We start from the raw sequence: 576,716 nt of genomic DNA on the forward strand, positions 1-576,716 counted from the left end.
TCAGGAATAATGAAAGTATAGGGGCAAGTGGAAGCAAGCAGTTCGTAGCATATATATTCATTAGTGCTTTTTCGGTGATAAGGTTAAATATCTATGTGATGACAATCCTACCATTTTCTCAAAGTTCTGCCCTCTTATATTGCCACTGTATTCATAAGAACCACGAGAAAAGGCATTTCCTTGTCAGGAGAGATTCTCAGACTGATTTTTCACTACTCAGAAATGTGGAGCTGGGATGACACATCGAGAACAAAAAAAGTACCAACATTTCTTGTGTGGGACTCAAAGCAGCTGGCGTGATGCTGAGCAGTGGCCACTGGTGCAGATCGCCCATCTCGGCCATACCGGTGAGCGTTACAGCGCAGCGGTGCAAAGCCAAAGGGCGCCCACGAGTTCATTACATAATTCCTGGTAGCTGAGGCCAAGCGCTATCTGCTCTGGGGAACGGTGGGCAGGCTCTGACAGGCAGACCGACCGGGTCGTGACGATGTTTGGACAGAGTATGTGCTGGAGGTTGTTTGTTTGGAAAAAGACTGGCTTTTTTCCCCTCCTCCCTCCTCTCTCTCTCTTTTTTTCCGCTTTAAACACTCTGGTATAATAGTGAATGACTTTGTTTTTAAGCTGCCTTAGCCTTGCTTTGTGAAGAAAAAGCCTGAGTATTCTTTCCCTGTAGGACACAAGTGTTATTTTTGGAGGAGAGGTTCTTAGCCTGATCTCTGTCTAAACCAATTTCTGTTCTTTGTGAGGTCGTGGTCTGGGACGGCTCTGAGTGATGTTGGTGGAGGGGAGCTTCCTGGCCTCCTGAGGGAGCCTGGGCAAAGATGTCCAGGGGCCATGTCTGAGAGGTCTCTGCTCTGGGTCTCGACATAAGGCTCCTTTGCACACAGATTCCACTGGTTAGACTGTGCCCTTGGAATGGTCTGGACCACGTGCCGTGAAGCGGAACATCTTTCCTGCTTATGTCACTTCATGGGATGTTTTGGGTCAAGGTGACCCCCCACCCCCCCACCCCCCCAATTTTTTAACCCAGGGACTTTAGGTCTTAGACCCCTCAGAACTAGAAAGCCGTAGCTGGAGGACCTCTGCAGGTTGTTCAAGATGCAGCCGGCTGTGGAGGATCACCGCGCACGCTGAGGGCCACGACTTGAGTCCCCAAGGGCCTCTGGGAACACGCGTCAGGACTCAAGGTCGCAGCATTCCCTTCTGTAACCTGCTCTGCGTCAGGCTGCAAGACCCAAGGAAGAGAACCTCTCCAGCTCCTCACAGTTGTCTTCCTGGCCTATTTGTTATTCCTGGGAGTTTACAGAGCCTGAGCCCGCTGGAAACATGTAACATTAGAAATAGGTTACTGCTGTCAGCAACAAACAACGCCACCTTATTAGGACTCCCTTCCTTGGGAAATGGTAGCTGTGTGTTCAGGGAGCAGGTGTAGATGGAGAGAGGCACCCATGATGAGCAAGTAGCCCCTGCGTGTGCTTCAGGCTGCTTTCGCCTCGGTGGGCGGGGGGCTTACCATGCGCTGTGCCCTTCCCCGGTCGGCTATACATAGCCAGCAAAGCTTCTTACAAGAGAACCCTCCTGCACCCTCCGCCAGTCCCACGCGCAGACCGGGGAAATCGCTGCAAATCCCCTGGACGTTAGAACAGGAACCGGCCAGCTGGGCCCCAGACGTGCCGAGTCTCCGCGGCAGCCCTCGTCCTTGCTTTGCTTTCCTGGGGAACGCGCTCCGTGCTCAGCCATGGTCGACATGGGGGGCCTGGACAACCTGATCGCCAACACGGCCTACCTGCAGGCCCGGAAGACCTCGGAGGGAGACTGCAAGGAGCTGCAGCGGCGGCGCCGGAGCCTGATGCTGCCCGGGCCGCAGTGCTGCGCCGAGATCCGCCAGGCGCTGCCCCAGGACTTCGACAGCCTGTGCGAGCAGCAGCCCATCGGCCGCCGCCTCTTCCGGGACTTTCTAGCCACGGTGCCCCCGTACCAAGAGGCCGGGGCCTTCCTGGAGGAGGCGCAGAGCTGGGAGCTGGCTGAGGAGGGCCCCGACAAGGACAGCATGCTGCAGGGGCTGGTGGCCACCTGTGCGGCGGCCCCGGCCCCAGGGCACCCGCACCCCTTCCTCAGCCCAGCTCTGGTCACCAAGTGCGAAGCAGCCACCACCAATGAAGAGCGAGTGGGCCTAGTGGCGCTGGCCAAGGCCGAGGCCATGGCCTTCTTGCAGGACCAGCCCTTCCGGGATTTCCTGGCCAGCCCCTTCTATGACAAGTTTCTGCAGTGGAAAGTCTTTGAGATGCAACCCGTATCAGACAACTACTTCACTGAGTTCCGGGTGCTGGGGAAAGGTGGCTTTGGGGAGGTAAGTGTCTCTGCATAGCCAGGCTGGAAGGTGAAGGATACGGCACCAAAGGGTTTTGTTTCACTTTTTTTTTTTTCGTCTCAAGGGACCTTAGAACTGATTTCAGAGCCACGTGCAGAGCATTCTTAGCTGGCTGTCACCTCTTCTTTCTGGTCACCATGTGAAATAAAATGAGAGTGGCACAGGAAAGACAAAATGTGGAACTGGCCAAGAATCTTTCTCATGAGGCACACACCAGGAACACACTCAGATGCCCTGGACACTTTGGAAAGTGTAGCAACATACGTGGGAGAGCTCCCTTCCCCTGTAATTGTGGTAACGGAGGTAATTTGAGAAAAACTTCAAATATCTAAGAAAACACTCATCTTGAAGTAAAGCTGAGAATTCATTTTGCACCACTGCTGTGCTCAGCTCTTTCCTTTTTTAAGTAGAAAAAAATCTTTAATTTAAAATTCACATAAAATTAACAATTAACCATTAAAGTGTACAATTCAGGGGCATTTAGTACAGTACAGTGTTGTGTAACAATCCCCCATATCTAGTTCTAAGACATTTTCATCACTGCTATACCCATTAACGGTTACTCCCCCTGCCAAGACCCCCGCCCCCAGCCCCTGGTGACCACTTGTCTGCTTTCTGTCTATGGGTTTGCCTATTCCGATGTTTCCTATAAATGGAATCAGACAATACGTGACTTTTTGTGTCTGGCTGCTTTCTCTCAGCATCATGTGTTGGAGGTTCAGTCATTGTAACGGGTATCGGTACTTCCTTCCTTTTTATGGCTGGATAGTATTCAGTGGTATGGGTATACTACATTTCGTTATCCATTCGTCTGTCGATGGACACTTGAGTTGTTTTGCCTTTTGGCTGTTGTGAATAGGGCTGCTATGCACATTCATGTACAAGTGTTTGTTTGAATACCTAGTTTCATTTCTCTTGCATATATGCTCTTCCACATTTTGCATTCCCACCAGTAGTGCACGAGGGTTCCAGTTTCTCCACATCCTCACCAACACTTATTTTCCCTTTTTCTTTTATTATGGCCCACCTCATGGGAGTGAAGTGGAACCTCCTTGGGGTCCCAGCTCTTTCTTAAAGGACACTTCTTACTTACAGCTTCTCTTTTCTCACAAGCCTGCCATCTTTTCACCTTGGCTGATTTCCACCCCTCCACCCCTCGCATTATCCTCTCCTTCTTCCCTCCAGTGCCGTTTACTTCTGCCTCTTCCTCTCCCTCTCTTTCTCTCCTTAAGGTATGTGCTGTTCAGGTGAGAAACACCGGTAAGATGTATGCCTGTAAGAAACTGGACAAGAAGCGGCTGAAGAAGAAAAATGGCGAGAAAATGGCTCTCTCGGAAAAGGAAATCTTGGAGAGGATCAGCAGCCCTTTCATCGTCTCTCTGGCCTATGCCTTCGAGAGCAAGTCCCATCTCTGCCTGGTCATGAGCCTGATGAATGGGGGCGACCTCAAGTTCCACATCTACAGCGTGGGCACGCGGGGCTTGGCCATGAGCAGAGTGGTCTTCTACTCGGCCCAGATCACCTGTGGCGTGCTGCACCTCCACTCCCTCGGCATCGTCTATCGGGACATGAAGCCTGAGAACGTGCTTCTGGACGACCTCGGCAACTGCAGGCTGTCTGACCTAGGGCTGGCCGTGCAGATCCAGGATGACAAGCCCATCACCCAGAGGGTGAGTGGCTCTCCCTCTGCGCCAAGGATGGGGCACAGAGTCGGAGAGGAGGGGAGAGGGCTGTTTAAGACTACAGAGCCTTGGATGTAATTCTTCTAGTTTCCTTTTTCCCAAAGCCTTTATGTTGTCCTCTTGTCTTGAGTAGAGCGGTGTAAGAGGATTAGCTTAGCTGGCTGTTTGGGGCTACTTTGCTCTCCTCTCATTGGAGTCAGAGGGGAGTGTTCTTTGTAGGCTGGAGATGGTCTCTGCTTTCATGGTGAGATGGCAAGAGCTGAATCCATAGTTAGGGTCTAGCTATGTTCCACCAATAACCACCCCCCTGGTGCCATGTTCCTGAGTCAATAGAGCCTTAATTTCCTCTTCTGGAAAATTTTAGGGGTTGCGCCCTGAAATTTCAGAATCCTAGGAGGTAAATTTTAATAAGGTAAGAAAAAGAAAAAGAAGAACACCCTAACACTTAGCACATTAAAGTAAATATCTCCTTTCCTGTTGAGTGTGGTATGGGAGAATGTTTTACATTGGAGAAAGGTGAAATTTTAAATGAAAATATATAGAAGAGAACAAAGGCAACTTATGTTGATTTTGACCAATTTGGTACAAAGTGACTTGCAGAGAATTCTTTGATCAAAAATGGAATTGTACTTAAGCAGTTATGTTAAGTGAACAGTACATTATCTCTGGCATTCTGATAGATCTTTACCTCTGTGTGTCTGGGAGATTCCCCAGGAAGACAAGGGCCCAAGTCAGGTTCCTAAATATTCACTTAAAAGTTTATTTTTGCACAGATTCCAGCTTGCAAAGCAGAGAGAACAGTCCTGCAAGGAGGTGAAAAAAATCTTAGCATGTTTGGGAAAGTATAGGTGGTTTTATGGGGCTGTAATGGAAGGGGTGCTGCCAAGATGTGCAGGGCTCAGATCGTGCAAAGGCATTGGAACGCTTTCTTGTGGGGACAAGGAGCCACTGAAGGGTTTTAAGAAGAGGAATGACATGATTAGATTTGCATTTTTAATAGCCAATTTGGAAGGTAGATGAGAGGCAAAGGAGCTAGTTAGGGGGCTAATGCAGTGGCCCAGGTGCTGTATAAGATGGCAGGATTGAAGAAGTGGGAGTCAATTGGAGCTATTGGAAAGACACTTGATAAGACTTCAGGACCAGCTGGGTATGAGGGTGAGGGACGGGGAGGGTCTCTACCTCCAGTGACCAGAAGGAGGAGCGGAATTCTGGGAAAGCTGGCATGTTCGACTGTGATCGTATTGTGCGTGGGGCTCCTGGGCAAAGGGCAGGTAGAGATGTCCACTGGACATTTGTACGGATAGGTCTGGTGCTGTGGGGAAAGATCTGGGCTAGATATCCGGATTTGGATTCACCATGGCTTGGGAAGCACCAGACACCACTGAGTCATTTGGGAGACAGTGAGGGAAGAGGACCAGGGATGGAAGCTGAGCATCATCCACATGTAGGGGACGTGGAAGAAGAGGGGCCTTGAGAAGGTTAAAGAAGTAGGAGTAGAGAAGGAGTGGCATAGTCACGGGAGCTGTATCAGTTAACGGTTGATTTCAGCAGCTTATCATAGAAAACCCAAATAACAGTGGATTAAATAAGAGGGGTTTATTTTTCTTATGTAACAAGTAGTGTGGAGATAAGCAGTGGTTGGCATTAGTTGAGCAGCTGTAGGATGATGGGATCAATGTCTCTGTGATTTTGGCCTTTTCCATGTGTTGCAAGATGGCTGCTCTAGCCCCAGCCATCAGGTCCATGTTCCAGGCAGGAGAAAGGAGGAAGAGTCAGGAGTAAATGGGGTTGCAGCTGAGTGTGCCTCTATTTAAGGAGCTTTCCTGGAAGTCCCATCTGACAGCTTCCATTTAAATCTTATTAGCTAGAGCTATTATCTGGCCACCCCTATCTGTCAGGGAAATTGATAAATGACATTTGTTGTGTGTTTTTTGGAGGGGGAGAAGGAAATTCTAGTTAGTGAGGAAGAAGAAATGCTGCACATAGAGCAGGTAACTGGTGACCTCTGCCACAGGAGCCAGAGGAGGGAGGTTTTGGGGAGGAGAATGTCGGCACTGTTGAATGCTGCAGAGAGGTCTTGCAGGCTGTGCAATGTGGCAGTTTGGAGACCAGTGTCCTCAGTGAGCACAATTTCCAAGGTCTAAACTGAGACTGTGAAGGTTGGATTGACCTGGAAGTCAGGAGTGAGACTAAGGAAGGAGGGATGCCGGTTGCTGGAGGGGGACACAGTGAGGAGGGTGGAGTCTTAAGGTGGGAAGAGTGGAGCAGACTTAGATGCTGAGATAAGAACCAGGAGAGAAAGTGCTGGTTCTATAGGAAGGAAAGAGGCTGAATGATGGCGGAGAAACCAAGGGAGAGGCAGGCGGCATGGAGGACTTCTGTCACACTGTCTACTGATGGGCAGGGAGGAGGGACGAGAAGGAGGAGGCAGTGGCTGTCTCCTTGGGACCTTGCTGTGGAAACAGGAATGGAGTGAATTCATGCTGTCTGTACACGAAAAAACCCTGAAAAGCATTACTTCAGGGTTTTGAATTTGTATTGTCGGTTATGCAGAGCAGAAATGCTCCTTCTGAGTGTCCCCTATTGTGCGTCATGCTAGTGGGTGACATAGCTGCACCTTGCTGGGGGCTTAAGAGACACGTAGCTTTGTCTCTCTCTTTTAAATCCCTTCTCAGTCTTCCTCCAGCTCTGTTCATGGGCCAAGAGAGGTTTTTAAAAAAAGATTTTAGCTCTTTTTGGACTTTTTCTTTTTTGCAGGGGAAGATTCACCCTAAACTAACATCTGTTGCCAATCTTCTTCCCTTTTTTTTTTTTTTGCTTCCTCCTCCCAACCCTGCAAAGCCCCAGTACATAGTTGTGTATACTTGTAAGTTGTTCTGGTTCTTCTATGTGAGCTGCTGCCACAGCATGGCTACTAACAGATGGATGGCATGGTTCTGCACCTAGGAACTCAACCCAGGCCACCGAAGCGAAGCGTACCTAAAACTTTAACCACTAGACCATCAGGGCTGGCTCCAAGAGAATTTTAAGGACGGTTCCTTCAGGGGCTCCTGCATCCAGGTCTCTGGCTCTTTTGGACCCTGCAGGAATCATGTCCGCTGTACAAATGCATTCGGTGGAGAAGCTTACTGCCTAGAGGCCTCTGGCTCTTTGGCCTTTCATGAGTCCCTCTCTGCCCCATGAGATCAAACTTCAGGGTTGAGACCACTTGCCCCATCCAAGAAGTTTTATGCCCCAGTTCCCGTGCCTGCCGCTGAAGCCCAGGGGACCGTTGGGAGGAATGGGGGCGAAAGAGTCAGAGAGCAAGATTGGAAGACAAAAAAAACAGAAGAAAGGAAAGCCTCCCTCCGTCACAGTTTACCCCTCGACACATGAGGCAAAGCCCCTCGGTCTCCTATTTTCTGCAGCTCCCACACGTGTAATGGGGCCCCCAAGTGGATTTTAAGGTCATTACACTTACGACATTTCACACAAGAAATGAAAAATGACATGTTTACAGGGTGTCTGTGACCACTAACATTGTTTTGATGTCAAGATACTGTATAAAGAATTCCTGTGAACACTATGAATAAGGTGAGAAGGAAAAGTCAGCCTGATTCTAAAGGCTGCTGTCTGCATTGACTCTGTGCAGTCGTTCCAGAAAAGTTCAGGCATCGTGGCTTTGGGAACTGCTCGTTCAGCTACTCAGGCAGTCTTGTGCAAGTTAGGAGTGCTTCCTGCTACATAAAACAGAATGCCAGATTCTCGACAATTCCAGGGCCAAGCTCTCTGTAAAACCCTCCTGCCCTTTTGCTTCTTGTCACAAGATGATTTTTACAACTCCAAACATCAAGTCCACATTCCAGTACAGAAGAAAGAGGGAGAGAGGAGCAATGGCAGCAGACTTCTGCTTATATCCTGTTAGCCAGGACCAGGCCACATGTTCACCACTAGCTGCAAGGGAGCCTGAAAAATAGACTTTTTCCGTTTCTAGCCTCTATTTTAGGGCATAGTAGGAGAGAGGGGGAGTGAGAATAGGTGTTGGGTGAGCTGGGAGCATCTGTCACATCAGCCCCCAGGAAAAAAAACATCTTATTAATAAGGATTAGGAACTCTGACTCAGCTTCTTAACTCACACAGCCATTAAAACATGAGAATAATTGTTACAGTGGTGTGGGAGGCAACATTTAAGATGACGGCCAATGACCCTTGCCCTTGTATGATCTCCTCCTCTTGGACCTGTGAATATGAAGAGTTATCATTCCAAGGACTATATTTGCATTACAGGGAAAAATAGATTTTTGAAGATATAATTAAGATCACTACTCAGTTGACTTTGAGTTAATCAAAAGAGAAATGATCCAGATGGGCCTGACCTAAGCACTTGCGTCCTTTAAATATAGGAATAGAAGTAGAGGCAGCAGAAGTCAGAAAGTTAAAGCACGAGAGGGCTTCAAGACTCCATTGCTGGCTTTGAGGATGGAGGGAGCATGTGGCAAGGAATGTGGGTGGTCTCTAGGAGCTGAGAGCTGCCCCTGGCAACAGACAGCAAGGGAACAAAGACCTCAGTCCTACAACCACAGCAAACTGAATTCTCCCATGACCGTGTGAACTTGGAAGAGGATCCTGAGCTCCAGATGAGAATGCAGCCCAGCAGACGTCTTGACTTTGGCCTTCTGAGACCTGACCAAAGGAGCCTGCTGCACTGTGCCCAAAATTCTGACCTACGGAACTGCGAGCTAATAAAAAGGTGTTGTTTTATGCTACTAAGTCTGTGGTAATTTGTTACATGGCAATAGAAAACTCCTACAAAGTGTTAGCAAAGGAAGGCAGCCAGAGGAAAGATTTTTTGTATGATAGCATCAGAATTAATGGAGAAGATTGCAAGGTGCTGGACATTGTTAGAGGGACAGTACCTTACTTTCCATCAGGGCTCAGAGCGCCCATGCCTGCCATCTGTTATCATAGAACTTGAGGCTGTAATAGAATTTGAAATTCTTCCAAGTGGGTAGTCTTGCCTAGGTAGGAGCTGGCCTCCTGGAGGGACACAGGCCCTTTCAGACAACTGGGGGGGACACTAGGTGAGGTACTTGGGCCATTGCTCTGCAGGCAGTAGGGAGTCATTGAGGGTTTTTCGGCAGGAAAGTGCAAGGACCAGAGTGATTCTTAGGAAGATGACTCTGACACTATGTAAGATGAGTTGAAGGAGAAAGAGACTGAGGTTGGGAGAAAGGGGAATCTGCAGAGAGCTACAGTCATGAGCCACACGGAAGGCAAGCGGGTTGAGGTAGGGCCCTGGGTGCCGCAGTCCTACGTCCAGAGCTCGGCCCCCTGGCCTCTCACTGAGGCTCCATCAAGACCCACATCTGTACTTACTTCTCTTTAAAGGTGGCCGTCCTCAGTGGAGTGGCAGGGAGGGCACAGAACCACTCCTAGAATGTGGTGACTGAGGGAGGCCCCTAAAGGCACAGGTGGCTCTGCCCAGGTTTGAGACAGACTGTGGTGGCCCCGCGAGGCGAGGCAGGGATGCTAATGAGCACGGGGCTGGGAGGCAGAAAACCTAGGTCCCTGTCCCAGGCTTATCCCTCATTCATCATGTCTGCCATCACAGGCAGACCATGGGACATCTCTAATCTCCAAGATCTTAGGAGTCTGTGAGATAGTCTTTGGATTATTTGGAGGAAAAGACTTGTAAACTCTAAAGATTAAACATGGAATAAGTTACTGTGGTTTACTGGACTATCATGCAGGGTTCCTACAGGACCAAACAAAGGTGCTTAAGACAATCAAATTGATGGTTCACATAGCTAAGAAGCCCCGAGGCTTGGCCTGCGGCAGGTGTCTGAGCAGTGTCCCTGGGAGTCTCTTCCTCTGTTCCCAGCTCTGCTCTCTGGTGTTGGCCTCACTCTCAGGCAGGGGCTCCCCACATAGAGGCCACCAGCAGCTCCTCACATATCCTGCCAACTGAGCACCCCATGGAGAGAAAGCACTTCCTGACAGGTAGTCCCTTCGCAATCCCAGGGAAGACTCTCAACGGACAACTCAGGTCACGTGCCCGACCACGGCCAACTCTGCTGGGCAGGACTGGATCACAGCTGCTCCCAGGAGCCAGGGAGACCGTCGGTCCCATCTAAATATCATGGACTGAAAGGAGAGAAATGTGTTCTCCAAAGGAAAATCAGGGTGGAAAAGAAGAGGAAATGGATGTCAGACAGGCGAAAACAGTGGCTGCTCCTAATAACTGCTGTTACCTCAATGGTTTGAAAAGTTTGGAAGCGTTCTGACCCCTTAATCAAGGGGTGATGAGATCTAGATCCTCTTCAAAAAGATTCTACGATGTCGGGACTGTTATTAGCCCCATTTTACAGATGGAGAAATTGAGAATCAGAGAGGTTAAGTTACCCACACAAAGTCACATTGCCAGTATGTGCTGTGAACCCAGGTACGTCAGATTCAAGAGCACTTACTGTTTTGACTCCACCTTCTGAAGGTCACAAATAGGATAGAATATGGCCTATGGTTTTTAATGCTTTAAAAGGCTCCCCACCCAGTACAACTCAGACGGAATAAGAGCATGTGATAACATTAGCGTATCTTCCTCAGTCTGGTCTGATATGGACACCAACCACAAGTCTAGCTGAACCTCTGACAGAGCCAAGAGTTCAGAAAAGGAGCATTCCAGCCTACGCAAAAGGAGCGAGGTGACTAACGTCTCAGAGCCAGCCTCCCACGCTGGGCACCATATAATTAAATGCGGTCCAGCCACTGTCTGCATCCACCTTTAAAGCGTGAGATAAGCCCTCCTGCCTGGTCTCAGCTGACGTCTACATGTGCACAATAAAACTAGTTCATATCACTTCTTAGAGACTCCAGAAACACGTCATAGGAAAATTGGGCAGTGGGGCTCATGCTGGGATTTCTCAGTTCCAGCATTCTATGTGGAGAACAGTGACCTTCCGATTTTATGGAACATGAGTCCTTAAAACTTGCTGTTTTGTCAGGAATGGGAATGAAGTTAGAACCGCATCCCAAAAGCTTGTAACATAGCTACTTTGTCCTGTCCTGAAGCTTCTGACCAAGTCCTCACATTCAGAGGGATAATGGGTGACAGAGTTTGGGCATTATATTTGTTTTGAAGCCTTTATTGTAACGCTAGAGACACACTGAGTAAGCAATTTTTAAAAGGTCTCTGGGGGCCGGCCCGGTGGCACAGCGGTTAAGTGCATACGCACGTTCTGCTTTGGCGGCCCTGGGTTTGCTGGTTCGGATCCTGGATGCAGACATGGCACCGCTTGGCAAGCCATGCTGTGGGAGGCGTACTGCATATAAAGTGGAGGAGGATGGGCATGGATGTTAGCTTAGGGCCAGTCTTCCTCAGCAAAACGAGGAGGATTGGCAGCGAATGTTAGCTCAGGGCAAATCTTCCTCAAAAAAAAAAAAGATCTCTGAATGTCTTTCACTGGATGTTAATACCTACATACGGCACAACCACTATGACCCTGCTCCAGAATTTTTTCTCTTTGAGAATTTACTTCTGAGAACCAGTTTCAGAGCCACACAGTAGAGGCATCCTGGTTACTTCATGGTCACACACTGGTCTCACCAAAATTATAACCACCATCATTAACTAAATTTAGTTCCTAGTAACTTTGGACCACTACTAAAACTTGAAATCCGTCTTCAAAGTATTTACCACTATGAAGGGAATTCAAAAATATTCATGACAGTCTTGGAATTATTTTTAACATTCCTTCATTCAAAAGACAGTCATTCATTTATTCACTCATCATTCATTCCACATAGATTCATTGAGCATTTCCCAGGTGCCAGAACTGTGCTCAACATGAAGGATAGAACAATGAGCAAAAATGGACATGATTTCCTGCCTTCATGGAGCTGATAGTCTAGTGGGGGAAGTAGCACTTCACAATCACTCAGATGAATGTAAAATTTCAATTATGATAAATGCTGTGAAGATGTGGTCCATGGGGCTCTCCAAAGAGGATCTGACTTAATGTGTGAGGATCCGAGAGTTAAGCACAGAGGAAATACAACTCACTTGATATCAGAAGGACAGATGGGAGTTCACTCAACAAAGTAGCTGGGGAAGGGCGTAGGTTGGTTTCCCTAGAAAAAGACTCGGAGACAGACGTACGTGTGGGAGATTCATTAGGGAGCACTCTCACGAGATACGTGCCTGAGGAAGGCAGGGTTGGGTGGAGGGAGGAGCTGACCCATGGTGAGGCAGAGCTAAGACCTCAGTTAATCCTTCAGCCAGCTCTGGAGTTGGGATGGCCCAAATCGAGGTGGGGTCTGGGCTTTTGTGCCCCTCCAGGAGCCAGTCAGTAGCCTTGGCTAGCTGCCAGAAGGGGGCAGCTCGGGCGAGGCGGCTCCCTGTTGCACAGGGTGGTGCTCCGGGATGGGGGCAGCTGTGAGCTACCAGCAGTCAACGGTCCCAGCCTGGCCTGGCTACATAATCTTCAGGGCTCATTGCAAAGTGAGAATGCAGGACCCCTTATTCAAATATCAGGAAAAAGTGTCTCTTTTCTTCCATGCTCAATCTTTCAACAAGTCCTGGTGTTTTTTTAATTGCTGTTTAATATCCCACTCCCTCAGGCTCGGGGACACAGGAGGGGTGAATGGAGACCCTCAGAAACACCCGGGGCCCCACCCCACAACTGGACCTGAGAAAGCACGTGCCTGACCCCAACCCTCCCTGCATCCCAGTCCAGGCTCCCAGCGGGACACCAGGTAGCAACAGTTGCTGAGCAGAGACAGGGGAGCAGACAGCCAAGGACCCATTGCTGGGAGGCAGGAAGGTAACGGGAGACAGGACTGTGTGTGAGCCGAGGCTCCAAGACCTGGGCACAGGCAACATCGTCTCACTGGACTTAACTTACAAAATACAAATGCAAAAATTTGTCAAGACAGCCTCCACACAGCATGAAACCCCAGCACAGGGCTGCTTCTGAGCACAGGGCCCTGTTCCACCGCACTGGAGGCCGACCCTGGTCCCAGCAGGTGAGGAGTGGAGGCTGCGACCCTGAAGAGGGGATCTGGGCAGAGTACCCCGGCTGCCACTCCAGGAGGGGCACAGCAGGTCAGGCAATGGGAGCAGCCAGTGCACAGTAGCTGCTGCTTTAGGGGAGATGAAAAGCACAAAGCAAGAGGAAAAGTGGTTCAAATGAAGCCAGAGGGGTGGCAGGGCCAGACCACACCTGCATTACAGGCTGTGGTAGGGACTTCGGCTTTTTGCTTAAGAAAAAAAAGCCTTTGAAAGGATTTAACCAAGGGGGCAACGTGCTTAGAATTCTGTTTTGAAAAACTTCCTCCGTCTGAAGTGAGACCAGATCAGAGGGGATTCAGGTGGACTGTGGCCATTTGTAATCCAGGTGAGAGATGGTGGCAGCTCAGCCCACAGAGTAGGAGGTGGAGCCGGAACACCATGGGCAAACGGGAGAGATTTCAGAATGAATAGGCCTCAGTGACGGTTTGATATGCGTAAGGGAGAGGGGCTGTCAAGGGTGATTTATTAGGGGAGGTTGTGTGGCAGGAACAGACTTGGGCCCTGAGTACAGTAGGGAACCTGCCTTCAGGAAGCCCCCGGACGGAGAAGAGACCAACAAGGAAAGAGCAGTGACAATACAGTGTGGCGAGGGCTATCCGAGTTGGGGGCATAGGAAGGACACCTGGCCCAATATGGGGTCATGGGGTCAGGAAGGGCTTCCAGGAGGAAATGATAACCAAGAGGAGACTGACAAGGTAAACAGAAGCCAGGCAGCTGAGGAGGGAGCGCAGTGGGCCAGGCACAGGCACCATCAGAGGTCAGGGCTCCTCAACTGAGGACGATTTGGGCCCCCAGGGGACTTTTGGCAATGTCTGGAGACATTTTTGGCTGTCTTCACTGGGGAAATGCTGCTGGCATGTAGCGGGTAGTGGCCAGGGATACTGCTAACATCTTACAATGCACAGCGCAGGCCCCCGCCGCAAGAATGATCTGGCCCACGACATCCGTAGTGCCGTGGTTGAAAAACCCTGGCCCCGGAAAAGCCTGGATCGAGGGGCGTGGGGTTCGGTCACAGAGTGGAGTGGCTCTGCAGCTGCCTGGAGTGTGGAGTCACAGGGTGGGAGGGGTGACAAAGGTACGCCTGGAGAGTGTAGAGAGTTGTCAGACTCTGGGGGCTGGAGGGGACAAGGCCATTTGAACCTGATGCCAGGAGCGCTAGGGAGCCATTGAATGCTTTCAGGCAGGGAAGTGACAAGATCAGCCTTGGAAGGACAAGCAGGATGAGGGGGTTGGGTGAGGGTAAAAAGGAGGGGAGTGAGGCAGAGGGTCTGGGAACTGGGTGGACGGCGTATGGTGAGATGTGGGAGTAAGGAGAGAGAGCCAGGAGGTCTGCAGGGCACAGCGTGCAAGATGACGCAATCCAGGGACCAAAAGTTTGCTGCAACATCTAATTTGTTACAGACACACGTTGGAAGCTCAGAGCATCCATTCAGATCAAGTGCAGGTGATGAAATGTGGTCCTCAGGATCAACGAGATGGAAGGAGTGTGAGTGTGCCGACCCTGGTTCTGCCACTTACTGTGGCTGCTCTGTTCAGAAGTGCAGGCTGACCCCTCATTTGGGACGCCTAGCCATGGGGACAGTGAGGACTGAGAGTCAGCCTGTGTTATATGTACCCAGCCATGTGAATAGCATTTTCTAATTGCACTTGACCCCAGGCAAGTCATGCCTCTTCTCTGAGCCTGGTTAATACGGCCTGCCTCTTAGGCTTGATGAGAGGATTAAGAAACAAGGTAGATAAATGCCTAGCAGGGGGTCAGCCACTTGGTAAGCCCTCAAGAAATGATTGCTATGATTATTCGACAAGAAGCCAAGCGCAAGACCTTCAACGACAATGCCCACTGTTGCATTGTTTCCACTTCACCTGACAGGCACTGTATCTACTCAAATGACCTTCGCAGCTGTGCTTTGTTCTCTGAGAGGCACAGGGACCAGAGGACCCCAAGGCTGCAGCCGAGTGGGCAAGGGCGCAGCTCACCTCTGGGCTGAGCCAAGAGGCGCGTGGAGCTTCGCTTGTGGTTTTATCCTGAGCATCTTAGAGACACCATGGAAAATACGCCTCAGCCCACTGCTGATAGATTCACAGAACATGAAACCACCAACCAACGCTCCCCAGTGGAAGAATCACAACTGTTGATCTCTGACAATGTGCCAGGCCCATCTTCAATCTGATAGAGCCTAAGAGGCTTCTAGGTTTTTCTTCTTCTGTGGCTGCCCTGCCTGAGACCCAGAACCAGGCTTGCTCATCATGGTTGCTCACACCTACCAAGGGCCTGCTATGTGTGAGGTATTCGTTTTAATCTTCATCACCATCCTGTGAGGCAAGAGCTGTGAAGCTCAGAGAGGTTGAGTTACTGGACGAGGGTGACCAGCTAATAATTGGTAGAGCTGAAAAGCGAACCACAGCAGACTGATGCCAGACTGTAGAGCTGCAGAAAGCATTATTGCAGGGACCCCCGTTTTGGATCCCCGTTTGGATCCTCTCTGAAACTGGTGTCCTCCCGGGAGTGTCAGAGAAAGCAGGACACCACCTCGGGTGAGGCTGTGCTCCCCGCCCAGGAAGTGGCTGGCAGAGGAGCAAAAGCAGGCCCTGGTGGAGGCTGCAGCCTGGGGCCGAGCATGCGGGCAGGCGGAGCCTCAGAGCTAAGTCTCCCGGGGTCTCGGGCACATTCCTCTGAGGTCTGCAAAGGCCACCGCTTAAAGGCGCAGAGGAGCAGCTGGGAACGAGAACAAAGCAGCCAGGCCCCCCTCGGAGGAAGGAAGGAGCGAGCCCCAGGAAAGAGCTGATAGCGCTAAGCTCAGCTTGTTTTTTTCCTCTGCTCAACAGTTCTCCTGCCACGGCAAACAAAAGATGTACATTCTGATTCCTTCTTCTGTTTGGATTGTGCTGTCGAGTGGATCTCGTTTGTGATGAGCTGGGGGGAAGAGGCACCCGCGGGCAGTGTCTTGCTTGCTCCGAGGGCCGGTTTGCTGGGCCATCGCCTCCAGGAAGTGCAGAGAGCTTCCTTTTCTTCCTCTTTCTCCTGCCCGGGTCATCAAATCCAGCCGGGCCTGGCCACACCAGGGACAAGACACCAGCGTTTCTTCTAATGATGGAATTGAAGGTTGCCAACTTTTCAGATGCAGTGGGAGCTGGAGGTTTACTCATGACCTTGACCTTGAAGGACCTGCATGTACACACGCACGCATGCACATGCATACACACACGTACACTTCTTCATGGACATGTGAAACTATTAAGATGTGAACCGTGCCTTCTCAGCCCCACTGGCAGGCCCCTCGCCGTTCTCATCACTGCCAAGGCCACAGTCCCCTTCTGTCCAGAGCCACACTGGAACTACTCAGAGTCCAGAATCCTCCCCCCGGCCCCGGGCCCTGCCACTCAGCTCTTATGGACCCAGGGGTGAGAGTGACAACAATGACAGGGCCAGCAGAAGCCAGCCTCAACAGCAGGAGCGATGGAGGGGGTGTCTGCGCAGGTCCCCACAAGCTGGCTCTGATCCTGATCCCACATTAGGGTGTCCACCTTCCTCAAGGTCTGGATACCTGTAGGGGACAGGTGGCCCTGATGGGACCAAGTAAGCCACATGTGATGACTGTGGTAGATGGACCTCTTGCTGCCTCCCGGGGGCAGTGGGTTGCGGGGGGGCCTCCCTGGCTCCCTAAATGCTGTGCTGTCTGATGGTTGACACCTGCCATGCTGGGTGTACTCTGCCTGACCAGGTGTCGACTGTGTGGGCCGCCAAAGGGCACTATAAAACCAAAAGCAAAACAAAATGAAGAAAAAAATTTTTTTAAAAAAGGTAAACCACGCACAAAAACCTCCAGCGAGAGCTCCATTGCTGCTGACACTCGGGTGATCCCCACAGCCCTGGCAGTGGCAGTGCCGGTCACACGGACAGAAAGTGACTGTTTTGATGACACAGAGACTGGTGTGCGGGGGCCCTTTGTAACTGCAGGAGTTAAACCCAGCCGCAAGAGGTCTGCGTGGTTGGACCCTGCCCCATGCTGCTTGGTCTGGTCTCTCCTCCCACCCCGCTCTGAGGAGGCATTTCACATGCGGAAGACAAATGGCATAAAGGGCAGGCAATTAATTTTTTCAGCTGGAGGCTGCAATGGAATTTGGGTGCTTAGACTCTGGCGTGCGCCTCTAATTCCATTCTTCTCCTCTGTGAAATACCTCCACTCGTCAAGGAGGAGGTGCCCTTCTAAATTCCATCACTGACATTTTCTGTCTTTAGGACCAAAAGGTAAATTTAGTCCTGAGAATTATTTGGAATGAATTTATGGCTACCCTGCATGCTGTCTCGTGCTCTTTCCACTACACCAGAGAGCTATAGAGCATAAAGACGGCAGGCCAATTCTTCATTTATTTCCTTGGGGAGGGAGCAAGGTGGCCCCAGAGCATAGCTGAAGGTCTGGTCCCCACCTCCCAGCCACCTGTGTGGTGTGGAGCAGCCCAGGCAGCCTGATGAGCAAAAAATGGAGAATTTGTTGGGAAAGGGGAAGGGAAGCAGCTGAAGCAGGAATGGACCAGGATGAGGACTTAGTACTTGACAGCCGTGGAGAGGGAAGGAGGGGACGCTAAGGAGAAAAGAAAGCCTGAAGGGATCTTGGGGGAGAGTAAGAAAGCCCCCCCTCCCCTACTTGCACAGATAGTATGAGGCCACTAGTGGTGCCAAGTGCAGGCCGGTGTGTGGATCTTGGATGGGTGACCTTGGGCAAGATTTAACCTCTCTGCGGTTGAGTTTTCTAATCTGCAAAATGGGGGGTAAAGTGGTCTCTGTCTTATAGGGTTATCATAAAGATTAAATGAGAAATTCAGGGAAAGCACTTAAGAAAATGTTTAGCATGTAATAAGCACTCAGTGAGTATTGTCCATTGTTATTTCCAATTTTTCTCCCAGCAAGCATCTCACGGTCCTTTGTCCCGGACAGGCATGTTCTCCACTTTCACCCTGCACCTTCTACTGAGGGTCTGAGGTTTATCCAGGGTCCTGGTTAGCAATTTTAATCCTCACAGTCACTCACCTCTGAAATCTGCTCATTGGAAGGGTGCCACACACGGAGCGAACTCCTAGTAAACGCTGCCGAGCGGAACTTCCCCATCCTCACCGTCTGAACTGCAGCTGGAGGCTATTTGTAGTCTTTCTTCCTGCCTGTCCCACCCGGCAGAAGAGATGGAACCAGGGAGTGCGGGACCCCGGAACACAGAGCCAAGTGAGAGTTGCAGAGAGTGAAACACTACATACAGGGAGACCTCAGCCCCTTCCCGCCTCGGCTTCCAGAATGAGGGCCAGCAGCCGACACCTCTCAGGTGGGGTATTGGAGGATCTCTCTGGGGAAGCTGAGCAGCCTAACAGAAAAAGTCTACAGATACTCACAGGTAGGGGCCCCAGGGAAATGGCTGTGCAGGATCGTCCTCCAGTGAAGCCCCTCAGTTGACAAGCTTCTTTCACTTTTGGTGTTACATTCTTAAACATGAACAAATAGTCAAAGACCATGTGTCACTTGAAAAAAAACCCTCCAAAATGACAGACAATGCCAAAACAAACAAAAGAAAGAAACTTGTAGAAAACAGGAACATTGCAAGGTGTAGAAGAGAACTTTTCTCTTTTTTCTTTTTTTTTGCTGAGGAAGATTCACCCTGTGCTAACATCCATTGCCAATCTTTCTCTTTTTCCACCATAGCATGGCCACTGACAGACGAGTGGTGTAGGTCCTTGCCCCGGAACTGAACCCAGGCTGCCAAAGCAGAGCGCACCGAACTTAACCACTAGGCCACCAAGGCTGGCCCAAGAATATTTTTTAAAACCTATAGTTAATATCTTTTGAGATTTAAGAGAAGGTATTACATCCATGAAACAAGAACAGCTGCTATGAAATAAAGAACATTCTGAGAAGACCAAGGACATTTGGAAATAAAAGATACATAAATATGTTTGCAGAACAACATGGATAAGTCTCAAAAACATTATGTTAAAAAAAAAGAGTCACACACAAAAGAATATCTACCATACAATTCCATTTACATGAAATCCAAGAGCAGACAGAAGTGATCTGCGGTGACAGAAATCAGAAAGTGCTTGCCTGGGAAGCGAGGAGGAGAATAGACTAGAAAAGGGCACAAGGGAACTTGCTGGGTGGATGGAAATGTTCTATTTCTTGTTTGGGTGGTATTTACATGAGTATATTCAATTGTTAAAATTTATTGAACTAAATATCTAAGATCTGTGCACATTATTCTATGTTAATTGTATGTTAGTAAAAAAACATTTGCAGAAAGGAGATGTTCAAAAGAAGGGTTAAGCCTGTAGGTTTAGCCATCAATTTACAGGAAACACAAAGAACAGAGGAACATATAAAATGACACCACAGAGGGGCCGGCCCGGTGGCGCAGTGGTAAAGTGCGCATGTTCTGCTTCAGCGGCCGGGGGTTCACCGGTTCGGATCCAGGGTGCGGACATGGCACTGCTTGTCAAGCCGTGCTGTGGTAGGCGTTCCACATATAAAGTAGAGGAAGATGGGCACAATGTTAGCTCAGAGCCAGTCTTCCTCAGCAAGAAGAGGAGGATTGGCAGCAGTTAGCTCAGGGCTAATCTTCCTAATAAATAAATAAATAAATAAAATGACACCACAGGGATGCAGTCAACAAATTTTGACTGTGGGAAACTCTACAGTTTAGCCAATTTTTTCCAAAAAATAAAAGCTTGCAGAGGAGGAACTTAGATATTCACAGAGATTTAAGAGACATGTCAGTCAATCACATGGCATGAAGCCTGTGTGGATCCAAATTTAAACAAACTGTCTAGAGGAAAGGTTTATAGGACAATTGAAAAAGTGTAAACACGTGCAGATATTTGATAATATTAAAGAATTGTTATTTTTAAAGTGAGATAATGGTAATGTTTTGATTTTGTTTGCTGGTTTTAAGTGACTTTATCTTTTAGAGATTTGTAGTGAAATGCAAATGATACGATGTCTAAGGATAGTGTGGGGCAATGGGCGGCGCTGGGGACACGGATGAAACAAGGCTGGCGTGTGTTGATGATTGTTGAAGCTGCGTGTAGCGTTCCCTGGGTTTACTATTCTAGTCTCTCTTCTTTTTTATATGTTTGAAATTTCCCATAATAAAACACTTTTAAAAAAAAAAAAAAGAGTTGGAAGGAAAAATACAGGAAGTCTCTCAGAAAAAGAATGATAAAAGACAAAGAGATGGAAAATAGGAGCACAAGATAAGAAATGTAAAGGATAAATTCAGGATTCTCAAAAACAGAGAGGAAAGAAAACGGAAGGGAGAAAATGATCAGAGAAATGAGAAAATTTCCCAGTGCCGATAGCTGCTGGTTTCTGGATTGAGAGGCCAGTAAGTAGCCAGCACTGTGGAAGAAAGAGCCCCACGCAAAGTCCCTCCTGGAGAGATTTCATAAGGTTGCTTTCCTGGGCCGCAGACCAGAGCCCTCACACACATTCTTATAATCCTCCGCTGCCTCCTTCTCTCTTGGACGGCGCCCTGTGGGCACCACTTCTAGGCTGGCTTGCTCCCACACTTTCAGAATTGGTTGAAATATCACACTGTGGGATGCGGGACCTGGTTTCCAGGAGCTGCTGAGGGTCTGGATGCCGTATCTGGAAATATAGACAAGTTAGCTTTGGGGTAATCTTGACTAATGGAAATGGGAGATGGGAGGCAGCTAGGCAGCTAGATTCGCCCCGGCTGCTCTCTCCTCTGGTTCCTCCTTGTGACCCTTCCCGAAGAGTCTCTTGTGCCTGATGAACCAGGCGCTAGTCTGGTAACGCCTGGCATCACCCCCACTTCCCTCACTCCTTTTTCCCTCAACATTCTATAACGAAAACTTTCAAATATACAGGAAAGTTAAAAGAATTTCACAGTGGGCACCTGTATATCCACCACCTAGAGTTGACATTGACATTTTAATCAGTTTTATTGAGATATAATTTAAATACCAGAAAATTGACCCATTTAAAGTGTACAATTCAGTAGTTTTCACTATATTCACAGAGACATGCAAACATTATCACAATTTTAGAATATTTTATTCACTCGCAAAAGAAACCGCATACCCTTTAGCAGTCACTTCCATTCTGCCTCTCCCAGCCCTAAGCAACCTCAAATCTGCTTTCTGGCTCTGTGGAATTGCCTATTTTGGGCATTGCATATAAACGGAATCATACAATAAGTAGTCTTTTGTGACTGGCTTCTTTCACTCAGCCTCATGTTTTCAGGGGTCTTCTATGTTGTGGCGTGTATCAGCACTTCATTCCTTTTTATGGCCAAACACTCTTCCATTGTATATTATTAACGTTTTAGTAGATTCGCTTTATTGGGTGTCTGCTCCTCTATTCATCCCTCTATTGACCCATTAATCTGTCTTATATCCTTTGTGTATTTCCAGGTAAGCTCACTTCCCTTTTTCCCCACCCTCAGCAGCTTTGCCTTGCACACCTCTCAAATAAAACTCACATCGTGTGGCCACCTGGGTGCACAGGAGGCTGGAGGTGGAGTACTCAGCCTCTGGCCTCCGTAGTAGAGGGATACAAGGGAAAAGGGAGTCTGGGGATGGACTTTTCTACCTTGGCATACAGCGTTTCTCAATCTCATCCCTGTCTGCCCCTCCAGTCTCCCCTCCCACTATTGCATCCCACAGATCTTAAATTCCAGAAATACCAAATTCTTTAAAGTTCCCGAATGCCCCACATTTTTTCTGACTCCATCTCTTGCACATGCTCATTACCTGGATAGTCTTCTCTATGAGACAGATTCTTCCCACATGTCTCAGCTCAGCCTTCGCTCTTCAGTGAACACACACACCCCCCCACTCTGGCCTCCCTGTGCTTGTTTTGCACTCCCATTCTGGCATTTATCCTACTTTACTGAATTAACCTTTTGACCTGTCTGTCTCCACCAGCCTATAAATCCTCAAGAGCAGGGGCCGGGCCTTACATGTTTTGGTGTCCCTAGAACTCACTGCAGGACACAGCTCAATAAATATTTGTTGGATAGTGAACAGAAAACATCTCGTTACCATCTTTACTGTTGTTTTGTTGGGCATGCACTAAGTGAGGCCCTGTGGTCAGTACCTGGTTTGCAAACGAAGATGAGTAAGTCTATATCCTGGGCTTCCAAGGAGCCTACAGAACCCTTTTGTCTGGGCAGATGCAAAACCGGACAAGACATCAGGACAACAGATGTAAACCGGGACTGTCCCAGGCAAACCGGAACATATGGTCATCCAAATTATATACCAGGTTCTATGAAAACAGCAATGCCACACTGACTCATGCCCAGCCTGTCAGACCCCGGTCGCTTCCAGAATCTTCTTGCACAGGCCAATTACTCTTCGTTGGGTCTTGAGTCATTTATTTTCTTCGTTGTTGTTATCCATGTAAAGATTATCCATGAAATTTAATATTCCTAAGGCATTACACACACTGTGCACATAAAAAACATATACTTAAGCAATTAGACAGAAAAAGATCACCTAATTAACAGCTAAAAACTCTTTCCAACCATTTTTGCTGTACTGAAATGCATATTTGTAAGCAATGTGTGAAACCCATTACATATATAAATTTGTAGTATTAACAATAAACTCTGGTCTATTGTCTTTACTTATGGGCATCTGGATGTTTCCAGCTTATGACCATTGTGAATAATGGAGCTATGACCATCTCTATATAGAGTCCTTTTTCTTTCTTTGGAATCCTTTCTTTGAGGTATATACTCCAAAGTTAAGTAACTGGTCCTTATTTTCTGTTGCTCCACATCTTACTGCTCTCCTGGAAGTCTGAGGCAGTTTACAGAGCACAACCGTTTCTCACAACTCTACCAATAATTTATATTATCATTATCATTTTTATGTACTAATAGAAGCTTATTGTCACTCTAGGCTGTTCTCTTTGTTTGTATTTTTAATTGCTGCAGAGGGTATACATTATTCTTTAACCAAAAGCAGCTTAATTTTTGTGAAAACATATTATGATGTAAGTTTATACTTGGTATGTTGTAGGTATTCATTAAATAGTTGTTAAATGAATGAGTGTATTAAAATCACACACAGTCAAAAAAGACAAATACTGCATGATTCCACTTATATGAGGTTCCTAGAGTAGTCAAATTCATAGAGACAAAAAGTAGAATGGTGGTTGCCAGGGCTGGGGAGCGGGGGCAATGGGGAGTTGTTGTTTAATGGGAACAGAGTTTCAGTCTTACAGGATGAAAAGAATTCTGGAGATTGGTTGCACAACAATGTGAATGCACTTAATTAAACTGTACTTAAACTGTACACTTAAAAATGATTACGATGGCAAATTTTATGTTATATATGTATTTTACATATATATATATATATATTTTAACCCAGTGGTCATTTGGCATATATTGTCAGTAGAAGAGGGGCTGCAATATGTAGTCATGCGTGTTAAATGAAGTTTCACGTGGAGACTTTCTAGATTAAAATGACAGTGTGCATTTTTGCAGGCAGAGATGTGTGATAGTAATATCATTACATAGCAAATAGAGTAAGCAACATCATAGATTAGATAATATTATGTGAACATCAATATTAGCAATAAAGTGCTCAACCTTTAAAAAATCGTGCATCTAATTAATCTGTGAATGAAATAGGCAGAGCTTAGGGAATCTTAGAGACATCCACTTGCACTTTTCACCTTAAAGATGAGGTGCTGAAACTAAGAGAGGCTGTGTGATTTTCCCACTTCGAGAGCAGCCACATCTGTCCCTTTTATAATGCGCTCCAGCCAAATCCTCTTTCTGTCTCATTGGCCAGAATGGATCACATGGCCTGCCCTGACTGCACCAGAGGCTGCTGGGAAAGCAGGGAATAGACTAAGTTAGATACATTGCCACCCCAAATAAATTCATATTCCCTTAACAAAGTAAGAAAAGGAGAATGGGTATTGAGTAGGCAATCAGCAGCATCTGTTACCCTCCCATTCATGTTTTTGATCTCTTTTGGTTTTTGTTTGGGGTGTTACAGGCTGGAACCAATGGCTATATGGCTCCTGAAATCCTGATGGAAAAAGTAAGCTATTCCTATCCTGTGGACTGGTTTGCAATGGGATGCAGTATTTATGAAATGGTTGCTGGACGAACACCGTTCAAAGATTACAAGGAAAAAGTCAGTAAAGAGGATTTAAAGCAAAGAACCCTGAAAGAGGAGGTCGCATTCCAACATGATAACTTCACAGAGGAAGCAAAAGATATCTGCCGACTCTTCTTGGCTAAGAAACCAGAGCAACGCTTAGGAAGCAGGTAAGCTTCTGGATAACGGAGGTGATTGGTGATGTTAGCATTGTCCACAGGGAGTGGGAAAACACTTTGAGTCAGTGACAAAGCCTTGGGATTGAGTAGTAGTATTATTTTCCTATTATTATTTGCATGTTGTATGGTTTGGTATTTCCAGTGCTTTCAAACACTATGAGCACTTGATATGGAAAATCCTCCAGGATACATTTTAAAACGAAATACTGAGGCGCAAAACAGCATTCATAAAAAAGAAGAAAAAGAAGATACAATTCAAATAGTTGCATAGAATATTTCCAGCAGAGTATACAAGGCGTATATAGGATTAGCTGCCTCTAATAAAGGGAAATTGGGAGCTAGTGACAGGAATGCAAAGGAGGATTTTCACTAGAGAACCTTAGTATCTTTTGAATTTTGAACATGTTGAATAAATTACGTACTCGACAATGAATAAAATTAAAACTTAAAATAAAAACCATCAGTACTGATAGTCATAGCTCTGGAAAATTCTGCCTCTTTTAAACGTCTCTGTAAAATATCAGTCAGCAGATATTTAGAAAGTACATATGGTGCTGTCAGCTATGTTAAGTATGGTTGAAATTCGTTTTGAGGAAAGTCAAGTTTTATTGCTTACAATGGATTAATAAGATCAAGATATTTTAGAAGAAAAAAATAAGTGAAAGATGACCTGTGAAAAGATCTTTGGCTGTGGGTGACTGTGTCACGGAAGAAAACCAAGGGTTTTAGAGTCACAGATTAGAATCACATCCCAGCTCTGCTATGTACTGGTCATTTTACCTCAAGCAACTGAATTACTTTTTCTGAGTCTCAATATCCTCATATATAAAATGCGGGGGCAGGAAGGGGTGATGGTTAATTTTATGTGTCAACTTGACTAGGCCACAGTACTCAGATATTTGATCAAACATTCTAGATGTTTCTGTACTGGTGCTTTTTAGGTGAGATTAATGTATAAATGAGTAGGCTTTGAGTAAAGCAGGTTATTCTTCATAATGTGGATGGGCTTCATCCAGTCAGTTGAAGGCCTTGGTAGAAAAAGACTGGCCACCCTGGGTGAAGAGGGAATTCTCCAGCAAACCGCCTTTGGACTTGAACTGCAACTCTTCCCTGGGTCTCCAGCCTTACAGCCTACCTTGCAGATTTGGACATGCCAAGCCTCCAGAATCGCATGAGGCAATTCCTTAAAATAAACCTCTCCCTCTCTCTCCCTCTCTCTCCCTCTCCCCCTCTCTCTCTCTCTCATATACGTACACAGATATTGTCAGGGAGGAGAAATTTTCCTTCTACCTCCTTATGTTTAGGGATGGAGGCCTGCAAATTGAAGTGACAAAAGACACATTAGCAAGAAAAAAAAGACAGATTTTTAATTCATATACATACACAGGAGTTCACAGAAAAATGCGACCAGGAGTTGGTTAGAATTGGGGGCTTATATACCACTTTAATAGGGGAGCGGGGGGAGGGCACTTACAGGAAAACAAATGACTTCTCAGAAATGGTGCAGGGAAGGGCCCTCACAGGAGAACAAATGACTTTTAGGAAAGATAAATGGGCCCTCAGGAGAGTAGATGGGAAAATATGATAGTTTTGTCACAATGTCTATTTGGGCGTGGTGCTGATTTCTGTCGCTGGTGATAAGAGTCAGTCTTCCCTGGTTCCAAACCTCTCAACTCGGTGAAACTCCCAGGGGGAGGATTTATGAATTGAGTTCTTCGGGGAAGCTCTGCTTTTAGGCAGATAAGGGGAGTTCAAAACCTGCGTCTGTTGATGCTCAAATGCCTTCAGCTCAAAATAATATTTATGCCACCGTGGTACAGCCTGGAGCCCTTCAACATCCTGTGGTCCTGTTTCTCCAGGGAGCCCTGACTAATTCAGTGGGATATTTTGAGGTTTAGATGTAACGTATGTAAGGTTAAATATAATGTGTGTTAGGAATCATTGAATAAATGATAGCAAATATTATTACTTTGTTTTAAGGGAGATAGATAATATTTTGACTAAACTATGAGCTTGAATGTCTTGAATTACTTGAATTGAATTTTCAGAATCTAAAAATCTATACAAACATGAAAGCTACAACCAGAGAGTAAGATGACTGGTTTTCAATATGACACTAGAACTGAGCCACCAAATGACTCTGAATCTTCCAAGCAGTTGCCAGTGAAGGATCTAGAACAGGGCTACCTTAGCTCAAAATGTTCGAGTATGGAAGCAAGCTTTTAAGTTTTGACCTGATTTTTTAAAATAGTGAATCAAAGTCCACTTGTAATAACTTTCCAAGCATGACAGATAACCAAACTAACAATGAGTATTTTGAAATTAGCTGGAACTCTACATTATGTGAAGTAAAATGTGAAACTGATTTTCCTGTGTAGATTCCAACGTTGCTGTGTTAGTATGGTCAGAATAGGTCATGTTATGATAACAAGCAAATCCCAAAGTCTCATTGGCTTAAAGCAAAAGGATTATATCTCATTCACACAAAATCCGTTATGGCTCCAGCAGCTCTCCAAGTTCTCTCTCTTCTGAGCAGTGACTCAGAGATCTGGGCTGCTTCCCTCTTACGGCTCCATTGGCTTCCAGCTGCTGTGGCAAGAGAAGAGAGAGCTCAGAGAACTAGGGAGCTCTGTATTACCTCAGCCAGGAAGTGACCCACTTCCCACATCACTCCACACACACTTCTGTTGTCCAGAATGAGTCCTTCGGCCCTGCCCAGGGTTGAGGGGGCTGGCTGGTGACATCCTCTGTGTGCCCAGGAAGGAGAGGAGAACCAGCTCTGGTACCACTGACCATCTTACCGACCTGGTTATCAAGGGCAGGGAGCATCAGAGAGAAAACCAACAGTGACAGAGGCAGTGGGGGAAGTGAACAGCCTCCTTAGATAACTTCCCTGAAGGGGACACCACCCACTTGGTGCGTTTGATTGAAAATCTATTTCAATACTTTGTAAGCACACTTTGGGTCTGTCAAATGAAATACTGACGAACTTCTTCAGGAAAATGCCACCTTAAGGCACTGGATCATTGCTTGAAGCCGCTCCATCAAGCAGAACCTTTTTATAAAGCATCTGTTGTTGTGACTGTTTTGAATAAAACTGTTTACAACATTAAAGAAAAGGCATATAAAAAACAGCTGTTCAGTGAAAGAGAAAACCTTCCAAGGTTTTCATTTCAGCTCTTTGTATTTTTAAAAACTTCATTCAAATAAGATAACGTTTGATTAATGTATCGGGTGTCCTCCAAAGCCGAACAAATAACTAAACAGGACTTTACATAGCAGAGGTCAACTGCCACTCCCCCCCCCCACCGCCACCGCCCCCCCACAGCTCCCTACCCCGCCCCTTGCATTTACAAGCATTTGAAATAAGTTAAAACCCTTCTCCTTCTTTTGACCTCACTGAAGAGGATTTCCTCCTTTGCCCTTGTGGGTCTGTGAGTTAATTTTGCGGAGCAGCCAAAAGCTTTTCTGAGCATCTCACAGGGGCTCCAGATAGGGTCAACTATGGTGTTTTCTAATAAAATAAAAGATGAAGACCACTTAAGTGTTTTTGCCGGTTTTATTCTGATCAGTCAACGCAGCAGAACAAAAGCAAATGAACCATAAATGTCTCTGACTTAAGTGCTTCTCTGACACGCAATTTCAAGCCAATACCCACTATTCTTGGCCAACCAAATGCCACGTTGTGGTCTTCATGAATGGGTAGGTGGTATCTTTTCTTCATGAAGTGTTATAAGAAATTCCGTTATAACCTCTGTGTAGGATTCAGTGACACAAGAGCCTCTGTTAATGCTCGGAAATGCATTCCACTCCAAGCAGGAGAAAACTTCCTGCAGCTGCCTATTTGGCTCTTACAAAAGAGGCTGCCTCCGTCGATAGCCATTTGTCCAAAGTGCACTGCACGATTATGGCCCAAAGAGCCCTGCTAGGGAGAGATTCGAGAGTAAAATACTCTTCGTGCTATTTGTAATTACAGAGCTGAGGTGAGAGTCATTAGCGTAAAAGATCTAAGTGATCACCTCTGCGGTGGCCCGGACACAAGAGTAAAAGGAATGGAGGTTGGAAAGCCTAGTCTTTTGTTGTTAGCATCAGCAGCCGCAGACATTTATTGGAAAAGGGCGTAAGGCATGGGTCCTGCCCTCCAGGAACTTCTCATTGGGGGTATTGGGAACACAAAGAAAACCTCAGGGTGGCCCATGGTTCCCTTGTCCTTTGTAACTAGTTGCAAAAGGCTGTAGTCGGCCATCTCTGATGGACAAGCCAAGGCCATTCGGGCCTGGTTGCTTGAGATGTTGCTTGAGACGTTCCTGCTGAAGTAAAGACTGGCCTGGCAAGTTTCCCGAGGTTCCCAAGCCCCTGGGCACTCTCCCTTGTTACAGCTACTCAGACTGAATTGAAGGCGCCCTCTTGACCTCTGGGACAGAGTGTGCATGCCTGCCTGCAGCTATCCAGCTGGTTCAAGCTCCTTCCTTGTGGCACCTGGTCCCATTCCAGCTTGTTTGTTCTCTTTGAGATACATAGGCCCAGGGTTTATTCTTGATTCTGCTTGGTTGGAATTCTAGCTCTATCCTTGTTCTGCCATGTTTAAAATCTATCTGATACCTTGAAAATGATGAATGTTGCTGGGTACATAATACCTCAATAAACCAAACTTCAAAAATCCATCCATGAAGCTTCAATTTATCTCAGTAACCCTCCCTCAAGGCTCTTACTCTGCGTAACATAAACGACACAGACATTGGTCAGCAGGTTCTAATAGATGGCAGCCTTGCATTTTTCCTTTACTGATGGAGATCTGGTGGCTTTTGGAAGAAAAGAGACACTTTGTAGTATCTCACGATGCAACTCTCTCCATACCTGTCTTTTCAGTTGGGTCGTAATGGGAAAAGTCCAAGGAGTCCTGGATGGGTCTTTCTGCATGGGCGTAGATCTAAATCACAGAACAGGGCCGGCCCGGTGGCGCAGCAGTTAAGTTCGCACGTTCTGCTTCGGCAGCCTGGGGTTCGCCGATTCGGATCCCGGGTGCGGACATGGCACCACTTGGCAAAAGCCATGCTGTGGTAGGTGTCCCACATAGAAAGTAGAGGAAGATGGGCATGGATGTTAGCTCGGGGCCACTCTTCCTCAGCAAAAAGAGGAGGATTGGCAGCAGTTAGCTCAGGGCTAATCTTCCTCAAAAAATAAATAAATAAATAAAAAATAAATCACAGGACACCACCAGGGAATTAGCCGAATGTCAGATGCCTCCAAGTGAATTTTTTTCCATAATAACACTTAATTATAATTTTTCCTTTGAAAACTTCACCTGTATTTTCTGGCTTTCTCAGATGCACAGCCATTTATAAATGCAGAAGCAAGTAAAGAGGTTAAAAAGAAGTTTAAAATACAATTAAAAGACAGGGCTGTTGTGATGGTTAAATGTGATAACATAAATGAAGAGCTTAATGTTGTGTTAGCTGAGAGTAAGCTCTGAATAAATGTTAGTTCTTCTCATTGTTCTTATTCGGAATGTCATTGTTGTGTTTGGAGTCTGGTCACCTTGTTGGGCAGAGTCTGCTGTGGTTATCATCTTACATGGCGGGGACTCTCTGAAGGAGATGTATCAGGGAAGTCTTCAGTCCTTTTCAGAAAGCTTTTTGGTAACTGGAATGGAAAATGTGAAAGGAAAGACCACGAATGTGATTAATTTTTATTACGGTTGATTTATGACAGAAACTGACTCCTTCCAAAAGGAAGACATTTCGTAGTCAGACCAGCATATCTATTCATGTAAAAGAAAAAGAAAAAAATCATTTGAATCTGGTGCCACAAAACAGCCCCCTTTTTATTTCTTTAAAACCTGGGCTTAAGAGGAAGCAAGAGAAGTGCATGGTGGCCACCCTTGCTATGGTCCCCAAAGATCCTCACCTCTTGGCATCCACACCCTCATGTAATCCCTTTGTCTTAAGGATGAGCTGGACTTGTTGACTTGCTTCTAACAAATAGAATACGGCAGAAGCAGTGAGATGTCATTTCCAGTGTTACGTAATAAAAAGACTGTGCCTTCCATCTTGGGCTCTCTTCCTCTCCCTCTCTCTCGTCATTTGCTCTGGGGAAAGCCAGGTGCAACAAGGCAGCCCTGTGGAGAGGCTCACGTGGTGAGGGATGGAGGCTTGCAGTAACCACAAGTGAGCTTGGAAGAAGATTCCCTCCCCCTCAACACAAAGCTTCAGCGGAGATCACAGCTCTGGCCAACAGCTTTACAGCAACCTCATGAGATACCTTGAGCCAGAGGCACCCAGTAAAGCGTGTCGAGATTCCTGATCCACAGAAACTGTGAGATAATAAATGTTTGTTGTTTTAGCCACTAAATGTTAGAGCAATTTGTTACATAGCAATAGATAACTTATATAAGAGGTTACAAAGTTGGGAACATACACTTTTCCCCTTATTCTAAGGTAAATATCAGAATAATTTCTAGCATAAGGAAGGAGGGCTTGAGAACAAATAACTATAGTCTTGAGCACTGAATGTGTGCTTATTCATGCCACTAAAAATTACTAATGGATTTTTTTTTTTAAGTCTTTAAAGACTATGGTGGGGGCCAGCCTGGTGGCATAGTGGTTAAGTTCACACGCTCTGCTTCAGCAGCCCAGGGTTTGCAGGTTTGACTCCCAGGTGCGGACCTACAGACTGCTCATCAAGCTATGCTATGGTGGCATCCCACAAACAAAATAGAGGAAGATTGGCACAGATGTTAGCTCAGTGACAATCTTCTTCAAGCAAAAAGAGGAAGATTGGCAACAGATGTCAGCTCAGGGCCAATCTTCCTCACCCAAAAAAAAAGAGACTATTATGGCAATCAGAGGAGGGGGGTGGGACTCCTAAAAACCATGTCATATGAAGAGTGAGGAGATATGAGTGCTAGCTTTTAAAATGTGAATGGTGGTCATGTGGGAAGAGACATGCTTCACTTGTTCTGTGTGACCCTGAAGGACAGAGCAAGAGTCAATGACTGGAAGGTGCAGGCAAGCAGATTCTGGCCCCACTGAATTTTCCAGATGTTTCCATGAAACACCAAGAATAAAAGTCATGTCAATCACTTGACTCTTTGAAAATTACATCTGCCTGTGAAGGCTGTCGACAAACAGTGAAATGCTACTGTCTGTGTATGGTGGAATTGTGGGGAATTTTTAAAGTTATTACTTTTCAAAATTATTCTTTATGTTATATTGTCTTTGCAATTAAATGAAATGTATTATAGGAAAAGGACGCTACACACTTTGTATTGTTAGAACATTTCCTATTTGGGTTTGCTATTGTGTCTCAGGCTGACCATCTGCTTTCTTCACAGAGAAAAGTCCGATGATCCTAGGAAACACCCTTTCTTCAAAACCATCAACTTTCCTCGCCTGGAAGCCGGCCTAGTTGAACCCCCATTTGTGCCAGACCCTTCAGTGGTTTATGCCAAAGACATCGATGAAATTGATGATTTCTCTGAGGTTCGGGGGGTCGAATTTGATGACAAAGATAAGACATTCTTCCAAAGATTTGCAACAGGTGCTGTCCCCATAGCATGGCAGGAGGAGATTATAGAAACGGGACTGTTTGAAGAATTGAACGACCCCAACAGGCCCGCATGTTGTCAGGAGGGCAATTCATCCAAGTCTGGTGTGTGTTTGTTATTATAAATTGTTCTCTCTATCAGATGGGCAACAGGAGTCTCAGCTGACATAATCTTTGACTGTTCCTAAGACATGAAAATCTGTTGAGTGAGGACTGATCAATCAGGAGGGGCATTTCAACCTGGAGCAGTTCAAAGGACAGGCGAGCTCACTGGGAAATGCTTTCTCTCCCTTCCTCCCTCTTTCTTTTCTTTCTTTCTTTTTCTTCCTTCCTTCCTTCCCTCTTTCTTTCTTTCTCTCTTTCTTTCTGACTAAAGTCTCAGTTTCACTGAGGGCTGGGGAAAGGAACACTCAGGGTTGTTTTGATAAACTAAAAGCATGAGGCCTCCACCATCATGTCTCTGAAAATTACGCAAAGTCCTAGGAACAGAGAATGGAACTTTGTGGTGTACTCAGAAAATGACCATTTGCAATTCTTAGTAAATAATCGTGTTAGTTTTTCTTTGTTTATATCCCTTCTTCCCTTCATCTTTCATTATTTCTTCTGCTTCTGTACTTATAAAAAGAATTTTGAAGCTGGAGATAAATGTTCCTGATATCCTCCCCCTAAAAAGGAGTGAATTGTAATATTTTGGCAATATTTCAGATAACAGAATAATTTTTAATGTAATGAAAGTCTGTTTTTCATTTTTTTGAAATAATTTACATTATAATGTGAAAGCGTTTTAAATGTAAATATACATGAGGTCTGCAAATTAGAGTATTCCATAAGTTCAGTCCTTTAAGTAATATGTTACAAGTTTCTTACAACAGCAATTCCCTATGCCATCAGTTCCCAAACTTTGCTGGACGTTGAAATCACCTAAGGATCTTTAAAAAAATACTAATGTGTGACTCCCACCCCCAGATTTTTTTTAAAGATTTTATTTTCTTTTTTCCTTTTTCTCCCCAAAGCCCCCCGGTACATAGTTGTGTATTTTTTTTAGTTGTGGGTCTTTCTAGTTGTGGCATGTGGGATGTCGCCTCAGCACGGCCTGATGAGGAGTGCCATGTCCGCGCCCGGGATCCAAACCGGCAAAACCCTGGGCCACCAAAGCGGAGCCCGCGAACTTAACCACTGGGCCTCAGGGCCGGCCAGCCCCCTCCCACTCCCAGATTTAATTGGTCTTGTGCACAGCCTGGGCATCTCGAGTTTCAAGAGCTCTCGGGTGATTCTCGTGTTCAGAAAAATTTGGGAACCACAGCCACGTAGATTTAAAGGTGATTGCCTATGGCTCCAATTGTACATTTTGACAGCAACTTTTCATATACCCAAAAAACATGTAATTTTGGCAATTTCAGTGTAAATGAAACTGAAGATAATCTGTATTCATCTTGTACATTTTCTTGCCTTTGCACACTTTAGTTCCTCATATATATCTTGAGAGGTAGATCTCTGGGCTGTTTCAAGACCTGAGGGAGAAATACGGGGTTAGAAACTAATTTGAACAAACGGTGACCTCATTTAAAGTGGGTGCCCAGCCAGCACTTTATTGTAGAATTAGCACATCTCAAAAGCACAGCCGAAGTGAGAATTCTAAGGCTATAAAAGATATTTTGGACACAAATATAAACCTGGGGTGATTATATTAAAATAATATATATATGTATGTATGTATGCATAAGGAAATCTCACTTGTCCCAGTGGTGAGAATCCTGACTGAAGTTGTTTTAAAAGTTTTGTCCCTTGAGCAAGGGATCCAAGAGTTGTAAAAATAGTAAGCAAAAATATTTTGGTTTACTGAATCTAGCTAATAGTAATCCTCAACTACAAGACGGCGTTAACCGTATCTGGACTGAGTAGGAAGAAATCCTCTTGGAGCTGAGTCTTGGGGGCTGCACATTCCACTCACCCTCCTGCTCCTCCATCCTCAGCGAGCTCCCTGATGCTCCGCCTCCCACCCTGGAGACACTGCCGAGTCCTGAGTCACCGAGGCAGGAGACAGGTGTGTCCAGCAGATTGTTTTTTCCTAAGGCAAGAAAGTGGATTAAAATTTGTTAAATTTATAACAAGTCTACTTTAACAAAAAACTAACAGTTAACAGAAATCCAATTAGCCAGAGCATTCCAAGAGTAGAGGTCTCAGAATTTAGCTTTACACACATTAGACGTTTAAAAGTAATGTCTTATTAACTTGGTTCCTTCATGTGAGTATCTACTGCTTTCAATAGCTTGAAATACAAATCTGTGTTTTCATTTCTTAGAACTAAGTCAGGAAAATAACTGAATGAGATACCTATGTTCACACAATCATCAAGTAAGCATGTGCTGAGCTCTAACGATACCCTGAGCCCATACTGGGAAGTATCGGGGACGCCGTAGAGAAATAAGACAAACCACCTAAGAAAAGCCGTGTGGTGTGGTGTGTGCAGAAGGCAGACTCCTGTTGTTATTATCCACATTTTAAATGAGGAAACTGAGGCTCATAGAGGTTTTGGAGCCTGTCCAAGTTCAGAAAGCTTTGCAGGGTTGTTGTGAAGACTAGAAATAACGTGTATGAAGCATCTAGTACGTGACATGTAGGGGCATAATAAATTCAAGACCGTGGTCAGTAAGTAGCAGCAAGTCCATCAATTCTAAGTCAGGGCACAAAACTATTAAGGGCTGATCCCAGCCATGTTAATTAAAAGTTCCAGAGGAGGTGAGAGAAGGAAGAGGGCTAGTCCCAGGGAGTGGCTGAGAAGGAAGGTTTTCATGCACAATGAAAGAAAAATCTGATTAGAATAAGTGGAGTTGTTGGGATGCATCCTAGGCTTCATCCTCCTCATATGCCAGGTGGGAGACCCACCTGGGCCAAGTCAGAGTGAGGGACGCTCATCTGGACAAGGGCAGGGCACAGTGAGGGACAGAGCTGATTGGGGAGGTTAAAGGTTGGCAAGAAATAAGCAAATGCAAATGGTTGTAGATGGGATTCAAGGAAAGACTTAAATAAGATGCAACCAGATGTCTCATCAAAAGAAGAAAGTGTGTTTTGAAAAGGGATGATGCTGACTTATTTTTAAAAAGTTAAAATGAGCTTATGTTTTTATAGGAAAATTCTAAAAACGTAATGAGACATCAGGAGAAACAAAAACATCTATGAGTGAAATATTCAGACAAAGAAGAACTCAGGAAAAGTCATGAGGAAGATTAGCCCCGAGCTAACTGCTGCCAATCCTCCTCTTTTTGCTGAGGAAGACTGGCCCTGAGCTCACATCCATGCCCATCTTCCTCTACTTTCCATGTGGGACACCTACCACAGCATGGCTTGGCCAAGTGGTGCCATGTCTGCACCCAGGATTCGAACCTGTGAACTCCGGGCCGCCAAAGTGGAACGTGTGCACTTAACCGCTGCACCACCGGCCGGGCCAGGGAGAAGTCATTTTTATTCTTCCTATTTGTCAGGGATTATTTGAAATGTTTGTTTCCTAAAGGAGATGGATTTGATACACTGCTTGAAGGGATTTAGAACTGCAAAGCAGAAGGTATGGATGGTGTTTTCATAGGAAATAGTGAATTACTGATTTTAAGATTGCCAGCCACACAGAGTTAAAAAATATTCTCGTTTATTTTGAATATCAAATTTAAGATGTTTCTCATTGAGGTGACCAGGCATGAATGTGAAATAATTCAGTAATTTAAACTTTGCTTCTTAAGAATGGCGTTTCAGGGACTGGCCCCGTGGCCCAGTGGTTGAGTTTGCACGCTCCACTTCCTCAGCCCGGCGTTTTGCTGGTTCGGATCCTGGGTGCAGACATGGCACCACTCATCAAGCCACGCTGAGGCAGTGTCCCACATAGTACAGCCAGAGGCTCTCACAACTAGAATATACAACTATATACCAGGGGGCTTTGGGGAGAACAAGGAAAAAGAAAAAAAAAAAAAAAGAAGATTGGCAACAGATGTTAGCTCAGGTGCCAATCTTTAAAAAAAAAGAATGGCATTTCATATCATAAGAATCTACCAGATCAACTTTTAAAGATCATTATATTGAATGTATCATTAGGGCAGTTTATTAATAAGACAACTTACTTAAATTGTTTGGACAATAAAAGATGATGAAAACCAATTAATGAAGATACATAACTCTTGCTTCTTAAATGGTTGTTCTTGGCAGTTATAAGCCTCAAAAAAGAAAAAAAATGATACAAGGAAAAAAATAGATGCATGAAATATTTTTTTGCCTGGAAGACTTCTTTGACATCAGCTTCAAAAGAATCTTTTCAGACACCATAACCCCTCACATGAGGGAAACAATAGAAAGAATAAACAAATGAGACTTCATCAGACTAAAGAACTTCTTCAAGGCAAGGGAAAACAGGATTGAAACAAAAAAACAGCCCACTAATTGGGAAAAAATATTCACAAGTTATTTATCTGACAAAGGGTTAATCTCCATAATATACAAAGAACTCACACAACTCAACAATAAAAAATCAAACAACCCAATTACAAAATGGGCAGGGGACATGAACAGACATTTTTCCAAAGAAGATATATGGATGGCCAATAGACACATGAAAAGATGCTCATCATCACTAATCATTAGGGAAATGCAAATCAAAACTACACTAAGATATCACCTTACACCTGTTAGAATGGCAAAAATATCCAAAACCAACAGTGACAAATGTTGGAGAGGCTGTGGAGAAAAGGGAACCCTCATACACTGTTGGTGGGAATGCAAACTGGTGCAGCCACCATGGAAAACAGTATGGAGATTCCTCAAAAAGTTAAGAATAGAAATACCTTATGACCCAGCCATCCCACTACTGGGTATCTATCCAAAGAACCTGAAATCAGCAATTCCAAAAGTTCCATGCACCCCTATGTTCATCGCAGCATTATTCACAATAGCCAAGTCATGGAACCAACCTAAGAGCCCATCAACTGATGATTGGATAAAGAAGATGTGGTATATATATACAATAGAATACTACTCAGCCATAAAAAAGGACAAAGTTGTCCCATTCACAACAACATGGATACACCTTGAGGGTATTATGTTGAGTGAAATAAGCCAGACAGAGAAAGACGAACTCTGTATGACTCCACTCATAGGTGGTAGTTAACATATGGACAAAGAGAAGTGATCGGTGGTTACCAGGGGAAAGGGGGGTGGGGGGAGGGCACTAGGGGTGAAGTGGTGTACCTACAACATGACTAATAATGATGCACAACTGTAATTTCACAAGGATGTTAACTTTCATAACCTTAATAAAAAAAAAAAAAGAAAAGATTTCTTGAAATTTCTTGGATGATCTAGGAAAAATCATTGCAGCTACTTAGATTTAGTTGTTCTTTCAATGAATATTGGTGCCTGCCCTGTGCCAGGCTCCATTTTGGTTGTGGGTGATACGCTGGGTTTTATCCGTTTAGGATTTTCAGATTGGAAAGTGCTTTTATTCCCCTGTGGATCAGTAAATCTTTATCTTTCTCTCAGTGGAGATGAATTTTATTCTTCCCATTTTTTCCCCCAAGTTTTCTGCATTGAACACATCTTTCTTTCAAAGATCAGAAAAAAAGTATATTATTTAAAGCAGGGCAAGAAGCATCATAATTGAACCTGGGTTTGTGGCGCATGCACATGCTGGCTCTGGCAGTAACCTGCCCCCGAGGACTCTCCTCTCAGGCCAAGGGCATCAGCCTGGGAACTGCAAGTAAGGCCAGGACTCCTGGTCCCAGCCAGCGGAATCTCCCTGGAGAGAGCCAGCAGCTGGTGCCTAAGGTTGGGCCAGATTAGTGGTTCCACAATCCAGACCAAGAACTGTGGCTGGTCAGGGGCTAAGTATCTACCAAACCTCAGAGAAATGAAAGAAAGAGGGACAATGCAGCAAGTGTTTCATGTGCTATTCACTTTAAAATATCTTCTTTTGAGCCAGCCCTGATGGCCTAGCGGTTAAAGTTCGGTGCACTCCACTTCAGCAACCTAGGTTTGGTTCCCAGGCACAGAACCACACCACTCATCTGTCAGCAGCCATGCTGTGGCAGTGGCTCATATAGAAGACTAGAATACACAACTATGTACTGGGGCTTTGGGGAGGAAAACAAAAGAAAGGAAGATTGGCAACAGATGTTAGCTCAAGGCAAATCTTTTATATTTTATATATATTTATATGTATATATAGGCTAATAATTATTTTAAATATCCTTTTTAGAAGTAGTTAAAATGTCTTCTTTTATGAAGTAGCTGGTATTTGACAAAAGTAAAAATTGGAGCCCCCATGACCATCGCTCAATTTTTTCTTAATTTCACTGACCCATGAGATCTCAAATTCTGGGAACCCCTGGCCTGGCTGACCTTGAATGGCATCCCAATTGTAGGGAAACATTTGTGCTTCAGTGGAAAATGATGCATTGTCCAGAGGAGAATCTGCAAAATTTTTCTGCCAAAGACCAGATAGTAAATATTTTAGACTTTGCAGACGACAGGTACTTAACTCTGCCTTTGTAGTGGGAAAACAGCCAGGGACAATGTGTAAAGGATGGGGTGTGGCTGTGTGCCAATAAAGCTTTATTTACAAAAACAGATGGCGGGGCTGGATTTGGCCTACAAGCAGTAGTTTATGGGTCCTAGTCATAAATCAAGTCTTATTAAACTGACTGGGCTATCTGATTCTAACAGAGCTATTTTACAACTCTAGAAATTGTGGGTAACTAATGCGAATGCAAAATAATTCTTGTCTAGACATGCAAATGACCCTTCCCCCATTGTAGGAGTTTGTTAGGGCTATGATAACAAAGTACCACCGGCTGAGTGACTTAAACAACAGAAATGTATTATCTCACAGTTCTGGAGGCTGGAAGTTCCACATCAAGGTGTCCGCGGAGTTGGTTTCTTTTGCGGCCTCTCTCCTTGAGTTCTAGATGACCGTCTTCTTCTGTCTGCCCATGGTCTCCCTTCTGTGTGTCTGTGTCCTAATGTCTTCTGCTCATAGGGACACCAGTCATATTGGGTTAGGACCCATCCTCAGGATCTCATTTGAACTTAATTACCTCTTTACAGACCTGATCTCCAAATACAGTCACATTCTGAGGCACCTGGGGGTTAGGACTTTAACATATAAACTTTGGGAGACAAATTTCAGCCCATAACAGTCCCAGAGCCAGTTTTATGTCCATTTGCTCATTCCTTTACTCCACATAAATTTGTAGTTTTTGTTACTTCTCTGAACTGGCCGTAGTGCAGTTCCTTCATTGATGAGTTAAATAAAATCTTTATACTGTGTTCATTTTTATTTCTGTATGACAGTCATGACTTTACCCGTTTTTTTTTTTTTTTTTTGAGGGTTATCCAGTAACACAACCTGGAATATCACAATGCCATCAAGGAACTTGAGGCATATTTTTGAAATTCTGTTTCCATAAGCAAAAGTTTTCAGCAAGAGCTTTCTCTTTTTGTTCTCATATGAAACACACAGCAGAAAGAAGAGCCCATAAACAGGGCTGGTGGGAGTAGTGGCGAGCCCAGAAAATGGCTCGCATTTCCCCGGGAGTTTGGTTGAGGTGCATGGGACCAGCTGACTATTATATTTATTTTTAAACCAATTCTCCTCGCCCTGCCTTTCCCATCTGTGCTGCCAGCTGTCTCATACATTCCTGCCATGCTCACAGTTCCTGAGTGCAGCAGGAGAAGCTGTCGGGAAAGGAGAGGCAGGCAGGAGAAAGCCAGGAGCCAGAAGAACCAAGGACGGCTTCAGAAGTCCACCTGTGCATGGTGCAGAGCGTGCTGAGAGCAAGGCCATTAGTGCAAACGTGCATTCCAGAGGCACACCCAGAGGTGGGCACCATTTTGGAGTCCCTGCACTAGCCACTCTTCTCTGAGGTTCGCCAGTTCAAATGCAGGACGTCCAGTTAAATTTGGATTGCAGAAACCAACAAATTAATTTTTTCTGGTATAAGTATGTCCCAAATTTTGCATGAGCCATACTTTTAACATTATCTCTTGTCCAGGAGTACAGATAATCAACTAAGAATAGTCTTTGGTCAGGATTAAAGAAAACGCAGGAAAACTCTGAGCCCAGCACTTGGCACACAGTCAGAGCTCTGCCTGGTTGCCCAGATCTGTCCGACCTGTCCTCTGGTACAGCTTTTGTCTATGTTTTTTGGCAAGTCTGTGTATGTTCTCTCCCACCCAAAAAGTTGGCCAGGTGATGTTGCCAGCATCAGCCCTATTGCTACCAATAATAATAATGCAATAAAAGCTTCCATTTCTTGAGCACCTACCATGTACCCGGCGCTGTGCTTATCACCTTTTGTATATTACTCCCAGTGCTCACAGCCATCCTGTGAAGTGGGTATTATTAACTGCACTTTATCGATGAAGAAAAGAAAGCTCCAGAGGTTAACTGATTCGTCCAAGAACGCAGTAAGTGCTGAGGAAACCCAGCTCTACCTGACAACTCTTGACTACGAGGTCACTGGTTTCCCGAGGTAGGAACTGCCTCTGTCCCTTTTCCCTAAAATGTCTCCTACGGGAGTAGGATTAATAGGCCAAGCCCCGGGAAGAAATAATTTTTAAAGAGATATCATGTAGGCCCTAAATGAACTAGCCGGGGAGCGCGGGGGCGGGGGGGGGGGGGGGGGAGGGAGGCAGGGGGGTGACTAGAGTGAGGCGAAACGCCTAGGGCACAATAGTTAAGGGGACACTCACTCTCAAGGTCATGCAAGTGCAGCATCGAAACTTGTATGAAACTGAAAGCGATTGGCTCCTTCAGTTTTGCACCTTAGGCCTTTCATTCCACACACCCTAGAAGTGGTCCTGTGGACTAGACTGCTCAGGTGTAGAAACTTAGAAAAGTCCTTTTGAAACTATATTCCTTTATTTTTTTTTGCATCCTTAGGAAGAATCATCTATATTCATTCATTCAACAAGTACTAATTCAGGGTTGGCCATATGCTAGGCCCTGTTGTAGGAGATGGGAATAGAGCCCAGGACAGACCATGCCCATCTTGAAGATTTCTCCCGTGGCTGGATATCTCCATTAGACAATATGGATCAATAATTTGTCCCGCTCCTCTTGTCATCTTTTAGTGGATGCCAAGGACCAGGAAGCACAATGCCTGGGCGAATTTAGGAGCCAAAATTCAGCTTCCCCTCTTCCCCTCTTCTTTAAAAGAATTTCTCCCAGGTTTATGCTTTAAAATCCTTGTTCTTAAAAAGCTGTGAAATTAGGGGACCAGCCCCGTGGCCAAGTGGTTAAGTTCACATGCTCCGCTTCTGCGGCCCAAAGTTTTGCCAGTTCAAATCCCGGTCGCAGACATGGCACCGCTCATCAGGCCATGCTGAGGTGGCACCCCACGTGCCACAACTAGAAGGACCCACAACTAAAAATACACAACGATGTAACAGGGGGCTTTGGAGAGAAAAAGGAAAAATAAAATCTTAAAAAAAAAAAATAGCAACCCTTTAAAAAAAAAAGCTGTGGAATTAGGACATGTAAACTCCTTATCACATCTTCCTTAAAGTGGAAAGTTACAGGAAGACTGAAAGACACATCCACCCTAGATGCTGGTGAATGTTGTTTTAACAAATGCCAGTGGAATGAAGGGGCGAAGGCCGCCCTGGCACATGTCATAACTGGTAACAAGGCAGACAATGGTGAAATAACAGCTCAGTCAAACAAACATTGGGATGCCCTTGTCTGTGCCTGGCTTCCCGGGGAGCGGTGTGCCCTCCGGCGCTCGCCTCTGCTGAGTGGTGTTCCGGGCGAGGCCCATAAAACAGCATATACCGCAGGGCACAGCTCTGCCCAGACATGTGAGCTTACACCATTGTTCCTACTGTACATGTCTTCATCAGCAACAGTTCCCGCCGTGGTTCAGTGTGGGATCAATTCTAAGTCACTTAGGTCTGACAGGCAGTCTGTAGACTACCTGGTCACCTTGCCTCTCTCTCCCACAGTCCATTTTTGGTCATTTTGTCACTCGCTGTGCCCTCCCCCACTGTGTGTAGGAATGCAGAAAGGAAGAGAAATAAATCAGTCTGATTTTGGAACCAGCTCCTTTTTTTTTTATTATCGCTGTAGATAACTCAGCTAATTAGCCTCAGATGCTACGTGAAGTTGAGAATTTTCTTGCATGTAGCACTTGAGACACACAGAAGGAGCCAGATCGCCTATATTTAGCCCTTTCACTTATTTCCCCTGCATGGTGACCATTTTGCCAGTAAAATGACTATAAGCCAGCATTACCTCGCACCAGTAAGAAGGAGGAAAGCAGGAAAGACTAAGAGCGAAATACAATTCCCAATCACAGCTTACTTCTAATCACACCCCCGGCCAAAGACTAACTTGGGGAGAATGGGAGTGTGTGGAAGGTTTCCTTTGGAAAAAATTCCAGAGAGAATGTGCTTGACTAGCTCTTCCCGGTCTCAGAAGGAGTGGGCTATGGAACTATTGTGTCATGAGGACGTGCTTGCACTTGGCTCCGTGCTGTGCTGGAGCCAACTGTGCACACCTCTTCCCAGCTCCAGCTCCACGTTCAGGGTGACCTCACCGTGGTACTTGAATTAGGCCACAGTGGGTGTATCTGCACTGTATCATCAGGAAGAGCAGCAAATCCTACAGATTAGGGCTTGTTTGCTCTGGAGAGTGGGTTGTTGAGCGTTTACCAGCACGTTACTGACTTGTCCCTGAAATATACTCTGGTTGGTCAATTGTGACTCTGCCAGGACCCTGCAGGGTCTGCCCGAGGCTTTGGTCCCGTTTGCAGGGGTGGGCAAGGCTGCAGGGGAGAAACCAACCAAGGATTCACAAGCCATTCCTCATGGGAGATGCTCACCTGGCAGAAAGGCTGAGGAATGTCAGGAAAGCTGGATGAAAGATGAGAGTCCGAGAACATGAAAGCCAGGGGCAAGCACCGGAACCCGAACAAAAGGAAAGGAAGCAGACAGAGGAAAAGGGCTGAGGGGTCTGTAAGCTCACTACCAAAATTCTACATAGTATTCTGAGAGATTGAATCATTGCTTCACAGTGGGGGTTCATTAACAATGTGATGAAGCTAGTGTCAGCACATGATTTCAAGGAAGTCACTTCATATTAATGGGATCTGCCACCTCTTCCATGTGCACTGACTTAAAGCAAATGTGATTCATTAATCTGCAAAAATACAAAACACACAGAGAGAGTTATGAGTGCCCCCCACAGGCTCCCGAGAAAGACTTCCTTCTGATGGGAATTCTGTCCTTCAGACACAAACACCACCCCAAGCACCGGCCACAAACCTAAGCCATAGACCCCAAAGCCACAGTTAAGAGCTCCAGGGCTGCTGAGCATCACTGAGAAGACGTTAGAACACCCTCGTGCCCTGTAAGACCCCCCCTAAACCTTTGAGATTGCAGGATCAGGTATTGGCATGTGTAGAAGGTTGAATAATGGCTCCCAAAGATATTCATGTTCAAATTCCCTATAAATGTTACCCCATGTGGCAAAGGGGACTTTGTGGGTGTGATTAGTTTAAGGATCTTGAGATAGGGAGATAATCCTGCATTAATAATCACAACCCTCCTTCTAAGAGGGATTCAGGAGTCAGAAGAGAAGGCTGTGGGATACAGGGAAGCAGATGCCATTGGTGGAATTACACATTGAAGATGGAGAAAGGGGCCGCAAGTTGAGGAATAGAGGAAGCCGCTAGAAACTGAATAAAGCAAGGAAATGAATTCTCTACAGATCCTCAAGAAGGAACCAGCCCAGCCAACACCTTGACTTTTAGCTCAGTGAAACTGATTTTGGATTTCTGGCCTCCAAAGTTATAAGAAAATAAATTTGTGTTAAGTCACTAAACTTGTGGCAATTTGTTACAGCAGCCATAGGGAACCGGTACAGGGTACAACATATTTTTTCCTGCCTTGGTATTAAAGAATTTTCTGAGGACTTCAGAGAGTTAGGAAAACGCAGAGATCATTTATTCTGCAAAGGAATAACTATGAAGTTCACTAATGAGCAAACCATGTCCCCCGTTTCCGGACCATGACCTGCCCCTGCCCCAGGCTTTCTACTTTTTAGACCTTTTGGGAAGAAGGACATGAGGAAGAAGAAAGGGGTTATATAGCGGTCTACCCTATAGGCTGCCATAATACCCATCTCTCCTTCTTCCTTGCACATAGATGGCAAATAGTGTTCAGGGAAGCCCCATGGCCTTGCCTAGGGGATGGATCGTGATTGGTCTAAGCCCAACATCCCCTTTGCCAATGATTGGTCTAGGCATGGTCATGTGACCTCACTCTGGCCAATGAGAAATAAACAGACGCCCCTTAGGATGGACTTTTTGGCCTATGTAAGAGAGAACTACATGAAACAAAGTCCTTTTGCCTCCTTTTTTTTTTTTTTTTTTAATTCATGCTTGTGTGTTTTCTTTTCTTTCTTTTTTTTTAATTTTTTTTTTTTGAGGAAGATTAGCCCTGAGCTAACTACTGCCAATCCTCTTCTTTTTGCTGAGGAAGACTGGCCCTGAGCTAACATCCATGCCCATCTTCCTCTACTTTACATGTGGGACGCCTACCACAAGATGGCTTTTGCCAAGCAGTGCTATGTTTGCACCCGGGATCCAAACCGGCGAACTCTGGGCCGCCAAGAAGTAGAAAGTGTGAACTTAACTGCTGCGCCACTGGTCCAGCCCCTTGCCTCTTTTTTCTAATGTTTAAGTTATGTTATAAGAGGACAGTGATGCCTTGTCCTGGGGCGGCCATCTTGAGACCAGAGGATTTGAGCTGTCAAACCTACCCTCCTACCCTCAGGCTACTAAGAAGATAATTGGCCTCTTAAAGGTCTAGATGTGCACTGAGAGTAGGGTTTCTGATTATCAAACAAGTTTACAGAATTAAAGGGGAAGGAAAGAAGGAAGAAGGGAAGCCAGAGGGATGCACATCAGCCCCTACAGAAGTGGGCTCTCGGGGGCCGGCCAGTGGCCGAGTGGTTAAGTTTTCGTGCTCCGCTTCGGCGGCCCAGGGTTTCACAAGTTCAGATCCTGGGCATGGACATAGCACCGCTCATCAAGCCCTGCTGAGGCAGTGTCCCACATGCCACAACTAGAGGGACCCACAACTGAAAATACACAACTATGTACCAGAGGTCTTTGGGGAGTAAAAGGAAAAATGAAATCTTTAAAAAAAGAGGAGTGGGCTCTCAGGTCTACAGTTGCTTCCAGGGTTCCCAAAGTGAGAGTCCCCAAAGTGGGGCTGGAGGTGTCCCTGCGGGGCACGGCCATCCAACACACCTTTGATGGTAGAACTATGTCTCTGCGCAGCCTGCTCACCACAAATCCCTGGGGCCAATAATCCAAGTGGCAGTCAAAGTGTTACCCAGGACACCAGCCCCCAAACCATGAGAAAAGCATGCAATAGCAAATATCAGAGCACTCATAGGGAAAACTGAAAAATTTTTTAAACTCCCTTACGCTAATTAGGAATGTAGTGTCATTTGGATTTGGCTTACATATGGTAAGAGGCACAATATTTTTAGTGCTCAGAATCTCAAGCAATGGAATCACAGTGGTTAATTGCACCCACCCTGGGGTCAGCCGGCTTAGGTTTGAATCCTGGATCTGTCACTTACTAGTTGAGTGACCTTGGGCAAGCTCCTTATTTTTTTTTGGTCTCAGTTACCCCATCTCTAAAATAGGATAATGATGCCAATAATAGCGCCTACCTTTTAGGGTTGTTGTAAGGCACAGAGTAGCCAGACAGCGCCTGGCACAGAGTAGGTGCTATATATTTATAAGCTGTTTCTGTTATTACCATTGTTAGAACCTCTAAACATCTCAAGGTGGTCCTGGCTCTCTCCCCCCTGGCAACAGGGAAGGGACTTGACCCAAGACAGACCAGACAGAGGCCTCTCCAGGTTGTGTGTCTAAGAGCGGTGGGACTCCCTCTCCTTTGCTGAGAGCAGGGAGCTGACATTCCTGGGCCTCCGGTTTGAGGCGTGAGAGAAGAAGTAGGTTTGAGGCCCAGGGCACCCTCTGCATCCATCAGCTACCCTCACCTCTGCCTGCCCTCCCGTGGGATCGCAAGAGCCAACTGCTTCCCATATTCACTGTTAAAGGTGGGTCTCAGTGACTTGGACCAGAAGCTAATCTTGACTGGAAGTTTGCCTGATGAAGACCTGGCCTGGGTCTGTGCGGAACAGCTCTAACTTGCTCCTGTTATGATTAAAAATGTGATGCTCTGGAACACTGTGAATCTTGAACTAATTTCTTTATTATTTGTCCTATAGTTGGAGTGAAATGAACAATAATTCCTTTAACGTTAGAGTCTTGAAAATTTTTTTAAGTAGTTTGTTTTTTCCTTTTAAAAAGTAATACAAGATTGGGTCTGGCCTGGTGGTGTAGTAGTTAAGTTCACAAGCTCTGCTTTGGTGGCCCAGGGTTTGCAGGTTCAAATCCTGGACATGGACCTACACACTGCTCATCAAGCCATGCTGTGGTTGTGCCCCACATACGAAATGGAAGAAGATTGGCACAGATGTTAGCTCAGTGACAATCTTTCTCAAGCAAACAGAGGAAGATTGGCAACAGATGTTAGCTCAGGGCCAATCTTCCTCACCAAAAAAAGAAAGTAATACAAGATGAAGCAAGGTTTGCCGTGAGTTAATAATTGCTAATATTTAGTGATGGGTACATGGTGGCGGGGGGGGGCTATCACAATTTTTCCTCTTTTTTATGTTTCAGAAAAAAGCACAACATGTTCATTGGACAAAATTAGTAAAAAACTAAATACAAAAAAGAAAATACCTACCATTATCCTGAGAGAAGCGCTGTTTGTATTTTGGTGGTTTGGGGTGGATGTATTTAGCGGACTAGTTATTTATTTGAGGGGTTTGGTGGATTATTCGGTGGAGATGTATATATTGGTTTTTAACCACTCTGGGATCATAGGATATATATTGTCTGATAATTTGTTTTTTCATTTAACAATGTACTGGAAGCATCTTACCATGTCAAAAAAATTCCTTGTTAATCATTTTTTACTACTGCATTTCATTTCACAGATGCACTATAATTCAACCAGTCCTCTGTTTTGATTATCAATATTTTTCCAGTTTTTCTTATTATGAATAATTCTATAATGAGCATCCTTGTAGTTTTCTTGCAACATCCTTAATTATTATTTATCATCCTCCTAGGATAAACTGCTAGAAATAGAATTGTCTAGAAACTCCTAGAAACCTAATTTTAAGGCTTTTGATAAATATTGCCACATCGACCTCCAGCAAGGTTGGGGCAGGTTGCACTCCCGTGAGCCCTGGGCTGTGATCTTCTGATAAGATAATAGAAAACCAGTGGCACCTAGGGATTGGTGGCCAGTTACCTCCTCGCCTGATGGTCATTGGGCTGCCACATGTCCAGAACAGGTGCTACTTGTATGCCCAAGTATTTCCATTAGGAAAACGCAAGGAGTGTAATTCTGGGCTTTTAAGGTCTATTTAGACCTTATCTGATCCAACTCCCTCATTTTAAAGATGAGAAAATTCAGCCCCAAGATCACACAGCTAATTAAAAACTTTCTGGAATTTCTGTGCTACAGAAGGGCTATTGTGATGCCGTAGCCCAATGACGGTAATACTAACGTCTGCTGAGCACCTACTCCACGCTCACCAGGAGTTGATCATCTGATCCCTCTCCAGCCCCACGGTGTTGGTATCATTATATCCCCATTTTACATGTAGGCTCAGGGAGCACAAAGAGGTTAAGTAACTAGATAAAGGACACACAACAAATACTTTGAAGATCCCAGGTTCAAATCCAGACAGGCAATGTCCAAAACCCAAATTTAACCACAGATCATCAGCGCATCCCTTATTTTTAATGGTGGAAGGGAACTGCAATCTACTGTTCCCTCCAGGCCAGGCTGGTCCCTCCTCAGTTCTCCAGGAGCACATTCGTGACTGGACTCTTGGCCCTGCTATCCTACACCCCCACCTACCCCCACGCCTGTCACTCCTCACCTCCTCCTAATAGAAGGATTTTTATCTAACTTCATGTTTTTTAAACTTCTTTTCTGATTGATGAAACTACTATTCTTGAAGCAAACCTTCCGGGTGTAGCCTGAAGGGACAATGTTAGCGATTTCCCTCTCCTGGATCTGGTCAGAGTTGGATGTCCGAACTTTTAGCTCTTCAGAAGCACTGGAAACCACAGACACCCACCAATTGTATGCTGTGAACAGTTGCTAATTGACAGCTCTTCCTGGGGTCTTCCTGTCAGAAGAAAAGAGTCCTGGCTGCTCCTAGGCTATTATTTGCTTAAAACAATGAAAGCACTCACAATAGCGATGAGGAAAAAGTTACTGGGCCCAGAAATAATGTAACTAGCAAATAATCCCCAGGTCTTTTTGGAGCAAACTAAGGCAGAATGTTAAAAGCTCTTGCCTCCTCGCGTCTTCCAATGTGGCAAAGCATCATGAGCAGCGTTCCCCGGGCGGGGCTGCCAATGCAGTCATGTCTGCAGCCCCGGCAGGAAGGGAAGGCAAGGCAATGGACCTGCTTATAACAAAAGTCCTCCGTTTCAACCTTTTGCCCCCTTCCCGGCACTAGCCTGCATTTAGAATTCTGAAAGAGAACGTGGTCGTTACAGAACAAGACAGCCGCCAGCAGATTACAATCTTAGAATAATATTATTTTTTTGCCAGAAAGGAGCACCCCACCTCATGAATCATCCAACCACTGTTCTCCATTTGGCTTTTTCTCAGCTTGTTTCCTTAGTTCTATCGATTGCCAGTTTTTTTTCTGCTTGAGGAAAAATCTCACTTCAAGTGAATCCCCTGTCTGTGTCTCAAAGCCGGACAATAGCACAGCCCACCTGAGGTGGGTATGTCTTAATCATCTGTAGCAGAAAGGCACGGAGGTTGACAGGTTCTGTGACACCTGGGGTGGTGAGCTGGGGACAGAGAGCCTGGAGACCCTTGACTTCCGGCAGGTCAGCAGCAGAGCCAGCCACAGCTCACTCGCCACGGGGCTGTTGTGAGCTCAGAAGGCAATTTAAGAAAGGATGTTAAGCAAGCAGGATAGAGAGTATCATGGATAAACCAGCTAAATTGTCTTTACTTATCTGTGTGTCCTGGTGGGCTGTTCTGGCAGATCTTAGTGGCTATGAATTAAAAATTGTTATTTCTGTCAGTGTGCACAATGTCGCCTTCAGCATCCCGCATTACAGGGACTTGTTGAGTCTTCTGTCAGGTGAAGCCCATGGGTCTCAGACTCCGAATCCTTCCCAGGCTATTTCTTCACTCTTTTCTGTCAGTCTTCACCGTCACCACACAGCTTCATTTCAGTCCCTGCCCATTTTCTCTCTTCTCCATGGTTTCATTAGAATTTCTCGAAGTTCTTGAACCTGTGTCAGCCATTTTTATACTTTTTGAAACTCTCAAAACTTTGGACAAGTAAATAAACATTCAGAAACACCTCTAGAGGTACAGGTGACCCTCACAAACATTCCATACATTGCATTGGATTCAAAGTACATGACCGAAGTTAGACTCTAAGAAGTATAGAGATTCTAGGCTGAATTTCAAAGATAAAGTAAATAATGATGATGCGGTGTCGGTGAGCCGAGGAGTCAAAAGAAAGATTTCTTGGACTCTCAAGATCTGGCAGTAGTGCTCTTTTATTTAGAGAATAGTGTGGAATAGCATGGGGACAGGACCCATGGGCAGTCCGAGCTTCTGCTGCCGGCATGGAGACAGGACCCATGGGCAGTCAGGCTGCTGCGTGGGGACAGGACCCATGGGCAGACAGAGCTGCTGCTGGCATGTTGCTGCTGCCGCTTCTGCTGCAAACATGAGCTGAATGTAGGGCTAATTTTAAGGCATAGGTATGTGAGTTATCTCTTTACAAGACAAAGGAAAGAATATGAAAAAAAGTTAAAATGGTATCAGTGCAGGTTGGGTCTGGTTATTGGGTGATCTCATGACTTTTAGATAAGAATCAAATCGGATTAAGTAAAGGTCAGAAGCCACCACCCTAAATCAGTTACATGAGATTGCCAGACAGTAACCAACTTAAGTTCTTGCCTTCCCCATTAAGAGTTTCTAGAGACAAGGTCGTCTCCCTCCTTTCACAAATGCAAATGTCTCTCAAAGGGCAAGCAAACTCCAGTCCTCGGAGCCTGCTTCTCATCTGCAGTTTTAAAATTAACCAGCCTGGAATAATCCTCATCAATGAGAGTCTCTTCTTATAAATGGTCACTGTCATTAATAAATTAAGTAGGCTGAAAGACGGTAGAGGGAAATGGGTAAGCCTGTGGACTCCAGAATCAGACCTGCCTGAGTTCAAATCCCACCTACCAGCTGTGTGATGTTGACCACACAGCTGAGCTCTCCCCACCTATAAAATGGAGATAAGTGAAGTGGCATATCTCATAGCGTTATTGTGACAGTTAGCAATGTTTTATAATTATTAATTTAATAGTGAGAAATCATATAAAGGGCTTATACAAGTGTCTCACACACAGTAGGTAAGCACAGAGGAAGTGTTAGCTGTTAATGTTTTCAGTGGATCGCAAGATGCCAAGAAGATGTGAATGATTTTGCTAATGAAAGTCAGTCCTTTGAACACTGAGTTTTTCCAGAAGATGGGCTCATCCTTGCCTCCTTAAATTTATATTTGCTGCCAGGAGATCCTGGACATCCTAGAGTTTGTGTTAACAATTCTATACTGATTAACAATAATCTCTAATTACCAAAGTTTGGCTTAACACTACAGATAGCCTCTAGGCTTAATTGGATGTATTAAGTAACTTCCAGGTTAGTATTCCCAGGAATTTCTCTTTATTCTCCTGAGCCCTATGCTTGGGAGTGGTCTTTCTATAGGTCAAAAGGTAAGGTCATGATTTCCTCTTTTACCCCAAGACATCAATCAAGTTTAAAATTTTCCCTGTGGTACATACACACGCACACAAACTTACACTTGTATAATACCGAACAATTTATGAAGAACTTTCAAATATACTCTCCTTTGATCCTTGGAATAACCCTTTGAAATAAGCAAGGCAGCTATTCACACCTCATTCCCATGTGTGAGAACCTGATGCTTAGAGAAGTTCAGAGACTCAACCATCCCCACCATTCCCCCATGATTCTAAGAATTTTCTCATCTCCTAGGCTGGTCTGTGCTCACTTTTCTGCCTAGCACGCCTCTCCTGTTCTTCAAGGTTACCTCAAAGTCACATCTTCTGTGACATGCCTTCCTGTTCAACCCAGGCAGCCGCTCCCTGCCCCGAGGCGCCTCAGTAAACTTCTGTTACAACACGCTGCAGAGGGGGGCGGGGGAGGGGGTGTCGTGGGCTCCCAGAGGGGAACACCCAGATTTCAATCTCTAGTCCTTCCCTTGCTAGTTGGGTGACCTTGGGTAAGTCCCAGCCCCACCCGGGCTCTGTGTCTTCTTGAGTAAAATGAGGATAACATTTCTACTATTTATTATCTATGTGTGTCAGGGACTTTACAAATTGGCTCATTTATTCCTCCCCGAAGCCCTTGAAGGACAGTCATTCCACTTGTTTTTATAGCTCACTCAGGCTTGGACAAGTTTTGACTCAGGCTATCTGACCCTAACCAACTTCTTTCTAGTAGATTATCCTCCACTTTTTAAACTGGAACGACTCTTTTGTGATTCCTGCTGCCCTTGTCTTTGAGAAGGTTAAAGAGGTAAGGATGTAAACACTTGGTGACTCTGTAGTTGGGTCGGTCTCCTTTCTCTGCCCTGTCACACAGTCCTGATTGTCCTCCTCCAGAGCGTCCTAACGGGGTGTAGGCTCAGGGTGTCCTTGATATACATCACAGACACACATCACACAGAGAGAATGTTTGTGTCAACCAGTAACTGACTCCAGAACATACGGACCACCCTTAATCTTTCTAAGCAGACACAGACACAATTTTTAAACTGTGAAAAACAACAAACATGCATACCTAAAAATGGACAAAACAGAAGAAGGCAAGCTCAACAGACTGTCATAAAGTAAAATCTCATGTAACTACCTCCCAGGTCAAGAAACAACTCATCACCAGCACTCAGAAGCCCCCTTGTGCTGCTTCCCCATCACGACCTCCACGTCTCTTCTACCAGAGGTGACAACTACCCTGACTTTTACAGAAACCACTTCTCTACTTTTCTTTATAGTGCACTGCCTAATAAGCATCCCTAAACACTATAGTTACATTCTCACCCATTAGTGAACTTCATATAAACGGGGTTAGACCATATATATTCTTCTGGGTCAGATTTTTCTCACCCAACGTTATATTTGTGAGAGCCACCCATGTTATGTGTGAGTGTAGCTTATTCTTTTTCATTGCTGTATAGTATTCTATTGTGTGCCTATACCACAATTTATTTATCCATTCTACTGTGACTAGATATAAGGATCCTTCCAGTTTGGAACTATGATGAATAACAGTATTTTGGAGACTCCCAGTATATGGAGTCCAATGGTCTTTTTTCACTAATCCACAGGTGTTTTCTATCTCTTTACTGTCCAAAAATGATACTTTCTCCCCAAAACACACTTCCCCATCCCTACCACTTCATCTGCTGTTTAGCTTGGAAATGTCAAAACATTACAGTACAAGCTGAGAACCAAAAGCTATTGAAGAAATAGGAGGTCAAAGACTTTCCAGAGGCTTCTCTTCCTTTCTGCTTGAGATTTGACTTCTGATAACAATAGTAACAACAACAAAAAGTACTTAAAAGCACGAAAAGAATTCTTATTCATTTCCTCCAGGTCTTCGGGGGAAATAGAGGAGAAAGTACTGAGCTTATTGGAATTGCTGGTAAGGCTGGGCCCAGGTTCTTAAAAACTTCTGCACAAGAGGAGAGGAAAGGCAAAGTGGCTGGCAGCACCCCCTGCTGTCTGGGCTTCTGTTCCTACGCAGGGCTCGATCCACAGACAACTCTCAGATAATTGGGGGGAAAGGACAGTGAGGTGCTCATTTTAGCTGCAGGCCGTGCAAGAAGCTGGTGGGGCTCTGCTGGGCCATCGATCTATCTACTTGGCTCAGAGAAAGTGGGCCTGGGTGAGCTGGAGGGAGGGTCACCCTTCCTGCTTATGGCAAGAGGTGCCCGAGTGAACTTTGCCAGAGGAGAGTGTATCTGACCTGATGGGCTTCTCACTGGGGGAGATAAAATGCAGAGGATTTGAAGTAGTCTACAGATTTCAAGGCTTCAGTGGAGTGAGATTTCCCTACAGGGCCCGAACCAGCCCATGAATCTCCCCCCTCAACTCAAAGTTTCCTGAGTCATCGGATAGAGAAGCCATCTAGCTGCCATGGTTTATTTTTGATTTCCATTGTTTCAGTGTGTTGGACTTACATTTTTCTGACAATACACTGCTGGCAGAAGCATAATTGGTACTGTAGGGGAGGTAGAACTATTCCTCTACCCTCCAGGTCCTTCTGGCTAGTCTAAGAATTAAATTGACATGAGACAGAATAACAGGAGAAAATCAAACAAAGTTTAATAGCATATCTACATGGGAGAAACCCAGGAAAACTGAGTAACTCACCAAAGTGGCTGGAGGTACCACCTTAAACACCATCTTCAGCTAAAGACAAAGGAAGATGTTGGGGGTAGTGGTTTGGGACATCAAAGAGGAGGAAGACAATCCACATGGAGATGGAAAAGCAAATATTTGATAAATAAATGTTTGCTGGGCTATCTACAGACAATGTAGGAGAGAGAACCTTGATGAAAATGGGCTTAGCGAGGATCCTCCCAGTCTATCATACCTAGAGTTATCGATGTACAGGCCTTTTATCTTAAATTCTCTTAGGCAGTGAGGGGAAAAGTCAAAGTTTCTTTTGAAGTCTTTTGTCCTTAAAAATATTCAAGCCAAAGAGACACATTTTAGGTGGCAAATTCTGATCCCCCAGTACCATCTTTCTGGAGGCTATTTGGCATTACTAATCAGAAGTCTGGAAAATGTGCTTTGCCTTTGACCCAGGAATTCTACTTCTAGGAGGCCATGCTAAGAGCATAATCAGACAATCGACCCAAAAATATTTATTAAGTATTGTTTATACTATGGAAAAACTGGAGGAGCCGGCCCGGTGGCACAGCAGTTAAGTTTGCACGTTCCACTTCCGCAGCCCAGGGTTCACCAGTTCGGATCCCGGGTGCGGACATGGCACTGCTTGGCAAGCCATGCTGTGGCAGGCGTCCCACCTATAAAGTGGAGGAAGATGGGCACGGATGTTAGCTCAGGGCCATGGATGTTAGCTCAGGGCCAGTCTACCTCAGCAAAAAGAGGAGGATTGGCAGCAGATGTTAGCTCAGGGCTAAACTTCCTCAAAAAAAAAAAATTAATTAATTAAATAAAATAAAATGAAAAGAAAAACTGGAGACAACCCAGACAGTGCAATAAGGAACCAATGAAGTAAATCTCTGTACATCCTTACAGAAATGTTATCAAAGAATGCTTAAGAGCATGGAATGATGTTAACTCATATTATAAAAGGATAGTTCACAGTATCAACCCAAAGAGGGAAAAGGCTGAAAGGGTATATATCTTCATAGAAATACAGCTGTGGGTTCACATGTAATTACAGAATCAGTATGTACTATATGTAATATCTTTAAATCTTTATTTTTTTTGGTTGCAAAAGTAATATATGCCCATTGAAAAAATTCAAAGGCCTTTATTCAAGGCCACTCATTAGAGGTAACCATTGTCAATAATTTGGTTTATTTCCTCCCAAACCTATTTACATTTTCAAGAGTTTTATAATTCACACAACAGAAAGTTTATTAATTCTCACAATAACCCCTGTGGTAGAGTATTTTTATTTTCCTGATTTGTTGAGCTGAAGAAACAGACTCCAGATGGTTAAATCTGGAACAACATCACTGTTTTCTGGAACACAAAATGGACATCCACTTAGAGTTATATCCGTGGCTGGTCCTAGACCACTTTGTAGCGTCAGTTCTGGGGCCCTTGGGAAATTAGATGTGGAAGAGACTTTTGGGGTGATGGCCTTCAACCCCTTCACGGTATAGAAGTTCCCTACACTCTGTTCAGAGAGGTGGCCCTCCAGCTACTTCTTGCACATGCTCAATGACAGGGTCTCAACTTTCCAAAGGAGCCTCTTTCACGTCATGGAGCTGAGACCTCCCCACCTGCAACTGGAATTCCTGGACCCAGTTTCTCTTCTGAGTCCAGGTCCTGTTGGTGAGTCTTTGCCAACGCCGCAGGATATTTACCCAGAGAGCTGGAGGCAGCATTCTGAAGAGAAATGTAATCGTAACGAAGGAAAACGTTGCTAGGCCAGAGGCTGGGCCAAGGGTCAGGTTTGAGAGCCAGCTTCCAGGCTCTAAGTAGAAAAGGAATCCAGTGAACTGGGGGATGAAGAAATAAAAACCCAGTTCAGAAGATGCCTGTGTGTTAGGGCAAGCATGCTGGTGTTGGACTGCATCCAACATCCAGCCCCGTGAAGAGCTGGGCTAGACAGTCTGGAATGATACAGAAATGTACTCACTCGTCCACATAAGGGCACTCCAGATATCTGCACCCCCCATCATGACTCACCTTGATCTTCTGTTCTAAATACCCTGCAAGGAGCTGATGTTCTTTCTCATCCAGTTAACATTTCTGGATATACGGTGCATTGAATCTTCTCCCTGTTAATTTGGTTTCAATTAGCCATGCTCACTGATCGCTGGAAGAAAGTTCTATTCTATGATTTGTTCACTGGGGGTGGGGCACAAGGGATTTTACTTGCATTAATAAGGGATGGTAGGTATCTGGGCATTTGTTGTATTATTCTTTCTATCTTTGTGTTATATTGAATATCTCACTAAGAGGATCTCAGGTCTCCTTAGAGGATGTGAGAGCTCAATTTCTTCCACTCACACGCAAGCTACCATGCTAGCTAAATGACAGCCTGGTAAGCTTCCGTCTTCTCTGGGCTTCAAAGGAATACGCTTCTCACTCTAAAGGCTGGATGGTCTCCACTTTTAAGGAAAGCAGACTCTTTAATGAAACAGCTGGTTGACCTTTAGGTTTTCTTCTTTCTTTGAGCTTCCTCCTGATTTCGTTTAATTATAAGAGGTTGATTGATTATGCCAAACCATAGAGTGAAATATTTGATATTGAACCCCAAGTGGTTCTTTCCCCTCCACACACACACACACACACACAAACATACACACACACACACACACGCATACATCTGCCTGATGGGCAGTATCCAAATGAGATTCAACGTCTTAGGTTGATAATTTGGTAAGACTGATAGAAACTTCCAAGTTACATTCCTTTTATATATGAGAAAATAGAATATGAGAGTTAATAATGTCCAGTTTAAATATTCTGGTCCCTATATTTCTGATCTAAAGCAAAAACACCCTGGAGATGGAAAATGGCCATCAACCAAGCTATGAGAGGTCTTGAAGACCAAAAATCCTCTAAAGAGTGTCTTGATTGAAACCACCCTTTTAATCAAGATATAGGCTAGCAAAAAACACCAAAAAGATATATGCTAGTAATATAACACTATTACAGTTACAAAAAGGGCAACTTTCAAATCATTCATTCATTCAGTCCTGGCAGGACATCTCTCTTTTCCTACCTTCAGCCTCTTTGTGTGGCTAGCTTGGGCTTCCTTGTAGCATGTTGCTTTCAGGGTAGCAAGTCTTCTTAAATAGTACTTCCAGGCTCCAAGAAGAAGGAGGCAGAAACTGCCCAACCTCTTGAAAGCTAGGCCTGGAATTAGCATAGGCTCACTTCCACCATATTCTGTTGATCAAAGCAGTCACAGGCCAGCCCAATTCAAGAAGACACAGAACCCACTCTCAGTGGGAAGAATTTGAGGCCATCTTAAGTCTGTCACAATCAATAAAATAGGTAAATAGATTGTTGTACACTCCTACAATGGAATATTGCACAGCAACGAAAAAGAATTAACTATTGTACTTGCAATGAGTGAATCCCACAGACATAATGATAAATGAAACATCAGGCTCCCTTCCAAAAAAACTACATTCTGTAGTATTCATCCCATGCTCCAGGGCCATGTTTTCTGATACTGAGCATTTGAAATGTGGCTTGTGCAACTAAAGAACTGAATTTTAAATTTTATTCGTTTTATTTAAATTAATTTAAATATTTGAAAGAATGGAATGATTTGGGTGTGTCCACTTACTTTGTGAAATTAAATACAGATCAAGTATTTTTTATGATAATTTAGCACCTGTTCATACGTGCTAAAAGTATAAATTACACACCAGATTTCAAAGATAAAGATGAAAGAAGAATATAAAACGCCTCATGAGTAATTTTTATACTGATTGCATGTTGAAATGTTCAGTTTTTAATATATTGTGTTAAATAAGACGTATTATCAAAATGAATTTCACCTGGTTTTTTTTCCATTTTTTAGTGCAGCTATTAGAAAATTTAAAATCACGTATGTGACACTCATTACATTGCTGCTGGTCGGTGCCGTTCTAAGGCCTCGGAACCCTCCGCTGGATCCTCTCCATCTTGCTGGCATATAATGAGAAAGAGCGAGCAAGCGGAGGCCTGCAGGGCGGTTTCCATAGTCCTTTGGCTCCCAGTCCCGATGCCACACCCAACTGCAAACTGGGCCGGGAAATAGACTTGGTGAGCAAGCAGCCGGCCTCCTGCGCAGGGAGTGCAGAAGGACAAGATCACTGATGAGCCGAGGTGGAGATGCTGGCAGGCAAGGTGTGGGCAAGAGGGTCCAAATGGGTTTGGAAATTACCATGAATTTAGAAAGAGTGACAGGGAACAAAAATCTTCAAGACCCCCAGGGTCTACAGTTGATTCAGCAAAGAGGAATATTTAGAAATAGAGTCTGATAACACGTGCGTCAAAGCCATGAGCTGTGGAAGAGAAAGTGGCAAGCATCTTGAAACAGCAATCAGGAGAAATGAGGACACCTACCCACGCCGGGCCCAGCGCTCCAAGGTGTGCAGGGGAGATTAAAAAAAAAAAAGCTCCTCCCGAAAGGGTTTCTGGGAAGCAGTATCTTTACCAGAGACTAAGGTTCAGTGTGGGACCTTTGGCGAGTTGTTTAAGCATTCTGTGTGAGGTTTCCTTATCTTAAAATCCGGATGACAATTGTACTTATCTCACAGGGTTGCTGTATTAACTACTGAAATGCCCATAAAGTTTTTTGTTGTTTTTTTTTTAAGATTGGCACCTGGGCTAACAACTGTTGCCAATCTTTTTTTTTTTTCTCTGCTTTATCTCCCCAAAGCGCCCCCCGTACACAGTTGTATATCTTAGTTGCACGTCATTCCAGTTGTGGGATGTGGGACGCCGCCTCAATGTGGCCTGACGAGTGGTGCCATGTCCGCGCCCAGGATCCGAACCCTGGGCCACCGCAGTGGAGCGCACGAACTTAACCACTCGGCCACGGAGCTGTCCCCCCCCCCCCCATAAAGTATTTATCAGGTAGAAAGTCCTGTATAAAATAATTTCCTAACATTGCACTAAAAGGACATTGTTCCTCCTTAGTTCACGTCTTCTCCCTTCGTTTTTACTCTTCTCTGTGTGCCCCTCATCCAACCTTGCCCTCAGATAAATGAAAGCAGTCTGTTTTGCCTTTGTTCTGGGACATGATTCACTAGCAAAAATCACCAGTTCCATGCAAACGTATGGAAGGGTCAGCTTTGACGTGATCTGAAATTGACTTAGTCTTAGACTACAGTTTGAGAAAAGAGCACACATTTCTTCTATAAATAGAATAAAAATCTCATATTCAAAAGGGAAAAGCTTTCTGTGTGAAGAGGGAAGTCCTGGGAGGAGGGTGTGCCCCCTTTCCAGATCACAGTTGATGACATTGCACAGACTTTTTTCCTATTGCCTAATATGGACTTGGATATAAATTGCAAAATGAGAAAGGACGTTGGGCAGTCCTTCCCAGGCTCCAGTTTTTGTACCATTTCCCAAGCGGGGCCAGGGAATCAATGGCCTCCATTAGCGTTGTCTATAAGCAGATGTCTGGGTAGACCCTCTGGCATCAGAATTAAATCAGTGCTCTGTATTACACTTTGCTTTCCAGAGAGGACATCCCACACATCAGTCCTCAGATCTAACGGCAGAAATTACGGAGTTCTGGAGACCTTCCTGTGAAAGGTGACTGTGCTGAAAGGGGACAGCAGCTGGTCAAAGGTGCAGGCGAGGAAAAGTGAGGGATTCTTCCGTCCCCTGTGGCTTGTTAAGAACAGCAAAACCCAGCCTATTGTTTAGAAAGCTTCATCCTGTGCATAGTTTTTTTAGAAATCTCTTATCATTTGCTCAGTCTGGGAGAGAGGGAATCTGACCCTTTGTGATGGTTTTGTGAGTTTCCTTCCACCTAGTCTGGGATGCCAAGGCTCTGCCCATGAGCAGTGGGTAAGTCTGCCCAGCCTGCCCCGTCCACCCTCACCGGTCTGCACCAGGAAGCCACAGGCAAGTCTCAATCTTAAAAATCATCAGAACTGAATCCAAAAGTTCCAGGCATTTCCAGAACATGAAACTTTTTTTTTTTGAGGAAGATTAGCCCTGAGCTAACTGCTGCCAATCCTCCTCTTTTTGCTGAGGAAGACTGGCCCTGAGCTCACATCCGTGCCCATCTTCCTCTACTTTCTATGTGGGACACCTACCACAGCATGGCTTGCCAAGTGGTGCCATGTCTGCACCCAGGATCCCAACCGGCGAACCCTGGGCCGTTGAAGCAGAACGTGCGAACTTACCCGCTGCACCACCGGGCCGGCCCCTGAGCACACGAAACATTTTTGACTTACTAATTTTTCAAAATTTTCGTTTACATGGTGCTTCATGTAAGTTATCATCAAACCCCTGTAAGGAAGGTGTTCTTGTCCTTATTTCCCAGATGAAGGAGCTGAATCCTGGAGTGATTGTGTCTTTCCTAAGGTCACACGATGTTAAGAAAGGAGCAGAGGCTGGATCAAACTGGCCCTCTGATATCTCGTCCTGTGTTCTCACACGATGCCCACCCTCTTGTGATTAAAAACTAAACTAAACCAAACTGAAATTAAGCGCTGCTTCCTCATCTAGCTAATTTTATTACAGAATCACTGTAATCAGTGATTCAGAGTACCCAGCACCCACTTTCTCTACTAAGCGGCAGCCGCAGCCCCCAGTGGCTCCTGGATCCTCCGACATATTCTTGACGTGTAAAATCTTAGCTGTTGCATTTCTGATGCAAATTGAAGAAAACTGCTTTGCACGGGTTTTTTTTTCCACTTACTATTTTCTCGATAATCCCTGCATATTAGTTATTAGTAATTTATAAAGTGTGTGTGGGGGGGTATATTTCTGAGCCTGATCATTAAACACTTAAATTCAAGAACCTGGCCATCAATTCCTCCTCGTCATTCTGAAAACCCCATATTAGTTCCCTATTACTTACCAAATCCCATCTAAACTTTTAGCCAGGAATTCACAGGCCTACATAGCCTGGCCCTAACCCACCATTCAAAGCTTATTTCCCTGGAATCCTGTATAAAACTGTCTGCTCTCTCCAGCTTGTGCTCCCTGCCCTCCGACCCACAGCTTCCCACGTGAGCTACTTCAGGGCCCCATTCCAGCCCCATTTCTGTCAGTGAAACTCCCCTGAGCTCTGCAGCTGGGAGAGATTCCTCCCTCTTGGGAATCTCGGTAGCACTGAGGGTTTGATAGCTACCATCACCTTATCTTGTCAATAAGTGTTTGTTAACTGAATGAGTCTTCCCAATTGGATTGTAAATCATTGGAGGCGTGTAACCAGTTCTTTATTTCACCGATACAGTGTGTGTGTCTGAAGGAGATGTGTTGACTAATTGATGGATTTTCCCTTTGGTGTTTGCTGTTTGCACTCCAGAGAGAAACCCATCGCCTGGGCTCAGGAGCAGGAGCCTGTGGAAACAGTTTGGCCATTCTGGTATATCGATAAACATGGCGAGTCTCAGTTCCATCAAGGTGACTCTTTCCGAGAGCTAATGGTGACGGCGGCTTTCCATTCTTTGGGTTGTTACACGAAGCGACGAATGAGATTCCTCCTGTTCACAGGGACGCACCGTGCACCTCTCTCAGGAAAATGGAGACGTGTGGCTGTTGTCCTGGCTTTGTTTTTCCGCTTTCTGACCTTTCCATTGACTTACTGAGTCCAGTGACTTCGGTTTCTTTGCCTTTGTTTCCCCATGTGAGGGATTCTACTATAGTTAATAATTTCATTAGGGATTGCATTAGAAACAATTTGAACATGAAGAAGAGTAATACAATAGTTGATTAAAACACATCCAATCTCAGAAAATCCAGACGTTCATAATGACAAGAGAAATCCAGGGAAAAACTCACTTATCACCATTTGAACCAAGTCTTTGGAAATGGATGACTATAAGGAAAGAATTAAGCATTTATCCTGCCTTTCCAGTGGCAACTCCCCTGCAGAAACCAAATGGCTCCAGTTGAGAAGGGAAAGGCCTACTTTACAAAAGAGTCATTTTATAATCCTTAGCGAAATTATTGACTCAGGCAAGGATTAGCAATTGTTGTTGAAACCTCTGTGGATGGGAAGTGGTTATTCATATGGCACCAAGCAGGTTACTTGCTGGTCACAAGAGATAAAAATAGAGCTACATAATGGACACATCAGGCTGTTCCTGCCTGAACCCAGTGGTCATCTATCCCACTAGCAGTGCTAATGGTGAGATAAGGAGCTGTGATGTGTCTTCTGATGTGATGCAATGTGAAGTAGACAACATCGTGTATGTTGTATTCTAGCCAAAAATGTTTAACTTGAATCTAACGAGATGTTTATCTCTAACTCATTTACATGAAATATAGGGGATATAGGGACAAGCTGAACAACAATATGGGGAAGCAAGCAAATCTTAAAGGTGGCACATTCTTGAGGACAAGTGGCTTGGGCTTTTCAACAAATCAGTGTAATAAGAAAAGGGACTGTTTCAGGTTAAAAGACATAACAATTAAATGGAATGTGTGGTTCTAGATTGGTTCATGGTTTGTACAAACCAACCATAAAGGACATTTTGGGGCCAAAGAAGAAATTTGAATATATATTAAGTATTAGATAATATTAAGCAATCATAGGGGCTGGCCCCGTGGCTGAGTGGTTAAGGTGCGACGCGCTCTGCTTCGGCAGCCAGGGTTTCGCTGGTTTGGATCTTGGCCATGGACGTGGCACCGCTCATCAAGCCATGCTGAGGGGGCGTCCCATATGCCACAACTAGAAGGTCCCACAACTAAAAAATACACAACTAGGAGGGCCAGCCAAGTGGTGCAGCAGTTAAGTGCGCACATTCCACTTCAGCGGCCTGGGTTTCGCTGGTTTGGATCCTGGGTGCAGACATGGCACCGCTTGGCAAGCCATGCTGTGGTAGGCATCCCACATATAAAATGGAGGAAGATGGGCACAGATGTGAGCTCAGGGCCAGTCTTCCTCAGCAACAAGAGAAGGATTGGCAGCAGATGTTAGCTCAGGGCTAATCTTCCTCAAAAAAAAAAAAAAAAAATATATATATATATATATATACACACACACAACTATGTACTGGTGGGCTTTGGGGAGAAAAAGGAAAAATAAAATCTTAAAAAAAGAAATCATAATTAATTTTGTTAGATGTGAAAAGTCATTTTTGGCTATATAGGAAGATATTCTTTAGAAATGCATACTGAAGCATTTAAGACTGTATCAGGAGTTTAGAACGACAAAGATTTATTTCTCACTCACACTACATCACCATCCCAGGTCAGCTGCCACTCTCCTTGTCATCTTCAGTCTGGTATGCAGGCTGAAGGAGAAGCCCTGTCTAGGACATTGCTGGTCTTGTTGCAAAAAGAAAAGAAAGATGATGGAATCACACTGTGACTCTTAAAATGTGGGCTTCATTTCCATTCATATTTTATTGGCTAAAGCAAGTAGCAATGCCAAGTCTAGCATCAATGGAGTAAGGAAGTATAATTCTCCCACAGAGTGAAGCAGTAGAATTATTTAGAAACCAGTGACAATGAGAACAAAGCATCTCAAACTCTGAGTCATAACAAAACTGTTTCTCAGGGAGCAAATTATAATGTTAAATCCAGATGTTAGACAGCAAGAAAGGTTGAAAATAAATGAACTTGGCTTTCAACTCCAGAAACTAGAAAAGAAATAACAAATAAACCAAAGAAGGTAGAAGGAAGGAATTAATAAAGATAAAATAGATAATGTGAAATAGAAAACCAAAAACAATAGACTTAAATTCTATGTTTTGACAAGATCAAAACATAGAAACTCTTTGGCAAGTACAATCCAGAAAAGAAAGAAAGCAAAAAGACACAATAAGATTAGGAATGAAAACAGGATGCACAGATTTAAAAAAATTTTAATGCTATGTACAACTTTATTTCAATTACTTTAAAAATCCAGACCATGGGGAATGACTTTCTAGAAAAATATAAATTACCAAAATTGACTCAAGAAATAGAAAGCCTGAACTTACCAATTATAACACAAGAAACAAGTGCAAAAATCTGCCTTCAAAAAAGAAATCAAGGGACCAACCCCTTGGCCGAGTGGTTAAGTTCATGCTTTGCTTTGGCAGCCCAGGGTTTGCTGGTTTGGATCCTGGGTGCAGACATGGCACCGCTCGTCAAGCCATGCTGAGGCAGCGTCCCACATAGCAGGGATAGAAGGACCCACAACTAGAATATACAACTATGTACTGGGGGGCTTTAGGGAGAAGAAGAGGAAAAACAAAAAAAGAAAATAAGTCCACATGGCCTATAAGGTTGAGTACTACCAAGACTTCAAGGAGGAGATAGACTCCATAAGTATGAAATTGCTACAGGCTCTTAACATCAGCCCTGATATCAGTTCCCCACATTGAACGCAGCGTATATGGGGTTAAAACTAAAACCCACCACCCCGTTTCCTGCTTCTCCAGCTCCACTCAAATGTAAATACCTGTTTCTTTAAACTTGGACTCCTTGAGCTTTACAACTAAATGGGAGCTACAAATTGTCAAAAGCCCAGGTGGCCTGGAGTTGGAGGCACACTAAAGTTTAGCTAATCATGTGTCCTTGAGTTTGCCAGGAAAGCCGCTGTCTCAAGAATATCAAGGAGCGGAGGCTTCCCAGACCTCAACTCCTCGACTCCCGGCACATGAACCCGCCTCAAACAAGAAGACGAGACAACGGCGCGGAGGACACCCACCTGCCATCCTCCTATCTCACCATCCCCCACGCCTCGCTGCAAGCAGCCTCTCAAGGCCAAACGCAGGCTGGTGGGAAAACGGTAGCCTGCACAGCTACATGCGCCCCCTCCCCTACCCAAAACCCCAAATAAAAGTCCCTACCCATTCCTCATTGGGGAGCTAGCAGTTTTTGAGGCATGAGCCCTTGCTTTGCTCCCTGTGCCTGGCATAGTAAAAACCTTTCCTCTTCCACTCAAGACTCTGTTCTTGTTATTTGGATTGGCATCGGGTTCAGAGACCGAACTTTCAGTTACAAAATGTCCCAATGGCTTAGTAAAAGGTAGAAAGCTCACCAACAGCAGATGATCACTTTTCAGCTAAAGATACTGTATGACCAGGTTTGGGTCAATGAGATGAAAGAAGAGGGAGAGTAGGGTATATGCCTTGGGAAAAGGTTTTCTTCTCTAATAAAAAGAGAGGGATGGTGAGGAGACGCTCCTCCTCCCTCCCTTTTTGGGGACATGACCCTGTGGATCTCCTGCAGCCATCTTGCAACCCTGAGGGAACACATGGCTGACCCACTGAGAATGAGACTGCAAGAGCTCCGATTCTCTACGATGTTGTTGAGCGCTGAACTAACTCTGGGAACTCCTACAGGAGAACAATATGTTCTTGCTGTATAAGCCACTTTTCTTTGATTTTTTTCTTACGGGCACCTGAAAATACTCTGACTAAAATATGTGAGCTCTATCAAACTTTTACAGCATAAATACCCAAGATAATATCAATGGTTTCAGAGTCCAGGAAAAGTTCAAGAGCTTTACAGCTTATTTTGCATTTGGTCTTCCATAATCCTCACATTACAACTAGATGCTTTCATACACCATTTTGAAAGGCAATTTTTTCTTTTAAATCTTATACTGCAGTCAATTGAATGGTTTCAACTACAAAACAGAGACAGAAACCCCTGTCTTTAAGGAGATACTTCAAACAAATTCTTACCTGCAAAGTTGAAGCACATTTATTTTGTTTGTTAGCCAAGGTAATTTAGAGACAAAACAGAATATATCAATGTTTTTCCATCCTGTTTTAAACAGCAAGATGATTATAGCAATTGTTATGACTACAATTCTTTTTTTTTTCTTTTTTGTAGTGCTTTTTTGGTGAGGAAGAGTGGCCCTGAGCTAACAACATCTGTTGCCAACCGTCCTCTCCCCCGACTCCCAAAGCCCCAGTACAGAGTTGTGTATCCTAGTTCTACGTCATTCTAGTTCTTCTATGTGGGACACCACCACAGCATGGCCCAATGAGCGTTGCATAGGTCTGCACCCAGGATCCGAACCCCCGAACCCTGGGCTGCCAAGGCAGAGCACGCAGACTTAACCACTCAGCCACAGGACTGGTCCCTGACTATGATTCTTAATTTGTAAGCTTTTGATCTCTTATAAAAACTGAAATGGGCTTCTTGACCAGATGGCTATTACAGCAGGTGCACATTTTATTGAATGTCTGCACTGGTTGTTGGCCATGTCACACCAGTAGTTAAGCTTTCTCCTGCTTATGTTGTGAGGTGTTAGGCGATTGTCCAGTTTATCGAGCCCATCTTATTTGTGTTCCTGTCAGCTGATGCAATTTGATTTTAGCAAGTTAATGAGTTATTCTCAGTAAGATTCAGGGCATTCAATAAATCTAATAGCTCAGGTATGAAATTTTCTGCATATTAGAAACAAAAAAAATTAAAACTAAGTGAAATATATGGCCAAGACAAAAATACTAACACTCTTATACCTGTTTAGGCAAGAGATTCCATGCCAAGAAGGGGTGCAATCTATGAGGATGGCTCACACATAGGAGTTTAGGGTTCAAGGATAGACAAATATAGTTCCTGGAGGGGATAGAGGACAATAATCTCACTGCGGAACTGGGAGGGAAATATAATTATTAGGGATTTAGGAACAGAGCAAAGTTCAGCCAGGAACACAACAGTTAGCAGATATTTGGTTACTAGAAACCCAGAAACCAAGGTCAAGACAGTGGCAGGAAAGAGCAAGAGCAACTCCATCCTGTTCCAATGAGTTTCTGACTAGGGCTCCGAAGGCCTTTTGCCCACAAGCACTGTCTGTAGAGTTGGAGGCAGTGCTGAGCCTGGAGGTGGGAGATAAAGTAGTAAGGAGCCAAGCAAGAGCTCCAAGACAAGTTCATTACTCCAGACAAATGCACTGCTTCCTCAGAATCTCAGTTGCCATGAGAAGGGGTTGACAAGCAACCACAACGAGAAGACCCACTTGTCTCCTGAGTCTAACAGGGGCCGAAAAAATTATGAAGACAACAAGTCTTGTGTTTAGTGTGTGTGAACCCCCTTCCAACTCACAAGTTTGCTCCAGAAATCAAAACACATTCACTTTAGAAGGTAGCTCATCCAAGAAGTCCAAAGTGCCTGAAGGATATCACCCAACCAAACCCTTGTCACAAAACCTTACAGGTCAGCATGTTGCCCTAACTGCCAATGTGACTGTTTGAGGATCAGCTCTATTTGTAAATCTGGGCAACACAAAAGGAAGCTAATCTCTGCTGGCATTAGCCTGTTTGAGACACTTTCTCCCCAAAGTCCGCAGGCAGCAAGTGGAAGTGTCAGCTCAGAAGCCATGCTCTGGGGGGATGTCTTGCAGAAGAGCATGGGGCCAAGATGGGGACTAAAGCTTGGATTGAGTTTTCTCCTGGCCAACTGGCATTTGTCTTAGCAATAAGACCCCACCTTTCTTTTTCTCCCATTTCCTGCCATTTTCTCCCTCAATAACAGTGAAAGGACTTCACTAAAATATTTACTGTAAACATAGAGTCAAATCTGGGAAAGAATCAAAGGATGTCTCATTTCCCACCATTTTGCCCAGTTGGGTCACAAGGCCTGCTGTCATCTTTCTCTATTTTCCAATTTGTCTTCTCTTTTGCATTTCTTCTCCCACCTTCCAAGTTGACTTTAGGTTGGCCTGCCATCAAACAAGGGCACTGGAACAAGTCCCAAAGTCAACACTGGGGGGATCAGAGCATCCTGTTGAACACCAAAACATTTCTTCCTCCTAGAAAAGGAAATATAAATGCATCCTCAGGGTCCACAGATTTAGCGAGCTAAAAAAACAGAAAGAGAGAGAGCTGTGCCTAATAGCAGGCCATAATCCAAGCACCAGGCCCTCCCTCTCTTCAGGATATCCTAGATGTGTAGCAACTTCATTGTGTTATTTCAGAATGCTTTGTAGACAGGGCAGGCACAGTCAAAGCATGGCCGAAAGCATCTCAGTGGTACTTGTCTCTCATGTTCTGCACATGTTTTCCTAAAGGCTGCTTTCTCAGAGGGAGCCTGGGAAGAGGCCTTAATCACCTCATCTCTCTTGCTGCTTCCTGCCCAGCCAGTGGGAACATCTAAAATATATGAACACTTCCTGTCCCTTCCTATTTTGTATAACCTACGTGCTGGAGAGATGAAGCGTTCTGATCGAACTCCACCGGGGACTTGGGTGGCATTTGGGAACCTAAGTCCAACCACTATATGCCGTGACTACCCCTCCTTTCAATTTAGGTAAGGGGTGATTTCTCCCAAAAAGTAGATATGCTTGTCTTTCCTTGGCCATTCAGAAAAGCAAGACTGTTTCAAATATCACTGTCACATCATAATGTTATCATAAATCTTGTATCCAGAAGTGGATCATTTATATATCTTCATGATCATATAGCCCAAGGGTTCTTAACCCAGGCCTGTGAATGGGCTTGGAGGAGTCTGGTAACTCCAGAAAGTGTAAATAGGACAGCTGGAAGACGTGGCTGGGAGGGTGTGTGGATAGTGAGGTGGCTGTTTCTCGTCCTTTCCCAGAAACCTGAAATGTAAGGAAAGAGCCCTAAAGATGTGGAAGTACTTGGGAGACCAGTTTTCCTAATCTGTCTTAATTCTGCCCCCAGTCTGAGGTGCAATTCTTGGTGCTTGCTCTTAAAAGGGAACCTGGAAATGCAGTGGAAAAGAATGGTGTCAAGACCTCACATATAGTGAGCCCTGAAGAACTGTTAGTTGAATGCAATCAATGAATGCAAGAATGACTCTAGGTTGAGACGCTAGTTTTTGAGGACATTTAAATAGAAGGCTATGGAATTCATCTCCCCTTTCCTCTTCCTAACACTATTTCAAATTTCTTTTTTTCTTCTTCTTCTCCCCAAAGCCCCCCAGCATATAGTTGTATATTCCGGTTGTAGGTCCTTCTAGTTGTGCTATGCGGGACGCCACCTCAGCATGGCCTGACGAGAGGTGCCATGTCTGTGCCCAGCATCTGAACCAGTGAAACCTTGGGCTGCTGAAGCGGAGCATGTGAGCTTAACCACTTAGCCATGGGGCCAGCCCTACTCCAAATTTCTGAACCATGTATTTGAGAGGGATTGATCCCACCCCCAGGGCAAGACTAGACCCTCCTGGGCTTGATCCGATCAGTATATCCTGCCTCTCCGACCTTCACAGTTGGTTTAGGACAAACAACACCAAGTTAGTGCAGGGGGAGGCCAATGAGATGACATTTGGGAGTTTTTTGTTTTGGTGTTGTTGTTGTTGTTGAGGAAGATTAGCCCTGAGCTAATATCTGTTGCAAATCTTCCTCTTTTTTCGCTTGAGGAAGATTAGCCCTGAGCTAACATCTGTGCCAATCTTCCTCTACTGTTTATGTGGGTCGTCGCCACAGCATGGCTGACAAGTGGTGCTAGGTCCCCACCTGGGATCTGAACCCGCAAACCCAGGCCACTGAAGTGTAGTGTGCCAAACTTAACCACTAGGCCGTGGGGCCGGCCCCAACATTTGGGAATGTTATTTAAGCTATCGAGGATGCTGAGTCTCTTTTTTCTGCTGGAGTTGAACTTGGAAGTACGTAGGCCTGGAAGCTTCTGGAAACCAACCCTAAGGTAATGGAACCAATAAGTGGAAAGCAAGACTCCAGGATTTATTTACTTCATTTGGACCCTGGGTCAATCCTTTCCTGAAGCCAGTAACCTCTGGACTTTAAGCTGTGTTCACCTATACGTTCTCCTTATTGTTTAAGTCAATTTGAGTTAAGTCAATTTCTTGATATGGAAAGATCATTAACTAATGTAAGCTTATGTGATTTACAGGAAGTTGAAGCACAGTATGCACTTATGGGGATTTCCTAACCCTCAAACCATCGTTTAAACAGAAGACCATTTTCCTTGTAATATCCCCAGTAATGCAGAGCTAAATGCTTGTACACAATGCGTTAGAGATAATGGATTCCCGTAAAAGTATTTAAGCTACGATCAAACAGTGACTCAGTTGCAGAACAGTAATTAGAATCAAGGAGCTGGATTTCCCACGCCCCTGGAGACAATATCAAGTCTCTTAGGAAATAATGTTGTGATATTGCCTAAAGTGACATTTAAATTTTTCCTCATGTTCCTCTTGGTCAGATTGTGACAGATAGTTCCTGCTTAAAAGAACATAGTCACTTCTCTGACACAATTATTTTCCACTAAACAAAACAGCAAACTAAAAGGAAAAGAGATGGTTTAAATTTTGTCAGTTATTTATTAATACTTTCAGGTAATGCAATTCTGGCAATTAGAAAATTGGATTCAAGTTTTGAATTGCTCAAACTTTGCCCTAGGAGTTGTCTGGCAAACACACCAGAAGCCCACAGCTTATTTGAATAGAGGGAAATGAGTCCTGATTGCCATTTGTGAGATATCTTTGTTCAAATAAAGATGGACTATGGAAAGACAGGACTACTATTCTTTTAGCCCACATTTCTTTATTCGTAGAAGGATGCCCTAGACTTTGGGATATGGAAAGTATTTTGTTCACCGTCATTATTTCTGACCTCTGAGGGGCAACATTGTTTTATTTATAGAATTTCTGGAGAATCATGATTTTCCAGGTTTATAAAAGTCCATTTTTAAATAACTTTTTTTTTTTTTCCCCAGCACTGACATTTTTGATGGTGAGTTTCTGAGTGAATAAAATTGCACAGGGTAGCAGAAAGAAGGTCTCACCAGGAAGTCAGTGCTTTTTGGTCACTTTGTGTATGTCACTAACTTTGTGTGTCAACTAGATTTCTCAGTCTCTCTGGATTCAGTTTCCTCACTTGTGAACAGAGGGCCTTAGACCAGCTGACCTTTAAGGGTCCCTTCCCTAGAGATGCAGAAATCTATGAGCAATATGCTTATCTTACTTCAATATCAAGAGCTATAATTTGAAACTACACATTGTCTGTAGCTTTTAGTCCTTCAGGGAAACAATGAGAAATAAGTTATCAGCTTTAGAAAGACAATACTCACGAAGGATTCTGGATTAGGGAATCAAATACCTCGAATTTGGCAGGAGTATTTTTTTTGAAAAGGCCTAGGGCTAACTTTTGAGATTCAGACACTATCAAGGTTTGCTGTAAAACCTCTTTAGTTAGTGTTCTTCATGACAAAAGAGAAAAATTGCAGTATGGATTGCCTTAGCATATTACATGTCCAAGGGGCCTATTTAATAGATGCCTTCACATGGCATCCTTTTCTTTCTTTTTTTTATTAATAAATTTTTTGCTTTTTTGAGGAAGATTAGCCCTGAGCTAACACCTGCCACCAACCCTCCTCTTTTTGCTGTGGAAGACTGGCCCTGAGCTAACATCCGTGCCCATCTTCCTCTACTTGATATGTGGGACGCCTACCACAGCATGGCCTGCCAAGCAGTGCCATGTCCGCACTCTGGATCCGAACTGGCGAACCCTGGGCTGCCAAAGCGGAATGTGTGAACTTAACTGCTGCGCCACCGGGCCGGCCCGCATCCTCTTTGTTTCAAATTTAAGTTAAGTTAGCAGGCTGCTCTGTAACAGATGGATTAAACGAAAGTCAACCAAATTCACTGGAGGCTGAGGGCTCAGCCCTTTCTTTGACTGAAAATAGTTTTGTGTTTTTGACAGAGCTCTGTGGGCTTTAAAAATATTTTTTTTAGTTAAATTAAGTAGAAAAGTCAATATGAAAAACTAAATGTGTGGTCTCTAACAGGCCATAATTGCAGTTTTGGCTTCATTTGCACTTTTTTAGTGAAAAGAGCATATATTAAGTTGAGCCATATGAAACTGCTATCTTCATAGGTCAAAATTTAATTTGGTTTCACCCAATGCCTTGTAACTCATTTATTTAAATAACCGTTCTTACTCTGTTACTGAATAACTTAAATCTTCCTTTAAGGAGGAAAAAAAGTTTGCAGTTAGGGATTATGGGTCTCAGAGTTTGTAATGGGAGGAGCCTGTATTATGACAGTGTTTTTTCCCCAACCATTTAATTTAAACTATCAAAGTAGTACAACATGTACTAAAAAACATGTTTTGTTTTTTCCTTAAAAGTCAAGCAGTAGAAAAGGACTAAAAATGAATATTACATGTATCCTGTCCCCTGTCCCTCTGGGGAAACATACATGACCCTCATGGAGCTCCCTGGAGGCAATCACTCTAGATCTTTCTCTTTTTCCTTTTTTGTTTTTTTTTCTGAGGAAGATTAGCCCTGAGCTCACATCTGCTGCCAATCCTCCCCTTTTTGCTGAGGAAGACTGGCCCTGAGCTAACATCTGTGCCCATCTTCCTCTACTTTATATGTGGAATGCTGCCACAGCATGGCTTGATAAGCGGTATGTAGGTCCGTGCCTGGGACCTGAAATATCGAACCCCGGGCTGCCAAAGTGGAGCACACGAACTTAATTGCTTGCCACTGGGCCGGCCCCTATACCTATTTTTTTATTTGTCAGCATTAAACACTAAGAACACCTTGCCAATGAAGATGATCAACGAGCTATTTATGTCCTATGTCTCACTTCATCTTCTATTTCATATTTTGTTAAAGTATTATTTTAATATTAATAATACATAGTATTATTTAGTATTTACTTTGTTTTTCTACTAATTTATAACTTTAAAGAGCATACTTAAACCCCCATTTCCAGCTCCAACATCTTTAAACTCTTTAGCCCTCTCTCTTACCTCCCTATCCCCTCACCATGTAAGAAGAGGAACACTTCTGCCTTTCCCTTCAACTTTCTTTCTCCAACTCTCTCTCTCTTCCATAGACCTCTTGACTTCTGTCAACTGCACCATTACTTTATATCGTCAGCCTATAACATTCAATTTTGTTCTATGAATGGTCATTCAGTTAACTCTAGTATTGAAAGTTGCAATTATGTTATTTTGATTATGTAAATAGCACTCCCTGTAGAACAAAATGCATCAGTTGGAATAGGAAAGGTAAAGCTGTATCTCCAGCCTTGTGCCAATAGAACGGATGTTCCCAACTTCAAGATCAAACAATTACATTTTCAAACACTTCATTAATTGCTCAAAATAATACCACATTTTAGTTTGCTTCATATTTGGAACACAGTTTTGGGCTGTTTTTAATTGCTTTCTATTTTCCTTCTTAACAAAAAAAGCATATGGCTTCACCATATGACTAAATTTATCCAGGCTCTTAATCCCAGTCTCTGAGGCATGGAATCTACTTTCTGCCTGAAGACATTCTTTTCCCTTTGAAACAGTTGCTTTCTCGCCCTGCTGTCCAGCTGTCATTCTACGCCTTCCCTTCACTGCCCGCCAGGGTTAGGACTAGTGTTTCTTAGATCCCAGGTTTTTCTCTTTCTTGGATTCTTTTTCTTTTTACTGGTCCGTCCTTAATTGATTTATTAAGAAAGGATTTTAAGAGGCAGACTTTCTGAGTTCTTACATGTCTAAACATCTGCATTGTACCCTCACAGCTGAGTGAGAGCTTGGCTGGGTTTGGTTTCAGAGCCTCAGAACTCTGAGGGCAGTGCTCCACTTTCTTCTGGCCCTGAGTGTTGTTGATGAGAAGACTGCTGCCAATCGGATTTTCATTCCATTGTAGCTGACCTGTTTGTTCTCTGGAAGCTTTCAGGATCTTCTCTTAGTATTTAATGTACTATAAAATCACAAGGTCATGGGTAAGTGTGAGACATTTTTGTTTATTTTGCTTGGCGCTCAGTATGTTCTTTGAGTCTGAAGACTCCTATCTTTCCTTAACTCTAGGAAATCTCCTATTATTTCTCTCATTGTTTTCTCCCCTGCTTTCTCTTTTTTCCTTCTGCAACTATTAGTTGAATATTGTCCCTCCTGGATTGACCCAATATAGTCGTTGGACTTTTAAAAATATTTCTTTCTTTCTTTCTTTTTTTTTTTTTTTTTTGCTGAGGGAGATTTGTCCTGAGCCAACATCTGCTGCCAATCTTCCTCTTTTTGTATGTGAGCCACCACCATAGCATGGCCACTGACAGACAAGTGGTGCAGGTCCGAACGTGGGAACCAAACCCAGGCTGCCAAAGTGGAGCATGCCAATGTAACCACTAGGCCAGGCCCTAAAAATATTTTTTTCCTTTGTTTTTTTGCTTTACACTTTGGGAGATTCCACTGGCCTTTTCTTTCAGCCCTTATGTTGATTTTTTTATTTTTGGAATTATATTTTTAATTTCCCATAATTCGTTTTTGTCTCTGATTACATATATACAAAATCATATATATGTGTGTGTATATGTATATATACATATATATATATATACATATATAAAATCTCAACTTGTTCTTGTTTTATGGCTAAAATAGCTTCTCAAATTTTCCTGATCGCTAATTAGAATTAAAAAAATTCTCTTAGGTTCCTAGGATTATTCATTTCCTATGAGGTCAGCTTTTTTCTTTTTTAATAGTTTTTTTGAAAATCCTAAGTCTATATCTTCTTTTTTTTCTTTTTTAAACTTTTTCTTTTTTTTTTTTTGCAGGGAAAGATTCACCCTGAGCTAACATCTGTTACCAATCTTCCCCTTTTTTTCCTCCCCAAAGCCCCAGTGCATGGTTGTATATCCAAGTTGTAAGTCCTTCTAGTTCTTCTGTGTGAGCCACCGCCACAGCATGGCTACTGACAGATGGGTGGTGTGATTCTGTGACTAGGAAGTGAACCCAGGCCGCCAAAGCAGGGAGAGCGCCAAACTTTAACCACTAGACCATCACAGCTGGCTCTATATCTTCTTTCGGTTATTTTTCAACTAAGTGAACTTGAAAAATGTGCGTCAGGAAAATTGCCTATCCTTTGCCCCCAATTTTTAAAAATGTTCTACTATAAAAAATTTCAAAGATATACAAAGTAAACAAAGTATAATGGACCCCATGCACCCATCGCCAAGCTTCAATGAATATCAACATTCTGCCATTCTTGTTTCACCTATGCCTCCACCCGCTCCTGTAAATTTTTATAACTGAATTATTAATTCAATAATCTTTCACACTGGGTTCATTTGAATTTATTTTTCATTTAGTAAGTTATCCTGTTAGATCCTATTCATATACTTTTTCATAAGGCACCTAACACAGTGGATGATGGTATTAAAAATTTTAACAACAGAAAAAACACTGGTTCATTTAATTTAAGATGGTCACTAATATAAGCATCTGCTCTTTAACCTGCAAAGAATGTAGAGATGCTGTTTGTTAAAGGATTAGGAAAAGCATTCAGTATTAAAACCAGTGTGTGGAAAAGGACATTTTCAGTGAAGATGAGTATGCATTCATGACTGTGTTTCTCAGATACAATAAAATCCCGACACAATTGCAGCTGCTGCCTGCGGGGAAGGACTATTTCCAAGGAATCTTAATATCTATTCTCTGAGGGACAAATAATGGCCTTTCCATGACCCAGTACCATAGTCACATCAGTTATCACAACAAGTTATAAATGAGATGCTGCTATAGGAACTGAAATACTTTTTCTGTACACATGACTTGAAAATTCAGGAATAAACTAAGAGTTTCAGCAAATTAAGAGCTAAAATATCTTGTTTATGCCCATAGAAAGTAGAAAATGGATTCTACTGATTGGAGAGTATGCTCAACCAGTGGTCCACCACTGTTTCTCTCATTCTGCCTCTTTCAGCTTTGGGAAATCTCCCCAGAGTGCTGCCATCCTTCGCTGCACAGGCAGTACTGGGTGGCGCAGGAGACCGGCATTTGAATCCGTGTGCTGTTGGATAGTTTTTTGACCATGGGTGAGTTACTTAATTTCTCTAAACCTCAGTTTCCTCATTTACAAAATTAGGGAAACAATACCTCCTTCTTAGGGTGTTTGTGAAGATGAAGAAATAAATTACACTAAACTAGCAGCAGAGGGCCTAGGACTTGAGAATGTATAAATGATCGTTGTCATTACTACTATGGAATTCATGGGTATTCTCTACATGCAGTGTAGCTAGATTTAGCAAACAAAAATACAGGATATCCAGTTAAGTTTGAATTTCAGATAGGCAAGAATAATATTTTTAGTCTAAGTATGTCCCAAATATTACTGGAATATACTTATATTAAAAAATTATCCATCGCCTATCTGAAATTCAAATTGAAGTGGGCATCCTGTATTTTATCTGGCAAAATAACTTCTCTTTTAAAAGGGAGCCTTACGTATAGTGAAATAAACCTGCAGAGAATAAAGCTGTGATTAGATGTGATATTTCATCTACTCATACTTGATAGGCCAACATTCCCCAATACGCTCAGTGTTTTCTCTTCCAGGTACTGTTCAAGTATCACCTATCAGAGAAACAAATAGGTTCCATGTTTTGGAGTAGAATGTAAAACTTTATCGAAACTGAAATCTGTTGGATCTAGTCACTATTCTGAACTAGGCATGGGTTTATGAAACTACTTACTGAATTATATTTGTATTTAAATCCTTATTTGGAAAACCACAAAGCACTATCTATGAAAGTCACATTAATGACCACTAAAAATACACACACTACAAATCTCTGACAGCATTCAATATCTTTGGAACATTATTTCATAATGTTCTTGTTAACCATATTTTCTTTGTGTGTCCCAAGTAATTATTTCTCAAAGTGTGCTTGTTACTAGCACACACACACACACAATAAAGCAGATGGGTTTATATTTTATTTCAAAGAGACTCTCTATCTTTCCTCTTATCTAAACTAAAAAGCCCATTATTGACTCCACCAATATTTTAGCTCTCCTCTGATTTGTAGTCAGATTCTTAATGAGATAAAGATAGTTAACTCCTTCCATTCCTAAGTTCTGTTTCAACCTTGCTTATGAACAAAAGAAGTGTATTCTAGTCTGCATGCACAATGTTTTGCTATTTCTAATACTAATTTCATGCCAAATTTTACAAAATGCTTCTACAAATCTTTTGATGTCATTGGCTCAAAAAAGTAACTGGATTTTGGTTATCATTCCCAAGGTCATAATTATAAATTTAGCTTTCCTAAGCACAGGGGGAAAAATCACTTTGTAATAACATATTCTCCTCTTTTCCACTTGCGGGAGACGTAATTCACAATTCCTTGTTTTGATAAGCAGAGAGGAAACAAGAGACATGCCAGAATTTCGTTATCCATTTAACTCCTTTAAAGCATTTGCAGGCTGTATTTAAACTTCCTGATGGATTAAAAGTCATCATTCCAAACAATAAGATGTATGCTACATTTCTTTATTCATATTTTTTATTGGCTAATAAAACAGAGGCAGTGCTCCATTTCTTTTTTCTAAAAAAATGCACCTTCTGCCCAAACTCCTATTGACGTCTTTTCCTGCTGTCGCACAGCCGCAGGGCACTTCAGCTCCATCTCGTGTAGGAAAACGTTGACTGCGCCCTCAGCTCGATCAAGGGCAGCATCCACTGCAGCGGAATAGAGAGAAAGCCGGGGACATTATTTAGGCAGCAACACTAAACGAAGAACCGATTTCCTGTAGATCAGAGTTTGAGTAAGAAAAAGAAGAGGATCTTTTCATTGACAGGAACCTCAGGAAAGCATGTATATTGATTTCATTGACAGTTTCTACTAAACCTGGAGGAAAACTACACTCCATTTAATTACTGGCATATTTAAAATGAAATGCCCATTGACCCCAAACTCCTGGTTGAATCCGTCAAGAGGCAAGCGAGGACAGCCTCTGAGCAGCAGTACGTAAGAAGCTGGTATATACAGCAGACGATCTTCTCGTTACGTCATAGAGCCCAAAGGACCACGCCTGGAGATGGTCTGGGAGGGAGGATGGGGACAGGGAGGATAGGGCTCCTCCCGGGCGCAGACGCCTTGGGCAGAGCCGAGTCGTTTCCGTGCTCTCCTCGTCCCGCGCCGCCGCCCGCAAGGAGCCGCAGTGGGGCGCCGGCCCGGCCGCCCGCAGCATCTCCCGAGAGTCCTCCTCCCGGGAACCTGCCGGGCGGGGCCGCCCACCTTTCGCTTCTTATCATAAACGTGCTCCTCCGTGAGCCCTCGAGAATTTTTAAGCTGCTAGGTGTGGCTTTTGCTTCGCGCGGCCGGGGCCCAGGCAGCGCCGAGCGGGGCGGGGCGGGGCCGGGGGCGGGGCGTCCTCGCTGACCGGGCTGCGCCGGGCCGCGAGGGGGAGGCGGTCGCGGCGGCGGCGGCGGCGGCGGCGGCGGCGCGGGCCGAGCGGCGCGGGGATTGGCTGCGGTGGGCGGAGACGTCAGGCTCCCGCGGCCCGAGCGGTCGCCCGGCGCGGCGCGGCGCAGTCGGCTCCAGCGCGCAGGGCAGCGCGGAGGTGTCCTCGGCCGTGCCGCCTTCCGCCGCAGGGCTGCGCCGCCAGAGCCGGGACGCGTCTCCGCGCCCCTCGCCGCCTCCACCCCGCGGCCGCCGCTCCGCTCGCTATCGGCGCGGACACCATGACGAAGAAAGAGAAGAAGTCCTTCAACCAGTGCATGGCCGAGTGGAAGCTCTTCCTCTACAACCCGACCACCCGGGAGTTTCTGGGGCGCACCACGAAGAGCTGGGGTGAGCGGGCGGCGGGCCGGGGAGGGGACGCGGCCGCGAGGTGCGCCCCCGGCCTCCGCACTCCCCGGGCGGCGGCGGCGGCGGCGGCGGAGCCGCGCGGCCCCATTCATTTTTCGCGGGGCGGGCGGGTTCCTTCCTCCGGGCCCGGAGCGGGCTCACGTGCTGCCCGGGCCTCCCGCCCCGAGCGGCGCCGGAAGCCGGGGACCCCTGCCCGGAGCCGAGCCCGAGCGAGCGTGCGGGGCCGCGCGCCCGGCCTCCTTTGTCGGAGCGCGAGAGGCCCTGGCGGCGGCGCCGGCGGCCCCGAGAGCCGGCCGCTGCTCGGCGCGCGGAGAGGAAATTTCCACTCCCGCCGCTATCTTGTGACCCGACCACGCTGCGGCCGCGGCCGGTCGGAAGGGCGAGGGAGGGTTCCGCGTGGGGGCCGCCCGATGTGCGGCGGGAGGGGCTCGCGGGCCGGGCCACTGCCGGGCGCTGGAATTGGGACCCTGGCAAGACCGCTGAAAAGGTTCGTTCCTCCCTAATTCCTTTTTAATTACAGACGTTTTCTTCCTTGCAAATATGCCGCTTTTCGGGAAAGTAAATCCCCTTTGAATGACACAGTTTTTTTTCCTGTGCTTTCAAAACGTGTGATGGTTGTGGATGTTAGCAGTTTTTCTCTGCATGAGTTCTTTGTTTTAAAAGAAATATTCAAACCATCCACCCGTATAGAGCTGCTGCTTTAGAATGCCTCCTTTTTCCGAAAAATTATTTTAATCTCTGAATAGGGACTACTGCTGTTTTGGGGGTTTTTTTGCCTTTATACTTGAGTAAACTAATTTTGTTTTCCCTTGGCCTTTTGAAACATATTTTGTTAGTGGGTCTTGATACATCTTTTCTTCTGAGTGAGAATAAACGTCTAGAGTCGGGAACTATTTGGGCACATTTTTGAGAGAAGCATGGAGAGAGTAAATTGGCTGTGACTCAGAAAATAAACTGTTGCTGCTGACTGAGATCGGCTCCTCCGGCAGGGCAAGGCGGCTTGAGTCCCGTCACGAGCTGGAAGGGGCCTTGGGGGTTTTGTGAGTCCAACCCCCTCTTCAAAGATGAGAAAAATGAGACTCAGAGAGGTGGTGATTTTTGCTTTGTGTAAAATTACATATTCCACAGAGCCAGGAAAAGAACCCAGTTGTCCTTTAATCCTAGTCCAGCGGCTGTATTATTTTACAGATGCTTTGCCTAACTGCATAGTAATCACTCACGATTTTTATTGAAATGGCTGTCTTATGGGAACCACTAGTGTGGTGAGGAAATAAATCTTGCATCCGGAGTTAACTGGGGGAAAATGGTGAACAATTGTTATTGTTTCTGGAGTGTACTAACTTTTTGCTGGAGGATTTTTTGAGTGCTGGAGAGGAACTAACTTCTGTAGGTTACTTTCCTCAGTGCCTTCTCATTTCCCGATAAGATCTTCACTTTGTGTAGGAAGGACTTTTCTTACTGCAGGCAGTGCTTTCTATCTAACGTTGTGTAATATGATGTTGGGGTAGAGATTTTGTTTGGTATATGCGTTTAAATAGAGAACACGTGCACAAATTATCAAAGTTTAAGGCATTGTATAAGGGCAGTAGTAGCACAAGTAAAGTTGGGAGTAGTCTTAGAAGGATTAAGGCAAGACCTTTTTTCAAAATGGAAAATAAGTGTTAGTCTTATCAACGGATAGTAAATTTCTATGCCTCTTGTAACAGTGGTAAGCCAGTGCAGAATGGCATAAATAGGTGAAAATTACGCATAATCCTCTTCCAACGTAAGAGCATCCCTCCAAGGATATGTGGGGGAGTGATGGGTGGAGGCGGAAATCCTACTCAGCCCACCAGGCTGTGTACCCTGGAGCATGGGGGCCTGCCTGGAGGAGGCTTGTCTGGTTCTGATTCTCAGAGGCACTATGTGGGCTAGCTGCCTGATTGCATCACCTCGGAGATACCTACTGTTAATATTTCTGTATGTCTCTGGGCAGACTTAAGAAATGTATATAACATTAATTTTTTTTTTTTTAACAAAAAGAGACCATACAGTTAGTGTTGTTTTATAATATTTTGAGGATGTTGTGGGCATCTTCCCGTGTTAATAAACAAACATCTGTATCGCCACTTTTAACAGCTGACTAGTGTTCCATTGCCTAGTTAGGTGTACTGTGAGTTTTTTTGGACAAATTTATTAACATGTGTACGCATGTATGCGTGGGAGATAGGGAAATATGAGTAACTCCTCATTTTTTTAACCAGTGTATTATTATATGTACTGGTCCGTCCTCTTCCCATTCCATTCCCCCTTACATGTACATTTTTGCAAATTTATTTCCTTGAGATAGGTTTCTACAGGTGGAATTTCTAGGTCATGTATGGTATATGTACCTTTTATGTTTTGAAAATGTTACTTTTTTTTTTTTTTAAAGAAAACTCATTTGTGGGAAGTTTTTTTCTGGTTGCTTTTGAATTTAATGGAGGAGGTGGTGGTGGTGAGGGGATTACATCTTTTTTTGGCCTTGGAAAAGTTGCTATGTCTGCTGCTGTGGAGAGAAGGTCCTTCCCTAGCTCGGGGGTTTTAGAAGACATTCATTTAAGATGTTTCCTGATTTTACTTTTTACCTTCAGGTCTTTAGTACATTTGTCCCATTTAATCTGAGGTTTCTCTCCAAGTGCCTTAGATACATTAAAAGCACACATTTAAAAAGCAATTTTGCCATTCATATTTGGGGTAAAGTGGAAATACTGCATGTTACATCACTTTGCCTTGTTTGAAACAACTATATAAAGGTTTGGAGGAGCTTCTTGTATATTTGGCTGATATCTTACACTTGGTTACAGCAGTTGCAGAATGCTTACACGCGTATAATCACCTCATTGGATTTTCACAACAGCCTTCTAAAGCATACCATGCAGGTGATCACAGTGTTCCTAGAGCTGGTTTCTCAAGCAGAACAGTACGACACATTAGGAATAAGTGGAAACACAGGACAAAGAAACTGTAGCACCTTGCGGCTGATGTTGCAAATATTAAACCTAAATGCATTCAATACAATGAGAGTGAAAGAGGGAAGCTTAGAGATCATCTAACGTTATCTAAACTGTAAGTAGTAGACTGTGTGTTTCAATTAACATTTTTTAAATAATGAAATAGAATAGCAGAAATATCAGAGTTTATTCTTCCTAATAAATTTATTCTAAGGAAAAACGTTGTTTCTTGAAACTTTTCTGTGTTTTGTATATACAGATACCCTGAGGTAAAATGTATTTCTTACTGTGGTTCACAGTCAGAAAAAGCTTGAAAGCTGCTAAATCTAGCCCTATGCCATTTCGTAGTTGAGAAAATTGAACCCACAAATCTGATTTGTCAGAATTCAGTCACTCGGTTAGCGATAGACTCCTTGGCCTTCAGACTCTCCAAGGCAGAGCCTTTTTTTTTTTTAAACTATGCCATGACGTGATGTCATTTAATGGCATCTGCTTATGGGCTTCTTTGGAGTTCATTGTCTTAAGGTTATCTGTCAGTAGGTGCTTTATATTAGTATTATCTTAAAACTCGAGTTAGAGATTTCCAAACATAGTCAGGATTCTGGACCAAAACGATTGATACCTATATTTTGTTCATGTGCCTTTTCTTTTATTATAGGTCCTTGAAGTGCCATTTTCTCAGTCACCTGCTCCCGTTCTGGGTCATGCCTCAGTAAAGGCTCTGCTTTGGAGATCAGACTCCATCCCATCTTGGGTGTCTGACTGTAGGGGAGAAGGCAAGTGTGCTTATTTTCCCGGTATCACATAGTTTTGTAAGGTGTTGTTCTTTGTCCTGTGGAGTGTGACATGTTAAAGAAACTTTGCAGAAATATGCATCGTTGGCAAAGTAACAGGACTTGCCTTACCCTGTGTGCAGGCTGCAAAGGAAGGTCAGTGGTGGGTGTGGCGGCGGCAGCAGCAGAGGCCTACTGAGCCATCACCCAGCGGGAGACAGCACTTCTGGACTGGTAGTGGAAGGGAGGGAAAGGGGTAAGTGTATGTCTTGTGTTCCAGACGCCATTGTAATTACCGGAGTGTGTGCTTGACTATTGTTAAAGCGCAGCCTCCCCCCACCCCCGAAATAATTTGATTTCTTTGAAATTGACTTTTGAATTTTTATCTGTAGAATTAAATTAGTTGTATTAAGAGAAGTTAAAAAGCCCTCCTATCTTTAGTAACTACTTTTCCATGATTTGTCGTGTTTGATTAAGACCCACTCATTTAACACTGATTATGTGATGGGAGGAAAAAACCATTTAATTTTGAAAGGTAAATTACTTCTAATTATGCATTCATTACATTGATTTTGAAGTAAAATCACCTGTAGTCTTTAACTACTTAGAAGAACTACTGTTAACATTTTCATAGTATTTCTCCTATATGTAAATAAATAAATTTTTAGGAAATGTATAAGTAAATTTAAAAATACACTGATACCTAGTTTTAGCATTTAATGTTTAAAGGGAATGGTTTTTATTCCTCTGCCCCCTACTTAGAGGTTGATGTGTTGGGGTATCTCTGGCCCTTTCTGTCCCCTCTGTGGGGATTGTCCACACTTTCCGCTAGAATTTCTGTGTTCTGGTGGTGTTAGTTACTCTCTCTGTTGGGACTCTCGAATCTGCATCTCTAGTCCGTATGGCTTTTTTATGTTCTTACCATCAACTACCTGTCAGAAATCTTCAGTTGGATGTTTCATAGGCACCTGTTCTTCGAAACCTCCGTTGTCCTCAGGGGCTCCTTAGCATGACATACAAACTGTCATCTCGCTGGTTTCTCTCTCTCCCCTCTCATCTCTCTACTGTTCCACATGGTTCTCTCCTGCCCCTTCTGGGCCTTCTTCCTTCGCCTTTGCCTGGCTACTCAGGTGTCTGCTTTGATACTGATCTCTGGCAAATATCTTTGAATCCCTCTTTGCCTTAAGACCAGGTCAAGTGCTGCTATGTGACTCACAATACCTTTTTTATGGTAACATTTATGACCTTATGTAGTGTGCTTGTTGGCTGTTTACCAGACTGTAAACTTCTGATTAACGTCTCACTCATCTTTGATTCCCTAACACCTAGCCTGATGCCTCGCACTTAGTAGGAACGTAATAAAAATTGGTTGAATGAACGAGCGGTATTACGAAATGTTCCCATTTAATTAGTCTTCTGCAACATTGTTTTTAATGTCTTTGATGGTATTGGTGTATCATAGTGTAACGATTCCTCCAGTATTTGGGTATTTTCCTTTTTCTGTTTTTTTTTCCTCTTTTTCCTGCAGTACTTTGCATTTTCATAGAAGTTGAGTGTTGGGAAGAAGCTTCCGCTTAGCTTTCTCATTGGAGACTCAGCTGAGTTTGTGACACGCCTGGGTTGTGCATCTGATGAGGATAACAGAACAGGGTTGTTATCCAAGTCTCTTGCTTCCTGCTCTGTTCAGCTTCTTAGACTGCTCTTAGGAGACCCTCAGAAAGGCCGTTTTTTTTTTTAACCTACCTGCTTTCACATTTAGTGAGAGTATGTTTAACCGTGTTGTCCTCTCCCCAACAGGGTGCTGTTACTAATAATATTTCTTTTTTCTTTTTTTTGAGAAAGATTAGCCCTGAGCTGACATCTGCTGCCAGTCCTCCTCTTTTTTGCTGAGGAAAACTGGCCCTGAGCTAACATCCGTGCCCATCTTCCTCTACTTTATATGTGGGACACCTGCCACAGCGTGGCTTGACAAGGTCTGTACCCGGGATCCGAACCAGCAAACCCGAGCCACCAAAGTGGAATGTGCAAACTTAACCACTGTGCCGGGCTGGCCCACTAATAATATTTCTGAAAAGAATTCTCTAACTTAACAGCCTCCCACGTCTCCTGTCTAAACGGTGTTGCTGAGTCCTTTGTGGAGCTGGCACTTACTTGTGACTTCCACCTAGTGCTTTGCTAATGCCGTGTTAGGGTCTGGCTTTGGAACTGACCCTCATCCAAGGCGTAAGGTACTTTTCTCCTGGCAGTTTCTGGCCCATAAAAGGTGGCCCTTCAGGGGCCGGCCCCGTGGCCAAGTGGTTAAGTTTGCACACTCCACTTTGGCGGCCCAGGGTTTCACTGGTTCGGATCCTGGGCGCGGGCATGACACTGCTCATCAACCCATGCTGAAGCAGCATCCCACATGCCACAACTAGAAGGACCCATAACTAAAAATACACAGCTATGTACTGAGGGGCTTTAGGGAGAAAAAGGAAAAATAAAATCTTAAAAAAAAAAAAAAAAGTGGCCCTTTATACCCGGACACTGGCTCCATACAGCTCCAGTCATTTCCTGGTCCCTTCCTGTCTGCCCTTGTCTTGTTTCCTGAATGTGTGTTTCCCAGGTGCTGGGTGGCCTTGTTTTGTCTTCATCTTCATTCTGGCAATCTCATAAAAGAACTGCAGAGATCACTCACGAATTTTGCTTCTCGGTTAACATCTCTCTCAGATTCCACTTGCTTCCTGCATATCCCATAAATCTGGGAGAGTGAGGCTTAGCTGTCTTAATGAGCTCTCTAACTCTAGTATCTTAGGTGTCACCTGGTAAACAGCACACTCACCCCCTCCACCACTGAAGTTCTCAGTTGCTCCTATATTTGCAGTTTTTGAAAACAGTGTCACCATCATTTTGTCATCTGGGCTCTAAACCTGGCCACCTGTTGCCAATTCTATTTCCAAACATCTCTTGAATCTGTGACCCACACCCTGATTATCACTACTGCTGTTAATTTGGGAGTGAACTTTTTCTGACCTACTCACCACTCCCGTACCCGCCCCCCATATCGTGTGAAAGCACACATTCAGAGGCAGCCCAGGGTGCTCATTTTTCCCAGCTTCATAATGCTAACCACTCATTTCAAATTTCGTAGCCCTTAACATTCCGACCAACCCTGTCCCCACTATATGAGGATCTGGTAGTGCCTTTTCTTTCCTTTTTTTGCTGAAGAAGATGTGCTGTGAGCTAACATCTGTTGCCAATCTTCTTCTTTTTGCTTGAGGAAGATTAGCCCTGAGCTAACATCCATGCCAGTCTTCCACTATTCTGTATGTGGGTAGCCACCACAGCTTGACTGACGAGTCGTGTAGCTCTGCACCTGGAATCTGAAGATGCAAACCCAGCCCGCTGAAGTGGAAGGCACCAAATTTAACCACTAGGCCAGGGCGCCGGCTCCTGGTAATGTCTTTTCTTATAAATTCTCTGATTACAAAACTTAAAGCATCAGATGAAGAGGTTTTTTTTTTCAAAGTTGCTCCAATTTCAAATAGACCACTGGCTTTCCAACTTTTATCTACTCCTTTAAAAAAAGTATAGTGTCAGGCCGGCCTTGGTGGCCTACTGGTTAAGTTTGGCGTGCTCCACTTTGGTGGCCTGGGTTCGGTTCCTGGGTGCTGACCTACACTGCTGGTCAGTGGCCATGCTGTGGCAGAAAGATCCAAGGAATCAGTTGGAATCCTTGTGACCCAAACCAGTGTGACCTCACTCCTATCAGATTATTTCTAAGGCTGCAGCTTTGATCATGCTACTCACCATACCCTAAAACTGTATTTGGATCCCCATTGCTTTCAGAAGGTTTAAATAAGTTCCAGACAGCCTGGCATTCCAGGATTATTACATATCAGCTTAGAACTAAGTTTCCAACCTTAAAACCTGTCATTTCCCACTTTACTCCCCATACACCACATGTTGTAGCCAAATCAGTGTATCTGAGGCTCCCTGGTTTGGAATGCCCTGCTCATTCCCTCCCTCTGCCCTTCATTCTCTGCATTATAAATTCTTCCCTCCTCCACAGACCTAGCTTGAGTGCCCAGCTCTGCTGTAAGCCTTCTCTGATATGCCTAGGGGAAAGTAATGCCACATTTATCTCCTGTGACACCTGCACCTTTGCGTCCTGGATTATAGTCTGTGTGTGTTGCTCCTACTCACTGGCTGTTCTCACAGAGCAGGATTTACCTCTGCACTTTACAGCCCTATGGCATCTCGCATGTAGTAAGCATGTGCTGTTTTTCTGATGAACAGATTGTCATTTAATCAGTTTCAGCTTGTGATTCACCTCTTCCTTGGGCTAAAGTTGAGGGTATTGTGGGTTAATTGGTATAGCTCCGTGCTGTGAAAGTCTTATTTGTGGAGATACTTGTACATAAAGCCATGACTCCCCTTAGCTCATCATGATTCTGTTCCACTCAACTTCTCATTCATTTGAAAGTTTCCAGATAGGACATCACAGTCAAAGTGAGCCTGTGGGTACATAATATTTTTAATCTGAGAAGCATACCAAAATTCTGAGAAGATGACCAGAGTAGGACTCAAAACCTAGCCCTAAAGTCTAGTTTGCCGTCTCCATCTAGACTAGTTACTCATTTTCAATCTCTTGGTCTTAATTTGCTCTAGAAGAGAAAAGTTGCATGAGATGTTTCAAATGTCACTTGGGAATGAAAAACAAGGCCTGTACAAATGCTTTAGAACTGGAGGTGGCAAACTTTTTCTTTGAAGGACCAGATAATGTTTTAGACTCTGCCAGCCGTATAGTGTGTGTTGCAGCTACTCAACTCTGCTCTTGTAGCTTCGGACAATATGTAAACTGCTGGGCCCAGCTCTGTTTCAATCTTTTATTTACAAAAACAGGCAGCTGCTGTGGTTTGCTGACCTCCACTTGAGAAGTTACGGTTAGTGGTCAGTGTAGGCTGACCCCAGAAACCTGAGCTGGTCTTAAATGGGATGTGAACTCTCGGCTTCGTTCTTTTCATATAACAAAAGTAACAGCATTGTTTGAATTTTTACAGTACAGATGTGGATACAGTCATGTGTTGCTTAACAACAGGCTGCCTTCCGAGAAATGCATCGTTAGAGGATTTTGTCATTGTGCGAACATCAGAGTGTACTGAAGGGGAACAAAATTTGCCACCCCAAAGTGTACCTCTTTAACATGAGGATTATTTTAGGCTGATTATTTTTAAGAAACAAAGACTCAGAGTTTTCCTTACTCCCTCCCCCTTAACTCCCTGGAAGGATTCAGATAAACCTGTCTCGGAGGGGGGAAGCGAGCTGTCACCTTAGCATAACATGAACTAGGTGGTAGACAGGGAGGAACCTAGAAAAGCCTGTTTGTTGGGCTCCGCTCTGTTCTTCTGTTTCTGTGTGGCCAAACACACACTTGTTTTCCAAACATTCGCTCCTTTTCACCTGCCTGTGAACTGCCTTCCTTCCCTTTGAAGTCCCTGACTCTCCTCCCACCCCCAGCATCTTCTTTTATCTTTAGCTGAGGATGGTGTTTAAGGGGAGAGCTTCCACCATTTTGGCAAGTTAGTCAGTTTTCCTGGATTTCTCTCATGTATCCATGTTATTAAACTTTTGTTTTTCTCCTGTCATTCTGTCTCATGTCAATTTAATTCTTAGACCAGCCAGAAGGACGTAGACGCATACAGGAAAATTTCTTCCTCCCCTGCAGTACTGAGACAGACCTACATGGTACAGCCTATTCACACCTAGGCTATATGGGACCACCAACCTATATGGGGTCTGTCGTTGACCAAATGGTCATTATGCACTACGGGACTGTAATCAGTAAGTCCACCGTCATCCTCAGCTTCTTCTCTGGGTAACCTCTCTTAACTATAATGCTTTTTACAACGTAACACGTGGTATATCCACTTTGGATAAAGGGCTGGCAGTTTCTTACAGAAGTAAACATACACCTACCCCATGATTCAGCAGTTCCACTCCTAGGTGTTTACCTAAGAGAAATGAAAACATATGTCCATAAAAAATACTTGTACAAGAATATTCGTAGTAGCTCAACTGGAAACAGCCCAGGTGTCTATCAGCGGGAGAATGGATAAACAAACTGGTGTGTCCACACAGTAGAGTACTTCTCAGCAGTAGAAGAACGAAGTACAGATACACAAGACACGGATGAATCTCACAGTGAGGCTGAGCAGAAGACTACACACTGTGTGATTTCATTTATATGAAGTTCTAAAAGAAGCAACAAAAACCCAGAATGGTGTTTGCCTCTGGGACAGTGGGCGTGGAGATTGCCTGGGAAGGGGCATGAGAGAACTTTACAGGGCAGTGACAATGTTCTCTATCTTGAAATAGAGGTTTTGAATCATATAGGCGAATGCATTTGTCAAAACCCGTCTGAGGTACATTGGAGATTTGTGTATTTCACTGAATGTAACTTTTTCGCCTCAATTTTAGTTAGTATGCCTGCTGAAGTGTTCAGAGGTGAGGTGTACTGACATCTGCAACCTGAAATGTAATAGTAGAATTTTAGCTAGAATCTAGGTGGGTTTATGGATGTCCACTTGCATTTCTTTCAACCTTTCTGTATATGTAAATATTCCTAATTGAATGTTGGAGAAAAAGAACACACCAATACATTCATGTTTCTCTTGACCGCCTTCCACCAATCACAGAGTCTTTCCTACAAATAATGATTATCTGTTTTCCTACCAGTCCTTTTTCAGTGCATTTATATATGTGTATATATACGTGTGTATGTGTATGTGAGTATGTATGGACTATGTAGGAATAAGTAATCTACTTATACATAAGTCACAGGAAAAAATGTATGTTCTAGAACTTGTCCTTTTTTTGCACTCAGTGTCTTTGCTGTGTTGCCATGTTGGTATATATAGATTTATCTCGTTCCTTTGAATCATTGCATAATATTTCATAATGTAGAGATATATATCCAAGATGTGTATATTTCTTTCTAAGGGCTATTTAGATTGTTTCCAGTTTTTCTCTTAAAAATTGCTGCAGTGTATGTGTGCAACTATTTATCTAGGGTAGATACTGAGAAAAGGAGTCGCCAGTTTATAGTATATGCTTATTTTTATATTAATAGATTGTTCTTCCAAAAAGCTGTACCAATTTATACTCCCACTGGCGGTAGATGAAAGTACCTGTTTCCCTTGGACTTCCTGAGCATTGGAGATTATCACTCTTGACCCACTTCTGTCCATTTGGTGGGCGCTGGTCTGCGCTGGGTGTGATGGGCAGGCAATACGTCTGGTAACTGCCCTGAGAGATCTTTGTGTTTCCTAAGTCTCCATTTCTTCACAGTCGCTTGCTCATCTTTTTGCTCTCTTTGGTCTCTTAACTCTCTTATTTTAAAAATTGTACTTGTTTTAAAGTGACATTATCGCAAATTTAACAATCATTTATGGCCTGTTTAATCACTTATCCCAAAATTTGAATAATCCATCATTTCCTCACTGATGTGAATTGCCAGCTTTGTTACATGCACAGCTCCGTTTTATATGGACCCTTTCTTGGCCACTGTGTTGATCTGGATCTAGTCATGTGTCAGGGTCACACTATAGTGTATGAAAGCTCCAGGGAAGGGTTGTAAAGTGAAATAAATGTCTGAAATTTATGTGAGGGCTCTGTCCAGTTTTGGTATCTGGATAGTGCTAGCATTGTAAAAACCATTTAGGTAACTTAGACGGAGCATATGAAAAGGATAGTTTATGTATAGAAAAGGAGTCTATGCCTTGAAAATTGGGAGAACCAACTAAAGCCATTGGGACATGGTGTCTCTTTTAGGGGTAGAGCTCTGTTTATTTTCTGTAAAAACCTGTGATTGGGAAATGTTTATTTTCTTAGAAATATCATATATTACATCTGTTTTCAAATTTACTAATTATAAACTGGTTTTATTGATCAAATTAAATGATTTTTTTTGCATTTTTCATTAATTTGTACTTTTATCTTAAATCTCTCCTACTTTCCTTGAATTTATTTTAGTCTTGAATTAAAAACCCAGCTTTGTTAGTCTTAGTTGTTTTTTAAGTGACTACATGTAAAGCTGTGGATTTTACTTTGTTCTGCTCTGACTACATTATTGTTTTGAATTTTGAATATTTCAGGTTTTGTTGTCTTTTGAATCCAAGGATTACTTTGAAGTCCATTTGCTAAATTTTTGTTTTAGTTTCTAACATATTTACTTTGATTTCAGAGGATGTGGCCTTGATTTTTTTTTTCTTTTTGCTGAGGAAGATTTGCCCTGAGCTAACGTCTGTTGCCCATCTCCCTCTATTTTGTATGTGAGCCACAGTCACAGCATGGCAACTGATAGAAGAGTGGTTCTATCAACCAAACCAAATGCCAGTGCCAAAGTGGAGCCCTCTGAAATTAACCACTAGGCCACCAGGATTGGCCTCCTTTTTTTAGGTGTGGGGGTTTTTTTTAGATTTTTATTTTTGTTTTTTGTAATTTAAGTCATGGTCAGTTTGGGGGCAATGTTCCAAGTTTGTAAAGAGTATATTTTCTGGTGACTACAAAGTTCTACAGATATTAGGTAACTTTAGTTATGTTTTAAAAATACTTAGTGACCTTTTTGTTATTGTTTACCTCGTCGGTGGATTTCTGGAAGAGGTATGTTAAAATCTCTAGGCTGAATTGTGATAAATTTTGTAATTCTCCTTTTGTTTTACATATTTTAAGGCACTTAGCATCACGAAGGTTCGTGGCTTTTATGCTGTATCTTGATGTATTTTTATTTACTTTTATTAAGACAAATAGCTTCGCCCTGTTAATGCTTTTTGACTTGAATTTTAGTTTGCTTACAATAATAAGGCCACATCTACATTTCTTTTTATTAGCCAAGATCTACTTTATTTTCAACCATCATGTGTTATAATTTTAGGTTTCCTTCTTTAAATAGCATTTAGTGGATTTTAACCCACTTTGAGAATGTCTTTTATTATTTGACTACTATAAAATTATTCCTGCCATATTAATTTTGGAATTTTAATTTGATATTAAATTTAACCATTAAAAATTTTAACTTTATGTAAAATACAAACTAATACAGTAACTTAAAGAGATCATTGACTGTCTGGCGAAGGGTGTGTGTGGATTGCCATAGGGCACAAGGAAGTTTTTGGAGGTGATAGAAATATTCTGTATCTTTAGTGGTGATTTCACAGGTTGTGCAACTGTCGAAACTCCCTGGGATTGTACACTTGAAATCAATGAAAGTTATTGTATGTAAATTATTCCTCAGACCTGGTAAGGAAGAGAAATTAAAATCAACACTTACCTAGGTGTTACCTAGTAAGTTTTACTGGTTTCTTTGCTCACCATTACGTTATATATTTTTCCTCTTTGTCTTAGATGTTTTTGGAATTTAGTGAATGAGCTTTGTCCTTTTTTCCAAGATAGACAGATATTATATAAATAAATTTTTCTAAAAAAAAAACAGGAAATTAAGACTATAGCTAAAACTCAGATCATCCTTGACCCCAATCCCCATCCCCACCTCCCGTATTCAGAGGTACTCACTGTTGATGAGTTTTATTTGTAAGTTTCTGGTCCATTAACAAACACTCTATATACGTGTATTTATAGAATTCTATAACTCTTTTGAGTGTTTTAATTTTAAGCGTGTGGTATGTGTCGTTCTGAGGTTACTTTTTCCCACTTGGGGTTTTTGAGCTAGCTTTCATTCCTTTTTTAACTACTGTTTATAGTTTTCCATTGTGCGTTATGTTTCGTTGATTCTTTGCTTTATGGACACTTGGGTTGTTAGCAGTTGTTTGCTGTTGCTCTTCAGGTCTTTTGTGTTGATGACCAGTTTTTTCAGGTAGGATTTGAGGGCAGTAAATTCTCTGAGTGCTTGTGTGTCTGGAAGTGTCTTTTGTTTCCTTGGTTGATTGATCATTTGGTTTACAGTCATTTTTTCTCAGTTTGAATATATTGTTTCACTTTTGACTGATGAGACATGTCAGTCATGTTTCTCTGCCTTAGGTAAAATCTGTTTTATCTTTTTCGAAGCTTTAAGAAACTTTCTCTTGATTTTTAGTGTTCTACAGTTTTACCTGTTTGTGTGCAGGTATGGGATATTTTCCAATATTTTTCAATCTAGACACAAAATTTGTTACTTCTTTGAGCATTCTTCCCACTCCTCTCTCTTCTGGTGGAATTCCTGTTGGATTTGTTGATTTTCTGGTTCTGTCCCCCATGTCTCAACAATTTTCAAACCTGCCCTCTTGCCCAGTATTGCAGAATACCTTGGCTTGATTTTTTAGCTCACTGAATTTTTCTTCAATTTGGCCAGTTCTCTAAGTTAGCGCTTGTCCTAAGTTTTTATTTTTTGAACAGCTTTATTGAGGTATAATTAACATACAATAAACTGCACTTTAAAAAATTCTTTTTGGTGAGGAAGATTGGCCCTGAGCTAACATCTGTTGTCAGTATTCTTTTTGCTTGAGGAAGATTTGCCCTGAGCTAACATCCATTGTCTGTCATCCTCTTTTTGCTTGAGGAAGATTGTTGCTCAATCTTGTATGTGGGATGCCGCCACAGCATGGCTTGATGAGCAGTGTGTAGGTCCACACCCGGGATCTGAACCCTGAACTCCGGGCTGCCAAAGTAGAGTGTGCAAACTTAACCACTACGCCACCAGGCTGGCCCCAACAAATGGTTTTTTAAACAAATAGTACTGGGACAACTGGATATCCACATGCAAAACAGTGAAGTTGAACCCCTTTCTCATACCACATACAAAAATCAACTCAAAATGCATCAAAGACAGACAACTTAAAAGCTAAAACTATAAAATTCTTAGAGGAAAACATAGATGGAAGACTTCCTGACTGTGGATTAGGCAATGGTATCTAGATACGATACCAAAAGCACAAGCAACCAAAGAAGAAATAGATGTATTGGACTTCGTCAAGGTTAAGAACGTTTCTGCTTTAAAGGACATTATCATTAAAGTGAAAAGATAATCCACAGAATGGGAGAAAATAATTGTACATCATATGTCTGGTAAGAGGCTTGTATCTATAATATATAAAGAACTATTAGAACTCCAATAAAAAGACTACCCAATTTAAAAATGGACCAAAGATCTGAATAGACAGTTCTCCAAAGAAGCCACAATGGCCAGTAAGCTCATGCAAAGATGCTCGTCCTCATTAATCATGAGGGAAACGCAACTTAAACCCACAGTGGGATACCACTTCACACCCACTGGGATGGCTGTATAAAAAGACAATAAGAAGTGTTGATGAGCATGTGGAGAAATTGGAACCCTGCCGCTGGGAATGTAGAATGGTACAGCTGCTTTGGTAAAACGATCTGGCACTCACCCAAAAGGCTAAACATGGTGTTACCCATATGACCTAGCAATTCCGTTCATAGATGAATGTAGTGTAAATTATACCTCAATAAAAAGTTACTTTTAGGGCTAGCCCAGTGGCACAGTGGTTAAGTCTGCACATTCCACTTCAGTGGCCCGGGGTTTGCCAGTTCAGATCCTGGGTGCAGACATGGCACTGCTCAGCAAGCCATGCTGTAGTAGGCGTCCCACATATAAAGTGGAGGAAGATGGGCATGGATGTAGGCTCAGGGCCAGTCTTCCTCAGCAAAAAGAAGAGGATTGGCAGCAGATGTTAGCTCAGGGCTCATCCTTCTCCTCAAAAAAAAAAAAAGTTTTAAAAATTCAGATATACAAAGGATTTTAAGCTTGTACTTGTCTATATAAAATTGAGTTTTTAAAAAATTTATGCCTGCCTCTGCGTTGAATTTTTTAAACTGTAAGAATGCTAATTTATTTACCAAGGGAAAGTAGTTTCTAGTCAGAGTTCTCTGAGGAGAGGCACAGTCTTTCTAGTATCTTGGTACCCTCAGGTAATTAGGAAGTTTGTGAGAGTAGGGAGTCAGATCACAGGATCTTGGAGTGTGCTGAGTGGATGTGTATGTCCAGGCCTCGAAGCCTAATGACTGCCCTGTGCCTGTATTGTGTGCTGGTGTTATAAAGAATTTGGGTGGTTTTTGTCCCAGGTTCCTGGCACAGAGCTTCTAAAAACCCTTGGAGTTTCCTGAGTGATAGGAGTGTCTTTATTATGCTAATAGTGACTCCTGGTGGGCCCCTAGATGGCTTCCATGGGGGCTGGTCCCCAGAAAGACCACTCATGTGATTAGAGGGCTCAACATTGAGCTCAATCATGTGGCCAATGATTTCACCATTCCTATGTAATGAAACCCCAATAAAAACTCTAGACACTGAAGCTTAGTGGAGCTTCCAGGGTGGGGACCACATTGATGTGCTGGAGGGTGATGTGCCTTCATTCCACCAGAGAGGGCGTAGAAACTGCATTCCCTCCCAGACCCCACCCTGTGTGTGTCCTCTTGACCTTAAACAAATAGACAGCCAGTTATTTCTCCAGCAAAATGAGTTTACTTGGGATCAACAAAGAATTGCCTTACAGGATCTGCAGCCATAGCAAGCCACGTGCAAGTTCCGAGGAACAAGGGTAGGAGAAGCTTCCAAAGAAGGGAAGAGGAAGTGGGGAGGGCCGTTGTGAACAGTCCATTGGAGGAATTGAGAGTTCCAAGTAGAGTGCTTTTCATTGGCTGAGTTGTGACTGTCTCCCGTTGGCTGAACTCCTGTTTAAGAAGACAAAGTTTTTCTTCTTCCTGTTGGGTTCTGCCATCGTCATGGGGCGTGAGAGCTCCCCCTTCTGGCCTGCCAACTTCATTTTAAGGGAGGTTTCTGTTTATCAGATTTCACAATCCTTTATAACAAAACTGTAATCCTAAGTATAGCTCTTTGCTGAGTCCTGAGTCATTCTAGTGGATTATCAAACCAGAGGGGGCAATGGGAACCTCCCAGATTGGTATCCCGTTGGTCAGAAGTTTGGGTGGCATCTGAAGTAAGGGCATTCTTGTGGAGGACGGAGCCCTAACACTAATAGTGGAGTCGGCTGCTCCAGGTGGTTGGTGCCGGAACTGAATTGTCAGACAGCTAGTTGAGGTTGAAACATAGTGGCTGGACAGGACCCATTTCTCCTTTGGGTGAAACCATGGTCAGCTTTCTTGCTGCTTAATTTCTTTTATAGAGTCCGCATGAATCAAACCTCATTTGTGAAAACATTTTTTGAGAGTAAAATGCAATTGATTAAGCTTTAAACCTTAAGTTTAGCCTTAAAGCTTAGTTGCAGTGTCATTTCAGAAATGTTTCTGGTTTGTTTTTGGCATTTTTTCCCCCCTGAAGAGTTTTGTCATCAAATCTCTTGACTTTTATTTTCGTTTCTATAATGTGGATAATTAGGTGGGTACGACTATTACCCCTTTCTTCAGGCGGGAGTAGATTGGGATCCCTGCCCAGGTCACAGCGGGAGAGCAGTCAGGCTGGCACTGGAGCGGAGCCCGTGTGGAAAACCAGCCTGCTGCATGGCCTTCACCACGTCTGTCCCGCCACGTGTCCCCTCACCAGGAAGACACAAGAGGGAGGGAAAGAGTCTACATGCTGGGGCTTCTCAAGGAACAGAACTGGAGAGAGAGGAGGAGAGTCAGTTTCTATGTTAAGGAGGGCAGAAGGTTGGAGGTGTCTGGCCGTTGCTCTGTCTGTGCCCTGGGATCTGAGAGGGAAAGTGTGGCCGTAGCGACGGTTGTGCTTCTGGGTGGTTAGGATGGCAACATGGTGATGCAGGAATGTCAGTGACAGCAGTGAACTTTCGGGTATTTGTTTTGAGTAAACATCCGTTTTTATCTTCTGATATTGCTACCCTTGTGAGTGGTCTTTCATATATGATATTTATAAGTGAGGTTAACTTTAATTTTTACATTTGGGTTTTGGCAAAAGTGTCTCATACAAGTAGGAAAAACTCATTTCAGTGCTGGAAATCACTTATTTACTTGTTTTTATACTCCCTACATTAAAAATTGACTTAATGGCCACTAGTATGTGGCATCACATTTGGGACACGGCTATTAATTTGTGTGTCTGTTTTATGAGTGTAGCTCTCTAGAGGGAGTTTTGACACTTTTTTCATTGTGTAATGGTTCTTTGGAAAGTGTATTTGGATACACCTTGTTCATGTCTGTTATATGTTTATTTGCTTTGTAACTTTTTATAAGTTCTATTTACATTATTTTTCCTGGAAATTTAAAGTCAAATTTTGAAAATGGTATAAGAATTTTAAAAAATGTTTTTGGCTTGAGGAAGATCAGCTCTAGGCTCACACTGTGCCAGTCTTCCTCTCCTTGGTATGGAGGTTGCTGCCACAGTGTGGCTGACAGTGGTGTAGGTCTGCACCTGGGATCCCAACCTGGGAGCCCTGGCCGCCAAAGCAGAACATGCCGAACTCAACCACTACGCCACGGGGCCGGCCCAATAATATTTTGAGATGACTTACAAACACAGCTAAATAATTAAACTCTCAGCACTTTTGTTTCAAATTTCTTCAGTTTAACATTTACTGCATCGGTTGATAAACTGCTATGGCCCCAGTCCACCTGTTTTTGTAAGTGGAGTTTGACTGGAGCACAGCCCACACCCTTACGTTCATGTATTTGTCGACCCTGGTCTGCTGTGTGCAGCATTTTATCCATTAGTTCCTACAAAAGTCTGAATCTGAAAGAATCAGTTCTCTCCTGTATCTCGTTAAATGAGCCTTTGGTCTTTGCTTGTTTCTTTCCCTCTGTAGTAAACTGATCACTTCTTTGAGATTGGTCTTTCTTTTCTTTTTCTGCAACAGAATTGCCGTATGTGGTAGGGAAGTGATGCTGTCTGAAGGTGACATGCTGTCCTCCTGTCTTCATTCTGTCCTCTTCCTCCCTATTTTGGCCTCCTGGTAATTGGGGTGGGGGGAGGATGGGGCTATGCTGAACTAAATTAAAATGAAATTGCTTTATCTATTTCCCCTTTACTTGAAAAGGGGGCAAATAGTTTCCTGGCTCGTAATTAAGAAATAAAAGTTGTCTAGCTTTCGGCGCAATCTGTTTTGAGGTGGTAGGATCTTTTGAGAATCAGAAGAACATTGTAGAGCCCGCTCCCCAGTAAAAAATAAAAAGGGATATATTCAGAAATATGTTATTGCAGAAGTCTTGAAAGCTCTGCAGTTAATCCTTACTGCAGCAGGGGTCCATAGATTCCAGGTTAGGAACCCCTGCTCCAGCCACTCTGCTAGGAATAGAGTCAGGCAAACAGAAAAGTAGATTTTTTAAGACTGGGAAATAAAGCTGATGTTGATTCAACTCTGGGAAATTAAATGTTCTTCACTATTGCTGTGTCTGGAGATTTGTTTAATATTCTTTGATCAATTTTTAAACATTTAAATACAAGTATGACTTTAACAGTATATTTCTAATATGTAATCTTCCACTTCTAATGTTAGAACTTTGAATATAGACATTTGAAAAAAATAATTGATTTTTGATGTTCCCAAAATAAATCCTAGCTTGGGATGGATCTTAGTGTTTCCAGATTGTGAGGGAAAAAAGGTTAAGTTAGGCTCTGGATGTTGACATGTGGTCGGCCAGCTCCTGCTTTGTGCTTAGCAGTAGGCTTCGGCAGTCCCCTTGAGTGGGTGCTTGTTTCTGGTCCTGTCCTCACTTTTGCATGAGCCTTGTACTAGAGGAGTTTTCTAAACTTTATTCATTGAATCCCATCTTCATGGTTTGCCTTCTCTGCACATTTCCTGGCTATTCTTTAAATCAACTCACTTTATAAAACTTAAAATTATCCAAATAATTACTGTCTGTGAAATATGAGGTTGATATACTATTCTTTCCTATTTGCCACTTTTACAGGAACACGTGCATATGGGAGTTTTGTCCCTCCTGAAATCGTCTTTTATCTTTCTAGAGGGCATCAAGTCCATTTTGGGAAACACTCCCCTATGTGCTGGAATTTTAAAGCTCTGACCTTTAACTAGAGTATGATCTATGGAACCTACTTGTACTTGAAAGTATGAGAGGATTCGGGGATCACGGATGGGTGGGTGCTACCTGCTGAAATATCCCTTGCTTGGGCAAATTCATGTCATTCTGAATATGGATATATTTGGCTGTGTGCATGGCATAGCTTGGAATCCTAGCCTTGCAATAGTTGGTTTGTTTTTTTAACCTGGCCGCACACGTATGTGCATACGTATGTGCAGTGTATGTGTGTTTCTCCAAATTTCATAAGTTTTCTTTTCTTTCACAGGTTTGATCTTGCTCTTCTACCTAGTCTTTTATGGCTTCCTGGCTGCACTCTTCTCGTTCACAATGTGGGCTATGCTTCAGACTCTGAACGATGAAGTTCCAAAATACCGTGACCAGATTCCTAGTCCAGGTAATTACGTCACAGTTATCATGACCTTTAACAAAATTGGGTTGTACTTTATCTTCCATAAATCTGTTTTATACAGCAGACAGAAGATCGTTAAACCTTGAGGTTAGGTAATGTGAAAGTTTTGATTTCTGTTTCTTCAATATTTACATACTGATATAAAGACCTTTAGTATTTACATACTGATATAAAGACCTGGACTGATAAATCTTGAGTCCTTTGCCAGGAGTCAGCAGAAATGAATATTGAGAATTATAGTGAAGACAAATTTGACCAATATAGTTACAGTTAATGAATTTATGAATGTTGTGTAGCAGTTTCACTTTGCCCTGAGTAATTTACTGATACAGTGTATATTTCAGCCAGCTCTAGCTGGAGTTAGAGCATTGGTCTTGTAAAATACATGCTTTGTGGTTTTAATTGCTTAGTATGGAAGTGGTAAGGTATTAAATAATGATCTGTCAATAGAGAATAAAGTGAGTATATTCTTAGTATGTTTAATTCTTCTCTATTGATTGTCTTAAGGAAAAAAAATATCTTCAGGACACTGGAGAATATACTTTAGTACAGAAAAATCTTAACTGAAACACTTGTTTAAATCATTTTCTACCTCCTGATTATATTCTTTTTAAACAGTCAGTCTTTGAATGCCAGCTCTGCCTTCATTATTGGACAAGGCCCTTGTCCTCACAGTGCTGGCAGTTTTTGTACAAGTCAGATAACAGTAATGTGCAGAACCCCAGTGTATATAATTCCCGAAATGGGAACGGCTTGTCGAGATGCTAGAGAGGGGAGGGCTCTCCCTGGAGGAGTGGGACTGGCTAGCAGGCAGAGTGGGAGGCAGGCCAGGGAAGGTGGGGGTGGAGCAGGGGTTTCTTTCTGGAGCAGTGGTTCTCACCCAGCGGTGACATGTCCCCCAGGGGCTATTCAGCAGTGTCTGGAGCCGTTTTTGGTTACAACTGGAGAGGAGCTACTGTGAGGAGAGGTCAGGGATGTTGCTGAGCATCCTGCAGTGCTCAGGACAAGTCCCTGCAACAAAGAGTCATCCAGTCCCAGGTATCAGGCGTGCCAAGCCTGAGGACTTGGGAGCCGCATCAGCAGCCAAACTGCACCAATTTCCCCAACCGTTTTTCTTAGAACAGTTTGTTCTAATGGCTTTTCCTTTGTTTGCAGTTAATATTTGTCTAAGCTTCAGGAGTAACTTTTAGTGTTTGACCAAGTATCAGAGACTGGCTACATGCTGATTTTTCCCTCGTCTTTTGTTTCATTGTGGCTCTGTATTGTTTCTACCCAGACTAATTCTAAGATAATTGTTTTTCTTTCTTTTTTTTTTTTAAAAGATTTTATTTTTCCTTTTTCTCCCCAAAGCTCCCTGGTACATAGTTGTGTATTTTTAGTTGTGGGTCCTTCCAGTTGTGGCATGTGGGATGCCACCTCGGCATGGCCTGATGAGCGGTCCCATGTCCGGGCCCAGGATCTGAACCGGCGAAACCCTGGGCCGCCAAAGCAGAGGGCACGAACTTAACCTCTCGGCCACGGGGCCTGCCTTGATAATTGTTTTCCTTGCTGCCTAAGTTTTGTGATGTTATTACCATTAGACATGATCTGATCTATTTCAGAAATAATCAACTCTGTTTATAATTGCATGAATAACGTAAGAATTAAAATGTGTTCCATGTATTTAAGTACACAATTTTAAACTGAGTTCCTTAAAATTATTTACCAAGTGTATTGTAGTACTTAAAAATCCTATCATTAGTTTAAATAAATATATATAGACATGTATGCACACACATGTATATAATACTAGATGAATATACATTAGTTTGTTAAATGTGAATTTCTCTTCCTAAAGGGATTATGGGTAATCTTTTCTTTCTACTTGTGTTTTCTCAGGTTTTTCTTTTAAAATGACCATATTAGTTTTAATTTTAAATGACATCATTTCCACAATATATTTGTACCCTTAAGATAAATGCTAGTCTGAAATTGATATGTATATTAACATGTACATCCATATAACATAAGCACATACTGCCCATCCACACCCCTACAAGCATGCACGCACACACACGCGTGTGCACACGCTCTTGTGCCTCAGTGGTATAAACTGGAAGGAGATGAGAGTTATTGTAGCATTCACATTCTATTGCTGTTCTCGGTTTTGGGGAAAGCCCAGACTTAATTTGGAGGAATTGAGTGTATTGTGTCAGCAGTGCAGCCGTGATGCTCATTCCTGCCATAGTTTTCTTACGTGAGAGTTTCAGACAGGCTATGAAATAGCAGGTACTAGGGCTCCAAGAGCACTGCTAGGCGAGATCTAGGAAGCGACCGGATCAGAAATTCAGTTTTATACGTTCAGGTTTTAATACAAAGCTTTTGCAAATTGAATCGTTTAGAAATTAGTCATGTAAAGGAATGGAATCTTTTTAAAAAGCACAGATATATTCATGTTTTTCTCTAAAATTGCTTCAGTTTAGAAATTTGGATGTTTTATGTTGGGTTTTCTTTAAAGTTGGGTGTTTTCGTACAGTAATATCCATGCTGCCTTGATTCTGTTACTTTTTTTACTTGCAGAATATTATGTCTTATTTCCGCTATAAAACTTTAAAAACAGGTGTGGGCCCCGTTGCCAAGTGGTTACGTTTGCACGCTCCCTTTGTCAGCCAGGGTTTCACCAATTCAGATCCTGAGCAGGGACCTAGCACCGCTCATGAAGCCATGCTGAGGCGGCATCCCACATAGCAGAGCCAGAAGGACCTATAACTAAAAATACACAACTATGTACCAGGGAGCTGGTACCAGGGGGGCTTTGGGGAGAAGAAGAAACAGAAATTTAAAAGAAAAGAAGATTGGCAACAGATGTTAGCTCAGATGCCAGTCTTTAAAAAAAAAAAAAAAACCTTAAACAATTTCAGACATAGACAGATGGTTGGAGGCTTTATTCCTACGTTAAATACTTTTATTAAAAATCATAAGGTTACTATTGTTGTTTTCTCTCTCTCTCTCTCTCTCTTTCTTTGCATGAGGAAGATTGGCCCTGAGTTATCATCTGTTGCCAGTCTTCCTCTGTTTTATACGTGGGACACTGCCACAGCATGGCTTGATGAGCAGTGTGTAGGTCTGTGCCTGGGATCCAAACCTGTGAACCCCGGGCCACTGGAATAGAGCACATGCTTAATTCCTATGCCACTGGGCCGGCCCCTGCTATTGCTTGATTTTGCAGTGGGTAGAGTGGTAAGGAAGAATGGGCTCCTCATATGGGCTAATCCCAGTGAGCTGTTGTATTGATATGCCTGAATGGGGAGTATAATCGGGGGCTGTCTTGTGCTGCATGTAGAATAAGATGTGCCCTGCCATTTAGGAACATTTTTTCATCATATTGGGGTAGCATGGGATTTAGTTTAACTCAGGAGCCATGCAGATCAACATGGGCAGGTCTTGGGTTTGAAAGAAACTGGATCTGATTGAAAAAAAATTAGATGTCTGTGAGCAGCGATTTTAATGAAAACTAAAACACTTATATTTGTCTATTTTCAAGTTCAATGCAAGGCATATCATCTCTGATAACTTTGATATGGAAAAGGTTTAGAGACTATTGAGAATTTTAGGATTGTTTTTAAGCCTCTATGCAAGGCTGAATTAATAATCTAGATCCAATGCTTTTTAAACAAGGAAAGCATATATTAAAGTTGGAAGCCAGATTATGTTTCATACAGATAAATATGCTAGTGGTTTCTGTTAACTAACTCACACAACATGTTCTGTATACATGAGTGTTGACTCCTGGTGTGAAATTGTTGGTGGTCATACTCCAAATGCAGTATGTGAAAAATCACATTTTATCATAGAGCAGTGTTTATTATTGAAGGAAGAATATTTAACCATAGAGTCGAAATTGTCTAGGCCTCTTTCATTGAATAAGGTAGGCTTACTTTGTGAATGTTTCCATACAGTTATAATTTGAATGATAACGTGCTTTTAGACTTTGATTTGCTATAATTTTTCTCCCTCTGTTAATAGCAGATTGGCAAAATCTAACCATATTTGCTAGAAAAATGATTCTGGAAAGTACGAAGTAAAACTTGCATCTTTTTAAGTCGGGAACCGAGCGCTTCTAATTAACTGTCGATACTCAGGGGAGGTTTCTGACTGGTCATGCATGCGGTGATTTTGAAGATTGGGGATTCTCTTTCGTTTTGGATGTGCCTTCACAATCAGAAGTGGGAAGTTCTGATCATTTCGGCATCCCTGTGAATACAACTTTCCATGTAATTTACTGAGATCTGCCTTTCAGAGATGAGGAAGGAGAAGGAAGGAGAGAAGGGAATTTGCTACAGTTAATTTCTCCTTTTTCTTTTATCTCTTTATAGGGCTTATGGTTTTTCCGAAACCAGTGACTGCGTTGGACTATTCATTCCGTGTGTCTGATCCAGAGTCCTATAGAGGATACGTAGACGATCTCACCAAATTTCTAAAGTGTAAGTGTGTTTTCTCAGAGTAAGGTAAAAGATTTTAGTTATTAGAAAAACCAGGACCAAATTAGGATGACTTTTAGAAACACCATTCTGTGAGTATGTTTTACCTTTCTTTTGTTCCGTTAAACACAGCTGAGAGGACTTGTAAGTAGATTTTATGGTTGATCGTGAGAATGTTCTAACTTCTGGGCAGACAGAGGCTAGTGGGCGTGATTTGACTTTTCTTTCTGTCCTGTAATAAGTACATGAGTAAGTTCGTTGAGACGTAACATTTGTATCTGCATGAAAATGAAACATATTTGGCTAATAGAGCAAAACTATACTATATGAAATGATGCCTCTAGGTGTTTGGATCTTTTGGATCCAGTGTAGTGCTTGGCAGGGGCAGGGTGGGGGGCGAGGAATGGTATTTATTGCTTAAAAAAATGTATGTATCAGTTGTGAGTTTTTCAGAGTTACCAATTTGTAATGCTTTCTAAGAACCATCCTAGCCCAGCCTTTTCTCCTCTTTTGCTTGGCCTAACTCTGGGGTATTACCATTCCCAGGAATGATCGTCCAGTGTGCTGACCTCTGGTTTTTGATCACTTCCTCACTGCTTCCTCAGCCACACGTACCTGTACCTGTACTTGCTCCTGAGAACGCGTAGGCCTCCATTGCCAAACTCATTGTTCGAGCCTTTCCTTGCACAACCTTCTGTCCCTCTAATTTGCTTGTTTGACTTTCCCTCACTATTCTTCCACCTCATCGGGACTTCCGGTTCCCTGACCCTTTCATCTTATCCAAGCCCTCGCCCCTAACTTCCCTTCTTAGCAAGCGTATTACTTCCACGGTTTCCATTTCATTTTCACTCTTGCCAGCACTCTAAAATCCCTTGCCTCTCAGTCTCTGTCGTAAACTTGCAAATGGATGAAGCTCCTGCTGGGAACCTGCCCCCCCCCCCCCCATCAGCTGGGTGCTGCTGAAGGAAGACTTGCAGCAGGACTGACTCGCTCCATGAGTGCCTATCACCTCCCTCGAAGGGACCTGCTCTCCTGCCCAGCAGTCCTGCTGAATTTCTCTGGATAGTTCTTGGAAGGGAGTATTTCCACCCTCAAACTTCTAAACCCTGACCTTTTCCCCTGTAGCTCACTTACTTCATATAACCTGGTGTCCTGCTTCAAAAGATATAAATAAACGCATTCGTATGGGAACTTCCCTGGTTTCCCTGTTACCAGTAAACAAACCTATGGTTACAGCCATTTTGTTTGTGATGGGGGGCTGCCCTTCTTTCATCTCAGGCCACCTGTGCCTCTGTGCTTTGGTGCTCGTCCCCTCTCACTGTCTCGGGAACATCACGCTATTGACTACCCCTTCTCATGTATATTTAGGCTCTCCCTCTCTTTTTATTTTTTTTTATTTTGAGGAATTAGCACTTAATTTTATTGGGTTCAGACCAGGAGTCCGTGGATCTTGACCTCTGTATTTGTCAGTTTTCCTCTCCATGTTCTCTTCAGCCTGTTTCCATGGTCTGATGAGCTGTTATTTCTTCTGGTAATGGATCTTGGCCTCCTCCTTCCTCTTCTCCTCTGAGTGGCTGTAACTGCCTGGTGCTTCCAGCCCACCTCAAGAGCCAGGTGCCCCAGGGAGGCAGGCTTTCGTGCAGGCTTCAGACATACAACCTTGAGGGCAGTGGGAGCCACCATTCGCTCTTTCTTGTTGTAGGGTGGTGGGATGCCATCAGGTACCTTGGGGAGGTCCTGGGCCGTGTGACCTCACTTGTGCCTGTGGGGCAGTGTGCCTCGCATGGTTCGCCAAGAGATACAGCTGGGGCCTCGGAAGTGGTAGGAGCCACGGGATGGGTTGTGTCCATCTGCTTTTGGAGGAAAGCCAGGTGCTTCAACTTGTTTCTGTAGAAATTGCCAGAAATGTTGGTGCCCTCACATTGCACAACCACCACCTCTGGTCCAGCAGCCCTTGCTTGGGTACAGTGACTGCCACGTGGCCCCAGAGAAGGCCTCAGCCATCTAGAACCAGGACCTGCCCCTCCACCATCTTTGACAGCCACCTAGGAAAGAAGTAGTCTCTCTCTTTACTGGATCCTTCCTGTCAGCAGGTGGAAATTCTCAGTTCCCTCCTGTCTTCAATCAGAAACCTGTTTGGGGGCTGGCCTGGTGGTGTAGTAGTTAAGTTTGTGCGCTCCACTTCGGTGGACCCAGGTTCACAGGTTCCAATCCCGGGCACAGACCTAGCACTCACATCAAGCCACACTGTGGCAGCATCCCACATGAAATAGAGGACGATTGGCACAGATGTTAGTTCAGGGCCAATCAGGGCCAAAACAAAACCAAGAAACCTCTTTTGATCCTACATCATCTACTAGCTATCTTCCTAAGGCTCTTTCCCTTAATAGTTTATATATACTTATTATTTAAATAATTTAAAGATGATTTGTGAACGTATAATCCTTGGTTTAACAATCAAATAGTAAAGGGGCCAGTCCGTGGCCAAGTAGTTGAGTGCATGTGTTCCGCTTTGGCAGCCTGGGACATGGCACCGCTCATCAGGCCATGATGAGGCAGCATCCCATGTCACAGCCAGAAGGACCTACAACTAGAATACACAACTGGATACTGGGGGGCTATGGGGAGAAGAAGAAGAAGAAAAAAGATTTAAAAGATTGGCAACAGATGTTAGCTCAGGTGCCAATCTTTTAAAAAAAAATAGTAAAGAAAAGTCTATAAGGAAAACAGTAGTTTTCTGCCCTCCTCCTTTCTATCTGCAGTCCTGTTAATTTATTCAACATGTTTTTTGAGGGCCACCTTCTTTAGACTATGGGGTGTAGGGAGAGCTAGTGGGGAGGCTGTTACAGTCATCCAGATGAGTAGAATGGCAGCTTGGCAAGGGAGGCTGTGAGAAATAGTCTGATTCTGGATACATTTTCAATAGGAAATCACATTGTGCTTTTGAAGTTTTTCTTATGGTGTTTTTCTTCTGTATCTCTAGATATTATACTTTTCTGCTGGTTCTTGACTTAGCACTTTTATACATTGGCTTTACTTCCTGCCCCAATAGATGAGGATTTAGCTCTCATGCCTCAGACTTTACCCCCTTCTCAGTTCAATAGTAATTGAATTAACTATTTTTTGTTTCATTATTGGTGGCCTTTTTATCCCTAGTCTCATTTATAGACACACTCTTCTGACTCCCTTATTTGTATACTATCGTTTGAAGTATTCTCTTGTCCCTTTTTTGTGGGAAACTCCTTCCTAGAGCTCTTCCCTCCAGCTGTAGTCTGTACTGGTCACTTCTTAGGCCTTTACCACCCAGCTCCCATTTTGAGACTTTTTTCGCCTCCTTCCCAAAGCCCCAGTACCTGGCTGAATATCCTACTTGTAAATCTTTCTAGTTCTTCTGTGTGAGCTGCCACCACAGCATGGCTACTGACAGACGGGTGGTGTGGTTTTGTGACCAGGAAACTAACCTGGGCCACCGATGTGGTGAGAGCGCTTGACTTTACCCACTAGGCCATCAGGGCTGGCTTGAAGCTTCTCTTCATCACTTTCTTTAGTTGGATTCACTGTTTCTTGGTTCCTGACTTTTTTCTTTTATTTATTTGTTTGTTTAATTTTATTTTGAGGAAGATTGGCTCTGAGCTAACATCTCTCGCCAATCTTCCTCTTTTTGCTTGAGGAAGATTGTCACTGAGCTGACATCTGTGGCAATCTTCCTCTCTTTTATGTGGGACACCGCCACAGTGTGGCTTGACAAGCAGTGCCAGGTCCATGCCTGGGATCTGAACCTGTGAACCCTCGGGCACCAAAGTTGAGCGTGTGAACTTAACCACTACACCACCAGGCCAGCCCCTAGGCTTCTGACTTTTTTCTTAATTAACTCCCTAGTTTTGATGGAGTATATTCTCAAGTAACTTTATAAGAAAATATACATGAAATGTAAATTTTGAGTCCTTTCATTTCTGAAAATGACCTAATTCTGTTTTTGTAGTTGATAGTTTAGCTGTATATAAAATTTTCATTCCTTTGTATTGGCCTTTTTCTCCTCTGCAAGGTTGGTTTTTGGTTTTTAAATGTGTTTCCTATGGGTTCTAAAATTTCTGTTTCTTAGTTTCAGTTTCTAAAATGTCACTTGACTGGGAACTAGATGGGGTTTCTGAGGATGAAGACTTAGGTTCTCCAGTTCAGGGAAATTGTCTTGTTACTATGTTGATAATTTTGTCAACTCCGTTTTCCTTTTCTCTTTCTAGAGCTTAGATCTCTTATTTTTTTCTCATTTTCTCTTTTTACTTTATTGTACTTTCTGGGGAGGTTTACTTTAATTCTTTAATGTTCAACTGTTTTTCTTTTGACTTTCAGTTGTCATTGTTGATTTTTAGGAATACCTTTCTCGTGTGTAAAAGATATAGTCTCTGGTTAAAAGATACATCTTCTCTGTTTTTTTCCTATGGTGGATACTAATTAGAATTTAAAGTTTGTTTTGTTCACGATGTGTCTTTCCTTTTGGGTCTTTTTTTCTGTTAATCTTGCCCTGTCTTTTTCCTTTTCTGTCTTTCCTCAGGTGTGTGGGGTTCTTTGGTCACCCTGTCTGAGATGGGTGACCTTTCTGTATTCCCATGATGCTCTGGACAGGGGGTCTTCATCATCTGACCATTCGTGTTCTGATTCTTGGTACTTACCATGATATTGCGTAGAAGTGGAAGTTGGCGTAATACAGAAATGGTCACTGATGAACTGGCCTAGACCAACAGAGTATATGCAGTAGAACCCCTTGGGAAAATTGGTGAAGGCCTTGAATATTTCTTGCAAAATGATTTTTGTGATTGTGCCACCAAAGTCAAAAAGGAAGTGAAAAATGTTGTATGGTACTGTTTTGTTGAAAAAGTTTACCCCTAAAAATGCCTGAACCATTCTTTTAAATGAGTACATAGTTCCCATGATATCCTAATTTTTGCTGAATATAAAATGAAACCAAAAATTTTGACTGAATATTTTTCTCAAGGTGAAGATCCACGCTTCCTTTTAAATGCATTTACTTTGAAATCTGGTTCCTGTTTTGGTTGAATTCACTTTAGGCAGCCCTTTTCCGGTACCAGTTCCACCCACACACCAGTGCTCTTACCAAGGCACTGTCCCACCGTGTCTTAGCCGTTGGCTAGTGTCTTTCTCGTGAGTGAACCTGTTGAGGGCGTGCTCACTATTGTCCCGATTTAACCTGACCCTGGGCCAATGCAGAGCAAACACTCGGAAACCGTAGTGTGTTTCTCCCTCTCCTTTCTTCCCCTCCGCCAAGTTGTAACCATTTCACTCTTTATCACTTTGGCAACTGTCTGGTTACACCTCCATCTCTGCCGGCAGTAACTCCCATGTCCCCCTCATCACTCGGCTCTGCTGCAGTCCCCTCGGCCCGGGCTGCTGGAGCGCCGAGTATCGAGTATCGCCAGGCCCTGCAGTGAGGATCGTAGACTCGACCGCCGATGTTCCTGCTCCGCTGTCAGCCCTGCACGGCAGCAGCAGCAGCGCCTCTTCGGGTCCTCACTGTTGGAGCTACGGGGCGAGAGCATGGAGGGCATGCAGATAATGCCATAGCCGTGGCTGACGCCACCTGATGGTGACAGAAGAGAATGATCTGTAATCTAGTTTATATCACTGTTGAAATGCAGTAAACTCAAGAGCACTAGATAGGTGTTAAAAGTTAAAGGAACAAACTTAATATTCTTTCTGAAAAAATTGTCTGGTAATTAGCATTGCTGTTTTTGTCTTTGGAGAATGTTGATCAAAGGATGATCTATTCCTGATTGTCTTAAAGATCTTTTTTGGCTGATCTCTGCACACATACGCATTTCCTTTTTAGCATACGATTTAGAAGAACAGAAGAATCTCACAGCCTGTCCCGATGGAGCCCTTCGTGAACAGAAGGGGCCGACTTATACTGCGTGCCAGTTTCCTGTCGTTTCCCTTAAAGGATGCAGTGGTGTGGAGGACCCCGAGTTTGGCTACTCCACAGGAAACCCTTGTATTCTTGTGAAAATGAACAGGGTATGTACATATTTTACTTCTGCCACTGCTTTTTTCTAATATCATCTATTAAGAAGTAGGCAACTATTTATTAGATGTTATCTCATTTGCAGGTAGCTCACATAGAAGGCTAGCAGTGATATTAATTGACCTTTGGAAAATTAATACAGAGTAAAACAAGATTGGTTCATAAATTTATCATAGATTAATGATTGGAGTAAAACAGCTTCAGCTTTTCCCTTTTGGACGTAGCTGCGTGCGTTTACGGAAGATTCCTGCTTCAAGGAGCAGGTGTTCTGGTTGTCATGCCCAAAGCGTGGCCTTATTAGTGCACAGTGCTCATCTTAGAGTCCTACGTCATAAAATAATTTAAAATTCCATGGCAACTTTATAAAGTTTTGGCTTATTTAACTTCTTCTGAATATTTAGTAGCAAAACCTAGTTTAATAATATAAATAATTAAATAGTAGAAATGCAAATAAAATGGCATTGGAATGAGCTCAGTGGGATGTTGCAGTTGTAGCCAAAGTAGCAGCATTTTACTCTGTTTTACAGAAGAGGTGCCTGAATTGTATGGCCGTTAGCAAATTAAGGAGCTAATGTTCTCCCTGCATTAGTAATAATGGCATGGGGTCCTTGTGCAAAGGAAGATGCTAGGGACAGTGATCCTTAGCCCCTGTGCCTTGCTGCTGTCTAAGTGTCGTAGTGCAGAGCTCTGTCCTGATGCACTTATCCTGTTGAGGCCTGCGAGGTCTCCTTTGAGAGTGAGGTTATTACTGGTGATTTACTTAGAAAAAAGGCAGTTTCTTAAACAGGTGTAGACTGCTCAAGATCACGAGTCCACGTATCACTGAAATCACCATTGATAAGCACATTGCTACTGCCATCCCCAATAAAAGTAAAAGTTGAGTCTTCCGATGTTGGCACTGCTAGATAAGGCGTTTCCCTGTAGGGAGAGAGCCAGCTGGACCCTGAGGCGCCCGGACTGGCTCCCCTCCAGCCTCTCCTTCCTTCCCCCCCCCCAAGGCCAGTGATTTTTTTTCCTGATGATCCCATAGCAATCTAGAAATCATTCTCCAACATTGCCTGACACGTAGTAGGCGCTCAGTAAATGGTTAGTCAGGTGTTTCAGCAAGACTTTAGTAAGAATTAAGGCCATAAGTAATGTGAAACGAGCTAATTTATCTTGTCAGATGAATTACATGTCTTCACTTTACAGGGCTGCCTTGTGTAACCCCAGCCTCCTAGAAGTAGCTTCACAGCATCTGCATGCTGGAAAATCCAATCCCGAAACAAAGCCAAGAGGAGTTGTTCTAGTTCTCTCTCCCACAGGACTAGCCTCTGAGTTTACTTTCTTTTGTGATATGTCCTGTGTGAACGGTGAGGGTCTGAGATTCCACTTGCCGATAGGGGTGTGGCCCTGCAGGGTGCAACAGAAAGGAAGGGTCAGGTGCACACAGGGGTCAGTAACGAGGTGTGCAGACCGGGCGTGGCAGGGATTCACCCCCAGTGTAATTTGTTCCAGTCATTACATGGGCAAGGGCAGTTAATTGCTGTGGATACTGTTATTTAGGTTGCAACAATGCTTGTCTTTTGGGAGAAATAGTTACAGTTTACAGACATTCACATGTAAAATGCATATAAATTCAAAACACCGGAAAATCCTCTCAGAAATAGGTGGAGAAATATGTTACCGTTCACACAGAGTTAGTTTAATTAATCACATCCATGGAAGTAGCCTCATGACATAGAGCTGAATGTTGCTGTGAGCGTCTTAAAATGGAATTCTTCCCAGTGTCTGCGTTTTGTGGAACAGATAGATGTGAAATATGGTACGGCTCTGTGGAAACCCTATGGAAACACATGTTAGGGATTGTGACCTAATATATTTTCATGAAGAACAGTTTATTATTATTATGCCTCTGCGGTTCTTCTTATTTCCATTAATGATTTGTTCATATAAATAATGAAATTTAAAGGTTTCTGTTCACTTCTTGTTTTAAGGGTAGCAGAGTGTGATACTGGGTTTTGGTCAGTTCTTTGGTAACTGATTTATCTTCTAAATTGTCCCAGTACAGTAATAAAATAGCTAATTGGCAATATTATTATATTGAAAAGTCTGTTCTAATCCTCTAAAATAAAATTAAAGTAAAAGACAGATGTATTGGGATTTTAATATGGAGTCAGTGTTCATCCCAGCCCTCCCACCTGGTCCCCAGCAACAGAGGAGAGGGTTATGTTGTATACATTTGTGATGTTTCGAGTAATCTGTATTTCTTCACCTTAGATAATTGGATTAAAACCTCAAGGAAAACCGAGGATAAATTGTATTTCGAAGGTGAGTATTCAAAAACGGACCCAACTTTGTGAAAGCTTTAGCGTATCTTAAAATTGCTGTAAAAGTCTAGTGAGTTTTAGTCATCTGTTTTTCTTCCCTGTCACATTTTTAAAGTCCTCTGTAGTGTCATTCTTAGAAGAATAAAATTACACCAAACTCTGGGGTTCGCCCTTCTCTGTTGCTCATGATAATTCAAAAATACTTGTTTTCCACGTGCATTTGGTTTCACACACATTGCCTTTACATTTACGTATACCATATTTCATTGATTTTAAGAGTCACTTTTTTTTCTAGCTTAACACTGCAATTGGGATTGGCCTTGTAAATAGTGTGTCTTGATAGTGTATCATGAGTTTTTCTTTTCTTAATAGTACATAAATTGGTGTACATTAATGGCATATGAGATTTAGTGAAACATGGTGCATTTTCCTGTAGACATTCTTTTTCTCTCCCATCTTTATTTTTTTCCAAAGTGCTGTACAGTTTTCATCTCATAACTTCTTTTGTTTTCTCTCCATGCTGCATGTGCAACTAAGACAAATATATAAATGATGGGTAAGAGTTCTGAGGAGAAACTGTGAAGTTCTAAATTTTAAAGAATTTAATGTGCAGAATATTAATGTTCTAACTCCAAGTATATGTCAGAGGTATTTCACTTGAAATGTTACATTAAAATCACTTCTAAGGTTGTTTGTGAAAAAAATTGTAATTCCTTTAACCATGAATAGATTTCTTACTTGGGCAGAAACTTCATGCTCGGTGGTTCTCAAAATCGATCTTGCATTAGAATCACTTGGAGAACTTGTCGGGTCCCCTTCCCACCGTTTCTGGCTCAGTAGGTCTGCAGGGAAGCCCAAAATTTGCATTTCTAACAAAAGTTTCCAGGTGATGGTGAGGCTGCTGGTCTGGGGCCCACACCTGGAGAACTTCTGCTTTAGAGTATCCTTATTAATTTCTTTTCAGTACTTATTCACTATTTGCAGTAGAATAATAAGCCAGAAAGTTTGTGGTTTCTCCTCAACGTGTGGTTGAAATACACACGTGTGACCATAGTTCATTTTATCTCCTTAAGTCCTGGGCAGCTTAGTAGGAAACTTGGATAAAAAGCCAGAATCTCACTTTAAACCAGATGCTACATCTAAGCCGAGCTTTTCTTGATAAACAGATTCTTCTAAAAATCTGACTGTGAGTGTATAGTGTCTTCTCTTAAGACAAAAGAAACATGATGGCTACAAGATACATTTAGAAGAACTGTTGAGTGGACTCTTTGTGATCCTCCTTGGTTGCAAGTCTTTCCAATAGAAAGTTCCTGAGGCCTGGGTGCTGGCCTTCAGCTGGGTAGACGTGCTGATTCCATGGCAGTGGACCTGCATGCAGGAGCTTCCGCCTTTGTCTGTGAGCGCACTGCCTAGATGAGCTCGGAATGCTGGGGCTGTGGAGCCAACACCACCGGGAAAGGAAAACACACACACTTAGGCCAGAAGGGCAACAGCTTGACCCTTTCCTAAGGTTTCAAGTTTGAACACCTTTGGCCAGTACAAATAACTTCATGTAGTTCTTCCTTATGGTTTTAAACGGAGTTTCTCATTGTTTATCCATTATGTATCCTTTCCTCTAGAATAGTTGGGGGAAGTGTTAATGAAAAATCCTTGTCTGATGACTCACATTTCAGTTTGCTGTCCCTTTTGCTTTGAAGAGTTACATGTAAAGCACATAAAATAATCAAAGTAGATGGGGAAGTAGATGGGGTTTTTGTTTTGTTTATTTAGTTGTGGAATATTTTTTGTTATTAGAAAAACACAAAATTGTGTGTCAGAAAAACTGTTGGTAAAGCTTTGCATTTTACTCCGAGGCTAGTCACAAAGGAGTGATCAGATGGAGGCCGTAGCTGTAAAGGTGTGGCTCTGGAGAACAGATGAGAACATTTACTACGTCATCATAATTGCTGTTTTCCATTAGATTTGTCTCTATCAAGCGTTCTTTAAATTCTTTAGTTGACTTATTTTTTATGTAATACATTTATCTTTTACTCTTAAGTTTGGTCTGCTTTAATGGCTTTTATGCAAGTTAAGAGTCCTGAAAATGCTGAAGCATTGGTGACACAACATGCTCTTAGTGGTAGCCTTTAATTTATATTAATTTAAAGGATGGTTCCTGCAAAAGATGTAATATTCATATGTGTCACTAGATTTTTGGTATTTTATTTTCTTAAAAAATGAATCATATTCATTTATGAAAATGTGGAAAAATGCAGAAGAGAAAAATTGGTAAATGCTACCCAGAGAGAACCACTGCTTAGAACATCACCTTTATGGGTGATGATTGTATAAAAGAAACAAAATCCACGTGTGCTTCACTCTGAAGTGTCTCATCTTTATCCAGATACGCATTTCTTGATATTTCACAGTTTGTAAATGTTTATTTCATGGAAGGTATAAAATACAAGTTTAAATAAAAGACTGCCAACATTATGGCTTAGGTACAAACCAAGAGAACAGTGAAGTGTCTGTTACATGTGGGTGACCTTGAGCTTGTGACATTAATTCAGCTTCAGTTCCCCTCTTTGTAATTGATCCCACCCACTTAAGGGTTGTTAGACATAAATGAGGCAAATATAAATTAAATATGGTATCTGGGTGGAAATACACACTGAACGTTCTCAATAAACTGTAGCCCGAAGAAATCTTTCTTTTACCCTTTGGGGAACATCTCTGTGTTTCTGTGAATTAAGCTCATATAGTAAGGAAAAATAGGTGAAAAAAAGCAATTTGATGCAGAAAAGCACTTAGATCCAAGTGATTGGTTTTTTCTCCAATATAAAATGCTGTTTTAGAGTTAAAACTCCTTTTTTTCTTAATTAAGCAGTACAAATGTGGAGTGGTGTTTGATTAGTGGTTGAAAAATGGCTTCTGCAGTTTCTCTTAGCCTTGCTGTCTCCTGCTCTTTCCACATATCTGATCTGCGTCATTAGAACTTGTCCTCCTTGTGGGGCGTCGTCACTCTGGTTGTGCTGTCTTCTCCGTGCATTCTCCATCTCACCCCACGCACACGTGCTGCTCATGGAAGTCACGTGGAATACACAGAGTAGGACTTCTTAGAGGAGATTTTTAGTTTTGCTATAGTTGTTTCGTGTGTGCTTTCAAAAATAGAAATTACTTTATTCAAATCTAGAATTCAAGCATTTAGTCATATTTTACTTTAATTAGTGCTTAGTAAACTTGCCACTGGTTATAATGGTTGTCTATTTGTTATCTAGTATGCGTTAAAGTTATAGTTATTAAAATCAGGCCTATTTGGAATGTGTTACATAAGAATTTTCATAAATCGCTTATTAAGAATACTACAAATAACTAATAGCATGAATGAATTGGATTATAGATGATGATTAGATTTGTATGTTTATCAGGGTTTTTTTGTTTTTTGTGGTTTTTTTTAAGATTTTATTTTTCCTTTTTCTCCCAAAGCCCCCCAGTACATAGTTGTCTATTTTTAGTTGTGGGTCCTTCTAGTTGTGGCGTGTGGGACACCGCCTCAACATGGCCTGATGAGCGGTGCCATGTCCACGCCCAGGATTCCAACCGGTGAAACGCTGGGCCACTGAAGCAGAGCGCGCAAACTCAACCACTCCATCACAGGCCCACCCCTATCAGTTTTTTAAATACATGGAATGTAATTCCAATAGACTCATAACACTTTTAATTGCTTTACATGTGCTCATAAATTTATTCAAGGGAAATGTGGTATTTAAATTGGTTAAGGAGTACCTTAAATTTTTCCCTAGTAGTTTTTGTCACTTGCATCATCGTTTCCCCCTCTGCTTGCAGTTATCATGGTTATGAATCACATGAGACTTTTGGACCTGCCGCCTCCCAGGCCCGAGTGCTCCACTCTAGGTTATGGCAGCCAGTCCTTCCAGTCTGGAAGCAAAGTATTTTATTCATTTAGGGATCCATTGGTCCCATACCCACGGGTGCATGCCTGTCAGTGGCCGGAGAACTGGCATTTAGTGGTTGGAAGGCAGAGATGATTTTACAGACAGTGCATGAGTAGATCTGGTTATAAGCTAGAAGGGACTCTTGGAAAAGGATACAGAGTACACCAGGAAGTGTAAGAAGAATCGGGATAGTTCATGTCAGAGGGTTTAAATCAAGATGAGCAAGTTCTCTTCTCAAAAAGAAGCTTGTGATTAATGCAACTGGAGCAGCACGGTAGTTTCCCCATACTGTTCATAATTGATACTGTTTAATATAAATACATTTTTTAAAATTGCTTTTTGTGATCTAAAAAGGGTTTCTTCTGCTTTCAACTTCAGGGTGAAAAGACAGCCACTCTATCAACTTATCCATCTAATGGAACTATAGACTTAAAATATTTTCCATATTATGGGAAAAAACTGCATGTAAGTATTTAGAAGTTCTTAAGTGGTTGTGACTCTTGGGAAATTGGCACATCTGTATTAAAATGTCACTTGTCTCAGGTGGTAGACACATACCTTGTGTAACTTGTGCATCATCTGTTCTGGTTTTTAAATACAAATGGTGATGGCAAAAGGAGATCTCACATCTACAATTCAGAACACAAAATTCAGGCAGATAAGTTAAAGGATGATTAGTTCCAAAATACCATTTTTGTTTTTTTCATTATTTAGAATGTGCTTGTTTAGAGAATGTAGAGAAGTAGTAAATAAATCAAAAAGCTTGTTACCCAGAGATAACTATGTCGTAGGGTAATTTCTTCCATAACTTTTAAGTATATGTATGTAAATAAATCATTTTATAAAATTAGGACCATACTATATATATACTTTTAAAACTTTTTATTTTGAAATTATTTCAAACTTAAAGTGGCTAGAATAGTACAAAGAATTCCTGTAGACCTTTTACCAGGATTTCCCAAATGTTAATATTTTATCTCATTTGTCTTTTTTTTTGTGAGGAAGATTGGCCCTAAACTAACATCTATTGCCAGTCTTTTTTTTTGCTTACGGAAAATTGTCACTGAGCCAACATCTGTGCCAATATTCCTCTATATTATGTGGGATGCCCCCACAGCATGGCTTGATAAGCCATGCTAGGTCCACAGCCGGGATCCAAACCTGCAAACCCTGGGCCACCGAAGTGGAGCATGCGAACCCAACCACTACGCCAACTGGCTGGCCCCTACTTCATTTATGTTATCAGTCTCCATTGATAGATAATTTTTTCCTGATCCATTTGGGACTGAGTTATAAACATGGTGCTTCTTTACACTAAATGCTTGAACGTTACTTCCTAAAAATAAGGACATCATCATATAATCATAATATAGTTGTCAAAGGAAATTAGCATTGATATAGTACTATTATCCAATCTGCAGACTTTGTTGAAATTTCACCATTTATTCCAGTAATGTCCTTTATCAGAAAGAAGAAGTGTTTTCCTGGTTCAGGATATCACATTGTTACCTCTTCAGTCACCTGGCACTGGAACAGTTCCTCACCCTGTCTGTTTCATGCCCTTGTACTCTTCTTGTTTATGTTCCTCAATTTGAGTTTGTCTCCTGTTTTTCATGGTTAAATGTAGGTTGTCCGTTTTTGGCAGGAATGCCTCAGAAGAAATGTTAGGGCCTTTTCAGAATAGCTCATCAGGAGGGACGTGGTGTTGACCGGTCCTGTGATGGTAACCGTAAACACTTGGTCAGACAGGTTTCTCCACTGTAAAGTTACTCTTTTTCCTTTGTAATCAGTATGTCTCATGTAGGGAGACTACTTTGAGATTATAAAATTCTGTTTTTCCCATAGCTTTAGCATTTATTGATTCTTGCCTGAGTCAGTTAGTAATAGGGTGGTTCCCAAATATTTTTCTAATTCCATCTCTCCTATCCCATTTACTAGTTGGCATTCTGCTCTAAGGAAGAGCTTTTCCTTCTCTACCATTTATTTATTTATATCAGTATATTCTCATGGATTGTTATTCGTGGATTCTATATTCATAGATTCAGGGGTTGTAATCTGTTATAATCATTATTTATTTTGGTGCTAAAATTGTCCCAGATTTGGCAGGTGGGAGACCTTCAGGCTGGCTCCTGTGTCCTTTTGACATGCTCCCATGATTCTTTGAGCACTTTCTTTCTTTCTGGCACCACAAGATATTCCAGGTTCATCTTATACTTTCCCTGCCCCATCCTTGGAATCAGCCCCTAGTTTCTTTGAGTGAAGAATTGTATTTAGAAACCACCATGATAGTAAAACAATCATATTTGCACCAAGTTACACAGCAACATAAGCAAGGCTATAGGACACCTAAGTAACATAATCAGTAAGAGGTAGATCTTATATGTATTTATCAAACAATAAAGTGAAAATAAATGAATATCTAGCTTCAAAAAAGAAAGAGTTAAAAATAATAGATCTAATTAATAGATTAAAGTCTGGTTGGTTTTTTTTTAAATTTTAGAGAATAAACCAAATTCTGAAAAAGTGTAGATGAAGTTACTATAGAATTTGAATTAATGTATTTTCCTTTATTTGCCAGGTGAGGTATCTCCAGCCATTAGTTGCTGTCCAGGTGGCCTTTAATACTACCAGTACTGGAAAAGAAGTAACAGTCGAGTGCAAGATTGATGGATCACCCAATCTAAGAAACCAGGATGATCGTGACAAGTTTTTAGGACGAGTTGTTTTCAAAATCACAATGCATGCATAGTAGGCATTAGGATATCTCCACAGAGTAAATGTTGTGTTGTCTGTCGTCATTTTGTATCAGCTGGACCTGCCATTCTAGAATTATGAGACCACCTTGGAGAAAGGTGGGGTGGTACATGACACTGGGGTAACATCATAACGTGCTTCCAGATCATAGTGTTCATTGTGCCCTGAAGTAACTGCCTGTTGCCTCTGCTGCCTTTCGAACCAGTGTACACTCACCAGATAGGGACCGTGAACACCTGATTCTGATCATGTAGAATGGGGAAGGGGCTTGTTGTATTTTTATGTGGTTTATTTACCAAGTGTCTAAAGCTTAATGTGCTGTGCTATGTAAATATTTTATAGATTTAACACTGGTTAACTGTCATATTTTGATGCCAGCAAAGTTTTAGGGATAATAAATGGTACCTGACCAAGATAAGTGACTTTATAGCTGCAAGAAATGTGGTGTGTGGAGAAGTTCTGTATGTGAGGAGGAAAGAAGAAAATAAAAGTGGATTTAAAATGTCTTGGATTTTTTTGTAAAATTATTTTTTACATGACGGATTAGTCTGTGGATCTCTTTGAGTAAGAGCATAAACTTTTTGTTGTAAAACATGTAAAAAAAATAGCAATGGGATTATTTTTAATGCTGGAACTGTATCTCTTATAGATTAAAGTAGTTTAGACCATAGATGAAGCATAGCATTTTTAGGTTAGCCGATATGAATATCTACTTAATTTTTTATGAAATTAAATTCGTAAGATTTAAATTGTACAATAGTTTGTGAAATATCTTGTTACTGCTTTTATTTAGCAGACTGTGGACTCTAATAAAATATATAAATGGTGAAATATAAAAACTTGGAACTTATTCAAGGCTTCGGACCAAACACTAGAGTTTTCCTTCGCATTCTCTGATTAGTCATGAAGAGCTTCCTTCAGCCTCAGGTGTTGGCTATGATTCTTTTTCCTAATGTGAGCTTCTTTCTCCTCTATTCATAAAGGTGTGCTTCCTTTATGATCTGCGGTTTTTTTGAAGCCTCTTTTTTGTTGTTGCTCGTATTCTTGAGGTTTTCTTTGTGTTGCTGCAAGCCAGGACGAGGGGGACCCAACCCAGCTGGCTCAGGGGTGACCGTTGGGAGAACAGGATGGGCCTCGGGGGCCCAGGTGCAGCCTTTGTGCTTTGGTAGTGAGCACTCAGCCCTGTTGGGACCTCTGCTTGTTGCACTGTCACTAAGATCTTAGTGATAACAGGCATTCATTTTAGAAGTCGTCTTTGCAACTGAAGAAAATCATTCTTGAAGTTGTTCCTAAAGCAAACCTTTTCTGGGCTTTGGTTTTCCTGTCTACCCTCTTTTGAGTGTAAAACAAGAAAACGCTGTGATGCCAGAGGAGAGTCATGGGCTGCAGCCAGGATGTCACGTTAGTTGGCCCAGTGTGAACAGATCCTCAGCAGCTGTCAACTTTGGCTCGTGTGAAATCCATATTATTTTTTGATTAAATTTGTGTTGCTGTGTCTTTTGAACTATAATATGGATAGAATTTGTGTTGTAATGAGCTTAGATAAAAGCTAGTTCTCATACATAAGAATTGAGATATCCAAATTGGAGGACTGGGTTTTGGAGAGAAATAAAAATGAGACATACACACGAGTCACTAAATTGTGTTTGTGCCTCCTTGGTTCAGAACTTTGGGCATAACTGAGCTCAGTACTGCCGTGTGACCTTAGTTGACCTACCCAAAACTTCCTAGCTCTGTTTTCTATTGAAATTAGGGGAGTTTAACAACTATTTACCACAGGCATGCTGTGTGCCAGGTGATGATTTGCCAGACTCAGGATATAGAGATGAAAAGACGTGGTCTCTTGAGGATCTTAAACTAGGAGGGAATGGGCTCCAGACAGGATATGGTTTGGTAATTACACTAACGGCAGTTAAGTGCAAGGAGCTGTGGGGGTGGGGGAGGACTGGATTATTCCAAAGGTCCCTCTCCTCCCTGAAACTTATTTTGTGAAAAGGTCCCAAGAGACAGGCAGTGTTTGTGGAGAGAAGGGTGAGAAGGCGCTGGCTCTGTATGGGACAGATGCAGAGTTTGACCAGGAATGAAGGAAGCCTTGTTAACGTGCAGATTCCGAGTCCGCAGCAGAGGTTCTGTATATCCAACAACCTCCTAAGTAAGGCCTCTGGTGCTCATTCATAGACCACAGTGAGTAACAAGAGGCCAGAGGACTGAAGACGACCAGCTTTGCATCCTCGGCCATGGATCTGGCACTAGTTTGATCAGTGGACGGAGGAGATTCAACTATCAGTTGACTTTAGCTGATATTTAAAATTCAGCAGGTAGGTTATATTCCTCAAAGAAAATTGTGGGTTACTTCCTTAGCTCTCCAAGCTATTTTGTACTTGGAACTTTGTTATACAGGAACTCTATTTCATTTTGATCACCTAAGTGGGTGGTAAGTGACAAATTGACGTGTAGCTCCATCTGTCCCACTTGGGGCACACAGGCTTTCAGCCTCACACTGTGTCATAGAGTGGCTCTCAGTAGGGTTTGCTGTAGACGATAATCTCTCTACCTAGAACTTGTATGGTTCATCCTGTAACCAGCTCGGCTGTCCTTTCTCGGTGATAATTTTCCCCGTGCATGCGGTAGTGAGATAAGAAAGGCTAGTTGGCCCTCTTCACAAAATCCAAATGTAATAGGGCCGTCCATCACTGAAGGTGCAGCCTGTGAGGAGGACTTCCCGGGTTCTATACAGAGTCTGCTGGAGGAGATCAAATTCACATGGAATCCATGATCGTTCACTTTGGAGAGGGAGGGAGAATTGGCTTTAGATGATGGTTTATATTTGATTGCTTAGGAATCGTAGGCAGTTTACTTAACTTTGGAGCTGCAGTTTTCTTACTGTAGGATGAGGGTCATGCCAGCTTTCAGGGCTGCAAGGATTGGATGAGAAAATGGACATGCAGTGCCAGCATGTGGTGGGTGTTTATAAAGGCGAGTTTCCAGGGGCTCACTCTCCTCTTGAGGTGATGGGGTTTTCAGGAGTGTTTCCCTCCAGGAGTCTTTCTGGAAGCCTTGTGTGTGGCTGCAGTTTTGCTGCGGTGTTGGGGCTGTGACTCTTCCTCACTCAGGGGAGTGGTGAAAGAAGGGGTTGACGGTCTTTCCTGTTCACCTGCAGCTTTGTGTGGAAGGAGGGGGTTGCAAATACGTGAATTTGGAAGTCGGTCCATGTGGAGTTTGTTTTTCATTTCTCTTGGCTTTTCTTGCTTTAGTAAAGTTGTCAAGTTAGAGTTTCAAGAAGACTGAAGAGTTTGCTCAGTGGATTTCAGTTTTCCAGATGCACTGGTTTCCACGTCGAAAGAGGGCTTTGAGCCGTGTGTCTGCATGGGCTCCTCACTAGGATGAGCCTCCAGTGGGGGCCGCTGCTCAGGAAGGGAGGCTTCGGTCATGCTCTGGGATGCAGGGACACATCAGGCGTGACGAGAAAACGGTGTGTGTGGTTTTGGAACAAACAACCCAATGTCCTCACATCCCAGCGACTGTTATCCTTCAACAACAGGCTCCATGTTTCAGCCTTCAGGACTTTTAAGGGATGATTTTGGGTTTGCTTTCAGGAGCCTGGAGCACACACACAGTCTTTGACCATTGTCACAACTGGCAGGATTTGTCCATTGAGGATGGACTTGCTTTTGAGAAATCATCAAAATTCACTTGGGAGCCAAGACTGGTAGGGACTGGTATTTAAGTGTGAAGAACAAATAAAACATGAATTGATGAGAGGATATCTGCTAAATCAGTCTTCTCAGATTGTTTGCATGGCCTTGGGATAACTTCTGAAGGGCCTTCATGGAACAAATGAGATTTGACTAGTGACCCACCAGCTAGTTGATGGGCTGTCATTCTGGATTTGTTTGAAGACATGACCACTCTGTCCACTCAAAGATGAGTCTGGAATTGGAAGAGTGTACAGTCCCGCTGGTAGCCATCTGCCTGGGCAAGAGACCCTGAGAAAACCAGGAGGCTGGGCTACAGGCCTCAGATGAACCTGGGGTGGTGTTGAGCTCCAGGGCCTCCTGCCGACCCTTACACTTCCAGTTCTCCTGTCCTGTGGGTCAGAGTCCCAGGACTCTGATGCAGGAGACAAGGGAGAGTGAGGGGTGACGTGAAATGGCAGGCATGGGTTGCATATTTTTGGCATTAGCCTTGTTCCTTGTGATCCCTCCCTCTGGGTGGCTGAGAACAGTGGGGGATAAGTGTGGAATGGGATGGACTTTTTGCAGAATTAACGTGCACCCTCTGATAAGAGGTCTCCTGGGCTGGGAGAGAATTGAGATGTGTTGAGAGACACTCTATGGCAGAGTGGAGGGTGGGCAGTGCTAACTGATAAGAGACAACCAAAACTCAGGACACTTCTAATCTAATGGTTCATCCCCATTTGGACATATTGCTGATGAAATCCTTGTGGTAGGCAGAATTTTGGCCCCCATGATCTTTGCCTTCTGGTGTCACACCTGTGGTTATGTTACATCATGTGGCAACAGGGACTTTGCAGATGAAATTAAGATTACTGATCAGTTGACCTCAAAATAGGGAGGTTATCCTGGATATCCAGGGGGCCGATGTAATCACGGGAGGCTGAAGCAGGAGTAGAAGCCAGATCCGAAGCATGAGAAGGACTGGACACTTGCTGTATTGGAGATGAGGGGGGCCATGTGGAAAACAGGAGGAGGAGATGGATTCTGCCAACAGCCAGCGAGTCTGGAAGCTGCATCTTCCCCAGGCCTCCAGAGGAGAGCCCTCCCAGCCAACACGGGGCCTGCAGTCTCCTGAGCCCCGAGTTGGAGGACCCGGTGGAGCCACCCTGGGCCCAGACTGCAGACCACAGAAATGGGAGAGAATCACTGACTATTGCCTGAAGCCACTAAATTTGTGATAATTGTTAGGGCAACAGGCAGAAAACTAACATGATCGTTTTCTGAGTGAAGATTATCTACTCCAACCTAGTACTTTTCAAACCTAGCGTGCAGATAATTCACCAAGGGATCCTGTTTCACATGCATATTCTGGGTCAGCGGTGCCGGGCTGGGGCCTGGGACTCTGCATTCCTCACCAGCTCCCAGAGGCTGCTGCTGCTCCGAGGACCGCCTGGGAGCAAGGCTCTTCTACCACCATGGTCAGTGCAGTGGCTGGAGTTCAGAGCCTGGACAGAGCAGGGCGGAAATGGCAGTCGAGAGAAGACAGGCCGGGGATGGCTACTGTTCCGCAGTGAAGGGACATGCACAGCTGAGCAGGAGCCTCTGGGCCCTGTGCTGGTGGCTCCCTCAGCTGGGCTCTGCGCCACCGGCAGGTCTGGGTGTGGAGGGGCGTTTCATGTCCTTGGAGCTTTCCTGTGGCCCTGTGGGAGGACAGGGCCTGCAGCCGGTCCAGCGTCCTGCTGGTGGCATGCTGTGAGCCTGACAGGGCCACGCTGGCATCCCCGTTCTCCCAACTGAATGCAAGGCAAACTTCTGGAGGCCACCAGCTTGGAGATGAAGGGGACTTACCTCCTCAAGGAAGAAAACTGCAAGGTTGCTGTCAGTCCTTAGAATGGACTCATTCATTTAAAAAATGTTGACCGGGGGCCGGCTGGAGGCATAGTGGTTGTTTCCCCCGCTCTGCTGGGGTGGACCGGTTCCTGGGTTCAGATCCCGGGTGCAGACCAACACACCGCTGGTCAAGCCACGCTGTGGGGGCGCCCCACATACAAAATAGAGGAAGATGGGCACAGATGTTAGCTCAGGGACAACTGTCCTCACCAAAAAAAAAAAAAAAAAATGTTGACTGAACACCCGGTGTGTGCCAGGTGCTGTCCTAGAGCTTGGGATACCCTGAGGATCAGAACGAGATCCCTGCCCTCAAGGAGCTTGCAGCCTAGCAACTGCAGCCAGGCTACAGCTCCTTGCGGTCGCTCTGAGCGCTGGCTGTCCCCTGCCCTTACAGGAGGGCGGTGGCCCCTGGAAGCTCAGTGCTGAGGCCAGAGTGGGTTTGGCGCGCTCGCCCCCGCGCCCGGGGTCTGCCCTGGCCGGCAGCCGGCGCCCTGCAGGTCTGAGCACACGCGGGAACTGATTTTACAGGCCGGGGCTCCGCAGCCCCCGTGCTGGCGGGACGCACACAGGGTCTCAGGACTCTAAGACAGTAGAGGACTGGAAGATTCTGTCCATCCCTAACAAAGGACTCCAACGGGAGTGGAGTGGAGCGAGCAGAATTTGACACCCACGTTAGCGAGGAAAGAACCGTGGGACGTTGACAGGAGCGTTGCGAGTCTAAGAAACAAACACATTCGGGCTTGAAGGCAGCGCCGGGCTGCGCCGTCCAGAGCCCTGGGAGCGGCAGCTGTTACAGGGGCTGTGGCAGCGCCGAGGCATCCTGGGGAAGGCGGCTCCAGAGCGCGGCCCCAGACCTCCGTGCGGGGACCCCGCCGCGGCTGCTGTGGGAGGAAGCCGGCCGGCGCGAGGACGTCCTCCAGGCCGAGCCCTGCGCCCGGGGTGGCGCGGCGGGGCAGGCCGGCCGCGGGCCGTTCTGGAGCGCAGGCGCACCCGGTCCAGGCCTCCGAGGAGGGCGTGGCGCCCTTGCGACCTCGCCGTGTCCTGCGGCGCCACCTTTCGTGTCGTCATTACAGCGCCTCTAAAGGAGCGGTCCTCTCTGAGGCGGCGCTCGCGTCCACTCGGTCCACAGGCACTGCCCGGCCGAGCTATCCCTCGCCTGCCAGGCAGGCGCCCCTCTCCGCCGCCGCTGGCCCGCGCCAGGGACAAGTGGCTCGGAGCAGCGGGCTCTGCGGAGGTCTGGCCGCGCGGTGGCCCTCGCGGCTCGGGCTCCCTGTCCCATCAGACGCGCTCAGGCCGAGCAGCAGCATGTAGGCGAGCATCCCTCCCGGCAGTGGCTTCCGACCCCACGCCGCGCCTGCGCACATCCCGCCCCACGCCGCGCCTGCGCACATCCCGCCGCGGGCCGCGCGCCCGGCGTCTGCGGCGCTGACTGGCAGCGTCGGCCGGCTGCTCGGGGATCCCCTCAGTGTTCGCCGGCTAAGTCCTGCGCCGCCGCACCGGGACGCGGCGCCCTTGCGACCGCCGCGCCGGCCTCCCGGCTCCGGCCCTGCTCCCCTCGGCCGCGGCGCTCCCTGCCGGCGAAGGGGCAGGTTCCCCCGAGCCCCCGCCCCGAGGCTGCCGCCGGCCGCGGAGAGCCCCGACTCCGTGGGCACGGCCCCGGCAGGCGGGGAGGGACGGGGCCTGTGCCGCGCCCGCGCGTCCCTGTGCTGTGCAGCCGTCACTCTGCACGGACCCGCGTACTGGCCGCGTCCTCCCAAACCCCGCGCGCCGGCCGCCTCCCGCCCGCGCTGCGCCGAGGGCGGACATCCCGTGCCACCGGGACTTGTCTGTGCAACGGAAGCTCCGCGCGGCCGGGTCTGCAGACGCCTTGGAGGGCCCGGGTCGGCTCTGTCCTTCGGAGCACGACCATCTGGAGTAGACCGCTTGGTTTAAATCCTTCCTCCGCCCCTTGCCCCAGCTGTGTGACGTTGGACAATAGCAACCTCTCTGTTCCTCAGAGCTTTTGTTTGCAAAATAGGGCTAAGTGATCAGAATAGTGCCAGGCACTTAGTGCTACATGTAGTAGCTACTTAGACTGTTTAAGGATAATTACTCGGGAACAAACTCCTCTTGTCCCCCTGTGCTGCATGCTCTGGCCGCAGGAGTCCTCCTTTGTCCGGCCACACCCGCTGCATTCTCACCACCACGGGCATCTGGAGCCAGTGCCAGCTTTGCACTTGGGAGACTTGCTCAGGGTTTCCGGCAGTTCCCCGGGCTAGTGGGGAAGCATCTTGCCCAGTCACGACCAGTCGCTAAGTCGACTTGCAAACCAATGGCTCGGAGTTTCACCCCGAGAGAGGCGCCTCCCTGGCCTGTGACTACTCCCGCGGGTGAGAGGACTGGAGGAGGACAGGCTCTGTGCCTGGCCCAGGGGCCCTTTTAAATGGGCTTCTGAGCGCATGTCCCTGGGCTGGGATCACCCTTCTTCCTTTGGTGAGGAAGATTGGCCCTGATTCTTCCTGGTCCGGCGTGTGGGACGCCTGCGCAGCGTGGCCTGATGAGTGGTGCGTCGGTCCTTGCCCGGATCCGAACCGCAAACCCAACCACTAGACCCCCGGGCCGGCCCCTCGGTTCACCTTTCAAACCAGGGGTCTCGAACCTGCCTGTCTTTGAACTCGAGGATGGGGTGCCCCCGCCCCCCATTTGGCAGGGCCCTCAGAACCCGGCCCGGGCCTGCCTGGTGCCGGCGGGCCCCCTGGATTAGGGGCGCTTCCCTGCCGGGACACGAAGACCGGGCGGGGTGCGCTCTGGCTGGACTCGAGTGGGTTCGGTCCCTGAGCGCGGGCGGCACGCGCTGCCCTCCGCTCCGGCCTCTGCGGGGACGTCCCGGCCTCCGGACGGTCCTCAGCCGCGTGCCTGTGACCCCGTGCGAAGCGCCGGCGGCCAGGCCCGCCCCGCCCCGCCCCGCCCTGCCCCCCACCACCGCCCTGCCCCCACCACCGCCGGCACCCAGAGCTCGCGGCCGCCCAGAGCGCGGGCAGCGGCGGCGGACAGGCGGACAGACGGACAGACGGCCGGCGCGGGCGCAGCCGCTGTTGGCGTGTTTGAGACACGGGCCGTAGCGGCTGGGGCCTCCCAGGGATACTGGCCTGTGTGTCCATACTTGCCGGCTCACAGAAGATGCGCCGCCGCCCTTCCCGGGGGAGAGGACGTCCAGCACAGGCCCCGGAATGGCTGCAAGAGCGCGGGACCGGCGGACGGCCGGGAAGGGGCGGAGGCGGTCAGCGCCCGGGGCCGGTGGCCAGCAAGGGCCCGCGCCCCCGCCGCCCTGAGAGTCTCGGTTGTTCTGCCCGGATCAGCTTACTTGCCGCCGCCACCCAGTTACTTCCGAAGCCGGGCAAACGCCTAGCCTTTGCAACTTTTCACTCTCCTCCCTCCTGTCTCCTCTTGACTCAGGACAGCAGGACCGAGAACACAGGGTGATCCGAGGCCGCGGCTTCCAACTTAACGAGGCTTCGGCCAGATCACTGTGTGCAAGGTGAGAGCACTGCTCAGTTATTCAAAACGAACCGAAAGGTCACATACTCGGACAGTGTGTGTTCACTTATTCATGCATTCATTTATTCGTTCAAGAAAGACTGAGAAGCTGTCATTATACATCAGCTACTGGTCCAGGCCCTGAATTTACAAAGATGAAAGAAAGTCCATGTATGACAAACAAGTTCCTGATTGTAGGTTATTTTCAGAGAATTTCTACTGTCCATGAAACAAAGATTTTCACTGGTTTCTCCACACTGACGTGAAGCTTGAGAATGCCCGAGGGGGGCGGGCACCGGCTTGTGATGCCTGGGCCTAGGGCAGCAGTGGCCTTTCCTACCTCCTCTTCCAGAGACACGTTCCAGGTGCCAAGGCTCTCCCACCCTCCCCACCACCCACGATGTCAGCTGCATCAGGTGCACGTCAGGAGGCCACAATGTCTCACAGGAGGGAAGGAGACAGGAAGGTGTGCAAGCTCCACCACCTACTCACTCCCACCAAGCCCATCCCTGCTGGGAAAATGTGCCGGGAAGGTTGACAGGCTGTCCACTGTAGCTGTGCTCTAGTCCTGCTACTGAACATGCCAAAATCCTACAGAGAAGTTAGAATTTTATTACAGGATTATGCACAGGGATTATTTTAAGGGATTTGGACTGTGTGTGTATATATACACACACACACGTAAAGAAATGTCAACTAAGATTTCTCACATGGCAGCTCATCCAAGGTCAGCAAATGAGTAGATCATGTTAATGGCTTGTCAATCCATGAATTTATACCCAGCAGGACTCCAATCAACCATGGACTCAGTACAGAAATTGGTATCTGAGTCTGACAACCAAAACACAATACAAAGGAGACGGTGCTCCTGTTTGCCAGCTGGGCGGCTGACGCTGGAGCTGTCGCCCCTCCCTCGGCACCCGCAGGAAAAAACAGTGCTGCCTGCCCTGCGGTCCTCCACCCGCCCGCTGATGCTGTGTGGGCGTTGCAGTCTTTCCTCTCTCTGCTTATTCTGCCCATGGGATATCTCCCCAGACTTTCTCTCCCAGCTGCGTCTGCGTCCGTCCTTTGTCATGATGACTGGGAGTGGTCACAGCCTGCCCCAGCAGGCACCCACCACCCTGGCCAAACCCCAGCCCTTTCAGAAGGGGTTCAGGGTTGGGCGTGGGGGTACCTCTGTCACCTCAGCAAGCTTCTTTCTTTGGCCGGACTTGTCTTTAACCTGCACGATGTGTAGACATTTCCTGGCGCAGGCCCAGCAGGGAGGGAGCAGCCACCCCTGCCATAGTGTCCTCACCCAAGTAGTTTTAGACACGATGTTTGAGACTCTGTCTCAGGAAGCTCTGGAGCGGGTGTCGTCCATTAACAAGCGCTGTCTCCTCCGAAGGTCTCCATCCAGGGATCCGGGTGAGGGAGCCAGAGCCCTGAGACTTCCTAAGCTGCCTGCCTGCTCTGCCCTGCTGCCAGCGTCTGAGTCAGTGGCAGCCCCTCCCTCGCCGCCTGGACCGCCCGTCAGAAGGTGGGAGAATGGGAGGAAGGCTGACCGCCTGTGTGAAATGAGGTTTGATGATCTGTGTCTTTTTCTGTGCCTTTAATCAGGCTTTGGAGAGTCCACTGGGCTCATGTTTGGTGTTTGTTCTTAAAAATAATTTCTTGGGCCGCCCGGTGGCCGGGTGGTTAAGTGCACGCGCTTCGCTTTGGTGGCTCAGGGCTTTACCAGTTCCAATCCTGGCCGTGGACATGGCACCGCTCATCAGGCCATGCTGAGGCGGCATCCCACATGCCACAGCTAGAAGGACCCACAACTAAAAACACACAACTATGTACCGGGGGGCTTTGGGGAGAAAAAGGAAAAATAAAATCTTAAAAAAAAAATAATTTCCAAAAGTACTTATTGAAATAAAAATGTGTCATTCTGGTTCCCATCTTCAACTGCTAATAGTGACTTATAGACTGAGTTTTGATAAACTTGAGGAAACTATTCATCTTTCAGATGATCATAAGATGGGCTGGAGCCCCGCGAGCGGAAGCGCCCCCCAGGGCTCCCCTGCGTGAGGCCTGGTCTCTGCTCCTGTGACCCCTCACAACAGCAGGCAACCCCTAGATGTGTTGACAAATCCTGTAAAAGCACTTTTTGTTGTACTCAGATTGAAGATCCAATACAAATCTTTGTTCACGGGCGGTTTAAAAATGGGTCTATTTATTTATTAGCAGAACCTGAAAACAATTCCTGTGGAGATGGCACTGGTCAGGAAAGTCATTTTGGGGTTTTAGCGCACATTCTTCTCATGATTTCTAATTGAGTTTTGGCTTTTGGGGGCCATGGCCAAGTGTGAGGGTGTGACAGAAGAAAACACACCTCCTGACCTTAGTACGGTAGGTGTCAAAGGACTTGAGGCCCCTTGAGCAAGGTAGGAGGTAAGCAAGCAAGAAGGAAGTGGCTGGGTGGCAGTCACTGTGCCCCCGTGGCAAAAATGTCAGAAAGTGATTTGCACGAAAGTGAGAAAGTGGTTCTGACCAATCCTACTTTGCATTAAACCGGATCAGTTTCACCCACCCTAACACAGGCCTGCATTTCCCACAGTGCTCTTACGGGAGATTTCCTGAAAGCAAGTTTCAGCAAGAAGCTGGAAAGGCTTCTCAGGAAGAAGGTCGGGCTGGCAGTAATCAGGGTGCACCCAGGCACTCGGCAATCGTCCCCAGTGAGAACAGACGGAGCCCTCCCCACAGGTGAGAATGCTGGGAAGGGTGGCGGTGTCTGGGTGCAGGCAGCAGTAAGAGGAGCCAGTGCTCCAATGCAGACACACATGGAAGAAGTGTGGAGCTACAGAAGCAGCTCCACAGAAGAAATGGGGAGTGGGGGAGCTTCTGGGAGTAGGAACCGAAAACGGCGAGTTGATTCTTGGATGGGTTCCATGCCCCGGGGAAGACTCTCTCAGTATGGCTGTCTTCCCTCTGATGCGTTGTCATCTCAGCCGGGCCCAGCTCATCAAGAAGCTGAGTACGCAAGAAAACGACTCCTCGGGCTCTGCAGACATCTTCCCTGGTCAGGAATGTGTCCCAGTGGCTGCCTTGACGGCTCCTAACGACATTCCCAACAGTCCTTCACAACACTCCCCGTGTGGCCACAATAGCAAAAGGACTTTCTTATGGCCAAAAGATTCAGTGGTTACTCCCAAATGGTTAACCAAATGGTTCTAAGAAGTGGCTACTATGGAATAGAAGGAGCAAAGAGGACATACCAGCTCGAGCTCACCATTCAGAAATCCCTGGGAACAAGAGTGGGCAGTGGCTCCCCACTCCAACACTGGACACTCCACCACCATCACTTACTTGGTCTATTGTGCTCAAGTGAGTCTTTATGGGAAGACACCTTCCTCCTTGGACATTAACATTCAAGTGAGTGCTTCCTTACCCATTTCCCAATACCTGTTCCTATTCTATAAGCCTCAAATTGCTCCAAACCCTTCTGTACCTTTGACTGCCCACGTGCCCACCATGCACGGGGTTCTGCCTGTTGAAACACAGGAGATAGCATCGAGGGGTCCCCCCCCCCGTCCCTGAGGCAGGCAGAGACTGCTGAGCAGAAGGTGCTGAGGGGCCACGGTGGTTCCTGAGGCTAGGGGAAATTCCGCTTGAGGCCTGGGAGCATGGCATCCTGTGCTCATTACTGTAGTTGTCCTCTCTGATGCTGGTCTGATGTAAAGGGGAGGTAAGAAAGCATACTCCCTAAAAACTGTATTCAGGTCAATCATTTCTGGGACTGTGAAGACATTATTCTCTGTGCTATGATCTTTTAAAGTAGCCTTAAGAAGACGTAAAAGCACAGGTCTCGAACACAGAGAGCCTTTTAAATAGCTGACACATTTCCATCACAGGTGGGACGGTGGTGTACACGTATGGACAGCACTCTCAGGAACACCATCTGTAAAGCAGTGCGGGAAGCAGGACCACGATGCAGCTGCCAGAGGCACTGGCCAGTTCCACGGGGCACTCTGAAGTTGGGGTGGTCCCTCAGATACCCCAGACTGGGTCAGGGAGCTTGGGCTTTTGTGCCCCTCATTGGCACGTGTGGATGTAAGCTTGGGTGATGCTGCTCCCTTCCGAGGGCAATTCCTGGGGGAGGGACCAGGCTGAGGGGAGTGTCTGGGTCCTAAAGGAAGGGGTCTGGGCAGTGCACCAGTGTCCACTATCTCCCACCAGCTCACTAACAATGAGACCAACATTATTTTAAATTATTTATTTTTTTCTATAGTACATCTCATTCAAATCTTAGAACAGTCTGATACATTTTTCTCCAAGCACAACTTATACTCATTTCAGATGCTTTTTTCCTTTCCTTCTTTTAATCTTACAGGATGGACAAAGGTACTCACACTTCAACAGACAAAAGACATCCCTTAGAGTTTATTAAAAATGCAGCTTCCCAGGCCCCCCTCCCAGAGCTTCTGAGTGTCTGGGGCAGGTCCTAGGGATGCAAAACTTTCAAACTCTCCTCGTCACCTCTGCTGCAGGTGGTCTTTGAACCACCCTTAGAGGAACACTGCTTAGGACTTGTCCATTATCTACTGGAAGCAATTTCAGAAAATCCAGGAATAATTAAGTATACAGAAATAGCTCTTCTATAAAATTTCCGTATAAAAATAATGGTATTTATTTACAAAGTTTGAGTTGCTACAAAATAATACATCATATTAGGTTCGGGACTTCAATCTAATCGAGGCTACGTTAGGCAAGTCGGATGTGGTGTTTGCATTTTCCCCTTCTTTCTCTTGTTTAAACTGGTTAAAGCATGTGGCACCAGGATGGTTCCTTCATGCAGAAAGAAGCAAAACTATATTTTCTGGAAATAACACCTAACAGCACATGATCAGAGTAAAGCATCTCTAAACGAAAAGGTGAACAAACTGGTGATTTGGGCTCACAGCCTTTCTCTTTTCATCCACAAGTCAAGTGTGGTGGGACACAAAGGACCTCGGGGACCCTCAGCGTTACACTGCAGTCCGAAGAGCTCGGGCCTCCTGAGCAGCCAGTGCAGTTGGCTACTTGGCAGTTCCAGTTGTCAGGACTCTGAAGGACTGAACCTATCATGTTACTACTGGGAAAGAGAGAACTGCAGCGTGCTCAGAGAAGCCTTTTAGCGCAAAGTATCTGGGTCCTCAGTGACCTTTTGGTATGAAAACATCTTTGACCCCAGTTGTGATCAAGCAAAATCATGAGATCATTTGTTATTAAACTGTGCCTGGCATGTTGAAGATGAGGCAGGGTAAGTCACAAAATGGTGAGACTGAAGTGACAAAGTGATGGGTTTTAAAACCCAAACATGATCTGGGGAAGTTTCTGTGTCGAGACAGACATGGCCAGAAACGAGCTAACGTGTACAGATGGGTCAGCTGGTAACTGAACCTCTCAAGCTCCGCGCCACCCACCCAGTGACCAGTGTGCACAACAGTCCTCGCCCGTGGAGGACAGAGTTTCTTCCCAGGTGTGACTGTCCACACGTGGGGGCTTCTGAGTTGAGAGCGGCCCGAAGCTGACCCCACAGCCTCAGGCTGGGACTCATGAGTGGAGTCCCATCTCTGCTCCTTGGCTGATGCTAATCCAAACGCATCTGGAGGGACTGTGCTGAGGGCGTGGATTTCAGGAGGCAGAGTCGTTTTAAATGAGTGGAGTGGAAGAGATGTTCTCTCCCATCCCGAGGCCTGTGGCGGAGAAGGGGTGAGAGCCGCCCCTACATTTCAGCCACATTCTGCTTCCAATGCAGCTAGAGGCAGGCAGGACCAGAGTCCCATCTGCTGGAACAGCAAGGGGTCAAGATGGCACTGCACCCTCCAGGCCTTTTTGTAAAGCCAAGACTATCTAAGAACCATGCACGATTTTACCTTGCCTGAGAGGAGCTGCACAGAATACACATCCTACACGAATACATTTCCTCCTGTGTCCACACCAGCCGAACGGACATCTGCCACCGTTTAAGCTCCTGTACTCGTCAGGGACTCCTGGGGCGGAACTGCATGCTCTAAGTTTTGTGTCCTTCACTTTTTCTTCCTTAGCAGAGCGTGACTGTGGGAAAATTCGATCTCAAAGCTTATCCAAACATAACTTTTCAGAGAGATCTTGGTTATGTAAAGGGGTTAATTCCTGAGAAATGTTATAATTTAGGTGGACGTTAGGCTTGAACTTTTTTAAAGGTAAAATCTTAAGCAAACGTCAGTCTTCTTCCTTTTGAGTAACAGTGTTCGGCTTGAGTGGAAGTTAAGGAACTGAACACTGGACTGACAGTGAACTGGAGGCAGAGAGGCACATCTCGGGGTGACTCGCACAGCAGGGTGCAGGCCCCTGGCACACAGAGGGTCTTCAATAAACAGATATCACGATCATCAGCGCTTGGGGACATTGCTTTGGGTGCATGAAAATGGGGAAGCTATTTGGGAAAATGAGCCATAAGTAGTCTTTCATCCCACTAACGCCAGACCACATGCAGAATAAAAGATTATGTTTTATGTATCTATATAAAAAGTAGATCTCTATGTATCCAACAACTTGTAAAACTAGAAGAAAACACCTAGAAAAGCGATTACTTTTTTATGGAAGGCAACGAAGCCAATAATGAGAACTTCATGGGTAGTCAGAATCTTCTCTTGGTTTACGGACGCTACCTGCAGCTAAGCTTGGTTTTCTTTTAAATCTTAAAAATTCTTTAGCTGACTCCAAAATGTATGCTTAAAACTGGAACAGGGCAGCCTTGGAACTGACACTCCAAGTGCGTGGCAGGGGACAGCCATCTATCTGTCAATTATCTGACTTAGGACAAATGCCACTTTCTCAGGGGCCTTCCCTGGCCACCTCCAGACAAAGCAACCTTTCCTCCATTGTCTCATCACCCTGTCGTTTTCTCCGTAGCACTAGTCAATCTGAGTGTTTTCTGTCCTGTATTCACTCAAACACTGACGGACTAACTCCACACTCACTGTCCAACCCCGCCTGCAGTCAGTCCTGGGGTCTAGCTCCCAGCTGTGGGAAGGGTGCTCCTTTCATCAGCCCGAGGGGAGGGAGGGAGAGGGATTCAAAGGGCCCTTGAGGTGAGCCACTGAGGAAGCTCACAGGCCTCTCTGCTAGTGGTTCTGGGAGGAGATGAGGCCTTCCCCGCCTTTGCTAACCCTGCCCCCACCAACACCCACCCCACTATGTTCTGACGTCACAGGGCCTGAGTCTCATCTGCACCTGGGGCAACTCCACTGTCTCTACAACCCAAGTCGCCCAGAGTCGCGAGGTAGCAAACAGCCGACTTAAGATGACTGCACGACTCACAGGCGACTGTGCGGCAGACAGACAGAGCCCCTCCCTTGTGAACTAGCTCCCTTGGAATGATCTGATGGGGCTAATTTGTGTTTGAAGACTGACTCACGTTATTTTTCAAGTCTGGCAGAGTATGGTTACAACTGCAAACTCTGCTAACGAGGGGAGTCATCCTCTTTTATCCTGGTAAAATAGCAGAAATGACAGAGTCCTCCCCACCGCTTGTATACAGAATCCAACTGAAGGAAAGAGGACATGTGGCGGTCGTCTGTAGTCTTCCAAGGGCAGCGGGCAGCGCTGAGGGGAGGGCTCCCTGGTGGCACCTCCTTCTTGCCCCTCCCGAAGTCCTCCATTGTGTGAGGCACCCTTTAGCCCTGTGCTCACTGAGGCTGCTCCCACGCCCTGCCGTCACAGGAAGAGAGGAAGTGGAAGAGACAGAGCCTCAGCGGGGAAGGGTGAGGGGAGCCTGGGTGCCCTGGGCACGGCCATGGACCCTGCAGGGTTCCCCTCGCCACTTAGGAGTCAGGTAACACAGGCCTGGTGCCACCTGCGCAAGTGCCAAATGGAGCCAGAATTCACTGACTGAGAGTGCTACGCACCTGAGAGGGCAACAGCCAAACGGGCCTGGGGGGGGGGGGGGAAGGTCTCCTGAACTCCCCAAAGCAGAGTGTGACCAGCACCCTCTGGGAGGGGTGTCTGTGTGTGTCCGTGTGTGCGTGCCTGTCACCCCATGTGTGTGCACATGCAAGTAACCCCAAGTGCTACTCCTAGAAAGAAGCCTGGATGTCGTAACCACAATTTCCTAACATCTTTTCACGTTGATTTCTATATGAAATTTTGAGTGCTGAAGTTTAGACACAGATAAATCTGTTTAGGGGAGATGCAGAAGAATAACAGGATTTATCTTTCTAGACATCTCAACCTAGTTGTCTGCTCGGGTAAGGCTTTACACCAGCGATGTGCCTGGTGACCACAGTGCGACTCTTCTAGAAGTCCTCAGCAGCAACCCAAACACGCTACTGAGGAACGGAGGCCATTTCCCTCCAAACGCCACACACCCGTGGCTGGGACGGCCAACAATGGGGCCCCAGGAATGATGAGTCTTTGGTTGCTTTTGTCCATTCGAAGCACTATCCCGGGGAGCGGGGGGGGCAGCCGCCCCAGACGGCCAGCGAGGACCGGCCCTTCTGCAGAGGAAGGTCAGGGTGGACGTGCCTGTCACGAGTGACGGACCTGCAGCACAGCACTCTGAACACTAAGGGGCTGTCCGTTGGCCTCTCCAGCTCCCTGCCAGGCCCCCTCAGGTAGAGGCATGAGGAAAGGCGGCGGTCAGTAAAGAAAGGGGAAGCCTCGGGAGGACAGTTGGGAAGGGAATCCGGTTTTACCTGACTGCAGCTGTCACTCTCCCATCAGAAATGTCCCCTGAGGCCCCTGGGGACCCGCTGCAGCCTCTGCAGTGTTTCGGACCCCTCCCATCTGCCCAGCTGAGAGGTGTGCCCCAGAACTCGGGCTGAGACAGAATTCTCCAAAAACTGCCCTCCCTCTGCCCTTTGAGCACTCTGGGTCTGCACCATGGCTTATTTCTGACCGAATGAGTTTTGTCTCAAAGGAACTTAAGTAAAAGTTGTATGTTCTTGTGTATTAGTTTTATGACCCTAAGAAAAATTTTAGGTCAGCCAAACCTTTCACCTCCAGCTCACTGTCAGCAGAGCGGCAGAGCTTTGAAAAGGCATCATAAGGCACCCACGCTTTCCCCATGGGACTTAGAAAAGAACCAAGTGGGGCCGAGCTCAGGGCTGGGCCCACAGATGCTGGCTGCATAATCTAGGGGCAAAGCCAAATGATTCAAGTCAAAGATCCAGATTAGCTTTCCATTACTATTTGCTCCTTTCAAGGCCTTCCTGTGAAATTAAGTTGCGGTTGGCCATGGCAGGTGTCTCCACCCTCCTCCGTTCAGAGGAGCAGCAACTGTGGACACACCACCGCAGTGTTCCTAGCGGCATCTTTGGCTATGAAATAACACACTATATCCTGCGCTACTACAAATCCAATCATTTGGAGTGTTCAACATTTTTTGGTGTTTTTGTGAAACACTGACTATCAAGTTAGTTTGAAATGCAATTTATCCAGGAATAAACCCAATAAGGTCATTTTGATTAACGAAAATGTACAAAAGGTGACATGTACAGGAAAACATTGCTGTTCAGGTTCTTGAAATAGACTTTTCTTTTAAGACAAAAGTAATGACATTTGGTTCATTTTCACAAATTGCACACTGGGTGAAATACAATTACTGCAGGGAACCGTAAGCAAGCAATTCGGTCATAGGAATTTGTTTCTTTGTTTTGTTTTAAATGATAAAGCTGTATGAAATGCATAGCTTTGATTAAAACTATAGATACAAGTTCCCTCTCTGTAAAACTCCAGATTTAGAATGCTGGCGAAAGGCAGTGCTGGCAAAGTATTTAATGCACATGGAAATGCTATTCTATTTTGGCTTCCATACGTAGCCCTAGAAAATTCTATGCACCACTGCATTGGCTAATAATGATCATTTCAGTTTTACTATAAATTATTCTAAATGTCACTTAAGTACTTAAGAAGTAGCGCTCGCTCCTTTCTAGAAGCCGTCTAAGGCAGCTGATGCGTAAAGCACCTCAACTAGACTTTCAACTAGTTCAGCAGTTTAATCTGCGCTCCTTAGGCCAGAAGGACTGCCATCTACACCCCTCACTGTACAACTCTCCCCACTAGGAACTTCCCAGGTTCCCCTCGGCCTCGTAAAAGGCAGCCAGGCAAGGGAGAGAAACGCGAGGGAGCAGCCCATCAGGAAGTGTCCGCTGTAGCAATCGGAATCCTACAGAGGGTGACACGTGGGGCAACACACAGATCCCGCCTCAGGGAGAGAACTGAGCTTCATTCACGCTGCCAGTTCTTCAGGGACTATTCCCTCCATCCCCTCAGAAAACACACCTCGTCCGTGGTGTGATCGCACGCTCTGTTGTTCAGAGTTCCCATTCACACTACGTTAACTTCCACCTCTATCATCTCAGCCTTCGTGTGATTTGCTTATTGTGTTTCCCTAGTTTTCACTGAACACACAGCGCAAACAGAGGCAAGGACTGAAGCAGTCATTTCAAAAACAAGAGCTCACACTACAAACACACATGAGCATCAAATACTAAAACGTGGGTTTTCTCCTGTCTTTATTCTGGGGAGGAGGAATCCTCCTCGTCATCTTCCTCGTCTTCGTCGTTGAACGAACAGGGGGTCTCACCTCGCGACTCAGAGCAGTGAGAGGCCGCACTGCTGGACTGGTGACTGTTTGGGGCAAGGAACTGCCCCGTTGCTAAGGCCACTTCAGCATCCAAGCACAACCCTTGGTTTACACTAGCAAACAATTAGAAACACACAGCCTCATTAATGTGGCATGTTTTAAGCTTTGTCAAACACAGGAATAAAAATATGGGAAAGGAGGTGCCACTAGCGAGCTCAGGCCTGCGCCAGCAGTGACGCGCAGGCCCTCCCTCCAGGAGGGTCAGTGCTTCGTAGCCTGCCTTTCCAGACCTGGAGATATACGTACCTTGATTGGGACAAGGTGGCACCAGTGGTCAGGTCTAAATTTGAAACTGACTGGGTAGAGTTCAAGAGTAGTCCCTGATTTAACCAGGCGGGTCCTGTGGAGATATCTACAGAAAAAACAAAAACAGAAGAGGTAGGCGCTGCAGCTTCTGTTACAGCCCGAAGCAAGCACAGACTCAGAGGGGGATGAGCCTGTTCTAAATCACAGCCAGACAAGTCCTGGGAAGAACCCAGGTTTCTTCAGCTTAGAAAAAAGAAATTTCTAGAACATTAAGATCAGGAAGAAAATACAGGAGGGCAGACTACAGCAAGGAAGAATTCAAATTAAACCAACATGGACCTTCTCATTCTTTTTTTCTTAAATAAGACCTCCAGAGGGTAGTTCACTGAGTGCAGTGATGGCTGGCCTATCCCTGGACACCTGCTGTCCTCGCCACAGAAGAGTGTTTGCGGTGCTAACAGCCAAAGCCAGGCGTGGGTAAGGAGAAAGGTGAATCAAAAATGTCTTAGGTAAGAAGGACACGTTTTTGCCAAAACCTCCACTGCACCATCTTTTGAAGGGCCCCCTGGTGAACTCAGTGCTATTACTCATCAAAGATTGATTCTTTTCCTGATATCCTTTGCTTCATAACTCAAACCAGCCCTTATTCTGAAAGGTCATATACAGTCACGTTTTTAATGACACTGAGACAGCTATTACTGTTTTAGTAATTCTTTGGGTATATCCTTGCAATCTTATTTTCTATACCACCATATTTTTCCTATCACAACGTTGGTCAATTCTTATTGTAATTTTACTTGTTTAATATTTGCCTCCTTATCTAGAAGGTTAGCTCAACGAAGGCAGTGACTGGAACATTTAAGATTTAAACGTTACTGAATGAAAGAGTATACTCTCTTCCAACAGTGAGTCTGCAAAACAGGTGGTAGATACGTTACAGATACATTCCTAAAAATAAACCATTTGACTTCCATTATAAGATAAGAACAAATATATGCTCAGAAAATATAATTTGCCAAAATGAGCTTTTATGACATTTAATCAAAATAGTTTTGTAGTTACTGTGCAAAAAAAAATGAAACTACGTCTTGTAGTTTCATTCATTCAAAAACGAAATGGCGTCTCGGGATGGGAAACGCGCCTATCCTGGCAGTCTGACCAAGCGAGAGGCTTCCCACGTAGGAGACCAGTACACTGAATGAACTACATTAACTTTACAATAGCCTCGTGAACCCTTTTATTTACAGGCTAACTAAGGCAGCTGTGAAAAAAAAAGAACTCCAATTCTAAGAATGGCAGACTTTAAATACACTAAATAAGCACAAGTCTGTACAAGATAAAATTCAGCCAGAATCCTGTGCTGAATAGTAATTAGTATATATGGAAACTTTCTGTCAGAACACAGCTATTTACTTGTTTGAGAGCATAACACATTAAATTTTCTTTTCACAATGGCTTTGAATAGCCTACGTTTCTTTCACATTATCACAGGACCCACACAATGGTGCCCACAATCTCACTCAAGAGCCACTCTGTCCCTCTGCACACTAAAGGCACACGTTTCTTCTTTTGAACGAACCAGAAAGTCTGTGTCTCAGTCTGCAAATGAGGTCATGAGGAGATCAAACCATAGAGCCTGCCTCACTGCCCTGAGCCTTTCCACTGAGAATAAGCTAAAATGAAGTTCTGGTGATTTCCTGAGGAAGCCCTTTATTCAGACCCTGTTGGACTGCCACTATGACTGGGCTGCTAACAAAACAGCAGGTCCTGCTCTGGGAGAGCGCGGGGAGACGGGCAGGTGGGGGGTGAAGATACGGGACTGGCTGGGGGCAAGAGGAAGGGGGTGCCCGCAGGAGGGGGATGGCGCCAACTGGAGAACCAAATCAAACAGAAACCAAACCTCAATCAACAGACTTACGTTGTGACCAAAAGGCCAAAACCATAAAACAGAACAAAATAAAAACGACTTCTTTGCTTATATTTAATATACCTTGGAATTAACATTATAATGCCTTTAAAAAGTGATGTAAAATCCTAGGTGTAATATTTATAAATGAAGGAAACTGGCAGGAGCCAAAGGAAAAGCATTGCTTATACATCCAAATTTACATATGCAGAATATACCATAGTCTTAGGAATTAAAGATTTATGAATTATGGGGAAAAAAACCTGAATTACAGAACATGGAAAACGTGTTTTTGTTTTCAAGTATACTCAGTATATTTTTATAACTTATAATAAAAAGACAAATAACCAAAATGGCAAAATGGGCAAAGGATCTGAATAGACTTTTCTCCAGGAAGATACACAAATGGCCAATGAGCACACAAAAAGATGCTCAACATCATCAGTCATTAGGGAAACGCACATCAAAACCACAGTGAAACACCACCTCACATCCGCTGGGATGGCTAGAATAAAAAAGACGGGCAATAACAAGTGCTGAGAAGGAAGCGGAGAAACTGGACCCTCAAACATTGCTGGTAGGACTAGAAAATGGTTCAACTGCTTCAGAAAATAGTTTGGCAGCTCCTCAAAATGTTAAATATAGAGTTACCATAGGACCCAGCAATTGCACTCCTAGGTAAACACCCAACAGAACTGAAAATTTATGTTCACGCAAAAACACGTACAAGAATCTTGACAGGAACACCACTCATAATAGCCAAAAAGTGCAAACAATCCAAATGTCTTCAAACTAATGAATGGACAGACAAAATACTATAACAATAAAAAGGGATACAGTACTGATACAAGCCACACATGGGTGAGCCTTGAAAACATGATGCTGAGTGAAAGAAGCCAGTCATAAAGGATGCATTTGTATGATTCCATTTATAGGAAATGTCCAGAATGGACAAATCCACTCTTTTTTTTTTTTGAGGAACATTCACCCTGAGCTAACTACTGCCAATCTTCCTCTTTTTGCTGAGGAAGATCAGCCCTGAGCTAACATCCATGCCCATCTTCCTCCACTTTATATGTGGGACGCCTACCACAGCATGGCGTGCCAAGCAGTGCCAGGTCCGCACCTGGGATCTGAACTGGCAAACCCCGGGTCGCCCAGAAGTGGAACGTGCTCACCTAACTGCTGCGCCACCAGGCCGGCCCCGACAAATCCATTCTGAATTAGTGGTTGCCAGGAGCTGGGAGGAATGGGGGAATAGGGCACCACTGCTAATGCATATGGGGTTTCTCTTTGGGGTGATAAAGATGTTTTAGAATTAGATAGTGGTGATGACTGCACAACCTTGTGAATATACCAAAAACCACTAAATCATATAGTTTAAAATGGTTTATTTTATGGTATGTGAATTAAATCTCAATTTCAAAAATCTACAGGGGGCTGGCCCGGTGGCAGAATGGTTAAATTCATGGACTCCATTTTGGCCCAGGGTTCACGGGTTCAGATCCCCTGGCACGGACCTACACACCGCTCATCAAGCCACGCTATGGTGGTGTTCCACATACAAAATAGAGGAAGACTGCCACAGATGTTAGCTCAGCAACCATATTCCTCAAGTAAAAAGAGGAAGACTGGCAACAGATGTTAGCTCAGGGCAAGTCTTCCTCACAATTAAGAACAAAAGACAATAGCAACAACAAAAAAATTACAATGATACCATTTCACATCCACCTGATGGGAAAAACAGAACACTTCCACTCCGCAGGGGAGACTGTAACCTGGTCAAATCCAGCTGAAAACCTTTGCACCATTTGGCAAAGCTGAAGATGCACCTGCCTCTGACCCAGCACCTCGCTACACACACGTGCACAGGGTCACTAGGGTACAGGTAAAGGAAGGTTCAGGATAGCGCTGTCTTTTAATACCAAGAAACTGGAAACAAAGCTAAAGGTTTATCATCAGTAAAATGAACAAATAAATTGTGACATATTCATATAATGGAATTCTATACAGTAGTAAAAATGTATGAATTATAGCTACATTAAATCATGAGAACAAATCTAAAGAACATGACGTTGAGTGGAAAAAAAAAAAAAAATCAAATCAGGGGCCGGCCCGATAGTGCAGCGGTTAAGTTTGCACGTTCCGCTTCAGTGGCCCGGGGTTCACCGGTTCGGATCCCAGGTGCGGACATGGCACCGCTTGGCACGCCATGCTGTGGCAGGCGTCCCATATATAAAGTAGAGGAAGATGAGCACGGATGTTAGCTCAGGGCCGGTCTTTCTCAGCAAAAAGAGGAGGATTGGCAGATGTTAGCTCAGGGCTAATGTTCCTCAAAAAAAAAAAACCAAACACCAAAGAATATATCACTATGATTCCATTTATATAAAGGTCAGAAGTAGGCAAAACTAAGCAATAAATTGTCGCCAGTTTACTTTATTTGTTTGTATCTCTAAAGAGCAACTGAGGATGAACAAGAAATTTAAGAGAGTGGTTACATTTAGGGGGTGGGGAAGGGCACAGAATCCAGAGCAGGTGCACCGCAGACAAATTTTCTGAGAAAGGTTTTAACAAGCTGGGATTTGACATTTATCAGGGACGACGTGTGAGAGCATTAGTTAACATACCTGTGATGTAACCTTCTAAAGCCTTTGGCACCAGTGACTTAGCCAGTTTCAGATCCTCCAGAGAGCATTTGCCTGACTCCAGCCCGAAGGACATCCCCATCCGCTTCAGGACCTCTATGTCATCATGGATCTCAAAGGTGTTGTCAAAATTGAAAAGATATTCAAACCTGCATCAGGAAACAAAGTTAGGATGGGGTTTTCTTTGGCACTGGGGAGGTCTGAGTAGTTTTGTACTCTTGACGTTACATAAAAGAATGAGGGCCTAAGTTCAGCTATCGTAGTAGAAACTGTTACCGTTTAGAGCAATAAGAGTCATTCTGCTGTGTTCAGGGGAATGACATCTCAAACAAACCACTTTCCCAATCAAAACAATTTTCCAGGGGCCAGCCCAGTGGCACAGTGGTTAAGTCCACGTGCTCGGCTTTGGTGGCCTGGGGTTCACAGGTTTGGATCCTGGGTGTGGACCTAGCACTGCTCGTTAACCCTAACCCTAACCCTGTGGCGGCATCACACATACAAAATAGAGGAAGACTAGCACAGACGTTAGCTCAGAGACAATCTTCCTCAAGCAAAAAGGGGAAGATTGGCAACAGACATTAGCTTAGGGCCAATCTTCCTCACCAAAAAAACACCCAAAAAACAATTTTCCTGTGACAGACAATAGGAGTCCATAAACTTTAGTCCTCATTAAGCTGTTACAAACTGGAGACAGAAATTTTGGTCTAAATCCAATACTTTCGAAAGTTGTCTACAGGTTTGTCACAAAAGATAAAATAGTAAGACAGCCTTTCCAGTTTAATGTGTGACATCTTTACTGTGAGCTGGCCTACTAGGTTTGAAGAAAAAACATTTTGGAAGCTTACTTCATTTTCATGAGCCAAGTGTTAACTGCAGCATACTTCAGATAAGCAGTAAACGGAAGACTTTTCACAAACTAACCAAGCCCCAAATCCTGTCTTGAGAGCAGGAGGAGTGAAATGTCTTAAGAAAAAAGTGTCACAAGTAACACATAGCACATTTCCAAATGTTCCTGAGAAGTACCAGTCAGGATGCCCAGCACAACGTTTCAATAAAGAGGCCACTGCAGCAAGAGACAGTCTTGTGGCTCCCAGGCGGGGCCCTGGGGCACCTGCACCTCAGGCCTCAGTCCTACAGGGACCGAGCACAGGTGAATGTTCTGGGACGATGGTGGTTTACCTTGTCATGAAATTCCCTCCATTAAAATTATGAGAGGGTAAAATTTTTATGCTAAATCTTAGATCAGGGCAAATGTTACAATTTAAAGCAAAATGCCATTTTTATTTGAAGTATATGAACTTGAATAAAGTACGTTAACAAATTTTCAGAAAAAAACACAAAAAATCTGAAGTGTGGGCCTGCCACAGGGATGATTCCAGGCATAGTTAAAAGAAGACGGTTTTGTAAATTTAATCCTCGTTGAGGGAAAGCCTCCTGGCTAACGAAGGTGAAAACACTGCACCACCAAAGCAACTGCAAGTCAGGGTTAGGACCTGCCTTGACTAACGAGCCCCTGCGAGCTCCTCCAAGTGCTCCGAGCCGCCTCCTCTCCACCCAGCGGAGGGCCGGGAAAGGGCCTGAGTCAGTAATCCCCAAGGATGGAACCTTCCAGACCCCAGTCCGGGGTGAAGAGAATCCCTAATTCCCTTAGGCCAATGGTTCTAATTTTCCTCCTACTCTTTTTAGATTTAGAAGACTAACCAAAGAGAACTTAACAGTTCCCCACAAGAGACTAACTAGAGTAACTAGAATTATAAGTGTTTTTTCCCCTGAAAATATGTTATCCATTCTCTATAATTCTCGGTTTTATGAGAATATGTTAACAGCCCTTTTAGATAATAGGTTTTTGTAAAGAATCTGCAAATGTGTGAATAATAATACAGACACCTACCATTTACTGACCACTGGGCTAGGTCTGCTATGAATTTATCTATAACTTTTGAAAACCAGCAAGTTAAATACTATAGTTCTTACTTTCACGGAGGAAGGAACGAGATCTCAGAGAGGTTAAGAAACTGTATACCTGGAAGAAAGACTGAAACGTGGATCCTCTGACTTCATAGCCTGCATGGTGCCTATTTCTAATTGTGTCCATAGTCTAAATTACCAAATACTTTCAAAATCCCTCCTGCTTTCCTCCTCCTCCTTTTTTTGGTGTCTTCTTATTTAAGTGACCCAGAATCTCTGTATGCAATCAAGACAGACGGGGGCAGCACCACTGCCCGAGAAAAGAGCAGGGAAAATGAGAGATGGTACAGCCCAAGGGCAATGCTGTAGCTCTAAGCGGACCAGAAGCTCCCATCTCCCTGGGACAGTCCTGGGCTATGCCTGTGGTACTGATGTAATTATTGAGCCCTTTTTTGCTTTCAAATGTCTACCAATTTGGATGATAAATGATATGCTGACTCCTCGTGTTTATGAAGCACTTGCCCTGAGTCAGAGCCTTTAAGGCATTCTCTCTTTTAATCCTCACAACAAGGCTAGGAAGTGACAGATGCCCTGGTATCATCCCCATTTGTTCTTCAGAAAACAGAGTTTTGGAGCAGGCAAATGGGGGAACCACAATCCACACTTGGGTCTGTCTCACCCTGCGTGATATACCCTTAACTATCTCATGATGCTGGTCACAGCCTGAAGACCACTGCTGTTTTCATGAAGAGTAAAATAAACAACAAATCAACTGTCTATTTTATAAGCTGCTACTTCTCACTTGCTATGATGAACATTACCATCAACCTTGGTTAAAACATAAAAAAATGTTGGTGGGAATGTAAATTGGTGCAGCCACTACAGAAAACAGTATGGAGGTTCCTCAAAAAATTAAAAATAGAACTACCATATGATCCAGCAATTCCACTTCTGGGTATACATCCAAAGGAAAGAAAATCACTATCTCAAAAAGACATCTGCTCCCCACGTACACTGCAGCATTACCTACAATCGCCAAGGCAAAGAAACAGCCTACATGTCCATCAATGGATGAATGGATAAAGAAATGTGTATACACACACACACACACACACACAAACACGCACACAATGGAATAGTCAGCCACACAAAAGAAGGAAAACCTGCCATTTGGGACAACATGGATGGACCTCAAGGGCATTATACTAAGTGAAATAAGTCGGAGAAAGACAAATACTGTCTGATCTCACTTATATATGCAATCTAAAAAAACTGAACTCACAGATTCAGGGAACAGACTGGCGGTTGCCAGAGGGAGGGGGTGAGGGGTTGGTGAAAAAGGTGAAGGTGGTCAAAAGGTACAGACTTGCAGTTAAAAGATAAACAAGAAAAAAAGAAAGCAGAGAACACATCTAGCATTTTCATGTCCATTCATTCATTTACAAACAGAAGCACACTCAACTATGATACAGAAAAACAAAGAAATAATTGCTTTAATGCCACATCTTGCTCTAAAATATATCCACAATAAACTATGATAGTGACTCACCAGTGACCCTGCCTTGTCCCAGTTCCTCATGGACGGCCTGCTGCAGCTACCTGGCCTAAGCTACCACATCCAGGCACACCCTGGACTAGGTCCAGGCACCACTGTGCATATACACAGGCAGCAGAGTGCCAGGCACAGGACAGCGGCTGCAGAGGGGGAGTGATGAGGCGCACCAGCAGACGGCAGCACTCCAGGCTTGCAAAGGTGTCTCACGTGCCCCCGGAGGTCAGCCTTGGGGGGCTCTGATCAGATCACATCAGATCACAGAGCACACCCTTCTTTATTTTGCAAATGATAGGAATCTGTTACAGGAGGTCAGCCCTGTCCGCCCCCCTGCTCTCACTCACTTGTCACTGGAGATGCTGCAATCTATGACTGTTTTCCTGCTTGTGTTGATGATTATAAATGGCAGCTGAATGGTGGAGTTCAGAGCTGGAGGGCCCTGGTTCTGCTGTTCATTTTGCCGATTTCTCTGCACCAGGTTTTTGAAAGCGATTTGCTGTAATGATCAATATAAAGAATATGGTCATTTAATGTGGATAAGTGAGTTGGAATTAAATGAATTAAGATAAATACATTTAAAATATAGTTTAAAATTAGACAAAGAGGCTTTCCACCTATGAGTTAATTATTTTTTTAATTAATTAATTAAATTTTTTTGGAAGATTAGCCCTGAGCTAACATCTGCCACCAATCCTCCTCTTTTTGCTGAGGAAGACTGGCCCTGAGCTAACATCTGTGCCCATCTTCCTCTACTTTATATGTGGGACGCCTGCCACAGCATGGCTTGTCAAGAGGTGCCATGTCTGCACACAGGATCTGAACCAGTGAACCTAGGGCTGTTGAAGTGGACCGTGTGAACTTAACTGCTGTGCCACCGGGCTGGCCCTGTTATGAATTAACTAAAATTAAACATTTAAGATTAGAATGACCCAACTCAATAAACATACTTCAAGTGAAAAAATATACATTTAAATGGTGTCTAACATCATCCTAATGTAAATAGTGGGGCCCATGGTCTCCATTATTCATACAAACAGGATCTGACAAATCTGAGAGAGAGCCCAGTGGCACCTGCAACTCTTCTTAGAGTGACACAGCGAAAGTGACACCAAGCGAACTTATGTTTTCCATTTATCTAACACAGACTTCTGAGACTTTAGGGTTAAATAACCCTTTTAGATTGTCTAGCCCAGGGATATACAAACTTTATAAAGCCACAGAATACTTTCTTCAAATGAAATCTGATGGGACAACCACTATATAAACCAGATGCAGGCAGCACTGCTCTGGCTGGCTGCCAGGGGGCAGGAGGCCTGAACCTGCCAGCTCCGCCCTCATTCACCCCTCAGGTTCCCAGACCACCTCCGCACAACTTCTCAGCATCCTTAGGGCACAGCTGGAATCTGGCCCAACCCTCCCCGTACCTGACATCTTCCAGATGAGGAAACTGAGGCTTACACTGATTATAACACATATCAAGGCCTGAATCTTTACACTGAATCTTGCTGTCACTTTTAGTTATAACCATTACTCAAAAGTCAAAGACAATGACCGCCCCTCCTTTTACTAAGGCAAAAGTATCCTAGAATTCCATAGCCATAAAGACCGTACGCAGTTCAAGTTTTTCATCTGCTCATGAAACAGATACTGGTTTTTAAAGCTCCTGAAGTCAGACCCCTCATTCTCTTTCATCAGCTTGTTCCACCCTCTCACCCAGTGGTGATGGAGCTATTTTCTGTATTTTAGCAATCTTCCCCCATGATTGTTTATTTTAGGTTCTGGGCCTTAACTAGAGTTTGATAAACATTATTATCGTCTTAAAATGGCTGGGTGCTACCTCCCTAGAAAGTGAACGTTTACGCTTAGAATGCACAAAACAGAAAGGACACCAATTTATTCTAGCCCTAACAGTATGTCCGAAAGTCATTACCCCATATCAATCACTGTCAAAAAACGATCACTATCAATACTTAAATACTACTATCAAACTTTAAGTTAAATTTCTTCATTATTTTCTGCTGCTAAAGAACTAAGGCTGTCTTTCATTGCTTAGTTCACTTCACAGAGGGGAAAAATATGCTGAAACTGTACAACTGAGAAAAAGAATGAATATTTGAATTCTTCTGCTTACGTTCTCTACCCTCCCACTGGAAAAAGCATCTGGGGAGAAGCTCCCTACTTTGCCCAGCTTTGTGGCCCTAGCACCACGGGAGGGCCTCAGTGTGGGGGGATATAAACAATGATGAGTTCTTTATATACTTATGATTCACTGTTTAATATCATGTACGTTTAACAGCATCAAAGATTTTTCAGGTGAAGAGAGCAGTAATAACATACTAACGTTATTTTGATAGCAAAAAAAAAAATCACCTCCCATTTGTTTTGGATTAATTTCCTTATTTGCTGCCCTTTGAATGATTTCCTTCAGGCTTTGTTCTTTTTCAGGCTCACTAATATCTATTTCAGAGGCTAAACAGCTCCGGGTGAGTTCAGACATCCATTTGGCTGTGCATCAGCAGCTCTGGGAAAGCCTCAAGGGCTGGAAGGGACAAGCGGACAGGCAAAAGCAGGGTATCTGCATTATCTATGGGTGTAATCTACTCACATCATTCCTCCCCTAGCTACCAAGAGGGGCGGCAGCACCTAAGTAAAACTTACCTGCGTCCTGTGATGTCAGTGAGTCGTGACATTAACTTGTTAAATTAAGCTAGCTTAACCATGGCAAATTATCAGTGTTCAGGAACAACTTGTTTGACTTTCTGTGACAACTTCATAAATGTTATTTGATGAAAGAAAGAAAAACGAAACACTGCGAGGATAAGCTGTGAGTCACCAGAAGACCATTAAGTCGCCGTTTTCAGTTAGACTTGGAGTTTCTTTTTAATGTTTGGAGAGACCTGCTCTTACGCATGTTGACAGCTAGGCTGCCCCTCAGTTGCAATCTTCTATAAATATTTGGCTTGAGAGACAGTAGAGGAAAAGAAATTTAGGACTTAAAAAAATATAACGTTCCTCGTATAAAGATACACAGGAAAAAAATATTTAGCTTCATTCTTTGTTTTGGCCATCTAGAGAGGGAAAGTCCCGCACGTATGAGGGCCACCTTGCCCAGCACCCTTCTTTCTAATGAACAAGCAGATAATGACAGGCTTACTGATAAACCGGTTCTTTAAAATAACAAGTGCCAAAAATCAAGCTCCAAAATGCTCGGTGAAGGTTTTGAGGAAATCTAGGGAAGGCCAGCACACAGCTGAGGGACGGTGAGCTGGAGGGAAATACTGCAGACCCCTGTGCAGGGACAGAGCCAGGAGAAGAGGCGGCTGGCAGAATGAGGTGACAGCGTAGGAGGGAGAGGCGAGGGCCTGGCAGGCCAGTCTATGAGAAGGCAGGACTCCACAGGAAGGAGCACAGGACTGCTGTCAGCTTCCAGGTTTTTTTAAGCTGCAGAACACTTCATATCAAATCTCATTTAGGAGTCCAATATGAAAAATACATAAAAAGCCTGCTCCAGCGGTAACTCCTCAGGCAGGTCCCACAGGGTTCAGCGTGAAAAGCACACAGGGCACAGTAAGAAAGAAGGACACGGCCTCATCAAGAGGGAACCTCACCCTGGGGCTTCCCATGCGCGGTAAGCCTCTGCTCCACCTGCCGCACGCCCCTGCCCGGGCTCTGCTTCCTCCCTGCTTCCTTCTCAGACCGACCCACATCTCTGAAGGGCAGGCCCTCTTCCTCAGCCTCCCTGATTCATACATGAATGTGAAAGAAAAACAGAAGCAACCAGAAAGTGAAAAATAAAAACCTGGAATATTTAACATATTCTGCTCACTAAATAAAGTGAGTTATTTTAGAAAAAGACCTGTCTACCATATTCGGTAACTTATTGCTACCTTTACTTCTAAAAAGTGCATTACACCCAAAATTAAACAGGACCCACAGTTGTGCAAATGAGAGTGGATTTTATGATGGACTGAAAGAGTTTCATATAAAGGACAATTTGCTGATGAAAGCAAAAGCAAAAAGATGCTCTGGCTCATTTTACAGTTTCTCTGGATTAAAAATGGCCCCATGTACTGCTCAAAGCGAACTTTTACACCAAGTGCAATTACCAAGAATAGGAAAAAGGTCTGTCTACCCTATGATTTTACACCACATGATTTCATACAAGGGCTCTGTTATATTTTTAAAAATCATCCAAATTCTAGGCAATTATCCAAAAAAGTATAAATATAGGGATCCTTATTACACCATAAAATTTAATTTTCCTAAATAGAAATGCATTTTAAGTTGTGGTATTTCTACAAATCTTAGTGAATCACTTCATATTATTCTGTCATTTACAGACAATAACTGTTAAAGGTGTTACAGACAATACGTATTACAGGCGGGTGGGTTTGTTTTACTCAAAGCGCCTAAAATTCAACTAGCCTTACTTTTTTTTTTTAAAGATTTTACTTTTCCTTTTTCTCCCCAAAGCCCCCTGGTACATAGTTGTGTATTTTTAGTTGTGGGTCCTTCTAGTTACGGCATGTGGGATGCCCCCTCAGTGTGGCCTGATGAGCAGCGCCATGACCACACCCAGGATTTAGAACAGGCGAAACCCTGGGCCGCCGAAACGGAGCGCGAGAACTTAACCAGTCGGCCACGGGGTCGGCCCCTATCCTTACTTCTTGATATTCCAAATTAGGGATAATATAAACATACACAAAAAGACTCCTGGCAGTTTCTGTTCAGAATAAGAAGAAGTGTCCACAGTAAATTGTTGCATAATCTAAGTCACACACATGGCGGGTGAACTGCCGGGGGGCCCAGATGATGGCGAAATATGGAACCATCTTAAAGGCAGACCACATGGATGGCAATGAGTCTGGATGTCAGGGAGCCTACCCTAGCATGGTCCCACCAGACACTACTCAAAGGCACCCAAAGTAGAGACACTGATCCTTTTAAAAGCAAGTGGGCAGAGAAGCAGAATACAGGTGGGGAAGGTAATGAAGCCATCCCAGCATCTTTACCTGCAGGAGAAGTTCTTGCAGCTGGGCCCGTTTCTGCTTTATCCGTTCTATCCGCCTCTGCTTCTCTATCTTTAAAACACAGGTTACAAAATAACATGAACATATGTAGAGCATAAAGTACTGCTTACTTTTCAGGTCCGAATTCTGAGATATCAGGAATTTTCCTTAGAAAAACTCAATCCATTTTAACTACCAACATGAGTAAAGCCAAATCACACCTTTGTGGGGCTGGGGGTTGGGGTAATAAGCAAGCAGGCAAGACAGTAGAATCGTGGCAACTGTTACCAGTAATGAAATTCACCCACTTAATAACTACTTGGTATGCAGCACCTGTCGCTACTTATTACTCAATTCTAATCAGAGTAAGAGCTAACACTCAGTGAATACTCACTCCACGTGCCAGCACTCAGCACTTTACACAGTGTCTTAACTTATCTGCACAAAACCTTACGAGGTCAGTACTGTTACCCATTTGGCACGTAAGGAAATGGAGACGCAAAGGGTTAAATAAACCACTGTCCAAGGTCACACAGCTAGTGAGTGGCAAGAGCCAGGACATGAACCGAAGCCATATGGTTCCAGAGACCCTATTATTTATTTATTTTTTTTTTAAAGGAAGATTAGCCCTGAGCTAACTGCTGCCAATCCTCCTCTTTTTGCTGAGGAAGACTGGCCCTGAGGTAACATCCTTCCTCTACTTTTTTTTTTAAAGATTTTATTTTTTCTTTTTCTCCCCAAAGCCCCCCTGGTACATAGTTGTGTTTTTTGTTGTTGTTGTGGGTCCTTCCAATTGTGGCATGTGGGACGCCGCCCTAGCGTGGCCCAATGAGCAGTGCCATGTCTGCGCCCAGGATTCGAACCGGCAAAACCCTGGGCTGCTTAAGCAGAACGCGCGAACCTAGCCACTCGGCCATGAGGCCGGCCCCCATCGTCCTCTACTTTTATACATGGAACACCTACCATTGCATGGCTTTTGCCAAGCAGTGCCATGTCCGCACCCGGGATCCCAACCAGCGACCCCAGGCCCCCGAGAAGCGGAACGTGCGAACTTAACCACTGCACCACCGGGCCGGCCCCCCAGAGACCCTATTATTAATTACTCTGTTGTATTACACCCCCTCCCACCCCTGCAAGAAAGAGGTAAGATCTCATTTAAGATCTCAATTTAACTGACTTTTACAAGGGCACAGCTGCTAATACAGATAGCCTACGTAGTCAGTACACAATTCACTTGCAGTAAGAAACATGCTTCTAGGACAAATTTCTCAGCTTCAAACAATTATTATTTTCCTCTTACAACTACCTAGGAAACAGATACTAGGATACGAATTTCCTTGTAGATGAGTTCCTTACTGTTTCTTTGGGCAAAAGTCAATGACATCAAATAAGACATTTTTCTTGTCTATTCCAACAGTATTTCTTTCTTTTTTTAGGAAGATCAGTCCTGAGCTAACTGCTGCCAATCCTCCTCTTTTTGCTGAGGAAGACTGGCCCTGAGCTAACATCTGTGCCCATCTTCCTCTGCTTTATATGTGGGACGCCTGCCACAGCATGGCTTGATGAGCAGCACCATGTCCGCACCCAGGATCCGAACCAGTGAACCCCAGGCCACCGAAGTGAAATGTGCAAACTTAACCGCTGTGCCACTGGGCTGGCTCCACCAACAGTATTTCTTACTTGCTCCCCAGCCACTCTAATCTGCACCAGGAGTTTCCTCTCATTGTTCCTTTAATCACTACCACACTTTAATCCTAAACTACTCAGGATTCACTGTAGAACCTGTGTGGCCTTCTACATTTGAAAAGACGTTGTAGGAGTTTCCCCTGCATCTGAAGCTGTGATGGCCAAGCCCTTCCTGCCCCTCATGCCCCACATCCAACCAAGTTGTACTGATCCCACCTCAGAACACTTCTCCAACTTCACTGCCAACTGCGTTAGCTCAGACCACCTTCAATCCACCTGCTCAACTTCCCTCCTCACCTTCCTGTCAGTTCAACTTCCCCCTCACTGGCAGAGTGATCCTTTAGAACACATCCTATCAGCTGTCTTCTTCCTAACTCTTCAACAGCTTCTCACTGTTTATAGGATCAGGTCCCAACTGCTGAGCACTTAGAAAACCACCTGGTGAACTTGTCCTCCTCCCTCACAGCTGAGCACAGGGATTTTTTTCTTGGTAAAGCCCTCCCTTCTCTCCCTTTCCAGAGAATCTGTACACGCTTCTTTCACAGGAACAATCACATTTTTGGTTACATCTTTTACATTTGTCCTCTCCTCAATTAAAATGAAAGCTCTTCAGGGTCAGACATTTTTGTCTGGTATAATCATTGGTTAAGTACATGGTATATGCTAATAGATTTTTGCTTATTGAGTCTGTGTTACCAGCTTAATATTTCTGGCAACTAAATGATCCTCAGATTCCACTGTATCAGAAGGAAAGGAGGACACTTCCACTGTAGTACATGAGCAATGTTATTCCGTAACTTCTGATGAATGTCTGGTTTCTCCCTCCATCCACAAGTATAATAATACCAAATTAACTTTTGATTTGCTGGGGTGGGGGGAGAACTGAGAAAAACATGAACTCAACCATATTTATCTCTATAAGCTATATTTAACCTCAGTTTATTACATTTATGGCCATGACAGTAAAATTACGTCAAACCAATTAAGAAACAATGTCAGGGCACATGCTCATTTAGGAAAGGTTTTCTATAATGATTAAAGTAACAGAATAAAAAATGCACACATCATCCTAAAATTCACGTAAGCTGAACATTCTATCGATTTTGACAAAGACACAAATGAAATACCATTCTGTTGCCACTGATTCTAGAGTCAAAGGGAAAAGTTTAAATACAAGAAATAAACAGCCAGCTTTATCCATTTTCTGTGGGAAGGGATGCATCAGCAACCATTTCATCAAATAAGATATCATTTCTATTACATGAGTCACCAAAAATTTACTAGCAGAGTGCTCAAAATTAAATTAGAATAAAACAAAGATCTTCTCTAAGAGACAGTAAAAATCAAGTCATTTAATTTCTATGTCCCTTAGTTTCATCAGGACATCAACTAGACTACACCTGTCTAAAAGCTCCTTCCAGTTCCAAAAAAAGAAGGAAATAGTGTTTGTCATTCTTTTAACATATACCACTTTTAACATATTCTTTTAACAACTACCACTAATATATTCAATCTGAGCCCTGTGGTAGAGGGGAAAGATGGGAGACGGGAGTAAATATAAGCACATTAATTTCTTTTTTCTTCCATAATCCACAGATATTGATCTACAGGTGAAAACTCAAGAAACAAAATATTGAAGTTACTTAAAGTTGTAAAGATAACCAATTAACTGTAGAACTACAGACTACAAACCTTCCAAATTATCAGAAAAATAACAGCAGTTCATTGATCAAGTATATATGAATAATTAGGGATATTTTAATACTATGTGATCAAGTACACATGAACAATTACAGATATTTTAATACTATGTGACTGTATTTCTAAATTAAAATGCCTCTGATGTAAAATAAAGCAAATACTGTCTATAAACAGATTTTCCTCACTTACCTCCAGGTTTTGACATTCCTGAGCAGAATTCGTGGGCAGGCCAATCCACTTAATTTCCTTTTTTTCCTTTGAAATTATGTTCATTGCCATTAGCACATTTAAAGCATCATAAACTCTTCGCCTAATGTTCTTCTGGTCATAAGCCTGCTAAAAAAATATTTTTATTGAGTAATAAATTTTAAGGGTTAAGATATAGTCACAGGATATTAAGATATTTAATTAACAATATTATTATAATTTCTTCAAAGTGCTGAAAGAATTCTATATCCAGTGGAAGTATCCTTCAAAAGTAAAGATGAAATAAAGATACTTTCAAATAATCTAAAACATAAAACAATCTAAAAAATAAAAATTATGTTACCACCAGTTCTAAATTAAAAAATACTAACAGGCATTCTTCAGGTACAAGAAAGACGATCTAAGATGGGAGCTTGGAGATGTAGGATGGAATGAAGACCAACTGAAAAGGTAAATCTCAATACTGTTTAAAACAATAATGTCTGTGGAGTCTAGAATAGATAGAGAACTAGATACATGACAACAATAGCATATATATCAGAAAGGGGTAATGGAGTTAAAGTGGGCTAAGGCCTTGCATTGTTTGGGAGGATAACTTTAAAAAGTCAAGAATGCATGTTTTAAGCTGTAAATAAACAGTGCTTCTCAAAATGTGGTCCATGGACTAGCGCTAATCCGCAAACTGTTACTGGTCTACAGTGAAAACACGGCACTTGCACCAAACCTAAGCACATTAAACACGCTGTTTAGTTCAGCTGATTCTTTTTTGGTAGCAAGACTTTCTCAATGAAGGAAACTATGTTAACTTAGTTGTGGAAAAGCCCCTTATCTTATTGTGGATGAGCAGTTCCTAAGAACAAAATCCAGTCAGTCAAATGCCATGATAAGAAAGGATGGTGGAGAACATCGAATCCATTTAAATATAGAACTAAACTTAAATAAATGGGAAATTTAAGTTATAGAACTGAATATAAATATTAGAAATCCTGACACTGCAGAAATAATGATAATGTAACAACAAATATCAGGAGGAGGCAACAGAGTAGGTCTGCAGACTTCCTCCTCTTGGATATTGGAAGGAGTATGGATTCAAAGCAGATGAACTACGTAATAGTAGAGCTTTGGACATAATATTTATTTATTTGTTTATTTATTTATTTGAGGAAGATTAGCCCTGAGCTAACTACTGCCAATCCTCCTCTTTTTTGCTGAAGAAGCCTGGCCCTGAGCTAACATCCCTGCCCATCTTCCTCCACTTTATATGTGGGACGCCTGCCACAGCATGGCGTGCCAAGTGGTGCCGTGTCCGCACCCGGGATCCGAACTGGCGAACCCTGGGCCGCTGAGAAGCAAAACATGCTCAATTAACCGCTGCGCCATCAGGCCGGCCCCTATATATTTATTTAAAGTCATAAAACAACTATAAAAATATTATTCTTTTAACAACTACCACTAATATATTCAATCTGAGTCCTGTGTAAGAGGGGAAAGATGGAAGAAAGGAGTAAATATAAACATATTAATTTCTTTTTTCCTCCATAATCAACAGATACAGGTCTACAGGTGAAAACTCAAGAAACAAAATATTGAAGTTACTTAAAGTTATAAAGATAACCAATTAACTGTCGAACTACAGACTACAAACCTTCCAAATTATCAGAAAAATAACAGCAGTGAACAAAGAGAACAAAATCCAACCCTTGCTTATATCCAGCGGTGAGGATGGGGGTGATTAGTAAAAATGTATGCTAGATGTTGAAAAGTGCTAAGAATGGCCTCATTATAGTGAGGTCTGAGTGAAAATTAGATGGAGTAGAGAGAGAAACCAAGAGTATTCCAGGCAAAGGAAACAGCAAGTGCAAGGGCCTGGTAAGCAGTCTGTCTGGCATGTTCACAGTGTGTGGCTGGAGTGTAGTAACTGAGGGAGTGCAGGGTGGGAGATAAGACCAGAGAGGCAGTGGTGGGCCAAGTCACAGGGGTTCTTGTAGATCGTTTTGAGAACTCTGACTTCCACTGAGAACCAGAATACCATATACTTTCAAGTGCCCAGAGAATGTTAAAAGAAAAAATAAATCACCATATAATGGCTCACAAGAAAAATCTCAAAGCAATCCAAAAAAATAGAAATAATTAGACCCTCAATCTCTGATCATAGGTGATAAAAGTAAAAATCCATAACAACAAACAAAAATCCCTATCAACTGGAACTATAAGAACTCTTTCTAATGCAATTCTTAGGTAAAAGAGGAAATTATAACCAAATTTACAGAATATCTATAGAATAACATGATATCAGAACCAGGGGATACCACTAAAGCAGCACATAAGAGGAAAAGTCACAGCCATAAAGATTGTCATTCCAAATAAAAATAACAAAAATAAATAACGTACACATCATGGCCTATGGGGTAGAAAAATAACTAAAGCAACTTCAGGAAAGAGAATATTAACTACAGATAAAAACAGAAATTAACTGCAAAACAGGAGGTCACTACAAACACTCCAAGAGATGGTTCTTTGGGAAAAATAATTGCAAATAATTTTGAGAACATGGATGAAATGGAGTATTTTCTAAGAAAACATAAAATGCCAAACTGACTCTAAGGCAGACAGAAATCCAGAGCTGACTAGTTACCAAAGAGGAAACGGAGAAAGCACTCTAAGCGCTCCCCGCACCGAGTCACCAAACCACCTGCGGGTTCTACAAAATTTCAGGACAGAAACAGACTCCAACGCTCTTAAACCTGGACGGGAACAAAGAGAAAGAGAGAAAGAAAGCCTCTAAATTCATTTCATGAAGCCAGCACAATGCTACAAATCAAATCTGTGAAGATGGCCAAAAAAACCCAAAAAAACAAAAACGCTACCAATCTCATTTATGACTATCAGTGTAAAAATCTTACGTTTTCAGGAAACTATCGAGAATTTGATTAAATTAAACATCCATTTCGGATTTTTTTAATTAAGAAAAAAGAAATGCTCATTAAAAAACAATCAAGTTATGCAAAGAGAAAGAGAACTCAAGAATACAATCCCATTTACAATTGCAACAAAAAGAATGAAATGTTTAGGAATAAATATAACCAAGGAGGTGAAAGACCTATAGAATGAAAACTGTAAGACATTACTCAAAGAAATCAAGAACGACATAAAGAAATGGAAAGATATTCCAGGTACATGGATTGGAAGAATAAACACAGTTAATACGTCCATACTACCTAAAGCAATCTACAGATTCAACGCAATCCCAATCAGAATCCCAATGATATTCTTCACAGAAATAGAACAAAGAATCCTAAAATTCATATGGGGCAACAAAAGACCCTGAATAGCTAAAGCAATCCTGAGAAAAAAGAACAAAGGTGGAGGCATCACAATCATGACTTCAAAATATACTACAAAGCTATTGTAACCAAAACAGCATGGTACTGATACAAAAACAGACACACAGATCAATGGAAAAGAACTGAAAGCTCAGAAATAAAACCACACATTTATAGACAGCAAATCTTCAACAAAGGAGCCAAGAACATAAAATGGAGAAAGAAAAGTCTCTTTAATAGACGGTGTTGGGAAAACTGGACAGCCACTTGCAAAAGAATGAAAGTAGACTGTTATCATTTGCCATACACAAAAATTAACTCACAACAGATCAAAGACTTGAAGGTAAGATGTGAAACCATAAAACTAGAAGAAAATATAGGCAGTACACTCTTTGACATTGGTCTTAGAAGCATCTTTTTGAGTACCATGTCTACTCAGGAAAGGGAAACAAAAGAAAAAATAAACAAATGGGACTTCATCAGACTAAAGTGCTTCTGTAAGGCAAAGGAAACCAGGAACAAAACAAAAAGACAATGCATCAACTGGGAGAAAATATTTGCAAATCATGTATCTAACAAGGATTAATCTCCAAAATATACAAAGAACTCACAGAACTCAATAACCAAAAAACAAACAACCCGATCAAAAAACAGGGAGAGGATATGAACAGACATTTTTCCAAAGAAGATATACAGATGGCCAATAAGCACATGAAAACATGTTCAACATCACTAATCATCAAGGAAATGCAAATCAAAACTACACTGAGATATCACCTTACACCCATTAGAATGGCTATAATCATCAGGACAAAAAATAAATATTGGAGAGGATGTAGAGAAAAGGGAACCCTAATACACTGCTGGTAGGAATGCAAACTGGTGCAGCCACTATGGAAAACAGTATGGACATTTCTCAAAAAATTAAAAATAGAAATGCCATAGACCCAGCTATCCCACTACTGGGTATTTATCCAAAGAATTTGAAATCAACAATTCAAAGAGACTTACGCAGCCCTATGTTCACTGCAGCATTTTTCACAATAGCCAAGATGTGGAAGCAACCCAAGTGCCCATCGACTGATGAACGGATAAAGATGATGTGGTATATGTATACAATGAAATACTACTCAGCCATAAAAGAGAGAAAATCGTGCCATTTGCAACAACATGGATGGACCTTGAGAGTATTATGTTAAGCAAAATAAGCCAGACAGAGAAAGACAAACACCACATGATTTCGCTCATACATGGAAGATAAACACATGGACAAAGACAACAGATCAGTGGTTACCAGAGGGGAAGGGGGATTGGGAGAGGGCATAAGGGGTAAAGAGGCACATATATATGGTGACTGACAAATAATAATGTACAACTGAAATTTCATAATGTTATAAACTATTCTGACCTCAATAAAATTTTTTTAAAAATCAAGTTATGGTTGCTATCATCTCAAAATAAAACCTTTATCATAATTAAGGTTGAAATACTATAAATATTTCCAGTAAGGTCAAGAATTAATGACTCAATATGACTAGAGTTACTATTATTATTTAATATTGTTGTGGAGTACGTATAGTATGATTACATTTAAATAACACGGAAACTGATGTATAATGATAAAAAAAACAAATCAGCAGTTGCCTGGCAATAGAGGGAGAGAAAGGGATAGATTACAAAAGGCAGGAAGAGCTGTTTGGGAATGATGGAAATGTTCTGAATCTTGATTATGGTGTTGGATCCACAGGTGCACATAACTATCAAAACTCATCAAATTTTATACTTGAAATGAATACATCATATTTTATGTAAACTATTCAACAATAAAGAAACAATAATTTAATAATTTAATTGTACACTTAAGACACATGTTTCCTTCCCTATATGCAATTTTATCTCTACAAAAAAAGACGATTTATATATGCTAAAAAAGAGGGGCCAGCCCAGTGGCGCAGCGGTTAAGTTCGCACGTTCCACTTTGGCAGCCTGCGGTTTGCCAGTTTGGATCCCGGGTGCAGACATGGCACGACTTGGCAAGCCATGCCATGGAAGGCCTCCCACATAAAATAGAGGAAGATGGGCAGGGATGTTAGCTCAGGGCCAGTCTTCCTCAGAAAAAGGAGGATTGGTGGCAGATGTTAGCTCAGGGCTAACCTTCCGCAAAAAAAAAAAAAAAAAAAGAATCTCCAAGATACTTTAAGAAAATAAAATTAAGAACACAGCATGCAAAGCAAAATCACATTTGAGCTTAAAATAAAAAAGCAAATAAATTTTATTGTGTGTATGCATAAAGAATTTCTGGAATGATACTCAAGAATCTGATAATAGTGGATATGGCCTTTGGGGAGGTAGATTAGGGTCTGCATAGAAGGGAGATAGTTTAAATACATACTCTTTGATACAAGTGAATTTTTTATAAACATATTCATGTATTATCTTTTTAATTAAAAACAAAATAAAATTCTCTTAGACTTAGACATAGAAGGAACATTAAAAGATTCAGAAATGTATCCAAAGTCATGCAAACATAAAAAGTATGTTAAAAAAAGTATGTTCTTTCAATAGCCCCCAAAATTATATTTTTAAAATACCTGTTCATCTTTATGTTTAAATAAATAATAAAAGAATCCTTTCCAAAACAAAACAAAAAATCAACAACAAAATTCTCCAGCAGACAATCTGAAACTCTCAAGTAAAGGAGAAGCTGGGCATTCCCTAGTACGTCTGAGTCCTGAGACTGACGACAGAGAACTTAAAGGGCCACACTGCTGCATCACTCACGCTAGTCCACGCCCAGCGCGTGATCCACCTACCGAATCAGCTGCCAAATGGTTATTCGAATTGGTGAACTCCGATACCAGCTCATCAGCTACTTCATTATATGACGTTGTACCTTTCCGCTGAACTTTCTCACACACTTTCATTGAAAAATGTCTCAAGCCTTTTCCATTTTTATCTCCTTTCTTGCTTCTTTTACTAAAAGAGAAAAAAAATATTTATACTCTATTATACTTATTAGAGATTTCCTTTACAAAACTATAAAATAACATCAGAAGAAAGTAATTTGATTTGCTTCAAGTGGTAAATTTTAAGTTGAATTAGAGATGAGGAAAGGTTTTGAATTTAATTTTTGCCTTAAAAGCTAGAGTGCTTTTCTATGCACATCATTCATTTATTCAACATTTATTCAAATATTTACTGACCAGAAACTTACTGTTATGTGCCAGGCACTGTTCTAACACTGGGAACAAATTTGTGAGAAGAACAGACAAAAACTCTGCCTTTGCAGACTTAACATATCGGTCAATACTTATCTTTTTCTATTCTATGTTTGCTACAGTTCTTTTTCACCTAAAATTAAAGTACCACTACTCTCAGTTTCATTTATTCACTCAATTTCTAAATGGAGGCCAGTGGTATTAATAATGGATCTAAGTCTTCTAATTGAAGTTTTAAGTTTGGTTAATGCCTAGGCCTAAACTTTGACAACTTAATCATTAAAATTTTCAGGGGTTCAGTTTAGTTCTAATATCTGAGTGCCAACTATACACCAAAAACTCTATTAGAAACTGGAAGTACAAAACATTAACTGAGGCAAAATCCTTTCCCTCAATATGAGTCTTGGAGAATGGGAGAGAGACAAAACAGACATACAATGACAGATATTATATTCCAATATAATATAATTCCAATATAATAAAGTGAGTGCCAAGTCGAAGTTATTGAGAGTCTTCTACGGGAACTGGGAAGAGGGGCATCCAGTCTAACCTAGGGAGGAAGACCTGCTGGAGGAAGAGTCAAGTGAAAACACTCAACAAAATGAAAAGGCAACTTAAGGTACCGGAAAGAATACCCGGAAACCCTTTATCTGGTAAAGGGTTGATATCCAAAATATCCAAGAAACTCCTACAACTCAATGGCAATAATAATAATAATAATAACCCAATTAAAAAATAGGTAAAGGACATGAATAGACATTTCTCCAAAGAAAACATACAAATGGCCAATAAGTATGTGAAAAGATGGTCAACATTACCAATCATCAGGGAAATGCAAATCAAAACCACAAGGAGGTTTCACCCCACATCTGTTAGGATGACTATTATTAAAAACAAGAGATAGCAAGTGTTGGTGAGGATGTAGAGAAATTAGAACCCTTTGTACACTGTTGGTGGGAACGTAAAATGACGCAGCAAGTATGGAAAAAAGTATGGAGGCTCCTCAAAAAATTAAAAATAGAACTACAATATAGCCCAGCAACCCCATTTCTAGGTATATATCCAAAAGAACTGACATCAGGATCTCAAAGAGCTATCTGCACTCCTACGGTCATCGCAGCATTATTCACAATATTCAAGATATGGAAATGACCTAAATATCCACAGGTGGATGAATGGATAAAGAAAATGTGGTATCATCCATACAATGGAATATCATTTAGCCTTAAAAAAGAATGAAATCCTGCCATATGTGACAACATGGATGACCCTGGAGGACATTATGCTAAGTTAAATAAGCCAGAAGGACAAACAATGCATGATTCTACTTAGATGAGGTATCTAAAATAGTCAAACTCATAGAAGCAGAGAGCAGAATGGTGCTTGCCAGGGGCTAGGGGGAAAGGGGAATTGGGGAGTTGTTGTTCAACAGGTATGAAGTTTCAGTTATGCAAGATGAGTAAGTTCTAGAGTTCTGGTGTACAATATTGTGCTTATAGTTAAGAATAATGTACACCTGAAAATTTGTTGAGAGGGCCAGCCCGGTGGTGCAGCGGTTAAGTGCACACGTTCTGCTTCGGTGGCCTGGGGTTCACTGGTTCGGATCCCAGGTGCGGACATGGCCCACTTGGCAAGCCAGGCTGTGGTAGGTGTCCCACATATAAAGCAGAGGAACATGGGCACAGATGTTAGCTCAGGGCCAGTCTTCCTCAGCAAAAAGGAGGAGGATTGGCAGCAGATGTTAGCTCAGGGCTAATCTTCCACAAAAAAAAAAAAAAAAAATTTTGTTGAGGGTAGATCTCATGTTAAGTGTTCTTACCACCATCACCAAAACAACAAAAAAAGAGAGTTAGTCAAGTGAAGGGAGTTAGGAAGGGCATCCAGGCAGGAGAAGCAGCAGCAGCAGGAAACACACAGAAGAGTAAAAAAGATGATAAATGTTGAGAGAGTTATAAACAAACAGTGCAATATCACCAGAATATAAAGTGAAGGCAAAAGATGAGGCAGAAAGGTAGACAAGGGACCAGGCCTCAGAAGCCATGCAGAGGAACCTGGACTTTACCATATCCCATCAATACAATAATAGTCATTTATAAGTTATTTACATGTTTTACTGTGAACTGTTCAATACACTACTAGTGAAATACTGTGACACCACTAAATGGCATTGAGTGGGGGAGTGGCATGGTGAGATTTTCAGTTAGGCAGAGATTCTGGCTGCAAAACAGAAGACGGATTTACAAGGGGGCAAAAGCAGAGACGGGAAGACCAGTTGAGAGGCCACTGTAATAGTCCAGGCAAGAAACGACGCGTCTTGAAATTTGGGCAATTGGTAGGGCTGGATAAGAAGAGATGGATTTGCAAAAATTTTAAAGATAAAAATGAGTAGAATCAAGTGCTTAACTGACGTGAATGGTAAAGAAGAGGGAACTAGGAGAACGACTCTCAGAAAGAGGGGCCATTTACTCAGATCAAGGAGACAGGAACAAGTTCATGTGTTCCACTTTAAACCTCCTCTTCTGCACTGCCCAACACCCTAGGCAGAACCCACACATACCTACTGAGCACTCGAAATGTGGGAAGTCTGAAGTGAGTATGCTGCAAGTGTAAAATATGCACTGAATTTCAAAGATTTGTATGAGAAATGAATGCAAAATATCTCATGAGTAAGTTTCATATTAACTACATGCTGAAATATACTTTAGATATATTAGATGAAATAAAAGATATTATAAAAATGAATTTTACATGTTTCTTTTTATTTTTTAAATTGGCTATTAGAAAATTAAAAATTACATGTGGCTTGCATTACATTTCAGTGGCAATGATATTGAGTTTGATGTACCTATAGAACATCCATATGGATATTTTCAATAAACAGTTGAATATCTAAGTCTACACCTTAACGGAGAAGTCACAAACTTCTCGGCATGTGTACCCATGCCAACCTTCTTCCTACCAGTCTCGGGGGATTAGGTATCCCCCCTTCCTTTTCAAGTCCAATTTCCTTTTTTTAAGAAAACAGCGTTATTGAATGAAATACAATTCACATACCATATACCTCATTCTTTTAAGTATACAATTCAGTGGTTTTTAAGAGTTCTGCACTCATCGCCACAATCTAATTTCCTCACCCTGCACAGAAACCCTGTAACCATTAGCAGTCACTCCACATTCCCCTACCCCCAGCTCCTGGCAACCACTATTCCATCTTCTGTTTCTATGGATTTGCTTATTCCTCAAAGCCAACTTTTCAACTTGAGTTTTTTACTCCGATGCTTCTGTTTCTGTATTGTGTGCTCTCCTTGAGCTGTCCCATACAGTGGGTTTTTTTGTTTGATTGTTTTTTAAATATACAACCTAGCATGAAAACTGAATCTGATCAAGACTCCAGACCCAACTACCAGTTCAAAGGAAAACCTGAGGACAGAAGAACATATCAAGTGACACTACCGGGATGCAATAAGCAAAAGCTCTAGGATTTCTCTTCAGGACACAGAATGTGGTTTCTTCAACTAACAAACTGTAAGGGAAAAATGGAGGAAGGGAAGAAGAAAGGGATAGATATTGAAGGGGAATCTACAGATTGTAAGAGACATATCAATTTATTTAAATCCTGATTCAAACAGACTGTATACGCATGCACACACACACACACGCATATACCCAATAGTTATGGGGGAGTCTGGGAATACAGCAAGAGCAGCATAGATTCCAAACTCTCCAAATCCCCACATAAAACCAGATAGAGCAAACAGAGCAAAACCAAAACCCCTTGACAACATTTCCAAGACTGGATGACAAGGTATCCTCCACAAACCCCAGAATACAAACTACCAACAGCCAAAAGGCCTCACAGTAATGCCTTTGTGGGCAGAACAAGAAATACTCAGTGGGGCTGCATCTAATGGAACTCAGAACAGGATAATCCCAAAACAGCCAAAAAGAATTTACTGGAAAGTACAACTGGCCAATTCAAGAGCAGGAGTTGAAACAGAAGGAGTCTTGACCTCTTCAGTACCAGCTGAGGGCAAGACGCCCACAATAAGACTAAAAGCTCGCAATAATCAAGTCTGTGTGATTCCCACAACTGATACTCAAAAGAAAAGGACAAATATTGGAGGTAGGCACAGAATATTCAGAAACAAGAGTATCTTCAGAAGAAAATGAAAGCAAAGGAACAGAATACTAAATGCTATATAATTCAAGAAAATGTTCATGAAATAAAAGAAAAAAGAGACTATCAACCGAGAATGACAAATACCAAAACATTCTATTAAAATTACTGAATTCCAAAGAAAAAGAATCCTTTAGGCAGCTAGGAGGAAAGAGTACCAGATTTTTCAACAGCAAGGTGTTATGCTAAAAACAAATATATTTAAGAAACTGAAAGAAAGCATGAGCCAAAGATTTTTGCCTCCAGCAAAACTGACTTAATTCAAATATAAAAGGCACAAACTCAGGGATTACTATACCCATGAGCTCTTCCTGAAGAAACCACTAGAGAACAAGCTTCAGACAATCAAAATGACTAGAGATACACTGACATAAGGCCTGGGGAGTATTAAACATATAGTTACCTGTAGACAGAAGACTAAATGAAGGCTAAGAGAAAGACAGTATAGTATATAAATGGGTATGTACTCCAACACTGTGGATAAAGCATGACTATTAAAAAAATGGGCAGAGAATGGAGAGAGCATATGCAAAAATTTTTTTAAATGTTTTCAGTAATCACATTAATGGTAATATTAGCATTATTATTTGGGATTGCTGAGCATGTAATGTGGGAAAAAGCCAATGAATAATTATCATATACACTAATTCTATCATCCCCTTTATCCCCTATGTCCTTAAAAAAAGGGATTCTCGGGGCTGGCCCCGTGGCCGAGTGGTTAAGTTCGCGCGCTCTGCTGCAGGCGGCCCAGTGTTTCGTTGGTTCGAATCCTGGGCGCAGACATGGCACTGCTCATCAAACCACGCTGAGGCAGCGTCCCACATGCCACAACTAGAAGGACCCACAACAAAGAATATACAACTATGTACTGGGGGGCTTTGGGGAGAAAAAGGAAAAAAATAAAATCTTAAAAAAAAAAAAAAGGGATTCTCAGTGTGGAAGAAAGAAGATTGAGATGTAATGCAGAAGAGGTTTAATAATATCTGAATTGCAAGTATCAACATGAACTCCTAAAGTATTCTATCTTCATGTGTGTGTATCTTCACTCTGTCCATTTAAAGGACTAGATAAAATGACCAACCTAGGGGCCACCCCTGTGGTCGAGTGGTTAAGTTGGCACGCTCCCCTTCGGCGGCCTGGGGTTTTGCTGGTTCGGATCCTGGGCGCGGACATGGCACTGCTTGTCAGGCCACGCTGAGGTGGCATCCCACATGCCACAACTAGAAGGACCCACAACTAAAATATATAACTATGTACTGGGGGGGTTGGGGAGAAAAAGCAGGAAAAAAAAATGACCAACCTAGTAGCAGTCAGCATCCCTAGCCCCCAATTAGAGCTTACATATAATTCTCCCCGAAGGAAACTAGGGCTTTCTAGAGAAAGAGCTGATTCCAGGTATTTGGCAGGAAATGTTCAAAATGAACTTGAACATCCTGTCATACCAGATAATAAAGAAGCTATCAAAGACTACTAGGGTCATGTCAAAAGGACTTTAGAGTCAACTAGAAGAGGCTCCCACTGGTCAAAGATGAAACAATTTAAGCTTCAACAGTGATAATAATTACAATGCATGAAATCCATCAGATATGTTTAAATTCATGAATTCATAATGGTATTTTTAAAAGGGAAGACGTGGTCACCTTTGGAGGAAGACAGGAAAAAGTCATTATCTTGAAAACTGGTCAGTAAAGCTAAGGGATCAAGCATTTATTCTGCTTTCCTATATTTGTTTCCAAGTAAACAAATAGAAGAGAGGAAGTGTCTTTAGATAAAAGTAGTGCCAGTAGTAAATGAAAAGGAAATGGAGAATTAGAATAACACTAATTGGAACCCACAATGAATTAACAAAAGCGGTAAACATCAGTGGTGTTCATACCATAAAGAGAGAGAGAACCAAACTTTATGTGCCTTTAAATGGAAGAACACACACTATCCATAGTTTTGCCAAAGGATCGAACATCAGTCTGATAATGCCTCTGATTCTTACGGCCAAACTACAGGAAACACAGAGAAAAGAGGAATACGTTGAGATGCACATGATACGCAATCAGTAAAATTTAGATCGTGGGAAATTCGATAGGTCAAGTAGTCTAGCTTCTTCAACTAAAGTATAAGAAAAATAATGGGACAGGGGAAATATATATATAAAAGACGTGTCAACTTTTTTTTCTATTGGGCAAGATGAAAATGTAGTGCCCAAGGATGCACATTTAGGTGATTAAACATGCAAGGATGTGATTACTCTAAAAATCAGGATAATGGTTATTTATAGGGGAGAGAAGGGATGACGAGTGGCATGGGGCACAAGGAGGGGCTTCTAGGGTTCTACTTCTTGATCTGGTGATAGTTACAAGAGTATTTGCTTTAAAGTAATTCACTAGTCATACATTTGCTTTTTGGTGATTTTCTGTATTTTATTTTACAAAAAAAGTTAAAGCAAACAAAATGACATTTGAAACAACTAGAAATTTAAATACTAGATATTTGATATTAAGGAATTATTGTTAACTTTCTTAGGGATAATAATATTGTAGATACATTCTTAAAAAAGGAGTCTTTCAGATATAAATGCTGATATAAAATAATTGAATGTGTGGGATTAAAATAATATGAGAAGGTATATACAAAATGAGATATGCCATGAATTGATTATTACTATTTTATTTATTTATCTTTTGCTTGAGGAAGATTGTCCGTGAGCTAACATCTATGCCAATCTTCCTCTATTTTGTATGTGGGATGCCTGATGAATGGTGTATAGGTTCATGCCCAGGATCCAAACTGGTGAACCCCAGGCTGCCAAAGCAGAGTGTGTAAACTTAACCACTATGCCACCAAGCCAGCCCCTGAATTCATTATTACTGACGTTCAGAGATTAGTACAGAGGAGGCTCGTGATATGAGTCATCTACTTTTATATTTAAAATTCTCTAAAATAAAGAGATTTTAAAAAAGAGAGAAAAAGAATGGTTCAAGCATACCTTTGATTATTTACAGAAGGTTAGTCCTTAGCCTCAGTTTCCTACACTGAGCCCAGCCTTCCCAGGAAGTGGTCCTTACAGAGCGCAATACCATATTCACACAAAGGAGAGTTCAACATGTACAACACATAACTCTGGATCCAGCTCAGTTCTCATCCAGATGAGTGACAGCACCATCAACCCAATCACCCAAGCCAGAAGCACCAGATTCAACCTATGCTCTTCCAACTCCCTTTCTAGCTAGTCAATTTAATTCTATCAAATCTAATCTAATTCAAGTCTTGTCCTAAATAGCTCTTGAATTCAACCTCTTCTCTCTGTTCCCACTGCCCTGGTTTAGGCCCTCTTAATCTCTCAGAATATAAGTAGAGCCTTATAACTGTTCTCCTCTGCTGTCTGGAGGCCTTCCAACCTTTCCTCCACGTAGCCATTACGGTGATGTTTCTACATAAACCCAATCACGTCCCTATTCTGTTTAAATCTGTTGTTGGGGGTAGTAGTAAAAATTTACTGAAAGCTAAGTATGATCCAGTTACTGTTCTAAGCAACTTCATTTTTGAAAAGAATCCATCAATTCTCATTTGCTACATACATTTCCACACAAAGCCCACTCTATGCTGATTTGTCCTTGGAGTTTGGTGGATTTAGATACAAGTGGCTAGTCATACATAAATTTATATAATTAGCACAAGTTAGGAGAAAAAAGCAAGTAAGAATGCCTAAAAATAGGAGCGCAGGAATTATTTTGAAAGAAATATGTTGTGCATGAGGTTTTATATTTATGCTATGAATTCTCAACTCAGTGTTTATATACTTTCTAAAAGCCAGAGAGAAAGCAAGGTGGTTATTTTTCATGTAGTTCTAGGTCTTTTTTTTTAAATGAGCAAAAAGATAATTATAGGGTAGTTTTGGGTGATCACTTGGCTACTGAGCCCTCTACAGTCATAGATGGATAATATTTAAAGGAAGAAACAAATACAGACTTTAAATAGGAACAACTAGACTTTTAACATGTATTAAATGCTGATGAACATACTCCTGAAACATGGATACAAGACTACATGAGTTTTATAAGATTAGTTCAGTGAATGAATTGATAATAAGCTTGAAGTAAATATCAACATTGGTAAACTATTTATTAGCTATATATTCTGAGCTAACTCTGACCCACAGGCCTCCTCCATCTGAAAAATGGGGACACAAACACACGTCTCACCAGGTTGTTGTAAGGATTAAATGATACAGCATGCACACAACATATGGGACACAATAGGTGATTTTTCTCTTCATGAGCTGCTAGAATTTTCATAAGCAATACAGAACTGAAGTCCACTATCCAATTATATTGGCTGAATCAAGAAACTAAGCTTGTTCTTTGGAAGGTTGGTAGAGGATCATGCCAAAAATCTAATCAATGTCTACCTTAAAATTCAACAGAAGTTAGAATAGCCAATACTTGCAGTACACAGGAGATTTGATCCTGTAACCAATTCTATTAGCCACTTCGCTTAAAGTTTAGTGAAGAATGCCTCTATAGTAAAACAACATTAAAAGGTAAAAAGTTATTTAAAGAACTCAACTCAACAACAACAAAACAACTCAGTTCAAAAATGGGCAAAGGACTTGAATAGACATTTCTTCAAAGGAGATATACAAATGGCCAAATGCACATGAAAAGATGCTCAAAATCACTAATCATTAGGGAAATGCAAATCAAAACCACAAGGAGATACCACTTCACACTCATCAGGATGACTATTACAAACAAAACAAAAGGAAACAACCAGAAAATAAGAAAGTGTTGTGAGGATGTAGAGAAATTAGAACCCTTGCACATTGCTGGTGGGAATGTAACATAGTGTAGCCATTGTGGAAAATAGTATGGTGGTTCCTCAAAAAATTAAACACAAAATTTCCATATGATCCAGCAATTCCACTTTGGGTATACACCCAAAGGAACTGAAAATACAAAAGATATTTGTATATTGGGTTCACAGCAGCAATATTCACAATAGCCAAAAGGTGAAAATAACCCAAACATCCATCAATAGATGAATGGATAAACAAAATGTGATATATACATATAATGGAATATTATTCAGCCTTAAAAAAGAATAAAATTCTGATGTATGTTACAATATGAATGAAACTTCAAGACATAAGTGAAATAAACCAGACACAATGGGGTAAATATTGTATGATTCCTTTTATACAAGGTACCTAGAATAGTCAAATTCATAGAGACAGAAAGTAGAACTATGGTTAGGAGGGGCTGGGGGAAGCGGAGGTGGGGAGTTACTGCTCAATGGGTACAGAGTTTCAGTATGGGATGGAGAAAAAGTTGTGGAGATGGATAGCGGTGACAGTTGCACAATAATTTATTTCTTATTTTCTTAGTGGTTCTTTCGGTTTTGAACTTATTCATGTTTTGTTGTCTTTTATGCTTAAATTCAGATGGTTTCATGGCTTCATTAACCAGTATATCTCCAAAAAATAAGATGCTGTGGTTTTAGCATTTCATGATCAATTATGAAAAAACTACTAAATTACTAAATTTACTTTTTACTAAATTTACTAAATTTACAATTACTAAATTTACTAAATTTACAATTACTAAAAAACCAAACTCAACATATGGGGGATCATGCTGCTGAGCAAAAGAAATACAAACTCTACTGTTCTTCATTCTTTAAATCACTACCATTGTCACATTTGGTTTACTAAATACTGCCACCACATTCAGAAAAGGTGTGTCTTTTCTTGACAAAAATACTTCAGGAATGTTTGTTTCACCATCAGAAAATGAGGGTTAAAAACAGAATAATACAAAGTTCACTTTTCTAAGTTAGTTAATAATTTTATTTATTTATTTATTTATTTAAAGATTGGCACCTGAGCTAACACCTGTTGCCAATCTTTTTTTTCTTCTTCTTCTTCTCCTCCCCAAAGCCCCCCAGTACATCGTTGCATATTCTAGTTGTAGGTCCTTCTGGTTGTGCTCTGTGGGAGGCCACTGCAACACAGCCTGATGAGTGGTGCCATGTCCATGCCCAGGATCCAAACCGGCAAAACCCTGGGCCAGTGAAGCTGAGCACTCGAACTTAACCACTCAGCCACAGGGCTGCCCCAGGTAGTAATTTTAAATGATAAACTTAAAGCCACAGTTGTTTAAAAAATTAAAATGACTGTAAAAATATAAAAATAAATGTCCCCCAAATGCCTACATTTTCACAGATCTTCTATGTGCTTTTAGATTACATTTGATAAATTAACCTTAAAATGTCACATGCTACAAAAATTAAAGTGGATCAAAGATCTAAATGTAAGAGCAAAAACTATAAAACTCTTAGAAGAAAATAGAGGTATAAGTCTTCATGATCTTGGATTAGGCAATGGTTTTTTTAGATATGACACCAAAAGCATAAGTAACACAAGAAAACAGAAAAATTAAAACTTTTGTGCTTCAAAGGATACCATCAAGTAGGTGAAAAGACAATCCACAGAACAGGAGAAATTTTTTTCAAATTATATATGACAAGGGACTTGTATCTATAATAGACGAACTCTTACAACTCAATAATAGAAAGGCAACCCAAAGGATCTGAATATTCTTCAAAGAAGATATGGCCAATAAGTGCTTGAAAAGATGCTCAACACCATTAGCCATTAGGGAAATGCAAATCAAAACCATAATAAGATACTATTTCATGTCCAAAAGGATGGTTATAATAAAAAAGATGGATAGTAAGTGTTAGTAAGGATGTGGAGAAAGTGAAATCTTTTGCTAGTGGGAACGTAAAACAGAATAGCCACTCTGGAAAACAGTGTGGCAGTTACTTAAAAGGCTAAACAAAGAATTACCATATGACTCAACAATTCTACTCCTAGGTATATATCCAAGAGAAATGAATCTTATATCCATATAAAAACTTGTTCACAAATGTTCATAGCAGCATCATTCATAATAGCCAAAAGGTGGAAATAACCTAAATGTCCATCATTACAAACAAAATATGGTATATCCATGCAATGGAATATTATTCAGCAAGAAAAACGAACGAAGTACTGATACATGCCCACAACATGGATGAAACTTGAAAATATACTAAGCGAAAGAAGCCAGTCACAAACTCAACCAAGGCAATGGTTCTGTTTCCTTGAGATCAATTCTCCAAGTTTCAGCCTGGGGAACAAATGTCTTTGGTGTAACTTCTATGTGTTTGGAGATAAGATGGGAGGTACAAGTGGATGTAAATGGTTGGCAATGTTCCACTGGTGTTCCTTCTACAGTCTTCATTTTAGTGTCCCCATTACCTCTCCCACCTATGTATTCTCGCTTTCTATACCTGTCAACTCTAAGCCTGGTGCCTCTCCATGTCGGTGCAGGGGAGAACGACTTCCATCTCCAATTCTGACTTCTCTAACGCATATTTGGGGATGTGGATTTCTCTACTTTCACTCGTCATTCATTATAATCACACCAGCTTTCACATTCCAACTGGAAAATCTATACCTGTACCACTTTTTACAGCACTATTAGAGATTTATTTCCTTTTGTTAATTTTTTACACTATAATTGCAGTAAAATCTTAGCGGTTGGGAGTGTAAACATGAGTGTTCAGTTAATCTTCTTAAACTGGACGCTCCCTATCTGAATCTTAAATAAATACAGTTTATACATTTTCTTAGAACCTGAGCTCTTTGAAACACCCGGAACCTCTTTCTAAATAACATCAAAATCTGGCTATAGAATGTAAACACTATGATCTCTATTAGTCCATAAATCAAATAAAGGAACCAGCAGGAAACATTCTTTATCAAATTGAGAAGTTAAAAAATAAATATGAATATAAAACCACCAGTATACCATAGTTTGGAAAGTATGTTATGTTTTATTACCAGTTTCATTTGAAGTATTCAAAAAATTGTACCCAAAGACTAAAAGAAAAAGTATTTATCTTTCCAGGCATTTAACTAGAATGCATAACCACTGTCCTTTCATGTTTCCCAATAATAATTTACTGTCATTTACAAAAGTAATATAAAACTAAAATTTGTGGTATAAAACAGTATATCCCAGGTATAAGTTATAATAAATGTATTCCATTTAAATAAGGAATCATATATAATATACAATAAAAACTTCATTTCTCATTAAAATGAGTCAACCAGACTGTTCAAATCAGCAAAATAATTTAGTAATTTAGTAAAATAATTTTTTAAAAACCCCTCACCTTCCTGTAAGTATATATCCATTGTATGTGCACATGTGTGTAGGGGCAAGAGGGTGGGTTTGAAATGGGAAATAAATGTTTATTCCTCATGGATTTTCATTCTCTCTCTCTCCTTGCGTAACGTCACCTGGGCCTGTGACCAGTTACATGCTGATGACACTATATATATATATGTATATATATACTAATGGTATCACCACTTGGATAACAAACTCCTCAAACCTCATACATCTAAAACAAAACTCAATTCCTCCCCAAACCTACCCTTAACTACAGTAAATGTAAACGGCATCAATATTCACCCAGCTGTTCACGCAAAAAAACAAGAGCCACCTTTTATTTCCCCCTTTCCTTCATGCAATCTATCAATAAACTTTGTTGGTTCTAACTCTAGAATTTATCCACTTTTTTTCCATCGCCACTGCCCCATGCAATAGCCTTCTAAGTGATTCCCCTGCTTCTGTTCTTGTCTCCTCAGAATCCACTTCCCCCTCAGCAGCCAGTATAAATTAGATCATGTCATTTCCCTGCTTAAAACCCTCCTTAGAATAAAAACCAAATTCTCTACCATGACCTACAAGGCCTTTAAGGACCTGACTCCTGCCTACCGCTCCATCCTCATCTCTTATCACTCTTTGCCTTTCTCACTATCTCCAGCCCACTGTGCTTCCCCAAATACGCCAACCTGAGCTCTGCATTTGCCATTCCCTCTGCCTAGAATCCCTGGTCCCCGCACCTTACCCGAGCTATTTACAGGCCTCACTTCTTTGCATTCAAAGAAGAGAGAGGCCTTCTCTAAGGTAGCCACCATCTTTCCAATACTCTACAAATCACCCACCTTAGTTTTTTTGCATACCACCTATCACAATAGAAAATTACCTTACTCATTTATTGTCCCCCTCCCCCACCAAATATCTCTTTAAGGGCAGAGACTTATCTATGTTGTTTATTATTCTCTCCGATGTTTAGAACATACCAACACTCAGCAGATATTCAAAATATTTGTCGAATGAACAACTTCATAAACATCACTGAAGCAGTACAGATATTAACTACACTGATTTTGATTATTACTATGAGCTTATTGTAGTTTAAATTATATTAGTTCAATATAAATTATTAGCTTATTATAAATAGATTTTTAATTATATTTCAACAGAAAAAAAGATACTGAGATTACATGACTACAAAGGAAGAACGAAACCCCACTGGACTAAATCTTATCCGTTCAGGACAAGATTAAAGAAAAACCCACGCAGGCTGCGGCCACTGCCCATGGTGCACCCAGGACCTTCTTCCCCAACAGAGGTCCCAAAGCGAAAGGCAGACCTATTTGGAAGAGATGCACTTAGAAGACACCATTCCATTCTGTCCAAAGGAAGAAAGAGAAAGTGAACAAACATCGTCCAGGACCAACAGCCCAGGCAAGACCAGGCGGGGCTCCGGCAGCTCCTTCCATGAGCTCTGTGAACAGAATCCCAGCCGGTCAGAACCAGGGGAAGCTGAGAATCTCTTAGTAGATTCTTCACCAAACAGGATTTCTTGAGAAACTGACCAGCTCTTGCAAATGACTTCTTATAGCTGTGTAAAACACACTCAAGTGGTACTGTCAAGTGGTAAGAAGAGGACAAAAGCTTGTATATATCAGTGTGAGAATATATATATAAATCCCCGGGGAAAACTAATATAAACACAAATGATACTAAATCAACAGACAAGACACTGAAGAGATGGATGAACTAATCTCAAGATTAATCTAGGGTTGAGAGCTGGCTTTTTGAACCTCAACGCTTGGGAAAGGGAAACAAAGACTTTTCACAGCATTACAGGAAAACACAGTAAATTTGGAGGAAAATAAACATCTGTAAAAAAGATGTTTTTTACGTCAAAAAAAGCACACGTAAGAATCCTTGTGGTTTAATTGGAGGGGGTGGTGGGATTCATTACAGAAAAGTTTTATTAAAAAATAAAAAGGGTGGGGCCGGCCCTGTGGCCGAGTGGTTAAGTTCGTGTGCTCCACTTCAGCGGCCCAGGGTTTCACTGGTTCGGATCCTGGGCGCAGACATGGCACCGCTCATCAAGCCATGCTGAGGCGGCGTCCCACATGCCACAACTAGAGGGACCCACAACTAAAAATACACAACTATGTACTGGGGGGCTTTGGGGAGAAAAAGGAAAAATAAAATCTTAAAAAAAATAAAAATAAAAATAAATAAACAAAAAGGCAATAATTAAAAAGCACTAAGAAAAAAAAGCCACTGATCCAAATGCAGAAAGAGAAAGTTGAATCAATGGCTATACCAACAAATTTAATCTAGTACTTTTATATGTGATCTTTAGAGTTCTCCCTCTTACGAAGGAGAGTAAAAAGATCTTGTTCTTTACAGATTTTGTAGTACAAAGATGCCACCAATCATAACCATTTTAAGGCCTTAAACACTGCAAATACATCTATTAGAACTTGTACTGCGGCCGCTGCCAAGGATAAACACCAGGAACGACTAGTATGAGTCGGAAAGAGGAATTTCCGTTAGAGAGAAAAGAACATTTAGCCGTATATTTCTATACACCAAAGCAGTTCCTCAGACATGATTTTATCTGTTCAAAATAGTTAAGAACCAAGAAACAAGCAACCAAGGCCACCAAGAAACTACAGCACGGCCAGTGTCAATGCAAGAAAACACACATTCTGTATGTATAACACCACCATCCTCACTCAGAGCCTATTCACCTTTATTTTAGACTGAATTCTAACACATTTGGCCATCTAGTTTCTCAGTGCACAGCAAATAAGAGATAGCAAACTAGAAAATGGAGAAGACAGAAAATTATTACATGGAGAATGGTGACCTAAGAGGAGAAAGGAGACTAAAACTCCACTGAAAAAAGGAATTACAAAATTTTAAAATTAAAAATAAAATTAAAAAGCATAGCTGTCAAGGTTTTACTTAAAATACTAACACTTTTACAGAATTCAACTGCACCTGAGACTGTGTCTTATTTTAACATAGTACAACATTAATATGGTACCTAGTAGAGTGGCTTGCATGGAATATTGAACTTAAGTTCAAATAATGACCCTAAAGTGATAGTTTTTAATCCTGGAGTTTCTGACCTGGTAGGCATTTATATTTTATTCAAAAGACCACAGGTAATCTGATGCATACTGAGAACTGAGAAGCACTGTCCTAATAGTCTAAGGAAAGGTGATATTATATTTGATGTATCATTTAAGAAAGAACGAGAATTTACTGATCTCAAATGTGTTCAATCAAACTTGTTTTTAAAAGGGTGGGCATGTTGGGGTCATGTGAAAGTGTTCACCTTGGTAGAATACTTCATCTCCCAAAAAGGAGGGGGGGGGCTAAGCAGCATACTATCAACAGCCCATCTACTCACAGGATAATTTCTTTTGAAATCATACAAATATAATAAATTTATGTCATAATGAGCGAAGTAGAATACTCAGTGCGGAATGAAATAACGGTAGACACTCAATGAAGCTAAAGTTATGTGAAGAAAAACATCTCATTACTTAAACTAGAGCGCAGCCTCGGCAGCACACCCCTCTCTACACAGCAGCACCTCCCAAACAAAATATTTACACTTATACTCACCTTTCTGAAAAATCAGAGTCTATAAATTCTCTAGCCCGTTTCCTATCACTAAAAAGAAAAAAAGATAACATAAAAAGAACATATATAAAGACAACTTTACTTCATGAATAATTTATTGTAATGTCTAATTCCACACTGAATATATCCAAACACAAAAACTAAGAAATGTAAAAGATATGTACATAAAATAAAAACAAATTTTATCATAGGACTAAGAAATCACACCTAAAACAGTCATAGTTTAAAATGAGCTCAATGAAGCTTTAGGGAAGAAAATATTGTAGATTTACAAAGGAGAAGGTACACAAAAGTTTTATTCACTCTAGAATGACTGACTGTAAAAACACTAGACAATCATACCACCTCTGATATAAAGCACAGCTGGGGCTGAAAATATCCAAACCCTGATCAGTTCCAAAGTGGGCAGAGGCCTAGCTGGTGCAGGTTTGGTTTTTGTGTTATAATCTCTCGAGGCTATGTAGAAGTCCAAGCCAACTTTTAGATCTACATGAGAATGTTCTTAAGGACTAAATAAAGGTCACGGGATTACACGTGATTCTGTAATTTCATCTCATGCAATAATGGAAAGATACGTATACATATGAAACTCTTCTGTCTCTAAAGTGCATATACATAGGCACATGTGTGTATGCACGTATATGAATATGTATATGGCTTAAATTACTTTGCCAGGATTATTTCATTAATTCATTTAATATCCTTAAAACAAGGAGATTCTTACTCAACCAAGATTTACCGTCTGCTTGCTAGAACTCACAATTCTAAGTCAACGATAGAACTACCAGTGCAGTATGCCATCATGGAAATAACTTCTAATGTGACAAAAAGAAGTTTCCAGTCATTTGTCTTAGTATTTCTTTTTCTCTTATGGAAGGAAGAGATGCTAAAATGATAAGGGGTGGAGAAAGGTTTGGTAAGGGTATTTTAAAGGCAAAGATGAAACATGTAAAGGTTTGATACTGAAAGTGGCAAACAAGTAACGCAGAAAAGATATTGATTTAATTGCCCAGGGTTTAAAAAGAATCAAGGGAAAACAATGAAAATTCTAACATATATGGGCCTCTTTTTCCTAGTTTCCTTTCTGGTTTTTAAGGAAATAAGAATGCACAGGGGAAATTCTGAGAATAGGCAACATTTAATATTTAACTCTTTTCTAATGTTTGCTAAAGCAATATAAAATATAGTTTTTACATCTCCAAAGCAGCTAAATGTCATAATCAAAAAAGCAGTCCTCTTTCAGAGCTGAAAAAAGTCAGAAGACTCAGTTACAAGTTACTGTACTGTTTTTCTCTGTTTAAAAATGTCTGCTCCACTAGGTGCCCATCAAGGGATGAATGGATAAAGAAGATGTGGTAGATATACACAATGGAATACTACTCAGCCATAAGAAATGATGAAATCCAGCCATTTGTGACAACATGGATAGACATCGAGGGTATTACGCTGAGCAAAATAAGTCAGAGGGAGAAAGTCAAATACCATATGATTTCACTCATAAGCAGAAGATAAAAACAACGACAAACAAACACATAGCAACAGAGATTGGATTGGTGGTTACCACAGGGGAAGGGGGGAGGGGGAGGCTGAAAGGGGTGATGAGGCGCATGTGTGTGGCGATGGATCATAATTAGCCTTTGGGTGGTGGACATGATGTAATCTACACAGAATTCAAAATATATTACGATGTACACCTGAAAGTTAAAAACAAAAAAAAAAGACTGATGAGGGATGGATTAAAAAAAAAGATTGCTCAAGAGAGGATTTATATCTAAGATATAAAGTGAAATAAAATAGGTGATTTAAAACATATTAGCTTTTAAGAACTAGACTAACATAAAACAAGAACAGAAGGTAAGATAGTGAGAAAAAAAGGTCAGAAGTAAAAGAAAAAAAATTTTTTATAAATGGTAACATGCAACAACACTCTTACCCTGGGACCCAGCCAGCAGCTTCTGCTATGTGTGTCTGAGTAACCATTGCTGGTGCAGGGGTGTATGGACTCCCAATCAGAACACTTCCTGAACTGGTTAGCCTCTGTGGTGTACTTATAATCTGTAAAGTTATCAGGACAAAGAAAACAATATTCTTAGTTATTAAGAAAAGCCTACAGGCAGAAAATAATGTTGAATGCTAACCTACATACAAAGAGGAAACATTACTGCCTAAAAGGCACTTAATATCAATCATCTAAAATATGGGTAACACCTTTGATTCGCTTATATCCTAGGATCTTAAAGCACACGTATCCTGAATACTGACATGAGGTCACAAAACAGGTTTCAACAAGTGAAGAACAATTTGGAAGGATTAAGCTAGCAACTGATAATATTTTAAAAATCAGAAAAATTAAAAGCTTTCTTTGAAATTATAGAAGCTAATTGCAGTTGAGCTTGGCTGACTAGAACTAGGGTCCCTGCACATCAGATCTTCACAGTCCCTTACAGATGCAAAGATGATACACAATTTGGATTATTATACAGATAATAATATATCTTTTTTCCAAGAAAATTTCCTCATGTCATTAAATACTCTTCAAAGACATTTTAAAGACTGGAAAACATTCCATCATGTGGATTTATTATTCCTATTGTTATGTATATGGATATTCAATTATTCAACATTCTAAGTAATGCTGTGATAAACATTTTTGCATAGTGATCTTGGCCTTAATTTCTATTTCCTAAGAATAGACTCCAGAAAAAGAATTAATGGAACTAAGAAAATGGATTTTTTAAAAAGTCCCTTGATAATGTGTTACCAAATTACTTTTCAGATCTTACAATTTTCACTGGTGAATAGAACATGTTGTTTCCAAAAATTTTTGTAATAATTAATACAAAAACCAATTTGGTCTCCTGGTAATATCTTTAAAAGTATTTTCTTAAAACAAAACAAAACAAAACAAGAGCACGCTCTAGCGAATGGGGGTATTAATAAAACAAGATTGGCCTATGTGGGTAATTGCTGAAGGGGTGGATGCTGGACACACAGGTTCTATTTTTGTATAGTTTTGAAATTTTCCATAATAGTACAGTTTTGCTTAAATCCCAATTAAGAGGGAAAAGCATCAATATGGACTACATATCATTTTTTATTGACAGTTCTTAGAACAAAAGAAACAGTTCTATTTCTCTGCCTTATGTAAGTCAAAATGCTAACTAATTTTTGTCTCTGATCAAATGAAACCTGTTTCTGCAGCTAGAGTTTAAGCTCAGTCATTGAGTTAGTTGCTAACCTGCTCCATACTGAACCAAAGGGAAGGATTCATCTGGATTTCAAGCTCAGTTCAGACTTAGTTATTAAAGTCTACTCAACACCTATTCATTTACTAAGCACTTAAGAACTTGAGTTACCTTCTGTTGTGTTTGGTACTATGCGAATTTGGGGCTAGGGAGATATTACTAGATACAAATGCTTAGGAAATAATTTTAATAAGTTAACTATGTAGCAAAAAAAATTAAAATGAAAGACAATAAATACTGACAGATGTCTGGAGAATTCTGATTCTCTACAATATGCCAAGGACTATTAAACAAGGCATTCAGAAGCCTGCCTCATGAGAAAATATGAACACCAGACAATGTGTTCTTACCTCCTACCCCTCACCACATCCCACCCTACCTCCTCCCCTCCAACTCAGTGCCAGATCCTCAAGGGTAGAGAGAGCGTCTGCGGGGCCCAGCACAGCACTAGGAGACACTCACAGGAAAGGCTCAACAGACACATACTGAACTGAGACAGAAGACCCAGCTTTTAAAATGATGGAAAAAGTAGCTTTTCTGTTCATTGACATGCTAAAAAAGGATTATACAAAATTCAGTAAGAAAATACTCTACGACATAAATCAAATACAAATACTCCACAGTTCTCACCCATTACCATCACAGATTCAAATGTCCTCTATCACTCTGACCCTGACTGTGACAGCTTAAGAAGGAAAATCTCCGTATTTGGTCGGTCTCTGGTCTACTCTATTCCTACAACAGGAGTCTCCAGAAAGCAATTCTCAGCATTCTGACTCACCCTCAGAACAGACTGCATTACTTCTGCAGTTTTATTACTAAGGGGTTCATTTTCTATATCTGCTCTTAGTAACCTGCAGGCTCAGTTTTACCAGATTTAAAGGGCTTTGCAGGAAAAAAAAAAGAAGAAAGGAGGAAGGGAGATAATACATAGAGAAAAACTGGTTATCTTTATTGAGAATGACTTTGTAAATGAATTGCTGTGCTCTAGTTTATTTTTTCTTCCTCCGTGTCAGCTTGTCAACTAATTTTCTTTGCTTCTCTGAGCGTGACCAGCAGTACTCTGTTCCCTTCTCTCAGCACAGGGCCTGGTACATAGTACAGCAGTCCCGCCTTACCCATGGTTTGACTTTCTGTAGTTTCAGTTACCTGCAGTCAATCTCCGTCCGAAATTATTACACGGAAAATTCCAGAAATAAACAATTCTTAAGTTTTAAATGGCACACTGTTCTAGGTAGCAGGATGAAACCTCGTGCCATCTTGCTCCCTCCTGCCTGGGACGTGAATCTCCCTCTGTCCAGCGTATCCACACTGTATACACTACCCGCCCCTTAGTCACTCAGTAGTCCTCTTGGTTATCAGGTCAACTGTTGTGGCATCTCAGTGCTTAGGTTCAAGTCACCCTTATTTGACTTAATAATGGCCCCAAAGCAAGAGCAGTGACGCTGGCAATTCAGATACGCCAAAGACAAGGCATAAAGTGCTTCCTTTAAGTGAAAAGGTGAAAGTTCTCCACTTAATAAGGAAGAAAAATAATCATATGCTGAGGTGGCTAAGATCTATGGTAACTTTTATTACAGTGTATTGTTATAATTGCTCTATTTATTATTAGCTATTGTTAATCTCTTACTGTGCTTAATCTATAAATTAAACTTTATCATAGGTCTGTATGTACAGGAAAGAACACAGTATACATAGGGTTCGGTACTACCCGCAGTTTCAGGCATCCACTAGGCATCTTGGAACATGTGCCCTGAGGATAAGGAGGGACTACTCTAAGTCCTGAATAAACATTTCCTGAAGGAACAAACTGGAGGAATGATAGACTTGAACTGGAAAGACAAGTTAGAAGCTCATGTGAGATGCAGCGAGTTCCAAAACTAGGACAATGAGAGCGAGCCTTAAGAAACAAACCAGAGGAAGGGCGACAGAACTTGATCAACCACTAAACAAAGGCAAGTTAGTTAATAGTGATGATGAGCCAGATATACTTTATAGTACTGAACTTTAATTCTGAAATCCTAAATTAAAATCAAGAGGTAAAAACATACTTCTAATATCCAGTTGATCTGAAAAGGAAAATGAATATTTATTTTAAATTTCAGTGCCCCTCCCCCTGAAAAAACCCAAAGCATCCTTAATTTAAATGTAATCAAGTGGTTTCTTTGACAACAGACTACAGTTAGGTTATGAAAATTATATAGCAATTGAAGCTCATTCTTAAGACATTTTGCCCTCAATCAACACATCTTATGTACTACTGCCATCTACAGTAAGAAAAGCCAAGAGAGCACCTATATTCTGAAGGGGAAAACAATCTATATAATTTTAAGGTGTTATATTAAAGGTTTTCATTATTTAACCAAATTTTAGTTTTCACCATAAGAAACATGTAGTTTTTGGAGGGGATTGTCTTTTCTTCTTCTTCTTCTTTTTTTGGTGAGGAAGATTGTTGCTGAGCTGACACCTGTGCCAATCTTCCTCTACTTTGTATGCAGGTGCCACCCCAGCATGGACTGATGAGCAGGGCATAGGTCTGTGCCCAGGATCCAAACTTGCGAACCCCAAGCCACTGAAGCACAGCACGTGAACACAAGCCACTATGCTACTGGGCGGGCCCCAAAACATGCAGTTTTTAACCATGTTAAAATAAAGATAACCATGAGATTGTCTTATACAGACAACCAGATACCTATAAGAAAAGGGCAAGTATCCTAAACTAAAACAACTATTACTAAACTAGTTTGTTCAAATATGGAAAACAACTCAAAACTCTTTTCTTAGGGCTTTTTGAAATTTCTACCACTAAGATTTGGCTTTCAAAGAGACATGTGAAATCTAAAGGGTGACTGAGAAAGATGATTGTAAGAAGCATATAGGTGAGGTTTTATCAAGAATTTTCTAACTAAAAAGTTTTCTAAAATCATAAGTAAGAGATTGAAGGTGAAGGGACAATGTTCAAAAGAGACTAAAGAGGAGAAAAGAGAAATGGCTCTAATTTGGGTTATAACAATTAGGAAACCAAAAAGAAAACTCTGATTCCTGCCTAAGAACTTAGAGCTGCAAAAGGTACCTCAGAGTCAGGGACACACATTAAGGCCTTGGGCTGGCCTGGGTTAAAGGAGAGCCCCTGGTTTAACCTCCTCTCCTTCACTGACCTTCGTTGTGCTGATTCGGAGGTTTGCTGTAATTGGGTAGGTGGGGTATACGACACTCATCATGGCCAGAACTAAAGCGTGCAAAGGCTCACACGTACATTGCCTCAAACTGACAACAGGAAGAAAGATGATGTTTCCAAAAGAGGAATTCAAATGTGAGCCACAGCAGCATCACTGAAATACCAAGAGGAAATAGTCGCTCAAAATACAGGAGCACTGTAAGCACCAAATGCATAAAAGTTCAGGTATGTTTGTTTAATTTTGGTGTTTATATAACCACATTCCAAAATAAAGACTTCAAAGCCAGGTGCCTTATCTCATCCGCACCTACTGTAGTGGGTGGTGAGGGGCACATGCCTAGCAAATGTTCGAGAACATACCCTGAACCACCTCGAAATGGGGACACTTACCTGAGCTTAAGTCTCTAGGAGCATTAGATTACATTCTTCACATAGTTACAGTAAATTGTGTAAGATCTTTAGCTTGAATTCTGCAGATGATTAACTGTCCTCAAGTGACCAAGAAAAATGTCATGTCTAGAATGTCTTAAAATCTTAGACTTTCTGAAGGCATTAAGTATGTTGAAAGATATTTTTGTCTAAATAATTTTGCATTTCACATAGTCCACAATACTGTACATGATGGGCAAAATTTATCCCTATTGCTCCACAGATGAGAAGATGTAAGCACTGACAACCAAAAGTTATCGTTCTAATGTTTGCGTGCTTTTGCTAATGGTGGGTAAGGCCATTTAAATTAGGTATAGTTTTTTGAGTAGTTGCATGCAACTTTGTTTATAAATAAGCCTTTCCAAAAGTGCTATATGCTTCAAGGTCTAGCATAATTCAGAGAAAACAGTTAAATATTTTCCACTTTTCATCCATTATTTCTACTGTTAAAGATTAAAATAAATTGGCGTGTTGTTTTTCCCCAAATTTCCTTTAATCAAAGAGTTTAAAATTAATAGCTCCAGACACAGATTAACTGTTGGGTCATATTCAAATTACATGTAAGTACATAGTTTAGGGCAGTAAAGGTTATTATATAAGAAAAAGAAAAAAGGAGGAAAACAAAACATAACAGATTTCAAACCAATCTAATTAAACAACTAAAAACAAGACAACTCTCACATAGGGAGCAAAAACCTTAATATTACACATCCAAAATCCACAGATCAAATATGTGAAAACGAAACACTGAAGAGCACAATGCATTTCTTTTCTCGAGACTTAATCAGTTACATTCAGATAAAAACAAAACTTTTTACAAAAGTGATTGAGACAAGAAATTAACTGGAATATTTGACCCAAGCATCTTTTGTACAATTATCTCTCTTACTAAGCAAAGTTTCAAATTCTAAGATTTGATGATTTTCTTACCATTTGGGGTCCAACATTCACATTTATTGGTCCTAAGGTTTTTGGTAAAATCTTTGTTGGTGAGTTGGTGCTGGAAACTGGAAACGCAACAAATGAAATGTTACCTGAAATGATATCAGAACATGAGGTTAATGTTCTTCAGTACCAAGGCCATGTTCTAGCTATACATCCATGGTCCTGACCCCAGTTTTGCTTAAGTAATTTATAATTATCTTAGTAAGTAAGTTACAAACAAGAAGCCTTACTGAAAAGTCATACTAACAATTGCTTTGTTGTACTGTATACAATTTTTCGTTCTGAAATGGAAATTTATAAAATAAATAGTTCAGTCTACCTGGCAATTAACTACTAGACTTTTAGTTGGTGTTTCAGAGGGACAAGTATTTAGAGAATAAGTAATGCGAATCACAGTTTATATCAGAGCTGAGAAATCTAGTTAGTTTTTTACTAGGTATCATTGAACAAAAAAGATGTATGAAGTAAAATAAATATCTATTAGAATTTCTTTATTGTATAATATAAAATATACTAAAAGTTGACATGGTTTTCAAAATGCTGAGTTGGTAGTTTTTTGAGGTTTTATTATAATAGAGAAAAAAATATGATGCTGCTTAGTGATGCTGGAAATCATGGGATCTGTACAATGTTTTCTGGTGATTTCAACACTTTAAATTTCAACTGAAGGTAGCAAAGTGCTACCCCCAAAACAAACAAAAAAATCAATAACTTTCTGAACTAAAATGATCAACAACTTAATTCCTCAAGACAAACTTCAGTCTACGAACGTTTCTCCTAGAAGACAACAGTGTAATCTAATTTAACAAACGAGATCACCCAGGGTGTACGGGAAAGAGGGTCAATATTAAAACTCTGGGGGAAAACCAACATTTAAGAGGACTAGAAAGATAGCTCTTTCTCAGTCTCCTTCTTCAGATGGTCCCCTCCCTAGCTCTTCTAAAGCTTGTCATACTTAATCCCCTTCTCTTATCTCCTAAGTCTCAGCAAATACTCACCGCTCCTGCAGTAAGGAGACCAGGCCAACGGGCTAAATTATACCTCTTCTTCCTCAGCCTGTGAACTTACCTGCACCCTCACACAGTTTTACTGACATCTCTCTGAGTGGAAATTCTCATGGAAATTACTCCTTTCATACCTGCTCTGCACTTCCTGTCTCTTCAGGAATCTCACTCAATTACCTATCTTGTCTCCTGAGTTTCCAGCTCTACCACTTGCTCCTCCCCTTCAGTTTCTCTCTCTGCTCATTGGTTGTGTATCATTTTCCCTCAATATCCACGTTTTGAAACCAAATTCTTTATCTTTCTCGTGCCCACTCAGCAAGTACCCAAACCTGCTTCTCCTTCCTCTTGTCAGTCTTGGAATATGACTGAACCTTAATATACGATCATCATGCACCCAGCGACTCAATTCAGCAATAGTCAACACCCTCCTCCTTCAACTGAACACCAGATCCTACTTGTCATCTCCTCACCCTGGTTCCTACCACTGGCACTTGTTTAACTGGAACTTTATCAGATCTGGTTTGAACACAGTTATCCTCCGGCTCAGCAGTTCACAGCTGTGGCTGCCCAACGGAATGATCTGGGAAGCAACAGAAAGTACCAATGGCTGAGCTCCACCCCCAGAACTGCTGATATAACTGATCTGGAGTGAACCTGGGCATTGGACTGTTACAAGTTTTCCAGATGGTTCCAACGTGCAGCCAGGGCTGAGCACCACCGGATCTGCTACTTCAAACAGCTTTCCTAGCCCCTCCACACATCTATAACAAATCAGTCTTTCACCTGGAGAAACTGTTCTGGACACTCCCTTACCTGAGGCTTTCAAAGACTCCACAACACTTCCTAACCACCTCTCAGACTCTTCAACACGCCACAAAGTTCCTGTTTGGAAATCTCACCCCTGCTTCCTGCCCAGCTTCGTCTTCAACTACTCCCTCCACATGCACCCTAACTCCACTCTGATTAAATACTCTGCAGTTCCGGAAAGGCCCCAGTTCAACCACCCCAGCTTTGGCACACACCTTCCCTTCTGCTGGGACAACTCCAACCTTCCAGCACTTCAGAACGGGATTCCAGTCATTTTCTGAGCTATCTCTATGTGCTAGAGTCTAGGCTCCCCACGTATACATCACTGCATCAATGCTTGGGACAACAGCGCGAAATATATAATTACTGACTCCATTTCACACACGAAGAAACTGAGACAGAGTGAGGTTTGAACATATACAAGGTCCCATAGGTAGTGAGGGCCACAGCTGCACCTCCACAGCCCCTGCTCTGTATGTCGCCTCCTCCTTAAAAGCTGTCCCCAGCCTCTGTGGTCTAGGTCCTGGATGCTGGCTTCTGGCTTTTCGTTAACCTGTCATCACTCACTTGCAGTTCTCCGGTAAGTGGGCTATGTCTCTCAGCTTTGTATCCGAGCAGCTGGTTTAGTCCCTGACCCAACAAGCACACAGAACTATACAAACTGTTTGATTAGCACAGATTGGAGCTCTCACCTTCCCTCATCCGGATGCCATACTTACTGTAATGTAGCTTAAATTGCATAAAAAGTAACAACTTTTTAACAGGTCTCATAACTTATACTGAGTTTGTTTTTAAAATAGGACTGAACAACCAGCATTATCAGTTTCCTTACTGTGTAACTGTGCAACTGATTTTTTTCAATATAACATGTATATCTTATCAATTGCTAAAGATTAAGGTTATTATCAATACACTCCAAATATGGTTATTCACCTGTTTAAGAATCCATCTAACTGGAGAATAATAATCTATGATCCTAGGGGGAGGAATAGTTTTATAATTTTTTTTTCTGCTTTTTCTTCCCAAATCTCCCAAATACATAGTTGTATATTGTAGTTGTGGGTCCTTCTAGTTGTGGCATGTGGGACGCTGCCTCAGCATGGCCTGATGAGCGGTGCCATGTCCGCGCCCAGGATCTGAACCTACGAAACCCTGGGCTATTGAAGCTGAGCGCTCACACTTAACCACTTGGCCACCAGGCCGCCATGAGCTTTATAATTGATAGCCATGTGCTGTAAACTCAGTCCCAGGCAGGAGAGGAACACATCACAGACCCATGTGAGGAAGAACACAGCCCTGAAAAAGTCTGGTTATCAGATGGTTTTTAAAAATGACCTTAATGCTGCTGAATATTTAAGATGAGAGCATCTCTTATACATCATGTTAGAAGCAAAAGTCAAAAATTTGCAAAAATACTTAAGCAAGAAACACAAAAAGAGATAATTAAGGTTGGGGAACAGACTGACCCTAATTTTAAACCTAACACTAAAGGAAAATTAGAAATATAAAACATTGGTCAAAAACAAAAAGAAAAACATCATTAAAGCCAGATCTGTGATGTCAGTTAACACCAAAAGAATTTAGAGGGAACTTAATAAATTTGACAAACTGATTCTAAAGTGTATCTAGAGGAGTAAAGGCAGAGAACAGGCAAGAAAATTCTGAGAAAAAGGAATAATGGGGAAGAGGGGAACTTTAGCCTAACAGATTTCAAAATTATTACATAGCTGAAGTGACTGAAATAATGTGATACTGGCTAAGAAGCAGATAAAGAAATGGATAAAACAGATACTAAACTCCAGAAATTGCTTCATTTATACATGAAAATTTTATGTACGGTAAAGGTAGCATTTCAAATCAATGGGGAAAGGGTGGATTACTTAATAAATGTTGTTGAGACAAGAAATTGTCCATTTCAATAAAAGAAATCTTAGGTTTTAATTTCTCATTTTGCACAAAAAAAAACTCCAGAAAAATAAAATATTTAAATATAAAAATCAAAACTATGAAAGTATTAGAAGAAACATAATAATTTTTAAATAATTTACAAATGAGGAAGGCCCTTCTAAGCATGTTTCAGAATTTAGAAATCTTAAGTGAAAACAGATCGACAGATTTGACTATCTAAAAATAAATATTTTCTGAATAGCAAATAACTCAATAAACTTAAAAGACAAATCTCAGACTTAGTAAACAAATTTGCAACACATAGGTCATACGGAACAATAAAAGACCCCAAACAGCCAAAGCAATTCTGAGAAAGCAAAACAAAGCTGGAGGGATTACACTCCCTGATTTCAAAGTATACTACAAAGCTATAATAAGCAAAACAGCATGGTACTAGCAGAAAAAGAGACACACAGATCAAAGGAAGAGAATCAAGAGCACAGAAACAAACCCACACATTTATGGACAGCTAATTCTTGACAAATGATCCAAGAATATACAATGGAGAAATGAAAGTCTTCAATAAATAGTATTGGGAAAACTGCACAGCCACATGCAAAAGAATGAAAGTAGACCATTATCTTAGATCATACACAAAAATTAACTCAAAATGGGGGCTGGCCCCGTGGCCGAGTGGTTAAGTTCGCGCGCTCCGCTGCAGGCGGCCCAGTGTTTCGTCGGTTCGAATCCTGGGAGCGGACATGGCACTGCTCATCAGACCACGCTGAGGCAGCGTCCCACATGCCACAACTAGAGGAACCCACAACGAAGAATACACAACTATGTACCGGGGGGGCTTTGGGGAGAAAAAGGAAAAAATAAAATCTTTAAAAAAAAAAAAAAAAAATTTAACTCAAAATGGATTAAAGACTTGAATGTAAGACCTGAAACCATAAAACTCTTAGAAAAAACATAGGTAGTACGATCTCTGACATCAGTCCTAGCAGTATCTTTTTGAATATGTCTCCTCAGGGAAGGGAAACAAATGAACAAAAATGAATAAACAGGACTACATCAAGCCAAAAAGGTTCTACACAGCAAAGAAAACCATCAACAAAACAACAAGACAACCTACCAACTGGGACAAGATATTTGCAAATCATATATCCAATAAGGAGTTAACATTCAAAATATATAAAGAACTCATATAACTCAACAACAAAAAAACCAACCTGAATAAAAAATGGGTAGAGGCTATGAACAGACATTTTTCCAAAGAAGATAGACAGATGGCCAACAGACACACGGAAAGATGTTCAACATCACTAATTATTAGGGAAATGAAAATCAAACCACAGTGAAATATCACCTCACACCTGTCAGAAAGGCTATTTTTAAAGAGACAAAAAGTAACAATTGTTGGAGAGGATGCAGAGAAAAGGGAACCCTCCTACACTGCTGGTGGGAATGTAAAATGGTGCCATCACTACGGAAAACAGTATAGAGATTCCTCAAAACATTAAAAATAGAACTACCATATGATCCAGCTATTCCACTCTGGGTATTTATCCAAAGATCATGAAAACACTCATTTGAATAGATATATGCACCATGTCCACTGCAGCATTATTGACAATAGCCAAGACTTGTAAACACCTAAGTGCCCATCGATGAATGAATGGATAAAGAAGATGTGGAATATATACACAGAGGAATACTACTCAGCCATAAAAAGGTGAAATCTTGCCATTTGTGACAACATGGATGGACCTTGAGGGTATTATGCTAAACAAAATAAGTGAGACGGAGAAAGACAAATAGCATACGATTTCACTCATGCAGAAGATAAAACAACAACACATAGATACAGAGAACAGATTGGTGGTTACCAGAGGGCAAGTGGGTGGGGAGAAGGTGAAAAGTGTAAAGGGGAGCATTTGAATGATGACAAATGGCAACTAGACTTTTGGTAGTTAACATGATGTAGGCTATACAGAAATCAAAATACAATGATGTACACCTGAAATTTATATAATGGTATAAACCAATGTTACCTCAAAAAAAATTTATTTACTTAACTTCCCACTTTTAAGTCAGTAACAATAAGATAATACCTCAAAATAAAACTAAGCTGAGTACACGAAGAAATATAAATGTCAGTGATCATATAAAAAGATGCTTGATTTTAATAATAAAAAATATATGCTTAAAAAACAAAGAAACCTTTTCATCTACCACATTGAAAAAGATTAAGAACTTTGATAAGGCCCTGAGTTGGTAAAGATGGGGCAAAATGGGTGCATTAAAAATTATTTATTGGGGCCGGCCCTGTGGCCAAGTGGTTAAGTTTGCACGGTCCACTTCGGCAGCCCAGGGTTTCGCCAGTTTAAATCCTGGGTGCGGACATGACACCGCTCATCCATCCATGCTGAGGCAGCGTCCCACATACCACAACTGGAAGGACCCACAAGTAAAAATACACAACTATGTACCAGGGGGCTTTGGGGAGAAAAAGAAAAAATAAAATCTTTAAAAAAAAAAATTATTTACTTGGTACCTACTATATGTCAAGTACTCGTGCAAGTGACACTGTCCCCCGAACTCAAGAGGGAACACACTCTGTTGGTGGAGGGAGTATTGACGAGCCTTTCTAGAGGGCAGTCTGACGTTATGAGAAAGGAGTAATGGGACTGTGTGTTAGAGTACGAAATTTTAAATAAATGCTTTAAAAACAATTATACACATTTTAAAGCCTCTTTCCACCTCTGCAAATATCCTTTCAAATGTCCTCCGTTGCCTAGGTGGCAAGCTGATTCCTGGCCTCTGCAACAACATCACGATTAATAATGGGCGTATCTTCTGACCAGCAGTTCTTCTGCTAGATATGTATCCTAATACACTGAGCAGATAAGAACAACTATACATGTCCTGGGACTGCAACATTGAGCATAAAAGCAAAAACCTGGGAACAATGTAAATGTTTAAACATCTTTTGGTAAACATATATGATAGAATGTTATACAGCACCTAAAAAATTATAAGTACGTACTGCCATAGAAAAAGCTTTCCATTATTAGAGAATATGATTCGTATGATTCCATTTATCTTAAAAACTACATATACACCTAAGTTTGCATATGCATGAAAAGTCTGGCAACATAAACAACAAATTTAATAAAGTTAGCTCTGGTAGTAGCATGGAAGAATGTTTTATACTTTTATTATTTGAAAAAAAATTTATTAACATGCATGCATTTATTTTATAATTTAAAAAGCTATTGCTGGGCCCAGCCTCACGGCCAAGTGGTTAAAGTTCCATGTGCTCTGCTTCAGCAGTCCAAGTTCGCAGGTTTGGATCCCCAGCGCGGACCTACTCCACTCACCAGCCACACTGTGGAGGTGACCCACATACAAAAAAATAGAGGAGGACTGGCACAGATGTTAGCTCAGGGCTAATCTTCCTCAAGCAAAAAGAGGAGGATTGGCAACAGATGTTAGCTCAGGGAGAATCTTCCTCAGCAAAAAACAAAAAACAACCTACTGCCATTCTGAAGAAAAAAAAGAGAGCAAGAGAGAATCAGTCACAGCTGCTAAAACAAGATGAGGATCTATTAATGAAGTATCTGTGTTTTAAAGTTCGTAAAAACGAAATCTGCTTTAGAAGCAGTTAAAGGGGCTCCACTGGGATTTCACTAAGTGTAATATCCAGAAATAACAGCCATGTATTTAGACATAATTTACTTTCATCAAATCAACTAGTTTCAGCAGTAGAAATATAATATTTTTTTTTACTCAAAAGGATATATTTAAATAGGTTACAAACATCCATTCTCCCAAAATTTCAGCCGGGTTAAGAGAAGTAAACCAAACCAAGTCTAAATAAGTTTTCATAAGTGCCTGGCCTTCATTCATAGCTTCTTGGCAACAGGGGCTCGACACCGTCCAGCAGCCAATTCCTGGCACTTGATGTATTTATTAAAAACAAAAATTTAAAGACCTGCCTGGATTTGGGTTCTGGCAATTCCCTGAATTAACTAAATGAGATCAATCACCTAGGGAAGTGGCTAGGAAAAAGAGCTAGAAACTTACGCCAAATCTTGGCACAGGCACAAAATTTTGGCTCAAATTTTATTTCAAGTTCTTGAGTAACTGGAATCTTTCTGTTTTCCATTTGGAATTGTCTAGACAGCAAAGATTTCACTCATAATTCTTTAGGGGGTTCCAGTTACAGTTAATCACCTTCAATATATCCAATTAGAATGAAAGATTCAGTCAAATAATTGCGGTTTGTCTACATGATGCCCGTATAAGTTATTTTTTCACAGGACTGACTTTCCGGAAAATTTTTTTTTTTTTTGCGTGAATGAGCTTTTGGAAAAACTTTCTTCACCCAAGTCTATATCACATCCTCCTAGAAGAACCAAGGTAGTAATTTACTGTAGGAATGAACACACCTATTTTATGGGTTTATAAATATCTCAAATCAGAAGGAGTAGTATATCCCATATCTACAGGGTCTAACTTGGCAGAATAAGCCAACCCACAGCCCTAAATAAAAGTTAAAAAATGACCTGGCTGGCGGTGGTATATGTGTTTGTCAAACTCGTAGAACTCCAGGCTAAAGACGGTTGCTTCTACTATATGTAAATTACACCTTAATAAGAAAATGATGGGAAAAAGTGAGGTAGGCAAGTGCATATTTACTAGTAAGAGGCTAATTATAGATTATACAATCCTCTTGCTTTTCCTCTCTCTTACCTCAACTGTGGCTATTTTATTAAAATTTATTTGTAAACAGGTAGTTCATGTATTTGTCTACACTGCACCCCTGTAGCTACTCTCTTTTACAAGTCTCCTGCACCATAAGTCTCTCCCTCTCTGCTGAACCATTCACATCAGCACATGAGCATGTGTTATGTTTTTCATCTTAAAAACAAAAAACAAAAACAACTTTGCTTAGCCATGCAAAGCTCTCCACCTATCAACACATTTCTGTTGGCCTCTACAGCACAAAACTCACAAAAATCAACATTTGCTGTCTCTATGTCTCTACTTTGTTTTTCTTGAACCCACTCCCATCTTCCACACCCCACAGCTTCACTGAAATACTTCTTGTCAAGATCATCTCCATGTTGCTAAATCCAATGGTCGATTCCCAGCTTTCAACTTAACTTTAACCTACCAAGAATAGTTGACTTTTTAATTTAAATCACATCTTCCTTTGAAATAACTCTTCAGTTGGCATCCAAACCACCATTCTCTCTTGGTACTCCTCCTAACCCACTGGCTTCTCCTTCTTATCTTGGTTGCTGGCTCCTCCTCTCCAAAAACGTTCCGGGGCCCCTACGTTGGCCCCCTCCAACTTCTCTCTGTCAACTGTTCCTCACTAGGGGCTGTGACGACTCTTGTGTATACTTCTCCAGATTAAACCTCTCTCCTGAACTTCAGATTCACATATCAGCTGCCTAGCTCCATTTTGATATTTAACAGGTATCTCAAACGTAACATATCCGAAATCTAACTCCTGACTGCTCCCCAGCCCACCTGGAAACCTCCTTCTCCCATCTGTCTCTTCATCTCAGTAAAAGTCAACTCCATTCTTCAACTGTTCAGACCAAAAAAAATCACTGGTGACTCCTCCCTTTCCCTCATATCCTACATTCAACCCATTAATAAATCCTCTTGGCTTTATCTTTAAAATATATCTTGAAGACAACCACTCCTCACCCACTCGACGCTACCACTCTGGTCTAAGTCACCAGCTCTTGCTTGAATTACTGAAATATCTTCCTGACGCATCACCCGCCTCTGCACGGGGCCCACCCACCACTCGATTCCCACGCTGTCCAGTACAGTAGTCACTAGACACAGGTGGCTACTAAACACTTGAAATGTGGTTAGTATGACTAAGGACCTGAATTTTAAATCTATTTAATTTTAATTAATTTAAATTTAAAACTGAAGCAATATAAAATATTTTCCCATTAAATACAGCTTTACTGTTTTGGTAGTACTGCATTTCACCTCACCTGTTGAAAAGTTAGCATCTAAATTGAGGGCCAGTACCAGAGGCCTAGTGGTTCAGTTTAGTGAGCTCCACTTCAGCAGCCCGGGTTCAGTTCCCAGACGGGGACCTATACTCTCTGTTAGTGGCCATGCTGTGCCAGCAGCCCACATATTAAAAACAGAAAAGATAGGCACAGATGTTAGCTCAGAGCAAAGCTTCCTCAGCAAAAAAAAATTTCCCATCTAAACTGAGATGTGCTCTAAGTGTAAAAGACACATCAGATTTTGAACCCAAAACATGTACAATGTCTCATCAATAATTTGTTTACATTGATTACATGTTGAATGTTAACGTTTTGGATATATTGGGTTAAATAAAATCTATCATTAAAATCAATTTTACCTGTTTCTTTGGACTTTTTAAAATGTGGCTACTAGAAAATTTAAAATTACCTCAGTGGCTCACATTATGCCACCGAACAGCACTGTTCTATCCCCACACAACAGTCAGGGTGATCCTACTATGTGGCGTAATTCTCTTCAAACCCTCCAGTTGGCTCTGCATCTGTCAGCGAAAGTCCTCACGATGGTTTACTGAGCCCTGTGTCACCTGTACCCTTCCTTTCTGACCTGATCACCTGTCAACCTCCATTTCATTCCACTACAACCACCCAGGCCACTCTGTTGTTCCTCAAACTATGCCAAGCAAATTTCTGCCTCATGGCCTCTGCCCTTGAAGTTTCCTCTGCCTGTAACTCTCTTCCCCCACAGATCTCCGTGCCTTATTCCCCAGCTTCCTTCAAGTCTCTGCTCAGTTGTTATTGCATCAGAGATGCCTGCCCACCCTATATCAGCGCTTCCTAACTTAACATGATTTTCACCAGAGTATTTATCTCTGTATGATATATTACATATTTATATTCACTTGCTTATGTGATTATTATCTGTCCATAACCCACCCACTCTCAGAATGTTAAGTTCTACAAGGACAGGGGCTTCACTATTTCATTCCCTGCTCTATATCCGGCACCTCGCACAATGCCTGGGACATGGCAGAGTTCACCAAATATTTGTTGGATGAATGAATGAATTGACGGATGGATGGATGAATCCTGAATGTCTGCATGGAAGCACATGATACAAATTAATGAGACAAGAGTACACAATGAGCCATCCCCAACCACCACTTAACCACTCCCTTCCCCAGTGACAGCTACTGGTGCCAGTTTGTATATACCCTTCCAGAAATATCTAGGCATATACAAACATATATGCATAAATATCCTTTTTTCCTTACACATATGGTCGAATACTACATCGGTTTGCATGTTGTTTTTTTCCCACTTAATACTGTATCTATCTTAGATATCTTTCCATACCTGTATATATAGTTCTACCTCAATATTTACTTTGTCAGCTCCACAGCATTTCTTTTTATGGTTCTAGCAGTTTACTTATTGAGTTCCTTAGTAATGGAAAAGCTTTTAGTATTACAAGCATTATTAACAGTAAAATCTTTTATTACTACAAGTAATACTGCAATAACATATGTCTTTACACATAGTGGTTGTACTGACTGGCTGCACCAATTCACTCTCCCTTCAGAAATATATGAAAGTGTCCATTTTCACATTTTCTTATCAACTCAGTAGGTTATCAAACTTTATTTTTGTCAATTTTTAGGTTAAAAATAGTATTTCATATTTTGATTTTCTTTTGCTTTTAATTTACTATTATGAATAAGGCTGATACATATTGTTTAAAAGTCATCTAAATTTTCCTTCCTGAGAATTATGCCCATCTTTCTATTGGCTGTTGGTGATTTTTAATTGGTAGAGCCTTTTTAAATTTAAAGGAATTTAAGTGAATAAGTACATTCTTTCTTTTACCCACTGTAAATATTTTTCCTAATTTGACATTGGTCTTTTGCTTTTTTTTTTTTAAGATTTTATTTTTCCTTCTTCTCCCCAAAGCCCCCCAGTACATAGTTGTATATTTTAGTTGTGGGTCCTTCTAGTTGTGGCACATGGGACGCTGCCTCAGCGCGGCTTGATGAGCAGTGCTAGGACTGCACCCAGGATCTGAACCAGTGAAACCCTGGGCTGCCAAAGCGGGGCATGCAAACTTAACCGCTCGGCCACGGGGCTGGCCCCAAGTCTTTTGCTTTTATCCATGATTTTCTTTGCACATTTTTAAAAAATGTAGTCAATACTATAGTTCTTTCCTTTTATGACTTTTTTGTCATACATAAAAAGGTCTACAGAAACGAATGAGGTCAGAGAAACTACAAAGTTTATTTATTTATCTTTGCTCCCCACCCTGGAGATGCACATTTTACAAGGGCATGCTGTGTTTACTTATCTTACAGGTTTGGCATTTCCAGTTGTATATGTTGTTCTTCAAAATTAGTTATCATTAATTATATCCTAAGATTATATCAAACATCTCCTATGTCTTCTTATAATACTTTAATGCCTTCATTTAAGATTTTACATCTTTAATCCATCTGGAATTTACTTGATGTGAGAAGTGAATAACTAATTTTTTTTTCTAGATGGCTACTTTTAGTGAATAATCCACTCCCTCTCCCCCAAGCTGATATCAAATGCTACTTTGCTCATTTACTTATTTGGGTCAATTTATTGACTATTTTGCCCCACTGATCTATTTATGTGACAGTATCATATGCTTTATTTCATTCATGATTAACATCTCCAGCAAAGAATAAATAGAGTCAGAAAAAGAAAGTGTCAAGCATTTCTTTCTTCCCATACTACCCTTTTAACTCTTTGTTAATAACTGTTATAAAGGACTATCGATCAGTTTCAAATACAGTACTAATGAGGTCAAGTCATAGGTCGATCCTGGAATAAGCCAATTCATTCTGCAAAGAGAAAAGATTCCACAACCTTACGACTGTATTTCTAATTTCAGCCAGCCATCTAGAAAGCAATATATGTCACTGAAGAAAGAGTGGACTAGGGAGAAAAGACATGGATGGCTCAGGGATATCTATCACCTTTATCTGCAAAATAACTCAGGTCCAATAGATCGACAGCACTGTCTTCATAAATGAAACATATATTAATAACAAAAGCAATCTGAAAAGACAGCATATCCAACTGGAAATACCCAACCTGTGAGACAAGTGAAATATAGCATGTCCATGTATAACGTGTATGTCAGGTTTAGGGAGTAAAGGTAAATAAACCCCGCAGTTACCCTGACTTCCTTCATTTTTATGTTTGAACATACTCAGATTTTTTAAAATAAGTTTTCATTCTATTAATAGCTAGCTACTAGTATAGGTACAACGTGCCCTACCCATCTGCACACAATAACACTGCTATGCTCTATTTTGTTGCGCTTTTTTGTTGTACTCAATCATGTTCAAAGTTCCTAAGATTAAATCTGAAGGCCATCACCATTACTAAACTTTTTAACTTGGGTGACCACAACGTCACTATAAAGGAGAGGGTGAGAAAAAGATAAAAGTTCATAATATCTCCAAAGTATAATGGTTAAAGTGACCTACAGAACTTCCCCCTCTGTATGTGGTTCCAAAAGGGAAATCAAGCATCCTATGGGGTACAGACAGGACAGAAGGTCTGAAATGCACATTCCTACTTATCACAGGCAAGGAAGCAAAAGTCTGGATGTTTTTACAGCTGTCAGAACACAGGACTTCTAGGATTCCCCCAAATGGACCATCTAACCAGAACCTTTCCATGTACCAAAGAAAGGATCCTTGAAACGGCCATAACCAACAGCTCTATAGCCCCAAGGGCATACTGCTAATGGGTCAATAAATCTTTTATGTCAGTCTTTCCTACAGACTTTCCCTAGAGGATCAATCTGTTCTCTTGGCTTTGATAAGCATTTTCACTTGTAGGACACCTTTTAAAACGATTAGCTAGCTCCCTCTTTCTCTGGTATCCAGAACCATAAATACCCTGGATTCTTCAATTTGAAAGGAAAAGAAATTTCTTTCTCCATCTTCCCACATGCCAGCATTTAAACAGTGCCTCTTCATTTCTTAACTGAACTCCTTAATTCAAGATCTGGTATCTGGAATATTATAATTGTTTTTAATTAGTTCACTAAACCTCAAAGCTAAAAGATTTGAGAAATCACTTAGTTCATTCTCACTAGGTTTCTTTTGTAGGACCATTCCCTTTCAATATTTTTTAAATGTCCATCCAAAAACATTTATCTCATCTACAGGTTTGATCCTGCTGCTTTTTCACTGGCTTCTTTATCTTTAGTCAAAAGATGTCATTTTGTTCTTTTTCTATTACCTTGCTCAGTCAAGGAAACTTAAATTCTTAATTTTCTCATTTCTCTTCCACCTGCTTAATTAGAATTTGCCTGTTTTTTGACAATATATCTTCTGATTAATAATTGAACAAGTTTATCATATGGCCTCAAACAACCTGGTTCTTCCAATCCTTCACAGTTCTTCCCACATGCGCCTGGTCATACCGCAAAGGGGGTGAGAGGTGTAGGGGAGGGGAGGGTCCCTCTTATTCAAAATACACATTCCCAGGCTCCACCAGACACCTAAAGAATCAGGAACTAGGTGGGAATGCGTATTTTCACCAAGTGCCTCAGATGATTCTTATGAGTAGGCAAGACTGGGAAAGATGCTTCAAGCTCCCTTTTCCTCTTTGTTCAAATTAAGGAAGTAATGGTGTGTACGTAGACTCTTTCTACTACACTTATCTCTACTGTCATTTTAAAAAGAGAAAGGGCTGAGTGACCCTTATTTCTGCAGTCTCTTCTTCTTAAATGTTCTATCTTTTCAATGTTTAGCCTATTTTCAACCACTACTTTTAGCACCATCACCACAGCCAATACACCCACCAGATGGCACATAAACACTGTTTGCATGCCTAGTAAAAGACAGTGAGTGGAAAGCAGCACACTTTATCTTGTACCAACAGCCACTGAATGGCTGGAGCAGATCAAGGCAGCTGGGTGCATCCACAAGGATTCAAATTTATGAGTGTTAGAATATCCAAGGGTACTTAATAGGAAATCATTCTCATGAAGAAGCCCACAACCCCTCTAAGATAGTAATCTGCCCCAGTCAGTATTAACAAATAAATATTTTAAACTTACAGTCAAGAGAGATATTTTTCTAATACTTATAAAAGGTGACAACGACTACAGACAGATCTAGAATTAAAAAGCTGCATTCTTAAATTTAAAACTTTAGGACACAAACACAAAAAGACCAAAGACTATCCCCGGAATTAGAGTTTCAAAGTAGTTCTTTTCCTTAGTAAATAAAAACCGGGGTCTTTATATTCCATAATACCATACGAAGTAGCTCATTCAAAATTGCAATGTTATCAATATTCTTATTTCAACATGTTCCACTTGAGAGCTATTAGTGAAGCTATATTTAAATTACATCGTGAAGAGCAAGAAATCAGAAAGTTAGACATCAATATCAACAACATCTTTTGTATTAAAATCTTATCCATTAAAACATTTTGTGAACCTTGATAAATAAGTTCCATGGGTCTACTTGGCACACAGTAAGGGCTCAGTTAGCAGTCTCTTCATTTTTCTGTCAGAGAAACTGCCAAGAGAGTTGCCAAACTTTGCACCACAAGTGAACCAAGCGCCAAAAACGAAGACCCCTGCTGATGGTCTCCAACTTTAGAGTCAAGATCCAAAAGTTCGTTTGAAAATTGGCTGCTTGGAACTTGGTAGAAAGAAATATCTAATGTTATTATCCGACAGGTTCCTGGATCTATTTGCAAAACAGAGTTAATTCATAATATACTTAAAGCACAATACTCATACTATTTTACCAGCTCCTAAACAAGAATGTAAAAGGTTTTCTTTTCAGAAAAACACAGGTATCAGGAAAATCTTCCCTCTGACCTCACCCCAGAGATGAGAGATTTCTAGGTTGCCGTTGTTTGTTTCTAATTGCCTACATATATGTAGGGCAGAGAGAAGGTCTAAATCAGTCATTCTGGTATCCTGACTTGGAGAACAATGAAAAGCTGAAGCTCAGATCCCCCCAGACCTCACTTTTATGCTAAAGAGTTCATATATAAGGCAAGAATCACAGGGACTTCACTCCAGAAGTCTTCTTTCAGTATATTGCTCTCAATTTGAAGGGTTAACAGTCTCAATTACTTTTGTATTGTTGTTGCTTGATGCTGTTTTCCTTGTTAAGCAACTTACTGCCATACCTACATTTATAATCGTAAGTGACACACATACTCGATAACTACAATCTATGATGGTGTCATAGTTATATATCACATGTGGGACCACCAACTTTTTTTAGGGCTGTCTATTCCATCAAAATTATATATCCTTTAGTCAAAATTCTAAAAGTTCTTACTTAAGTCAAACCTAGAGTTTGTAAATTCATTTTAAACTCCATGCACATTATTTTACTTATCTTAGAGAAAAAACCTCAACTGCAACATGTTGCTACTCCTTAAAAAAGCAAAATGTACAGAGATCAATTTTAGAATCTTATCTTAATTAAAACAATGATCTGAAAAGCTTCAAAATCTCTAAATTCTGTTGTCATTATTTAAAGGAAAGAAAATCTTCAGGGAAGCCCACAGATCCTAGCTAAGAGCAAGAGAAATTTTTAATAATCTCCTTGAATGTTGATATCTTTTTCAGTCCTCTCCTTAACTCAAACAAACATTTAGAAAAACGTTTAATATTTGCTCCATACAGAGATTTTGAACTATGGTTCAAAGAATTTTGGGGCTATTATATATTATGATTAGTTTTACAGTGTGGGGTATGGCAAATTTTTAACAAGTGCCTAATATGTGAAAGATCTGATTCTCAGCACTGGGTTTTCAAGAACTAACTTTAAGAAATGCATAAAGTTGTACTTTATGTACACTATACAAGAGCACAGAACTTCTCTTTGTGTTACTTGTAAAAGGAAAGGTTTGCATTTTACTCATTATGAATTCCACAAATTCAAAAACTATTTTTTTATTCCGACTGCTTTAATCACATGCATATTGCTTCCAAGCTCTTCCTTCCTACTCTGCAGCAGACAAACATTCCCCTCTTTCCATTAGCAAGCAGTCTAAGCTTACTTTCTTTTTAGAGGCAAACTGCAATACAGCATTTCAATTAAATTCAAAATATTTCTCCCACATTTCCTATTCAAAGATCTTTTGGAATAAATCTCATGCTTCTCATTGAAGATAAAATGATCTATCACAATATGCAAATAATGTTTCATTTTGAGCCTCAGTACCTATTGTACAATTATAAACTTCTGCAACCTAAGTATTCCTTATGTATTTTATAATGGCTTAGTTTTTATTCCTAACATTCTATACAATTTAATGATTTTTTCCATAATGTAAATACGCTAAAATTAATTTTCTCACATTTCCATTAATTACACATAATTTTTTAAGATTAAAAAAAGCCTCTTCAAAAGGTATGTTACTCTATACTGATTTTCAAATCCTGAATATAAAAGAATAAATTTTAAATCACTAAATTTTATTTATTCACTGATTAAGTCAGATTTATGACCTCCCCTCCCCATTCCAGCTATTGCGAATTTTGAATGAAACAACCTCAATTGTAACAGAAGAAACATCTGTTGCTTTTTTCTTCATCAGGCCTTTCCTAACTGAAAGAAAGGCTCTCTGCCTGACCTCCTCTCTCCCCCACGCCCCCTCCCCACCCACACTAAGTTCCTTACAACTTGTTAAAGGAAATGTGTTACTTAAAATTTTATTGTATCTATATAAAATGTCATAGTTTATGTAGAAACATTCATTTCCTTATGGAAGTTCAAAGAATGAGTAAATGTTATATACATCAAAAACAAGAGACATGGCCGGCAGAATATTAATTGTAACTAAAATGCAGACTTCAAGAGAATACTTGAAGTGATCAACTCAATCAAGTTGTCACACATTCCGGGTTCACTCGCTATTGTTTAGGATTAAGATTTTCTTCACAGTACCCAGATTCACATGGGATCTTGCATGCTATATTTTCTTTGCCAATGCAACGCTAACATAATGGCAGTCACTACCCCAAGAGGCAGACACCAAATGGTGCCACCCACACTCTCGCACTGTGCTCATAATAAACCATAAAGCAGTGGAATGCACCGGCCCCTTTATGAGCAAACAATGCCTGAGCTTCATTAGAATACAGCTGACATTTTCAAAGCACAAATACTTTTAAGAAAAATGTACTAGAGGAAAAAAAAAAGGAATGAAACAGCTATAAAAGCTGAAAAAAATGTTTTTAAGTGTCAGGTTTATTCCAAAGATCCTGAGGAAGCATATTTTGCTGTTGACAATTTTAAAGTTTTCATAAATGGAAAAAATGTATAGTTAAGGGCCAGGCTTATTTTATTAACTACTGGAAAGAAATGAAAGTAAAAACTATCATCTGAATTGCATTCACAAGTAATAACCATGAAGTACCTTTAAAATTATTCATTCCTCAACTGCTTCCTTAGTTCTTGAATGAAGAAAACTGAGCTCCAGAACTACTTTCACATTTTAATTGATTTATATAAGTAACTGAGTGATAAAACTAAGCTTACTCTACCCCTCCCCCCCACCCCAACCCCCATGCCCTGTAGTTCTCCTGTCTGCAACAAGCAAGGACGTCTTGAATTCAGCGTGCCCCTGACTATTTATCAATTTAACATTGCTGCTGTTGAAAGAATATAAAATAAACGCTGTAAAAACTCGCCCAGCAGTAAGAAACACAATGATCTCTCTTACCTGGTCTAAAGAGGCATGCCTCTGACTGCAGGACCAACAACACTCTACAGTCTTTGTTACCATTCAGTGGAAACTTGAGACTCTGTCAGACATGAGCAATCGAGCTCAGAAAGCTCAATTTAAAATACTTTTCAATAAAACTAAAAAGATGCTCAGGAAAACTATTTCGTTAACTGGCTTTCAAAAGACATATGAATATTGTCCAACGCAACAAAGACACTTCAAAAGAAACTGAAAATGCAGGTCTTAAGAGACTAAGGAGCCTCTTTACATAGAATCTTGCTTTCTTATTAAAGGTTGTTTTACAAATATGCTTAAAATAAAATGGTGAAATGATAAAATGCCTGACTCCAAGCTAACATTTTTCTAAAAAATCACTTGAATTTTAACTAGCTAAAAAATAAGATTAAACTTACTCATGAAATCCGCATAATTTGAATTATACATGTCAGGGTATTTGCTGGCTCCAGAGTAGTCACAAAGCAAACCTTAATGCATCTTGAAAGCAGAGCAAAAGCACCATGAGTTTCAGAAAAAAAAAAAGGAGAAACTCTTGAAAAACTGGTCGGGGCTTTTCAACCTGTAATAACTTTCCAGCTCTTCTGGGGGAGAAAAAAAAAGTCCTGGTCCTGCCCCCTGCGATAGGAGGCTATGCTTCAATGCCAAAATGAATGGCAGGCCCATTTCTGATATCAACAAAGAGCAGCTTAGCTGTGCTCGATTTTTTTTCACTTTCCCACACAGTTAGAAGTTCTAAAATTTTCAGGTTAGTACCTAAATATCTAGGGTTAAGTACCTTTCTTCATTTTCTCAAGAGAACCCAATTACATCGTCCTAGTTTTTTAAATGATTAATTAAAAATACACTCCTAATCATCTTACACAGTTTTTCCTAGATAGGAAGCTGAACAAAAGATGACCTCTTAAGTTGCTCTCCAAATCTATCCTTTGCAATATCAGATCATCAAATGACTAATTATTAATATTAATAAGCTTTTCCTGCAACCTGCTATGTGAGCACAAGGAGAAACAAAATGTAGGCAACAAACATAAAAATAAGGTTACTGAGATTATAAAATTTTGAACTAGCCAGATGTAAGGATCATTTACTACAGTACACATCTATGATGATACAAATGCAAAACAATAAACACTTCAACCAATGACATATATTTACTGATGCCTATTATGAGCCAGGCACCATCTTGGGCTCTGGGGGTAGAGCAGTGAATGGAGCAGACAAAAGCCGAGCGAAACCTGTGTCTTCAGTGAGCTCAGTTTATATAGCGGCGCCCTGAGAGTACGACTGAAATGACGAAGGTACCTTTCCTTCTCTGATGAGTTACCGCCTAACCTGAAATATCCCCCATTGAAAGCATGTCTTGACAACAGCTCCAGGAGGGCAAGGATTCTGTGCTTTGTTCAGTGTTGTACCCCAGTGCCTAAAACAGCACCCGTTAGACACACAAACAAATATATATGGAATGAAACAGATCAAAGAGAGCTGCTCCTTGGTCAAACTTTCCTGTGCAAACAGACTATGTACCACACATTATTACACCTACATGCATACAGAGATATGTCAAAAATGATACAGTATATGGTGTAAATTAAATTGGGTTGCAAATATATATTAGCTTAAAATTGAAAATACAACCCATATGGCCCTGTATCTTTTCAGATTCTAAAATCTGTTTTCACTATCAGATGTAGTGGTCACTATAATATTTGAGTAAATGAATCAGTTAAAATTTTATACACTAAGTTTTTGTGGACTATTAGATTTCAGGGGAGTTTTGAATAAAAAAAGAAGAACATGGAAATTTTAGCACCCAATCAGTTTTGTGTATTAAGATCTTAGACATTTACATCCATTTATATACACATACTTTATTATTATTTTTTTATTGAGTTATTGATAGGTTACAATCTTGTGAAATTTCAATTGTACATTAATGTTTGTATATACATATATTTTGAAATAATTTTAAACTCCCCATCCTGCTTCTCATCATTCCTGATCACCTTACCAGAAACCACAGAGAGAAAATAAGTGCGCATCTCCAACCTGTCAGATCAGCCAGAAGGGGTCCCCCATGTCACCCAAGGCCAGGATGCTAGGAGCTAGATATGGTCACACTTACTGCTACAGTCTTTAACAAAAGGAAATTAAACTTCCCAGGACTCAGATACACTCCCCATACTTCTAAATAGCAGAGTATCACCCCCTCACCCCAAGCCCCCCAAGCTGGACAATGATTACAAGTTCAAACAGAAACTACCTGGAATACTCACACATTTAGTATATGTTCTAACAAGAAATCTAACAGCAACTCAAAGTCAGGATGACATGTGATGACCGAGGTCAAGTAATGGATAAAATAAAGTGGCCAAAGGAGGATTCCATTGTTCCTGCAGGAGCAATTTTTCTTCTCCCTAACCATCGTTCCTTCTTTCCTTCCACAGATACTGACTGAGCACCTGCTATGTACGAGGCACTGAGCTAGGCAGCAAACTGACCTGCTCCCTACCGTCTACTCCACAGATCTGACCTTAAGCCTATGTCTATTCTTCCATATGCCTCCTTCTCTCTGTTTGCCTTCCTTGCCAGTGCCCCTTCTCCAGTCCCAAATTCTTCTCTCACACCACCCTTCAATCTACTCCCAAGCCTTTCTCAGCAAGCAGCAGCACCACGATTTGTGCTCCCCTCAAGTGTACGACACACTGTGGGGAAATCCTGAGACTTCCCACTGGCATAATAAAACGCATCTTATATAGGTCCTCTCAAATAATTTCTCCTTAATCTCACATGGAAAATCCTTTGAAGCATTATATTATTTATAACCATCATCTAGAAAACACCAAAGAGGGCTAGGCATTCTCTCCCCCAGGTGTATAAGCTAACGTACTTGGACCAGAGTTTGTTGTGTTTATTGGCAACCTGACCAAATACTAACCACATTTTACAGATACACTTATGATTCTCTAGGCAGAAATGACACTATGATAGCACAGCAATAGTTTTTATTTCCCCCATCCTTGCTAAATGTAAGTATCTGCCACATGTTTTTTCAAGTATAACCTCTATCCTTCTGAAGAGCACTACACCTGAAGCAAAGGGTTCCCGCTGCCACTTGCATGGATAGTGCTGATTTCTTAAAAATATCTTATGGTAAGTAACTTCACCTTTGCTCGCTCCTCTTTCTTTTCCCATCTTAATAGACACTTTTCAAGGTTCTGTCCTTAATGCTCCTTACTTCAAGATTTACATTCCCTCTTTGGAGGACATTACCCATTTCTAGGACGTTATCACTCCTATGTAGATGACGACAAACATATACACTTCTAGCCCTAGCCTTCTCCATTCTTTCCGCTCTAAACTCTTATTTATAGTTGCCTATTGGACATCTCTGTCTATCTGTCCCACAGTCTCAACTCAACCTCTGCAGTATTGAACTCCTCGTCCACCTTCCCAAACCAGCTCATCCTCCTGTGTTCCCCATCCTTGTGAAAGTCACCATCATCCAGAATAGAAAGTGATTCTCTATCATTGACTCTTCCTTACCATTCAAATGCCTACACTGTTTCCAGTTTTTTTTTTAAATACACATTATTCCCCTGGTTTAAAAACAAAACAACAAAAAAGAAATATAACTCCCAATGTCTAGAGCTACACTAGCAAAAGTAGTGGTAGCCTTAGCCACATGTAGCTACTTAAGCTTGAATTGACTGAAGTTAAATAAAATTAAAAATTCAATTTCCTAGGTCCAGTAGACACGTTAAGTCCTCGATAGCTGTATGTGGCTAATGGCTACTGTACTGGACACTGCAAATACAGAAAATTTCCATGATCACAGAAATTAAACATCTCTGGTCTAGACAATAACAGCAAACCACTTAAGACAGTAGTCTAAATCTTGCTCAACCTGGCCCCAATCTACTACCTTTCTAACTTTATCTTGTACCAAAATCCCTATACATGCTTTAGTCACAACTGAATTAGTGGAGCCCAAAGAGTCAAGCTGAAGACTTTACAGGATGAGGGATCCTTTCGAAGAAGGATCTATGGGAGGCGAAGAAACTACAGATGCTGGTGAGGAGAGAAATGGTTCACTAAAGCCCTCACAAGTTAGGAAGGGATGGAATTTTAGACATAAGATTTTAGCCTTCAAGAAGGAATATGGTGCAATGGAGAAAGCACGAGCACTGGAGTCAGAGTGCTTCATCCAATTTCAGGTATTAGCCATAGGGGAGAGAAATTCAACTCAAACCGGTTTGACTTGAAAGGAAATTAGTTGGCTCAACTGGCTCATAGAATTCAAGAAAGGGTTAGATAACCAAACTAGGAGGGTCAGGATGCAACTAGGTCTCAGGAACTCTAAGGTTGTTAGGACTGTGCCTGTCTGTCTGTCTCCCTCTGTCATTTGCCTCTGATCTCCTCTCAAGTCAGCATCATGCTCACGATAGATCAGCATTCTTCACATGGTGGGAAACATGGCCACTGATGTGTCACCAGTTTTATATCTTACAGATTCCATTAACCCTCTCTCTCATCCTAGGCTTTAAAATACCAGGAAGACATCCATTGGCTGAACTTCAGTCAGGTGCTTGTCCTGGCCAATGAAATGTCAAAGTGATGAGGTGCTGGGACAACCAACTGTGGCCATAGGACATACAAGGACATAATCACATAAAATCCATTAGCTAGGATGATGAGGTACAGACTGGTGAAGGAGCTTCTGGGCAGCTCATAGAGGGCCACTAAAATCACTAGGTGAGTCATTTAAACATAAGAGAGTAAGTGAGTTGCCACTAATCTAGTAAGAGGTAAAGTCAGGATTTAGCTCTGGGTTTTCTGACTCCAATGACTATACTCTTTCCATTAGAATATTCTTAGATCATCAAGGTGTTGGGTGGTGAGGTGATGTTATCCATTTACCTCTTTAAGGCCACACTGTTCACTGTGCGATAGATTCTTCCTTGAGCAGCAAAGACTTTAGCTTTCAAACTTACTTCCCTCTTCAGAAACTAATTTTTCCCTCTCCACTGAGTTCATCTTAACATTTAAAATGCAGAGATCTTTCCACTCTAACTGCTGCCAAATTAAAAACATCCTTCTCTCCGTCTCTCTTAAATTACCTAATTTTTAAACGTGTGACATGTATATCTACTATCTCATCTTTTTCACTATCAATTATATTTTGATTCTTCAAAAATGCACCTACTACCTCCTACATGATAACTACCGTGCCAGGCACTAGGGATATAAAAACAAAAGGCATAGTCTTATCCTCAAAGAAACAATCCAGTTTGGCTTCTCTCCCACTGCTCAAATGCTACTGCATGTCTAAAGTAGACAATGAACCCTGCCTTGACAAATCTAATGTATGCTTATGCTCCATAACCTTGCCATATTTGGCCTTGCTGATCTTACAAATTTCACCTTCTTAATACCATTAAAACTATTCACTCTTGGCTTTTGTAAAGACCATTTCTTCTGTTTCACACCTACCTTTCTGGGCTGGTTCCTTTATGTTTTTCTCATTACTTGTACAGATCTTCCTTGACTTACAATGGAGTTATGTCCTGACAAACCCATCGTAAGTTGAAAATATCTTAAGTTGAAAATGCGTTTAATACACCCAACCTACCAAACATCATAGCTTAAGTTCATAACACCTACATTAGTGTACAGCTGGGCAAAATCATCTAATACAAAGCCTATTTTATAATCAACTGTTGAGTATCTCATGTAATTTATTGCAAATGGTACTGAAAGTGAAAAACAGAATGACTGTATGGGTACAGAAGGGTTGTAAGTATACAGGTTGTTCACCCTCGTGATCATTGCCCAGTATCACAAGAGAGTATCGCACCTCATATCACTAGCCCCGGAAAAGGTGAAAACGCAAAGTGCAGTTTCTACTGAACGTGTATCACTTTCACACTGTCATAAAGTTGAAAAATCACTAAGTTGAACCATCATAAGTCAGGGACCGTCTGTATGCTAAAAGGCTCAACCATGGTCTTCTGTTCTTGCTGTATTTTTGCTTTAGAAGGTGATCAGCCACATAATTTATTATACAAACTGGCTTAACCATTGAGAGTGAAAGGGGGCACAATATTAATTATTATGCTGAAATACAAATAAAGCTGTTTGGAAAAACCAGAATATATGGATTCCTGCTTAAAGATCTTCAATGGTGCCCATGTCAAAATGTTTAAGCATGGCATACAGAAACCTTTTCAGAACTAATTACCTCTATAAATTAATGAACTCTTCCACAACAGGTTTTTGGCTCTCCAGCCCTCCTAATCCATCTCTGTACCCCTCCTGTCTAGAAAACCACGTAGAACACAGTATGTACTCAAACAACACCTAATAAACAAATGAATGAATGAACAAGTGTCCTTTACTAATCAGACACTTTCAGTAACTTCCCATCTGTTAAAAGAACTCCAATGACAACAGAAGAAATTCCAACTACTTTGGCCTGATTTCCAGGCTCTTAATGATTAGATCAAGATGAATTTTTGTAACAAATAACTTTCCATTACTAATTACCAGCAACTAGCTGCCTTCTCCATTAGTGACCTACAGTTTTCTGTAATGGTTTCCCAAACATGCCAAAGATATTCCTGCAGTCCTGTCTTAAAAACTCACGTAGGGAAAAGGATTCTGGGAAGATGGTAGAGTAGGAAACACCAGGAATGTCTCCCCCTATCTAGACAATAATTGCACTGTTAGAATCTGTCTGATGTAACTATTTTGGAACTCTGGAGTCTACTGAAGGCTTAGAACTTCCAGGGGAAGACTTGGATAGTAAATTTCAGTCAACTTATAACTAGTAGCACAGAAGTAGCTACCCATCCCCAACACCAGCCCCGCAGCTGTGCACTTGTTCCTGCAGCAGTGTGCACACAGCATGTGGGAGCCAAGGTGGGCAAAAAGGACCTTGTCCTCCAAACATCAAGCATCTGTGCTGTTTGGGGATTGCTGCTTCTCATCACAAAGGTGTAGACAAAGGCACAGGCAGCCATTGTTATTGTACCTCCTCCCACTGTTGCAAGTCCCTCCCTGCTCCTGCTAGAGTGACTTCCAAAGGATTTAAAGGGCTCGCACCCTTCCCTCCTTCCTTCATTTTTCTCTTTTTACCCTTTTGGGAACCCAGCATTAAAGACTAGAACATTTAAAACCAAGTGCAAATACAAGAAAAATTAGAAAGTGACTACACGTGCCCAACAACAGTCTCAAAAAAGACCTGAGAAGACCTTAAGTTTACACCTCAGGCTGATCTTCAGCACAGAGACAGCCTATAGCAATTAAAAAAAAAGAAACGAACAAGAACAAAAAGAACAAAACAAAACAACAGCAAACCTTTGGGGAAGGAGATTCTGATCTCCAGAGCTATCACATTATTAGATTCAAACATCAAGTTTTCAACAAAAAATAACAAGACATACAAGAAACAGGAAAATATGGCCAATTCAAAGAAAAAAAAGAAATCAATAGAAACTGTCCCTGAAAAAGACCTGATGGCAGATATATTAGATAAAGACTTTAAAACAGTCTTAAAGATGCTCAAAGAACTGTAGGAAGACATGGATAAAGTCAAGAAAACAACACAAACAAAATGGAAATAATAAAGAGATAGAAAAGCTGAAAAGAAATTCTGGAGCTGAAAAGTAAAATAACGGAAATGAAAAAACTTGCTAGAGGGATTCAAAGGCAGATATGAGCAGGAAGAAGAAAGAATCAACAAACTTGAAGATAAGACAATGAAATTATTGAGTCTGTGGTACAGAAAGAAAAAGAGATTGAAAAAAAGTGAATGAAAGCTATGGGACCTGTAGGATACCACCACGCAGACCAGTGTAGACATTGTGGGACTCTCAGAAACAGAAGACAGAAAAGGGCAGAGAGGATATTTGAAAACTTCCCAAATTTAATGAACAACATGAATATAAACAACTAAGAAGCTCAATGAACTCCAAGTATCATGAACTCCAAGAAATCCAGACAAAGACACATTAAAATCAAACTTCCAAAAGACAAAGAGAGGATCTTGAAAGCAGCAAGCAAGAAGCAAATCATCACATATAAATCATATATCTGATGAGGGGCTAATATCTAGAATATATAAAGAACTCCCAAAATTCAACAACAACAACAAACAACTCAATTCAAAAATTGGCAAATGACTTGAATAGACATTCCTCCAAAGAAGATATACAAATGGCCAATACACACGTGAAAAGATGCTCAACATCGCTAATCATTAGGGAAATGCAAATCAAAACTACAATGAACTATCCCTCACACCCATGAGGATGGCTACTATCAAAAAAACAAAACGACAAGTTTTGGCGAGGATGTGGAGAAACTAGAACCCTTGTGCACCGTTGTTGGGAATGTAAAGTGATATAGCTGCTGTGGAAATCAAAATGTCGATTCCTCAAAAAATTAAAGATAGAATTACCATATGGTTCTGCTGGGTGAGTTCCACTTCTAGGTATATACCCCAAAAGAACTGAAAGCAAGGTCTTGAAGAGTATGTGTACTCCCATATTCACAGCAGCATTATTCGGAATAGCTAAAAAAATGGAAGCAACCCATGTGTCCAGTGATGGATGCATGATAAGCAAAATTTGGTATACACGTACAAGAGAATATTATTCAGCCTTAAAAAGGAGGGGAATTGTGACATACGCTACAACATGGATGAAGCATGAGGACGTTACACTGAGCAAAATAAGCCAGTCACAAAAAGACAAAAACTGTACAATTCCACTTATTTGAGGTACTTAGAGTAGTCAATATCATATAAACTGAAAGTAAAATGGTGGTTGCCAGGGTGTAGGGGGTTGGGGAACTGGAGAATTACTGTTTGACGGTATAGAGTTTCAGTTTTACAAGAGGAATAGAATTATGGGGATGTATGGTGTGATGTTGCACGTTATGAATGTATTCAGTACCACTGAACTGTACACTTAAAATGGCTAAGATGGTAAATTTTATGTTATGTATATTTTACTACAATAAAAAAAAAACTGAAAAAAAACCCAAAAACTCATGTAGGAGTGAAGACAGAGAGTATATGTGAAATCTCTGTAACTTCCGCTCAATTTTGCTGTGAACCTAAAACTATGCTAAAAAAATAAAGTCTACTTAAAGAAAAAACAAAACACAACACATACAGCTGTCTTGTCCAAAACGTCTTTCTTCCTCTTCTTGACGTCTTTAAAGTCCACTCACTCCTCGGCACCCAGTGGCACTTCTGCCTCCAGCACGAGTTTCTCTTACCTCTTGAGTCTAACCTAACTTTTTTCCTCCATCCCTACATAAAATACATTAAAATATCAAGACCAATATGGCTAAGATAAATTAAACATGTGTTATAAGAATAATGTTGGTAGAATCTAAATTAGTAATAATTTTAAATTAAATTGCATGATAAATTCTTAATGAGCTGTTGTCAAAATTGCAAAATTAAGCTTGTTCATTCGACCTACACATACTTACTATTTACAATGTGCCAGCCATTAGAACGGGACCTAAAAATACACTAGTGAAGGAAAAGGTATAACCCCTAGGCTCAGGAAGTTACAGTCTAATGGAGCAAACACTATAAAGAAGCAAACAAATACAAAAATATCAATTGTGTTCATTGCTATGAAAGAAACTAGCAGGCATCAGAGAGCTGGGAAGGGGTAGGACACGCAGGCTCTTTTAGATAAGGTGGTCCAGGAAGATCTCTCCGAAGGGATGATATTCAAGCTGCAACCTGGAAGATGCAGAGATGCTACCATGGAAAAAGTAGGAAGAGCATTTCAGACAGAAGAATAGAACTATGAAAAGGCTCAGATAACACCTATAACTAAAAGTAAAGCAAATAAATCGAAACAGAGGAAAACAAATAAAATACACGTAAGCAGTTTGGAGAACAAAAGTAATTTACCAATTTTGGTTATTTACACAAAACAGTAGACGGAATCCATTTCTCACTTTCTTATCTGGGACCACAGCAAAGAATACACAGAAAGAATGGGAATCACGGATGCCATTCTGAGCAGGAGACTAAAACAGAACACGAGGATTATTAGACCTCAAGAACTATCCTCTAAACTCAATCATGAGCACTAATATTCCACTGTACAGATGGGTCATATTTTATTTCCCTATAAATGAATATTTATACAGTCTCAATATTTTGCCATTTTAAATAATTACGTAGTAAATACTGCTATACTCAAATCTCTTATTCTTTTTAATGACAAACTCCCAGAAGGGTTTCTACTGGGTGAAAGAATATAAACTATTTTAAGGGGGTTGAGGTATATTACCAATTTGCTTCCCAAAGTGCTTGTGCTGATTCACACTCCTACCAGAAGTAGTATGAAGAAATAGAAGTAGATAAGAATAAATAGAAGTACAGAAAGAAGAAGTGAATATGAAATGAAAATACCAATTTCTTACAATTTTGCCAACACAGGTTATAATTCTAAGAAAGTCTTTGTTAATTTGATGGAAGAAAAAGATTTTGTTTTTAAATAGGATTTACATGATGTGCAAGATGCTGCACATGCATATTGCAGAAAAACTGCAAAATGTATAAAAGCACATAGGAGAAAAAAAATCATCTATAATTCACACACCCAGAAATAATTATAATTCATGTTTTAAATACATATATCGTCTTTTTTTTTTAACCCATTTCTTTTCTTTTTTTTTTCTTTGAGGAAGATTAGCCCTAAGCTAACATCTGCTGCCAATCCTCTTCTTTTTGCTGAGGAAGACTGGTCCTGAGCTAACATCCATGCCCATCTTCCTCTACTCTATATGTAGGACGCCTACCACAGCATGGCTTGCCAAGCGGTGCCATGTCCATACCCGGGATCCGAATCAGCAAATCCTGGGCCACCGAAGCAGAACATGCACACTTAATTGCTGCGTCAACGGGCCGGCCCCTATCAAGTCTTATTCTATGCTACATATTTTTCTTTTTCCAAAAAAAAGGGGAAGGAGATCATATTGTACATGCTGGTTTAACTTTTTGAACTTAGTAAGTTCTTTAGTTTATAATATCTATAGAAAACCACCACACAAGAGTGTTAGAATAGTTTTTTTTAACACTGCTTCCAATTTTTCATTCTTATCAACAATGCAATAGTAAACATTCTTTGCTAAAATCTTCCCACAGATCTTTCTTTAATTAGGATAAGTCCACAGAAGAGAAAATGCTGAGCCAGAGTTTGCATATTTTTAAGACTTTTGTATGTACTGAGCAAATGATCCTCCAGAGAGGTCGTATCCCTCTATAAGCTCCCATACTCTCCTCTACTGCCCAAGAGGTGGGCATTCACAAATGAAATACAAAAAATCACTTTCCTAATGTGACTGGCAAACATGGGCTATTGTCATTTAAGTTGCATTCTGATTACTGGTGAAGTTGAATACATATTCATATTTTTATCAGCCATTTGCATTTCTTCCGTGAATTTCCCATTCCGCTGAACTTTTTTCTTGAGATGTCAATATTTAATTTGTTTATTAGTATTATATTTAGTTATCATGTTTACTAAACCTCCCCTGGTCTGTGACAGTTTCTCAGATCTGCCTTGTTTTTATTGATTTCATTTTATTGAGGTCATAATAGTTTACAACATTGTCAAATTTCATTTGCACATTATTATTTGTCAGTCACCACATAAGTGTGTCCCTTTACCTCTTATGCCCACCCCCCAATCCTCTTCCCCTCTGGTAACCATTAATCTGTTCCCTTTGTCCATGTGTTTGTGGATATAACTGAAATTATACAGTGTTTGTCTTTCTCTGCCTGGCTTATCTCACTTAACGTCCTCAAGGTCCATCCATGTTGTTGCAAATGGGACGATTTTGTCTTTTTTTATGGCTGAGTAGTATTCCATTGTGTATGCATACCACATCTTCTTTATCCATTCATCAGTCGATGGGCACTTGGGTTGCTTCCACATCTTGGCTACTGTGAATAATGCTGCAGTGAACATGGGGGTGCACAAGTCTTTCTGAATTGTTGATTTCAAGTTCTTTGGATAAATACCCAGTAATGGAAGAGCTGGGTTGTATGGTATTTCAATTTCTAATTTTTTGAGAAATCTGCATACTGTTTCCCATAGTGGCTGTACCTGCTTGCATTCCCACCAGCAGTGTATGACGGTTCCCTTTTCTCCACATCCTCTCCAACATTTGTTGTTTTTTCGTCTTGGTAATTACAGCCATTCTAACAGGTGTAAGGTGATATTTCATTGTAGTTTTGATTTGCATTTCCCTGATGATTAGTGATGTTGAACATCTTCTCATGTACCTGTTGGCCATCCATGTATCTTCTTTGGAAAAATGTCTGTTCATATCCTTTACTCATCTTTTGATTGGGTTGTTTGTTTTTTGGTTGTTGAGTTGTGAGTTGTCTATATATTTTGGAGAATAACCCCTTCTGGATAAATGACTTGCAAATATTTTCTCCCAGTTGGTGGGTTGTCTTTTTGTTTTGTTCCTGGTTTCCTTTGCCTTGCAGAACCTCTTCAGTCAGATGAAGTCCCATTTGTTTATTTTTTTCTTTTGTTTCCCTTGCCTGAGTAGACACAGTATTCGAAAAGATGCTTCTAAGACTGAGGTCAAAGAGTGTATTGCCTATATTTTCTTCTAGGAGTTTTCTGGTTTCAGGTCTTATCTTCAAGTCTTTGATCCATTTTGAGTTAATTTTTGTGTATGGCAAAAGATAATGGTCTACTTTCATTCTTTTGCATGTGGCTGTCCAGTTTTCCCAACACCATTTATTGAAGAGACTTTCCTTTCTCCATTATATATTCTTGGCTCCTTTGTCAAAGATTAGCTGTCTGTAGATGTGTGGTTTTATTTCGGAGCTTTTAATTCTGTTCCATTGATCTGTGTGCCTGTTTTTGTACCAGTACCATGCTGTTTTGATTACTATAGCTTTGTAGTACATTTTGAAGTCAGGGATTGTGATGCCTCCAGCTTTGTTCTTTGTTCTCAGGATTGCTTTAGCTATTTGGGATCTTTTGTTGCCCTATGTGAATTTTAGGATTCTTTGTTCTGTTTCTGTGAAGACTATCACTGGGATTCTGACTGGGATTGCACTGAATCTGTAGATTGCTTTAGGTAGTATAGACATTTTAACTATATGCTTCCAATCTATGTGCATGGAATATCATTCCATTTCTTTATGTCTTCATTGATTTCTTTCAATAATGTCTTATAGTTTTCATCATATAGGTCTTTTGCCTCCTTGGGCAAATTTATTCCTAGATATTTCATTCTTTTCGTTGCAATTGCAAATGGGATTGTGTTCTTGAGTTCTCTTTCTGTTAGTTCTTTATTAGAGTATAGAAATGCAACTGATTTTCTAAGTTAATTTTGTACCCTGCAACTTTGCTGTAGTTGTTGATTATGTCTAATAGTTTTCCCTTCGATTCTTTAGTGTGTTTTATATATAAAATCATGTTATCTGCAAACAGCGAGAGTTTCACTTCTTCCTTTCCAATTTAGATATCATTTATTTCTTTTTCTCGCCTAATTACTCTGGCCAAAACCTCCAGTACAATGTTGAATAAGCGTGGTGAGAGTGGGCACCCTTGTCTTGTTCCTGTTCTCAGAGGGATGGCTTTCAGTTTTTCCCCACTGAGTGTGGGTTTGTCACATATGGTCTCCATTATGTTGAGGTACTTTCCTTCTATATCCATTTTATTGAGAGTTTTTATCATAAATGAATGTTGGATCTTGTCAAAACGATTTCTCTGCGTCTATTGAAATGATCATGTGATTTTTATTCCTCATTTTGTTAATGTGGTGTATCACACTGATTTGTGGATGTTGAGCCATCCCGGTGTCCCTGGTATAAATCCCACTTGATCATGGTGTATGATCCCTTCAATGTATTGCTGTATTGGGTTTGCCAATATTTTGTTGAGGATTTTTGCATCTATGTTCATCAGCGATATTGGGCTGTAATATTTCTTCTTTGTGTAGTCCTTATGTGGCTTTGGGATCAGGGTGATCTTGGCATTGCAAAATGTGTTAGGAAGTGTTCCATCTTCTTCAACTTTTTGGAATAGTTTGAGAAGGAAAGGTATTAAATCTTCTTTGCATGTTTGGTGGAATTCTCCAGAGAAGCCATCTGGTCTTGGACTTTTATTTTTGGGGAAGTTTTTGATTACTGTTTCAACCTCTTTACTTGTGACTGGTCTATTCAAGATCTGCCTTGTTTTTGATGACCTTGCCAGTTTTGGGAAGTAGTGGTCAGGTATTTTGTAGAATGTCACTACATCTGGGTTTGTCTGAATTTTTTTTTAATTGTTAGACTAGGGTTATGGGTTACTGGGAGGAAATTCTCATCACATCATATCAAGGGTATACTCCATCAACATGGCTTATGACTAAGAAAGTTAACCTTGAGGATTACCTGGGCAAGGTGGTGCTTTCTAGGTTTCTTCATATGTTACTCCTGCACAAGCCACCCTTTGGAAGCATTGCACTAAGTGCAGCTCACACTCGGGGGGGGGAGGGGTTGGAGGCTTTAAGCTCTACCTCCTGGAGGGGGGAGTATCTACATAAATTATTAGGTATTCTATATGAGAGATTTGTGTTTTCTCCCCCACTTATTTATTTATTTATTTACTTACTTCTTCTTCTCCCCAAAGACCCCCAGCACATAGTTGTATATTGTAGGTCTCTAGTTCTGCTACATGGGACGCCACCTCAGCACAGCTTGATGAGCAGGGCTAGGTCTGCACCCAGGATCCAAACCAGTGAAACCCTGGGCCACCAAAGTGGAGTGTGCGAACCTAACTACTCAGCCACGGGGCTGGCCCCAGCCATCACTTATATATGAGGATGTACTCATGTATATTTATTTTATACTTTAGGTTAAAATCGAACGTTACATTATTTATTTTTTCGCTCAAATCACTCCAGTTTTGGCTATTGGGAGCTTTTTCAGGTTGATGCCTGTGTTCCACCATTTTGGGTTTTTTTCTACTATTTCCTTACTTTCCTGGTACTACAAGACATTCAGGTTCATCTTGTACATTTCCTGTCCCAAACCCAAATTAGCTATTTTTCCAAGGAGACTTGGATCTTTTATTAGAGAATAGTATTAGAAACCAAGATCTGGGTAGTGGGTGACATTACCGTTTTTGAGAAACTCTAATAATATTTGATTGAAACGTCATTACATAATTTTTATTTGCTTTGGAAAGAACTGTCAACTTTAAAATACTTATTTTTATCTTCCAGGAATATGGAATGACTTTCATTTGTTGAGTTGTCTTTTACGTTTCTTAGTACATAGTAAAACAGTTGCTTTTTCTGTATATCACAGCAATGATAATAATTTAAATGTCACTTGATATTTCCTCCATCTGCTAATGCAAATCTTCCAGGCCCTACAAAGTCTCCAACAGCCCACAAGGATTATTGTTAGCCTTGAGAGGAGTGATCCTCAGCCTTGGCTGCACGTCAGAATCAACTGGGAAACTTAAAAATCTCATGTCCAAGTCACATCTCAAACCAAGCCCATTGGAATCTCTGAAGGTGGGATCAAGGCATAAGTATCATTCTAAAGGTCTCAGGTGATTCCAATGTGTATGTAAGCTAGAGAAACACTGCTTTAGTCTTTCACATGGTCTCATTAAAAGCTCTTTCCCAGTAAGCACTGCTGATTAATGTTGCCTCCACTAGGCACAGATCACCTCCCCATTCCTCTGCAGAAACACTGGGCATCCACGAAATGCCAAAGCTTCAAGTTGCGCCTTTTTCAATAGAAGGAAGAATATTTTGCTCCCTTACTATATTACCCTATAAGACATACACATTAGCAGTGTTGCTTGGGACTTAACAAGATGAGTCTCATTAAATTATATTTTAAAAGATAATTGTTTTGTTGTTCTCATAAACACTTATATCCACCCTATTCTCATAGGATTTGCACATGACTCGAATAGGTCTGGCCATAAGACAAACTCTAGTGACTACCACCATGCAATATTCAAAATCATTTCCCTTTTCCATAGACCAAGATTTTTCTTAAAGGTTCAACCTTTCTTCCCCTTAGATATATTAAACAGAAACTAATCACAGCAACCTCAAAACCCAAACTGAGTTCAATTCCTCACTGATTAACCTAACCCCATAGACAAATGGCCTAACAGAAGAAGTGTGCCCATTGCCAGGTATAAATATTACTTACTTTAATCTCTACTATTTTACTATACAAGATGTCTGGCATTAAATTAAAATTGTAACAGACACAAAAAGGGGGTAGGGGACCCAGTGCAAGAGAAAAAGCAATCAATAAAACTAGACTTATATATGACCCAGATGTTAGAAATATCAGACAGGGGGTTTAAAATAATTCTTTCAACTTTCTCATTATTAGGTGGAAGGGATTTTTTTCCTATCTTCAATCTTTAATCACTTTAAAAGATAATCGAGAGTCTAAACCAAAACACTAACAATGTATTATAGGGTTTATAATTATGTAAAAATAAAATATATGCTAACATGGGGCCGGCTCCGTGGCCAAGTGGTTAAGTTCACGCGCTCTGCTGCGGCGGCCCAGGGTTCGGATCCTGGGCACGGACATGGCACCGCTCATCAGGCCACGTTGAGGCAGCGTCCCACATCCCACAACTAGAAGGACCAGCAACTAAGATACGCAACTGTGTACAGGGGGGGTTTAGGGAGAAAAAGCAGAAAAAAAAAAAAGATTGCCAACAGTTGTTAGCCCAGGTGCCAATCTTTAAAAAAAAAAAAAAAAAATATATATATATATATATGCTAACAATAGCACAAAAGATAGGAGAGAGGAAATGGAAGTATATATGGTATGGTATAATATTCTCTCAAAGTAGACTGAGATAACCTAAAGATGTAATAGAGCAAACACTAAAAATAAAAACCTTAAGGGGCCAGCCTGATGGCATAGTGGTTAAGGTCATGTACTCTGCTTTGGTGGCCTGGGGTTTGTGGGTTTGGATCCTGGGGGTGGACCTACACACCGCTCATCAAGCCATGCTGTGACAGCATCCCACATAAAAAAAATAGAGGAAGACTGGCACAGGTGTTAGCTCAGGGCTAATCTTCCTCAAGCAAAAAGAGAAAGATTGGCAACAGATGTTAGCTCAGGGCCAATCCTCCTCACCAAAAATAAACAAACAAAGAAACAAACAAATAAATAAACTTAAAAGGAGGTATAACAAATAAGCAAAGATAAAATGGAAATAAAATGGAATCACACATAAAAAATATTCAATTTATCCAAATAATTCAAGAAAAATAAAGAAAAGGAACAGAGAACAGATGGGACATATAGAAAAAACTAGCAATATGGCAGATTTAAAATCCAAGCACCTCAATAATTACATTAACTGTAAATGAACTAGAGACCCTAATTAAAATATAGAGACTTCCAGAGCAAGGCACGTTAGGAGGGATAAAGACGGGTATTACATAATGACAAAAGAAAACATCACAAATAAACAAAGTAACACATAACAATCCTAAATGTGAATGTACTCAATGACAATTTCAAAATATATGCAGGAAAAACCGACAGAACTCAAAGGACAAATGGAAAAATCAACATCATAATTGGAGACCAACATCCCTCTCTTAGCAATCAACAGAACAAGTAGACAGACAGTAAGGATACAGAAAATCTGAACAACACTAGCAATCAACTTGCCATCACTGATATGTATAGAACCCTCCACTAAATATCGGCAAAACTGACATTCTTTTCAGGCACTTGGAACATTTACTAAGACAGTCCATACAACAGATCCCGAAGCAAACTTCAAAACTCCCTAACAATTTAAGCAATCCCCAAGAAATGTTTTCTGATCACAAGAGAATTAAACCAGAAATCAATAACAGAAAGATAGCTGGAAAATCCTCAAATATTTAGAAATTAAATGACACATTTTCAAATTCACTGAAAGAAAAGACTACCAAACTTCACTCAAGGAAAAGCAGACAACCTGAACTGCCCTAAACCTACCAGAGAAATTGAATTCCCACTTTAAAACCTCCTCACGAAAAAAACTCCAGGCCCAGATGGCTTCACTGGCAATTTCTATCAAATATTTATGGAAAAACTAATCTAATACTACACAAACTCCTCCAGAAAACAGAAGAATGGGAAACACTTTCCAGCTCATTTGATAAGGCCAGCACTACCCTGATACCAAGACCAAAGAAATTATAAGAAAATTCCAAACCAATATCCTTCATGAACAAAGCTGCAAAAAACCTTAACAAGTCTAAAAAGAAATGAAATTCTGACACATGCTACAACATGGACAAACCTTGAAAACATTATGCTAAGTGTGTAAGCCAGACACAAAAGGACAAATCGTGAATATCTCCATTTACATAAGGTACCCAGAGTAGTCAAATTCATAGAGACAGAACTGAGAACAATGGTTACCAGTGGCTAGAGGAAAGGGGATGGGGAATTATTATCTAACGTGTACAGAGTTTCATTTATGGATGATGAAAAGTTCTGGAGATGGACAGTGGTGATGGCTGCACAACAATGTGAATTCACTTAAAGCCACCAAATTATACATCTGAAAATGGTTAAAATAGTAAATTTTGTGTTATGTATATTTTACCACCATAAAAAAATCCTTAACAGAATGTTAGCAAATCGAATCCAGCTATAGATTAAAAAGGAGAATACATTATGGGCAAATGGTGTCTACCCAAAGAATGCTGGTTGGCATAGGTAATCCAAAAGAATCTACAAAAAAAGCTATCATAAGTAATAAATTTTAATAAGCTAATGAGTTTAACAAGCGCCAAAATATAAAATACACAAAACATACCAAAAAAAGAGTAAACTTTACTGCATGTAGAGTATACCTCAATAAATCTGACTTTAAAAAAGAAAACAACAGAAAACCAAATAAATAATTGTGGCGCTAGTGGACTTCATTATCTTGTTCTCTCTCTCATTTCTTTTTTTGAGGAAGATTAGCCCTGAGCTAACATCTGCTGCCAATCATCCTCTTTTTGCCGAGGAAGACTGGCCCTGAGTTAACATTCGTGCCCATCTTCCTCTGCTTTATATGTGGGACATCTGCCACAGCATGGCTTGCCAAGCAGTGCCATGTCCTCACCTAGGATCTGAACCAGGAAACCGCGGCCGCTGAAGCAGAACATGCGAACTTAACTTCTGTGCCACCGGGCTGGCCCCCTTGTTCCTGTTTTAAATGGAAATGCATTAAATATGGTATTGGCTAATAACTTAAAGACAGACTTTTTAAAAATATACTTTAAAGTGTTTTTTAATTCCTAGTTCATAAGGGAATTTTATTTAAAAAGAAGTGACCAATATTTTTTAAATGTAGCCTGAAAAGTATTTCAGACAAAAATACAGTTCTTCTTTGATCTACCTATGTAAATATAGTATTGGTAATTTCTTAATATTCTATCAAACATTTTTACTTTCTGACACAAATTCTACTTGGTTCATGGTATAAACAGATCTCTCAATATGTTAGTTTTATTTGCTAACACTTTGGGGTTTTGCCTCTATGGTGTGTGACTGGTTTATCAATTTCTGTACTGTTAAGTTTTATTATCTGAGTTAAATCAGTTTTGTTCCCTGTGCTGGGAAGCCTTTGGTCTTATCCTCCACAGGTTTTATTGCCTGGATCATCTATTCATAGAAACAGGAAAAACTTGCCCATAAAACTGTCAGCAGCAGCAGTGCCCATAAAAAGCACTTTTTGAAAGTGACTTTTTTCCAGAACACTTTCTATTTCTTCCAAAATATTAGACTTTATAAGTTTTCTACTTTTTAAAAAATCAATTTTGGGAATTTATATTTCTCCCCAAATAATTTCCTTCATCAGTATTTTCAAATTCCTTAACATAACTGCTATAAGGTAATCTGATAAAGTTTTTTCTATATAAAAAAATCCTTTAATATTCCTGTCGTGTTCCTAATATTTCAACATTTTGCTAAATGACTTCCTAGAGTTTGTTTATTTTGGTCAATCTATCTGGATTTTTCAGTGTTACCACTTTTCTCTCCTCTGATTTTGTTCAGTTTTGTTTTCATTTTTATTATATTCTTCTTCTTGCTAACCTTTGCCTAACTTTGGGAGGCAAGCTCATTGTTTGTTTCATTCCATTTTAAATGATGAAAGCACCTATCCCACTGTGACTGCATCCCATATCCATGTGTATTTGTATTTATGTAAAATTATAATTTGTTAGTTTTAATGGTCGTGGCAGTTTAGGTTTCTGCTTTTCTTTAGTAGCTATTTGGGGAAAGAAGTGACAGGTGGACTTCCTTCATTAATATCAAATTTTACTGCACTCTGGCCAGATAAAATGGTCTATCAAATTTCTGCTTTATAGACTATATTGAGATTTTTACGTTTTCTAGTATAGTCACCTTCTGTAAATGTTCCATGAATGCTTGAAGAGAAGGGGTACTCCCTGTTTACAAGGCAGCCAGCGTCAGAGTTGAAGGCATGTGAGGAAGGTGTTCACTTGGTCGGGTGGCGGAAATGGGATACTGGTTATATATGGGAGATTTATCACATAAGTAAACATATAAAGGATAATGGGAGCCAGAAGGACTTCTAGAAGACTTTTTAGCTGTGTAAGGAACTACCAGCTGTCTTCCAAAGTGCCTGCACTGTCTCGTATTCCCACTAACAATGAAGGAGAGCCCCTGCTGCTCTGTAGCCTTGTCAACAATTGGTATTGTCACCTTTTGGGATTTTAGCCATTCTAAAAGGTATGTAATGCTATTTCACTGTTGCTTTAATTTGCAATCTCCTAATAACAAATGACATTGAGTATCTTTTCATGTGCTTATTTGCCTTCTGTATACGTTCTTTGGAGAGGTGTCTGTTCAGACATTTTGCTCACTTCTTAACCGTGTTGTTCGTTTTCTTATTGTTGAGTTCTTTTCATGTTTTGGATACAAGTCTAGGGAGCAAAGAATTTAATTTTACCCAAAGAGGGGTCTGGCTTTTGCCTTTAGCTCCTTGGAGGTAATGTCTAAACCCTGGGAAAGTCTTGCCAGATGAAAGTGTCTGTGTTTAACTGGGGGCACTGGGCAGCCAGACAGCAACAATATGATTTTGGGCGGAGGCTTTGAGTCCCATTAACAATGAGATTTAGGGTGGCAGCGTTTGGGTCATGTGGTATCAGCTCGACCTCCTGAGGGACTGGAGACTAAATCAGCCCCATGAGCAGCTGGTCAGGTTTACATGATGGTACCCCAATAAAGACTCTGGACACTAAAGCTCACATAAGCTTCTCTGGTTGACATTACTCTGTGTGAGATGTCAAATATCAATACTGGGAGAGTAAAACTGTCTATGACTCCATGGAAAGAGGACAACTAGAAGCCCCACGTTTGGGACTTTTCTGGACTCTGCCCTATGTGCCTTTTCGCTTGACTGATTTTAATCTGTATCTTTCAGCTGTAATAAACCATAGCTATAACAGCTTTTGATGAATTCTGTGAGTCCCTCTAGAGAATTATCAAACCTCAAGGTGGTTTTGGAGACCCTTAAACTTGCAAGTGGTGTCAGAAGTACAGGCAGCCTTCTGTGCACTGCTCCCTAACTTTGTAATTGGCTAACTTCACAAAGTCCTTTATCTGATATATGTTTTGCTGTTGTATCTAAAAAGTCATTGCCAAACCCAAGGTCATCTAGATTTTCTTCTAGAATTTTTATCTTTTTATGTTTTACATTTAGGTCTATGATCCATTTTGAGTTAATTTTTGTGAAAGGCATATGGTCTGTGTCTAGATTCATTTTTTTGCACCTGAGCCTCAACTGTTCCAGCCTCATTTGCTGAAAAGACTCTTTTCTCCATTAAATTGCCTCTCCTCCTTTGTCAAAGATCAGTTGACTATATTTGTGTAGGTCTCTTTCTGGGCTCTCTATTCTGCTCCATTGATCTAGGTACCTATTTTTTCACTTATACTATACTGTCTTGATTGGTTCTCGGCCTTTTGGCTAAGATCAATTGTATACTGTCTTGATTACTTGTAACATTATAGTAAGCCTGAAAATCAGGTAGTGTGAGTCGTGGATATTGTTTTTTGACCCAATCTGAGTCTCTATCTTTTAAACTTATATGTTAATGTATTCATCTTTATCCTAATTACTGATAAGGTGGTCTAACATTCTGTCACTCCTTATTATTCTTGCTGCTCTTTAACATGATCTCCTTTATTTTCTGTCCTTTCCTAATAACACTTAGACATTTTCCTTTTCCTAATAACACTGTAAATATTGTTCCACTGTTTTTTACTATTTAGTAGTGAACAAAAAAATCTGTGATTAGCTTTTTTATATCTTTTTTTTTATTGCAGTAACATTGGTTTACAACATTATATAAATTTCAGGTGTACATTATCATATTTTGATTCCTGTATAGATTACATCATATTCACCCCTCAAAGACTAGTCACAATCCATCACCACACACATGTGCCTAGTTATCTCTTTGGTCCTCCCCGCTTCCCCTCTGGTAACCACCAATCCACTCTCTGTCTCCACATGATTGTTTGTTGTCGTTTTTATCTTCTACTTATGAGTGAGGTCATACGATATTTGACTTTCTCCTTCTGACTTATTTCGCTCAGCATAATACCCTCAAGGTCCATCCATGTTGTCACAAATGGCTGGATTTCATCATTTCTTATGGCTGAGTAGTATTCCATTGTGTACATATACCACATCTTCTTTATCCATTCGTCCCTTGATAGGCACCTAGGTTGCTTCCAAGTCTTGGCTGTTGTGAATAATGCTGCAGTGAACACAGGGGTGCATTATCTTTATGCATTCGTGTTTTCATGCTCTTTGGGTAAATACTCAACAGTGGAATAGCTGGATCATATGGTTGTTCTATTCTTAATTTTTTGAGGAATCTCCACACTGTTTTCCATAGTGGCTGCACTAGTTTGCAGCTCTCCCACCAGCAGTGTATGAGGGTTCTCTTCTCCTACATCTTCTCCAATACTTCTTGTTTCCTGGCTTGTCAATTACAGCCATTCTGATGGGCGTGAGGTGATATCTCATTGTAGTTTTGATTTGCATTTCCCTGATAGTTAAATATGTTGAACATCCTTTCATGTGCCTGTTGGCCATCTGCATATCTTCTTTGGAGAAATGTTTGTTTAGATTTTTTGCCCATTTTTTAATTGGGTTGTTAGTTTTTTGGTGTTGAGATGTATGAGTTCTTTATATATTTTGAATATTAACCCTTTATCAGATATGTGGTTTGCAAATATATTCTCCCAATTGCTAGGTTATCTTTTCATTTTGTTGATGGTTTCCTTTGCTGTGCAGAAGCTTTTTAGTTGATGTAGTCTCACTGTTTATTTTTCTCTATTGTTTCCCTTGCCCTGTCAGACATGGTACTTGAAATTATGCTGCTAAGACCAACGTCAAAGAGTGTACTACCTATGTTTTCTTCTAGAAGTTTTATGGTTTCAGGTCTTACATTCAAGTCTTCAATCCATTTTGAGCTCATTTTTCTGTATGGTATAAGATAATTGTCTACTTTCATTCTTTTGCATGTGGCTGTCCAGTTGTTCCAACACCATTTATTGAAGAGACTTTCCTTTCTCTACTGTATGTTCTTGGCTCCCTTGTCAAAAACTGGCTGTCCACAGATGTGTGGGTTTATTTTATAGCTGTTTGTAGCAGTCTCCTTTTCAAGTCCTTGCCTGGATGCTTACAGTATATCTTTTAGTCCTCCTCAAAATTTTCACTCTGATATATCTAGTATTCTCCAAATATCTGTGAAATCCTTTAAACTGTAAACTCATGTCTTTCTTAAGCCTGAAGACGTTGCCTTCGATTTTACCTTTGATTATTGTTTCTCTTCTACTTATTATTCTCCTTTATTCAGGAATACTATTTATCTATATAATGAGTCTTTATTCTCTGCACCTATCATTTTCATCTTTTGAATCCTTTTCCACCGTCAATTTTGGAAGACCTCCTCCAACTTCTCCTCCACATCACTGACTTGATTTTTAGCATTGATTATCTTCTGACTCCTTCATTCTGGATTTTAACAGTATGTTGAATTTCAATGTCTTTACAAGTTTTGAGGAGTCTTGAAGAAATATTAAAATGCAGAAAACCACTAAGAATGACTCAAGATCCCTTGTAATCATCCTTATTTCCTCTGGTTCCAGGGCCCCGGAGTTAGTCTGATTCATATATGAGACCTACCCCTTACTAGCTGTATAATCTTGTGGAAGTAATTTAACCTATTTAATTCAATTTTCTTCGGAATAATACTTTAATTAGACTTAATTAGCTAATTTACAAAGGGTTTTAATACAGTATCTGGTACTCAATAAATATTCAGCTATTCTGACTATAATCTTGGCTGATATGTCAGCTGGTTCCCTTCTACATCAGTCTGTTGTCTTTTACATACTATTTCAGATTCATTAAAGAATTTTGAGAAGAAAGCAAATACTATCTAATATTTTTTTGTTTCTTTCTCATTTTTTCCAAGTATGATTTTCCTTTGTGTCTTAAGTATAAGATTTCCTTCTTTTATTTTGCAGAATTTCTTAAGCCCATGATGGCTTTATTCAAAAAATGCTGTCAATTATTTGAAAGTTGAGAAAACTATCCAGGTTTGGTGTTTGCTAAGAAAAAAGTTAGGTAAATTCTAGTTAGTTTCTCCCCTTTACTGTCGACCTGGGTATTATTTGACTTTTAACTCTCATTTCTTAAGTTGGAAAAAAGATTGATTCATGCAACTGTTTTAAGCCAAATTCCTGGTGTTAAGTATTTACATAATATTATGGCTGTCGTCTATTTTAGAGATCAAAGATCTCATTGAGAATCCCATTAAAATTATATACTTTCTCTCCAGAGCATAGAATTTTGCTTAGCAGTTTAATCTGTCATGCCTTGAAGTCAATTCATGGATTCGAGGTTAAGGATCTCCTGATTTACTATGGCTCTGATAAACTAAGGAAGACACTCCTGATCCTGTTGCCTTGTTATATGATGCATGTGACTGGTAATTTCATCCTGGATACTTTGAAACAGAATACACTTCTTCTCTAGTCAAAAAAGTAGGGCCTAACCAAAAGTTGTTTAAGCTGGTGACTGTTACAAGGGAGTCCATTAAACTTTTCTCTTTATTCTTGTAAATATTTGAAATTTTCCATAGTAAAAAGCTTCACTTGTGTGTTTATTTGAAGTAGGGCCTGAAAAAATGCATACCACTCCCATGGATTTTCTTCTCTCTGCCCCTTCCTACTACTACTCCCTTCACATCTGAAAATGCACCATAACCAGTCCACTTCTGTCCCTGCCTTTACAAAACTGTGGTCATGAAGGGAAGTAGAGAGGTAATGATAAAAGAGATGGGAGGGAGAAAAAGAGCCCTGGATGCTGCAGATAGCAGTTGCAACACAACATGGGGTAGCTGCCAAGTTTCTGGTTGGCAAAAGCCCTGGTTCTTTAAGTTGTAGATATGCAGCAGAGATGGGTAGAAAATCTACCATTTGCCCGCCTGTCCCTGCTATTTTGTCTCAGGGATCTGTCTTTACTTTTACTCATAAAAAATACTTCTGATGCCTGGCATATTTTAATCAATATTTCTAGTTTCTACTTGTAACTCTGCTTCTCTGTGTATTTTCACCTATCTCACCATGGGATAACAGAAGAGATTAAGTTGGGTCCCACTAGCTGGCTACCAGCAAACCCAGGCTTTCCACAGTTGAATTCTTGAAGCTAAAAGGTCCTGCAATAATCTGGCTCATGTTCAACCTGGGAACAGCAGATAAGTAGAAGAAATAGCTTCTGATCTACTCTTGCCTCCCTTAACTCTCAACCACATCACAACTTTACATAAACAAAAATATGCTTATTGATATTACTGAGCATATAGAATGGAGCACAGTAAAAAAGAAAGTGTTATTTTCTCTCAAGGAAGCTCTAATTCAGATTAACAATGTCAAGAAACTGTCAACAGATGTGAGGTTTAAACCAAAGCACTGTAGCAACCAATTAGAAATATTCAAGTTCCTCCACAATAAAGTGCACCTGATAATACTTATAAACTGGTGAATTAACATACCAATTACCAGAGACACTCTCAAAATAAACTGAAAAATAAGTTAGCACCCAAATAATATTAAAACCAATTAGCATAACGAGGTGGACTGAGATTACTTAGAGGTATAGTTCTTTAAACTCCTTTGGTCCTGTCAATAATGTTCCATGTAAATCAAAGATTTCCTGGGAAAGATATGAACGTAGAGCATGTGTTTAGAAGACTGACTCTGATCTGAAAGACGTGATTTGAACTGCCTCTACCACTTGGGAAAGTTAGTTAACTGCTGAGCCTCAGTTTTCCCATTTCTAAAATAGGTGTAATAATAGCACTTATCTTGCAAGGAGGTTGTGAGGATTATACGAAATAATTAATGTAAAGAGCACAGCACACAGTTCCTGGCAAATAGCACTCAAAACACAATAGACATTTTATAAAAAGTAAACTGACCTCTCCTTTCAGAGTGTTAATTCCTTGGAAATGCTGAGATAAAACAAGGTGGCAAATAAGATCAAAAGGCACTTCAGAAAAAGAATCAAAACAAACAAAAGGAAACAAAAAAAACAAACAAAAGCATAATATGTAAACTACAGACCAATATCCCTCAAAAATTCTAAATAAAATTTCAACAAACTGAATCCAAGAATACAGAAAAAGGATAATACATCATGCCTAAGTGGGGTTTATCCAGGAATGTTGCAATGTTGGTTTAACATCAGAAAATCAATCAATATAATTCACCATGTATCAACAGAATAAAAAGAAAAACTACACTATCATTATAACAGATATTGATGAGGAATTTGACAAAATTCAACAATCTTTCATGATAATAACTAAGCAGACTAGGAACAGATGGAAACCCCCTCAATGTGCTCAGAGGCAACTACAAAAAACCTATAGCTAAAACTCACACGTCATGGTAAAAAACTGAATACTTTCCCCCTAAGATCAGGAACAAGACAATGATGTCCACTTTCACTACTTCAACAGTGAACAGGAGTCTTAGCCAGCGCAATAAGTCAAGAAAAAGGAAAAAGGCATAAAAATAAGGAATAAGTAAAACAGACGAAATGTTGGTTTATGTGGAAAATCCTATTGGATCTATAACAATTTACTAGTAGTGGGTTTATCAGCAAGGTCACAGGCTATAAAGTAAATATACAAAAATCAACTGTACTTCTATATTCTAGCAATTAAAGAAATCAGACATTGAAATAAAAAGATATAATTTATAATAATAAAAATGTGAAACACTTAGGGACAAATATAACAAAATATATGCAAGGTCTATACAATGAAAACTACATTTTGCTGAGACAAACTACAGAAGATTTAAATTAACAGACAGATAAACCATGCTTATAAATGGAAGACTCAATATCGTTAAGATGTCAATTCCTCCAAAATTCATCTACAGATTCAATGCAATCCCAATCAAAATCTCAACAGGAACTTTTGTAGAAATTTGTAAGATGATTCTAAAATTTATATAAAAATGTAAAAGACCTAGTATACACAAAACAACTCTGAAAAAGAACAAAATTGGAGGACTCACACTACTTGATTTCAAGACTTAATATAGAGCAATAGCAGAGCTTCTCAACCTTGGTACTTCTGACATTTCGGATTGATAACTGTTATGGGGAACTGTTCCGTCACTGTGGGATGTTTAGCAGCATCCCTGGCCTCCACCCCTACCAGCAGTGGATCCTCCACCCCCAAGTTGTAACAATCAAAAATGTCTCCAGACACTGCCAAATATCCTGGGGGGGGTGGGGGGAGCAAAACTGCCCTTAAGAAACACTGAACTACATTAAGTAGTGTGTTACTGACATGAAGATAAACATTTAGATCAATGGAACAGAACAGAATCTAGAAACCGGCCCTTAACTTACAGGCAATTGATATTTGACCAAGGTACAAAGCAACTCTAAGGGAAAGGGTAATCTTTCCAATAAATGACACTGTAATGACTGGTTATTCATACGCAAGAAACATAAATCTCATCCCTCACCACACTCCACACACAAAAATTAATTCAAAACTTATCACAGGCATAAATTTAAGAGCAAAAACTATAAAACTCTGAGAAAAAAAATATGGGAGAAAACCTTAGTAATCTTGGCTTAGGCAAAGATCTCTCAAAGAGGACATAAAGAAACAAAAACTATTTTTTTAATTGATAAACTGCACTTTGAAGTATAAAACAGGTTTGCTCTTCAAAAGTTACTGTTAAGAAAATAAAAAGGCAAGCTACAGGCTGAGAGAAGATATTTGTAAAATATATATCTGATAAAGGACTTGTATCCAGAATAAGATAATAATAAGACAAACAACTGAATTAAAAAATGGGGAAAAAATTAAAGTTACTTCATCAAAGATATGCAGATGGCAAATAAGCACGTGAAAAAATGTACGACATGATTAGCCATTAGAGAAATGCAAGTTAAAACCACACTGAGATACCACACAAACCCACTTGAATAACTAAAATGAAAAAAGACTGACCATATCAAGTGCTGGCAAGGACAGAGGGCAACTAGAACCCTTACACAGAGCTGATGGAAACACCAATTTGTACAGACACTTTGGGAAACATGTTTGGTGATTTCTTATAAAACTGAACATACACTTACCCTATGATCCAGCAATTCCACCCCTAGAGATTTACCTTAGAGAAACGAAAACTTCTATCAACACATAAGCTTGTATTTGAATGTTCATAGCAGCTTTATTCGTAATACTCCACAACTGGAAACAACATAAATGTTCATTAACTCATGGATGGATAAACAAATTGTGGTACATCCACACAATGGAATACTAGACAGTAATAAAGAAGAACTACTGATACACAAAACAACACGAATAAACCTCAAAAGCATCATTCTAAGTACATGAATCCAAACACAAATGATATTAATAAAATAGCCAAAAATATTCAACATGGCTAAAAAAATTCTTATTTTCAGCAGCTTTTTTGGGTTATGTAAATCACTGGCACTTACTATCTTTCATTATTTAACTTATGTGTCTAGTCTCTTTAAATCAACTACAAACCCTTCTGCCATAGGGGTTATCGTGTATCTCTGTGTAGCACTTCACAATACTAATAACAATGCCCCTCATTTGTATATCAATGCACAAGCTCCATAACGCTCATCCAGTCTGAAAAACAACTGGAATGCTGAACACACATTGCAATGGAGTCAGGACACCTGGGTTCAAACCCCAGAAGCCTACGTGGGTGACCTGTGGTAAGTCTAATCTATATGAGACTCACTTTCCTTATCCATTAAACTGAAAAGCTCTGGGTAAAGTGAGGAAAGAGAGTGTCGGGGACATTGAGGTGGTACAAACAGCAACTCTAACACATATGAGGCCAGTAAGAACAGAAACCTCCTGGGGAGCAAATGGCCAAACGTTAGACTTGAACTTGATTTCTCAGAAGAACCACAGACTGAGAAAATGGGATCTCAAGAGCCTTCTTATCTTTCGGGTTTTAAGCAGGAGATATCAGAAAAGTTACCACAGGGATAACCGGTTTGTGGCAGATAACCAAGCAGAGAAACATTCATTTTTGATCCTTCAGTGTAGTCTCTTATCACTGGGAACAGGATTCAATAGGCATTACATATGGAGAAAATTAGCTATTTTAGACTAATATAAAGCACGTTAGTTTTACTCTTCTGATGTGGTGTTGCCATAGTAATCCATCTCAGTAAGAGAGAAATCACAGGTTCAGATACTTGGTATATGTGCTTGACTGAGAATCTACAATTGGCAGAATTATGATGGCCCAAAAATCAAAAGGCAGAATAACAAGGAATTACATCATGGCAGGACCAAGAAGCTTCATCAGGGCCTCGCTAGGTACCTACCATGTACCAAAAACAGGCATACTGCTGGGCAAGAGCACATGTTTTATCAGTGAATCCTCACAATAGCCTTTATGAGGTAGCTGTTTTAGAGACAAGATTATTATTCTTGTTTTACAGCTGAGTAAACTGACATTCTGAAACACAATTAAGTAATCTGCCCAAGTAATCACCATTAGTATGTGACAAGGTTAAGATTCATACTCAGAGCTATTTTACTCCACGTCTTTACTGCTACTTAAAACCTATTACCACTATATTAAAAGCTCAGCATCTGATTATTGAGCTAGCACAGTTCCTAGAAAATAGGAGGCTCCATAATTTTTGGTTTTCTTTCAAGGTAGTTAGGAGGCAGACATCATCTAAGGTAGGCAGGAAACAGGCATCACCTCCAGCAATTAATAGGGAAACTAAAGCTTACATGTAAAGTGATAAAGTAAATTTCTGAATGCTGGAATTCCTAGCCCTTTATCTGCAGTAGCATTCCCCTGACATTCATCCTGATAATGATGATGAACAGGAAGAAAAGATGGAGGAGAGAAGAAATACATGCAATTATACGACTGAGTGTTTTCATTTTTTGAACAGCCCACACATTTTTATTGAGTACCCACAAGGTCAGGCACAGTGCTCAGCACTGGGGCTCTAGCATGAAGAAAATAAACAAGACACAGTTCCTGCCCACAGGGAAGTTTCACCCTAGTGAGAAGATACTGACAACTAAATAGACAAGATATAGTCCAGGAACGCAGAAATGGGATAGCACAGGGTGCCGCAGGAGCATAGCCAGGACAAAATAAACCCAGAGAGGGTGGAAAGAGAGCTACAGGACATCCAGTTACATTTGAATTTCAAATAAACAGTGAATACTTTTTTAGTACAAGAATGTCCCAAATATTGTCCTGTATTTTCATTTGCTACATCTGGCAACCCTAGGTGGGAATGATGTTTAGAAAAGTATCTCAGAGGAAATGATACCTAAGATGACAACTGAATTATTACTTGTCCCCAACAAATTTATATCAGTTGAAAATGTGTCTTAGTGGCTGGCTTATGGAGACACCCATGTGGCAAGGATCTGAAAGCTCCTGACAGCAGCCAGTAAGGAACTGAGGGCTGCTGCCCAGAGCCGTGTTAGTAAGCCATCTTGGAAGTAGATCCTCCAGCCACAGTCCAGCCCTCAGACGACAGAGCCCTGGCCGACAGCTTGACTACAATACATGAGAGACCTTCAGGCAGGGTCACCTGGCGAAGCCACTCCTGACCCTCAGAAACTGTGTGAGATAGTAACGTTTGTTGTTTTAGGCTGTTAGGTTTTGGGGTAACCTGTTAGGCAGCAATAGATAAGTAATGCTCTGCCCATTAGCGGAGTGCTGCGGCCGCCCGACCGGGCCTACACTAGTACCCCATCATGCCCACTCATTGCTGAGAGCAGCCGCAACTAGCGTGGGCGGCCTCACAGCGAGAATGGCCACAGCTGTGACTGTCAGTCAATTATGCCTCCCACCGGAAGGAGATCTGAATGGTGTATTTCCATGGCCGCCACAGGATAACAAAAAGCTTACTAATGACAGCGCATCCTTTCTGAAACAAAATAAGACCTTTTTAAAACAGCAAAATAAAAAATACTTCTCTGAGTTCAGCTTAATCATTTGAGAGAACTGTGTGAAAACAGAAATACAAGCAAAATAATAGAGAAAATTAGCAAAGCTATGAAAACACCAATCTTGGATTAGCCATGGCTTTCAGCTTGATTTCACGTGTGCTAAGAACTGATATGGCTTTTTCAACCAACAAAATCATTTGTGGGGCCGGCCCGGTGGCGCAGCGGTTAAGTTCACACGTTCCGCTTCTCGGCGGCCTGAGGTTGGCCGGTTCGGATCCCGGGTGCGGACATGGCGCCGCTGGGCACGCCATGCTGTGGTAGGCGTCCCACATATAAAGCAGAGGAAGATGGGCACGATGTTAGCTCAGGGCCAGGCTTCCTCAGCAAAAAGAGGAGGACTGGCAGTAGTTAGCTCAGGGCTAATCTTCCTCAAAAAAATAAGATAAAATAAAGGAAATCATTTGTTGCTGGGTCGTTTGTTTTGACTCTCCCATTCAGAAAGGAATTTCTGAAATTTAAGGATAACGTGCAACTGAAGAGCTGTGAACTGTGGTTAATCAACTAATCCAGAATTTCTAAGAGTACTTTCATGAAAGAAGTTGTGCTCTGAATTCCAGAAATTATTTTATTCCAATAGATTAAGTCTGAGTTAAAGTGATTACATTCCAACTATCTAATATGAATAGAAAAATCTCAGAGGGGCCGGCCCAATGGTGCAGCAGTTAAGTGCGCACGTTCCGATTCAGCAGCCCGGGGTTCACTGATTCAGATCCCCAGTGCGGACATGGCACTGCTTGGCAAGCCATGCTGTGGCAGGCGTCCCACATATAAAGTAGAGGAAGATGGGCACGGATGTTAGCTCAGGGCCAGTCTTCCTCAGCAAAAAGAGGAGGATTGGCAGCAGATGTTAGCTCAGGGCTAATCTTCCTCAAAAAATAAATAATAAATAAAAATCTCAGAGAAAGACATTTCCCTTCTTTTCCAAAAATACAGGATAAGTTGGAAGGGAAGGGGTTAATAACTGTGAACTAAATATGGCTGCAGGGAGATGCTAGAAATTTTCTTTGACTACCCCCTTGGCTTTATAATAAAGTTTTCTATCCAAACCATCTCAGAGGTCATGCTATTATGACATATTTTTCAGGTCAGTTCAATACTAACTGAGCTGAGATGTGTCTATAGTCGGAATCCTTTAAGGTCTGTGTTCCAGGTATATCAGATGTCACTTCTCCCCTATAGCCTGCAAAAGAGTCACAATTCTCTTACCAGATTTCCAATTCAAATTTCATAGAAACTGAGATAAGGACATTGCCTTAAAAGGATTACATCTCCCGGATAGTATAATTCACTAATCTAACCCATACTTTTTAGAATTTTCTATGTAAATTAATATTTTAAAGTATTCTATTTTTTAAATATCCAATTCATTTAAAAATTACCTTGGTATACCAATCTTAGATATTAAAAGAGAGAACATAGTGATCAAAAAAATAAAATCTAGAATATCTTCAAATTTGAGAAGCTGATTTTACAGAATAAAGGTACAGTTATTCAGCTATTTGTCCATAGAATTAGGGAGCAGTTTTACATATATGCTTTGACCAATTATATAAAACTGATATACATATTAAACAAAGCTCTGAAGTTTCGGGCCTAAGGCCCATGCATTTTCTCTGTAGCCACTCTAACACACATGTTCAAGATTTTCCAACAACTGAATCCAACATTTCTTAACAACTGGCTTGCTTCGTGGGGAGGTTTAAAGATCTGGAACCAAAAACCAAGGAAAGCTTTAAAAACTGGCCAGCAAAATAATCAACAATTTCTAGAGGATTAGCTGTCTTTTCTAACTAAACAATACTCTATAAAATTTTATGATCCAGAGTAGAAGAGAGTTGAGAAAAAAACATTCAACACAAAACTCTTTAATATCATCTGGGATAACAGATGCTACTCAAACACAGTTTCATTGTTCCTAATCTCTTGGCCTCCAGCTTTCTTTCCTCATTTTTTGGAAGTTCTTTTATTTTCCTCCTCTTTGTTCATAAGTAACAAATATATATTGTAGAATTTCTTATTTCACTGATACATCTTAATTAATATAAAGAAAATGCTTTTTTTTATTTTAATGAGAAGTTGAATAGATTCCCCCCACATTAGAACTACAAAAAAAAAAATCTCTAAAATGTGTAATATTTCCAGTGATTTCATGATTTACTTTTCTCCTTTCTGACTTGTCCTTATGGGGTTATCTTGAAAGAAAGTTTCACTTTGAAAAACTTCACTAATAACAATTTTCTCTTATTCATCTCAAATACTCCCTTTTAAACTAAAGTTCCAAAATTGGAGGGGAGGGGACAACAAGTGGAAGCTATAAGAAAACCTGAAAAGAAAAAAGCTTGACAGCAGAATTTTGTCATTGTTCCATCCACTCAACAAATTGAGCGTTGTGCTAGATACAAGTCCTACTTTGTCTTAAAACACCAACGAGGCTAATAAAATTTTATATATATATATAAATTATATTATATATTTATAAATTTATCTATATACACAATTGGTTTTTTGTGGAGAGTTTTTGAATTGTTTTGTGCTTTCCGCCTTGTTCTAAGGACTCAGGCAATAGGAAGAATGGAATAGATTCTGAGAACTACACATGCAGAGTCAGGGATAAAGGTATCCGCGGATAAAACAGAAAGAAAACCAAGATGTTAAGAACATTTCAAAATTATTAAAGCTCTAAAAGTAACGCAAAAATCAGTGTAGCACTTTATAAATATTATTTTATTTGAGTCTAGCAATGTTCTTGATTACAACAGCCAACAGACTCTATTAACTTACTTGTTTTGCCAAAAAATTTAAATGTGTCCGGAAGGATTTTCACATGAGAACATATCTTCAAATTTATAACTGAAGTTAATAGGAAAATAAAATTCAATTACAAAAGTGCACTTGAGAAACTCACAGCAAATCTCGTTAGACGTCATATTACAGGACATTGCAGTCATGCCGCGTAACCTTTCCATCAATGATGGACTGCCCATACAACAGTGGTCCTGTGAGATTAGCACCATAGAGCCTGGGTGTATAGTGGGCTATACCATCTAGGTTTGTGTTAAGTATACTCTATGCTGTTCATACAACAACGAAATTGCCTAATGACTCATTTTTCACAATGTTATCTCCATCATGAAGTGACACAAGACTGTACTGGCAAGGATGTGAGCAACAGGGAATCTTCATATACTGATGGTGGCAGTGTAAATTGGTATTATCACTTTGGAAAAAGTCATCTGGAAGTATTTACTAAAGCTGAGCACATGTATTCTCTAACCAAACCACTCCAATCCTAGGTAAATGTCCTGTTCACCAAAGGACATGGACTAGAATGTTCATGAGATCACTAATTGTAATATCCCAAAACTGAAAACTACCCAAATGCCCAATAACATTAGAATGAATAAACAAATTATGGTTCATTCATAAAATGGAATATTATACAGCAATGAGAAAGGATCAACTACAACCAGATACAGATGAATCTCACAAACAAAGTTGAGGATGAGAAGCTAGTCATGAACGAGTACTGCATGATTCCATAAATAAAGCATAAAAACAGATAAAAATAATCTATGCTGTTAGAAGTCAAGATAGCAATTACCCTCGGAAGGGGACACAAGGCAGGCTTCAGGAGCACTCGTAACATTCTGCTTCTAGATATGAGTGCTGGTTTGTACAACTCCACTGAGCTATACACTTGTATATATATTCTTCTCTCCATATTTTGACTAAAACTTGAAATATATATACACAAATAAATATATAACATGAACATTTTCATTATAAGACTAATACCCCTTCATGGATACATTACAAAATACAGAAAAGAACACCAATCAATCATAATCTCATCTTCTAAAGATACATGTAATTTGACGTATTTCCTCATTTTTCTATAAACTTCACATAGTTAAGAATACGTAACACATACAGTTTTACTTAAATTTGAGCAACATCCCTACATAAAGTAATTATTGCATATCAAGCATTTTCTACCTTTAAAATATTTCTCTCCATAAGCAAAATTTGACTATAAAATTAGCTATCACATACATACATATGCAATTTACTTTAAAATCACCTCGTAATACAATTCTGTGTAGGAGCTACGTTTTCCCTACTTAGAAATAATGCTATGATAAATTTCTCTTTGTCTTTACTAATCATACTTCAAAATTTACTTCCTTAGGATAGATACCTAAGGCAGAATTACAGGAGCCAATGCTTTTGCATTAAAATTAGTAAAAGATAAAATATTGCTATGACATGAAGACAGAGGTTTGGAAAGACAACAAAATTGACGACCTTTCCTCGTTTCTTCACTAGTCTTTTTTTTTTAGAAAGAGCTCCTTAGCCAGTAGAGTCCCTCAGTAAACCAAAAAATCTATGGTCTGAAAGTCTAAGACATGTGAAGCTTGATGACACCTCAGTATGAGACACATAGAAGGTACGGGGGAAAAAAAGTTTTCTGAATTGAGGGAAAACTCTTAGGCAAAAAAATCAGTCTGATTCTACCTGTTGCTTCATCCCCACTTCTTCTATATACCCTTGGAGCAGTAGTTCTCAAAGTGTGGTCCAGGGCAATAAGATCAGTTCACCTGGAAACTTGTCAGAAATACAAATTCTCAGACCCTACTCCAGACCTACTGAGTCAGAACCCTTGGAGGCAATCTTTAGAACATGCCCTCCAGGCAGTTCTGAAGCTCGCTGAAATTTAAGAACTCCTCGCCTAGAGCATTATAAACCTCCAGGCATAGTAAGAAAACATCACCTTTATTAATCAGAAAGTGGAAAAAAGATAAATAATTTTTTTCAAACTATTATTCTAATTGCTACCTTGCTCATCTGGGAGATGGAGGACCTTACTGGTAGATAAACGTTTTCATCTTCTGCTCCACTTCTGTTATGTTTGTGATTTACATGTCTGCAATGTCAGCCATGCTATTTTTCATACTTTAATGGATTCTAAATGGACTCACTAAAGGGGACGCACAGGATGTCACTGAACAAAGGATGATAAGAGAGTTCCTAGCTTATTCTGTGATACACATAAAATATTTGATTTAATTAGTTTCACAGACAGATAATGAAAGAAGTAATTTGTATTACAAGTAAATCCTGGTAGCAATTTCCTTTTACTTCAAAGTACAGCTTACAGTTAAATGTATTCGGGCTGGTCTTTTCAATAATTTAATCAGCAACTTGCAGACACGCAAGTTTAATCAATGATAAAGAAAGGCTTGAATATCAAAGAAACAATGAAGCAAGCAAAGGGGAGGAGAATATTTTTTTGAGCACCTACTACATGCTAAGTATTAGGCATAAAGCTTTACAGAATAGGGTTAAATGAGAAAATACAATCTTTATGAGGCAGGTATCATTACTCCCATAACATGAATGTGAAAATCTGACAGAGATTTAGTAAATTTCTATGTTACCGACTGTAGACCTAGTAAATAAAAATGGCAAAGCTGAAATTTGAAGCTGTGCTTCTATGGTTCCAAAACCTGTCCCTTTTCAAATATATCAAACTTACTTTACAACATCAAGCAAAACACAGTGCATTTTCATCAGAGTAAATAAAAAAGTCCTCAAGAAAAAGATAGAGTTAGTAAAATTTTAGCAACTTTTAATAGTTTTCCTATTATTTTTTAAAGACAAATACAGTTTTAAAAAAGAATATTTCAGGGGCTGGCCCCGTGGCCGAGTGGTTAAGTTCGCGCGCTCCGCTGCAGGCGGCCCAGTGTTTCGTTGGTTCGAGTCCTGGGCACGGACATGGCACTGCTCATCAAACCACGCTGAGGCAGCGTCCCACATGCCACAACTGGAAGGACCCACAACGAAGAATATACAACTATGTACTGGGGGGCTTTGGGGAGAAAAAGGAAAAAATAAAATCTTTAAAAAAAAAAAAAGAATATTTCAGCTACCATTTTTATTCACTATGTGATTTATAAAAAAGAGGAGAAGAAAGCAGGTTAAATGTCACAATGGGCAATTTAATCTCTTCTGAATAAAAACATTTGCAATTGAAATTGGTAGATTTAATTTTAAAAACATTTTGTTGGCAATAAAGCTGTTAACCAGCTTTCTAGCATGTTTTTGGATATTTGGCTTTTCGGTTTGGCAACGCATGCAAATTTTATTGCATAATGGTCATAAACAAGACAAATTTAAATAAGGAAATTCAAAAGAGAAAACATTTAAGAGGTTTATTTTAGAACGAATTCTAACTGGCAATCAAAATTATCTTCTTCCCTTCACACAGTGGGTTTGAAATTAACCAGCACCAATAGCTGTGACCAAGAGTAAGCAAGACGGCCAAAGGTAAAGGTGTGAAAAGGTTTTCTTCCAGGAGGAGACAATGGGCCATATGGGAATAGGAAATAAAAACAGACAATTAGATCAACTCCATTTTCAAAAGACTAAGCACATAAGAAATCACATAAATAAAGACCTTTTCATCTCAACAGTATTCTACTCCTGCCAACTGAGTTACAAACTGATTCACTGAAAATTAATTTTGTAATAATACAGAAACAAGACTGCAGTATCCTTTCCTCCAAAAAGAAGATCAGTTTATCCCCTTTCATATGAAACAGTAACTGGTTATTTCAACAACTATAAAAAATAGGTATCATCATGTCATACTCTTTATAATAAAGTAATTTAGATGAACTATCAGAATAGAGAATAACAATTTACATTAAAAAAACAAAAAAAAGCCATTTTATTGTGGCTCAGGTATAACATACTACATTATCAAAATTATTTCCGTGAGCCAGCCTGGTGGTGTAGTGGTTAAGTTTGCACACTCCGCTTTGGCAGCCCAGGGTTCGTAGGTTCAAATCCCGGGTGCAGACCTAGTACTGCTCGTCAAGCCACGCTGTGGTGGTGTCCCACATAAAATAGAGGAAGCTTGGCACAGATGTTAGCTCAGTGACAATCTTCCTCGAGCAAAAAAAACAGGACGATTGGCAACAGACGTTAGGTCAGGGCCAATCTTCCTCACAAAAAAGCAAAAAAACAAAACAAAACAAAAAACTATTTCTAAATCTACAACACACAATCAAAACACAGAGCAAAGTTATGTAATTCTGCCTAACCACAAATACATTGTGAAAGCAGTTAACAGGAAGATAAAAGACGTGGTAACCAAAGTCTATTTAAAAACATTTTAATTTTTCCTTTATTTTTTGCTTTAAATCAGGAACTCCTTAAATTTTATTCATAAAAGGTAATTATTTAATTCTAATATTTAACTATTTAATATGGTAGACCAAACACTCATACTTAAATAAAACATCTTGTAGGTAAACACAGGAAAAATACAAAAGAGAAAAAAGAGCAGATGGTGCAGGTCCTTCAGGAAAAGCAAGCTGCTGGAACGAACAGGTTAATACAACTATTTGTAGCATGGGATAGTTGTCTACTTTCAGAGCATTAAGATATTTTTAAATATCCTGAAACCAAACCCAGATTCAAAAGGCAAAGCCAGAACCATTCACTGTGTTAATTAAAATACAATCTCTTACTAAGCCTAGCACAGTAAGAGAAGCCAAACTCACCCTAATATGACCTCAGATTTAGAAGGCTGCCAAAGAATTTTTATAGAAATAGCAACCAACTGTCACTTATACCTACTGTTCAAAGTAACATAAAACAAAACAAAAACTTACTAGGCATTTCACGGCTTAAATTTGTGAAGTAAAATCCAAAGAAAATAATACGGGCAAATGTTAGTAGCCTTTTTAATTAAAGGTACAACTCTAAAATATATAGACTACTCTATTTTTTAAGATTTCAAAACCTGAAAATCTCTAACACCAATTCCCTACCCTTTCACCTTTCCAACTCCTCTTAAATTTCTCATCAAGAAAGTAAAGTTCTCACATCCCCTTCTTGGCAGAAATTCTTATAGTCCCTACAAGGAGCCATTCCAGCAACACTTTTGGTAGAACTCTAAATTCCTTCTGTTCCTACCTCCTTGCCCACAAAATGCTTCCTTCATTCCTGTTCCCAGGCTGTGAAGATCTGTTGAAAAACGTTACAAAATCTGAAACAACTGGTTCCACATAAACGTATGTAATCCAACCTCAGCTGGTTCCCTGCTGCTACTTAGGGGTCCCAGAATCTCTAGATTATAAAGGATTCAAAACAGTACAAAACACGCTCTAACCAACAATACTGTCTAAATGGAGAATTTGAGCTTCTCTCATAATTAGGTGCTGTTTATCCAGGGAATAAACGTTGGTTTGGCATGTAAAAATCAATCAATGTAATTCACCATATTCATGGGCTAAAAATACTCCAACATATAATCATTGCAATAGGTAAAGAAAAAACATTTAACAAAATCCAACAACCATTTATGATCAAAACTCTCAGAAAACCAAGAATAGAAGGGAAACTTACTCAACCAGACAAAGGGCTGCTGTGAAAACTCTACCGCTAACATCACGCCTAACAGTAAAAGACTTGATGCTTCCCTCCTAAGATCAGGAACAAGGCAAGGATGTCTGCTCTCACCATTTCGCTTTAAACTTGAACTGGAAGTCCTAATCAGTGACAACAGGAAAGGAAAAGAAATATAAATTGGAAAGGAATAAGTAAAACTGTCTTTATTCACAAATGATGTGACAGTATTTGTAAAAACTCCTAAGGAATCTAGGAAAGAGTTCAGAAAGTAACCAGCTACAAGACCAAAGTACAAAACCCAATTGTATGTCTACATACTAGCAAAGAACAACTGGAAATTGAAATTAAAAATACCATTTACAATAAAAAATACTCCTGGAACTAATAAGCATAATTATAGCAAAGTTGCAGGATACAAGGTTAAAACATAAAAGTCAACTGCTTTCTTATAAACTAGCAACGAATAATTGGCATTTGAAACTAAAAACACAAAGCTACTTACATTAGCGTCAAAAAAATGAAACACTTAAGTATATCCAGTAAATATGTATAAGATCTCTATGTGGAAGACGACAAAACTCGGATGAAAGAAATCAAAGATCTAATTAATGGAGAGCCATTCTATGTTTGTGGGTAGGAAGAATCAATATTGTTAAAGATGTCACTTATTCCCAACTTTACGTACAGATTCAACGAAATCTCAATCAAAATCCTAGTAAGTTATTTGGTGGATATCAACAAACTGATTCTAAAATTTACATGGAAAGGTAAAAGACTCAGAACAGCCAACACAATATTGAAGAAGGGTTGGAGGGCCGGCACTGCCCAACTTCAAGACTTACCGTAAGTCTACATTAATAAAGACAGTGTGGTATCAGCAAAAGAATAGGAACACAGATCAATGGAACAGAATAAAGAGCCCAGAAATGCACCTACACAAATATATTCGATTCACCTTTAACAAAGGAGCAAAGGTTATTCAATGGAGAAAGGATAGTCTTTTGAACAAAAGAAGCTGGAACAACTAGACATCCACATGCAAAAAAAAAATGAATCTAGACACATACCTTACACCTGTCAAAAAATTAACTCAAAATGGACTGCAGACCTAAATGTAAACCACAAAACTCCTAGGAGAAAATCTAAGTGACCTTGGGTTTGGCAATGACGTTTTAGATACAACACCAAAAGCGTGATGCATGAAAGAAAAAATTGATAATTAGACTTTATTAAAATTAAAAACTTCTCTGTGAAAGATACTGTTTTTTCTCTACTACCAGATAACTAATGTCCAGAGTCTTTGCATATCCTTACAAAAAACACATGAATAAGTATGTGTATGTATGTTGTTATTGCTCACTTCCTTTTAAAAAAATGGTTATATTCTCAGCATGTTGTTCTGCACTTTTCTTTTGTAAACTTAAGAACGTGTCTTTGTAGATAGGTTTCTCACTCCCAATTTTACATCTGCATAGTATTCTAAGTATTGAACATAATTTAACCAGATCTTACTGATAGATTTACACTCTTTCAAATATTTTGTTATTACATACAATACTGCAAAGCTAAGCTTTATTTTCTAAATTTACAAGCGTATCAGTACAATAAATTCCTAAAATTGGGACTGCTAGGCCATAGGAAAAGTGAATGTTAATAGATATTGTGAAATTGCTTCCCATAAAGGTTGTACTAACTTATGCTCCTATCAGCAGTATAAGAAAGCACATGCTACCCCCCACACCCTTGACAACAGTGTTTTATCAAACTTATTATTACTTGCCAGTCTTATAAAGTGAACAATGCTATCATGTAAATTTTCTTTTTCTTTCCTTCTTTCTTTCTTTTTTTGGTGAGGAAAATTGGCTCTGAGCTAACATCTGTTGCCAATCTTCCTCTTTTTGCTGAGGAAGACTGGCCCTGAGCTAACATCTGTGCCCATCTTCCTCTATTTTTTATGTGGGACCCCCGCCACAGCATGGCTTGAGGAGTGGTGTGTAGGTCTGCATCCAGGATCTGGACCCACAAACCCCAGGCTGCTGAAGCAGAGCACGTGAAGTTAACCACTATGACACCAGGCCAGCCCCTACTCAGTGTAATTTTAAATTACCATTAATATTTTCTTCTGTGAGCTGTTTATTCATAAGTTTTGCCCATTTTCTAAAAATTGGATTGTTGGTTTTATTGTTCCTTTTTTCACTATTCAATATTCTCCTTTGTCCTTTTAATGTTTTCAGGCTTTTAGTATATTTTATTTGATATCAATATTGTTACACTGCTCACACTACATCTTCGGCCTTTTCTTATTTTCAATCTTTCTTAGACTTAATAATTTTGAATATATTTTTACTTCCAAAACAACTTTTTCTGTGTTGGAACTATATCCTCTTAAGAGTCTTCATTCCCTTTTCTTCCCATCACAGCTTTCTCTCATCATTTCCAATAGTTCTGCCTTCAAAGGAGTCTGTTTGACTATTCAGTGATATTCGGTCTTCTGAGTTACTGAATTGTAACTTTAACAGCCAAAGGCTATTGCAGTATCTTGGACTGTGGAGAAGCAGTAGTCAGTATAACTTAGGCATACTTTAAATTTGGCGTGCAAGCAAAGAATGGGCTGATAAAGTGGAACTGCTCTGCTGAGGATATAAAGGAACAAGTGGAGGACACATGGCAGACCCCATCTACCTGCAAGGACGTGAACACCACATCCCGTTAAGTAAAACTCTCCCCCAGCTGCTGAGGAGGCAGGCTCCCAGAGGGCTGCATGTAGCTTGCAGGCAAGTATGGCCTCTTTCCACATGCCAGAAATACCCAAAAGTACAGCCCACCCAACAGCTTGTGCCTCTCAGATAATTGAGGAATCCCTGACTTTCACCAAAGGTTCTGCTGGGCTTTCAACACCATAGATAATGAAGCCCTCAGTTACAGTATTCTTATCTTTTATTTTTCTTAATGTATAATTACAAGAATTTATGACAAGGATATACAAATATTCAAATGCTTTTAAACCCTCTACTACTCCCCTTGTTATGACTGAATATAATTACCTTCAGCCTTGTTTTTATTTTAATTAATTATGTAACTTTTAAACCTCCAACTCTTAGAGTCTGGGAATGCTACGGCAACACAAGCTCTCGCAGTTCAGCATTTACTGAGTGCAGAGAACTGTGCTAGACACCACACTAGACTCTGACGACAAAATTAAAAAGGACCCTGCCCTCAAGTGTTCATAGTCTGGTAAAAGGACAATCATATAAAGAAATACGATATAATGTGATAAGGACAATAATAAAGTATGTACAGGGTCCAAAGGTTAACATGAGGAGGCATAGTAATGAGGAGGTACAGAGGAATTCGTGCTCAGCTAGATTTTAAACAGTAAATAGGAATTTGCCCAGTGGCCAAAGGAACTATAGATAGAAGACAGGACACACATTCTTTCAACAAAGTTCCCAGTTTGGGACAGATACTATGGGATAGATACGTTGAAATACCTGTCCTGGAGATACAATGATGAATAAGACAAAGTCTCTGACTTCATGGAGTCAGGAGGGGACCAATAAGTAAACCAGTAATTAAAGTACAGTGTGATAAATGCTACAATAGGGATAAGGAGAGAGCACTAGGGGATTATGGGCCAAGTGGAAATAAGACTTAAACTTAGATGTAAGGATCAGAAATTAGCCAGATGAAATGTACACATATGAGGAGTGGAGTAGAAGACAGTGTTAGGAAGGCACGGCATTCCAGGTACAGAGAAAAGCATACAGAAAGGCAGAGAGAGAGAGAGAGAAGGCAGAAGCATAGGTGTCTGAGATAAGGCTAAAGATGAAAGCAAGAACCGTATCATGAAGGATCTTTTAAATTGGAGTTTGGACTTTATCTTGAGGGCAATAAGGAACTATTAAAATGTTTTTTTAACATGGAAAGACTGTTCAGATTTGTGTTTGAGAAAAAGTATGTGGCTATAGTACAGTGAATGAAGCAGAAAGAAAGAAATCTGGAAGTAGAACAGCTGCAGGAATCCAGGAAATGGTTCACAGCAGTCTGAACTAAGATGGCAGCAATGGAGACAAAGGAAATGGGTAGGGAGACTGAGAGATTTAGGAGGTGGAATCAACAAGTCTTATAAGTGATTTGATTGAGAGGAGAAAGAGAAAGAGAAAGGAGTCAAAGATGATGCCTCACTTTCTAGTTTGGGCAAAGGGTGGATGGTACCACCATTCAGTAAGATAAGGAAAAGGGGAGAGCAGGTTTCGAGATGGTGAAATAATCACTTTAATTCTGGACAGATTGAGTCTGAGATGCATATAAGTTATTTAAATGAAGGTGTCCAATAAGCAGTTGGATATTCAAAAACTCAAGCCAAAGGTTTGGGCCAAAGGTACAGATTTGAGAATCATCCATATACAAAGCAGATGATAACTAAAGCAGTGAGAATAGATGAAATTGCCTGGGGAGAATGTACAAGGTGAAAAGAAAACATAACAAAGATAAAACCCCATGGAACACTAACATTAAGAAGACAAAGAGAGGAAAAACTAGGAGAATAGACTGAAAGTAAACAGCGAAAAAGGAAGATGAAAATATTAACAGGAAGAAAAGAAGTAGGCACTTAACGAATGCTCACTACATGCGAGATGCTGTCTCAGTGATTTTATGTGCACTACCTTATTTAATTTTTACACACTCTACGAGCAACTTACTATTATTATCTGCATCACTACAGATGTAGATATTTTGGCTTAGAGAAATCAACTTGCTCAGGTTTACACATTTAGTCGGGTGTAAGAAGTGCAAGGAAGATCACACCCTGGTCCTCCAGGGCTCTTGTTCATAAGTGCTACACTGTACTGCCTTCTGTGAAAGACCTAAAAAGTCTGGTATCACAGACACAAAGGAAAACAGTGGTTCAAAAAGAAAGACACCACCCAGTAGCAATGAGCTCACCCAGCACCGAGATCTTGGTTTCTAATAACTTTCCCCATTAAAAGGAATCAGGACCCTTTCAAAAAATTTCTGATCTGAGGAGTGAGCAGGAAATACATAAAATGAGCCCAGACATCTTGTAATGCTACAAAGTAAGGAGAGGCTCAAAGAAAACACCCCACAATGAGGGGGATGTCTCAAAGGGACACAGACAATCAACTGAAAGCTCCCAATGACCACAGGTCTAACAATTTGAGCCAAAAAACAAAGTAGTATTGAACTATAACCCAGAGTATAAACTAAATATCCATGAGTCCATACTGATATAAGGACTGACTAAATAAATAAATAAGTAAATAGGAGAGGAGAGACAAATCTAGGGTGCAAAAGAATCCCAAGCAAATTATATAGATACTGGCCCTCTTAAGGAGGCAGAGCAAACTCTCCACTTCTTCAATGTGGGCTCCACATACTGACTTCCTTCCAAAGACTATGGTATGGAAAGAGGGAGCGGGTAAAGAGCCACTTTACAGTAGGCAAACGTGAGAAGCACTACCTCAGCCGACCGATCAAGGCTCACATTAACAATGATGAGTCAAGGTGTAGTATGCACCCTAGATATGCTGCGATGAAAATGGCACTTTGTCTCTGTGGTCTTTCTCTCAAAAACACATAACCTCGATCATGAAAAAAACATCAGAAAACTCCCAATTGAGGGACATTCTACAAAATACCTGACCAGGACGCCTCAAAACTGTCAAGTTATCAAAAAACACAGCAAGTCTGTCACATTATCACAGTCAAAAGGAGACTAAGGATGCACGATGATAAAATGTAATGTGGTATCCTGAATGCCTTCCTGGACAATAAAGAGGATATTAGCTAAAAACTAAGGAAATGTGAATAAAGTATGGACTTCTGTTAGTTATAATGTATCAATATTGGCTCATTAATTGTAAAAACTTTACAAGACTAATGTAGGATGTTAACAGTAGAGGAAACTGAGTGAGGGGTTTATGAGAACACTATACAATATTTATAATTTTTCTGTAAACCTAAAATTGCACTAAAATTAAAAGTTTATTTTTAAAAAAAGGGCAGGTTAATGGTGCCAAATGCTGATAAACAAAAAACAAAAAGAAGACAGAGACCAAGGGCAGTTTCAGTGGACTAGTGAGTCTAAAGCCAGATTATTGGGCAGAGGAGTGAATGAAAGTTGAGAATGGGATTGTAAGTGTAGAGTTTCTTTCAAGAAATCTAGTAACGGGGGGAAAAGAAATCAGCGCTGGACGTAGACATCAAGTTGAAGAAAGTGGTTGGTCTTTTTCTTTTTTTAAATCAAGGTATAATTCACATACCCCAAACTTCACCTTTAAAGTGTACAATTCAGTGATTTCCAGTATAGTCACAAAGATATATAGCCATCACCACTACCTATTTTTTAAAGATTTTCATTATTTCAAAAAGAAATGGTGAAAGTAAAGAAGATCTAAATAAATGGAATATGTTCATGAATAGGAAGACTTAGCATTGTTAAGATGTCAATAAAACCAAAGTGACCTACAGACTCAATCCAATCTCTATCAAAATTCTAAGACTTTTTCACAGAAATGGAAAAGCTGATCCTCAAATTCATGCAGAATTGCATGGGTCCCAAACAGCCAAAATAATCTTGAAAAAGAAGAATAAAGTTGGAGGACTCACACTTCTCAACTTTGAAACTTAGTACAAAACAACACTAATCAAGGGGCTGGCCCCGTGGCCGAGTGGTTAAGTTCGCGCGCTCCACTGCAGGCGGCCCAGTGTTTCGTCGGTTCGAATCCTGGGCGCGGACATGGCACTGCTCGTCAGACCACGCTGAGGCAGCGTCCCACATGGCAGCGTCCCACATGCCACAACTAGAGGAACCCACAACGAAGAATACACAACTATGTACCGGGGGGCTTTGGGGAGAAAAAGGAAAAAATAAAATCTTTAAAAAAAAAAAAAAAAACAAAAAAACAACACTAATCAAAACATTATGATACTGACATATGGAGAGACATATACACCAATGGAATAGAATAAAAAGCCCAGAATTAAACCTTCACACATATGGCCAATTGATTTTGGACAAGGGTGCCAAGACCACTCAATGGGAAAAGGACAGTCTTTTCAACAAATGGTGTTGGGAAAACTAGATATCCATACGCCAGTTCGAACTTTATCTTACATCATTTACAAAAATTAACTCAAAATGGGGGCTGGCCCCGTGGCCAAGTGGTTAAGTCTGTGCGCTCCGCTGCAGGCGGCCCAGTGTTTCGTTGGTTCGAATCCTGGGCGCGGACATGGCACTGCTCATCAAACCATGCTGAGGCAGCGTCCCACATGCTACAACTAGAAGGACCCACAACGAAGAATATACAACTATGTACTGGGGGGCTTTGGGGAGAAAAAGGAAAAAAAAAATTAACTCAAAATGGATCAAAGACTTAAGCTTAAAAGCTAAAACTATAAAATTCTTAGAAGAAAACATTGGGAAAAATCTTCATGACACTAGATCTAGCAACCGTTTAATGGATATGACACCAAAAGCATAGGCCACAAAAGAATTGGATTTCATCAAAATAAAGAACTTTTGCACATTAAAGGATACCAATAAGAAAGTGAAAGGACAACCTACTGTATGGGAGAAAATATTTGCAAACCATTTATCTCATAAGGGATTAATATCCAGAATACATAAAGAATTCCTAAAACTCAACTCCAAAAAACAAACAATCCAATTCAAAAATGGGCAAAGGACTTGCATAGATTTCTTTAAAAAAGATAATAAACGGCAAATAAGTATATGACAATATGTTCAAGATCACTAGTCATTAGGGAAATGCAAATCAAAACCACAATGAGACATCACTTCATACCTACTACGATGGCTATAAAAAAAGCGTTGGCGAGGATGTGGAGAAATTGTAACTCTGTGCACTGTTGGTAGGAACATAAAATGGTGCAGCCATTTCACACTGATGTAAACAGTTTGTTGTATAGATAGATCACCTTTCGTTTATCCATTCATCCACTGATGGACATTTGGGTTGTTTCCACTTTTTGGCTATTATGAATACTGCTGCTAGAAACATTTATGTAGAAGTTTTTGTAAGGATATATGTTTTCCGTTCTCCCGGGTACAGTCCTAGGAGTGGAACTGCTGGGTCATATGGTAACTCTTATGTTTAACTGTTGGAGGAACAGCCAGAATGTTTACTAAAGCAGCTGCATCATTATACATTTCCGTTAGCAATATATGCAGGTTTTTATTTCTTCATATTCTCCCCATTACTTATTATTATCTGTCTTTTTTATTCTAGCCAGGCTAATGGGGCAAAGTGATATCCCATTGTGGTTTTGATTTGCATTTCCTTGATTACTAATGATGTTGAGCATGTTTTCACACATATATTATCCAATTGAATATCTTCTTCAAATCCTTAGCCTTATTTTAAATTGAGTATTTACCTTTTTAAATTATGGAATTGCAAGAGTTCTTTATATATTCTGGATGCTTGTCCTTTATCAGATATATAATTTGCAAATATTTTCTCCCATTCTGTGGGGGTTTTTTTCACTTTCTTGACAGTGTCTGTTATGGACTGAATGTGTCCTCTCAAACTTCGTATGTTGAAGATACTTCAAAAGGGGGCCTTTGAGAAGTAATTAGGGCTAGATGCGGCCATGAGGGTGGGGCCATCCTGATGGGATTCATGCCCTTACAAGAAGAGACACCAGAGAGCTTGCTCCCTCTCTTTCTTTCATGTGAAGACACAAGAAGGAGGCAGTAGTCTGGAAAAGAGCTCTCACCAGGAACCGAATGGGCCAGCACTTTAAATTGGACTTCCCAGCCTCCAGAACTGTAAGAAATAAATTTCTGTTGCTTAAGCCACCCAGTCTATGGCATTTTGTTATGGCAATACGAACTAATATAGTGTCCTTTAAAGCACAAACGTTTTAAATTTTAAGTCCAATTTATTCATTTTTTATTTTGCTGTTTTACTTTTGGTGTCTTATCTAAGAAAACCATTGAAGATTTGTGCCTATGTTTTCTTTTAAGAGTTTTATAGTTTTAGCTCTTACATTTTGGTCTTTGATTGGTTTGAGTTAATTTTTGTATATAGTGAGAGACAGGAGTCCAACTTACTGTTTTACATGTGGATATCTGTTGTCCCAGTACCATTTTTTGAGAAGACTATTCTTATTCCAATGAATTGTCTTGGTACCCTTGTCAAAAATCAGTTGACCATAAATGTGGGTTTATTTCTGGACCTTCAATACTACGCTGTTGATCTGTGTACTTGTCCTTATGGTAGTGACAGTCTTTTTAACTCACTTTATAGCAAGTTTTGAAATCAGAAAACGTGTCCTCTAATTTTTTTCTCCTTTTTCAAGATCGTTTTGGCTATTCTGGGACCCTTACATTTCCATCTACACTTTAGGATCAGCAATAAATGGTACCACAATAAATGTCTTTTTAAAAGCACTTTCTAGTTCTGCTTCTAGTATAACCATTTAGTTCCTACTGAACCAACACTCTAGCGGATAACAACTCTAAATTCTGGATAAAACATAAAAAATAACTATCTCAAAGCAAAAGAAAGATACCAACAGAGTTGTACTTGTTTAGCCAGGTGAGTTTCCCATTTTCTATGGCATTTAGCCAGAAGGGAGGCACCAGTCTATGCTATGCAAGGCGCTAAAACTCCCACAGAAAACACAGTCTTACTGGCTTGAAGAACTAAATAACAGAGTTTGGGATAAACATGATTGCTATAAAGGGGGGAAACTGGAAGAAGGAGAGACTCAGACAGGGGAAACCCCAGATTCTGTGCATAAACTGTGTCTAAATCTTTGACTGACTCCTGAACCACACATACATGGGGCAGATTTTAAGAATCCCAGCTAAGGCTAAAAAATTTTTTACTAAATTGAGGTTCGAGTTGCCGCTCCATCACAAGGAAGACATAGTTTGCAGTTAGAATCCAATGAAGTTAAGTGCCTACTAACACAAAAAGAACAACACTCTTTGGGAGAATATAAAGAAGTCCAGTCTTTACAACATATTTGCAATGTCCAGGATATGTTCAAAATTACTTGACATAAGAAAAAATAGAAGAACATGACCCATTCTCTAGGTAAAAGGCAATCAATGAATTTGACCCTGAGATGACTCAGATGTTGGAACCAACAGAGAAGAATTTTAAAGCAGCTACTATAACTACACTTAGGATGTAAAGGAAAATAGTCTGATAATGAACAAAAAGACAGAAATTTTCAGTAAAGAAAGAGAACCAAATGGAAATTCTAGAACTGAAAAATGCAATATCTAAAATTAAAAATTCATTGGATAAGATAAACAGCAGAATGGTAATAACAGAAAAATGTCAACTTTAAGTTAGATTAATAGAAAATTTCCAACATGAAGAATACAGAGGAAAAAGGGTAGGGAAAAAAATTTTAAAAACCTCAGGACTCATATAGCAATATCAAAAGATCTAAAATACATGCAATTGGAGTTCCAAAAGGAGAGCAAAACAAGAGAGAGAAAAAAACTTGCAGATACAAAAGCCAAAACTTTCACAAATTTGGTGAAAGACGTAACTTTAGAAGTTCAGTGAACCACAAGCAGAATAAATACAAAGAAAACCACATCTAGGCACATCATAGTCAAATGCTAAAAACCAAGATAAAAGAATTACGGTTTGTCTTTTTATATTTAAGATTACTTCCTAACACAGACTCCTAAAAGCCTAATAACATGGCCAAAAGAAATCAACATTTTAAAATTTTCTCATAGATACTGCCAAACAGCTTCCCCTCAAAAATATTAGTGTGGCTGAAGCACAGTGGGTACAAATAAGAGTGACAGAAATAAGAACAAAAACATATGCAGGGACGTAAAGTAGGTAAGGAGTTTGGGACTTTATTCTAATATAAATAGAAGTTGTTTAACAGGTTTTAAGCCAGGAAAAGACCCAGTTACTATAATTCAGAGTATTTATCTTAAGAAAGTAAATCTAAAGAAACAAAAACTTAGCTGACTAAAGAAACTGATTGGATGTCCAACATCATCACTGTATAGATACAGATATGCCTATGTATGTGTATTTATATATATCATGTATATAAACATACACACATCACATATATAAAACCACCAACAAAAAAAAGACTTACATATCCAGCAATAAGAAAATGGGGAAATGTTTAATAAATTATGATTCAGAAATGCAATGAAATAGTATGAAGCTCTAAGAATAGTATTTATGAAGACTGTCAAAATATGGAAAGTGTACTTTGCATTTGGTCAAAAAAGCAGAAAAGAAAATTATATGTGTACTAGCTTTGTAACTATAAAACATAAGTCTATGAACAATTAATAAAAAATAATATACAAAAACAAAAAGGTTATGTTAGGGTGGTAGAAATTTTTTTTCTAATTTTCAAAATCCTTACAGTATCATTGCTACATCATCATTTCAATTAAGTAAAATACTTTTCTACATCTTACTTCCAATACAATTCCCATATTGGGCCTATAATAAATATTAACTGATTTTCATCAATTTAAAAAATAATTAAAAGAAATCTCTTTTCCAAATCCTGTTGGTTCTCTTAATCTTGGTTCCTTCTGCTGCCACCAGCCAACAGCTCAAAGAAGAGTAACAATTTTCTTTTTACACAAAAGATGCTTCTAAACCAGCTTCTCTAGTTCTTGCCTCTTAAACGATTCTGTCTCCCTCTTCTCCATTTGTTTCATAAAGTTAAACAAATTGAGAAGGTTATACTCTATAACTAAACTTTACTCATATTTTTTTTAAAGATTTTATTTTTCCTTTTTCTCCCAAAGACCCCGAGTACATAGTTCTGCATTTCTAGTTGTGGGTCCCTCTACTTGTGGCATGTGGGACGCTGCCTCAACATGGCTTAATGAGCAGTGCCATGTCCACGCCCAGGACTCGAACCAGCAAAACCCTGGGCCACCAAAGCAGAGCGCACAAACCCAACCACTTGGCCACAGGGCCGGCCCCCTTTACTTGTATTATTAACATACACTCAGGGCTGACGTTCATGACTATCTTTCCTACCCTTCAGATGCCTCGCCTACCATCAAAGACAACCTCTCTCACCTAAACCCTCATTCTCTTGCTTCATATTCTGTCTTTTGAAGGCTTTTTTTCTATGTCACTCCTCCACTTTATGACTTGGTATCCTCTCCCTTCTTATTTTCAAGATCATTGCATCACCATTATTCCCTACTAAATATGATAGTTCTCCATATCTGCCAAGCTTGTGGTTCCCAGTTCCTTCTCCTGACCTGACTATTACATTAGATTAGAGCAGAGATCCCCAACTGTGTGCTGTGAGTAGGCTGTGGGTGTCCTAAGACACTGATCTCCTCAGATCTTTGGGGCAGCCAGGAGTGGCCTGGGGCGGGTGGAGCTCCTAGCTAGCTTACTCCTGACCTTAAGCCTCCTCTGTTTAGCCCTAGTGCACCCAATAAATGTTATCATCTTCTATGTATGCCATCATGTGAAAAAAAAAAAAAATGAGAAGCATAAAGGACTTCAGTAGTCATTTCTCCAAAGAAGATATACAAATAGCCATATGCACATGAAAAGACGCTCAACATTACTAATCAGTAGGGAAATGCAAATAAAAACCACACTGAGATACCACCGCACACTCATTAGGATGAAGACTATTAAAAAGAAAACAGAAAATAACCAGTGTTGGCAAGGATGTGGAGAAACTGGAAACCTTGGGCACTGTTGGTAGGAATGTCAAATAGTACATTCTACTGTGGAAATCATAATGGCAATTCCTCAAAAAATTAAAAATAGGATTCCCACATGACCCAGCAATTCCACTTCTGGTATATACCCCAAAGAATTGAAAGCAGGGTCTTGAAAAGGTATTTGTACTCCCATGTTCACAGCAACATTATTGACATTAGCTAAAACAGGGAAGCAACCCATGGGTACACCAACAGATGAACGGATAAGCAAAGTGTGGTAGATACATACGATGGAATAGTGTTTAGCCCCAAAAAGGAAGGAAATTCTGACCCATGCTACAACATAGATGAACCTTAAGGTCATTATGCCAAGTGAAATAAGCCAGTCACAAGAGACAAATACTGTATGATTCTACTTATATGAGGTATCTAGAGTCGTCAAAATCATAGAGACTGAGAGTAGAATGGTGCTGCCAGGGGCTTAGAGGAGGAGGCAATGGGGAGTTACTGTTTAATGGGTGTAGAGCTTTAGTTTTGTAAGATGAAAAGAGTTACGGAAATGGATGGTGGTGATGGTTGCACAATATGAATGTACTTAATCCCACTGAACTACACAATTAAAACCGGTTAAAGTGGGGGCCAGCCCAGTGGCGTAGTAGTTAAGTTCATGTGCTTCACTTCGATAGCCCAGGGTTCATGGGTTTGGATGCCAGGCACGGACCTACACACCACTCATCTAGCCATGCTACGGTGGTGCCCCACATAGAAAATAGAGGAAGACTGGGACAGATGTTAGCTTGGCGACAATCCTCCTCAGGCAAAAAGAGGAAGACTGGCAACAGATGTTAGCTCAGGGCCAACCTTCCTCACCAAAAAAAAATAAATAAATAAGGTTAAAGTGATAACTTTTATGTTATGTGTATTCTACCACAATAAAAATTAGAAAAAAATTGAGAAGCACCAAGGCTTGAAGTATCTCTTTCATTGCTTCACAAGACATATTTAAATTCTTAGAATAATTCTACAGACTATTTTTATTATTAAGCTAGACATTTTTATACAGTAGTTCCCCCTAGCAGTGAGGGATATGTTCCAAGACCCCCAGTGGATGCCTGAAACTGCAGATAGTACCAAATTCTATATACACTATGTTTTTTCCTATACATACATACCTATGATAAAGTTTAATTTATAAATTAGACACAGTAAGAGATTAACAACAATAACTAATAATAAAATAGAACAATTTTAACAATACACCGTTATAAAAGTTACCATAGATTTTAAAAACCTCAGCATACAATTTTTTTCCTTTCCTTATTAAATCGAGAACTTTCACCTTTTAACTTAAAGGAAGCAATTTCTGTCTTCTCTTTGGCATATGTGAATTGCCAGTATCACTACTCTTGCATTTTGGGGCCATTATTAAGTAAAATAAGGGTTACTTGAACACAAGCACTGCAATACTGTGACAGTCAATCTGAGAACGGAGATGCTACTAAGTGACTAAGGGGCAGGTAGCATATACACTGGACAAAGGGATGATTCATGTCCCAGGTGGGAGGGAGCGGGACAGCATGAGATTTCATCATGCTACTCAGAATAGCACACAATTTAAAACTTATGAACTGTTTATTTCTCACACTTTCCATCTAATATTTTCGGACAGCAGTTGACTATGGGTAACTGAAACCGTGGAAAGAGAAACCTTGGCTGAGGGGAACCACTGTACTGAAACACAGACTTCTCTAGCCTTCTCTCCAGAGTACATAGCCTACCTTAGACATACACCCTTTGAGGAAGCTGATGTTTCTTTCTCTCATAGCTATTTGTATTGTAATGGCATAAATTTTGTTCCTACCTTTTAAAATGGAAAATTGCAAACATATACAAAAGAAGAAAGGAATGATGAAACTTCACATAGCTATCACCCAGTTTAAACAATTAACCAACTCATAGACAATTTTGTTTTATCTATAATTCCACCCACTTTACTCTTCTTCCCCCAGTGGATTATTTTGAAGACAATCCCAGACATTATATTGTTTCAACCATAACTATTTCAATATGTAATCTCTACAGACTAAAAGACACTATTGAAAGACACATATTGAAAGATACTGCCAATGTCCTGCATAAATTCTTGTACTGGTGGGTCAGATTTCCAACATAAGCATTCCCACAGTAAACCATATACTAGTCACAGGAATTTTACATATATTAATTCATTCTACTATACTTCCTTACAAGTTAAATCACTTAAAAGTAGGGCTCTCAAACAATAAAATGAAGAAGAAAATGGCTTGAATAGTTTGCTCCAACTGTGACAGGACCACTGATCAAGGATGCACTTAGACACCACTCAGGAAAAGGCGGAGAAGAGTCACGCTCTCACTCTCCCCCACCCCTCAGAGGCGAATGACTCCACAGGATACAAGTTATCTGGTATATGATAACACAACACAGTAATATTATATAATTATTATTATACATAAAGTAATTCATGTAGTTGCATATTTTATAAAACAAATGCAATAAAACTAGCTCAATGTAGAAAATTTTTATTCAACTGTCCTTACCTTTTGTTGGACTGAGATTCTGATCTATAAATCCTCTTAGTTCTGCATTTGTGGAACTCAAACCAACCTAAATAAAATAGTTTAAAAAATTAAAAAAATAGGATCTTAGGTATTACGTGATCACTTAATAAGCTATTTTATACCTACCACCAGACATCCATATCAATTATTACATATAGTCACATAAAAATGAATTAATTATATCAACTATAGGAGTAGGATTTTTTAACAATGTTGCCATATTGCTTGAAATGGGAAAAATACGATTTCCAGATTAAGATAAAAATTAAATGACTTATGAGCAGAACTGAGATCTACAGATTTTTACTAATGCTTTTTTGAAAGCAAGTAATGTGGCAGCTGTGAAGTTGCCAACAGACATCCCAAAATTCCACCCTCATTGCTTCCCTTAATAATCACTGCCTATAATGCTTTTCAATATTAGGACATGTAATGGATCAAATAAAGACCATTAATACCACAAGGCAGACTTGAGGCCCACAGGCCTCAAGTCCAACTGCTCAGGTTCATACGCTGGCTCGTCAGGCTGACCACGCGTGTGGCCATGGTCACATACACTCTCTGTCTCAGTCTTCTTATCTGCAGATCGGAGGGTGCTAGAAGTACTTACCAATTCAGGTTGTTAGAAAGATTAAGTAAGATCATTCATGTAAAGCATAGAGGACAGTGCTTGACACAAAGTGCTCAACCCACGCTAACATTTATTGCTATCAGTATGATACTGGAGGGACTACCGAGAGCAGGTGTGTTCATAAATTCAGCTTTAGACAATATATTTCATTTAATGTGACGTCCACTAGACTACTTGAAATTATAGAGCTAAATATGGTAGTGTCATCAAACAGAGTTCTAAAAATTTATTATAGAGCCAGGAGAAAAAAAAACTCTTCATCTTTGAAAACTCAACACAAAGCAAGCATCCAATAAATGGTTCTACTATTACTATTATATTGCTGTTTTAATCCTTGTAGTTTTGTGATGTTGAAACATCAATGCTAATTTAGGACCTCAAACGTCCTTTCAAAGTACTACCACACCAAAAGGATTGTACAGCACACAAAGCTCTACCACTTTCTATCTGTACACTGGACTTAGGTTTCTAAACTACCCACTGCTGTAACATTATTCTTCATAAGCACTCATTTGATACTTTACAATTTCATAATGTAAGAGCAAATTATTTCATTATTTGGTAATTCAATGCTCTACTAATAGCTGTTTCTTTTTGTTTTATGTTACCAGAAATATTTCTACATATCATTCACATCATGAAAAACAAATTCTGATGCAAACCTATCTCTAGCATCTAATACTAAATTTTTATGACAGCAGCTGAGACGAAGACTACAATATAGCTAAAATACAGCTTCTTAACTCTATGTACATAATGGTGTAGATTCTTAATTCTGTCTACTTTCTTCTAAGTATTCTGTTAGAAATAAACCCCTTGCAACAGATTACCCCCACATGGATCTCCAGAGCGGCTCACAAATATAAAGTGCTCAATCTGTAAATGCCAAGAGTTTAGTGTGGGATCACTAACAGGCCTCCCCTTTTAAAACTCTTCTGCTATTAAAAAAAAAGAGGAAGACAAAACTTTTCTTGGTGTTCTACTGTAAAAAGAAAGCAAAGAAGGCAAAGAAGTCCTTTAATATATTCCATGCTTAACACAATGTGACCGTTTAATACATGTATTACAATAGCTTCAAAACCATCAGCTTACATCTTTTTGTTATTATACAAAGATAACGGCAAAAACCTCAACTAAAACCACACAGTCACAGTCGAGAGTTCACAGTTACCGGGTTACTGTTATGTTTAACACCTGCTCTTAATGTTCAACTTTTGCAGCGTAAAGCAGCAAACGAATTTTTAAGCAAACGAAACTTTTTAAGCCGTTGTACACCTGCACCTTAATATCCAACAAATTATACTCTAACAAGACAAAGGTAAATTGTGAGTTAATATTGTATGCCAATTTTGGTCTTATAGATGGAGGTGTTAGCATTTAGAGCTTATCTAAATACTACTAAAATCTATTTAATTAAAACTCCAAAAATGTATCAATTTCGGCTTCCATAAACACTTTAAAGACTCAAAGAAAAAGTATATTACTTGAGAGAAGAAAAAGTTGGCTAGGAAAGGAATTTAAAAAGATTAGTTATTCTTTCCTTATTCTATTTAAAAAGGATCTTTCTATGATGTATCACAGAGCAAGAGAGAAAAGAGAACTCATTTTATGTAAAAGTTTTCATCTAATAAGGTACTGAGAAGAGTTTTCTATCTGGATATTCGAACACTGTGTTGCATGCTCTAAGTAGTCAATAAATGTCTACTGAATAAAAAACATCCAAGCACAATTTTTAAGAATCAAACCATATTCCCCAATAACAGCATTACAATTTCACTTATATTTAACATTCTAGATTGACATAACTGAAAGAAAAGAGGATTCAGAGTGAGATGATCTGTGCTCAAGGTTCAGCTCTATCATTCACAAGAAAGGTGATCTTGAAGCAGTCACTGCAAAATGAGGGTGACAACACATATGTGTGTGACAAACTCCAAGAGCTCCTCGGATCAATTGAATAATTAGGTGAACATGGTGTTAATGGCAAAGCAATATTCAAGCGGGGGTTGTTATTCATATGGCAACGGCTTTTAACACTTCAACACTGACACAGAGAACTTATTAAAGAGAAATGCAAATGACCAATAAACATACAGAAGACCAGTTTGACCTAAGTAGTAATCAGAGAAATGTAAAAAAAATCACATACTATTTTTTTGCTGAGTAGATTGGCAAAGACTAAAAAGAAAATAAATGGAAATGGAACTCTCATACACCACCAGTGCGTATGAAAATTGGTGCAATCTTTCTGAAATGCAATTTAGCAATATGAACCAAAAGCCCCAAAAAAGCAAACATCCTTTGGGCCAGCAATTTCATAAGACTTTGCCTCAGGGAAATAATCCAAAAAGTAAGCAAAAATAAATGAAAAGTTTAAAAAAATGGAAATAACTTAATGGCCAATATTAAGAAACTGGTGTAATGTCTATACAATAGATAAAACGGCCATTTAAAACGATGTAGTGATAACAAGAAAGACCATCATAGAGATTAAGTTAAATAGTGGGCTACAAAAACAGTATGACCTCATTTTTGTTAAAAAGCATATAATATACATACATTTTGGTTTATATATATATATACACATACACATTTTTTATATACCAGATGTCATTCCAGGCAAAATTTTGCTGATAATCTCTAGGCTAGTTTCTTTTCTTTATCTGTATTTTCTAATTTTTCTGTAATGAGTACTATGGCTTATATTTTTTTTTAAAGATTCTTTCACAGGGCAAAAATTACACCTCAAATTATCTTTCAAATTCTTTATTGTGTATTGGGTGAAACTAGGTTAGAACACACCTGTATTTTCAGTCTAGAAGAGTATCAATGGATACTAGATACTGTTTGGTAACAATTTTATCCCAGATACGATGAATATATTGCCAGCTCTGCAGAACTCCTTTTGCAAAAATCCATCTCACAGTCCACGTAGTCTTGGTAGGAGCCTCAGTTGTGCCATAGCAGCAGAAGTGGACCCAAGACCCAGACCTGGCCATTTATGGTACCCCACTTCTTTCTCCACACTGGCTTGTCTGAGCATGTGGGCCAAACAGGGTCACCCAAAGCTTCTCAATGGAATTTGAAATATAAATGCCAAAAAAGAAAAGTTCCTTCTCTTCTTCTGAGGTAAGCATTATAAAGCCAATGTAGGCTTATATCTACATTGATCCCCTGAATCCAGATGTGTTTGAAGCCAGAGCACTCTAGACTTTTCGGTTATGTGAATCAATACATTCCACTTTTTGCCTTAAGCTATTTTGAATAAGCTCTCTATCACTTGCAACCATAAGAGACCTAGTATAGCAAGGATAAGGCAAAGTAATTCTTCATAAAAAACTGTTCTCATAAGAGAAATGCAAAATGAGAAACAGAAAATAAAGATGTAAATATCTGAACATATGTTTAATGACACCTCCATAAGACCTGGGCCATCTCTTCCATATCTGAGTCACTTCTCAGTGGCATGTGACACATTGATCACTCGCTCCCTCCTTCTTGAAACACTTTCTTCCCTTGACTTTCAGATCATCAGGACAACACTGCTTCCTTCCTTTCTGGTCATTCCTTGAGTCTCCTTTGTTCTTCAACTCCTCCCCAGCTGTTGGAGGATCCCTGTGCTCAGACCTTGGTCCTCATGTATTCTCCATCCACGTACATACTACATAATCTCATGTAGTCCCACCGCGTTAAAATAATTTAATATAAAATGACTCCAAAATTTCTATATCCAGCCCCAAGCCTTCCCCTGAGCTCCAGAGTCACTTATCAAACTGCCTAGCCAATATCTCCATCTGGATGTTTTTTGGTCCCTCAACTTCAATATGTTCAAAACAATTTCTGAGTTTGCCACAAAATCCTGCACTTCCCCAAGAGTTTCTCTCCACATTAAATAGCACAGCCATTTACCCAGTTCCAGAGGCCAAATACTGAGAAGACTTCTTTAACCTCTCCCCTGTATCCTAATTCCTGATGGCTGTCCTTTCAAATACATCCTAGACCCAGCCACTTTTCCCCGTCTCCAATATCATTACCTCAACCTGAATCACCAAACTCCACTGTCTGAACTACTGGGATAAGTACCAAATGAGTCCCTCGCTTCTGCTATGTCCCTCTTCAGTCTATTCACTCAGGAGCCAGAACAAACTTAAAGATGTTAAGTCAGGCCATGCAACTATCCTCAAAACCTCCTCATTGACATTTAAAATCCACACCCCTCACCCCAGTCTTCGAGGCTCCACGTGATCTGGCTCCTGCTTGCTTTCCAACTTCATCTCCTATCACTCTGCATTGTTTACTCTCTTCCATCTATAAACCGCTCATCTTGCTGGTCCTTGAACAACCACACTTTCACCCGCCTCTATCTGGAGTGCTCTTTCTCCAGATAGTCACACGGCTGGCTCCTTCTTGGATCAAGACTCCAGAGCATTTCTCTGTCTAAAGGTGATTTTCTTAAAGAGGACTGTTCTGAACACCTAGCTGAAAGAGCTTTCCCTCATCCCCATCACTCTTTCTCCTCTCACCCTGTTTTATTTTTCTTCAAAACACATAACATCACCTGACATTATATATTTATTTATTGTCTTCTCTCACTACACTACTCTAAGCCCCAAGAAGGCAGGAGCCTAGAGCAGTGCCAGGCACGTATATTTGTTGGAGAAAGGAGGGAGGGCAGAGAGGAGAATAAATTGCCCTTGGTGGTGTAAACTGGTATAATCCTTTCAGTATGTATCTTGACAAAACACATTAAAAGTCACAAAAACGTTCTTATCTATTGCAGAATGGCTAGTGAACTTGATCGGGTATTTTGAGACAGCCTATTTCAATTCTTTCCCGCAAGCCTCAGCACCTTCTGAGGCTTGATCTCTCCATGTCCGTCACTCCAGGGTATCAGAAGAAAGTCGGGTCATCACTGTCCGTCCCCCTCTAGGCTGCTATAGCAGAAGGAGAAACGCATTGCCCGCTGTCTGATTTCTTCCAAACATACAAACAAAATAAAATAACTAGAGTATAATTACCACTGGTTCAAATGCTTTATGTTACTTTATGGAAACAATTTTTAACATAGCAAATGGTACACACAGCTAGGAAGATTATATAGATTCAAGGTATATTTTAAGCCAAAATATCTTGTTGCTCAGAATAACTTTTACATCACCTTTTTTCCAAAGGAGAGAAAATCACGATAATATCCTGCAAGAAAACTCCTAATACATGGACTAAAACTTTGGTTCTTCTTTTCCCCAAACAGTACTTTAACAAACATACACAAGAACCTTAGATCAAAACAGACTACTCCTGATAATTTATCCCAAGAAAATTAATTAGATGACAATGAAGCAAAATCTCTATCTGCTTACAGCTACTAATGCATGTTAAAAGCAAGGGTAATAGCTGGAAAATACAGATAAGTAATGGGACTCTTTTAATGCTATTCTTTAGATGTACAATGAGTAGTATTTGGAACTATTTGTCTGGCACACAAGGAGACCCTCTGATGCAACACAACGCTTGTGTCTCCTGGTCACAACTAACCAAACCAAGAGTGGATATCAGACTCAAGCAGTGCCAGAGGTCCTCCCAAGGAGACTGAAATTGCAGCTGACATAGGCAGACAGGATGTGTCAGGCTGCCTCCCTCCCTTCCTTCACTCTCCTCTTTCTCTGAACAGGCTGGTTCTGTAAGATGTACACCAAGATGCTGACTGGAGAACTGAGGAAGATGATTTGCAGAAAGACAGAGTAATGAAGCAGATGCACAGAGACAAGCAGAGATGACAAAGGAAAACCAAATACGGCTTCAATTCCCAGTAGATTTCAAGTTCCTGGACTCAGATCTTTCTGAGGGCCCACTAAATTCCTACTCTTGAATTCCTTGAGACATCCCTCTATCTTTATAATAAATTCCCTTTTTGTTTAAGGTAGCCTCAACTGGTTTCTGTTACCTGCAATCAAAGATTCCAACATAATAATCTAGGAACATTAGAGCAATTAGAATAAGTTATTTCCTTGTATGTTGTGCTACTTATTTTCTGGCATAATCCTTCACCATAACTGGAAACAAACCCACTGACATAGAGTGATAATTAGAATGTAACTTGAAAGAAAGCAGATTCATAAACAATAGTCTCAAGCAGAGGAAAAAAATGGAATAACTTCTCTAAAACATCTGAGATCTAAGGTCCCCTCGGTAATCATCTCATTGAGGACAGCAGGCTTCTTCTGAACGTTTGAGTTCACACCTTTCCCTGAGTAAATCCAAGGGAAAAAATGAGCCAAAGAAAACAATGACTTTCTCAGTAAGGCCAAGTAACTCTCCAGCAAGTACCAAAACAAATTTATTACAGTACCAAAAAAGGAGGGGGGTGGGGAACTCTCTGGAGACAGCAATTTTGCAGCTGTTGAGAAGGAGCAACATACAAGAATGCCACCCCGCCCACTGAGGTACAATATTCAATAGCATTAAGGTTTACTGTGTCATTCTTCACATAAACAAAACAATTATAAATTAATGCCAGTAAATTAAATTGATTAATCAGAATAGAGAAGAAAATATGCATAGGAAAAAGCACAACTCACTTTTAAAATACTTACATTTAAAAATTTACAAATACTTACATTTTTTGCCGTCATGTCAAATTGTATTCGTTTTAAAATTCTGAAAAGCCATTAAAAAACAAACAAAACACAAAAATAAAAAAATTTCCTCTTCAATAATTCTTTAAAAGATCATCCTGTTAAAAGGGGAAAAAAAGAGGGAATAGTAATGTAATAAAAATAATAATAGGCAACATTTATGTCATATTTACTATGTGACATGCACTGTTCTTTAAGTGAATGGTCTAAATCAATCCTCACAACAATACTACAAGATGTGTATCATTTTAATCCTCATTTCCCAGATAAAAATTGGAGTTTAAAAATTTTATTTTATTTTTTCCTTTTTCTCCCCAAAGCCCTCCGGTACATAGTTCCATATTTTTAGTTGTGGGTCCGTCTAGTTGTGGCATGTGGGATGCCGCCTCAGCATGGCTTGATGAGCGGTGCCATGTCTGTGCCCAGGATCCGAACCGGCGAAACCCTGGGCCACTGAAGCAGAGTGCTCGAACTTAACCACTCGGTCACAGGGCCGGCCCCAAAACTGGAGTTTAGATATAAATAATTTGACCAAATCAACTCAGCTAACAAGCAATAGAGCCTGGGCTTTGAAATATTATACCATGTTGTTTTAGATAATCCACTGAAAGAAACATGAGGGCTTCTTGGAGAAATAGCCAATTCCAGGTCTGGGGCAGGAAATGTACAAGACAAGCCTAGAACATTTTATTGTACCTAAAGTAAGGAAGGGCTCAAACAATGATGGAGACCTCTCAAAGGTAGGCAGGAGCCAACTTAAAGGGCCTACAACTGGACAATTTGGGACAAGTGAGCACCAAAGTATATACTGATAGTAACAGATTATAACAGACTATAAACCCACTGAATAAAATAAAAATGCAGGAGTCCATACTGATAGAAACAAAAGGTAAGGAAGAAGGGAAAGCTCTTCTTTGCAATACAATGTCAACCAGTAAATATAAGGAATGATGCAGTTAGAAAGCCATCTGTAAACATCATAATAAGAACTGATTAGGGAAGAATCATGAATAGATGCTAAAACTAGTGGATGAAAGTTGGTGAGAAAAAGGATATTTCCATAGTCTTGAAATATCTCCCCACAAAATACCTATTAATTCAGATTTTACAGGGAACAAACCTGGCACACACCATTTTAGCCAACGTGATCAAAGCTACCATATGACCACCACCAACAGGACAAACCAACACCTGGATCTCTTCAAGTACACTGAGAGGAGTATAAAATCACTTCAAGGTATTTCCGCCCAAAGTGCATAATCTAAATCTAATCATAAGGAAATATCAGACAAATTCAAATTGAGGGACATTCTATAAAATAATGGTCTAAACTCTTCAAAAATGTTAGTATCATGAAAGACAAAAGATTCCTGACAAATATCCCAGATTAAAAAAGACTAAAGTCACATGAAAATTAAATTCAACACATGATCCCAGACTGGATTCTGGACCAGAAGAAATACCTGCTATGAAGAGTATTATTGGAGGAATTGGAGAAATGGAAATATGGTCCACAGACTAGATAATAGTATTGCTTCAGTGTTACAATTTCCTGCTTTTGATCAGAGTATCGTGGGGTTTTTTTTAAGTGAATGTCCTTGTTCTTAGAAAGAATACATCAAGATGTTTAGGAGTGTAGGGGTATGATAGCCACTTACTTTCAAATGAAGAAAAAAATATATAATCTATATATAGAGAGAAAGTAGGAATGATAAAGTAGATGTGGCAAAATGTTGACAACTGGTGAATCTCGGCAAAGGGTATTCACAGATTCTTTGCTCTACTTTTGCAACTTTTATTTTAAAATTATTTCAAAATTAAAACTTTAATAAGACATTCAAGGGGAATGATAAAATAAAATTTAATCTTGAAAAGACCATAAATAATGAGGGCTTAAAGAAATGGAGCCTCCAAATGTCTGCCTTATAGGCTAGAATGTGAATCCTGAAGTGAAAACTTGTAGAAAAAAAAGCTGTATTTGCTTTTCAATAAAGCACTGAGTTTGCAATTTTTCAGTGATAGAGAAAATAGAAACATGAATAGATCTTGAGGCTACTATACTAAGGAAAGTATGTTAGAGGGAGAAAGTCAAACACCATTGATTTCATTGATATGTGGAAGATACAACAACAAACAAACATACAGACACAGAGAATAGACTGATGGTTACCAGAGGGGAAGCGGGGAGGGGTAAAGGGGCACATTTGCACCGTAACAGATGGCAACCAGACTTTTGGTGATCAATACAATGATGTTTATACAGAAGTTGATATATAATGATGTACAACTGAAATGTATCTAATGCTATAAACCAGTGTTATCGCAATTAAAAAATAAATTTAAAAAATTCAAGTAAGATCTGAACTATACCTATGATTTTTGCTTTCCCACTGTAGCTTCAGATTTGTTCACAATGTCTATCATGACCTAATATGAAAATCAAGTTCCTACATGGGGCTGGCCCCGTGGCCGAGTGGTTAAGTTTGCGCGCTCCGCTGCAGGCGGCCCAGTGTTTCGTTGGTTCGAATCCTGGGCGCGGACATGGCACTGCTCATCAAACCATGCTGAGGCAGCGTCCCACATACCACAACTAGAAGAACCCACAACGAAGAATATACAACTATGTACCGGGGGCTTTGGGGAGAAAAAGGAAAAAATAAAAAATCTTTAAAAAAAAAAAAATCAAGTTCCTACACTACAACTGTTTTAAATTTATCAATTATTTATTTCCTCTTCAGTATTATACATAGGAGATAAATAATAAAGCACAAGTTCCTGATATTCCATTCACCAAACTACCTGACACATTAAAACTAAGAATTTAAGGCTAAAATTTAAGTATTTCACTTTGAGGATTAATGTTTTAACCAAGCTTGACCTAACAGATCTAGACAGAACTCTGCACCTAATAGATATGAAACATCAAAGAGATGCGTAAAGAAAGCACATATTTACAAAATTTATCCACGTACAAAATCACCAAAGAAGTAGCAACAAATTTCCAAGAGGCAATTCCACAATGCAATTAAATGAGGAAACAGCCATTTTAAGAAAGCAGTTAAAAGTCATGGATTTAGAAAATAAAACTATATTATTGTACAAACCACCCATGAATTAAAGAAAGAAATTTGAAATATTTAGAACTGAATGACAAGGAAAATAGGCATTAAAAAAACCAAAATATTTAGAACTAAATGACAACAAAAACAACAATAAAACTTGTAAGGTACAGCTGAAATAATACGTAGAGGTAAATTTATATTTCTTTTCATTCATTAAGCAGCCAACTTAAGAGCTTAAAAAGATCAGCGGGAACTCAGAGAAAGAAGAAAAGAAAGAGCAAGAATTAATGAAATAGAAAAAAAGTCAATGCAATGGAGAAAAGAAAGTCTCTTCAACAAATGGTGCTGGGAAAACTGGACAGCCACATGCAAAAGATTGAAAATTGACCATTCTTTTTCACCACACACCAAAATAAACTCAAAATGGATCAAAGACCTAAAGATTAGGCCTGAGACAATAAGTCTTCTGGAAGAGAATATAGGCAGTACACTCTTTGACATCAGTTTCAAAAGAATCTTTTCGGACACTATAACTCCTCAGTTGAGGGAAACAATAGAAAGAATAAACAAATGGGACTTCATCAGACTAAAGAGATTCTTCAAGGCAAGGGAAAACAGGATTGAAACAAAAAAACAGCTCACTAATTGGGAAAAAATATTTACAAGCCACTTATCCGACAAAGGGTTAATCTCCATAATATACAAAGAACTCACACTGCTTAACAACAAAAAAACAAACAACCCGATCAAAAAATGGGCAGAGGACATGAACAGACATTTCTCAAAAGAAGATATGAATATGGCCAATAGACACATGAAAAGATGTTCATCATCGCTAATCATCAGGGAAATGCAAATCAAAACTACACTAAGATATCACCTTACACCCGTTAGATTGGCAAAAACATCCAAAACCAAGAGCGACAAATGTTGGAGAGGTTGTGGAGAAAAAGGAACCCTCATACACTGTTGGTGGGGATGCAAACTGGTACAGCCACTATGGAAAACAGTACGGAGATTTCTCAAAAAGTTAAAAATAGAAATACCCTATGACCCAGCCATCCCATTACTGGGTATCTATCCTAAGAACCTGAAATCAGAAATCCCAAGAGTCCCTTGCACCCCTATGTTCATCGCAGCATTATTTACAATAGCCAAGACGTGGAACCAACCTACATGCCCAGAAACTGATGATTGGATAAAGAAGATGTGGTATATATGCACAATGGAATACTACTCAGCCATAAAAAAAGACAAAATTGGCCCATTCACAGCAACGTGGATGGACCTCGAGGGTATTATGTTAAGCGAAATAAGCTAGTCAGAGAAAGACAAACTCTATATGACTCCACTCATAGGTGGAAGTTAGTATATTGATAAGGAGATCTGATCGGTGGTTACCAGGGAAAAGGGGGGGTGGGGGGAGGGCACAAAGGGGGAAGTGGTGTACCCACAACATGACTAACAAAAATGTACAACTGAAATCTCACAAGGTTGTAATCTATCATAACATTAATAAAAAAAAAAATAATAACAACTGGTTCTAAGTGTCCTGCTTGAAGAAGGTAACCAACAAGCAAAGCAGCAGTGTCAGCAGAGTGGAAAGAGCAGGGATTTTTCTTGAACTTAGCCTCAGTCTCAGCTCTGACACTTATTAGTTATGGGACCTTGAACGAGTGATTTAACCTCTTTGAGCTTCAGTGTCCTCGTCTGAAAATAGGTATACTGAGGTCTTCAGGGTTATGTCAGGAGTAAACTAGACACAACCTGTCTAAGTGAAAACCACTAGATCGCCCAGGTCAATGTGCCAAATGCCCTCCAGTTCACACGAACACTGAACACTCCTCACCACACAAAAAATTCAATTTTCAATATTTTTAAGATTACCTTGTGACCTACTAAAATGTAGTTATAACAAAAAACAACGAAGTCTTTTCCATTCAAAGTACCTATTAAATTTTAGAAATCTGCGATACATCTGTCTAAGGCAGATACTGTTGCCCACCTAATGTCATTTCTTCTTCCTTAGGAGACAGTGAAGGTGGAAATGTGCCCAACTAGAAACACTACACTCTCAGTCTCCACCTCAGATGGGTTGACCATATGCCATAATTCCAGCCAATGAAAAATAAGCAGACATTTTTGGGCTGGACTACCAGATTCGGCTAGTAAATGTCCTTTTTCCCTTCAACCCATTTCTTCAATTCCAGAGCATGGTTGTAATGGCTAGAGCTCCATGCATCTGCTTCATTACTATATTCAGTATTCAATACAGTATTACATTTCCTAAGGGCTGGGCCATTGAGTGGCACTGTGTCATTCACACAAATAAAAGAAATGAACAGCGTGTTACTATTTCAGCACACTACAGCAAGAGACTACCAACAAAAATACTGCTTAGCCACACTAATGAGCTAGACAAAACAAAAAGTCATTTGTTTAGTATTCCCTTTGTACCTTCTCACCAGAGCTACAATTGGAACCTCTAAACGTTACCTAAATGATAAATGTTTGAAATAGAGCCAAGGTGCATGGATTTCTTGAGCAAATTTACCCTGATGTCTCTGTGCCTCAACTTATTCATCAGCAAAATAGTAATCGTACATCTACTTAATTAAATGAGGCAAGACATGGAAAATTATTAGGTCACTTCCTAGCATAAGGTAAGCACTCAATCAACGTTAGGGAAAAAAGCAGTTTACTGATTTCTCATGACAAATAAGGCTTCTTCCTCCCAAATAAATAATACATAATTCACATGTACTAGTGAAAAATACTACAACATAAATCCAATTTAAAACAGAAAAAAAGTGTTTAATTGTGGTTAAGAAAAACTCTTTTTTTTAAATTAACAAGAGTAGGCAACAACACCTTTCATTAATTTATTTATTCATCTAGCAAACATTTAATGCCCACTATGTGCAAGGGATTTCTCCATGCCCTGGAGACATCCTAGTAGATGAGAGAAACAATAAGCATAAAACTTCAAGTGTAATGTAAATTATATAAAAGTACATTAAATAAATCTTATAAAAAGAAATGGGATTGTGATAAATATCCACTTCATTCAATTAAAAGTTAAATACTGGCCAGAAAAAATACTTTACTGGCTTTGAACAACAGCTTACAACGTTTTAATTTAAAAATATACATTTCCAAGATTTTTAAAGTTTTTTTCTTTGTTTTACGTTGTCTTTAATCTAAAAATTATGTGGAATATATGACTTAAACCAAGTGTCTAGAAAGCAAACAAATGTAGCCCCGGATGTTTCGAGAAGTCGCCGTCTCTGGCAGCACTGCTGATCCTCAAAGATAAAGCAGTCATGTGCACTGATGCATTATGTTTTATCCAGACTCAACACTTCTACGCTTCTTCCTGTCACCAAGCTCTTCTGTTGGTTAAAGAACCAAGCTCTTCTGCTGGTTAAAAAAATAAGCCGGATTTCTCCTTCCAGCTTCATGGACACATTATGTGAAGCTCAAAAAGTCAATCTTTGTGACCTCACCATCTGCCATGATCTCTTGTCAGTTTCAGACAATGCAACTCCCACAGATGGTCTCAAAATGCAAGCCCCTTTCCTTTCCAGTCACAATTTAACAGCTCTGGCCACAAAGCCTTTTAAAACACTACAACATTAATCAAAATACAGGGAACAAAGCAAAAATAATTATGAATAAATTTGTAGGATTAGCATCACTTGATCAGGGTTTGCAAAGACTTTCTAACACTGCTGAAAAAGATGCTACTAAAAATTAAATTTCAGCAATGGTAGCATATTTAATAGAAGACATTACTATTTTAAATACATGCTTATGTTTCAAAGTTTGGAAAATACACAAAACAATAAAGTAAGAAACACATATCAGCCATAATCCCACTTCTCAGAGGCAACTGCAGTAAGTTTTTGGCATAACTTTCTTCAGTATTCTCTTCCTGCACTCTACTTTCGATAAGTGGTACTAATTAGAAGGTTTTTTTCATAGAAAGGGACAGTCTGTAACTTTTCTTAGGTGATGAGCACATCTAGGCACTCTCCTAAGTGCTTCACATGTATGATCTCATACACTTCAACCACAACTCTATCAGGTAAACACTATTACTGTTTGCACTTTACAGACGACAAAACTGAGCTTTAGAGAGCTGAAGTATTTGCCCAGTTAACCCACTTTGTAAATGGCAATGCCAGAATACCAACCCAGGATCTCAGACCAACAGACCTATTCTTAACTACTATGCTAATTTACAAAACATATCTGACATGAGATATATTAAATATATCCTCAAAATATAACAAAATATATAATTACTACTACAATAAATCCATATAAAAGGATAACTTACTATACGAAAAGAATCTTTCAAAATTCCATATAGGACAAGTCATATACCATTGGGTCAGGTCTTAAACCCTTTTTAGTTCTTTCTTTTTTTAAATTTCAATATTAAATTGAAATCTTCTTTATTTTTTTGAGTAGGTAGCAAACTTCCTTTTTTTTACAGCTACATAGTATTCCTTTACATGTTATACAATAATTTATTTCACTAATCCCCTACTGATGGACGTTTATTTCCCGAATTTCTAAACTGGTGGCAGTAATCACATCTTCATGATTCAGTCCTTACTGTCTGATCTGGTCTCTGACTACCTCTCCAGCTCTGTGTTGAACCACTTTCCCATACCCTTCTCTGATCTGGTGCCACTGGCCTTCTGTCAGTTTCTCAAAAAAATGCTCCTCTTGCCTCGGGGCCTCTGCACACACTGTTCCCTCTGCCTAGAACTTTGACCAATGGTTAAATCCTCTTCCTCCAGATCTCTTCTCAGATGTCACTTCCTCTGGGAAAACTGTCCCTCTCCCACTACCCAGACTAGGCCAGGGGTCTCTACTTAATGCTCTCCTACTTTCCGCTTTTATAGTATCCATCAGGTTGTCATTACCCATTTATTTGTGTGATTATCAGAATGTGGTCTGTCTCTGCCAACTAACATGGAAGCTCCCTGAGGGCAGGGACCCTGTCTATTTTGTTCACTGTCATATATCCAGTATCCAGCACATGGTTGGAACTCAAGCAATATTTGTTTTTTAAGAAATATTTATTAAATGAATTATATACTCAATATTTTATTTATTTTCATCCTTTAATAATGTATGATAATCCCATTTAATATGAGTTGGCAGAAGAAAACGAAATGATACATAAACACTGAACACATTCACACATCTGGAATGTCACTAAGCTCTTCAGCAGAATTTTGAGTGTCGCTTTCCTATCGTGAACAAAAAGTGTTTTGAAGCCGGCATTATACCAGTGTTCATTAATTAAAAAAAAAAAGTTTATGGAAGAAATTTATAATAGAGTATATTTAATTTCACTAATGTTTAAGGTGAAACGAACAATTTTGTTGTTATGCCATGGAGTCGATTCCGACTCCTAGTGACCCCACGCAGAGCAGAGCGGAACCTGCCGGGTCTTTGCGCCGTGCTCTATCAAACAACGCTCCACGCTATGCACAGGGTTTTCACGGCCAATTTTTTCGGAAGTGGGTGGCCAGGTCTTTCAGAACAGGAAGGCCAGGTTTCTTCTTAGTCTGTATAGTATAGAAGCTACACTGAAACCTGTCCACCATGGGCGACCCTGCTGGTATTTGAAATACCAGTGGTATAGCTTTCAGCACCACAGCAACACATGGCCACCACCGTATGAGAACTGACAGACAGGTGGTGCAGTTCCCTGACCGGGAAACAAACTCAGCCCTCAGTGGTGAGGGCACTGAATCTTAACCACCAGACCACCAGGGCTAGCTGAAAAGAAGAGTGACAAGAGTAAAATTTTAGGGGCTGGCCTTGTGGCCAAGTGGTTAAGTTCACGTGCTCTGTTTTGAAGCCTGGGGTTCGCCAGTTCAGTCCCTGGGCCCAGACCTACACACTGCTCATTAAGCCATGCTGTGGCAGCGGCATCCCATGCAGAAATAGAATGACTTACAATTAGGATATACAACTATGTACTGGGGCTTTGGGGAGGGGAAAAAAGAGGAAGATTGACAACAGATGGTAACTCAGGGCCAATCTTTCTCGCCAAAAAAGCATACCTTAAAAAAAGAAAGAGCAAAATTTTAAAAACACTTTTATTTACTAAAAGCTGCTCTTGAATGGAATCATCGACATTTTACACTTAAAAAAAAGAAAAAGATAATTGCTTTTATCTTCATTACTCACTTTTTTAAATTAAAAATTTTTTTTCCAGATTTACATATGCTTTTAAACCAGAACTCTCTACAGTGGTAAAAACTGGTCAAAATACCACAAGCAACCAATAACAACTTTTAACAGTCTTCTACATACGTGCAGTGAAAGAAAGAATAATGCTGTCTGAGCACTACTTATTCGTTAATGGATAAATACTTATGGCCAGCCTACTGCACGGCAAACACTAGGCTGAGCATTAAAGATTCTATAAGAAACAATGACAGAGTCCCTGCCTTCACGGAGCCTGAACTTCCACTATGAAGGCAGGCATTAAACTATGCATTTCACAATTAACTCCTTAATGACAATTACTCTAAGCGCTGCTACAGAGACAAAGAAGACGCAAAGGAAGCATGTGAAATAAAGGCCTGGGACTCTGGTGGTTCTAGAAAAGATTTCTCTGAAGAAGTGAAGGTGAAGCTGAGCTCAACAGACAAACAAACTGAGTAAACCATTGGCCAAGAGAGAGGGATACAACACAGCCAGAGGGAGCAAGGGGCACAGGGGGCTGCACAGAGGAAGAAAAGTATATGGGAGGTTCCGGGAACGAAGGGAGATCCATGTACCTGAAAACAAAAGGCCAGAGGGAGGGCTGCTAAGAGATGAGGCTGGAAGCCAGAGTATGCAGGACAAATGTTTTTTTCTTTAATCAGATTAGTGGGAAGCCTCATAGTTTTTAAGTAGAGAAACGAACATCTGAACCAGTAATACTAAATTAAGTTCACCAAAGATTAAGTAAAAATTCTTTGCATTCTAATTCTTTAAAAACCAGCAATATCAGCTATATTCTATAATTTTTTAGTAACTGAAATGCTCACTCATTTCTGGACTACATCAGATAAGTTTATATTCAGCATCTATAATCCATTTGTCTAACAAACGACCTTAACCCATTGGAACAAAACTCAAAACTCAGAAATAAGAAAAAACAAAAAAGTCCCCAGCTCTCAAATCAGCTTTCACAAAACCCATGCACTGGTCAGTAACTGAAGTCCTTAAGCTTTCCCTCATCTTAATAATTTTATTTAACATAAAATTCTTAGTAAATTTGCTTATCTTGATTGGCATGAAGCCAACTGTACTCAGAGAAGATGTGGTAATAGGGAACAAAGGGGTTAGGTAATGCTACAGATGAGGACACTGACAAAGTAACTGACAACTGGCAGCTTAACACTAAAGAAAGACTAGACGTAGAGTTATATTACACCAAGTAAATTCACTGAAGTAGAATTCCTCCCTCAATCCTTGGAAAAACTGGATTAATGACATGTTCCTATACACGTTTCTACAATAAAACCTAAGGGATACTTTTGTTTCAAACATCTTCATAGATCATAACATTTATTACTTATTCTTAATTGTTGAAAACAAAAGTCGAGCGAAAACTTATTTCTGCCTTGTCCAAAGACGCAACATTAGAAGAGATCACCCAAATTAGAACAAAATCACATTTCAAGATCCTGCCAAGAACTTAACAGAACGGTTCTTTCATCAGGCAGTACGAGCCAAATTTTAAACTATTAATTCACTTATGCACAATGACTACTCGAATTAGATCAACGGCTGCACATATGCTCATTAGCAAAGGTTCATTTCTAGATCAATGTAGCTTTAGATTAGTATTACACAGGTTAAGACTTATTCTGATTTGATCTATCACAACAGGCAAGATGAGTTTTAAAATATCATTTGAGTATTAATATGAATTTACAGAGTACTGTACAGAGAACTATATAAGCATAAAATGTTCAATTTACCTAAAACACCAAGAAGAAGACAAAAATAGGGCAATCAAAAACAAGCAGTCTGTGAAACTGATGAACATAGATGCAAAAATCCTCAACAAAATTTTGGCAAACCGAATACAGCAATACATCAAAAAGATTATACACCATGATCAAGTGGGATTTATAACAGGGACACAGGGATGGTTCAACTTCCGCAAGTCAATCAACGTGATTCACTACACTAACAAAACAAGAAACAAAAACCACATGATCATCTCAATAGAAAAGCATTCGACAAGATCCGACATCCATTTATGATAAAAACCCTCAATAAAATAGGTATAGAAGGAAAGTACCTCAAGATAATAAAGGCCATATATGACAAACCCACAGCCAACATCATACTCAACGGACAAAAACTGAAACCCATCCCTCTCAGAACAGGAACAAGACAAGGGTGCCCACTTTCACCACTCTTATTCAACATAGTGCTGGAGGTTTTGGCCAGAGCAATTTGGCAGGAAAAAGAAATAAAAGGAATCCAAACAGGCAATGAAGAAGTAAAACTCTCGCTGTTTGCAGACGACATGATCTTATATACAGAAAACCCCAAAGAATCCATAGAAAAACTATTAGAAACAATCAACAACTACAGCAAAGTTGCAGGGTATAAAATCAACATACATAAATCAGTAGCATTTCTGTATGCTAACAATGAACTAACAGAAAAAGATCTCAAGAACTCAATCCCATTCACGATCGCAACAAAAAGAATAAAATACCTTGGGATAAATTTAACCAAGGAAGTGAAAGATCTATACAACGAAAACTACAAGACCTTCTTGAAAGAAATCGACGACGACATAAAGAGATGGAAAGACATTCCATGCACACAGATCGGAAGAATAAATATAGTTAAAATGTCCATACTACCTAAAGCAACCTACAGATTCAATGCTATCCCAATCAGAATTCCAATGTCATTCTTTACAGAAATTGAACAAAGAATCCTAAAATTCATACAGGGCAACAAAAGACCCCAAATTGCTAAAGCAATCCTGAGAAAGAAGAACAAAGCTGGAGGCATCACAATCCCTGACTTCAAAACATACTACAAAGCTACAGTAATCAAAATAGCATGGTACTGGTACAAAAACAGATGCACAGATCAATGGAACACAATTGAAAGCCCAGAAATAAAACCACACATCTATGGACAGCTAATCTTTGACAAAGGAGCTGAGGGCCTACAATGGAGGAAAGAAAGTCTCTTCAACAAATCGTGCTGGGAAAACTGGACAGCCACATGTAGAAGAACGAAAATCAACCATTCTTTTTCACCATTCACTAAAATAAACTCAAAATGGATCAAAGACCTAAAGATTAGGCCTGAAACAATAAGTCTTCTAGAAGAGAATATAGGCAGTACACTCTTTGACATCAGCTTCAAAAGAATCTTTTCGGACACCATAACCCCTCACATGAGGGAAACAATAGAAAGAATAAACAAATGGGACTTCATCAGACTAAAGAGCTTCTTCAAGGCAAGGGAAAACAGGATTGAAACAAAAAAAACAGCCTACTAATTGGGAAAAAATATTCACAAGTTATTTATCCGACAAAGGGTTAATCTCCATAATATACAAAGAATTCACACAACTCAACAATAAAAAATCAAACAACCCAATTACAAAATGGGCAGGGGACATGAACAGACATTTCTCCAAAGAAGATATACGGATGGCCAATAGACACATGAAAAGATGCTCATCATCACTAACCATCAGGGAAATGCAAATCAAAACTACACTAAGATATCACCTTATACCTGTTAGAATGGCAAAAATATCCAAAACCAAGAGTGACAAATGTTGGAGAGGCTGTGGAGAAAAGGGAACCCTCATACACTGTTGGTGGGAATGCAAACTGGTGCAGCCACTATGGAAAACAGTATGGAGATTCCTCAAAAAGTTAAGAATAGAAATACCTTATGACCCAGCCATCCCACTACTGGGTATCTACCCTAAGAACCTGAAATCAGCAATTCCAAAAGTTCCATGCACCCCTATGTTCATCACAGCATTATTCACAATAGCCAAGTCATGGAACCAACCTAAGTGCCCATCAACTGATGATTGGATAAAGAAGATGTGATATATATATATACAATGGAATACTACTCAGCCATAAAAACGGACAAAGTCATCCCATTCACAACAACATGGACAGACCTTGAGAGTATTATGTTGAGTGAAATAAGCCGGACAGAGAAAGACGAACTCTGGATGACTCCACTCATAGGTGGTAGTTAACATATGGACAAAGAGAAGTGATCGGTGGTTACCAGGGGAAAGGGGGGTGGGAGGAGGGCACTAGGGGTGAAGTGGTGTACCTACAACATGACTAATAATGATGCACAACTGTAATTTCACAAGGATGTTAACTTTCATAACCTTAATTTAAAAAAAAGCAGTCTGTGAAGAGAATAGCAAAATTTCTAATTCTCATTGAGAATACCATTGTGCTTATATAAATACCTAATCTATATTCAAATGAAAATGAAACAATTTTATAATCAATGTCATCATAAGAGCTGTTTACTATGTATTTTCCTCAAAACTTCAAAATAACCCTACAGAATAGTTATTATCTCCATTTTACAGGAGGGAAAACTGAGTCAGAGAGCTTAAATAACTTGCCCATGGTCATACACAACCAAAAGTCACAATAACATTTAGATAACTGAGATGTTACTAAATACATGTTCCATGATATCAAGAAAAGACCTTCCAAGCATGAAATTACTTCATTTTAAAGATTTTTAAAACATCATATTTTTAAAAGTTTGTGTTACTTATAAATGCTGAAGAATATAAACTAAGTATTATATAGTTTAAAATGATCTAAAAGAGACTTCTGGAAAAACGGCAGAGTATAAGAACATTTGTTTTATCTGCATGAACCCCTTACCCACTTAAAAAGAGGTATAACTTTTATTTTTGATTTGATTTGTTAATACATTAACATTGGTAAAAAAAAAAAAAAAATTTAATTAATTAAAAAAAAGAGAGAGAGAGGAAAGCCAGAAAGTACAAAGGGTGCACAGTGAAATGTCATTCTCCCAACACTGTTCCCCATCTGCCTGCTTCCCACCTCCTCCGTTACACCTCAGCATGGACAATCACAGTACTTATGTTTCTTATGTATCTGCCCCAGGTTTCCTTAAGCATACACAAGAAATATGAAAACATTCTAGTTTTCTCATTTTTTAAAAAGCTGAATATTTAGTTCTGTATCTTGCTTTTTTACACTTATACACAACATAGCATTGAGATCTTGCCAAAACAGCACAAAGAGAATATCTTCATTCCCTTTTACAACTGCCTAGTATTCTGTTATATGAATATAACATTATTTAACCATTTCCTTCTTGTTGGAATTTGGGTTTCCAATCTTTGGCTATTACAAACAATGGTTCAATGAATAACCTTATACATAGGTAATTCTGCACGTGGAATTCTTTGATCTAATGATATATGCATTTTTAGAGATATTGCTAAATTGTCCTCCAGAGGTGTTGTGGAAATTTGCACTCCACCCAGTAGCATATAAAAGTACTTGTTTCTCCAGAGCCCATCAATACAGCGTGTTTATTCAATAGGTTTTAAAAACAGCATTTGCTTGCAATTTTATTTCATTCTTCTTTTTCAGAGTTTGACTATCATTACTTGTATACTTTTCCATGTGAAATTTGCAATATGCATCTCCAGGTCCAGAAGAAAACAAAAAACAAAAAAAAAACCACCTGTCAGGGTTTTTATGAGAACATGTCAATCCTCCCTACAGTAGTTTATAAGTTATACATTCTCAAAATGTTGGATCTTCTTATCTAAGAACATAGTATATACTTCCATTTATTCAAATTTACTTCTATGTCCTTCAGGGGTATTTAAAATTTTTCCTTATCCAGGAGTTATGGGTTGAATTATGTCCCCCCCAAAAAAGCACCTTCCAGTTCTAAGCCGTGGTACCTGTGACGGTGAGACTTCCCTGGAAATAGGGTCTGTGCAGATGTAATCACATTAAGAGGAGGTCATACTGGAATGAGGGTGAGCCCTAACCCAATAAGACCAGTGTTCTCATTCAAAGAGGAGAAGAGATACACACACAGACACACACAGAAAGGTGGAGGCAGAGACGAATCGTGAAACACCTGGGGCTATCAAGAGCTGAGCGAGGCAAAGGATCCTCCCCTGAAGACTCCAGAGAAAGGATGCTCCTGCCAACACCTCCATTTCAGACTTCCGGCCGACAGAGAGTAAGAGAATAAATTTCTCTTGTGTTAAGCCAACTAGTGCGTGGTACTTTATTACAGTGGCCCTAGGAAACCAATACAATAGGGTTTACACATTTCTTGTTATAGTTATTCCTAGGTATTTTGTTGTTTCGGCTTTTGGTTTTTTTCTTTTTAGCTGGTTGTTGTTCTATTATACATGAAATTCTCCATCATATCTTCTAAGCTGTTTGTATATAAGAAAGTTATTAATTTCTATTAATTAATTTTCTACCTCACTACATAACTGAATTCTCTTACTGTCTGTACTAGTTTTTCAATTGACTCTTTTGGGTTTTTCAAGTATGAAATTATACGAGAATAGGGATTGTTGAACCTTGCATGTTTGTAGAGCGATGGAGGCAGCCTCAGTACAAATCCCTGCCTCGGCCCTTCCAAACTTACATAAAATGAGCAAAAGAACAAATAAAACACACACTGAACTTGCCTTCAACACCATTATTACCAGGAGACAGAGATCAGAGCAACCTTCAGATTACCTATAAGGACAGGGAAAAAAGAAAGAAATTCCACAAGAAATCCCCTGCCTAGTTTCTACAGGCCTGTGGATGCAGAGAGTGAGTGAGGGGAGGCTAAAAGGACCCCACGAAAAAGAGCAGAGGGATCCATGGGACTCAGAGGAAGACGAAATCACCCCCAGAGAAAGAGTAAAACAATAAATGCAAAGATACGGAACATAAGGTAGGACTTAATCGTTCATAGCCCTAGTGATGTGAGAACACTGAGAAACTGCTGGGCCAGCAGTGGTAGCCTCCAAGAAACAGTGCTTCTGGTGGAGAATCAGGTATACAGATACAAAGAAATGGTACTCTTGGACATGAGGCAACGAATGGAATAAAGGCAACAAGAGGGGGACGTTAAGGATCCTGTGGAAATGAAATAGAAACAAGACATACCAACCCCTCCTCTACCCCCTCCCTCACCATCAATACACAAATTCATAAAAGAAACTGAACAGAAGTAGAAGATTGACAGAACTCTCAAACTAGGAACTCTGTCCACAAAATGAACAGACAGAACAACAACAAAGTAACCACGGGCCCGCCAGGACCAGTTCAACTAAGCCCATTTTATCAACAGAGTCATTAAGGGTGGTTTTTCAGGAACTGAGACCCCTTGTCCAGCTCGGGGCAGCTGAGATCACCTACTGGGCCTGTGCAAGTGCTCAACAAGTAAACTTTTTTGATGTCAAGGAGCTAAAAATCCCATCCTCAGATCCTGGAAGGCCACCGTTTTCTGAACATGCATCCTATGAAGAGGCATGAAGCTTGACTACGCTTGTGCAGGTCATCAATTACCTCACCTCTCCTCACCTCCAACCATCTATCTCCACACTTCACACCACCTTGCCCCCTACCCCATAAATATCCCGGAGTCCCCATTTTCAGGGAGGCAGATCTGAGAGTGCTTTTCCTACCTCCTCACTTGGCTGCCTTGTGATTGAATCCTTTCTCTTTGCAAACTCGCTGCCTCAGTGATTGGCATAATCATGCGGCGGATAAAACTAACCTGGTTCAGTAACAACAATAAAAGTAGGCTATGTGCATACAAAAGTACTGCAAAAAGTCAGAAAAATACAAATGAAAGCTTTTCTGTTGATGGTTTTCTCCCCAAAAACCAACATGAACTTGGAAAAAACTGTCACATGCACCTCACTCTGAATTAAATATCCTCAAACAAGGGGCCGGCCTGGTGGCATAAGTTTGCATGCTCTGCTTTGGTGGCCTAGGGTTTACAGGTTCAGATCCCAGGTGCGGACCTATACACTACTCATCAAGCCATGCTGTGGTGGTGTCCCACATACAAACTAGAGGAAGAATGGCCACAGATGTTAGCTCAGCAACAATCTTCATCAAGCAAAAAGAAGACTGGCAATGGATGTTGGCTCAGGGCCAGTCTTCCTCACACACACACACACACACACACACACACAAAAACAGGCAGAGGGACTGAATAGACATTTTTTTCAAAGAAGACATACAAATGGCCAACAGGTACATGAAAAGGGGCTCAACATCACTAATCATTAGGGAAATGCAAATCAAAACCACAATAAAATACCACATCACACCTATTAGAATAGTTGTCAAAAAGACAAGAGATAGTAAGTGTTAGTGAGGATGTGGAAAAAAGGGAACTCTTGAGCACTGTTGGGGGAATGTAAATTGGTGCAGCCATGACAGAAAACAGTATGGCGGTTCCTCAAAAAACTAAAAATAGAACAACCATATGATCCAGCAATCCCACTTCCGAGTATATATCCGAAGGAAATGAAATCACTATCTCAAAGAGCTATCTGCACCCTCATGTTCACTGCAACATTGTTTACAACAGCCAAGATATGGAAACACCTAAGTGTCCACCAACAGATGAATGGACAAAGAAAATGCAATATATATAACGGAATATTATTCAGCCACCAAAAATAAGGAAATCCTGCCATTTGCAACAACATGAATGGCCCCTGAGGGCATTTCGCTAAGCGAAATAAATCAAAGAAAGACAAATACTGTATGCTCTCACTTATATGTGGAATTTAAAAACACTGAACCCATAGAAACAGAGAACAGATTGGCGGTTGCCAATCTTCCTCTTTTTTTTTTGCTTGAGGAAGATCAGCAATGGATGTTGCTCAGGGTGAATGTCCCTCACCAAAAAAAACCCTCAACAACAAATAAACAACCCAATTCAAACATGGGCAAAGGACTTGAATAGATATTTCAAAAAAAGATATACAAATAGCCAATAAGCACAAGAAAAGATACTCAAAATCACCAATCACTAGGGAAATGCAAATCAAAACTACAATGAGATACCACCTCAGATCCATTAGGATAGCTACTACCAAAAAACAGAAAACAATAAATGTTGGAGAGGATGTGGAGAAACTGGAACCCTTGTGCATTGTTGGCGGGAATATAAAACGGTATCGTTGCTGTGGAAAACAGCATGGCAGTTCCTCTAAAAATTGAAAAGAGAATTACTATATGATCCAGCAATTCCACTTCTGGGTATAGACCCAAAAGAACCGAAAGCAGAGTCTCGAAGACATGTTTGTACACCCATGCTCATAGCAGCATTATGCACAGCAGCTAAAACATGGAAGCAACCCATGTGTCCATCAACAGATGAATGGCTAAGCAAAATGTGGTGTAAACATATAATGAAATAGTATTCAGCCTTAAAAAGGAAGGAAATTCTGACGCATGCTACAACATGGATGCACTTTGAAGACATCATGCTAAGTGAAATAAGCCACTCACAAAAAGACAAACAGTATATGATTCTACTTTGTGTGTGTGTGTGTGTGTGTGTGTGTGTGAGGAAGACTGGCCCTGAGCGAACATCTGTTGCTAATCTTCTTTTTTTTGCTTGAGGAAGATTGTCCCTGAGCTAACATCTGCACCAATCTTCCTCTATTTTCTTTTTTTTTTTGAGGAAGATTAGCCCTGAGCTAACATCTGCCACCAATCTTCCTCCTTTTGTTGAGGAAGACTGGCCCTGAGCTAACATCAGTGCCCATCTTCCTCTATTTTATATGTGGGATACCTGCCACAGCATGGCTTGACAAGTACTGCGTAGGTCTGCACCCAGGATCCAAACCAGTGAACCCCAGGCCGCCAAAGCAGAACATGCAAACTTACCCGATGCACCACCAGGCCAGACCCGTCTTCCACTATTTTATGTAGGATGCCGCCACAGCATAGCTTGACGAGCAGTGCACAGGTCTGTGCCTGGGATCCAAACCTGTGAATCCTAGGCCGCCAAAGCGGAGCCTGCATGCTTAACCACTAGGCCACCAGGCCAGCCCCGAGTATGATTCTACTTATTTGAGGCACTTACAGTAGTCAAAATCATAGAGACAGAAAGCAGAATGGCTGTCAGGGCCTGGGGCAGGTAGGGGGCAGGACTGGGGGGGTCATTGTTTAATGAGTATACAGTTTCAGTTTTACAAGAGGAAAAGAGTTATGGATATGGGTGGTGGTGGTTGCACAATACTATGCATGTACTTAATGCCACCGAAGAACTGTACATTTAAAAATGGTTAAAGTGAGGGGCTGGCCTCGTGGCTGAGTGGTTAAATTCACACGCTCCGCTTCAGCGCCCCAGGGTTTCGTGGGTTCAAATTCTGGGCGTGGACACAGCACTGCTCATCAAGCCATGCTGAGGCGGCATCCCACATGCCACAACTAGAAGGACCCACAACTAAAAACACACAACTATGTACTGGGGGCCTTTGGGAGAAAAAGGAAAAATTAAATCTTAAAAAAAAATGGCTAAAGTGGTAAATTCTATGTTATGTGTATTTTACCACAATAAAAATTTTTTTCTTTAATGGACAGAAAATAAAGGATAAGCAAAAAAATGTTTCTAAGGAAAAATAAAAGCAAGAATATTTATACAAATACTAGAAATATAGAGTAAGGATTAGCCCCAACCAATTATTAAAACAAGCTATAAAGTTACAATAATTAAAAGACTACACACTGTAAATGAAAAAGCATATAGATTGACGGACCAGAAAAAATACTCCAAGAACAGACCCAAGTCTATAGAGAAATTTAGTACTATGCATCAAAGTTGACACTTCAAATCAGTGGGGTATAAATGGTTTAGGTGGATTATTCAATAAGTCACATTGGGATAAGTGACAACTGAGTACCCATCTGAAAAAAAGTTAACTGGAGCCATAATTTACACCTCATTCAAAATAAATTCCAGATGGATCAAAGAATTCAATGCAATTTTCTAGGTACTATAAGAAAACATGGGAGTTAGATTTTTTAATCTCTGTGTGTGAAAACCTTTTCTAAATATGAACCCAAATCCAGAAGACATCAAAGGAAAAAACTGATATGAGTACAAAACATGTCTATATATATAGATAGCATTTAAGGAAACCACCACAATGCAAGTCATAAGAAAAACCTACTGGAAAGAAGTATTTGCAATTCACACTACAGAAAAAGACTTCATTTCTAGCCTATGAAAGCTCCCATAAATAAAAAGAACACCAAGAGTCTAAAGAAAAATGGGCAAAGGATATATAACAGAAAACAAAAACGGCTTTTAAGCGTAAAAAAGTATGTTCAACCACTCTCATAAGAGAAATACACAATAAAGTTGTAATATACAAGATCAAAAGTACCGATATCAGTACACTGCATTGAGAAGGAGAAGGGAAAACAGACTTTCTCACACTTTGCTGGTGGTAGAATACATAGGTACACTCTTTATAGAGGGTAACCTCACCATATCTATGAAAATTATAAATGCACATATCCTATGAGTTTTTTCTATAGAGTCACGTGAAACCAGATATATATGAGGATACTCGCTATGGTTTCATTTTTACAGCAAAAGATAAGAAAAACTCTAACTGTTTACCAATAGTAGGCTGGTTAAATAAACCATGGCCTAAAAAAAGAAATGAAATGAGGGAGCTCATTGTGTACTGATACGGAATGACCTCCAATATAAACTGTCCCGTGAAAAGCAGCAAGTTATAGAGAAGTGTGCGTAGCATACTAGCACTTGTGTAAGACGACTAACTTCGAGGCAAAGGAACTGGCTGGATATACAGCAAAGAGTGGAAAGATCACGTTTCTTTTCTTTTCTTTGATTAATTTTAATGAAACAGTAGGATGAACTACTTAAACCCTCTGTACATTTTGTATTTTATACGAGGAACTCAAACTACCTATATTACACACTAACAATTTTTTTAATTTCTGTATTTTCTTTTATACAGAAACAATACTTCTGTTTTTGCAATACATATAAGAAATAATCCTCTGAGCTAGAGAGACAAGGTGTGGTTTTTGTAATATTTTAGACAGACTCCTCTCCTAGGGAGCTTGAAAAGACATAATTATTACATTGTAATCAAACCCTGTGTAAAGAAAAATCTTTCTCCCCACAACTAGAAGGACCTGCAACTAAGATATACAACTATGTACTGGGGGAATCTGGGGAGAAAGAGCAGCAAAAAAAAAAAAAGAAATTGGCAACAGTTGTTAGCTCAGGTGCCAATCTTTAAAAAAAAAAAAAAGAAGCAAGGCCAGCCGGTGGTGCAGTGGTTAAGTGAGCACGTTCCGCTTTGGCTGTCCAGGGGTTCACAGGTTCGGATCCTGGGTGCTGACATGGCACTGCTTGGCAGCCCATGCTGTGGCAGGCACCCCACATATAAAGTAGAGGAAGATGGGCACGGATGTTAGCTCAGAGCCAGCCTTCCTCAGCAAAAAGGAGGATTGGCAGAGATGTTAGCTCAGGGCTAATCTTCCTCACAAAAAGAAAAGGAAAGTCTTTCTCTACAATAGGATAGAGAACTTGCTTAGTAAATCCGACACATAATGCAAGTTAGCTACATGTGAGATTCCCAGGTAAAATTACAAAAACCACTTTAAAAAGCCAGAAGAGGGGCCGGCCCCGTTGCCCAGTGGTTATGTTCGCCCACTCTGCTTCAGCGGCCCAGGGTTTCATCGGTTCGAATCCTGGGAACGGACACAGCACAGCTCAGCAAGCCACACTGAGGCGGCGTCCCACATGCCACAACTAGAAGGACCCACAACTGAAAATACACAACTATGTACCGAAGGGCTTTGGGAAGAAAAAGGAAAATTTAAAAAATCTTTAAAATAAATAAATAAATCATTAAAAAGCCAGAAGATGGCGATATTACCTCATTAAAGTCTCTCTGGTACCGATCTGGAAGCCCCTCACCCCTCTTATTAACAAACTTGTTTCTCTTCTTCACATCTCGCTCTTGTCGCCCTCCTGCATCCCCTCCTATGTTCACCTATCCTACTCTTCACCTATGCTATGAAACTGAAATAAATATATTAGTGGAAAAGGAAGACAGAAACTCTTGAATTTATAACAATACCATTTTTAAGTGACTATAACATAATCAAAATGTATTACAAGGCTCTTTTTGTTATATACAATCACACAGATTTATGGATATAAATCTCCTGAAACTACACTAAAATTATGCTAAAGGACTAAAAAAGGATAAACCCATCAAAAAACATATACATACATATATAACATTAAAGGAGACAACAGCTGATGAGAGACATAAATAGTTTTTTGAAGCTGGATAGAGGATTGCTGAACAGTAATCGGCTTGGTAAAACAGAACAAGCCAAACCTATGTGTGTGAGGGTGGGTGAGGGTACAAAACTCTAAGAAGCAAGCACAACAGAAAGGCTTAAGAATCTGAAGATGGGGTCTGGGTTGGGACTGAAAACAGGAATACTGGTTAAAAGTCTGAATAAGGAACAGTTTTCACCCAGAAGCCTTACCATGTAGTCAAGAAACTGCCTCTCCTGCACCCCAGCAAGAGACGAGTGGTTTACCTTCTCAAGACACTAAACCAGACAGGATGTAGAAACCAGGTACCCACAAGGGTTGTGTGTCACATCATACCACCAAGAGATTCAACGAAGATTCACAAGCTGAACAGTGACCCCAGCCCTTTTTCCCCAGTCAGCCTTCCAGAACACAGGCCGATCAGGCAGCAGACTAGGAGACTCCTCCATGGGGAAGCTGACCAGAGAAACAAGACCTACGATCATTCAATCACGCTCTGTTGAGATCTGCAGCTAACAACTCCTGGTGGACAGAGTTTTTACTCAGCTTTTTGCTGCCTCACTCTTTAATATGAACAGATGAACAGATGGCCAAAGATCACTGGACCACTGAGGAAAGCCTCTATCAGGAAATGAAGAAACCAAATTAACAAAGCAGTAGACAAAATTAATAAACAGAACAAAGGAAAGAAAGAAGGAAGGGGGAGAGAGAAAGCAAGCAAAGGAAGAGGAGGAAATCTCCCACAAAGTAGAACAAAAAGTTTTCTAAAAAATGAAAAAGATCAGAACACCAATCCAGAACGTCCAACTAAACAGGAATCCCAGAAAAGGAAAAGAGGAAAAAAAGGAAAGCAATTATACCAAAAGAATGACACTTGTTTCTGGCAACATAGTAAACTAAATGATCTGTAAACTTCACCTTAACTAAACATCTAGAAATGTTGGGTAAATTAAAAAAAATAATCTTTCAAATGCTGAGCTCACAAGAAAACAAAATTTTCAGCTGTCATGTCAATATAAATAACCAAAACTTTTGGCTTTTGATGGCCTTAAAGTGACAAGAGACAAAGCCTCAGGAACCACATGAGGTAAAGAGTTGGAACTCAGGCTTCCACTCCCTTTAAAACATTCTCAATGAAAGGATGGACTCAGGAGGGGAAAATCAACCACCAGTAAAGAAAAGACAAGAAAATGTCTCTAGCTCCAGACTCTGGAAACTAGGGGAAAAAGGACCTCCTAAAAATTCTCAGATTCAGATACACAATGACCTCCAATTAAAAAAAGAAAAGGAAAAAACTTCACCCAGATACAGCAAAACACTGAAAGTAAAGAGATCTTAAGAACAGGCAGAGAATGACACCAAAGGTACAAGCAACAAAAGAAAAAAAAGACAGCACTTCAAACCCAACATCATGAAGTTTCTTCCCCAACATCATTTGTTGAAAAGCCTGTCCTTTCCCCATCAAATGGTCTTGGCACCCTTGTCAAAAATCATTTGCCCATATATGCAAAGGTTTATTCTGGGTTATTGTATTCTACTGAGTTATATGTCTGTCTTTATTCTAATACCACCGGTTTGACTACTGTAGCTTTGTAATAAGCACTGAAATCGGGAAGCATGAGTCCTCCACCTTTGTTCTTCTCTTTCAAGATTGTTTTGGCTTTTCAGGGTCCCTTGAGATTCTATATGAATTTTAGGACAGATTTTTCTATTTCTGAAAAAACAATCATTGGGATTTTGATAAGGATTGCACTGAATCTGTAGATCACTTTATGTAGTACTGACATTTTCACACTGCTAAATTTTCCAATCCATTAACACAGTTTGTCCATTTATTTGTGTCCCTGCTTTAATTTCTCTCAGTAATGTTTTATAGTTTTCAGTGTACCAGGGCTTCGTGTGTACCAGTGTATCTTGGTTAACTTTATTCCCAAGTATTTTATTCTTTTTCATGCAATCCTAAAAGGAACTGTTTTCTTAATTTCTTTTTTGGATTGTTCATTATGTTAGTGAATAGAAATGCAACTGATTTTTGTGTGTTGACTTTTTTTTCCTGCAACTTCATTGAATTTGTTTATTAGTTGCTTTTTTCTTTAAGACTGGCCCTGAGCTAACATCTGTTGCCAAGTTTTTTTTTTCTTCTTCTTCTTCTCCTCAAAGCCCCACAGTACATAGTTGTATATTCTAGTTGCAGGTCCTTCTAGTTGTGGCATGTGGGATGCTACCTCAGCAAGGCTTGATGAGCGGTGCTAGGTCCCTGCCCAGGGTTGGAAATGGCAAAACCCTGGGCTGCTGAAGCAGAGTGGGTGGACGTAACCTCTCGGCCACAGGGCTGCCCTGTTTATTAGTTTAAATAGGTTTGTGTGTGTAGAATCTTCAAGATTTTTACATACGAGATCACATTGTCTGTAAACAGAGATAATTTTGTTCCTTTCTTTCTAACATAGGGGCTTTTTATTTTTCTTGCCTGATTGCTCCAACCAGGACTTCCAGTACTACGTTAAACAGGAGTGGTGAATGCAGATGTCCTTGTCTTGTTTCTGAACTTGGAAGAAAAGCTTTCAGTCACTCACCATTGAGTAAGATGTTAGCTGTGGACTTTTCATAAATGGTCTTTATCATGTTAAGGTAGTTTCCTCCTACTCCTAGTTTGTTTAGTATTTTTATCATGAAGAGGTGTTGAATTTTGTCAAAAGCTTTTCTGTATCAATTGAAAAGATGGACTTTTTTTTTTCTGCTTGAGGAAGATTAGCCCTGAGCTAACATCTGTGCCAATCCTCTTCTACTTTATATGTGGAATGCCACCACAGCATGGCTGTCAAGTGGTGTAGGTCTGCACCTGGGATCCAAACCCAGGAACCCAGTCTGCCAAAGTGGAGCACGCCGAACTCAACCACTAGGCCGTGGGGCTGGCCCTGAAAAGATGGATTGTGTGTGTGTGTGTGTATGTTTAACTTCCACCTATGAGTGGAGTCATACAGAGTTCATCTTTCTCTGTCTGGCTTATTTCACTTAATACCTTCAAGGTCCATCCATGTTGTTGTGAATGGGACGATTTTGTTTTTTTTTATGTCTGAGTAGTACTCCATTGTGTATACATACCATGTCTTCTTTATCCAATCATCAGTTGATGGGCACTTAGTCGCTTCCACGTCTTGGCTATTGTAAATGATGCTGCGATGAACATAGGGGTGCATGGGACTTTTGGAATTGCTGATTTCAGGTTCTTTGGATAGATACCCAGTATTGGGATGGCTGGGTCATATGGTATTTCTATTTTTAATTTTTTGAGAAATCTCCATACTGTTTTCCATAGTGGCTGCACTAGTTTGCATTCCCACCAACAGTGTATGAGTGTTCCTTTTTCTCCACAACCTCTCCAACATTTGTCACTTTTTGTTTTGGTTATTTTTGCCATTCTAACAGGTATAAGGTGATATCTTAGTGTAGTTTTGATTTGCATTTCCCTGATGATTAGTGATGATGAGCATCTTTTCATGTGTCTATTGGCCATCCGTATATCTTCTTTGGAGAAATGTCTGTTCATGTCCCCTGCCCATTTTTTGATCAGGTTGTTTGATTTTTTATTGTTGAGCTGTGTGAGTTCTTTATATATTATGGAGATTAACCCTTTGTCAGATAAATAACTTGTAAATATTTTTTCCCAACTAGTGGGTTGTTTTTTTGTTTCAATCCTGTTTTCCCTTGCCTTGAAGAAGCTCTTTAGTCTGATGAAGTCTCATTTGTTAATTCTTTCTATTGTTTCCCTCGTCTGGGGAGTTATGGTGTCCGAAAAGACCCTTTTGATACTGATGTCAAAGAGTGTACTGCCTATATTCTCTTCTAGAAGACTTATTGTTTTAGGTCTAATCTTTAGATCTTTGATCCATTTTGAGTTTATTTTTGTGAATGGTGAAAAAGAATGTTCTGTTTTTATTCTTTTACATGTGGCTTTCCAGTTTTCCCAGTACCATTTGTTGAAGAGACTTTCTTTTCTCCATGGTAGGCCCTCAGCTCCTTTGTCAAAGATTAGTTGTCCATAGATGTGTGGTTCTATTTCTGGGCTTTCAATTCTGTTCCATTGATCTGTGCACTGTTTTTGTACCAGTACCATGCTGTTTTGATTACTGTAGCTTTGTAGTATGCTTTGAAGTCAGGGATTGTGATGCCTCCAGCTTTGTTGTTCTTTCTCAGGACAGCTTTAGCAATTCGGGGTCTTTTGTTGCCCCATATGAATTTTAGGATTCTTTGTTCAATTTCTGTAAAGAATGTCATTGGGATTCTGATTGGGATAGCGCTGACTCTGTAGATTGCTTCAGGTAGTATAGACATTTTAACTATGTTTATTCTTCCAATCCATGTGCATGGAATGTCTTTCCATCTCTTTACGTCGTCATCAATTTCTTTCAGGAAACCCTTGTTGTTTTCGTTGTATAGGTCTTTCACTTCCTTGTAAAGATGGACTTTTTAATAAATGGCGCTGGGTAGTCATTTTGAACGAGGCAAAATCAGACCCATATCTCATACCATACACAAGAACAAACTCCAAAAGGCTTAAAGATCTGTATGTAACAAAGGAAGCCAGGCAGGCATCAACTTAACCAAGTGAAAAAGGTAAACATCACCAATGATAAAACATAACAACACGATGAACCCCTCAATATGATGCCCTGTGAAAAACAGAAAGACACAACATCCTTCATTGTGGTATTTTTACCAAAAATGCATAACCGCTCTGTACTCATGAGACAACACTGGACAAACCCAAATAGAGGGATGTTCTGAAAAATATACGATCAGTACTCTTCAAAAGTATCAAGGTCATGTAACAAAGAAAAACTGAAGGCTGTTAGAGTAGCGAGATGACTAAGGAGAAATAACAACTAAATGCAATGTAGGACCCTAGATAGGATCCCGGAACAGAAAAGCGTCATTAGTGAAAAAATTGGTGAAATTCAAATAAGGTCTGTAGTTTAGTTAATAATATTGTACCAATGTTAATTTTGTGCTCTTGATAATTATACTATGGTTATGTAAAATGTTAACATTAGGGGAAATGGGCTGAAGGATATAATTCAACTCTTTGTACAACTTTTGCAACTTTCCTAGAAGTCTAAATTAGTTCAAAATAAGAAGTGTTTAACAAAGAAATAAAGCAATAATTATACCAATAAGAGTGATAACCATCAAAAACACTAAAAGGAGGGGCCGGCCCAGTGGCGCAGCGGTAAAGTGTGCATGTTCCACTTCAGTGGCCCAGGGTTCGCTGGTTCGGATCCTGGGTGCGGACATGGCACCGTTTGGCAAACCATGCTGTGGTAGGCATCCCACATATAAAATAGAGGAAGATGGGCATGGATGTTAGCTCAGGGCCAGTCTTCCTCAGCAAAAAGAGAAGGATTGGTGACAGAGGTTAGCTCAGGGCTAATCTTCCTCAAAAAAAAAAAAAAAAAAGAACTAAAAGTATATATCATTAAAGGTGGTGTTACTAATTCACGCTGTTAGAAGTCAGGATCGTTCCCTTGGGGAAGAGGAGTTCATGACCGGAAAGGAACACCAGGGTGCTGGTAATGGTCTGTTTCTAGATCTAGGATGTGGTTACACAGATGTTATTTAGTTAGTAAAAACTAAGCACAATTTTTAAAATCTATCATCTTTCAATAAAAGGCATTTTTTTAAACATGATTTTACCTATGGAAAGTGAGACTAAAAATATGAGGAAGACCTTTCTTTTAGAAAAGTTTAAAATTGGAGGCAGCAGACAAAACTCTCTGTCTGCCGGTAGCAGAGGGGCCACGCTGAGCATTCAGGGCTCCCGGCAGAGGCCCGGAGAGAAGCCCAGAGGGCGGGGCGACCCCCAGCTGCCGTTGCCCGCCCCGTGGGACTAGGGATTGCCGGAGATCTCGGAGAGGACCGGGGCTGGGGGAACTTTCAAAGGCCGGTTCGGCGACCCGGAGGGGAAGTGCTGGAGCTCCGCCTGGGCAGCAGACAAAACTCTCTGTGTGCCGTTAGCAGAGGGGCCACGCTGAGCATTCACGGCTCCGGGAGAGGCCCGGAGAGAATCCCAGAGGGCGGGGCGACCCCCAGCTGCCGTTGCCCACCTGGTGAGGCTAGGGATTGCCGGAGATCTCGGAGAGGACTGGGGCTGGAGAGAGTTCCAGAGACCCAGCTTAGTAGCCTAGGGGGAAACCCTACAGGCTCACAGAAGCCTTAGGGAAAGCCTCTGCACAGCACCAGTAGAAGGCACCCAGCCGCCAGCCACAAGGCTGGAAGACCCCAGGGCAAAAGCAGCATAGCTAGGTGTACTAACCACAGACTGTAGAAGATGCCAATAGCTCTCCTGCGACCCATAGAGGACAAGTGAGATTTGGTGGGTGCCGACAGCAATGGAGCGACAAATATAAGTGATCCCACCCCTGGCCGCTGGAAAAGCCCATAACACCGTTGCAGACCCCAAGGAGAGAGCGCATCTAGGTGGGCAACAACAGTAGGCACCTGCAGCCTGAAGCCCCCCGTGACGGTCCCCACGGCAGAGGAGGGAATCCAAAGGGCCACTGTGGCTACGAAGAGGGGCCCAGGCCCAGTTAGCAACTACGGACAGGGTTCCTGGTTGGTGAAGTATAAACAGCTGCTCCCCCCACCGCAGCAGCTGAAACAAGTGAAAGGAGCAACTAAACTCTATCTCCATGCGGAGGCACAAATCAACATCATCAAGCAATATGAAAAAATACATTAAATCTCCAGAACAGAAAGAAAGTAACAAATACACAGAAAACAATCCCAAAGAAAATGAGATATATAACCTAAATGATGATGACTTCAAAACAGCCATCATTAAAATACTCACTGAGTTAAGAGAGAATTCTGACCGACAACTCAACGAGTTCAGGAGCTATGTCACAAAAGAGTTTGATACGATAAAGAAGAACCAAACAGAAATATTGGAAATGAAGAACACAATAGAGGAGATTAAGAAAAATCTAGATGCTCTGAACAGTAGGGCCGATAATATGGAGGAAAGAATTAGCAATTTGGAAGATGGCAATATAGAATTGTTGCAGGCAGAGGAGGAGAGAGAAGCAAGACTTAAAAGAAATGAAGAAACTCTCCGAGAATTATCAGACACAATTAGGAGATGCAACGTAAGGATTATAGGTATACCAGAGGGAGAAGAGAAGGAGAAAGGGGCAGAAAACCTATTCAAAGAAATAATGGCTGAGAACTTCCCAAATCTGGTGAGGGAGATGGATCTTCAGGTGACAGAAGCCAATAGATCTCCAAACTTTATCAATGCAAGAAGACCAACTCCACGGCATATAGTAGTGAAGCTAGCAAAAGTCAACGACAAGGAGAAAATATTAAGGACAGCCAGGCAAAAGAAACTAACCTACAAAGGAACCCCCATCAGGCTATCAGCAGATTTCTCAGCAGAAACTTTACAGGCTAGAAGAGAGTGGAATGATATATTCAAAAATCTGAAGGACAAAAACCTACAGCCGAGAATTCTCTACCCTGCGAAAATATCCTTCAAATACGATGGAGAAATAAAAACTTTCCCAGATAAACAAAAATTAAGGGAGTTCATTGTCACAAAACCTCCTCTTCAGGAAATCCTCAGGAAAACCCTTATTCCTGAAAAATCCAAAAAAGGAAAGGGGCTACAAAACCAAGAGCAGAGGAGATAAGTAGAAGGACAACAACAGAGAGTAGCAGCTCTACATCAGAACAGATTAAACCATGGGACGAGAAACAAAGGAAACTGAAGAAAACCGGAAAACAAGACACAAAATGGTAGTGGTAGGCCCCCACGTCTCAATAATCACTCTAAATGTAAATGGATTGAACTCCCCAATCAAAAGACACAGAGTGGCAGGATGGATCAAAGAACAAGATCCAACAATATGCTGCCTCCAGGAAACACACCTCAGCCCCAAAGACAAACACAGACTCAGAGTGAAGGGATGGAGAACAATACTCCAAGCTAATAATGAACAAAAGAAAGCAGGTGTCGCTATACTAATATCAGACAAGGTAGATTTCAAAGCAAAACAGATAAAGAAAGACAAAGAGGGACAGTATATAATGATAAAAGGGACTCTCCACCAAGAAGACATAACACTTATAAATATATACGCACCCAACACAGGAGCACCAAAATTTGTAAAGCAACTCTTAATAGAACTAAAAGAAGACATCAACAACAATACAATAATAGTAGGGGACCTCAACACACCATTAACACCAATGGACAGAACATCCAGACAGAAAATCAACAAGGAAATAATAGAATTAAATGAAAAATTAGACCAGATGGACTTAATAGATATATATAGAACACTTCATCCAAAAACAGCAGGTTACACATTCTTCTCAAGTGCACATGGAACATTCTCAAGGATTGACCATATTTTGGGAACCAAAGCAAACATCAATAAATACAAGAGAGTTGAAATAATATCAAGCATCTTTTGTGATCATAACGCTATTAAACTAGAAATCAACTACAAGAAAAAAGCAGAGAAAGGTGCAAAAATGTGGAGACTAAACAACACGCTTCTCAACAAACAATGGATCATTGAAGAAATTAAAGAAGAAATCAAATATTATCTGGAGACAAATGAAAATGAGAACACGACATACCAAATCATTTGGGATGCAGCAAAAGCAGTCCTAAGAGGGAAATTCATCGCAATACAGGCTCACCTCACTAAACAAGAAAAAGCTCACGTAAGCAACCTCAAACGACACCTAACAGAACTAGAAAAAGAAGAACAAACAAGGCCCAGAGTCAGTAGAAGGAGGGAAATAATAAAAATAAGAGCAGAAATAAACGATATTGAAACAAAAAAGACAATAGAAAGGATCAATGAAACAAAGAGTTGGTTCTTCGAAAGAATTAACAAAATTGACAAACCCCTAGCCAGACTGACCAAGAAAAGAAGAGAGAAATCGCAAATTAATAAAATCAGGAATGACAGAGGAGAAATCACAACAGATACCAATGAAATACAAGAGATCATAAGAGAATACTATGAAAAACTATATGCCAACAAATTGAACAACCTGGAAGAAATGGACAAATTCCTAGACTCCTACAATCTCCCCAAACTGAATCAGGAAGAAATGGAGAATCTGAATAGACCAATCACAAGTAAGGAAATAGAAACGGTAATCAAAAACCGCCCCAAAAACAAGAGTCCAGGACCAGACGGCTTCTCTGGAGAATTCTACCAAACATTCAAAGAAGACTTAATACCTATTCTCCTCAAACTGTTCCAGAAAATTGAGAAAGATGGAGAACTCCCTAACACATTCTATGAAGCCAACATCACTCTGATCCCCAAACCTGACAAGGACAACACAAAGAAGGAGAACTACAGGCCAATATCACTGATGAACATAGATGCAAAAATCCTCAACAAAATTTTGGCAAACCGATTACAGCAATACATCAAAAAGATTATACACCATGATCAAGTGGGATTTATACCAGGGACACAGGGATGGTTCAACATCCGCAAGTCAATCAACGTGATACACTACATCAACAAAATGAAAACCAAAAACCACATGATCATCTCAATAGATGCAGAGAAAGCATTCGACAAGATCCAACACCCATTTATGATAAAAACCCTCAGTAAAATGGGTATAGAAGGAAAGTACCTCAACATAATAAAGGCCATATATGATAGACCCACAGCCAACATCATACTCAATGGACAAAAGCTGAAAGCCATCCCTCTGAGGACAGGAACAAGACAAGGGTGCCCACTTTCACCACTCCTATTCAACATAGTTCTGGAGGTGCTGGCCAGAGCAATTCGGCAGGAAAAAGAAATAAAAGGAATCCAAATAGGTAACGAAGAAGTAAAACTCTCGTTGTTTGCAGACGACATGATCTTATACATAGAAAACCCCAAAGAATCCACAGAAAAACTATTAGAAATAATCAACAACTACAGCAAAGTAGCAGGGTATAAAATTAACGTGCATAAATCAGTAGCATTTCTATACACTAACAATAAACTAACAGAAAAAGAACTCAAGAACTCTATCCCATTCACAATCGCAATGAAAAGAATAAAATACCTTGGGATAAACTTAACCAAGGAAGTGAAGGATCTATACAATGAAAACTACAAGACTTTCTTGAAAGAAATAGGCGATGACATAAAGAGATGGAAAAACATTCCTTGCACATGGATTGGAAGAATAAACATAGTTAAAATGTCCATACTACCTAAAGCAATATACAGATTCAATGCTATCCCAATCAGAATCCCAAGAACATTCTTCACAGAAATTGAACAAACAATCCTAAAATTCATATGGGGCAACAAAAGACCGCGAATTGCTAAAGCAATCCTGAGCAAGAAAAACAAAGCCGGCGGAATCACAATCCCCGATTTCAAAACATACTACAAAGCTACAGTGATCAAAACAGCATGGTACTGGTACAAAAACAGGTCCACAGATCAATGGAACAGAATTGAAAGCCCAGAGATAAAACCACACATCTATGGACAGCTAATCTTCGACAAAGGAGCAGAGGGCCTACAATGGAGAAAAGAAAGTCTCTTCAACAAATGGTGCTGGGAAAACTGGACAGCCACATGCAAAAGATTGAAAATTGACCATTCTTTTTCACCACACACCAAAATAAACTCAAAATGGATCAAAGACCTAAAGATTAGGCCTGAGACAGTAAGTCTTTTGGAAGAGAATATAGGCAGTACACTCTTTGACATCAGTTTCAAAAGAATCTTTTCGGACACTGTAACTCCTCAGTTGAGGGAAACAATAGAAAGAATAAACAAATGGGACTTCATCAGACTAAAGAGCTTCTTCAAGGCAAGGGAAAACAGGATTGAAACAAAAAAACAGCTCACTAATTGGGAAAAAATATTTACAAGCCACTTATCCGACAAAGGGTTAATCTCCATAATATACAAAGAACTCACACTGCTTAACAACAAAAAAACAAACAACCCGATCAAAAAATGGGCAGAGGACATGAACAGACATTTCTCAAAAGAAGACATGAATATGGCCAATAGACACATGAAAAGATGTTCATCATCGCTAATCATCAGGGAAATGCAAATCAAAACTACACTAAGATATCACCTTACCCCCGTTAGATTGGCAAAAACATCCAAAACCAAGAACGACAAATGTTGGAGAGGTTGTGGAGAAAGAGGAACCCTCATACACTGTTGGTGGGAATGCAAACTGGTACAGCCACTATGGAAAACAGTATGGAGATTTCTCAAAAAGTTAAAAATAGAAATACCCTATGACCCAGCCATCCCATTACTGGGTATCTATCCTAAGAACCTGATATCAGATATCTCAAGAGTCCGTTGCACCCCTATGTTCATCGCAGCATTATTTACAATAGCCAAGATGTGGAACCAGCCTACATGCCCAGAAACTGATGATTGGATAAAGAAGATGTGGTATATATACACAATGGAATACTACTCAGCCATAAAAAAAGACGAAATTGGCCCATTCACAACAATGTGGATGGACCTCGAGGGCATTATGTTAAGCGAAATAAGTCAGTCAGAGAAAGACGAACTCTATATGACTCCACTCATAGGTGGAAATTAGTATATTGAGAAGGAGATCTGATCGGTGGTTACCAGGGAAAAGGGGGGGGGGGGGAGGGTACAGAGGGGGAAGTGGTGTACCCACAACATGACTAACAAAAATGTACAACTGAAATCTCACAAGGTTGTAATCTATCATAACATTAATAAAAAAAAATAATAAAAAAAAATAAAATAACCAATGAAATTTCTACTCAAAAAAAAAAAAGAAAAGTTTAAAATTGATAGCAGCCGAATACTAAAATAGAAGTCAAAAGGCAACCCTGAGACCCCAGGCGCAGAAGAATCCAGAAAACACAACTGGCCTACTTTACTTCCTCATCCTTAGCACTTCATCTCCCACACCACTCTTGAGGAAATGTGGGATTTGTGCAAGACAGCCAAGAGATAAGACCAAAAGTAGATAAACAGGGAGTGGCACCAGGAACAATCAGACACAGTAAGATTCACACACAGCAGGCACTAGAAAACGTACACTGTGCGAGCTTACAATACCGGACATAAAAATTTCACCAAACAGATTGGTTACTTAAGATAGATGTAGATTAATTATGCAAAATTCTACAAAGTTGCTATTAGACACAATGGGAAAAATTGCTTCATATTCTGCCTATTGTTACAGGAAGCCTAATAAATAACAACTGGTGGGCTAAGAATTACTCTACCCCTGAGGTAGTTAAGATGACAAAAAACAATCAGAAAAAGGTTTTCAAAAATTAGTAAGTCAAATTAAGGTAATAGTTCTCTGTTTTCATTCAAAGCCAATCTAACTCAAATTGTTTCTTTCCAGAGTGAAATACTGGAGTGAATTTTACACAAACAGGAAGAAGTATGAAATAAGTCAGAGGCTTCTGACACTGAGAGAGAGCGCGCCAGTGTGAGCTCTCTTCAGTAGTTTCTCAGAATACTTCAATCTATACCTAGAGTTAAAGGTAAAGTGAAAAGCCTTTTGTGCTTTATTTTCTACTTAGATGAAAAGACATGTACGATCATTCTTATTTTCAAATACACTCATTTTCTGGTTGCATGTTCAATTGAACAGACACACCCCGACCGCTGTTGATAACCACATCATGAGCCACAGCATCTTTGCCTATGAAATACATGGTACTCCTGCTCTTTGACTGACCGTAAACACTGCCACTATTATTTGCTATATCTTTATTCTTCTTACTTTTTGGAACACTTTTAGCTTTTTTCTCTTTTGTCATCCCAACTTTAAGATTTTACATCATTTCATTATACCCATGTTTTCCTTTACCCTACGTATATTTAATTTTTGAACAAGCCAAAAGGATATGTAGCACATAATATAGGCCTTACAATAAAATTAAAACATTTATATTACAAAGAAGTTAGGTTAACGTCTCATCTCAGAATGTGCTTGTTTCTATTCACAGTAAACAAGTCAGTATAACAGATTCACACGTCTTATAGTCATGATTTAACCAGTTAACTGAAATACACTCGAATTTAAGATACCACATACATTACACAAAAATAGTCTATTTTTAAAATTACAGTAAACAGTGACGCTGGTGAAAGGATGATCAAACATAAACAATAGCTAATTTTCAAATCACTCACTTATATTTGAATGAATTCACCACCCTCTAGAAAAAGCAGAAATTATACTGGAAAGACCCAACTAAGAAGCATCTGTAAAGATTGTTGGGTTCTTGCACGAACACTGAAGATCCAGGGTAGAATGGCTAACATGACAGTCATAGAGACTCACTTCTGAGCCCCAGCTCTGCCACTGCTGTCTTTCTGATCCCACTGAAGCTACTTGTGTCCTTTAGCTATAAAAGGAAAGAAAAGAAAGCCTATCTTATACACTTTTGGGGAGGATTAAATAAGATCCTTATCACACAGCAGGTATTGCGTAAAGTAAGCCATTAGAAATTCAGACTGAATACAAAGTACTCAGATTATGGATCTTTATTTTCTTACTTAATCCTAGAAAATATGCTGTGGTCTTTTACATTTCGCAGGTTACAGGAAGAACGGCCTTATTGTAAACAGGATTTCGCTTTTGTTAATGAGCTGCTTATATTAATAGAACCTCTTATTTTCTTTACCTACTATGATATCTCTCTTGGAATTTTTTTCTGTTATGGGGAAGAAGGGTTTTTACATAGTGACCCCTTTCTAAAAAGTCTTTTCCTGGAGCCAGCCCAGTGGCGTAGTGATTAAGTTTCTGTGCTCTCCTTGGGTGGCCGGGAGTTCACAGGTTTGGATCCTGGGCGTGGACCTACACACCACTTGTCAAGCCATGTTGTGGCAGCATCCCACATGCAATGTGGAGGAAGATTGGTACAGATGTTAGCTCAAGGCCAATCTTCCTCACTAAAAAAAAAAAAGTCTTTTCCTTAGCATTAGTTTCACATGCTTTTGCTTACTATTTCAGTTTCTTGAAATTTCACTTAATGTCAAGAGAGGAAATTCAACTGTCTGGAACTCTTTCCCCAGAGCATAACTTCAACTAGGAAACTAATAACGCAGAACAGATCTTTTTTAGAGTTGTAGTATCTGATAGTCCAGATTATCCAAAGAATAGTAATGGATCTGATACAATCACAATAAAAGAAAATAATGTGGCTTGGGAAGAAGGAATACTTTTTTTAGTTCTTTCAGAGAGAGCTCATTAATAAAAAACATTTAGTCACTTTTACATTGCAATTAACTAGTTTACTAATGAAGTCAGCAAGTCTTGCTCAAATTTGCTAAGGTCACTGGGAGAAGTTATTGCTTCTAATAGACCTAAATCATTCTGACATGACTTAGGAAAGACTCCAACATCTGCGAACACCTAAATAAATACTGGTACCCCCGAATGGAAATGTATGCTACAGCATTTTCTAGGTTTAAAATAACTCATTGACAGTACTGAATTAATTTCAGTACTGAATTTTTCTTAGACAATGTTTTTGCATTACTTGTGTCCACAGTAATCCTGCTTATTCATAGCTGCTTTGCTGACTTCCAGTTTTGAAAAGCTAAAACTCGAAGAAGCAAAACATCTCAATGGGAACCATGAAATTCTTATATCTGAAATTTAAACAGTTGCCTCTACTCCATTTATCCCTGAGCTTTACTAAATGCTTCATCAAAAAAAAAAAAAAACTCTGAATAATGATTAGCATTTTGGTACTTTGATTGAAATCAGATGATTCTCTTTTGCCTTTTGCTTTTCCATTTTTGCAATTCTGAAATATGCTTAATAAGTTATCTTAATTGTCTGAAGTTTTTATTATGACAGTACAAAGACTTCAAGAAATCAATAAGACTTGTGATTCTTTTTCCATAAAATAATCAAGGAATTTATACTGCAATTGGTTTTTATTAGATAAGAATGTAAGCTGCCCTTATCCTCCCTTTCCCACCCATGAAAGTCTATCCGAAAAACTACCTATTTAAAAGATTTTCAAATAAGTCTTTCAAGATCAAAAACAGTTCAGTATTCTTAGAAAACCTTTCTAAAACAGTTTTTCTGACCACTATTGTTAATCCTCCACAAATTATTTTCTTTAAAGATCTATGTTTAGTAATTATTTTTACATCAACTGTGATATAGTATAATGTCTTGGATAGTATAAAATTAATGGCAAAATTTCAGGCAGAACGTTAACATCAGCAAGTATTCTATACTTTTCATACATAATGATGGAATTTTTCACACAGATTTTCAGTTTATGTTTCTTAGAATTCTTATACAGGTAATGTATTCTGTTACCTTTGAATACTGATTTGTTCAACTTAGAAATACATCATCACTATGCTCACAAAATTTTCCTACTTGTAAAGACTTTACAACTAAAAATGTATCAATTAGTGCAGAATTATTTCAGTTTTCCAAAACTTTTATTAATCTAGAAATCATTTCATTGACTGTCATTTTTTAGTTGTATATGTTCTTATAGCAACTGCTTATCACTCTCTCTCTCTCTCCTTTGAGCAGTATTTAATAAATCCTTCTCTTTTACAGTTAGTTTTTATCCCCACCACAATTTCAAGGATGCTGTGGAGGAAAACCTTACAGACTGATTTTTCAATTGTCCACTCTCAAGTGGACTGTAAAAGAGAAGTCCATGCTTCCGGTTTTGATGAAACATCTTATTTTGGCAGTTTTAAATACATATTATTTTTTACATTTATAGGCTTGTTATTTTACAATTTGATTTAACTTAAATAGAACTGAACTGGTCACTTTAACAAATTATTCTTCAATAACAACATACTTGGCTCTTTTTAAAGTAAAATAGAATCTGTTAAATAAACTTATTATGCTTTTGAGTATTAAAAAAAAGATTTTTGGCTTCTCCAAACTACTTTCCCCTATTCTATCTTTCCCCGCACTTAGAATTCTTGAAGGGCCGAGGGAGGCTATGTCATGTCCCTTTGTCAACTCAGTGCCCCATACATAGTAAGCACTGCATGTCTGTCTGCTGAGTGACCCACACAAAGACCAGCTGTTGGGGAGTCACCATTTCTCTGTGCCTACTATCTGGCTGATGGTTTATATTATCCCTACGAATAACGAAGGTGAAAAAAAAAAAGGCTTGAATTTAAAAGGATAGTAGGGGCTGACCCCATGGTCGAGTGGTTAAGTTCGCACGTTCTCCTTCAGAAGGACCTACAGCTAGAACACACAACAATGTACTGGGGGGCTTTGGGGAGAAGAAGAAGAAAAAAGAAGAAGATTGGCAACAGATGTTAGCTCAGGTGCCAATCTTTAAAAGGAAAAAAATAAAATTTAAAAAATGAAAGGATACTAAACAGAAAACAGAATAAGGGAGCTGGAAAGTACTCAAAAATAAAAATCTAATTAGATCCTTACAGATTATTCCAATGAGGAAGAAAAAGACTTCAAAGAGATACATGTATTTTTTTTTTAATTGGATGGACCTCCAGGGTCTGTTTTTTTTTTAAAAGATTGGCACCTGAGCTAACAACTGTTGCCGACCTTCTTTTTTTTCTTCTTCTCCTCCCCAAAGTCCCCCCGCGCCGCTGTACATAGCTGTATATTCTAGCTGTGAGTGCCTCTGGTTGTGCTATGTGGGACGCCGCCTCAGCATGGCCTGATGAGCAGTGCCATGTCCGCGCCCAGGATCCGAACTAGTGAAACCCTGGGCCACCGAAGCAGAAAGTGCAGACTTAAGCACTCAGCCACAGGGCCAGCCTGAGATACATGCATTTTTAAAACAAAGATGACTCTGGCTACAATGCTTAAGGATTGGAGAGAGAAAAAGACTGGAAGAAGCAAGGTCAACAGGAAGCTTACTGTAGTCCAGCACAGAAGGAACGGAGGCCCAGCCTATGGCAACAACGGTAGGAACGGAGAGAAAGGGATGTGTCTTGCTTTTGCTTCAGGCAGCTCCATCAAGAAAAACGCTCTTCAGATTGTACGGGATGAAACACGCATTGGTATCCTGCCCCCAAATGGGCACTTAATAAATTTAATCAATGAATTAATGGAAACCAAAGCTCAACATGGATGAGAAGATTAACGAAAATCCCTAAGTGCTCTAAGTAAACCTTCAACAAGGTATATCCCTCTAGAGGAAATCTCCATGCAGCTGTTGGCAGCTGTTCCGGAACGATGAACAGGAGAGGGTGCCTGGAGACCCAAGACAGAAAAATGTAGTACTGTTGTTCAAGAAAAGAGAAAGGCTGCTGCCAACTACTGCTCAGTGAAGTTAAAAGTAACTTCTACTGTAAAAAGTTAAATGTAACTCTCGACAAGATTCTAGAATCATTCCTGAGAGAAGTTTGTGAACACAGAGAAAATAGTAACCAACATACGCTACCAGAAACAGTATAGTTTCATTAAGGACAAGTAATGGCAGATTAACGCTCTTTTCCTGACAGTTACTGAACAGACAGGGTTTAAAAAATGAAGTACTATATAAAATTACCTGGGGTTTAGAAAGGCGACTGTTAAAGTTCCTTACATTTTCCTTGTGAAAACTTGGAAATATTTTATGTGAATAATGATAAGTTAGCTGGATTTCTAATTGGCCTAACAACTTGAATGGAAGAATTAATGAGTTTTTGTCACCCTTAAGAGAGGCTGTACCAGGGAAAGAGCACTGCTCTTACTCCTACCTAGTCAACATTTTAGTAAGATCTGCATGAAGGTAATGTCAGCATTATCAAACTTAGAGTTCATCAAATCTACGGGCAAATAAATGTCTATTTATTGGATGACCAAATCAGGTTTCTTTCTTTTTTTTTTTCTTTTAAGATTGGCACCTGACCTAACAACTATTGCCAATCTTTGGAGTTTTTTTCCCTGCTTTTTCTCTCCAAATCCCCCCAGTACATAGCTGTATATTTTTTCTAGTTGTGGGTCCTTCTAGTTGTGCATGTGGGATGCCGCCTCAGCATGCCTGACAAGTGGTGCCGTGTCCACGCCCAGGATCCGAACCAGCGAAGCCCTGGGCTGCTGCAGCGGTGCACATGAACTTAACCACTCGACCACGGGGCCGGCCCCCCAAATCAGGTTTCTTAAAAGTCAACAGACTGCAACCAATGTGACAAAATTTAGTACAGGTAAATGTAATGTCCTACAAAAAAAATAATGCTATTAAAGACTCAGAAGAGCATGACTTAACAAACAAGAGGGAGAGCATGGATAAAACAACTCAAGAATTTTGGGTGACTACAACATCAATAATAGGTAACACACATAGCACTTTAATGCCAGGGACCACGCTAAATGCTTTACATAATGGGTTCATTTATTCCTTATCACAAACCTACCAGACAGGTATTATTATAAACTCCATTTTCCAGATGAGAAAACTGAGGCCCAAAAGTGTTTACATAATTTACTCAAGGTCACCCAGCTAATAAACTGTGGGGCCAGGTTTTAAACCCAGGGAAGCTAGCCCCAGAGTTCACCTTTTTAACCAGAACATTATCATGAATTAACAGTGTGATGTGGTTACCCAAGGAGCAAATCTACTCTATCTTAAAGCATATGCGTTAAGAGCAGACAGGTGACTTATGGTCTTCTCTACTAGTTCACATCTAATTTGGGGCACTACACTTTGAAGAAAGGTATGGATGAACTGAAAGAAATCCACAAAGAAGCCATCAGTATTGTAAGGAGGTTCAAATTAAAACAACAAAATCATTAGAAGAGGTTAAAGACTGAGAATATTTTGCATAGAGAAGAAAAGAATCAGTGGAATATAATAAGTATCTTCAAATATTTGAAAACTGACATATAGAAGAGACAGAACTAGAACCAGTGAAGACAACTTCTAGTTCAGTAAAAGAAATAATTTTACAAAAGTTAGTTGTCCAAGTATCTTTCCCTCAGAAACTATGAAACTATGAATCTTCTCTCCAGAAAAATATACAAATGCATAAAATTTTGCATAAAATCTCCAAGAGTTCACGAATCTACTTTTAAATCTCTTCATGCTTCACCCCTGGAGTCATGTATCCCAGATTAAACTGGAAAGGATTCAAGTATGAAGAGGCAAGTATATTTAATAATCCTTAAAATTCATTACAATTTAAAATTCTATGACCTAAAAAAACACTCAACTGTAGGCTTTCTAGTTTCTTCTGAGATCTATTATGATACATACTGCAATAAGAGTTTAAAATACAATGACAAGGTCAGAAAAAAAGTAAAGTTTGCCAAGGGACAATGTAAACTGACTATGAGTAAGTTCATAGATAGTATGGCTTATCATTTAACTTCTAAAAGAAACATACCTAAGTTTAAAAATAAAAAGTAAGATGCTAATGTACTACTCAATACCTAACATTTAATGCCCAAATTAGAAATATCCCCCCTCTGCTTTTAAAACTTCACCTTAAACTCTTCCTCTCCATCCTCGTTCCTGTTAAGATTGACCAAGAAACCATGGACTGGATGTCAGAATACTTAGGTTCTAATTCACTACCTTTGCCATGAATTTAATTTTGGCTCAGGCTGTTTCCTTACTTTGCTAAGAAACTTTTATACATCTAAAAGGACTTTAAAAATGGTGAAGTGCTATGTAAATATAAGTAACTCATGCATTATGTATAAACAAATCATCAACAGCAAGAAAACAAAGCCAGTCTTTCTATCATGTTGAAAAAAAAAAAAGCAAATGCATATTCTCATTTCCATTCCTAATTATAAAAAGCAATCTTTGAGTCCTTTAGGATGTGTTTTAGTGTATAATTTTCATCCATAAATACCTTCCACATTAAGAATAAACATATCTTTACATCCAATTTCCAGTTCTATTGCGAGGACACAGCTCAGACAGTCAAGAATTTTGGCTGCAAGGGAAAAACTTGACCGTGCCAGTTGGACTACACACTTAAAAGAGTTGGGGGTGAAGTTACAAGACCACAAAATGGTAATAAGAATTATTATACACTTGAAAAACTCCATTTTCTCTCTTGATTAGACAACTAGAAATAAAGAGAACTGAAAAGTAAGAGTTTAATAAGTCTTGAACCTTTTTTAACAAATGTAAGTGCCACACTGCTGAAACTGCAGCTGTACTGCCAGAACAGTGCCACAGACACCATGTCTGCCATGAGACTAGACTCTAGTTCCAGGCACAAGATGTTCTAATAAATAACAAATGCATCCAGAGCCAGTACACAAGTGTGACAGAATCCGGGGTCTAGGCATTTGATTTTTCTCCTGGTGCTACTTGAGAATGGACACTGCTATCAAAGATATAGGATAGTGATAAAGCTTTGGCTAAATTATAGGATATCAGTGAAATGGAAAAGGAACATGCAATATCAGAACAACTAAATTATTTTATATTTAATTTTGAACAGAGACAGGGTCATGATTACACTGTATATAAGGCATATGAATAACTTCACTATATTTATTAGGTGAAGATGATTTCAAACCATTAAGAGAAAACAAAAGTGGCCCAGAAAAAGTTAGGCTACAGAAGTGAAATGAAAAAACACAAAACTAAGATTTGGGGGCGAAAGGGGAAGGAAGAGAATGAGCTACTGACTTACTAAAAAGAGAGCAAATAAGTGGGACAGGGAGTCCGAGCCCTCTGAGATAGAACGAGGAAGAGAAAAGTATTCAAAGGGAGCTTCAGCACTGAATATGGAAAGAGATGAGCCTGTTAACCGTTTCAAGAGAAAAAGAGAAACAATACAGGGAACTTTTCTGAACCAGCATTCATAGCAGTCAATAGTGAAAATGCCTAACTCATGCAGGGCACTTAATACGTGGTGAGCTTTGTTCCAAACGCGTTCCACAGATTAGCTCATCTACTCCTTGCAACACCCCGAATCGGTAGATGGAGTTTTACAGACGAAGAAACCGAGACCACACAAAGCAAGGGGACACAAGCTGGTACCAGAGCCGAGCGCTCATCCACTTTGTTGAACTGTCTCTCTGCGAGATCCTGCAAAAACCTTTATACTTTTTACTTTTGTTTTTTTTTTCACTTAGCTCTCTGGAATTTCTCAAAGGAGCCTGGGCCCAGAGTGATCCTCTACTTCAGAGAGAAGTTCCCTTATGGGGAATATGAGGTTCTTACAAGCGCACGAAGCTCTGGAACCCTAAAAGAATCCTGAGGGAGACAGATAGAGGCATGTGGGTCACGAAAGGTGGAAAAGCCAGAAAACCAGACTCAGAAGCCATCCTTCTGCCCTGAAGAGACAGAGAAAGTAGAAAGCAGCCCTTCCTCTCTAACACGAGGCGTGACTCAGGGACGTCACCTCCCCCCCAGTATGCTGTGTGTGTGTGTGTGTGTGTGTGTGTGTGTTGGTCAGGGGGGCTCTCTGGTGTCCGACTCCCTCCAGACACGCACGGGTTAGTCGGCCAGGCCTGGGAGAAGCCGTGGGAATAAACAGATGGGACTGGGGGGACACGGGGGCCCGGAGGCGCAGGGAGGGAAAACTGCCCGGGAACGCGCCGGGCCGGTCCAGAGGCCCCGGCCCGCGGGCCCGTGCCCCCGCCCCGGACCTTACCGCCGCTCGGCTGCAGAGGACGAGGCGGCCGCGCAGGGCTGTGCTTCCGAGCCCGGGGCGCGTCCTCGGCGCCGCCGCTCCCGTGGCGCCCGCGCTCGGCGGCGGCCGGGTCCCGGCGGACTCGCACTCGGGCCAGGGGCGGGAGATCGGCGGCCTGCCCAGTCGAGGCCGTGGAGTTCGCGGCCCCCGGACGCCGAACGGTCCGCACCGCGGGCCTGGCCAGGGAGGAAGGGTCAGGGCGCGCCCGCGTGCCGAGCTGCGGCGGGGCGGCTGCAGCCGAGCGCGCAGCAGCTTCGTCCGCCCTCACCCGGCCCAGCCGCGGCCCCGCTTCCCCCGCGCGAGCTTTGGCGGCGGAGCAGCACGGGCAGCGCCCATTGGCCCTCGGGCCGAGTGTCGTAAGGCGCCGCTCCCCGCGGATTGGCAGGGCCGGCGGTGCGTGCAAGGAGTAAACAAACCCCGCCCCTTCCCGAGGAGAGGAGGGGGCTGAGGTGGAGGGGCGGGGCCTCAGCGCTCTGCCCAGCCCCGGGTGGCCCACCCCGGATGCCTAATGGGTCCCCCGAAGGGACCCCGCCGCCTCGCTCCCCGGACGACCCATCTGCAGGCCTGAGGCCTAAAATTTGTAGGCACGCCCTTCCCCCGCTCCCCCGAGCTTGGGTGGGACTCTTGACTTTCTCATCCGCCCTTATCGCCCAAGGCCGAAGCAGGAAAACCCCACCTCTCTTAGAAAGAGGGAAACTAGGGCGGTTACGTCTCGGTCCCCAGGCCTTTAGAGGGGTCGCCCCCGAGAGCCGCGAGGAGGGGCATGGGGACGATTGACTGTGAGGCCACGTGTGAGGCCAAGTGTGGGACACCCCGTAATTATTCAGATAATTGGTTAGAGACCACTAGGGATGTGGGTTCTTCACTACCTTGGCAAGTGGGATCCAACCAGCCAGGTCACTATGTCACATGGAAACTTGAAGAGAAAATCGCAGTGCCCACACCCCGAAATATCTGTCCATTTAGTTCAATATTAAAACATTTTGTCTATTAATTCTCTGCCTATGTGAAAAATCATGTGCGCTTACATTTTAGTTGGGTGGGAAAAACAATATGAAAAAGAAATAAGCCAAATATAAACTATGTTACGTGCTGATACATGCTACGGGGAAAACCTTAAGCAAAGAAGGTGTTTGAGGGACGGCTTGCCTTAAATAGGGTGCTCGGGGAAGGCGGCATAAAAGGTGCCATTTAAGTAAATACCTAAAGGAAGTGAGAGCACCTTTGGACCTTTCTCTGGAGGGGACTGGAGAGACAATTTCTGCATAGTTGTACATAGGTAAAAGTCCTAGGAGTTCAAGAACGCCAAATACTCCTCGGACTGATTCAAAAACGCAAAAGTGAGTACACTTTCCAGTCATAAATCAATAGTATTTATTTAATTTCCAAGAAATTTTGTTAAAGTTTCAATTTAACAAATGCTTTTCACACACTCTAGGCACAAAGATACAAAAACGAGCAATACAGGGGCCAGCCTGTGGCCAAGTGGTTAAGTTCGCGCGCTCCGCTTGGGCGGCCCTGGATTTCGCCAGTTCCAATCCTGGGCGCGGACATGGCACCAGTCGTAAAGGCAGGCTGAGGCGGCATCCCACATGCCACAACTAGAAGGACCCACGACCAGAATACACAACTATGTACTGGGGGGCTTTGAGGAGAAGAAGGAAAAATAAAAAATTTTTAAAAAATGAGCAATACAGACAAAACCTCCACCCTTAAGGAACTCCATCTAGCAGAGAAGATGGATGGTAAACCACCTCAGTACGACGTGTAAACGACCATAACAGAGGTAGACACAGAGCGCTGGGCTAATGGAGGTCAGAGGGGTGGATGTTACTAAGGAACCGTAACTCACTCGGGATCTCTTTACGAGGAAAACTCAGTACTAAATTTTGGAGTAAGGCTATGGGTATCAGAGATTCTCTAACCTATTTATATGTTTCTAAGGTGAGAATCTGAAGTTAATATTAAGTTGAATTCTACGAAATTGCTAATATTTGGCAATTTTCATATGGCTCAACTTACTCTCTTGTAGAGTTAATATGAGGATTTTGCTATGTAACACACACTGTTGTGTTCAATAAATGATGGCAATTATTATCACTCACGAATATTCACTATTTTTGAAAAAAATGATTTAAAAATCAGTCTTTCGTAACAACTTCCAATACCACGAAGTAAAGTGAGCAGTGAAGTTTCAAATTTTCCATATACTGGTTTGATCTAGCTGTGAATTTCCATGACCTAATCAGGGTTTGCTGTAAAAGACGCTAAATGCTAGTTTCACAGCAGGCCAAGAAATTCAGAAGAAGAAACAGCTTGGTTTTGAAGCCAAAAACTGAAAATTCTCCAGAACAGAATAAATTGTCGAGTTGCTTCAGGGAGGAAAATTCATGTAAATCAATTTTTCATTCCCACTCACAGTTCCAATTTAGCAATTTGCACAACACTCAGCTTTCTCTCTTCCTTCTCATTTCCCCATTAAGGGATCTTGTTTCCTTTGAAAAGGAAAATGAAGCTTCCACCATCTCCAATGCCAGCGAGTAGATGTCTGAAACATGACGGAACACTTACTGATTCAGCAAACCGTTATTAAGCACTTACTGTATGCCAAGAACAGTGCGAGGCATTGGAAGTACAAACATAAATGTTCAAAGAGCTCCGTTCATGGGTATTCCTTGTGCTCGGAGCAATCTCCCGGTTCACCCGCACCTTACCTACATGTGCCTTCTCACCTGAGCTTAGACTTTCTCCAGAAAAGCTTCCTCTGACTCCTCTCCAGCTCTTTTCCCCACAAAATTCTGCTTGTCTTTCTAACATTCACCAAACTTCTGATTAGTCACTTGGTATCTGTACCCCATCAGACTGTAAGCTCCCTGAGATTCAGGCCAGTCATCCTACTCATTACCACATCCTCAGTGCTTAAGAGAAGCTCAGAAAGTTTTTATTGAATGGAGGAGAGCGCCACAACCCCGCACAGTTGGCAAGTGGAGAGAAGCATAAATAAGTCGTCTCATTTGTAAATATACAGGTCAACAAAGAGAGGACCATGACAGAGAGATCTGATACATTCAACCTGAGGAATTTCCATGGGCTGCCCCTCTCCTGGAGCTGGATGCTCTTTCTGTAGGTGGAGCTGTAGGACTCCTGGACCAGCGCCTCTAACTGTAATGTGCACAGGAATCCCTTGGAGATCTTATTAAAATTCACACTCAGTAGGTCTGAGGTGAGGTGTCGAGTTTGCGTTTCCAACAAGCTCCCAATGGGTGCTGCTTCCCCAAACACCACACTTTGAGTGACAAGGTCCTTAGTGAAATCTTTTTATCATACAAAAAGATCTGTAGCTGTCTGGACAACTGCAGATATTTTTCTTAAGTATCCTGTTCTCACAGCCCCTAATCCATCCAGTGACTGACAAAAGAAAAAACTCTTAAGAGAAAAATGTGAGAGCCTTGTCTTCCAGAGACAGTCCTATTATGTACAGTTTAATCACATTAATAGGGTGGAGTAGAATCAAAGACTTGGAGTATCCTCAGTGAGGGACACAACCTTCTCAGTCCATTTCTGGAATGACTTGGTTAGGGCAGTAAAAGGATTTCGCGGGCATCCTTAATAAAAGTAACCTCTTCTTAACATCAAATCTAAAGTCCTTTTTATGATAAAATACTTTATTCATCCTAAAAATATAGAATGTGAGGTGAAAGGAATACACGGCTTATGTGAGGTATAAGGAATAAAAACCAGGAGGAAGAGGTTTGCAGGGAGGAAAGGTTGAACTCCCTTCTGGACCTCTAGAGTCTGATGTGCCTGTGGAGGGACCTCTGGGAGCAGTCCCATGGGCAGGCAGCTCCTTGCATCTGGTGCTCAGGAAGGAGGCCCAGGCACACTGGGGAGTCGGCACCAGTTTCTGTTATGGGCATGGAAGAGAAGATCCATTATTTCATCTGTCTCACAGCAACTTTGGCAGAACTGGATCAATCCCATTGCACAGGAGAAGCTCTTATCAATCCCAGGACTGGACTGGATCCACACCTCCTGATCCTAGTGGCAAGAGGTCCAAATCGGGCATCAGAGACATCTGGGCTATATGGGTGGGTGGGCAGACAGGAGAGGAGCTTGGACCAGCCAGCTTCAAAACCAGGTAAAATAAGTTAAATATTCGTAGGGGGATGAGGTCTGGAAGACAGGAGGGAAGCACTGGTTCTGGGACAGGGGAGGGACGGCCTGACCACCACTTCTGTTCACCTCTGTCCACTGCTCTTTCCTTGCCCAGAGATGGACCCCATGACAGCAGCCCTGGAGAACAAACATGAGGCGGTCAGCCGGGGCAGGGGTCCTGACTGCAGGTACTCCTTCCCTTCTGCCTTCCTTGCCCCAGCTGAGCCATCTGCTGCCCTCGACTCCCACCTTGCCCAGAGATCACCAAGGTGAAGCATGTGGACAAGATCCACATGGGGAACTGTGAAATCGATGCCTGCTACTTCTTGCTGTTCCCTGAAGACTGTGGGAAACAGCCCAAGCTCTGGCTCTGCGAGTACCACCTCCAGTACATGAAATACAAGAAGAGGCACTGTTTCCACATGGTGAGGCTGGGCCGCTGAGTGTGGTGAGAGGTGGGGGTTGAGGCTGAAGGCGCCTGAGGCAGCAGCACTAGGGCAGACAGACAGGTCAGGAGGAGTTGAGTACAGGGAAAAGCTGCCCATGGGTCAAGACCTGGATTCCAGGCCTGGCTTTGTCTTTGCTGGAGTGACACTTGCCATCTTGCTGCCCCTCCCTAGACCTGAGTTCCCTTCTGTGGAATGGGGGCAGTAATCCTTGCCCTTAATCCCTCTGGAGTGATGCTGGAGTGCCCTTCTTCTTGGTCCTTCTCATTTAGACTATTACATTCTTTGAACTAAAAATTAAAACCAAACCCCATCTTTTCTTCTAATAACTCAATATTTATCATCTTCAAATTTCCTACTATGGAATACCACCACAGGCTCAGAGGCAGTAATAGGCTCCACTGTGGCCAGGGGATGGAATCTAGATTGTCCAACTGAGTCCTCCACCATATGGATGTCACCATATACGTGTGCGAACCTGAAGCAATGAACAGAGGAACACTAAATAAAAACGGCTTTAATATACAATATGTATAGATCAGTTATTCACTGTTTCAGTGTAGTTTCCAAAATAATTTTAAATAATTTTCAGAAGGGATTTTTAACAGCTGCCAGGTTAATTCCATCATATTAGTGTTTGAAATTATCTTTTCTCCAGTTACTTAAAATCTTTCTAAATATTTAAAAATACAGTGTATTTTCACAACAGATTATATCATCTTTTTCCCACCACAAAGAATTAACCTTGTTCTCTAGTGTTCCCTTGTGCAAGAACGTAGAATGTAGCATAATAAGCCGAAACAGGATCTAAAGAGGTAGGGTTATAGAAAACTTTTCTTCTCTAGCCATATTAAGTCCAAATTTACCTTGAGTCACAACTGTAGTTAACATAGCCTTATTTCTCTGTGACCTTATTAATGTGCAGAAACCCACACAGGAAACAGTATTAAATAAGAATTTCCAGGTAAAATGTAAAAACAAATCCAAAAGTTAAAGTAGACAAGAGGCAAGGGAAAAATTCACATACATATGAAAAATATTTCCATTGCAGTGCATCTGAGATTCTACCTATAGATCTTAACAATGGTTTATGAGGTTCTCAATGGCTATTTAATGAAACTATGAAATTTGTAAAGAACATCAGAAAAATAAGATTATGAATTTATTGATGCATATGAATTAGAATTTATATTAACTGTTTTGCACCAGTAGGAAAATATCCAATTAATTTCCCACAAAATCACTCTGAAACATTTACAGAAATCAGCTTATTTTAAATTAAAAAGATTAGAAACATTATGATGGCTATGTACAAAACATATATTTGTAAACTCTACTTTACAATCTAAGTAAAGGCATCTTTGAAACATTTTGGCTATTATACAGTATTAGTACCACACCATATAATCAGTACAGAAGGAATATGAGAACTCTTCTGTTCAGTACATTATAAAATTATGTTCAAATGTTATATACATTTTGCCTAGAAGGATTTGAAAATGCTACTTAATGACTTCTCAAGTCACTGGACTGATTTTTAAAAAGTTTAAAAAAAGATATTCATTTAAAGATATGGCTCATTTAGAAAACAACCCAATTAGCAAATGGGCAAAAGATATGAACAGATATTTCACTGAAGAGGATAAACAGATGGCAAAAAAGCACATGAAAAGATGTTCAACATCATTATTAATCAGGGAAATGCAAATTAAAACCTCAATGAGAAAAACACACACCTATTGCAGCCACTAAATAAAAACTGTGACCACATCAAATGCTGGTGAGGATGTGGAGAAACTGAGCACTCGTCCGTGCTGGTCGGAATGTAAAACGGTGCAGCTACTCTGGAAAGCAGTTTGGCAGTTTCTTGTGAAGATAGGCTCATTTAAATTGGACACCTTGTATCATTTATTTTTTAAATAATATAGATATCTGTACAGACATCTTACAGTCCCACTTTATTTTAATAAAACAAATTTATAGTAAAGGGGGGAAGACAGTAGAAACAGAACAACAAAGAATTTCAGAAACACGATTCTGCAGTTTCCTGCCTCTGTCCATCCTCACTCCTAAACTCATTCCTACATTCCTCCAGGGGCAAGGGGATCTTGGGAATATGGTGAAAATATAGTCACCGACTTGGAATAGACGTTGGTACCAAAATATTTATGGCTTTGAAGCTTCAAAACTTAAAAAACCCATGTGATTCTGGATCACCTCTTTGATTTCTTTGGGGTTACCCATTTTGACTGGTTTAACCCAGATGACCTGGCTTCGGGTGTGCAAGAAGATGATTCTGGGACCAGACAGGTCCAGGTTTGGGGCTTTTAATTCTAATTGAGAAACATGATCTAAATTTCCCAAAGGGATTCAAAATCCTTTGGGGTACATTTGAGCTTTCTAGGCTCTCTCTGGGATGACTCCAGAATCACTTAAAGTTGAAGAACCCCAGGGTCCAGCTATGTCTTTCCTCAAAGAATTACAAAATTCTTGCTAAACTCCTGGACTAGATTATTTTTAATTATAGACTGGTCCCCAGTATAAGTCCCTTGCAGAAGGGGCTACTTCTGAAGCTCCCTCCCTCTAACACCAGAGTGCCTGGCGTTCTTAAGTTCAACCTGTTAGTCATCTGCATCAAATACATAAAACCCGAGACTAGAAAGGCTTCAATTACACCCTAGAAAGTCAATATAACTACGTGTATTCATGGATGTGTATCTCTACACAAATACACAAACATATGAAGAATTTTTAAATAAACAGTATGAAGATTCCAGTTTCCCTAACACAGTAGTCCTTCCTAACTCAACAAAATGTATTTTACTTGCAACAAATATAAGCTGCTCCCTATCAACAAATGTATGCAACATCAAGGATAAAATGTATATGCAAAAAAAGTTGCCCTTATACAGTAACAATTCATCCCACAAATACGAAGGCACAGAATTGAGTTCTGTGGAAGGAGACAGGGTTCCTGCCTTCAGAGACCCTCTAGTTGGGTGGAGGCTTGGCAGATAAGAGAGGGTGGTCATCTCCTTTGCTCAGAGGTGAAAAGGAAGCAACGAAACAGATCAAATCAAAGTTGATCTACAGAATACATTAATCCTACACTGCAGTCAGGAACCCACTCATTTCTTCATCCACAGAGGATGCAGGGGTAGGGATGGGGGCTGGTGATTAAAAACAGCAGAAGAGGGCCTGGCCCCATGGCCGAGTAGTTAAGTTTGCACGCTCACTTCAGCGGCCCAGGGTTTCGCCAGTTCAGATGCTGGGCACGGACCTAGCACTGCTCATCAAGCCGTCCCACATAGCAGAGCCAGAAGGACCTACAACTAGAATATATAACTATGTACTGGGCGGCTTTGGGGAAAGGAAGAAGAAGAAAAAAGAAGATTGGCAACGGGTGTTAGCTCAGGTGCCAGTCTTTAAAAAAAAAAAGAAAAGAGCAGAAGACAGTTACAACATGAGATTTTTTTAACCTCATTAGCCAGCAAAGCAGAAACCCTTTTTAAGATTCCACAACCTCTTTTTGCTAACAATCATTTCCTAAAGTAAAAATGAGGCAGAGAGTAAAGGAGTACGAGAGATGCTCCACATTCACTGAGTCTTCAATTTTCGTCTAACAGTTTGCATGTATCAGCGCTTCTCCACTGGGGGCGATCTTGCCTCCCAGGGGACATTTGGCAAGGTTTAGAGATATTTTTGACCATCACAACTAGGGGGATGCCACTGGGAGCTGGTGAGTAGAGGTCAGGGATGCTGCTAAACATCCTATAAAGCACAGCACAGCACCCTAAAAGGATTACCTGTCCCAAAATGTCAATAATACTCTGGTTGAGAAACCATGTCATGGTTGGATATAAAAAATTTAAAAATCAGTAAAGTCCACAGTAATTAGTTACAGTAATTAGCAATTAGTACCACTTCAAGGAGGATTGTACAGGAACGTTCTCCTCCTTGGTAAGATAGCTACAGACCTCTAAAACTATCTGATAGATCCATAATGGGAAAATACATTAGCATAGAAATTTTTTTAAACTTCAAATATTAGCATACAAATGAAAAGTGAATTTGAAAGATGGAAGGACATTTGGTTTTGCTCAATTGATTTTGAGCATCAACTGTTTCTACAACCACAAAAGCAAACATGGCCACATTTCTGATTTACGTCAAACCTGACAAAAGATTTACTAAATCGTGTCACTAAAAACAGCCAGAAATATTAAAAATAAAGATTAACCTCTAGACTAACAAAAGAAAAAAAAATTAGCCCCTAATTTTTGAGGAGATGCTCAATTCCAAGAGAGATATCCAAAGTTATTTTCCCATAGTATCTAAAAGATATTTTTCTTTATTTTGTGGTTTTATGATTAGAAAGAACAACATAGAAAAGAGATGAGCTAACAAACTTTTAGGTATTAATAATATTACACTTCAGTGTATCTTAATACAAAAAGAATTATTTCCTATGAAATCATACCTGCTGAGAAGCAGGATCTATAAGAAATAGTAAAACAAGATAGCAGCTTTCATGATTTTGATAAAAAAACAAACTGGCCACTAAGCTTTGTAAAAAGGATGTAAAAAACAAAAAATGAAAAGGAGAAGATATCTACATAATAGGATCTGACTTGTTAGAGTAAACCAAACACCTCCAGTTAACAAAAATATTTCCAAATCTTAATTAATAGAGTTAATACTATATATTTGCTATAGTGACTCCCTCAAAACATTTTAATAATTTGAGAAAACAAAGCTCACCAAGATGGAATTTGCAGAAATGCAACTTGAGCCCCAGTGCTATCATCTCTGTCTCTGAAGTGGACATATACGACAGCAACAACATTCTCTGTAACAGTCACTTCTTTACTGTGTTATCATTTAACAGCTAGCTCTACAATAGTAGGATGTTATGTGATAAAGCTGACCAAGAGGGAAATAAATTCATTATTGCTGCAAATCAAAAGGAACCTAGCCCAAATGGAGGGATGGGCAAATAACAGGAGAGCAGGCTGGAAGGTGGTTGACTGCGTTAGGACAATTTTACACCTGGCCTGAAGCTGCTCACAACTCTTACTCCTATTCATGTTTCTATCAGGAAAGTCTGAGGACGCAGAACTGTCCCCGCTCCTCTCTGGGCATGTCTGGCTCAGCAGCCAAAGGACAGCCACTAACATGAGTGACTCCCACCACCTCTGTCAGCTACCCACTGCACGTATCTCAGAGTGGAGCAGACTGGACAAAAACAAAAAGATACCTGGACAAGTGAAATACCCCAATGAAGGCAATTCTTAAGTCACCAATAAACTAGGGTACTTTCTTCAAATAAAGCTCTGTCAGTTAGGCACCTAATAGAAACAAACACATTTATGCAAGCATCTTGCCAACTGAGAACGAAAAACAACAGGAGAGGAAAGGCAAGAATTATACTTACTACCTGCATTTAGTAAAAAATGGGATGTTATGCTTTAGCAGAAGTTTTTGAAAGAAACTCTATTTGAGAAGGAAAAATATAGTCTCTTCTTGTTCCTTATGGATGAATACCCTTTTTAGTTTCATTAACCAGAATTACTTTTTCAATGTTTTTCGATACATAAAGAATGCTCAGATTTCAGCTAAACAAGGAACAATTAAGGCAGTGTCTTTAAGCCCAAAAAAGGAAAGACTTGACTAAGAAATAAGCCTGAGAAGGACATATTGAGTGCATATTTAGATATAACATTGAACAATTATGGCTTTAAATATAAAATATTCATGTTTCAAAATTCCACATTTCCTCAGTTATTCTTTCTTTTTAGCTGTATGGCTTTGAGTAGCCCACTTAATTTTAAAGAATTAAAGGAATACTTTTCACATAATTTTGGAGCAAAATGTGCATGGTGCTTGACCCAGAACTATTAACTCAAAGAGAGTAAACAATTATCCTCATATGTACCACTGACCCAGTGAAAAAGAAGGACCCATAACTGTCAAAATATGGTTCGAAATGGTTAATGTCCTTTGGAATTTGCTACAAAACAGAAGATAAAAAGTTTTGAGGTATTGTTGCCTTACAATCTCACCAAGGTTTGGATTTTTTTAAATGAGGGTTTTTTCGTTTTGTTTTGTTTCAAAAAAGCAATGCTTTTTCTCTCAGGTTGCAAAACTCATTTTAAACCTTCTCCGCTCAGTCATCATTGTATTGGTTATCCCTGAGCTTTGCCCCATCTGCGTGTCACAACAACCAGCCATCCACAGTTTTATTCTTTCCGCATACTGCTATGTCTTGTTATACCAATTCATGGAGCGTTTCACGGCCTTGACCCAGTTTTCCATACTCATTTCATATTCTTGCCATTTCTTCTGCGGCTTGAAAACCATTTCACTCTGCCTCAGTTGCTTTAGTTCCTCCTTGTCAGTCCAAAACCCTATAGGTGAAAAAATTATTCTCAAATTTTAAGGCAAACAACGAGTCCATAAAGTTTATCCACAAACCTATGTGAATTGGTGCAAAGTTATTATTTTAAAAGACAATCCAAAATATTTTGTTGCTGTTTATTTTTGTTAGACTGACTATCCCTGAGAACAAATACACCAGGATTTTAAAATCTTCTGGTTTCTAACTGTCAGCTGTACCCCTGTGTGGCAGGGCATGAATCATTTCTAGAGCAACCACACCCTGTGGTTTTATTTAATTTCATGACTTGCTACTAAGAAAAAAAAAGTGAGAAATAGTATATTTTATTTTTGTACAACTAAAAAAGCCAAAGATAAATTAAGATTTTTGTCATATATCTTGAGGAAGGAGGCAACTCCCTGGGATATACATAAAATTCAAAGTTGAGAATTAATATAATACTTTCTTTTTCAAGTTGCTGCATTTCACGCAAGTTAATTTAAATTCTAGTTCAAGATAATATTGTAGTTCTGGCATATACTGTTCTTTACAAAGAGGATCATGTGCTTTATAATAAAAAGCAGCAAGAAAACACATTCATAACTGTGATCATAAGTAGTCTGAAACGGTCGAGGTGTCTTGTTAACACACTTGATACCTCTCGCCTACTCTGAAGTACTGAGAGCACTGATAAGCCTGCACGAAGCATATTGTCTCTCACCAATAAAGGTGACATATAAAATTCTTTCTTCTAAAATTTTCTGTCAGGTCACATTCTTTCTATTTACAAAGTCAGCATTTAGACTATCTATATTTAAAGATATTAATTAATTTATAGAAGTTTTTAAACGACTAAAAATAGTTTTTACTAGTATACTACAGTTAGATAAATCTAGTCATGAAAATAAATATGTTCTTAAAATCCTTATTTCCAGAATTTATTATTTATACTTTAAGACATACATATTTTTAAAAGTCATTTTATTAAATATGTATCAAATAGACCCCAGTTTCTGGGTGAATTTCAAAAACACAGACAATGTGCATAGCCTTCAGGTCTCAAATTTCTGAGAGAGAAGCAATCCAACCAGAAATCTTAGCTTTTCTGAGAAGATAAAACTGCTCCCCTTAGTTAGTAAAGCACCTTTGTATTGAAAAGTTTTGAAATTAAATATAGATATAATCCAGTAGATAAAACTCAAGCCACTATGTTGTACGTAAGAATAACTTGCATGTGTTTGTTATTTAAAGTATTTTAAATGTGAAGAGAATCTGACATTAGTCTTAGAAGGTGAAAAGTGTAGAAGAATTTGATTAACCTTATAAACAATATTAGAGTGTGAGAATTTGATTCAGTGTAATTATAAGTTTAATTTATTAAATTTGCAGGAGTTGTTTAAGTACTTCAGAAGATTTTTCTTGTTACGGTTATAAGTTTGCTCAGTTAGGCATGTGAAATTATGAAAAGAAAATCAACTATGTTACATTTAAAAGAGTTGAAATATACAAAGGAATTTAACAATATGTGTAAATGGGAATTATTTAAAAGAAAGTTATTTTCTTCAACTTGAATTAATCAAATGTTAATCAATGAACAAATGGAAATGAATGTATTGATTTTATTTTAAATTGACAGATTTTTAGGAGAATAAAGTTTTAAGTTGAACTTACCAAGGTTTCACGCTTTTTTGGATTTGTAACTTTAATATGCAAAATATTAGCCTAAAACTTCTAACTGTAAAATATCCTGTTTTGCACACTCGTCTCTTCCATATAGGAACACGTTAAAATACTCCCGGTGTCCCAAAGCATCATCCTGCTCCCTAGGGAGCCCCCTAATTAGCCTCCCCACTTCCATTCTTTCCCCTCCCAACTAATCCTTTCACTAACTGCCAAAGTGATCTGTTCAAATGCAGATCTGTCCAGGTCCCTAACCCCGCTTAGAATTTTTCAGTGCTTTCCAACGCCTTCAAGATCAAGTGCAAAGTCCTCCTCATGAGGAGTCCACCACAACCGGACCTCTATACCTTCTCCAGCCTCCTCTCCTGCACTCACCGTAACCGGAATGGGCTGGTACCTCTCCATGACCTGCTTTCTCTAATGGATCACTCACCTCTTAGCCTCTCCTCACCCAGCTGTCTGCTAACCCCTTCAAAGTTGAGCTATACGTTGCCTCCTCTGGGAAGCCTACACCACTTGCTTGATACTACGGCTGTTCAGTGGGTTTATCACACCAAGTTTGATAAGCGGTTGATTTGTCTGATTGCGCCCACCAGAGAGTCCCACAGCAGGGTCTATGTCTGTTAAACTCTTTATTCCTAGCAGTGACTGTCATATAGCAGGGTACTCAACAAAAGTTGTTCAATAAATAAAAGAATGGAGTGGTTTCTAATGCCAAAGACAAGCCTATCTACTCAGATTTACCCAGTGACCCTTCCTTGCTGAAGGCTAAAGCAGTTGAGAATGAACTGTCCTCACCTCATACTTCTGACTGAAGGAGTGAAGCAAGGATGGAAGAGGTGCAAAGGGACCCACCCACAGGGAGCTCATAGGAGTATTTTGTGAGCAACATGCAGACGTGTACGGAGCTTAAATGGGCACTAAGGCTTTCCAGAACCTCTCTATAATTTTGTGATTTGGGAGGAGAAATGCTACCTGTTAGAAACAGTTTGCAAGAAAGCTGTCACTTTTATAAAATCCACACATACCAACAGCAAGGCCAGCTAGCGAAGCTGCACCCAGGCACGACATGTCAACGTGGACGGGCCTGTCTATACTCTCATTAATCAGGTCGGACGTCATCTGCATGACAAAACTGTTCTTACAAACTCCTCCATCTGCCCTGCGAGGAGCAAAAGATTTGAGATAAATTACTGCAACAAAAGCACAAAACCATTAATAAATCTTTCTAAATGGGCCACATATTTTTTTAGAGCCTTGATTTTATTTTTTAATTTTTTAATTCCAAAATTATATCACTTAGCATTGACCTGAAGATAGAGGATATTACTAGGTAACCTTTAAATATTTTTCCTTATTCCTGCCATCAGTTTTCCCATCTGCCTTATTTGTCCTGGGACTAGTTCAAAATAGGCCAAGTGAACTAAGCCAACATAAAAACTCATTTAGACATTCCAGCAAAGAAAATTTGCTGCTTCCCTGCCAAAAGGATAGCCACAGACCCCAACAAGAGATTTTCAAAATCTTTATAATACACATATGGGTGCTATGATCCTCCCAAATTCTGCAGTGTCCTATATTCTCCATAAATCCAAAACTAGTTTTCTTCTTCTCTCCAAATTCCTATGACCAAGAATTTTGCCGCAAAGAAGCTAGGTATAAGTTCTTTTTGAAACCCTGAATAATTATAACGATGAAAATACTAATAGCAGCTACTACTTACTTCTAATTTCTAATTAAATCTATTAGAAATAAAGCTTACATACCGGATTTTTCTTACCGGAATATGGATCTCTTTCTGCATCAACTCATATAACTGTTTGTTTCTAGTTAAAAAAAACAAGGTAACTATTTAGAGGAAATGCATATCATGATAATTCTCTATTTTTTTTCAATCTAGAAAAATAAAAATTGTGGGTTTTATTACATATTTATAAAATATACAAAAGAAACTATTAAAGAAATATATTATGCTAACTTGAAGTCATAAACAGATGCTCAAATACATAAGAGGCTCAGGGCTTGCTCTTCTCATCCTGATACAAAAGAGCATAATTTTTATTTTAGGACTAAGTTTAATCTATTACTATTCCTAAAAATAAAAATTGAAAGCAAGCATCCATTTGCCAGAGAGCTATTAAGATGACATACCATAAATAACATCTAGTAGAAGTCATCAAATATAAAAATAATCATTTCACAATAACAGAAAATTTTATTTTAAACATTACAAATTTTCCATATTTATGACAGCCACATTCTTAATTTTAATAAGCTACATCTGCCCCATAACAAAAAGACCACAGAGAAATATACATAAAGAATAATTTTGGTGACTCGATCTTTGAGTATAATAGAACCATTATTAGTTAGAATTCTCCTTCCTGAATAAAAATATACAAATATTTGAAAGTCCAAATTTTGAATCTGTTATGCTTAAGAAATTGGATATTTTTTAAAATCATTCACTTCTCAGATATCAAATCTAAGCGGTACTGGTATCATTAGATATGGAAAAAAAAAAGAGATGCTAAGGAAATGAGCAATAAAAACAGATTATATTATATACAGTATGAATTAAACTAAAGGTATAAACACTGAAATTTCTTAGTTTAGTAGAAATGAATAAAAGGAAATGGCACTGCTGTATGTGGAAGTCGTTTAGGGCAGGTTTGGGTACCTGAAAGCTATTGACTCCAGTATTGCTCGTACAAGATGGTATTTACTGGTGGAAGGCTTCAAACCCATAAAAGAGGCACATGCACACGGGTCATTTAATGGAGCCTAAAGTGACAGATAGTAAGAATATATTATTGCTGTTCTAAATTGTATCTACAGAGTTGAAGACATATTATATAATAAAAACATAGCCATGTTAGGAAAAGAGTGCTTATTTAGAGTTCAGTAGTTTTAAAATAAATGATAGCCCAAAACATGTTAACTATTAGATGAAGTTTGTATTCAGACACTGGACTTAGCTGGACCTCCTCTTTGGGCTCATCCCAAGAAAAGGGCACAGGGTAACAAATTATTAAATGCCTAGCTTTATAAATGAGGAAAATGCAAAGCAATCCTAGTATTTCCTCTTTTCTCCAAATGTAAAGTTTTTATGCTAAAATTGTTTACTATGTAGAGTGGCTTTTTGTGGATATAAGTTAGAATTAAAACAAAAAACTATAATGCAAAAAAAATGTGTTTCTCAGTGTCAAAACTTACACCCAACATGTTGTCAGACATTCAAACTAAACTCTTCTATTTCCTAGCTATTTAATAGTCTTATTGCCTAAAATAAAAAATGACCCAGCCTAAAATCTGTCTTTAAAAGAGCCAAAATCTTGAGCTAGAATTATATATTCAGCAGATGAAGTTTGTATTCATCTTTGTGTCCCCAGAAATGCAGGACAATTCTGTGACAAGAAGATGAAAAATAAAGATCCCTGCCAGAGCTTGCATCTCACAAGGAAAGAGACAGGAGAACAGTTCCTTCTATTGTAAATAAATTTCCCTAACCCTTAACCAATTCTGAGAAGTTCCCTCCACTTATGTTGTGCTTGCTGTAACATACTTGGCTCTGTGCTGGGCAAATGGCTTTTCAGTGGAGGGGTCTCTCAGGCTTCCTTGCCACAGGGACCAGAGGACCCTGTACCAACTTCCCATGACCACTCTGGGCCACTATGCACCTACCGTTAGAGACACTTCCCTTCCCCCACACTTGCTTAGGTCCGCATCAACATTGTTCCACATCTCCCTTCACCTTTACCACCACTCAGACGTCCCAGGCACTCACAGAATGAGAGACAGTGTTCACAGTACTTGCTGGCCACATGCCCTTCTAAGAAAACTGCTTGAACCCACAGGCCCTGTTGTCTACAGCAGCCATGTCTCATGCCCTAGTCCCACCGCACCATCACAACTGTAGGGGTGAACATAACCAACTCAAAGTCTCCAGAGCTCGAAAAGACAAGGTGGTCCAATCAGATCCCCTCCCCTGGAAACATGAACTGGGAAACACCAAAAAAAAGATCATCAACAGTGGGATCTGAAGTTAAAGGATACACAAGGTGGAAGAAGGTTGTGTGTATTTCCAAATTGTGAAGAAGCAGAAACTACAAGGAAAATAATGATGATTAAGTAGAAGTCACAAGGAAGAAAGGACACAGAGCAAAGCTGGTAACAAGAAGGGAAGAGCAGACTCACAGAGAAGCAGGACCGCAAAGAAGAACAGTAAGAACTGTGCAGTCAGTTGCAGACTCCTTCCCAACGCCAGGCCTCAGGAGGATGTGCACCCCCAGCTCCCTCAGGGGCAGCCTAAGCAAGCCCGTTCCTTGCAAACCTAAGAACCCTCATTGGAGCATGACTCCTCATCCTCTAAGGACTGGCACTTGGCTCACAGTCCTGTCCATCCTACTGCCGCCATCACCTCAGTAACTTTAACATGAAGTAGACAACCACTGAGAGAGTCTTGCCTCCACTATCTGTCACAGATACTCTACGTTAGCATTCTCCTCCCCAAACCACAGCTCTGTAGAGCAAAGCCACAATGGCTGTACCAATTGATGCCACCCCAATGTATCCCCCCATGCTCCACCCCACCTCCTCTGCCATTCCCTGAAGTGGCTGCCGCAGACTTTCCCACTCAAAATTCCTCGAATGTCCCTTGAGAAATTGAGCCTTTAATATCTTGCCCCCCATTATCTACAGCTGCAACAATATTCTAAAATTAAAGGCAGTATCACAAACACTTGACACCCCTTCCTTTCCTCCCTCCCTGCCACTCCTCTCTCCCGCGTTTTCTCTGGTTGTTGACACAGGCAACTTCTAGGTGATCTCCGTCCTCTTCTCCAAACAGCTTCCTATCAACACACTATCGTTGTATGAATTTACTTTCAGTTTCCAGTCAAGAGTTTCATTTCACACTGGGAAATATTTGGTCTCCAGTCCTCCCTGCTCATGACATCAACATACGGCCAGGTTGCAATCGTGGCAGGACAGGGACATTTTGTTATCAATGGGAAATTACAAACTACATCTGTGGTAGCTTTTCCTAATCTTCAGAGCTTTAGCAATGCTTTGTTTTACCATATATTTTACAAGCATATGAATTGATGGAGAAGTTAAAGACAGAGTTGCCAAGATACAGTCACTACTAAGTCCCCTAGCACATTTTTCATACATAGCAGCCTAATTAAATCCTACTTTTGCTGATGACAATTACTCATCTAATATCTTCCTGGAACCTCCATCAGACAAATATGCCTCAGCCCTTGTCCCATCATGAATGCTATTTAACTGCCTCACATCACCCCAAGAGGATACAATGCAATCTACATCATTTATAAACTTGTAGGCCTTTAGGATAAGAATATAAGAGGAAATTATTACAGATATTAAAATAATGCTAATTTAATAATCTAGTTTGGAGATATTACATTTTTAGAGACTTAAAACACTTAATCTAATTCTTTTTTCACCAGTTTCTACATTATACAAATTTTCAAATTTTGGACTTTTCATAACTGATTGCCTGAGTATGGGATGGACTAGAAGCAAGGAAAATCATTTTATTTTTTTGTAGGGGAAGATTTGCCCTAAGCTAATACCTGTTGCCAATCTTTCTCCTTTTTTCTTCCTTTCTCCCACAAAGCCCCAGTACATAGTTGTGTACAGTTGTAAGTTCTTCTGGCTCTTCTGTGTGAGCCGCGGCCACAGCACGGCTACTGACAGACGAGTGGTGTGGTTCCATGCCCAGTGTGGAACCACAGCCCATCAGGGCTGGCTCAAAATTTTTTATTTTTTGAAAAGAAAAAATATTTAGAGGAGGAGTAAAAGGACTAGTATAAGCTTTCCCCCCAAAAAACGATTTTGTTAGTAATAATATACCTGAAAACAGTTTTAAAAAGTCTTTGTAACAATATGCTAAAATTAGAGGCAGCATCCACAGATCTTTCAGTTAAACACAAAATAAAATATTACAAGATCAAGTCTTTTACTGGGTTCACTTTTTTATTAGGCAAAGTAACCAACACTCCACCACAAGAGTTAACCAAAAGAAATTTTGATTTTTTAGAAGTTAATGAAACTTACAGATAAATAACTGCAAAGCATACATACACATATATTTGTATGTGTGTGCCTAAACACTACTTTCCTAATTCTCAATGGTATGCTTCCTCTAAGTAAAGAATGCCAATGTACTGATGTTTTTCCCCTACTGGGAAATGGCTATTTTTGTTGATGATAAAGTAATCCTAGGTCTTCTGTAAAAGTCCTATGATAAGCCTGCCAACTTTTAGTTTCCACAGGGACGGAGTTCTGAGCAGAAGCCGCTAAATTTGCTCTGCTCCCCATGGAATGCACACAAGGTCAAAGCACCGGCCTCAGGCCCAGAAGGTCCCCTCACCTTAGTTCTCCTCTAGGCCGGAACCTTCAGGTGAGTGAGTGGCAGATACATAATTTTGAGTGCAGGTATGAGGAGAGAAATGTTTGTAATTGCCATTAACTTAAAAAAAATACCTGCAATCCACTAAAAGATGGAACAAAATAAACTCCTTCAGAATCTTCCAAACTTTTGGCCATTTTTTCAGTCTCATCAGCATCTGTGAAAAGATCTGCAAAAACAAACACAAACAAACAAACAACAAAAAACCCCTAAAACAAAACGAAGGGGTTGGGGAGGGACAAACAGAATTGTGTTATATGACCAGTATTTACCTGCATCCACATTTATTATGAATATAACATGAAAGGTCGCTCAGTTAAAAGGGTCAACACAAAGGCCAGTCTGCTCTGGTACCATCTGGGTTCTCACGCTGCACAGGTTTACGAGCCCACGGAAGGGGCAAGAAAGCCCTCAAGACAGGCTCTGCATGCAGCAGGTGTTACTTTTTCCTTTGAAGATATTCGGGCTGTTTGAAAATCAATTATGTGTGTTTTTTGGCATTAAAAAAATCATTCTCCTGAATATAACACCTATCCTAGTTTTCTGATGAAAAGATCATCTACCTATAATAACCAAGAGTATCAACTGAGAAACTGCTCCATCTAATGAGTTCAGTAAGGGGCCAGTAACAAATAGATATACTAAAGCCAACCCATGAAAAACAAAATGGTCAAGACCTAATTCATCTAACATACTTTTTTACTGAAGTATATAACATACATTACACAAAACTGCATAAACCCTAAGTGCACAGTGGATGTTCACAGTGTGACTACTCCCAGGCAGCCAACATCCAGATCAGGATGCAATCTTCTGTTCGACATCACGCTTGTGAGGTTCATTCATGTTGTTACAAGTAGTTGCACTTCATTCATTCTCACCCCTGGATGGTATTCCACTGTGTGAATATACAGAATTTTCTATTAAACTATTCTACAGCTGCTATGCATTTGGGTAGTTTCCAGATTTTGGTTAATAGGCCACTTGGAACACTCTTGTACATTTTTTTTTAGTGAACATATGTATACATTTCTGTTTGTTATATATCAGGAGATGGAATTGCTAGTCCCAGGGTCTTCACATTTAGGACTAACTTTAGAAGATACTGTCAAATCATTTTCCAACATGGGTGTACCAATTTAAGGCTCCTGCCAGTAGTACAAGATTCCAGTTACCCCATATTCTTGCCAATAATTGATAATCTGTTTTTCATTTTAGCTACTTTGGAGGTATTGCATGATGGTTTGATTTTGTATTTCTCTGCTGACTAATGAAGTTGAAATTCTTTTCACTGGCCATTTGGATACCCTTGTTTGTGAACTGACCCAGCATAGACCAGACGAGGAAGCCCCGGAATCAGTCACAATAAACACTGCTAGCTTTATACAGCCTTAGTTAGGTTGCTTTTATTTTATTATATGTTTTGTTATTCTTATACTGAAAAATTGGTTAAAGACAAGTTTAAGGGGCACCTATATTAAAACTCAAGTTAATGATCACTCAATAATAAGCACAAACTCTACTCGAAATGACAGTTGTCAGATCCATAAGTCACATTCATTTGGTCAAAATGTCCAGGTAACACATCAAAATATCTCTCTTCAAAAACTAATAATAAAAAGAAAACATTGGTTTTGAAATCTATACCTAAAAAAAAACGCATGTCCAAATGTCTAAAATTTAAAATCAAGATTTGGAAAACACACCAGATGGCTGGTTTGAGGAAAGTTTTTGGAAACAAACAAAGAAATGGGAAAAAAAAAAGAAAGAAACCTAGTTTATTCACGTTCTTCGCTGGTTGTTCCATCCCTGCTCGAAGAATTCTCTACATAATCTTCCACTTAAAACTCTTCTCAAATGACCTTATTGATGAAAAATCCTTTGGAGTAAGCAGACTTCACTCTGTCTCTCCCACTGAAGAGGCAAGGATGGAATGCACGGAAAGCTCTCTGAGGACTCAGAAGAATAAGCTAGCAGGCCAACTGGGGAACTCCACGTACCGCCAAACCGGCAGTGAGTTTCCTGTTTTTCATTTTCTCTGAGATCTCCTGGCCTAGGCTCAGGGACAGCCTGAGATGTGAAACCTCGGTATGTACACTGGGTGCAAAAATGAAGAGCTGCTAAAGAGGCCGTCTCTTTCCAGCCCGAGTAGCAGGAGTCAGGAGCCTCCACAGGACAGAGGCAGGGAAATTATTCTGTCTTTTGCTTTTTGGATTTTTTCATTCTACCTGAACAAGAGAGAGAAAAAAACACTGAGGAAAAAAAGAGAGAGAGAAAGGGAATAAACAGAGCCCCTGGGGTCTGTGGGACAGTAAGCAAAGGCCTAATATTTCTGTGATTTGAATCCCAGAAGAAGAGAACAATGCAATGCAGGAAATGCAGTGCAGGAAAACCAGCTGAAGAAAAAAAATGACTGTAAATTTTCCACAGTGGATAAAAGATAAATCTATAGGGGCCGGTCCTGTGGCCGAATGGTTGAGGTTCCACACGCTCCACTTCGGCAGCCCAGATTCGAGAGTTTGGATCCTGGGTGTGGACCTACTCAACACATCAGCCATGCTGTGGAGGCATCCCACACGCAAAATAGAGGAAGACTGGCACATATGTTAGCTCAGGGCAAATCTTCCTCACCAAAATAAAGTTAAAATCTATAGATTCAAGAAGCTCAGCAAATCCCAAACTGGATAAACACAAAAGAAATTCTTGCCCAGACACATCAGAATAAAACTGAAAGCTAAAAACTGAAGGCAAAGAAAAAGTCTTGAAAGCAGCCAGATTACATAATGGGGAACAGACATTCAAACAACTGTGGGCTTCTCATCAGAACTATGAAGGTCTAAAGGCAGTGGAATAACATCTTTTAAGTACTAAAAGGAAAGAACTGTCAACTCAGAATTCTACATCCAGCAAAAATATCCTTCAGGAATAAAGACAATCTCTGATGAAGAACAACTAAGAGAATTTGTTGCCAACAAACATACTATAAAAGAAATGCTGAAGAATATTTACATGCAAAAAAAAAAAAAAAAAGAACCTTGACCTAAACTTCACACTTTATATATAAAAACTAATTCAAAATGGGTTATATATCTAAATGTAAAGCATACGCTATAAAACTTTTAAAAGAAAACATGTGAGAAAAATCTTTGACTCTGTTTTGGCAAACAGTTCTTACATATGACACAAAAAGCACAATCCATAAAATAAAAGTTGATAAAGTTCACTAATTTAAAAACCTTTTCTCTGCAAAACACACTATTAAAAAAATGAGGGCTGGCCTGGTGGCGCAGTGGTTAAGTGCGCACATTCTGCCTCTTGGCGGCCCGGGGTTCGCTGGTTCGGACCCTGGGTGCGGACATGGCACCGCTTGGCAAAAGCCATGCTGTCGTAGGTGTCCAACGTATAAAGCGGAGGAAGATGGGCACGGATGTTAGCTCAGGGCCAGGCTTCCTCAGCAAAAAGAGGAGGATTGATAGTAGTTAGCTCAGGGCTAATCTTCCTCAAAAAAAAAGAAAAGAAAATGAAAAGATAAGCTATAATCTAGAAGAAAATATCTGCAAATCACATATTCCAAAATGGACCTTTGTTCAGGATCAAAAAAGAACTCTCAAAACTCAACAGTAAGAAAACAATACAATAAAAAATACATGAAGAATTTGATCAGGTACTTCACCAAAGAAGATATATAGACGACAAATAAGCTCATGAAAAGATGTTTGACATCATTAGCCATTAGGGAAGTGCAAATTAAAAACAAAATGAGATAACATTACTCACCTATTAGAATGGCTAAAATTTAAAAAAAAATGACAATACCAAGCAGCGGAGCAACGTGAACACACACGTTGCTGGTGAGTCAAACAGGCCACTCTGGAAAACAGCTTGGCAGGTTTTTGTTTTACAAAGATAAACACATACTTATTTGAGTGTGTGTGTTTATTTGAGCTAACAATGCCACTCTTAGCTATTTACCTTAAAAAAATTAAATCTGATGATCACACAAAAACCTGTACACGACTGTTCACAGTGGCTTTATTCATAATCACCAAAACCTAGAAGGAACAGCCTAGACATCCTTCAGTGGGAGAATGGATGAACCAACTGTGATACATCCATGAAACACAATGTGGAATGAACTATTGATACATACAACAACATGGATGAATCTCAAAGGCATCATGCTGAGTAAAAGAAACCACCTCAACTGGTTATGATTCCATTTACTATATGGAAATGGATTCCATTTACATGATATTAGATTCCAATATCCATTTATATGATTCCATTTATGTGAGATCTATTTATATGATATTGTGGAAAAGGTCAAAAGCTTGACAATACATCAGAATTCTACTTCATCACCCAGCCTCTGCAGTTGATCCAACCAGATCATTTCCTTATGCAAAAGATGCTGTGAGGAAAGAGGCTATGGGGAAACAGTCTCATATATTTCTGGGGGAAAGCAAAATGGCACAATTCCTATGGAGGGGGAATTTGGCAATATCTAACAAAATTACAATGCATTTACCCTTTGACCCAGCACTCTCACTTCTAGAAATTTATTCTTAAGACACCTCCAACAATCGGAAAATACATAATGCACACTTATTCATTGTGCATTATTTGCATTTGCAAAATACTGGAAAGTACTTAAATGCCCAAATATAGGATATTGGCTGGCTAAACTATGTACATACACATAATGGAGTACAATGCAGTTGCAAAAAAGAATGAAGATACCTACAAACTGATGTGAAGAAATTCCCAGATAGATAGATAGATATATATATATATATTTTTTTTTTTTTTTTTGGAGGAAGATTAGCCCTGAGCTAACATCTGCTCCCAATCCTCCTCTTTTTGCTGAGGAAGACTGCTCCTGAGCTCACATCCGTGCCCATCTTCCTCTACTTTATATGTGGGATGGTGGCCACAGCATGGCTTGCCAGCCAAGCGGTGCCATGTCCACACCCAGGATCCGAACCGGTGAACCCTGCGCTGCTGAAGTGGAACGTGCGAACTTAACCGCTGCATCACTGGGCTGGCCCCTATTTTTCAATTTTATGATTTGTATATCCTTATACTTTTTGGATTGGAAATTTATTATGCTTCTCTCTTTTTCTCTTATTAGTAAGGATTCATCATTTTCCTCTAAGTACTGTTTTTACAGAATTAGGGTCATTTTCTTTTATTTTTTGGACACTTAAATTGTATTGCCAATGTTTTCCTTTGCCCTATACTACTTAAGAAAAGACATTTCAAATTTCCATGTGGCTGGGTACCATTTAAATACTGTTTTCACCATACATTTCTAACTGTGTTACACAGGCTGTGATGTTCCACTCTATTGCTCTCTCAGTAGGGCAATGAGAAAAGGATTTCGGTGGGGGTGGGTGTGTGTGTGTGTGTCTGCGTAACGTTTAGAAATGGATTTATATGAATTTGAAAATGAAAACACAAATGAACAGAAAGAAGAACAGAAAAATGTACACTGTTTTCTATTCCTGACCAGCAACTTGCCTCATAAGTTATACATCATAGAATTAAAAGCACTTATGGGTAGAAGAAAAAAAACAGAATACCATTTTGAAATATTTAACAGAAACATTAGTTTCTTTTATAGAATAACCATATACACAAAAATCTTTAAGCCTACCTTAATTAGGGGCTTTTCTAGTGTGAAGATAATTTCAATCTCTTAAAGGGATATCCAAAACTATGTTCATAATGCATGGAAATAAAGTATTTAGGTTACAGTAAGAAAACTTAAGTCAGCTTAGTATAAAACCAATTCAAATAAAATAGAATAAAAAGAAGTCTGACCTGCTACCAGGAAAAAACATCTCTTTATTTAAAAAACACCTTTTATGTATACTTTGCTTTCTCTCCCATGTTGAGATCTTTGTTCTGACTATTTCCTTTTGGCTGGAGTATCTCCTCAGATAACTTTCTCAGAAAGTATATACTGCCTGGCCAAGAAATGCCCTTTTCGCACTTAATATAAATGATATCTCAGCCAGGCACCAGAATATGGGCTCATTCTTCTTTTCACTCTGTAACGCGTAAATGTTATTCCACTTTCCAAATTTTATAAGTAATTTCCATGCCAGTCTGAGTCTTTTTTCTTTATAAACAAGCTGTTCCTCCTGTCGGAAGTTTTTCTTTATTCTTGGGATTCAGACAATTCATCTACACACGACTGTCTTAGTTCGTGTTTTTTTTTCCAACTTGGTAAGTCCTTTCAGTCTGAAAACTCAAGTCCTTCTTCTGCTCAGGAAAGTTTATTTTCAATTCACTCTTCAATTTTTATATTTTCATAATCCTATTTCCATTTCCATAATTACATTTTCATATTCGAAAAAAGCGACTATTGTGCACATATTTTTTCCTCTGATCTTTCCTCTATATCTCTTGCCCTTCTGTTTTATTTTCTATTTTTTCCTTTTTGTTTTTAAATGCTTCCTGATTCCTATTTGGGTTTTCAGCACTGTCTATTTTACATTTTATTAATTTTTTTACATTTTGTATATCACGGTTTTTGTCCTTCGAAATTCCTATGTTTTCCAAATACTTCTTTGCCATATTTTTTTATCCCTTTCAGTTTCACTTTTGTTGATATTACTTTAATCTTGTTTCTCCCATTACACCTGCCTCCGCAGGAGCCGCGTGCTGCGCTTCACTGAGCTTGGCCACCCTCCTTCCAGGTGCTGTGTGCCCTTAAACACTTGAGCTCTCTTTCACGTCAGGCTTACGGGGCTGGCAGGGAGTGAGAGGCAAGGGATCAACGCCCCAGGCCCTCGGGTTTCCCCAGGTATGAGAAAGAGTCGGCCTCCCCCCTCAGCCTGGAGGAGGAGCAGTTCAGACCAGACAGTACAGCCGTCTGCTGTCAGGGGGCTCTCCCAGGGACGCGCCAGGCCAGCTCCCTTCTCCACATGCCGAGGGGATTTTCTCTTGGCTCAGCAGGCTGGATCCACAGTGAACATCTAGACGGTCCTCACCGGCCTCTAGTATTCTCACCAATAACACTCGGGTGGTATCCTCTACGGACCCTGGGTCCGCACAGTCTACTTGCAAACTCAAGGCTCCACTCCAGCTTCAGCAGTGCGCCACACTCACCCTACTGTGTGTCCTCCCAGCAGGAAGCAGGAGGGGGGCAGACACGAACCAAGACTCTACTCACTGGGAGTAACATGAAACTATTCACCACCACCTACAACTAATTCATTTATGAGAGGAGGTTTATCTCCTCTCCTCTAATGAGGGAGACTGGACCTCTCCAGAGAGAAGGGAAAAGTTTCCTTTATTTCTAGTAAACAAGAGGCCCGGGTAATTTTAAACGTGTACTGGAAGTCTTATGGGGATTGCTGGGAGCCAGCAGATGTGACACGTAGAAATTAAAAGTGGTACTGCCAGGGAAAAGATGTCCCCTGACCCGTGTCACTGGAGGACAGCAGAGGTAACTGCCTCCGTTGTGGAAAATAAATAGTCCCTTAAACAGGCCACGCTCCTCCCCACTCCTGGCCTCCTCACTGGTCCTCTCTGCGTGGATGCTCCCTGACCAGCTGCCTCTCCCACCTGCCCGACCTCTCTCATTCTTCCTTCAGACATCACTGATCCCACTACTACTTCTCCTTCCTGGTACTTCACGCTAATGTTTTTTTTCAATTGTTCATTTAAGCTAAGTCTTTCCTGCTACCCTGTAACCTCCGTGAGGGCAGGGAGCATCTGTCTTATTCACTGGTGTCCTCTCAGCATGTACAGTTCCAGGCACGTAGTGAGCACTCAATTACTGTTAACTGAACACAAGCTGGAAGGCATAAAAATATTTGTAAGATTGAGATAGCAAAGTAGAACAAAGACTGAAGCAGAGCAGAAATGGACCAAATTAAAAAGAAAAGAGATGATCACGTGGAGACTCAAATGTGGCAGTTAGCATCGGAGGCGAAAGGGGAAAAAAAAGGGAGCGAGAACCAGCCTGTGTGAAAAAGATTAAGAAAATCAATCTAAAAATCAAGATGAACAGGGCGGCCCGGTGGCATCAAGCCACACGGTGGTGGCGTCCCACATAAAGTGGAGGGAGATTGGCACAAATGTTAGCTCAGCAACAATCTTCCTCACCAAAATAAATAAATTTTAAAAAATCAAGATGAAACTGGTTTAAGACAGTTTTTAAGCCTGAGCCTGAGCTGTTCAACCAGCAAAGGGTGGAAGGAAGCCGTTCCGAGTGGAGCAAGCGCAGCACACCACCAAAGATACACAGGCTCAGCACACACATCCGAGGCAATGCCGGGGACTCAGGCTCTTAGATACTGTGTTTCTCCTGAATCTAGTCTGTTTATTTTTTTCAATATACCCATTAAAGTGAATTCTCAGAATAGAAAAAAACATATTCAAATAAATGTCAACTTTTTGTATGAATTTCAGACATATACATACAAGTAATATTTAGCTTTGTCAATGATTGAAATTTTAAAGTAAATAATTCAACTCTGAATTCTCTCCTCCTCCAGTTAGGTCAATAGTCCCGGTTCCTGCTGGAAACAAGACTGGCCTTCAGGAGGAGCCTGTGTCTCTACTGGAAACCACATCAATTTTCCAGGTCAGGGCCATTTAGCCCCATCTCCCAGAAAAGAGTTTTCATCATCTGAGAACCACAGTGAATGAGCCTCAACCCAGATAAGCAGCGGAAAGGATTCCCACTGACAACGTCACATGATGTCACACAGAACTCGGGAATGACTGGTTTTTTTAACTGATGTCAAATTATTCTGCTTTTTCTTTGCATCTTCTGGGAAGGAGTAAAATTAATAAAAGGTATAACTAAAATAAAAGAAATATGTAACTGATGTTTTTTATTTCTGATAATCTGGAGTTATCTAAACTATCTAAAAATGCCCCCAAAACTAAAAGAAGTACATCTAAGGACGAAGAGATTTTTAAGTGATAAAATGCTTTGAAATAAACATTTTTTTGTTAATAAGTATTCTTACACTTATAACACAGGTCCAGGCTTATAGAGAAAGAGAGAAAGGAACAAAGGAAGAAATGATTGGCATTTTCCTCCTAGAGTGCATGTTTTCTGCCAATAGAATTATCTTTGTCTTTAAACAAATCAGCTTGGTTCAAATGCGTGAAGCAGAAATTCAGAGACTGCTCCATAATTTAATCATCAGAAATAATCACTGTTGGGGCTGGCCCCATGGCCAAGTAGTTAAGTTCATGTGCTCGGGTTTGGCGGCCCAGGGTTTCCCCGGTTCGAATCCTGGGCATGGACATGGCACCACTCATCAAGCCATGCTGAGGCAGCGTGCCACATGCCAGAACTAGAAGGACCCATAACGAAAAATACACAATTATGTACTGGGTGGCTTTGAGAGAAAAAGGAAAGAAGTAAAATCTTAAAAAAAAAAAAAAAAAAAAAAGAATCACTGTTAATACTTTGGCATATAATATTTTATGCCTTATGCATGAAATATGGTTATATAATACACAGGCTGTTCATTGTTCACAGTAGCCAAAAACTGGAAACAACCCAAATGTCCATCAACTGATGAAGAGATAAATAAATTGTGGTACATCCATATAATGGAATATTTAGCAACAGAAAGAAATGAAGTATTGATCCATGCAACAACATGGGTGAACCTTGAAACTATTATGCTGAGTGAAAGAAGCCAGTTACAAAAGATCACATATGGTATGATTCCCTCCATATGAAATGTCCAGAATAGGGAAATCCTTAGAAACAGAAAGTAAATGAATGGCAGCTTAGGGCTGGCGGATGGAACAGGGAGTCACTGCCACCGGGTTTGAGGGTTTCTTTTGGCGGAATAAAAATGTTCTAAAATTAGACTGTGTTTATGGTAGCACACCCCTGTGAAAATACTAAAAAACACTGAATTGTAGAATTTAAATGGGTGAATTATACGGTATGTGAATTCTATCTCAATAAAGCTATTTTTTAAAAAAACAAAAAAATATTTACATAGACTATTCTGCCACTGCTTCATCCCCTCCTTAGTGTAGCACAATGTTCCATATTAATAAGATATGCTACCACCTTATTATTTGGGACTGTACAATGTTGCACTATATAGATATGCTGACACTTACTTAACGCTTTATTATTAGATGAGAACTTATTCCCAATTGCTATATTAAACACTCACGTATGTACATGTCTTTGCACACCTATATGATTATTTTCTTAGGAAACAAAGAATTGAACTGAGGGCAAAGGGTCTGCACTCTATAAAATGATACACATTGCCTGACTGTCCTCCAGAAGGCCGCACCAACTAACACTCGTCCCAACGGAAAACAAGAATACTTTTTTCTCTACATCCCCACCAATGCTGAGCATCACTGAACTAATTATCTCTGAAAATGATAGTGACATCATTTTTAAATATGTATTTCTTTGATTACTGAATTTGAACACCATTTTTAATAGCCATTTGATTTATGAAATACCTATACTTCTGTCCTTTGTCCACTTTTTGGTCATCTTTATTAATTTTTCTGACATATGCTACAATTGTTCTTACCAATTTGTCCTTGAACTTTGCTTGGCATCTCTCTCCCTACACATTCTAATATGTTATAGACTTAAATTTATTCTTCTTCTTTACAGTATCTGGCCTTAATGCCTAGCCTCTTACCATCCCAATATCATAAAAATAACATCCTATATTTTCTTCTAGGAAATGTCACTTTATTTTATGTTCCAATTAAACAATCCATTCGTTCTCTACTGATTTGAATTCTTTAAGTCTGGCCTGTGAAATCTGTTTAACAGACCACTTACCTAATTGTTGAGCCCATTTTACGGCAGTACCAGCATCTCCTGCATTGCCTTCAGCTAAGCATACAATTTCTTGCCCAATCTTCCACCCAATTAATGGATAAAAGCCTTAAAAACAAACAAACAATATAAGTGATACAATAAATAGACAATTCATTACAGAGATGTCTACAATGGAACAAGCTGACTATCCCAAAAAACAGCAAAGTGGCTCTGAAGTCAGATGGCCTGAGAGCAAATCCCCGTCCTCTCTCATTTACTAGCTGTGGCTTTACAAGTTCTAACCTCTTTGTCTCAGTTTCCTCGACTGTAAAATGGTCTACCTCAGAGAGCTCCTGTGAGAATAAACTGAGTTAACACACAAAAAGAACTTAGCGCAGTACGCCAAGAACAAATATTAGCTTTTATTAGTCATAGCCATAGCTACATCTCTAGAAACAAAGAAACAAGATTTTAACTGAGAAATTAAAGGTTATTAACGAGATTTGTCTGCTGGAGAACTAACTATGCTATTCCATTTATCTGTGGTTTTAAACAAGTTCCTACAGAAATAACCTAATGCAGTGATCAACATTTCCTAGTTCCCATTTTCCCAGATGGGGGAAAAGAAGAGTGTAAGGGGTGACAGAAGGTAGGAAAAAGATTTTAAAATCCACCTCTTAGAACATGTTAGGGAACCAGAGCTCAGACTAAGAGCTCCCAGCCCTCCTGGGTGTAGTTCCACAATCTAGATTTCTCGGCTTGCACATCCCAGGATGTCCTCCATTAGGGAGAGCAATTCTTAGCAACTGTAATTAAAACTCTAAATATGCAAGGGTCACTAGTTGAGAACTAACACTAAAAAAAAAAAAACTCAGGAAAAGAAGAATTTCTAATACATAAAAGAAAACTTAGAGGCTTAGAAAGATGTTTTAAACAAATACGACAGGTACTATAGGTAAATATTTGGAAAGCTGACCAAAATATCCTAATCCCTCTGAATTTCTCTTTCTCGTTTTTTTATGCTTTTAATTTTAAGAAAAAAAGAAAATGAGAATTAATTATCTCTTAGAATAACAATGAAAAATATGTAAGAGAATATCCTTAATATAAAATGGAAAATAGTACTTATTTAAATAAGAAAAGAAGTGATATTTTATTAATAAATAGGACAAATTCTAACTACTTACCTCCAACAGTCTGTTGAGGGCTATTTCCAGTATTAATATCCAAAAACGTCCCGGTTCCCATGGTTAATTTCACATCTCCTACCTGGAAGCAGCATTCTCCAAACATGGCCGACTGCTGGTCAGCAACCTGCCAAAATGGTCACGTGTAAGACCTCCGTGCCCTTAGCAGTGGCCCATCCCATCATATCCCACTGTCTCCCTTACTGTGTTCTCATAGTCGACATTCTTTCCTTTTTCCTTTTCCTTAAAAAAAAGAAAATCCCTGGAGAGAACAGGGAGCAACAACTACAGGACAGGAGTCTCTCTAAAACTACCATTGTGTGGATAACTCGCACGGCTCAGCAATTTTTAGTGGCCAACCTACTTCATGACTCTTAAGTATCATAGGAATAATCTTAGAAATAGAGGTCAGAATAAATACTATGCAGAGAAAAAAAAAAAAGATTTTTTCATCTTCAACTTACAAGCAGTTTTATCCATTAGTCAAAATAACCGAACACACAAATTTCTTTTAATAAGAGTGATAGATGTATGTTTAACTACAAATAGATGTAGGTCAAAATCATGAATTTCCCAACTCTACATTTTTGTTAGAAAAATTATAATATTTTGTTAATATAATTAAAAGTAGATACACATACAGCAATATTTTAAGGACCAAACCCCTCTGAAGAATACTTGTTCACTAATCTATAATTCTTCCAGCCATACCTTAATCTAAACCTGAGCCTATCCCTGGACTGAATAAGGCTGATCCTCTCTAAATGACCAGGACTTTGTAACTTGGGAATTAAACTCCCTTCCGTCACCGGATTCCTCCCCGTACTGTGACTGTCCATCCAGGGACAGACAGTCTACACCTCCTGCTCAAGCTGTTATGTAAATCAAAGGCAAGGTCTGAGTTTCTACACAGCCTCTCAATCAGGATGTAAATCCTTCAGATTCTCCATATTCTGACTCTCTCATACACCCAGAGAGAAAGGGCATAACGAAGAAAGAACCCTCAAAAAAACAGAAACAGCTCATTTTTCACTCTTCCATAGCCTCTCTACTGGTAGATGCTAGCTAAGGACTTTATAAAACGTAAATACAACTTTCTGCTTTATGTTAAACTTCCCTATTCCTGTTTATGGTTACACTACCAAATAGAAACTAAGCATTGGCTCTTCCAGAATACAGAGTGTACTTCTGATTATATTGGGACCCTTTAACTTAAAAGGAAAAATGATGCTTTAATTTTATTCTGCAAGGACCCTTTGTGTCTCTTAAATCTAATTCCAACTATTCATATATAATCATTTAGTTTATCCTACACAAGGAGAAACCCTCAAGTTCTCTACTTACCAAGGCCACTATTGGTATAGGCACACCAAATATCTCTTCGTCCACTGATCCAAAATGGTGGCTTCAAATAAAATTGATTAACAAGTAAGTTATAGCTCTAGAAATATTAATTCTAACATTCAGCAAATTGTTTTCAACATAGGCCAAAACGTTACATAATGAACATACAAGCACCTCAAACATGTCATAAATGCAGGGACCACGTGGCTGGTCCCCACGTCTAACGTTCATTATTACCTCGTATCCTTCACTGGAGGCAGGAGCGACAGCGGGATCGAAAGCAAAGAGGTAACGAGCCCACTCCAACACATCTGAGCATAGAAATACGTCATCAGAATTCGAGCTAAATTACACAAAAACGGTGATTCAAAAAGAAGGAAAAGAAACTTTACCTCGTATGGGTCAAAAAGTCCAGTGGTACTGGCATTTGAAAAGTCCGTGGCGAATTCAGAACCTAAATTTACATTGGAAATAATCTATTCATTATCAGGTAGTATAAATCAACACTTCTCCCTAGTTTATAACCTAGACCTTTGTCTGCCCTCAAATTCATTCCAAAATGTGTATTTCTAGTGCAAAGTCTCCAAAGCAATTTCCCACTTAATCCTCGTGAACTTTCCTGGTTTACCAGAGCGCTTTCATAGACACTGTCGTGTCGTGACCCCCAGTTTGAAGATGAGGAAAGGGGAGCAGAGAGGCAGTGTGATCGCCTGCAGTTACATCCAAGTGCAGAGCCACAGATTTGGTATTGAACCCAAGTCTCACCACTCTTGAAACTGAGACTGTTTCACTGCAATTTTGAAATCACCCTCCTCCTCCCACAAATCTGAACTTAACCTAACTTTACCATAACACGTAGTTACTAGCGCACCAGAGAGCACTCTGTCTGGGATCTGGGAAGGAAAGAAGAGTAACTTCTCCTTTTTTTAGGTGAATCATTTCTATCAGTGAAGTTTCAGTTCCTTGAGACAGACCTACCAGAGCATCCTTACCTTTCGTGAGCTTATGTAACAACCAGGTGTCGACAGTCCCAAAGCAGCAATTGTCTTCTTCAACTGCCTTTTGAACCTTAAAAACACACCACAACAAAATCGACTCAAAAAGGCTAAATTATTAAGTGCAAGATTAACTGCCAATCAATAAATACAACACAATCCCATTTTGATAGAAATTAACATATACACAGAGAAGCAATTTCTAGACCATACCCGAAACGGTTCTAAGCAATTATCACAGGGTATGAAAATCTTTAGTTTCATCCCAACATGTGTTACTTGATATAAAACATGAAAAAACAAAGTACATATATTTTTCAGTTTAGACATACAAATATGTCAATATAAATAGCCTAAAACAGGGATGGCACACTATGCCTCACTTCTCAAATCCAGCCCTTTGCCTGTTTCTGGACAGCAAGTTAAGAATGTTTTTAATTTTTTTTACAGTTGAAAGAAAAAGAATACTTTTTTGACACACGCACAGTACATGAAATTCAAATTTCTGTGTCCCTAAATAAAATTTTACTGGAACACAGCCATGCTCACTTGTGGATGTATCATCTATGGCTGCTTTCGGGCTACGACAGCAGAGGAGTTGTGACAGAAACCCTATGGCCTTCAAAGCCTAAAATATGACTATCTGGCATGTTACAGAAAAAACTTGCCAATCTTCAGCATAAAGCGTGCCAAATAAAAGTATCAAAACCTCTTTAAACTAGCTAATAGAGAAACTGAAATACTTAAGATATTATTAACATACTGGAAAACGATTTCCTAAATCATACTTTATCACCTCTCCAACTCCTATTTGTCCTTCAAGACTGGCATTTCCTGGCTTTGCCCAACACAGCACCCTGTGGATATCTTCCATATACAGCCCTTAGCTCACAGCCTCATTACCTCCCTCCCAGACCCTAAGCTCCATAAGAACAAGGATAGATTGCATTCAAGTTTATAACCCCAACACCTAGGAGGTTTCCTGGCATATAGCAAATGTTAAAAAAAAAAAAAAAAAAATGCTTGCTAAATAAATGACTGAGATAAAAAGAATAGTAAATGGAGACATTTAAGGATGAATTATATATATATATATATACTTTTTTTTTTTTTTGAGGAAGATTAGCTCTGAGTTAACATCTGCTGCCAATCCTCCTCTTTTTGCTAAGGAAGACTGGCCCTGAGCTAACATCCATGCCCATCTTCCTCCACTTTATATGTGGGACGCCTAACACATTATGGCTTGCCAAGCAGTACCATGGCTGCACCCAGGATCCAAACCAGTGAATCTCGGGCTGCCGAAGCAGAATGTGTGAACTTAACCACTGTGCCACCAGGCCAGCCCCAGGATGAATTATATTTTGACAGCTGAAAGGATCAATAAAATGAAAACAGATGACATGAGTTCCAAAAAAAGAGGTTATTTGTAGGTTATCTATAACAAGTATTTTGAAGATTCTATTCAAGTGTTATACCACTTAAATATGGAATGCTTAAAGTAATGTTATTAGATTTCAAACTCTTCTTAAATTTAGGAATTGTGATTCTAAAATTCATTCCAGATTAGACAAAGGTTAACCTGTATTTCAGTGAGTAGCAACAATAACTGAGAGGGAGTAAGTTCATTTGTTCATTCAAAAAATATATGAGAGCCAGGCATTCTGACAAGTAGTAAGCCCCTGTGAAGCTAAGGGGACACAGAGTAGATATTCTAAGGACCTAAGGGCAATCCTCCTTGCACTGGGTTAAAATTCCAAATGGCTCTATCCTAGGCATACAAGTAAACTAGAAGGACAGGCTCTCACAGGAACTGCAACTCAGCTTTGAATCATCTCAACCATTAAATTAGATCAAGATAATCCTGGTGCCTGGAAGAATGGAAGAAACAAACATTAATCCTATCCAGAGCAAGATGTGAAGGCTTTCATAATTTCTGCACATAATTTTGCAAATACAATGTCTAGTTCATACATACACACACACACACACACACACACAAATAAGTAACCAGGCTCACCAAACAAGTTGTATACATTAAACATGTACAGTTTGTTGTATGTCAATCATATCTCAATAAAGTGGCTTAAAAAATTTTTTTCTAAGTAACCTGGCACACGAGGAAACAAAAGAACATAAAAAAAAAAGGAGGAAGAAACAGTCCATAGCACTGCAGACACTGGAATTAATAGTCATGGATTTTAAAACACCATACTAATTACGTGGGAGAAGAAAGAAATTCTAGAATTAATTAAGAACTTAATGGATGAGTTTTAATAGCACATTGGAAACAAGTGAAGAGAGAATAAGAGATTTGGAAGATAGGTTAGAAGAAAACACCCAGAATAAAGTACACAGCGACAAGAGAATAAAAATATGTAAGACAGAGTAAGAGGCAAAGGGGATTTAGTGAGAAGATCTAACACATACATAATTGGATTTTCAGAAGAAAAGAAGCTAAGAAGAATGGAATAGAAATTACATTTGAAAATAATGGCTGAGAAATTTTTTTAATTAACAAGATAACAAACAATGAATACAAGATACCCTACAAATCCCAAGTAGGTTGCTACACCTAGACAACAGGTACAGAAAATGTTTGATAAATTCAACATCCACTCACAATAAGAAGTCTTAGCAAACCAGAAAAAGAAGAGAATTTCCTTAATTTGATAAAGGATATCTAAAGAAAACCTACTACAAATCCATACTAAATGGTAAAATGTTGAAAGATTTTGTTTCAAGATCAGGAATGAGAAAAAGATATTTGTGGTCACCCCTCCTAGTCAATATATCCTGGCGGTCCTTGTCAATGCAAAGAAAAAAAATAAAAGTCAAGTCATATTTTTACATCATATGTTATCAGGAAATTGAAAATTAAACCAATGAGATACTATTTCAAACCTGTTAGAACAGCTAAAACCCAGAACGCCGACATCAAATGTCAGCGAGGATGTGGAGCAACAGGAGCTCTTACTCATTGCTGGTGGGGATGCAAAGTGGTACAGCCACTTTGGAAGACGTTTTGGCAGTTTCTTACAAAGCTAAACATAGTACCATATGACCCAGCAATTACACACCCAGGTATTTACTCAAATGAGTTGAAAGTTTATGTTCATACAAAAACTTGCAGACAAATGTTTATCACAGTTTTATTCCTAATTGCTAAAAATTGAAAGCAACAAGACGTGCTTCAATAGGCAACTGGATAAACAAACTGTGACACATCCAGACAATAAAATATTAATCAGTGATAAAAAGAAATGACCTATCAAGCCAGAAAAATACATGTAGAAACCTTTAATATATATTTGAAGTCAAAGAAGCCAGTCTGAAAAGTTTACATATTGTATGATTCCAACTATATCACATTCTGGAAAAGGCAAAACCATAGAGATGGTAAAAACATTAGTAGTTGCCAGAGTTTCAGGGATGAGGGGAGAGGGATAAATAAGTGAAACAGAGGGGATTTTTAGGGCAGTGAAACTACTGTCTATGATACCATAATGATAGATACATTACATCAATAATATATAATTATAATGTGTCAATACAGATTCATCAATTGTAACAAATGTAACACATTAATGCAAGATAATAATAGGAGAAACTGTGTTGGGGGGTATGTGGGAACTCTATGTACTTTGTGCTCAATGTTTCTGTAAACCTAAAACTGCTCTAAAATCTAAAAATTAAAATCCACTCATTTTTTTAATGGACAAAAACGATTTATTCAGATTGTACCTTCTTGAATCAGTTTCGGTAGCTTATTTATTTCTAGGAAATTTTCCATTTTACCTAAGTTATCTAATTTGTTGGCATACACTTGTTCACAGTATTGTCTAATGATGCATTTTATTTCTGTGAGTTCAAAATTGAAGTTCCCTCAGGGGCTGGCCTGGTGGTGCAGCAGTTAAGTTCACATGTTCCCCATTGGCAGCCCAGGGTTTGCTGGTTCAGATCCCAGGTGCGACCTACACACCACTTGTCAAGCCATGCTGTGGCAGGCATCCCACATATAAAGTAGAGGAAGATGGGCATGGATGTTAGCTCAGGGCCAGTCTTCCTCAGCACAAAAAGAGGAGGACTGGAAGCAGATGTTAGCTCAGGACTAATCTTCCTCAAAAAAAGAAAAAAAAATTAAAGTTCCCTCTTTCATTCATAATTTTAGTTATTTGGCTCTTCTCTTTTTTTCCTTTGTCAGTCTAGCTAATCTTTTCAAACCAACTTTTGGTTTTGTTGATTTTTTCAACTGTTTTTCTATTCTCTGTTTTATTACTTTTCACTCTAATTTTATATTTTTTTCCTTCTGCTCGGTTTGGGTTTAGTTTGCTCATCTTTTTCCAGTGTCTTAAGGTATAATGTTAGATTATTTTTTAATACAGTCTCTATTTGTAATATATAGTCTTGCCATAAATCTCCCTCTAAACATTGCCTTTGCTGCATCACATGTTTTGGTATACTGTGTTTTCATTTTCATTCACCCCAAAGTATTTTCTAGTTTCTCTTGGGATTTCTTCTTTCACCCATTGGTCATTTAAAAGTGCATTGTTTAATTTCCACATATTTTTATTTTTCTCCAATTTCTTTCCACTACTTATCTCTAATTTCATTCCTTTGTGGTCAGAGAAAGACTCCATACGATTTCAGTCCTTTTAAATCTACTGAAGCTTGAATTATGGTGTAGCATATGGACTATCCTGGGGAAGGTTCCATGTGCACTTAAGAAGAATGTATATTCTGCTGTGAGTTTTTTATCAATGTCTATTAGGCCTAGTTAGTTTATACTGTTGTTCAAGTTTTCTATTTCCTTGTTGATCTCCTGTCTAGCTGTTCTATCCATTATTTAAAGTAGGGTATTGAAGTCTCCAACTATTACTGTTGAATTATCTATCATTTCCTTCAATTCTGTCAGTTTTTGCTTCATGTATTTTGGAGCACTGTTATTAGGTGCATATATGTTTAAAACTGTTAGATTTTTCTGATGGATTGACCTCCTCATCACTATAAAATGCCCCTCTTTGGTAACATTTTTTTGTTTTAAAGTCCATTTTATCCAGTATTAGCATAGCCACTTAGCTTCTTCTGGTTATTGTTTGAATAATATATATTTTCCATCAATTTACTTTCAACTGATTTGTATTTTTGAACCTAAAGTGTGTCTCCTATAGAAAGTATACAGTGTATCTTGATTTTTTCTATCCAGTCCAAAATCACAATAAGGTATCCCTAATTTACCCAGCAAAGTGGCCAAAATAAAAAAGACTGATAATAACAATTATGATGGTAAATAAAATAAAAAGTTCTTCCATTCACTAATGGTAGATGTGTGATTTATCAAAAAACTGTGGGAAAGTGTTTGGCATTATCCACTAAAGGTAAAGATACATATATACATTCACGCCCTAGAAATTCCATTCCCATGTACAGATACAGGAAAAACGCATTTACATGTACATTAAGAGACAGCATTATTCATAATACCCCAAGACTGGAAATAACTCAAATGTACATGAACAGAATGGATAAATGTATAAACTATGGTAAAATCATATACTGAACACTAAAAAGCAGTGAAAATGTAAGGAAATTAATTTACACACAATGTGGGTATATTTCACAAATATAATGATAAGCAAAAGGAGTCAGACAAAAGAATAAACATGTATGACTCTATACAAAGTTCGAAAACATTCAGGCAAAACTAGAGTATAGTGTTGAGGAATAAACATATAAATTGTAAAAGTGGAAGGAAAATGGGATATGCAGTATCAGTGTTCTGATTCTTGATTCAAGTACTGTTACACAGATGTTTGCTCCATAATATATCGCTGAGTGGTACATTTTTGTTTTCTTCACTTTTCTATATTTGCTACGACTCACAACACAAAGGTTTTAAAAAAATAAACTCAAGTAAAGATTCCTTGTCTTCCATTCCATTATGTAGTGACTACTTAATTTTCCCTCAAATAATCAAATTACTACCTTTACTCCTTGAATTTTTTTCTTCCCCTTAGCCTAGACACAAACACACACACACACACACACACACACACCCTCTCCCTCTCTCTTTCTCTGCTTACCTCACTCAGGTTCTGGAGAACCCAGGCCAATCTCAAGGAAACCTGCTGGGTTGTGAAAGTGAACAGACTGGCCGCTAAATACCGTTTACTCCTAGTGAAAAAGTGAAGCACTCGGCAGGAACTGTGTATTAGCTATTTCAAAAAAAAAAGATATTTTAAGAAAATGCATTTAATAGTGTTTGATCTTTCTACATTAATTCCATACATATGGAAATAAACCCAATGACAAAGAAGTTATTTAACAACTTAAGAGTGCTCTCAGCACTGAGAATACCAAGCAAAGAGCCGGCCCTGATGGCCCAGTGGTTATAGTTGGGTGCTCACCACTTCAGCGGCAGGGTCTGCCTCCCATGCACGGGACACACCACCCATATGTCAGTTTCCACGCTGTGATGGCAGCTCACATAGAACGACTAGAACAACTTACAACTAGGATATACAACCACGCACTGGGGCTTTGGGGAGGAGAAAAAAGAAAAAAAAGAATACCAGGTAAAGTCACGTCCCCCCAAGTGGACAAGCTGTATTCATTCTAACACGTGAAATGTAACACACGCACTATGAACTTCTCTAGCAAATACCAGAAGCTGACAGACTTATAAAGTCTTCAAAAATAACTATTTTCTACCTCTTTACCTATGAAAGCAAAGGAAGATTCAAGGAAGAAGGCTATATTTCTATTAGAAATATATTTTTAATCAAGTTAGAATTAACCTGGAAGGGAAATTTTCTTACACATTAAGTACTTAAAATTTGGGATGTATGGTTTTCTTTAATATTATCTATACATATATCTAATGACCAAAGATGAAACATATACAGTTTTAAATTTGGATTCTCAGTAAGCCAAATCCTTAGTTAAAAAAAACAGCCTTACACAGAAGACCAGTTTGAGTTTTAAGGTTTGTGAAGTCATACTAAAAAAACCACACACCAAAAACCCTTACTGCCACCTAGTATGAGGATGCAGATGGACAATTCAACTTCTGAAACTGATATTTTACAAAACATTCAACTTACAGAGACTGTACCCACTTATTGCATTTTTTTCTCTTTTATTCCCCACCTCTCCCACCAAAATAAATTTCAACACTTTGGTTTATTTAGTAAAAATAGTAATATGAATTTTTCTTTCATTTTTTGCATAATGCATTAATCAGGAAAATGCGTATACTCAGTTCTCTCTATATTTCAGTCTTGCCCTTTTTTTAGAACAATGAGCCCCATTTTAATTTTTTTTACTTTGTTTTGGTGAGAACATTTAAATTCTACTGTCTTAGCCAATTTCAATTATACAAGATAATGTTATCACTACACATCAGGTTATACATTAGAATCTCAGATCTTATTCATCTTATAACTGAAACTTTTTATCCTTTTAACTTCCTTTTCACCTTCTTCAGTGGTCAAATCTTCTGCATGTCTTTATATTTCACATTATTTATTAAAACATAACTTATGGCAAGTATTTAAGGTGACCACCAATAATCCTTCTTCTGAGGTGTTATATGTTAAGAAATGCCTCAGACTGAAATGGTTCTTCCTCCCTAAGCACACTATACCTTTCTCTATAAAAAACCAGATTTAGGATCCCTCAGGGATCTTCTGTTAAGACACAGATACCTTGGCAGCAGGGAGTCGGCGGGGCACAAAGTATTAAGAGTTCTAACATCTGCACTTTTAGTCAACATACGAAAAATTAACACTTTTGTTCATATATTTAACAAATATTTGTTGAGTACCTTCTATGAACCAAGGACTGTGCTAGGCCTTGAGAAAACAGTGAACAAAACAGGCAGAATCCCTCCCTTCTTGAAACTTACATTCTAGTGGAAAGAGACAGACAAATAGGTAATCAAATCAATAAATGAGATAATCTAAGAAGACACTGATTATAAAATGAGCCATTATTTAATGTGCCACCAAAAAAGAAAAAAATCCTACCAGCTAAATTATGACATAATGCTAAGATATAATTGACGGTTAACATGATAACAAACTGATGGTTAAAAACCTATCCTGGTTGGGGGTCAGCCCCGTGCCTGAGGGGTTAAGTTCATGCACTCCACTATGGCGGCCCAGGGTTTCACCGGTTTGGATCCTGGGCACAGACCCAGCACCGCTCAGCAAGCCATGCTGAGGCGGCATCCCACATAGCACAAGCAGAAGGACCTACAACTAGAATATATAACTATGTACTGAGAGGCTTTGGGGAAAAAGAGAAAAAAAAAAACATTAGCAATGGATGTCAGCTCAGGTACCAATCTTAAAAAAACAAAAAAGTACCCTGAATAAAAATTGCTTTTTAAAACTGGAAAAAACGTATATCTTATAATTCATATGGTGCTGACGGGAATGTAAAGGGTACAACCACTCTGGAAAAAATTCTGGCAGTTTCTTATAAAATAAAACATGCAATTACATGCAAAAATATAGCATTGTACTCTTGGGGTATTTATCCCAAAGAAAGGAAAACTTATGTTCACACAAAATTCTGTACACAAATGTTCAGAACAGCTTTATCTGTAACAGCCTCAAATGGCATTAGCACAGATGTCCTTCAACAGGTGGTACATCTGTACCACCGAATATGGCTGCAATAAAAAGGAACACGCTACTGATACACGTAACAAGTCGGATTCTCCAGGAAATACTACTAACTGAAAAAAGCAAATCCCAAAAGCTTCTATACTGCATGACTCCATGCATATATCATTTTTGAAATGATAAAAAATTCTTAATGGAGGACAGATTAGTGGTTGCAAGAAGCCAGGGATGGGAGAGGGTGGGGAGAAACAGGGGAGAGAAATGGATGTGGTTATAGAAGAGGCACATGAGGGATCCTTGTCATGATAGGAACGGTTCAGCATACTGACTGTGGTGGTGGATACACAACCATATGAAAAAACAGGATAGAAACTGATGCCCACACACATACATACAAACAGAAATGAGTACAAAACTGGGGAAATCTGAGTAAGATCTATGGACTGTATTAATGTCAGTATCCTGGTTGCAACATTACACTACAGATTTGTAAAACGCTACCATTGGGAGAAACTGCGAAGTATATAAGGGATCTCTGCATTATTTCTGACAACTGCACGTGAGTCAACAATTACCTCAATTAAAATTGCAATTTAAAAAATGTATGTCTTGGGGGCCGGCCCAGTGGCATAGTGGTTAAGTTCACATGCTACACTTCAGCGGCCCAGGGTTCACCAGTTCAGATCCCAGGTACGGACCTACATACCGCTCATCTAGCCACACTGTGGTGGTGTCCCACATACAAAATAGAGGAGGATTGGCACAGATGTTAGCTCGGCAACAATCTTCCTCAACAAAAACAAAAAAAATGTATGTCTCAGAATCTTTGAAATTTTTTAAGTGCTGAGAAAGAAATAAAGAACAGTATGAGAGATTGGATGGGGGGCGGCTATTTTAAATAGGATGGCAGGGAAGGGCTCCCACAGAGGAGGTGACGTGTGAGCTGGGCCCTGAAGGATGAGAAGGATCCAGCCATGATGGTAGAGCCCGTTGCAAGTATGAGGGCCTTAAGGTGAGAAAGGGCCTGGGTGCTACAGTGACAAAAGCAGGATGGCAAAGCTGGAGTCTAATCCTTAGCAGCTTCAGGGAGAAAGGGGTCTGGGAAATGGTCAGATGTGTGGACGGTGGCGAACCATGGATGGTAAGGAGTAGGAAGCCTATGCCAAAAGCACAGAAAAGGCTCAGCAACCATTAGGCAAGAAGCAGAACAACAGCGAGAGGGAGTGGGTGCCTGGGGAGACTGGAGGAAAACAGCAGTTCCAGGAGACTGCCGACACACCCCAGTTACTTCGCCATTTTGCCTGGTGCTAGCCGTGGCTAAACTAATGACCTCGGTGCCAGCTCTGGCACACCCAGCCTAAACATTTCCAAGAGCCTCGATCCATAAACCATAAGCAACTAGGAAGGAATGCCTGCGGGGTAGGGGTCCTTCCCCTGCAGGACAGGCCCTGGAACGGTGTGGGCTAAACTCTGAGTCTGTGTGTATAGTTTTCTGCTAAGCCCAAACTTTGATCACACACATGTTCAATTCCAAGCAGACAGAAGTGCCTGAAGTGCTCAGATTTGCGCTTGAAGTCACAGTTTAGAGTTATGATTTGAGCTTGGAGGCTTATACTACAGAAGTAAATGTTTTCATGGTTACAATTTCTTTTCAAGACAAAAAGCCTTAAATATCTCATGCCACAGCATGGCTTGACAAGCGGTACTAGGTCTGCGCCCAGGACCCGAACCTGTAAACCCTGGGCCACCAAAGCAGAGTGCATGAACTTAACCACTATGCCACCAGGCTGGCCCCAGGGTGGTTTTTTTTGTTTGTTTGCTGAGGAAGATTAGTCCTGGGCTAATATCTGTTGCCAGTCTTCCTCTTTTTTCGCCTGAGGAAGATTAGCCCTGAGCTAATATCTGTGCCAAACTTTCTCCACTTTATATGTGGGTTGCTGCCACAACATAGCTGACAAGTGTTGTAGGTCTGTGTCTGGGAGCCACACTTGTGAACCTGGGCCACCAAAGTGGAGCACACCAAACTTAACCACTACACCATGGGGCCAGCCCCTAGTAAGTTGTATTTGTATATGTTAAACTAATAGAAAAATCTTTGTGGGTGAGATTATGGCAACAGTGTTTCACTCATGCATTTCTGTCATATTCTACAATATATTTATGTTTATTTTCATATAAAATTAATGTCTCCAAATGCTTACCAAGTAAAACCACATTCTATACAATCCCCATGCACCATCTGGTACAGACACACTAGTTAGGAAGGCATTTAACTGTGTGGCATTAGAAGTATTAAAATAATCAATATGCAATCTTGATTATAACATCAAATATTGCAGGTCTGGCCACATTGGAGGAGCTAGAAAACTGTCTTACCCTTTGACTCAGTAATCTCACACTTAGGAGTGAGACGATACTGATGCTACTGCTGTTGTCCTCACTGTCATCATCATCACCACTGTCATTGCTTACTACACGCCAGGCATCATGTTAAGAGCTGTGGCAGCCAGCTAGTTATCTGTCTTAATAGCCATTCTCCACTTTTACAACAAAAGATAATGAAATTTGGACATTTTTGTATCATTTCTGGACACAGTCTGTATTTTTCCCATTTCTCCAGGAATGGAAACATGAATTCCCATGAACATGTGAAATCTGATCCACCCCAACCTCCTCAGGACTTCCTGAAGTGTAAGTGCTAAGCATCCGGTCTACCACAGATGCTTGTGGGTGACTATTACTAAATTTCACTGGTGTGGAAGTGTGCATGTGTGTATTCTCTTCTCAATGTCCTAAAACAGCATAGGTAGAAGATTATACAATTAATCCTACAGTTAAGGGACATTTACAGAAAAAACAGTAACATCCAAATTGCAGAAGATAAGAAAAGGATTACCTTCATTATAAGAGAACTATTCCAAGATTTTACAAGTTCAATAGCTCTTAGGTCTTGCCAACTAATGAAGTTGTGAAAATGATTTCCCGTTTTCCTAAGAAAGATGAAACAGTATTTTAGACTCAATATAAATTAGAGACTACATTATATAAAAGATCTGTCACAAGAGAAAACAAAATTAGAGGCCAAACTGTAATTTCAACATGTGATTTAATTAGATGGGGCTTTCCGAATGACTTCTTCTCTTTGATTTTATAAACCGAACACACATTCTAACAATTATGATGTGACATATAGCATGAAATTTTAGATTGGATTCTATCCAAAAAGATATTCTTTTTGAAGGACGACAATGTGTACACTTCCAAAAAACAAAACAAAACGAATGAAAAGGCCTTTAAAGACTTGCTTGTACACCTTTAAAAGCAAGACAAAGACACCGATGCTTTCCTCCTTCACTGGACTTATCTTGAGATACACAATCAGATAAAGCCTCTGTACCTACGGAAGAGCTGAAATGCTGCCTCAGCCTAACCGCACATCTCTCGGCTTTAGAATTGGCTCAGGCAGTGGCAACTACTATGTTTACCATAATTGTCCAATAAAAGGAGATTCAACAAACTGGGTCAATACTACAATAAAAGTACAGAGCTTAAAAAAATACAGCAAAAATAAGTCCCTTTTCCTTTGAGGCTCCTGGGAATGAATTAACCAGTGACATTTACTAAGCTTCAACGTCCAGCTCAGGCTTGCTTTCACCCGCATCTCCAGCCTTCTCCTGCGTGATTTTAACCAGCTCAATTCCTGAGACCGTCGTTTCCCACTTTTCTCAAGCAGTGCAGACCCATGGCTACAGCCTCCACTTTACTACCTGGAAACAACCTACCACTGAAATTCTAACATTCCAGTATACCAGTGAAGACAGCGTGCTGTGGTTGTAACTCAATCTCTTCCCCAAATGCCTTCCCTTCAAACACACACAACCTTTAATCCCTCAAACATTCCTTCCCCTTTTTTCCTACCAACCTGCCTGAGGCTTACTTACTTTCCCGGATCTTACGATCTATCACTTTTACTAATAACTTGCCCTCTCTACCCTTTGACTCTTTCTCTTTTTTTAAACTGTGGTAAAATATACATAACATTAAATTTACCATTTTAACCTTTTTTTTTTTTTCAAAGATTGGCACCTAAGGGGCCGGCCCCATGGCCAAGTGGTTAAGTTTGCACGCTCGCCAGTTTGAATCCTGGGCGTGGACATGGCTCCGCTCATCAAGCCATGCTGAGGCGGCATCCCACATGCCACAGTTAGAAGGACCCACAACTAAAAATACACAACTATGTACGGGGGGCTGTGGGAAGAAAAAGAAAAAGCAAAATCTTTAAAAAAAAAAAAAAAAAGACTGGCACCTGAGCTAACAACTTTTGCCAATCTTCCTTTTTTCCTTTCTGCTTTTTCTTCCAAAATACCCCCAGTATATAGTTGGAAATATTTTTTTAGTTGTGGGTCCTTCTAGTTGTGGTATGTGGGACACCACCTCAACATGGCCCGATGAGCGGTGCCATGTCCACGCCCAGGATCTGAACCAGCGAAACCCTGGGCCTCGAAGTGGAGCATGTGAACTTAACCACTAGGCCACGGGGCCAGCCGCATTTTAACCATTTTTAAGTGCACAATTCAGTGAAATTAAGTACATTTCATAATGTTGTGTAACCATCACCACTATTTTCAAATACTTGGGTTGTTTCCACCTTTTTGCTATTTTGAACAACGCTGCAATAAACATTGCTGCACAACTATCTATTTGAATGCCTGTTTTCAGTTCCTTTGGGTATATACCTGGGATCAGAATTGCTAGGTCATACGGTAATTCTATGTTTAATTTTTGAGAACTACCAAACTGTTTTCCACAGTGGCTGCACCATTTTACATTCCTACAACCAGTATACAAGAGTTCTAATTTTTCCACATGCTCACTAACACTTGTTATTTTCCATTTTTTAAATTATAGCCATCCTGGTGGGAGCAAAGTGATATCTCATTGGGGTTTTGACTTCCATTTCCCCAATGACTAATGATATTGAGCATCTTTTCATGTGCTTATTGAGCATTTGTATATTACTCAAGTCCTTTGACCGTTTATGAAATGGGTTATTCGGCTTTTTTGTTCTTGAGTTGTAGGAATTCTTTATATATTCTGCATATTAATTTTTTATCAAATACATAGTTTGCAAATATTTTCTCCCATATTATCAGTTTTCTTTTCACTCTCTTAAGAGTGTCCTTTTTTCAACTGTTTTACACCTTTTTTAAGGGGAATCAGAGCATGCAGCTACATCATGAACAAGTTACTTCTTTTTCCTTTAGTGATCCAAACGGTCGCTATTATCATTAGTACAAATCAGGCAAGTGATTCTCCTATTGTTTTAGTCCTCAATCTTAGATGAAATTACAAACCAAAGGTACCAAGACACACACCTTCCTTCCACATTACACGCCAGTCAGTTTTCAGAAGTCTAACTGCAGACTTGAGATATCGATGACTGCAAATCTTTTCAGACACATTTTTAAAATGCAAATTGTACATTATGCCAAAATAATGTCAACATGGCTTTATTTCTTATTATTTATGATTAACTTTTAAGGCAATTTCTCTACCTTGAAGAGTTCCAATAGTCAAGAAAATTAAGGAAAAATTAGTCATCATAGATGAAAATATCTTATTAGTGTTCTTCGATGCACAAGTTTTTTATTTTGATGAAGTCCAATTTATCTACTTGTTTCTTTTATGCTTTTGATGCCATTTTAAAGAATCACGGCATTGAGGCCTGCACAGGTCCCACCTTGTCTGTGGTTTGGGCTTGCTATGTGCCTCATAAAGTGAAGCAGATTTGTCTTCTGGAAAGACAAAGTTGTCTTCTTCTCTGAAAAATCCTCCTACATAGTCGGCTTTGGCATCTTCTAGGAATAGGAGGGTAGGGGTTGAAGCCTCATAAGTCTGGGTTTTCAGCTGAGGTAGAGAGAGGACAGTGGTTATAACCAGAAAGTCCAGGGTGGGGTGTCATTACCTCCAGAAGTCGTCACTGTTAACCCAGTCTGGGCTTCAAGACACTCATAGAAGTGGATTCCTTAATAATAAAATAATACAGCTTCAAAAAAGAGGAAATCATTGCCAAATCCTTGGTCATGGAGGTTTCCCTCTATGTTTTCTTCTAAGAGTTTTATAGTTTTATCTTTTAAATTTAGTCTTCACTTTATTTTTTAATTTTTGTATAGGTCTAAGGTAAGGGTCCAACTTCATTCTTTTGCATGCAGCTATCCACTTTTCCCAGCTTCATTTCTTGAAAAGACTGTTCTTTTCCCACTGCCTGGTCTTGGCACTGTTGTGGAGAATCAGTTGACCACTGCATTAGTTTCCTTGGGCTACCATATCAAAGTACTACAAATTAAATAGCTTAAAACAATAGCAATTTATTGTCTCACACAGTTCTGGAGGCTAGAAGTCCAAAATCAAGGTGTTGGCAAGGCCATATTCCCTCAGAAACTGGAAGAATCCTTGCTTCGTCCTAGCTTCCGGGGGTTTGCAGTAATCTGTGGCATTCCTCAGCTCACAGATGCATCACTGCCATCCTCCGTCTTCACAAGGCCTTCTCCCTGCGCCTGTCTTTACGTGGCCGTCTTCATATGAGGACATCAGTCACAGTGGATTAGGAGCTCACCCTACTGCATTATAACCTCATCTTAACTTAACTAATGTATCTGCAATTAACCTATTTCCAAAGGTCACGTTTTGAGGTTATGCAGTTGCTTCCATGGGTTATTTCCTCCAAATCTCCCTCACTCTTTAAGTGTGAGATTACTGAGTCAAAGGGTAAGACAATTTTCTAGCTCCTCAAATGTGGCCAAACCTGCAACATCTGATGTTATAATCAAGATTGCATACTGATTATTTTAATACTTCTAATGCTGCACAGTCACATGCCTTCCCAGTGAGGACGCCTGCTCCACATGGTGCACGGGGAGTGTCTGCAGCATCAATTTTACTTGATAAGCATTTGGAGACACTAATTTTATATGAAAATAAACATGAATATATTATAGAAATTGACAGTAATGCATGAGTGAAACACTTTTTTGCCATAATCTCACCCACACAGATTTTTCTTTTTGTTAGTTTAATATATAAAAATGCACCTTGCTTTAATAGCTTGTGAGGCTGAACACTGAGAGGTGCTATTTACAGGAAAAGATAGAGTAATTAAGAGTGTTGAACGTGGTTATAAGGAAAGGTCATGAATTCTGAGTTGTATAGTTTTAAATTACACTATTTATAAAGTGTAATTTTATACATTAATATACAATTTTAGTTTTTAACAAATTAATTCATTAAACATTCCTTAAGTCATGACTAATTCCTTACGTCAGTTAGATGTTTAAAACTTTTATTTCTTTGAAAATAGATATGGTAACTCCAGAAATCTGATTTCCCCATTCCTCAGGGATTGCTGATGTTTCCTTGTTGGAGGCTGGAGCTGCCAGTGTGTGACTTTTCCAAACTATTTTTGCAAAGTGTGTATTCCTTGTGTGTGGTTACTCAAGTTTCTGAAACCTCTGTTCTGTTATCTCTGTGATCAGCTAGTGATCTGACAAAGATTTTCCTAAACGTCTGACTCCAAAAAAAACCAGACTACTGGCCCTGTAAATCTCCCAGTAGATGCTGCTTAAGGCCGAGAGGGCCAGAACGTAGGTCAGCATCTGTGTCAGGCCTGTGGGCACTGCCAAACTCACCACAGCATACTAAGCCCAAACTTTAGCAGGAAAGGTCCGCACCCCGTGCCCTGGCACTAGCCACCCACTCCAGGAACGTGGGCTGTTTTCCCCACACCCGCAGCAGGGCTGAGGAATGCAGGACGGCAGCCAGTTTGCACACATTCTCTCCTCCGAAGCACAGCAGCCTCTGTCTTCACCCAGCACTCCCCTAGTTGTTATAAGGACTGATTGGATTCCAAGAGCTCTGAAATAGTTTATTCCAGTCTCTCCTTCCAACTCCACAGTTGCTCTGGTGGAGGGACCAAACTGTACAGCTTCCTACTCTACTGTTTTACATGATGTCACTCTTTACCCCTGACTTTCAAGTTAACTACCTTTTCAACATCTAACCTACAATCAATCTTTCTTCTCTCTCCACTTTCAACGCCAGAACCATTGAGATGAGTTGGAGAAAAGTCACACAGCCTTATGAATTGGTACAATCCATGTTTATGGGATACAACCTTGTCAATGCTCTCGAATCACTTAAAATGATAAAAGTCTTTCTCCTGTCCCTCATTAGTTTCCTCTCCATTCCCCACAAGTGGCACATCCAAATTTTCACCAGATTTTGAGAGAAATTTTCAAGAAATTGAGAAGTCCTTAGGCCATCAATGGCTTCCTACCTCTTAAAGAATGACCTTCCTCAACTCCCCACTCCTCCACCAGCTATCCCTACAGCCACCAAGAATCTCTCTCAGTTCAGAGGAAAATCTTTCCCTCTCCAAGTCTAAGGCTGGCATCTCCACCTGTACCCTCTGCATCCACGTCTTCCTGTCTCTTCCATCACTTCATCAAATAGATCTACAACTCTCTTCCCTAACATGCTTAAATCCCCCCATTTTTGAAGCAGAACCATAAACATCTCTCTTGACCCAGTACGTATCCCCCCACCTTAGCTAAGCCCCCTCAATGTTTCATTACCTCCTATTACCTCAACCAAATACAATTCAAATGCAATTTAGATCCCCAATCATTCATGAAAATTACATTCACTATGGTCACCAAAGTCTTCTTAATTCCCAGATTTATAAGGTCTTTTCCAATGACTTGACCGTTCTGCCTTGTTGGCTCCAGGCGATCACTTCCTCCTTCCTAAAACTGTCACTTCCCTAAGCTTCGGCAACCTTGCTCTACTGTTTCTCCTCCCACCTCTCCAAGCACATCTTCCTGGTTTTCTTTGCAGATTTTTCTTCCTTTGACCACCAGTTAAATGCTGGTGTTTGGTGAGGATTGCATCCTTGGCCTCTTCTCTTTTTAACTAGTTACTCTCTGAAAAATCTGACCCACATTCATGAATACAGTCACCACAGAACCGCTCACCAATCCACATCTCTAGGGCCAGTCTCTCACTTAAGTTCCATTCCCTCAAAAAGAGCTGCCTCCCCATAGATCAATGGAACAGAACTGAAAGCCCAGAAATAAAACCGCACATCTACAGACAGCTAATCTTCGACAAAGGCTCGAGGAACATACAATGGAAAAGAGACACTCTCTTCAGTAAACGTTGTTGGGAAAGCTGGACAGCCACATGCAAAAGAATGAAAGTAGACCATTATATTACGCCATACACAAAAATAAACTCAAAATGGATCAAAGACTTAAGATAAGTCCTGAAACCATAAAACTCCTGGAAGATGATATAGGTAGTACACTCTTCGACACTGAACTTAAAAGGCTCTTTCAAATACCATGTCTTCTCAGACAAAGGAAACAAAAGAAAAAATAAACAAATGGGACCTCATCAGACTAAAGAGCTTCTGCAAGGCAAAAGAAACTAGGAACAAAACAAAAACAAAACAAAAAAGACAACCCACCCATTGGGAGAAAATATTTGCAAATCATATATCCTACAGGGGGTTAATCTCCATAATGTATAAAGAACTCGTACAACTGAACAACAACAAACAGCCCAATCAAAAAATGGACAGAGGATATGAACAGACATTTTTCCAAAGAAGATATACAGTTGGCCACTAAACACATGAAAAGATATTCAACTCACACAACTGAACAACAAGGAAACAAACGACCCAATCAAAAAATGGGCAGAGGATATGAACAGACATTTTTCCAAAGATATACAGATAGCCAATGAACACATGAAAAGATGTTCAACACCACTAATCATCAGGGAAATGCAAATCAAAACTATACTAAGATATCACCTTATGCCTGTTAAAATGGCTACAATCACTAAGACTAAAAATAACAAATGTTGGAGAGGGTGTGGAAAAAAGGGAACCCTCATACACTGCTGGTGGGAATGCAAACTAGTGCAGCCACCATGGAAAACAGTATAGAGATGCCTCAAAAAACTAAAAATAGAACTACCATACAACCCAGCTATCTCACTACTGGGTATCTACCCAAACAACTTGAAATCAACAATTCAAAGTAACAGACGTACCCCTATGTTCACTGCAGCACTATTCACAACAGCCAAGGCGTGGAAGCAACCCAAGTGCCCATTGACCGATGACTGGACAAAGATGATGTGGTATACATATAATACTACTCAGCCATAAAAAAAGACAAAATTGTCTTATTTGCAACAACATGGAAGGACCTAGAAGGAATTATGCTAAGTGAACTAAGCCAAACTGAGAAAGACAAATTCCAGGTGATTTCACTCATACGTGGAATGTAAACAAACACATGGACAAAGAAAAGAGTTCAGTGGTTACCAGGGGAAGGGGGAGGGTGAGTGGGCACAGGGGGTGAAGGGAGCACTTACGTGGTGACAGACATGAAATAATGTACAACTGAAATTTCACAATGAGGTAAAGTATTATGCACTCAATAAAAAAAATACAGAAAAAAATAAGAGCAGCCTCCCACACATCTCCCAGATTGCCCCACACCACCTTGAATGCAACACATCCACCCACACCTGCTGCGGCCCCTCCTCCAGCGGGCCACACCTGAGCAACCGTACCCTTCAGCTGCCTCAGCCTAAAACTGGCGGGGAGGGGCCATCCTAAGTCCTCAAAGTGATTCCTTAGCACCCCTGGAGCTTGTATTCTAAGGGGAGGTGAGAAACAAGTGAGTCAATAAAAAATGTCATTTAATGATTATTCTGTGAAACCACGGTGAAGGAACAGAGTAACTGGGGGTGGGTTTCTTTAGATGAGGTCAGAGACCTGAATAAGCAACAGCCTCCAAAGAGACTGCTCAGGCTTAGTCTCATTCCCCTCAAAGCCACCGTCCACCGGGCTTCAAGAACATTCTTTCTAAAATGTAAGTTTGGTCACACTTACTCTCCTGCTTAACAGCTTTTGATAGTTGCCCATTGCTTACACGAGCAAACTCCTCACCACAAAGACGGCCTTTCCTGGTCTGGGACCCTGCCTTCCTCTCTAGGTTCATCTCAATCACTCAGAGATATGAGAGCCTACTATGTGCCAGGCCCTGTCCTAGGTGTGAAGGACCCAGGGAGAACAAGGCAGGCAAAAATCCCAACACTAAGGGAACTTCTTCTGTGGGAGAGGTGTAATAAACAAATACGCAAATAAGTAAATACAATTTTTAGACAGTGACAAGGGATATGAAGAAAAGAAAAGGGTAAAGTGACAGGTAAATAAAATGGTCAGGGAAGGTCTCTTAGAAGCAATGATCTGTGAGATGGGGTCCAAATGACAGAAGGAGGTACAGTCCTGGGTAAGAGAGCTGTGGGGAGAGGGAGCAGCGTGCAAGGCAGGAACCAGCAGGAAATGTTCAAGAAACAGAGCAGCCAGTGAGGCTGGAGCACAGGACAGCAGGCGGGCAGTGGGAGATGAGGTCAGAGTCTGGAAGGAGCGGGAACACTTGGGCGTGCTGCTTCCCTACTTCACCCCTTGAATTCCAAAGTCGTCCTCATGCTGCACAGACACCACATTCTGGCACCTCCTGCCAGGGATTTGCTCTTCCCACTGAGGAAACGCCTACTCTGGCTTCAAGACTGAGGCAAGTGCCTCTGTGAGACCTTCCCTAAGTCCCCTTTTAGGCTCTTCAGCCTCCTCCTCCAGCTCCCAATAAGTATAAAGCACTTCACAGGGCAGACGTCTATGAGATTGCCCCTGACCATCTGTGCCTCCCACTGGGCCCTGAGCCTCTGGAGAGCAGAGTCTATACGCTTTCAGGTTCTCATCACCCAGCCCAGATACCAAAGAGGTATTTGATAAAGGAATAAATGCTGCCCCACCAATGAGGACTGTCAGGATGTGTTTGATAGAAATGGAATCTATTGATAGATGATTATTTGGAGCCATTCTATGATGTTCCCACAAAGATGACATCACCTAACAAAGCATTTCTCAGAATATAACACCATCGTCAGGTGACACATGACTATACTTTATCTCTGTCAACAAGAAAAGGAGAAATGGAGGAGAAACATGACTGGCAAGATTGTGAATGAATTGCCTTAAATCTCTCTAACACATTATATCATTCTGTGGCTCTTAATGTATTTTGTGTCATAAGTAACTAATAAGAACTATTAACATAAGTATCAAGTACTACAATAAAAGATAAATTTGGTGTGGGGACTCAAGAGTAATTTATGTGCTAGTATTATGAGACTAAATTCCTTGACGGCGGTATTTTTATTCATCTTTACATTCAGTTCAGCAACCAGCACGGTGCCTTACTCCCCACAAGCCCCAAACGGTCACTGAGTGCATCCCAGTTCAAGTGACTCATGGTTTATGTTACTAATTGGCACACACCCTGATCTGAGGTTAGTTGGCAGAAACGTCCCTGACGGAAACAATCACTGAAGAAACGAAACAGCTCGTGATTTTTCAGAACAAGAATAATTTAAAACAACCAAAATGGAGGCGATATCATTTAGAGTTACTTCAGAAAATAGGCTAAACACAACCACTGATTAAATATAGTACTGAAAAAAATGTTAACTTGAAGAATATGAAGAAAATTCAAAGACTGAAAAAAGCTAATAAAAATCAAGTTCCCTGACATTTGAACGTGAAGAGGAACAAAGAGAAAAAACAAAAGGAAAGTTCAAAGTTTTAGACTTCCTGACAGCAATTCTAAGGAAAATAATGTTTTATGGTCATGACAACAGAAATGCACTACCGACACAGGAGAGAAAGCGATGAGCTGGGAAGAGGAGGCACTGGCTGGGGCTGGAGTGAACAAGAGATTGTTCCACAGGGTCCAGTGTGTCTCTCTTTCTCTCAAAATGAGCAAGAAGTACCTCCTGCTGGCTCAGAGAGGTGCCCACTCCTGTGCTGTTCTCAGCTGTTTGCTGGGGAGCTTGTAGAAACTGCCAGCATTATATGCTCTGGGCTCACCAGGGCCTACGGAGCAGAATAAGGCTCCATTATTTTAAGGTAAAAAAAAAAGTAGAAAGTATCGTGTGTTTTGGAAAAAAAAAAAAAAAACAAACCAGCATTTCAGTTTCTGCAAGCAAAGAGTGTTTCCAAAACTCATGAAAGAACACAAACATTTTTTAAAAAGACAACCAGGAAGAAAACTCATAATTCATTGTTTTAGGAAGCAATCTTATCCCTCTACAATAACAGCAACACCAGTAAAGGAAGGGACTATCTTGGAATCAGACTCTTCTCTTTTCTCCTAAAAGTGAGGAATGCCACATAAAAACTTCGCTTCACATAAAAATGCTGTTTGGGGAATTTCATCTAGCAGTGATGTGTAGGCTGGACCAAAGGGGTTTGCTAATAGAGGCAGGTAGGAGAATATATACACACATGCTTGAATTCAATGAGGTTACTGCAACAGTTCCAGGCATGCAGCCATCACGGCCTGAGCCGGGAAGGTGACAGAAGAAATGGAAAACCTTAGTTAACTTGAAATACTTCTGCAGTTAAGCAGGCTAGACTTGACTTCCCTTCATAAAACAGGAAACCAGAGCAACGGGCTTCATGTCAATGGGACTTTCCACTGTCATCTTTGAAAAAAGCTCTGAGATTGGACAAAACAATTATTGCTTTCTTCCTCAGATTCTATTTCCTGATAGCCTTTCATGCTCTCTCTCTCTTATAATTATGGTTATCTGTATGTATACAAAATTGTACATTATTTATGGGTTAATATAAGTTAAAAATAAATAAGCTATTGCATTCCACCTGCTCTGTGAACCTCATCAGCATTAGTTTGTTTGTTTTTTATTGAAAAATATCTAATTATTTTCAAAAAGAGCCCTCCACACAAGACACTGGAATATCCACAGCCATGACATATTTTCCTGTTGTGCCCGTGGATATAACAGCAGCAAATTCTTGGAGGAAAGCAAATTACAGTGGGTCAAGGGGGTAATATACGAGTTCTCTCTAAAGTTATCTTAGCACAAGAAAAGATATTTCCTCAAGTCACCACCATGTAACACATTCTAAATTGGGAAATCAAGAGGATTCCTCCCACAAAGGAAAAAGGGATCAGAATTCAGAGTCCCTGATTGTGGGTTAATTCTGTCTTAACTATTGCATTATTGCATATGTAATAAAATCTCAAGGCATCTATTATATATGTCATTAATTTAAAAATACTTGTGTAAGTCTGAAGGACACTTAAGGAGACACGATGACTAAATGCAATGTGGTATCCTAGACAGCATCCTGGAATAGAAAAGAGAGATTAGGGGAAAACAAATGGAATACAAATAAAGAATCGAGTTTAGTTAATAATGACGTACTAGTGTTGGTTTCTCAGTTGTGACAAAGGTACCACGGTAATGTAAGCTGCCAAGAGGGGAACCTGGCTGTGGGGTATATGACAACTGTCTGTATTATCTTTGCAACTTTTCTGTAAATCCAAAACTATTCTGAAATAAAAAGTTTTTTTAAAAAAACCCTTTGCTTTCTAAGACTTTGACCTTCCTGTCATGAATGACCTGGTATCTGGGTTCTGAGGGAAGCAATCTCTGTGGCCAATGACATAATCTCCAAATCCAGCCAAACATGACACTTCCCATCAGCTGTCCCCCTAGGAACACTCTCCTGCCTCCACTTCCACACCATCTACTCCCCACATTCATCTTGGTCCCATTTTCCAGCTTTTTGCTCTCTGACTCCCTTTAAATTTGGGGGGGAAAACCTCATTGTCCAAATCCTAAACCTTCTTCTCGTCTCTCTATATAATCTCTACCAGAGAACACATCTACTTTCCAAGACCGCGTCTACGTCAATGTTCTCAGCTGGGGGCACTTCTGCTCTCCAGGGGACATCTGGCAAAGCTGGAGACACTTTCAGTTGTTACAACTCAGGGGGTGGAGTGCTGCTAGTATGCAGTGTGTAGGGGCCAGCGAGCTGCTAAACATCCTACAATGCCTAGGACAGCCCCCAACAACAAAAAGTGATCTGGCCCAAAATGTCAACAGTGCCACTGTTTAGAAACACTGATCTAGGGGCCGGCCTGGTGGCGCAGCAGTTAAGTTCGCGTGCTCCGCTTCAGCAACCCGGAGTTCGCCAGTTCGGATCCCAGGTGTGGACCTATGCACCACTTGCCAAGCCATGCTGTGGCAGGCATCCACATATAAAAAAAAAAGTAAACATTCTTCTTTTTTTAAGATTTTATTTTTCCTTTTTCTCCGCAAAGACCCCAGTACACAGCTGTGCACCTTTAGTTGTCAGTTCCTCTAGTTACAGCATGTGGGACGCTGCCCCAGCATGGCTTGACAAGCAGTGCCATGTCTGCACTCAGGATTCGAACCAGTGAAACCCTGGGCTGCTGAAGCACAGCGTGAGAACTTAACCACTCAGCCACAGGGCCAGCCCCGAAAGTAAACATTCTTTAAAAAAAAAAAAGAAACATAGATCTACAAAGATTTCTTTAATTCATTTATTCCTTCAACTGACAAATGTATTACCTACTTAAGACTTGTTGTGGGGCTGGCCCTGTGGCCGAGTGGTTAAGTTCACACGCTCGGCTGCAGGCGACCCAGTGTTTCATCAGTTTGAACCCTGGGCATGGACATGGCACTGCTCATCAAACCACGGTGAGGCGGCGTCCCACATGCGACAACTAGAAGAATCCATAACTAAGAATACACAACTATGTACTGGGGGGGCTTTGGGGAGAAAAAGGAAAAAAAAAAAAAGACTTGGTGTGCCCAAGGCACTGGGTGGGGGCTTGGGGGGCCGCAGGAGGACTACAGATGCCGGCATCGACCTAAGATGCATGATGCCCTGAAAGAAAGAGTACCTATCTGGAGGAAACAGCCTCAGTCTAACCAGACCACCAATGTTCCAACCACCTGTGGACTATCTCCACACTCACAGGTGCAAAACCAAACACCCTATCAGGTTCTCTTTGACCCACCCCATCACCACCTAACTCGCTCCTCCTCCTACATTCTCAGGAATTTCTATCATATTCTCCCAAACATCAAGGCCAGAAATACCAGTAAATTTAAACTTCTTCCTCTTCCCTAATACTGAATTAAAGACCAAGTCCTTGTGAATTCACCAGAATTACATTTCTTAGACTTAACCCCACACTCTGTGCCCCGACTTTTCTTCCCCACTGCCCCAAGCTCAAGATGCCCTTTGGAGTCTGGTGCTTTCTAACAGACATATTTTACAGTGTTTTTGTTGCTGTTTTTAAAGCAAGAAACACATGTTGAAGGCAATATGGGGGAAAGAGCATGAGCTTTAGGAATAAAAAGATAACTCGGAATCTTCGCTCCATTTATTAACTGAGTGACCCTAAGCAACTTACTTATTTCTCTGAGCCTCAGGTTCTTTCTCTGTAAAAACAGACATAATACCCAAAGAACAGGTTTGTTTGTACGGATAATGGTAACTGAAGTATCAAAGGTATTCACTATATGGGAGCTATTATGACATTATAACTGTTTAGTGTATACACAATTCATATGCTGTATGTATTTAAATATTACATTTGGAGTAGACTGAAAATATAAACTATAACCAAAATATTGTGTTTCTGAAATGTTAGGTTCCCTGATTCTTTTTAGGTTTAAGTTAATTTTTTAGATCTTCAGTCCATGCTTATTTGAAAAGCTAACTCACCAAAAGAAAGGAATGAAGAATATTAATGACAGCAACAGACGTTTTGTTACTGTTTTATGTAAGCCAAGCCCAAATGACAGGCAGGCAGCATACTTTAACAACCCAGAAAGGAGGCCCACTTTCATCCCTCTTACCCAAGCAAAACTGTCCTTAATTCACACATTTAAAACTCCCCAAACAGATTTCACAGCAGTGTATTCACTGTGGTATGAACCCAACAACAGAGTGCTTATCACACAATGCACTTACTTGTCCCACGTAATAAAAGTTGCTCTCTGTGTTGAAATGCCAAGACCAACAATTTGATTCATCTCTATTCCTGCAGCTAAAAATAAAGATAGATAAAAACACAGGTTTAAAAGCCAGTGAAGTTTTTCTTTATAATATTACACTATGGAAAAGAAATCGTTTAATATAATCTTGAAGAAAAATATCTGGGTTTAGCATTTTAATAACACAATTGGGGCTAATAAATAAAGCATTACTAAGATGATTTTGTAGTAGTTTTTTACTTAAAGGGAAAAAAGGTCATAGTCTAACAGTAACAAAATGGCCTTACTGCTTTCAATGTTAGAAAGAAACAAACACTACTCAAAGTAAGCCATATAGTATTTTCTTCCCGATAATACTAAAAGACTGGATCTTAATTTAAGTAATGGTCAACCATAACAGAAGCTGGTTGATGGCAGTCAAGGAAAATTGCCAGGGAAAGTAGCACAATTATTGAATCTCAGATCTTATTTTCCACACAAACATGCTAGCATGCAAATAGAAACATGGATTTTTTTGATGCAGATTTCTTGAAATATAGCAATCCAAGTGTTTTTTGTGATATTCTTTTAAAAAGCAATTTATCCCACAGGGCAAATTAATGACAACTTCAACTTGAGCACTGAGGAAGACACATCGGCCCGTGTGCAGTACTCCTTCCAAAAATATTTAACCTGAATCTAATCATGGGTAAATAATCAGACAACCCCAATTGAGGGACAGTCTACTAAACTGGTCTGTACTTTTGAAAACTGTCGATGTCACAAAGAATATGCTCTAGATCAAAGGAAACTAAACAGACTCACTGCTAAATGCAACGCCTCATCTTGGGCTGGATTGTGGATTGAAACAAAAGTTATTAATAACTGAGATAAGAGGGGAACATTGAAGTCTAAGTACTAGAAAATACTACTGTATTAATGTTAAATTTCTTGTGTGATAACTGCATTGTGCTTATTATAGGAGAATACTCCTTTTCTTTGAGATAATGCTGAAGTACTGGAGTAATGTTATTATGCTACAACCAACCCTCAAACGTGTAGGCCAAAAAAAAGTCTGCAGAGGATGGTAAAATAAACATTGCAAAACGTTTGAAACTCGTAGGAGTTATAAGGGTTTTCAACGTATTATTCTTGCAACTTTTTTTTTTTATAGGTTTTGAAATATTTCAAACAAAAAGGTGAGAAGGAGAAGCAATTCAGCCAGAAAAATGAAATAAAAGACCTTTTAGATTTTACATTTACAAGTCATCTTTCGCCCTGCTCTTAAAGACAGTTGCACTGAAAACGTTCTTTAAGAGTTAAGATTTCAGACCATGGCTGCAGCCAGGAGGGCACTTTGCATCAAGAGGTCATGCAGAAAAAGACAAAACAAAACAGAAATTTACTTTATAATAAAGGTAACTCAGTTATAAACTCCTGAGAGCAGGAACCGTGTGCTGTAACTTCACTTATAATCCTCTGGTATTTTGTACACAGCAGGCAATCAAATCGCACTAGCTACAATCTGGAATGAAGGAGAGGGAACCTTTATACTGGGTGCAAAAGACCTAAAGCAGAGGACAGAGCTGCTGCTACCTTTCCTTGACAAGGTGGCTCAATGTAAACCACAAATGTCCCCTGAAAAACACTGGGAAACTGTGACCCCCATAAAATACCGTATGTATAATTATAATTTAGTATAATCCTATAATTATACTATATACAATAAAAAGTATAATTATAATTTATACTTACTAAATAACTATAATTTAGTATAACAGTATAAAAATTCTACAGACGCCTAAGGAAAAGTCTTACTACAAACAAAATATACTTTGCTATTTTTTTTAATAATTCCAATTACCTTTGACAGATTCTTTTATTACAGCAACAAATTGAACCCAGAGAACATCAGGATCAATTTCAACCCAGCCAGTGTGAGGATAAAGATTTTCTACCTATTTAGGAAAAGAAAAGATTTTGTGAAAACAACATTAGATCAAGTCAATAGCATCTGAGCCTGAAGAATACTGGTTAAGAACCAGCCCTGACAGCCTGGCGGTTAAAGTCCAGCATGCTCCACTTCAGCAACCTGGGTTTGGTTCCCAGTTGAGAACCACACCACTCATCTGTCAGCAGCCATGCTGCGGTGGCAGCTCACATAGAAGAACTAGAAGGACTTACAACTAAAACATACAACTATGTACTGGGGCTTTGGGGAGAAAAAAAGAGAGGGGAAGATTGGCAACAGACGTTGGCTCAGGGCTAATCTTTCCCAGCCAAAAAAAAAAAAAAAAGATTACTGGTTAAAATAATTAACAACATGACTTTATTTATTGTCAAATTCATTCTTACTGCTAAAATGGAAAAAAATACATATATGAAATAAAAAAGGATTGTATACCAAAACAACAGCAGTTATCTTTAGTTCATGAGTTTATAGAAAATTTTAGCTTTTTATTTTATCTTTGCGTTTATTTTCTAAGTTGTCTACAATGAAGATGTGTTATTTTTGTAATAAGAAAAAGTAAGACTTTAAAAAAAGTGAAAATTAAATAAAGTACCAAGTTCCCGTTGAGATTACCATGGAACAAGCATACTCCATCCTGTTTCGCCCACTGAATGCAGATACAACACCTGGACAGAATGCAGGCAGCAGTTATTTGTGGGCGCTAGAAAGTATATGGTGGCAAGCAGACCGGGGAAAAAGACAAGAATTCTTTTTTTTTTTTTTTTTTTTAAAGATTTTATTTTTTCCTTTTTCTCCCCAAAGCCCCCCCGTACATAGTTGTGTATTCTTCGTTGTGGGTTCTTCTAGTTGTGGCATGTGGGACGCTGCCTCAGCGTGGTCTGATGAGCAGTGCCATGTCCACGCACAGGATTCGAACTAACGAAACACTGGGCCGCCTGCTGCAGAGCGCGCGAACTTAACCACTCGGCCACGGGGCCAGCCCCAAGACAAGAATTCTAGTACCACTAAACTGGTGGTGAGTTTCCCATTTTTCTTCTGGTATCCCCAGGCCTGCACCCCAAGGTAGCCTAAAAACCAGAAGCGGGTATCAGAGTACAGAGGAAACTCTAGGAGAAGATCTCGGCTAACTCTCCAAGGCAATGAGAGAAATTCCCTATTTTTCCTTTTTTTCACTCCTTATCTCCCTTTGTACCCAGGCTCTCCCAGAGTGGTGGCTGCAGTAGTAACCACAAGCACCTAAAATACTGAAGGAGGTGAAACTTCCCCTCCAATCAGAGGAGCTGTGGGCCCAAGAGGGTAAAATGAACCCCCACCACTTTTTTTCTCTCTGTGCTCCTGCTGCCTAGTCCCGGATGTGGGCATAGGAAGCGCCTGGCAGAAGAGGGTCATGAAAGCTCCAGTTTTCTGGCATGAGGACCCAAAGGGCATGGAAAAGTACCAAGACCTCAGAGAGGGAGGAGCTTGGGAAAGCTAGCCCAGAAAGTTGTACATGAACTCCCAGGCTCACCTCGAAGCTGCATGTGTGTGGATGCAATCCTAAACAGAACAGAAAAGAGGTTAAAGACAGAACCAAGGGATAAACCACTGCCAGGGTCCCAAACTAACCACTGGGTGGCACATCCTCAGAGCAGATCCAACTGGTACTGCCGAGATTTTGAAAACAGACCTCACATCGAAACCCAAGTCTGCAGAAGGCTGGTCAGAATTTGTAGCCTGAACTCAATTACATTAACAGCCTGCTAAAAGAAATATATCAACATTTGTCAGAAGATTTACACAAGACACAGAGTTTTATAACATGATATTCAAAATATCCGGGATATAAACCAAAATTACAAAGGTATATGAGGAACCGGAAAAATCTCAACTCACATGGGAAAAGATTCTCAATAAATACCAATTCTAAGATGACACAGTTATCTGATAAGACATTAAAGCAGCTATTACAACACTGAAACATACGGAAAAATCTCAGCAAAGAAATAAAAGACATAAGGAAAAGAAAACTTTAGAATTAAAAAACACAATCATTGGGGCTGGCCCTGTGGCTGAGTGGTTAAGTTCGCACGCTCCGCTGCAGGTGGCCCAGTGTTTCGTTGGTTCGGATTCTTGGCGGGGACATGGCACTGCTCATCAAAGCACGCTGAGGCAGCGTCCCACATGCCACAACTAGAAGAACCACAACAAAGAATATACAACTACGTACTGGGGGGCTTTGGGGAGAAAAAGGAAAAAAATAAAATCTTTAAAAATAAATAAATAAATAAATAAAACAATCATTAGGGGAGTGGGGGAAATGGAGAGATGCTGGTCAAAGGGTACAAATTTTCAGTTATAAGGTGAGTTCTGGAGACCTAGTGTACAGCATGGAGACTATAGTTAACAATAATGTACTGTACACTGGAAATTTGCTAAGAAAGTAGTTCCCAAGTGTTCTCAGCACACGAACACACACACACACCCCACACACAGGGTAACCAGGTGAGGTGATGAATGTATTAATTAGCTTGACTGTGGTAATCATTTCACAATGCATACACATATCAAAACATCACATTGTATGCCTTAAATATATAATTTTCATGTGTCAGTCATACACAATAAAGCTGGAAAAAAATCAATTAAAAATATATAAGTAAAATAAACAACTAACTGGATTGGTCCAATAGCAGAAAGGAGATAACAGAAGAAAGTCAATAAACTTGAATACAGATCAATAAAAATTATCTAATCTGAACAAGAGAAAGAAAAAAATTGGAAAAAAATGAACAAAGCCTCAGGAATCTGTAGGACAAGAACAAAAGGTCTAACATTTATGTCATCAGAGTCCCTAAAGAAGAAAGAAAAGAGTTCAGTGCAGAAAAAAATGACTTCGGAGAAGTAATAGTGCTAAAAACTTCCCAAGTTCAGCGAAAGATTTAAAATCTATATATTAGAGAAGCTCAGAAAACTCCTAACAGGATAAATCCAAAGCATTACACATCCAGATCTAGCATAATCAAAATGCTGAAAACTAAAAACGAAGAAAGAAATTTGAAAGCTGCCAGACACATTACCCACACAGAAAAATGATTTGAATGTCCGTGGCTTTCTCATTAGAACCATGAAGGCCAAGAGGAAGGGGCTCAACATTTCTAAAGTGCCAGAAGAACTGTCATCCACAACTCCACATTGAAACCCCCACAGGACTTTCTGTAGACACAGACACGATGATTCTAAAATTCATATGCAAAGACAAAAGAGCTAAAATAGCCACAACAATGTCGAAAAAGAATAAAACTGGAGGAATCACACTACTCAATTTCAAGATTTCCTATGAAGCTACAGTAAACAAAATAGTGTGCTACTAGCATAAAAACAAACAGATCAATGGAACATAACAGAGTCCAGAAACAGACCCACACAAATATGGCTAGCTGATTTTTGGCAAATGTACAAGACAATTCAATGCAGAGAAGGCAGCTTTTTCAATAGAGGTGGAACAATTAGACATCCATATGCAAAAAAATTAACCTCAACCTAAACCTCACATCTTACACAAAAATTAACTCAAAATGGATCATAGATCTAAATGTAAAAAGTAAAACTAAAATGTTTAGAAGAAAACACAGGAGAAAATCTTTGTAACTTGGGGTTAGGTGAGGAGTTCTTAGACATGACACCAAAAGTACAGTTCAGAAAAAAAATTGATAAATTGGACTTCAGCAAAATTCGAAACTTTTGCTTTGCAAAAGATACTGTTAGGAAAATGAAAAGACAAACTGAAGACTGGTTGAAAATATCTGCAAATATCACATGCAACACAGGACTTGCATCCAGGATACAGAAAGAAGTCTCAAAACTCAACAGTAAGAAAACAAACAACTCAATTTAAAAATGGGCAAAAGACTTGCACGGGCACTTCACCAAACAAAATACATGGGTATCAAATATGCAGCATCATTAGCCATTAGGGAAATGCAAATCCAAACCAAAATGAGACACCACTACATCTATTAGGATGCATAAAATAAAAAACACTAAATACCCAGTGTTGGTGAGGATGAAGAACAAATGGAACTCTTACACGTTGTTGGTGGGAATGCAAAATGGTACGGCCACTCTGGAAAAGTTTAACAATTCGTTGTTAAGTTAAACATTCACTTATCATATGACCCAGTAATCCCACTCCTAGGTATTTATCCTAGAGGAATGAAAACTTACACTCACTTCATGTGAGTACAGATGTTCACATATGTATACAGATGTGTACAGCCGTATGTTTAAAAGCTGTATGCAATAGCAGCTCTATTCAAAACCACCAGAAACTGAAAACAACCCAAATGTACAGGGGTGAATGAATGATGTACATCCATATAATGGAATACTACTCAGAAATAAGGAGTGAACTACGGACACACACAATATGGATGAATTCCAAACGCATTATGCCGAAAAAAGCCAGTCTCCAAAGACTGCATGGTTCCACTTACACGACATTCTCAAAAAGACGAAACCATAGTCATGGAAAAGAGATGAGTGGTTCCCAGAGGTTAGGAGCGGGAGACGGGTATGACCACAAATGGGGAGCACAAGAGAGTTTTTTGGGTTACTCCTATACACGTGCTAAAACTCACAGAATTTATTCACCAAAAAAGTCAATTTTACTGTACTTTAATTTAAAAAATAAAATAAATTAAAAGAACCTATGGGGGCTGGCCCCATGGCCGAGTGGTTAAAGTTCTCGTCTCCACTTCTGCAGCCCACGCTCACTGGTTCCAACCCCCAGTGCAGACCTACTCCCGTCATCAGCCATGCTGTGGCAGCAACTCACATACCAAGTAGTGGAAGACTGGCCCAGATGTTATCTCAGGGACAATCTTCCTCAGGGAAAAACAGAGGAAGACAGGCAACAGATATTAGCTCAGGCAAATCCTGCTCACCAAAAAAAACACCAAAACACCCTATGGCTTCAGGTTAAAATGCTGCCTCGGTACTTTAAGATCCTATGCTACTTAAAGCTTTCAAAATGACAGGCTCTGACCAGTTTCCCCTCTCTGGCACCAGCCTCTCCCTGGAGTATATTTCCACCTTCCCTTCTACTTAATTCATCTTTATCTGCCTACTTATTTGTTTAAAAAGTGAACCAACTAGTCAGGCACAGTAATCTAATTCTGCATTTGGTTTGAGGCCAATGCATTGAGGGCATGCAATAAATAATGGTGCCTGGTGTAAAAAAAAAAGTCTTAAATATATGCGTTTTATCTCCAATTCCTCTCAAGACTCCACTAAAATAAAAACATTAAAAAGGCTTACGCAGGGCCGGCCCAGTGGCGCAGCGGTTAAATTTGCACATTCCGCTTCTCAGCAACCCGGGGTTGGCTGGTTGGGATCCCAGGTAGGGACATGGCACCGCTTGGCATGCCATGCTGTGGTAGGCGTCCCACATATAAAGTAGAAGAAGATGGGCATGGATGTTAGCTCAGGGCCAGTCTTCCTCAGCAAAAAGAGGAGGATTGGCAGCAGATGTTAGCTCAGGGCTAGTCTTCCTCAAAAAAAAATAAATAAAATAATTTAAAAAGACTCTGAGATCACAAGAAGGATTTGTTAAAAAAAAAAAAAAAAAGGAAAAAAAAAGACTTACAAGGACAATGAGAAGAGAGCAAACAGGCTCAGACCAGGTTTCAACAAATGTTTTTACCAGGAACAGTGAGTGGGTGGGTGATACATGGCTGGGCAGAGGAAAAACTGAGCACTCACTCCCTGCTCAGACTCCACCACATCTCTGTTCAACCCCTGCAGAGATCCTAGGGTAGAACCCGGGAAATTAGAGGCATCTCCGATAGCTAGGATTCCAGATGGCACTGAATACCACAGGACTGGCTCAAAGTCTTTATAAGGATCCCTAATTCCCCTTCTCCAGCTAGATCACAGCTCCTCCCTAACATGGCAGAAGGCAAGAGGTCTATACTCTGGAGGGGTTGAGCCAGAGTTCTTTACCTGCAAATACCAGATACAGCTGAGTCAGGTAAGACACGGTACTGAAAACCCGCACAGATTACCAACCAAACATCACTGTTTAAGGAAAATTGCTAACATGTAAGACAAGGCCAAAATAAAGAATAAAAAGGAACTCTGAGGAAACAGCGACAACGTGGGGAGCATGAGGGTGACATGGGGGGATATGTGAGCTCATCAGAAACAGATTTAACATAATCTATTCCCCTTCTATCAAACACCATTTCTGTTCTTTCCATGCAAGACTTTAATGACCACAGACTGCAATGGCTCAACTATAACAAACATTTCCTCACCCCAAAAAACACAGTGTAGACATCATCACGTCATGCCTACAAACCGTCAGACTGGACAGTGGCACTCCAAGGTCACTATCCACAGCTCCATCACCATGGACAGTTCACCCTCCCAAACATGTCACAAGACTGAAATCTGCTCCACTACTGAAGTAAGACCAAACCAAAATTAGATCAAGAATATAATCAAAGCTAAGAAGAAAATTTGATTAAAAACAAAACAAAGACAAGCAGATTTTTTCAAGAACGTACAAAGGGTACACAGTATTAGAGATTCTACTGCTTTCTTTGGAGTGGCCTCTCTGTCCTGTTCTTCCAACCAAGACGTTATCTTCCATGGTTTCTCACAATGGCATGACGTTCCAATGGGGAACACGATAAACTTTCTCCATTTTTAAAAATTAAAAATATCAAATATTCACATGTGGGATTTCCAACTCTGAATACTATTCTAGCATATAACACGAATATTTAAGAGTCCATAGAAAGATTTTTGAAAAAATAGAAATCATTAAAAAAGGCTAAATCTCGGCTGTTAAAAAGTGAATGCCACCAGAAATAAGATTGAAGTCTTCTCAGAGGCCAAGTACCAGCCTCCGAAAGTAAGGGCTCGCGTTTAGGATTTCAGTTTTAACTAAAACACCAACACAGCCCATTTTGTTCTTGCCTCCAAAGGGTGATCTTTTCAGTTTTCCATTTCCTCTTTTTTTAAAGCTATTATTTGGCAACATCAATCAAATACCAAACTAAGAGGTTTTGAGTTTCTATTATATATTCTTTCCATCATAATATTTGCAGAGGTGTGGTTTTCTCTCGAGAAAATAAACAGAAGTTCTGTATGTAACCCACAGACCCCATGAGGCAAACCGAATTCCTAATACTTTGATCAAATGCAATTCAGTTATTTATTCTGTACCCAGGAGGTAATAAGCCAGGTGCTAAGTAGCAGTGTAGGCCAACAAGACCCTCCTTCCCAAAGAACTCAAGAAATCTGAAGTAAAAAGGCCAGTTTGTTTTTGTCAAACTTCTAATTCACTGTGAACCAACAATTTTTAACACACAATTAAAACAACTTTCTACGAAAAAATTACACACAAAATAAAATCCCAAATGTTTCATTATTAAGGTGATTAGAAATAAGATTACTCTACCATATTGCTACAGTTTCTAATGCTTAGTGTCTTTATTTCAACCCCAGCAGCCCAGGAACCAGGCTTTAAGAGGCACTGTGGTCAACTCCTACCAGTGTGAGAGGCCCTGCTAGAAACTCCTGAATCTAACCCAGCGCTTCACCCTTCGAGGGCAAGGACTTTCTGTATTTTTATTTACTCATGTTATCTTCCCAGACACCTTCTCCACAGCTCAGAGTCTGAACAAATCATTCCAGTCTCCTGCTAGTCATAGCAATCCTGATTCATCTTTGAGATTCTTCCCTCATTTTTAGAAAACTAATGACTCACTCCAAATTATATAGCGACTGTGAAACTTTGTATCTAACAATAATTTTTGTCACCTTTTGGTTCCCGATACTTCAAATTCCTTTAAAAAAAAAAAAAAAAAAAACTACTGCTCAGGATCAAAACAAAAAGACAACCCACCAACTGGGAGAAAATATTTGCAAATCATATATCCAACAAGGAGTTAATCTCCATAATATATAAAGAACTCACACAACTGAACAACAAAAAAACAAACAACTCCATCAAAAAATGGGCAGAGGGTATGAACATTTTTCCAAAGAAGATATACAGATGGCAAATAGGCACATGAAAAGATGTTCATCATCACTAATTATCAGGGAAATGCAAATCAACACTACACTGAGATATCACCTTACACCTGTTAGAATGGCTATAATCACCAAAACAAAAAATAACACATGTGGGAGAGGTTATGGAGAAAAGAAACCTCATACACTGCTGGTGGGAATGCAAACTGGTGCAGCCGCTATGGAAAACAGTACAAAGATTTCTCAAAAAATTAAAAATAGAAATACCATATCTATTACCATAGCTATCCCACTACTGAGTATTATCCAAAGAACTTGAAATCAACAATTCAAAGAGACTTATGCACCCCTATGTTCACTGCAGCATTATTCACAAATAACCAAAATGTGGAAGCAACACAAGCGCCCATTGACTGATGATTGGATAAAGAAGATGTGGTATGTATATACAATGGAATACTACTCAGCGATAAAAAAAAAAAGGCAAAATCGTCCCATTTCCAACAATATGGATGGACCTTGAGGGTATTATCTTAAGTGAAATAAGCCAGACAAAGACAAACACCGTATGATTTCATTCACAGGTGGAACACAAACACACATGGACAAAGAGAACAGATTAGTGGTTACCAGAGGGGAAGAGGTTTGCGGGGTGGGCACAAGGGGTGAAGGGGTGCACTTATATGGTGACTGACAACGTACAACTGAAATTTCATAACGTTATAAACTATTATGACCTCGATTTAAAAAAAAAAAAAAAATCACTGCTTAAAACAAAAGTACTTTGTGTCCAGAATTATAAGGGAGACTGTGTGAAAAGTATCATTGTGTTGTGATAAAGACTCAGAAAAACATAAGGAGCACACAGCGGCTGAAGGACAGTGTCCACCTTTCATCTGTCCTTTCAGGTTGGGGCAGGCCTGGGGGGGTGGGGAGGGGGATGGGCGGTGTTCCTGCACGGGGAGCCAGAGAAGGGACCAGGGAGCCGCTGCAGTCCTAGCTCACTGTCGTGCTCCCGATAGCTGAATGCAAGTCTGTCCTTTCCTCAAAACAAATGCTCAAAGCAGTCACTACTCACACGCACTCTGGCTGGACCTGCTCCCGCGCACCTGCTGAGGTCGAAAAACACTTCTTAAGGGGGTGGCAAGAGGGATGGGAGCCGGGAGAAAGGGGGAGTCCAGTGCCGCTGGGAATGGTTTAGGAATCTAGTAGCTGTGGTCCTCCTTAACACTGCTAACATAAAAAAGATGTTGGTATCGGAAAGAAGAAGAAGTAAGAACACCACATCCACTAAATCTTCCTTTTGCTGCACTGGCTATTGTGTAGAAATCAACACTTCATTAAAATGAGAACAGAAGAATATCAATCTGTGGGAGACTTTACTAAGAGCAAGAACTAACGACTTGGTAGGTCTCAAACCAGAAATAAAGATATTTTTATGAATTCTCCAAGATGGAAAGGACAAAAGTAACGACAATACAGCCTTCAAAACTTCTCCAATAGCTTCTACATCCATAGAAATCAGTGGCTCATGTGAGGAACCAGCACTTTGAGCAGTCAATAAGGATGACAACTGAAGAATGGACAATAAAGTTAAATTCTATCAAGATCTTAAAGATCAAAATGTAAATAAAGACGGGGTTGGAGCTGTAGCAAGAAAGTGCGGGAAAAAGCAAGCAAGTCACAGAGCACCCTCTGGCTGGATCCGCGCAGCCTGCCCGGCCCTCCCTGGGAGGCACCGCAGTCCCACCCAGGTAAGGCCGGAGGCCAAACCCCAGGTGGCAGGAAGCGAGGGAGCCGTCCCCAGTCACACACGCTGCCCCTCCTGCCCTCGGCCCGGGCGGGGAGGGCCCGCAGGTTCAGCCTTGCCCGGGGAGCAAAGCGGAGACCCGGCGGGAAGGGGGACGCCGCTCGGCACCGGGGACCCGCGAGGGCTGCAGGTGGGTGCTTCCGGGCCGGAGGAGGCGGACGGCTAGCTCGCCCCCTGCGCCCCGCTCCCGGGTGCCCCGCGCGGCCCCAACGCCCGCTCCCCGGTCACCTTCTGCGCGCTGGAGCCGCAGATCCGCGCCGCGCGGTCATAGACGTGGCAGCGGATCACCGAGCTGCCCACGTCCAGCCCCAGCACGAAGCCCACGCGTGGCGACTGCGGCGCGCTCCGCTCGGGGCTCCCCTGTTCGGAGCTGCCGGACAGCCCGGACATTCCCACTCCGCGTTCCTCGCCGCCGCCGCCAGCCCAGCGGCGCCCCTCCACGCCTCTCCAGGGCCGCGCCGCACTGCCGAGCGCGCCCGTCGGCCACCGCCTCCGGCCCGCCCCCGCGAGATCCGGGAGCGGCCCCGCCCCGCGCCGTGACGTCACGGCGGCGCGGCAGCCCCAGGAGGCGCGCGCTCGGCTGGCTGCCGCGGGGGCGCGGGGTCCCGGGGTCCCGGGGTCCCGGGGTCCCGGCCCCCGACACAGCCGGCTCTCCAAAGGGCCGCCGTGGTGTGCTCCGACCGTGCGCGCGACCGCAGTCCTCTCCCTCTCGACTCCAGGTTCCCTGAGGCGGGGCCTGCTTTTGTAACCCCAGTTACGTTTTATGACTCTCTTAAGAAAAGTAAAGCGACCTGAAAAGAAGTTGCAAATTCGGCTGAAAATATTTATTAATAAACTGAGAGTCTCCCCCCGAGACTTATCTCCCCAGAAAACCTGGTAAAATGTGCACGTATAATGAACGTCAACAAATACTTGCTGAACAAAATACACAGGAGCTAAGGCCTTCCCGGGCCTCTGGCTGCTCTCACCGTCACGCTCGAGCCCCGCGGTTCCTTCTCAGGAACCTGGAAGCCTCTCAGAGAGGCCAAAGGGCAAGGGCTCTTCCAGGCACCGGCAAAACGGGGCAGGAAGGAGGTCTATGGAAATGTGGAGATTCCTGCAGGTCTAGTTCACCTCTTCACCACCCTTGGGCCCCGAGCCCACGGGCCTTTCCCTGGGGTGGTCCCGCTCCCAGGGGAGCGTCCTGATCTGTAGAGCGTGGGGAGTTGTTCATACCTCCTTCAGCCACCTTTCCACCACCACCAGCTCTCCAAGAAACCAGTGCCTGAAAATATTCTCTGTATCTTCTTTTTGCAAACTTATAAAAGTAACAGATATGTGCTTTTTTGAAAACGTTTAACAGTGCATAGTAGTATATCTATTAAAAAGGATATTCATCTTGAACCAAATCATTCTTTTGACCAAATTGTCGTGTCAACCAACTTAGTTTTGTTACTCTCAAAGGGAGCCGTCTGCCCAGCTCAAGACATGCCCATAGTCAGGATGCAAGGCGGGAGGAGAAAATGGATTTCTTCATCACAGCTTGCTAGCAAGAGGGAAGATGGCTGACTGTCGGAAAGAGCCGTCTTATAGAACAAAGACTACAAGCCAGTTATGTATGGGGCTGGTCTCCGGGTGGGGCAGACATCTGGTCCCAGTTCCTGATAGTCCTTTGTTTTACTGGCTGTGCATCAGAGACGGAACAACGCCCTATACTGATCTTTCAGTTGTCATTGGTGTTGGCTATCAGCATAGGCTCTCTGCCCAGGGTTCATCACGTTCCTGGAGAATTCAAAAGAACATAAGTTATCATCTTAAAGCAGCAGGGAGGGGCCACAAAATCTACAGCGATTGTCTGGGCTAGTTAATCAGAGGTCATTCAAACTTACAGTATGGTTTCTTTTCTACAATATGGCTTCCCTTATGTCAACCTTGTGTTGAGCTGGTATCACTTTCAGGCAATTTGACCAAATTGGGTTCTTTGGCTATATTATTTGAAGCTTGGAACATACACCTGGAAGACTATGTTTTTTTCTCTTTATATCCTGTCCCCATCCAATAGTACTCATGTGTTCCAAATGGCCTCAGGACTGCCTTCAGCAGTGGTGACCACATGGTGAGGCTATATATGTTAATAATGTGTTGTAATTTGAAATAAATGACTAATGGGTTGTGTAGTGGTCAGAGTTCCCCAGAGAAACAGAACCAATAGGATAGAGAGAGAAAGAAATTGAGATTTATTTTAAGGATTTGGCTCACATGCTTGTGAGGGCTGGCAATTCCCAGAAATCTGTGGGGTAGGCTGGAAGGCTAAAATTTCCAGAGAAAGTTGATGTTAGTGTCGACGAAAATAATCCATAACCAATCTATAAATGAAAATTTGGGTGAGTTTATTCTGAGCTGAAATCTGAGGACCATGGCCCGGGGCCTTTCTTCCCGAAGGAAGAAAGGGCACCAAAGAAGTGGGGTGTACACAGTGGTTATATACCCCCAGAGAGGATGTTTCACATAGGATTGAAATGTCCCTTTTACAATAATCGGGAGACTGCTCTGTCGGCAGAGCAATTGATGGAACAGCAGGTAGGACTGCTGTCTCAGTGAACACAGCAGGGTGGCCGGTCTGTTGTCTCCAGCTGAGTGGTCACAGGTGAGCTGGGTGGTCAAAGGTGAGCACAGCAATCAGTTCCTAGCCTAAGGAAAGATGCTTATCCTTAAGGAAATACCAATGTGGGAGGGGGAGGGAAGTTGCACCTTTATCTCAAGGGCCTTTGTTCTGGCCATAGGAAGTATCTAAGCAGATATACAATGCGTGCTCAATAGCCACAGTCAGGCCCTTTTGGAAAAAACAAAGTCAGGCAGAATTAGGTTTATATTAAATGGCTTCCTCATATACTCCAATATATCCTATTGCTTGCCATTTTTATTTGTCATCAGTCTTGAATCTGAATTCTACAGGGCAGCAGGCTGGAAGCTCAAGCAGGTTCCTATGTTGCAGACTTAAGGAGAATTCTTTCTTCTTAAGGAAACCTCAATCTTTGCTCTCAAGGTCTTCAACTGACTGGATGAGGCCCACCAACATTATGAAGATTAATTTGCTGTATTCAATTATATTGATTTAAATGTCAATCATGACAAGAGATTTTCACACATTGATGTATATGGGGTAACTATTCGAGTTCAAAACTGATTGATTCGGCTTGAGCTAAAAAGTCTGACTTACGGCCTTTCAAACATACATTTGTCGACGAAAATAATCCATAACCAATCTATAAATGAAAATTTGGGAGAGTTTATTCTGATCTGAAATCTGAAGAACATGGCCTGGGGCCTTTCTTCCCGCAGGAAGAAAGGGCACCAAAGAAGTGAGGTATACAGAGTGGTTATATACCCCCAAACAGGACGTTTCACATAGGATTGAAATGTCCCTCCCACAATAGTCACAAGATTGCCCTATCGGCACAGCGCTTGATGGACACAGCAGGTAGTGGGTCTGCTATCTTGATGGGCGTAGCAGGAGGCGAGTCTATTGTCTCCAGCTGAGTGGTCACAGGTGCGCACAGCAATCAATTCCTAGCCTAAGGAAAGATGCTTATCCCTAAGAAAATGCCAATGTGGGAGGGTTGGACCTTTATCTCAAGGGCCTTTGCTCTTGCTATAGGGAATATCTAAAGCAGATATACAATGCATGCTCAACGGCCTCAGTCAGGCCGTTTTGGAAAGACAAGGTCAGGCCGAATTAGGTTTACACAAAATGGCTTCCTCATATACTCCAATATATCCTATTACTTGCCATTTTTATTTGTCACATTGTACATCTGCTTAACCATCAAAGTAAAGGCTGCACTCTTAAGATAAGAATGCAGGGGCTGGCCTAGTGGTGCACATTCCACTTTGGCAGCCCGGGGTTAGCTGGTTCTGATCCCTGGTGTGGACCTATATAGTACTTGTCAAGCCATGCTGTGGCAGGCATCCCACATATAAAGTAGAGGAAGATGGTCACAAATGTTAGCTCAGGGCTAATCTTCCAAAAATAAATAAATAAAAGGTAAGAATGCATACTTCCCCTCCTGCACCCTATTGGTAATACCCTATTGATAACACCTGGATTAGTCCCTTTCCTGACATCAGGGTTGTGTTGACCTGCTAATTTGCAACTGAACACCTCATTTACATTTTGATGGAAATGTATCTGGGGTGTGTTTAATGTATGTTCTTCGTTCTAAAAAGATATGACTGTGCTGAAACTTATGCTTCTCCAGAATGCCTTCCAAGGCCTTCCCGGGTTATAATCCTCACTCTGGCTCATAATAAACCCACCCCAATTTTGATTTATAGGTTAGTTATGGATTGTTTGCTTCAACAATCTGACAAACAGAAATGGCAAGCAATAGGATATATTGGAGTATATGAGGAAGCCATTTGGTGTAAACCTAATTCGGCCTGACTTTGTTTTTTCCAACAGGACCTAACGTGGCCATCAAGCATGCATTGTATGTCTGCTTTAAACATTTACTATGGCAAGAACAAATGCCCTTAAGATAAAGGTGCAACTTCCACCCACATTGGCATTTCCTTAAGGATAAGCATCTTTCCTTAGGCTAGGAACTGATTGCTGTGCTCACCTTTGACCACCCAGCTTGAGGCAGCAGACCTGCCACTCTGCTGTGTCCACTGAGACAGCAGACCTACCTGCTGTGTCCGTCAATCACTGTGCTGACAGAGCAGTCTCGAGACTATTGTAAAAGGACATTTCAATCATATGTGAAACATCCTCTTTGGGGGTATATAACCACTCTGTACACCCTACTTCTTTGGTGCCCTTTCTTCCTTCTGGAAGAAGGGCCCCGGGCCATGGTTCTCACATTTTAGCTCAGAATAAACTCACCCAAATTTTCATTTATAGATTGGTTATGGATTATTTTTGTCGACAAATCACATCTGAAAAATACGTCAAGGCAACATCTAGACAGTTTGACCAAACAACTGGGCACCCATAAAGTGTCTCCACTAGCATAGCCAAGTTAACAAGTAAAATTAACCATCACAGATCCCCTTTCACAACAGAGAAAGCTGTTTTGTATTTTGTGATATTAATATTTAGCGTATTTCTCAAAGTGATAGTTCTTGGGCTTCTTGGACCCTGACACCCACTTCCGTTATGATCTTCTTTATAAATTACCTTGAGTATTATCAAAGGATCATAGAATATGAAAACAAAGACCTTAGTAACCACTTAGCCTAGTGTTTCTTAATCTGTTTCTGGTCTTAACTTCAAGATGTTGATGAATGCTGTTTTCCTGAGAAGATGCTAATAAAGTCACATATTGCTTAACGACAGGGACACATTCTAAGAAATGTGTTGTTAGGTGATTTCCTCGTCATGCAAACATTGCAGAGTGTACTTACACAAACCTGGATGGTATAGCCTACCACACACCTGGGCAATGTGGTATTAATTTTATGGGGCCACAGTCATGTATGCGGCCCCTCATTGACCAAAACGTTGTTAAGCAGCACTTGACTATATACACAAAATTGGGCATGTGAGCTCAGGTGTTGGGTCTGGGATAAACTAAACATGAAGATCTCAGGTTAAAATTCCAGGGCGGATTTCCCTAACTTGGACAGACGGTTGCCTAAGAGAGGGCTGGAGCAACAAAAGGACACTGTGTTTCTTCCGGGTTCCATTGTTCTCCGCTGCCACCCTGTTCTCACCCTGTTCTGCCCCCAGGGAAAGGAGCATGTGAGCTACAGGGCACAGGGCTCAGAAACTCTGAAGGTCCCTTTGCCTTGTCTGTCCCTTTGCACTTTGATCAGTCCATTGTTCTGGGTTCAGAGGCCACTGCTGCCCTGAACTCCAACACCTGGCGGCCTCAGTCTTCCTCTGACTCAGTGCTGCTTCCCCTCAGCTTCTGGGCTTGGCCTCAGAGCTGGCCACGGAGGCTGCTGTTCCAGGCTCTTTCCCCACCACTGTCACTTATACTTTCTCCTCCCACAGCAGGCCCAGGACCACACTTCTCTGTACCAGCCTCCCACACTCTTGAGAAACTTAGATGCTGTTCCTCAGGGCTGGAGCAGAAAATATGTGAGGCCACCATTTTCTGTCATACCCTAAAGGGAAATGTGCTTCAAGGCTGAGCCCAGAGACCTCAATGCCCTCTTACCTCCAAGGAAATTAGTCACTGTCCCTCCTCCCAGGATGACCAACTGTTCCAGTTTGCCCCGGACTGAGGAATTTCTTGAAATACAGGACTTTCGATGCTGAAACCAGAATAGTCCTCCTCAATACTCAGAGGCTTTTGGGGTCCACCGGTGCTTTCCTCTGGGACACTGACTACATCATGTTTAGGGTCAGCCACTGCCTTTAGAGAGTGAGCTCCTTGAAGACAGACACGGGGCCTTACACTTCTTTTTTCCTCCAAGATGCACAAAGAAATTGCTGAATGACTGAATGAACACACAAATAAATTAATATGTACACGTCTCTATCAGACCTTGTCTTCTGCCTGACTTGGCCACAGGACACAGCCGGCAGCGAGCCCTTCCTAATCTCTGCACTAATCTGGGCTACTGTCATTGAACACCAGTGCAGACCCCCTAGTGTGTCAAGGGGGTCTGAGGTTGTGCTGCCTGCCCTCAGTCTGGTATCAAAGACTGGGCCCCGGATGACCATATGGACATCAAGCCACCTCCTTTCTCTTAACTCTTGTTTTATGAGCCTAGCCTAATTTGGCTTGGGCTTCTGCATCAGTTTCCTGATCTGTACCTCCACTCCTGACAGTCTGGGGCCCTAGCCTGAACATCTCTGTGGGATGGACGTAGATGTAGTTGATGAAAGTAATGAAGCTTGGTGCCCTAGCAAAATGTTCAGAGTCCCGTGCTTTATAGCATTTGCAAAAGTGAATCATTTTTGTATTTTTTCTTAAAGTGGGCCCCCAAAATTGTACCAGCTTCAGGTGCCCCAAAACCATAATCCTTCCCACCCTTGTACAGTCGTCAGAAATTCCGTCTTTCTCAAGTCCTGGACTCCCCCTTCTGGATCCCCACGTGCTGGCCCGGAGCGCTGCCATGCGCCCACTCCGAGCGCCCCAGCTCCCACCTCACCGGCCTGAGCCCCCTGAATACCGACGTCAGCCGGCACCGCGTCTGTTTTCCCTGCACAGCGCTGAGTCACTGTGGCTGGAAGCACCGACTTGTGTCCTCGGGGCGCATTTAAGCTCCAGCCCCTGGCGTTCCCCACCAAGGTCTCTCGGGCCGCGCCTGCCTTGCTGGTCCGCCCCTTCACGTGGAAGCGCTCGAACCAAAGGAACGAGAGCCGAGAGCTTGCAATCTCAGGCCCGGAGCCCACCGAGCTCTGAGAACAAAGGGGACTTTGCGTCCGACCCAAATCCTGGGGAGAACTGGAAACTGCAAGGTGGAAGGACTCCAGAAAACCCAGACTGGAGGCCGTCGCTTCACAGCTCGGACAAGCGAACCAGCGCTGAGTCCCCTGCTCCCCAGCGAACGGGCGAGCGGCGCGATGGATCGCGGCCGGCGGGATCAGGGCGTCCTGGGGGCGACCGCGGCCGCCCCGACGTGTCCTCACCCGCTTCTCCCCGGAGCCGGGTGGGGCCCGCCGTGTCGTCACAGTCAGGGAATCACAGGTCCCTCACGGTGGCACCGTACACGAGGAGGGCAGGACCTCCCCCAACAGTGGTTCTGAGCCCCTGAACCGCCCCCCCGTGTCCCCAGGCGGACGACATCCTGCGCGCGGCGGGTCTACACCGACCCCGGGGCGGGGCGCCAGCGCCGGCGGGGAGCCAGCGGGACAGGGCGGGGGCGGTCTGACCTCGAGGGGCCCTGCAGAAACGGGGGCCTCGTCACGGCTGAGCGGCTGGGAGTCTTAGAAAGGGTTACCGCCGAATCTAAGGGGATCCGCAGTCACACCTGCCACACCTGCCCGGGTATCTGGCCGTCTCCGTGCCCTTCGGAGGCATCGGGTGTCAGAAACACTAGCCGACTGGTCCCTCCTTCTCTTAAATTCTCCCCTCCTGAAGTGCTGAGTGACAGGAAATCTTTTCGTTCACTCACTACCTGCATATGCCGTGGGAAGGGAAGGAGCCATATCAGGTACAGGTTTGTGAACACACAACACGGGTTTGTGAACACCCAGAGGCTGGAAAGTTCTAAAGATAGCCCATTGCTTCAGACAGCATCCTGCCTCCCCTTCTCATCTCAATCATCCTGTTTCACTCCTGGTCAGAGCCTTTTATTCAGCTAGGGACGTTATAAGATCTCAAATGAGTGAGTCCTGTGAGGTAAGATTTCAACCACATGAGAGAATGGCTAAAAACACTTTTGAATTCACGGATAAATAAAACTTTGTTTTTTGAGGAAAATTTTTGTATAAGGCAATTTAAAAAATCCAAAGTAAAGTACTGTAGAAGAAAAGGTGGAAAATAGGCTGTTTCTAGATTCAAGGTAAATTTTCAAAAGTAAAGATTTCTATCTCAGCCTTTTGGCTAAGAATAAGCCAGAATAAAGATGGAAACTCCTTCCTACACACTGCTTAGCCTCTGTTGGCATTATTTTCTTCCCAAATACCACAAGATTCTTGGTTTGTTTCTTTGTTTGTTTTGAGGAAGATTAGCCCTGAGCTCACATCTGCTGCCAATCCTCCTCTTTTTGCTGAGGAAGCCTGGCCCTGAGCTAACATCCGTGCCCATCTTCCTCTACTTTCTGTGTGGGACGCCTGCCACAGCATGGCTTGCCAAGCGGTGCCACGTCCTCACTGGAGAACCCTGGGCCACCAAAGCGGAATGTGGGACCTCAACTGCTGCGGCTCTGGGCCAACCCCTCTTGTTGTTTTTTTTTAAGTCAGACTTATTGAGACGTCCAGTTCTTTAAACTTTGATAAATGTATACAGCCGTGCAACCACCACCACCATCAAGATAGATGGAATTCCATCGATAGCCCCACAAAGTCCCTTTTGTTAGTTTGTTCTGATGAGGAAGATTGGCCTTGGGCTAACATCCCTACCAATCTTTCTCTATTTTGTATGTGGGATGCCGCCACAACGTGGCTTGATGAGTGGTGTGTAGATCTGCACGCAGGATCCGAACCCGCAAACCCCAGGCCACCAAAGCCGAGTGCGCAAACTTAACCTCTACGCCACAGGGCAGGCCCCAACCAAGTTCCTTTTGCACACAGTACTCTGAATCCTTCACTATGGCTGTAAGGTGATGTCATCTACATACAGAACTCAGAAGTCCTGAATTTAGCAGATTGATCATTTTAGATGCAGCCCATCCCAAAAAGGAGTTGCCATTTCCAGACTGACTTTAAATGAGCTCAATCTTTATGACACACGGGCAATTTGTGTGGACCTGGGGATTCTTACCAAATGACACACTTATGTAAAACAAGTGTAATAACTTGACAATTCTTGGTTCATTTATATGACTTGAGTAAATCCAAATGACCTGAGACGTCACTAGCAATGAGGACACTGGCTGGGCTTATTTACATTTTATCTTGTCAGGAAGGAAAAGCCTTGCTTTGAAATATAGTTACTACAGGCTGTGTTTCACAAACTGTAGCTCTGGACTATTATGCTTTAGTACCGTAAAGGAGATGAAACTTAGAATAAAGTCTAATTAGTTCAGAACACAAAGGAAAGAAAGTAGAAATAAGAAACCATGAACAATAAACACTAGATTTTAAATTAACTGAAGAAGAAATACAATCAATTCTCCTTATTTGCAGTAGTCATGTTCTGTAAAGTAACTGAATTAGCAAATACTGAACCATTTCTCCTAGAGAAAGTACAGGGTTAGGCTCCGGCAGCCTCTGCTCACATTTCCATTGGCTGATCAATACATAATCTTGTCGTATGTGTGTTTGTCTTTAAAGACACCTTATTTAACATATATCATTAATTCATTAACATCAAACTTACAGCCAACAGCACTCTAATTTGTGCCTGAACCAAGCTTATCTAGCACATGTATTCTCTCTGTAGGGCATGTCTTCACCTTCTTACGCTTAGGAACACTACAGAGCATTTCAGTACCACACTTGGGGGCCATTTAAAACATGAAATCATCAACAAAAAGCACAAACGTGAAAAATGTGACACTAAATAGACAGTAAAAAGGACACCAGTTTACAGTATTAGAGCTGAAACCAGAAGGCAGAATGTTGTCTTTTTTGGGCTCAGCTGGGAGGGTGCACATCTCTCCGTCTCTCTTTTCAGTGTCTCCGTATCTAGATTTAGCAGCATGTTTATCAATTTATTTGCTTAGCATTGATTTTCTTATCTCATTCAATTTCCGTCTTTCTAAGTCAATTTTCTTTCTCTTAGATTTTGTCAGTAAGTGGTTCTTCCCGCCAGGGTCTTTGGGTAGTAAACTTTCTTAGTTTTTAAACATCTGAAAATATCTTTGTTAAATCCTCACTTTCAAAAGATAGCTCAGCTTGGTAAAGAAAACTAGTGTGACAGTCATTTTCCTTCTGCACTTTGAAAATATTGTCACATGGGCTTCTAGCCCTGATACAACTCATGAGATGTCTACTGCCTGACTAATTTTCATTCTCTTGTGGCTTCTCTATCTTTTTTTTCCCAAAGATTGGCACCTGAGCTCACAACTGTTGCCAATCTTCTTTTTATTTTTCCTGCTTTTTCTCCCCTAATCCCCCCAGTAGATAGTTGTATATTTTTTAGTTGTGGGTCCTTCTAGCTGTGGCACGTGGGACGCCGGCTTAGCATGGCCTGACAAGCGGTGCCATGTCTGTGCCCAGGATCCAAACGGGCGAAACCCCGGGCCGCTGAAGTGGAGCACGCGAACTTAACCACTCGCCCACAGGGCCGGCACCTGGGTTCTCTATCTTTTCTCTCTGGTGGCTTTAAGATTTTCCATCCAGACTGAAAGTGGTCTTGTTTCTAATTTATCCTGCTGGGGACATCCTGCTATGATCCTTCAGCTTGAGGACCTGGGTCTTCAATTCTGGAAAATGTTCTGCTCTCTACATGTTGCCTCTTCCTGTTCTCTCTATTTTCTCCTTGAGGAACTCCTACTAGATATTTTATTTTTTTTAAAAAAAAATTATTTTGACACAGTTTCAGACTTACAGAAAAGTTGCAAAGTAGCACGAAGAATTCCCTCTACCCAGATTTCCCAAACATTAACATTTTACCACATCTAGTTTATCTTTTTCTGTTTATCTATTTACTGGTATTTTTTTCTGAACCATTTGAAAGTGAGTTGCAGACGTGATGCCCATTTGCTCCTAGATACTTGAGTTAGAATTTCCTAAAAACAAATATATTCCCTTACATAATCCTCATACACAATGCTATTAGCTAATCTGCAGATCTTATTCAGATTTCACCAATTGTCTCAACAGTGTCCCCCAGAGAGATAGAAAATCCCAGATCATGTGTTGCATTGTCGTCATGTTTTTTTAGGCTCCTTTTATTTGGGACCATTGCTCAGTTTTTGTCTTTACTGACATTGACATTTTTGAAAAGTACAGGCCAATTATTTTGGGGAGTGTCCTTCGTTTTGAGTTTGTCTGACGTTTCCTCATGATTGGATTCAGGCTATGCACTTTTGGCCGGAATAGCACAGAAGTAACATTGTGCTCTTCTCAGCAGGGCGGGTACCAGGGGAAGGAAAGGAGGCACCTAGTGCACACAGCACAAGGAGACATTCATTCTCAGCATCATGCAAGTACAGGGTCAGCCCCAGGTGCCTGGTTTGCCTGCCCCTAGTTCAAGCCCTGCTTCTCAATGCATCATATTAGGGGGGGTGTGGTATCTATTGGTCCCGTATGATATCTGTTGGTCACTTAGTTAAGGTGGTGTCAGCCAGATTTCTTCATTGTGCAGTTACTATAGTTCCTTTTGTAATTAATAAATGTCTTATGGGGGATACTCTGAGACTCTGTAAATATCCTATCACTTTTTGAACTTTTACTCAATAATTTTAGCATCCATCAATGATTCTTGCCTTAATCAGTTATTAAGATAATTGCCAAATGGTGATTCCCCCCCCATTTCATCTTTCTTTCTTTTTTTGGTGAGGAAGATTGGCCCTGAGCTAACATCTGTGCCAATCTTCCTCTATTTTGTATGTGGGATGCCACCACAGCATGGCTTGATGAGCAGTGTGTAGGTCTGCACCCAGGATCTGAACCAGTGAACCCTGGGCTGCCAAAGCAGAGTGCACAAACTTAGCCACTAAACACGCCACTGGGCTGGCCCCCATCATTCTTTCTACATTTATTAGTTACCTTTCTATGGTAGGAAAAATATCCCTTCTTCTCATTTGTTTGTTTATACAAATAATGACTCATGGGTTCTTATTATAGTCAATGAATTATAATTTATTGTCTTCCTTATTTTGATGGTCAGATTGTCCCGGAATTGGTCAGTGGGAGCCTCTCCACGCTGGTCTTTCTGTTCTTTCCATGTGCTCCTATTATTATATGAGTACTTCCTCACTTTCTGGCACAGCAAGATGTTCCAGGCCCATCTTGACCTACCCTACCCCAGTTTTGGAATTAGCCATTTCTCCCAGAGGCTCTGGCTCCTTTATGTGGAGAATGTCATTTAGAAACCAAAATCTGTGTGCTGGATATGCTAATTGCTGCTGGAGTATCATTTCATCTAGGTATTATACTCACTTATGTATCTATTTCTACATCTATCTATCTGTCTATCCATCTATCATCTATCTGTCCATCTATCTATCATCTATGTATCTATCTCTATTTTAAAAACCATGAGTTCATACCTATACCTCCAATTTCATTCCAACACCACGGGATTCACTCAATCTTTCCTCCTTTCTGTATTCGTAACTCCCTTCTTCTCTGCCCATGAGAAACCTTGCTTCTGCCATCTGTATATATTTACTAATTCAATCAGTCCAAGAATACAAAGAAATTCGTTTCAGAATTGTAAACCCACGCTTGCGTGAATAGAAGTCTATTCTCTAGAGGTCAATATTTACTTAGCCTGTGGTCAGATCGGTAAAGGCTACTTGGATTAATTATTTTTTCCCTCTTCCCAGTGTGGTTGCATTATTCGTTTGAAATATGGTTCAGTTTATTTCTGTTTGTATTTCATTTTGGGTTTTCTCCCTCAGGCTTATTGATTTTCTTTTTTTTGAGGGTGTAAAACATTAACATGGGTCCAAAAATCAGAACTGCTGAAAAAGGTACACTCAGAGAGTGTCGTTGGCCTGCCCCCTCCTTCTACTCCTTCCACACCATTCCCACCCACCCCCGCAGGTAATCCGCCTCACTGGTCTTGGGTTTATTCTTTCTATATTTCATTTTGCACAAATAAGTAAACACATGTATCTTTTCTTACCTTTAAGTGTGTTTTATTTTTTCATTCCTTTCTTCATATCTCCTAACATCTCTTATTTTCTTTTCAATTCCTTTGTCACTTTGTGCTGCATTATGGGTAACTTCCTCAGCGGTTTTCCACTCTAATTATTCTCTCTTGGGCTATGTCTCTTTGATTTAACCACTAAGTTTTTACCTTGACTATATTTTTTTATTTTGTAGGATTGCTACTTTTTTAACTTATTATTATTTTTCTGCATTATTCTTGCCTTGCACTGTCTTCTCCTTGCCTTGCCTATTTGACTATTTTAAACATACTTGTTTTAAAGTCTCTTTCAGATTGTTCTATTATCTCTAGCTCTTGGAATGCAAATGCTCCCAGTTGCTATGTGCTCCCTCACCCTCACAGTGGTACATCTTCTTCGGTGGTTTCTCGTTTTATAAATTATGAAATGGTATGTGATGAGGTTCTCTTCCATGGAAATTCTTTGTATTTTGGGTTATGGAAGCACTCCTATAGAGCACTTTCACGTTTGTCTCTGCCAGGGCCTAGAAAATTTCATTGGCATCAGATGAGTTTCTATGTTAATTTCTCATGTTGGGGTCCCCACCATCTGTGAGTATTGTGAATTCCAACTCTGCACTTGGTGGTGGGTGGCATAGTGTCTAGCAGTCCAGCAGTCCCTGAGCAGCAGTGACTACTGCAGCTTTATGTTAGCTCGCCACACTTCCACGTGTTCAGCCACTAAGGAGACATATCCGAATGGCTTTAGGCACAGTGAGCAGCATGAGCTTATGCGTACATTGGTTCTTCTTACTCCCAGGGCTCAGGTGGATGCTATGCACAAGCTGAGTCTGCGTCACAGCTGGGAAGAACTGAGCTTAGAAACCCCCCAATCTTTTGAAGGGGCTGCTGGCAAATGTGCCCAACCTTTGCCCCTAAGGATGACATCATCTTTATTATCCTTGTCAGGAAACAAATCTGTCGTCCGATCCAGAGGAAGACACTATCTCTAGTTTCCAGGGCTGTCTGCTGTACAAACATCCTTGAAAAGACAGTCTAGGATAAAAATTGTCACGAGACATGTAGAAATGCCATAGAGAATTGTCTCCCAACACAACACTCCCGGTTTCTTATGTGTAACTTTTTCCACCTGTAGCAGCAGTGTACCGCTCTAACTTTGAGTGCATTGAGATTTACCTTTCTTGGTTTCAAGCATGGTATATTAAATATTTTTCAGTTGCTGTTGTTAAGTGTTAACCAGACTTTCTATTTATTTGACTGGGAGTGGGGATGGTCGTGGACAGAGTTCAGTTCTCCCCATTTGCCAAATGTCAGTTATTAGGTGTCTATTTTCCTGCTTACGCTCTTCTGAGTACGAATCCCAACCGTACCTACCACTGTTTGCCAATGCCTGGTCAACGTCACCGGGGTTAGACTCCTGCCCCAAATGTCTAACCTGCATCTAATTGTGAGAAAACATTGGACAAATCCAGACTGAAATACATTCTGGATCACAACTGGCCTGGAACCTTCAAAAATATCAATGTTATGAAAGACAGAAAACAAAAAGGGCTGAGAATTTAATGTAGATTAAGGGCAATTAAAAAGACATGACAACTAAATTCAATGCATAATTCTTATTGGATCTTAGATTGGAAAAAGAAAAGCAGTTATAATACTGGGGAAATTTGAATCCGACCTGTATATTAGCTATAGAATTGTATCCAGGTTAAAATTCCTTATTGTGATAACCTGTGCTTCTGTAGGAGTCCTTGTTCCCAGGAAATAGATGTTTAAGTATTTCAAGGTAAAGGATCCAAAAGAGGGAGGAAGAGAGAAAGAGAGAAAAAATGTAAATGTGGCAAAAAAAGTCAACAACTGGTGAACCTGGATGCTGGGAATGTCGATGTTCATTATACTATCCTTGCAGCTTGTCTGTAGGTTTGCAAGGTTTTAAAATGAGGCGTTGGGGGGAAATGCTCAGCACATTTGCACCTTTGTTATGATGCCTTTCCTGATAGATTTGAACACTCTCTTTGCTGTGCCCCACAGGGCCTTACAAACATTTCCATCACAGCAACATCCGACTCACCTTATGTACGCACTCCTTTGTATTCTAGTTGCAGGTCCTTCTGGTTGTTCTATGTGGGATGCCACCTCAGCATGGCCTGATGAGCAGTGCCATGTCTGCACCAAGGATCCAAACCGGTGACACCCTGGGCTGCCAAAGCAGAGTGGCCCCCTAATTCCTCTTAATCAGGATATTCAGTTCTTTTCTGAAACCCAGAATAGTGGCACCTGAAAAGTTGATCTTTTCATGTAAACAATGCATGCTTTTTGTTTAACCATGTTTTTAAAAATATCACAGGTTTGAATAAGCAAACCTTAATCTCCTATTAAATTAAAATTACAAATGTCGAAAATAAGAGGAAATTATTTGGAAAAAGAAGGTTGCTGGGCTCACCTGGTGGCACAGCAGTTAAGTTTGCGTGCTCTGCTTTGGCAGCCCAAGGTTCGCTGGTTCGATTCGTGGGCGCGGACATATGCACCATTTAGCAAGCCACACTGTGGCAGGTGTCCCACATATAAAATAGAGGAAGATGGGCACCAATGTTAGCTCAGGCCAATCTTCCTCAGCAAAAAGAGGAAGATTGGTGATGGATATTAACTCAGGGCTAATCTTCCTCAGGAAAAAAAAAAAAAGAATGTTGCTTTCTGGATTTAAAATAGACTTCATGCAAAAAGACAAAAAACCCAATTTAAGAATGGGCAAAGGACATGAACAGACATCTCTCAAAAGAAGATATACAAATGGCCAATAAGTACATGAAAAGGTGCTCAACATTATTAGCCATTCGGGAAATGCAAATCCAACCCACAATGAGTTACCATTTCATACCCACTAGGATGGCCATAATAATAAAAAAAAAAAAGTAACAAGTATTGGTAAGAATGTAGAGAAATTGGAAGCTTTGTCATTGCTGGTGGAAGTGTAAAATGGTGCAGCTGCTGTGGGAAACCATTGGCAGGTCCTCAACGACTTAAATATCACCCAGCAATTTCACTCCTATGCATCATACACTTTAAAGAACTGAAAAAAGATGTTCAAATAAAAATTTGTACTTGAGTGTTTATATCAGTACTATTTGTAACAGCCATTAGGTGGAAAAATCCAAATGTCCATTAAATGGATGAATGAATAAACAAAATGTGGTGTATGTATACAATGGAAGATTATTCAGCTGTAATAAAGAATGAAGTACTGACACACGCTGCAACATGCGTGAACTCTGAAAACACTATGCTGAGTGAACAAAGCCTGATACAAAGGGCCACTGTAATAGAGTATTTCACAAGTACTGTCTTGACTCAGTTTTGAAGTCATGGTTGAAATTCTCATTTCCCCTTCCCCTCTTCGTGGGCAGTTTGCTAAACGTCCACCCCACCTACTTCCCTTTCAGGTTCTGACACTTCTGGCTTAAAATGCAACATTCCCAACTGCCAGAGGCCTCAGATCCCTAACGCCCAGGGGAGACCTCTTCTTCCTTGGACTCACAGAATTATTCAAAATCCCCAGTTCTCAGGGAGTTTACAAAACCTAGCTAATGCCACCCTGCTGTCACCATAAGCTGCCCCCTGCAGTCCCAGCTTGTTGTTACCCTGCTCCCAGGTGCAGTCCTCCAGGGGCCTTGCAAAGCAGCCTTCTCTCATCTGGAGCTGTAAAAACAGTGATGCCTTTCATCTATCCCAAGTGTCTTTGTGTTTTGTCCTGTCTTCCAAAGAATCTATGATCATACCTATCATCATATAATCATAAGACAGTCATAGATTGCATTATTTCATTTACATGAAGTTTCCAGAATTGGATAATCCATAGAGACAAAAATCAGATTTGTGGTTGCCAGGGCCTAGGAGGAAGGAAACCGGGGAGTGACAAGGGAGGGTTTCCATTTGGGGATGAAAAATTTCTGCAACTAGACAGTAGTGACGGTACACCACATCATGAATATACTTAATGCCTCTGTATTAGACACTTTAAAATTGTTAAAACGGTAAGTTTCGTTATGTGTATTTTACCAAAATAAAAAAGCCTACAAGGCAAAAAATAAAATCACAGGGTCTAAAAAAAAGACAGACTGCATGTACATGTTTTAAAGTATCCTAATTTCTTGTGAGTACAAGAAAACAGTCTTATCAACTTCTCTCAGTGTGGGTACCCCATTTTTTCTAAAAATAAACTGACTTTGATTGTATTAAGTGCATTTATCAAAAAATACAAAATATGCACCAACAGAATGACTAAAATTAAAGATTAACAAGACACATGTTGGTGAACATGTAAAGTACCCTGAATTCTCATACCTTGTTGGTGGGAGTGTAAGATGGTACAAACACTTTGCAAAAGCCTGACAATTTCTTTTTTTTTTCTTCTTCCCAAAGCCCCCCGGTACATAGCGGTATATTCTAGTTGTGAGTGCCCCTGGTTGTGGCATGTGGGACGCCACCTCAGCATGGCTTGATGAGCGATGCCATGTGCGCGCCCAAGATCCAAACCGGCGAAACCCTGGGCCGCCAAAGCAGAGAGCATAAACTTAACCACTTGGCCACCAGGCCAGCCCTACAATTTCTTTTGGAACTAAACATATGCATATCCTCTGACCCACACATTCCCTTTCTAGGTATTTACCCATGATAAATGAAAACAACTGTCCACAAAAAGACGTACTATCCGCTTTATTCATGAACCCCGACTGGAAAGAGCTCAGCTGTTCATCAGTTGGAGAATAGACCACGAGCCACGTTCTTCACACAATGGACGACTACTCAGAAATAAAGAGAAGCAAACTATTGACACACACAACAACATGAATGAATCCCAAAACATTCTATTGAGTAAAAGAAACCTTGCAAAAAGAGTACATACTGTATTTTTCCATTAGTATGAAATTCTAGAACTGGCAAAATTAACTTTTGGTGAAACAATTTCAGAATACTGCCTCTGGGCAGTTGAGTGTAGCGATTATTGGGAATTATTTGTGTGTGATGTTCATGTTCTGTGTCTTGGTAACGATTCAGGTTGCACGTGTGTATATATCTGCTGGACCTCATGGAATGGTACACTTAAGATCTGTGTATTTCACTTTACGTAAATTTTACCTCTAAAGAAACAAAAAAGAACCATAAAAATAATGAATTCTAGTTAATGGTATTGATAAGTAAATGAAAAGCAATGGGATATCTTGGAGTATATGAGGAAGCCATTTGGTGTAAAACTAATTTGGCCTGAACTTGTTATTCCAAAAGGGCCTGACATGTCCTGTTGAGCGTGCCTTGTACATCTGCTTTAAACAGTTACTATGGCCCAAAGACAAGAACGATGCCCTTAAAGATAAGGATGCAGCTTCCCCCATATTGGCGTTTCTTTAAGGAAAAGCCTCTCTTCCTGGAAATTACGGATTAATTACGTACCTGTTGCGTTCACCTTGTGACCACTGACCTGCTGACCACCAACCTGCTGTGCCAGCTAAGTATCTTGGGATGGTAGTAAAAGAGATATTCCTGGCATATGTGATGGATATTCTTTGTTCTGAGACGGTATATAACCACTCTGTACACGCCCCTCCTTCGGTGTGCTTCCTTCCTTGGGGAAGGAAGGCCCCATGCTATAGTCCTCAAACCTGGCTCATAATAAACTCACTCTAATTTTGATTTATGGATTATTTGTGTAGACAATAGGCATGCTGAAGTGTTTGGGGAAAAGTATACTGATGTCTGAAATTTACTTTGAAATGCATAAAAAAATAAGATGGATTCTTAAGTGGGAAGAGAAGTGCATAGATGGATAGATATATGATAAAGTAAGAATAGTAAAGTATTAATGGTAGCATTTAGGTGGTATCTATATGCATGTTCACTGAAATCTTTTTTACCTTTTATGTGTGTTTGGAAATTTTTTATTATAAAATATAGGGGAAATAAATAAAATATACATTGTCAAACCCACTTTTCTTATTGTTTGGAATCTTAAAACTTGGCAAGGGAATTACTTAGGTATTTTTTTAAGCAAGCCAAGTATCCCAAATTCCAAGAAGTGTCTGAAAATCTCGGTGATCACCACCAGCAGCAACAAAGCTTCTTTGTCAGTCTTGACTGAGCCGACTTTCGACAGCTGGGCCAAATGTTGGGAGCCAAAGGCTTACAAGCTTCTTAGTATCAATTATCAACTTTAATAGCCAGCGACAGTGTGATCGGATGAAACTCTACAGTTTGGCAGAATGAATTCTTTATTGCCTGAGAGTAACCACTCTGCAACGTCAGTCTCGATTTCCCTGAACAGCCAATAACCAACTATGGTCTTTTTAGCTTCCTGTTTCCCCTTCTTCCTCCCTTTTCACCCATGGTTGTTATCATCCTAGGAGACGGCACAAATCACTGAACAGTTGTTTACTCACTACGCAGCAGTGTTATACAATAGAAGATGGACGATTCATGGTACACAAAGAAAGATGATTGGAACAGAAGTGCGGGGCCCTGGCTCTGACCTTGGGAATAGTCACTGAACTCCCGAGCCTCCCTGTCTTCATCGCTACAGTGGAGAGGCAGGCTGAGAGGTTCTCCAAGGTAAGTTCCAGCCCTGAGACTCAGCTGCCAAATTTAAAAAGTACTAATTTCCAAATAACTGATTTAATTATTATACAATAAAGTATACATTACATTACAAAACTGTAATGTTGCTCCTATTAGCCTTGACTAATTTTATTAGTTTTTAGTCTTATCAACGTTAAACACGTATGTGGTTTAAAGTCAAATACTCAACAAGGCTTATCGTGAAAAACAGCAGCCCACCCATCCCCACATTTGTCCCTCCTCAGAAACACTTAATCAAAAAAAATTTTTTTTATTTTGCTCACCTGGCCATTTTGCTCCACCTCCCTCCTTTTTTTAAAAAAATTTTTTTATTTTGAACCTGCAGAAAAGTTGAAAGAGGAGTATTCAAGTTTTCATACTTGACTCCTCCTCAGCTAAAGGGCTGATGTTGACATCTTATCACACTCCCTCCATCTTTTTCTACACTTCCTTTATGGCAGACCATCTGAAAGTGGGCGGCAGAGAGATGACCCTTCACTCCTAAACACTTCAGCGTGCATCTTCCGAGAATAAGAACAGCTCTTGCATAATTACAACATAATTGCCACACTTGAGAAAACTGACGCTAACTTAAAATACCATCCGTTCTCAGTTGCCCATTGTTCCATAAAATGTCTTGTAAATGTTATTTTTTTCCTAACCTCGATCCAATCAAGGTTCACGCATTGTATGTAACTGTTAGGTTTCTTGAATCGCTCAGTCCCGTCTGCCTCTAAGCTCCCTTTGATGAGAACAGGTGAGTTGTCTGGCCTGGATTTGTGCCATAAATCCCACATTTGTCTGCTTCCCTTTACTAGACGCAGGACAAGTCTTTTTGGCAAGAACACCACACTCGAGGTGTCATGTCCTTCCTCTCTGCATCACGTCAAGAAGCATGGAATGTCAGTCCTTCCCTGCCGCTGCTGGCAACTGTTGCCAAGCTTGACCACTTGCTTCAGATAGTGACAGCCAGATCTCCACACTATGAAGGGATCTTTTCCCCCTTTCTACTTAAGAAGCAATTTGTGGAGCGCTATTTTGAGACTATTAGAACATCTAACTTATAGATTTTTAATCTCTGAGTCATTCTTGAGGTAGAGGTTTCACTAGTCAAATGTACCATTTTCTACCTATGGCCCAGAAAATAATATGTTAGGACTCAGAAGGACAAGAGGTCTTCTTGGTCAATTCCTTTTTTGTTTTATTTTGTTTTATTTTAGGCAGTCACATGAAATCTTCTTTTTGTATTTCCTTTTATAAGAAACATACTTTGTTTTTTCAGTAATGGGCATGAGCTATTGATTTTCACCACGGAAGAGTACACACACATTTCTCTCCACCACCACCATATATGTGCACCCTTTCCATCTTCCTAATACAGTTATAACATGATTTTGTTTAGATCCCTATTTGGTGTTTCCATTATTATAACCATATAAAACCCCACCGTTGACCCAATGTATTAATTCTATACTGTACATCTTCTGTTTACCCTTCCAGATTCACTCTCCATTCTTCTCCATTCTGGTCTGTGCCTTGGGAGGCTGGTCTGCATGGACTCCATCAAAAGGCTCCCTTGCCCAAAGTTTACTCAGTTGGGTTTGGCCAACAGAAGGCACTGGCAGGATACTGGAGGGAGGAAAAAAGGAGGTCAAAGTATTTGTTCCCAAGCTCCCTCCCTAGTAGGTTGCCCTGGGTTAGCTGCTTTGTTCTACAAAGGGCCACAGCTCTTGTCAGGCAACACTCTATGAAGTTCTCCATTATGCCGGTTGCAGGGCTTTACAATTGTATTGCTCACAGTCACAGGTCACGTGATTATTTACATCTCCGTGAATACATCACTGAAGTTTCGGGCACAAGGCTCAGTAATAACAGCAGTTACTACTTATGGGATATCCACTAGGTACCAATCACTTTATATAACACTCTCAATCTTCAAAACATTAATAATAATATAAAAATACTATTAACTCACTTCACAAATGAGGAAATTAGGACACAAAGAGGTTAACTAGCCCAAACATATGGTATGTAGATGAGCTGGAATTCAAAAGAGGTCTTCTAGGTTCCGAAACCAACGTTCTAACTTACTTTCTCTTTTTAAATTAATTTTTAATTATACAAGTAATACATGCTACATTTCCTACAAACTTTTAAATCATAACAGGTAAGAGTAAAATCGTTTTGACCATCTCCTAGAGATAAATGCTGTGAGCATATGGTGTGTATCCTTCCAGCCTTTTTTGATACTGCACACACTATCTGCACATACAAGTATTTAAACTTTTTGTTTTTATTTTATATAAATGGCGTCATGTTTTATGCATCATTCTGAAACTTGCCTTTTTCCCTCAACGAGTCGCTCTGAAACTTGGCACGCTCTGCCACTCCCCGCTGTTTCCCTCCCTAGGCCTATCTGCTTCTCTAAAGACCGAGCAGAACAAGACCGAGCGCTGAAGATCTTGGCTGATCTCCACTGACAGCACCAGACACCTTTAAGGGGATTTTTTTTCTTTTTTCCAACATTTCATTATGAAAACCTTCTAATAGATAACAAAGTTTAAAATATTATACAGTGAACACCCGTACACCCACCACCTACATTCCACCATTACCCTCTTACTATACGTGCTTCATTACCTATCCACCCATCTAGCCATCCACAGCAATTTTTTTTTTTTTTAAGATTTTATTTTTTTCCTTTTTCTCTCCCAAAGCCCCCTGGTACATAGTTGTATATTGTTCGTTGTGGGTCCTTCTAGTTGTGGGATGTGGGACACCGCCTCAGCGTGGTTTGATGAGCAGTGCCATGTCCGTGCCCAGGATTCGAATCAACGAAACACTGGGCCGCCTGCAGCTGAGCGCGCGAACTTAACCACTAGGCCACGGGGCCAGCCCCAACCACAGGGATTTTAATGTTCTTTATACATACATACATTAACATCACAAGGGGTGTTGTTTTATTTCTTTAGGAGATGAAATGAAGCTTAGACCTTACAGAACTTGCCAGTGCTAATGTGATGATGACTTGTTTACAATTCTAAGGAGTAGAGCTGGTTCCGAACAGCGGCCACGTGAGTCTACAATGCAGACTTTGCCCACCAATCATGCTGTCTCAGTTTGCTCCAAATGACACAGATTCTAAATGTTGATATAAAAGGGTATGGGGTTTAAGAGAATAGCGTAATGTTTCTACTTTGCTATTAACAGAAACACAAAAGAGCAAACAGCGTATGAAATCATTCTCAAGTGTTTAATTAAAATCCAGACAGCATTTAACATGCAGAAATGTTTAAATTCTTTCAGTGACTCTTAAATTTTAAAATCTTTTTGTACAACATTTTGAGGCTAACTTCATGCTAGAAATCTAAAAATGTACAACTTAACACAAAAATACATTCGGAGTCCATTCCAATCCAAGTTTAAAACACTTTAATTGCAGACAATGTGAAGATATTTAAAAAAGAAAAACTACAAAATGAGCACATAAAAGTCTTCCCTTTTAAATCTTTAATAAAATACTGCTCTGTATAAGATTTAATGAAAAATTCCAGTTATTTATAAAATCATTGTGATAAAAGAAATGAAGTGATATATACGTATGAATGGTACTTAATTATATTGTTTAAATGAATGAAATGAACACTGATGATACAGCACATTATTACTCATATCAAAACAGATGAGCACACTCAAAGAAGTAATTGGGTACAGGCAAAAGAAAATGTCAGAGACTTGAGGCAAAACAAAACAACCCCAAACAAACAAAAAAGCCCCTTAACTCTAAGGGAAAGAAAAGAATAAAATAACTTAGAGCAAACCGTGGACCAAATTCTCACTCCTCTTACTTCATGAGAAATGGCATGAGAATTTGGCTTTAAATTACTAAAACATCTAGAGAAACTTAATTATTTGGCCTCGATAATTTAATAGTACACCAATTGCTGAAATATCAATAGCAATGGGTGCACTGGTGAAAAAAAATAGTATTTACAGGTTTGACTATGTAAAACTTTTTGGAAACCAGAGTCTCCGTCACAAATTGCACTTAAGATGGCTGAATGCACTGACTGAGCAAGGCATCACTGTCGGTTCACTCACACACACACACACACAGACACACACACACAGCTATGGAGGGCTGCTATTCTGAACTCCTGAAACTGTTCTATACACGCGTTTTCTCTCTCTAAAGGAAGGATCAGCGATGTCTGGGCTGTTCCCTCAGTATGGCAGCAGCGACACTTCTGCCGCCTGTCGGCTCGGCCCTGCTGCTGTCTGTTTCAACACTGTCTCTAACTGCTCCCTGGCAGAAGATGGAGAGGTCTGACGGAAATATGAACTAGGTCAGTCTGAAAAATATCCATTTCTGGAATTGTAAGCTTTATCCTGTCAAGGAAAGAAACCTCCTGCAAAAAACACTGTTTCACTGACAAAGTCTACAAAATGTGCATATAAGGGAACTTCTGTGATTTATTTTTTTTAAAAGGTAGAGAATGTCTGTCACAATAACTTCTCTCCAATAAATTAATTCTCCTCTACAGTAAAAACACAATTTAAAAGCAAGATGGTACTAAAAAATATAGCAAGCTCAAAAAGCCGGGGAATTGTACACAGTTGCTTTAAAAAAGATGCTCTGAACAATGAGAAGAAGCATGTTAGAACTAACTTCAATGGAGATCTGGACAGTTCTATGAAAGGTAAAAATCAGATCACTATGAAAATGTATGACTTACTATGATTAAAACGTGAATGAACGTGAATGCAGCTCATCTATTTCCTTGAGCTGGGAAGATACAGTCTGCAAAAGCAGTGAGTTGGTACATCTTAGTTAAGCGGTTTCCTTCTGCCAACCACCTCCCTCGTCCCCACCCCCTGCCCCAAAGCCAAGAATCTAGATTAGCTGGAAATATCAATCTAAAACCAAGGCAAATATCTGATCACAGAAAAGGAAATAAACAACGAAAACCTGCATCTAGAGTTCTCCATCCCTCCCACAAAGGGGGAAAAAAGAGCTGCTTATCTTTTTAGTTCTCAAAGAACTACTTAATCCTCAGAAAAGGAAGGAAAGTCTTAAGGTGAAACTAAGGTACACATAGAGGTGCAATTAATTTTTATTGAAACTGAGTCTCAGATGTTTAAGACTTTAGTCTACGTGATGTTTAAATCAATTAATACATTCTGTCAAATTATAAAACAGGTAATGATCGGGTAATGTAGGAAATCGTGAAAAGGAAGAATGAGACTGGAAGGATCAATCTGTAAAATTCACTTGAGATGCTCAAAAAAGAGAAAAAAATTATTGAACAAGGATATTTAGATTTCATTGCTGTAGTTATGTGGAAACATGAAGCAATGTGGGGAATCTGCTCTTCTGTGCTCTGTACAGCCCGCAGTTTTCAGAGAAAGTCCTCAGCAGATTCAACAGTTGAATGGGCCTGTTTCTAAACTCCGGGGCGGTCTGAGTCTGCCTCAGCCAAAAGGGGAAAACTGCAAGTTCCCTAAACTATCAGTGGATCCAGTCTCCTCAAGATTATCACGAGACAAAAACTGGAGGGAGGGCCCATCAGCTGTGGATCTTAGGCCTGCATTTGGAAAAAGTCTGCAAGGGGGAAAGAATACAGATAAATGCCCCATCACCATCTAGTCATTCTGGAGCTGTCTCCTATTTTAACCCTTCTTCAATTTTGATCTTTGGAATAATAGTTTAAAAGAAAGAGAAGAAGGAATGAAGAGAAAACACTTTTACTGCCTATCCACACACAACTGTCAGCTTGCTTTGCTCAAACACTGAGGAAATATCCTTATGGGCTCAGTGGCACTATGCTTACTGAAATTTTTCTTGGAGTATTCAGAAGATGGCGTGTGCTCCTTCCTCTGTGCTCTAAAAAGATGCCGGCTGTACCCTGTTCCTAGAGTGGTGACACAGGAGCGAGGCAATTCTTGAATGCTGGAGTTTGCACAGTTATATGCTGAGAGATATTACACATTTTGAAGTAGTAAGAGGTTAATGGAACATCACTGTCACAATTTAACTTTTTGGTATTGTATTCCCATAATAGATGTTTCCTTTAAAAACAAGTAGAGAGTTTGTGCGGAAATAAGGACAAACACTGAATTACTTGAGCCTCATTATCGAAGATCCCACTACAGATAAACATTCTCAACAAGCAAATGTTGGGAACCGATGAACACGTGAATCCAGGAAATCAACAGAAAATAAAATCACAGAAACTCACATGACTATAATAAATGACAGATAATGAACATTTATCTCATACTAAAGGCACTACTAATATACAAATACCCTCTTAACATTTAGAGAAACTCTGAAGTCAGCAGTTAGAGAAAGGAATCCACTTAGTTCAAAGCAGCATTTTAAAAAACAAACTACTCAAAGACTCATGGCAGAGTTTTCAATAAGCTAAATGAAACTGGACACAATGAGCAACTGCATATAAAGATTACGGTTTCTACTTTTAAAAAAGTATGATAAATTACTTCCTTAAAAATATAAGCATATCACAAAAACTAAAGGATAAATATATATATATAAAAACTCAGGCCCAGGTACCACTGAGAAATTTTCATAAATTCTAAAATAATTTCAACAGCCACAGCTTGAACAATACACACCCACATATAACATGCAAAGACAAAATGCCAGAGTCACCAGACAGTTCAGCATAAAGCTAAAAATATGGAAACAGAATGAGACAGGCATTTGTCATGTAAATAATGTACATCACAAACTGATTGTACCTGTATTAAACCACACCTTGGAATTTAAAAAAAATTTAGAATTTCATCCGTTCTAGGAAGCGCTACACATGGAGCAATAATGGAGCTCTCACATATTTAAGTAAGCAGGTAAAAAGCTATATAAAAGAATAATACAATTTATTTTAATTAACAACATGATTAATATTTTGAACTTTATTTCATTAGAAGATTAATTTGTAATCATTGTACCCTGTAGATTTTGAAAGAATTTTATTAGAAATTACTAATGCTGGTTCTCGAATAATCTAAAAAACTCTAATTACTTACTCAAATCTAGATTGCTATTTATAGTGGTAAGCAGTTAAATGAAATATCCTGCTCAGTATTCTAAAGTTGCTTTGGTACAAATTTAGGATAAAGCAGAACTGGCAGCACCACACCAATGTGATCACCCAGCAGGGCGCAAGGACCCTGGCAGACAATAAAACACAAGTTAACACACTCACACATAAAAGCCATTCTCCTGACAATTCTGTTCCATCATTAAAAAGAGAAATAAAATCCACTTTCAGTAAATTATACTTGAGGCCCAATTTTCATGCTCCATTTAATTATCCCTCAATGATAGTGTAAAAAATATTTATTAGTATTGCAATATGATGTCTAATTCATAGTTCAGGATGCTTCTAATGATGAGGCCACTGATTAGATTGGCACATTTTAGTCCACTGATATTATTTTGACACAAGGTTTAATTTAGTCTCTCTTTTTTTTTTTACAGCTTTATTGAGGTATAATTGATGTAAAACAAACTGCACATACTGAAGATGCACAATTTGATATAAACAGCATGAAAAGTGCCTGACAAAAAATTAAAAATTTTCAATTGAAACATATTATTTTAAAACAGCACATTCTAATTTTTTGTGAGAGATAGATGTGGATTTATAAAAAGGTGTGTGGAAAAGAAAGAAATTAACTTAATTCCAAGTACCAAATTTATTCAGAAGGTTTAGAAACGCCAAAATTGACAGCCAATTTTCTTGATTTTCTTCTTGAAGAAGAGCTTGGTGTTGACTTATGGTGAGACACACTATGGCCCTGGGGGGCAGCTTCAACTTGAAAAGAAGGTGCGGGTTGAGTAATCTGAGAGGACTTTAAGGAAGCTGATGAACTCCCCTGCGGAATCACTTTGGTGACACTGGAAGAACCTGGTTGGCTAGTCTGAAGTGGGGTGGCTTGAGAACTCTGGGCCTCCTTATTCTCAAAGTTCTTTTTGTTTGCAATCCTTTTTTTAGTAACCTTTAAGGAATAAAAGCATCAATGTAGCAACAATGTAGGCAAAAAAAGCTAGCATCAGAAAATAGCACAAACCACGCTGTTCATGTTTGTCAACCACTGGTCACTTGTGACTTCCACTTATAATTTCCAAAATGGACTTCAGAAATTCAAGGAATTTAGTTATGAATAAAATATTTAAAAATTCTCCACAACTTAAATATAAAGAAAGTTTATATTCCTGATTTTAAATCACTTTGCGTTAGAAAAGGATATTATTACTCGCTGTGATAATTATTATTCATTAGAACACAAACTCAGACAGCAGGGATGAGGTCAGACTGGTCACTACTGGTTATAACCTATGCTCAGCACTCAGACCCAGTCTCAGGCTTCTAGCTGGCACTGAATAAGTAATTATTGAATAAACAAATTTTTATCAATAGTCTTTGAGCATTAAAAAAATCAATTCTCTTAAAATAATTCTCTTTCCACGTCTCACCTGTAGAGGGATGAACTGATTATGCGCACCACCTCGCATTCCCCCAGCCATGGGCACGGCCCCGGGGTACGAAGTGTGCTGGAAAGGCTTTCCAGGCGCTGGCACTGGCGGTCCCCACGGCATCGAGCCAAAGAGATGAGACGACGGAGGCATTATATTAGCTGTTAAAAATCATGGAAAATTCCTCTTTTAGTAAAATGGTGTCATCAAAGCCCTGAAATTGAAGACGACCTTCTGTTACCCTTTGTTCGCTTTGGCAAAGGGCAAACGCTTAACTTACAATTAATCTTGCTTACAGCATTCAACCTCAGGAGCCCCCCTTAGGACTGTGAACTAGCCACAGAAGCCAGCTTATCGTTATGCTGTCTGGCCTACAAAGGCCACTAGTTCCTTATGCTGATATGAGCTTTAGGAATTTTTAATACTGTTTAAAAAAATAATAAAAAGTCATGAAACTGTCCCTTGAGGGAGAAAAGCCAGGGCACAAAGAGAGAAATCTTAAGGATCTCACTCACCTGCCCCCAGTGCTAAGTTGCTTCCGTAGTGATCCCAGCCTACAAAAAAGTTCAAATATTGAAACCTCATCATTTTCATACGACATGTGGAATCTTTCTTTGCCCTATTCTAATATTTGTAATTCAAGGATTTTTTTAAAATTTAAATTTTGTTTCTTCTTAAAAGCTTGTTGAACTAGTGGTTCTCAAACCTGATTTGTGTGTCTGAATCACCTGGGGAGCTTGTGAAATACAGGGCCTGGGCAGGGCCATACCTAGTAGACCAGACTCAGAGACGCCCAGGAATCTGCAGTGTCAACAAGCTCTCCGGTGGTTCTTTTGCAGTCAGTACCAGAGCACCACTTGGAACTCTGCAATAAACAGTGACAATCGAGACACCAGTACATTGCCACTGAAGAAGACACGTACTGTGTTCAAACTTTCTTTTAAGAGAGATAAAAAGGCAGCCAGACCTGTAAGATGATATAGCTTAAATGAAATTAAGCCGCTTAAGAAATTTTGGAATCAAGAAAGAAGAATCATAATATATTTTTGTGTTACGAATGACAGATGTACATCCCAGGATAAAGAAAACTTTTAATATGAAAAACACTAATAAGATTTAGAAAATTAGGTCTTGATACTACCTATAAGTAACTTTGGTGGCAGTCATAATGTTAACATCTATTTAAAAGATGCTATGCTAATCTTATGCATAGGTCAACTTCACAATTCCCCCAATAAATCACTGTTCTGAATACAAAATACGTTTTCCTCCATTGGGACTATTTCATACCATAAAATAGAAACCTACAAAATAACTTTAAAAATGTCAATCTGATGCTCAAATTTTTTTTCCTGATTAGCATTCCAATCTCTTGGCTTTTACTTATATCATACATTTTAATTAGAACATTGGAGAGCACCTACTATGAGACCAAAAGAATTCCAGTTAGAACCTTAAGATTCTTGGTAAGTCTGAATACACTAATAAACACGATACAATAACAAAGAGAAATACAATAATCAACATGAAAAAGGTAAAAATGTCAAGCTATAAAATATCGATAATAAATGGGGAAAACAATCATTCCTTTCATATATAATACATTCTTATAAGACAGATGTATTTATTTATTTTTGACAGATTCTTTTTTAGAGAAGCTTGTGGGTACACCTTTAGGTAACTACATACTAATTACTTAAAATTATTTTTTATATAGTTACTAGATTCATTTTTGAAAGTGAAGAATGGGTCAAATTACATTTTGCCATTTACAGTGAACTTACTACCTTAAGCTATATGAAAACATCAGATCCATTATGTCATAAAAATTTTATGACTAAAACATTGTTTATACAGGGAAAGGAATGTATAGCAGCACAGTAGCAAAAGCATGCGCTTTGGAATTAGATAGATTTGGGTTTGAATGCCAGTTCTGCAACTTAGTAAGTTACGACCTTAGACAAATTACAGTTTTTTAAAAAAATCAAAGTACTACATACACACTGTAATAAAAAAGGTTTTCAACATAATATAGCAGTCACCTGTTCCAACCCAGGTTTATCTGTTTTAGCTGTTTATTTCCACACTGTTCAACAATTTGCTTATACTACTGGTTAGTGATTTTTCAACTTTTGGTATTTTTAGATCTACTGACTTCCTATTAAGACACATCAAAATTCAGTTTTCATACTACCTCTCACTACTTGCCCTGTCCTCCTCATGTTAAGTATATCACAACATCTGTTTAAATATAGAAGCAGTGTTTATGGTACGTGACTGTGTAAATACAGTCACTGCAGAGCCAAGTAGGGTACTCTGTTTTTTTCTTGTAACACTTTTTTTTTTACTCTGTTAAAAATAATTATCCTTTAAAAGTAATTATCTTTTATTTTTATTTATTTATTTATTTATTTGAGGAAGATTAGCCCTGAGCTAACATCCGCTGCCAATCCTCCTCTTTTTCCTGAGGAAGACTGGCCCTGAGATAACATCCATGCCCATCTTCCTCTACTTTATACGTGGGACGCCTACCACAGCACGGCTTGCCAAGTGGTGCCATGTCCACACCTGGGATCCGAACCAGTGAATGAGCGCCGGGCCGCCGAGAAGCAGAACATGCGCACTTAACCGCTGCGCCACCAGGCCGGCCCCAGCAATTACCTTTTAAAAGCTCTCCAGTCTTCTAAGTACCTATCCTTTATGTTTTTCCGAATGTTGCCCATCTATCAGATAACTATCATACCTGCCAAGACTTCTCTCTGCTCTTCCAATTGGGACTAGTTACTTTCTAGACCTATGAGCAGCTGGCATTCTGGGAGTTCCATTCATCACTAGATGTCTTGAGATTTAATCTCATGATTTTCTTTCTTTCTTAACTACTGTTTTGTTTTGCTGGAGCATATAATCCAATAGCTTTTTAAGAAAGGGTGCATAAGAAGTAAGTTTGCATGTCTGAAAAAGTCTTTATTTTACTCTTATGCTAGATTCATAGTTTGGCTTTACAGAGAAATCTAAGATGAAATGAATTCTGTCTCAGGATTTTGAGGTGTTTAATGCTCAACTGCTTTCTAGCTTCTAGCCTCTGTTAAATAGTGCAATATCATTCTGATTCTTGATCTTTTACATGTATTTCCCCATCTCTCTGACCTCTTAGGACCATCTCTTTATCACTGGGATCCTGAATTTCAAGGCAATCTGTGTCTCTCTTCATTCACTGTACTAAGCACTTGCTGGCCCTTTCAGTTTAGAGATGTATGTCCTTCAGTCTGAAGAAACTTTACTTATTTCCTTGATACTTTCGTCCTTTCCATTATCTCTGGTCTCTATTTCTGGCACTCCAATTAGATAAGTGTTGATCTGTGCACTGTTCCTCTAAGCCTCCCTTCTTTCTTATTTTCCACCTTTTATCCTGTTCTTCTTCCTGAGATTTCCTTGGCTTTGCTAGGGTTTTATCTTCTGAATTTTAAAATTTAGACTCAACAATTTAATTCTTGTTCTCCAATTATCCTTTTTTTCATACATTCTTGTTCTTATTTTTTGGCTGCAATACTGTTTTATCTCACTAAGAATATTAACTATAGCTGTCTTTCAATTCCATACTTCCTATATTATCTCTATTTCCAGGTTACTTTCATTTCTCTTTGTTTTGGGCTCTTTTAATTTTAGCGATTTTCCTAAAATGCCCAGTGATCCCTCACAGTCTAGTATCTACTCACATTAAAGAACAAGACAGTAACACTGTGATTTGAAGCAGTGTCTGTGTGGGGAGGGAGCAGGTCAGATGACTTGAGGGCTTCTCTCTAGGATGACTGGGTAGTGAGCCAGTCTTTTGAAATTCAGTGAATTTCTCAAAAGAACCCTCCTCCAACTTCCTACGTGGGCCATGGCTGGCTACAATCTAGGAACACGCTGGGGAAAAGGAACTTTACCTTCATTTCCGTTTTGAGCCTAGTATCTCATTCTCTCTTCTGTGCCTGGTGTCCCCATATCTAGGGAGCCCTCTGGAGAACAAACCTCCGGTCTTGGCCTGGATAGGCAACTGCTCAGCTGGGCAGAGAGGTCTTGGAGACGGCCTCCGTCACCCCACATTTAGACTTTGAACCAGTGCCCCTCTCTTCAGCCCATGCCTCCTCTGAAGCTTTGACAGCTTCTGAGACGTCCAAGTTCGGAATCTCCTGGGAATTGTGAGGGACAATCTACTCATCAGCTCATCTGTATCCTCTTCTACACTTTGCTCTGTAGCTCAACTCTGCTCTGTAAATCAGTCATGACTTCTCCAATTGCTTTTCTCATCAGAAACTCTTTTCAAATCTCTAATATGCTGATATTTCTTCTCTCGTCTCTTTGTGCCTGTAGGCCTACACTTTTAAAATCATTTATTAATTCAGTTTAAGGGAGTTTAGGCAAACTGAAGAGACAGCTTGTTTAATCAGAATTGCTAACCTTTCTAATGTTTATAGTGAGGATTAGATATGTAGAGCTCCTGGAAGAATACCTGGTATATAGCAGACTCAGAAAAGTAATTTTCTAAACTTGAAATAAATTATTGATTTTAAAATTATAATGATTAGGATATGAAGAAGCCAACTGCTATTAGGAAAAAGGAGTGATAAAAGAATTATTTAGAAAGATTTAGAATGATAAAATTATAAAACGTTAGTCTCAAAGAGATCCTGGACACAGTCTAGCATAAATAAGAAAATGGAGTCCCCAAAAGTTATGTGATTTTCTCAAAGTCAGCCAATAAAAGAGCCTGGACAAAAAGAGAGTCCTGATTCCACAGTGCCCTTTCCATTCCCCCAGCACGTTAGGAAATCACCAACCGGCTAAAGGAAGCAAGGAACTACATGCTTGATAACGCAGGTACTACATTTGAAGGAGGAAAACAATGAGAGAATATTAAGAAACATACAGTAAGCTTAAACCCCCCCACTCTTGATCTGTCTCATCAAGGGCAATTTCTTTCACATCTACAGCTTCAAAGCCTTACTTGCTTTCTTTTTTTTTTTAAAGATTTTTTTTTTTTCCTTTTTCTCCCCAAAGCCCCCTGGTACATAGTTGTATATTCTTCATTGTGGGTCCTTCTAGTTGTGCATGTGGGACGCTGCCTCAGCGTGGTTTGATGAGCAGTGCCATGTCCGCGCCCAGGATTCAAACCAACGAAACAGTGGGCCGCCTGCAGCAGAGCGTGTGAACTTAACCACTTGGCCACGGGGCCAGCCCCTTACTTGCTTTTTATTCCCTTCACCTCTGTCTTTTTTCCCCCATCTGTGTTTTTGATATCTAACTTAAACCCAAATTCATCTGTTTGTGCCTACTAGGGAAAAAGGGGCTGTCCAGAACAAAGAACTGTCCTACTTCAGCCACACCAGAGGCTGTAGGAGGGGAATGGTATTAAGGTGTTTCTTTCTTTTTTTTGGTGAGGAAGATTGGCCCTGAGCTAACATCCGTTGTTAATCTTCCTCTTTTGCTTGAGGAAGATTGTTGCTGAGCTAATATCTGTGCCAATCTTTCTCTATTTTGTATGTGGGATGTTGCCACAGCATGGCTTGATGAGTGGTGTGTAGGTCCGCACACGGTATCCGAACCTGTGAACACTGGGCTGCCAAAGCAGAGTGTGTGAACTTGACCACTACGCCACCAGGCCAGCCCCAGGAATGGTATTTCTAAATGAATCTGTAGGCTCTGGTTTCAGGCTTAACTTCTAACAATTCCTTCTTACATTCCCTAGACACTTAAATTTTTTGGTTTCCTCAAAATGATGCTTCTTAAAAGAACTTTCTAAAAATAATAACTCAATAACAAATATTTAGAAGAGCAAAATATCTTACCAGTTGGTTGGGGAAAAACTGGAGGAATGGTCCCAGGTGGTACGGCAGGAGGATAATTTGGAATTAGTGGTGGAGGCAAAGGGAAATTAACTCCTAAGGAACCCTATGGAAGTATTTAAAAGTTATAAGACAATGCAACAAAAAACATCCATAAAGATTAATTACAAATTTAGTAGAGAGGTAATGGACAGTTCTCACCAATTGTTGTAAAGCAAAAAGTGCAGCTTTTTCCTTGGCCTCATTTTCAGAATGGCACTGTGGCCCATGTACCAATAAGCCATTGGATAGTTTTACCTGGCAAACTGTCATCGTCTAAAAAAGAGAATATGAATGTCTATGAAGTTATCTATCTAGGAAGTCGGCCTCCTCCCCCAAAGCTTAGTCTCAACAAGTAGAATGATTTCACCCGACATTCTGTAAAAAAGAATTCAAAAAAGGGCTATCAGTTTAAGTTTTGGGTTGCCATGCAAAAACTTGAGAATTGTTGCTTTATCTTTTAATGTTTACAAAATAAAATGCTCTCTAAGCTAGCTGAAGGGTCAAGCATCCTAAGGCAAAGGAAAGCCAGCAAAACTTTTTTCTTTAGCAAGGGTTGGGAACTAGGCCTTCCACTTATTTTTGTAAATAAGGTTTTACTGGAACACAGCCAAGTCCATTCTTTTCTGTATTGCCTATGGCTGTTTTCACACTATAACTGCAGAGTTGACTAGTTGTGACAGACACTATATGGCCCAAAAAGCCTAAAATATTTCTATCCGGCCTTTCACAGAAAAAGTTTGCTGACCTCTCCTTTATACCATCCTCTAAATAGCAATACTTTGCTAATATGAATTAATGGCCAAAATCTAAAACACTCAGAGGTTCTGACATATTCACATTTAAATTATAACTCTTTACATTCTATATTTTTTTTCTTTACATAAAAGATTAAAAAAATTCTACTTTTCAAAAGGTAGCCATTTTTATATATTATTAGTTTAATCCTACTTTCTGTTTAGGTGAGAATGTATCAAGAACTTAGAAGTGAAAAGGATAAAACTGTCTTTCTCGTAGCCAGTGGTTGTCAAGGCACTGTCTGGGCACCCAAAGGGGTCCCTGAGACTCTTTCTGGGGTCCTTGAGGTCAGAACTATCTTCATAATAATATAATGATGCTATTTACCCTTTTCACTCTCATTCTCTCACAAGTATATAGAGGACAAAAAGTTTATTCATATAGTTTCAGATTCTACGTTGCAAATAACTTTTAAGAAAATACTGCTACTTATATAGTATCAAAGAACATCCACAATTTTATGAAAAGCCTATTAAAATCTCTCCCCTTTTCTAACTATCTATCTGTGTGAGGCCAGATTTTTTTCATATATTTCAACCAAAACAACATATCATAAGAGATTGATGGTAAGAAGCAGATATGAGAATCTCGCTTCTTCTTTTAAGCTGGAGACGGGAAAGATTTGCAAAAATGTAGAGCAATACCACTCTTCTCATTAAATTTTTTTGAAGTTATTTTTAATAAACAATACTTCAAATTTTTCAGTTTTAATTTTTAATACAGTAAATATGGATATAACACAGTAAAGAAAAGTTCTTTGTGGGTCCTCAAAAAAATGTGGGGCTGGGGCTGGCCTGGTGGTACAGCAGTTAAGTTCACAAGTTCCACTTCGGCAGCCTGGGTTCACTGGTTTGGACCCCGGGTGCAGAGATGGCACCGCTCATCAAGCCATGCTGTGGCAGGCGTCCCACATATAAAAAAAAGTAGAGGAAGATGGGCACAGATGTTAGCTCAGGGCCAGTCTTCCTCAGCAAAAAGAGGAGGCTTGGTGGCAGATGTTAGCTCAGGGCTAATCTTCCTCAAGAAACAAAAAGTGTGGAGTTTCTGAGACCGAAAAGTTTGAAATGGCTCTGGTAACGCATAAATGGAACAACCAGAGTGAGAATTAGAAATCTATGGTGTTCATAAAGTAAAAAAAATCAGCCCCATTATATTATTTCTAGCCAAAGACTTTCAGTCAATTTATTTAGGCTCAGTGTTAAAGAACTCATGTAAATGGAACAATTAGTATACTATACCTGTGGTGTTCTAAGAAAGGAGAAATCTGGTTGTGGCATTCCAACAAGAGAACAAATTCGAGAAAGTTCAGTTACTGGTGTGGACACAGGAGGGATGTGGCTGGGAACAGGCCAACACACATTGTCCATAGACTGAGCACTATGGTACTCACTAGCACTGTGAGCCTTGTTCATACAAGATGCTACCAAAAAAGAGAAAAGCACACGTCTATATTAAAAAGTATCTCAAACTATGCAATTATCACAGGGTTTTAGAGAATACAAGCAGGAAACTGTTAAAAGGTGAAAAGAGGAATCTCCCAGGAAGTAAACACAAGAACTATTTAGTATTGTCTAAAATTACTAAGAATTCAATAAGGATTTTTTAGATGACTATAACTGATTAATGATACATGATTATGATAAAGACTTTAAAATATGATAAGTAGCTGACTGCCAAAAATTAACATCTTGAGAGATTAACGACTACATAGTTACGTTACAGGCAAAATTTGAACAAGCAAAGGCTTTCTCGAGCTGGTTTACAATTAACTCCTAAGTTTGGAGGGTTTGGATTCAAAATTTTATCGTACATTCTGAGACTCATGGATGCATGTTTTTGTTGCTCCAAAATGATGCTTCTTAAAAGTTTTTCTAAAATTAAGTCTAAGTACTTTTATATAGAAGATGATTAAAAATTTCTGAAAGTTCATATTCTTTATGATCAACAAACTCACTAAGAGGACAAGAACATACCCCAGTGACAAAAGGATCTGAACCTCTCACTATTAGAGAGTGAGAAAAAAGCTAAGCGGCTTGTCCAAAGTCAAAGGGCTCGTTAGTTCTGTAACATGGGCTGAATTCTGAGCTCTTCACTCTAAGCCGGATGATTTTTTTCATTACATTGAAATAAAGTAAAAGTTACTTTTTTTTTTTAGGATTTTTAATTTTTTCCTTTTTCTCCCCAAAGCTCCCCCCTGGTACATAGTTGTATATTCTTCGTTGTGGGTCCTTCTAGTTGTGGGATGTGGGATGCTGCCTCAGCGTGGTTTGATGAGCAGTGCCATGTCGGCGCCCAGGATTTGAACCAACGAAACACTGGACCGCCTGCAGCGAAGCGCGCGAACTTAACCACTCGGCCACGGGGCCAGCCCCAAAAGTTACTTTTTAAAAATTTTATTATTTATTTTATATTATCATTTTTATTTTATTTATTTATTTATTTTGAGGGAGATTAGCCCTGAGCTAACATCCGCTGCCAATCCTCCTCTTTTTGCTGAGGAAGACTGGCCCTGAGCTAACATCCGTGCCCATCTTCCTCTACTTTATATGTGGGACGCCTGCCACAGCACGGCTTGACAAGTGGTGCCATGTCTGTGCCCGGGATCCAAACCAGCGAACCCCGGGCCACCAAAGCAGAACGTGTGCACTTAACCACTGTGCCACCGGGCCGGCCCCAATAATCATTTTTAAATTACTGAGGAAAAAAACTAGAATGTGGAAATCTTTCCAGGCTAAGGATCTACACAATGAGTATCTGTAACAGATATTTAAGTAATCACAAGAAGACATTTAGGGACTATTGATCTATTAGTTACATTGTTATATTAATATATAATTGACATAAGCATAAAAGTTATACTCATTATTCTTAAGTATATTCTTTTAAAAATAAAAGTAGTTTTATCTTTAAAAAGCCCATGATAAAAAAACCCAAATGAACTGAATTTTTGAAATGATGTTGGTTATTAGTAATAGTACTTAGCTTACTTACTTAATTTCTTATTTTGTTTAGGCTGTGAGGCAGATCCATATTCATCTCTTCTATTAGAGGAAATTTCATTACCAAACTGTTTTATTTCGTTCTTATGGTCCACAGTGTCAAAGCCATCAATTTTTAGAATTTCTTTAAGCATCCGTGTTCCCTTCTGTTTTGAAAATGATTGGTATGGAGATGGTGGGGATAAGGGGAGAAAAGTTAACATCAGAGTTACAGAGCTTACTAATTCTTCTTTTAACAAGTTCCGTTGTTAAAAACTAAGATGATAACTGTATTCAGATAGAGAATATGGAAAATCAATAGCCTAGAGTTAAAAAAAAAATTACCCACATATCCTGGCATAGAAATAATAGTTATCCTTCCACTTAATTTTTTTTTTTAAAGATTAAAAAAATTTTTCCTTTTTCTCCCCAAAGCCCCCCGGTACATAGTTGTGTATTTTTAGTTGTGGGTCCTTCTAGTTGTGGCATGTGGGACGCCGCCTCAGTGTGGCCTGATGAGCAGTGCCATGTCCACGCCCAGGATGTGAACTGGTGAAACCCCGGGCCGCCAAAGCAGAACGTGCGAACTAAACCACTCGGCCATGGGGCAGGCCCCTCTGCTTAGCTTTTGACCAAATCACCTAGAAGTAATGTCTGAAAAGCCAGGAGCTATGGTCTAAAGAGAAAAAAAGAAAAAGATGGTTAAACTGCCCAGGGCAACCTGGTTTTCCTCATAGGATGACAAGAATGATGCAATACACTAGTCTACATGAGAGAAAAGTGTTTTAACAGTTGTATAGGGTATGTACGAACAGCCAACAAGAGTGAAATTACTATAGCACAAAAGCTCCTACAGACTACGAACCATAGCAAATGACTGTGGTGACAAATGCTCTTCACTCGGAGGCTCTTCAAAATGCGATGACTGCACTCCACTTTCTTTGGAGATATTCAAAGATGCTAAAAACTTCTCAATTCCAGGGGTAGGCTAAAAGAATAAACATTTTATGCATGAAGGTAAAAGTACAAGGACACAGAAAAAGCTAGGAGTTTTATATACAAAAATAATATACTTAATTTTCACTCAATCATCTTCCCAGGTGTTAAAGTTTGGGAAGAGAAATTGAATAAATGGTCTTCTACCTTATCAATAGCATTTGTATAACCAGTCACAACCTTTTGGCTTTCTGAGACTTCTGCACTTTCATTTCTCTTCAATAGCTTAATATTACATTTGGTAGGCCCTCCAAACGTCTATAAAAGAGTAAGAATGAGCTTCTTGTGGAAATAAAATTTATAGTTACTACTTAATAATGTTCTAAATAAACTGCTACAACTTTTTTATGTGCTATTCTCCCTTTTGTGTCATAAGAACAAAAGGCCTAAACTTGGATGAGGAAAACAATTACATGTTCATCTTCCTTTCCTTCAATTATGAATGTACGCAATAAACCATTCTAACTCTATTTCAATATAACTGATTTCCTTTCAAATCTTATGTGTTTTATTTTAGCATTAAAAACATCTTTCTGAGAAAGAGTCCACAGTCTTTACCAAAGAGGTCCATGGCACAAAGTTTATGAATCCCTTTTCTAGAAGAAAGGAAATTATAGCATATGAGTTTCAAAAGGAGAGGGCCTTAACAGTCATGTAATTCGACCACTGACTGATATCTAAATATTAATGGGTTCCACTTACTGAGAACCTATTATGTGCCAAATATTCTGGTAAGACATCTTTTATAAATTTAATATATTACTTGTTTTATTATAAGAGATCTAATTTTTTCAAACTCTGCATTAAAATATAATACACACACATAAAATGCACATAAGTGTACATGTTGATTTTTTTAGATTAAAAATTTGTTATTCTTTGATTATAAAATGTATACATACTCCTTATCAAACAGCAGAGACTATACAAAATAAAACATAAATGATCTCAGCTTCCTCCATCAACTTAACTCCACAGAATTAACTGTTAACTTTGTTGATCCATATACTTTCATTGTATATAAGCATAATTTCACATATTTTATAGATATATACTCACACACACATTTATGTATGCAGGTATGTTTCTATTATGTATGTGTGTATGTATGGACCAATTATATAGAGAGACAAATGATCATTTTTTTTTAGGAAGATTAGCCCTGAACTAACATCTGCTGCCAATCCTCCTCTTTTTGCTGAAGAAGACTGACCCTGAGCTAACATCTGTGCCTATCTTCCTCTACTTTGTATGTGGGACGTCTGTCACAGCATGGCTTGATAAGCAGTGTGTAGGTCTGTGCCTGGGATCCGAACTGGTAAACCCCTGGCTGCTGAAGCAGTGTGCAAACTTAACCGCTGTGCAACTGGGCTGGTCCCCAAATGCTCTATTTTTATCTTCATTTTATTTTATTTTTTATTTTTTTTTGAGGAAGATTAGCCCTGAGCTGACACTTGCTGCCAATCCTCCCCTTTTTGCTGAGGAAGAATGGCCCTGAGCTAACATCTATGCCCATCTGCCTCTACTTTATACGTGGGACACCTACCACAGCATGGGTTTTGCCAAGCGGTGCCATGTCTGCACCCGGGATCCAAACTGGCGAACCCCAGCCCGCTGAAGCGGAATGTGTGTACTTAACTGCTGCGCCACGGGGCCGGCCCCTATCTCCACTTTAAAGATGAAGAAATTGAGGCTGTGAGAGGTGTAGAGAATTGCCGAAAGCTACCCAGCTATTAAACAGCAGAACAAGGACTTCAAGTATCTCAAGTTCCAGATCCCAGACTCTACCTGTGCAACCTTCCAGCCAAGTGACTGTCAGGTTTTAGCAACCCTCATGCAACACACCTCATGGATTTGGTTGAAAGGGCTGCAAAATTCAGTCAGATGCCACAGAGCCACCAAATGCAATCAAAAGTTTTTTAAGAAAGCTTACCTGCTTATGTGACATTTTTTGTGACCGACTCTCTGTTTTAGGACTTTTACACTCTTCTTTAACTAGAAACAAAAAAAACAGAAATTTTGGTAAGTGAAAGAACTTGCTGCACACCAATTAAATTCACCAAATATTTACTATAGCAAGGAACTGTGTTAGAGTCACATAACTCCAAGAAGAAAAAGGCCCCGATTTTGAGGAGTCTTATAATCTAGATGAGGGGTAGGAGAGATATTCACAGATAAAAACAACAAGGGAAAAGGAAAAGTGGCTTCTAACTGAGCTTTGAAGGCTGGTAGGTTTCCAAAGGGCAGAATAGGAGGCTAAGTATTACAGGCAAAGGAAATAATAGGAGAAAAGTCACGGAAGCAGACAGCAGGTAATGTGTTTATGGAACTCTAAATAGACCAGATCCACTGGAGGTTAAGGAGTATAGTGGAGCTTAATTGAATTAGAGAAGTAGGTTGGAGCCATAATCTGCAAGGTTTTGAAGACCAGGGAATTAAACTGGTAGGCAACGGACAATCAATCACAGAAAGGTTTTGAGCAGGTAGTGATGTGATCAGAATCGTGCCTTAGGAAGATTAAAATACAGCAGTGGCTTATTGCATAGACAGAAGGAAAGCGAGACACCAATTAGGAAGCTATTTTAGTATTCCTGTTAAGGGGAAACTGGGGGAATGGTAGGGGAAATGAAAAGGATGAATTAGAAGAAGGAAGAAAGGGAGGGAAGAAAGTAGGAAGGAAGCAAGGAGGGAATAAGGGAGGGAGGTAAGAAAGGGTGAGGAAAGAAGTAGGGGGAGAGGGTGGGGGGAGGGAAAGGATGGGATGAGAGAGGAGGGAAGGAAGGGAGAAAGATGGAAAGAGAAGGGAAGAGAGGGAACAGAGAGGGAGGAAAAGAAAGGGGAAGGGAGAGGAGGAAGGTAATGGAGGCAAGGAAGAGAGGAAAGGGAGGAAGTAATCTTGCAAAAAGCAGCAAAAGAAAAAGTGAGTTTGATATGTATGGACATTCAACCTTTGTTGAGACATACAGACAAGAAAGCTAACTGGAATCCCAGATAATGCAAATAGTTTACACATATTTATGCAAATAATAATTTAAAGAAAAATCACAATGCATTTCAATTAAATAATTTTTAAGCTATATTTATAGATTTATAGGAACATTAATCCAAATTAACTTAAAATATAGAAGAACCAAAAATAACTTATAGATGTTGTTGCAAAAATACTCTACAGTTATCAAATTGAACCAAAATTATAAAACCACAAAATTTTTTTTGAAAATAGCTTTTTGGAAAAATATTTTATTTTTTCATTTTTGAGGAAGATTAGCCCTGAGCTAACTGTTGCCAATCTTCCTCTTTTCGCTGAGGAAGGCTGGCCCTGAGCTAACATCCATGCCCATCTTCCTCTACTTTATAAGTGGGACGCCTACCATTGCATGGCATGCCAAGTGGTGCCATGTCTGCACCCGGGATCTGAATCCTGGGTCGCCGAAGTGGAACGTGCGCACTTAACTGCTGTGCCACTGGACCCGCCCCTAGAAAAATATTTTAAAAGACTACTCCCATTATACCACATACTATATACTATATACTATATTAATATATAAATACAAAAAATACCATGCATATATTAAATATAATAAATCAGACTCAGGATTGTGCACTTCCTCTGCTGGAAAGCTCTTCACTAAGCTTTTTGCATAGCTTATCCCATTCCACTCCCTTTTTATTTGGGCCTCTGCTCAAACGTTAAGTCCTCAGAGAGGCATTCCTTGACTGCCGTATTTAAAATAGCACCCTATCACTCTTTCCTCTTAATCTGCTTTATTTTTCATCATAACACTTATCATTACTACAGATTATGGAATTTATTGTTTGTTTGCCTATTATCAGTCTCCACCTTAGAGTATAAAGTCCATTAGGCCAGAAATCTTGTCTGTCTTGTTCGCTCATATATTCCTAGCACCTAGAACAGTACCTTGCACATAATAGCTCAATAGGTAGCAGTTGTATAAATAAAAGAATGAATAACAAATGAATCATATTTTGAGCCTAATGAGCAATTGGCTGCAATTTGGGAATACTTTGATCAAGAGAAGAGAAAAAGTAACTTCAAGATGACGATTCTCATGTCTGCATCTGCATTCCCTACTGTGCCTGGAACACAGTAGACCCTACTAAAGCAATGAAAAGAGTAAAACTATATAAATTATGTAAGGGAATATTAACAACAAAATATTTGTACATATTTTTAACAAAAATCTGTAATATAGTTTGGACTAATTTAATTGGCAAGTGTTTATACACAAAAAAGTAGGATTACTCTAAATAAAATTTATCTCAAAAAGTAGTTAGTGAGGGGACATCAGCAAAAATGTCACAGTAAGAATCTCTGAAAATTCTCTCCTCCATAAAAGCAATGAGAAAATGGGCATAAATTACCAGAATCCAAATTTTCAGAGCTATGAAAGTTAATCAAAGGCTTGCAGCAATCCAGGGAGTGTTTACTCCAGAAAAAGGCTGAATCTCGGTTAGAACAGTGATCTTTGTGGCATTCTAATTTGCCGTAGTCCCATTCCCCACTCTCCAGTTCCATGTAGCCCTCAAAAACAACAGCCGGTATTTTTGGTGGAAACTAATAGCCTGGCTGCCACCAGAGAGATCAGAATGAGGCTACAGCTCTTTCAAAGTTAGTCCCAACATTCTCTGAGGTCAGTATTACCATGATGTCAAAACCAAAGAGAACACAAGAAAGGAAAATTTAAAATATCCCTTATGAATACAGATACAAAAATCCTCAACAAAATACCAGCAAATCAAATCTTGTAGCACATACAGAGGATTATATACCATGGCCTAGTGGGGTTTATCCTAGAAATACAAGGTTGGTTCAACATATGAAAAACAATGGAATACACCATATTAATTGAATAAAGGACAGAATCCATATGGTTACCTCCATAGACACAGAAATAGGATTTGACAAAATCTAACATCCCTCCAAGAAAACAACCACCACCTAGGAACAGAAGGGGACTTCCTCATCTTAATGAATGGCATCTACCGAAACCCTACAGCTAACATTACACTTAATGCTGAAAGATAGAAAGCTTTTCCCTGAGATCAAGACAAGATAAGGATGTTCACTCTTACCACTTCTATTCAATATTGTACTGGTGGTTCTAGCCACAGAAATTAGGCAAGAAAAAGAAATAAAAGGCATCCAGATTATATAGGAAGAAATGTGATTATCTCTATTTTCAGAAGTCACAAAAAAATTAGGGCTAATTAACAAGTTCAGTAAGACGGTCGGATACAAGATCAATATACAATAGTCAGTTTTATTTCTATAACTAGCAATGAACAATCCAAAAAAAAGAAATTCCATTCCATTCCAACTGAAAACAGCACCACTGACAACAGCATTAAAAAGAATAAAATACATAGGAATAAATTCAACCAAAAAAGTGTAAGACTTGTATACCGAAAACTACAAGACATCACTGAAAGAAATTATAGAAGACTTACACAATGGAAAGACATTTTGTGTTCACGGATGGGAAGCCAATATTGCTAAGATGCCAATACTACCCAAAGTGATCAACAGATTCAACGCAATCCCTATAAAAATTCCAGCTGCCATTTTTGCAGAAAGAGACAAGCTGATCTGAACATTCATATGGAAATGCAAGGGACCAGAACAGATAAAACAATCTGGAAAAAGAAAATCAAAGTTGGAGGAACAAAAACTTCCCAATTTCAAAACTTATAACAAAGCAATAGCAATTAACATGGTGTGTTGTTTGCATAAAGATGGCATACAGATCAGTGGAATGGAACTGAGATGCCAGAAATAAACCCATACATGTATGGTCAATTATTTTTTGACAAGAGTGCCAAGAGAATTCAATGGGGGAAATAAAAGTGTTTTAGCAAACAGTGCTGGGACAACTAGATACTCACATGCAAAAGAATGAATATGGACCCCTACCTCATACCATATACAAACACTCAAAAATGGAAAAAAGACCTAAATTTAAGAATTAAAACTATAGGGGCTGGCCCCGTGGCCGAGTGGTTAAGTTTGCGTTGCTCTGCTGCAGGCAGCCCAGTGTTTTGTCAGTTCGAATCCTGAGCGTGGACATGGCACCGCTCATCAAGCCACGCTGAGGCAGCATCTCACATGCCACAACTAGAAGGACCCACAACTAAGAATATACAACTATGTACCGGGGGGCTTTGGGGAGAAAAAGGAAAAAAAAAAAAAGAAAAAAAAAAGAATTAAAACTATAAAACTTAGGGCCAGCCCTGTGGCCAAGTAGTTAAGTTCGTGTGCTCTGCTTCAGTGGCCCAGGGTTTTGCCAGTTCACATCCTGGGCACAGACATGGCACCGCTCATCAAGCCATGCTGAGGCGGTGTCCCATGTAGCACAACCAGAAAGACCTCCAGCTAGAATATACAACTATGTACTGGGGGGCTTTGGGGACAATAAGGAAAAAAAAAAGAAGATTGGCAACAGATGTTAGCTCAGGTGCCAATCTTTAAAAAACAAAACAATAAAACTCTTAGAAGAAAACATAAGTATAAATCTTTGTAACCTTGGATTAGGCAATGGATTCTTATTTATGACACCTAAAGCAAAAGCAACCAAAGAAAAAGTAGAAAAAAATAGGTAAATTGAACTTGATCAAAATTTAAAACTTGTTTTTCAAGAACACTATAAAGAAAGTTAAAAGACAATCCACAGAATGAGAGCATATATTTGCAAATGAACTACTGAATAAGCATTTAGTATAAGAATACATAAAGAACTATTGTAATTCAAGAATAAAAAGACAAATAACCCAATTTAAAAATGAACAAAGGATCCAAATAGACATTTCTCCAAAGAAGATATACAAACAGCCAATAAGCACATGAAAAGATGCTCAATGTTGTTAATCATTAATGAATTGCAAATGAAAACCACAAGGAGGCTCCACTTTACATCTACTAGGATGGCTATAATAAAAAAGATGGACAATAACAAGTGTAATGGAGGATGTGGAAAAACTGGCCCTCATATACTGCTGCTGGGAATTAAAATGGTACAGTCATTTTGGAAAACAGTTTGGTAGTTCTACAAAAAGTTAGACATAGAGTCAAGACATGACTCAGTAATTCCACTCCTTTGTATATACTCAGGAGAATTGCTCACATATGTTCACACAGAATCCTGTACATGGATATTCACAGCAGCATTATTCATGATAGCCCCAAAGTGGAAACAATACAAATGTCCATCAATGAATGAACAAAGAAAATGTGCAATGGAATATTATTCAGCCAAAAAAAGGAATGAAGTACTGATACATGCTACAACATAGATGAACCTTGAAAACATTATGCCAAGTGAAGGAAAGCCAGTCACAGAAGGCCACATATTTTATGATTCTATTCATATGAAATGTCCAGAATAGGTCAATCCATGGAGGTGGAAAGTAAATCAGTGGTTGCCAGGGGCTGGAGGAATGATTGCTAATAGGTATGGTATTTCTTTTTGGGGTGATGAAAATTTTCGAAACTCAGATAGTAGCATAGGTTGTACTACTTTATGAAAATACCAAAAAACTCTAAAATGATGAATTTTATGGTATGTGAATTATAACTCAGTAAAGCTATTAATTAATAAAAATAAAAGGAAGCAGTTAGCACTTTTCCAGAATATACTTTTCCTACTTAAAACTTACATTTTCTGTGAGGCTCATGTTTTCTTTGCTGACATTTAACACTGTTGTCATTAAAGCCAGATTTATGATGCTGAGTTACTTGACTGATTTCTTGAGGTAGAACTGCACCCTGAAAGTTAAAATTCTTATAAATGATTTAAATAAACTCTTAATGTTATAACTACTTCTTTTCCTCAATGTTTAATAAATACTTTATTATTTTTATAAAAGTTACATAGCTCAATAGAAAAAAATTTAAGTAACAGAGAAAAGTATAGAGAACTTAACCAAATTCCACCACCCAGAAACAACCATTATTAACATAATAATCATCACTCCAGATGTTTCTCTATGCATTACTTAAATAGCAAGATACACAGAAAACTATCATTTTACAAAAATGCTACTTTCAATAGAATTAAATCTAACTTTGCTTTAAGTTAATACAGAAACTAAAGAAAAGATTTAACTTCAGGTAAACGTTTCTTTACAATAGAAATATCAGCCTCCAAAGATCCCTCTAGATTTGCTTCAAAATAATTCTATCTCTGTGGTGGGGAGGTTGGGAAATGAGTGGGTGTTATAGAAGAAATAGGGTTGGACGAGCGCAAGGCAAAGGATGGGTACTTGTGGGTTCATTATACTATTCTCTTCGCTTCATGATTTTTTTTTTTTGAGGAAGATTAGCCCTGAGCTAACTACTGCCAATCCTCCTCTTTTTGCAGAGGAAGACTGGCCGTGAGCTAACATACATGCCCATCTTCCTCTACTCTATACGTGGGACGCCTACCACAGCATGGCTTTTGCCAAGCGGTGCCATGTCTGCACCTGGGATCCCAACTGGTGAACTCTGGGCCGCCGAGAAGCAGAACGTGCAAACTTAACCGCTGCGCCACTGGACTGGCCCAACACTTCATGATTTTAAAAATTTCCATTAAAAGGTTTTTGAAAATTCATCATTTCTGTCTGTTATAAAAATTGAGGATATTAGCCCTTCCACATCCCTTCCCCCAATACCTGATTTCATCAATTAATGTTTATATTGTCAAGGTTTTCAAATGATGGAAGACTACTACCAGATGGCAAGACTGACTATAAAGCTACAGTAATTGAGACAGTGCATGAACAGAAAGAATTAGAAAATGGCATGAGTAAGTTTCATATAAAGATCACATCAGATCCTTTTGTTTTCTGATAGGGAAAGGAGGCCTGAAAGCAAAAAGAGACAAAATTTGCCACAGATAGTGGGAAGAGGAAACAAAAGCAGAGGCTGGAGATGGTCAACACAAATTAATCATTTCACAATTTTGCTTTTGGTGAGCCCTATTTATTTTCTTCTGAGCACAGACAAATAAACACCAGGTGCAAAGACACATCATGTTCTATTTGGCAGTGGGCATGTTCCCAAATAGCTGTGATATGCACCAGAGTGTGAAGGCAGGTCCAACGAACTCATATGCACAGGAACACCCAGGGCTCTTTAGTCTTGGAGAGTCAAAAGGGCCAAGAGATTTCTATCTGCATGGCACAGTGGCTGGTGGGATTTTGGGCTACAGCGGTACATTATAGGGGAATGTGACTCTAAGGTAGGGAATTAGAATATCGGATCAATAGATAGGTAAGAACGAATATTGTGTATCTAGTATGTGACAGGCATGGTAAGATGTACTTTGCATCGATTATCTTAATATCATTATAAAAATGCTACAATCATAAAAATGCTATGGGGTATTTTGATTCCATTTTATAGTTGAGTAAACTGAGGATCAAAGTGATAAATTAATTTGGTTATAGAACTAAATAATAGGAGAGCTGACATTGGAGTTCTAAAACTCATGTTCACAGTACCATTTCAGAGAAAAAGTGTGCCATAAATTTAATTAGAAAATACTCTAGTTTTGAGTATAGTTTTTTTGTTGTTCTATTTGATACTTAAAGCTATTTGTGTTAGTCACATTATCATATTTTGCCAATAAACGCTTGAATTTTTTTTTTCAAGATTTTATTTTTCTTTTTTCTCCCCAAAGTCCCCCAGTACATAGTTGCATATTTTTAATTGGGGGTCCTTCCAGTTGTGGCATGTGGGACGCTGCCCCAGCATGGCTTGACAAGCGGTGCCACATCCATGCCCAGGATTCAAACTGGTGAACTCCTGGGCTCCCGAATCGGAGCACATGAACCCAAACACTCGGCCATGGGGCTGGCCCCAACACTTGAATTTTTCTTTAAAGACTTTTTTTAAAGAGCAGTTTTAGGTTCACAACAAAACTGAGAGGAAGGTACAGAGATTTCCCACATACCCCATGCTCCCACACATGCATAGCTTTCCCCATTATCAACATCCCCCAGTAGAGCGGTATATTTGTTACAGTTGATGAACTCACATTGACACATCATTATCACTCCAAGTCTATAGTTTACAGTGGGTTCACTCTTGGTGTTGTACATTCTATGGCTTTGGACAAATGTATAATGACATGTATCTACCATTACAGTATCATACAGAGTATTTTCAGTGCCCTAAAAATCTTCTGTGCTCTGCCTATTCATCCCTCCCTTTCCCCCTAACTCCTGGCAACCACTGATCTTCTTACTGTCCCTATAGTTTTACCTTTTCCACAAGCTTGAATACTTTTTTTTTTATTATGTTGAGTTCTCTAGAATCTGCTCATCAGATGAATACCAGACTGCTTATTAATGTTTCGTGGATATAAGTGTTATACATGGTGGCTCATAATTCTTGGAACATACAGGAGATAAAACATGAGAGTTTTCAGGAAATATAAATAATGAAACAGCATCCAGTAACAGGAGATGCATGTAGAAGATTCTGAGGAAATATACTATCAACTGTTGAGTTCCATCTCAAGGAGACAAGTGGTAACATAACTAGTAGCCCTTGACTGAGACCTAGGGGAATTTTGGCAGTGAGAGAGGAAAGGGCATCCTAAGTAGAAGGAACGATAAGAACACATAATCTAATATAGGAATTATCTGTTTGTGGGAAAGAGAAAATAAAGAGACCGATTTGACTGGAATAGACCATTTTACACAATAGTTGGACATACTCTATACGAGAATTAGGTGGAGTTAGATTACGAAAGGCTTAAATATTAGTTTAAGTTGTAGTTGAATTCCAGTGGTACTAAACAGGGACCCTTATACATAGCAGAAATTTGAATAACACTATTTTAGGGCTGGAAAAGATCTCCGAGGTCACCTAAGTCGAATGTCTTAATTTTGTACATGAGGCCACTGAGGCCCAGGGAAATTAGATTTGCTTAATTTGAGTCACAAGATCTGATTTCCCGATTCTGAGTCCAATGCCAGATTTGTCACACCACACTGCCTTAGGGCATAAACTGAGTTCAAACCCAGGAGCTCTGCCTAATTACTTTGCCCTAATATGCCACAGGTGAATGGATCTTTAGGAAAGATTAATCAGGCACTACTATGTAAGAAGAACTAGAAAAGAAAGAGATAAGAAACAGGAAGCACAGAAAGGAGGGTAGTCTAGGCCTAGGATGACAACCTAAGGTCCATCTGTGGGAATTGAGAAGAAGTAAACAGATGTGAGGTCTCATTGCAAAAAAATATTAGAGAGAATGAGCAAACATTTTTGACTCCATGCTTTTCAGATTATGTGCTTGGAGAGATGGCAGTATTAGAAAAAAAGATAGAAGAGGCCATAGGCAAAGTCAATTCTGAGACATCTTATGGTTGAGGTGACAGTGGGGTATCCATCTATACCTGTCTTCTAGAAAGTCAGAGACATCAGGTTAGATCTTGTTTGAGAGGTTGGAATCAGAGACATAGATTGAGTGGTAATCAGCAGAGAGGTAAGAGCCAAAGTCACCAGTCAAGCAATAAGGTAAAAAGGAAAAGAAAACTATCGTTGAGTTTTGGGAGTTGAGTCCCCACTGAAAGGCTGGAAGAGTAGAGGTTAATAAAGAAGTTGAGGGGGCCAGTCCCGGGGTGGTTGAGTTCGTGTGCTCCGCTTTGGTGGCCTAGGGTTTTGCCAGTTCGGACGGATCCTGGGCAAGGACATGGCACCATTCATTAGGCCATGCTGAGGCGGTACAACCAGATGACCTACAGCTAGAACATACAAGTACGTACTGGGGGCTTTGGGAATAAAAAGAAGAAAAAAAAAAAAGATTGGCAACAGTTGTCTAGCTCAGGTACCAATCTTAAAAAAAATAAAAAAAATAAATAAGTTGAACAAATAGGGAAAAACAAGAGGGGACTCAGGGTAATGTTCCCCTTTTTTTTAACAAACTTTTTCTTTTAAGATTTTATTCTTTTCCTTTTTCTCCCCAAAGCCCCCTGAGATATAGTTCTATATTCTTCGTTGTGGGTCCTTCTAGTTGTGGCTTGTGGGACGCTGCCTCAGCGTGGCTTGATGAGCAGTGCCATGTCCGCGCTCAGGATTCGAACCAACGAAACACTGGGCTGCCTGCAGCAGAGGGCGCGAACTTAACCACTCGGCCACGGGGCCAGCCCCTAATGTTCTCTTTTATAGCAAAACTCCTTGAAAGAACTGCCTATATTTGCTGCCTCTAATCTCTCTCCTCCCCTTCTCTCTTAAACGTACTCTAATCAGTATTTCATTCCTATCACTCTACTGAAACTGCTCTTGTAATGGTTCCTAGTGACCTTTATGTGCTAAACTCTATGGTCAATTCTCTGTTTTCATGTTAATTGATCCATCAGCAGCATTTGACCAAGTTGAAAACTCTGGTCTTGACATTCATTCTTCACTTGGCATCTAGACACCGCCCTTTCCTGGTGTTCTTCCTGTCTCATTGGCTGTTCCTTCTCAGTCTTCTTCATCAGTTTCACCTAATCTCTCTGACTCTTTAAGGATGGAATTCTCTATGGCTAAGTGATTCGACTTCTTCTCAATCTACATTCACCTCTTTAGATATACAGATACACACACACACACACATATAAATATGATGACTCCCATATTCTCTCTCCAGCTTGGGCATCCTCCATAACTTCAGACTCAATGTCTAACTCTACATCTCCATTCAAATACTCAACTGTCCAACTCTCTATTTCCACTTAAATATTTAATATACATCTCAAACTTAACCATGTCCAAAACTGAACTCCTAATCTTCTTCTACAAAGCTACTTGACCCGCAATATTCCACAACTCAGTTAACAGCCATTCTATCCTTTCAGTTACTCAGATCTTAAAAGTGACATCCTTTAATCCATTCTCTCTTTAACTCCCATATCCAGTTCATCATCAGCTGGCAATCCCTTTCAAATATGTCTAGAATTTGACCACTTCTCACAGGCTCCTACTACCCTGGTCCAAGTCAAGATCAACTCTAACTTGATTTCAGTAGTCTCCTAATTAATTTCTATTTCCATCCTGGCTCCTCTGCATTCTATTCTCAACATAGCAGGCTTGATAGTATCAAGATAGAGTGATACTATTAAAAGGTAAGTCAGATCATGTCACTCTGCAGCTCAAAACGCTCCACTGATTTCCCATCTTGTTGAGTAAAAGCCAATGTCCTTAAATTGCCCAGAAGGTCCTGCATGGTATTGTGTCACCTAACTACATTTCCCACAATTCACCCTACTGATTCAATCATAATGGTCCTCTTTTCTCTTCCTTCAGTATGCTAGGGATGGTTCCCATCAAGAGGGCCTTTGAATTTGTCTGGAATACTCTTCCCTCAGATATCTATGTCCCCTACCCCTCATTTCATTCAAATATTTGCTCAAAGGTTATCTGATCATTCCATTTGAAACTGCAAAACCTCCCCTCCCCTTCCCCTGAAATTCCCTATCCTCTTTCTTGTAATTTTTCTCAAACTTATATATTATCATCTAATATATCATGCAATTTACTTATTTACTGTCCTCTCCTCCTTGGAATACTAATTGTTTGAGGGCCAGGATTTTTGTTTTGTTTACAGCTATATTCTCACTGCATAGAACAACGCCTGGCATATGGGAGGTACTCCATAGATACGTGTTGAATGAATGAATAATAACAAAGCACTCCTGAAGAATGAGTGGTTAGCAGTAACAGAGAGAGGAAAAGAGGGTTTGAAAATCTGGATATGGATTACACTTAGGTAGAAAGAATTATAGATGATGTAAGGAAAATTTATAATAGCTTATTGGCATAGGAGACCTGTGTATTTTGTCACTCTCATTTTTTATGTTTATTTTACCATCATTCCCTTTGCTATTTTCCCCCCTCTAGCTCTGATAACACTATTATCACTAGAGGCCATTAGAATAAATGAGGTTCACATAGTATAGGCTATTGGTTTATAAACCTGAGAGAACATTCCTTCTCGAACTAAGCTGAGAAGATTGGTCAGTAACTAGCAAAACATGTAGTAGGAATTCATTCCTTTAATTCTTCCTTTTTTTAATTTGAGTCTATCCTTTTAGCAGAATTTCTTTCCTCTTCTTAATCTCTAGCAAGAATGTGTATTTGCTCATTCATATTTAAGACAACCAACTGCCAGCATAAAGCTACACATTCAAGTGGAAATGAATAAGTTAATGAGTGCCCTTAAGGCCTTTGTTGAATTTAAAATACAGTCACATGTGCTGCATAACGATATTTTGGTCAATGATGGACTGCATATACAACAGTGGTCCCACAAGATTAGTACCATAGAGCCTAGGGGTGTAGTAGGGTGTACCATCTACGTTTGCGTAAGTACATTATGACGTTTGCACGACAAAAATGCCTAATGACATATTCCTCAGAACGTATTCCTGTCGTTAAGCGATGGCTGACTGTATCGTTACTATGATTTTGTAAACAACTAAAAAAAAGTCCAAAATTGATTTAAAAAGAAAATTATGTATATTCTCACTGACTGGTCCAAAAACTTTTATATATGGCTGAAGAGAATTATGAAAATTCATGATCAAAACTGTTATTTCTATTCTATGAGATTTCAGGAGAAGATTAATCATTGCATACCTGAAAGAGAAATATAAAAAGTATATTTTTTAACATTAAATGTCCATCAAACAAGGTATACTAACCTTCTCTTGTAGACTTGGCTGAAAGTGCTGAACCTTTCCGGATCCCTGTAAGGACTGCCAAATGCTGCAAAACTCATCATCATCTTTAGTAGGTACCTGGCAAAACACAAAAAAATTCTTAAGGAACTGAAACGTGAAAAAATAAAGATTCCTTAAAAAAATCAAATAATTTATTCATTAAAGTTATGTAGTGGTAGGATACTTAACTTTCATTATCTGAAATTCCAGTTGTTTTTTTCTAGAGCTCAGCATAATAATAATAAAAGTATTTTATTGGAGTGAAAATGGTCTTCTTCATATGTAATTTTTTGAACAGTTTTCTTGAAAAGTATTTAAAGCATAACAAACGCTTCAAAAGATTACACGGAATCAATATTGCTACTAACAGATTTCTTTTGTCTTCCAAAGCACTGACATATTATCTCATTCAAACTAACGTTTGACGATTTTATTTTTAAAATCTTCACCTTACACAAAACTAATCTAATAGATTAAAAAATCAGCTATTACTTACGGAGAACTGATTTCATCCAGATTAAAACTGTGGAAAAATATGCACCAAAATTTAACACGGTTACCTATGAGATTTGAGAGGATTTCTGCTTCTCTTTCCTTTGTTATTATCTACTTATCTGTGTTTTCTAATTAGTCTACAATAAACATGTATTAATTGCATTAAAGAGTGTGGTTAAGATTTGGCGCCATGGAATTAAATAAAGTGTCTCACACAAAGCAATTCAGTTTTTCCCAGGAAGATGAAATAAAGGAAATAACCCAGGAGCTGCATGGTGGAAACTTGAAAATTGCTTATGATTAACATGATGTAGTCTTCTCCCTTTTATCTTTCAAAATTGTCATTTCATAGCAGATACATTTGGGTTATATAAGAAAAAATTAAAAACCTTTTTAAACAGATATTCCCAAGCTCATTATTTAAATAAATGAATTTCTTCTTTAATATAACTACAATTTTATTACAGAAGTAAAATGCTATCAATAGTATACTAGCCTATTAGCTGAAAACAAATCTGGAACTGACTCAAATCAAAACTTTTTAAAAAGCTAACTTGAATTAGGTCGCTTACAAAGTCTGCCGGCGATTTGTAATGGGGGTGGAGAGAAATTAAAGACTGAGAGTCTTACTTGAGTAGGAACAAAAAGTGATTGAGGGGAATGGTTCAGGCCTCCCAAATGCCCAGAGGAAACTGAGGAAGCTGAGCTGTACTGATTCACAGCTGGTTGTGGTTTCACAACGGCCGTCAACTTCTGATTTCCAGTTTCAGAGCGACTCCCATGAGAAAGGTTCACCAAGGCACTTGTCGGCAGTCGATAACCTCTACCAGGTGAACATCTAAAAGCAAAAGTTATATCAAGATCAGAGGGAAATAATACTAAATCTGCTAGGGAGCAGAAGAATCAAGTAATTTTTGGGTGGACAACCCATAATCCATAATCTGAATTAATAAATATCACTTTTAAATTCAGTTCAGGAACTTGAAATCATAGAAAGATCTCAATTTATAAGATGATACATTTCTGAAAGTTTCCAAATAGACTATTCAGTGCTATGAAGTGGGGAGAAAAGACTATTCTAGAGGTATGGTTCTGGAAGTGCGAATGTGTGTTAGTTTGCCCTCAGAATGCTTGCAACATAACAACTAACTAAAAGTTTATGAATTAAATGTTAGACTTCTTTAAAAAATTGGTTTGTACCATCTGGGCTACGAAAGCGCAGGAGCTACCGGAGTGTGGAGCCATTCTTAGTGTGGCTCTACCCACACAACAGGGCAAAGGTTAGCTGTGATCACATTTGTCTCTGGATCAACTGTTGAGTCCAGCCCTTTTTTATCCTCATCTTCCCATCTTAAAGTCCTGGACCTGGCTTATGAGACAAGTATTTGTGGTTTCCTTCCTTCCTGGCCTGATAAGTATTAGATATTAAAATAAGGCTTCTCGTGTCAAAAGTTTTCACCTCTATCACCTATTTTTTTCTCTCTGAGAATACAATTTCCTTATATTACAAGATCATGGAGAAATAGAATTCTTTTATGAGAAGTCTTTTTAAGATTGCTAGATGGGGCCAGCCCTGTGGCCGAGGGGTTAAGTTCGTGCACTCCACTGAGGCGGCCCAGGGTTTTGTTGGTCCGAATCCTGGGTGCGGACATGGCACCACTCATCAGGCCAGGCTGAGGTGGTGTCCCATATGCTACAACTGGAAGGACCCACAACTAAGAATACACAACTATGTACTGGGGGGCTTTGGGGAGAGAAAGCAAAAAAATAAAGTCTTTAAAAAAAAAAAAGGATTGCTAGAAAATACTTTTGTGAGAATTATGCTTAAAGATTCTGCATTATAGAAATGAATATACTGTAGGCAGGTAACCTTTTACACAGCTCTCTATCCCTCAAGAAATTCACTGCCTCTACCTAGAAGGGGAAAAAAAGAGACTGAGAAAAAAAAAAAAGTTAATCATCTTCAAAACATACTTTCAAAGTAATCGGGCTAAGGTTACTGGTAATCAAACATTCTCATGAAAAATAAAATCAGATATGGGACTCAGACTCCACTGTTGCATATGAAGAGTACAGACAGGATAGTCTTTGGGCAACAGGCACATTCAAATTGCAAAACAATAATAGCTTTCTGAAGGTGATCACTTGGTATAAGGACTGAAGATTGTGATTTTATGCAAAGAGGCTAAACAAGCATAATCGATTTTTTATTTTAATTACCCACTAATCAAAATAGAGGAGAAAAAGAAACTAAGCTAATTTCAGTTCAGTTTTCTAATTGGTTTTCAGAAGAGAGAAAGGAAAACTGGTAAGGATTTCATTTAATCCTGACAATAACTTAGTGAAGTATGTATCTTCACCAAAAATGAGGAAATTGAGAGTCAAAATGCTTTTAACTGACCTACCCAAGGTAACACAAAGCTTAAGTGGGAGAGCTCACCCTTTCTAATATTCCACGGTGCCTCTTACTCTATCATGATCTTTTTTCCTGCAACTTTAAACTTTCTATTAGTGTTCCCCCAAAACAGACTTGCCTAAGTCTCACCCGTGTTAAACTAAAAACAAACAAGACAATCCTCTTCCTTTAAACCTTCTAACTTCCAGTTATTGTTTCTTCTCTTCATAGTCGAACTTCTCAGAGTTCAGCTCAATCTCCTGCCTCCATTATTACATCTGCCATTCACTCCTCAAACCACCACAATCTAGCTTGAGCAGCCACAACTCTGCTAAAACAGGTGGCAAAGACTTATAACACGTCACTAAATTCAAAGACTGTTTCTACTCCTCAAGTTATTTAACCACTAAAAAAATGCAAATCTGATCATGGCACACCTCTGATTCTGATGGTTTTACATTGCTTTGAGGATGAAGACCAAGAAGATACTAAGATCCCTAACATGTCCTGAAAGTTGGCTTACAAGTTCCTGCACAGTGTGGTCCTTGCTTTTCTCTCTTACTCTAATCTTACGTAGTTGCTGAAATTCAGACACACTTGCATTCTTTCAGTTTTTTTGAATGACTGAAAATGTCCTTTGTTGCATATTCTATTCCCTCTTCCTGACCACGTGTCACTCTTCCTCCCTCTTCCCCCAGTTAATTATTATTCATTCTTTAAGTCCCATCTTACATATCACTTCCTCAAGAAAGTTTTTCTGGAACTCTCAGGACAGGTCATACTCTTATAGAAACCTGAACTTCTCCTTCCCAGCACTTGTCACATTTTAATTAAATAATACCGTAATCAGTTACTTAATTATCTCCCTCACTAAAATGAAATCTCCATGAGAGTAGAAAGCATGTCTGACATTCACTGTTACACTGCCAGTAGCAAGTATGATGTCTCACACATAACAGGAATTCAAATCGTGGACAAATAAGTAATGTAAAGTCAATGGCCACATGGAGATCTTCACAAAGTATAACTATCATCTTAAACACAAACCTTATTGTTAAGCCTCCAGGAAATTCTTCATCAAATAATACTTCAAATAGTACATCAGCTTCTCTATTAGCTGTTAAAAAAAAGAGAAAGATTTAAAAATCACATTACAAAAAACCAGCATATAACTTTGTGGCGTGTAAGAAGCATTACAACTATCAAAAAACAGTGTGGGGGAATACAGACAGTAAATGAAAAGGAAATAAGCTCACAGATTACCTTACTGGTATTAATTTAAGGTAAAATAATAATATTTAAAATTAAATGCTGTGAGGATTAATTAGACTTTTCTCACTGCTTTTGTATATGTTTGAAATTATTCATAATAAGAGCTAACAGAAGAGATAATTTTGCAATTTGCAGTTTAGAGGGTCTTGCATTAAGATAGACAAAAGACAATGAAGATTTGAAAACATGGCAGTAATGAGAGAAATAAACTAGAGAGAATAGATACATCATTAGATAGAACTGGCAGGAGTTCGTGACTTGTGGTGATAAAAAGGATGGAGATGCCAAAGATGATTCCAAAGTTCTGGCTGAGATGACTTGGTAGATTACAGATGTCATAATTGAGACATGAGGCACATGGGAAAGACAGTGGTGCAATCAACTCAGAGAGAAGCAGAGAAGAATAAATTTGGCAGAGAGCATGATGAGACATATCTGAGGAGATTAAATTTACCAAAAACACCAAGGTAAAGTGAAGTAATTAGCTATAATAAAGTTTTGAATTCTAAGCTCAAATTAATAATAAAGTTTACCATATAACTTCAGAATTGACTCGCTCTTTCTCTCCATCCTCTTTCTATTCTGTTGGTTGTGTTTCTCTGGAGAACCCCGACTAATACAATATCTGATCCCATGCTAGCCCGTGGTAGGGGTGAGCGGATGTCTCTCCCATCCCCAGGCTCTTGTTGCCCAGTTGCAAGCAGGCTTGCAGAGCTCACCCATTCTCCACCACCCAGCTAGCCCTTTCAACCTGACACTTTTACCTGAAATCTAAACCCAAGAAAGTGAGGCTCAATGAGAGGCAGCAGTTTCTCCTCTGAAGGCTTAAGTCCCACCTTCTAGGCTCTCATTTCCTGTCTCAGGAAGGGGCCACTTCCTCAAAAGATTATTGACAAGAGGACTGTTCATTCCCTTTAGTGGAGATGACTATGGAGATGAGGTCTCAGCTGAGGGCAGTAATGACAAAATATTTCCCTTCATATTCTGTGTCTACGCAGACATGGTTGATCAATGACAGAGCTCTTTTCCACTTCGCCTTACGTGTATCTTTAAAATCCTTCTCAAGACAACATTCCAAGCGGTCACTATTACTGTTAGGAGCTGTCAGGAGAAAGGAAACTTTGATGTTATTGGAGTCCCAAGGCCTTATCAGGACAAGCTAGAGTACAATCCAATAAAGCTGAAAGCTGAGCAGCTGATGCAGTGGTTGAGCAGCAGGAGGGTTGCTTCACTGCACCCATCTGACCCCCACCATCCCTAGCCCAGATCCTCCTGTCTCCATTTCCAGCGGCCAGAAATACATCCAAGAAATTCAAAAAAGAATCATGGAAAAAAATTCTCTTTTAGAGGTATGTGGGCAGGGAAGACCCCAATAGTATGTGCAGATGGAAAATGTGGAGAACCACTGCTCATAGTTAGGTAAGAATCAGGGGAAAGAGTTTAAATCCCAGCTCTGCCACGTACCTGTGTAGACACAGGTGGGTCACTTAACCTCTCAGGTAAAATTAAATAACACCTACCTCTCAGGTGGTTTTGAGGGTTTAATGCAAAATGTCAAAGTGCCTGGCACATCGCTGGAACTAAATAAGCAGTTCTCTTAGATTCACGGCCTTCCTGTTTTCCTCCTTTCTGGGCAGTGAGACCAAGGTTGACTGCCTGGGACATGGAAGGACAGTGCTGACAGCACCCTGACCCCTAGGCACCTGATGTGCTGCTTCATGCTGGGGTGACTTCTTCTGGAACCTATGCTGCAAAGCGGCTCACTCCAGGCATCCCTTTGAGGCACATTTAGATCTTTCGCTGCTTCTTCCCTTTTCCCTTCACTATCTCATCTTTTTTTTTTTTGGTAAAAAATACATAACATAAAATTTACCAGCTTAACCATTTTTAAGTGTTCAGTACTGTTAACTACATGCACACTGTTAAGCAACAGATTGATAGGTCTGTTTTATATATATAATCTAGTTGTATTCATAAAAATCAAATTAATACGCATATTTAATTTTCAAATCTTTTAACTGTAAATAAGCTCATATGTCATGTTTATTTATTTCTCAACAGAAATCAAGAGATTACAATGACAATTAAGGTAAAGCTCTGAGCAAGATTAGATGAAAGCCTAACTAAGAGGAAGTGATGAAACTTTTCTCTTGGTTTCATGAAAAACATAGGTAGACCTGCCAAGGTCTTATATAATTTTAATATGCTACATCTATGTGACCAAATTCTCAGCAGCATTTCCTCAACTCCCCCCCACCCTTTTTTTGAGGAAGATTAGCCCTGAGCTAACATCTGCTGCCAATCCTCTTCTTTTTGCTGAGGGAGACTGGCCCTGAGCGCACATCCGTACTCATCTTCCTCTATTTGACATGTGGGACACCTCCCACAGCATGGCTTACCAAGCAGTGCCATGTCCACACCTGGGATCCGAACCAGCGAACCCCAGGCTGCCAAAGCAGAACACGTGCACTAATCGCTGTGCCCCTGGGCTGGCCCCTACATCCCCCTTTGTAAAGCATTCCCAGATGATTACACGAGACAGAAAAGGAAAATTGTCTCTGAAAATTAAACTGAAAAAAATTAACTAAAATGTAAAAAGATTTAGTTTTTTTCCTGACTTACTGTTGCTCTCTGCTTAGATATAAAACATACAAATTTGTGTTTTACTTTACAACATAGATGCAGTTGAAGACACGTCAACTGTTGAGACATTACCCCCTTTAATTCCTATGATGGTGCCCCGAAGGCCAACTGGAACTGAAAAGTTCTCTCTCACATTTACAACACGGTCAAAGAGACGGAATTCTGCATCCCGATCAGGAATGACGCCATGCTGCTGTTCTAAAGGCTGAAGAGAAGAAAGCTTTAATTTTTATTATCAATTCTAGTTTAAAAAGTTTGGCTACTAATATATTGAAAACATTTTGTTCCTTCTATACTTTCAAAATAAAAACAACTGTGAATTCTTGGATAGGAAACTTACTCTATACAGCAAATGGGGCTTTACTGTCACTCGCACCTTCTTATTATTCTTTCTTTGCTGAGAAAAGAAAGTTTTAAAAATATTTAAAAAATATTAAATCATAAAATTATTATTCAGTACTTGAACATATCTGAATTTTAAAAAGCCAAATAAAATGATTACTTTTAAGAATAATTGACGTTCTTTAGATGCAGCAAGGAGCAACAAATTCTCACTTAAAAATTTTTTTAAAGTAAATTTATTTTGTTGAAGAATAAGACATATATAAAAGTGCAAAATTGTAAGCATACAGTCTGATGAATTTTTACAGTATGAGAATATCTACATATAACCACACCCAGTTGAAGAAAGAGAACATTACTAAGCACAAGATAAAAATTTCCTCCCAGGGGCTAGCTGCGTGGTCAAGTGGTTAAAGTTCTGTGCGCTCTGCTTCGACGGCCCAGGTTTGCGGGTGCAGATCCTGGGCACAGACCTACTCCACTCAAGGGCCACACTGTGGAGGCATCCCACATACAAAGTAGAGGAAGACTGGCACAGATGTTAGCTCAGGGCCAATCTTCCTCACAAAAAATAAAAGGAATTCCCTCCCAGTTACTAACCTTCCCAAAAGTAACCTTATGTCTAACACAAAAGATTAGATTTGTCTGTTTTGAACTTTCTGTAAATGCTATCCTGTTCAAATGCTTTTTTACCCTGAAAAGAATTGTATACAATAGTCAACAAAAATTTATATTAAAGGAAAAAAGGTATAAAGGATTGACCTATGTCAATATGGTGGGTTTTTATGGCTACTTATAAAAATTAAGGTGGCATTCATTTAACAAGTCCTTGCTTTTGGAATCTATTGTGAAATTGGCTTTGATCTTGGAATATTTTGATTATCTAAACAATGCTGGAAGAGTTTTCTCCTATCTTTGCTGTTTGTTAATTCTGAGAACTCACACTTAAGCATCAGCTTCCTTCCGTCTGTAAGATGGAAATAATATTACCTGTTCTACCTAATAAAAATATGAGAATAATTTACATCCACTGCAATCCATAACTAGCATTCACGTTAAATTTTTTCAGAAAGTGAATTCCTTCCTAAGAAGAAAAATGGCAGCAGTTTACTTATATGGCAGTCACCTATCTTTAGAACATGGCTTATGGAAATAAGTACAAAAGGGCATAAAACAGCCCCAACCTACTGAGCCCATAAACTATAGAGTTCATGATTTATACATTGTAAAATGCTCAAGCTTTAAACAGAGTCTATTTTCTTTTACGATAGAGACATTTCATTTATTCTTTTAACAGATATTTACTGAGTTCCATTTATGTGCTATGTATTGATCTGGGTGCTGGGGATAAAACAGTGAATTGTTTTTTTATTCTAGTTGAGAGAGACATACAGGAAACAAAATAAGGAAAATATATAACATGTTTGAAGGTAAAAAGCATAGAGGAAAATAAAGTAGGTAAGGAAGATCAGCAGTGGGGGAGAGACTGCAATTTTAAACAGAGTGAACAGGGAAGACCATAGTGACCAGCTGTCTATGTTCCAGCCCACAGCAGACTAGACAGACCAACAGAGCACAATTGGTGCCCACTGACAACAGCAAGAAGAAGAAAGAATATGAGAAGAGATCTAAAGTAATTTTAAAAAGCAGACACAAGAACTGTTACTGGGGTATTGCATATGAAAAAACAACCCTGTGAGCTCTAATACATCCCTAGGCATTGTTACATTATAGCATTGATTAGAGGATATGGCACTCAAACCTGATTCATTAGGCAAATTAACAAACCAGGGAATTTCACAAGAGGCCCCAACCCAGAGCTACTAAATGAGAAGTTCTGGGGCCTGGTTACTCAAAATGCGCTCACCTGGGAGCTTGCTAGAAATGCAGAATCTCAAGCCTCATCCTAGACCTACTGAATCAGAATCTGTATTTTAACAAGATCCCCCAGTGATCTGTTGGCAACTCAAGTTTGAGAAGTACTGCTCTAGAGGTAGAATCCAGAGTGTGTTTTTTTTTAAAAAGCTTTATCAGTAACCTTTTTCTTTTTTGAGGAAGATTAGCCCATAGCTAACATTTGCTGCCAATCCTCCTCCTTTTTTTTGCTGAGGAAGACTGACCCTGAGCTAACACCCATGCCCATCTTCCTCTATTTTATGTGGGATGCCTGCCACAGCATGGCTTGACAAGCGGTGTGTAGGTCCACACCCGGGATCTGAACTGGCAAACCCCAGGCTGCCGAAGCGGAATGTGTGAATTTAACCACTGCGCCACTGGGCTGGCCCCCTCTCTTAGTAATTTTGATAATTAACTGGGCTTGGGAACCACTTCCAATGAGAAAACTACTGATACTTTTAATGATGACTGTGTATTATAAAGAAAAGTTTAAACTATGTTCAGAAGTTTGTGCTTATCTTTTAGTTTTTCCTCCTTCTTTTATTACCCTAATAACATTATAACACTAAGAGGAAAAGAAAATCACTCATAACTGCTCCTCCTTGATGCATTAACAGTCTTTTAAAAAATTCCTGTCTTATCTATATGCACACATTTAAAAATTGTAATCAAACTAATAGACTACAAGCTTGTATATGTATCTTCTCTTTATAAGTAAGTGGAAATGTGTAAAACATTTTAGAAAGCTCTGTATCCAAATGGGTTAAACTAAAATTTGGGGGCTTAAAGTTGTAAACTTTTGTTAAGTGGAAACATTTCAAAAACAATGCTAGACAAATAGATTTTACTCTACATTGAAAGACAATTAAAAAGAACCATAATTTTCTATCCTCAGCAGAATACCAATGACCTTTCAAAAACATCAAACTCTTGGCACTGAGCCTTATATTTTTTCCTAAAAAGAAAGAGTCATCTAGCGGTGATTTTCCAGACTCTATTCATAGCTCTTGAATGTGTGATAACAGAATTCAAATAATAATAGCTAAGCAATATTAGGCATTAATAATAATAGCTAGGCATTATTAGCAGGAGTTTACATGTATTAACTCAGTTAATCTTCTTGATGACCCCATGAGGTAGGTATTATTCTACTCTCATTTTACCAATGAGGAAATGGAGGCATGGAAAGGTCAACTATCTTGCCTAAGATAGAAGGTACTGAAAGAGGGATGAGGGAAGATGACTTCAGAGGCCAGACCTCAACTTACTCCGCTACTAGCTCAAATAAGACAATGCTGTGTTAGTAAAGCGGTATCATTTTAATAAAAAGGGAAATGTGTGAAAAATAAAATTGAAAGTTAAAAAAAGGAATATAATCAATCCATTTTCTATGACATCAAGACAGGGAATCAGAAATAGATAAAATAGTTAAGCCTACACAGAACATTATTGCTTTTTAAAATCAAGACATAAAAAAATAGGATAGATTGAGTGGGATTTCAAAAATACTTAGTAACTGAATGAGTTTGTGAGTGGAAAAGTATATTTGAGAATGGTTCTGTAAAAGTGAATTAAATAAAATTTTTATATTCTATAAAAAGATGAATTGTATCTTTAAAGAACTCAGAATAGGAAGGAATAGGGAATTAACTTTATTTCTCAATCACAAACTTTCTATTTTGACTAGATTCACAAAATATTGTTAAAATTAGAAACACTATAAGGACATAAACTTTAAATGCTATGCCTTCTGTATATTGAAGTGCATTTATATTTATTCAGATAAACTTACTAATGGACCCTGGAAATGACTAGAAAATTTTTTAAAATTAAAGGATAGTATAATTTCCATTTTATTTAATTTACTTTTTTGCTGAGGAAGATGTGCCCTGAGCTAACATCTGTTTTCAATCTTCCTCCCTTCTTGAGTGAGGAAGATTAGACCTGAGCTAAAATCTGTGCCAATTTTCCTCTGTTTTATGTGGGTTGTTGGCACACCATGGCTGATGAGTGGTGTAGGTCCATGGCCAGGATCTGAACCTGTGAACCTGCGCTGCTGAAGTGGAGTGTGCTGAATTTAACCACTAGGTTATGGGGCTGGCCCCCAAAATTATAGGATAATTTGACATAAATCAGAATCACTGAGTATGTTTTATTTGGTTGAAATACAAATAAATTATTTGTAGAATAACATATAGTCCATTTAACTTCAAATATCATCAATAATCTTGGTTACTGAAAATAAGTACCTTGCACTTTTCAACTTCTTCTTCGATTTTCTCAACAATAGCTGCATCCAGAATTTGTAAATCACAAGAAGAACGAGACAACGTACTGACAGGATGTCCCTTTAGCCATGTAATAATTTCTTGAACTTTCTCAGCACTACATTAAAAAAACAATAATTTTTTCATATTGATTAAAAGCTTCAGAGGGTTTACATAAAAGAAATGAGGGCTGTGAATTATAAAAGCATTAAATGTATAATAATTAATCACTACACTTAATTGGGACTATTTATAAATCTAATATAAATACAGCCATGTTACTTCTCAGTAATAAAAAAATCACAAAAATTAGTTTAAGAGTACTTTACTGATGTAAATAAAATAAAAAATTACACTAAGATCTTAAAGCCAAGAGAAAACAATACAAAACCCTCTCCAAAAAAGTAATATAAATTCTTGATAAACCAGTTGCTATACCTTTCACTAGAACCACTAAGTTGAACTATGGGCAATAAATACAACAAATTTTGCTTACCCGTTCTCGTTTTCTCCAGGCCAAATGTCATCTTCATAGAACACATCCTCTTGGCTATTTTTGGCTATATAACAAAATAATTCTGGAGCTCTAGCCAAACAAACAACGAAAATATTGCTTTAAAAAATATATATGGCTAACTTAACATAAATTTCCTGTCAAATAATTATGGATCCTAAGGGGACACATAAAATACACTGAGAACTGATTATTATATACAGAGTATTAGTAAGGGATAGAGACTAAAAGATTTGAAAGTATTCATAGGCCTTCAAAAAACTAAGAAGCTGAGGGAGAAATGAATAAACTGTAACAAACTTCCATTACTTATAAACTTTAATTACTGACTCTATCCTTCTGAGATCATAATGGCAGGTGATAAATGAACAAAAATAATATCTACACGTTCACTTTCTAATTTTCACAACAAAGCTGTAGCACTCCACAACAGAGCAAGTGAAATACACTAAAAGTTTCTTTTGACATTCCTCAAAACTTCATTGCTCCCTGAATAGTGCAGGACTTTCAAATACACATAGTAGACTACAGATGCTTATTTTTGCTCCGTTCCCAAACCACTAAAAGAACAGTAAAGTATAAAAAAGGGTATAGACTTAGAAAGACAGGTGAAGAGAGAAGCAGAGAATCTGACAGAATATATGAGTTGTCAACAAAATTTTAGAAATTGGAAACTGGATGGATAAGAGTTAACTAATTTGACAAAGAGGAATAAGTTGCACCTTAAGCCACCAGTGTGAGAAGTCAACAAGAAGCAACTTGAACTGTAGAAGTCCGCGAAAGCTCAGGAATTATGGGCTCCAGGTACATTTTAACGCTGTAGTATTGGGTGAAGTTTAATAGGCTTTTGGTCAAAAATTTGTATAACAAGCAGTTAGACAGTCATGTGGTTACTTTCCGCCCCAGCATAAGACCTGCAGTTTATCCTCTGGAGAGGTTGAATAGGGGCTGCTCTAGCCTTGGGTATACGAGGCAAAGGGATTTGGGTGGGTGGGTGGGTGGGGTGTGAGGAGAGGATAGGTGTCATACTGAAGATGGGATTAATGAAAGTGTAACTACTATGCAATGTGCCACTAGGAAGCAGGCTGGCAAGTATAACATCTTTAGCAAGCTGACTCTGAGATGGAGATACACATTCAGGAAGTTTATCAGCAAGTGCTTGTGGAATCAACACCTGTGGAAGGGAAGAAAAAAGGGAAGGAAACAGAATTGGGCACAGGGAGAAGTTGGGCTGTGATTTATTCTTAATGAACTCGTTGGCCAGTCCCACAGAGATCTCAAACTAGACTTGTCCTGAACTGGGGCAATCAGTGTGGCTGGGCCTTTAAACCTTGCTGATCAGGTATTAGGTCTGTGGCTGTTGTGGGAAGGAGACATCACTTCAGGTGAAGCGGTTCTCTCCTGCCAGGTAATTCCTGAAAAGGACTCACAGCTGAGGGCTGTCAGACAGCAGTAGTCCTGCCGCCAAGGGAATAGGTCCTTCAGTCCTGCAGGGAGATCTGCGGGAGTGTATCACAGTATCTGCTACGTCATGAGACCCCCTTTCCCTGGTTAATTAACAGAACACTGGATGTCAGTTTTGTCTCCCACATCTGTCCTCCAAGCAAAAGGCTGGAGGATACCTGTCTGGGAAAACTAGCCAGCCAAAGAGAAAAGATATACATATACGTAGTGATATTTAAAGGTCCTCTGCAGCAATAGACAAATCCCACCTGACAAGCCCCATCAAAGCAAACTAAACTCTGATTATCATTGTTTTTTTTTTTTTTAATTTTATTTTTTCCTTTTTCTCCCCAAGCCCCCCGGTACATAGTTGCATATTCTTCGTTGTGGGTCCCTCTAGCTGTGGCATGTGGGATGCTGCCCCAGCGTGGTTTGATGAGCAGTGCCATGTCCGCGCCCAGGACCTAAACCAACGAAACACTGGGCTGCCTGCAGCGGAGCGCGCGAACTTAACCACTCGGCCAAGGGGCCAGCCCCAGTGGTTTTCTTTTTTTTTTAAAGATTTTACTTTTCCTTTTCCTTCCCAAAGCTCCTGGGTACCCAGTTGTATATTCTAGTTGTGGGTCCTTCTAGTTGTGGCATGTGGGATGCCACCTCAGCATGGCTTGATGAGCAGTGCCATGTCCGCGCCCAGGATCTGAACCAGGGAACCCTGGGCTGCTGAAGTGGAGCACGCGAACCTAATCACTCCGCCAGGGGGCTGGCCCCCAAGTCAGCGTTTCACTGCCTCACTCTTAAATATAATTGGATACCAAAGAACTACCAGACAAGTGAAAAAAAATCTTTAACATGAAAGGAGAGATCAAATCAAACAGAAAAAGAAATCAATTTGGAGAAAATAAAAAATATAGAGAACAGAAAAAAAAATCTAGAATTACTGTCTTCAGAGAAATAAAATAAGATATTCATTCATTATAAAACAAGATGCTATGAAAAAGGAATACCAGAGAATAAGGACACACTTTTAGAAATAAAAAATGATTAAATCAAATAGAAATTTAAAAATGGTAGAAAATAAGATAAAGTGGAAGAAATCTCCCACAGACTAGGAGTATAATGATATAGAAAACAAATGAGAAAAGAGAAGAAAAGTAAGAGGATTAATCCAGAAGGTCTAACATTTAACTAACAGGAGTCTCAGAAAAAGACAGCAGGAAAAAATGGTAAAGAGGAAATTATGAAAAAAATAATATAAGAAAGTTTCTCAGAATGGAAGGGCATCAATTTCAAGTCTGAAATGGCTGAACAGCAAAAGGAAAGAAAAAAGAGCCATACTAAGGCACACATCATCCCATTATTAAACAGCACTGGTAAAAGGAAGACTAAAAAGATTTCAGAAAATGAAAATAGGTCACACAAAGATTCAGAATCAGAATGGCACAGGACTTTTTAACAGCAGATTTAAATCAAATTTAAATACAGATTTAATCAAAACTTGTGATAAAACTGTAGTGCGAGGGGAAACATGTATGTGTGCAGGGAGGTGAGCCAACGGGGAATGGGGTCAGTGGAAGAGAGCTAAAGCTTCATCTTTCACGGTAGGAAATCAATGCATATGAAAAGTGGAAAAATCAAGGAAAAGTAGTCTAAATAAGACGTTTTAAAGAAATATGGAAGTGAATAGAAGAAATCATCTAAATTTTCTGATGGTAATATGGGAGTGCATTGTGTTCTCCTCCTAAAAAGATATACTGAAGTTCCTAAGTGCTAGTACCTCAGAACGTGACTTTATTTGGAAATATAGTTTTTATAGAAGAAACAAATTACAATGAGGTCATTAGGATGGATCCTAATCCAGTATGACTGGTTTTCCTTATAAAAAGGGGAAATTTGGACACAGAGACAGACATACACAGAGGAAAGAGGATGTGAAGACACACAGGGAGAACACCACGTGAAGATGAAGGATGCGCACGAAGCCAAGAAACAGACGCATAAGGCTACAAAAATATAGGAGAGGTACGGAACAGTTCCTTCCCTAGCACCTTCAGAGGAAGCATGGCCCTGCCACACCTTGATTTTGGACTTTCAGTCTTCAGAACTGGGAGACAATAAATCACTGCTGTTTTAAACCAACCAGTATGTGGTACTTTGTTCTGGCAGCCCTAGGAAACTAACACAGGGATCCTCGAATATGAGAAGATTAGAAACCAGTGGATCAATGGAAAGAACATTCAACTGTGAACCAGAAGTAAAGATCCTTCCTATAAATCTTTGTTATGGAATAACTAAGTTAACCTTGGTACTCAGTTTTCTCATTTTTATAATGAGGAGTTGACACTTGTTGATCTCGTAGACCATTTTTCAGCAATAAAACTCAGTAATTCTAGGATAGTAATCTACTGTCTGGCAGCATTTTAAGATTCAGGAAAATCCACTACTCCAAGAGTTGTACTGTTTATCCACACTAATTTCCTTACTACTGACACAGACATGCAGAGCAGTAAATAATTTTGACAGCAAGTTAAGGAAAATTTTAACTAAAAGGAGGCCAATTCTCATCATAGTTTTTCATTTCAAATAACTTAAGTACAGTATTTTTCTACTCTATTTAAGCTAATGGCTATGATGCTCTGTGACACAAAATTAGGTTTATATGTATCACGTCACATTTTACTAAAGAAACATCTTTCCTCTAAAACTGATATCAGAAAGGCAAAATAAACAGTTACTACGTTCCTACGTTTTTGGATGCCTGGTAGGATCTTGTTAGACACTCACCTCTCTAAGTACTCGGCAAGAAGTTGTTCTGCTGCAGATGAATACATCCATTCACTTCCAACTTTCTTAGTATATCCAGGTACCTCCTCATTTTTTTTGTTGAATTTGAGATTCAAACCCACATTTGCTTTATGGTCTCCATGAGGGCTGAATTTAAACCACACACACACACACACAAGTTTTAAATTTGTGTCTTTGTCAAACAATAAAAAGTTTTGCTTTCAACTCTTAGAAAAGCTTAGTTTTGATTGTTCTTCTATATTTTAGTTATTACAGTTATTTCCAAAGGAGCAGTAATTGAAAAACTAGAGGAAAGGCTTTGAAACCCAAGTTAACAAAGCATATAAATAGATTATGTAGAGAGGAGAATGAAATAAGAAAATACAAGGAAATATATTACTGAGATTCACACATGCCCTCTGATACCTTTTTTCAAGGTTCAATTTGTTAGCTAAAAATAAGAACTGTCTTTCCAACCACCTAAAACATGTGCCATTTAGATGAAAGATCACCATCAGAGGAATTTATGCATAATTTTAAAGAAAATTCAAATTTCTCTGACATAAACTTACTTTCTCCTAGATCCTCTTCCAATAAAAATACTTCCTGTAAACCTTGAAACAAGGTATCCACTCACTCCAAGGCGACTGGCCAACACATATCCTGGGTTGTACTTTATAGAATATTTCTTTAAATATAAAAACAAAAAGGTCAATTATGGAAACACAAAGCATTCAATCTTATTTCTTTACCTTTAAAAGCTGGAGATAATCAAGACATCACTAACCATTGGACTGTGGCAATATAACGATTCTCAAAAGTAAGTGATCCATTTCCCCCTTTTTTTTTTGAAAGGATCTGTAGGCAGAATTTTTCTGCTCCTCTCTCTCCTTTAAGGACAGAATTCCCAAGGATGGATGAAAAGGGGAGGAAATATACAGTTTGTGAAACTCTCTCGAAAAATAAACTTTACTCTAAGTACTAAATGGCAAACTCTGAAGGCAAGAACTATTTAAAAAAAAAAATAACTTTCATATTCCAAGTAGAGACTGGCAAAGTACCTCGGACAAAATGAGCCTTGATAATGATTACATTGAATTAAAATATGAATATGTCAGCCAACTAGTTGCTACTGAGCAAAATTGAAGTGTCCTTCATATATGGATATAAATAACATTTGTTTCCCCTAAGATTTACTATCATGTGAAAGTAACAAGTATGTATAGGCTCATAATTAATACAGTCAATGAAATGTAACCTTAATTTGTATACTGAAGACACTATGAAGACTGTCAAACTAAAAAAAAGTATCAGATCATATAATTTTTAACCAAAAAGCCAATTACTCACAAATCCAGTACCAACAAGTGTAATCTATCATATACTCCTAACATAATGTACATAATACATACAAATTTATTTTATATGAATTTTATATCTATATACATTAATATTTATATGAATTATATGAATATTTTATATGAGTAAAAAGATATTTTATCACCAACAAAAACAAAATTTCCAGAGATTGGTAAGGAATTAATTCAGTCACCATTTTATTTTTAATGATCATGTCTACAACGACTCCCAAATGGGTAAATTTTTTCAGTGGGCTGGAATATAAAGTCACTACTAAAATATATCAATATGTTAGCAAAGAATGCAACATAGTTTTTTCATCAAGAACATTATCAGATTTAGAAATAATACAGATAAATCCAGTATTCTTTCTGGAATAGATAGGAAGAATTAAGGTAACAGTTCTCTACCACAGGTAGTACCACTTTTCTAATAAGTATTTGGAAAAATGTGTTGGGCACATTCAGTTACAATAACTGGCACTGGCTACTAGCATTTAGTGTCCAGGAGCCAAGGATGTCAACTGTCCTGTCATATACAAGACAGTCCTATTTAACACATAATTGTCCTGTCCCAAATACCAACAGTACTCCTCTTGAGAAATACTATGTCATGGTATAATTAAAAATTAATCAGGGGCTGGCCCCGTGGCCAAGTGGTTAAGTTCCTGTGCTCCACTTCGGGGCCCAGGGTTTCGCTGGTTCGGATCCTGGGTTCAGACATGGTACTGCTCATCAGACCAAGCTGAGGTGGCAGCCCACATGCCACAACCAGAAGGACCCACAACTAAACAACATACAACTATATACTGGGGGGATTTGGGGAGAAAAGCAGGAGGAAAAAAAAAGAAGATTGGCAACATTTGTTAGCTCAGGTGCCAATCTTTAAAAAAAAAAAAACAACAAACAAAATCATCACAAATATCCTAGAAATGTAAAATAAAAAGCTGAGAACATTGGGGTAAAGAAAGAAGAAAGCTTGAGTAAAAGTTACAGAAGGTATGTAAAGAGAAAGAAAGTACACTGGAGAAGGCATGCAGAGCAACACTGTGCACTAGGAAGGGAAAAGGCTCCCTCAGATCTAGAAAAAGGGAGGGATGAAGGAACCCAAGTTCTTCTATCTCCATTGTCTCCCAGAACAGAGCACTAGCTTTGTTATCTAATGGACCACTCTCTCGGTTTCCTGACTATGCTTTCTGAATTCTTTCTCCAAAAGAGAACTGATGGCAAGTTTTAGGGACATCTCTGCCTCCCATAAAGTTTCCTCATGGGTATGCTAATGCCTAATGCCTTAAATTCATTTCACAAGATATAAATCTTTAGATTTTACCATTAGAGAAAATAAAAGTGTAAGTAGCAATAGCTGGCTGATTGCGAATTAATTTCAGTCAAGTTAATTATCCAAACAATCAGTAAGAACAAATGACAGACATCAGGATCTTCCACCCATTTTAACAGGGAAAAATAAAAGGAGGCCAGTGAACATCTTTGGAGAAAAAGGTCCTGAAAAAGGATGCTGTGAAGTTAAATGCAATTTCCCAATTTTCTGTAGGGACTCTTCATCTTTGGCTGAGTAGAGACATATAACCTTTGAAGGAAGGCCATATATCACTTGTAACTAAAAATGCAGGCTTTGATGAATTACGAAAGGTTTAAAAAACCTAAGTCTATTCCTAGAGGGTATGCTAATCAATGTGCTGCTTATAAGCTTGAACACAATAACCCATAATAACCACTATAGATTAGTAATGGTATTTCAGTGATTTTTCTCCCAAAGATCTGCATGAAGTTTTGAGCACGGATTCCATACTTATTTTTAAATAATACTAGATGCAACTTTGAAAGTTTAGTCAGTATTAAGTAAAATATTTGCAATAAATTCAAAGGAGGTGGCAAAAATATCCTTCTAACATTTTTAAAGTTCACCAGTTCTAAATCAAACAATACGAACCACAGTACTCACATGCTGGTTCTGTATTAGAGCATCAAGATTGGGTTCACATGGAATACTGAAAACCACACGAATCCTACCTTCTGTAATCACATCCCCTGACTCCTGAACCTTGGGGGGAAAAAAATCACAGTATGTTTTAGTCTCTTTCACTACATTTTATTTACTTATTTTTCTACTTCTTTGAACAGTGTTTATTATTTCTGAAATACAGTAAGACAATAAAGTTGGATAGTGGAAATTCTCTTGGAATTTGTAAATGGATATGATTACGCTATAAATTTGAGTCACTGTATCCTTGCTTTAACAGCTATTACCAGTCTTTAAAAAAAAAGTTTTATTTGCAAATAATTTCAAACTACCAAAAAGTGGCAAAAATAAAAAGTCAAAGAACACTTGAAAAACATTTACTCAGATTCACCCTATGGTTAACATTTTACTCCGTTTGCTTTAACATTTGTGCTCTGTGTCTGTGTATTTACATACAAGTAATTATTTTTCTGAACTTTTTAAGGGTATATTACAGGTATCACATCTCTTACCCCTAAATATTTCAGTATATATTTCCTAAGAAGAAGGGCATTTGATTGTATAACCACAGTACAGTTATTAGGTACATAAATTTAAATTGATACTTTTATGTAATCTACTGTCCATATTCCAATTTTGTCAGTTGACCTAAAAATGTCCTTTAGGGAAAACTCTTCTCCCTCACTACAGGATCCAGACTAGGATCAGACACTGCGTTTTTGTTTTGCTTGTCACTAACAAACAGTCTGTGAGGAGACACTTTCTAAGACCATGAAAATATCCTTCTCCTGAACAAAAATTCTCCCTAGATTTATCTTCCAATGATGATTCTTGCTTGATTCAATCTTTATCATAATGGTTGCAAAATGATCATTTTCCAACTCCAGCACTTTCTCCATATTTACGCTTACATGATACTATAAGCAAGAGCCCACCCCTTCCTATTTATTTATTTATATATTATCACTGTGGGATCATGAATTCCTATTTTCCCTCTAATAGTTTATAATTCATTACTGTATTTTGGTACTCAAACTGTCCCAGATTCAACCTGGTTCGTGTGTTTATGTAATATGTTCCCATCATTCTTTTGAGCACTTCTCTGCTTTCTGGCATAATAAGAGGTTCCAGGCTCATCTTGTACCTACCCTGCTCCAGCCCTGTAATCAGCCATTTCTCTGAGAAGCCCTGTTCCTTTCAGTGAGGTATGAAATCAGAGGTCAAGACCTGGGCATTATATGTGTTCATTGCTATCAGGGTGTCTTTGCTGCTTCTCCGTTTGAGCAAATAGAGGTAGAAAACACATGTACGTATAGGCATATATGCATTCATGTGTACACAAATATAAATATGTACACATATACACGTCTATATACATACATATACATGTATTTTAGAAATCATGAGTTCACATGAATACCTCCCATTCTAATCTATCCTCACAGGTTCTTTCTTACATTCTCCCATTCCATATTTGCAAGTACCTATCTCCATGTGAGAACTGGAGTTCTCCAAAACATCAATACATTTACAAATTCATCAACACTATAATACATCTAAAATAAATTCAGAACTGCTTCATCCATACCACCACAATAAACAAAGTTACTAAAAAAGAGATCAGGACTTGAATTCTAATTTCCCCCACTTCCTGACCCCAACTGCACAAGACTAAAGATATATAGCCAAATACTGTTCATAAGTTAGATGAATGAATTCTTTATTTTCCCCCTTCAGTATTACATTTTATTTTACACCTAAGTGAAGAGAAGTTAAATAATTGTATCAACTTGAAACCAGAAAGAAATTTAATAACAGTAACAGGAACTAACTTCTCCAGTGCAGCCATAATAGGGGGTTCCCAGCATAAAGACCATACTTCTAGGAGGAAATAAGTCATCCAATGTTCTGATATTGGAGAAACGGGAGTCAAAAGCTCGGATGTCCTATGTAGAATAAAATATAAAAGTAAATCATCACAGTCAAAATTTCTATAGACTGCATATCAAGTTTTTTTTTCTTATGGGAATATAACTATGCTGTCTGCAAATGTCAAATGCAAAGATTTTTCTACCTAACAATACTAGTAGCTAAATTTATTGACTGTGCATATGACACTCTTCTAGGAACAGTCATGGGTCATTTAATACTGGGGATACGTTCTGAGAAATGTGTTGTTAGGTGATCTTGTTGTTGTGCACCTACACAAATCTAGATGGCATAGCCTACTACATACCTAGGCTATATGGTACTAATCTTAGAGGACCACTGTTGTATATGTGGTCTGTCATTATGCAGTGTGTGACTGCACTTCACACATTTATTAGTTCATTTAACCCTGAAGACAACCCTCTGGCAGAGATAATTATTAGCCCCACTTTACAGATGAGGAAACTAAGGCACAAAAAGGGGGTGAATCTTGCCCAAAGTCAAACAGCTAAGAAATCAACTCAGGCAGTCTGTGCTCTTAATTACTATACTATACTGTCTTCCCCAAATTACAGGATCACTGCTTGCTTTAAAAAATTTTTGTTCCCTTACCATATCTAAGAATAATAGAATAAAAGCAAATATCTTTTGTATTTACTACTTTATTTAAAGCAAACATTTTTTGGAGAATAAAAATCCAAAATTGCCAGGGTGTAAGTTAATGCTAGGATTTTTCTTTTAGAGATAAAGTTAAAAAAAGAGACAAGTTTCCTAACCATACCCAGAGTGAGTGTTGGAGCATGTAACAATCTTTTTAAAGACTACATTATTTTGCAAATTATATTAAACAATAATCTCCATTATACATTGCTGAATTAGTTTTCTGTCTATAAATATTAATATAGTCTTTTCCTTATACAGTGTGCAAAAGCATACATTAAGATAGAATTGAGACCTGAGACTTACCTTGACAATAGTTTGATAAACAAAAGGAAGAACTTGTTTTGACCACTGTTTCTCTAGACGAACTTCACCATTTTGATTTATTTGATATTTACGACCGGTAAGTAACTGAGCATACACAACTGCAGATGTTTCATTTATTATTATTCCTTTTCTTCTCAGATAGCTAAAAGAAAGAATAAAAAAGAAATACAGATATGTATGAGCGTATATATTACAGGATAATAATCATCACCCAAACTACCAACTCATAATCAAATGCTTAAATAAACTTTAAATAAATATGCTAGCAGTTCTCAGTACAAAACTTAAGACTTTCTGCATTAGTTGTTTCACTCTGTGGATATCTCCCCCAATGTCTGTCAGATCAGATGAGAACTCATAGAGCTATGAGAAACTCCTGTGTTTCATACCCACTAGAATGGCTATAACAAAAAAAGTAAAAACAAGTGTTGGAAAGGATGTAGAAAAACTGAAACTCTTGTATATGGCTGGTGGGAATATAAAATGGCACACCCACTGTGGAAAACAGTTTGGGATTTCCTTAAAAAGTTAAACACAGAATTACCATATAGCCCAGCAATTTCACTTCTAGGTATATAACCAAAAGAACTGGAAACAGGCACTCAAACAAATATTTACAGATGAATGCTCATAGCAGCATTACTCACAATAGCAGAAAGGTGGAAACAACACATATGTCCACCAACAGATAAATGGATAAACAAAAGGTGGTATATCCATACAATGGAATATTCTACCATAAAAAGAACAAGTATTGATACATGCTACAATGTGTTTGGACTTCAAAAGAATGTTAAATGAAAGAACCAAGACACAAAAGGTCACTTATTATAAGATCCCATTTATATAAAACATCTGGAATAGGTAAATCCACAGAAACAGATAACAGTTATTAACAGAGGCACTCAGTGGGCCTTTTCAATCTAAAGTAGGGATGGGCAAACTACAGCTGTGGGCCAAATCCTGACTACCTCCTGTTCTTGTAAATAAAATTTTATCGGAACACAGCCATTCATTTATTTACTGTCTGTGGCGGCTTTCATGCTACAACAGTAGAGTTGAGTAATTATGACAAACACTGTAAAGTCTACAAAGCCTAAAATATTTACTTTGTCACCTTTACAGATAAAGTTTGCTGACCTCTGATCTAAAGATACAATCATCCTTCATATTTTCTTATCTCTTTTTCATTTTTTCTTTCTAGAACTCCTATCAGATAGATCATAGAAATTCTGACCATAATCTTTTCATCTCATTTTGCTTTTGTACTATGCGCTGAAGGAATCCCTCAGCTTGATCATTTAGCTCACTGATTGAATTTTCAGTATGTCCATATTACTATTCACATCACCTACTAAGCTCATTATAAAATCATAATTTTAATTTTTGTGTATGTGTCTATAAAGATATTATATATTAATATATATATTTTTCAAAGCAGCTTATACTTTAATGGTGTTGTTCTTGTTGGTAGAGTTGGTCTAAATAAGCCATGTCATTTTAGCCAGAAACAGACGTTTTCCAATAAATTTTTGAAAGTAGAATTCTGGTACCATTTTCTAAAACTTCAATGGGATTTTTTTTACTACTTTCACTCAAAAGTTATTTAGCCAGTAATCTTAATATCAATACCTGACAAGGACATCACTAGAAAGGGAAATTATGGGCCAATCTCTCTCATGAAAGGAAATGCAAAAATCCTAAACAAAATTTAACAAATCGAATCCAATTATACATAAAAAGGATAATACATCATAGCCAAATAGGATTTACTCCAGGAATTCAGAGTAGATTAATATTTGAAATTCAATCAATCTTCACCAGATTAACTGAAAAAAAGAAGCAAAATCATATGAACATTTTGACAGATGCATAAAAAAATCTGATAAAATCAGCATCGATTAATGCTTAATGTAAAAATTCTTAGCCAATTAGGAATAGAAAGAAATTTCCTTAATCTGATAAAGAATATTGATAAAAAGAACTCTACCACAATCATAATATTTAATGGTGAATCATTTAAGGCTTTTCCCTGAAATTGAGAATGACATGACAAATCAATAAGAAAAATTACAAATCACTAAGAAAAAGGTAATCAACTCAGTCAAAAGAAAGGGCAAAACTTTGAACAAGTATTTTACAAAAAAGCATATTCAAATGGCCAAGAGACATGAAGGGATGACTTTATTAGTCATCAGGAAAATGCAAATTAAACCAAAATGAAATACCACTATATTAGAATGGCTAAAATGGAAGAGATGACAGTAATAAATATTGATGAAGGTAGAGATAAATAGAAATTCTTATAAACTGCTGGTAGAATATAAATTGATACAATCACTTTGCAAATCTTTTTGGTAGCATCTACTAAAGCTGAGTTTTAAGCATATTCTATGCAGCAGTAATCCCACTCTTAGATATTTACATAACAGAAATGTATACATACGCATTCACAAAAGCCCCAAATGAGAAATAACTCAAACGTCCATCCACAATAGAACGGATAAATAAATTGTGTATTCATACAATGTAATACTATCATTAGCGAAAATGAATGAACTATATGTAAATGAATATTGAATCAGTACTGAGCAAAAGAAGCCAGGTTCAAAAAGAATACGTTCTGTCTGAATCAGCTCATATAAAGTTCAAAAGCAGCAAAAACTAGTCTGTAGGGTTATAAATCAAAATAATGACCCTTGGGGGAGAGGAGAAGTAGATGGTAATGGCTGGAAGGGGGCATAAAGGGCTTTGTGGGGTTCCGGCAATATTTCTGTTGGTTCTATCTTTTGACCTGTATTCTGGTTATGCATGTGAATATTTATCAAGTCATAAATATACTTATGATTTGTACACATTTTTTCTCCTTATGTATACTTCAATAAAAATTTTATACTAAAAAAATCTCCCAAAATAGTTATTTAGGACTTTAAAATTTCAAGTGGTAAGGAGATTTTATTTATTTTTGCTTTTACTTTATCCTCTCATTGCTTTGGGGTCAGTATTATAGTCTGTATTCTTTCTGTAGTTTTAAAATTTCTTGCATTTTCTGAGTAGCCTACATGAAAGGGTTTATTTTCTATGTGGGGGGCAGAATCTAATCTATAACTATTAAATCAATTGATTATATTGCTTAGATTTCTAAATATGCGTGTTTTTTGATTACTAGATCTGCCAGGGACAAAAAGGTCAGTCTCCCAAAATTATGGTGTTCTGTAATTTGTTTCAGGTTTTCCCGAACTTTGGAAGACACCAATGATTGTAAGATAATATCATTATTTTATATACCACTGAGCAAGAAAAAGAGTCCACCAATTAAACTATGACATTTGTAAAACATATTTTAAGTTCAGAGATGATAAGCGCATTTCAGAATCCACCAAATAGAGGTATATGTCAACTTGTTTTCAGGGCATAAATTTTTATGCTTGTTCTATCTACACTGTGAAGTAAAGTTTTCACAAATAGTTATCTTTTTTCCTATTTACTCTTTTGGCCATCAATTCAATTTTATCTGATTTTTAACACTGCAGTCTCCACTTTGTTTCTATCTACATTTCCCAAGTATATTTGATAAAGTGTTCTTTTTTTAAAAAATTTTTATTGACATTATGATAGTTTACAACCTTGTGAAATTTCAGTTGTACATTATTGTTTGTCAGTCATGTTATAGGTGCACCACTTCACCCTTTGTGCCCACCCCTCACCCCCCGTTTCCCCTGGTAGCCACTAATCCGTACTCTTTGTCTACATGTTTAACTTCCACATATGAGTGGAGTCATATAGAGATTGTCTTTCTCTATCTGGCTTATTTCACTTAACATAATACTCTCGAGGTCCATCCATGCTGTTGTGAAGATAAAGTGTTCTTTAAAGAGACAGAACAGAACCAAACATGTCTTTTGAACTGGTTGGAATATAATATAGAATTGGACTTTCTGGGGGCTGTCCCTGTGGCCAAGTGGTTAAAGTTCTGCGTGCTCCACTTTGGCAGTCTGGCTTTGTGGTTTGGGATCCTGGGTGCAGACCTACTCCACTCATCAGCCACGCTGTGGAGGCATCTCACATACAAAACAGAAGAAGACTGGCACAGACGTTAGCTCAGGGCTAATCTTCTTCAAGCAAAAAAAAGAGTAAAATTGGCAACGGATGTTAGCTCAGAGTGGACCTTTCTCACTAAAAACAAACAAACTGGACTTTCTGAAAACTGTGGATGGTGAGGTCTAACTGTACTTTAGACCCCACTAACTTTGGTTTTAGGTGTACTTCTTGTAGTTGTCTACAGTTGGATGATGACATTGGCGATATAATCTGTGCTTCTGTATTTTAATCACAAAGTTATAGCCACTTAGATTTAATGCCACAATTCTTAGTTTAGTCATGTTTCTATCATCTTATTTTAATTCTCTTTTTAGGCTTCCTAAACTATTTTTCTTTTTCTTTTATTTCTTTCTTCTTTTTTTTTGTGAGGAAGATTGGCTCTGAGCTAACATCTGCTGCCAATATTTCTCTTTTTGCTTGAGGAAGATTGTCACTGAGTTACCATCTGTGCCAATCTTCCTCTATTTTGTATGTGAGACGCCACCACAGCATGGCTTGATGAGCTGTGTGTAGGTCTGTGCCCGGGATCTGAACTCACGAACCCCAGGTGACCAAAGTGGAGCATGCAAACTTAACCACTATGCCACTGAGCCAACCTTTTATTTTGCTTTTCTATTTTCTAGCTTCTGTCTTTCATTTGATTTTTCTTGCCAGTCATTTGCAAGTTAGAAATCTTGCTTTACAATTTTGAATAATAGTTACTTTTGAATTAAATTTAAAAAAATAGGGCTGGCCCCGTGGCCGAGTGGTTAAGTTTGCGTGCTCCGCTGCAGGCGGCCCAGTGTTTCGTTGGTTCGAATCCTGGGCGCAGACATGGCACTGTTCATCAAACCATGCTGAGGCAGCATCCCACATGCCACAACTAGAAGGACCCACAATGAAGAATATACAACTATGTACCGGGGGGCTTTGGGGAGAAAAAGGAAAAAAATAAAATCTTTAAAAAAAAAAAAAAACCTTCATATTCTCTGATTTTCTAAATGAGAAACAAAACTGTCTTTTAATTTTCTCTTATGTAAAATGAGAGTTAGTACTTAAAAATTAATCCTATATTTTAATGGTTTCAGTGTTTATCACCAATCCTTTAATAACCACATTTTTAATGTTGATTCATTCTTGCTTGTTTGAGGTACAGGGTTTTGGAGCTCCCCTCCAAATCATCCTCTAAGTGCAATATCTTCTCCATAATGTGCCATAAAGTATTGCCTTGCTCTCTTCTTCCAATCTTCTCTTATTCTTCAATTCCTAAACCTTTTCACTCTATTATATCCTCAGTATCCACCTCCTTAAACTGAAAATACCACCACTTCCCTGTGTAGCCCTCTCAAGTGGTAGCTGTTTGTTTTCATGTTGCGTTCTTCAGGGCAGTAGTGGCGCCCTGAAGAGTATGCCAGTGTTATCCTTACAACACACTGTGACATCCAAATCCCTAACAGTAAACTCCCCTACTCTTTCCCATTCTACCTTTATGTCTACTATCATCTAGAATAACTTCAATCTTTACATATACAATCTACCAAGACTACACACTTCCTTATCTCCAATAATCTTTTCTTCTATTCCATTTCAGCTCTATTCCCACAGCCATGCCTTGGGTCTTCATGTCACCCATAATGGTTTCACTTCCAAAATCACTAATTCAAACATCTTATTGTCTAAAAACTCCTTCATCCAACTTGTCGGTTCAATCCCTTCATCTATGACCCTTATTCAATTTAATTTGAGATCTCTAGACCACTGACCCTTCTATTTTCTCTCAAACTATTAACCCTCTACTTTCTTCACTTCTCTTTCTATCCCACTTAGATTCCTTTGTCCATCATTTCAGTAACATTCCTGCCAGAATTCTAAACTTCCTTGCTTCTTTGTCTTTTCATTGTACCCATCTGGCAAAATCCAGTGCTTGTTAAATCTATCTATCTGCTTTTTATAGGCCCGATCAGCTATATGATCAGTGACTGATCAGGTGAGCTCTACTATCTAAAGACAGAGCAGACTGGTACATCATAAATTCATGACCTTCAACTTCAGAAAGGGCCCTTAATACTGCCTATAATTCTACCATGTTTTTCTGATCAATTGATAATCTTCCATTTTCCCCAAGGACTATTTTTAAACTTCCTCCACTCTACTCAAACTTAAGACAAATCTCCCTTTCCCTCTCACCATCCTCAATAGCTAAACTCAATATCTACTTTACAAAGAAAACAGAAGCCATCAGATGAGAGCTCCTCATCTTCCCCCATGCCAAACGCACAAACCAACCTACAGTTGTATCCCATCCTGTTAAAATACAGGAGCTATCCTTCATCCCCTTGAGAATCCATCTCATTCCATCTTCAAATGTATTGTTTCTCTCTCTTAAATATTGCATTTCTCTTCTCATTTGTTTCTGCACATGATCAATCTCTCTGAATAAATCAAAAACCAACTCCACTCAATTCTATATCCTTCTTCAGCTCTCTCTTAATGGTCATTTTCATCAGAAAGGAAATCTGTTCCACAGGGATACAGAAATTGATCAGATATATCATATGTGCTTAGTTGGAGGGTTTCTAAAAATAAAATCAAATAACTTGATACTCATGGGAATATTTCATGTGTTATGTACATGGAAAAATGATACACTGAATATAGGAGAACATGTCTTGGTTAGTAAGATACATGGAGATATAATTGAGATAAGTAACAGGTTTTATTTACATTCTTGCTATAGAAGTCTTAGAGCTAAAAATGGTCTGCACAAGCATTACTCTTACTCATTAGAGCCATGGGATCCTTCTAACAGGTTCTACATTCTTGCTGTAGAAGTGTTAGAGCTAAGAAGGGTCTGCATAAACATTTCTCCTACTTGTTAGAGCCATAGGAGCCTTACCTCATGCTACTGACACAGTGTGCAAAATTACAAATAAGTAAACCCTTAGGGGCAGGGCAACAGTGGTCTTGTGAATTTTGCCTTGGAAGACACCTTATGGAAGAGCTTGGGAGGTGTGGGAGGAGGGGACAAAATGTAAGCTTTGAGGGAGGAATACAGTGGTAAAGAAAATCAGTCTAAGAGAATGGTGACCAGAATAAATAAACCTAAGTGCTCATGAATCCACACAGCCTTGTCTACCCTACTTGACTGACAAGGTTTTAAACAAGAGATCCAGAACTGGCAGGCACTAGAAATCATTCTCTTGTGTGAACCAATATACACTGTTACCAAGTCCAGCAGTCTGTTGCCTTGATTATTCTCTCTGCTCTTTGCTGCCACTAGAGAAGATCAAGCCCATCCAGATGGGAAAGGAAAGGTGGGAAAAGGAGGCAAGAGCTTTTGGTCTTCACAGCTAAACTTTTTGAAGTTGTCAATTCCTACTGTCTCCATTTCTGTTACTCTCAATCACTCCTCCAAGCACACTAGTCTGGCTTTCAGGCCCATTGCTCAATCAAAGTAGCTCTTGCTTAACTTCTTCATAACATTTGATGTGACTTATTCTTTTATTCTTGAAACACTCTTTTTCTTTGATGTACATGCTGTAACACTCTCCTAGCTGCTCTCCTCTCTCTCAAGTTACCTCCTTCCTTTGCCTTTGTTGCCTCATCTTCCTCAAAAGGGTTCCTTCTTGTTTCCAACATTCCAGATGCCTTGGCCATTATCATTAGCATACACATGCTGCTTTTCCTCCAGCCACAGGGACTGCATGTAACTGTTCTCTCATCCTGAAACATGCTTTCTTTTCACTCTTTGCCTAACCCCTACTCCATATTGATACCCGTTTATCAACATTTGCTTAGGAAAGTTTTCTGTGACTAAGGCAATTCCTCCCTAGATAAGTCAAACCTCTCTATTATATGGTCTCAGAGCACTATGCCTTTAGAACAATTATCATATTTGCAGTTTGTTCAAAAACTCACACAAGACATTAACGCCTATCTCCCATCTAACAGCCATAAGTTTCATGAGTGTTGGGACTGTGTGTTTTTATTCACTATGGTATCTACAGCGCCAACTACTGTACGTAGCAGGTATCAATAATTGTTGAATATATGAACAAATGACTAAACTCTTGTAGTATTTTGAACAAGTTTTTTTCAACCAAAACAGTCTTCACTAAAACAATCTCCATTCATTCAAACAAACAAATATTTACTGAACGCCCAGACACAAGCCAAGGAATGAGAACAGAATGGTGACAAAAACAGATGTGTTCCCTACCATTATGGAGCACGCTATCTAGGGAAAAAGTCATTAAAGTAATCACACAAATTTATGATGACGATTTTATTTATGTGCTATAAAAGAAAATTCAGAATGATACGAGCTATGACAGGCATATATACTGTTGGGAGGCAAAAATACGTTCTACCTCTACCTCCTGAAAGCTATGATTATTTCCTTTTTTTTTTTAAGATTTTATTTTTTTCCTTTTTCTCCTCAAAGACCCCCGGTACATAGTGCATGTTCTTCGTTGTGGGTCCTTCTAGTTGTGGCATGTGGGATGCTGCCTCAGCGTGGTTTGATGAGCAGTGCCATGTCTGCGCCCAGGATTCGAACCAACGAAACACTGGGCTGCCTGCAGTGGAGTGCGCGAACTTAACCACTCAGCCACGGGGCCAGCCCCTGTTTATTTCCTTTTTTATGCTGGGTGTTTTTTTATGGTCTTTTACATTTTCCCTGTTTACTTATCTTTGACTAAGGATATTATGGCCTGGAATTAGCTCCAAAATTATAGAAGAGGCATCTCCTTGAATTCCCCAAAGTTTACCAATCGATACTATTATAATAGTTTAAACAGGAGGGCTGATGGATAAACATTTATAACACCATTTCATGTGCCATTGTCAGTCTCTTTATTCTGTTTTGGTTTAGGGAAATCTAGTGTTTGGATGAAGAAAGAGAGGTATGTTAGGGTCGGATCATGGGACTGAAAGCACTGTGGTGACCATGAAAACAAGCATTCTAAGCGGGGCGAGCTTCTTAGCATCTAATTGGTACGGACCTTGCATTTCTGAATTCAGGGGCACATGCAGCTTGGGTATAGGAAGGGTAGAGGAGTGGGGAGAGGGTAAGGAACAAAGGAGAGCCTTCCTATTTTCATTACTTACATGTGGCCAAGAGATTCAATGGCCTTATAGTGGTAAAAACACCTCTCAAATTCAGGCAACCTATTAACTGTGATTCCTGATATTAAGTCATCATGTGTTTTCTTTCTTTTTTTTAGTATATCATGAAATATTTTAGTGACAAACTGGGCAAGGCTATAGACGCCGCTAACCATATATTATTTTAAACTAGAACTTATTACTTGCTTTAGAATATAAAATGAAGATGTAGTCAGTATTCAGAGTGATCACCATGTTAAGCAGAAAATAAATTAGAGGACAAGTACATCAGATCACATTCTAGTTCCACGATATTAAATGCTTTTTAGGACACTCACAATTCTGAAATTCCTTGTACTTCTTTTGTCCAGTTAGATTGTTCTTTGTCTCCAAGATGGACTACTTTAGATGGCGGGGCAGTTCTGCCCAAATAAAGCTTCTGTGTTCCTGGAGGTTCTTCCAAGTAAAACCTTAAAAGCGAAAATAAAGTAAAAATTATATTACCCCCAAATTTGCGGTTTAACATCGAATTTTCAACGTGAAAAGCTTTCTACATGGTATAATAGCAAAAAAAAAAAAAAAAAAAAAGCCTCCTTTTTTAAAACTGTACTATAAATTCCAGAACAAGGACTTGCAAAAAAATTTCAATCAAAATTTAAAAACAAATTACTATTCTTTCTCTTTTAAAATAGTAAATACAAAATATAAATTTTTACAGAATTAAAAAATATTCTCAAATTCAATAAAGTATTTTTGCTAAAATAGTTTAACTTGATTCTGACCAAGACACTATACCCAATTTCCAGCTTACAGAATATGCATGAGGGATGGAGGACCAATTTAAATGACACTAAGAGGTAAAAACCAGGTAAATCAAGAATTCTACAATAAAACTGGCCTGGACTCTTCAAGAAAAAAAGTAGGGAAGTAAGTTCAGCCAGGACCTAGGATATAAAATACAGATAGAGAAATCAATTGTATTTCTATATTCTAGTTGGGGAAACTGAAATTTAAAACATAATACCATCTAAAGTTGCTCTAAAAACATTTAAATACCATGGTATAAATACATGTATTGGATCCGTATGCTGAAAAAACAAAACTGTTGAAAGAATAAAAGATTAAAATAAGTGGGGAGATAAATGGAGATCTATTTGGATCAGAAGACTCAATACAGTAAAGATGTTAAATCTCAAATTAATCTATAGGTTTAATACAGTTCCTATCAAAATCTGTCCAAGATTTTTCTAGATACAGAACAATTTATTCTAAAATTTATACGGAAAGGAAAAGGACTAAAAACAGCTACAACAATTCTGAAAAATAAAAATAAGGTGGAAGGAATCACTCTACATAAGGTTAAGACTTACTGCATAGCTACAGTAACAGGGTAGTGTGGTATTGGCATAAAAATAAACATACAGATAAATGGAACAGAATGGAGAACCCAGAAGTAGACCCATACAAATATGCCCAACTGATTTTTGACAAAGGTGTAAAAACAATCTCATGGAGGAAGGATAGTCTTTTCAACAAATGGTGCTGGAGCAACTGAATATTCATAGGCAAATGTATGAAACTTGACCTAAAACTCCTAGGTTATACAAAAATTAATTCGAAATGGATCATGGATTTATATGTAAAAGGAAGAGGTAAAACTATAAAACTTTTTTTTGTGAGGAAGATTAGCCCTGAGCTAACATCTGCTGCCAATCCTCCTCTGTTTGCTGAGGAAGACTGGCCCTGAGCTAACACCCGTGCCCATCTTCCTCTACTTTCTGTGTGGGACGCCTGCCACAGCATGGCTTGCCAAGTGGTACCACGTCCGCACCTGGGATCTGAAACAGCGAACCCTGGGCCACCAAGAGGAACGTGTACACTTTAACTGCTGTGCCACTGGGCCGGTCCCAAAACTATAAAACTTTTTGAAGAAAATATAGGAGGAAATCTTTGGGACCTAGGGCTAGGTGAAGAGCTCTTTAAACAAATGTATGATCCATAAAAGAAAAACTGATAAACTGGACTGCACCAAAGAGTCAGGGGAACGGAATTCCGATAATTAAAAAAGAACTCTCAAGGGCTGGCCCCGTGGCCGAGTGGTTAAGTTCGCGCGCTCCGCAGCAGGCGGCCCAGTGTTTCGTTAGTTCGAATCCTGGGCGCGGACATGGCACTGCTCATCAGACCACGCTGAGGCAGCGTCCCACATGCCACAACTAGAAGAACCCACAACGAAGAATACACAACTATGTACTGGGGGGGCTTTGGGGAGAAAAAGGAAAAAATAAAATCTTAAAAAAAAAAAAAAAAAAAGAACTCTCAAGATTTCATACAGAAAAGAAGATACCTCCAAAGAAAAGAAATTCATACTCGTATTAACTTCTCATCAACAAAATTACATGACAGAGCACAGCTGAGATATCTGTACAGAGATCTGAGAAAAAAGGATTAGGCCTCTAAAATTCTAAACCTATGTATGAGGAAAACAGAAAGATTTTTTGGACATGTAATAACTCAGAAAACATAACATCTTCTCATTTTCTCTGGAAAAAAATTACTTTAGAAAGTTCCAGACACATGAAAAAAAAAAAAGAAATCAGACCAATTTTACATGAAATAAAGATAAAAGATGACAAAGAATAACTTGTCTAAATAATCATTGATAAAATGATTGTGAACTTGAATAAAAAGTGAAGAAATTATTTTTAAAATAGAAGATATACGTTTTAAAAAATTAATATACTATTTAAATGAAACCTGGGAGGGACATGGTAAAGATAAGGATATATATGATATTCATTCTTGTCAGAAAGAGAAATATATTTGCTAAGTGATATAACGATAACTGCTAGAAAAGAATTAGGATGTACAACTTTCAAGCTATTAAAAAGAAAAGGCAGTAAAGCAAAAAATTATATATGTATCTAAAATATCTCAAGGGATGGACGTAAACGTCAACAGGGGTTGAACTTCAAGTGGTGTGATTAGAGGACTTTGATTTTCATTATGAATATTGTTACAATAATCATATCAGTTAAAATAAAAAACCATCAAGTAGCAAAGCAAACATAAATTTAAAAAATTGTGAATGAAATTTAACTTACTTAGTGTCTCCATCTGATACACCAACAACTCTAGCTTCTTCAAGATGAGGCCAGTTAACAAAGACAGACTTTCCAAGCACTGAGGAAGCTACATTTTCTATACTCTTAAAGTAAAAGCAGAGAAGTTCATTCATGTTTCAGGTCCAAGAGAAAATTTTACAGAGGCAGAATAATTAAAAACTGGTTTGTGTTTATAATTATGTATTTAAAAATGTACCAAAACCTCACCTTAACAATTAGAACATGTAAAACACCATTTGCTCACTCAAGCCAAATACTCCCTAGGGGACCTGCCCGCCCCTACTCTACTCCAACTGAAGCGCTCCACCCACTTGATTCAGTTAGTTTTCTTAATTTCTCTTCTCTAAGTTGTACCTTTATTGCTAACTACTCCTTCTCTTTCTAGTATATTTTCCAGGATTTCTGTTCTTTTAGAGTTTTCATTTTTTTCCCTTTTCTTTTAAAAATATTTTTCTTGGGGTATTTTTCCTACTTGTCTTTCTTCCCCTTTTAATTTAGCATGAATCTGTGAAAGTTTATGTCAAATTTATCTTCTCTTCTGCCAATTCCTTCTTATTAGAGAGGCACTATGACCAAGTTAAAGTACTTTTCGGCAAATTACACTAGGAAGCTTGCCTCCTTCTCATTTTCTCAATATTTCATGGTTATTAGTAAAGGGTGGCCCACTGATTTTAATCCTGAATGAAATTACTTGGTGAGAAAATAGGTTTCAGTAAAATCAAACAGAAGAGCACTGACCTAAAATGTATTATTGTCCATCATAATAGCCAACATTTGTAGAAATAATGTTCAGCAGGAATCCTAAGTTCTTAGTTCTGCTGCTGACTAATTGAGTAAATGTCCCTTTTCCAACCTCCATTTAAGTTTTTTAATTTGTAAAATTAATGAGTTGGATTAGTCACTTTAAAAATTCTATCCAGTCATAAAATTCTACGATTCTGTTATTCTCATGGTGATGTTGCTTATTTTTCTCATGGAAACTGAGAAAAATGAAAAGAATGGCAGAAATGTCTGGAGAGGGCTATTATTCATTGTTTCATATCAAATAGTCAGTATAAAACAGAATCTAAGAAATCTGATTTCATTTCAGTTTGTGGTTGGTATAACGAAATAAGAACACTAGACAAAGTCAGGAGACATGGGTCCAAATTTCGGTTATACTTCTTTCAGCTACAGAATCTTAGGCAAATCATTTAATCCCACTGAGTCCATTTTCTTTTATGAGAAGGAATGAAATCTACACCAAAATGTTTGAGGATAAAATAAAATACAGTAGTCTCCCCTTATCCATGGTTTCACGTTCCAAGGTTTCAGTTACATGTGGTCAACTGCCATCCAAAAATATTAAATGGAAAATTGCAGGAATAAAAAATTCCTAAGTTTTAAATTGCATGCCATTCTGAGTAGCCTGATGAAATCTCATGCCATCCTGCTGCCTCCTATCTGGGACGTGAATCATCCCTTTGTCCAGAGTATCCATGCTGTACACGCTACGCACCCGGTAGTCACTTAGTAGCTGTCTCAGTTATCTATCGCGGTATGTTCCAGTAACCCTTATTTTACTTGATAACGGCCACAGAGCACAAGAGTAGTGATGCTGGTAATTTGGATATGCTACAGAGAAGCTGTAAGGTGCTTCCTTTAAGTGAAAAGGTGAGAGTTCTTGACTTAATAAGAAAAAAAATCATATGCTGAGGTTGCTAAGATTTATGGTAAGAATGAATCTTCTATCCATGAAATTGCGAAGAAGGAAAAAGAAATTCGTGATAGAAGTTTTGCTGTCACACCTGAAATACATATGTATAGGAAAAAACAGTATATATAGGGTTCATTACTATTCTCAGTTTCAGGCATCCACTGGGTGTCTTGGAACATCTACCCTGCAGATAAGGGGGGCTTACTGTAATATACACAAAAGCTTTTGTAAACTAAAAAGTGCTGTAAAAATATTCTGTATGATATAACATCTAAAGCAAAAATTCTAGTTTGAAAAGGGGGAGTGGTGTCAACATCATGGCAGAGTGAGGTCTCACCATAAACTCTCCCCTCTAAGATATAACAAAAAGGACAACTGTATTTCAAAAGAGGATATCCACACAACACAAAAGACATCTGAGAGACCCACACAGCCACATGTCAGAAGGGGGAGGGGCTGGAGTACCCCTCACCCCCCAAGGAAGTAGAAAGGGGTAAGAGAATGCTTCCCAGCCTCCCCGAAGGACAGCAACCCAGGGACTGCACGCAGCCTCTGGGAGGAAAGCAGGGAGGGAGTGGTGGCCCTCTGCGGGAACAATATGGATCTCTGAGGTCCCTCAGAGCCCAAGGGAAAGCCCCCCACAGAAGTGACTATTATGGGGGTATCTTCATCAAGCCAACACCCCAGAAGAACAGACAGCGAGGGCAGAATGAAAAGCCCCCAAGACAGCACAGGAGAAAGAATTGGCCCTCTGCCACGATCAGCACCCCAGCCCAGAACCTGGGAGCTGTCCTGCAGATCGCAGAGGGCTCGGAATACACAGGTCTTGACCCCCACCCAGTGGCGAAGATGGAAGTAGCGATCAAATACTACCACAATCTGGAAGCAGAAATCCACACCGTCTAGCGGCATGAAAAAATATATTAAATCTCCAGACCAGAAGGAAAATGACAAATACCTAGAGATCAATCCTGAAGAGCCAGAAACCTATAACCTAAATGACAGAGAATTCAAAATAGCTATCATTAAAAAACTCAATGAGTTAAAAGAGAATGCAGACAAACAATTCAATGAGTTCAGAAGCTACTTTACAAAAGAGATTGAAACTATAAAGAACCAGTCAGAAATATTGGAGATGAAAAACACAACGGCTGAGATAAAGCAGAATATGGATTCCCTGAATAGCAGAGCTGATATTGTGGAGCAATGAATCAGCAATATTGAGGACAGAAATATAGAAATGCTTCAGATGGAGGAGGAGAGAGAATTAAGACTAAAAAGAAACGAAGAAATTCTCTGAGAAATATCCGATTCAACTAGGCAATGCAACATAAGGATTACAGGTATCCCAGAGGCAGAAGAGAAGGAAAACGGAGCAGAAAGTTTGTTCAAAGAAATAATAGTGGGGAACTTTCAAAACCTGGGGAAGGAGATGGAAAACCACGTGGAAGAGGCCACCAGATCTCCTAACTTGTCAGTGTAAAAAGACCTACTACAAGGCATGCGGTAGTGAAGCTGGCAAAAGTCAATGACAAAGAAAAAATACTAAGGGCAGCAATGTAGAAGAAAATAACTTACAAAAGAACCTTTATCAGGCTGTCAGTGGCTTTCTCAACAGAAACCTTACAGGGTAGGAAAGAGTAGAATGATATATTCAAATCTTTGAAAGACAAAAACTTTCAGACAAGAATACTCTATCCTGCGAAAATATCCTTCAGATGTGATGGAGAAATAAAAACTTCCCCAGATAAACAAAAGCTAAGGGAGTTCACCGTCACAAGACCCTCCCCTACAAGAAATCCTCAAGAAGGCCCTCATATCTGAAAAAAAACAGAAGAAAGGGGTTACAAAGACCTGAATAAGGAAATAAATAGGTACACAAAGTCAGAGAATTGTAGCTATCCATCAGAACAGGTTAGGAAATACTCAAGTAAAACATTAAACATAAAGGGAAGAAAAACACCAAAAACAAAGATAATCTCATTTTAACCACAAATTCACAACACAAGATGGAATAAGATGTGACAAAAACAACTTAGGAGGGGAAGAGGAAAGGGACTGAATTGGCTCAGTCTAAGGAAATAAGAGGTCATCAGAAAATGGACTACCTTGTCTATGAAATTTTGCATCCAAATCTCATGGTAATCACTAAAGAAAAAAGTAGAACAGAGACAGAAATAATAAATAAGGAGAAAACTAAGAAATCCAGCATAAAAAACTACCTAACCGGGGCCAGCCCGGTGGCACAGCAGTTAAGTGTGCACGTTTTGCTTCAGTGGCCTGGTGTTTGCTGGTTCGGATCCCGGGTACGGACATGGCACCGCTTGGCATGCCATGCTGTGGTAGGCGTCTCACATATAAAGTGGAGGAAGATGGGCACAGATGTTAGCTCAGAGCCAGTCTTCCTCAGCAAAAAGAGGAGGATTGGCAGCAGTTAGCTCAGGGCTAATCTTCCTCAAAAAATAAAAACCAAAAACTACCTAACCAAATTGGCAGTCCAAAACATATGGGACAAGAGACAAAAGAAATGCAGGAGGACTGGAAAATGAGCAATAAAATGGCAGCATTCAGCCCTCATATATCCATAATCACTTTAAATGTAAATGGATTAAATTCTCCCATCAAAAGATACAGAGTGGTGAGATGGATTAAAGAACAAGACCCAACAACATGCTGCCTCCAGGAAACACATCTCAGCTCCAACGACAAACACAGGCTCAAATTGAAGGGATGAAAGATGATACTCCAAGCTAATGGCAAACACAAGAAAGCAGGTGTTGCCATACTTATATCAGACAAAGTAGACTTCAACATAAGCCAGGTAAAGAGAGAGAAGGAGGGGCAGTACATAATGATCAAAGGGACACTCCAGCAAGAAGACATAACACTTATAAATATCTATTCACCCAACACAGGAGCACCAACGTACATAAAGCAACTATTAGCAAACCTAAAAGGAGACATAAACAACAACACAATAATAGTAAAGGACCTCACCTCAACACTCCACTTGCATTAATGGATAGATCATCCAGACAGAAAGTCAAGAAAGAAACAGTGGAATTAAATGAAAAACTAGACCAGATGGACCTAATATATAGAGAACACTCCATCTAAAATCAGCAGAATACACATTTTCCTCAAATGTGCATGGAATATTCTCAAGGATACACTGTATGTTGGGGAACAAGGCAAGTCTCAATAAATTTAAGAAGACTGAGAAAATAACAAACATCTTTTCCAACCATAATGCTATGAACTAGAAACTAACTACAAAAAAAAAGCTGAGAAAGGAATAAAGATATGGAGACTAACCAACATGCTACTGAAGAACTAATGGACAATGAAGAAAATTAAGGAAGAAATTAAAAATATCTGGAGACAAATGAAAACGAAAGCATACCATACCAACTCACATAGGATGAAGTAAAAGAGGTACTAAGAGGGAAATTCACTGCAATACAGGCTCACCTTAACAAAGGAGAAAAATTCCAAAAAAGCAATCTCAAACTATAGCTAACTGAATTAGAAAAAGAAGAACAAACAAAGCCCAAAGTCAGCAGAAGGAGGGAAATAATAAAAATCAGAGCAGAAATAAATGCAATTGAAACAAAAAAGGCAGTAGAAAGGATCAATGAAACAAAGAGCTGGTTCTTTGACAAGATAAACAAAATTGACAACCCCCTAACCAGACTTACAAAGAGAAAAAGAGAGAAAGCTCAAATAAAATCAGAAATGAAAGAGGAGAAATTACAACGGATACCACAGAAATACAAATGATTATAAGAGAATACTATGAAAAGCTATATGCCAATTAATTGGACAATCTAGAAGAAGCGGACAAATTCTTAGACTCTTACAATCTCCCAAAGCTGAATCAAGAAGAAATAGATAATCTGAACAGACTAATCACAAGTCAAGAGATTGAAAGAGTAATCAAAAACATCCCCCAAAATAAAAGCCCAGGACCAGATGGCTTTCTTGGTGAATTATACCAAACATTCAAAGAGGATTCATCCTTCTCGACCTATTCCAAAAAATTAGGGAAGATGGAACACTTCCTAACACATTCTATGAGGCCAACATCACCCTGATACCAAAGCCTGACAAGGACAACACAAAAAGGGAAAACTACAGGCCAATATTGCTAATGAATGTCGATGCAAAAATCTACAACAAAATATTGGCAACTCGAATGCAGCAATACATCAAAAACATCATACACCACATTAACAAAATGAGGAATAAAAACCACATGATCATCTCAATAGATGCAGAGAAAGCATTTGACAAGATCCAACAGCTATTTATGATACAAACTCTTAACAAAATGAGTATAAAAAGAAATTACCTCAACATAATAAAGGCCTTATATGACAAAACTATGGCCAACATCATAGTCAGCAGTGAAAAACTGAAAGCCAGGGGCTGATCCCATGGCCAAGTGGTTAAGTTTGCACGCTCCGCTGCAGGCGGCTCAGTGTTTCGTTGGTTCGAATCCTGGGCGCAGACAAGGCACTGCTCATCAAACCATGCTGAGGCAGCGTCCCACATGCCACAACTAGAAGGACCCACAACGAAGAATATACAACTACGTACTGGGAGGCTTTGGCGAGAAAAAGGAAAAAAATAAAATCTTAAAAAAAAACCCCCCAAAACAAAACTGAAAGCCAATCCTCTGAAAACAGGAACAAGACAAGGGTTCCCACTCTCACCACTCTTATTCAACATACTACTGGAGGTTTTGGCCAGAGAAATTAAGCAAGAAAGAGGAGTAAAAGGAATCCAAATAGGAAATGAAGAAGTGAAACTCTTGCTGTTTGCAGACAACATGATTTTATATATAGAAAACCCTAAAGAACCCACTGGAAAACTATTAGAAATAATCAACAACTACAGTAAGGTTGCAGGGTACAAAATCAACTTAGAAAAACCAGTTGCATTTCTATACTCTCATAATGAACTAACAGAAAGAGAACTCAAGAACACAATCCTATTCACAATCCCAACAAAAAGACAAAATATTTAGGAATAAATTTAGCCAAGGAGGTGAAAGACCTTATTAAAAGAAATTGATGATGACAATAAGAAATGGAAAGATATTCCATGCACATGGATTGGAAGACTCAACATAGTTAAAATGTCCATAGTACCCAAAGCAATCTACAGATTCAATGCAATCCCAATCAGAATCTCAATGACATTCTTCATGGAAATAGAAAAAAGAATGCTAAAATTCATATGGGGCAACAAAAGATCCCAAGTAGCTAAAGCAATCCTGAGAAAAAAGAACAAAGCTGGAGGCATCACAATCCCTGACTTAAAATGTAGTACAAAGCTACAGTAATCAAAACAGCATGGTACTGGTACAAAATCAGACACATAAATCAATGGAACACAACTGAAAGCCCAGAAATAAAACCACACATCTATAGATAGCTAATCTTCTATAAAGGTGCTAAGAATATACTATGGAGAAAAGATAGTCTCTTCAATAAACGCTGTTTGGAAAACTGGACAAACACATGCAAAAGAATGACAGTAGACCATTATCTTACACCATACACAAAAATAAACTCAAAATGGATCAATGACTCAAAGGTAACATCTGAAACCATAAAACTTCTGGTAGAAAATATAGGTAGTACACACTTTGACATCGATCTTAAACAGATCTTTTCAAATATCATGTCTTCTCGGACAAGGGAAAGAAAAGAAAAAAAAAATAAGTGGGACTTTATCAGACTAAAGACCTTCTGCAAGGCAAAGGAAGTCAGGATCAAAACAAAAGGACAACCCACCAATCAGGAGAAAATATTTGCAAATCATATATCCTACAAGGGGTTAATCTCCATAATATATAAAGAACTCACACAACTGAACAACAAGGAAACAAACAACCTGATCAAAAAATGGGCAGAAGATATGAACAGACATTTTCCCAAAGAAGATACACAGATAAGTCAATGAACACATGAAAAGATGTTCAACATCACTAATCATCAGGGAAATGCAAACAGAACTACACTAAGATATCACCTTACACCCATTAAAATGGATATAATCACCAAGACAAAAAATAACAAATGTTGGAGAGGATGTGGAAAAAAGGGAACCCTCACACATTACTAGCGGGAATGCAAACTGGTGCAGCCACTATGGGAAACAGTATGGAGATTTCTCAAAAAAGTAAAAACAGGGGCCGGCCCTGTAGCTGAGTAGTTAAGTTCACGCACTCCACTTCGGTGGTCCAGGGTTTCAACAGTTTGGATCCTGGGCGTGGACATGGCACTGGTCATCAGGCCACGATGAGGCAGCGTCCCACACAGCACAACCAGAGGCACTCACAACTAGAATATACAAGTATTTACTAGGGGCCTTTGGGAAGGAAAAAAAAGAAAAAAGAAGAAGATTGGCAACAGCTGTTAGCTCAAGTGCCACTCTTCAAAAAAAAAAAAGTAAAAATAGGAATACCACATGACCCAGCTATTCCATTACTGTGTATCTTACTGTGTATCTATCCAAAGAACTTGAAATCAACAATTCAAAGTGACTTACACACTCCTATGTTCACTGCAGCAGTATTCACTATAGCCAAGATGCGGAAGCAACCCAAGTGCCCAGTGACCAATGACTGGATAAAGAAGATCTGGTGTGTACATACACACCCACACATACACACACACACAATGGAATACTACTCAGCCATAAAAAAAGACAAAATTTCCATTTGCAACAACATGGATGGACCCAGAGGATATTATGTCAAGCAAAATAAGCCAGACAGAGAAAGACAAACACCATATGACTTCATTCATATATGGAAGATAAATACACAAAGAAAACAGTTCAGTGGTTACTGAGGGAAGGGGACTGGGGGGTGGGCACAGGGGCTAAAGGGGAGCACTTACATGGTGACAGACAAGTAATAACGTACAATTGAAATTTCAGAATGTTGTAAACTATTATGAACTCAATAAAAAAATTCTAGTTTTAAAAGGAAACATCAGTATTACTATTGGTTGTATTGGTTGTATTGGTTGTATTGGTTACTATTGGTGTAACAACAATTTTGTGGTAGAAACTGAAGTTTAAATACAAATTTTCATTCACTTTTTTTTTCTGTTTATTATGCTTAATCATTATCATCAAATCCTCTTCTTACAATTAGAGATGACTATTTTGGACTTTTTTAGGACAAGTCTTTATTTTATCTATTATATTTAGACATTTCTTATCATAAACATACAAAAGAATGACTATTCTGATAAGTAAAACAAGTTTCAACATTAGAACCAGGCTCCCTTAATTATCCTTTTCCCTTCTATACATCTATTTCTTTTCTTTTTTTTTTCTTTTGAGGAAGATTAGTCCTGAGCTAACATCTGCGGCCAATCCTCCTCTTTTTGCTGAGGAAGACTTGCCCTGAGGTAACATCCGTACCCATCTTCCTCTACTTTATATGTGGGATGCCTACCACAGCATGGCGTGCCAAGCGGTGCCATGTCCGCACCCGGGCCACTGAAGCGGAATGTACACACTTACCCACTGCACCACAGGGCCAGCCCCTATACATCTATTTCTAATTTCATTCTCCCACTCTTTCCTTTAGTTTTTAAAGGAAAAGTTGTCCCCATTTCCCAGATTAATCCTTCCGTGTAAACCCCAGTTGAAATCCCTTATCACCTCACATGGGGTCTCGTTATCATGAACATCCCTCCCCTCCACAATGCCTTTAAGCCCTTTCTCCATTAGCTCGTCCTCTCCTCTTTCGAATGTATTTTGCTGGATGAGCTGCCTCTTCTCTATCTACAGTTATGTTTCTAGCCTTCTTTCCAATGATGAACTTAACCAAGGGCTTAATACCTGCTACCTCTACTTTCCATCTGCCTATCCCAGACTAGACCTCAGGAATTGGACTTCTGTCTCCACCAGTCTGTTGGAGCGGAATTCTCAAAGGTCAGTAATGCTGTCTAAAGGACAAACTCACAGAGCTTGTTTCAGTTTTTATTCTTGAACTGTATGCAGCATACAGCACCTACTCCATGCTTCTGTGATACTACTTAACTTGGGAATCATTCTCTTTTACCTCTCTGAACACTATATGTCACTTTTACTGGCTCCTTTTTCCACCCTTTATAACTGTGGTTATTTCTTCATGCTGAGACCTTGAACCCTCAGAGCCCCTTTTCTTCTTGGGGTATGAGCCCTAAGGCCTCTGCTATCACCTCCTTGCTGACGACTTGTATATCCCTACCTCCCTCCAAGCTGTGGCTCCAAGTGCTAAATTGTGCATAAGCAGCCTTTCTTGACTGAGGTTTTTCATCCGACCACAGAACACGAAAAATACTCTATTTCCTCAAGTCTCCCGAGGATGGTACATAACTAGTAGCATTATAAATGCATAGAAGATAAGTTAGTATATCAGGGCTTAAATCTCTTGTGGAATCCTTGTTGAGAAAGGTTGGCAGGGCAGCTCCAGTTAAATGTCCCAGCACCACCTTAAAACTCCCCCATTATTTATCATTAATCCTCTCAAATCAGTGACTCTTTCATTTTAACTTCTTTACTCTAATAAACAGCAATTATTTTCTAGTTAATAAGCCTGGATGGCTCAGAGTCATATTTAATATTTTATTCCTCTTTTCATCTCCTATATTTGAACAAATGATGAAATTTATCAATTTTATTTAGTCTTGTTCATCTAGATCTATTACCACTTCCAGTTTATGTCCTTATTATCTAATGTTTCTACAAACACAACCTCTGTTGCAGGCTTTTCCACTTTCTTACATTTCTCTTTTGTGCAATTTAGCCATTATATTGCTACCAAATTAATCTTTATGAAAATACTGATTTCAATATAACAGTCATGAAAAAAAAAGTCCTAACTCTTTAGCCTGATATTTAAGGTCCTCCAGAATCTGGCCTCAATCTGTTTTTTCAACCTTATCTTCCACTATTTCCCAACACAAGTCTGCTTCAGTCAGTTTTATCTATTCCTTCTCCTCAAATATATCAAATTTATTCTAAAAAAAGAAAAAGTACTAAGGAGAACTTTCAGACATACAAAAAGGTTAAAAACAATAAGATAATGTCTCATTTATTTTTTACTACGATTCACAGCTCATGTTATTCCTTTCAACTGGAATACCTTACCTTGCCTTTTCTCTTTGTGATAATCTTTTTTTAGCACCCAACTCAAGCCTATATTCTCATCTACAGGTCTTGTACTTGCTTAATCTTTAGCTCACATAGCTCATCCCCTTTTCAAAATTCCTGGAGCACCTTTTACTCATTATGTCACAATTACACATGTCCTTTAATTTGTGTAAATGTTTCTTTACTTTATCCTTATCTACTGTTAGCGTTTGGAGTTACTACATATTATACTGCTTGGGCAAACACATTGCAGCTACAATAGTTTTTTGCATAATAAGCATTTAATAAATATATAATAAACAAAATACTTACAAGGTCATCTGATTCTGCATTCACTAAGATTTCTAACATCATATTTTCTCCACGACTGCTTTGCTGGAATACTTGAACCCCACTTTTCTTCAAAAAAAACTTTAAAAAATTCCAGAGAATTTAATTTTAATTATTTCTCTACAATAACTTCACACTCAAGAAAGTAAAAAAATTCTGAACTAAATAGCCACTAACTTTGTGTTTGATGTGTCTCAGAGTAGGAAATCCACAGAAATATAATGCCTTCTGGTCAATCCTCGTTATTTTGTTCTTGTTTATGTCTACACGCCAAGCATCTAATGATATCATTTTATACCTAGAAAATAAATCAAGGCATTTAAGTTAAAATTCATACATTACAAGCAATCACAATTTTTCAGCATTCCCTTGAATATTTTGCAAGAGTTACTCTTGCTTTTAAATAAGAGAATGACAATTTGTCCTTTAAAACAAAGAAAATATAGAGCAGGACAACCCAGATTCTTTGCTGTTAGGTTCAGACACGACCATGGCTGTTGATTACTGAGTGGAAGTTTACTGCATTAATTTAAAACAAAAATATACATAGAATTAATTTTTAAAATGAAGGAAAATATAAAGCATATTATAAATCTCCATATCTGCATGTTCTAAAACCCAGCACAGAAAACAAACATTTTATAATGTCTATTTCATCTTTCTCTTTGCTTTAACAAAAGGAAAAATCACAACTGAGAGATAGACGTTCACTTTATCTGCAACTCAATTGCCAACTGCCACTTAGGTAAATCATTTGCATGGAAGATGAGATAAGAGAAAAAATAAGGGAGATATTTTAATGAGGAAGAGAAAGAAGAAATTGGTTGGAGGCAAGAAAATAGCGGAGCTCTTTTATTTGTTTTTTCTCCTTTCTAGTTGAGTGGTTGGGGAGTATAAGAGGTGAAGTTGGCATGTCAAATAATCCTGGAAGCAGACCCTAGCAAGGGAAACAAAAATTCACACATCTTCTTGAGGGAAAGTACAGATATACGCTAGGGAAGAAAAATAAATAAACAAATTTAAGAGAAGAGAGAAGCAAAATCTGACCAAGCAGAGAGCTACAGAAACAACTGTGAGAGAGAGATGCCATGATCCTTGGCAAGTCAGATGTAACTCATTATCAATTGACTGTAACTATCATAAATTATTTGTTGATTCTCCAAATACATATTCGAAGGCTTTTTTTCCTCCAAAGATTTGCCCTGAACTAACATCTGTTGCCAATCTTCCTCTTTTTTTTCCTTCCCAAAGCCCCACTGCATGGTTGTATATCCTTGTTGGAAGCCCTTCTAGTTCTTCTATGCGAGCCACGGCCACAACATGGCAAGTGACAGACCATTTGTGTGGCTCCAAGATCGGGAAACAAACCTGGGCTGCCAAAACGGGGAGAGCGCTCAACTTTAACCACTAGGCCATCAGGGCTGGCTCTCAAAAGTGCGTTTTTTTTTTTAAGGTCACGGGGAGTTCTTTGTGGTTGTTGAAAAACTACCAAATAACATTACCTTGTGCAACATCGTTCTATGGCAGGGAACTTTTCTGGCCATGGAGAGGGGTAGGTGAACTCTGTGTCTCTATCATACCAGCACATTAGGCACTCACTATGTCGGTTTCTCTTCCTCTCTTCTTTTTTGAGGGAGTGGTTACACGTCTCCATGGCTTCCAACAATCGCTTCTGAATGTAAAGAATGAAGAGAAGGGTTATAAGCATCAAAATTCTGTAATTTCAACATATAGAATAAATCTTTTTCCCTCAGTATACAGAATCACTATTTGTGTTTCTGAAAAACAAAAATCTTAACTAATGGAACTCTGTTCCATTTTATTCCATGAAAAACCAATGTGCTGTTCATTGTTTCAAATGCCCCTAGAATATTGCTTGCTGCTGCAAATTCCTCTGAACCTATTACTCCAATAGTAGCCACTGAAGTGTCAATAAGAACAGTAGAGAATGAAATTTTAAATGTGAATTTATCAAAATTTTTACAATTTATCATAATTCATAGATCACTAATCTGTTAACTTACAAATTCTGCAGTGGTATAGAAATGTTCATCTTTCCAAATTAACTTCTATATTTAACATAATTTCAATCAGAATTGCAATGGTTTAAAATATTTTTTTCAAAAGGACAAAATGATGTTAGCATTTAGATGCAAGAATGAATGTGTGAATTGTAAAAAGTAATTGGAGACTTGTCTTATCACATCCTACCACTTTTTATAAAGCAACTGTAATAAAAATATTTTAGTATTGATACCACAAGAGACCTACAGAGCAGAAGAACAGAATAAAAGGTTCAAAAACAAATCCAAACCTGTCAAAAACATAGTACTTCAGATATTTAAATAATGGTGTTGTCATATCTAGCTATCCACCTGGATAAAAAAGCAGATACATTTCTCAACTTCATACTATGTACAAAAACAAGCATCAGAGTAATAAGACAATAAAAGTATTAGAAGAAAATCTAGGAGAGTATCCATAATTTGGAGTGATAAACTCTAAGTAAGATAGGCAAAAATCTAACAGCCTTAAGGGAAAAAGACATTTGTAAGTAAAAGAAAATGTATGTGACAGAAGACGTCATAAACAAATCAAGAGACAAAAGCTATACCGGGAAAGAATATTCCCAATATAAAAAAGCTGCTAAAAACCAAAAAGAAAATGAGGGAAAGGATATAAACAGGCAATTTACAAAAGAGAAAATGCAAAGTGAAAACATATACACAAAAATATACTCAAATTAAAGGTCGGGGTGGCCGGCCATGTGTCTGAGTGGTTAGGTTCGCGTGCTCCGCTTCGGCGGCCCAGGGTTTCGATGGTCCGGACCCTGGGTGAGGACATGGCACTGCTCATTAGGCCACATTGAGGTGGTGTCCCACATACCACAATTAGAAGGACCCACAATTAAAATATACAACTATGTACTTGGGGGATTTGAGGAGAAAAAGCAGGAAAAAAAAAAAAGAAGATTGGCAACAGTTGTTAGCTCAGGCGAGAATCTTTAAAAAAAAAAAAAATAAGGGTCAGGGAAAAACAAACTTGAATAATAATAAAATGGCATTCTTCATCATCAATAGATTGGCCAAAATTAAATGAAGCAATAATACCCAGCACTGAAGATGGAGAGAAGCGAGCACTGAAATATTGCCAGTATGAATTACACCCATCTTCTTGAAAAAGAATCTGGTAATATCCATTAAAACTAAAAATATACATTCCTATAACCAAGCAATCCTGCTTTTGGGAATCTACTTTAGAAAAATAAAGTCTCCAATACATAAGCAAGCATAAAAACAAAAGAAGCATAAATACACAAGTATTTTTATCACAGCATTGTAGACAACGGCAAAAAACATGAAGATGCAAAGAAGCTGCAAAATTAGTACAGAGTGTTTCCATGTACCTTTCACTCAGCTTTCTCCAATGATAACATCTTACACATAGCCACAGTACATTATCAAAACTAGGAAACTGACATTGGCACAACACTATTATCTAAACTACAGACCCAGTCAGATTTCACTGGTTTTTATGTGTTATTTTTTTGGTGTGTGTACAGTGCTATGGAATTTTTATCATATGCAAATTCATGTAACCACCACTAAAACTGGAATACAGAACTGTTATATCATCATCATGTTATTCCTTTATAATCACACTCTAACCTCTAGCAACCACTGACGTGTTTTACATCACAATAATTTTGTCATTTCAAGAATATTACATAAATGGAACCATATAATACATAACCTTCTGAGACAGGCGTTTTTCACTCAAATGAACTTTTTTCACCCAAGCTGTTTATATCAACAGTTCTTTTTATTCTAGGTATTATTCCATTATATGGATGTGCTACAGTTTGTTTATCCACTCACTCATTGAAGGACATTTGAATTTTTTTGCAGTTTGGGATTATTACAAATAAGATGCTCTGCACATGTGTACAGGTCTTTGTGTGGACCTGAGTTTTCATTTCTCTAGGATAAATACCCAGGAGTGTGATTGCTGGGTTGGATAGTAAACGCATGTTTAACTTTACAAGAAATTGTTGAATTGTTTTCCAGAGTGGCTTCCTAGACTTTTGGTCCAATAATCATCTATGCTACTTTCAAAGCATTTACAGAAAAGTAGTAGAAAGCAGCAGGAAGTAGCAAAATCTGGAAAAGATTATAAAGCAAAACAGGTAATACTGCACCATAAGTTCTTGATTCTAAGATATCACTGATATTATAAGGTACACAATAAAATAAATAACATTTCAAAAAATAATAAACAGTAAATTGAATTTCTATAATTTTTTTTACTAACAATGGTATTAACTTTTATCCTATTTTTTTCTCCAATATCACATTCAAAGTTTGAGTCTAATCCTTCTTCATATTCAAAATATAAAGATTTTTCTAGGTCACTTGGCCCTGTGAATGTACGCATAGCATCTCATCCTTATAATTGTAAACATTTTAGCATCTTTAGGATAAACAGCATAATATTAAGGTATAGAGGATGTCACGGATATTGTGACGTGCTGCTGTGATCCCCCATTAGTACTGAAGGACTTGTTTGCCCAGATGCTGAAAGTGCTGCTGGCTTACAACCCTCAGCTGTCAGCCCTCTCTGGGAAAAATCCTCAGGTGAAAAGTCATCTCATACAAGTTTATGTAACCTTCCAAAACGAAGCCTGCATCCAAGACTGACAGATAAAGAGTGTAAAGTCTCAGACCCTTTACAGCAACTTAGGAGAACTATAATGGGCCATTTCAGCTTCAGAGTTACTTATGGGGTCAGCCAAGGCCTTTGTTGAGACAGCACGGTACCCCAACCTGCCCTTCCGACCAAGCCTGTTTTTTCTCTTCCCAACCTCTTAAAGGGTAGCATCAAGAACCCAGAGTGGGCCAGCCCTGGTGGCCTGGTGGTTAAGTTTGGTGCACTCTGCTTTGGCAGCCTGGGTTTGGTTCCCAGGCACGGACCTACAGCACTCATCAGTGGCCATGCTGTGGCAGTGGCCCACATACAAAATAGAGGAAGACCGGCAACAGATGTTAGCTCAGGGAGAATCTCCCTCTGCAAAAAAAAAAAAAAGAACCCAGAGCAGGAAGCCAAAAGCCTGGGTCGGGGGGAGGGACACAGACTGTATAGGGACTTGAGTGTATGTTACTTGGCTGGATTTCAGAATTGTTATTGATCAGTGATGTTTAGTGCCTCCTTTTCCTGCCCTTTTTGATAGGAGTAACTTATTGTGGTTATCTTGTCCTTGTCTCTCCATCATAAAACTGGGAACATGGGTGGGGGGAGGGTAAATAACTTGGTTTTTAAATTCACAGGTCTCTGAATCAAGAGAGCTTTTCATGAGGAGCTACATTTGAGGAGCTTCATCTATATCTGGATCTGATTTAAAGATGACATTTTGGACTTTGAGCCTGATGCTTTAAGGAGATGAGATTTTGAGGGGAGGTCAGTGTGTCTGGAGTTTGGAGGAGATGTGAATTATTTTAGCCAAAGGGCAGATTGTAGTAGATGATTGCAAAGATGGCCACAATAATTCCTTCTATCCCCATATGTAAGCTCCTATAAATGTGAGGTGGTGAAGTCTATTTCCCCACTTTTTAAGCCTGAGTTGGTCTTGTAACTTTATTCAAAGGAATGTAGTGAAAGTGATGTTATACAAATTCCAAAGCTCAAGAAGCCTTGGAGCTTTTGTTCTCACCTTCATGGAACCAAAGATCACTGTGAGAATAAACCTGGGTTAGCCTCCTTGAGGGTTAGGGATGACATAGAGGCCTCAGCTCACAAGTAACACCAAGGCCCAATCATATGAGTGAGGCAATCTCAGACAACCAGCTCTACTTGAGCCACAAGATGACTAAAATGCTTGAGTGACCTCAGGCTATGACCAGCAAAAGAACCACGTAGCTGAGCCCAGTTCAAATTGTTGATTCACAGACTTGTGAGTAAATAAAATGGCTTTAAACCACACTCCCCTCTCACTCCTTCCAATCTGCCCACCCTGCACACATACACAAATCAGTTGGAACATTCTGGTAGAAAGAGACAGATGGGAAAGAAAGCCTGACACATGCTCAAGCTGAAAAGGATGTGTGTATGTGTGTGTGTGTGTGTGTGTGTGTGTGTGTGTGTGTGTGTGTGTGTGTGTGCGTCAGAGAGAGAGAGAAAGACAATTTTACAAATCGAGGGTTTGTCACAACCCTGCATTGAGCAAGTCTATGGGCACCAGTTTTCCAACAGCATTTGCTCACTTTGTGTCTCTGTGTCACATTTTGACAATTTTCACAATATTTCAAACTTTTTCATTATTATTATATGTTATGGTGATTTGTGATCAGTGATCTTTGATGTTACTATTGTAATTGTTTTGGGGCACCACAAACTGTGCTCATATAAGGTGGCAAATTTAATTGATAAATGTTGGGTATCTTCTGACTGCTCCATTGACTGGCTGTTCTCCCATCTCTCTCCCTCTCCTTTGGCCTTCCTATTCCTTGAGATGCAACAATATTGAAATTAGGCCAATTAATAACCCTACAATGGCCTCTAAATGTTCAAGCGAGAGAAGAGTGGCCTGTCTCTCATTTTAAATCAAAAGCTAGAAATGATTAGGCTTAGTGAGGACGGCATTCGAAAGCCAAGACAGGCCAAAAGTTAGGCCTCTTGCACCAAACAGCCGAGTTATGAATGCAAAGGAAAAATTCTTGAAAGAAATTAAAAGTGTTACTGCAGTGAATAAAGAAATGATAAGAAAGTGAAATAGCCTTATTGCTGATATGGAGAAAGTTTCAGTGGTCTGGGTAGAAGATCAAACCAGCCACAACATTCCCTTAAGCCAAGTCTACTCCAGAGCAACGCCCTAACTCTCTTCAGTTCAATGAAGGCTGAGAGAAGGGAGGAAGCTGCAGGACAAAAGTTTAAAGGTAGCAGAGGTTGATCTGCATAGTACTCTCTTATAATCTTTTGCATTTCTGTGGTATTCATTCTAACTTCTCCTCTTTCATTTTTAATTTTATTTATTTGAGCCTTCTTTTTTTCTTAGTGAGTCTGGCTAAGGGTTTGTCAATTTTATCTTCTCAAAGAACCAGCTCTTAGTTTCACTGATTCCTTTCCACTGTTTTTTGGTTACAATTTCATTTATTTCTGCTCTAATTTTTATTATTTCCTTCCTTCTGCTGACTTGAGGCTTTGTTCTTTTGCTATTTCTATTAGGTGTAGTTTAAGGTTACTTATTTCAGATTTTTCTTGCCTGTTAAGGTGGGCCTGTATTGCTATGAATTTCCCCCTTAGGATCACTTTTGTTGCATCCCATATGAGTTGGTATGGTGTATTTTCATTTTCTCTGCTGGTCTATGAATGTCTCTTTTGTTGTATCTTGGGGGAGAGTCTAAGGGAATCATCTCACTCTGCATGATGCTGATGTCACTCTCCCTATTTGTTTTTTAATAGTCTCTTGAAAAGTAGGTTTTTGATTTTGATGAAATTTATTTTCTCAATTCTTTAATGGTTAGTGCTTTCTGGGTCTTGACTAAGATTTTATCCTAAGTTTACTTCAAAAAATTTTACAGTTGTAGCTTTTACACTGAGCTATGATGTATTTTGAATTAAGTTTTGTGTTTGGTGTGAGGTATGGATCAAGACTCATCTTTTCCACACACATAGCCGGCTGTTTCAGCACCAATTGTTGATAAGCTTTTCTTTTACCTATTGAATAGCTTTGCTGCCTTGAATGAAAATGAATTAACTGAACAAGTATAGATCTATGTTTGGACTCTACTCCGTTCCACTGATCTACTTGTCTATTGCTATGTAACAAACACACTGCCTCGATAGCTTCATGCTAAGTCATGAAATCAGATAATGAAAGTCCTCCAACACTGTTCTTCTTCCTACAGATTGCTTTGGCTATTCCAGATGCTTTGCAATTTCTTAAAACTTTAGAGTCAGATTTCCAATTTATACAATAAAATCTGCTGAGATCTTCACTGGGATTATGTTGAATCTAAAGATCAATTTGGGAAGAAGCTATATCTTAGTATTGTCTTCTGTTCCTTGAACATGGTATATCCCTCCATTTATTAAGGTGTCTATCTCTCAACACTATTCATAGTTTTCAGTGTAAAGGGCTTGCACATTTTAAATTTATAGCTGTGTATTTTATATTTTCTAATGGTACTGTAAGCATTAAAAAAACTTTTATTTAAAAAATTTTGCATTTTCCAATCGTTTGTTGCTAGTACATGAAAATACAATTGAATTTTGTATAGATTTTATATTTGGGGACTTTGCTAAATTCACTTCCTGGTTATAGTTTCTTTTTTTGAAGATTCCTTAGAATTTTCTAAATATATTATAATGCCACATGCAAATAAAGACCATTTTACTTCTTCCTTTCTATTCTGTGTGCCTTTATTTCTTTTCCTTGACTTAATACGCTGGACTTCCAGTACAATATTAGAGAGAAGTGTTCAGAATGGACATCCTTGTCCTATCCTTGACTTTAGAGAGAAAATGTTCAACCTTTTACTATTAAGTATGTAGTTAGAAATAGGTTTTTTTAGATGCACTTTATCTGATTGAGGAAGTTTCCTTTTATTCCATTTGTTGAGCATTTCTATTAAAAATGGATGTTGAATATTGACAATGTGCTAAATCACACTGCAAACCAATCCTGTATTTCTAAAACAAATCCCGTTTGGTCATGAACATTATCCTTCTAACACAGTATTGGATCCCATCTGGTTTTACTTTGTTAAAAGTTGTTCCATCTACTTGTAGGAGGGGTACTGGTCAGTATTTCTCTTTTCTTGTAATGCCATTGTCTAGTTTGGGTATCCGGATTGCGCTATCTAATAAAATACGCTGGGAAGTGATTCTCCCTCTTCTACTTCTCAAAGTTTGTGTAAAATTGGTATTATCTCTTCCTCAAATGTTTGCTAGAATTCACAAATAAAGCTATCTGAGGCTGGAATGTTCTCTGTGGGAAAGGTTTTAAATATGAATTAAATGTCTCTAAAAGATACAGGATAATTCAGATGTTTACATTTTTTGTCAGTTTTGCTACATTGTGTCTTTAAAGAATGTGTTCATTTCACTTAAGCTGTTGAATTTGTTGGCACAAAACTGTTCACAATATTCCTTAACTAGCCTTTTAATATTTGAGGAGTCTGTAGGATGTCTCCCCTTTCATTCCTAATATTGGCAATTTATGTGTTCTCTCTCTCCATCCCTCTTTTTCTCCCCCATTTCTTGATCAGTCTAACCAGGATTTATCAATTTTATTAATTTTTTCAAAGACCCGACTTTTGGTTTCATTGATTTTTTTCTCTATAATTTGTTCATTTCCATGGATTTCTGCTCCTATTTTTATTATTTCCTTTATACTGTTTAGTTTGGGTTTAACTCGCTCTTGTTTTTCTAACTTCTAATGGTAGGAAGCTTAGAGGACTTATTTTAAAACTTTTTCTTGTTTAGTATAAGCATCTAGAACCTTAAGCTTCCTTTTAAGCCCTGCTTTAGTTCCAGCATACAGATTATGATATATTGAGTGTTCATTATCATTCAGATCAAAATTTTTTCGAATTTCCCTTTTAATTTCTTTTTTTATCCATGGGTTATTTGGAAGTATGTTATTTAATTTCAAATATTTGCAGATTTCCCAGATATTTATTACTGATTTTTAATTTAATTCCACATGGTCAGAGAACATTCTCTGTATGATTTTAACCCCCTTTTTTTTGCTGAGGAAGATTCTCCCTGAGCCAACATCTGTTGCAAATGTTTGTCTATTTTGTATGTGGGTTGCTGCCACAACACAGCCGTTGAAGAATGATGTAGGTCTGCGCCCAGGAACCGAACCCAGGCTGCTGCGGCAGAGCACACTGAACTTAACCACTAGGCCATGGGGCCAGCCCCTGATTCTAACCCTTTTAAATTTACTGAGACACATTTTAGGTATCAGCAAATAATCTTGATGAATGTTCCTTATTCACCTAAAGAGAATGTGTATTCTGCAGTTGTTGGGTGTAGTGTTCTACAAATATTAATCAAGTTGAATAGGTTTACAGTGTTATTCAAGTTTTTATTCTCACTGATTTTCTTTCTTATTGTTCTATCACTTCCTCAGAGAGAAAGAGTTGAAATTTCCAATTATAAGGTGTGGATTTGTCTATGTCTCCTTTCAATTCTGACAGTTATTGCTTTATGTATTTGAAGCTTTGTTATTAGGTGCATAGACATTTAGGATTTTTATGTCTTCTTGATGAACTGACTTGATTTTCTTTTCTTCTTCTCCCCAAAGCTCCCCAGTACATAGGTGTATATTCTAGTTGTAGGTCCTCTGGCTCTGCTAGGTGGGACACCGCCTCAGCATGGCTTGATGAGTGGTGCCATGTCTGCGCCCAGGATCTGAACCGGCGAAACCCTGGGCTGCCACAGTGGAGTGCGTAAACTTAACCACTCGGCCACAGGGCTGGCCCCGAACTTGAATCCCTTTTGATCTCTGGTAATACTCCTTGTTCTGAAGTCTATTTTGCTTAATATTAGTAAAGCCACTCCAGCTTTCTTATAATTAGTGCACTTAGAAGTTTTGGTGCACGTAATCAAGAGAGTAGTTAAATCTTATTAACAAAACATAAATGGTGATTAAAACCCATTGCTCATTAACTTATGTGAAATACTCTCTGGTTAAGAATATATGTGTAGGGGCCAGCCTGGTGGCATAGTGGTTAAGTTCACGTGCTCTGCTTTAGCAGCCCAGGGTTTGCAGGTCTAGATCCCCGGCGCAGACTACACACTGCTCATCAAACCATGCTGTGGCAGTGTCCCACATACAAAATACAGGAAAATTGGCACAGATGTTAGCTCAGGGATAATCTTCCTCAAGCAAAAAGAAGAAGACTGGCAATGGATGTTAGCTCAGGGCCAAGTTTCTTCACACACATAAACAAAAAAAACCAAAAAGAAAAAAAACGCGTATATATATAACTATTTCATGCACTGACCTCATCAATGAACGGTATTAGTACCACAGCTTCCCATTCCTGTTGTTTCCCATTTAGGTCAGTTTTAAAATCAGGTGGGTAATATTCTATAATTGGCGAGTCTTCACTGGTCATCAAATGCTGTGAAAATATAAAACAGTGTAACAGAAATACAAGAATACAAATATAGCCTTTTGTTAATATATTTGTAATATTTCTTCATGTTACAGTTTAAAATTTCTAAGCAAAGTAAACTAAATATTTACGTTTTAGATATGTTGCAACATACCAGCTATACTTTGATTTTCAACTATGAGACTTCTAATTTTACTGCTACTCATCACTTTCCCATTCCATTGACCTAGTTATGTAGCAAAACCATCTTTACTCTAAATTTTAATTTTGTCATTTCACTCTACAAGACCGACCTAAATTCTGTTTTCTCATTCACACTTCAGTTCATTTCACAGGCTTCCAATTCACCTCCATTTTTAATCTTAAATTAAACAATTACTTTTGTTTCCTAATCAACTGACTTTATTAAGTAACATAAGACTGTCATTTAAGAATTAAAAAAAAACAAATCTAAAATCCAGGGATCTCTTTACTACTACTAGCAAAGATAAAAAGTCCAATAAGACATGTTTTCATTAGAGATTTTATAACTGAGGTAGATAGACCATAAAGATGTCTTGTATGAAATGAATATGGAGGATTATGATATAACTTTGTCTTTTTTGCTTGAGGAAGATAGTTCCTGAGCTAACATCTAAGCCAGTCTTCCTCTATTTTGTATGTGGGACGCCACCACAGCATGGCTTGATGAGTGGTGTGTAGGCCTGAGCCTGGGATCTGAACCCACGAATCCCAGGCTGCTGAAGAGTGAAAGGACTTAACCACTATGCCACTGGGCCAGCTCCAACATAAACTTTTTTCAAGAAATAAAGCAGCATATTTCTCAGGGTAATAGTCAAAATATTTAATAACCAGTATGGCATGGGCACAGAACAATCAAAACAGATGTGGCTATAAAACACTTGTATAGTTGTACTGGTCCAAAGTGGCTGGGTATCAATCCTTAATGTATCTGAAAGTAGGAGAAAAAAAAAACATCAAAGAAACAAGAAGAAAGGGAGGCCAGAGGCCAGGATGAAGGACAGGTTAAGTTTTAGAACTTAACCTGAAGGGAGTCTGACATTGTTCAAGCAGCAACGGGTATGTGTGTATGGGTGTGTGTGTGTTGGGGGGTGTGTCTACTCCAATTCCTGGGACCAGATCATGAAATTAGAACAGACAGATACTCTAGAAGAACTGAATGAAATTTACCCTCAAAATCAACTTAGCTGGCTCAGTATAATTTTGGTGACCCAATCACCTCTGAAACATCTTCCTCCTGCTATGTGAAATATGTTAACCAGAGAAAAGCCTTTCATTCCACAATTTGATAAATGAAATGCTTGAAATATAAACTGAGGTATACTTCTGATCAGATAAATGACTTTTTAGAACCATCCCTATTCTAGTATGTAGAGAGTAAAAGAAAAGAGGAATGAATCTATAAATGTTTGGATAAAGTAGATGGCTTTAGATTTTGCCTGATTTAGTTTACTTTCATCAGTGCAGAGAGAAACTGTGCTTTAAGATGTGCTTAAAGGTGCTGAAAATGAAGAAGTTATCCACTGAATGGTTTAGAGTTCGCTATTTTAAAACAAAGCTAACTTTAAATCAAGGAATTACTTTTCAAGGGACTTAAGAAATACTATATTTGAAACTGAAAATAAATATATTTAGCTATTAAAGAAATTTGGGTACTATGTTTCTAGGTTTGAAGTAGGAGCTCCTAAATATCAAAAAGGACAAAAACATTTAATTCTAAAACCCACCTGATAGCATGTAGGAAGTAAATTTTTGCTAGCTGCCGGAAGTACAGCAAGAAGCTGTTCAAATGGCTTAAAAGGTTTTCCTAGTTCAAAATGGATGCTGAGTGCGCTGATGTTGCGGATATCAGATAGGAAAGGCGCGTAATGGTAGGGGTAATACCTATAAGACAAAACTGAGCTTTAAACAATTGGCAACTTTATGAAACAGGTCAATATTAAGTATAGAGTATTCCATGTTTTATTTTAACAACACATAGCAATAATTCTGAGGAAAAAAAATTGTCACCCCTAATTCTACCACTTCAATATAAGAAATCAGCAGTGTTGGAAAATTTAGGTTATGTGATGGCAACAAATGTTCTGTTTTCTTAACTATTAATTGGCAGTTTCACATTTCCAAAATTGGGATGTATTATGTAACTGAAGGATATATATATATATATATATATATATATATATCCTTCAGTTACATACAACGGTTCTTTTAGTTTCCAAAATGTTGAGTGTGAATCTTCCAGTCAATTGATTCTTGGAATGAAGTAACGAGGCAGTCAGGAGACTTTCAGTTAGGTTGTCTGGGCTTCCCTCAAGAGAACAGTGAGCCTGAGCACATGTGGCTTTACTAGCCAGCTCTAAGAACTTTTATCTTTGAATTAGTATGTGTGTGTGTATATATATATATATATATATATATAAATATATATATATATATAAAATTGTGTTTGTGATAAGGATTAAGCCATTTATTAATCATAAACACTATTTTTGTTTTTAATATCTTCCCATATTTAACCACAGGTATAAATACTTTTACAAAGCTTTGAACAATTTATAAAAAAATTTCAATGTTCTTAATATTTGAGTAAGGATGCCAAAAAAAGGGAAGAAATGTTTTTATATTATACAATTATGGAGTATTTCAAAAGGAGAGGAAAAGTTTAGGAGGAAGAATGGCATGCAGAATAATGGAAAACGTATAGATTTTGGAATCATACGCTCAGACTTGATTCTTGGGTCTATGACCTTAGAAAGGTTACTTAACCTCTCTGATCCTCATCTGTAAAAGGTAGAGAATATTATTTACTTTAAATAGTTGTTAGGATTATATGAACACATGCTTTTCAAGTGCCTGGCCTTAATGCCTAGAGGTATAATAGGAATAACTTATACTCATCCTCTTAAAAAAATGGTAAATCAAGGATTTTCATCATTAGAATGCTCTTCAGAGAGGCCCTGAGAATCAGGTTAGATATTGCAAAGATTTTTTTTTAAAAAGTAAAATAACAATTAATGCTACATTATTTTGCATTGGTTTGTTTTGCTGTGTGTGCTTTAAAACAAAGCCTGGCAGAGGTGCTCTGAAAACAAACCAGCACAAGCTACTTCACCACCTAAAAGTTTCTACTTTTTCCTGCATCATTTTTGGTTTGTTATTTTTCTATTTTGGCGGATGGTTTGGAAATGTAGATGGAACTTGCTGGAATACGAAACATGAAAAAAATGGAGAATTATTACTATTTCCAGGGAAAGCAAATAATTCCTTTCCTCTTTTGTCTTTGTGTTTCCCAGTCTAACATTCAAACAGCCCATTGTTCAACAATTACTCCTGATAGAAAAATTTTTTTCGAACACACAAAAATGTAGAGAATATAATGAACAACCCCAGATAACCATCCCTCAGACCCAATAATTATCAAGACTTTGTCACACTTGATTCATCATGACAGAATTTTAAATCTGTAGATTAACAAAGACCTTTTATGGGGCCATCTGCTAGGGCTGGAAGTATCTTTGTTCTATGAAGGTCTTTTCTAAGTATTTTCATAAGAAGAGATAAACTGTATTTTATTTAAACTTGGATGTACGTATCTTCTAAAAAATACTACCATAAAGAGAAATAAAAGGAAAAGATATCCTCAAATGAGATTATAGTAGAATGAACCATTATTTTTTAAAAAAACTTAATTTTTGTTTTGATTCCCTCACCAGCTCCAGGACTGAACTCCATGATAGTAATAGTGCAAAATCCACTGTATTGCTTGAACATAACATGCAGCTTGATCAGCCAGAAAGTCACTGAAAATAGAAAAGAATTATTTTCATTACAACAACATTTTTTGAAGACAAGCCAGTGTCTTTAGAGCATGATCTCTGCTGATACCACATTCTGCCTCTCATATGTTGTTTTTTTGTGAGGAAGATTAGCCCTGAGCTAACATCTCCCAATCCTCCGCCTTTTTTCCGAGGAAGACTGGCCCTGAGCTAACATCCGTGCCCATCGTCTCCCACTTCATATGTGGGATGCCTGCCACAGCATGGCTTGCCAGTGGTGCCATGTCCTCACCCGGGATCCGAACCGACGAACCCTGGGCCGCTGAAGCGGAACGTGCGAACTTAACTGCTGCGCCACCAGGCCAGCCCCTTAGATGTTTTATTTAACCAATGAATAAGCTAAAAATTGTAATCAGAGAAACTCCAAAATAATTTTTTTAAAAAACCCGATCCTATCAGATTAAAGGTTTGCCTTATAGTTTTCCTAACTCTACCATGAGCACACTTAAACCTGCTGTGCATATTTATTCAGCCAATGTACTGTGCCTTTGGTTTAAAGTTTGAGGATTTAGCCAATGGAGCTTTCTATTAAGGGGCACTACCATTCCCTCACAGTTAGGGTGGGATGGGAGGGACAGATGGGACTCTTCAACTGGAAGGATGCTGAGAGAATCATGGGAAGAAATCAGGGAGATCTTAAAATCTGGTTATAGTAGCTAGAACACACTTTGAAAAGTGCTATATCCACTGAGCAATATTCCCTTTAATCTCTTCTTTCTCAAAAATCACCATTAAAGGTAAAATAAATCTTCACCAAGAAAGAAAAAAAAAAAAGAGCCCTAGGCTAAAGCCAAAAGTAGCTATAGACCTGTTAGTGTTTGTTATCAAAATTTAGGTAGAGATGCACTTAGAAATTCCAGATCTCTGTACTTTTGGGAGGTACACTTTAAAAAATGAAATGTATTACTTTTGCATTATAAAAGAAATGTTTCCTCATTATTCAAAATCAAGATAATGAAGAAATGCATTTTTATCATAATGTAGCAATCACTATCACATTTTGGTATGTTTCTTTTCAGCCATTTTTCTATGCCCAGCTTTTTTTTCTTAAACTATTAATGAGAGTATGCTGTATATATGACTTTGTGTCCTGCTTTTAAAATTTTTACTTAATAATATACTGTTAAGTATCTTTCTAAATTGTTATGAACTTTCTAGAGGTACCAGTTTAGCAGTTCTGCAGATTCTGGAGATGGTGGAGATGGCAGAGATAGTGATCATAATGAGGAGGTGGAGATGATTATGATGAATCTTCTTATTGGACATGTAGATTATTTCTAATTTTTTACTATGATAAAAAAAACTGTGTAATAAACATTCTTAAAGATCTTCTGTGTTTGAGTGTATATTTTTAAGATAGATTAGCAATTAGAATTATTGGGTCAAAAGGATGAATATTTTAAAGGGTTTTGGATTGCGCTTTCCAAAATAATTTTACCAATTTATATTCCCACCAGTAATTAAGGGAAAAACTCTACCACTACTCCTGGACCAACACTGAATATAACAGTTTAAAAAGATTTGCTTATTTGCTAGGCAAACAAATAGATGGTATCTCATTTTCATAATCTGTATTTTAATATATAGAAAGGAAGAGAAATAAAACAGAGAACTAGTTAGCTATCCAATTAAGCATTTAGTGCCAACTGCAGGTACTATAGACTGTAATGAAGGAAATATAAGAGCTAAGGAATAAAGGATTAAAAGCGTAATTATTTGAGGGGCCAGCCCAGTGGCCGAGTGGTTAAAGTTCTGTGGACTCTGCTTTGGTGGCCTGGGTTCACGGGTTCACATCCCAGGTGTGGACCTACTCCAGTCATCAACCATGCTGTGGAGGCATCCCACATACAAAATAGAGGAAGAATGGCATAGATATTAGCTCAGGGCTAATCTTCCTCACAAAACAAAGTAAAATAACATAAAGCAGAACTATTTTAAATATTGTATCTCTCAAGTCTTAAAAGTTCTACATACCCATGGCACCGGACAAAGCTTCAAAATGAGCTGGTGAAATGTACTAGAATTCCTATACCTCCAATTACTGGAGGTCGGTGTGAATATAGACCCTACAGGAAGACTACATCTAGACTAGAAGACAGTCTGAGAGTATATAGAGCAATGTCTGAAAGCTTGGGTGTATCCCAAGCTCTCTAGAAAAGATCTAATACTTAGTGCTTTATTTATTTATTTTTAAAGATTGGCATCTGAGCTAACAACTGTTCTCAATCTTTTTTGTTTCTGCTTTTTCTCCCCAAATCCTCCCAGTACATAGTTGTATATATTTTTTTTAGTTGTGGGTCCTTCTAGTTGTGGCATGTGGGACACCGCCTCAATGTGGCTTGATGAGTGGTTCCATGTCTGCGCCTGGGATCCGAACCAGCAAAATCTTGGGCTGTGGAAGCGGAGGGAGAGAACTTAACCACTTGGCCACGGGGCCGGCCCCTCAGTGCTTTATTATATTAAAAAAAAAAGTGAAAATAATAGCATATAAAATATTTAAGTATATTGCATGTAATAAGGGTACACTGCATTTCATGAAACTCTTATTTCACTTATAGAGAAGCAGCCTCATCTAGTGGTTAAGAGCAAGGACTCTGGAGTCAGATTGCCTATGTTCAAATCCTGGCTCTGTAACTCACTGCCTATGTCACCTTGAGCAAATTACTTAAAACTCTCTATTCTTTATTTTCTTCTATCATAAAATAATAATAATTCTACTCATCCTAAAGAATTGTTGTGACAATTAAATGAGTTAATATTTTTTAAATGCTTAGAATAGTGCCTGGCACTCGGTAGTACTTCATAAGTGTTTGTTAATTAAAATAAATAAAATATGAACATATGTAATTCATACTGTAGGCTGCAGTTTAAAAGTGTGAAAGCCACCATTGTAGGGGTCAAGTTCTTAAGGAACTTTTGGATTAGGATTAACCTGGGGTTGAGCCAGGTGTCCTTCAAGATAAGTGTGATGTGACCATTTTAAGATGGGAAGCAAAAATCTAACCATTTTCTACTTGGCAATTTTTATCACAGAACTATAACCTACTCCAAAATCATACCTGTTGAAAGATCTACAATCATTTATGGAACCAAAAAATCTTTCTCTCCCACTCCGTTAACTATCAAAATTATGCTGTTTTCTGAAGAACTGCAAAATCTAATCTTTTCTACTTTAAAGTAAAAGTATTGGCAAAAACGTACTCAGACACTACATCCACTCCCATCTTCGTCATGTAATACGTTCTTTTATATTGTCTAAACTCTGTTTCAAATAGGTCATCATCTTCAGTTTCATCTTCTACATTATCTGGAAAGAAAGCCAGAAAGATAGCAGCCAACAATTATGAATATTCTGTTTTTCCCCCTAATGCTTTGATAAATACATATCAAAGCAAATGCTTATAAATGATCATAGAAATCCGCTCCATCCAATATTACTTAGTACATAGTCCTTAATATTAATTATTACTAATAAAGGAAAGACGTAAGTATTTTGTAAAAAAAAAAAAAGTCATATATTAAAATACATAGTTTGTACTTACCCTTAGAAGCTACCACTTCTTCTCCATTTGTGTCTAAAGCAGCCCAACATATGGAGTTTTCCTGGTCCTATATGGCAAGATATATTTCAAAGTGAGACGTTTAACAGGGAGATTTTTAAAATTGTGAAAATAACTGAATGATCCTTAAGTGATAGATAGTAAAGTTTATCTTAAAAATAATCCTGAGGGGCTGGCCCTGTGGCTGAGCGGTTAAGTTCGCACGCTCCGCTGCAGGCGGCCCAGTGTTTCATTGGTTTGAATCCTGGGTGCGGACATGGCACTGCTCATCAAACAATGCTGAGGCAGCGTCCCACATGCCACAGCTAGAAGGACCCACAACTAATATACAACTACGTACCGGGGGGCTTTGGGGAGAAAAAGGAAAAAAAAAAAAAAATTCTGAAATATTATCTAAACATTTTTAGTTTTATACCACTTGTTTTCTAAAATTATAAACTTTATTATGTACAACTTAACATTCATGTCTCTCAAAGAGACGTAATAAGTAATTCTCACCAATATAAAAGAGAAATATATTTAATTATGTACGTGTTCCCAAAAGAACCCACTTCAAGAATATGTCATTGAATTAGAGAAAAGTACACAATCAATATCAAATCCTTTCAACTTTAACATTTTTGTATGTCAAATTCTGGGGTACTATTAACCAAAATTTGATTGAATCAAATTATTACAAATATTACCTATTTTCTTTATCTTTGGATCCCGTCATTCTTACGAATCTGTGACTTATCCTTGACTTCTAAATTCTACTTCCATGCAATTCACTTGTTTTTCTACAGTTCTTCCATCTCATCGCATCCTTCACAGCCTGCCCATGTTTTTCTTCCCCGTGATCTCATCCTTTCTCTCTTCTATTTGCTGTTTGCTAATCTATTGCTAGTGACTCTCATTTGTTCTTCCTCCTCCCTTACCCCCATTTCCTCTTCTTCATCCAAACCAGGGCCTCTGCCAGCTTCCTGTGCCTGGGCTATCCCTCCAGCTCCTCTCATTTTCTCAGTGTCTCTAATGTTAACTACAGATGCCTAGAAGACTCATGAGACTTAAGGGCTGAGCTGAGGTGAGTGGAACCAGCGATTATTGATATGTAAACTTTGTGAGTACAGGTTCTCAAAAAGTTGCAGAGCCTATTTTCTCAAGAGAAAAAACACAGAGTAGAATGTAGACTGATTGCTGCTAAGTTTTACTGAGGAAAAGCTAAGCAATTAGAAGGACTGCACTAGAGAAAATGAGGATAGTTGCCCTTCCTGGAGCAAGAGTTATTAGGCTTGAACCTAAATAGAACTGGTATAGCAAGGAGAGTACAGGAACTCATCAATTTCACCAGAATCCAATAATTACAGATAGGCTTGAGAAAAATTTCAGAAGAGGTTTCTTTTCCAAGATAACACATATAAAACATTCTTTGGAGCTTATTAGAGATGCTTTACAAGGTACTAACAAATTCTAACTGATTCTCTTATTCATTTATAGAGCACCTAACATTTCTTAGATATTGTGCTATTAATTACTCTTAACCTAGACTATTTACTGTCTTTTAAATATGATTTTACATATAAACTATTTCTAGGGAAAAATTACCGATCTAGTTAATGTAACATTAAATGCTATAAATATCCACATTTAAAAAAAGATAATAAATTTTCTGGGCTTTTACATTTAGAAATGTTTTCTACACTTATTAATAGAATGGAAGAGCAAAAAAATCACGAAGTTCTTCAAGGGTAAAAATAAGAAAGTGATTTCTAAAGATCAGATTTAAATGACAGTATCTAATAGAGAGCAAAGAAACCAAAACAATTTTTAAAATGTCCTTAGAGGAGACGAAGAAATGAAAATGAAATGAGGCAACCTCAAAATCATAAGAAGGAAAATCAGAAACAAGGAATATCAGTTTTACCTTTACAGCTAAAAAAATGAAAGGACATCTAAAAAAATGGACACCTTTGATTTTCTCTTTTCCTTGTAGCTCTTGGCTTCTTCTGCTGCAACACCTGCCGCTTCATTGAGGTACTTGTTACCCACTTTGCTTTCAAACCACTTGAGGTCCACAAAAACTTCACTGAAGTGCTCCCGATCAAACTGGACAGAAATATTGAAATTTGTTTAAGAATAATTTAAGTGTATCTGGAAGAATACAACCAAGCTTAACAGAGACTACTTCTGGAGCAAAGGAAATCAGAGAATGTTACTTTTTTATGCATATGGGGATTTCATCTACTACTCTGAAAATTAAAAATAAAAAGTATATAAAAATGATTTAGGTGAAATTATTTATACAGAATGATCAAGTAGAGTAAAATTACAAAAGCTTTTTCTTCCGTTATTATGTAATTGATTACTGAGCATTTCTAGCTACTCTGGGAAAGGAAACTAAAAACTTCTAGTTACTTACATCTGATAGTTTCACAAGGTATTTCTCAAATCGAGGTAAGTTGAGATGCCCACTTTCATTAATATAACCTAGAAGGAACAAAATCTAATTTGTACTAAAAGCTAACATTATTTTTTCTAAATAATTATACAAAATTCTTTTCACAAAATGTTGAATGTTGACATTCTACTAATCAAGAAAAAAAGTCAGTGTTGGACTATATAAGTGGCCCTAGTTTCTATGAACTTGATGTTACTGTAACATACCATACGTAAGAACTGAAGTAAAATATAAGAAATTCTAGGTTCACACAATAATAATCCTCCCACATTTCCAACGACATTTGTTAACAGTTCATTAAATATGTTTTAGAATCTATCTAGATCATTCATTTGATATATTAACTTGAAAAGAAAAGGATTAATGTCCTGCTACTGTTGTCTCTTTTCTTCACATCACCAGCGTTTGTCAATTTCCCAGTTTAAATGGAAAATCTTTCCCTCACATTAAATACTCTAATGCTTATCTATTTAGAAAAATTGAATTTCTATGCTTAAATATGAAAGGAGCTAAGTGAAACCAACAACTTCTGCTGGCTTTCTTAAGTAATTAGAGGCAGAGATTAGTCAGGTATCAATAAATGAGACTACTTAACTCTAGTCATTTTCTTTGCTTGTGAATCACTTACAATTACAATCTCAGAGCTTGGTGCCTCAGACCAAAACAAACCCAATATTTTCGTACTTTATGTGCATGCAATAATCTAATAAACTGAGTGATATTTTTAGGGCTAGTGGAATGCTAATTAAAGTAGCCTCAAATGAATAATAAACTTTTCTTACCCCCAAGTTCTGGCAGGATGGTAATATATGTTCCATAAAGAAGAGGCAACGCATCATGATTAATATGTAAATGAGGTAGATGAGGGATAAAATCATTGCCAACAAGAAATCCCATCAAAATCCAATCATCTATTATCCTTTCAATATCATATTTAAATGCAATCTTGTCCTACAGCAAAATGGAGAAAAAAGTCAAAGACTATGGAAATTTCTGCATACACATCTTCTGCATACTCCTCGGCTATATTAATACTTACTTTTAATACTGAAAACTCATAGTCTATATACTCTCTCATTAAAGACAAGTGTAGGAGGTGAAACGTGGTTTCTTCTGGTGCACATACCCTGTAATTAGTCAGATGATCAACACAGAGTTAATTATATTTTTAAGGTTCAAGTTTTAAAATGTAGCAAAGTTTAAAATAAAACATCATTAGAGGATAATTAATTCTTGTAATCAAGGCATGTGATTTACATTACAGCTGCAGGATAATGTAAAGATAAAAATATAATTGCACTTATAATAAAATTCAAAATAACTGGTTTGCATTATGCTTCCTATGGAAGAGCTCTCAGAATTAAGAAAGCCTAAATAATACAAAATACGTGTAAGAACCAGTGGGATCTGGCCCATTTAAGGCTGACCACTAGCACAAAGCATGCAGATAAGTGAGTATACACTTTAAATCCACTGCAGTATAGTCCAAGGCTTCAATGGCAAGGCTCTATCACTTCTTCCTCTTTTCTCTCCCTCACTTGGTATAGAGGTCTAATTCCTGGCTGTTAGCCCATACTCCAAGTTTAACTACAATTAAAAATATAAGCTGACAATAGCATATTAAAAGAATTATATACACCATGAAAAAGTGGGATCTATACCAGGAATGCAAAGATGGTTCAACATAAGAAAAAAAAGTTAATGTAATACACCACATTAATAAATAAAGGAAAAAACACCACGCAATCATTTAGCAGAAAAAGCATTTGTCAAAATTCAACACTCTTTCATAATATAAACATACTCAGCAAAGTAGGAATAGAAAGGAACTTCCTCAATATGATGAAGGGAATTCATGAAAACTCCACAGCTAATATCATACTCAATGGTGAAAGACTGAAAGCTTTCTCCTAAGATCAAGAATAAGACAAGGATGGCCCTTTTCACTATAGCTATTCAACATTATAATGGAAGTCCTAGCCAGGGCAATTAGGCAAGAAAAGAAATAAAAGGCATCCAAATTGGAAAAGAAGAAGTAAAACTCTATTTACAGATGTCATGATTGGATATACAGAAAATCCCATAAAATCCACTGAAAAGCTACTAGAACTAAAAAATGAATTCAGCATAGCTGAAGAAATAAGATCAACACAGAAAAATCAGTTATTTTTCTACACACCAGCAACAAATAATCCAAAAAGGAAATTAAGAAACAATTCCATTTACAATACCATCCCAAAGAATAAAACACCTATAAATAAACTTGACCAAGGAAGCAAAAGAAAAAACCAGAGGCAACAAACCAAACTCATAGGGGCTGGCCCTGTGGCAGAGTGGTTAAGTTCTGCACTCCGCTGCAGGTGGCCCAGTGTTTTGTTGGTTCGGATCCTGGGCGCAGACATGGCACTGCTCATCAAACCACGCTGAGGCAGCGTCCCACATGCCACAACTAGAAGGACCCACAACGAAGAATATACAGCTATGTACCGGGGGGCTTTGGGAAGAAAAAGGAAAAAAATAAAATCTTTAAAAAAAACTCACAAAAACCAAACTCATAGATACAGAGAACAGACTGATGTTTCCCAGAAGTGAGGAGAGAAGCGTGGGTGAAACAGGTGAAGGTGGTCAAAAATATAAACTTCTAGTTATAAGATAAATAAGTCCTGGGAATGTAATCTACAGCAAGGTAACTATACTAAAAAAATTTTTTTTGAAATAAAAGAAGAGAAAAAAAGGAGGCAAAAGACTTGTATACTGAAACTACAAAATGTAGCTGAAAGAAATTAAAGAAGGCATACATGAATGGACATTCCATGTTAATAGACTGGAACACTTAAAATCAAGATGTAAATACTACCCAAAGGGATCTACAGATTCAAAGCCATCCTAGCAAAATCCCAATGACGTTTTTTTCATAAACAAAAAAATCTGTCCTAAAAATTATTAATCTCAGGAGACCTTGAAGAGCCAAAATAATTCTGAAAAACAAGAACAAAGTTGGAGGTCTCACCCTTCTTGATTTCCAAACTTACTGTAAAGCTACTGTAATCAAAATACTGTGGTATTGGCATAGAGACAGACATACAGACCAACGGACCAGAATACAGAGCCCAGAAGTAAACCCTCGCATATATAGTCAAGTAATTTTTGACCAGGGTGCCAAGACAATGGAGAAAAGACTGTCTTCAACAAATGGTGTTGGGAAAACTGGACACCCATGTGTAAAAAAATGAAGTTGGATCCTTACTTTACACCATATACAAAAATTAACTCGACATGAATTAAAGACCTAACTGTAAGAGCTAAAACTATAAAACTCTTAGAACAAAATGGGAAAAAGCTTTATGACACTGGATTTGGCAATGATTTCGTGGATATTAAACTACAAGTACAGGTAACAAGAGAAAAAAAATAGACTTGGTTACAATTAAAAATTTTGTGGGGCCAGCCTGGTGGCCTAGTGATTAAGTTCAGCACACTCCACTTCGGCAGCCTGGGTTTGGTTCCTGGGTGCAGATCTATACCACTCATCAGCAGCCATGCTGTGGTAGCAACCCACATACAAATAGAGGAAGACTGGCAACAGATGTTAGCTCAGGGCCAATCTTCCCTAGCAATAAATAAATAATTAAATAAATAATTGTGCATCAGATGATACTATCAACAGAGTGAAAATGCAATCCACAGAATGGGAGAAAATATTTATAGATAGTCTATCTGTTAAGGGATTACTATTATTAATTCAATTCATGTTCTTCCTTCCAACATATATGCAGTATGATTTACCTTTGTGTCTTCTTGCCACCAAACCGAACCTCTTCTCTTAAAAGAGAGAAATGTGCCTCATGACTTGTTAATCCAAGCATAATCTGTGGAAAATTGATTAAGAGATGTTTCTACTTTCTTATTTTTTACAGTATCAAGTTCACAAAAGCAATTCAACAAAAAACATTTCTATACAAAGAAGAACATGCTTATCTAAGGAAAATAAAGAAACAATGTATTAGTACATTAAGTATAAAAATATCAAAACATGATCCATTTATAGGCCATGAATGGGGCAGAGTGAGTGTACTTTTCTAAAAAAATAATGTTTACCTTAGACTCATGACCTTTATAACGGCCACTCTGCGCCCCCTCCCCAAAATACCCCAAATCTTCTCTTGGTTTTCACACCTTTTCACTTGCCATGGGGGGGTGAATGGGTAAGAAATTAGAGGCAGCAGCTTTCCCATGAAAGAAGAATGTAGGACTCTTCTGGAGGCCAGGATACTTCTAACATATGAAAACTCAGAAAAAACTGGAAAAGGGTATTTGTAGTTAATGTTCTCACATAGTATTCTAATCTCCAAAGTATGTCAGTCTAGTGAGACTTATCAACTAACTGCAATGTATATTGTTTATTTTATTTCAATCCTGATTCAAACAAGACAAAATGAAGCATTTATGAAATAATTGGAAAAAAGAGAAATCTAAGTGGTTATTTATATCTTAAACAGTGATTATTAATTTTTGTTTTATGTGAGATAATAGCATTGTGGTTACATTAAAAAAAAAAGCTTCTCCTTTAGAGGAACGTTACAAAATATTTACAGACTGAATGATACAATGTCTGGGATATGCTTCAAGAATCCAAGGGAGTAGAAGAAAGGAGACGGATGGTTAGAGATATGACTTGAAAATAATTAAGTTGGATGAAGGACACAAGCAGGCTCATTATACCATCTTCCCTACTTTTGTTTATGTTTGAAAATTTCCATAACAAAAAGTTATAACAAAAAACATCTAGTAAAGTTATTTAGGTCATGGCGTTATCAGATCAGGTGGTCTTAAAAGTTATATATTAAGCATGGGGGTAAAAAGGTTCCCTGACCCTGACCTCAGCAGAGTATTCACAGCACTAAGGTCAGTTAGGTGTGAACACTAACTGTAACGACCTGTTGATCATAAACTATGGCAAAAGCGCTCACTTTCCAATTAGTTTAGAACTTTGGTTAACGGCAGAAGAAGCAATCATTAGTGTATCTCCAGTATTTGTTTCCATAGCCAGAAAGCTTCTCAGATAAGACTAAGATATTTAACTACAATGGCATAAGATTATAATAACAATAAACATTATACCTACCAAGTCAGCATCTAAACCATAAAGACAGTGTCTGGTGTTTGGATCATGATCTGGCTTTGCTTTCTCGGATCTGATAAATTCCATGATTTTATGCTCTCCTTCTCCGGGAGTCTAAATATAATGTTTAAAAAAAAAATGCGATAAAATGCTATGATTCAGAATATTAAATTAAAAAAACTAACTCTTTAAATAAAAAGAGATAATAACCTCATGGCCTGAGAAGTAGATGGTAACTCCTTGCCACGACTTGTCTGTAGAAATTTTCATATTTACAAAATACTTCAGATGTTCATGTAACCTGGCCATGAATTCCGTCCCTATAAACACAAAGTTTTACAAAGTTTAATCTGAAAGAGACATAAAAACAGTGAGTTGCCAATGACAACAAGAAATTCAATCTGAGTGTCCAAGGGAGAGTTGGGTAAAAGATCTCCAAAGGACATGGAAAGCTCTCTCACTTAATCTTGAAAAGCAAGTAATGTTACACCTATCCCTAGCAAATATCACAACTGTTGCTAATTTCACTGGTCACCCTAAAATGAAGTTAACATCAGATAAGGAAAGTCAAGGAATGTTACTACTTCCTCAGGACTATGCTTCAAATATTTTCACACAAGGGCAGAGTTTCAACTCTCTAATGAACCTCAATCTTCTATTTCCTCTGCTGAATTCTGAAGTTTTTTTTTTAAAGCATGCAGCTTCAATCAGATTAACAATAACAACCAATACAATAACAGCCAATAATAACCACAACTCTCATTATCATTACTACTGTTAACCTAGAAAATTATTATTAATCTGGAAACTGAGTCTACAATGAGTACGTTTTAGGAAACGCCTAGAAGGTCAAGAGTCAAAGGCAATACAGTCTTAAATCACAACCAGGATAAAACTGGTTATTAAATTAAGTAATGAGTGATTCGGGCACTTAATGAAAGAGAAAATTACCGTAGTTAGTAAAGAGTTCATAAGAATGTAAGATTTTAAGATTTTTTTTTCAAAGTAAAGGATTATAACGATGTTAGATAAAGCCCTAAGAAGTACAGAGCACATTGTTGCATATAAAACTAAACAAAAACCTGATAAATTCATTTATCCTTAAAGTCACAGAAATCTTAACTGCCTTTGAGAAGAACAGTGAGTGCTCTGGACTAGGAGAATGGGTTTCTTGTCCTGAATACAACAAGCTTTAACTTGGGTAAGCAGCAACCTCACTGAGTCAATTTCCATACAAATAAATGGTGGGAGTAGTATGGGTCTTGTAAGTTCTTTCTAGGTCTGGAATTTGGTGCATCTGGGAGAATCTTCAGCTGCTCTTATCATCTGCAAATCCCTACAGTCTTCATAGGAGCTCTTATGACCAAGGTGACCAAATCATCTCATGAGACATAATTGGGAAAATAAAGCAAATGAAATCCTAAGGACAAAATAAATAAGAGTCTAAAAAAGAAAAATGCATTTGAAAAAAAAATTACATTTACATTTTAAATCTCTCAGAATTTTTCTCTCAGTGAATTTACCTGGTGTAATACAGTTAGAATCAAATCTGGCCTCGGTAGGAAGAGTTTCTCCTTTTTCTATTGCCTTTTTAATTTTGTCTTCTGCCTCCTTTGCTGACCTGAAACGTTAAGGAAAAAATATCTTAAAGTTTCTGGAAAAAAGCAGATGTCTTTATATAAAGTAAATTGCTATTTAGATGCTTTTATAATTAAAATACTAATTCATCAATTTTAAGGCTCAAAACATAATACAAGTTTTGAAATGATTATAATTGATAAAGATGAGCCTCCAAATTGTTTTTATTTATTTAAAGAATTGTTTTTTTTTTTAGAGGCCAGCGGCTGGCATAGTGGTTAAGTTCGTGTGCCCTGCTTCAGTGGCCGGGGTTCATGGGTTTGGATCCTGGGCACGGACCTACACACAGTTCATTAAGCTATGCTGTGGCAGCATGCCACATACAAAATAGAGGAAGATTGGCACAGATGTTAGCTCAGGACCAATTTTCCTCATTGGAAAAAAAAGAAAGAAAAAAAGGATTAAGAGTTTTCAGATAAGGACTATAGAAGTAGAACATTATAATAGTAAAAAACTGAGACAGAACATTACAAACACTTATTATAAAGTAACTGCCTTCTTATCACAGTTACACAGCAAATAGATTCTAGAAACAAGCTAAAAAGTATAACATTAAATGTTCATTATATGTACTACATTTAATAACAGCAAACAAGAAATGCCTTATTAAAATGATCTCTAAGAATATTATATAAAAACAGTTATAAAATTATAATGTATATCTTTGGGTTTTCTCATAAAAAGTTAAAATGAAGGCCTAATAAGATTAAGATGTCAATTGCTAAAATCATCGCATTTTTGAAGCAACAGAATTTACCAGGAAGAACATGAGTTTTAGAGTCAGACAGACCTAGGTTTGAATACAGGCATCCTGATTCCTGTCTGGCTTCTCCTGTTACCCATCTTTGGCACACCAGTATGCCACACAGCATACAAGTCAGGAAGCTCTGCTTTATGTCCATTTTCTACAGCCTTGCTACTAGTTCTATCTACTGTGCCTTGTGGAATTCTATTTCTTTGATAAACAAACTCTTCTTCACATTTAAACTCTCTCTCTTACTGACCTCTTCAATGTAACTAAAATTTTGAAGAAATCAACTAATTTGTAATCTCGCCAGAGAAATCCATTCTTTCTTCTTTTCTCTCCCTCCTTGTTTGATTGAACAAATGATTATTTAATGTTATTATGTGAGAAGTTTTTGGGATATAACAAAAAAGAAATGATTCCTGTTCTCACAGAGCTTATATTCCACTGCAGAGACAGAAAAACAGCCACAGTGCTTAATGTGGCTGCAATACAGAGAATGTTCAGGACAGGGACAATGTGGGACTATTACAGCAATCTCGGTGGAAGATTATAGGGGCCTAGGCTGAGACAGAAGCACTAAAGATGAAAAGTAAATAGAGATGACAAATTTAAGAGACTAGATAATCAGGACTTGGATGTGGGGAATGAGGAAAAGGGAGAAGTCCAAATTACTCCTGGATTTTTGAGTTGAGCAGCTATTTGCATGGTGTTGCCATTCACTGAAATAGGGAACAGAGAAGGAAGGCAGTTTTGAGGCAGAGATTAGTTCAGTTCTGAACACGTTAAGTCTAAATCGTATCTGTGCTTTCCAAAAGGAGATATCTAGCAGGCATTTGGATACACAGGAGCTCTGGAGAGAGATACCCACCAGAAAGATAAATTTGGGAGTCATCAGTATAGACACAGTAATTAAAGTCATTGAACAAGATCATCAGGACTCAAGATAGAGCCTTAAGAAACACCAATATTTAAGAAAAAAGCAGATGAAGAGAAGATAACAAGGAAACTAAGAAAGTACGGCCAGAGAGAGCATGGTCACGTGAAGTTGAAGGAAAGGAAGTTCAAGAAGAAGCAATGGGGCTGGCCCGGTGGTGCAGCAGTTAAGCGCACATGTTCCGCTTCTGCAGCCTGGGGTTCGCTGGTTTGGATCCTGGGTGCGGACATGGTACCGCTCGGCAAAAGCCATTCTGTGGTAGGTGTCCCATGTATAAAGTAGAGGAAGATGGGCATGGATGTTAGCTCAGGGCCAGTCTCCCTCAGCAAAAGGAGGAGGATTGGCAGTAGTTAGCTCAGGGCTAATCTACCTCAAAAAAAAGAAAGATAGAAGGAATGGTCAACATTGTTAAATAATGTAGCTAAGTGAAGTGATATAAAGATAAAATTATTCTTTACACTTAGCCATAAAGAGTCTATGTGTAATCTTTTTTTTCTTTTTAAGAAGATTGGGAAATAGACAAATGATTCATGATGGAGATTTTTTTTTAAGGTATGCTTTTCTTTTGGTGAGGAAGATTGGCCCTGAGCTAACATCTATTGCCGATCTTCCTGGTATTTTTTTTCTGCACAAAGCCCCAGTACATAGTTGTATATCCTAGTTGTAAATTATTCTACTTCTTCTATGTGGGATGCTGCCACAGCATGGCTTGATAAGCAGTGTGTAGGTCCATGCCCAGGATCCTAACTGGCAAACCCCGGGCTGCCGAAGCAGAGTGTGCCAACTTAACCACTCAGCCACGGGGCTGGCCCCCCATCTGTAATCTTATAAGGAAGTTTCAGTGGCCTGGTGGGACAAAAGCCAGATGGCAGTAGTTTAAAAATGAGTAATAGATGCAGAAAAAATATGAATAAAGATTATGAATGGAGAAAACAGTTGCTGTGGAGAATGAGAAAAAGCCGACTGGGGGATTTGGGAGAAACACGGAGCACTCAATGCCAGCACAGTATTTAGTAAAGGCTTGTGATGGTTATGGTGGATTGGCCCTCAACATCCACTCCATTCTCCTAGATTGTCTTCTGATACTAGAGAGGTTGGAAAGATAAAAAAATTAAACTCTCAGGCTTCCCTGCAGCTAGGTTTCTGGATTTGACTTAGATTTTTGTTAGTTAGATGCCTCTATCAAAGGTTTGGAAAGTGGAAGTGTAGTGAAGTCTGCATGACAGTTGAGGCACCGTGTTTGTGGGGCGTGTGTCTTTCATAAATAGCAGAAGCGATCTCAATATTCAGGAGCTTTGTAGGTGCTGAGAAGCAAGGTGCAGGGCATCCATTTTTTCTGGTACAGATCTAGCAGGCGCACTGGGGCTCTAGAGCTAACAGACACAGCGATGGCTTCTTGATTGCTGAATTGTAACTAAAGTGATGTATTCTTGGAGCTACAGTTCAGGTGGTAGCTTCTTAATTCCTGAATCACAGCTAAAGGAATGAATTCCTGGAACCACCTGTTCTGGTGGAGGCCTCTGAACTCCTCCCCTTCCAGAGCGTTGCAGTAGTAGTCCCACTTGGTGGGTCAGTTCTTTGGTGGTGTTCTGGAAGTCATTCTTGAAGGCTCATCTAGATTCCCACCCTTTTGGCTCTCACAATGATTTTTATAAGCACCTAATTGTCTGTATTATTTTAAGCCCTTTCTGCTTAAAATAGCTAGATTTCTATTACCTGCAACTGAACACTGACTGATACACTGGGCTCATATAATCCTTTCGCAACACTAGATTTTCTAGCCCAGCAGCTCCTCAAAACTAGTTTAACAAATACCAGGTGAGTCTGGTAAAAATAGTATCCAGGGCTCAGTTTTGAGAGATTCAGATTAAGTAAGTCTTGGGTGGTACTTGAAAATCTAAATTTTAGTAAGAGGTGGTCCTCATCTTCAAGGACTGCACAGTCATTCCAGTATCTTTAGTATCTTTTCTCTTTTGGTATTTATATCAGCACTTTCTACCATCCTTTCCCCATTCTTACTGCTAACCTTCTCCAAGGTAGTTTCCCACCTTCCTTGATGATTTCCACCTCTGATTCACAGGTACCCTTTCCACTCCTTTACCTGCCATTGTGATGAAATGACTCATTATGCTAACGACCCATCAAACATGCTAGACTCATGCTTTCTTCCCTTCAGTTCCAACAACCCTCCTAACTTTACTTCTGCTAGTCATAATGAGGATGCAGCATGCTCTCATTGCTATTTAGAAATATTCCACATGTCCAAGATTTTGAATTTAAAACCCTCTCTCTGTGTACAACCTTTTCTCATCCTTTTACTTGTCCTACTTCCCATCTCACACACTGGGCTGCTAATATCTTGAGTATCCTAACTCAACTCCCTTCTCATACTCCATCAGTCACCTTCTAATCTCACTTGCCTTTCTGCCCAATCTGGACCCATGCTCAATCAGAGCCAGCTTCTAGCCCAGGGTTTGGGCATTCAACAAATGTCTGTTTAACTAAATTAAATGTCAATGATATTCTCATTAGAACAATCTCTCCGTTCACTCTGAGGTTCCTTAGTTCAGGGCAGACTACCATAGAAGCTTTCTTTACTACTACCATTTCCTAATTACCAAGGAGAAGTTTGAAAAATTTGGGACAGAGAACAAGAGAGTAAGTTTATACAGCCCAACATATGCTTTCAGAAACGACACCTCACTTGAATTACTAATTCATTTACTTGATTGATAAAGTATGACATTATAAGTACGGGATATTTCCATTTCTGGGGGAATTTAAGCAGAGAATATGAACAGAAGATGCATTGTGTTAAGTCAATCATCTTCAAAATAATATATTTTATTACTCTAAATAGGATTCAAAAATAAACCATAAATGTTTTACCTAAAACGCCTCCCACGCTGCTGGTTCATTTTTGCTCGAGGAGCCACACCATCAACAGCCATAAAGAACACTTTCCTAGGTTTAATAATTCGAAACAACACCTCCAAGTAGTGAAAAATATCAGTAAAGATTTTATCATCTGAAATTCTGAAGTGAACATCATCATCATTAGGATGGGAACACTGATGTATAATTCCATTCATATCTAGGTACAAGTTGTCAAATTCAGGAATCTAAAAAACAAGGAGAAATGATCCAGATCATTATTACAATCAACCATGGATATCTAAGCAGCTGGGAAAAGCAGCTGATAAAAAACAGGATATAGGCACATTCTTATTACATAAAAATTGAGTAAATAATCACAGCTGCATAAAGAAAGTAAAGAAAAAAACAAGAGGAATTGGTACGATGGAGACATATTCTGTGTTTATGTAATGCACCAATAGCTTGATCAAATTTACCGTTCGGAAATTATCTACTTTTTAAAATAAGATAACCCAGGAAAACACTAAATAAAGTGCTTGGTTCATTTGGTACTCAAAATATTAGTTTACTTTCTTTCTACTATTTGACATTAACTTCTCAAAGCTTCAATTTCCTCTATAAATGGGTAACATGATGCCCATTTATATCAAAAGGCTGTTTGTACATGGTCATTAAAAGGTTTTACAGATGATTTAAAGCTGTATTTTATATTTGGTTTCACTGAAACAGAGTCAATGATATGGTTATAGTAATTTAAAAAGCTTAGATTATGCCAAGTGATTTAGGAAACTTTGAAAACTGATTTCTTTTTGATATGTGGATTAAGTAATTTCTACACTTTGGCTAACAGGCATCTACTGTTATAAGAAGGCCTCCATGGTGCCGGCTCTCATTTATTCTTCCTCTATTAAATGATTGTGAGCAAGTAAGGGGAACACTACTGTAATACACACACACTAACAAGAAATGGAAATGGGTACAACTTAATAGTGACAATATCTACTATAAGAATTTTAGAGTAGGCTGCCTTACATACTAATTAAAGAAACATTTTGAATTTTCAAACATAAAAACATAATGCGGGGGCTGGCCCCGTGGCCAAGTGGTTAAGTTTGCACGCTCCGCTGCAGGCGGCCCAGTGTTTCGTTGGTTCGAATCCTGGGCATGGACATGGCACTGCTCATCAAACCATGCTGAGGTTTGAGGCAGCGTCCCACATGCCACAACTAGAAGGACCCACAATGAAGAATATACAACTATGTACCGGGGGGCTTTGGGGAGAAAAAGGAAAAAAGAGAATCTTTAAAACAAACAAACAAACAAACAAAACATAATGGGCTTTCCTTGCAGAAACTTAATGAAAACCATCTCTGAACAATTATTCAAGTTTTACGATATGTACAGGTAACAACACATTTTCCTATTATTGAGAAAATGGCATGCCTTTGAGTTTTGGGGGTGAAAAGTTTTCACCTTTGAATCAATGAGCACCATAAAAATATATTTATAAAACACTCGTTTATACAGAATTGTACTAAGCACCACATAAAAAAAAATTTAAATGCCCTTATTGAGTAATATGCTCAACTGAAAAGACAATTGTGATCACGAAGTTTAAAAGTACATTCAGGGGGCTGGCCCCGTGGCTGAGTGGTTAAGTTCGCGTGCTCTGCTGCAGGCAACCCAGTGTTTCGTTGGTTCGAATCCTGGGCGCGGACATGGCACTGCTCATCAGACCACGCTGAGGCAGCATCCCACATGCTACAACTAGAAGGACCCATAATGAAGAATATACAACTATGTACCGGGGGGCTTTGGGGAGAAAAAGGAAAAAAATAAAATCTTTAAAAAAAAAAAGGTACATTCAGGATTTACTATTTCAAGTAATCTGAAAACCTCAATCAAAATCTCAATGAGGGGGGCTGGCTCGGTGGTGTAGTGGTTAGGCCCATGTGCTCCACTTTGGTGGCCTGGGGTTCACAGGTTCAGATCCCGAGCACAGACCTACACACTGCTCATCAAGCCAAGGTGTGGTGGCATCCCACACACACAAAAAAATGGAGGAAGACTGGCACAGATGTTTGCTCAGGGACAATCTTACTCAAGCAAAAAGAGGAATGTTGGCAACAGATGTTCGCTCAGGGCCAATCTTCCTCATAGAAACAAACAAACAAACAAACAAACAAACAAAAAATGTGATTCTTTTGAAGGAGTAGGACAACTTTACAAAATGATTGCAAAGATTCCCTAGGAGAATAAACATGCCAAGAAGAATATTAAAAGGAAGAGTAATGAAGGAAAATCTGCCCTATATTACATTAAAAATTATAAAACAGCTTGACTGAACTAAATAGTTTAGAAAGTAGTCCAAGTGTATTTGGAAATTTAGTATATAAGAGGCATTTCAAAGCAGTAAAAGAAAGGGATGGGGCACCTAGCTATCCACGTGGAAACAAAACAAAACTGTATCTTATCTTATAACAAAATAAATTCCAGAAGAATTAGAAATTGTAAAGTGAGAAATGTACGTTAAAACATTATATACAAATATTTTGGTAATCTTAGGGTGGGGAAAGCCATAAACCATAAACCAAACAAATGGTGGCATGGGATATCTACAAATGTATTTTTTTAAATCTATAGCGTTAAAAAAAAGTGCCATAAACAAATTCAACTGAAAATGACAAAATACAGGGAAACATTTGCAAATTAGGTAAAGTCAACATTCCTAATATATAAAAATTTCCAAATATAAGAAAAGGAGCAAATTTTAAAAGCATGGAAAATGCAAAGCAATGCAAAAGAAACACAAAAATCTAATAAACATATGAAAAGATGTTCAACATCCCCAAATGTCAAATTAAAATAATACATCATTTTCCTCATCATGCGCAAAGATTATAAAGACTGATGTTACTCATTACTCTTAAGGTTTTGGGGAAGTGCATATATCACATTAAAAGCAGTATCTTATTGCTTAATGAATATTAAAAGCAGTAGCTGCCATTTCCTAAGCACTTAGGCATCAAACATTTATATTTATTCTCTCACTTAATTATGATAACAACCATAAAAGAAATATTTTGGTTATCCATTTTACAGAATAGGAAAATCACAGAGCTAAAGAAGAGAGAGAGCGATGGCATTTATACCCAATAGTCTGGGATGGGAATATAAATTGGTGTCACTAATATGAAAGTATATATCAATATTTAAAGTGTGTATATCTTTGACTCAGAATTTCTACTATAGACATTCACCCTTATCCATGGGGGATATGTTCCAATACCCATAGTGGAAGCCCAAAACCATGAATAGTACCAAACCCTATGTACGCTGTTCTTTCCTATACGTAGATACCTGTGATAAAGTTTAATTTATAAATTAGGCACAGTAAGAGATTAACAACAATAACTGATAATACAATAAAACAATTATAACAATATACTGTAATAAAAGTTATGGTAGATCTTAGCAACCTCAGCATACAATTTTTTTTCCCTTTCATTAAGTTGAGAACTTTCACCTTTTCAGTTAAAGGAAGCACTTTACAGCTTCTCTTCAGCATATCCAAATTGCCAGCATCACTACTCTCGCACTTTGGGGCCACTACTAAATAAAATAAGGGTTATCTGATCACAAGCTCTGTGATACCACACAGTTGATCTGATAACTGAGATGGCTATTAAGTGACTACTGGGTGGGTGCCGTGTACAGGGTGGATCAGCTGGACAAAGGGATGATTCACTTCCTGGGCAGGAGGGAGCAGGATGGCAAGAGATTGCATCACGCTACTCAGAACAGCAAGCAATTTAAAACTATGAATTGTTTATTTCTGGAATTTTCCGTTTAATATTTTCGAACCTCAGTTGACCAAGGGTAACTGAAACCATGGAAAGTGAAACCATTGATCGGGGGGACTACTGTATTGGAAATTTATTCTGAGAAATAACAGAAATGTGCACAAAGATATAAGTACAAGAATATTCACCATAGTATTGCTCAGAAGAGATAAAAAAAGAAAACAATCGAATACAATGGAATACTACAGAGCCATTACAAATTATGATATAGATTCACATTTGGCATGGGATGTATATAACACATACAGTCAAGTGACAAAAGTAAGTTACAAAACAGCAGGTATATTATTATGCCATTTATAGAAAATATTTATCTACATGTGTATCTGCATAGAAATGAATAAGCATTCGTACTGCTTTAAATTGCGGTTAAGTATTAACATCTTAGTACCTAATTTTCTCAAAACACTAGTTTCTTTTTGTTAGTATAACTTTGTATCCCACTTAATGTTGTTGCAAAATGCCTTTTACATAGACAATATATATTTGACTGTTTAAAACAGCTGTTAACAATTCTTTTTCTTGAGTTATTTAATACTATTTATCTTAAACAATCCTAAGGTTTTGTTGCTTCAATTCATTTTTTTATATTCTGTTTTAAAATATACTAATATACTATGCATATTTTAATAAACTATTTGAATATATAATGTTTTTACATACTGTGTATGTTTTAGAGATTATATAACATGCTATAGTTAATAAATTCTCTCACTTGACAAATATTTACTGAGGACTTAATATGTTGTAACACTGTGCTTGATGCTAGGAAATACAGTAAATACACTAACACAGTGAACACAGTAAAGGATAAGACAGGTAAGCTCCCTACACAAGAGTAAACACTTTAAAACGGAAATGCTAACTTCTGTTCTGTATCATTGAAAATTTAGGTTTTTCATAGCCAAGAAGCAATTTTCAGCAAAGTGCATAGAAGACTGGTTTGAAAAGTGCGGGCTCTAGCATAACAATGAATGCACTGAACAGTGTTGAACTGTACACTTAAAAAGCGTTAGGATGGCAAATTTTATGTTATGTATATTTTACCACATTTTTAATAAAATAGTGCAGGCTCTAGAGTATGCATTATCAACAGGAACAATATGGCTCCCGAGGGGGCCAAAATTGTTGGGGGGGATGATTTACATAATGAAATACCCAGTACATAAAGAGACAGACAGTATAGCTGTGGTATTAAATTTCCATGGGGGTGGGGCGGGCGGGGGGCGAGAGGTGGTGATTAGGAAAAAACCAAGTCTAAAGAGCCGCCTGGAGGATGGGCAATAACGAAAGAAGAGGTTAAGAGAGACTGCTCTAGAGCAATTCTGCTTGGTTTCAACACTTACTTTACTAGCTATGTAGTAAAGTACTTCGGGTAACTCATTCTTTTTGTGACTCAGTTTTCTCAGCAACAAAATAGAGCTAATAGTACTAGGATTGCTATGCTTAAATAAATGAATGCATGTAAAACACTTAAAACAGTGTCTAGTACATGGCAAGTCCTGAACAAATCTTGGGTATTATAACAGCAGTCTACCGGATTATAATCACAAAGAGAACTACATATACTCAGACTTTATCATCTCAGTTGGATAACCTTTGTTTTGTTAAGTTTTCATTGGATATGTATGTTCTTCATTAGAGCTTAATCTCTTTTTTTTCTTTTATCTATATATATATATATATTTTTTAAAGATTTTATTTTTTGCTTTTTCTCCCCAAAGCCCCCCGGTACATAGTTGTATATTCTTCGTTGTGGGTCCTTCTAGTTGTCGCATGTGGGACGCTGCCTCAGCGTGGTTTGATGAGCAGTGCCATGTCCACACCCAGGATTGGAACCAACGAAACACTGGGCCGCCTGCAGCGGAGCGCGCGAACTTAACCACTCAGCCACGGGGCCAGCCCCTATCTATATTATTTATTCATTAAATCAGCAAACATTAACTGATCAACTACTATGTGCCAGACACTGTGCAAGAAATAAACCACATAAGAAACAGACTGTTCCTGCCCTTAGGTATAATAGTTAGGGAAGACAGACAGGAGTAATGCAATGTACCCTTCTTCACAAACCAAGGACTGGTACAGTAAGTATGAGAAAGTCAAAAGCTTTGAGGAGAAGACTCAGAAGGAGGAGGAGTCTGACAGATGGGAAAGAAAAGGTCTTTTAGGCAGGAACCACAGGAACAAAGGCACAGAAGCATGAAGTGCATGTGTCTGGGAAATGAGTAGGTTAAGAGAACCACAGCATAGGGATATGTGGGAAAGCAGCAGGTGACATAGGAAAGGTAGTGAAGTTTCACATCACCAACCACCTTAGAGGCCCTGCTAAGGAAACTGGACCATAGTGTGCAGGCAATCTTGTGGTTTCCTAGAAGAATAAATGTTACTGGTCAGAGGTTTTTATTCTTCTCCATCCACCTCCAGTAACCAGGACATTGATTAAGCACATAGTAGATGTGCAACTTCCTTTTGGATTTTCTATTTTCCTTTTGTATTTTATAATCTTTCTGTAATCTCCACATTCTGGTCTAGTCTACTGTCCTCAACTTTAAGGAAAGTACCTTTCTTTTAAAGCAGGTAATGTTTTGCTCGTTTTGCTTTATTATTATTCTTATTTATCTATTTATCTATTTTGCTTAACTTCTTCCTCACTCCCAGTCCTTCACCAAACAAGAAATGTGCTTACAATAATATAACGCTAGCACCAAATATTATGTATCTCTGTATTCCTCAATCTTATGGTACATAAGCTTTAAATTCAATACAGATTTATGAAATAACTGTAATTTTATACAGTTATAACATACTCCCACCAAACTACTGAACCACTCCATTAAACTAGGCATTGAAAATGGTTCTAGGTGTCTAATTTACATATTTAAACATGAACAAGTCTTTTTTTTTTTTAAAGATTTTATTTTTCCTTTTTCTCCCCAAAGCCCCCCTGGTACACAGTTGCATATTTTAGTTGTGGGTCCTTCCAGTTGTGGCATGTGGGACACCGCCTTAGCACAGCCTGATGAGTGGTGCCATGTCCGCGCCCAGGATCTGAACCTGCAAAACCCTGGGTCGCCTAAGGGGAGCACAAACTTCACCACTCGGCCACGGGGCCGGCCCGCATTATCATCCCTTTTTTTTTTCTGCTTTATCTTCCCAAACCCCACTGTACATACCCCCTGCACATAGTTGTACATCTTAGTTGCAGGTCCTTCTAGTTGTGAGACGCGGGACGCCGCCTCTAGCCTGAGGAGTGGTGCCATGTCCTCACCCAGGATCTGAACCCTGGGCCGCCGCAGCGGAGCGTGCGAATTTAACCACTCGGCCACGGAGCCGGCCCCCGCATCATCATCTTTTAAGTACTGCTTGAGAGAACAGCTGGTAACCCTTTGTAACATTTGCTTTTTGTTGTTAACTATGAGAACCAAATGTTTTTTGAAAGATATCACTTTAATGAATCAAGTTTTAAACCTATTCTTAGTATTCATGTCATAAAACTGCCTTAAAGAACTGATTTTTGTTCTTCAGTAACAAAATTCCTCAGGATGGAGAGAATCCAAGATACTTTCACCAAACCAAATTCTGTGCCAGAGAGCACAGAGTAAAAATATTACTGAACAAACTTTGTACTATTAAGTCAGTCTGAATAACAATCACAATTTTTCACTTTAGAGATAAACTGACTGATGCATGGCAGGTACTCAAATGTTTGTTGAATGAAGGATCCAGGAAAAGCCAAAGTTATTTGTCTCCATTTTCGCAACGTACTAGTAACCTTTTTTACCCTCTTCTCTGAAGAAATGTCTCCCTAAATCTAACTCAAACCATGTTTCAAATAAATTAAACTACCATGTTGGACTTTTTGGTAAGCTCTTCCTCAAATACCATATCTGATTGTAATCCAATAAACAATCTTTTCTGGAAGTTTAACCCTACCTTCACGCTTACAGTACTTTTTAAAGAGATGAAACCATAATTTAAAGCCAGCATGATGGTGTTCACTGGATTATTTCCCCCCACTATTAATACCATGCTATCCATCATAACTAATTCAATTGACCATACACATTTCAAAGCTGGTTTTTTTTTCTGCAAAATATAAAATGGACAAGAGATTTGATGAAATCATTAAATGTGACAAATACTAACCTGTCACCCAAAGTCTAGCTTACCTAATAGATTACTGCTTTCTATTCTCTTTCCACAGTTCCAATACATAAATTACATTCTTGGAATCTACACATCAACATTGCTCTGGGGTCATTAAATACCGAATATTGTGACTACTATTAGTACTCTAACAATCCGTTTCTCTCTCTCTCTCACACACACACACACGCACACACACAAAAGCCGCCAAATAACGTCCTCTGCCCCATGCAAATGTATTTTTGTTTATCTTGGGATGGGAGATTGGCACGGTCTTTGGGATGATGCAAACAGTAAGGAAAGGTATCACAAACATGAACCATCAGCCACGTCAACAGTCCAGGCATGGGGGTGGGGAGGGATGCGGCTCTGGATAAGGAAAGTAAACAAGACGATGCGACCGCGGAGGCGGCTGGGACTGTGTGCACGGCGCGGAGGTGTTAGGACCTCCTCTCCGGCTTCGCCGCCTCTCGGGGAAGGCCGCCCGCAGCGCCCTGCGGAGGGAAGGGAAGCGCTCACTGCAACCCTCCTCCCCGACTTCCCTTCCGAGCCGCGGGCGGCCTGCAGGCAGCCGAGCTGTCAGAACGCCGCGATACCCCGGCTCTGCCCGGACGCGCGGCCTGTGGCCGCGCCCCCATTCGGACAGAGGGTGACCTCAGCCCTCCGGGCCCCCTCCCTCCGCCGCTCAGCGGTCGGCGCCGGCAGAGAGCCGAGGCCGGAGAGCCCAGCGCCGGTGGAGGGCGGGCCGCGGGGCCCGGGTCCTCGGCTTCCCGGCCACCCCCGCTCGCTCACCCACCTGATGCTCTTTCACTACTTCGCTGAGGCAGGGATACCGCTCCGAGATCCATCGGTAAAACTTAGGGACTCCCATTTCGACCGTCCACACTGACTCGAGTCGGGGCCAAACCGAAACCAAACGCCCCGCCGGGGCCTACGCCGCAGCCTGCGGCCGTCGCTCCGCGGATGACACCACTCGGCCCGCCCGGCCGACCATAGAGAGGCCGCTGGCTAGAGCGGCTGCCGCCGAAGCCGCGCGCCCGGGGCGGGGCTGAACTCCGGCTCGGCTCGCCGCAGCCGAGCGCCCGGGGCTGCTTTTCCCGGCGCCGCGGCGTTTGGCTGCCTGTGTTAGACTGGCCTCTGAAAATGTCAGTTGCTAGAGCTGTGCGCTGTAAGCCTCGCGAGGCCGCTGGAAGAGTACAGAACAATGAATTTTGTCCTGGTTGCTTCTGTGTCCCGGGCTTGCTAATCTCAGTATTTTTCAACACAGATTTGGAAAGGTCTGGTGATTTATTTGGTTTAGTTTGTTTATGTTTGGTGAGCGGGCAGGTTTTTTTCTTTGAGGAATATAAATCTCCAGCAACGTTTTGTTTAAAAACGTCCTTTTCCAAATTATTTGTTGAAAAAAAATTTTCTAATTCCCCTCCACCCCCAACCCAGCTTCGTCCTTAATTCTTAACCTTAAGCCTTCAATAGGAAATTATATAAGGTTTACTTTTCACATTCCTGCCTCCGCGTTATCGTGTTTTCCCCATCACACTTTCGACTGTACAAAAAAGTAGAATTCTATCAAATGAACAAGTGAGATTACCTTTGTTATAAAAAGTTTTCCATTTATCTGAATGTAGTAACCTCATTGCTTTGTAATTAGCATGAATTAATGGAAACCTTCTGCAAGAAAACCTCCGAAAAAATTTAACCACATTAAAAAATTTTTAGATTTTGAAATCTCAGGAAATCTTAAGTATTGCTGTCTTCCAAGACCACTGGATTCTGCAATCTGGTACACTTTCAGTTGGCAGCATTTTTAAAATTACAGAATGTTTATATAATTTTCATATTCATGCTTGGCTTATGCGTTTTTACCTATCACACTTCCACAAGACAAAAAAAGAAAGTTTTATTAAGTGAACTTAATGATATGCTATTTATGTTTTTATCTCTTTTACCAGACTGTCAGTTCCTAAAAGGCAGGGGAAGTAGCTCTGTGCACAAATCTAGCACAGTGCTTTGTCCACAGTATTTATTCAATATAATGTCGTTGTTCAATGGAGTCCGTATGCTGGCTAGTACTTAAAATCAATGAAAGTCGTAAAATGAAATTAGGTTGACTTGTTTCTTGCAAATACATCTTTTTACAACATAAGAACATATGATGTTTCATTTCTCCAGTTATAATACACAGTATATATTAAGAAAGCGGTATATTTCTTAATGACAACATATATTATCTTAAATATTATTAACAATTAGGGAGAAATAATACGAGTTGCTCCGAGAACATGAAGAAACTGATGTACTTTGGAAATGAATAGATACATAAACCACACATTGATACCAAATGCATTAATTTTAGATAATTAACATATTCTTTGAACTAATTTCATTTCACATATATGGGGTCCAACCAAGGTACATTTGGCATAGTAAGTTTTCATCAGTAGCTTCTTGTATAAGGTAATGCACGTGTCCTTCAATAGATAATGGTAGCCCTGTCACTCTATTTCGGGTCTTGATTACACCTTGCAGTCTCTGCTCGATGTCAAGAACATGAGTCTTTGCCTAAAAGGAAGAAATTGAAAATCATAAAGGCTAAGGACTCAATGACATGTGAATGTTGATAATTTGGAATTACTATGTTTCTGTTACTTAACAAATGTTAATATCATTTTACTGTTCATTACCCCTTTTCTAAGAGCAAATACAGACAAAAGAGAGAAGAAATGAAACAAATACAGTAATTTGAGATATTGATTTTAAGGCTTGCAATGTTGATCCAACATCAACTGCTTGGACATTTTTCTGGACTAAATGAAATACTGGGGAATCTCTTCCACATGATAATTCTAGAAAAATAATAATTTTAAAAAAAATCTACCCTAGAAAAGAAACACTGGAAATATAGAACATCGGGAAAACAAGTGATAAAATAGCAGTATTAAGCCCTCATATATTAATAATCACTCTTGCCTTGTTAGGAAACAAGGAAAGCCTCAATAAATTTAAGAAGATTGAAATCATATTAAACATCTTTTCAAACCACAATGCTATGAAAATAGAAATCAACTACAAGAAAAAATTGGGCAAGTCACAAATATGTGGAGACTAAAAAACATGCTACTGAACAATTGGCTCAATGAAGACATCAAAGGAGAAATCAAAAAATACCTGATGACAACTGAAAATAAAAACAGAACATATGAACTCTTATGGGATGCAGCAAAAGTGGAGCTAAAAGGGAAATTTATAACAATACATGCCCACCTCAACAAATAAGAAAAATCTCAATAAGTAATCTTAAACTACACCTAACAGAACTGGAAGAAAAAGAACAAACAAAGCCCCAAGTCAGCAGAAGGGAAATAATAAAAATTAGAGCAGAAATAAATCAGATAGAGAGTAAAAAGACAATAGAAAGGATCAATGAAACTAAGAGCTGGTTCTTTGACAAGATAAAACTGACAAACCTTTAGCCAGATTCACTAAGAAAAAAAGAGAAAAGGCTCAAATAAATAAAATTAAAAATGAAATTACAACAGATACCAGAGAAATATAAAGGATTATAAGAGATTACTATTAAAAACTATATGCCAACAAATTGGATAACCTAGAAGAAATGCATAAATTCTTAGACTCATATAACCTCCCAATAGGGAATCAAGAAGAGAGAGAGAATCTGAATAGACCCATCCCAAGTAAAGAGAATGAAATAGTAATCAGAAACTTCCCCAAAAATAAGAGTCCAGGACCAGATGGCTTCCCTGGAGAATTCTACCAAACACTCAAAGAAGATTTAATACCGATCCTTGTCAAACTATTCCAAAAAACTGAAGATGGAACACTTCCTAACTCATTCTATGAGGCCAACACTACCCTGATACCAAAACCAGACAAGGACAACATAAAGAAGGAAAATTACAGGCCAACAGAGCTGCTGAACATAGATGCAAAAATCCTCAACAAAATATTGGCAAACCAAATACAGCAATACACCATGATCAAGTGGGATTTATACCAGAGACACGGGGATGGTTCAACATCTGCAAATCCAACAATGTGATACACTACATTAACAAAATGAGGAATAAAAACAACATGATCATCTCAACAGATGCAGAGAAAGCATTTGATAAGATCCAATATCCATTTATGATAGAAACTCTCAATAAGATGGGTATAGAAGGAAAGTACCTCAACATAATGAAGTCCATGTATGACAAACCCACAGCCTAAATCATACTTATATGATGAAAAACTGGAAGCCATCCCCTCTGAGAACAAGAACAAGACAAGGGTGCCCACTCTCGCCACTCCTAGTCAACACAGTACTGGAGTTTTTGGCCAGAGCAATTAGGCAAGAAAAAGAAATAAAAGGTATCCAAATTGGAAAGGAAGAAGTAAAACTCTGTTTGCAGACGACATAATTATATATATAGAAAACCCTAAAAAAATCCATCAGAAAACTATTAGAAATAATGAACAACTATAGCAAAGTTGCAGGGTACAAAATCAACTTACAAAAATCAGTTGCATTTCTGTACACTAATAACAAACTAGCAGAAAGAGAAGTCAAGAATACCATCCGACTTACAATCTCAAAAAAGAATAAAATATCTAGGAATAAATTTAACCAAGGAGGTGAAATATCTATAAACTGAAAACGTAAGACAGTATTGAAAGAAGTCAAAGAAGACATGAAGAAATGGAACGGTAGTCTACACTAATGGATTGGAAGAATAAATGTAGTTAAAACGTCCATATTACCTAAGTAATCTACAGATTCAATGCAATCCTGATCAGAATCCCAATGACATTCTTCACAGAAATAGAACAAAGAATCCTAAAATTTATATGGAACAACAAAACAACCCAAATAGCAAAAGCAATCCTGAGAAAAAAGAACAAAGCTGGGGGCATCAGAATCCCTGACTTCAAAATATACTACAAAGCTATAAGTAATCAAAACAGCATGGTATGGGCACAAAAACAGACACACAGATCAATAGAACAGCATTGAAAGCCCAGAAATAAAACCACACATCTACAGACAGCTAATCTTCGACAAAGGAGCCAAGAACATCAATGGAGAAAGAAAAGTCTCTTCAATAAATGGTGTTGGGAAAACTGGACAGCCACATGCAAAAGAATGAAAGTATACCATTATCTTACATCATATACAAAAATTAGCTCAAAATGGATTAAAGACTTTAATGTAAGACCTGAAACCATAAAACTCCCAGAAGAAAATAAAGGCAGTACACTGTGACATCGCTCTTAGCATCTTTTCAAATACCATGTCTACTCAGGCAAGGGATACAAAAGAAACAATAAACAAATGGGACTACATCAGACTAAAAAGCTTCTGCAAGGCAAAGGAAACTGTGAACAAAATGAAAGACAACTCACCAACTGGGAAAAAATATTTGCAAATCACATATCTGACAAGGGGTTAATTTCCAAAATCTGTAAAGAATTTATGCAACTCAACAACAAAAAAACAAACAACCTGATCAAAAAATGGGCAGTGGGGGCCGGCCTGGTGGCGCAGCAGTTAAGTACGCATGTTCCGCTTCAGCGGCCCGGGGTGCGCCGGTTTGGGTCCCAAGTGCAGACATGGCATCACTTGGCACGCCATGCTGTGGTAGGTGTCCCACATACAAAGTAGAGGAAGATGGGCATGGATGTTAGCTCAGGGCCAGTCTTCCTCAGTGAAAAGAGGAGGATTGGCAGCAGTTAGCTCAGGGCTAACCTTCCTCAAAAAAAAAAAAGACAGGATATGAACAGACATTTTTCCAAAGAAGGTATACAGATAGGCAATAGGCACAAGAAAAGATGCTTGACATCACTAATCATCAGGGAAATGCAAATCAAAACTACAATGAGATATCACCTTATACCTGTCAGAATGGCTATAATTAACAAGACACGAAAATAACAAATGTTAGAGAGGATGTGGAGAAAAGGGAACCCTCATACACTGCTGTTGGGAATGCAAACTGGTGGAGCCACTATGGAAAATAGTATGGAGATTTCTCAAAAAATTAAAAATAGAAATACCATATGATCCAGCTATCCCACTACTGGGTATTTATCTGAAGAATATGAAGTCAACAATACAAAGAGATATGCACCCCTATGTTCACTGCAACATTATACACAATAGCCAAGATGTAGAAGCAACTCAAGTGCCCACAGACTGATAAATGGATAAAGAAAATGTGGTATATATACAATGGAATACTACTCAGCTATAAAAAAAACACAAAATCATCCCATTTGCAACAACATGGATGGACCTTGACAGTATTATGTTAAGCAAAATGAGCCAAACACCATATGATTTCACTCATATGTGGAAGATAAACAAACACATGGATAAAGTGTATAGATTAGTGTTTACCAGAGGGGAAGGGGGTGGGAGGGTGGACCAAAGAGATAGAGGGGCACATTTGTATGGTGACAGATAAGAACTAGACTATTAGTGGTAAGCACAATGAAGACTATACAGAAACTGATATGTAATAATGTACACCTGAAATTATACAATGTTATACACCAATATGACCTCAATAAAGTAATTAAAAAAAAAACTAACGAGTGCTCTAAAGGCACTTAATGTTTGCATTAAACTTTTACACAAAGAAGAAAGTGGTTAATGACAGATTTATAATTTGGTTAATGAGAGAGAGATTTTAAGACAAGAAATAATAAATAATACCTATACTTACATTAAAATATATATATATACACCTATCCTGAAAGTGTTTAAGGCAAACATTTGAATGAATATTCTAATAATAGCAACAATATGCTAATACCTAATATTTAGATTATGTTTCTATGTGCAAATGGGAGTTCTAAGTGAGCTACTTGGAATTCTACACATTTCTCTCCATCAAGAAAGCATATCAGAATGCAAAAGTGAGAATGATGTAATTACAAGAACAATCTTCAATCTATTCTAACTTATTGAAAATAACTATCTGCAAAATTTGAGGCTTCAACTAATATCAGTAAGGACTGAACTCTACATATTAAAGCTGAGATCCACTGCTTTGCAAGTTCAGGCAATTTGTGTTCAAGTTTTTCCCACTCTATCTCATAATTGTCAACTGTCTATGTTTTGTGTTTTTTTAATTTTCCTTTCTCCCCAAAGCCCCCCAGTACATACTTGTGTATTTTCAGTTGTGGGTCCTTCTAGTTGTGGCATGTGGGATGCCCCCTCAGCATGGCCTGATGAGTGGTGCCATGTCTGCGCCCAGGATCCAAACTAGCGAAACCCTGGGCCACTGAAGTGGAGCACATGAACTTAACCACTTGGCCATTGGGCTGGCCCCATGAATTGTCTATGGTTAAACAAGTGTCTTGGACTCTGATTTTATTACACTAATGATAATAATGTTAACATTAGTAATGACAATAAAGAAAACTTATGGCATTGTCATACCAGAGAACTGGATTTCAGAGTATTCAATGGTCAGCCACTGATAGTATTTAGAATCAGTTTTCATTTGTAGAGATAAAGAGTATCAGCTCATATCAAGCTACATCTTCTACTAACCTTCTCATTGACAACTTCCCCAGTTTCATTCAGTGGTGCTTTGGAATGCCCTTTCACTGGTTTACTCCATTCCACAAGAGGATCATGTAGAAAAGTCTTTAAGACACTAAAATAGAAACAAATATTACGGTAATAATACAAAGTCAACACTTAAGGATGAGAAGCTAATGATAATATTCCTACAACACACATTACTACTGTTTTAATACAATGTGAAATTACTGTTTGGGGGTGAAGTGAGGGAAAGGAAAGGTTAGGGAGGGAAGAAGCAAGATAGAGGAGAGTAAGAGGTGTTCTTGGAGAGTAGAGTAAGATGAGTTTTGTGTGCCGTCTCTAAATACATACTGTAAGCTGGTAAATGAATATTTATTGAATGAGTGAATTTTATCCCCTGCCATGTCTCCAATGACCATAAAATAGCTAAAGCTACCATATAGACCCAGCCCAGATCTTTTGACTGTGTTCTGGATGTCAAATCTAACTACTATGGGAAAATTCAACTTTGATATCTTGCAGGTACCTCAAATTCAATATTTTCAAAACAAAACTCATGAGCCTTCCCCAAACTATGTCTCCTATAATCCCCAAACCAGTAAAAAACAACATCATTCACTCATTTGCCCTGAAGAAAAATCCAGGAATCATCTTTGCCTCCTCTTCCTCTTAATACCCAATTCCACCTCCTAAAATCTCTTTAGAATCCCTCCAATTATCTCCATCTCCACTGTCACTACCTCATCCAATGCACCATCATTTTTTCCTGGGTTACTGCAACAGTCCTCTAATAGTTTCCTGGCCTCTAGCCCAAACTGGAACTGTAATTTTTCTACAGCACAAATCTGATAATCTCATTTCATTTCCTCCTCCTCTTCATTTTTTAAATTTTCTTCTTAGAATCCTCCAATAACTTCCAGTTGTTCTCAGGGCAAAGTTTAAATGTGTAAACTGGCCTCATGTGGATCTTTCATAATCTAGCCCTGCTAGTATCATCTTAGCAGCACCTCCTTAAAGTCTACCCTTTAGAATACAGTATTGCATTTTTCAGGCAGGTCATGCCTTCACTTGCCTTGATATTTTTATCACTCAAAGCACTCTCTTCCCTTCGGCATGGTCAACCCTATTTATCTTTAAGGTCTCAATTACTTCCTCCAGAAATTATTTCCTCACTTCCCCAGAGTAGTGGGGGCTCCTAGTAAATGTCTCACAAGACATTATACTTCCTCTTTCAGATAATTGCCTTTGCCTATATCTAACTAACTAATTGTTCTACCATAATGCCTGGTAGACAGCTTTGAAGTAAAAAGGTGAATAAATGAGCTTTAAAAAACTACTTCCCACAGCTAACATTAGATTTAATGGTGAAAGACTGACTTCTTTACTCCTAAGATCAGGAATAAGATAAGGATGTAGACCTCTCACCACATCTACTCATCACTGATCTAGCTAGGGCAATTGGCAAGAAAAAGAAAAGGCACTGAGACTGGAAGGGAAGAAGTAAAACTTTATATGCAGATGACGTGCTGTTGTTGAGAAAAAATCTTAAGGTATCTACAAAAAATAACTATTAGAACTAATAAGTTCAGTAAGATTGCAGGATATAAGATCAACATACAAATATCAGTTATATTTCTATACACTAGCAATAAACAATCCAAAAATGAAATTAAGAAAAAAATCCCATTTAGAATACATTAAAAAAAGTAAAATACTTAGGAACATATTTTTAAAAGGTAAATACAAGACTTGCAAACTAAAAACTACAAAATGTTGAAAGAAATTAAAGACTTAAATAAATGGAAAGACATCCCATGTTCATGGATTAGAAGACTTAATATTGTTAAGATGTCACTATTCCTCAAATTGATTTACAGGTTCAACGCCATTCCTATCAAAATCCAGGCTTTTTGCAGAAATTGAAAAGACAATCTTAAAATGCATATGGAAATGCAAGGGACACGTAATAGCTAAACAATTTTGAAAAAGAAGAAAAGTTGGAGCACTCATTTCCTGATTTCAAAACTTACTACAAAGCTACAGTAATCAAGATAGTGAGTTGCTGGCATAAGATTAGACATATAGATCAATGGAATAAAACTGAGAGTCCAGAAATAAACTTTTAGATATATGGTCAATTGATTTTCAACAATGTGCCAAGGCAATTAAATGGAGAAAAACAATCTTTTCAAAAAACGGTGCTGGGACAACTGGATATACACATTCAAAAGAATAAATATAGACCCCTATCACACTAGATACACAAAATAACTGAAAATGATCAAAGTGCTAAACATAAGGGCTAAAACTATAAAACACTTAGGAAAAAACACAGGTGCAATTCTTCATGACTTTGGATTTTACAGTAGTTTCTTAGCTATGACACCAAAAGCACAAATAACAAGAACGAAAATAGAGAAACTGAACTTCATTAAAAGTAAAAACTTTTATGCTTCAAAGGGCATCATCAAGAAAGTGAAAAGACAACCCTCTAGAATACAGTATTGCATTTTGTATGAGAGAAAATGTTTGCAAATCATACATCTCATAAAGGTCTAGTATCCAGAATACATAAAGAACTCTTACAAATCAACAATCAAAACACAAATTATCCAATTAAAAAATGGACAAAGGAGGGGCTGGCCCTGTGGCTGAGTGGTTAAGTTCGCGCGCTCCACTGCAGGCAGCCCAGTGTTTCATTGGTTCGAATCCTGGGTGTGGACATGGCACTGCTCATCAAACCACGCTGGGGCAGCGTTCCACATACCACAACTAGAAGGACCCACAACAAAGAATATACAACTATGTACTGGGGGGCTTTGGGGAGAAAAAGAAAAAACTAAAATCTTAAAAAAAAAAAAAAGGACAAAGGATTTGAATAGACATTTGTTTAAAGGAGATACAGAACTGACCAATGAACACATGAAAAGATGGTCATTATCATTGGTCATTAGGGAAATGCAAATTAAAAGCATAATAAGATACCATGTGATACCAACTAGGTTGGGTAAAATAAAAACAGACAATAACAAGTGTTGGTAAGGATGTGGAGAAACTAGAACCCTCAGACATTGCTGTGGGGATTGTAAAGTATTACAGCTGCTTTGGAAAACAGTTTGAAAGTTCCTCAAAATGTTAAGCTTAGAGTTAACACATGACCAGCAATTCTACTCCTACGTATACCCGAGAGAACTGAAAACATGTATCTATATAAAATTTGTTACTCAATGTTCATAGACACACTTCAGAATAGTCAAAAGGAGGGAACAATTCAAATGTCCATTAACTGATGAATGGATAAACAAGCTGTGGTATACCCATACAATGGAATATTATTTGTCAATAAAAAAGAATGAAGTACTGATACATGCTACAGCATGGATAAACCTTAAAAACATTATACTAAGTGAAAGAAGACAGACACAAAAGGCCACATGTTGTAAGATTTCATTTATATATGAAATGTCCACAATAAGCAAATCCATAAAGACAGAAGGTAAATTAGTGGTTGCTATGGAATGGCGGGGGAATAGGAGCATGGAGTGACTGCTAATTTCTTTTGGGGGTGATGAAAAGGTTTCATAATTAGATAGCAGTGATGGTTCCACAATCTTGTGAATATACTAAAACCACTGTACTGTGTACCTTAAGAGTGAATTTTATAGTATGTAACTTATATCTTAATAAAGCTATTAATAAAAAAATCTACTTCAACCAATGTAAAGTGGCTTCTATATAAAGAAAACATACTTAGGAACCAATAATTGCATTCAAAGTTACAGTTAAATTATTTACAAAATATAGATGACTACCTCATTAAAGGCTCTCTCTGATCTCGCATCAGCCTCATTGTAACTTCACAAGCTCTTCGAAAAAGACCTTCTGTTCCCATAGGACCCATTCCATTAACCATATTATGAGTCAGGCGAAATGGAACAATTTCTGGAACTTCAAAGGTTTCTCCCTTAAAACAATGCATTTCATTAAAAATTAACAGGGTTGTTAAAACTTTAAAATATTTATGCAAAAAATTTAGAACTTCATATCTAGACCCTTTTAGCAAAGAGCAAACATACTGTCAAAATAGTTATATTTGTAACTCTGTTAGAGGCCTAGATCACGAAGGAGCCGTATGACTCTTCCTTTGCTTTTGGGGAACTTAAATACAACCCCTTGGATAAGATCTAGAGGATGGATGGACTCACCTTTCAGTGAATTACTATAGTGAATAACATTATAGAGAAATTTTTATGCATTCAATCTTTAGTCTTATATTAACTTCCTTCATGTCGTTCTTGAATAATATAAAGTACAAATAAATATTCTCATATTTTTCTTCTTTTCTTTAAGAGTTTCACTTTTAAACAGGAGGGGAAAAGCAATAGCCAAGTGTTAGAAGCTCACATCTCTCAGACAGGAAATGTTACAAGTAATATAATGAAGTCCAGTTCATTTATTTTTCACCATTCTCTAACCTGCCTTTCCTAGGGCTTTTTCATCCCTCCAATCAGTTTCCCTAAATTTCTCTCTTATATGATTTAACCTATACTAGTGCTTTATCTTTAATTTGTTCTGTTGGGTCTGTGATCTTTCTTGGTTTCCTGTGACAGCAGAAAGCAACCCAAAGAGAATGGAGATGAAGAAAAAAGTGAGTTTACCTACCAATCTGCCTTCCAGGATCACAAATTGGAAAATTGGAGGGGGTCTTATGGAGAATCCCATCACCTTACTTTATTCTCAGGCCCCACTCTAGATTTACACAATCTGAATGTCCTGGGATGTTTCCTAGGTATCTGCACTTTTAAAAGGACTCAATGATTCTGATATGCTGCCAGGTTTGGAAATAATCACATTAAACTACTCTGTCTCTGTAAAACTGAATCTCAGTAAAATGAACTGATCTGCCCATGTTCATACAAGTAAGAACTAACTGAGTTAGAACTTGAACACATGCTTTTGGACTTCCAAGTTCAGTGCTGGTTTTACTACATCAATCTTCTGAGTTCTCTCTATCCTAAGTTGCTTTACTGAGGGCTATGGGATCCACTGATCAAAACCAGTCAACAAACTCTCAGTGTGACTCAGCTGTGACCATAATTGCTACCAAGGCATATGTCTATGAAGAACAGCTGTTGATGAAGGGAAATCAGTAGAAAATATACAATTAACTAGAGTAAGTCACATCACATACCTTATTAAAGAGACAGTTGAAATCCACATGTACACATTCACCAGTCAAAGAATCAAAGAGGATGTTTTCACCATGACGGTCTCCAAGGCCCAGGATATAACCAACCATTGACATAACTGCAGTGGAACGGCAGTATGCTGATCTGCTACTGTACCTGAAAGAAACACAAAGCCTATCAAATATCCTTATGTCATATGAGGCAACATAAATCTAAAACATTTTTTAAAATCCAACCATAATAATGTATTATATTTTTGGTAACTTACCATGATGTAGGATCAGGGAATGTTCTCAGAAACCACTCATGAAAAACAGGAGGATGCCTAGGTAGGAGAAATTCTCGGAATACTTTGAGTTTTTCAGACAAAGCTGCCGCCTTTGGTAGCATACACTGGCGAAGTTCTTTCCCTGTCATATAAACTCCTGCAAGGTAGAGTGATTTCTATTAATTACACAAGCCAAATAAGAAAAGGTGCAATTTTTTTGTTCAAATAGGACAGGAAACATCTTCTTTTATTCCAACTGCTTATCAAAAGCAATAATAAATGGAAAATTTTCAATTATTCATAAGTAAATTTATCTTGACACTATAATAAAACAATAAACACATTACCTTAATACTTATCCAAAGTGAAGCCTCTTGATGATAATTAATGTCAACCAAAACCAATGTTGTGGAATCGACTCCAGAAGATACCACTCAGAATAAACCTAACGTGAATAGTGCCCATGCAATTGTAAAAATGCTGCAGGCCTCATTAAAATTATAGTGATCTTGTTGTTAGTCAGCATGTAGTATAGGTCCACATTGAATTATTACTAAGAAACCTACAACGGTGCTCTGAAATAATTTACTCTGTGAGGGCTAGCCTATAAGATTCATAGTATACCTGATTCTTAAGCTAATCTTATACAATGCAAATCATCTGGGGAAGCAGAAGTTTCATTCTAGCTAAATTCCCTTTTCTTTCGCTGATAGTGAAAAATTAGCTCTCATTAGCTACAATATATTTACTTATTTGCTAAAGTCTAGTATATACAAAAAGTAATTTCAGAATTGCTAACCAATAACTCTGTGAAAAACAAATTTCAAATACACTTTTGTAAGCTACCTCAAATTCTTTAGAGATGAAGATAGAAAAGGAACCAAAACATAAGGGGGGGGGGCCAGCCCCGTGGCCAAGTGGTTAAGTTCGCGAGCTTTGCTTCGGCTGCCCAGGGTTTCGCCAGTCCGGATCCTGGGCACGGACATGGCACCACTCATCAAGCCATGCTGAGGCGGTGTCCCACATGCCACAGATAGAAGGACCCACAACTAAAAATACACAAGCATGTACGGGGGGTTTTGGGGAGAAAAAGGAAAAATAAAATCTTTAAAATAAGTGAAAAAAAAATGCATAAGAAAGGAAGGAAAACACTTAAGTACTGCTGTATATAGAATCTCATTTGACCTAAAAGTTTCACTACGGCTTATACCAAAAAAATATACAATGACATACGTTAATAACAATTATACCCATATTATATGTGTTAGTAGTTATTATACCTATATTATATACTCATATTGTAAGAATTAATTTTAGTACCCTTTTCCTTATATAGTTTGGTCAGAATAGGTCTCAAACCAGCAGTGTTGTTAACCCATTCAATAATCCCACATTCATCATTCAGTGGAATAACTGCGTATGTTCGGATATGAAGTTCTCTTCTACGAGATTCTGCATCTTTTCTTAAGCACTGTTAAAAAAACACACACATAAACTTAAAAATTAAAAATTTCTAAACGGTATGTGAAATATATCTAGAGATTGTTCATTTTATAGCAATTTCGTCAATGAAAGATTACTATGAAGTAGATGAATAATTCCTCATAATGGTAGTGCAGGAAACTACTATGAGAGCATCCCTAATATACTTCCAAATCATTAAAGATGTCTTCCAAATCATTAGAGTCCTTCTTTTTAATTATTCACTATGAATGTGACAATACTGTGTTCAAAAATATTATAGTTGTATATTTGACAATGACAAAATACTCTCTTATTTTTTATTGCTTTCAAGATATTACTGAAACACTAAGTACTTAGGCACAGAGACTACTGTTTAATTTTGATTATCTCAAAAATGCATGAACAAAAGAGTATGAGTTTTATGATATCTCCAAAATATATTTCTTACTCTTGCAGATTAACATTACAGCTTCACTTGAAAAATTATCTCCTAGCAGAAGAAAGCTTTTCATATCTCATCTGATTAATCCTGAAATATATTAGGTAAGGATAAATAGTATTTTGTTTAATTCTGGAACGATGTGAAATAAACTAAGCACACATCTAAAATTGTAACCTGTTCAATTCAAAACTGCAATTACTGATGAAAAACACATTTTAAACTCTGGGAATAAGTATGCTACATAAATGTGAACAAAACAATATGGCATGAGAATCACATGTAAAAATCAGTATGTGGCTTTCTAGACTAGCATAGTAAGACTGTAGTTTTTCACCATCAGGCTATTTTATTTGACCACGTTAATGTGGGGGAACAGTAATGAAATAACTTAATCAGTAACAAAGCTAATTAAGATAAATTTATAAATAAAAGCCAGGCCATTTCATACTCCCAACCAGAAAAACACTCAGGGAGCTTCGGGACGAACATACTACTGATTTAAGAGTCAGTAAATTAAGTTACCATTTATGAAACAATGTTTTAAATAAAAAATATTCCTTCCCTTCACATTGCCTTTGAAATGGGTTTTTAATGTGGTATTAATTTTTTAATTTTTTTTAGTTAAACTAAGTGTAAATCATAATTGTCCTTTTTTAAAAAATGAACTCATCTGCTGCTATATCTTTTCTATGTTAAAGGTCCATAACTTTTCCTGCTAATAATAGAGGTACCAGTGAAATGTGGGGAGGGGATGGAAAGAAGGGACAAAAAGCTTACAGAAAAATAGTAAGGTTTCATCTTTCCACAATATGGTTTAATTTTCACCAATGGAAAAAACAGATCCCATGCATTTATAAATACCTGGCTACAGAATAATTCAAAATACCTAAGCCCATACATTTATAATAACCATTTAATGAAATTTCTCAGAGCATCTCTGGTAAAAATCAAGCACTTACCAATAGAAATGAAAAAATTACTAATGATCACCTTTAAACAGCATGTTGGTAAACATAGAACCTAATTTTTTTCTAGAACTAAAACAAAAAATATAAATAAATCTGATAGAAAAAGTATATTATAGATAATGTAAACATTAAATAAAAACATTTTACCTCTTTAATATGTCTTATACATTTTTTTCAACATGCTAAAAGTATCTTATTTTTAAAAAATTAAGTGAAACCAGCATTCCACTTCTGGGTACATACTCAAAAGACTGAAAGCAAGGACCTGAATAGATATTTGTATACCTCTGTTCATAGCAGCATTATTCACGATACCCAAAAGGTGGAAGCAACTCAAGTGTCCAGTGATGGGTGAATGGATAAACAAAATGTGGCACTTATACGAGCTATCTAGAGTAGTCAAATTTATAGAGAGAGAAAGCAGAATGGTGGTTACCATAGCCTGGGGGCATGGGGAATAGGGAGTTATTGTTTAATGGATACAGAGTTTCAGTGTGGGAAGATGAAAAAGTTCTGGAGAGTGATGGTGGTGATGGTTGCACAACAATGTGACTGTACTTAATGCCACTTAACTGAAGTGGGCAGTTAAAAATGGTTAAGTTGGTAAATTTTATGTTATGCATATTTTATCCTCCCCTCCAAAATTAACTGAAAATGAAATGAAAGGTGGTACATTTCATTCCCTCTTTTTTCTTTTACATTATGTAAGCTCAGGTATACATTATTATATTTTGATTTCTGAATAGACTACGTCGTGTTTACTACTCAAAGTCTAATTGCCATCCATTATTGTACACACGTGCCCTTTTACCTCTTTCACCCTCCTTTTTAAGAGCGATCTATTTGCATACTGAAAAACCCATATCACAGTGATAGTAATTCTAAAATAAAAGCAAACCATCTCCAAACCTTATTAATCAAGGAATTGAATTCCATTAGTCTACAATCCTTTCTCAGATCATCTTTTGGCTTACACATCATGATGTAGAACTTTCCATCTGATCCTTTTAAAGAGATCTTCTTTGGTTTCTGAAGAGAAGCAAGAATTTCCACCTAAAAGATAAGTTATATACAAATTAAGGTAAAAAATTCTTTGTTTAAATTTCTATATATGATATAAATGCTGTGTTACATAACATAATAAAAAGAAAAATAATATAATAGCCCACATTATGCAGCAAATTTTTTATTTTAACAACTTCTTTTATCTTAATTATCTATGATAAGAATGGTTGCCCATGAGTATAGACACATTTTCACCCATTAGGGACGGCTATGAAGTAAAGGATTATTTTATCAGCAATATAAGTACATACACATCCAAATTTAGGCAGCCCCTTAAAGCAGTCATAATGTTTAAAAGATTTTTGAAACAGTTTTTTAGTACCCTTTTTCAGAGCCTGAAACACTGTTTTTAAATGTTTTTAATGGTAAGAAATGTTTATCAATTGAAGGTAACTTGATTTTTGAAAAAAACTCCTCCAAAATCAAGTCTACCTGATGAGGTGAGTAAATAAGCTGAATACTATTCTTAAGTTAAAAACAAAGCATGGGGGCTGGCCCAGTGGCACAGCGGTTAAGTGCGCATGTTCCGCTTCTTGGCGGGCCGGGGTTCACCTGTTCAGATCCCAGGTGCAGACATGGCACCACTTTGCAAACACCATGCTGTGGTAGGTGTCCCATGCATAAAGCAGAGGAAAATGGGCATGGATGTTAGCTCAGGGCCAGTCTTCCTCAGCAAAAAGAGGAGGATTGGCAGTAGTTAGCTCAGAGCCAATCTTCCTCAAAAGCAACAATAACAACAACAACAAAAAAACAAAGCACGACGATAAGTAATAAGAATGATTTCATTGGTTTTGTAACTGGCTCTGAAGCAGTTAAACAAACGTTTTCAGCCATGGAAGTATTGGAATATAGAGTTTTGAAAAGTATTTACTTAGAAGTGCTCTATTACCATTTCTTTAAAATAGTCATATATCATACTTCAAAATCAAGAATCAAGCTTGTCCTAACTGAATTTCACTTCCTCCCAAAATACAAACAAAAAGTTACATTTTGTTCTCCATTTGTAGGACAAAAGAAGAATAGGGAAAAATCAAATTGTAAAGAAAATCAAGATTACAGTCATGCTACAACAATATGATCTTCTGAAAAATCAAAATAGTAGGCTGAACATGGGATTTTTTTTTTTTTTTTTTGCTTATTTTTAATATCCATGACGGCAGCTTTAAGCAATGCTGAGCTATCCACCTGGGCCATCTGAATTAGCTCTCCAGGGACAAGTCCTTATTTTTTTTTTCTCTTTTTTTTTTTGGTGCTTTGATTACAAAGATGCATTGGACTGGTCTGTTTTCCTAAACTCTATTATTTTTAAGGTGCAATTTTTTTTTAAAGATTTTATTTTTTTTGCTTTTTCTCCCCAAAGCCCCCCAGTACATAGTTGTATATTCTTAGTTGTGGGTCCTTCTAGTTGTGGCAGAACATGGGATTTTTGTCACTTAATTTTGTCCCAGGAGTATAAGAGTTTTACTTTTCCATATTTCCAATTATTTTTTTCTTTGCAAATAAAATTCACTTAGTCTCTGAGAAAAACACTTTTGAACTTAATTTTAAAATTTTAACTTAACTAAATTTTAAAAACGTAATTACAGTTATGTAAAACTGAAGTTTACCGTATCATCAAAGCTTGCAATATAAGCCCAGTGCCCAGGAAATGGATCATGGTTAGCATGGGCACCCGGAATTGATGGAAGAGTAGGTATCATGACTGACTGTAAAGGAATGAGGATTTCACTAAATGTTGCTTCTTCTACCAGCTTTTTAAGCATTTTAAAGTGAGTGCTCATGCTTAATGTGGAACTACTTCCATCCACCTGGGGAGAAAAAACAGTACATTTTAATTTCTCTGTTTACCTTGATTTACAGAACCATTAACCCTTAATTTTGCCCAAAACAAAAATTTCCCTTCTACTATATCTTAATTACAATGGTTTAGCTATCTGTAGTTTTCTAAGTATTTTTATACCTCATCTCACCTTAATCCCTCTGTGCTCTTTTACCTCGTCAGTAATAGGACCTACATCATAGGACTGTTAAATGACTAAAGGAGATAATAGGGGCCTACAATTTATTATCAGACATTACAAACTCCAAAGAGCTCTGGAAATCAAACTTGTTTTTTATACCACATCTCATTTGGCAGCAAAATACCTGAACTTTTCCCTTGGTGCGAAGATTAATATGTTTCACTGCAGAAATAATTACGTATCTGATTACAGGATACTCTACCAGATGACTCTCAGTGGTATTAATATAAAGTATATGGACTGTATTACCTTTAAAAATCTGACAAACTTTGAATTCCTACATGTAGCTAGCCAAAAAGGTTTAGATGAAGAACTGGAAACTTGTACATGTAAATCACTTAGAAAAGTGCCAGTGTTTAATAAACGTTGGCCATTATCTTAATACTGTCACTGATAATGTCAACTGCATCAGAGGTGAAATGGGATTAATGCAGATACCAAAAACAGATTACTCTTTCAAGATTTTTTTGATGAAGGGAAGGTGAGAAGCAGGATACTCTGTATTTTCTCATCTGTAGACAGTTAATAGAGTGAATATGTGCAAAGTGAAATCTAGCTATTTACCTTATAAAGAGTCTCCCTCTCCCTCCTTATCGCTACCTCATCCCCACTTTTACCTTTCCCACACATTCTTTATGGCTTTGTTCCCTCTAATTCCCTAGGTAAAACAGTAGATTACTCTTGTATGTCCCTATTCTAGCCATAAGTCTACTGAAAAAAGTGGTTATTACACAGATGATAACCATTTGCTTAGCTCCCTAGGAGACTATGAGCGCTTGAAGGCAGGAGAACATGTCTTATTCATCTTTGTTTCCCTCAGCACAGTGCTTGCCCCCTGGTAGGAAATGAAATATGTACCGAAAGAAAGAAAACAAAAACTCCAAAATTCTTTCCTCTCATGTATGTAGGCTAATGTACATAAGTTTTAAAAGTTTAAAGATATGACAGAAAACAATCACAGAGACAACTTTAAATGAGTGTTTTATAGACTTACATTTTTAAGGCTTATTTAATATCTTCTACTTAAAATTATTTGTAATTAATATGTATAATATACTCTCAGAAGAATTTATATTACGAAAAACTTTTAGAAATTTAGAGGATTTCAGAGAGGGACGTATGTTAGAAATTTAAAAAACAGGTTTATTAAGATAAACTGCACATATTTAAAGGATACAATTTGATAACTTTTGATATACATGTATACCAACATATGTTAGAATTTTATTTTCATTAATCAAATGAAAGAAAACCAGCTAAAATCATATAAAGTTTTGTATAAAATTATCCAACACTGGTCTATAAGTAGTAAGATTTACGAGAGTACCGGTTTATTGCACAATTCTAGAAGCTTATCTGTTAGGCGAGTTGCATCTCCGACAAACTTTTCTAAGGATTTCTTCATATGAATAGCTTTGTTTAGAATTTCCTTGCATCTGTTCACACGCATGGGATAAGAAGACTGTCACAAAAAAAAGTTAAATGGAATTTTATACAAGATTTTTAAGAGACAACAAAACTTTTGATTGACAAAAATCAACTTAAGTATTCATGACGAGAGTTTACACTGATACAAATTTTCTAGAAATCAATTTGGCAATACTACCAATAGTCATAAAAATGCTGCTATCCTATGATTTGATGAATTCCCCTCTTAGGATCTACCCTGAAGAAATCATCAGAAATGAGAATATAGATGTGTCTAGATGTATTACAACAGCAAAGAAATGGAAAGAACCTTAATGAACAGCAATAGTTAAATAAATTTTAGATGGCTAACTACTATAAAATTTTATATAATTATTACAATTGTGTCTTCACGGAATATTTAATAACATGATAATCGTAAGCGGAAAATATGAAATTACATGTCTGTGTAATCCAAATTAGGGTTAAAATATGCATAGAACAGTAACGTACAAAAATATATCAAAGTATTAATGAATGGGGGCCAGCCTGGTGGCATATCAGTTAAGTTCACACGCTCCACTTCAGCGGCCTGGGGTTCGCCAGTTCAGATCTCAGGCGCGGACCTATGCGCTGCTGATCAAGCCACGCTGTGACAGATGTCCCACATATAAAGTAAAGAGGAAGATGGGCATGGATCTTAGCTCACGGCCATTCTTCCTCAACAAAAAGAGGAGGATTGGCAGTGGATGTTAGCTCAGGGCTAATCTTCCTCAAAAAAAAGAAATTAATGAATAGTAGAGAGAATTTTAATCTTTTTTATATCTCTGTATATTTTCTAAATCCTCTAAAATATTTGTTAATTAAATATATTTACCAGCTTGTAAATTCCCATTAATGCAATAATATTTTTCTAGTATTAATAGTTCAAGTACTTTGGATTAAACACTTGGAAAAAACAGGTTACTGTTTTACACCAAGCACTAACAGTTTACTAGTTTTCATAAAGAAAACTCATGCTGAATTCATTGATCTTAAACATACTAGTCACTTCCTTTAATATGGTAAATATTTCTGAATTTTAAAAGAGACATAATGTTATAATTTCTCTTTTTTAAGTATTTAAAATTTATGTTTTGCTACACATCTAATATAAGAGTGAAACCTTGGAACTTGTATCTGCATATTAGCATTAAATTATCAATGCCATATAAAATGGAAAATGACACTGTTGTGATTAATGTATTACCTTTGACACAGCTGTCATCATCCACATTGCTTGTTGAGGATAGGCCAGAAATACTTTGGCTATAATTTCCATCAAGACAACAAAAACTTCATCATGAGAATGACATATTCGGGAGATCAATTGTGAAAAAGCAGTCAAAAACTGATATGGAGCTAAGTGATTTGTGTGCTCTGTGATAACTTTGTTTATTTTAGCTAAATCATTTCTCATTTGTACACGATCAGAGCGGCTAGCTGGAGAAAAAAATCAAAGTTAAAAAAATAGTAAAGAACAACATAGTCTATCAGTTCACTTCACAGAAGAAAAATTTTGTCCTAAAAACAGCTTTAAGATATACGTTATTCCTATTTTCAAAGCTAGATAATTTGCCAATTTGTGAAAAGATAGTTTTCTTTGTCCAAGTGGGAAAACATACTTAGGGCCATTGAGAAACTCAAGGGCTTTAAATTTTCACTAGAAACAAACAGAACAAGCCACAATCCACTGTAATTTTTATGGAAAGTTATTTGGCTTAAACTAATATCTTTCAATACATGTTAGGTTCATCAAGGAATGAGCAGATTTTCACTTATAGGCCCTGAGCTGTAACTACTTAAAAAGTCTATGTTTATACTTTCCCTTCTTCTTAACATTTAGTTTCTTGCTCACGCTTTTATAAAATTTTAATTGTCAAATTCATTCCTAGCTTTTAATGTTAGACTGTCAAGCCAAATCTGACTTTATACTCAAATTATAAACCTTCTTAGTTCCTTAAAATTATCACATACAAAATTATACCTTTTTCCCATTCGTACGCCTTAGCACCAAAATCAAGCCATAGTGATAACATTCGTGGCATAGATTGATATATAAATTGATTTCCGTACTGCAGAGATCTGCAATTACACAGAAAGATACTATTAACATACAGTAGTCCCCCCTTATCTGAAGTTTCGCTTTCCGTGGTTACAGTTACCTGAGGTCAACCGTGGTCTAAAAATATTTAATGGAAAATTCCAGAAATAAGCAATTCATAAGTTTTAAACTGCAGGCTAGTCTGAGTAGTGTGATGAAATTTCGTGCCATCCCGCTCTGTCCCAACCAGGATGTAAATCATCCCTTTGTCTGGTGTATCTATGCTGTATATGTTACCTGCCATTAGTCACTTAGTAGCCATTTGGGTTATCACATTGACTGTCAGGGTATCACAGTGCTTGTGTTCAAGGAACCCTTATTTTACTTAATAATGGTCTCAAGGGCAAGAGTAGAGATGCTGGCAATTCAGATACGCCAAAGAGAAAGTGTGAAGTATTTCCTTTAAGTGAAAAGGTAAAGGTTCTAGAATTAATAAGAAAAAAAATTATGTTGAGGTTGCTAAGATCTATGGTAACTTTTATTAGAGTATATTGTTATAACTGTTCTATTTTATTATTAGCTATTGTTGTTAATTTCTTACTGTGCCTAACTGATAAATTAAACTTTATCACAGGTATGTACGTATAGGAAAAAACATAGTATATATAGGGTTTGGTACCATCCGCATTTTCAGGCATCTACTGGGGGTCTTGAAACATATCCCCTGAGGATAAGAGGTGACTACAGGAGTATTCTTTTTTATGTTATATGAATTAAAATGTAAAGACTTTAAACTACTACTTGAGTAAAATATAGTTTTCTGACAAAAACTATGGTATCGTATTTTTTCCTAGCAGCTTCAACTCCTCTCTCTCCTTTTTTTTTCTTACTATGTTCCTCACCAAGCTCTATATTGCCTATACCAAAAATAATACAAGTTGTGACCTAGTCAGAGTCTTGTCAACACTTCTTTCAAATTGTCCTGAGGATCTGTGCCTTTACTTGCATTCCATGGCCATAAGTCTAGGTCAGGCTCAATCACTCCATTTCTGGGAAATTATAATAACTTACTCACCCTAATTCCAGATTTCTTCCCTTCAATAAATGCCAGACTAACATTCCTAAAATTCTAACTTTACCATGATCTCCCCCTGTTCAAAAACAGGCATCAAGAACCTATAGATCAAGGCTATATGAACAACTTTGCCTGGGATTCAAATATTCACAATCTTGTTCTTTCTAACTTTCCAATCTTGGTCTCTTGCTACTCACCAGCATACATCTTTCATCAAGTCCAATTTCCTTACTATCCTCCGAACAAACCACTCAACTCTGTTTCTCTGCCAAATCTGTGAAAAATTAGTAATGTCCTCTCCTTTTTGAATTTAATTATCTTCCAAATCCTACCTTTTCATGAGGTCTACCAGACTTCTGTAGCAATGCAGTACAAAGATGTATACTTTTGAAATCATGAAGCCAGTGGCTTGAGTTTTGACTTCAGATTTGCCCAAAATCCATGACTTTTGGACACGTTTGGTTCATTTTTGGTAGCTTGGTAGTACCAAAAAAGATCTTTCTGATATTTATACCATTTACTTTGATATCTGATCACACATTCTATTATGTACCATTATTGAAACATCCTGTGTATTTACAGTTTCTCTATCTAATTGGACTGTAGCTCCTTGAAGGCAAACACTGACACTTAATCAGTAATAACACAGTAGTTGAATCACTCAGAGGATAAGTAAGTCTCAATGGCTAAGTTTACTCCTTTAAGCATCCAAATGTTTTATTTTAAATACAGCGGATATATTCTAAAATAGCCTTACTTTCCTAAACTGTACTTTTAAAAATCTCACACTATACCTAACAGTTTTATACACATCAAGGACTCTAAATAACTCCTTGTTTTAGCAGAAATGTATTAAATAAATTCTATATACCAATGCACATGACATATGCTAAGACTACAGAGCAAATGAAAGTTATTACTCATTTTAAAAAAGAAAACTGCATTTAATAACTGTCTTCTGCCTATGCTTTCACTTCAAAATGTTAATACACAGGGCATTCTACCTCAATAACAAGCCATTGATAATCATTAATAAAGAAAATTTAGTTTGGATTTTATAAAACTTGAATTTCATTTTCGGAAGAAATGCTTGGCCAAATCTTGCCATCCTAACACCAATGATAAACAAATATTGCTTTGATTCCTGAGAATACTGAACTGAGAAGTCAAAATACCTAACAGCAACTTTAAATAGACTTATTGCTCTGAAGTAAGTTATCCTTCACTGTAAAGCAATGGTACATGAATACGGGAAGAAGAATAAGTGGAATGTCATTATTACTTCTTAGGAATTAATAATTTGTGAAAACATAAACAGTAGGCATGAGACAACATACTATTTGCCTATAGTATATATAAAATATATGCTACATAAAATTGTTATATTTTACTCATATATAAATATTGTTATATTTTATATATATAAAATTGTTACATATATAAAATTGTTACATTTTACCTATTATCTAATTTAAGAGATAAGCTCTTTCTACAAATCTAATGTTAAAACCATTTTCATACACACTACTTCTTGGCAGAATGGGCTGGAAGGAAACATTCCATTGGCAATTAAACACAACCATTAAATATATTAGATTTATGATCTTCTGGAATTCTAGGGAGGAGACTCAAACGACAAGGGTCTGGAACAGGAAGAACACGTAATTTTCATCTCACTGTATACTCTTGGTACTACTGAATTTTTAAAAAAATATATGCTTATATTACTTATTCCACTGAAATAGTTATTTTTAAAAAGAAAAAAATTGTAATAAAAAATTACATCTCATCTAAAGTGATAGGCTGAATCAGTGCTAAAGTAAAAAACATCCTGAACTTGCAAAGATTTGTGATAACAGTTCAATATCAACAGTCACCTTGACATATTTAATCAGCAAACATGCAGTTCTTACACTCACCTTCCGAAATGAAGGACTATATACCGAATGAGATCACCTTGCTTTTCCATTTTGTTGTCTGTGACCATGGGCATCAATTTGTCATAGTACTTGGCAAGGTAGAAATGCCCATCCTCCCACTCTGGCAGGAACAAGGTCACATCCTGTAAAAAACACAGGATACTCACTAAGAAAACCCCACGCTATGCTGGGAAGTGAAATATGAATAGATGACTAGGGATCAAAAGTATGAGACCCATATCTAGGCAGAGCAAAGTGAAAGGGAGACTGACTCTCTTGGATGAGAATAAATAATAGCTACTTTCTTACAAAGGCTTTTGCAGGATGGATGGTCGGTTCTGGCGGTTGTCCAGTGGACAACAGTTCATGATACTTAGCTATAGGGAAAGAAAACTCCATTTACATCGCCACTTTATATGATACATCAAAACAATTTTCAGATTGATTAAATTATTTTATGTATGTGTGTTTATGTATGTTTTCGTTAAAAAAAAACCTCAAAGAAAGGAGACGTAATATCAAATCTCTGAAGAGGATAGGACTTTAAAAGCATAAAAATACAGTTTAAAATAATTAGATATCTTATTTTTCTCTAAGATCTCTCACAGGTTACTGCCCTCTCTTTCAACTCATTCATAATCAGGCTTCTAAAAAGAATTCTCCACCTCTCATTCATTCTTCAAACCTATTTCTTTCTGGCTTCAGTCATCACCACTCCCCTAAAGCAGCACCTTAAATCCAAGAGATATTTTCCAATTCTGAGCTCATCTGAACTCTCTTCAGCATCTGTTTCTGTTGTCCACGCCATTTCCTCCTTGAAACCTTTCTTCCCTTGGCTTCCATGGGGTCACAATCTTTCAAAATTTTTCTTTCTGGCCCACTCCTACTCAGTCTCCTTTGTCATTTCCTCTCCCCTTCCCTGCCCTTTAACTATTTGTGTGGTTTACTAATTTGTGTGTGTGTGAGGAAGATTGGCCCTGAGCTAACAACTGTTCCAGTCTTCCTCTAGCTTGTGTGTGTACTGCTGCCACAGCACGGCTCGATGAGCAGTGTACAGGTCCGCACCCGAGATCCGAACCTGCAAACCCTGGGCTTAACCACTATGTCATTGGGCCTACCCCACTAATTTTGTAATAATATTATTTTAAATGTGATGGAAAAAATACATAGAATGGCTGACTGAAAAAGTTTTTTTAAAAAAATGAAGTTCCATTCTTTTTTTTCTTTTTAAAGATTGGCACCTGGGCTAACAACTGTTGCCAATCTTCCTTTTTTTTTTAAGGATTGGCACCTGGGCTAACAACTGTTGCCAATCTTTTTTTTTTTTTTTCCTGCTTTATCTCCCCAAACCCCACCCTGTACACAGTTGTATATCTTAGTTGCAGGTCCTTCTAGTTGTGGGATGTGGGACACCGCCTCAACGTGGCCTGACAAGCGGTGCCATGTCCGCGCCTAGGATCCGAACTCTGGACCACCGCAGCACAGTGCTCGAACTTAACCACTTGGCCAGGGAGCCGGCCCCTGAAGTTCCATTCTTATCTAATCAAGTTTGAGAACACAATTTAGACAAGGAACCTTAAATGAGATCTTGAGTTTCCTCTGAATCTAATCCTGATACCCTACAGATGCAAACCTGCCTGCGGATAGAGGAGAGAATGGCATGACTAGATGAGTAGAAGAGATGGTGGATTCACACGCCTAAACAGCCACAGGTGTGAAGCTGGTAGTGTGCCTCTCCCATTTAGTCATAGATGCAAAGTGAATGAAGGAAAATACTAATTAAAATTTCTTTCAAAAAGATATTTTTCAATCTGGTTTTATCATCTTTCCATGTTCCTTCCTTCCTCTCTCCCTCCTTCCTTCCTTTCTGGTTTTAAAAATTTTGGAAAATAAACTTTACATACAGAAAAATATATAAATCTTATATGTACAGCTCCATCAATTACCACAAAGTGATCATACCCATACAACAACTCCAGAAACACGATCCCCTCATTCACCTTCCCAATCACTACTCCATTCCTTTTCCCCCAAAATAATCACTACTAGAGACTGAATGTTTGTGTCATTGTCCCCCTTCTCCACAAAATTCCTATGTTGAGACCTAATCTCCAGTGTGATGGTATTTGGAGATGGGGCCTTTGGGAGGTGATTAGGTCATGAGGGTGGAGCCCTCATGAATGGGATTAGTGCCCTTGTAAAAAAAGACCCCAGAGAGCTCCCTCACCCTTTCTGCCAAGTGAGGTTATAATGAGAAGATTGCAGTCTATGGACCAGGAAGCAGACCCTCATCAGATACTGAGTCCCCAAGCACCCCGATCTCGGACTTCCCAGCCTCAAGAACTGTAAGAAATGTTTGTTGTTTAAGCCAAGCAGAATATGGTAAGTTTGTTATAGCAGCCCAAATGTACTAAGACAACCACTATCTCCAGTTCTAATACAATAATTTTGTTTCACCCATTTTTGAACTTTATATAAATGGAATCATACCACATGTATTATTTTGTATCTGGCTTTTTTCATTCAGCATTATGTTCATGAGATCAGTCCAAACTGTTGCATATAATTTTGGTTTGTTGGTTTTCATTGCTATATACAGTATTCCATTATAAAAATATGCTACAATTTATTCTATAACTGATTGACATTTGAGTTACTTCAAGTTTACAATCTACAAACAATGTTGGTATATTTATGTACATGTCCTATGGAAACATGTTGAGTATTGGTAAAGTGGCCGGGTCATAGTATTATCACCTTTAATAGAAACTGCTGGGGCCGGCCCCGTGGCTGAGTGGTTAAGTTCGAGTGCTCCGCTTTGGCAGCCCAGGGTTTGGCCAGTTCGGATCCTGGGCGTGGACATGGCACCACTCATCAGGCCATGCTGAGGTGGCGTCTCACATGCTACAACTAGAAGGACCCACAACTAAAAATATACAACTATGTACCGGGGGGCTTTGGGGAGAAAAAGGAAAAATAAAATCTTTAAAAAAAAAAGAAACTGCCAAACTGTTTTCCAAAATGATTGTACCAATTTATACTTCCAACAGCACTGTATGAGAGTCTAAATGCTCTAGAGACTTTGTAACATTTGGAATTGTCTATCTTTTAAATTTTAGCCATTCTGGTAGATATACAGTATTACCTCATAATGCTTTTAATTTTCATCTATCCCTGTCTAGTACATGGAACATGTTTTCTTTTGTCTTTTTTGGGGTCATTTATATATTTACTTCAATGAAGTCTTCTATCCAATTTTATTTTATTTAATTTTTTTAAGGAAGATCAGCCCTGAGCTAACATCTGCTGCCAATCCTCCTCTTTTTTCTGAGGAAGACTGGCCCTGAGCTAACATCCATGCCCACCTTCCTCTATTTTATATGTGGGACGCCTAACACAGCATGGCTTGATGAGTGGTGCCATGTCTGCACCCGGGATCCGAACTAGTGGACCCCAGGCTGCCAAAGCAGAACGTGTGAACTTAACCGCTGCTCCACAGGGCTGGCCCCCTTCTATCCAATTTTAAAATTTAATTTATTTTTCTTATTGCCTTTTAAGAGTTCTTATTGACTTTTAAGAGTTCTTATCATATTCTGGATGTAAGCCTGTTATCATTTATGTATTGCAATTATCTTGTCATCTGTGGCTTGCCTCTATATTCTTCATAGTATCTTTTGATGAACAGAACTTTATAATTTTAATTTAGTCAAATTTATCAACCATTTCTTATTTTTTTTAAAGACTGGCACCAGAGTTAGCATCTGTTGCCAATCTTTTTTTCCCTCTTCTTCTCCCCAAAGCCCCCCAGTACATAGTTGTATATTCTAATTGTAGGTCCTTTGAGTTCTACTATGTGGGAGGCTGCCTCAGCATGGCTTGATGAGTGGTGCTAGGTCTGTGCCCAGGATCCGATCCAGCGAAACCCTGGGATGCCGAAGTAGAGCATGTGAACTTAACCACTTGGCCACAAGGCCTGCCCTCAAACACTTCTTTTAAGGTTGGTATTTTTGATCTGTTTAAGAAAGCCCTGACTCACCTCTTGGCTTGAACATACTCTCCTATATTATATTTTGAGAACTTTATTATTTTGCCTTTCACAGTTAGAACTACAATCTACCCCAAGTTTATTTTTGTTTATGGTGTGAAGATACTGAGAAGTATCTCTCTTATAACCCCATCTATGTAAAGTTTAATACCAAGTAACAAAGGTATACATTGTGTTTATTCAAAAATTTTCGGGCTAGGATGTGGTAAACTTTGAGGAGGAGGGTGATACGGTGGGTTGTACAGAGCTAATAAAATCCTACTTGACCTGGGTGCTGGTTTCATGAGTGTATTTATGATAATTCTTCCAGCTATACATTTATGTTATGCTCACTAAATTGTCCAAAAAAGTTTCCTGGCTATCTTTATACATGTGTTCTTCCACATGGCCTTTAAAATCATTTTATCCATTTTTGAAATTAAAAAAAAGAGTGAGTTTCTAACTGAAACTGCATTAAACATATACTTGCCTTATATTTTTTCATAACTGCATTGCTTTCAAAGTTGGCTGTTTCTTCCATAAATCGGCCTACTAGTAGCATAGCTCGACCATGGATTAACATGTTCTTACTCTCAGTTGGGGTTTTATTTTCAGAAAAACATAATTCAACACCCTTTTGAAGAACAATTAGTGCCTGATGAACATCACCCTAAGAGAAAAAAGGCAACAACAAGCCTTTTAATTTAAGAACTATTTCAATTTTCTGAAAAACAAATAAAATTAAGATTTAAAATTCATTAGATATTTTATGTATAAATCTATTTGTAATGTTTACCTCTCATTTCCCTCCTATGAAAGTAAAATCCTAAAAAGGAAGCAAGAGTCCATTTCATGTAGAACTCTCAAATTCATTCATTTATTTACTCATTCAATCAAAGTATACAGAGCACTGAAGATAAACGTAGATGATTAGTGATCAAGAAACATGAATAAATCAAAATCTCTGGCTTAAAAAAGTTCATAGTCAAGTGATGAAATAGACTATGTAAAATAACAACACAACGTACTAAGTGCTATTAATAGAGGAATATACACGTGTTTTATGGAGGAAAGAGAAGGGAGTCACCTAAATCTACCTGAAAATACAGGAAAATGGAGGAGACCAGGAGTCAGGAAAGGTTAGCAAATGAGGAAAATCTGAATTAGGTCTTAAAAAATGAATAGAAATTTTCCTGGCAGAGAATTCAGTGAAGAACATTCTTGGTAGAAGGAATAATACTTTTAATTGGGAGAAATGCAAGTAGTTTGGTTTTAGCTGAAGCCCTAAAGGATTTGTGGGATAGTGACAAATGAAACTGAAGAGGTAGGGTAGGACTTGAGCAGAAAGGGCCTTGTGTACTTTCTAGAGTTCAGATTTAATCCTAAAGACATGAAGAATATTCTGAAGGATTTTAATGAGAAGAGCAACAAGATTCAATGTGCATTTTAGAACGATCACAGACTGCAGTAATGTACACAGAGAAGTGGTGAGACCCAAAAAAGGTTGTTAATATTGTTAGAGGCTGTAAATACTACCAGCATCAATGAAAGCAGCAGAGAGAAGTACAAGGGAGAGGATTCAAAAGGTATTTCTAAGGTATATTTAATCTCCAACTGGATGTCAAAAGTGAGGGACAGGAAGTTTAAGATGATGCCCAGATTTGTCTTAGATGAAAGAATGTGAGAGTTCTACTTAGAAAAGTGAAGAACATGGGAGGAGAAACAGGTATTGAATATTAGATGACGAACTGCATTTTTAACACACTGAATTTAGGTATTACAATACACAGACTAGCGCTAGCTCAGAAAATGACCGGGTACCGACTAACGCACGCTGAATGATTACTTTTACCTCCCGTCCAGGAAACATCTCCTTCCCCGTCCTTTCTCAGCCACCAAAAGTTGGTGCAATCACAGATGGCACCAACTGTAGTTGCTAAGTGTCAATTTGAGAATATGCTATGCCTATTACTAACTCTAGACTGGTGGCAAGCATGAGGAGATATGTAAGTAACAGCCATTTAAATCTGGGGCATAAGCTTTGCAAATAATTCAGATTTTAAAAAGCTCCTTTCTCATTACTGTAGCTTTAATTTGAGAATTGCTGGGGACTTTTGTTCTGATGCTAAGCCCTTCCTGACAGGCTAGATTAGAAGTGAATCTTGACAGTAATACTGGCAAGTCCACACAAAATTAATTATCTGCCAAGTATCTAACTAAAGATACTGTTATACTCGTTTAACAAATATTTTTGAGTGCTTACTACATGCACCCTATATACATATAGAAGGCAAAAACAAAGTAAAAATTGGTCACTTTCCTCAAAAAAAACCAATGAAGACACATGAAACCTGAAAGAAGGGTACTTTTGGTCTTGAAATGGAAACATATTTGTGGTCTTCAGGATAGAGGGAACAGTTATTTTCCAGATTATGGTAGACAAATGATGAAGAAAGATGACAGAAAAAGAAGGTTCTGAATTTAGATTAGGGATTGTCTCGCAGTCAGGCCTTTGTAGGAAGTACATAATCCATGACAAAATAAATATATGATGAAATTCGCTTGGCCAGTACCTTGGACCACAGCCACTTTGCCCTTTCCACATAGAGTTCAGCAAGTCGTGATTCTCCAGCATTAAGGAGAGCATTGTAGGCTGTCTGGTGGTGACCAGCCTTTCTAGCTACTCTGGCACTCTGTAGCCAGCATTCTCCAACCATTTCATTGTAATCTGGTCTAAAGAAATGTGACAAAACAGGGAGTAAAGAGCATTTTTAAGTGTATTCAACAACTTCGTTAAAATATCTCTTCCCAACATGGAACCTTCTCAATATACTATTTCAAAGGAATCAAAGAAGATGAATTTGTTAAAAGACTAACTTTAGTTTTCTTAGAGTGCTCCATTTTTATTGATTACAAGTCTATGAAGACCTTATTATATCTGTACTGCCCCCAGATATGTTTTTAACATTAAAAAGACATAGCATATGAAAGTAATTCTTAAGTTCTAGGTTCATTTCAACTACATAGTGTAGTCTTGACAACCGAAAATAGAAAAATACATATTCAGAGGGAAAATTATGAAAAATAAATACTCGCAAATAATATGCAAATATAATACTAAATTCATGACAACTGACATGAAAAATAAACTGTGAAATACCTTTTGTTGAGGCTTAATAAAGCTCTCCGGAGAGCCAAAATGGGCTCCTTGGCTCTGTAGGAATTCTGGGTCATTTCTAGTCGAGCTACCCAGTTTAGAGAATCTTCTTGAGAACTGTCACCTGGACACTGTTGAAAAAGTGGTTTGATGCTATGCTCCAACTCACACAACATGTGTAATCTGAAGACAGATAGAACCTATGTTAAAAATGTTATCATATTCAGCCTTATTAATCTGATACATAAAGCATGGATTTTTAGCCATGAAGAATCTGAAATGTGCCGTTTTCTTTGGAAGAACTTTAACCAATGTACATTCTTGGTATATAAACTGTCATGCTTACACCTTTTCAAATCGGGTATAAAAAAATTGCAATTTATGTTGATTTAAATATTTAATGCTTTGCTATGATCCCCAAATTCCTATTAATTAAATTGGAGAAGGGTACATAAAACTAAATTCAAATGTATGAAAATTAAACTTTATCATTTATATGAAAAGAAAATATGGATTCATTATAAATCAACATAAATATTTGCATATATTGCTGGTGCTACTGTATGAGGGTCTGGCATAGCAGATGTCAGTAAAAAATTGTGACATGACTACAATTTTAATTTTTTTTTCCTAAGAGTGATGGAAACACTCATGATACATCCACACTAGCTTCTTCCCCATGTATAGTTGTCAGTGTCTATGATTCAGTGTTCAAGGATGCAGCTGAGTAGCTACAGAACAGAATAAATCTCAGTGGTCCAATCTCTGGTCTCATTAAGCTATTACCGAATGGGCTGATAAAAAATATAGTAAATTCTTCTAACTTAAAAAAAAATTACTTACTTACCTTTTTAACTTATTATAGCTCAATTACAACTTTTATTATTTTCTTCAGGTGAATGAACACACCTAAAATGTTTTCCATCATTTTCTTCCTTATCTCTAAAACTTAATATTCCTTTCTAGTAATGGTAATGCCTGTATTTTTTTGGGGGATTTGAGGGAGGCAAGATGTCAAATGCATTTCTAAATGAGAAGAAAGGGAACTAACAAGTACTAAGCACCAATGTGCCTGGCACAGTAGATGTCTAGATTATTTAGGTTAGTTGTGTAGAAAATAAACTATGACTTAACAATAGGACAAATATATGATATTTTTGTTATTTTTTAGAAGTCATAATTACCTTTCCAATTAAAAGGACATATGTTAAAACACTTTTATAAAATTATAGGCTAATTGTGAGGTAAAAGAATGAAAAAGCCATTCTGAGTAGCTATGCATGACACCAAACATACCATTAGTTATTTACTAATCAAAAAATTCCAAGCCTGTCAAATGACACTTATGAACCAGGAATATATAAATGGAAATTTCAATACCTCACAATATATTCATATCCTCGTTGGTAAGAGCCTCTTTCAAAGCTTGCAGCTGAAAGAGGTACAATTTGTTCTGCTCTCACTAGTTTCAATGTGTCATAAAAAGCTGTGGCATCTCTTTTTTTGGCTGATAATAATAGCTGTCCCAGTCTGACGCTCCATGTTGTGGATTTCCCATCTGAAAAACAAATTAAGAGTCAAGGAATGCTATGGTAGCTGGGTCCAAGATCAAGCTTTATTTCATTTGGCAATACGGTCAGCAGAAATACTGAACAGATAGTTTCATTCTACTTTGAACAACTGAACAAGGCAATCATAAAATAAGCTGAGAGATTAATTATGAATGTTGCTTAACTACTTAAGTGTGAATTTTTATTGCATATTAAAACTGCTTATATTTTAAGAAGTAACTTTACCTGCTGCCAAATAGTTTTCCACCAAATCCCACTGTGACAATTTCCAAGCTGCTTCCACTCTGTATGTGTTTAACTCATCTGTCCATTCAGACCTATTAAAAGAAACCCATATCAACTAAGCTTTTATTTATTTTAATTTAAAGTGGCATTTAAAGATTTCCCCCACTGGTTTAGTTACTCTATTTACTCTATTTATTAATTGCTCTATTTATTGTATTTGTATTGTATTGTACAGATCATCCTCAAGATGGTGTTACATCCTGATAGACCCATTGTAAGCAGAAAATATCATGTCAAAAATGCATTTAATACACCTAACCTACCAAACATCATAGCTTAGCCTAGCCTACTTTAAATGTGCTCAGAACACTTACATTAGCCTACAGTTGGGCAAAATCATCTAACGCAAAGACTACTTTATAATAAAGTGTTGAATATCTCATGTAATTTATTCAATACTGTACTGAAAGTGAAAAACAGAGATAGTATTGGTTGGTTTACCCTTATGATTGCGTGGCTGACTGGTAGCTTCAGGGGTTGCTGCTGCCCAGCATCACGACCTGAGTATCATACAACATATTGCTAGCCCAAGAAAAGATCAAAATTCAAAATTCGAAGTATGGTTTCTACTGAATGTGTGTTGCTTTTACCCTATTGTAAAGTTGAAAAATCGTATGTCAGAGCATCATAAGTCAAGGACAGTCTGTATTTTGTATTTGGACACAAAATAATTACGTCTATCCAAAAGAACCAGCCCCCATTTTTTTTCCTAAAGATTTTATTTTTCCTTTTTCTCCCAAAAGCCCCCCGGTACATAGTTGTATATTTTTAGTTGTGGGTCCTTCTAGTTGTGGCATGTAGGATGCTGCCTCAGCATGGCCTAAGTCGTGCCATGTCTGTGCCCAGGATCCGAACCGGGGAAACCCTGCGCCGCCGAAGCAGAGTGTGAACCTAACCATTTGGCCATGGGGCTGGCCCCTGAACCCCCCAAATTTTAATCTTTTCATTCCAAAAACATTTTTCCAGTAATTACTTCTGATAGAGCCATTTAAAAATGCCATTCCTCAATAAATTAAATTGTGCCATATAGTAGAGCAGAATTAATCCCTGGATAACTACAAAGTGCAGTTGTAAGATTAGCTGTATGCTTAAATTGAACAAAGGGCAAGAAGAAGAAAAAACCAATGGACGGGCCGGCCCAGTGGTGCAGTGGTTAAGTGCGCATGTTCCGCTTCTCAGCAGCTCGGGGCTCGCCAGTTCGGATCCCGGGTGCGGACATGGCACAACTTGGCACACCAGGCTGTGGTAGGTGTCCCACGTATAAAGTAGAGGAAGATGGGCATGCATGCTAGCTCAGGGCCAGTCTTTCTCAGCGAAAAGAGGAGGACTGGCAGCAGTTAGCTCAGGGCTAATCTTCCTCCAAAAAAAAAAAAAAGCCAACTGAACATACATGCATTCAGAGGTAAGCAATTCTAATAACTTGGGATTTTGAATTACATTTAAGACAAAAATACAGGAGCTGGTGTGGTGGGTGAGGGCCAGTTGGGGGGGGGGGTGCATAGAACATTCACTAGTAAGGGCATAAGAAAGGTACAAATGATGTCTCAGTGGCATAATAAAGGATATAAAATTATCTACCTAAAATATAACCCTACTCTTAAACTATTTCAGTTAGTTTAAAATTTGGGTTTGGGGGGCTGGCCCGGTGGCACAGCTGTTAAGTTTGCACGTTCTGCTTCTCGGAGGCACGGGGTTCGCAGGTTCAGATCCTGGGTGGGGACATGGCACTGCTTCGCAAAAGTCATGCTGTGGTAGGCATCCCATATATAAGAAAGTAGAGGAAGATGGGCATGGATGTTAGCTCAGGGCCAGGTTTCCTCAGTAAAATGAGGAGGATTGGCAGCAGTTAGCTTAGGGCTAATCTTCCTCAAAATAAATAAATAAATAAAATAAAATAAAATTTGGGTTTGTAAAGCCAACAGGATATAAGTAAGTATTTTTTCCTAAGCATTCTACTTATGTGACACTAAGATGGATAGTGATATTTTGGATTGTGACTGCACAAAAGAAGCTAGACCTTCCCCATGTTTCTTCTTTATTAATCATACTATTTGAATACCTGCTAATGCTAGATCCTAGGCTAGGCACATTTTTCCATTTGACTATCTACTAACTCTAAAAGGCACACATATCCCCATGTTATAAATAAGGTAACATGGGGCCGGCCCTGTGGCCGAGTGGTTAAATTCCTGAGCTCTGCTTCAGCAGCCCAGGGTTTCACCGGTTCGGATCCTGGGCGCGGACATGGCACCGCTCATCAAGCTATGCTCAGGTGGCGTCCCACATGCCACAACTAGAAAGATCCACAACTAAAATATACAACTATGTACCGGGGGGCTTTGGGGAGAAAAAGGAAAAATAAAATCTTAAAAAAAAATACAATAAAATAAGGTAACAGACTCAGAGTGGCTGAGATCAATGCCCTTAAAAGCCCTCCTTGCTCTTTCTGTAGTAAAAACACATAGAGAAAATGTAAGAAATGAGTCCATTAATTTTTATTTAAAAAAAAATCTAAAATAGCAGAAGAATTGAATACTCTCTAATTTCTAAATATGAATATGACCAAAAACAATTTAGGACAAAGCTAAAAGAAATAGAACAGAAATATAATTTCAAAAGTCCAACTTTGAATAACTTTACAAGTTTACCATCAGATGCCAAAATATCAAAATTTTAGGATAAAAATCTGAGTAGAATTAGCAGGTTTGCTATCCAGAAAGGGTGTATCAAACCAAGCCTTATAGCAAGAAATACCAAATGGCAAGGAGGATTAGGTTGTGAGAACTTATCCCAATAAATGGACACATTAAAAAGAATGACTGTGTAGGTCAAGCAGAGTCAATAATTTTGGAGAAATATTTGTTTAAATGCAAATATTCTCCCCAAGGAAAACATGTCCCCTCAATGACCATTTGCTCCAATATGATATAGCATCCTTCACTGAATGTTGACTCTTGCCTTTTCACATCCCAAAGATCAGGAGGCTCTATGTATCCCAGATTCCAAGAGAAAAGAGGAGTCTAACTGTCCAGTGTGTACCATAGCTTGACACCTCGGCTCGAGTCATGAAAAATGGTCCCAAATTCACACAATCCCTTTATTCATAAGCTCTATATCTAAAACATAACAATTCTTTCCCTGCTTTTGCAAAGTTTCCTCCATCATTTTATACATTTTATAAATTCCACTACTGTTAAACCATCTAACCAACTGTGAGCTTCTCTGCTCTTAGACATTGTAGAATGGTGGTCTTTATAAATCACAAGTGGGAATTTATAGAAACTGTACTTAGAAGAGCTGCATTCAGAGTGATCTAACTAAAAACAGTGGCCTGGGGCTGGCCCGGTGGCATAGTGGTTAAGTTCGCACGTTCCACTTCAGCGGCCTAGGGTTCACTGGTTCAGATCCTGGGTGTGGACCTACACACCACTTGTCAAGCCATGCTGTGGCAGGCATCCCACATATAAAGTAGAGGAAGATGAGCACAGATGTTAGCTCAGGACCAGTCTTTCTCAGCAAAAAGAGGAGGATTGGCAGCAGATGTTAGCTCAGGGCTAATCTTCCTCAAAAAAGAGAAAAAAATAAAAATAAACAAATAAGTAAGTAAAAACAGTGGCCTTTGTGCCCTTTGCTTAACTAAGATTCCATCCTTTTGACCAGATCTCACTGGTCAGAAAAGTCAGTTGAGGTCTGGTAAATATACTAAGGAATAAGGCTTTCAGCTCTCAAAGTAAGGTAGCTTCAAGAGCAGAACCAATCTCTACAATTATTCTCCAAATTAGAAGAACTGTGTGGCCTTAATCTTTGCCACACATAAGCACTATTTTTTGGTATCATTTGGTTTGCTATAACAAACCCATTTTTTTAAGGAAAGGAAAGCTGCTTTTAATTTTATCAGTCCTTTAGGGGAAAATCAACTCATACAGTCTAGAGGGGTATTCCATAATTCAGTCGCAAAGTTTCTCCCTCCCCAACACAGAAAATAACTGGTGCTGATAATGTAGGCAGAGTTTAGACACCCTTTGAAAAAGTACCCATACGAGCCTCCACAGTGGTAGGTAAGCTCTGGAAGGTTCCTGTCTTAAAGCAAATCTAATTCAAGGATGACTCTTTAGATAGAAGACAAGCTGTTAAGTGCTAGATCAACTTATGAGAAAATAGGAAAAAATATTTTTTAGTGCTTATCTCCAACACATGAAAACACAAAAAAAATATCATTACTTTAGTAAACATTACATGGATCCAATTCAATCATTAAAAATTCCCATTCAGATACAAAAAAGAAAATAATTCCTTTTAAAAAATATTACCTGTTAGCATGCACTCCATTCACCTGAGTGATTACAGTAGACAGCTGACCAAGACCTAACATGGACTTCACTACACCATGGTAATGAATGATCTAGAAATACAAAAATATTTAAAATAGCAACTGTCACTTCAAATATATCTTAGGAGCCAAAAACAGTTTAGCTGATGTTCATTAAAAAATAGATTTACCTCACTGAACCTACCCTTCTTAGTTTAGCAACTGGCTTGCTTGGCTATATGTCAGAGCTCCCTACCAAAGTCCTAAATGCATCTGAATATTTTTTTAAAATGCAGACAATCTAAAAAAATCTCAGATTGAATTTATTATTTTGGTCTAATTTTTGGTTCCAATTAAATATAAAAGTAATGAATACTTTTTAATATTTTAGTTAAAGATCATCATATTATTTCTCATATAAAAGTTAAAATTCAAACGTCACAATACTATTAATATATCTTTTGGGCTTTAATAACTGAAAATAAATAGGATTGTACAATATTCTTTAAGATTAAAAACAAGATTATGAAAAATAAAGGCCCTATACATTGAGCTTCTGAGAAAATAAACATGTCAAACATGACAAAAAGCAATACCCCAAGATTAGAGAGAATCTAAGCCAAAATTAAAATCAGTGATCCTAATCTCTTTCCTGTCCCAACAATCATGAGATATGTAATAGACCCCCACTAGTAATTGTAGCTCAGTGATTCTAAGGGACAATTTTAGAGACTCACAGATGGTGATAGGGGGCATATAAAGTCTGAAAAAGTTTCTTAAACTGTAGAGAATCACTACTATTATTAAAAATTGATGAATACTTACACTTTTAAGACAAACTAAAATTATATAAATTTTAGAGTAATTAAACAGTTTAATATAAACATACTCCACAATAAATCTCATTCATTTCAGGGATTTCTAAGGTCATAGAAATTTGGCATTGGAAGAGATCTTTGAGATCATCTAGCACAAATCTCTAATTTTATCAGCCAGGAAACTCAAACTCAGAGATGGTTAAATATTTTCCAGACACACTGGGACATTGGTAGAGACAGCATGGAAACTAAGGTTTACAGAGTTCCTAGTCTAGGGCTTGTTTCATTATGTTCCCTTTCATTTATTATCTTACCTGGTCTGGTTCTAGCTGAATAGCCCTGTCATAACAAGCAGTGGCATCCCTCAGTAAGCCAATGCTTTCATGTTCAAGGATCTGTTCTTTTAGAGATGGTTCTGCCTTTCGAATTGCACTTACTCCAGCCACTCCATCTGGTTCATGCATAGCAGCATACAATTTCTTTGTTGAACCATTAAAAAAAAATCAATCAAATGAGGGAAAAAACACAACTGGAAGTAAAACTATAAAACCAGAAGTTTATGTGAAAAGAGCATATGAAAATTTTTTCTCAAAAAAAAAACAAATACAATAAGTATTTGTTTTAAGGCAGACTCACAATAAAATTATAAACTTATTTCCAGCCATTCTATTACCTCAACACACTTATTCCACTTAAATACAAACCTACTTTAGTAACTGTTACTGATATTGAGAGCTGTAGAGAACCTCAAGGACCTGACCTCTCTTTAAACCCAATTTATAATAAATTCTGTTGAAAATAGTTTATAAGTGTTTTATTGCATTTTAAAACTTAAAAAGTTTTAAACAAGCATTTTAATATACTGGTATTGAGATGCCTTCAAAAAACCTAAGACATCAAACCTGCGTTCGAAGGAGATATTCAGGCTGAAGATAAAAATTTAGGGGCAGTTAACATAAAGATGGGCGGGGAAAAAAAAGGAATAATTTAGGAAATGAATAGAGAGAAAAGAAAAGAGGGCTAGGGAAGGAGATTAAAGTTGTTCTATGCTATATTTATAGATAAGGAAGAACTAGCAAATGAAACTGAGAAGAGAAACCAGAGTAGTTTGAAGAAACCTGGAGAATGTGGTATCCCAGAAGTCGTGGGAAAAAAGCAAATATCTTAAGAAGAAAGGAGTGGTCAAATGAATCTGTGAGTTTAAAAAAAGTGAGGACTAGGGAAAATTGACTGGATTTGTTAATACGGAAGCCACTGATTTTCTTAGCAAGATTAGTGCCAGTGGAATGGAGGAAGAAGTCTTGTTGGAATGGGCAAAGAGTGAATGAGAAGTAAAGAAGCGAATATAGGGAAGATAGAAAATTCTTTTAAAAGCTGGCTGTAAAGGGAATCAGAAAGATGGGAAGTATCTGAAGGAGAACATAAGATCAAGGGAATTATAAAAAATTAAGGTAGAGATACCAGAGCATGTCTATATACCCTGGTTGAGAAAAAGAAACTAATGACACTAGAAAGCAGGAATATTTGAAAAAGTGAATCCTTGAAATTGAGAACACAGGTAGAAAGACTGAATTTTCACAGGAAGGGATCCTTCCTCAGTAATAACAGAAGAGAAAAAAAAGAATATGGTACAGAAGCCAGTGTATTTTCAGATTTGGTAGACATTTGGCTTCTGTTTTCCTAATGAATGATGAAGTAAGATCATCAGTCAAGAGTAAGTGAGGTGGAAGCAGAGAAATAAGAGAAGGTAAGAAGGGGCTGGCCCCGCAGCCGAGTGGTTAAGTTGGCGCGCTCCGCTGCAGGCGGCCCAGTGTTTCGTTGGTTCGAATCCTGGGCGCGGACATGGCACTGCTCATCAAACCACGCTGAGGCAGCGTCCCACATGCCACAACTAGAAGGACCCACAGCAAAGGATATATAACTATGTACTGGGGGACTTTGGGGAGAAAAAGGAGAAAAATAAAATCTTTAAAAAAAAGAGAGAAGGTAGGAAATAGTTAACCTTGAAGAGTGGGAAAGCAGGCTTCCTACAGAAAGACGGAAAGTGGGGTTAAAAAATCCTGCTGCTGTTTGAGATTATGAACTTAAAACCAGTTAAAACTCATTGTGCGATTTTTCTCCAGCAATGTTCAGCTGCTTACATGCAGACACTGGGAAGGCAGATGGGTGAGTTTATCCAGGGTTGGAGTTTTACAAAGTGAGTACAACACATAGGAAGAAAGACAATGGAGTTGAACATTTTTCTAAGGGAATGATTTTACAATGAACAACAGACTCAAAGCTAGACAAAGAGGAAAACAAAGACAGGAGAGAGCTAATACTTATCCAAAGACTACACGCTACTAATTTTCCAGTTCTTTCGCCACACTTTGCTTTTTGACCTGAAAAAAGCCCACCAATGACCTCTTATTTATTTCCATTGTATTAACCTGACCTGTACTTACTTTCTTTTCTTCCCTACACAGTCATAATATTATCACCTAAACCATTATTTCACCAGCATTGTCATGGCTGATTTCTCTTATAACCAGTACATCCCTTTATGCAACCACCCCCACATTCAGGCCCACATTTCTCAAGAGAATAGTAATGAGCTGCTTGCTCGAATCATAGCCTTTTCAAATCTTTTCTCCATGACTGCAACAGGCATTTAGCAAAAATGCCATTCTGGCGATAGCACTTCCCTGGTTCAAGTCTTCTAAGAATCCTGGACAACTTAAAAGGTCCTCTATGATTTATCTTTCCTTTGCCCAAATCTTTATCCTTTCTCTGCCATTCCAAAACTAACACTTTAGCATATGCCACACTTTTTTTCCACTCCATTAAGGATGCCTCTGCTTAGAATGTCTTGCCTCTTTCTTTCACCTATCTATCATTCTTCAAGACCCAGCTTAGGCATCATCTCCAAGAGACCCTTACTGACCCCTTGCTCACCCACTCCCACCTCTCACCCCACTCCACAAAGATGAGTTAAGTATCCTTACTCAGGGTATATCTACATTACTCTCCTTAAGATATTACACTGAACTGATGTTTATCTCTCCCCACTAATCTGTAAGCTTCTAAAGTGCTTACAAATATCTATTGCCTAGCATAGCATCTAAAACACTCAATAAAATGTTCAATAAAATGAACAATATAAACATAAAAGACTGGTTATATTAAACATTATTATTAAGTTCACTATATTAATTTCAAACCTGTAAAAATCCAAGATGCTCTTGAATATTTTGCTTCTTTTCTGTAATAAATGATTCAAAGTGCATTACAGCTCGCGTGTATGCTTTGGACCGAAAGGAAGCTACTGCCAGAGTATCCTGAGGTATGAGGTCTAGAAAACGAGTTACACTCTGATAATCTTCATAATCCACAGTCGATACTAGATTATAAAAAGATAATTGAGTTATTAAAGACTTATAAGATGAAATTTTAAAAATGTCAATTTATATTTCAATTTATTCATTTTAAATTCAATTTATTTCACTAAATAAATTAATCTAAATGTATTAAGGTATCATACTTAGAATGTAACTATCAACAAGATGATTGTTCAGAAGATTCTTGCTTCAACTTCATCATTATTACTTAACCTTACCATGGACGGTCATTTAATTGCTTGAGCTTCTGCTTCTCATCTATAAAAGGGAAATATTAGTATTTGTCCTGCCTTCCTTACAATGTTGTTGTGAGGATTTAAATCTATATTAAATGTTGAAAAGATATAAAAATGAAACAAAAAATACAAAGATGAGTTATTTATTACTGATAACTATAAAAACACTAATAGAATGTAGCCATTGGTAGGAAAAAGGCAGAATTATGAAAATATAATTTTAAGTTTAGAATTCTTTGTTAACAATTTCTTTTTTTTCCCCTGTGTTGCCATATATGCAATATCAACTACAACAACAAAAATTGAAAGTAAAGTGCCTCTAAAGTAAAATCATAAATTTAAAATCACTTTTAAAAGGGTAATTTTTTTCAAGAGCCTAAGACATAAATTAGAAACTTCTAAAGGAGAACAGTCTAGTTTAAGAAGATTCATTTAAAACATTAACCTTATTGAAGTATAACTGACATATAATAACATATTAGTTTCAGGTATACATCACAATAATTCAATATTTATATATATTATGTAACGATCACCACGATAAAAACAACATAAATTTTAATAATGATTCACAACAGCATGTAGAAAATAGGAAACAAATTTCTCCAAAATTTAAATAGTTAAGATAGTAAATTTAAAAGAAATTCTATTTAAAATAAGTCCCTAACTTCCATCAAAATTTGTAGATCATTTCAAATTATGAGAAATGTTAAAGGTATTGTACCATTTAACCATTTTGAACCATTTTACATATTTGAACCATTACAAGTGTTTTCTTAAAAGCTAGACTTTTCATTGCAATGTTAGTAGAAATGGTGATAACAGAGTTCATGTTTGGTTTTATAGTACCATTTTCACATGCAGAAATAGGAACATTTAATTGTTTAATTAATGGAAAATACATTAATAATTAGCCACATTCCAGAGACAAACACTCCCCCAAACATAATTATTTGCAAGTCCAAACCATTTTAGAAAAATAACAAACTATGGTGCTTAAGAACAGGAGTGTATGTGCTTTCGCAAGGATAGAAACAGCAAGAGAGAAAGGCTCACAAATTGAGAGCTGTGCCAGTGAAGGCCTCTGTAAGGATTGTTAGTCAATTTTTTCAATTAGCTTCAAAGCCTAGGGGGAAAAATAAGTAATGTCCATTAAAATGGCTGAGGTGTATAGAAGCAGACAGATTATATACTTTATCCACTTGCTGCAAGAATGAAAAAAACAAAGGTTCAAGGACATTAAGAGTATCCATTACTGTCTTAATAATAGAATTCCTCTCAGCAAAAGCTTATATTGTAGAAGCAAGTATCATTTTCTAACTCTAATGAGCTCCCCTTTTAGTCACCTTAGTGGGAGTTCTAATATCACAGGAAAAAAACTGCACAATGTATAGCAGGGTATAGTGTAATATACAATTTACATATTCATCATCTCATTTAATCCCCAACCTTCTAAGTGAGATAATATTAACTCTATTTCACACAAAGAAAAATTAGATATGTATCTTGCCTAAGGAAACGAGAGTAAGAATTTAAAGAGAAGTTTTCTAACTATAAATTCACTGCTTTTTCTCAATGAAAAGGCCACCTTACAGGGAGAAAAAGGTATGCAAGAAAACATAGGTCTTTTAAAAGCTAACGCTTAAATTATAGAACTGATATAGGAAAGAGCTAATTGGTTAATAATTAACAGAAGAAAATAAATAGAAGTTATGACTCACCCTTTGAGTCTACTTTATCTCTGTTTGATTTGCTTTGTGGAAATTTCTCAGCATTTAGTGCCTGAAATTTGTGTCTTGCCCACTGTGTGAGATGGTCAAGCATGGAGAACACAGTCTGTGTACTGAGTTGACACAGATCAGATGCACTGTCTTGGATACTTATGATATGCTGATCATCATGCTTTAGAACTGCCATAATTTCTGTATAAACCTAAGAAGAATTTTATGGTTAATAATATGTCTATATAATATCATTTTACTATTATCTGACATATAAGACTATTCTAAGGCAACAATTTTCAAAAGAAAAAAATCCCACTGTGGATTAATAATAAATTATCTTTCTTATCTATAATTAAGCCAATAAAATAGTACCCCAAAGAAAAGCTACTATAAAAGAAACACAAAAGCAAATAGAAAAATCTTAAAAAATTGTTTTGGCTTATTCAATAAATGATAATGAAACTATCTGCTAACTAGTAGTAAATAAAATTTCAAACAATATCTCACACTATCCACAAAAATCAATTTCAGAGTAATTGACGGGCTAAACATAAAATCAAAAGGTTTAAAAGAAAACTGAGAAGAATACATTCATGACACTGGATAAGAGAAAGCATCACATAAAAGGCTTAAAATTCAAGTTATAAAAGATTTACAAGTTTGGCATTTACATTTAAAATTTCTGTACGGCAGAAGGTATGAACAAAGGTTAAGAAGAAAACCACTAACTGGGAAAGATTTTTGTAAGATATGACTGGCACAAATTGATATCCAGATTACATACAGAACTCCCACCAATTAATTTGAAGGGACACCCTCCACCCAAATAAGTAAAGGATATGAACAGACAATTTATCGAAAAGTAGTCCAAATGGCCATTACTGGTAATAATGAAAATGCAATTAAAACAATAACATGTCTTTTTTTTTAACCATCATGTTGCCTAAAATTTAAATGTTTGAAAATATCAAGTATTGGCAAGTGTATGGGAAATGGATACACTTAAGAGCAGCTGGTAGGACTCTAAATCAGTATAGACAATTTTGAAGACTCTAATAAAATTTTAAATGTACTGTGGGGGATCAGAATTGGCCACCACAAGATATGGTTCTTTGGCATGAGGATTATTTTGAGCTGGTTACTTTTAAAAACTGCAGACACGAGAGAAATTCTGAAAAGCAGAAGTTACCCTTTATAAGAGACACTTATATTTGTAAGGGAAATCTCCATGTGTAAAGGTATCTCCCACTCTGTACCAGGAAGAGGAGGATGAGCTTATCTCTAGAAACTCTTATCAATGAGGAAGGCAAGGACTTAAATCTTCATAATAACCTTACTCTTGTTTACTGCACTTTTCTGGTAATCTCCCATAAGTGACTCCTCCCACCCCCAACATCCTCCTTTGTAACTAAAGATGGTATTTAAGATGAGAACATCTGCCATTTTGGCGAGTCACTCAGTTTTCCTGAGCCTCTCCCATGTATACATATTATAAAGCTTTGTTTAATTTTCTCCTGTTATTCTGCCTCACGTGAATTTAATTCATAGCCTGGCCAGAAGGACCTAGGGTGGATAGAGGAAATGTTTGCCTCTCCTACAGTACATACCATATAACCCAACAGTTCTACTTTTTGGAATCCATCCTAGACACAAATACACATTTTCACAAATAAGAACTGCCATGATGCTTACCACAGCATTGTTTGTAAAAGCAAAAAATTGGAAATCATCATTATTATGGCAATAGTCAAACTACGGTACAACTATAAAATGGATGTGTTATATTACATAGCATTAGTTTAAAAAAGAGGATAGCTCCATATATGGTTAATAAAAAAAAGACAACAAGCAAGTTGCAGAACAACACCTGCAACAGGATACCATCATAAAGAACAAAAGAACCAACTGCGTTAAAAAAAAAGGTCTGGAAAAATACACATCAAATTAAGAACAGTGATGACCTCTGAGGAAGTGGAATCAGGAATGGTAGTCACAGGGTACACTCTGATTTATTTGTATAATTTTAATTTTTACATTAAGAACATAGTAATATGTTACTTATGCTATTAAAAATAATCATGTTTTTAAAAAGTGTTATATGTATGTAGTCAAAAAATTAAACTTACAAAATATTATAAAACAAAAAATAAAATATTTCCCCTCCCCTAACCTAATTCACAGTATCCCTCCACAGGAACAACCACTGTCATTAGTTTCTTATGCATCCTTCTCAAAAGTTCTGTGCATATTTGGGTGTATATGATATATACTTTCTAATTTTCTACTCTAGGCATTGTATAATCTTTTGATAAATAAAAGGTTAAAAAGGATTTTGTAAGCATTTAGACCTGTACACACATAGCAAACACTGATCTACATTTCCTACTAACATGTAGCCTTTCTAATTCTAATTACATTGGACAAACGTTTGGACAAACAGAAACCAAATACAATGGTATCTCTCACCTCCTGCTGATCTTCTTGACTACAACCCAACAAGACATACACTAGAATATGTGGAAGAAGATAGATGGTCACCTTGAAATCATGCTTCATCATAATGCTACAGCAGGTGAAGATTTTACTGGCAAGATCATGCCGAACCTGTAGACTCAAATAATTTAGGGAGAATAAATAGTTTCATACATTTTATTCTGTTCATTAATGCCAAAAAACACGATGTGAGATAATTTGTCAATGTGGATGGTATCAGAACGGGTGGGTATTCTCTTAGGGAAAGAGGCGTGTACACTCAAGCAGGGAAGATTTCAGATCACCACCTCTCTGGTCACTCTAAATATCCCCAAGAGCCTGAACTGCTGAGACCCCTACAGGCAATGTAGCTCCCTAAGCTGCCAACTATCTCAGCAGAAATGGTCTTCCCCTTTTACAGTTCATTTTTAAATGCATTATGTTTTGTTACAGATTAATTTCCCTAATTACAGTATATTTTACTTAGCTAACATTAAATTTAGCATATTAATTCCCTGAGCACACAGATGAGTAAACTAACCAAAAAGTATGCTCTGGGCCAGCATATTAAGTACTAGATTCACATGTTTAATAAGTAGTAAACAGTGATTAACTATAGGAAAAAAATTAAAAAAATAAAAAACTAAATTACTTGGGATTAGAGTCAAATTTTATTGCTATGATCTACCCTTCAATTTGCCAACATTACTGTTCTCTTATGAAAACGTAAAGGTATTTCCTTCTTCAAATATAAATGCTTCACTTAGGAAAAAAAAAAACAAACTAGGGACCAGCCCCGTGGTGTAGTGGTTAAGTTTGCGCACTCTGCTTCAGCGGCCTGGGTTCATGGTTTTGGGTCCTGGGCATGGACCTATACCACTTGTCAGCCATGTTGTGGTGATGACCCACATGCAAAGCAGAGGAAGACTGGCACAGATGTTAGCTCAGGGCCAATCTTCCTAAAGCAAAAAAAGAGGAAGATTGGCAACAGATGTTAGCTCAGGGCCAATCTTCCTCAGGAGGAAAAAAAAAAACAAAATGAAACATCCAGAGCTGGAAGTAATTAATTAAAAATATTAATTAATATTAAAAATATTAATAATTAATATTAAAATTATTAATATTAAATATTAATATTAATTAAAGATATTCTACATTTCACAAATTATATTTTCAGTATGTTTCTTAAAAAAAGATATTTTCTTGAAATTACAAGATAAAAATTTTTATAATAATACTTTAAACAATAACAGAAATAATTAAAAACAAAAGCTGTGAATTTTAAATTTTCCTTAAACATTTTCTTGGACACACAGTACCTTTTGTCTATCAGGCATGTAAAAATCTCATATTAGGAAAACATCAGAAATATACCTCTATTTTTCCATGAAATTTCATTAAAAAAAATCTTTATTTTTATTTTGGAGGAAGTTCACATAACATATCTTCTATTAGATGCAGCCACTAAAGGATTTTTTATTACATAAAAAAGCATTTTATTATGTAAAAAACTGATAAAGCATTTATATCCTTTTAAACAGTATTATTTTACAATGTAAAATGAACAGATATAATGTAGTAGACATTTTACAAACACATTAAGATCACAGTAATTTGCTTGATAAAACAATTACCTTCTTACTCAAAAACTGTTACTAGTTACAATAGAAATTACTATTATTATTAAACATTTTCTACCAAAATTTCTATCATTATCAGAACAAATATTTCAGTGCCTACTGTGTGGGTTATGTATTCCAATAGATGTTCTCATTTCTTTTAGAATTTCTGTTTCGTTGACAAATTCTAAGCAGAGTTCTCTTACCTTTGTTATAAGATAACCTGCCCAAGATGCTGACCATTCTGCAAACTTATTACCTAATTTACTTAAGTAAATTGGCTTCTTTACTTCAGACCAATCTGTTGACTTCTGAGAACTCTTATATCTGTAATTTTGAAAATTTGTTTATTAAAAAATATATAGATAAATATCCATCTGTTAAGAACTTGAAAGTATAAGAAACTATATCAACTCATTCATTGACTACCCACTACTGCTTTGCCTTTACTGAAAAGTGGTCAAAGATACTACTTTTCCTATATCCTTCTTGATAGTGAGGTAGGAGGTCATTCTTGCACACCCCAAGTACTTCAAAGGATTTGAGTCTGCCTCCTCCTCTTCCTCAATGCTCCTTTCAGATCCTTCGCACTCCATTCTTGTGTAAGAAAGATCCGTTCCTTTGAGGTTTAAGAAACCCAGGTATACCATTCTCTACTCTTCATTATGGGCATCTACCAAACTCGTTGATTACTCAACTCATTGATAACTTTAGTACACTGCTTTTTTTCTTTCTTCCCCAAATCTTATCATCCTGAGTGACTTCAAAGTCTGGCTGGATCATCTAATGAAACTCTAAACTGCTCAATGACTTTCTCCTCTACTTCTTTATCAGGACTCCTTTGCCAATACAAAGAAACTTCGTCACTTCCAAAATGAACTATTTAGACACCTCACTCTATGGCCAGTTTCCCAAATTTCCAATTCTTTCACCCAGTTACTCTAACATACCTGTTCCTTCTCACTGAGATCTTCTGTCCCTTGACCCTGGCTAAACTCTCCTGATCCTCTTCTGATCTCCAGATCTCCTGATCTGACCTTCCTTTCATTACCTCTTTCCCTAATCCGCTTGGTCTCCACGGTCCTTCAATTCAAGCACTCTCTTGGTAACATCCTCTTCCCAGGCCACTGTCATATTATCTTTACCAGCTGTACCCATCTGCCAATCTTCCAACCTTGGATCAATCTATATCTCTGCCTTCACTGAAATGACATCCAGGCCACTGTACTGACAGGAAAATCACTAAGTTGCTTATTAGATTTAGTACTACTATATATTCTTAGTCTTCAACCTCAATGGACCTCTATGCTGTGCAGAAATCCTTCTAAATTTGCCTTATTAACCCTCTCTTCCGTTTTCTAGAGTGGCTATTTCAAATTATCACCACTCTCCTCACATCACCTATACCAACTCCACTGCCACTTTCAGCCAATAATTTCATCTCCTATACCTCCTACTTCATGGAGAAAAAAAGCCATTGCTTCCCACAATCAAATCTGTAAACTTAGCTGAGTTCCATCCATCATTTCATCTTCCTCCATTACAAAGAAAGATATTTCACTCCCTCTAGGTCTAATCTCCCATTTGGGATATGGCTAACATTCTAGATGCTCCTCAGGGTCCTGTTTTATATCAGTGATCTCTTCTTTCTTCCATAACTTCGAATGATCCTTTCTATTTGCTCCTCAGTATTAACATTTAAACATGGTCAAACAACTCTCATCTTACTACTACACATATATAGCATATTTTTGAGGGGAGTGGGTTCCTTTTCAATCACCAATGTAAAGTTAGGAAATGACAAATATAATAAATGCTCTAAACTTAAGGTCCTTAGCATACATTATGTGTTTCACCATATTCTAAATTTCTAAAAATGGAAAAATCCAATAATCTCTCAGTTAACCATCACTATTTGAATCATCACAAATATAATTCCCTAGATGATTTTACCAAGTTTTATGGTGAACTTAGCTAGAAACCTACTGATACTGGGGTACAAGCCAAGTTCTGCCTGGCCACATCCTGATGTTTTTTCCTACAGTTATTTCTATGGCAACTCTGAACTATATAGCTGATCCATCTAGTCCTAAAAAGCAAATGTCCTAAATATAGATATCCTTTAATCCAGATTTACTGACTGCATATAAATAGCCCAATTGAAAAAAAGTTAAAGGAGAGTATAGGAATATAAGTTTAAGACAGCAAAAACAAGAAAATGTTTTTAGGAAATTATTTCCCCCAGGCCCTCTGGAGCAAATATCAAGCAGTCCAAGCTATAAAACTGACCTATTGGCTAACTTGGTATCTTGCTGCGTCATACAAAAGCTTTTGTACAAACATGGGTCAACTCCATTAATATTGTCCTCTACTGCCCTCTTATTTTTATGAGGCAGCAATTTCAATAAGCAGATCCCAGCTAGATAAATCTCCTAACTTTCACCATTGAGGGACCATCTGAGACATTCTTTCAAGCTCTCAGATATAAAAGTAGAAAGATCATACGAATTCTCACTGCTTTGCTAAGATCACTCTTATAAATGACCACTTAAATGTTGCTTCTTATGAAATATTAAGTCGAATAACAAGTAGGCAGAAATGCTGGCTTTTACTCCGTCTGAAGTACGCAATAGCCACACTACGCCCTCCAAAAAAAGCAAAGAATTTATTCAACAAGCTGGGATTGAATAAACATTTGTTACTGAGTATTAATTAAATGTCAGGCATTCTGCTAGGTACTTTTTTTTCTTTTTTTTTAAAGATTGGCACCAGAGCTAACAACTCTTGCCAATCTTTTTTTTTTCTTTTTTCTGCTTTTTATCCCCAAATCCTCCCAGTACTTAGTTGTATATTTTACTTGTGGGTTCTTCTAGGTGTGGCATGTGGGACGCCGCCTCAAAGTGGCCTGACGTGTGGTGCCAGGATCCGAACCAGCGAACCCCTGGGCCGCCGAAGTGGAGCATGCGACCTTAACCACTAAGCCATGGGGCTGGTATCATGCTAGGTACTTTTTAATATTATCTTCTTTATTCCTAACAATGATCATACAACATAAGTAAAACTATTCCTGTTTTCAAGATGAAAATATTGAGACTTGGAAATCTTAAGTAACTTGCCCAAGACTTCAGAGCTAGCAAACACAGAGCCAAGATTCGAATTTAGGTCTTTGTGACTCCAAAGGCTATAAACTTTCCACTAGATTATGGAAACTCTTAAGCATCTTTCTATATGTGCTATAAAATATAGAATAAAGAAATGGAGAAGTGTGGAGTCTTCAAAAAAGAGAAACCAAATTTTAACTGTAGACTTTCACTTTATATTAACAAAAAAGATCTTTAAATGATGCTGTTTATAAGAAATAAAATGATGTTTAAAAGGTTTCTAAATATAAAAGATACCTAGCAAATAAGTATACATACTTAAGGGCTTTATAAAGAATTTCACCACAAGTCTGGGCACTGTAAGGCTCAAAGAAGTAATTTATACAAGGTCACAAATCTAACAAACAGGTGACCTAGAGTACCTAACAGTACAGTTTCCACCTAAAATTAATTTATAATTTATGGACTTCAATTAGTCTTAACCAAGATATTAAAACTGGAAAAGAGGGGGGCCTGCCCAGTGGCACAAAAGTTAAGTGTGTGCACTCTGCTTCGTAGCCCAGGGTTTGTCAGTTCGGATCCTGGGTGTGGACCTCCACACTGCTTATCAAGCCATGCTGTGGCAAGTGTCCCACATATAAAAGAGGGAGATGGGCATGGATGTTAGCTCAGGGCCAGTCTTCCTCAGCAAAAAGAGGGGAATTGGCTGCAGATGTTAGCTCAGGGCTGGTCTTCCTCGGAAAAAAGGTTAGAAAATACTTTCTTAAAAGCAGAGGGAGAAAGTATCTTCATGAGGAGAAATCGGTAGGGTTGAAAATCTCTAAACTCTAAACAGAGCTACTAAAGGCTTTGGAAATAGCTTTAAACTCGTAAATTTCTACATTAATTACACCTATCAAAAGCTTCAACTCATATTCAACTTAAAGTAGATTCTTTCAAAGTATTTCTAAGAGTTGAATTAAAAAAAAAATCAATCCTTTCAGCTTTAATGAATTTGTCTAAATACTTAAAATTATAGAATTTAACCAATGAGCAGACTGTATTTCTCATTTTGACAAGATTATAAACATAAATAATAGTGAAAATACGTACTAGAATCTACTAAAAATACTTTTCATGCTAAAGAATTATATCAAAAACAACATTAATTTTATAAAGTTCAAAATAATTTTTTGAAAATAGTTTTAGAGAGTCTACAGACCTAGTGTTGAGGTGAGGTTCCAGGATTTCCCGAACATGCTCAGGAAATCTCCTCCACAACTGGTGACCGGGGCCATTGGTCTGCATCTCTCTACAGTCGTAAATAGAAAGTAGCTCCTACAAATACATATTTTACATTTGTAAATCCACAGTGAAGCAGATAAATCTTTACATTCATCAATATTCTACACATTATAGTCATAGAAATACACAGAACAATATACAGAATTATAAAATTTTGGATTTGTGAACTTGCTTAGGGCACTTATTTCAATGCTTAGAACCATTTAGGTGATTCTTATCTGAATCTGATTTGAATTCTTCAAATTCTCAGAATTTGAACTTTTCTGAATTTTAATGAAGCAACTACAAATCCAAAATAGTTCAAAAATTCAAGCTATCTCAAATTCTAGATATAAAATACTAAGCTTAAAATTCTGAAAATAAGATGCAAATGTTAAAAACCAATTTACTATTCAAGACCTGAAATTAAATGATTATATTTTACTTTCCTGAAAATAAAACAAGTGAGATTTTATAGATGAAGAAAAAAAATATCTTTGACTCTGATGTCAATCAACAAGACAAATATGTTAGGGTATTATATCTTCCATCACCTATTACTTCCTTTCCAATTCCACTGAAAATGACCATATACAATAGATATATTCGTAATATTTATGAAATATTAGCACTGTCTAGCAAAATATGTACTTTATATTTAGGACTTTGAAATACAAGAAAGTATATGAAAAGTTCAAATATAGAAATATCCAAAATTCATTTTCATTTAGCTTTAATATGTTATTAAAATTTTATTTGAAGCTGATATTTGGCAAAGTTACTCTAGCTAACAGAAGCCCTCTTAATCATCCTCCAATAACAGCCTGGCAATATCAGTATCAGTGCCAATATGCTTTTTCTCTCGTTATACAAATGAATTGTTTTTGTTTGTAATTAAGGCTACCCATTCCACTTCTAGACTATATTCCACATCTCTTTACTTACTTAAAATAGTATGTCAAAATTCTCTTTTACATCATCACTTTTCTCCTCTCTGATGAATTGTTCCCAAGCAACATATAAACATAGTTATTTTTCCCATCTTTACTCCTTTTTCCCTCCCCAGCTACCATCTCATTCTTCTGCTCTCTTTGACAGCAACACTCCTCAAAAGAGTTTCTGTAATTTCTCCAATTCCTCTCCTCCCACATGTTCTTAAAAATACTCTAATAAGGCTTCTTGTACTCCACTGAACCTGCTCTTGTCAAGGTCACAAATGACCTTTATGTTACTATAGCCAATGGTCAATTCTCAATCACCCATGATCAGCATTTAATACAGTGGATCACTCTATACTTCTTAAAACACTTTCTCGTCTTCCAGAACACCACATTCTCCTACCTTATTGGCAGCTCCTTCTCACTTTCCTTACTTGGCTCCTCTCTTTCCCCACTGACCTCTCATTGTCCAGGTCTCAATGACTAGAATGTATTTACCTATATTCCCTTTCTTGATCATCTCATCCAGAATCTTAGTTTTAAATACCACCTCTATAATAAAAACCTCCAAATTTATATCTGTAAACCAGATCTCTCAGCATGAATTCCAGACCTGAATATTTAACAAAACAAAGAAACTTTTAATAGAAAAAAAATACCATGAAAAAGGGCAAAGAAAGCCAAACTGGAAAAATATTTATTACATGTATGATAGACAAAGGGTCAGTTTTCACTATATCTAAATAGGCCTTAAATATCAATAAAAAATAGACCAATACTAAGAGAGAAATGGGAAAAGATCATCACGGGAAAATTCACAAAAAAGCAATACATATATAAAAGATGTTATACCTCTCTCATAATTAAAGGCAAATTAAAACAAAACGGTACCATTTTTCATATGTCACATTGGCAAAGATTTAAAATTTTGATAAAAGGCGGGTTTGTCAAGGGAATATAAACTAGTGAAACTTTTTCTGATAAAATCTATCAAATTGTAAACTGTACTTGCTCTGAGACATATTTCAATTTCTAGATATTTATATTATTGATATATTTACTTGAGTGCTCAGAAACATACATATGTTTTCTAAATCATTTTTTGTAAAAGCTAAACACTGAACACAACCTAAATGTGTTAAATTTCTTAAATAAATTATGGTACATTCATACTGAACATTAAGTCAGGGAAACGAATGAATTGAGATACATGTACTGACATGGAAAATTACCCATATAGACCCAAGATAGACTGTTAAACACAAAAGAAAATCAAGTTACAGAACATCATAAGTAACACACTCTTCCTCGTTTGGTGGAGAAAACATATATATTTGCATACACATAGATAATCTTTCAAAGTACCTATAATAATCTGTTAAAAGAGTACATTTCTGTACTCTCTGAAATTTTTATCATGAATTGGTATCACTTTAATAATGAAAATGATAGTTAAAAAAAAAAGTTTCCAAAGTATAGATTTTATAGCTTTCTTACTAGAATTCAATAATGTAAAACCTGTAATGACTATATGCACTCTTACCTGAATAGCATAAGCAGCTGAATCTTGAGCTCGGCTGTTATCTGCATATGCAAGGTAAGCTCTTGTTAGTTCCATCAACAATCCATAGGCAAAGTTTGAATCTTCTACTCCAGTCTCAATAAAAACAAGAAAAAAATCAAGGATAATTTGTATGAATTTTCTTAAGCTGTACTATGCCTTCTACGGTGAATTTAACTTACTTGGCTAAGTGATTTAACTTAGAAAAGGAAAGGACAGTAAGGTTCAAACTAAGTTTGGTACCAAGTCTAAACTATGATCTGTAGATAAAAAGCCAAATTTAAGGCTTGGTTGGCTATAAAGTACATTAGAATCATTCAAATTTTACAAAGCTCCAACAATATGCATTTTTTG

The 576,716-nt window shown here is 39.4% G+C and overlaps 8 protein-coding genes and 1 pseudogene across 55 annotated transcripts in view; 3 read left to right on the top strand and 6 right to left on the bottom strand.

Moving 5' to 3' along the window:
- The first annotated feature begins 277 nt into the window (after window positions 1–277).
- On the top strand, window positions 278–33,374 carry GRK7 (G protein-coupled receptor kinase 7). The gene is made up of 4 exons (XM_001494328.5): window positions 278–2,350; window positions 3,604–4,041; window positions 24,119–24,393; window positions 31,736–33,374. Exons 1-4 carry the CDS (start codon window positions 1,739–1,741, stop codon window positions 32,070–32,072), a joined length of 1,662 nt encoding a protein of 553 aa, XP_001494378.2. The 5' UTR covers window positions 278–1,738; the 3' UTR covers window positions 32,073–33,374.
- Window positions 33,375–77,596: 44,222 nt separating this feature from the next.
- ATP1B3 (ATPase Na+/K+ transporting subunit beta 3) lies at window positions 77,597–118,426 on the top strand. Its single transcript, XM_023621035.2, has 7 exons — window positions 77,597–77,981; window positions 97,949–98,077; window positions 102,448–102,555; window positions 108,398–108,582; window positions 110,849–110,899; window positions 115,212–115,298; window positions 117,412–118,426. Exons 1-7 carry the CDS (start codon window positions 77,873–77,875, stop codon window positions 117,580–117,582), a joined length of 840 nt encoding a protein of 279 aa, XP_023476803.1. The 5' UTR covers window positions 77,597–77,872; the 3' UTR covers window positions 117,583–118,426.
- Window positions 103,822–104,584, bottom strand: LOC102148489 (large ribosomal subunit protein uL13 pseudogene; annotated as a pseudogene).
- A 7,746-nt stretch (window positions 118,427–126,172) lies between the features above and the next one.
- LOC138918089 (uncharacterized) lies at window positions 126,173–133,052 on the top strand. 2 transcript variants are annotated; one of them, XM_070238274.1, is made up of 3 exons: window positions 126,739–128,189; window positions 129,255–129,400; window positions 130,549–133,052. In XM_070238274.1, exons 1-3 carry the CDS (start codon window positions 127,417–127,419, stop codon window positions 130,599–130,601), a joined length of 972 nt encoding a protein of 323 aa, XP_070094375.1. In that variant the 5' UTR covers window positions 126,739–127,416; the 3' UTR covers window positions 130,602–133,052. The 2 variants fall into 2 exon arrangements, with proteins under 2 accessions (XP_070094374.1, XP_070094375.1); XM_070238273.1 differs by having other exon boundaries at window positions 126,173–128,189; window positions 129,255–133,052.
- Window positions 130,896–310,315, bottom strand: TFDP2 (transcription factor Dp-2). 38 transcript variants are annotated; one of them, XM_070238254.1, is made up of 15 exons: window positions 309,723–309,903; window positions 265,634–265,749; window positions 258,365–258,431; window positions 237,455–237,523; window positions 184,516–184,619; window positions 183,137–183,310; window positions 178,667–178,788; window positions 176,716–176,763; window positions 160,303–160,465; window positions 154,149–154,295; window positions 150,576–150,644; window positions 145,908–146,059; window positions 142,086–142,252; window positions 137,553–137,658; window positions 130,896–137,359 (listed from the first exon to the last, which is right to left on the bottom strand). In XM_070238254.1, the coding sequence occupies exons 6-15, from the start codon at window positions 183,197–183,199 to the stop codon at window positions 137,176–137,178; spliced, it is 1,221 nt and encodes a 406-aa protein (XP_070094355.1). In that variant the 5' UTR covers window positions 183,200–183,310; window positions 184,516–184,619; window positions 237,455–237,523; window positions 258,365–258,431; window positions 265,634–265,749; window positions 309,723–309,903; the 3' UTR covers window positions 130,896–137,175. The 38 variants fall into 38 exon arrangements, with proteins under 38 accessions (XP_070094355.1, XP_023476805.2, XP_023476804.2 ...); XM_023621037.2 differs by lacking the exon at window positions 183,137–183,310 and having other exon boundaries at window positions 154,149–154,292; window positions 309,723–310,315; XM_023621036.2 differs by lacking the exon at window positions 183,137–183,310 and having other exon boundaries at window positions 309,723–310,315.
- Window positions 310,316–314,864: 4,549 nt separating this feature from the next.
- Window positions 314,865–381,206, bottom strand: GK5 (glycerol kinase 5). Of its 2 annotated transcripts, XM_023621051.2 has the most exons (16): window positions 380,782–381,206; window positions 370,614–370,707; window positions 368,748–368,823; window positions 354,693–354,786; window positions 349,250–349,381; window positions 343,167–343,242; window positions 342,567–342,628; window positions 342,412–342,485; window positions 342,175–342,235; window positions 340,831–340,957; window positions 339,665–339,769; window positions 328,932–329,026; window positions 325,099–325,202; window positions 324,185–324,244; window positions 323,447–323,580; window positions 314,865–320,769 (listed from the first exon to the last, which is right to left on the bottom strand). In XM_023621051.2, exons 1-16 carry the CDS (start codon window positions 380,941–380,943, stop codon window positions 320,621–320,623), a joined length of 1,605 nt encoding a protein of 534 aa, XP_023476819.1. In that variant the 5' UTR covers window positions 380,944–381,206; the 3' UTR covers window positions 314,865–320,620. The 2 variants fall into 2 exon arrangements, with proteins under 2 accessions (XP_023476819.1, XP_023476820.1); XM_023621052.2 differs by lacking the exons at window positions 368,748–368,823; window positions 370,614–370,707 and having other exon boundaries at window positions 380,782–381,058.
- Window positions 381,207–381,355: 149 nt separating this feature from the next.
- Window positions 381,356–388,611, bottom strand: LOC111768436 (uncharacterized). Its single transcript, XM_070236965.1, has 5 exons — window positions 388,468–388,611; window positions 388,270–388,405; window positions 387,637–388,179; window positions 386,697–386,979; window positions 381,356–382,314 (listed from the first exon to the last, which is right to left on the bottom strand). Exons 1-4 carry the CDS (start codon window positions 388,609–388,611, stop codon window positions 386,933–386,935), a joined length of 870 nt encoding a protein of 289 aa, XP_070093066.1. The 3' UTR covers window positions 381,356–382,314; window positions 386,697–386,932.
- Window positions 388,612–403,733: 15,122 nt separating this feature from the next.
- On the bottom strand, window positions 403,734–521,622 carry XRN1 (5'-3' exoribonuclease 1). 5 transcript variants are annotated; one of them, XR_011427049.1, is made up of 42 exons: window positions 521,251–521,622; window positions 512,455–512,687; window positions 507,769–507,866; window positions 506,456–506,565; window positions 506,249–506,359; window positions 504,910–504,992; window positions 502,163–502,250; window positions 501,906–502,074; window positions 501,085–501,152; window positions 500,634–500,771; window positions 498,669–498,735; window positions 498,328–498,433; window positions 495,001–495,090; window positions 493,018–493,174; window positions 491,156–491,275; window positions 481,649–481,818; window positions 480,324–480,444; window positions 480,129–480,227; window positions 468,938–469,041; window positions 466,175–466,306; window positions 456,630–456,792; window positions 455,567–455,680; window positions 453,717–453,815; window positions 450,968–451,083; window positions 450,396–450,542; window positions 446,154–446,243; window positions 445,640–445,775; window positions 441,493–441,549; window positions 441,225–441,357; window positions 438,285–438,354; window positions 435,473–435,680; window positions 434,330–434,425; window positions 427,313–427,421; window positions 421,575–421,636; window positions 419,511–419,633; window positions 418,659–418,812; window positions 416,906–417,087; window positions 415,032–415,145; window positions 414,834–414,936; window positions 409,518–409,556; window positions 409,003–409,216; window positions 403,734–408,524 (listed from the first exon to the last, which is right to left on the bottom strand). XR_011427049.1 is itself a non-coding variant. In XM_023621047.2 (42 exons), the coding sequence occupies exons 1-42, from the start codon at window positions 521,323–521,325 to the stop codon at window positions 408,222–408,224; spliced, it is 5,118 nt and encodes a 1,705-aa protein (XP_023476815.2). In that variant the 5' UTR covers window positions 521,326–521,622; the 3' UTR covers window positions 403,734–408,221. The 5 variants fall into 5 exon arrangements, 2 of the variants coding, with proteins under 2 accessions (XP_023476815.2, XP_023476816.2); XM_023621047.2 differs by having other exon boundaries at window positions 409,003–409,163; XR_011427050.1 differs by lacking the exon at window positions 416,906–417,087 and having other exon boundaries at window positions 409,003–409,163.
- Window positions 521,623–522,326: 704 nt separating this feature from the next.
- Window positions 522,327–576,716, bottom strand: part of ATR (ATR serine/threonine kinase) — a 108,903-nt gene continuing 54,513 nt past the window's right edge. For 2 of the 5 annotated variants that reach the window (XM_023621043.2, XM_023621046.2), the window contains exons 23-47: window positions 576,345–576,458; window positions 573,802–573,917; window positions 569,706–569,826; window positions 567,875–568,012; window positions 565,406–565,616; window positions 563,272–563,450; window positions 560,386–560,550; window positions 559,255–559,346; window positions 554,885–554,976; window positions 554,469–554,646; window positions 553,092–553,271; window positions 552,505–552,664; window positions 550,422–550,601; window positions 545,908–546,050; window positions 542,857–542,954; window positions 542,080–542,312; window positions 540,751–540,885; window positions 539,010–539,210; window positions 537,247–537,390; window positions 534,784–534,934; window positions 533,464–533,620; window positions 533,198–533,351; window positions 531,819–531,970; window positions 528,013–528,118; window positions 522,327–523,013 (exon numbers count right to left, since the gene is read on the bottom strand). In XM_023621043.2, the coding sequence (XP_023476811.1) occupies window positions 522,840–523,013; window positions 528,013–528,118; window positions 531,819–531,970; window positions 533,198–533,351; window positions 533,464–533,620; window positions 534,784–534,934; window positions 537,247–537,390; window positions 539,010–539,210; window positions 540,751–540,885; window positions 542,080–542,312; window positions 542,857–542,954; window positions 545,908–546,050; window positions 550,422–550,601; window positions 552,505–552,664; window positions 553,092–553,271; window positions 554,469–554,646; window positions 554,885–554,976; window positions 559,255–559,346; window positions 560,386–560,550; window positions 563,272–563,450; window positions 565,406–565,616; window positions 567,875–568,012; window positions 569,706–569,826; window positions 573,802–573,917; window positions 576,345–576,458 (3,774 nt within the window). In that variant the 3' untranslated portion in view covers window positions 522,327–522,839. The remainder of the gene's footprint in view (window positions 523,014–528,012; window positions 528,119–531,818; window positions 531,971–533,197; window positions 533,352–533,463; window positions 533,621–534,783; window positions 534,935–537,246; window positions 537,391–539,009; window positions 539,211–540,750; window positions 540,886–542,079; window positions 542,313–542,856; window positions 542,955–545,907; window positions 546,051–550,421; window positions 550,602–552,504; window positions 552,665–553,091; window positions 553,272–554,468; window positions 554,647–554,884; window positions 554,977–559,254; window positions 559,347–560,385; window positions 560,551–563,271; window positions 563,451–565,405; window positions 565,617–567,874; window positions 568,013–569,705; window positions 569,827–573,801; window positions 573,918–576,344; window positions 576,459–576,716) is intronic. The other 3 variants (XR_011427048.1, XR_002800810.2, XM_023621044.2) reach the window with 3 other exon arrangements.

The sequence above is a fragment of the Equus caballus genome, chromosome 16 (genome assembly GCF_041296265.1).
Source record: "Equus caballus isolate H_3958 breed thoroughbred chromosome 16, TB-T2T, whole genome shotgun sequence".
NCBI lineage: Eukaryota > Metazoa > Chordata > Mammalia > Perissodactyla > Equidae > Equus > Equus caballus.

Bases quoted from the DNA above. Each gene is read 5' to 3' on its own strand.
- LOC138918089 (XM_070238273.1), top strand. From the start codon at position 127,417: ATGTTAATGGCTTGTCAATCCATGAATTTATACCCAGCAGGACTCCAA. The intron at 128,190-129,254 runs GTGGGAGAATGG...CATTTCCCACAG, and splicing joins CCTGGACCGCCCGTCAGAAG to TGCTCTTACGGGAGATTTCC.
- LOC111768436 (XM_070236965.1), bottom strand. From the start codon at position 388,611: ATGCAGGTAGTGAGTGAACGAAAAGATTTCCTGTCACTCAGCACTTCA. The intron at 388,406-388,467 runs GTGTGGCAGGTG...TAAGACTCCCAG, and splicing joins ACGGCCAGATACCCGGGCAG to CCGCTCAGCCGTGACGAGGC. The intron at 388,180-388,269 runs GTCCGCCTGGGG...TGCCACCGTGAG, and splicing joins CCCGCCGCGCGCAGGATGTC to GGACCTGTGATTCCCTGACT.
- ATP1B3 (XM_023621035.2), top strand. From the start codon at position 77,873: ATGACGAAGAAAGAGAAGAAGTCCTTCAACCAGTGCATGGCCGAGTGG. The intron at 102,556-108,397 runs GTAAGTGTGTTT...TTTCCTTTTTAG, and splicing joins TCTCACCAAATTTCTAAAGT to CATACGATTTAGAAGAACAG. The intron at 108,583-110,848 runs GTATGTACATAT...TCTTCACCTTAG, and splicing joins TTCTTGTGAAAATGAACAGG to ATAATTGGATTAAAACCTCA.
- XRN1 (XM_023621047.2), bottom strand. From the start codon at position 521,325: ATGGGAGTCCCTAAGTTTTACCGATGGATCTCGGAGCGGTATCCCTGC. The intron at 507,867-512,454 runs GTAAAACATTTA...TTAACGTTTCAG, and splicing joins CAGCGTGGGAGGCGTTTTAG to GTCAGCAAAGGAGGCAGAAG. The intron at 441,550-445,639 runs GTACTTATTTTC...TTCTTTTCTCAG, and splicing joins AAGAAGTTGAAAAGTGCAAG to CAAAGAAAGAATAATAAGAA.
- TFDP2 (XM_023621036.2), bottom strand. The intron at 237,524-258,364 runs GTAAGGACAGTT...TATTAACTTCAG, and splicing joins GAATCTCAGTCCAACAAAAG to TTATAAATTTGAAGATATGT. The intron at 150,645-154,148 runs GTAAGTGAGGAA...TGTGTTTTAAAG, and splicing joins AGGAATGTCAAAACCTGGAG to ATAGAGAAGCAGAGGCGGAT.
- GRK7 (XM_001494328.5), top strand. From the start codon at position 1,739: ATGGTCGACATGGGGGGCCTGGACAACCTGATCGCCAACACGGCCTAC. The intron at 2,351-3,603 runs GTAAGTGTCTCT...TCTCTCCTTAAG, and splicing joins GGAAAGGTGGCTTTGGGGAG to GTATGTGCTGTTCAGGTGAG. The intron at 4,042-24,118 runs GTGAGTGGCTCT...GGGGTGTTACAG, and splicing joins ACAAGCCCATCACCCAGAGG to GCTGGAACCAATGGCTATAT.
- GK5 (XM_023621051.2), bottom strand. From the start codon at position 380,943: ATGTCCGGGCTGTCCGGCAGCTCCGAACAGGGGAGCCCCGAGCGGAGC. The intron at 342,486-342,566 runs GTAAAGTTTCTT...TTCTATGCTCAG, and splicing joins GACTTTTTGACCCATACGAG to ATGTGTTGGAGTGGGCTCGT. The intron at 325,203-328,931 runs GTATTTTTTTTA...CTGTCACTTTAG, and splicing joins CATCTTTTAGTGGATTGCAG to GCTCCATTAAATGACCCGTG.